Raw genomic sequence first — 485,422 nt, forward strand, 5'->3', positions numbered from 1 at the left:
TTAATGACAGAGAAATCGAAACGACGAGGCTTTGGGAAAGGAAAGAAAGGAAATTCGAGAATTTGATCTTTATTTTGCGCTTAATTTGTTTGTTCTTATAGCAAAGATTTATAAAAAAAAAAAAAACTCGAATGTAAGAATTTTATGCGATCGATGGTTAGAGGTAAAAGAAGGAAAAGATTTAGATATTTTTTTTTTTCGATCGTTAGCGATGAGAAAGATTTTTAAAAATCTGTCTCGATCGTTGAATACACATATATCACGCCAGAGAGGATTTTCTTCGACTTGAAACAACGAGACGCGCAGACTACGTAGTTGCTAGATATTGTTAGTACAGTTTGCCAGGACTCATCAATCGAAAACACGAAGCGAGAAGCCGGTTTACTGACAAGATTAAGATATGCCACGGCCGCGGGCGTCGTAATTTGTAAGAAGGAACACTGTAGACACTTTGCTTGTGACGATGTATCGAGAGATTATTATTTGGAAACTACACGTAGAACGATCGAAATTATTCTCTCTCTCCCATGATGGGGATAAAATTAACACCATAATTAACACAGTTATTTTCTTTATAATTTTCTTCTTCTCGTTTGATCCAAAATTTATCTCTCGATCCTTCTAACTACCGATATAACGCAATTCGTTTCTTTCCCCCCATCCCTCTCCCCATCTAATACGTCACGATCGATTTACGTAAAGATTCGATGCCGCGTAAATTTCGAACAATCGATCGAAACCGGGTCGACGGGAGGAGAAGCGTGTCGAATAAAGCGATTTCTTTCCCCTTCTGTTCCCCTCTCTCTCTGTCTTATTTCGCAGCTGCGGGCTTCACCTGCGAAACGGTTCGTTGCCTGTGAGCCATCGCCACTGCAGGTCTTTACCTGTTGAAGCGAGCCAAACACCGCGCCATCGTCGTCCAACACCTGTTACGAGAAGCTCACGGGTCCGTGAGTCAGTCAGGTTTGTCCACCGACTACCGTGGATCGAAAGAGGAATATATCCACAGAGTCGAGCGTATGCATGTATCATAATCGGCTGGTTAGTTGTTGTCGTTAACACGGATCGTGGACAGGAATCATGGCTAAGACACTTGCACCGCGTTTATACCGAGGAAACGTGGGCTCGCTATAAATATGCCGCGAAGCGTTAACGCGCTACTTAGCTTGGAACAATCGAGGGATCGTGTTTCTGGACTATTTACGAACTTTGTAACCCGCTAATAAACGCGAAATAGTAGAAAGAAGGGAGGAAACAGTGGTTAACCCTTTGCTTTCGAATCGTACACGTGGGATCGTGGATCAAGTTCAAGGAAGACGAGGCATCGCTCTCTCGTTGTCGTTTGTTTAATTTTAACTCTGATTTCATTTCACCCGAACTTTCAGATTGACTGAACTACGCACAACGATAAACGTTGTAATATCACGGTGTCGGTGTGGATATACTTGGACACGCGATAATTTGACGTTTCGTCTCGGAGATAATTTCAAAACGGAACGAATAACGAACACGAACACGGAGGAGAAGTTGTCGTTTCATTCAAAAGGAGGCGCCGAAATCTTTTTATAGCCTTGCCTCGCGACTTCTTCGAGATCAATTTTCAACAAACACGAAGAGAAAGTGGTGGGACTCGAAGCTATATTTGTCCAGGGATTTCAGGAGTACGAGTCGTTGGGTCAGGGTCGAGAACCAGCACACGATAGTCGACTTCCGTCAGCCCGTACCGTCGACAAAGAGGAATTTGTAATGCGGCGGAAATGTTATTCCCGAGAGGGGTAAACTATAAAACTGTGGCTGTCACGTACGTGGGCCGCTTAAACGCAAAGAAATAAAAAATATATTTCCTGAAAAACGTGTAATGTAACAACGGATTCGTTTCGTTTCGTTTCGTTTCGATAAAACGGCACGGCTACCGAGGCGTGTACATATTCGTTTAGCATTCAGAACGTATCGCTTTAAGGTCATAAAGAAATTACAGCGAGATCCGAGTTGGCCGCCGCCGCCACCGGATCGACCAGAGAAGAGGCAAACGAGAGGATATATATATATATATATATTCACCGGTGTGAGAACTGATATTATTTACAGATACGACACGCACGAGCTCGTCGAGCCTTAAATTAAAACGGCAAGGAGATGCGCTCGTTGTTAAGCTCTCTTCTCTACGTGATACACTCAATCAGACGGGAGAAGAGACGAGAGGCTGGGGTGTCAAGGGATCCTTATCTGGAAGCCCGTTAAAAGACGCAACTTCCTTTCGTTACACCACGTAATACGTAGCAACGAAGAGAGAGAGAGGAGGGGGGAAAGAGAGAGAGGGAGAGAGAATGCATGGCCGTTTTTCGGCCGTCCGCGGCCACCAACTATCAGATGAGATAGTCGTTAGATAAAAGTCAGAGTCCGTCTGGGAAACCAGTTTTTCGTACGTAACGATTATAGGGTCGACGACGAATAGGGTCGGAGCCTCGCGAGGATAATTCACTCCTTGTACCGTCGTTTCTCTTTCCACGGTTGCGCATTGTCCCGCGTGGATGGAAATTGGGGTCAAACGAGGTATAAAGGGTCGATCGTTAACTCTTAAATCGTTACAATGTTACGATTATATCATTTTTTTCTTCTTCTTCTTTTTTTTTCTTTTTTTTTTTTTTTTACAAACGAAATCAAGATACGACGCACGAGCAAGACTTAAATCCTCTCTCGAGAAAGCGGAGAAATCTTTCCCTCTCGATCGAATTCAGTTAAAGTCTATAGGAAGGACGCGCGTCTCGTGTTGCATCTTCGAGCATTAAAGCCGCATTACCCGACTCCCGTGAGTACAGCGACCAGGTCTCGAGAACACGAGGCTCTGTTCGACTCTCTCGCGATACCAGGATCACCATCGGTGCCGCGATGAAAACCAGTTTCTCGTGAAAAGCGACTACGGCGTTCTTCGCCTAACGCGAAGAGGATACCGGGGGAGGATATAGGGGACAAGGAGACTCGACCAGACATGCAATAATCTTCGATTCTCCCTCCCGTCTTTCGTAATTCGTAATCACGATCGTCATTAACCATCGACGATCGATGTCGAAGAAACAATTGCGAAGTACCTGACCGAAACACGGGTCGAGCTGCTTTTCCTTCGTCCGTGCGATTTGGCGCTTAGCCAGACGTTTCTTCGCGAGGCCTGGCAAGGGGTAACGTATCACCGTTGATGCCGTTTTGGTGCGGCTCCAAACTGTCACGGATTAACGTACTCTCGTTTCGGAAACGGGTATCCAAGCTACCCGCTACTCGAGGTAGCTCGAGTTTCCCAAAGAGGGAACGCTCGAAGTATCGTTAATGCGGATTACGATGGATCGTGCAGAGGCCGAACAGTTCGATTGCCTTCCAAGTATCGACGAATCGTTCGACGACGGGCATGAATCTCTGATTCATCGGTGTTTAATCGTTCGAGTTCTAGAGTTACGGAATGAATCAGCCTCGCAGCTGTGGAGGAAGATTCGCGCGTGTTTATGCGGACGACTTGCATATGGCGACACCCCCTACTTTTCCCCCCGTCTCTCCGCTCGTGTAAAGCAAGACGAATTAGACGTGCGAAGGAACGCGCGATTTGTGGAGGACAGAGGCGATGAAAGCTCGATGCGCGAATGTCTCGAACAAAGTCGTGGACGGATAGCGAAAAGCGGAGACACATTCCAGAGGGAATAAGCCGAGTCGTTGCCGATTCGAGGGCAATTTTAAAGGTTTGAAAGGCTTGGCGGTTTAGAACGAGGCGACCAAGAGGAATTCGAATCCCAACCATCTGCTCTAGCAGCAAACTCTAGTACTTACCTACCCCCTCCCCCTCCTCTTCGCTTTCTTATATACCTTCTTCGTCTTTCTCTCTCCATCCTTGCCTCCGTTTCTGCCCCTCCTCGTCGTTCTTGCGCCGTTCCTCTGGTATCTTCCCGTCTCTAAGGCCAGCGTTACGGTGCTGAATGTCCGGTTAATGCACCTGCGTACACCGTGGCTTCGTGAGCGGAACACCACGAAGCGAGGAGGAGAGAAGAAACGAAGAATAGAACGCGGAGAGGACAATCATGGCGCTACAAGTTGCTACCGATCACGATGACGGCGGCAGTACACGACACGGCGGGATGTCGATGGATGAAAAAGATAGAGGAAATAATCGTAGAGGCCACGTGGATCGTACGATCCTTCGATCGAAGGAAAACGGAGCTCCACGCGATCCATTTTGGATCGGTGGAATCGCAAGAGGAAGCGGAAGAGATAAATGGTAGTGATACGAAATTCTTTGCGCGATCGAAACAAATCCTCTTCCTTCTTCCTCGTTAAACGTAACTAACTCGCTCGCTACCAAAAGAGCATCGCTCGAGAAATTTTTGCAGAACGGACGGAATCATTAACGAGAGGTTTCTCCTCCGATCTCGTTCGCATCGCCGGTTGGCGTATCTACTTGCGCGAACGCGAATAATTCTTTCGAACGCTTCTTCCAATTTTCGCGCCAAAGTCGTCTTCTTCGCCTCCTTCCACGCGACGACCATGCACCAATTCATAAAATCCCTGGAGCGAGCCTAAGCGCTCCACTAACTCCGTCGACGAGTCGCTGACCTCGGGATTCAGCGGTGCGCATCAGCTGCATTTCTCCATGCGCATAGACCAGTTGCGCTGCGATGGTCATGGTAATCCTCGTTGGAAGGAACTAGAAAAGATGCCTATGCCCGATGCGAAACCGAGCAAATATAACCGAACGAGTGTTCCGCGAATCGAAAATAACGAATTGCAACTAAGTGTTCCATGCTCCCATAGGTATCCGTAACTACCTACGAACGATAATTAAAAAAGAGTACCGTAAACTCTATCCGCTTGTTTCGTTCCTCCGGTGGAATCCCTCTTTCTCTTTCTCGTCTCCCCGTGCGAAGTGGGGGTCGTTGACCCCCGCGATGATTTCGTTCCATATAGAATAAATGGCCGTTGTATTGAATAATACAACTCGACCAAGATTGATCAAAGGACGAGCAATTAGCGGAAGGATTATTTATCATTGGCCGTTTTCGAGTCTCGAAAGGAATGGTTAATTACAAGGTTGGTAATTACCTCGAGGTTAGTAATTTGGTAAAACCTCGGGAATAGAATCGAGAGTCGAGAAGGATGAATCGAATGTGGCGAACGTATCTCTTTCGGGACATTTAATGGAAGTCCTTTTAACGCTGAATAATAACATCGAAAGGATACAGCCACGATGGGAGTCGCTAGTGTCCAGATAAATGACCGAGGCGAAACGACAAAGTCCCCAGAAGGACACGGGTTATAAGGAAGAGAAAGAGAGAGAGAGAAAGAGAGAGAAAGAAAAAAAAATGAAGGATTGCCTGTCGCAATCCGTGTCCATCGCGGTCTTTGCATCGCAGAGGTTCTTGGCTCTTCGAAGCCACCGTGTAAATTCTATCAAAGTCTATCTTACTCTACGCCAGCTTACGATCATGCCCCACTCCACCACGACTACACGTGAAAAGTCACGCTCTGTTGGATTCAGGTATAGTTAGTCTCTAATATACTGGGTGACTCTTGAATTGTTCGTGAACCGCGTTGATGAATTTCTCCCGGATTTATCCGTCTACTCCTATCGTCGCGATAATTTCTCTTCGATCGATGAACTTGCGGTAAGATTCGACCGATCTTCGAAAACATTTGTCGAAGGATGATGTCGCGTACAGGTAATTTCAAGGTAGCTGGTACGATTTGCGAAACGTTTCACGGTGGAGGGGGAACGGAACAGCTCCGCTGTTCAATCACGCGATCGACATTTTATTGGGAGCGTAAACGCGCGGGGTGGGCATCGTTAAATAAACCATGGAAACGCATTCCCACGAGCTACGAGGATGGAATCGGTGGAGCGGCAACGCATTACGATTCGGTGCACGTGAAATCATCGGTACCGCGTAAATTGTCCGCGTTATTAATACCGTACGATTTCGATACGACGCAAATCCTCTCTCAATTAGATAAAAAAAAAAAGGAAACGAAAATTCACTTGTGCGTGGGAACCATAACGTGCCCGGAAGATCTCTCTAAAATAAACTCTTCTTCCCTTCCCCGTCGTCGTGTGGGTAGAAAGGCTTCGTAACCAGTCCTCTTGGTCGTTGGCGAAAAATGACGTTGACGAAATAAAAGAAAGAAAAGAAGGAAGGAAGAAAGGAAGGAAGGAAGGAAGAAAGGAAGGAAGAGGAGAGAAAAAGGAAGGGAAAAAAAAGAGGAGGGGAGAAAGGAGGATGGAGAGAACAGTTTGACGAAAAGCGAACGGGCCGGTGCCACGTGCCCGAAACATCGGCGCCATTCGATCATCCGCGCCGATTCACCGGAAAACCATACCCGGGCCCTTATTTCTCGATCACTCTGTACGTGTGTACGTATCCCGCGCGCACACAGGTTACAGGTTTTCGCTATGCTATTGGCCTATTCGCTCATTCCGAGGCTGAGTCACACACAACACCACCAACACCGAGCTCTCTCTCTCTCTCTCTCTCTCTCTTTCGTTCCTCTCCCACCTTCTTTTTCCTTCCCCTCCGTTCGTTCTGGCTCCTCCGTCATTCCCCTCCAGCCCCTACCCTACGAAATACCGATCCTCTCCACCACGTCCCTCACCTGTGGCTCGTTCCTGCGGCCGCAGGGGCCGCTGGCTGACTCCCCAGGTCGACTGACTGAGCTGACTGTCTCTACGGCTGGCTGGCTCGGCGTAACCACCCAGCCACTCGACCAGCCAGCCACCTTCCTTCTCTTGCGTGTGTATCGCAGGTCGGCTGGAGTTTACCTGGCGTTACCTGCCAGCCTGCAGCCTCAGTTCACTCACGTCACTTCGAGCAACCGGTTCGCGGAGTCCTCCCGGCTGCGGCTCCTACGACTTTAAAAGCCTCCTCTCTGCCTCAATTTTTTCCTTTCTACGTACGCACGTAACCGCCGATCTTCTTCCTTGCCCAACTCTCTGCCGTAACCCCTTCTCTCTTCCCTTCCTTCGCTTCTTCTTATACTATTTCTTCTTCTTCTTTTTCCTCTTCGTCTTTTTCTTCTTCTTCTTCTTTTCTACTTAGTTCGACGTCTCTTGGTCGCGGTCTTCTTCCTCCGTTACTGCTCGTCCATCCTCGTATACGCGTGATGTTTTCATCGGAAAGAAGAAAATATACCGTCTCGTGGTGACTCGTTTACTGGATCGGAACATGGAACGATCGAGATACAAACGAGTCGTGTTCCGTAAATAATACATTGTCTCTCGGGTTCTACGTTCAACGTTCGAGAAAATACAAGGCGTGAAGGAAACAGGGAATGTGGACGCTGGAAACTGGACGACACAGTGAAATGTTGATGCCACTCTTCGGAAGAAGGTATTGCCACGGTCAGTGAGGAAGGTATGGTGGAAGAGATCTGTTTGCCAATAAGAGATCTGTACCGAGCATCATTCTCTTTCGACCACAGAGGTACACAGATATTGGGAATTATCGTTTCTCAGGTATCCATTTCGAAAATTCATCCATTTTTATATTATTCGTTAAATTTTTCTTTATCTATCTCAATATTCGAGGGAAAATGGCATAATCGTAAATCTTTATTTATAAAGCAGAATATTCTCCGCTCGATGTCGATCGAAAAATGTTATAAAGTCCGACGTCACGACAAACTATAAATATACGAAGATTACGTTCAATTAACCGTTTGATACGGAATTAATCACCGTCTCTTATCGACTAGCATTTTTCTATCGAAATATTATTGCTTGGAAACGATCGTTTACCGTTCCCGCGTTCAACGTCGAGTTAAATGTCGCGAGCTTTTTATCGATAGGAACGATCACCGGTGAAATCTATTTTGTTCTGGTAGGAGCGATGGGAGCACGTTCTCAACGGTTTCTCTTTCTTATGTACCCAAGATTTTCATCGGGTCACTGTCCTCGGCTACGGTCACCGTTATTCCTCCAGCTCCGACCTCGCCACGAAAAACATCGCCGTGCTCAACGATTGCGCAACACGATCGAGAATCGAAACGAGAATCAACGCGATCAAAATGATCTTAAATGTTTCGCGAAACCATCGAAATACGAAGAAATCGATACGAGCCAATCAATTCTTCCATCGAATTATTTTTTTCTCTCTCTCTCTCTCTCTCTCTCTCCCCTCCTCTCTCTCTTTCCCCTCCATCGTTTGTATATCATTCATCATGTTTTGTATCGAACGGTATAGATCGAATAAGATTAACGCACGTTCATTAATTACGATCGATCGCGCAACTCGCACATCGTGACTAATGAAGAAATCGATAGTATGTAACCGGTATTTGCATATCGGCTCGCGTTAGCTTTCACGCGAAGCGTATCCCGGAATGCATAGAACTCGGCGATCTATCGATTTATCACCTGGCAAGAATTCACCCACGTAACACGTACGACCACGGTTTCTCGAGGAGCGAGAATCTATGTCATGATTTAATATGGTTTCGAAAGTCGCGAGCCACGAAGTTATACCAGCGCGGTTTCAGGCTTGTTTGGTATTTTATTGTTTTCAAGCTGCCGCTCTCTTTCATCATCCTCGTCCTGGTTCCTCCCCGCTAAATCGCCCGTGCCCTTTCTTTTTCACTGTCTCATTTTCTCGCCCCAAATTATCCTCGCCATCGCGCCACAAATCTTCCTTGTCATGGCGTCCAACTGTCCTCGGACACGCTCTTACCTTTCTCTCTCTCTCTCTCTCCCTCCCCCCCTTTATTTTCTATATTCTTCGTTTCATCTTTTCTTTTTCTCGCTCTTTTCGGTATCCATTTCTCGCTCGCTTCCCTCTCTCCGTTTCTTTTTTTTCCTCTGTCCCTCCCCTTCCCCTCCTCCCGCTCATCGATAATGGGATTCGCTCGATAAGAAATCGAACGAAAGAAAAATCTTACTCCATTTTTCCTCGCGTTTTTGTTCACGCTCCAAAGCGTGACGACATCGGCATTCCACGGATTATCACACGGAAGCCGCATCATCGTTGAATTAGCATGGGTCCACCACATCGCGGTGCACGCTCCTCTCCGTGTAACGTTTTGTAAGCGTTACGCAATGCACGACGGAAAATAACTACGAATAAGAAACGCTGCAGTTTGACGAAGGTCAGTAAAGGAACGCAACGCAAGTGTGTAATGCAGTAAACAGCACGCGTGACCGTCGGACAAGAAAACGCACGCGAACGCTTCGACTGCATATTTCACGCCGTTATTATCGGCCGCGATGCCGTGTATATTTTTTTTTCCCTCCCTCCCTCCCTCCCACCTTCCCACCACTCCTCCCCCTCCCTTTCCCCTCCCCTCTCCCCTCCCGTCTCCTCCCCCTCCCTGTTCAACGTCGATTCGATTCATGGCGTCAATCGGGAAACGTGGAAGGGACTTGGGGTCAAATCTGCGCGCGAGTTTCTCGCGAATCGGCCGCATCACCGAAGACAGAAGCTGCGATCGACGTTTGACCTATTTGAAGAGAACCGCAACGCTCGAACCGCGAAATGGTATCACGGTTTGTTGTTTCTCTCTTCTGTGCGAATCTGTTCAATCGCGTTAAGGAAGTTAAGCTGGCAAGAAGAGAGATCGCTATGGAAGAAAAAAATTCGTTCGTTGATCAATTCGAAATTGATATCCCCCTAGGTAGGGGGATGGAATCGAATTAGAGAGAGAAAGAGAAAGAGGGAGAGGAAGGCTATGCGTGGAATCTCTGGAAAAATTCTTCCTTCCGTGGGCAAAAACATGGACGGAAAGCGGACGGGATATTCTCTTGGGAACGGGTTGAAAGATAGAGGTACCAAGTGAAACCGGCAGTTTTCTACACGACTGTAGCGCATAACCAGTTTCGAACACGTATTTATTACAGCTTTTCCTTATTTGCTTTCAGCCACGGGAACCGATCTTCATTATGAACAACCTGACACATAAGAAAAGTTTAGTTTCGTCTCGGATACGATTATTGTATTGGAACGATTACGACGATCGTACACGTTGTGCTTCTCGAACCAATTAAAACGTTCTTCAAATAATGAAAAAAGAAAAAACGAATCGGAAAGAGAGAGAGAGAAAGAGAGAGAATCAAAGTAACGCGTTGTATTTCGAATAGAAAAAAATGTACCATTCGAAATATAAAAGATTGAACAAAACATAGTAAATCATTGCATATCTGACAAAGCTTGTAGTAAACGCGTGGCAGAGAAAAAATCGTAAAAATATATCGTACAGTGCGTTTGAAAATTATCGATAATTCAAAGCAATGCGACACACTTTGTCACATTTTCCTCGGTTTCGAGATGATAGAAAACCACAGCCGAGCCAATAAAAAATTATCTTTTGTAATTTCTACACTCTTTAAGTTATTTCGAAGAATAGAATTGTGTTTCCACCACGCGAAACACACGTCTGTCCGATTCTAATTACCACGTTTCGTCTCGTAGATATAAACGAACGTTGAATAGACACCGCGATGGAACGTGGTTTTAGAGACATACAGTCGGGAAGGGACTATTATTTTCCACGGCATGTCCCGATGTTTCGAACCCAGCCGTGAGAACCGGAATGATAGCATGACCGGAAGAGCGGCTTGAGAACTGAGAGGAGACTTGCAGATAGTCGTTGAAGAATCGCAGGTATATATATATATTTATATATATATATATATATATACGGTGCACTGAGAAGATTCGAATCGTGAGAACCAGACGGGAAAACACGGCGGCCGGATTCCCTTGCATACCAGACCGTTCCATCTTTATAATAAATCACTGGAAACCGTTCTCTTGATCGAATTAATGTTTGTAAATTAAGCCACGTTTCTACTGAATCGGCACGCAATCGCACGAGAGAGGAAGGAGGGATGGCGAAAGAAAAGGTAAAAAAAAAAAAAAAAAACGCACGAAACGAAAGCTACGATTCCCGACAAGACTCGATTGTGTCCGGTTTAATCTAGCCTCGTAATAAATTTCACAATGAACCTTCCCGGACCATTCATAATCGATTGTTTAGCGCGGTGACAGTGCGTTATCCGCTATTGACCTCGATATGCTTCTTTTTCTTTTTTTTTCCTTTTTTTTTTTTTTTTTTTTTTACGAGCTGCGTAACCGTGAGAAATCGTGGCTCCTCGCGGAACGAGCGGAAAGAAGAGAAATAGAGAATAGAAAAAAATTGGAACAGAGAGAGAAAGAGAGAAGAAGCTTGTCGAATTCCAGGAAAGAACAATAGTTACGAAGCAACAATGGTGATAAATCGAAAATTCGTAGGGGAGAGAGAGAGAGAGAGAGAGAGAGAGAGAGAGAGAGAGAGAGAGAGAGAGGAGGAGGAGGAGGAGAAACGGTGGGAAATCAGTGGATTCGAAGGACGAGAGCGATGGTGAACGCTTGGCGAACAAATCGTGGCAGGCCGCGGCAGATACAGCGGACACGACTTCCGGGAAGAATCGTTGTTCCGTGACGGAAGAGGCAAGAAGAGAGAAAGAAACACGCTATATACAATGGGCAAGCTGTGAATTATCCGCGAAGAATTCGTTTCTTCTTCTTCGATCGAAATTCTGTTCTTTCACAATCGTGAATTAATTAATAATTCCACGATGTCTCGCGAATCGAACGATAAACGATTAACAATATCGCGTAATCGAATAACGTATCGACCATCGGTCTTCAAACAGGGTAGAGATATCGCTCGTTTCTTGTTCCTCGCCAATCGTTTATCCTATTTGTTATCGGTTAATTGTGAATGGAAGTTTTTTTTTTTTATAGGCTGGATACACGTACCAGAGCTTGGACTCTGTAAATGGCACTGGAAGAATTCACGGGGGATATAAAGAAACGGGCCCGTGGAGCTCCCGTGTCATACACAGCGTCCGGCTATGCAACGCGATAAGCTCGAGGGAAAATGACGCACGTACGTCATCGAGGGCATCATTATCAATCTTTAAATAAAAAAGAAGAAAAAAAAATTCGTCGTATTCAGGTCAGAAGTAATCGAACAACTGGAATACCCGGAAATCGTCCAACTCGTTTACGTGACAAGTATATAACCAGTATCAACAAAAGTGGTAACACCGGGGAGGAATCAGGCTGTACGAAGATAAGAGATCGTTAACGTACGTCACGGAACGTGGGGTCGACTTTTTCGAGCTCGACGACGAAGAAGAAATTCTTTTAGAGCGGGCCTCGAAATCGAACGAATCAGCGACGATAACGTTCTCGTTCCATCTGGGGGGAAAAAAAAATAATTATAAACGGGCCTAATTGGAGAAGGGGAAAAAAGGACTTTTTTTAACGCTATGGATGACAACATTTTGTATATCGATTTCTCGGATTACGTGCACGTGGTGGACGAAAGCTCGACCATCGTCGACTTGGCAACAGGCGACTTGGCGACCTTCCTCGATGAAAAGGCGGCGCGATGGCGAACATAGCACAGGGATACGAGGAAGAAGGCGCGCACATTTGTCGAGCGAGAAATGCTTGTCCACGTGGAAGAGGGGAACGAGACGAAGACGGGTGGCTAACCGGAAATACAGCTCGCTCAGGCAAAAGAAGAAAGTGTCAGAGAAAAAGGCTACGGCCAGGGTCTGCGTGGATCGATTCGCGACGCGACTCGACGAGCAACACCTGTCGCACGAGTCAACCGAGTAAGTGCATTCGTCCCTTCTTTCATTGTTCACGATGAAAAGGTTGGGGAAACGTACGGGGAATATCATTTGAATCCCGTTTTTGCGCGGTCATCCTATTAGCGGGAACGCGGTAATACCGTAAAAGAGATTCGAGATTAGGCGATTTATGAGGAGGGATGGATTTTTGAGAGAAGAATTCTTCTTTCTGGTCTCGGATAATCGAATCTCATCATTCGGATTCTTGACACGCACGACATCGAGAACGCGTGTCATCGATCAGAATGTAAACCGGCAACGAAATAAGGTCTACCCGTCCAATAAAACGGACGAATCATAATGGCAACGTTTGATTACCTGTTGCGTCACACCTGTTGCCGTCCATACGCGAACCACGTGACGGTAGTGGCCGTGAAAAGATTTTCTCATTGTGTCCCGACGTTTGTATCGATCGTGTGGACGAGCCCGATGCCAACGTTATACGTTTAAAGTGGCCAAACAGCGTATTGCGATTATACGTGTATATATATATGTATATACCTTTTCTGCATCCACACGTGAAATCAATAGGGGTAACGAACACGAAACGATACGTAATGTTAATTGCTTTCGTATCGTCGATCCCAAGATGCCAAATGGAGAAGCGGGCGAACAAGTGGGCCACACCATCGATGGATTCTAGAATCCATTTTCCAAGTTAGAGTTGGGGTTACTTATCATCATGCAGGTGTCGTGCGATAATCTTCTCTGTAAACGACAAACGTTGTTCTTTTTTTTCTTTTTTTTTTGCTTTCCACGCGTCATTACACATGCTGGTAAGGTGACTCAACTGTTATGCATTTTACCAGATACGGAATATTTTATAATCGGGACTGTTTCTAGGCATCTAGGAGTCCTGTTAAGCGAATTTGCAACTTGTTCGCGGAGGATCTTCACCTCTCTCTTTGAAAGGAATATTTTCGATCTCTGATGTCGATAAAGCACCTTCCCGTTTGATCGTGCTCGCGTCCTCGTAAGAATCTTTCGATCTCATTGTTCGTGGGCAGCAGGGCAGAAAGCGGCGCTTCCGGTTTCAAGTTGGCTCGCAGCACGACGACGGCAGACAGAGCATAGGGCCCGGTTGCATCGTTCGGCCAAACACCTGCACCGCATTTCACGGGTAAAAGGATCAAGGTCGAAAAGAAACTATTGCCCGGGTTATTGGTCACGTTCTTTTCTTGTTTTTTTTTTTTTTCTCGACACATCGACAGTCGTAACTGTGCAATCGCATGTTTTTTCACAGGTCTGCACGAGCTTACATACGCCTCGTTACGCAACACACAAACCAAGTGGTATATAATTGAAGGTGATTCGATATAAAAATCGAAGGAAATCGATGGAGAATTAAAGCGAATCGTTCGCAGTATACGTGAGTATCGGGAACAGGTAATCGCCTTCTCTTTTTTTATATTTCATTTTTACTTTTCGTTCAAACTATAATAAACGCGATTAAAGAAATTGGTGGCGGATGATAATTTAGAAAATTTAATCATACTTACAGCCAGGCTCGATCGATGGAAAATTGTCATGGCGAACCAACGAGCGCTTCGTGGAACCGGAAGTCTCCGTGAGACCACCGTGGATGTTCGAAAATATAATATGTATCTCGTATCATCTTCTATCCGTATCTGGAAACCACTCGAAACATAAGTGTTATCGTTTTGTATATCGCGTGTAATACCTGTTATTACTATCAATGGTAGAATGATACATCGAGAATATTGGCTTAACTCGCGTTCGCAAAGCAAACGGTTTCTTTTTAAAAAATTCATAAATACGTGGTTATTAGTAAATATGTATAACGATATATCGTGGTTAGATAAAGTAGGTTATTGGATGTTAATAATCCGAATTAGCTATTCACGAACGCGCCCATCCGCTTCCGAGTACGTGTGCAACCCACACACGGCTTCACGCCCATGCCACACCATCGGAGAATGGTTAACTTTATGATTCATGAAACTTATCTTTATGGTCAGGTGAGTAACATCGCCGGTCCCATAACAATGGGGAAATATGGACGGCAGACGAATCCTCATCGAGCATATTGTCAGATACACGTGAGCATACACGTATGCAACGTTTAATCAACGTGCATGAGGTCAACGTGTCATTTGCTCGTGGCCTTTCACCGCGATCGGATCAAACCCTTGCCGATCGTAAAGCAAGAATATCTGTCGTGGAATCGAACGGAGATATATTCGATAGAAATAGAAAATAATCCGATCGATATTCGCCGATCGAGCGTTGTAACATCCTATTTATTTTCTAAACGAAGAAATACGGAGTTGATTCACATCCAGAAGTCGTGGGCGAGCACGAACGTCATTAAAGCCTGTAACTTTCCCGTCCTTGGCGAGTAAACGATATTTTCTGCGGGACCGAATTGTCCGATCTTCATTCTGTCGGTGTCGATTCTTGGACAGGGGGAGAATTATTCCCGCGAAACGACTCTCTGCCGTTGTTTCCAGATGGTTAACTTCGTTTTGAAAATGTAAAAATAATCGAAGAACGATATCTCGTTGTCTCGTCTTTCGAGAGGAAAATACAAAATTCTATTTTGTATCCTGGTCCGGATTTTTGAACGCTGTTGAATTATTTTTCGAATCCTCTCGGGAACATTCGTCTTTTTTTTTTTTTTTTAAATTATCGGCAATAAAGAAGATAAATATTGACAAGCAGGCGAGATCAGAAGCGTATAGGAGATACATCATCGACTTTATTGCCGATCCGCGCCGCTCGTGCGAGAAGAATTACAGTGGGAAAAATGTTCTGGTTGTATAGGTTGTATGAATAAAAGAAACGATATTCCAGAGAGAAAGAGAGAGAGAAAGAGAGAGAGAGAGTAAAAACGAAACGCGCGTACGGAAAGGCGACACGTGATCGCATGTTTCGCGGTCTAATCGCGCTTCCTCGGGGATCGTTTAATTAAATTCCAACTACGTCGATAGGTTTTAACCCGAGAGAGATATCGCTCGCGCATAAAAAAAATAATTCGCAAAGATCGTTCGATCGTAGATGGAATGAAACAACATTTAAACGAAACGAAGGAAACGACGTTGAATCCGGGGAGGAATTTATCTAATTACAAAGCGTTGGCAACAGAATGACTCTGCAAAATAGACTCTCCCGGAAATTATTATTTGCATTTTGGTTTATTAATGACAACAGTCGTAAGAGGTATCGTTCTCTCGGACATAATGATAAGTTAAAGCGAATAATTAATTGAAATCTGTCGAGGATGCGACAGGTGTTCACAATCCCGATCGATGAATTGGAACGAAGGATGATCGTGACAGACGGATGAAAAAAAATTACATAATCGATCGGATCCGTTCTCGATACGGTGGATCGTTCTGGCTTGCCGATAACGCGTCGCATTATTATTAGATACGTAAATATCAAAGAACCGGCATCATCTTTATTTATAGGATATATGTTGCAAGTTATTCGTAACAAGAGCTACAAATTCGTATCGCATCCGTGGAATTATTGGGAGCCCACGTCAAGGCTAAGCGCCAGGTCGGTCCAAATTCGAGACACACCTACGGAATGAAAACGGAGTGTTGCGCGACGATTCGGGACGATTCGGTCGATCTCAAAGATACACGCGTCGGCCGGGAAAGATTCGCGAAGGAGGTAACGAACCGTCAGAGTCGATAGAGACCCTCCATCGTCGCGGTGTTCAACGTCCACGTCGAAGTCTAGCTGGACTATGGCCAGATTCAAAAATAAGCCGAATTTTCAACCGGATTTGCCGATTGTTTCCGCGATCGTTTCGCGTCATCTCCATCCGAAATCCACGTGTTGTACACGCGTTAACAACGCCGTCTTTCCTCTCGCAAGATTTTTACGAACGTCTCGTTAGGATTGCACGAAGAGCAATTTTGAATGTTCCCGGTCATTCCGGGAATCATCATTATTTCCGTGATACATACGCTTGGCAAGGAACGAAAGATTCCCACACACACACACACACACACACACACACACACTTTCCAGATTTTTTTTCTCTCGTAAAAAATGACACGGCTCCTATATAAAAAATTCCGAGACAAGATGGTCCTACCGCGAATCCATGATTCATAAGATCGATTTAAGAAAATCCGTGAACCCGTTCGAGTCCATTACTCTCTCTCTCTCTCTCTCTCTCTCTCTCTCTCTTTTTCTCTATCTCTCTCTCTTTCTCTCTTTCTTTCTCTTTTTCTCGGGTTTTTCGACAAATCGGCGGCAAACGAAAATCGAGGGAGAAAAAAGGATTATTTTATAATTTCGCGGCGGATTGACGCAACCGTGTAACGGGGTCCACGATGACGACACGATTTCGTTCCGCGCAAGCGGACCGTATTTTTAAATGCCGCCGCCTTTTATCTTAGCGACCAGCCGCGAATCTTCCGCGATCGCCGCTTATAAATCACTCTCTGCTCTCTCGTTGCTTACGAAGAAGTAAAAGAGAGAGAGAAAGAGAGAGGGACAGAAAGAAAGAGAAAGAATGGAAGGAAGAAAGAGAAAGAGAGAGGTAAGACCAAACGAGAGACGCGTTTCTCGTTTCTCGCACACAGTGAGAGTTCTCCCGTTGGAGCCACGACAGGAGGTGGGAGAGAAACACGGTGAAAAGGGATGGAGGGGTGAAGGGGAAAGAGGGAGGGAGAAGGGGCAAGAGAAGGATAGACAGCCTTTTGAGTCCCCTCGGTGACCAGTTTAGTTCTGCTTGGCATTCGAACCGCACCAGAGATCATGTGACAGAAGACAAGCTAGGATCCTCGAATCGAAGTTTCGATCCTTGATCCGTTTTGGAGCGCGTTAGATCATCGATATACCGCGTCGATCGATCGCGATCCACGATTCGCTGCCACGGGATAAGTATAAGGTGAATCTGTGAATCAGTTTGTGAAAACTTCACGCGTTTCCTCGCGCACGTGCTGATATTCCATCGTGTTGATTATTTTTTCCTTCCCTCCTCCTATCTTTCCTCGAAGCGTTGCGAATTCTTCGAACGTCATCGAACCGCTATGCGATCGAGAGGCGCGTAAAATCGCGTAATAATATAAATACGCGAGGTAAATCGCGTTTCTTTTCCGCGTTTCGTCGATGTACGATCAAGGATGACCGGTTGATGGAAAGAGGCAGGATCGAGATCGTGACGGCGCATGCAACACGTGCACTCCGTTTAAATCAACAAACAGCGGCCAGTCGCGTAAAAACACGACTCGCATACATTAACGACGAGGAAAGCGTATAGCCTTTTCGTATTTTCCCACCTCCTCCTCCATCTCTCTTTTTCTACGCGCTCTATCTTCCTCTCCGCGCACGCTCTCCGTAAATGACACTTGTGAAATCAACGCACACATTTTCACCGCTCCGAGCGAGGAACTGTAGAAAAGAGGGTCGTTGACAGCGGGAGACCGCGTGATAAATGTACCGGTACGCGTACGCTTGCCTCCGTTCCCTGCAAATTTTTATGAAAACGCCAATTCGCCCTCGTGTTTACCACGACTCTTGCTCGCCCGATTCGCACATCTGTCGCGCGTGAAAATTCAATTCTCGCGCGGCTCCGTGGACTCTCTCTGTGGATTCTGTTCGCGCTCGAGTCGAGAAAACTCGAGTCAGAGAAGTGGAAGAATCAAAAAAAGTGCGGAATATGAGATCGATCGACCTGAACGTAGTCTAAGAATAGTCGCGACGAGCGGATTCGTTGAACCGGGCTTCTTTCCCTTTCTTTCCACGTGTCCACCGTGCGCACAGGGAAAATAAATCGGCAACTTTCACCGATATATACAGTATCAACGACGACAGTAGCTCGTAAACCATGTCGGGAGATACGACGTCGGACGAGGAGGGATCGCAGGAGGACTCCCCTCGATACGACATCGACGATCTGGAGATCATCAAGACGATAGGTGAGCACGACATCCTATTCATCTCGACACCTTTCACTGACGACTCTCGAACCGTGCGATAGGAAAACTTTCTACGCATCCTCGATTAGAGTGCCGTCTAGACACGCAGGAATTCGTTCGACTATTCAACTCGAAATTATGGTCTAGAGATCGCGTCGAAAGCAATAATTAATCGATCTTCTTATTTTCTTATTTACAAATGATCACGAGGTACGGGGAACAGGTTTGTTAAAGCGAATCGGATGATGCAAATGCTACTCATCACGCTACGTCTGCTGAGTCTTGGTAAAATGTCAGAGACGAGGCGAACCACCCTCTAAACGAGGAAGTGGGCCACTGGAGAGTGAGAGGTGTACGAAGTGTATATTTAACTGCTCGTTAAGTTCGAGTTACACGGAATGAGTGTCGGAGATGCAGGTGTTTCTTCGCTGATTTTTCACTCTTTCCCTGTGTCTTGTGAAACCGTTTCTTCGAACGACTTAACCGTTGTCTAATAGAAAGGAGAACTCCACATCTTATACATATTCCACGATGGTAAAGAATCTAGGTGGGACAGCGTAAAAAGACCGTAAAGCTTGTTTTAAAGGCACGGTCGGGCTTCCCTAATTTCCACGTGAAATTCAACAACGCGACTTTTGTGGGTCATCAATGGATAACATGGACGGTGAGATATTACCCGACGTATGACGAGAACATCGAGGAAATAAATTTTGGAGCAAAAGCATCGATCTCTTATCGTTCCATTTAGCTTGATCGCGCTGGATCGCGATTAAACTCGTAAAGCAGCGGTAGCGGACCCATGTAAGCGGAGATCGATCAGGACAGATGTGCGGACATTGCTTTTTTTCGAGACGTAGAACAAGTTTTGGACGAACACCAAATTCCTCTCTTTCTCTCTTCAATGCCCATATGGGAGAAAAACAACTCGTCGAGGGGAAGCGTCTGGCGCGCGTAATTCGAGCAAAATAGCCCACTCGCGTGATGAATGAACCGTGTTATACCCGAAACATTAACCTTCTCCGATCCGATATATTTCCACTCGACAATTTCCCGTTTAATCATCCAGGATGCGAATATTTCGCCAAAGCGTATTAGACGACAATAAAAATGAAAATCGTTATTGGAGCGAAGTTGAAGTCGAAGATTAAGTTGTCGCGGGATTTCCGAGGGAAACGAGATATTTTTCTCTCTCTCTCTCTTTTCTCGTTTATTTTTTCATTTCGTCGGAAAGAAATATCGGAGACGGTCAATTACGTAAATTGAGGGACGAGCAAAGAATATTTAAAGCATCGGAAACAGCTCGTCGTTCTGTCATTGACACCTGTTCTCAGCTGTCGCTGGCAATCACCGCGATCGTTTCACGGGGTATACAACACACGATTTTGCCCCTTATTTCGCGCCGTCTGCCAATTTTCTCGCATTTATAATGACGCCTCTCTCTCTCTCTCTCTCTCTTTCTCTGTGTACGCGAAACTGTCTGCCCCTCATCCGTGATGCGAACACAGCAATTTACCGGTTAATTTCGGCGCGGACCACGGGTCTGCGGCGGCCATCGCTGTTCCGTTAATTGGTCGTGGTACGTTGAGCAGACCAACTTTAGCCACCTGCATTCGTGGGAAAGTGCATTAAACAGACCGCGGATTTTGCTACCAGAGAAAGCGTTGATGATTAAACGCTCGTCTGAAATGGATCGATAACACGTGCGCGCTATCTTTTTACCGCTGTTACCTTGTATAAATTAACGAATATAATCGATACTTGCTATACCCGTATATACATTATTTTATCACGAGGAATCGATAATCTTGGCTATTAATAGCCGATCGATCTGACGCGGAATAAAACGCATAAGCGATCGTTCATTGATAAATCAAAGTTTTCTTAACGGATGCGTTTACTATGTGTTTACATAGGTACAGGAACTTTCGGAAGAGTGGTGTTATGCAGGCATCAAGGTACACCTCTGGCCTTGAAGATTCTCTCGATGGTGGACGTGATCAGATTGAAACAAGTGGAACACGTACGGAACGAGATCACCGTATTGAAAGAGGTCAATCATCCCTTTATCGTGAACATGTAAGTCAAATTTGCTTTCTCCTTTCTCCCAATCTTCAACCAAGCTGTAACATTGTCGGTTGTGAACGATCGATGAAGGGAATTGTCCGTTCAAAGGCGAGGAAGTACGCTATGTATGGTATGATCAAGAAAGTTGCGAGTTTGTCGGTCAATCGTATCTCTGAAAAAGAAAGCGTAACTAAAAAATTACGAAAGTGATACCTGCTTGATCTCTCATCAACATGTTTCTCGTTCCATTAAAGATCGCGTATGAAAATGTATTCTCTACCATTTTCATTTTTTTTTTTTTTTTCTGTTTCTAAAATTCTTCTCCGTTATTGCCCCATTATTCTTTTAACACCTCGATTTGGTTTCAGGCTTTGGAGCGGAAGGGACGAGGCAAGAGTATACATGCTGCTAGAATTCGTTGCCGGTGGGGAGCTTTTCTCCTATTTAAGGGCAGCTGGCCGATTTTCCGGGCCCACCAGCTGCTTCTACGCGGCCGAAATCGTTTGTGCCCTAGAATACCTGCACGCCAAACACATAGTTTACAGGGATTTGAAGCCCGAGAACCTTCTGTTGGACAGCCAGGGACACCTGAAGATTACCGATTTCGGATTTTCGAAGAAACTGACGGACAGGTAAACGGATACTTAAAGCAATCTTCTTAATGATGCTAGAAATGTATAACTTCTAAAAGTGTTTAATAACGGTAAATATGCAGTTGTATTTCATCGAATTTGAATCGATTATGTCATAACATTCGATAAATGCAAGTAAATAAGTTCAATAATTCAGTTGAATTATTAATTACGATATATATTTCTGATCGATCATATCTCTTATGGAAGATTTTTTTTTTTTTTCATTTTTTATTTTTTCTTTTTTGTATCGAGATATCAGCAACGTGACTGCTCAGTCACATGATTTCATCGATAATTAAACGTGATAATCGTAATGTATGTATATACCAGAGAATAACAATTATTATCAGGAATCACGATTGCAGAACGTGGACTCTGTGCGGCACACCGGAATATTTGGCGCCAGAAATAATTCAGAGCAAAGGACACAATAAGGCAGTTGATTGGTGGGCGCTCGGTGTTTTGATCTACGAAATGTTGGCCGGTTTTCCGCCATTTTTCGACGACAATCCCTTCGGCATCTACGAGAAAATATTGAGCGGCAGGATAGAATGGCCAAAACATATGGATCCGATCGCTAAGGATTTGATCAAAAAGCTTTTAATTGCAGATCGAACGAAAAGGCTAGGAAATATGAGACAAGGTGCCGACGACGTGAAAAGGCATCGTTGGTTCAAATTAGTCGAATGGCCGTTGGTAATTCAATTCGAATTGAAGATAATTTTTCTTTCTTTCTTCCTTTCTTTTCTTTTTGTTATTTTAAGGCGAATTAAAGTTATTTGTATACATCGTTGCATTTTTATCATTTTACACGAATAGGTGCCTCAAAGAGCTCTTACACCCCCAATAAGACCACGAGTGAAGGCACCGGGCGATCCAAGCTGTTTCGACGATTACCCGGAAACTGATTGGCGTTCTCAGCCTCCATTGCCGCCGGAACAACTGGCTCTGTTTCAAGATTTCTAAAAGAAACGTCATGGACAATCGTTCGAACCATGCCAGACATTCATTGACGCAAATTCGTTTGCAACCTTTCGTGTCGAGATTAGAACCATTGAGTTAACGGTATTGTGATGTGTATAAAGTTTCTCAAACGTTCAAACAGGAGTTCCTTCTTATTTTGTACATAGCGGCCCCTTTTTGTATTATTCTCGTTGTGCGTAGTTTATTTATTCATTTTATTGAGTAGAGTAGATTTTTTTTTTCGTTGTTTTAAAGGAATTTGTCGTTGTAAATAAAATTTGAAAGAAAGTAAAGAGAAGTGCAAGGAAAAATAATCTCGAACCACGAGATTATGTGAATTGTGAATTCGAGAGGTTTATCGTTATATCGATGCATGTTCCTTCTGATACGAAAAAAAAAAAGTGATGATTAGTAGAAATTATTATAATTTTATAAAATGCTGTAATGTAAAGTATTTGTAATTTGATGTATCGTACAACAGTACGTTACATTTCAAAAGAGAATTAAATCGTGAATTTTTTTTTAAATTTCATCTTCTTGTCTTTGAAGCAATCGTCGTATCAACTTTTTCAACCTTGAACACACTACGAATCCAATTGTATTGTAGTGTTCTCGTTAATCGCGATAGGATCACTCGTCATGCACACCACCTACGGATCTAATAAATTTTAAAATAGTTAACTGAATAATTTAAATCACAAGCGCACAACCTTGTTATAATAAAGTATTCAATACGAAAAATAACCAGTATCATGAACATTGCTGAAGTCGGATTCAAAGAGCAAAATCCAATAACTATGACTAAAAAATCAAACAGTAAGAGTAAAGAATTCTTGTATGATAATTCGATATCGAAACGATTAAATCATAAAATTAATGTAATCGAAGCCAAGCTGAATGTCACGAAACGTGTAATCGATCCTCCAAAAAAAGAAAAAAGAAATCCAACCTCGTTGGACGTTTTAACCGATTTTTTGGAGAGCACTTCCGTGCACGGTTTGCAATATTTCGGTAAAACGGATATAGAAGTCGGAACATTTGGAAAGATTTTATGGAGTGTCACCATATTCAGTTGTTTCATCGGTATCTCCTCGTCGTTCCTTGATATGATGATGTGTAAAAATGATACTTAGAATCAAGCACGTGTCAATTCTCGTTTCAGGTTTGAGTTTAATGGTTGTACAATTTCTACATCGTTACAATGAAAATCCGACCAATACGTACATACTGACTTTCGACGAACCGATATTCAAAGCTCCTTTCCCTGCTGTAACCATCTGTCCGACTATGCCAATTCCTATGCGAAAGCGTCTAGCCATTTTGGAGAACGCGATATTGCCTGAGAACGTGAGCAGAGAATTTGCGTTAAACATATTGAAGTATGTATACAAATTGGAAAAAAATATTGTAAAAGAAAAATACCGATGAGATGGAAATTGCGTGAAATTTGACATAGATACGGCCATATTATAACTCATCCGTACACGAGCAAGGAGTTCGAGGAAATCGATAAGTTAAAAGCATTTTTGAATGCCAATAAATGGAAAGTCGTGGAATTCGTGAAAATTTTGATAAATTGCGAGGATATCTTCGAGTCGTGTCAGTGGAATACGGAACAGATAGATTGCGGTAAATCGATAAAGACCTCGTACAGTTCTTATGGATTGTGTTGCTCGTTTAATTATCTTCTCGAAGGTTACATGGGACCTCAGAGGCAAGTATTTCAACAATATTTTAATCGTTCGATTAAAATTGTATTATTTCCTTGTACGTATATTTCTTTTTTATCGATGATGTAAAAGTGGTCAAGCAACACCAAAACCTTTGGGATCAGCTGATTTTGGTCCAGAAAGCGGTTTGAAACTCGTGATCAATAAAGAATTTCAAAGACAGAGTGACGAGGAAGATTCGTACAATTCTATGAATTTTTCCATGAATAATAATGGTATAATGGTACAGGGAAAAATGATAATTTCGCAGAAATCAATATCTAAGATGAAATTCAAAATAAAATTTATCTGTATTATTTTCGCAATTAGGTAGTCATACATGACAGAATGGATTTTCCAGGACTCAGTAGCAATATGTACATGTTACAAGCGAATCATGAATTAAAGGTAATCTATTCAATATATAAAAAATGAAATCGATGAATCATCGGTTCTCTTAATTAATTATTACAGATCGCTATTAAACCGGAATTGATTCAGAAACCAAAAGGACTGCAACATCGTAACAAAGAGAACCAACTAGTTCCTATATGTATCGCGGAAGATCAAAATACTTTGGAATACTTTTCCATCTATGGATATTCGAACTGTTATACGAATTGTAGAGTGAAGGCCATGCTTCGGTATTGTGGATGCTTACCATTTATTTTCAACAACGTAGCTGAATACAATAAGATCAAAGTAATGGAAATTTTATCGTTAAATATCGATAAATCACAATATTCACGAAATCACAAATTGGGTTGATCGATTTTTAGCATTGTGAATTGGATCGTCTATACTGTATTCAGAGAAACAAAAGAATCAGAATCGTGAAGAATTTTCAGAGCGAAAATGTTTCTTGTTCCTGTAGAACACCGTGCACTTACATGAACTACGATGGATTCCCTAACTCGATAGCTCTAATGAAAACCAGTTCCACGTGAGTTCATCTCATAAGTATTACATTAACTGTACTCGTGTATATAATAACATAATAACAAATAACATAATATGTGTTATTTTATAGAAGAAATGTGTCACAGAAAAGTACTATTCTTAACGTTTACATGAATTCGCAAACTTATCAAGTTTCAATAAGCTTATCAGCTGCTAACGAAACTTATCTTTTGGGTATTGAATGTATTCTATAATTTTTTTTTTTTTTTATTATTCGTTTTATTAAATTCAAGTTAAATTAATTCAAATTCAAACATTTCAGCATCAGTCGGTGGAATCTTCAGTTTGTTTCTTGGTTGTAGCTTTTTAAGTGTCGCAGAAATCATTTATTTCATATACTTATTTTTTCGCGCTAGTTTGAAATCGAGTCAGAAGAGCCGAAATCTAAATACATCATAAATACCGATTATTATAAACAGTAAACGACACGTTTATTTGAACAGTCAATAAATAACGCTAGTAGATTATAGATACAGTAACGTTCCCTTTCTCTTTCCTTCGAATTGCACCATTCTGAACCACTTTATCGGTATATATATATATATGGGTTATCGATATTTCCAAGACCTTGGTCAATAATTCGATCGAACGTTACACAAACTCGATTTATTGTGTAATATAGTCCGACACAGACAGCAGGCAAGAATCTGGAGCAATTAGAGCTATTTCGAGCGATTACTGGAACGCCACGGAGGCAACGTTTACCATCCGCCAGCTAGTAAAAATATTTTCTCTGCCGTGTTTTCGCTTTGAAGTTTCATCCTCATGTAGTAGTGTGTCGCGATGTTGGGAAGAGCTTTAATAAACGAAGCCAGATACGATGTACAAATTTCTAGAGAAGCAACGATAGTTAATCAGAATCTCGGCCCGGTACACTTGTCTCGATCCGTGTCGAAACCGGAAGTCACGCTTCCTCCGCTATACGCGCGATTAATTTTCGCGTCGTGTAACGCGATAGGAACATTTTGCAAAGCGTTGTTTCAGAGGCCGTTGTGGAAATCGTTGTGAAAATTATACGACGACGACAGATGGAAAAATTCACATTTATTCAACGATGTTTAACGAAGGAACAGGGAAGAGGAAGAAAAGTACGTTTCGATTACATTTCAAGAGTTACGTTTCCTTCGCGGTATTCTATTTATAGATAAATATATTCAAGACGGCCGAAATCGAAGGTGGAATCGGTAATCCGATCCACGATGAGAACCAGCAACAAAGTTGCGTAACAACCGTGAAAATTCGGTCGGTATCGCGTCGTCGTTGCATGTTTTTAATAATCTATATAGCATGGAAATATTCAAGATAGATGCGAGATGTATACGTTCATATCGTCTATTTTCGGAATTGCTATCGAAAATACCGATTTAGTTCTCTGTACGTCGGACATACTACGGCCGTGGTAACATTGGCGAAAAGAGCTGGAAGCATCGCTCGCTATTTTCGACTAAACACCCACGTATTTCTTATCCATCGACCGTGTACCCCGAGATGTTTTCCATCTTCACGCAACCACTCGAATATTTTTCTTTGCTCTTCGTCCAATTTTTCTCTCCTCCATTTTATTCTCTACTTTCAATGTTTTCACACAGATTTTGAATAGAACGTCATTTCCATACTTGGAACGTACCTCGATCCCGTAAGCGATTACAATCCTTCGATTTTCAACAAAGAAAAATATGCATCGGGGCTTCCTTTCATCGTCGTGCTTCACACTCATTCACCTATTTATGAAACTACGTTATTTTGGTTGTTCCTTTTATTAGAAGTAAGACTATCTAATTGACGTTCAATTATCGTAAAATACATAAAATCTTAAGAGAATGGGATAAGCGAATGTGAAACTCGTGGAGAACGAGTTTGAAAGAGCTTAAATGTATTACGCTTGTCTCGTTCATTTTAAAATAGATTTTATGCGGATAGAGAAAATTCGGAGAAAAAGAAATCGTTAATTGGATGAAAGAGGGATTGGTGTATCCTGAGTATCCTGAGTATAATCGTTGATCAGTCGAGGATATGTGTAATTGTCGTCGAACGTGTGATTCCCTTCGTATATTTCTTACTTCATTCCTGGAATGAACAAAAGTAACGTTTAACACTACGAACGTTTTTAACGCTACGTTGAAAGGTAACAGAATGAACCATTGTAGCGGAGATTTCAATGATCAAGTACAATATATAGGAAGCAAGTGTCGCGCAACAATTATTCGTGAATTCGAACTTACCGTGACGAGGAACGTCAATTTCAAAGTTAAAACAATCCCGAATACAATAACCAGAGGCAAATCAGCAGGAGGATGAGTATAAAGTACGTGGTTAAGATGTTTTTCGTTTCGTGGGCTGCCTGTGGCATTTTTTCACGATGTTAGATGTTTCACGACACTAAAGAAAAATTAATATCAGCATGCGATCACGGCTATGTCAAATTGTTTCCTCCGGACAGACGAAATACTCCTACCCAAAATATTGCTCGTTCTGTTTAATTTTTTTTCTTTTTTTATTCTCGATCGATCTTTTATTCTGAATCGGTCTCCTTTATGTCTCCTGTATGATTACGGATCGATCGGACGAAAGTTTCGGATGAAATGGCGAAATTTTAAAGAAATCGCGCTCAACGATGAAAAATCGATGAAAAATGGAGAATCGAACGGGAAAATTTAAGACCAAGCACCGCGCCACTTTGCGTTCGATCTTCGACTAGATCACTCAGCGCAGGATTCACGATACGAACGAAGATCCCGAAATTCCTCCAGGAATCCGTGTGAAATCCCCCACCAATTCGATCACGGATACCACCGCGTTGCACCTTCCCTTGTAACTTCTGGTCCAGGATTGGTAGCCCACGGGTCCCACCACCGTCTTTTACTGGTGCGAAATCAACGAGTTCCGCCACCTCGAGTTATATTAAGCATCGTGAATATTGGATACAGCTTCAGTGGAAAATGTTTCGGATCGATTCACTATCATCATCGATGTAAAGATATCTCACGGGTTCAAGGTCGTGTAGGTGGCCATTAATACGTGTCATTGGCCTTTGAGGAGCGTTGCGACAATGCGAGAGATCAAACAGATTTGGAACGAAACAAATAAGAGACATCGTAAATCTCGATTCTCTAAATTATAAAGAAACTTTCTAAGAAACTTATGATCGACTTATAAATCATTTTGAATATATTTTACGGGGAAAGATGAACAGTTCGAAACGAAGGAGAGATTCGTTCATGATTCTACATAAACTTATATATATATATATATTTTTATTCAGATAATAAGGTCTATTGTTCTTCTTTTCTTATCGAATGATTTATCAATAAAATATTTGTTAACTTGGTTCATGTATAAATGATTCTAATCTAGTCTATTAATGAGATCTATCACGTAACGTTCATACGTGAAAAATACACAAGCGTATATAGTATAAGCATTATGTTCAATGGAATACAAACCAACCATACATCGAAGCGTTAATTTAATTATAACATGAGGCAAGAAGACGACGATGTCACTTAGCTTTGGTAGAGGTGTTGAAAAGAATCGATTCTTATTTTTAAACAAAAATTATTCTTACAAACGCCTACGCTTTAAACTTGGAATGTTGACAGAATTCACGTGCGGTGCCACGGTTTTTCCCACGTGACAAAATAATAACAAAAATATCATAAAATTTTAATCATTAAAAAAAACATGATTCATCAGAAAAACGATTTAACGCAATCTGTTTATGTTATTAATGTGTTGTTAATGTTATATGTTTATTTAAGAATTATAATCGTGATTCAAAAGAAATTTTTTTTCTGCAATTTTTTTATGCAAACAAAGATGAGACGAGAAATGAAAAGATAAATTCGATTATCCAGCATTCAATATTCAACGAGAGGAGAGTCCTTCGATTTGATTGATAGCTAAAGCTATTTTAAATCCTCGAGGAAACTCTGTTCGCTGAGTTTTAACATTTGATTAAGCTGCGCAGAGCTGCTCCTCTTTAGCTTTACCAACGTCGTTCATCATTTCCAGTCCTTCGGTTAATTTTATCTCGTAAGCTAAACATTAACCTTATAATGGACAATATACGCTAACATGTCCAACCTAAGCTCGTATATTCGTCTATGTTTATAACATTTAACGAAATCACGTTATTTTCGATACGATCAAAATTTTATCGATCAATATAGATTTATCATCTAATTTCTTATCAGGCATAATCTCATTAAAATCTTTGGCACAAATGAAATATTATGTAAAATATCTCTTTATTTAATTCTCAATTGAATTATTCGTGTATTAACAAGTAGAGAGTGTTGATTGGTAACTTATAGTACATGCTACAAAGTGAATTATTTCTAGGAATGTAAATTGTACATTTTGTACACGTTATTAGCATACGTAGGTACATGAATATGGCGGACATCCTGTTACAATAACAAGCCTAACCGAAACACCAGTCACTAGACCTTTTACTTTTAAACGTCTATATAAATAAAATAAAATATTCGAATGAATATTGAAAATGCAGATATTTCAAGATCTAGAAAAAAAGGGAGCTTTGTGGAAAAAAGTTATCAACAGATGTTTCATTGGCACAAACAACCGGTTTTTTTACTTTTAAATTCTTGGCACGGGATTCGCGCACGTTTTAAAAATACAGAGAGCAACGACATAGGAGGAAAAAATCTCTCTGCTCGATCTAACAACTAACAACTCGATCTCGAAGATTCTCGAAACGATAACCGGTTCGATCTCATGGAATGAAGACTTTGTTCCACGACTCGATTCATTAAATGATAACTAAGGTATATAAATATAAAGAAAAAACCTGAGCAAATTAATGCACGCAAACCGGTGCTTGTATGTCGAGAACAGGAATAATTAACTCGTATGATTCATTACAATCGAGTACGCATAATACTATTTAACCATACTATTCATAATTCGAAGCGTAATTCATCTCTGTTGTCAGAAATTCTCGAGTAAAGTTGCAATCAAGCCAACGAGAATCCCAACACGTCCTCGAGCGAGTAATCGAATAATCTTAGGTCTAATTTATACAAATCCACCAACTTCCGGAGCTGCTTGTACGTCAACGTGGAATAGTATTTCTCCAGTTTCTTCGCGGTTGGTTCGCTGTTCATCGGTTTGGCTGGAAAACTAGAATAATCGATAATACTGCTGGTTAAATTGAAGAACGTTAAACGTAAAAAAATATCGAAATTACTTACTTGATTGACTCGACGCCCATCCGCTCCAAGACTTCTGTAGCATCCTCTGCTAAGCTTTCATATTTGCTGACAAGGTTATAATTGACCAAACATGGATGACACAACTCGTATATTGGCTTCCAGTGCTCGTTTCGCGTCTCATTCGACGAATCGTCCGTAACAAATTGTACGAATTCTCGAAACGTCACATCATCGCCGTTTTTTAGTGATTCTACAGTGGCGTTTTGTCTATACCTCTACAAAAAAGAACGCTCCTTTTGTAATTCATTTGATATCGAGGCAAAGAGAGAGAGGAGGAGGGATGTAAAAATAAAACGGTACCTTGATAATCTTCTTCCCAAAACGGGTTTGAAAGTACTTCGAACTCTTTTCGTGTTTCGCTTCTAATTTATTCCTGTAGGCGGACAATAATCTTTCCAAAGGGTGTCTAACGACGATCAATTTGTCGTAAGTTGCCAGCATTCGTTCGACCTTGGATAAATTATAATTACTAAGCCTTTGGAAAGTACTTGGTGAATGCGCCTGATCAGCCGGTATCTCCATAGGATCGTTACCTGGCCACTTGCCCGTGACAACCATCAGAACCCGTTTCCAGTTCGTGCAGGCAACCTGAAACATAAATCCGAGAATGTTAAAAAGAAATATCAATTATGTTAATGCAATTAAATCAAATCAAATCAAAGTTCAAAGCATTAAAGATTATATTTGAATTATAAAATCATTCGAAATAAACAAGATTTTATAAGACCAATTAAAAAATTGTTCAAAATGTAAAGCTAAATCGAGAAAAAGAAATTAATTTATTTTCAAGAAAATCGTTTTAGAAAGCAAAAGATTACGAAAGAAGAGTAGGATAGAGATTAGTATTTGATGAAGGTGAAAAAAAATTATAATTTATTAATCAACCAAAAATTCATGACAGATAAAAAATATTTAATCGGAAGATTTGTCAATTATCTGTGCATATTTTTTCCTTATAAATCTAATAATTTAATAATTGTACCTTTGGAACGTAACAATATAAAAGTTCATGTTGCTCGTCCACAAGAATATTCCTGAAAGATTCTGGGTTTAGGTTCTCATTCTGGGATTCTCTATCTCCCAAGATCTCCTCGCAATTATATTGTAATCTCTCTTGACGTTCCACCAAAGCGGATCTCGCCAAGGCGTTGGGCCCTGTCCAAGAGTATACGGAATCATCTATCTCCATGGATCTTTTTCTATCATCGTTCATCGAGATATGTTCTCCAACTATGCTCGCGTCTATCGTTAAACTTAAAATATTGAGGAGAAGCAAAACTGTCTCCCAGACACAACATTTTGTCATCGTTTTTCCCATTCACCCGGGTCATTGATTTATTCTTAAATAAATAATTATTTAATAATCCTTCCTCTTTAATATAATCGTTTCTGAAAAATTAGAAAAAAAAAATATACGTTCGAAAAGAAAATATATTAAATGAAACATAGAAAAAGAAAAAAGAAGAATTTTTATTTTAATTTTAATTTTTATTTTTATTTTTATTTTATGTTGTTAACTTTTTTTATTTGCTTTCATAATTTCGAACAGGAAAACGTAGCGATCAATTTACAAAGGTTAACGAATCAATTCCAATCGCTTAAGAAACACCAACAGCTCGAGAGTCTTATTTCAATTATTGTTCTGTTTAATTAAACATCATTGATGTCAATTCTTTCACTTTGCATGAGTTGCGTGTAAATTCTTAAGAATTAATCAACGAAAAGAAAAATTGCAAATAGATAAAATATGCTTATTATAATGGATAGCATAGAGTGATTTGCATCTTAACGGGAAAGCAAATAATATGGTAATCAGGTCAAGCGCCTTCGTTTCATACTCTGTTCCGATTGAAATCCTTTAAAGCCGGTTCTAAATGGACATCTTGCGGTACGTTTGACATTTAAATATCTGAAGCATATCTATTTTTTGAATAGAGCATTAAAAGTGAACTGAGTTATTAATTTTTTTTATTGCTTCAAAATTGACATTTTTTTGAAAATGATATTTTGGTAAAATAAAAAAATTCAGGTCATTGCTTGGAATGGAGGAATAAACTCGGTCGGAGACATTACCACACGCAAAATACCTGTTCTCAAGTTTCTTAATATATATATATTTTATATTTATATTTTAGCTGAACTATAATTCGTTTTTTTTTTTTTTACAAGAAATAAATTGTATCGATGCATAATATTGATTTATATTATACAATGTATAATTAGAATGTGCAAATACTTTTATGAATAAAATACATGAAAATCATCATATACATCATTCAAGAGACTAATTGAAAGATTTGTTTCTTCTTGGAAAAATATTTTGTAAAAATAGAATTTTGTTATTAATATTTTATAATATTTTTCTTATGATGTTTTGTTTTTGTTTTATCATTCTACTTTCAATATTCCAAAATATCAAAATAAAAATTAATTAATTAATTAATAATTAATAATTTAAAAAATTAATAAAAAATAATATACGCTATTCTATTCTAAATATTATCCAAAACATTAATAAAAACACAGATATTTAGAGAATTAAAATTTCTATAAATATCTCAAATTAAACTTGATTCGTTAATTAATTAGATAGTGTTATGATTATTGTGTTAATTTGCAATTTTTATTACTATTTTTGCACACTATTTGTTACATGGTATTTTTTATTAATAAAAAAATTAGAATTAACTTTTTTAAATCTATCCTAACATTAATTATCGGATTTATTGAAAAACTAATTATATTAAAATAATAATTGAACAATGAATTAACTACACAAATACTTCATCATCTCAAAAATGATTATCATCTATCATTCATTTATTATCAATTTTCTTTTTTTATTTAACATAATATAATATATAATAAAGATTATTAATATTATAGACTGTTCTTTTATTCTTTTTTTTTCTTTTTCTTTCTTCCTTTTTGTTCTTTTTGTTGATCTAAATCAAACATTTTTAATTTATAATTTTGTAGCATATATTTTCGATATATATAAAAAAGAAATGTATAAAATCCCATCATCAATTGAATAATTAATCCATAGTATCGATTCAGATTGATGCACAAATATGCTACCTAGTATTGTTAATAGGTGTTGAAAATTCATTACGTCAATAATGTGGACACATTAAATGAATGGCGAAAGACGTGATCAATCAAATCTAGTATTTCGTTACGCAATGCCATTGGAATTCATTCTTGACCGTATCATTCGATTCGACCCATCCTTCTTACTAATAATCGCAACCGTGTTAAAAATATCTTATCGGTATCTATGCCACCAATGAAAAATAGCAAATCGATCACGTACTACGAGTATCTTATCGTATATCTTGATTGTCAACGTGAACACGCAAACCATCGAGCTGGAAAATTGCTCCAATATGAAGAAACGTCGAAAAGATGAGAGAAACTCACCTGTTACGTCCTGTCGAGAAATCAGGCCATGCATTGCCAAAAATTACGTGGCATTTATTTGTTCGTACACTTACGTAAAACGTTTTATCGAACTTCGATTCGATACTTTCTTGAAATTCTTTTCTAGAGAACGTTTCGGATAAATGGCCTCCTTAGATGACCGCTCCACATTCAATTGTGATATGGTTTTAGAGGAAGATTTCAATTTCGTTCCAATTAATCTCAATGATGAAAGGATGTGGGAAACGAAAAATTCACCAGAAACAGCGGAGATTTCAAAGCAAACACGCGGCATGTAAGACTGCCGAGTCGATGAATAAACGGCTATTGCCTTGACTGAGAAATTCCCTCTGACACAAGGATGGAACATGGTGTCCAGTTTGTTGAAGTGAAAGAAGCTGCGCGCGCGCGCACCTATCATGTTTCATCTTCGTTTCTTTATCGGCGTACACGATGATCTTCCTTCTTTACCTGTTCCCACTTTCTAACCGTTCTTCTCTGTTACAAAATTCAAAGACTGAGATTACAATCAATTTATTTGGCAAGTAAAATTCAATCTTATTTTTCTTATTTAACTTCATAATAAATATTATAATTTGTTACAAAAGTTATCATTGAAAAATTCATATTGGAAATAGAGCATAAAAGAATATTTATTTAATGATCGAACGCCTTGTGATAATATTGTGATACTATTAAAAAAATTTACTTTGATTAACGCTTAAGCTATTGAAAAACATGTTACATATAAATTGATCATATAATGTAAAGAAGATTGTTTTGAATGAGAGAAATCATTAAAAATTATCTTTACATATTTTTTTTACTAAAGTAATTAATTATATTAATATTATATTAATATTAATAATTGCATATACTTATGTCTAATCATTAATGATATCTATTTCGCAAATATAATATAAAAACCCTAGAATATAATGTTATATATAAGAAATGAATTTATTTAACAATAACGATACGGAATTATAAGGCAATATTTCTGCAAAAATACTACATATCTTGGGATACTGATGAAACAAAAATAACTGTCAGTCGCGGCTGACGTTGGTAGTGAAAACATGCGCGGACGCAAAGAAACTAAAATTACGAAATATCGCATTAAATGTTAAATATCGTTATTATATAATTATTGTGAGAAAACGTGTAAAAATTGTGAATGATCGACACAATGCGAAATCTATTAATTTAAAAATTTGTATCAAAATCGGAACGATTCTATAAGAATATCAATGTGCTGACCGAACAGATTTCCAACAACGTGTTCAGCGGTAAAGGTATTTCGGATATAAAATGCGAAGAAGAATAATTTTATCGCTTTGCATTCTTTGCATATATGTATAAAAGAATCCTATGTAAAAGAAACGCGTATATTATTTGGTATAGTAGCGGGAGAAAGTATTTTTCGTTCGATCGCCATTTGTATTGTCCACTTGACACTGGTAGCTTTAGTCTCACTTTGGTCTTCGTTGGCTGACCGTCGTTTAAATACTTAAAATAATCGTAAGAAGTCTAAAAATTATCGTGATTACGAAAATTGATTACAAAGTAATCCGGAAAAAACGAAGAGGAAAAGAAGAGAATTTTACAATTTTGTGAAAAAGATAAAAACGTAAAATATTTGTATTTACTGAACGAATGAAAAATAAGAAAAATATCTAAAATAACTTATGTAACTTTATATTTTCGTTTATTTGAATCCTAAATATTAGCAACAAATAAAATGATACGAATTCATAATATTATACGTGAGAGAAATTGTGCTTATTGTTCTTATTTTATATGTATTAATTACAAATACTGTCTCAAAATATACGATTTCTACAATTATTTGTGAAATAATTCGTTATCGTGAATTTCTACATATATTATGTTTTTTTGTACTTTATATATCTATGTTCAACAATAGATATATTCAAAAAATATAAGATAAAGTTTATTAATAATTTTGTCGATTCAATGATCTTTTTTTCAAAATATAAACCTCGCATAATTCTTTATAAAATATTTTGGTTATTTATAATGATTAAAATTTCATTGTCAAATTTGTGTTAAAGGAAAATGATATTGGAAATTGTATTCTGGCTGTTTATTATTTTGCTGCTAATCTCGCTGCTTTTGACTTATATATTTAATATGGGGACCACATTATGGGAAATCTTTGTATCGTTGATCAATACGAAAACAGTCGATTTACGAACAAAGTTCGGCGAATGGGCAGGTAAAATTCATAAAAATATATTAGATATTGTCTTCCTCGAAAGAAAAAAAATAATTAGAAATATTTAATTCAAGTGGTAACTGGATCCACCGATGGAATCGGCAAAGCATATGCAAAAGAATTAGCTACAAGAAAAATAAATTTAGTGTTAATCAGTCGATCCTTGGAAAAATTAGAAAAAACTAGAAATGAAATTATGCAAGAGAATCCAACTGTTGAAATAAAGATTATCGTGGCAGATTTCAGCAAAGGAAAAGAAATCTTTGAGAAACTAGCAGAACAATTAAAAGATATTCCAATTGGTATTTTAGGTATGTGATAATTGAATCATAATTATCTTTTTTCATTACTTTTTTTTTGTTTTTTATGAAACATGATATTTATCTAATGGAAATCACTGGTATAATACAGGCATTATGCTCATATATTATTCATATATTATTATTATATATTTATCATTTATCACTATATATACATATACATATACATATACATATATATATATTATCACTATTGTTGATTTATTGATATGTTGTTAATAATAATTGAAAAACCGACTCTATTTCAGTCAATAATGTAGGTATGCAGTATAGTCATCCTATGTATCTCGGAGAAGTTCCAGAAAATGATTTGTGGGACATTATCAATATTAATATTGGAGCCACTACGTTAATGACACGTATAGTCATCGGACAAATGCAAAAGCGAGGTAAAGGCGCAATCGTTAATGTATCATCCGCTTCGGGATTTATACCTTTGCCGTTAATGACTGTGTATTCTGCGACGAAAGTTTACATCATAAGTTTTACCGAGGCCCTCAGAGCTGAATATTCTAAATTTGGATTAACTATACAACATTTATCTCCATTTTTCGTCAATACGAAGATGAACGCGTTCAGCAATTGGTTACAGGTAAGCAAAAGATAGAAATGAATAGCATAAAAACTATGTATGTAATAATTGAAGTTTACCATTAAAAAATTTATAATTAATTAATTGATGACAAAGGTATCCAATGTATTAGTACCTAGCGCAACAACTTATGCCAAAAATGCAGTCAATACTCTAGGAAAAATTGATTCGAGTACAGGCTATTGGAGTCATGGAATTCAAAAGATCATCATACTTCTTGTACCAATAGAAATAAGAACAAAATTGGCAATGATTCTAAATATGATTTTCAGAAAAGAATATTTTAAACAAAAAAGAAATATTTAAGCAGATATGTTTAAAATTCATATGTTCATCACCATTGCTTTAAACTATTGTTATAATAATATATATAAGTCAATAAATTTTATTATTACTATATTTTATTAATTTCCATATTTTATTATAGTTTTTTATAAATCTGAATTACTTTAATTATATTAATATGTAAAATTGCATTTTAAAAAAGTATTTAGCAAAAAATTATGATTTTATTTATTTGATATAATTTTTATTTGATTAATTTGATTATTCAATAATCTATTTTTCTTTTTAATTATAGTTTCATTCTTTTGTAAATATTTTTAATTGATATTTTTAACTATTTATTTTAACTGATTAAAAATAAATCATTTATTATAAAAGAATGAGAGTGTTCCAAAAAATTTATAATTTTATAAACTAATTATATATATATAAAATATAAATATATAAATACTATTAAACTATTTTATAAAAATATTTTATCATTTTTTCAATATTGTCAATTTCAATATCAATGCCAAATATAAGAAAATATTCTATTTGTTTTACATTTTAAAAATATTTAATCTCTGCTAAATAATTCTTTTTAAAATAAAAATATATTTTTATAAATAATTATATACATTATTATATACATTATTATAAATAAAAGATTTTTATTTATGAAAATAAATTAAATAAATAAATAATAATATAAACGATTTATTTGTATTAATTTAATTTAATTCAATCTGTGAAATAAAAAATGAAAATAAATATATGTAGGCATATTATCAAATCATTATTTTTTGAGAGTTTTAAATTTTTTATAAAATATAAATATACAAATATATACATACAAAATATAATTATAAAATATTTAACATTATATATGAAATAATGTTTCACTATATATATATATATATAAAACAAGCATATAGTATATATATACTATACTATATAATATATATATGTATGTATTATATTGATAAACATATACGTATATATTTATTCATAATATATATTAATAATAATTTATATATAATTTATATATATATATATAAAATTTCTATAAAAAAAGAATTTTTAAAAAATTATCATTATATTATTATATTAAATAATTTAATAATTAAATTAAATTAAACTATTCAATTCATAATTTTATAAAGAGAAATAAAAAGAGAATTCGATTTCATAATAACATAATCTGCGCAGAAAATCTATGAAAATGCTCCAAACTGAGCACCTATGCGTACGCATTCCCAAATCACGTGACCTCAGCGGTCAAATTCTCTGAAGGAGACGCTCATTCGCTATCCATGCATCGCGAAAGAAAGACAGCTGAATTTTCTATACGTTTCATATCACGGGCAAGATGAGTCAGTAGTTCACAAAACAATTTGCACACGAAAGTGTGCCGACACAACTAATTAATCATGGAGTAAGTAATATTTATTATCTTTAAAAAAGTAACTTTATACTTCACTTTAGACCATCGTGCAATATGTCTGCCATTTTGTAAATCTATTACATTGACCACAAATACTACTGCTTAAACAATCATTTTATTAAATAATATTAACCAATTTTCATTGAATATTACTTTACTATTATATATTACATTTTAATATATCTTATAATACAATTAAATGATTAAATGCAATGAAAAAAATTTAACCAAATGACATGATCTAATGTTGCGTCATAAAGATTTAGTTGGCCATTTTTTCCTATATTCTGTAAATTTTACGTTTATAAGTTATTTTTAAGTTATATAAGCAATGAACAACATTTATATTTAATTAATGTGTTAAATTAATTTTTAAATAATTTATTAATTTTATCTAAATTATAAATATATTGATAAATTTTAAAAATATTTTATTTTATTTCTTTAATATCTTTTTTTATTTTAGATTAACAATTAAAATTCCAACTTAATGAAAAATAAATATTTCATAGAATATAAGATATTTCTTTATATTATTCTTAAAATAGTTAATGAGAAACAAAATATTTATAACTTCATCATTAATAAATTGTTCAATTTGTTTATTTATTTTATCTGACATATATATATATATATATTTAATATTTTCAGAGCCAATATGGCGCTCATTTCGAGCTGTGTCGCACAGACGATACAAATTTCTTTTCATCTTTTTTTGATACATCTTGATTGGGACAATATCAACAATGATATCCAATCAGGACCAGGAAAGTTGGCTATGGAAGTTCGAACCAGTGTCTCCTAATGGAACACTGTCCAATGAATTTGAAGATGATTGGTTTTTATTTGATGATAAATCTGTAGATCCTACTAAAAAAATTGCTGAAACTATTATGTATGAAGATCATCCTACTCGTGCACAAGTAGCTACAAAACTTTTGGAAAAATTAGATGAATGGATTAAAGAAGGTAAGTATTTAATTAAAATTTATATAAATTGTAATACACAAATTGTTCATTAAATCTGATTTTTATAAATCTAATATTTTATAACAAAAATCTACCTAATATTGAACAAATTTAAGAGTTTAGATTCATATTATATATTATGTTTTATATTTAAATATATATACTAAATCAAATTTAATATTGATATCATATAAATGAAATTATTATAATTTTCATTTTAAATTTAATATAAATATAAAACTATTTCATACACAAATTTTATTAAAAAATCTTCATTATAATCTTATTAAAATATTAATATTTTAAAATCTATATCTCTATATTTATTCAAAAAATATATATATATATATATATATATATATATATATATTAATTATAATAATAAGCTTTGTTATGCTTGAATTCTAAGTCGAATTGATACAAGATTGAAATTATTGTAATATATTGCATTTAGAAAGATATGACTTAATATATCTAATATATCTTTAAATACGACCGATATAATTCTGTATATAATTCACAAACATTTATATACAATTTTATATGTATATGCATCTATTAAATTACATTCTTAAACATTCTTTAGTTTTCAAAGCTATGTGCATCAAAAGAAGAAAGAAACTTTAACATTTTCGATATGCCTATCGCTTTCATTCTTCCTACTTCTTCTAGCATGTATCATATTTTCCTTTCTTTTTTCTTGAAAAGAGAGTGGGACAAACTGGTTAACCTCTATACAAACGGCTTTGGTTGAAGGCCGATAGGGGAATGACGTGTGTTTTAACAGTCTTGGAGTAGGGGCGTCAGAGGGGAAAGTCCAAAGATAAGCAGGAGTGGTCTCGCAGTATTACAAACTTACTTAATCGTACGATTCTGTCGATTAGTCTTCGTTACAAGTCAACTTCTTGACGATACTTAATCACTCTGCAAACTTTAAGCTTGTTATTATTTTACATTTACCAATACTTCAATCGAATCAATTCTTCTATAAAAAATAAGTTTTATTTTTCTCAATATTAAAATCTATCACGTTTATTATTAACTTATATGTGTTATCAACGATCAGTGATCTTAACAATTGAAAAAATTGATTTAATTTTTTGTATTGTGATATCATATATTATAATATATCTATAATTTATATCTATATAGACATTATTTATTTATAAAAAACTGAACAATTATATTTTGAATGTGAATTTTTTTATAACATACGTTAATTTGTTGCACGTGTTTTTGATTTGGATTTGGTGAACTCAAAATTGCATTAGTTTTTAAACATAAGATTGTAAATTATTTTTGTGAGATAAATCATGAACAGTAACTTTTAATTAATTAAACTTTTAATTATTGATCAATAATCGAATGATTGATAAAGTGCGTAATATCAATAATCATATAATTCAAGTTAAATATAAGAAATATAATTAAAAAACCTAGTAGACATATAATGATTAAACAGATCTGTGTATAGAGCAAACATTTTAATAATACTGGCATTTTTAAAAGTGAATAAAGAGAAACTATTATCGTCTCGATGCTGGAGAGTACTAATGTTGTGTAATAGCATGCAGTTCGCATATCGCTACACGTGGAACCGAGAAATTATTGTCAATTCCCAAAAACTTGTAAAAAGACGTTGAATCGATACAATTTGCAAAAATTCTTGTGAGTGGACTTGGCTAATTCGCGTTAACAACAATCATACTATATATTATTAAAAACAATTTTCAATTTTATTTAATTATAACATATATGCAACATATATTCTTTCTTTTCTTTTATTAGAATAAGGATTCTAGCAAAAACAATCGCACGTGATAATGGCTGGTATATGTTATAGTGGTATGTTTCCTTCCGTTTTCTCGTTTTATTTTCTATCTCGTTCTAGCATTTGCTACAATGAAAAATATCTTTACTACGCATAACAAAACATTGTTGCCATATAAACCGTATAATCGAATAACTGAACTAGTTATCTATAAACATAATTATGGAATTTATTAAATTTTTATAACTTAAAATTTTTTAAATTTTACATTCTGTCTTATTAATTCTCGAAATTTATTTATAATTATATTTATAACAACTATTTAATTAAAAAAATATTATTTATTTTGCATTAATTAATATTTAGTACTAAATAATTTTTGAATTATTTTATATTTTATTGCAATTATTAAATTAAGTATTTAATAATTTAATATTTATTATGACTATAATTTATGCATTTTAACAAAATAAGAAATCAAAAATTTAAAGATTTATTTAAAATAAATTGTTTAAAATTATTTATAAGTTATTTTCTTATTTTTTAACGAAAAATGAAAAAAATATACTTTTCATAACATTTCTTTATAATAAAAAAATATATTCTTATCTAACCCCATGCCCTCTGCATTTAAATGAAGATAACTTACGCATTTAAAGTTAGACTCTGATCCAAGATCTATCAAGAAATAGGTTAGGATTCATTTATAGACAAGAAAATTTTAATGCAAAAACTTTTTTTTAATATTTTTTTCAGTAATCAGATTTAATTGTTTGAAAATTATAAACAGAATAAATAGAATTAAAGTATGATAAATAAAATTAAATTTAATTATAAATTAAAATTTTTTTAACTAATTTATATTTAAGAATTTAAGTTGGATTATGTAAGTTTATTATTATTTATATTTTATTTTTTAATAAAAATATTCAATTTTTTCTTCAATTTTTAATGAAAGTTCAATTTTAGATATTATTTATATATATTATTATATATATATTTTTTAAAATAACAATTGATATATTGATATTGATTATAATATTGAAAGCCAAAGAAATTGCAAATCAAAGAACTTGTTTTTCTAGTTAAACTAGTAATGTCCATGAAATTATATATACATCAATGTACCACTCCTACTTGTTCTTTATGCAAGACACAAGTAAAAGTACTTCTTATTTAATAAACTATACAAAATATGATTGTTTTAAATTTTTATTTTTAATTATATTAATTTTTTAAATTCATATAAAAGAAATTCTTAAATTCTCTGTAATAAAGCTATCTTATATTTATTACAAAATTATTTGATAATAAATATATATAAAATTTGATATATATATATATATATAAAATAAAAATTTTAAATAATATAAAATTCTTATATTTCAATTAATTAGATAAAATAATACAAAATTATAAATTATTTATTTTCACTTTTTATATCTTAAATAAATTACAAATTTTCATTTATATTTAATAAAATTAATTGTCTTTTACAGAACCTTTTTCGGATTGGTTGGAGGAAAAAATAGAATTGCCTATTTTTGAAGAATTGCCAATTACTGAAAATGGACAAATTAAAATAACACCTTATAATGAAATTACAAAAGCTCCCCAGCAAGATGATACGCAAACTTTGCTACAAGAGTTTGAAACTGTTTTGGGAGATGTAGAAGCTTGTCATCAAATAGTCCCTTCATCAAGCTCCACTCTTACACCCCCTCAATCACCTCCATCACATAAACCATTAAATGTGGATACTCAATTACTTGTTACTTTACAACCAGTACAACCATTGTATCCTAATCAGTCCATATATGGTATGGTAGTTCCAGACGAAAAATCATATATAAATGAAGTACGTATACAATGGCATACAAAAAATATACCATTAGATCCAATAAATACAGATGTTGCACATGACTTAGCTGTAGTGGATGAATATGTACGTTTACATACAGAAGATATTCCACCATCTAGTCCTTGCACTAGCTCTGGTGGCAGCTATATTTCATCTGAAGATTCTGTGGATGATCCAGATTGGATTTTCGAATCTGAAAAAAAAAATATGAAACAATCTTGTACTTCAACAAAAAATCGTCAAAAACCTTATTCTCGTCCTTCAATTGAAGATAAAAAAGTTCGCAAAAAAGAACAAAATAAGAATGCAGCTACACGATATAGACAAAAGAAAAAACAAGAAATAAAAGAAATATTAGGTGAAGAACGTGAACTTACTGAACATAATGAAAAACTAAAAAATCAAGTAACAGATTTACAACGAGAAATTGGGTACTTAAAAGGCTTAATGAGAGATTTATTTAAAGCTAAGGGTCTTATTAAATAATCCATTTATATATCAACTATGTTATATTTACTCATTTTTATTAATTTTTATTATCATATTTTTGACACTAACTAATTTTATAATAATACTAATATGTTTTAGCATATAGACTTAAATTACTGACTGTTATTTTCTCTTTTTAAATTAGCGTATATATATGAATATATATCTAAGATCTATCACAGCTTTTTAGTAGGACTACAGAATTATCATCATGTAATATATAAATTATATACTATTTCCTAACTTATTCATGGTCCGTCGAAGATTAGCAAATAAGATACATTAAATAACAATAGACTTTGTAATGTATACAGCCCTATGAAACTCCTTTGAGTGGAAACTTGCTGTTACAAGAAAATCTATTCATAATTTAATGTACCTTAAAATGCAAATTTTTCATTCCAAAAAATTCTAACTCAATCAAATTTCAAATTTTCTTAAAAAAAATATTGTATTAGAAAATAATAAATGGGTTATTATATAATAAATGTTGGTATTTATTTCATGGTAGTATTTTCAAAACTATTCCTGTCTTTTTAATTTCCTAAAATTTTCTAAAATTATTCTATAATAATAAAGTAATACAAATGAGTATTAATTGTACTCTATACATAACTTAATTTAAAAATAAAAAAATCATTTTTATTATGTTATTAATATACTTCACCGCACATTAAGTTGATGAAATTTAAATTAATTGTACAAAAATTTTCAAAATTTACATATATTTAAATTATTTTTTCAAAATAATTTAAAAAGATATATATAGTAAATTTATAAATTATTTTATATTGTACAATATAAAATTTTTTTTATAAGCAATTTATTATAGATGTATTAAAATTAAATATTTTAATTTTAAACAATTTAGAATATATATAATAAAAACGATTACTAAATAATTTATAAAAAACAAATAAATTTCTAAATTTTATTATAGATAGAATAATAAAATGTATTATAATAATAAACAATACAAAATAAAACATATTTCATTTCTTGTAAAATATTTACACAATTTATATATACTACAACTTTATACAACTTTAAACTGTTTTTTAAATCATTAAGAATTATAAGATTATATAGAAAATATGTATGTATATCCACTTGCATTTTTAAAATCTACACTACATATTATTAAAAAATAACATAGATCAAATACAAATATAATTATAACATAGAAAGAACATAAGAACAAAATGACTTTTTATACATTAGATAATTGTTTAAATAACATTCTACAATTAATGACATAAAACTAATTAATTGCAAATGACTTGTTATCTTAATTATCTATTTAACTATTAATTTATTATTATTATTATTATTATTATTTATTAATTTATATTTATATTTATATAAATCATTTAAAATGATTTTTGTGCAAAATTGCACCAACACAGACACAGATATTTTTATATACACATTACATATATGTTTAATAAATATATATATATATGTTATGTGTATATTTACAAGTTATAATCAATAACATAGTATAATTAAAATAGTACATGCTTAAATAGTACAATTTACATGCACAATTATGGTCAATAATATAAGATAAATTGAAAACAATATATATATTTAAAAACTTGCGTGTTTTGTATAATTTATTTTATTTTTTATTTATTAACTCATTATTATTTACTAATCATATCTTTAATCATGTTGTGATTAAAAGATATTATTTGTATGTTTATACATAATGTGCATATCTATATATTATGTACTCTCTCATATTTATTTATTTATGCACATATAAAATGGAAAAATTATTTTTAAATTGTATATATTAATTACAATATAAATTCATAACATTGTATAATAAATATTTTTGAACATAATAAATTTTTTTGAATAGAAAAGAATACTTTGACAGATCTAATACTATTATATGTAATTATTATTAGAAATTGAAGAATGCTTTCTTTACATATTTCATAAGTATCTAATTTTACTTATTTATGCAATACATATTAAATAATATATTATGCAGATATTTTTTTCATTATTTTTAGTCTATGTTCTATTATCAATTCAAATCAACAAATTATATTTAAGATAAATATATATGGAATAATTTTCTTTCAAATCAAAAAACTATATTTATAAATATATTAATAGTAAATTATCAATAGTATCAAGTATGTATTAACAATAAAATTTAAAAATTTTTGTAAATATTTTTCAAATTAAAGCTAATTATTCACACATAAATTAATACAAAAAATATACATAAAATTAATTTATCTTTGTAAACAAAATAATCTGTAATGTAATCAATAATTTAGAAGATTTTGAAAAAATTCTATTTTAATTTTGCTGAAATCAAATATAGATATACATTGCTTATTAATTTACATATTTATTTATTTTTATTTATACTTTTTTATATTTCAATAAAAATATATTAAATGTACATGAAAAGAATGTTGAGTATTATTAATATTATTATATAAATATGCAAATTACGTACATACAAAAGAAACAAGAAATAAAGTATTATTTGGTATATATCTTGTTTACAAAAAAAAAACTTAAAGAAATTTTGAATATGGCAGTTAATCCAATGCAATATAAATATAATTTTCTGGAATGTCATACACAAAAAGTATGAATATTCATGATTTAATGTAATAGACACATTAAAATGAAATATATTACTGCTGACAATAAAAAATAATCTGATAACAATAAAAAGATGATATTATTCACAATCTAAAATGTTAAATATCAATTATTTATATTAAGTTTTAAATAAATGTAAATTTCTTATATAAGAACAATCATAATATAAATATATACAAATATATGGATACTTTTAAGTTCATAAGTTTACAAATAATATAATGTGTGTCAAAGTAATTTTTGTGAAAATAATTATTGATGATAAGTAAAGTACATAAAAATGATTCAAAACAAAATAAGAATATTAAATTTCTATTCATTTATAAAATTAGATGTTTTGATATATAAATTAATTATAATTTTTACATTATATTTTTTGTACATACAACTTATGATGTTCCAAATTCAATGTATATCTATATAAATCGCCAATTACATGCACAAGTTAAATATTCTAATTTAATTATTCATTATATTGAAAAGAAATTACAGAAATATTAAAAAACTTTTCATGTTCCTTTATGTTGCAGTGTCACCTTCCTCTTGTTCAAGTCTAGATGATCCACATACACGACATTTACAACATACAATACATGGTGCGGCCAATAAAAGTAATGGCGATGCAACGAGTAAGAGTAATCCAAATCCAGCAAAAATTCCAATAACCTGTGTTCTGTGCCAAATAACCGATGCGCGTGAGTGACCCAATTTATTTTTACAAGGTCCTTTATCGTAATGTCGCAATAAAAAGTCATCCTATATTGTTTAATGCATTATTTTTTAAAAGAAAATACTATTATTACTATAACATTACTATAACTTACTTATTATCACTATAAATGAATGTAGTAATTACTTACATCTAAAGAAGCTAAACAATACCAACAAAAAACATGTTTACATCTTTTACACATCATTTGAGCACATCCTTCATCTTTTTCAATAGGTACAGAACACATAGGACAACATTTGATATGATCACCATCAAATGGTATACCTAAAGAAATGTCTGAACAAGGACCAGTATGCCAAGATTCTCGACATATAGAACAAAAATCTGTAGAGCAATTAGGACAATGAACTGGTCCAATAGGAGTTCCATTTGATCCAGTAGAATTTATGGAACATATTGTTTCACAACCTGCACGTGGACACCAAGCACGTGCTTTATCCATAGATACATCTATATCACATAAAAAATTATATTAAATTATTAACATTTGCAAAAAATTAATTTTATATACCTCTATTTAATCTGAATTTATAATGTTTTTCCACAAGTTCAGAACTAACAAGACTTGATATTTCCTTCATGGAAAGTATTGCTCCATGTTCACATTGTGCATCAGGACAACTAATTTCATATGCACCTTCTTCAATTTCAAATTCAATATATGCTTTCATACACTAAAATATACAAAATATATATTTATATATATATTTATTAATATATATATTAATAACTTTTCATATAATGATATAAAAGAAACATACATCTTTACAATAAGAACAACCACAGCCTTCTATCTTAAATGTTTTAGAAAGAGAAGTATCAACAAGACATAATTTACAAAAAATACGTCCAAGCGCTTGTTGAGAACTTGCAGGAACAAAATTGCCTGCAGCTAAACTATAGCGTGAACTAGATGCCAATGATAATAAACTGGAACATCGAGAACAAACTCGACTGCGATTGATGGGTCTTCCTTCTAAAGCGGAAGTGCTTAAACCCACAGCAGTTTCACATTTTCGTAATACTCCAGGACCTAGACTCAACCAGCTATTACCACGAGCTTCTAAACTTGCACTACTTTCAGGTCTAAGTAAAGGAGCATCTACTCCTTTTCCTACTGCAGTCCTCTCTGTCAAAGAAAGATTTACAACACTGGCTTCTTTACGCAATAAAGGTAATCTGACTCCAGTAAGTTTATTAGACTTATCAACTTTTTTCTGGTTTGTAGCAACTTTATTAGAAGGATTAACAGATGTCACAGAACTAGTAGCAGTACCCATATCCATTAGTGGAGCTCGTCGTATGACGAGCGAATGTAGGCTGGGCATCCCCTAATTATCAATGTAGATTTCACTACCAGTTACAGACAAGAGCTGTGCTTACTGACTTCTTTTAGACAGTTTGCAACAGCACTTGCCATGTAATGGAAGATGTATATAAGTCATGAAACTTAAAAATGTCACACCCATGAAACAAATTGACACTGCATATTTCATTCCATTCAATCCAATATAATTTCACAACATTTCATATTTTTCATATTTCATTTCCTTACTTGGCACTTTCGAATTTTGTTTTGCATAAGCTGAATATGATTGAATATTGATTTCCATTAGAAAGTTGCAAAATTAAATTTTTACAATATATTTGTATTTTAATATAAATTTGCTGACATGTTTTTGACTTAATTTCAAGAAAACTCAAGATTCAAAATAGTTAATTAAAAAAATAAATTGATAATCAAATAACAATATAGAAATAAATTTTTCGAAATAGTTATACGTTATTAACAAAAAGAAAAAATTTTATTGTCTTCAAACATTATTTATGTTGTGTTTGTCAATTCAAGACATATCGCGAAAGTAAGAAAATTGCTACGTAATATTTTACAACATGTTCAATATTCGAAGAAATACACATCTATTGATATTTTGAATGTTAATCTTTATAAATATATGTTTATTCCATTAAAATATTATTCAATTTTATAATTTATTTTTTTTTAATAGTTTTATTACGGATTTTTTATATACTGTATCACAAAGTACATCAAACAGTATACACAAATTACCGACTAACTACTTCCGCCCCCACTTATATTTTTTTCTTACAATCTCGGAAAAAATTATCACTACATTCATATTATATATAACATATATATAAAAATTATAATTATTTTTGATTTGACATATTTTTTGTTATATTTTCGTTACTCACATAACTCAAGGAAGCAATATTATAAGAAAGAAAATTAAATATTTTAGCAAAACATAATTTCAAATACTAGTAAATTTTTATTACGGAGTTGTGATATGTTGTATTTCAAGATTTTATTAATAATAATAGTAAATAATAAATTGTTAAAACATTCATTGTTTTTTTATATTATTATAATTTATTATAATTTATAGCTTTATTATATATATAATAGTAATAAAATTTATAGAAACATAATATATTCCTATATATTTTATAGATTTTATTTTTTTTTGTAATTTAGATTATTGAAATTAAGATTTCATCTATAAATCATTTCATCATTTATTGATATGAAGGAAACTATAACTAGTAATATTTTGATAAATATTTGAAAATAGAGTTTTTAATCATTTCATATAGTTATTTCTTTTACATATTATAATTAAATAATTAAATAATTATAATGCTATTAATAAAAAATAAATTTAAAATCTCCTAAGACTGAATTTAAAACTAAATTCAGTCATTATGCAATTTAATAAATCTGTTATATTTAATAAAATATTTATAAAAATGCGGGAAATTTAATTTAATTTAAAATTTAATTAAATTTAAAATTTCATTAAGTGAAATAATAATAATACATTTTTATCTTTTTTTTATATCAATTAAAAAATTTGTTAAACTGTAATAAGAAAATAATAAATAAAAGTGAAAAAATTATATTATTCATATCTATACAAATAATAAAATTTTCACATATATCATAACTAATAATTAAATCGATAGTACACTATTATACTATTATATATTAAAATGTATTTCACTTGAAAAAATACAAATTATACTATATTTAAATAAAATTTTATTAAACTAAGAATTATTTGTTTATATAAATTCGTATGAAAAATGAGCACTTAGTTTGTACATTTTTGTAACACAAAAATAAGTAAAACTTAATAATATAAGAGATATTAGATTATATTATATAGATTATTATATTTTCAATACAAATATTAAAAATCAGAACATATAAACATTAATATTTACATACTAATATAAAATGAATTGTCATTCATTCTATACCGCAAAATCTATGAAGTATTTTATCATTTAAAATTTATTACAATTGTATAAAAATTGAGCAAATCATATATTAGTAATATAGGTTCAATTACAATAAGTAACAATGAAAATAAAGAAAATTTAACGAAAAATGAAAGTAGATAGTATTTTATGTATAACATATAAATAGGGAAGCAATATTTGTGAACACTTTGAATGAATAATAATATCAATACCAAACTTATACAACAAATGTACAGTCTTGAACTGTAACAGTCTTTATGGAAGTATGAATAATGAAGTATTTGTTACAAAAATTCTTTTTGACTAGAATAATTGTTTTTCTCTAGACATTCTATTACAAATCATTTAAAATAGAATTAAAATAACTTCAAATGTTTGATAAATAATTATTATATACTTTCAAATGATAATACTTTATGAAACATGGCACGAAATAGCATGGAATTTTTACATTGCAATTTTGTGTGTAATGATATAAACGATATGAATATAAAATGTAAACTATATGTATATTGTCAAAATTAAGATTTGTATTTTTTGATTTTTTAAACTAAAAGAGTATAAAAAAGAAAGGAAAATATATTAGCTACAATTATATCATAGTTATTAAGAAATATATGAATTACTTACAATTAAATGGATATTTACTACTATATAACAAATTTGCTTGTATGTGTACTTTATACATCATACTGATCATTATAAACACTTCTGTAACTTCATTAAATGTATTTTACATGTAATGAATGTGATAAATTAAACGAATATGATAATTTAAAGGACTTTGTTACGGAATTTGTTGTTATATGAGTCATGAATTGTTATAACTGTGCGTCAAAAATAACATTAATATAATAACTTAAAAATCATATATTTTATAATGAAATGTTTCCAGGTAAACTATACTGTCCTTTTCGGGAATGTGTATCAACCGCTCGAACTGCGAAATAATAATTATTGCCTTCAGAAAACTGTAAATAAAAAAAAATATATTAATATTATAATTATTTAGAATTTATTTTAATTTTCAAATAATAATTGTTCAAATTACTTGCGTAAGTGTGCATGCCATAGGCAGTGGTAAAGCTCGAACATCACCTACTTTTTTCCATAATGATGTATTGGGAGGAATGCCAGCAATTTCTTGATACGCATACAATTGGTAACTAACAATATCTGCATATTTTTCTGATAAATTCATATTCCAAGATAATACTATACCTAAACAATAACAATAACTTTTATTTTTTTTTTCTATTAATGTTTTTATTATGTATAAATTTATATATTATAATATACCATGTGCAACTTTAGAAATTTTTAATGATGGAGCTGGTGGTGGAAGTTTTAAAAGAGGATTTACAGCATAATTGTGTATATCTGGTAAAGGTGCAGGATGCTGAAACAAATAATGTTAAAAAATAACTAATATATTATCAGAACAAAAGTACATTTAAAATATATACTTTATTTAACTGTACACTTGAAGTAGCTGGGGTTGTTAAAACTCGAACTGTTCCATTTGCAATAGTTGATATTCCTATAAATAATATGATTATATTATATTTATATATCATTTATATTATTAAAATTGCTTACCCGTTTTGTACGTTAAAGTTGAAAATGAAGCTCTACACGAAGTTACTGGTCGTATCTATAATAATAAATTTTTATTATAAATTATAAATTAATTATAGAATCATAAAATTTTTAACAAATCACTTTAATAAATATAATAAAAAATATTCATTCTACCGGACTGGAATTTGGAGCTATTAATAATTGTCTTGTTGGTCCTACACCACTTTGCATCACGTATGTTAATCGAGGTGCATTCATATTATTCTAAAAAAATATATATAAATGAATATAAAATATTAATGAAAAATATTTATAATATTTTATATATTTACCACTAAGGCAGTAGGTGTTGGTTGACTGGCAGGTTGTACTACTCTTATACTAGGAGGTTGACTTGTTATAGCTACATTCCCAGGAATGGTCTGAATTACCCTTTGGAAACAAGGTTGTTGCGTTTTTTGTGCTAAATTTACTTGATCAGTTATTGTAGTGGTTACAACTGATACACCAGTTGCTACAAATTATTAAAATTTATATATTTTTAATTAATATATAATAAATAAATAAATCAAAAAATTTACCTTTGCTTTTTTCTTCTTCATCTGTAAGATCAATAAGATCATTTGTATGAGATTTTACATTTGTTGTAGATCCTTGACGACTTATTTGATTTGGAAATTTTCCATTTAGAACTATAGTTTGCTGTGATTGTTGTGATTGCATTTGTTGCTATAAAAATCAATATATTTATATATAATAATATATTTATAATATAAAATATTATATTTATTATGCAATTTTTATAATAAAAATAAAAAAATTCTTATAAAATATTTACATTTGACATAATTTGTTGAACATTAGATTGATTTGGTAATGTCAAAGAATGCTGTGTATCTACAGGTTTAGCAACAACTAAAGCTGCAGGAGTGATAGTAGTCATAATATTTGGAGACTGAGTGTGATTTTGTGGTACCACAGGATTTTGTCCAATTATTGATTCAGTTCTCCTAGGAGATCTTACTTTAATTCCTTTCCTTGGACTGGCTGCATTATTTGTTTCATTAATAGTAGTATTTGGTGTATTATTACTTGAAAGATGCAAAGATTTCAAATTAGAATTCTGTTGTAATTGCCGTAAATTCTGCATGCCATGATCCTATGGAAATAAAAATAAATATTACGATAAAATAAATGTAAAATAAAATATTACAAAATTATTTAAATAAAATAGTTTATATATAATAGTATTATTATATTTAAATATATACCGTCATAAAATTAACTTGTAATCCAACAGATCTATTGATTTTAATTGGTGGAGTGGATTTGTCATTATTAGCACGTCGATCTGCAGCATTACGACTTAATACCATTTCAAAATCTTTAATTTGTTTAGCCAATTGTTGACATTTTGCACGCATTACTTCTTGATTTTTTTCTGATATACGTGCTTGTTCTCTTAATTTGCCAATTTCGTCACGCATAGTAATTGTTTCAACAATTTTTTGTATTAAAAGTTCTTCTAATTCCTTAAAAAAATTATATTATCATTAGAACATATAAAACTACTATTATCAAAACAATTAAATTAAATTTATATATTTCTACATACTTCTTGTTTTAATTTTGGCAGTTTTTCATTTAAATCTCTTTGGAAAAATTTATGAACATAATTAAGTTTTTTAATGTTTTCAGAATTATTTTCTTGTGTTTTTGATTCATCACATGCTTCAGAATTTATTTTAATTTTTTTAATATTACCATTCAGAATAGTACTATTAGTATCAGAATAAGTTCGTTTCAATGAAGGTGGTGATAAAGGGCATGCATCTTGATTCATTTTGTAATTTACAACCACAAATTTTTCTGAACCATCACTAGATTCTAGATCACTATCATAATTAAGAAATTTCTTTCTTATTATTTCTTCTGCATTCTTAGCTGTTCGTCTTTTTTGTCTTCCACTTTCTTTAACTATAAAAAGAATATTTTAATAAAAACTTGATAATTTACAGAATTAAAAGATTAAAAATTGTATGTTTTCAATATTTATTCATATACAATTATAACATATCAAATATATATAATTATATTATTAAATAATAAGAAGAATAGTAGAGAAAGCATAAAATAGTTGATTAGTTAATTTATAATATTTTTAAATAAAATTTTTTGATTTAATTTAAATAAAAATTAAAATTAATTGACATATATTTTAAATAATTTTAAGCAATAATTAATAATTCATAATTTTTTAAATTTTGTTGAAAAATTTTATATTGATTAAAAATAATTGAATATATAAAAGAATTTTTATATATATATAAAAGTTAATGATTAAAAATTATAAAAATTAATTTATTCTAGTTTTGTAAGTTTTTTTTTTCGAGTTCAATTACATAAAATTTATAAAATTTAAAAGATGTAATTCTACCTTGTTTATCTTCTTCAGAAACAGTTCCTTGTGCAATGGTAATCATTTTTTTCGTTCGCCTCTTTTTTTTCTGGGTAATTATAGGTTCAGTAGTTATTTTATCACTATCACCACTATTATCTTTTCCATCAATAACAAAATCTAAAGAATCATTTTGTAATTTTGTATTGGATAAGCTATTTTCATTCAATATCAACTTAATGTTTTCTTTTAAATTTGCTGTTATACTTGTAGAACTTATTACAGAACTTTCTTTTGATATAGATTTTATATCATTTTCATTTTCATTTTGTTTCAAAAGATCAATTTTACTTTGAGTTACTTGATCTTCAGAAGAAATAAATTCATTAATTTTAATAGAATTTGTACTATTAATATTAGTTTTTAATATTTGATTATCACATTTTTCACTGTTATTAACTGATTTTTCTGTGGTAACATTTTGTATAACTTTGATTTCATTATCATTTTCATTTGACAAATCATTTGATACAGTAATTGTTGTTTTTATGATTTCTTTATTTGATTTTATATTTTCTAAAGAAATTTCTTCTTTATTTGTAAGAATTTCATTAGTTTTATGATTTGTTATTCCTTGATTTACTATTGATTCATTCTTTATCATCTCTTTTTCATTTAAAATATCTAAATCAATTATTCTATAATTATTTTCTATGTCTTGATTAACATATGTTAATTCTTGATTTTTATTTGAATTTGGCTTTTCTAACTTATTAATTTGTTTAATTTCTTCACTTTCATTTATATTAGTTATTTTAACTATTTCTTCTTGTTTTTGATTACTTACATTATTTTCTTTAGTGTGCTCTATATTTTTATATTCATTATGTTTATAAGTTATATTAATATTTAATGATTCTATTATTTTAGAGTTATTAGAAATAGAAAAATTATTAGAATCAACATCTGCATTATTTATACTGTTTTCGTTTATTTTATCGATTAATTTTATGTTATCTGTATTATTATCATGAGAATTAATTGTAGAATTTGTAAGTTTTACAACAGAATTATCATTCGATGCATGAATTAAAATATCTTTATTTTTATCTTTACATTGTATTTTCATATTTTCTTCCAATTTATGCTTTAATTCTAATGAATTATCAACAGAATTAACGAAACTTTCCTCCTTAGAATCCTTAGTAATAATATCATCTACTTCTTTATTCAGTGATTGATTTGAATCATTCTTAGTGTTAATTGAAGATTCATTATATAATGTATTATCTTCATTTATTGTCTCATGATCTTGAATTTTTATAATTTTGACATCATTATCAATTTGAGTTTTTGAAAATACATTTTTATATAATGATGATTCCAAATTTTGATCAAATTTAATTGGACTATTTTGCCTTTGCATTACATTAGACTTAAAACTTTTTTTTTGTTGTCTATTACCATAAATTGATCTATTATATGAATTATATGTTCCATTGCCTCTTCCACGTTCAAAAGGAAGAAATGCATTATGAAACCTAAAATCATATGACTGAAGTCTATAACGTCCTCTAGGTCTAAATCTATTATAAGTATGACTGACACTACGAAAAGGACGACCATTAGGATTTCTAGGATATCTCCAATGTAATTCGTAATTTGGCCATAGACGAGGTGTATTAATTGTTTGATGTTTCATCAATTCATTTTCATTTTCACCTTTTTTAATAATCCTTTCATAATCAATTACTATTTTTTCATCCATGGAATCATTATCTGAACATTGTTCCTCTTGGTTTATTATTTTTGTATTTGTATCATTTTTAATATTTTTTTCTGGAGAAATTTCCATATCTTCAGATGTTGTTTCTATAATTTAAATAAAAGAATATTGTTTAAATTTTTTTGATATATAGTATCATATTGATTGTGATATTTTAATCATATATATGTACAATGATTACCAATTTTATTAGTTTTTAATTCATTTTCTTGATTATTTAAAACAGATGTTAAAATATTTTCTGTCTCAATTTCATCATCATCAGAAAGTCTCAAACGCATACTATCATCTGAAAGAGCATCTTCTTCATCACCATCATCACCTGTACCATATAATAGCTCTTCTTCTTTTTCTTTTGATAATTCGTCAGTATGGTGTGTGTTAATACAAGGCAAAGAATGCACAGATTCAGAAGTATGTAATGTATCACTTCTTAAAGCTTCCATTTTATAAAATGTATAGCACATAAGACAATGTCATAAATTACTCATTTAATAATCTTTAACCTGTAAATGATTACTTTACCTTTAATAATTTTATTTTAAACATTTTGTTTTAACTTTATGTACACACATGCGCGCGTGCACATATACATACATACGCGCGTATATACATTTGACATACAAATGTAATAACAAAAATTTTCATACATTTGAATTTATCTTTATTTAATTTTTGTTTAATTTTTTTAAGAAATAATAATTATATTTATTATAAATACATATTATACAATGAGTTAATATAAAATATTAAGTTAATATAAAATACAAAATTAAAAAATAAATACAAATAAAATATTATATAAATTAATATATTGATTTAATGTATGATATTATTTATTTTTATTTTTATCAAAATTTTTATTATTTTAATTTTATAAATAAATAAATAATATTAATTAAAAATACCGTAAATATTAAAAAAAATTAATAATGAAATTCAGATTTATTTATAATTTTTTTAAATTTGAATACAATTAAATATAAAATCTTTTATATTTTATAACTAAATATAAAATATTATATTTTTTGCCAAAAGATCTAATTTTAATATACATTATTAAAAATAATATTTTAAGATTATAAAAATTATTAATTTTTCAGATTAATTTTTTTTCATCTAATATTATTATATCATTATGTTCGCAATGTGTATTAAAATGATTAATATTTATGTTGGTTTGATATGAGTGTTAATGAAGAAAAAATGCAAACTTTCATAAAATTAAAATTATTAAAATGTGGGCCCTTTAATGCACGCTAACATATACCATCCCTGGCCCATAAGTACTCAATTAATAAAAATGGCGGAATGGAACTGTTTCACTAAATTCATTATTATATTTTTAATAATAGATATATCACTATAATAAATATATTACTATTTAAAAAATTTATATTATTATTATTTTAAAAATATTATAGGTTTATATTTTATACAAATAATATATTGAAAGAATGTTTAATAATGATAAGTACATGGCCATTTCGTATTTTTGTGTCTGTCACTATTTACAAAACTTTAAAATTCAATTCATGTCAAAAATATTGTTTGTTTATAAAATTAAATATAAATACACAACACGAATAATTATAACTAATTGAAATATTAGAATACATTAAATTAATTATAATTTAATCTATACAAGATTTATGTAGAAAAAGGCGGGCTTCTAAGTAAACTCCTCTATTGAACGAATACTGCCAAACATAGGCCCCGATGTGTCCTAACGAAATTCAACGATTTTACACGAAGTCGATCAATATGGCGTCATAGTTTACCATTGAGAAATTATTTCTTACAAAATAAAAATGAAATTTAATAAATTCCGTAATAAAAGTATATATTTAACAAGTAAAATTGTACTAACTTTTTTATTTTTACATTTCAAATGATTCAAAATATTTAAAAAGTTTACATTTCTAATATCCACTCTCTTTCTTTACTAATGTGCTACTTAATAATACTTAATGTTTTATGCTATTGCAAAGATTTATAAAAATTTTATCATATTTAATACATTGATATAAATTTTAAGATTTATTTATGTTCGAACATTTTTATATGCATATATTTTTCAATACAATATATTAAAAAAAAAAATTACTAATATTAAATATTTGTTTATAAAAATACTATATATAAACATTATTTTATAATATATAAATATTTTTATATTGAACATTTGAAATAATTCTACTTCTGTTTTTTTAGTTCTTATTGACAAGATCAACATGCGTCATACTGGTAATATAATATTGAATTCATTGAGTGGGAGAAATGTTATGCTTTCATAACTCATTACGAATATCGATTTTATATAGATTTCTCTATATAGATTCAACTTATATTTTCAAATTTTATAAACAATTTTAATTGTTTATAAGTTATTAAAAATGTTACAAATATATTATAAATATATTTTTTAATCAAAATTTAATTATTCATCTTATAGAATTTATAAAAAATAATATTTGTAATACAAGTAATATTACTATCTAAATGTACTATACAAATTTATAACATTCAAGTACACAATTAACATACAACGTAACAATTATATTATAAATATTTTTTAATAATATAATTATTGTTAATATTAGAAAATATAAAAATTAATAAAAAATTGTATACATAAAATTTTATTTTTATAATATCATATTTTTTGATATAAATATTTTAATTCATTTTTATAAAATACAAAATTAAAAATAACAATCTAATTTCATAACTTAAATATTATATAATTAAATATAAAAATATTAAGTTTTCATTTTGTATGACGAAACAACAAAATGGCGTACCTATGCTCTATAAAATGGCAGCTATTCATATATAGTTTGACATCTACAATAGATTCGATCTTTATGTTTGGGACTTCAGGCCCAAATTCTTCAGTAATATGAATAGTATAAAAGTATAAAATATACTTTTATTATTTAAATATTCATTAATATATAAATTAAATATAAGAAAACAACAACAGAAATCCTTAAAGTCCATAAAATTAAAATTAATAAAATAACGAAGAATTTATTTTCAAAATGTTTACTATAATGTCTTTCAAAATGTAATTTGTTGTTTTTTTAATTTTAAATAAATATATATTATATATATATGTGATTCAGGTCATATAACAATTCAGATCAAAAAATCAGAATGACCCACTGCTGAATGATAACATGTAAATGTGTGTGTAAGTGAACTTACGTTATGTTATAATGCAGATAATCTTCAATTAGTGATGAACATGCTCTTTGTTTTACAAAAATACTTTATATTTATGATAAATGCCAGAAACGAAGATACACTGTGATACTCGTTCATCGAGTATCTGCAACACCGCAACCTAAACAAGCGACAGGCAATGTTGCCACTTTTATACGTAACCGCTAACATACTCAATATATTTTGATGAAATTAAGGTTTAAATTGAATACGTCAGACTTTCCAATTGTTTAAATTTGAAAGATTTATCGAATTAAAAAGTTACAAACAAATTTGTGAAAAGAAATATGTAGAACTATCGACATATACAGATAATATAGTTTGCATCTCAATTTAGTAACGCATGCGCTATAGTATAAAATACTTTCAGAACTTATATGATGTTTACTAAAGCACGTAAAATACTTCTGATTAGATACCAAAATACACTTTGTTTATAAAATTTTGTGCAGGTATGCAAAATCAATAATAATCAAGTATTCATGATATGTTTTTTCAACATTTGAAGATTTTTTTCGAGGATTGTTTGATTACTTTAAAGAATAAATAATAACCATAGTATTTTACATTATTTTGTAAAAAATATTGTTAATAATATAAAATTTATTGATTATTACTGAAATGTGGATGAAGAAAAAATATATTTTATGTGATATTTTTTAAAAAATTGTTAATAAAACATATATTTAGTGATTAATTCAAACCAAGGTTAATTTTTTACGTTAAATTTTCATTAAAAATATCGTATTATAAAAATACGAATAAAAAATATTGCTAACCACAATATATATATATTAAAATTATTTGTATTTAGAAAAAATGTATTATTTATCATTTTTATAATTTAAATTTAAAAATTATAAGAAGACTTTATTATATATTATATAAAAAATCAAAAATAAAAAATGAACTAGAGTATTTAATATTTATAGTATATCTTATAGTAATCTTAATAATCTTAATAATAAAATCTTAAAAAATATATTATTCTTTTTATTTTATTATATTTTTAATAATATATGTATAATCTTGTATATAAATATACTATTATATATAATAAATAATATAATATATATTATATGTTCTTGAATTTTATTATGTGCAAATATAAATAATTATATATAATATATAATATTTATAAATACACATTATTAAGTAGACAAATTTATTTAATATAGAATTTATAACATAGAAATAAAATAAAAATTTTATATAAATTCTTTTATAAAATAACTTACATATTTAATCTATTACATTATTTAATAATGTAAATATATGTTATTCTTTTAATCTAATTTTAAATTTTATTAAATTAACTATATTTGTAATATAAATGTAAATATTAATAATTGAAAAATATATTTTGTAAAAATATTTGATAATATGTTAATAATATTTTTATATAATTAGTATTATTTTAAATTTTGATATACAAATATAATGCAAAAATAGGAAATAATATTTTTATATAAAATTTTATATTACAAAATATTAATGACTAGTATTTTAATTCTTTAATATAAAATCAAAAATACTTCTAATCTTCTGAATCAGTTTTACAGAAAAAATTAAAATATACTATATTTATATAAATATAGTATGTATAAATATTTATATAAATATACTATATTTGTCATTTTATAAAATTAAAATTTCTATTATATTTTAACTATACAATAACTATATAATAAATATTCTATAAAATAAATTTTTAAAGTTTTTCACCAATGAAAATTCTAATATTATTTAAAATAAAACAATAAAATTAATTTAAAATAATATATATAATTTTATATATATTATGTACAAAAATTTAATATTCTTTTTTCTTATTTGATTATATTATGTCATAAATCAATAATTTACTTTTTACTAATTTATAAAAATACGATTAATATAGTGATCTATTCTATTTTCAATACTAGTTAATTTTTGGTTACTTAACTACTCTAGGTATTTATAATTGAAATTATGTTTTTCTATTGACAAAAAATATTATTTTTTTTCTTATTTTTCTAAAATTTTATAGATAATTTAATAAAAATCGATATTATAATTCAGTTCAGAGAATATGTTCATAAATTATATATTTAATTTATTCAAGTCAATTATATCAAACTATGTTAATTATAAATAAGAAAGTTGGTAGCAAAATACCAAATGATATTTTGTCATAGAAAGCCGGTATAAAGTTTTAATATAGTATATATAAATATATTATATGAGAATGGTGGAGGAAAGTACGATTTCGAAGATGTACGAAGAAAAGAATATTTATTTGTTATTTCGGAAAAGTTGAACTATTAGTTAAATTTTAATAAAGATAAATAAAAAATTATAAAATTTTATGTTATATATTAGCTATATTGAAATCAAATACGTTCGCATGCGTATTAATTATTTCTTTTCGCAAACTCGATCGAAATACATTATCCGACAGGAGAGCACTCTTTGGGCTCCAGAGGAAAGAAAAGTTGTTGTAATGGCTGCCGTGTCATGAAATGAAGGTACCGAGCCAGTTTTGTGGTTCCACGATGGAGGAGAACTCCAGTTCTGCATCTCAAAATCATAATGGACAATTATCTAGTGGTGCAAATGTTCCATTGACAAATAATAAACATCAAGGGAATGACAATGGTACTAATGGCGATGCTAAGAATGAAAGGCCACAATACTCTATGCCTGGTATTCTACATTTTATTCAGCATGAATGGACTCGCTTTGAACTTGAAAGATCGCAATGGGAGCTTGATAAAGCAGAATTTCAGGTACCGTCTTAATTTGTTTGAGGAAAATTCTCAGAATATCTCTTTATATTTTTCTTTAAAGTATTCTTTTCTTATTGTCATATCATCTGTCATGTGACAGAATGTGGTAAAAACATGATTTATTTGAAAATATGTAAAACATTACAATATAATTTGTGTATATACTTAATTAAAAAATTAATTTAATTTAAATTAAAAAATATTTTATAAGAATATTTTTCTTATAATATTATATTTTAAACTTCAATATAGTAAATGTCACTTTGTATACATTGTGCATACTCAAAAAATTATTTCAATTTAAATTAAAAAATATATTATATAGAATATATAATTATATAAGAACATTTTTCTTTTTATAATATTATATAATATTATGTTTTAAAATTTAATATAATAAATGTTAATTTATTAATATATAGAAATTATTATATTATTTTAATGAAATAAATATTATTAGTTACTATATAAATAATATTATAATAAATAGTATTTTAATTTTATATAAATTTTTTGTTGTATTGTATTATATTATATTGTATTCTATGTATTATATTTTTGTCTTTATTATAATTACTGTGATTTTTAACGTTATAAAAAAAATGTTTCAAAAAATTTTAATGCTATAAAATTAAGATAAAAAAACAATTATAATATTTATAATATATTTTATAAAATGTATTTTACTTAATTATATTAAAAGTAATTAATTCTTTAAAAATTTAATTTAAAAATATATGATAAGTTTATTATATTTTTATAGGCTAGGATAGCTTTTTTGCAAGGGGAAAGAAAAGGTCAAGAAAGATTAAAAAATGATTTAGTAAGAAGAATAAAGATGTTAGAATATGCACTTAAACAAGAAAGGTAAGATTTTGTTTTAAATTAAAATCATAAAACAATTTTATCTTCAAAAAATATTTATAATATTTTCATTATTTTTATAGAGCAAGGTATCATAAATTAAAATATGGCACTGATTTAGTAATTCAAGGGGATACAAAACCTCCTATTTATGAAGAAGGTATTTGTAATTGTCCGAATTCTGATGTTGGAGGTGGTGGTGATGGAGAAGCTCCATTTACATCTGTCAGTAATATTAGTTGGAGACAAGGCCGCCAAATTTTAAGACAGTAAATAAATTATGATTTTTATAATTATTGTTCGTACAATATAAAGTTCATTATTAATTTATATATAATTCTTACTTTAGATATTTACAAGAAATTGGTTACACTGATACAATAATAGATGTACGATCTAGCAGAGTAAGATCTTTACTTGGTTTAAGTAATAATACAGATTCAGAAGATATGAATACTCCTGCATTAAATGGCAATGAACCATCAAATAAACAAACATCAGATAATAGTGATACAGGGCTTTTAAATAGTGTTCGTAGAACTTCAGAAAAAAAGGTAGAGGTAAATAACTTCTAATCATTTTATTATAATTTTTATAAAAGTTTTCAATAAAACTTTTATCGAAATAATATTTGTGTTAGTGTAAATGTTTTTAATAATATATCAATCAAATCAAATCAATTCTATAATATCTATAATATTCTATAAATTTCTATAATATCAATTTATAATAATTTATAGTAATTTTATTGTAGTAATTTATTTTATAATAATTTATATTAAGTTATAATAATATATCAATATAATAATATACTTTTTATATTTTTATGTTAGCAACGATCTTCTATAGCAGAAGCAATAATATTAGATACAGAAGCAGCTGTTATGGCGAACTTTGAATTTTTGGCTAATACAGATATGGATATGGAAGAAGAAGAAGGAGATGTAGAAGATGATACTTATGATACTAATATGGATCCTAAACCAAATAAAGTTAGCAACATATTTATTTATTTTTTTATTTAATATATATCATTGCATATTCATTTAAATTGAATTAATATATTGATTTCATTTTAACTTTTAGCCACCTATGCTTTTAACAGAAGATGTTGATGCAGAAGCTGAAGAAGTATTAAATGAATTGAATCTTCTCACAGAAATTGAGGAATCACCACCAGGTTCTATTCGCTATTTATCTGAATGGAGTTAGTATTTATTTCATTTATAACTTCACAAATAAATTTCAATTTGATCAATATTTTAAAAATTTTGAATATTTAAAATTGAATAAATTTACAGATGCAATACATAGAGGTGCACATACAGATCCAAAACGTCTAAATGAAGAAGGTGATTCTACACTGGAATTGGGTGAATTAGAACAATTGTGTGTAAACAATGAAGCAGAAACATCATATGATGTGAGTTAAATTGATTATGTTGGTTGTTATTGTTGATGACTAAGTTTTTTACAGATATATATATATATATATATATTTATAAAATTTATATCATTTATAAACACTTAATTTTATTTTTAATTTAGAATAGAATTTTATTTTATTTTCTTCGTTATATTTTAAAATATATTAAAATTAAATATATTATATTAAAATTAAATTAAATATTTTAGATGGTAGCCACTACAAAGGAAAGTTTAAGAAAAACATGGAATGCAAAATATACATTAAGATCTCATTTTGATGCTGTTCGAGCTCTCGTCTTCCATCCCACTGATCCTGTTCTTATAACTGCAAGTGATGATCATACACTCAAATTATGGAATCTTCATAAAACTTTACCAGCAAAGAAGTAAGTTATATCTTAAATTCTATATTTATATTTCTATCACTTTATAGATAAAAAAAATATTAATTCATTTATTTCAGATCAGCTTCATTAGATGTAGAACCATTATATACATTCAGATCACATACAGGTCCTGTATTATGTTTAGCTATGTGTAGTACAGGAAATCAATGTTATAGCGGTGGTTTAGATGGTATGATTCATTGTTGGACACTTCCATCGGCCAATATAGATCCATATGATTCTTATGAACCAAGTGTCCTTAGCCAAACATTAAAAGGACATACAAATGCTGTTTGGGGTTTAAGCATGTATCAACTTCGATCACAATTATTATCAATCAGTGCTGATGGAACTGTAAAATTATGGAGTCCACAAAGCAAATCACCATTACTTCATACATATGTTTCTGAACAAGGTATATTTTTTTAATGTATTATTATTATATATAATTTTATAAACTCACTATAAAATGTTTTTTTTTTCTTCTTTTACAGATGGAATACCATCATCAGTAGATTTCATTAGGGATGAGTCAAATAAATTAGTTGTAGCTTATGATAGAGCTTGTGTAGTATTTGATACGGAAACAGGCGAAAGCGTAGCTCGTCTTGAGGCCAACGAAACAAAAGGAGTAAACCGTGTCGTGGCGCATCCTACATTACCACTTGTTGTTGCAGCACATGAAGATCGACATATTCGATTTTATGATCATCGATCAGCTACCCTTGCTCATGCTATGGTTGCTCATTTGGATGCAGTTACTAGTCTTGCAGTAGATCCTCATGGTTTATATTTACTTTCAGGAAGTGAGTAACAGTAAATTAAAATAAATTAAAAAAAATTAAATAAGTATATTATTAAATATTTAATTTTTTACTTAGGTCATGATTGCAGTATAAGATTATGGAATATGGATAATAAAACTTGTGTTCAAGAAATAACAGCACATCGTAAAAAATTTGACGAAAGTATTTTAGATGTAGCATTTCATCCTTCACGACCTTTTATAGCAAGTGCAGGGGCTGATGCTCTTGCCAAAGTGTATGTGTGAAATGTAAATTAAGATACACAATCTCTATTACCAACATACATCAAATGGAACAGATTTTATACTCATTCTTTCTAGATAGTTTTACTTATACATGTTACACTTCCAATTTTGTTGTAACTTATATTGCTCTACCATTTGAAATATCACTTTAGGAAATCAAATTGAGCGTATAGATATCCATGTTACAAAACCAAAATTTGCACATAACCTTTATCCGCAACTTTATTAAAAAAGTAATTTCAAATACAGAATATTTTAATTTTTAGGTGACATCAATATATTCTATGGGTTTGAATAAGAAAAAAATATATAAAAATAAGTCATTTAATACTTTATTAAAAAATTATATTAAAGAAATAAAGAAAAAACAATAAAAAAATGATATTTATATATAATTTTTTATGCAAATTATGTTTATTATTTGAAGTCAAATTAATATAAATATTTAATTTCAAAATTCTTACTTTAATAACATTTTAGTTACTTAGTAACATGGCAGTTGATTTATTTCTAAATCATATTATAATAACTGCATGTTCATTTCATTCATGTTTCACATTTTTGTAATAATTTTTTAATAAAGTGTTAAATGATCTATATTTATTTAACATTTTTTTTTTATTTAGATTCAGAACATATTAATAAAATTTGACATCTAAAAACTGAAATATTCTATAAATGCTGCTTATTGATAAAATTTCCTCTAAGTAGCAATATTAATTGGGATAGCGGAAGGGGTCTGTCTTGTAGTATATTAGTTAATATAGTTCTGGTAATTAGATGATAAAATACCCCTTACCCAGAATCCAGGAAGCACACTGCCGCAGTAGCATAATATTTATCCCTATGTTAACTATTTATTACCAATATTACAGTTACTGTTGCACAGCTACTGGAGATTAAGACGTACTCCTCGAGAATGAAGTTGTCCTACATCAATTAGTCTCCCATTATATGATTTTTATGCTACCTTATATATTTATCGAGGTAGGTATATAATAACAACAAAAAGCAACAACAACAATAATAATAATAATAACCGTAATAAGTTAATTATAATGTAAGAGACATAATATTAATAACAGTAAATTATAACTGTGTGTTTCTCTGTAATATATTGTATTTAAAAATAGATGAACTGTGTAACGTACTATAATGAACATGTTTTTATTAAAATTTAATTCCATTTCTATTATTTTTTTCCTTCAACAAATCTAAATATATAAATTAATAATTATAAAAAACGGAATTAAAATATTGAAATAAAATTTATTCAATTTTATTAATAAATAATTAAGAAAAAAATTTATTAATAAATAAACACAAAATATTTATAGATTTCATAAGAAATTTAAGCGAAATTTATTATCTACACTTTATTGAAAAAATACGAAAAAATTAATTTTTTAAAAAATATATTGATTTTAAAAGTATTAATATACAAAATTTTATTTTATCAATACATTTATATCTTTACAAATGTTGTACTATTTTTTTTAAACTATTTTATTTATAGTTTGTGTGTGTGTGTGTGTGCGCGCGCGCGCGTGTGGTGTGTGTGTGTAAAATATTTGACTGTCCAATCAAAATGAAGTAAAATTATCATATATACATATATCATATACACACCATATACATAAATATAGTGTGTAGAAAGAATATCTATAAATTATCACGTTGATCAGCTGAGAGAACGTTCGCAATATAGTTGTAACGAGTTATCTATTGTATATATAACATTATAAATTTATATATTATAAAAAATATATAGTATATATGTACTAAATTAAATACATGTTTTTCAGTAATTTTAAATGTATTTTGAAAGATATAATTTATTAAGCAAATTAAAATTCAGAGTCTAAAAATAACAAAATATTATGTATATTTTAATAAAGTACATATTAATTTTTTTTTTATTAAGAAATATCAATATTTATTTGTACGAGTGAAACATTTATAAGATGTAAATTGAATTCCGTTAAATGTTCATATAGGTTATGTGATTATGATTCTTAAAGTATATCTAAATTTCTTGTCTATAAATATTAAAAAGTGGTATGTTTGTAGCGCTTTATAAGCGCCAATATTATATAAAAAATTAAGAATGGAACGAAATGGCGCGAGAGAAATGGAAGAACGAATGTGCATAAGAGATACTGGAAAGACACTGAAAAAATATGGTAGTACAGCTAAACATGTTACAAGAAATGAAAATTTATTAAAACATACTGTATCAACAACTGATACTCTTCAAGGAATTGCTCTAAAATATGGAGTTACAGTATATATTTTATTTTTTAAAATAAAATATACAAAATATATATTTCATATATCTTATTTTTTTAGACTGAACAAATAAGAAGAGTAAACAGATTATGGGCTTCTGATAGTTTATTCTTACGGGAACACTTATTTATTCCTATTAATCCAGAAAGTCCATTGTCATTAGATAATACTGAAGAAATTGAACATAATATAGTTCAAAATGTAATTTTTTTTATATAAATAATAAATTATTATTAATATTGTATAATGTATAAAATATATTTTTAGGTTTCTAGTCCATCCTCAATAACATCATCTATAGATGATGATAGTTCAGTTAATGATTTTTTAGCTAAAATGGATTCTTCTATAGCCAATGCTAAAAAAGAAGTTAAACGTACTCAGGGGAATAGTGAGTAAGTTGTTCACTGATAATGAATATCAATCATTAATAGTTTTACATTTATACTTAAAAAAAATTTCTTATATAAATTTATTAATGAATTATATTTTAGATTTTGCACTGAAGATAATGATATCTATGTACAATCACATAGAACATCTAAATTACGTAATTCATTTCCTATAACTTCAAATACATATACAGTACCATCTGCTTCTGAATCATTAAGACCATCTTCTAGTGACATGCATAACTTTCCAACTGCTGTAGTTATGACTCAGGGTAGAAAAGTAAAAACATCATTACAAAGACTTCAACAACAGCAAGATGAAATATTCCAGTTGTAGCAATCAAATTTTAATGGACTGTAATATATTTAACACTGACAGTGACATTAAAAAATTTAAACAAAAGATATATTGAATACTGAATAATATACTGGAAATAGTAGAAAGCTATTTCATATTTAAAATTGGTTGATCCAATATTAATGTAAGTTGTATTCATTTTTTTTTTTCATAAATTTTTTATTATATTTTAAACACACACTACAGATATTAGAAATACTTATATAAGATAATATTTATTATTTCTATTCTTGTAGTGTGAATACTATCATCAATGGATCAACATAGCTCTCATATTGTCCAAGCATATTTTTAAAATTGTTCAAATAATATTTCTTAGTAAACCATATGTGCCTTTAATCCAAGTTGATTATGTATTTCTGTTATTTTTATAAAATATATACATATTTTATGTTATATCTAAAATATTAAGCTTTATATTTCTTTCTATAAATTAAATTTCATCAATTTTATTATGAGTAATATTTACTATTAGAATTCTTTATTCTAATTTTAATAAAATTAAAATTAGAATAAATTTATAATTCACTTATATTTCTTTTGTGGTTTCAATTATATCAGATAAGTAATTTTTATAGAAATTATTAATATAATGATTAATATTAATATAATTAAATATTATATTCTATAATACAAGCCATTTACTACCAATTTACTAAATTGTCTAAATTAGTCTTCCTTATCAAATTGTTTATATTATTTATTTATGTAATTTATTTTGTTTTTTAAAAATATTGCTAAATTAATACAAACTTAAATAAATACAGCTTGGATGATAAATTGCGCTTTTATGTAAAAAAATTATTCAATTATTTTAGTAATGCGAAATATTAAAATAATATGAATGCTCAATTTTTAGTTACAATTATATGATAAATAATATTTATAATTCGCTACCAAAAATTTTTATTATAAAATTTAATAGAATCAAGAATTCTTATTGCGTGAGAATTATATATAATGCACAAATGAATTTAATATATTAAATTCATATTGAAATATTAATAAAATTAATTTATATAAATTAAAAATATAAATTTTTGTTTAAAAATTATTATTAAAATTTATGAAATATATTATTAACAAATTATTCTATTTAAAAAGAAAAGGTAATAAATATTAAATTTATATTAATATAATTTATTTATAATTATTTTTAAAGTTATAAATTTATATAAATTTATTATTGATACAATTAATCAAGATTTTATAGAAGAAAATATAGTACCTGTTAATATTATTTATGATTAATGTTTTGCTCATTATTATGTTAATAATATTATTTGCTGATATTAAATACTATAATGCGTTTTATTGTTATTATTATATTATTCGTATTATATTACTATACATTACTATATTATATATTGTATAAGAATAACTATAAATTATATAGTTATAACAAAAGAATTAAAGTTCAAACAAAAGATAAATTTATTTTAAAGTGACATAATATACAAAAACAATAAATTTTACAATTTATATTAAATACACATATTGTATGGTCTAACTAATTTTTTCACTTTGTTATGAATACATAACAATCAATTCAAGTCATTTTTAATGCTATGCATTAGTGATTAATTTTAGATATTTTAAGTAAGATTTGTTTAATATATGTGATATAATTTATTAGTTGTAATATATAAGATAATTGTGCTATATGTAAGATGATTTATATTTAATATTCATTTTAAGTCACGTGCGTCTAGACGTACGTATGTATATGTGTATATATATTGAAAAATATTCAACTGTTACAAATATAAAATAAATATTATTTGTTAATAAAGTAATTTACAATCAAATATATAATAAAAAATATTTAAAATAAATATTTTTTGTAAATGAATTAGTAATTTAACAATTAAAAAAAAATTTCTTTGCATATCTATATATTTTTAAAATAAAAATTAATAATTAATAATCATATTTATATTTATACATTTAATACATATTTGCCACATTCAATAATTATTTTGCAAAGTATACAAATATAAGATATCGCAGAATATATGAACAATATCTGAACAATGTTTTTGCTTAATATTATATAAATGCAATAAATATATTTATATTACTTATATATTAATATATAGTTTGAATTATCTTAAATCGTTCTTGAATATCTGTTGTTTATTTAAAATTATTTTTTATTTATTTATGAAGAATATGGAAATCAGATTCTATAATACTTTTCTATAGAACTTTTTAAAATTTGTCTTTTATGTATCATATTTAAGATCAATAAGAAGATGAATTATTTAAAATAAATTAGAATTATTTGGAAAAAAAAATATATCTACTTTGCTATTAGTTATTTTGATTGGAAATGTTATAAATTTACTACAATTACATTTTAATTCATTTATGAAATTAAATGTACCTATTCGATTATTACAATTTGGACAATGTAGTCTACCTTTTGTCCAAGATTCCTATAAAAAATGTACATCATTTTATATAGATTACAGGTAAAAGTTTTATTATAAAATTTGTATATATATTTTCATTGATGTAATTTTTATTTTTTATTACAATAATTTTTTTTTAATAATATAATTTAAAAGAAACTTTACTTGATTTATAGTATGTTCAATCCATTTAGGTAATTTTTCCATTGATATATATGAACAAGATTCAAAATTATTTATTTCACATCCAATATCAGTAAGATTTTTTTTTATTTCATTATGAGAAGTAAATAAAGAAATACATTCTTTATCAAAAAGATTTTTTCTACAATATTTGCACTTCACTTCCATCACCTATAAAAAATTATTATAAATAATATATTATATATTAAATATATTTATTCAATTTTTTCAAATTATTAATATTAATTCAAATTATTTAATGTACATACTTGATTTATTTTGATAAAAAAAAATAAAAATTAAAGTTTGGAGGTTATAAAAATACGTAAAAGAAAAATTATAATAAATTTAAAAAAAAATTAAAAATTACATTAAAAGAAAATATATTAAAAAATAAATTAATATGTACTTAAAGTTAATATAAAAATAATATTTTTAAAATTATAAAATATACGAGATTTAATTCACGTTTTTTTACTTTATGTAGCTACAATTCACGTTCCTTTAGTTTAACTATATATAACCATATATTTTTAAAAATAAATTATCTAATATTAATTTTTGTAAAATAAATAATATTTAATATTATTCAATAAATAATACATTACATAGTTTATAAATAAACACAGAGAAAATATGTATTTTAATATATTATTACATAAAAAATATTTTAATATTTCTACATTGATATATTTTAATCTAAATTTTTATATTTTTGTATTGATATATTTTAAAAATATATCAGTCTATATAAAATATTTCATGTATATTTTACATTTAATATATTTTGTTTTAGATTAATTATATTAATTATAAATGAATAAATTAATGAAAAAATAAAAAAAAATATTATATATATATAAAAAATATGTATATATGTACATGTACAAAAATCATAATAATTTTATACATATACCTTTAATAACACAAAATTTAATCTTCACCTGCTGGAATAGCATCTTCTAATCTTTTAATAAATTTAACACGCAATTCAGTTACATTATCATTTTTTAGTTGGTCTTGTACAAACCAACAAGCAATTTCCATTTGTACCATTTCACAAGCACCTCTTAATACTCCAATTAATACATTACAATATTTTAAGTTTAAACAATGATCTGGTAATTCAACAAATTCTGTTAATGGATTTGCTTCAAAACATAAAGAAAATTCATCACCAGCAGCACTCCAATTTGTAATTGTTGGTGTTATTCCCAAAAATATTTTGAAACCAGTTTGTATTTTCTCGGCCGTATCCCGAAAATCATAACATCGTCCAGATCCAGTTCGAGCTAAGAAATCTTCTATTAAACGAATACCCATATTATAACCCATTCTTTCTAATTGTTTATTTACGTCTTCTATATTTTCATAATCCTTTAATAATTGAGCTACTAGTGCTCCATATGTCAATGTAAATAATTCTGAATTCTGAAATATATAATTTTATATAAATTTATTTCATATTTAAAAAAAATGTTTTCTTTAGTTTGAAATTTTATATAAATATATTATCTCTAACCTCATTCTTAAAATATATAATATATAATCTCTAATATATAAACAGAATAATATTTATAAATACGAAATTTATAAAAACGAATAAAATTTAAAAATATATGATTTAAATATCTTATAAAAATTAATATAATACATAAAATACTTACAACTTTTTTCGAATCAAGTTTCGTACTTGTTCGTGACATATTCATATATACGATCGCTCAATCGGTTATGATGATAATGTCGCCATTTAATTAATTTATTATTAAATTATTTTGACTTATTTGGTTATTCATGAATAATTATAAAAATAATTTTCATATTAATTTTTTAAATATTCAAAAAAATATTAATATATAATAAAATTGTAAACGCTATTCATATTTGAACATACATATATTTTTTTGTAAGTACATCAAATAGATATAATAAATAAGAGATTAATATTAAAAATGTTTATTTATTATAAAATAAATATTATTTATTATAAAATATATAATATCTTGTTATATAATATACACAATCATAAATATTTCATCTTATCTTAATTATTAAAGTTTAAATTTTCTTAATATTCTATTTAAAATACAGACAAAATATAAATATTATATGTTTATATGTTTTGAAACCGAAAACTTAACATAGGACGGAGTCCTTAAACTGATTTTTGGGCCATTATATAAAATATATTAATATTTAATTGATACTGTTATTTAGAAATCTCCCATGGCTGCTATAATATTATATAATGCTGTTCTTGCATCATTTTTTTCAAATACACTTAAAACTTCCATTGCTTTTTGTGAATGTCTTTTTTGTAATTGTTTTGTCAATTCAACTCCAGGACCATTCGTAACAATTTTATGAATCTACATATTATATTTTCAAAATTATTAATTCCATAATTCCATAAATAAAAAAATTACTATAAATATTTATATTTAATATGCTTACCTTAGCATAATCTACATTATTTACACATTCTAAACCTTTATCAATTTCCATCAAAATTGATGGATCATGTTCAATATGAAACATAATTGGTGCAGAACACAGACTAAAAGTTATATTTTGATCTTTTGTATTAAATGGACCTAAATCTAAACAAGCTTGCCAAGCTAATGCTAAATGTTTTCCAAAATTGTAACCTTGTTCTTGTATTTCATTGCTATGTCCTGCTAATTTTAATGTACCTTTACAAGATTTTCCTAGTAAAGCACCAGCACTTAAAACATTTCTAAGAGTCCATTCTTTTACTGCATAATCTTTACGATTTTCAGATGGTATAGAAGGTAAAGGATTATTTTGGTTATCTCTGCGGCCTACAAATTCTGCCTCTGCTAAATCTCTTACAGCACTTGACATTAATTCTACAATCTAAATATAATATATATTATATATAAATTATATATAAATATAAATATAATACTAGAAAATATAAATATAAATACAATGATATATAACAAAAATAAATTTATATCAAAATCAAAATATAATTTAAAATTTTTATACTTACATCTTGATTGCGAAGATTTGCTAATTCAGCACAAGAGTTTGCTAATAAATAATCTCCACTTAACAATGCAATTTTATTACCAAAATTCATATCATTTAACTCAGATGTTTCTAAATAAACATCAGATCCTATATTTACTAATCCTTTATGAACAAGATGACTAGTACGTATCATTTCAGTTACTTCTGCTAAAGCTCGTTGACTAAATCATAATTTATTTAAAATTATTTTTACTTCAAATTTATAATTTGATTTTTTATAATTTTATATAATACCTATGAAGAACACCTGCTGCTTTATCTTCTTCTATATCATCTACACCTAAATGACCAGCAGCTTTTGAAATTAATAGTACAATAAGACCCCATGCTTGCATGTTATTACGTCCATTATAAATAATACTTCTATAATAAATTAAGATAAATGTTAATATATAAAAATTAATTTTATTATAAAAAATATATTTAAAAAATACTTACTTAGCTGTTTTTAATAAAGGATGATTAGATCCTACTAACTTCCTTAAATGTAAAGCTACATTTGCTATTTCATCACTTAAAAGCCATCGTAGACTTAAAAATGATGTTGGGTATCCAACAATTTTTTCTGCTTCTGAAACAGCTCTATTCCAATCTGGCTTTTGACTTCCTGTAAGTTTTGCTTCAACTTTATTTAATTTATGTAAATGGAATTTGTTTTGTACAGAAATATGCACATTTTTTTGTTTTTCACAATATACATTATGATCACTGCATAAAATTGCTCTGGTTATATTTCCATTTCTCAATAAGGTAAATACAATTTTATTCGTAAACATTTTTGTATTGCACACACCCAAAAAATTTGTTTTCTCTCAACATCAGTTTTGCATTCAACAGGTATAAAGTACATAGTTAACGTCACAAGCTTTCACTTTTGACCTTATTCTAGAAGGATATAATACATTTTCTAGTCCAAAAATATTATTCATTTTTTATTATAAAAAATCACTAAAAACAATATACTTTAATGTATTTGCTTTTATCTTCTATATACTATAATAAGTTTTACAATATTCATTAATTTAAATAATTATACATATTTTTTTATATAAATTTACTAAACTATAAAATTATAATACAATCATAATCTATATTATGCTCACTGAATCAAAGTTACTAGACATAAACGATATTATCATGTTATAAAATTTATCATGTTATTAAAATAGCAATCAACATTGTATCAAAAAACATTTCATACTTTTGATAAATGAAATAAAAAACTATTTTTTTGCATATTAGTTTATTTGAAATTATCGGTATTAATACAAATAACATATTAATGAAAATAAAAATTCATAAATATAAACTATTTTTATGAAAATAAATAATTAATATAACAAAAGTTGATGTCAACGAGTAATAATATATTTTATATAATGATTATATAATTTTGATATCAATCATTTTATGCATTCATAAAAAAACATTTATATTATATGAAATTTAAGTTTATATAAAATTATGTTTTAAAAATTTATATATCAAGTAAAAATATAATTACATACAAAATTTTATATATAATTTCATATAAATATAGTACCATATTTTTGTATAATTTTTTTTAGATAAATATTTAACATTTTTATTAAAATTGTATTTATTATTCATATAAATGTAAAATATAATATAATTTAGTGAAAAGTGAAAAAAATATTATATATATATTATTATAATTATATTATTATAAAAATACAATTTTTTTAATTAATTTTTTTTATATATGTGAGTAAATCTTAATAATATATATAAAAAAATAATCTTAATTGTCTGAATTCAATGATTATTAAAATTTAATTATTTACAGTTAAATTACATTATTTACATTTAAATTTTATATTATTTAGATTATACAATTTGCAGTTAAATAATTTCGTAATTTTTAGGGATTTTTAAAAGTTATATAACATATATCATATTCTAATTTTTTATCCGCTTGTAATATTTTGTATGCAAAGTTTTGAATTAATGATGTTTTTTTAGATTTTACATTATCTATAAAAATATATTTAAAAAGTTCATAAATTTTAATATTTTAAAGTTTAACCAAGAAATAATATTTTAATTTTTATTGATACCTTTCTATATATTATATATTATATGTACTTATATGTGTTGAATATATAATTGAGATGGATACATATAGATGGACATAGTATCATTACGTATTTATACTTAAGTTTAAGTATTTATATTTGATATAATAATTATATACGATTATAGTGTGGGTTATTAGATTTGTGATTTCACTATGATCTAATAACCTAATTTGTGTATTTTGTTTTTGTATTTTCATTTGTGAATAAATATTTCTAACACTATGTTAAGTATTATTCTATGTCGTCGTATGTTACGAATTGGATGTAATGAAAAGAAATATTGGACCAAATCATTTATGATGTGTTCAATTAAATCTCGAAAACAAATCATTTATTGCGAAGGAATATTTTCTCATACTTCTATACGTAATCCAATATATTCTACTTTTGGAATTAGGGTAATATAATATTTCTAATTTACATATTTTCTTTCTTTTTTCCCCTTTTTTCTTTCGCTCTCTCGCTTTCTGTGTTCCTGTTTCTCTTTCTATTCTTGTCAATTTTGTACTTAAAACATCATAAAAATTTATCAAAAATTTATAATAATGTTTGATCTTTCATTAATTCTTTTTATTTTTCTTCATTATATTAAAAAGTTATGTTGGAATTCTTAAGTTATGGAAATAAGTTATAACAAAAAATTAAATTGTAAAATTTACATGCAGTAGATAAATAATAATATATAGATAACATATAACAAGTTATATAAAAAGTAATAATTATATAGGTATTTACCTCAAAGCATTTTTTTATTGCTTCTGCAGATATAACATTTACATAATGGGTAGAACTTCAAGAAAACGTCATCAAAAGAAGAAGCTAAAAATTAAAAAAATAGCAGAAAACGAAGAAGACAGTCTGATGCATCTTAAATCTTGGTTATTAACAAATAACTGCTTATCTGTTTATAATTTAGTTCCATATAACTTTCATATTACTGGTCGAGGATTAAAAACATTAAAAGACATTAAAATTAATGATATATTAATTAAAATACCTTACGAAATTTTAATAACAACATGCACTTTGTCTCAAAGCAATGTCAATATTTTATTTTCAAAAACTGAGTATTATAGTGCTCATTGTTTATTAGCAATATTTATTGTATATGAATTACATTTAGGAAATACTTCAAAATGGTATCATTATATTAATAGTCTTCCAAAGGTTTTAACAAATCCAGATTTTTGTACACAAAAGGAGAAAAATTTATTACCATCATTTATTATAGATTATATGTATGAATTTCATAAAGTACACAATGATTTTAAATTATTAATTAGATCTATAAATAACTTGAAAATAAATAGGAAAGATCACTGTTCTCATTGTAACTTACATTTTAAAGAAATAATTACATTTGAAAAATACAAATGGGCATATTATATTGTTAATACAAGAGCTGTATATATAGATGCATTTGAGATAGAAACAAATCAAAATATTAATATAAAATATCCAAATAATTTAGCTTTAGTTCCTTTCTTAGATTTATTTAATCATGATATACATATTGCTACACATGCATCTATAATTAAAAATGAAAATAGAAATAAATTTTATCAAATTACTACATTGAATTCATTTAAGTCAGGATCACAAATTTTTATTAACTATGGTGCACATAATAGTCTTAAATTATATATTCATTATGGTTTTTTTATATCAAATAATCCATTAGATGAAATTTTTTTTGATATTTCTGATATAAAAGTTTGTTTTAATATTCCAAAATTTAAATTAGATTTTATTGTTTCTAATAACTTACAAAAAAATATGGCATTTACAAGAAATGGTTTAAATTATAATGCAGAATCTACATTATTCATAATAAATACAAATTTATCAAAAGATTATTGGAATACAAAAATATATGGAAATTCTTTTACATCAGAAGATATAATAAATATACATAATATAGCAAAACAAATTTTAAATTTGAAAAAAAAGGAAATGTTAAATTATTTAACAAATATGAAGAATTTTAAATATTGTTACAATTGTACAAATTGTTTTTTAATTGCAATAAATCTTATAGAAGAATATATTACAATATTAAATGAATCATATAATAATTTTTGTACATTTCATTGATTAATATAAAAAGAATGTATATGGTTTATAAACAATTTATAATATACAATAATTTAATAAAAATTAAATTAAATTTAATAAAATTACTATTCACTAAACTTTATTCAATTTTCTACTTTTTGAAATATTCAAAAATATAAGTAAAATATTAATTCACAAATTATTAATTATAAGTATTATATAAAAATTAAAATCATTAAATATTATCTAAGAGAATTTTTAAAATGTTTAATAATATTTTTTACTAAGATTTTAATACAAATTATATAAATATTTATTCTATATACTATAATTTTTAATTATTTTTATAGTGTTGCAGTAGAAATGTAATTGATCATGCACAGAAAAAAAAGAATATGCTTCAATCAAAGTCAATTGTCACTTCAGTTAAAATTCCATTAATAATTTCTGGATTTACTGGAGGAAAATCAGGACAGCAAAAAAGAGATTGTTTTCATCCTGGTGTATCTAGTTTAAGTCGTGAATGTATTCATTTCCAAGAAAAAGAACCAATTAAATCTAAAAATATGATTAGAGCAATGCTTAGATATATTTGGCCAGAAGTAAATTATCTTAAATATTTATATTTTAATTTTTTAACAATTTTTTTTATTTCTTTTTATAATTATAATAAATAAATATTATAATGTTTACAAGAATTACAAAAATATTTCCTTACAGGATGATCCAGAGATCCGAAAAAGAGTTAAAATTGCTGTTGGTCTACTCATTAGTGCAAAAGCTTTAAATGTTGGAGTTCCTTTCATTTTTAAATATGCAATAGATATTCTCAATGATCAGTATATGTCAACTACTGGTACTACTATTCTAAATATGGAAACTGCACCAGAGACAGTTGCAACTGTAATAACATCATTACTTATTGGATGTACATAAGTTATATATTATTATTATGAAAAAAAATATTTTATTATGTTTTTAATTTTAATTATTTTGTACATGTATTATGTTATATATTATGTCATTATGTTATAGATGGAATAGCACGGGCTGGTGCAGCTGGATTTAGTGAATTGCGAAATGCGGTATTTGCAAAAGTTGCACAACATTCTATTCGCAAAATAGCTAAAAATGTATTTTTACATTTACATAATTTAGATATGGCTTTTCATTTAAGTAGACAAACTGGAGCATTATCTAAAGTAAGATAAATAAATCTATATATTATATTTTATATTTTTATTATTTAGATGATTTCTTCATTTTAAATTTTTTCTAGACAATAGATAGAGGAAGTCGTGGTATAAATTTTGTATTAAATGCTATGGTATTTAATATTATACCCACTGTATTTGAGTTATCATTAGTTAGTACAGTGTTATATTTAAAATGTGGAGGAGAATATGCAAGTATTGCTTTAGGTTGTGTTGGAATTTATTCTTTATTCACATTAGCAATTACTCAATGGCGAACAAAATTTAGAATCCTTATGAATCAAGCAGAAAATGAAGCAAGTAGTAAAGCTATAGATTCACTTATTAATTATGAAACTGTAAAGGTATATTTTGTAATTTATTTTATAATAATTATAATTTTATTTTGCCATTCTTATTCTATAAATAATTTATTTTTACATCTTTTATATTAGTATTTTAATAACGAAAAATTTGAAGCTGAAAGATATGATAAATCATTAAAAAAATATGAAATAGCATCACTTAAGACTAGTACTAGTTTAGCAATGTTAAATTTTGGACAAAATGCTATATTTAGTGCTGCCTTGAGTTTAATAATGGTACTAGCATCTAATAACATTATTGAAGGTAATTTTTTTAAATTTATTATATTTATATTATTATTTATGTTTAGATAATTAATATAGATAATATATATAATTTAAAAATTTATTAATATAATATGAATATAGGTACTATGACAGTAGGAGATTTAGTAATGGTCAATGGACTTTTATTTCAATTGTCAGTTCCCTTAGGATTTTTAGGTTCTGTATATCGCGAAGTTAAACAGGCTTTTATCGACATGCAAACTATGTTTACTTTGATGACAATGGATACTGCTATTAAGGTATTTATATTTAAATTTAAAAGATTAATAATTTATTAATTTATAAATGACTAATATATTTTTTTAATATAATGCCAGTCTAAAGAGAATGCAATGAAATTTAATATAAGTTCGAATAATTCGAATATTGAATTTAAAAATATTAGCTTTCAATATGTTAAAGATAAACCTATTTTTAAAGATATTAGTTTCACTATTTCAAGTGGCAAAAAGATTGCTATTGTTGGAGGATCTGGTTGTGGGTAAGTTTTGAATATATGTAATATATATATATTGAATATATATATATATATATAATTTATATAAAATTAAAATATATTAGTTAATATATTTTTTAGTAAAACAACATTAGTGAGACTTTTATACCGATTTTTTGAACCACAATCTGGAGGAATTTATATAAATGGACATAATATTCAAGATATTGATTTAGATATTTTAAGAAAATCAATAGCAATTGTACCTCAGGTAATCAAATTAAAAAAATATTTAATAATATGTACAATATTAAAATAATAAATATTTTTAGGATACTGTTCTGTTCCATGAAAGTATTTTTTATAATCTTCATTATGGTAATTTATCTGTATGTAAGGAAGATGTTTTTGAAGCTGCTAAAATGGCAAATTTGCATGATTGTATTCTTAAATGGCCAAAAGGATATAACACACCTGTTGGAGAACGTGGTTTAAAATTAAGTGGTGGTGAAAAACAACGAGTAGCAATTGCTAGAGCAATTTTAAAAAATAGTCCAATTTTAATTTTTGATGAAGCTACGTCATCTTTAGATTCTATCACAGAATATGTAAGTTCATGTTATATATTAAATGCTTATATATATATGTATAAAACCATCTATCTAACCATGATATAATATTTACAGAATATTCTTGAAGCATTACGCAGAGCAACTGTTGGCCGAACTTCTATTGTTATAGCCCATCGATTATCTACTGTCATGGATTCAGACGAAATTTTAGTATTAGATAATGGTAGTTTAATTGAAAGAGGAACACATGATTGTTTATTAGCTATGCCGAATTCTTTATATAGCAAATTGTGGGAAACACAACATATAGGAATACTCAAATCTACTGAAAAAAAAGATAATAACTGTAGAACTCCAGGAGTTTGAAATTGAAATTGTATAATGCACAGGTAATAATGTATAACTTTGAATTTGAAATGATAGATTTATATTTTAAATATATTTTATATGTTTGTTATAACTTAACAAAATTATTTGAAAAATATTAAAACAAAAAAATTGATTTGATAAAATAATTTTAAATACCTATCAATTTTAATAGAGAATTAAAATCATTTAAAACTAATTATTGTTTATTGTATTATTGTATTAAAAAGATAAATAGTAACATAGTGATAATAGTAAATTAAATAAATCATAAAAGATAAATTTGTTTAAAATTTATGAAAATTTGTAATATAGGAATATATGTGCATTATATATAATAGTAAATGTTTACCAAAATATTAAATGTCTGTGATTAAATTTAAAATATAACTATGGTCAAAATTAATGTTTAAAAATAATAATCCAAAAAAACTAAAATAAAAAAAAATAAGTAAAAGTTATATTCTTTTTTATTATATACATTTATGGATTTATCACATAAGATACATATTACCTATTTATAAATAAATCAGTAGATATTCCTTCTTTTACATATGCATCCATCTTCATCTGTTATTTATAAAAATGTTTTCATTTGAACAAATTTCTTTAAATATATATAGGTAATTTCAAACATTGATTAAAGAAATGTTGTGCTATAGTTACCTTGGAAACCAATTAAAAACAACTATGGATGCTGATTAGTTTTCAATAAGTTTGGACAATGATATAATAATTTGATTTTACAAAGACTATGCATGTTGTGATGTAGAATTTGCAAATAAAAAATGCAAACTGAAGTTCCTACGTTACCTGTAGTACACTTCAATATTCATAAGAATCTCAATAGGTAATCATAGCAATATTAAACATTTTACAAATATTTTAATATTAATTATATGTTTTAAAAAACTATATATTTTTTTAAATTTTTATTTTGAATATATTATAATATTATATATACAATAAAAATTGAGAATTTGAAAAAGTTAAATTTATAAATTTTCTTTTCAAAAAATAGTTATAAATAATTAATCCATTTTATTTTTTTCATACATATTAAATTATTAAATTTATCTGTTATTTATCTTTTATTTCTGAAATGTATCTTGAAATTTTTTCAATATGAACAAAAAGTATTTATTATTATGAATTTTTTAAAAATATACATATATAATTTACAGAAAGCAAAATTCTAATTTAGGAAGATCATCAGTGGAAGCAAAAGTTAATTCACCTCTAAAAAATATAGTATATTTTTCATCTAAAAAAAAGAACTTACATCCTTTATTTGGTTTGTATTAAACATTTAATAGCAATTAATATAATTTTTATTTTAATATTCTATTGTTAAAGTATTTATCTTTTTTTTATATTAGATATTTTAATATTTAATTTTATGTATTTTTCTCTTAATTTAACAATTATTAATTTTATTAGTAAAATTATACAATATAATATTATAAATTTAATATATATTTATATTATTACTTATTTTTAAATAAATATTAATCCTAAATATTTAGAATAATCATTAATTTTAATAATTAGTATTAATATTAATGTTTAATATATAGGACGACCATACCAAAATAATGTTCAACATTGTCCTTCTTCAGAATCAAAACTTAACAAAGATAGTATTGAACAGAGAGTTCTATCCGCAAAGATGTTACGTATTAAAGAATTGCAAAATCAGTTAGCTGATGCACACTATCGATTAAATGTAATGATTTTTAATATTTTGCTATATAAATTTATAATTCTAAAATTTATATATACATCATATATTACAGGCATACTGAATACAATTATATATTTTCACAGGAATTAGCAAATGAAAATAAATTATTAAAAGCATTACAGAAAAAACAAGATTCTGCATTGAAACGTTATGAAGGAACAAATGCTGAACTTCCGCGAATTATTAATTCACATCATGAAGAATTGAGAATACTTCAAATTAAATATAAAAAATTAAAAACTTCACAGAAGGAAACATGTGATTTATTAAAAGAAAAGGAAAATGAACTTCAGCAATTACAGGTGAATATTAATACGTACAATATTTTCAAACAAAGAATAAAAAAATCAACAGTTGCACACTATTTCTTAGTCACAAAATAAACATTTATTACAACTCAGTAAAGATCGTAATTTGGGAGAGAGAGAAAAGTTACAATTAGAAGTTTCTGATTTAAATCACAGAATACAAAAACAACAAGATACTATACAGGTAATTTAATATTTCTACATAATTTTTTATTTAATATTTATAATTTAATTATTTCATTAGACATTGCATAAAAAATTGACTCTTGAAACTAAAAGTTTAAAACAACAATTACATTTAGAAATTTCTAAACGAAAAGAAACACAAAAACATTTAGATGAAATAACAGAAAAATTAAAAACTTTAGAAAATTTACTAGATAATAAAGAACGAAGATTATATTATAATCGTCAATTATTGTTTCCTGATAAAAATCGACGTTTTGGCACGCGATCTCTTACGAATCTAAGAGACATTAGGTATGTAAAAATACAATTATAAATCAATCATTTATTTATATTTAATAATTTTTTTTTAGTTCATCAAATCCATTAAAGATATCAGAAAAAAACAAGAAATGGCAAACAGATGTTCAAAAAAACAGTTTGGTAAAGATTAATTTCATCAAATAATGTTTTAATATCTATATCTTCCAAAAATAAATTTTTCATTTAACTTATTATGATAACTTTTAGCCTATATTACATACATCTGAATCAAATGATAAAAACATCAAAACAGATGAAAGAATAAATCAAGTTTTAGATTATGTAAAATCTGAAACAATGACAAATTTAGAACAAGTACGAAGATATCGTCTTCAGAAATCTTCAGAAAAACCATGTAAAAATGTATTGAATAATTCAGAAGAAAAATCTAAAGAATTAGAATTCGTAATAAACGAGAATTCAGAAATTATAATAGATTTAGAAAATTCAGAACAATTAAAAAAACATCAAAGAAAAGCTCAAAAATATCAAATAAATACAGATAAATTAAAAGAAATTTATAATAATCGAAATTGTCAGAATTTTAATAAATCATTAGAAAAAGATCTTACTTATTCTTCTGAAGATAGCGAAAGTGAAAATGAAAATGAAAATAATAAAGATAATTATACAAATGAAACTAATAATTCTAAGCAATTGCATTCAAGGTTTGCATAAGCTTAATGTTTTTTTTTAAGTTAATTATTTAATTGTTATATATATTATATTATAAATATTATATAGTATATATTTATTATTTATTATTTATTGTAATATATCTTATATCTTATTATTTTTTAGATTGATTAACAATACAAATGATACTTCAGATTTAAAGGAATTAAAATTTTCTGATTGTAAATATAAAGATAAATTAAAAATTTTAGTAAAAGAAAGAATAAATTCTTATGAAAGTGATTCAGAAATAGAATCTGAAATAAAAAAACAATCAATTGAACATTATCTGGCAATGAATGAAAATGATACACTTAAATTAATTTCATCTATGTATAATAATGAAACTCATTGTGATTTAAATAAAGATATAGAAAAGTGTTCATCTCCAAAAAGTATTTTAAATGAATCACAAAATCTTTATCAACATTTAATTGATGAAATGCATGTACAAACTAGAATTGTAGAGGATGAAATTATTTATGCTCAATGTAATGTAAAAAATATCCAAACAGAATATAAACATTCCGAAAATTTAGAGAATTTTATGTTTGAACAAGCTGTGTCAAAAATACAAGAATATAATAATGTAAACACAACAAAAGATAATTTTGAAAATGAATCATTAACATATCCTGAAGATGAATATAATAAATTGTTCAAAACCAATAGTTTAGAATCAATAAATGATAAATCAGAAATATCGCACACAAATGAAATTATTTTTAATGATTCACAAAAAATATCTATGAAAGATACATTAAATTCTTCAAATAATTTGAACAAAGCAATAATAAATAGAATAGATCCAACAGAAATGGAAATGAAAAGCAAAAGTATATTTCTCCAAAACTATAACTTAGAAACAAAAAATAAATTAAATAAACAAGAAATGGAAAATGTTGATATAGTTTCATATAATGTAAAATCTTTTAATAATGATGCAGATCATGATATATTAACTGATGTTAGCATTAAAAATGATAATAATATTAAAACAAAAATAACTGATTACAACAAAGAGAAGTTACTAGCATCAATGAAAGCTATTGATAATAATGAAAATATTGAATTTCTAAACCAAGATTATGAAAAACATAATACAACAGCAAAGAGAAAAAAAATAACAGAAGATGTATTCCATAATTTACGTGATACATCTCATATGAAGAAAAAACAAGATATTATTAAAGATATATTTGACACTGATGTAATTAAAAATGAATCAACAGATAGTTGTAATAAATTACATTAAAATGTAAATGAATAAAAAAAAATACTTAAGTATTTATAAAGTCATAGAAAAAACATAAATCATTTAAATAATCATAACATGTGCTATATTTTTTTTATAGTATAAAGATTATAATATATATGTGCATATCTCTATTTTATGAGAGATTAGAAACTTCTTATATATATACATATTTAATGTAATAAAATATTTAAGAATATACTATTAAAAGCTTTGTACATTTTTTACCTTAATTATAATCTAACTTTTAATAAATATATGTTGTACATTAGTTTTTAGTTATTCATTTTATTTTTTACATTTAACTTATATTATTATATGATAATTAATACTTAATATTATTAATTCCGTATATTTATTAATGATAAAAATTAATAAGAACAAGTTTGTTTAAGAAATTTTTATATAATTGAAATTATATTTATATCTATAAACTTGAAAAATAACCATATCAGAATACATAATTTTTTTAAATTAATTATAATCGTTATAAATTTCAAAAATCATGACAATTAAAAATTTATTATAATAATGATCATATACAGATTAAAAAATCTAAATCCGATATAATATAATTTATTAAAAAATTTGAATAGTAATTTTTTTACAGTGAAAAAATATAAAATAGTTTAATAACGTATTAAGAAATTTATAAAGTATAATTTTTAAAAGATAAAAGTTACTCAATTTATGTTAAAGTGCTTTCAAGTTACATTATACATTATATATTCAATAATATTCTATATATTCTATATGTATTTAATTATAAATAATTATAATAAAATAGAAATTTTGCATTTGTGAATTATTATTATTTATTATATACAAAATATAAAAATTAATTTAAAAAATATAATATTAAAAATTGCATATAAATAAATAAAAGATTTTATTTAAATGTACATGCAAAATCTTCGTTTTACAGATTGGCAATACTGTTCTTAAGATTGACAAGAAAGGAAGCAAACAAGGAAGCAACAAAAGGAACCTGTTGTGCACAGAAGGCAGTGGAATGAAGGTACGCCGCGAATACGAATGCCATAATGAACACCAAAACAAACTATGAATATGCTTCTAATTCATATAACGAAGGTACTTATTTATTTATTTTAAATTTAAATTCTCATTTTTTAAATATAGTAATATGAATAAAAAATATATATACTTTATTAAGAAATAGTAAAGATGAATTGAAAAACCGTCTGCTGGGCGTCCTTATGGCGTCTGCTAGAATGACGCTTGAAAAACAAATTTAATTTTTATATATAAAAATAAAAATTATTTTTTTAATAATATTTAAATATTTTTCATATTAAAACTGTTCATTTTTGTTTATTATTTTTGTGAAATATTAAAATTAAATAATGTTTTTACGAAATACTGTCATATGTCATAATTTTAATAAGAATAACAACATATTTATTATTATTGAAGAAATTTTAATATTCAACATAATAAATTAAACAAAGAAATATATCAATTAAATTTAAAAAAATAAATAATTAATTAATAAAAAATTGAAAATTTATTGTGTAAGTTTTCATATTTATTTATGCTTTTAAAATTTGTAAAATTACTTATTGTTAATAAATAATCTAAATTTAATAATTTATTTATTTATCAAAATTTTTAATCTATAAACTAATTTTGTATCTATTGTTTATGTTATGTAAATTTTAATTATGAATATATAAATTAATTTTTTATGAAAACACAAATATAAAAATTGAATAAAATTTTTTAAAAATATCATGTAAAATATAATTATTTTATTTTTAATAATGATACATAATAATGATCATTTTAGGTGTGGGAAATGATAGCCCAGCTGCATTATTAGATATGCTTGCAGAAGTTGCATCTCAAACATTACATTCAGAAAAAAAACGTAGTAAATCATTAGTATCATCTCAATGCAAGTCAAAATCAGATTACATAAAAAGAAAAAATCATGAATTATCTTTTAATGTGCCACAGCTTTTATCTATGCCTGCATCACAATTAGTTAAACAATTTTCTATTTTCACAAGTGATGAATTGAAAAGGCAATATTCATATACATGTGCTCTTGTCGTTGGATGTGGACAAAAATATACTAGTTTTGCAAGTGAAGGTAGAGCAAGAATGTCTATTAAAGCACATTTAGCAGAACATTTAGAATATTTAAAAACTAATAAAGAAGCTTGTAAGTTAACAATTATGATATTTATATGTTTTTATAAGCTAAAAAATATTATAAATTAATAAAAACTTAAATATATATATTTTATAGATAAAAACTTTACTGCAAGATCAGTAAGTTATAAAAATTACAAAACAAATCCCCAAAACAAGAAAAGCAGATTACAACAATCACGAAAACCACAAGAAACATTAAATAAGGAAAATAAGAATATTATTACAGAAAAATCAACTAATTATTTAAGAAATATTCTATTAAATGATTCTACTTTTAAAGAATTAGATAAAAATAAAAATGTTGAAAAAGTGGAAAATTCTAAAAGAATAAATAATTCTGAACAAAAAGATACAGAAAAAATAGATTTTAAAGTTTTTGGAGATCATAGTTATTTTGAACGTTTAAAAGATGAAATTCCTAACAAAAAAGAAACATCACCTTTTAATAATTCTCTTGAAAATACAACAGATGAAAATGTAAGTATAAATATAAAATGTATATATAAGAATATATAAAATTTATAAATTTTAATTTTTTTCTATTAGATTGTATTTATGATTGTTGGTACTGATAATGTTCATATGAAAGAATATCCATGTATTAATAAAAGATTCTCAGAAAAAATTAATCAAAAATCTGAAGCTATTTATTTACCAGGTAAGCATGTAAGATATTTTTATTTTAATTTGTTTGTGTAATTATATATATATATATTATATATTATATTAATATATATTATATATATTATATATATATATTATATAATAAATATAATTTATTTTTAGAAATATCATGGACATCTGAAAATGATAACAAAGGCACAGAAATTATAACTAGTAAACCTAAAGGAAAAGCAAAATTTATAGGTACTAGTAAAGAAGAAAGAGAAATGGCATTAGCTTTTATGGATCGTATCAAAAAAAAAGGAAATCCAACTGGAAATAATCTTGAATGTCGGATTTGTAATCCTCCTCGAAGTTTTACAGCACCTACAACTTTAGTATCTCATTATCGTAGTCATGCTGGAATAAAACCATATGAATGTCGTATCTGTAGAGCAGTTTTTACAAGAAGACATAGTTTAAAATATCACATGTTAATTCATCAAAATCAAACGCGATTTACATGCGCAGATTGTGGGAAAAAATTTAGACACCCATCACATTTTAGAGAACATCGACGTAGACATACTGGAGAAGCACCATTTGGATGTGATGATTGTGGACAACGGTGAGTTATCTAAATTTTTATTATATGTAATAATGTATTATTATATATTTTTTAAAAAAATATTTTCATATTAATTAGATTTAAAACAAGAAATACTTATAAACGTCACTTGAAAACAAGGCATGGAAAAGTTTTAACAACGACTGGAGAGTTGTTATATCTTTCAGAAGAAGATTTTCAAAAAGTTCGAACTAATAGAAAAAAAAAAAATACAAATAAAGATCAAATAACAAATGAGGATATAATTGCAACAAAAATTATGCATTGTCAAAATAATAATAATCAACTGCAAAATATTGCAAATGAAAAATATAGCATAAATAATGATACTACCATTAGCAATAAGAATTGGAAATCGAGTGATTCAATACAAATTATTAAAAATTTTGAAACTTATGAGGTTTGTTCAGAACCTCATTTAAATAAGACTGAATCTATAGAGACTGAATTATCTATAAAAAATAGATTTTTTAAAGACCAAAATGGTTTACCAGATGAATATATAAATAAAGTACAAGATAAATTGTCACAAATGCAAAGTACTTCTTATATTAAATTAGAGATAATTAAAGATGGAAGCAATCAAATTATATATCATGATAACATTGAATCAGATCAACCTGAAATAATTTATCACAATATAGATGAAACACCATCATATATTAAATTAGAATATAACAATTTAGTTAATGATATACAAAATGAAAACAGTTTAGAATTTCAAAAAAAATTTAAATTTTCAGAACATCAAATTAAAAATCCCATACATATAATTAATGAAAATTATTATGATAATGAATCTAACTTTGCAAATGAACAACAAATGAAATTAATACAAGTAAATACACATATTAAAACAAAAAACAAAGATAGCAATAAACACATAGTTCTTACTCAAGAAAATATGAAATGTGAGAAAGAAAATAATGATATTATGACTCTTAATTGCAAATCTTTTCCAGAAATGGAAAACCATGAAGATATTATATCGGAAAACTTAATAAATTTAAATAATTTACAAGAAATTAATCAAGTTACTGATAATACGATATCAATAATTACAGATACTTTAATAAAACAAAATGATTGTTTATTACAAGAAAATAAAAAATTAAATAACTATCAAACAGTTATATCAAATTTAATAAAGAATCGAATGATTACATCTTCAAATTATTCTTTCGAAAAAGATAAAAAATTTTTTAATCAAGCTGAACAACATTTATATATTCATAATGAACCCTTAACTAGTATAATAGTTCAAAATAAATGCATAAATATATTTCCACAAATTCAATCAAAAATACAATTAAATAAAAGTAAAAAATTTACATTTTTAAATAAACATATGCAAGATATTAATGTAAAAGAAAATGAAAATCAAAATACAATTTTATTATTAGCTAATAATACATTACAAAACAATATTTTTAAAATTGATCAAAACAACACTGCCGATATTGAAATTAAAAAACAAATATTTGATGAAAGTAAGTAATGTTTAAATAACAAGAGTTTTCTCTAAATTAAATTAAAAATAAATAGATTTTTAACATTTTTATAGAAAAAATGATTTTATAATATACTTATAGTAATAGCATTAATAAAAATACATTTGTAGTATAAATATACTACTAAAATAATGCTTTGAGTTTTTGGTTATGTAAATATTGTTAGAAAAAAAATGTAGAATTATTAATTTTATATAATGTATATGAAAATAATAATTAGAAAAAAAATAAATTTAATAAAATATTTTTAAATATTTTGATCGTGTGAGATACACAGTATTAATATAGCTTTGATATATAATAAACTTTAGAAAGTGAATAAAAATGCATTTATTAAAAAATAAATTTATTGCATTTATAAATTTATTTTTAAAAATTGTTTAAAATATTAATATTTTCAAAAACAAATTATATTAAATCTTTATTTAGGCATTCCAGATATTATAAAAAAAAACTAATCTTTATTAAATTTATAATTTTGTATGTATATATTAACAAATTAATTATATAAAATTATTAATTATATATTTAAATATATAAATACAAAATATACATACTTAATAGCAATAATATTTTTTTCTGTGCCAAATATTGGAAAATGTAGTACAAATTCATAATTTGCTTATTATTAGAAAAAAAAAATTTTAATTTCAGTGATATAGTTATTTTCTGAATTCTTATATATTTTGTACAGTTGAGTTGCAAAAACATTTATTATATTCTATATTTATTTTATAATTTATATAGAGTGTATTATCTGTTTTTTATTTGTAATATTTTTCTTTTTTATATATACATACAGATTTTTTGTCACAAAATTTATTGCAATTATTATAAAATAAATAAACAATTTTACTTTTTTTTTTAATGTTTTGAAATATTTTTATTTTTTAAAATATAGAAGCTCAAAAATGTCTTCCATAAAAATTTATTACATTTTTAATGGTCTCTTACAAAAATACATAAACATATAAATAATTTATAGATATTATTTTATAGAATTAATGATTCAAAAAATATATAAAATATTAAATATGCAGATTTTAGGTAATAATTTATATTATAATATTCTATTTTAAAAATATAAATTCTAAAAATATATTTATAAATTATACATGAAATACACATATTAAAAACTCAAAACATTATCTTTTGCTAAAACAATAATGGATATAAACATATATAAATTATATCAATATTAATACTTTTAAACAATAATTTCAGATTTTGTACTTCTTAAAACTTAATATTGCAAATGTAAAAAGATCTGTATAATATCTTTTTCTAATGATGAAGTACAACTAAAATTTTCTAACGAAAATATATTTTAATATATATACTTGCTATTATAAAAATATTTTCAAAAAAACATTAAAGATATAAAAGTTAAAATAAATATTTAAAAATAAAAATATAAATGTTTAAAATAGATGAACAAAATAAAAGCATTTATTGCATAGAAATATGTATCTGCATAGAAATATGTATACAAATAAATTGATTAAATATTGTATAAAATATAAAAGTGAAGAGTTAAGAAATTATTTTCACAAAAAATATATTGTGAGATATAATGTGCCTTGTATGTACTATAAAGTTAAATATTAATAGTATAAAATAAATATAAAATAATAAACATAAAATAAATACTAATTATATAAAAAAATATTCATACGTTTATACTAATTTTTTATTATCATTTGTAATAAACATTAATATGACATTAATGAAAAAAAATAATTTTAGTTATATATTGTATTTTTATATTCATTTTGTACTTAAAATAATAAAATGTTTAAAAATTATTTGATAATATAATTATGAATAATTTTTCAAAATATTTTGTATAGTGTCGAATTTCTAATGTTTTATAGTTTTGAATATTTTCGTAATTCCCAATTTTTTATATCTATAGAGACTTGACAACAGCAATAAAGAAAAAACAGTAAAATGAGTTTACTGTACCATGTATCTGTAAAGAAAAATTGTATAAAAATTTAAAATAAACGTTTCTAAATTTCATAAAAAAATATATAATAAATTTATTTACATTTAAATAATTTTTTAAATAATTATAAAGTACAAATACCATGTAATATTCTATAGATGTAAATATTTCCAATTTCTTCTCCAACAAAAAAATAAAAATTGGATATTACTGACATGGCTAATAATGGGCTTGTTAAAATACAATTGAAACGTCTGAAATTTGTTTGTGATAGATATCTTTTTTGTACATTTGAATAATATTTGTTTTTTTCAGCTGATTTAATTAAACTTTCAATATTTAATCCTATAAAATTCAAGAATGCCCAAATAAAAATGTTTGTTTGCATTCCATGCCATATGAAAATAAATGTAAAGCATAAAAAAGAAGCAACTAATTTGCTGAAATTTAATCTTAACAGAGGTACATAAATATATCTGAAAAATATATTGTTCTTAAAATTTTTAATTAATCAAATATAATATTTACATATTTTATCATACCTTATAAGAAATTTATATAAACCTTGATCAAAATATTTCCACATATCAGAATATAAATGAATTCTTGCTACACATTTAGGTTGCGGAGGGGCTCTTACATTATCTATTGCACATAAAGTATGATTAAGTCCATATACTACAACATATTTAATTAAAAAAAATTGTCCCATGCAATATCCCAATCCATATAAAGCCCATGGATTTAAACTTTTAATAACCTAATATTAATATAAAAAAATAAATATATTTTTATTCATTTTAATAAAATTAATAATAATAATGTTACAATAATGTAACAAAAGTTTTAATATTATGTAAAAAAGAAAAATTACCTCTGGATGATATTGTATTGCATTAAAATAAAGAAAATGTAAGAAAAAGTTAGCAAAAAATATCCAGAAAATATATCTAATTAAATTAAAAATAAAATTTCCAAAATTTGCAAGTTTCAAAAATTGAGATGTTCCTATTACCTGCAAAAATATAAAAATATATTTTTTATTTGTTATTATAATAATAATTAAATATAACATAAGTTATATATTTTAAATAAAATATACATACAGAATTAATGAATTCATGATACAAAATTAATGGTCCTAAGGATAATGTAGGCAAATATAAACAATATGCTAATTTATATAGAAAATTTTGTACAAAGAAAAGCATATTGTCATAATTATTTTCTAAATGTGATTTTATATTATCTATACAATAGCTGATACTTCTTAATTGAATCCAACACATTATAAGAGTTAAAATATAATGTTCTTCATCATTAAATTTAAATATATTTTGAAAAAAACCATCCGGAATTTTTAAAAAATGTATTATAAATAAAAATAATATATTTATTATCCATATAGTATATGTATTACGTTTGTATGTTAAAATATATAATATACTTGGTTGCATTAATGCACATAGCATGCCCAATATTCCAATGTAAAAATACAAAAATAACATGGATATAAAGATGTACCAACAACACAATAGCTGAAAAAATATATAAATATATTGTTATTCATAAATTAAATAAAAAGATAAATTATAAAGTATAAAATAAGAAAGAAAGATAAAAATATCAAACCACAAAATTTGATGTAATCTTAACAATCCGACTAACAAAATGATGAAGAAATAACCAAGGTATTAATTTTATTATTAATGGTATCCATATTCTCCATTCTTGATCAGAAATATCTTGTTTCCTTCCAATCCATATCCATCCTGGTGCAAAATCACCATATAAATCATCATAATTAATAAAATCTAAAAATAATATACAATTTTATAATATAAACAATTTATTATATATAAAAAATGTGTACATATGTACAAAATATATGTTTAAATTCTTACAAGTATTAATTAAAAATACATTATAAATAGAATATAATACTGCACTCGTCCACAATAAAAAATACAAGAAACTTTCGTATTTATATAATTTGATGTTATTGCCTGTTATGGATGTCATTTTCAATTAAAATTAAATTTACCGCTTTATCTTTGTTACAATTATCCTTATTTCGTAAATATATTCGAAAATAAAGAATTGAAATATATTATATTACACATTTTTTTTAAGTCTTATATTCAAATATTGTAATTTATAGTTTTATATAATAAAGGTGAAATTATCAAATACTTTAAAATATATAGGTTAGAACTCTAAAAAAATATAAATATGATAAATTTATAATAAATTAATATTTTGAATTTATTCAAACATAATTTTACATTTAACATAATGTAAAAAAAAATAAATAAGATTTGTAAATATTTATTTTTAATAAATATTTATTTATCAACAAATCATCGATTTTTTTTTTTAAATTACGTTTTATTTTTAGAAGATAAAATAAATATGTTAAATACATCGAAGTCAGTAAATTATTTAAATACACAATTGCATATAATTTAATTATAAAATATTCCATTTTTCATTATATGTTGATATAAAGTACAATAGGACAATGATCACTACCATATACTTTATCTCTTATAACATTATCACAAATATTATCCTTAATTCGCTCTGATACTAAAAAATAATCCAATCTCCTGTATAAAAGAAAATTAAAAATAATAAAATAACAAATTTTTATTAACATTAAACAAATTTTTTTACCAATACTCACCATCCTATATTTTTACTACGTGCATTAGCAAAATATGACCAAAATGTGTATGCATCTGTTTTATCAGGATATAAAGCTCTAAATGTATCCACAAATCCTGTAGCTAAGAAATCTGTCATATCATCTCGTTCTTCTTTAGTAAATCCAGCATTTTTTATATTTGTTTTTGGATTTCTGAGATCTAAATAGATCAAAAAATTAATTTACATAATTTTAAATTAACTAAGTAAATTTTTACCTATTTCTTTGTGAGCAACATTCATATCGCCACAGATAATAACAGGTTTTTTCTTATCTAGATTTTTTACATATGTTTTAAAAATTTCATTCCATTTTAATCTTTTTGGTAATGTTACTAATTTTTGACCAGCATTAGGAACATCTGCATAATTAAAAAATATAATATAAAACTATACATAAATTTATATTCATACAAAATATAAATAACTTACAAACATTAATTAAGTAGAAATTTAAATATTCTGCAGTGATCAATCTACCTTCATTATCAAATTCAGAATTATTTAAACCATATTTTACATCAATTGGTTTTTCTTTTGTGAATAATGCAACACCACAATATCCAGATTTTTTACCTATTTTTAATAAAAATATAAATATAAAATATAATTGTAAATAAAAAATTATAATTAATTATAAATATTCATACTCTCAAGAAAATAATAATGATATCCATTTAATTTAATTTCTTCAGGTAATTTATTGGAATCGCATTTGGTCTCTTGTAATGCAACTATATCTGCATCTTCCTTTGCAATATATTTTATTCCATTTTTCTAAATGAACATATAATGTAGTAATATAGTATAAAATTTTGTTCACACAAAATACAATAATATAGATTTTTCATACTTTTATTACTGCTCTTATGCCAGAAACATTCCAACTAGATATTTTTAAGTTATATTTATTTCCTGTTGCATTTAATTTTAAACAATCGAAATTAATTTCATTCAAGTCTGTATCTGTTTTATTTATAATTGATTTTACATCTGTTTTTGCACGCTTTGCTGAAGGTTCTTCAGTATGATCTATATTCCGTTTGGATCTTTTATTTGATGTTTCTTCTGTTTTTGATATTTTATTTTTGTTCTTATTTTTAATTTCCGTAGAATCTGACTAATTGAAAATAAAAGTAAAGCATCTTTTATAAATTATCTTTAATTTGTAATAAAACGAATATATTCTATATTACTCTAACCTTTAAAATTCGGCTTCGTTTTGGCGGCATGACTGCGTTTGTATACACAAAATATTAAAAAATTATCAATATTATGATAGTAATAATAATGTAAAAATAACTTCTTTTATTTTGTTTTATTATATAATAAATTATTAATTTGTAAATATATATGAAAAATTGAAAGAAATGTTTACCGGCATGAGCTTCAAGAAATTTTGAAAACTGCGCGATATCATGAAATTTAATTCAATTGACAGTTTAATTCATGATAAACTATAAAAAAATATATAAATATATAAATATGAATATACACTACATTTAGATATTTTAATTTTAAATCATATATATTTTTATTCTTTTATTATAAATTTTATTATAAAATTAATATTATTTATATATTAAATTAAAATAAATAAATTTATTATATTAAATATCAAAATAATATCAAAATAAATTTATATTAAATTTAATTTATAAACTGCAAGAAAGAGAAGTTGCAAGACATTTATTCAAAACAAATGTATAATAAATTTAATATAAAATACTTAATAATAGTAATAATTAAATTCGCTTATAAAAACAAAAATTTTATAAAATTTTTACTAAAATTCATATCATAATTAATTTTAAATATAATATAAATTTTTATTGATATGAATGACTTCAAAAATTAACAAATTCTTAATTGAAATAATTTCCATTTTGTGATTTATACTAATGATTTATTTATATTAATATATTATTTGATTTGAAAAAAAAAATTTATTTTTAAAAAAAATCAATAAAGAATTCAAAAAATACATCATTTCTTTTATGCCAGGAACATGAACGCATTTGAATAAAGATAGAATTAACATTTTTTATACTTTTTTTATACCTAACTTCAGTTCACAATAGTACAAGTCAAATTAAATTCTAAAAAAAGTAAAGATTCAAAAATATTTATCTCGATAATTATTTTCTTATATTTTATATTTAAAGTATAAACTTCTGTAAGTTATAGAATTTTAAATTCGATAAAGAATAATTGCTAAATAAAATATTCTAATTTTAAAAATCAATAAATATGTAATTTATGTGATTTAATCTAAATTGTTTTATTAATAAATATATGACTGTTATATATATATATGTACATGTATAAAAAAAATAACCCACAAATATCTAAAATAAGAAAAATAAAACGAATATATATATTACATGAACATGTTTAGTAATAAAAAGAATAATTTACCACCGAGACCTCATATTCCAAAATCTGAACATATGTTAGAAGATCTTAATAATTCTTCTATAGATGACATAGCATTTAAAATAGTTCATAAAGGTATTATTTTTTGTCTTTATTATAAGTAATATTAAAAAAAAAAAGAATAATACAATATTTTAAATCATAACCTTATTTTAAGCTTAAATCAAATTTAGCTAACTTTATTTTGTGCTCAATTTCAAATTTTATATTATAATCTATTTTACAATTTATTAATATTAATCTATATAAAAATATGAATTTTTTTCAGATGAAATTTCTGGAGAAAATTTAATGAACGCAAATACTTCTGATACATATCAGAAAGTGAAAATGTATTTACATATAAAACAACAGTTACGATATTTGGAAACTACTCTTGAAGACAAAGAACAACAACTTAAAACTGATAATGAGGAAATAAAAAGACTTGCAGATAATATTAAAAAACAAGCACAAGCTGCATTAATAACATAAGTTTTTATATTTGCAATATAAAATATCGAAATTATTTGGTTAATTTTTTTTATATAAAAAATTTTAATGTAGAATTTTTCTTATTTTCATATATTAATTGATCATAAAACAATTTTACATATAATTAAATATTTTATTATATGTATATAGATAATATTTTTTATACAAAATATTAATGCTAATATAATATATACAAATATAATTTAAAAACTTTACAAAAATAAATCTTATAATAATCATTCTTTTATATTATTTCTATATATATAATATATGGATTATATAAAATAATTTAATACAATTTAATATAATGCATATTATATAATATATAATGTTTATAGTTTATAATAATAATATAATTGATATTTTTTTAAATTAATCTTTTTATAATTTTCTTATAATTTTTGGAACTTTTTACAATTTTTATGTTAAATAAGATTGTTATAATGGCAGTTAGGAGGCACTGTAATTATAATAATATACATTGATAATTAAATTTCTATTTTGATTTGGAAATTTTATATTTAAAAAATTTATAAATATTTAAAAATGTTTTCAACTTTCTTTTTTAAATAATTTATTCCTTTCTTTTTATTATTTAAAAGGATAATATAGAAATATATAAATATAATAAAAATATATATGATATTTTATAAATATTTTGATTTAGAGTTTAAAGACTAATTTGATATAAATTTTTTTTAGATTGTATACTAAAAATAAGTCAAAATATAAAATATCTATTATTAAAGTTTACAACTATTTGTTTTTGTCTTAAATATTGTTGTGCATTCATTATTGATATTGTTAATTAGGAATGCCTATTGTAATATCATATTTAATTAATGGATCATTAAGATAAGCACACCATGTAAAGCCCGATGGATATCCTGAAAAAATTATGCACAAAATTTTAAATTAATTAAACAAGATATTAAGATATTATATATGGATATTAAATAATTACAAATTTATTACAAGAAAATTTTTCATTATGTTATTATTTTCTGTAATTATAGTGTAAGTAATATATTATAGTATAAAAAACATATAAAGCAATTATCTACTAGTATAACATATCTATAGTTATATATATTATATAGTATCATGTATATTATGTTTGCTTTAGAATACTTGGTAAAATAAAAGTTTATAATATATATACTTACAATTATATTATATAGTAAATGATTTTCATGTATTCACAAAATGTGATTGAAATGAAATATCAAAATGTATTGCCTTTTTTCCAGCTGCATGCAAGTAATCCCTGGATTAGTCAGTGGTTAGTGACAAATACCTATGTTTTAGAAAAATATACACATAAGGTATATCAGACTAAGCAAAAGATTTCTATGAACTAGTTAATCTACATAAATGAAAAGGTTTTTTACAGAAATACAATTGTACCTCCACCAAAAAAACATATATTATGTGTTGATCTTTATTTATAACATTTGTAACAATAATATAAAAGTGCTTTACATTTGTTTTATATAAAAGTAGAATAATTCTGTTCATTTACAGATTAAGTATTTTCAAACGGAATATAAAAGTATACAATATATTAATTATATTTTTTACATAATATGTTGATATGTTCAATTAGGACGGAATTCAGATATATATTTAGATTAATTGTTGTAATAATTGTTTTTTATAACATTAATAACGATCAATTATTTGCAATTATTTCAAATTGCTTTAAACTGTTTTAATATCATTTTAACAATTAAATAAATTGTCTTAACTTAAATGAATACTGGAATTATTTTTTTTAAAACCAAAAATATAAAATTTAGCTATAATATTAAAATTTTTCTTAACTATATAACATAATTTATATATACATAATTTCTCAATATTACTATTGAAAAATTATATAGTATTACGTATATAATATATATACGTATATATATCATTTTTATAAAATTCTTTGTGTAATTATTATAAAAGCATGTATTAAATGTTTTATAAATTTTGAAATAAAACTCGATTTATGGAAAATAATAATAATATAATGGAATGATTATACTTTTTTTTTTTCAAGTATTTATCTCTATTATTATTTTTTTATGTTTAAAATAATATACCACTATAAAATGGTGAATGTTATTTGTATTAATCAAAAATAAAATGGAATAAATAAAAATTACAAAAAATTTGATATTATATATAAATTTTGATGATATGTAAAATATAGATCACATTAAAGTATTATTAGTTTCAAACAATTATATAATGCAAATATTTGAATAAAATTTTTAGTAATTTTATATCGCTATAAAAAATAATATCAAATTTAAAATTTTTTTTACATATTCTTAATAATTGCTTGTAATTCAACTATTTATACTAATAATTAATATCAATTTGCTATTTTTTTACATGATTTGTGACATAAATTTTTCATATATGTATAACAAACATAGATTCTAGGAACATATAATTGATTGCTTTAATTATTTTGAATTATGATTATATCATAATCATCAAGTAATTAATTTTAGTTATTTACTACCAAAATTCGGCATCAAAAAAAAGGTACGAAATATTAACTTGCCTCTAGGCTTGTACTTAAGATGGTCCTCAATGAATTGACAAGGACAACGGGCGGAGACACAATGACGTGGTGGAACAGATAAACCCGCGATGTCTCTATTACGTTCCTGTGAGTCTATAACCAGATCAAGTCTGCGGCGCACAAAGTGATGTGCCCATCGAGATGCATACCTCAGCAACAGCAACTCCGCCCGTTCCTGTCAACACATACCATCATCATTCAGAAACCTAGAGCTGAAGTAGCCTAAATCTGTTTTTTATACATTAATAATAATGTATATAACTTATTTATGAATTTGAAAAATCTATGCATAAAATATATAATCAAACATAAAGACATAACAGATTACAAAAATTTTTTTTAATAGAAATTTTTATCATTTTTTGTTTAATCAAAATTTGTTATTTACCATTATTCACTATTCATGTTATTCACCATTTTACAGAAATATTTTCTATATATAAATTACATTCTTTTATATCAAATTAATTATTCTGAATTATTATATGATATCAAATATTATGTACAATTATATGCAATATTAAAAATAAAACTTGTAATACATACACATATGTGTAATTATACAAGATTTATACAAATATTAATTTGAATTCTAAATATTTAATAACAAATAATATAATAAAAAACAGTATTAATTATAGTCAAGTATAATAATCCATATCACCAAAAAATAACTCTAAAAATGTTTATATATTAATATTATATAGAAATTTAATTGCAATTATTACAAATAAAAATCTTATATAATTAAGTACATTATAAGTACTTTTCATATTTCATATAATTTAATTTTGTTTTATTAATTTTTAATAAAACAAATTTTGATTATTCATCTATTTTTAATAATATCACTCATATTATTAACAAATAATTAAATTCTTTGATTTTTAATGTATCTTTCATTTAATTTTTCATTTTAAATAAATTTTTATCGATATTAAAATAATTTGTATAAGTTTTAAAAAGTAATTTAAAAAGTTTCTTTTTAAATTTATCAATATTGCTTTAAACTGATTTTAATATTGTTATATGTTTTTGTTTGTTATATGTATATTAAACAATAGTGTTTCAAATGCCTCTATCTTTAAGAAAACTACTCCAGCTAGGACAGAAATCTCTGCCTTGAACATGAGGTTTATTACGTAACCATTCTTCTATATATTGACACGGACATAAAGCTGATGCTAAATGACGAGGTGAAGAAGGATTTCCACCTTCCTCATCTACTGTCCAATCCAATCGTCGACGTAAATAATCCTTTGCCCAACGTTGTACATAGCGGCAGAATACTTGTTCGCTTTTACCCTAATAGTTTTCAATTTATTATACAAAAAGTAAAATATTGTGAAGTTCATAAAAAAAAAAAGAAAAAAAATATATATATTTTTACAATATGTATAAATAATGTTTTTATAATATATGTATATTATTAAAATTTTAATAATGTAAAAAATTCAAGATAAATTATAAATTTAATTTTTATAGAATAATTATTTGAAATAAAAATTATGTACCTGTTTGCGAGAAATTCTAGTAGTTGTATTGCCTTGTATTACAATATCACTATCATCTATATCCATTCGCTGTTGTAACTCCCTTTTTCGACGCATTTCAGAATTTCCATCTTCTCCTATTATTCTTCCTTCGCGTTCTTCTCGTTCTATAACTTCTTGTAATTTTTTCTGTTATAAAATAAATTAAGTTTTAAATATATTAATTATATTCAAATATATTATATATTGATTGAATTTTGAATATATTATTAGTAAATATATAAAATAATATGTAATAAAATACAAAAATTTTCAAAGAATTTTTAATTTCAATTAAAAAAAATTTTTTTTGTACAAACTCAATTACATTAAGCTTTAATTAAATACATATTCAATGACACTTACAATGCAATCTGTAGTATCAAAGTATATGAAACAAAGATTAACTTTGTGACATGAAATCTTTCCTCTATCATCCAATCCAAGCAATATTTTATGTCGAAGTAAATGCTTGTTCACTTGCCCCATACATTTTTCAAGATTATGATTCAATTTTATCTTGATGAACATGCAAAAAAATATTGCAGCAGCATTGAGGACTAACCACATAACGCCAAGCCCAAATAAAGTAAGACCAGTAACTCCAGAAAATAATAAGCCAAGCAATACAATAAATGCAGTAAATATCCAAAGAACAAGAATCCTTTTGTAACATACATTATACATATTAAAACGTACATCATTCACAAGCAACTCCATTATATGTACGTAATCTTCTACTGTAAGCTATAAAAATATAACTTATATAGATATAAATATAAAGTTTATATGAATATAAAAAATAATTTTAAATATTATAAATATATCAAAAAAATACTTGTAAAAAAAAAATAAAGTTCAATTAGAAATGTACCGTTAAACCTTGAGCCATTAATTCTTCTGGTACTAATTCTGGACGAAATTTAGCTGGAGTAATCCATGGCCATCTAGTATTGATTGGTAAAAGAGTAACTATAGTATCTCCATTGGCAAAACCTTGTCTAATATTTCCAATAGATGTACTTATAATATTATTAGTAGCACTTCTGCCATTGGATATATCTCGGAGATCAATAGTCTTCAAAGAAGCACTTTTAGGATCAGAAACTCTTATTTCAGATGGTAAATTAAGTTCTGGACTTTCAGATGTAATAGAACGACTTAAACCTGACCTATCTAAATTAATTTGGACGGATTCAGTTGATATCACAGCACCTTTATATTCATGATTTTTTATTTGTTGATTATCTGAATTATCAACAGATTTTCCAATTTTTTCAACATTCACTGTTATTGATTCTGGTTTTATTACAGCTGGTGTATTTGTTTTAGTTTTTTCTTCTATACTATCATTATTTTTAATAGGTGCTTCATCTTCAAATTGGACCCAATTTTTTGTTCTTGAAGATATATTAGATGAATTAACTACTGATATATGATCAGTTGCATCTTGTGAACTCATTTTCACTAAAGAAATAATAAAAAAAACAAATAAATGATATATATAAAGAAAATCATTTTATGTAATATATTTAAAAATATTAAATATATTCTGTTATATATATTATATCTATGATATATAATTTATGAAATGATTTTATTTAAATATTTATATTATTAAATATTTTATTTAAATTTTTTTATTTATATATTAAATTAATTACATATAGATTTATCAAATGTGATGTCAAATGTTATTAAATAGAGATTTAAAAAAATAGGGAATGTCTATGAAAATGTATTTTGTAATATAAACATGAATTAAAATATAGATATATATAAAATATAAAAATATAGTAAAAAATTAAAGCATTACATTAAATAATATTCTTAATAACATAATTATAAAATTTCAAAGTAAAAATTATAAATTTGTATAAAATGCGAAAATCATATATATATGCATGGAAACCAAAATTTGTGGAAATATTTACGTGTATACAATCCTTATTATTAATACAACGAAGATAACATTATATATTTATATTTAATATATTATACATAGAAAAATTATGTAATTAAATCTTTCTTACCTATCGTGATATGACCTATCTCATATCCGTGAGGTGAAAAGGTACGTAATACATGAAATCAAGGTGTGCAGCATTGCGATACGAAAAACAAGGGTGGGGCAAAAAATACTATAACGATATTGTATAATAATGTATATAGGATATTTGTATATACGATAATTTGCCATAAATGTGCATACATATATCATTATTTGTATATCATTCTTGAATATCTAATATATAAGTACACAATTGCGTGTATATCAATAAATATAATAATATGCATTATTTTATAAGATTATATACATTTTTAGTATAGTTTTATACATTTTATATATATATATATATATATATATATATATATATATATATATATATATATATATATTAAAATTGATTGTTAATTCACTTATATATTTTATAATTTACAGGTATAAATATATTTTTACAGATATATATACATATGATTAAGAACAATATTTACTTGTCAAAGACAATTGTTTCTCATAACATTATTAAGATTAAAATATACATACAGAAATATTATTAATATATTATAAAGTATTTACTATTATCGTGAAATTGTATTAAATACAATTCAATGCAATGGTTCGACAAAAGATAATTATAAATATATTCAAATATGTTCAAATAGTTACAAAGTCTAATTATGTTTTTGCTAATATGTATTTATTACATCAAAGAAAAAATATATTTATGACATATTTGCAACAAGTTAACAGAATAAAAAGAAATTATAATACTTATCAGTGGAAAAATACACCACAAACTAAATTTTTTATTGTATCAGGTAGTTTTTTATTTAATTTATTTAAACCTAAAGAAGAAAAAGATGATATTGAAGAATTAAAAATGACAATTAAACGATCAATTTTATTAATTCAGGTTAGATATAATATTTTTATATTATCATAATTAATGATAATATAAAAATTAAACATATTGCATAAATAGTTAAGTGTTGAATGCAATTTCTTATTTTAATGTCATTTTAACATAAATAATTTTTTCTAATATTTATAGAAACAAGAATTTCTAAAAGCAGAACAAATGCTACATATTGCTTTAAATCAAGCTCAAATTTTACAACATTATGATGGTATAACTTATGTATATGATGTAATGGCAAATTTAGCATACGAGATAAATGATTTTAAAAAAGCAGAAAATCTATTTATATCAGTTTTAAAAAGATTAATAGCTAAAGGAGTTCCACAAGATGATTTAGCAGTCATTCATATTAGTCTTAAAATTGCTGATATTTATGATAAGATAGGAGATACACAGTAAGCAATCATATAGTTTTATTTATTTTTCAATTGTATTTTTTTAGAATTCTCTATGAAATATACTCAGTGATTTAATATAAAATATTTTACTATTATAGAAAAGCAGAAAATGGATATAAATTTTGTTTACAACATTTACAAAATCATTTAATTAAAGATAGTCAAAATCAAGATATATTACAGTTGTTAGGTTTGACATTGGAAAAATATGCATCTATGCTTTTTTCACAATCACAGTATGCTAATGCTTTTGAATATTTTACTCAAGCTTATGATATATCTATAAAAATAAATGGTGAAAAAAATGAACAAACTGTTATTTTATTAAATAATTTAGGAAGTGTTTGTTACATGTTACAAAAATATGATCAAACTATTCAATATTTATCTAAAGCTGCAGAACTAGGTAATATTAATATTATTTTATTATCTTTATATTAGTTTAAATGTATGAATTATTACATTTTTAGGAAAAAAATTACCAGATATGATTGAATTAAGTTCTGTTTATGTCAATTTGGGAAATACATTTATTGCAAAAGGACTTTATGAAGAAGCAAAAAAAAATTGTAGTAAAGGAGAATATTTAGCAAAAATTAGAAATGATAATGAAACTATAATGGAAGCTAAAAAATGTTTTGAACAATTAAAAAGTTTAATATCTTAATATAAAATATTAAATATGATTATTTCAAATTTGTTTTAAATTATAAATAATATATTAAAATTATGTGTTATATTAAATTAAATTATATAATATATATTGTAATTATATATAATATATAATTGTACGATATATCAATTTACATAATGAGAAAATATTAAATATATTTTATTTAATATAAGATTTTAATATAAGATTTTTCTTTTATTATAATATGAGATTATATATTTATGATATATTTGTTATAATTTTTTGATAAAAAATAATTGATAAAATTATAATTTTATATCATATGTATTATTAAATTTATTAAAATATGAAAATTCTATTCTTCTAAAAAATTCCACTCTTTTAGAAAATTTATGAGATTTTTACTCTTTTCCTTTTTATATAAAACTTAAAATTTCTTATAATATATATAGCAGTTGATCTAACTACAAACAAAATTTATGATATTTTATTTGAAATTGAAATCATGATTTTTGTAATTATATAGAATGATATTTCTTTATGTATATAAAACTATCTATGAACATTCACAAAAAAGTATATAATAAGTATATAATAAGTATAGAATATAATATAAAAGATATATCAATTCACAATATAAACAAATTTTTAAGACAAGTTTCATAAAAAAAACATTATTTCGTATAGTTGAACACAAAATGGTTTATACAAATAAATACTTGTAATATTAAAAATCAATATTAATATTTAAGAAAAATATATCAATATCTGATTTTATATTATTCTTGTTCGTATTATTTCTTACGAGACTAGTAATAGATTATTTTAGTTTAGATTTTAATATTTTCCAATACATGTTAATAACTCTTTTAGCAATTTTATATTTATGATATTTCTTATTTATGATGAATGATATTTAAAATTGTACTGATTTTTATCTTTGTATTCGCTCTATTATTTTTCATAATACTAACATTTATAATAATCATACAGCATTGCTTTCACTGGTATTCATGCTATATAACATATTAGAATAGTCACTAATATTCATTAAGTAATATAATTACAATATTGTAAAAATATAAACTCTAATTTTGAGTTCTTATTATAGCAGTCAAATGAATTATTAAGTGATCACAATATATTGAAAAAAATGTAATATAAAACTATTCATATTCTGCTATAAGTACCATCATATATACACCTAAGAGAAGTGCAATAATTTCTTTTACAGATTGTCTAAAATTAGTATCTGTTAAAAGTTCTGGTATTACAGACACTGTAGCTATATAAATAAATCCACCAGCTGTAAATGGAAGAATCCACATAGTTGCAAGATCACCTAAAAAATTCAATGAAAAGACTAAATTAAAATTTTTAATTAAAAGACATTTAATATTTAATTAAAAGATTTATAAATATAATATATATTAAAATTTGTTTGAAGTATATAATTTATTCTTACCCATGCCTTCTGCTAGTAATGATACATAAGTTCCTAACAAAGCACCTATAGCAGTACTAAGTTGAAGCATCATAGCCTGTAATTAAATTAACATTACATAATTATTATTATATAATATTAAAAATTTCTTTTGTTAATTATATGTTTTTTGTATCTTACTTTTTGTTTACTATAACCACTTTGTATTAAAATAGCAAAGTCTCCTATTTCATGAGGTACTTCATGTAATAAAATTGTAAATGTAGTAATATAACCAATATTTTTTCCAGCTAAATAGCTAGCTCCAATAGCAAGACCATCTGTAAAATTATGTAAAAAATCTGCAACTAAATTTAAATAACCAGCAATTTTAATTTCATTTTGTATATTTTTTGTTTCTTTTTCTTTAGAAATAATATCAAATTTATCAATATCTTTTTGTAATTTGCTATCATCTTTGTTTTCCTTTGATAGCTTTTCTGTGATACTTATCTTATGTGCATGTAAATGACTGTGATCACTTTTAATAATTCTCACTGCTTTTTCGACAATTAAAAACATGATAATACCTAATAATACACATAAGCCAACAGACATATCATGTCCATGATTTGATTCTTCATCATCTTTATTATGAGAATTTGTATATGAATGTACTTCTTCAGAAGATTCATATGTATGAGGAATTAAAGCATGAGGAATTAAATGTAAAAATGCATCTCCTAATAAACCACCAGATGCAAAACTTAATAATACTTTAAGCAATGGTTCACATTCTTTAGTATTATCTAAAGGTACAAAGAATAAAATAAAAAAGGGAGCTGCTGATATAATTAAAGTAGATGCAGTAGCTTTAAGAATCACTTTGTTGTAAGTTCTGTCAGATAAAACTGATTTATATTGATGGTCATAATTATCATTTTCATGTTTATGTTTATGTATAATTTCTTTATGATGTATAGAATATTGATTCTGTAAATATGCTTCATTGGCTTCCTTAGTATATTTAAAGCTTGGTGACTTTTCATGTTCATGAGCTTGACAAAGACTTGGTAAATTTAAAATTATTAGCAATAAAAATGTGCCAAGTGCAATTCGTAAAATCCATTTATTTGTATGATTTCTTTGTTGGTTATCTTTTGTCATTATGATCGTTTTTATAATTTTGCACAAATTTATTAAAATACAGCTGGACTATGTATTGTTGCAAGTGCATAAAAATGCAAAAACTTTAATATTATAATTATGAAAAATAACATTAAAAAATTGCGGCCACGTCACTGAATAATGTGTTATCAGAATAAAGTTGTTTAGTTTTTTTAAAACTAACGTATTAACGTTGGTAACATTGACTTGTTAATAATTCTTGGTTATTGGCTATTCTGATAGCTTGTAAATTTTAAATTCAAGAAATGGTTGTGATAATAATTAAGAATGTACTATATTTTAAATAAAATATCAGCAAATTAATCAGTTTGTTGTTAATAAATAAACACATAATCATAACATTAAAGTATTAAATATGATATAATTTTGTAAAAAGTTTATTTTTATCTTTAAATCATTGTTACGAAAAAATTCGTTAGAGATTCGTAATAGAATCTAAACTGTGGATGGCGGAAATCCTCAAATATTCCACGTGAATTGTCAAAGATAAAATTTAGTGAGGTTAGTTAAAAGAAAATTTTTTGATTTAATTAATGAAATTTTGATATATAAACTTTTAATAGCATGTCACATAATACTTTAAAATCTATGAAACATGGATTTTATGACGCCATTTTTTCAAGTTCACCTATTAATTTCGATAAGGAAAATATTAATTATCTAAATGAGAAGTAAGTTTTTTTTTATATTAATATATATATAATTATTAAAATATTATGTATTATTTATTTTATTATTTTATAGGGAAGAAACATGTTCTGATAAACTTGATACACCTCAAAAAAGAATTCAAGATCATAATGAAAACAAATATTTAAAATTTGAAAAACATAAAATATTACTTGACAATGATGTTGAAAATTCAAAAATAACAAATACACCTTGTTCTATAAATCATTTTCGTTCAAAGTCTACAAATTATCTTAAAAAAAAACAAACTTTATTGTCTGAAAATGAAGCAACTGATTTAAAATGTAAAATTTCTACAAAAGCATGTACAACTTCATTAAGTGAAAAAATTTTAACCATGCATTCTTATACTCCTAAACAATATAAAATTCATACTGCTATGAGTAGTTCAAGAATAAATACCTTACCTTCAAATAAAACACCTATAAAACGTTATTTTAGTGATAATGTTTTATCACAAGCTACTCCTGATTGTTTTAATGTTGTTCAAGTTGAAACACCATCTAGTAAATCAAATGAAATTGATATTGAAGATCAAACAGTATATGAAGAAGAAAATACTAATTTAACTGTAGGAATACGTGTTAGACCTTTAAATACAAAGTAAGTTATTATATTTTTGAACTTTTTTTTTTTAAATAATATTATGTTGTAATATTTTCTTTTTTATTTCTTATGATTTTAGAGAATTAAATGATTCAAAAATTACATCTGTTATACAAGTATATGGTCAAAATATTATTGTTACTTGTGAATCTGTTCAACATACTTTTACATATGATCATTGCTTTATGTCACATGTGGATATATCACAGCCTGGTTACGCTAATCAAGAAATTGTTTTTAAAAATATGGTTCTACCATTAGTGCAAAATGCTTTTGAAGGATATAATGTTTGTTTGTTTGCTTATGGACAAACAGGTTCTGGTAAAAGTTATAGTATGATGGGTCAAGAATCTACTCAAATTAATGCATCATCATTTGATGAAGCAATTGGTATTATTCCAAGATTTTGTCAAGAAATATTTGCAAGAATATCTAATAATATGAACATTGAAACTACAGTAGAAATTAGTTATTTTGAAATTTATAATGAGAAAATACATGATCTTTTAACAAATGTTAACAGTGGAGTAAAAAGGGCTCCTCTTAAAGTTAGAGAACATCCTGTATTTGGTCCATATATTGTTGATTTAAGTCAACATTGTGTACAAAATTATAAAGATTTACAAGTATATTTTTAATATATTATACATTATCATATATATATAATATAAATATATTTATTTATAAATGTATTTATTTTAGACTTGGCTTAAAGTGGGTAATTCACAAAGAGCTACAGCAGCAACTGGAATGAATGAAAAAAGTTCCAGATCACATAGTATATTTAGTATTATATTAACACAAACTCAAATAAATAACCAATTAGATAATGGATCTATAGATGCTAGTCGTCGAAGTAAAATTAATTTAGTAGATTTAGCAGGAAGTGAGAGATTAAGTCAAACTTGTGCAAGTGGTGATAGATTAAAGGTATATTATATTTAATTATTTAATTATTGTTTAATAATTTTTTTATAATATATCATTAATTGTGCATTTTATAGGAAGGTGTATCTATTAATAAATCGTTATTAACTTTGGGAAAAGTGATTGCGTCTTTAGCTGAAAATACAAGTAATCGTAAACGAGGTTTTGTTCCATATCGTGAATCTGTTCTTACATGGTTACTGAAGGTAAGTACTATTAAATTATTAAAATAAAATTTTATGTAATTAAATAATTTTCTTTGTTAAATCATCATTAACAAAATTTATTTCAACAGTTTTTAAATATCTATTTTATCTAAATATAATGAAATATTTTTTAAAAAATATTGAAATATTATGAAAAAAATATTTTTTAAAAAATTATTTAATATAAGAATTATTTTATATAATATATAATATAATATAATATATATAATATATTAATAAAATTTTTTCTATAAAACTTATTATATGAAAAATAAAGGGAATAGTCATAAATAAAAAGATGAATAGTATGATATAACTTTGTGTATTTCTTATTTTTCATATTATAAGTTACAATAAACTATTTCCTAAATTAATTTTAAAATAAATATATTTTAATACCTTTTTTATAAAAAATAAGTTACATCGATTAGTTACTATTAAAAAATTATATGATTTCATTTTAAAAATTGAAATTAACTTTTATATAATCTATATATTTATAAAAAAATTATTAATAAAACTATCATGTATTTTTTTATACTAAACAACTTTTGTGAGAAAATTTTTTTCATAGTATTTTTTTTTTTTTAAATATTTTTTTGTATATAAACACAAAAAAATACTCAACAACAAAAAAGACTCACTGTATACTATTATATATTTAAATTTGTAATTTTGTAAAGTTTTAAATTAAATTCGCTTTATTTTTGAAAATATTTTTTTTTATATAGTTTTTTATATAATACATTCAGTCTTATGAATTATTCAATTTTTCATTGAATATTTAATTAGTTTAATTTAATATAAAAATACTTCTTAAGCATCATAACATCATTAATTTTTGTGGAATAAAAAAATGCATATTAATTTATAATTTAATATTATGTTAACTATAAATTATATTAATATCCATTTTAGTGTTCATCACTAATATCTCTCTCTCTTTCTCTGTCTCTCTATATATATATATGAATTCTTCGAAATAAAACTTCGGAGTAAATTTCAAGTAATGATATACCGAATGATATAAATTACTGAAATTTACAATTACGAACATTAATCTCTTATTTGATTCATATTCATTTCCTCTTTTTCGTCCAAATTGAAGAAATCATCTATCCAAATAAGTATTCGATTCAGATTATGTACGATAAATTGGGCATTACTACTTGTGAGATCTTTAACTAGATAAATATATGTAATGTTTTTATATATTTTTATATTTTATATGTAACTTATGAGTTTTTCTTGCTTTTTTTTTCTTTCGTCAAATTTTGAAAAATAATGAATTCATATCCAAATAATATATATATTTTATATATGGAAAAAATTATTGCAATAGAAAACTTAAAATCGTATATATATTTTTATGAATTTTTTCTATTTTAGTATCTATATACTTGCTATACTTTCATACAATTAGATATATTTAAATTATAAAATATGATTAAAGATATTTTCTCTATTATTATTTATAATTTTTTTCACTTCGTTATTAACTTCTTAACATTCATTACTTTTTAAAGTTTTTTTTTAACATTTTATTATCAGTGTTCAAATTCGTTTCTTTAATGCTTGTGTTATCATGTTCTTCTTCTTCTTCATGAATTTCTTGACAAGAATTTCTTCGCAATTTTCCTTTTATATAAGTAGTTAGGATTCTTCTTTTATTTTCTCGACATAAATAACAATTTTCTTTTGAAAATGTCTTCTGCTCGTGATGTTGTTGCAATAAACGTTGGGAATAAATTTGTGTTGATTTTCCTGAAAATGATTTTATTATTTCTATAATAATAATATATGATATTTGTACTATTTTATTCTTTATTATTTTATTTTTTAAATGTTATTGTTTATAATAAAAATGATATAGGTTTTTAATATTTAATTTTTTTTTTTGAAACAAAAATTTTCTTTTTTAATTTTTAGATTTCTATTTTAAATTCATTAATTTGTTTTATCTTGTTTTCTACCATTAGTTAACTAATGTTCAAAGTTTCAAACATCATCGTGCGTTACAGCACGTAGTCAGTTTGCTAACTTATGACTGTTTTGTAATCGAAAAATATTTTATAATTAAAAAATATAATGCATCACATTTATTTCTTTTGAAATTTAGCTTTAATAAATTTTGCTATAAATAAATTTGATAATTTTGTATAAATCTCTTAAAATAAAAATTATTATATTTTATTATATAAATTATAATAGTAAAGAAAAGACAGAGAAGAATAAAAGGGAGTACAGTAAAAGATGATTGATGTTTCAGATAAAAAAATTAATAGATAAAAATTTTAAAATCAAAATCATAATTTTGAAGAAATAATATAGCGAATTTTTATTAGATAAAACTAGAAATAAATACTATCAATACAGTTTCTTTTATTATTTCAATTATATTATTTAATAACTTGATTCAACTTTAAATATATGCATATAAAAATTATTAAAAGAAATTTAGTCGATTGAAATATTTCTTTTCCTAGTATATAAATTTGTTAAATAAAATTTGAATTGGAAATTTTATATAAATTTATATTCAAATATCAATATTGACTATTATTATTTATTCCGATATCATATTATTTATTTCCATGAATGCACTTTTACATCGAAATATGACTTATATAATTGAAATTTCGATTTTAAATTAAAAAAATAACTTGATTAATAGTACAAAAACAAATTTTATATAAATCGTGAAATATTTTTATATATATGTACATAAAATATAAAATATAAAATTGAAAATTGAAATAAAAATTGAAATTGAATAAAAAGATGATTACTATTCGTTCATCTATCATTCTATATTTTTTTTAATAATTTTATTTGTTTTTACTAATGTATATAATATCGCTGATTATGAAAAATATTTTTCATTTCAGTATCATTTTACATAATATATATATAAATATATATATTAATATATTTTAGATACATAAAATTATTATATGTATTATAATGAAATTAATCGTATGCATATTACGTTATATTATATACGTTTATATTATCATAATATAAATTATTAATATCATAATTATAAATATCATAAATATGTATGTTTTTCATATTTAACTTGTTTTCATATTGTTCTCTCTCTTTCAAATATATGTATATATGATATAATATATTTTAGCTAATTATATTTTAATTTATATAATTAATATATCTCATTTATATAATTTAGAATAAAATACAAAGCTTTTTCATGTTAATAATTCTATTGCTATTTTAATTTAAATATACATTAAGATTTTTAAATTCGTGATAATAATTCATTTCAAAGTCTAATATAATAAATAATATAACAAATAAAACAAAAGATTATTTCTCAGTAATTAATTCTACATAATTATAAGAAAGAAAAATATAACTACATTGTATAAATACATAACTGAGAGATATTCTTCTGGCATCAATTAAAAATATAAAAATCATATTAATCAAATCTTGAAATTTTTTGTTATTTCAAATTAATTAAAATAATATGATCAATTCATAAATAAATCATGAACCTTTACTAAAAATAAATCGATCAAAAAAATTGAAAAAAATATTAACTTCTATAATATCCTATAATAACAATAATAATAATAACTCCCATAATTATATGAAAATTTATTTATCCGCCTTAAATATTCAAAAGATATTCAAAAAGAATGATGATAATGAATTGATCATGGCAGAATGTTCGATAATTATTCAATATTATCTTTATTTTTTTTATCATTTTAATAAGTAGTTAAAAAATAATTTGTTTAGATACAATTGAAACATACCACTATTAAAATAATCTTTATTCCACGGTTGCTCGTAGTCTCGATATTGAGGAGTCCTTAAGAAACCGTAAGTCAAGACTTCAGGAACGTAGATTAAATCCATCGTTTCTGTCTGAAGTTTTTTCTAAAGTAATTATTTTATCTATTTCTTCTTATTTTTAAAAAAACTTACCGAATGATCACGAAGTTGCGCCTATTTTCTAGAACACTAATAAAAAAATTAACTTTTTATTAGTAAGATCTCTTGTTTATTGTTATTTTCGGTCTTCTTTCTTTCACTAATTGGAAATAATTTATTGGTAGATGACCAAAAAAATTTAATATTATTACATATTGTTTATAATAAAAGAAAAAGGAAAAGAAATAGAGGCAATTAAAATTAAAAACAAGATTGTTATGCTCGAATTGCTACGATAGTTTGCTTTAAACTGAAGAAATACACTGAGCATGAAATGTTTATGAGTCGGTTCTTCCCTCTCCATCGGTTCTTGTTCTCTTCACTCCTCTCCTCTATTACTGCGTGCCCTTCAACTCGGCGTTTTATCCCTCCCTTTCTTCCAATCACTTTTGCGAATTTCTTACGTATTTTATAATCATTCAACATATTTTCTGCGCATATTTTTTTATGATATTTTTCTTATAATTTTTTATTTGTTTCTATTGAAATTTTTGTTTTCTAACTCTTTTAATATTTTTGTACAATTTAAATATAATCTATTTCTTATAAATTATGAATTATATAATATTAAGATATTTTTTCATATAAATTCAATCAAGTAATTTTCTTCATTATTTTTAATTTCATGATATTTTTCGTATTTATTTATTGATCGTATTTATATTTACTTATATATATATATTTGGAAAATTATTTTACAAAAAATAGAAAATTTTGATCAAATATTTTGAAGATTACTATTAAAAATGATCATGAAACAATATTTAGCAACACTTACTAATAATAAATATTCATTGAATATGATTTGTTTATTTTATGAATTCACATCTTTTTATAAATAAGTAAATATCTAACTATCTTGATAATCTGTTGAAATCATTGTGACCCTTCCTTTTTTAGTTATTATGTCGTATTATAAATGCTAGGTCAATGATAATTTACTTGTTTATTATCACTTTAAGTTGTTTTTTATGTAATATTATTATCCTGCATTGTTAAAACTTGCACTTATTAGAAACTATTAAAATTTTTAAATGAGTTTATGTAATAATGAATTTGAGATTTATAATTATATCCTACAATTTCAATATTTTTACAATAGTAAATATCTAATAATTGATGGATAAAAAATGTTATATGATAAAATTTATTATATAATAAAACAAAATAAATGAAATATAAATACTTGTATATATATAAATATTATTTTTTATGAAGAAATTATTAAAAAATTTGTTCTAAAAAATATTATAGGCTTTAAATAATTTAAATTTAAATAGATTAAAAGTAGTTTTATTTGTATTGATAAATCTCAAGAATTATAAAGTATAATAATAACTTCTTCACTATATTAAATTCTGAAATGCATTCAAATGCATTAATTCTGAAAATAGTTAAAACGTAATAAATGTTAATCTCTTAGAAAAAGAAAACTACTTAACAAATTATGATATAGATATTTTATCTATTTATTTTATCGTTACAAAACAAAAAAAATAAATAAATATGTATTATAATTTTTTATAAAGTATAATTTAAATATTCAAAGATAAACTTAAAAACACTGGATGGAACTTCTATGACATTTTCTATGATGTTAATTAGACATCGATTTATTTTTTTAACTGTTCTAAATAAAATATAATAATAAAATTAATTGCTTTTATTTTTAAAATATTAAAATTATATTTAAAATATTAGAAATTTCATTTTATACATTTCATACAATATGTAATATAAAAATGTAATATAATATATGTAATAATAAATATAAATATATATAAGAATTATAATGAAAGTATGTAAAATTTTATTTTTTTATTTTAGTGAATGTTAACTTAATATATTTTATTATACATCTTTATGTACACATACTATTCCATATTTTTTTGATGTCTTATCAGTTAATTATATCAGGATAACATTAAGAAATAAACGTCAAGGTATGATTGATAACGAAGTAGGTACTTATGAAAGATTAGTCCACAGTCGTTCTTAATCAAACTTTTATTGTCTTATCATATAAGATACTGATAATGGTTATTCATGCGCAAAACAATCAAGATTAAATTAGATAAAACAGATGAAACAAAAAATGTAAATATCATATCACTTCTTACAATATAATTTTATCATAATAGTAAACAATTATAATAATTAACAGTAAACAATAGACAAATACCCGAAACAATTTACGGTATAAATATCTGTAACCATTCTTATTGAGAGAAGATTTCCATTTTTTGACCACTAATGAAACTTATTATAAATCAAAAAAGCCCAATGATTTTTTTTCGTTTTTTTTATACAAAAATATTCTTAAGAATCATGTTTATCCTGTATTTATTAGAAACTATTAAAATTTTTTTTTTAACTATTAGGAAAGTCTTGGAGGAAATTCAAGAACAGCAATGCTTGGAACAATATCACCAGCTAATATACATGTAGAAGAAACGCTTGCAACACTTCGATACGCTTGTCAAGCTCGAGCTATTATTAATCGCGTTCGAATTAATGAAGATCCACATGAAAAATTAATTCGGTAACAAATGCATTTTCTCATAAATCTAACTGATAATTCATATAATTCATATATCCCATTCAAAAATATTTCTTCTTAACGTGGATTATTAGTATATATAAAATTAAAAGTTCTAAAATTATAGATCTTTCACTCCGAAGAGAAAAGACAAAAGAATACCGATACAATTTTTTTAGTTTGTAATAGGCATAACCTAAAGCTTTTAATTATAAATATAATTATGATTTTTCTATTAGAGAATTAAAAGCAGAAGTGTTGCGATTACGCGGCGTACGTGAAGGATACGAAAAGCAACTTGGAATATTTCCACGTCGCCTTCTTGATTCTGTTGGATTGGTTAATCAAAGTAACGATGAAATTAAACAAAAACAAGAAGAAATTAATAAACTGAAAGATCAATTAAAAAAGACTGAAGAACAACTTGCAACTACTCAAATGTAAGTCATAAATACAAGTACTTCATAAATACAAGTAAATCAAGTATAATATCATAAGCTATTATATTTATTTTAGAAATAATCAATATAAATTGTTATATATTTTGATATCGTTTTAAAAATAAATTAGATGATCATATTATTCCAGAAATAGATCAAAGAATATTTATCAATTTAAAGATTTGAATGTTTAGTTACATGTAATTACAGGATTTGGCAAACAAAATTACGAGATACCGAGGAAAAGAAAAATTCAGAAATAAAATATTTACGTCGCTGTGGTATTGCTATTGAACTCGATTTTTATGAGAAGGATAAACAACCTTGTCTTATAAATCTCGCGGCCGATCCTATGTTATCCGGTATACTTTTGTATTTCATTCCTCCGGGATTGGTTCGCATTGGAAAAAATTCTGATTGCGAGAATTCTTCAGAAAATTTGGATATCATGTTGGACGGACCTCTGGTTAGGCCTTTACATTGGTTAGTTATTGGGTCGTTTGCAATTCGGTGGATTGAAAGATTTCTTGGTCTTGTTCATGTTTTCCATTTGTATGTCATCTTTTTCTCCATTACTTCGTTTTTTTGACTTGTTGCTCATGAATTGTGATTCAGGAAAATGTTTTACTTTGTCCATCTTTGTTTTCTTTCACTAATTGCCTCTCACCAATGCATGCTTGTCTTCTTTACGATTTAATATATTATTTAATATTATCCAAATTTATTATAATTTAAAAAAAAAATATGCATGATAGTTTTCTGTGTTATTTAATCACTACTATATGGTGTTATGGTTTCCGAATGATTTCAAATTTTACATACATTATCTCATAAGTATAAAAAATTAAATATTTATATCTGACAAAAAAATACATGTATAATTGGAATTATTTATATGCTTACTTTAATAAATCTTTTTAATGATTCTCTAATTGATTTTTTATGCACTTACAGTACTATTGAAAACAATAATGGAAAACTTATATTATCTTCAGAAATGGAAGGAGATACATTTGTGAATGGACAGGTATAATATATTTTACATTTATAATTTTATTGCATTACTTTCATCAATCATAAACTATTTATTATATATAGGTCGTAACTGGCAAAGTTATTTTAAAACACGGTGATCGATTAGTAATTGGCGGTAATCATTACTTTAAAGTTTCAAATCCGAATGATAGGCATGGTAATATACAAATTTCAGCGCAAACTGTAGATTATGAATTTGCTCATCAAGAAATTCTTAAAGTGCAGGAAGAAAAGTATAAATTTATAATAATTTTTTTTATTCAATAAATATTCATTATTTAAAATTGTTATTTTTAATTCAATATAGATTAAGAGCAGAATTGGAAGAAAGTAAACAGAAAGCAATAAAAGAATTAGAAAATGCAAAACGAGAAATTGAAATGCAATTGGGAAATCAAAAATTATCATACGAACGTAAAATTGAAATTCTTGATTCTACAGTTCAAGAGCAGAAACTTGCATTAGAACAAATTCATCAAAAAAAAAAAGAATTAGAATTAGAAAAAGAATTACTTGCAAATGAAATTGAAGCAAATAATAGATTAAAACAAATACAATTTGATCAAAGTAAAATTAATATTACGCCATATAAATCTAATTTCTTACAAGAATTGGAAAGTATTTTAAATGAAAAAACAGCAAATGTCGAATTCGCTCTTAAGATGAAAGCTAGTGAAGAAGCAATAAGCGATGGTGGTATTAGTTTACATGAAATGCAAATATTAGTAAGAGAAGCTACTGAACGATGTAAAGAAGTTGGTATTAATTATGTAGGTATTTATAATATTTGCATAAATAATAATTAAAAAATATAATAATTAAAATATAATAATAATAATTAAAAAATATATATTTTAATACATATAACATAATTCTATTCTATTATATTTTAGGATTTTGATCAACAGCAAACAATTGTCAATAAAAGTCTAAAACCAGTAATTCGTATACGTAACAAAGATAGCATGAAAGAAACATTCTGGCAACCAATGCGATTTTTAGATTGGGTTCATCATTTACGAGATTATGATATAGAAGATTCAATTAAAGAATTGTGTACGTCAGAAGAAACTTGGGAATTTTATGAAAATACAGAAACTTTTGAAGATTCTTTGAATAATAGTCGGATTTCAATAAATATGACTCCCATAAAGAAGCATTTAAATGAAAGTTTACAACTTTCATTAGATACATCCATACTTGGAACTACATTAAATAATCAAACATTTGATATTTCAAAAGATCAAGAAACTATAAATACATGTCTCCTCCAAATGGAACTTGCTATAAAAACTATACGTAAATTATGTAATAAAAATAGCGAAATTCAATCGATTCCGGAATCTCTTAATAATATGGAAAGTATTATTTGTAGTTTACGTGAAACTCTAGAAATAGAAAACATAAGTAAATGTACCAATGAAAATGTAATTTCTGTTCAGAATTCTAATGATAATACAATTGAAAATTCTGACATAAATTTCACAGTTTCTAGTCTCAATTGCAATATAAAATCTGTTTCACCAACAAAATCTACTTTACGTAATAATGATAAAAGTTTAGTGTGTGACAAGAAAAGTGTAAGATTTACAGATAAATTAAAAGAAGAATTAACTTAGTAAAAATAAACATTACTTAATTAAATAAGATTTCTTTTTAGAGATATATATTATTATATAAATAAACCGTAATATACTTAAAAAATATTAAAATATTAAGTGGAACATAAAAATATGTTTACTACATGACTATATTATTTTATTTTTTATTATTCATAGCTGTTATATAATGTTATTTACATATGTGTATTATATAAAATATTCTGTATGAATGTTTAATTAAATTTATGTAAGGTTTGTAAAGTTACAGTAATATTACTCAAATAAAATAATCAATTTAAATAAGCATCTTATTAAATAAAGCATATTTTATGAATATTAAATTAATAAAATATACCATATAAGTTTTATAATTAATCAAAATAATCCTCAATATCAATAGCAGGATTCAATAAGTCTTCTCCATAGATACTTAAATCTAATTGATTAAGTATTAAATTCTCGCACATTTCTTCTAAATTAGTATCTCCAATTAATATTGCTCCTTGCATTTTACCATTTTTCAATATAAGTTTTATATATTCTTCTCCTCTAGTCATTCGTAATAATACTTCATAATTATTATCCAACTTTTGTCCGTTATACAAACCAAGTAAAACTACTTTGTAACCAAAAAACTTAGTTACATGAGTGAAAAGTTCAAAACAAAAATCTTGTAGAAATTCTTCATTTTTCATTTTAGAAACCATTGATTTTGCTGCATATCGACCCATTTGATGTGCTTGAGTCCATAATCTCATTTGAAACCAATGTTTTGCTAATTCCCATCCTGCACTACATACATCTCCAGCAGCAAATATATCTTGTTTAGAAGTTTCTAACTTCCAATCTACCAATAAACCTCCATCTTTCTCCTTTTTTATATCTTCTAAACCTATTATATCAGAATTTGGAATTACACCAGTTGCTGACACAATGAAGTCACAACCAATAATTTTCCCATTTGTTAATTGAACATATATGGACCATTTTTCCATAGGATCAAATTCTTTTTGTTCTGATTTATTAAGAATTTTAATTATCTCACATTCGTATTCTATTTGAACTTTTGCAGATTTAAGATAAGTACTTTTTATATCAAAATTGTTATGCCAATCTGGACCTAAAGCTGGTCCATCTGCTACAGCTGTAATATCAGAGACAGTATATCTCATTCTTTTAGTCAGAGAACTTACATTAGCATTTACAAATGTATCATTTTTATATATTTTGTTCATGAAAAATTCTGCAGCTCCAGGATCAACAAAAGTTGCAGAAATATGTTTATCCTTAATTACCCATATCATTTCAAGACCATGTACTTCATGCACAATTTCAGTTGCAATACCTCCATTTCCAACTATTACAATTCTTTTTGAATTTTTTATTTTTTGAGAAAATTGAAAAACTGATTCTGTATCTCTTATTCCTAGTATAAAATTATTATGATTTTCTATAAGTTTTGGTCTAGCACCATTACAAAGACATAACATTTTATAATTTATAATTTTTCCACTTTTAGTTTCCACTTGTTTATTTAAACTATCTATTTTTATTACTAAATCATTAATAATTTTTAATAAATTATGTACTTTCATCAAAACTGTAGTATCTTTTTCTTCTATATCAAACTGCATTAAAGTTTTACCAAGTGGAATTACATTCGTAACTGTTTTTATTAAAGGACTTGCTGTAATTAGAATGATTTTTTCTTCTGGAACAAGAAAAGCTATGCTTTCAACACAAGATACTCCAGCAATACCACCACCTACTATTAAAAATGTACAGTTTAACTTTTCTTGATCCATTTTATATGATTTATTTCTTAAATTTTCAAATACAAATTAAAAATAATGCATTAATTTTTCCATTCTAAATAATTGTAATATCTAAAAGGAACATGATATGGAAATAAACCATATTCTCTTGATTTCATTATTGCAACAAGTAAATCTTTATAAGCCTTTTGACAAAGACAAGTATAACTGTAAATAAAAAGAATAAATATAGAATAAATAAGAATAAATTGTAAAAAAAAATAAATAATATAATTATATTAATAAGTTTAAAACTTTTATTATACTTGAATAAAGTTAAACTTACTTGTAATTTAAAATTTCTCCACTATCCTTGGAAATAAATTGTTTTAATAAATCAATATTACGATAATCAAGAACTAAATATTCATCTCTGCATATTGGACATGGATTACCAGTAGCAACTATACCACCTCTCTAAAATTTTTATACAATTATTTAAAAAATTATAAAGTATTTATGGAATTATATAAATTATATATAAACTATACATAATTTTATAAATTAAATAATAAATATTTTAAATTTTTCTTCAAAACACATACAATACAAGTTTTTCGTGTTTTCTTTGGAGGAATATGACCTTTAAAATTTCGTCTATAATATTTCCAAATAGGCTCTTCTCCGTAAGTTTGTTTATATGCTAACATAAATAAATTAATAATGTATTAATATAATTAAAATTATAAATGTATGTAATTAAAATTACGTTAAAAAAAAATTATATTATATACCACTACTTTTAAGATATTTTATACTAATTTCTACAGGAATTATTTTACTTCTATCTTTTGAAGGAGGAACTGATAAATTTGTATTATTTTCAATATTTTCTACTTCGTCATATTTTGTAAATGTAGAATGGATAAATTTCACTGATATAACCTAAAAAAAAAGTTTAGAATACTAAATCACTTTTAAAAATTCATGATTATTTCTAATTCTTACTTTTGTAATTAAATTAGTTCGAAAAAGTGAGGCAGCTAACTGTAATTTATTCAATATTAACGACATTATTTTTAATATTAATAAAATAGTTTTTTTTTTAAAATAAATCCATATATTGCGCATACGTTTGTAATATAAACTATGATTCTTGTTCAACAATTTTTGAATATAGCATGTTTATTATTTGATATTTATAAAATTATTCAATTTTAATTATTAATATTATAATAATATATTATAATAAATTTATATTATATATATTAATACTTGTTTAGTTAAATTTTATTTAATAAGATTTGATATCAGTTGTTAATATCAATTAATATAAATTTTTAAAGACTGAATTATATAAATTTTTTATAATTATAAAAATAATTTCTTTATTTGAAAAATATATATAATATATTTAATAAATTATTGTTTACTATTAAACTAATAAAAATTTTCTAATAAAGTTTTTCATTTGACTAAATATCATTTATATCTATATTGAAAATTATTCAAAAAATATATTGAATATTTTATAAGATTTATATTTTAAATATATTTTAGTAATAAATTTTAATAAAATCATATATTTTTCATATTCAATATTTATTTGTTTATAATCGTAATATGATAAATAAAACAAATTTACGCTTGACTCACTTACAGACGTAACATTTCCGGTTTGGGCGTAACATCATCTTCTACGTAGTTAGGTAAGAATAGTTTTTCTTTAGTTAAAAATAAATTTCGGGATTATTTAACAAAATGTAACAAGAAAATTGATATTTAAATTATAAAAATAATGTTTCAATAATATTTGATTACAGATGGCAGAACAGCAAGAAGATATCCACGGATTTTGGACAATCTTGTAGCATTTGCTGATGCATAGCCTATTTTCGACAGAGCATAGGGCCACATCGTTTTTGTGTATAGGAAATGTTAAATTTCTTATACACAGCTGTGATCATATATTTTCCATAAAAAGGATTTAATTAATAATCAAATGTGAGTGGCTTTTCTGTCGTTCAAAAAAGCCGAAGTATATTATATATTTTTTCAACAATTTTTGATTGGAATCGATTCTAATATTGTTTGTTCAGTAGATTACTACTATATACTATATAGTTTTACATATATTTCTTAAAGAAATATATATAATAAAAATAGAAGAAATTTAATGTAAAAATATTTAAGGCTTAAAGTAAGGTGATATAAGCAATAATGTATTAGTGATACAAGTTGGGAATGTCTGGTTTTTATAATAGAAATTGCATGCAAGCTATTTATTATATTTTAAATTTGCACGAGTGATAATTGGATATTATTAAAGCATTATTAAAAGTGTTAGTGATTGCCTATAAATAAAATAATTTTGGCAAAATTCTAGCACAAATGAACAGTCATGGTGTGCTAAAAATAACAATTATTTGGTGACGTCAGTGACATGGGGTGGGATCGCTATAATTATTGGTTGATGTTAAAGAAAATTTTAAACGTGATTGGTTGATTGTGTAACCATTCTGGGTGGGATATGCGCGTAGATATTGCGCAGTAGGAAATCCGCCAGTTGACCATCGAGTGATCGCCGTTAACCGAGGAGCTTACATTTTAGATTAATAGTTTTCCCACTTATAACTTTTATTCCTCAATTTTAATATTTAAAGTTACCTCTTCTTAGGGAATGAAAAGAAATATTGAAACTATATTGAACTCATTAAAATAGAAAAAATTTATCATAACTCTTTTAATTAATACTTGCGATTTGTGATATAAATGATTTGTATAGTATGATAAAAGGATAATGAGGATAGCAAAACAATTTAAAAATTTTATATTTGCGAACGATTATCTGTGTAAATATATTTAGGCTTAGGTAATTTTTAATGAAATTTTTATGTTCATGGATAAATAACTTAATAGCTATATTTTATGTGCGTGAAAAAATTCGACAATATGGCGGTATCGTGTACGTTTATCTTTGAAAAAGTACATCATTTCTACCCATTAAAAAAACGAATATTTCTGTGTTTTATTACAGATTTACGTCATGATCCTATGATTGTACTCCAATATGCGTTAAAAATATCATCAAAATGGTAAGTCATGTTATTTTTTAAAATTCACTTATACTTTTTCTTCGTAAATTTTTTGAGAGAGGGCGCCATATACGAGAAATTACGACAAATATAATGGAAGGGGAAAGCGGTAGGATCAATAACCTTCGTTCATATGACCTCATATCCTATTTCTGGCGTCATCAACTTTTAATGATCGTACAAAATGAGCATTTATATAGTTTTATGAAAGTTTTTATAAAACTAATGTAATATATTTGAATACTGATATTAAACAAAATGGGGAAGGTAAATGATCTTTGCGCTTTTCTTTTATATGCGATGTTATGTGATGATATTTTACTTAATATTTAAATGTTTACTTATTATTTTGACCATATTCTACTACTAATATGCAATTTATAATTATATAATAAAAATAATTCACATATAAAATAATAAATATATTAGTTTTAAAAATTGTTTTATAGTAAAGGTTAAATTTGCATAAATACTTTAATAATGTTTTTGAAATTACATATTGCAAAAATTGATAATTATATAAATTGATAATAAAAATTGAAATAAAAATTAATTTAACTTTTTACTGATATATCAGACTATCATTTTATTAAATCATTGAAAAATAGACTAATTTCAATTTGATTGAGATTCAACTTTTTTATATTATTCTACATAACCTTATTTTATATAAAAACTTGAAATATGTGATGTATTCTTGCATGTACTTTTTCAGCCACGTATAGATCCTCTATCTTTATTGAAATGTCTTAGTGTTTTATTGGGGCCAACTGGAGGTATAAAAAGTAAAGAAGAAGTTCATCGGTTGGCTAGTTTGATGACAAAATTTTCCAAAAAACTTGTTTCAAAATGCATTTATATACAAATATTGAAAACTACAAATACAGATTTACTTAGTCAGTAAGTATAAACTTTTTTCTAATTAATTATTTATTTGCATTTGAAACTTATATATTTAAAACTTATACTTCTATATATTTAACTTCTATATGTAACATATATTTAAAACTTATACTTCTATAAAGAAAAATTTGTATAATTGCATATTAAAATACATAAATATTTATATTTTATACAAAATATTTATGTAAAATTTAAAATGTATGCTAGAGTAAAAAAGGAACTCAGAACCATTGGACAGTTTCATTGATAAATTGTACTCACTGATGAGAGTTCTATAAAATATTATTTAAAGATATTTTTGAAACAAGTCATTTATAATAGAATAATTTATAATTTTATTTTTATTTGTTTATTTATTTAGATTTATGGGTGCTGGAGGATGGAATCTCATACATATGTGGCTTACAGATGGTATTCTTGCAAAAAATTGGGCTTTAATTCAAGAACTTCTAGAACTTTTATTATTATGCCCAGTAGATATAGAAAGATTAAAAAGCAACAATTGTCCAAAATTAATAAAAGGTCTATCAAAAGAAGGTAGTCATCAAGGTGTTAGAGTGTTAGCTAGTCGATTAGTTGAACAATGGTTAAAAATAGTGAAAGGGGAAGCTGCACCAAATTCTGTACCAGCACAAATCATGACTATTCCAGTACAAACTACAGGAATTCTGGGACAAAGTTTGGTATCTCAGTCAGCACAACAGCAACAGTATTCAATTCATTGTGGTATCCAACAAGTCCCAGAGGGTACAGAAAATGCAACAGTTCAAGTGCAAGATTTACAATTTATTTCAAATTCCACATCAACTATTGCAGTATCTCACATTCATCATCATCAGCAGCAACAGCAGCAGCAGCAGCAACAACAACAACAACAACAATTATCACCACCACCACCACCACCACCACCACCACCACCACCACAAGAACAACAACAGGTACAAGAGAGAACAACTGTGCAACCTTTACAATTGCAAGTTGTTAGTAAACCACAACAGATGCAGATACAACAACATTTATCATCACAATCAAAAAAACCTGCCTTTGTTGTGGTATCTACATCTTCACAATCTCCAGTTCCTGTGTATAAAATTACAATTCGTGAAGGTAAACAAATTCTTACAAAAGTGGAGACAGATGCTTCTAATATTAATAGTGTTTTAAATACAAATAGTACAAATGTAGATGTTAATGGAGATATTGTGGAGAATACTCTTCCTGTGAAACAAACTCCTGAGGAAGTAGCATCTACAGAACTTAGTGATGGTGTAGTTAGTGGTCAAGATTGTGAAAAAAACATTGCACAATCTGAAAAATTAGACCAAGTTTCAAGTGAAGTGAAACAAACTATTGTAGATTCCACAGATAGTCCTGATGTGGAACTTATTAAAAATAAAGAAAGCAAAGACATTAAAGATCTTAAAGACAATACTAATAGTGAAAGTAGTAAATCTAGTAATAAAGAAAATCGAGACTCTTCTAAAAAAGATGACAAAAAATCTAGTTCAGATAAGAAAGGTCATCATAGTTCATCTTCATCCTCCAAAAGTTCTTCTAAACATACTTCAAGTTCCAGTTCACATCGTTCTAGTTCCACATCTTATAAATCTAGTAGTCATCGCTCTAGTTCTAGTAGTAGTTCAAAAAGTTCTAATTCCAAGGATAAGTCTTCCAAGGACAAAGAAAAACATCATTCATCTAATTCATCTAGTAAACATAATTCTAGTAAAAGTAAATCTGATAAAGAACGGGAAAAGGAAAAACAGAAGAAAGATCAAGCAGAAAAAGATAAAGCAACATTAGAAAAGATTCAAGGACAAGCATTAAGTTCGAAATTCGGAAAAATACCCAAAAAGAAGTCGGAAGAGGAAAAATTAGGCGATGCAACTGTAAGAAAATCATCAACAGACTCTCGGGATAGTTCTAAAGAAAATAAGACTGATTCAAAGAAAGTTGTTGCAGTACCAGAAAAGAAGAACATTTCTATTTCCATTGAGAGTAGAAAAAATTCTCAAGATTCTACAATGCGGCCAAAGACTGTGAAAACATTTAACTCTAAATTCAGATCAACGGGTTTGGAGGAAGAAGTAAAACCTCCACCACCAAGATCAGCAAAAAAATTACATCCCATCATTGATAAAAAAGTCATGCCACAAAAATTACCTGCCTTGAAAAGACCATCCCCACTTCGAGAATCTATTTCATCAACAGATAAACGAACTAAATTATCATTGGAATCACCAACTACACCTCCGAGTGAAGAAAAAAAGGGAGGCATCAAATTAATACCACCAAAACCAAAACGTAAGTATTACATAGTATCTCAAATACTATATTTAATTTTGTACTAAATTTTTTTTGAAATATTGAAATATAATGTGTATATTTATTTTTTTTTTATAACAAATTCAATTTGAATTCTTTAGGGAGAAAATATATATACTGTCTTAAACTTTTATAAAATACTAATGTTCAAAGATTAGATATGTAATTAAAACTTAAACTATACATTTATATTTCATAAATATATTATTTTTAAAGAATTTTAGCATTTATCAGAGTATTTATCACTATCTCTCATTGAGTAAGAATAATTTAAAATTGATTATAGTTAATATTATATTAAATTAATTTATGATTATGTTTTTATATAATTTTTATAAATTAATTTATTTTGTATTATCTTTTTAATTTTTTTAATTTCCGTTTTATTCTTAAGATATAAAGAGATATAAAAAATATTAAATATTATAATAAAATTATTAAGTCAAAAATTTATATATGTATGTATACACATGATAATTTTTGATAAAAAAATAAGAGTTTAAAAATAATAATTTTTTTTTTAAAAATAAAAATTTATTTAATAAATAAAAATTTCATTTTATTAATTTCAACTGGTCTTTGAACACTAGTTTTTTTAATTATACAAGCAATTACTAACTTCTTAATATTGAGTTTACAGGTGATTGGCTCCAGGAGAAATACGAACAAACTGTATACCTTACACATTACGTGAACATTATTATTTTATTTAATTCGATAAAATTTGCATAGATTTTTTATTTCATTAATCTACGGTTTTTTTCAGGCATATTATTTTAGTTTATAGTATATATTAAAACCCTATATTACTTTCCTAAAAGTTATTAAGAATATTATAGAAGTTAAAAGAAAATCTATATCAATTGACCCACGTGGAAATGGATCGAGCGGATCTTATGCTTGCCTCGATAATTAACGTCATATTAGAAGAATGAAGAACATTAGGATTGGCTCTTTCAGCATCGATTTATTTCCTATATTAAGAAGATTCAGCAGGTAATCTTCGATAAAGTATTAATTAAATCGTATGTATAAAATGTCTTAAAATTAGTGCTATATGGTAAAAAATAGAGTCGAATATTTTTAACAATTAATAATTGAAAGTAACCGTGCAGTTTCTTTTAAAAATTACTCGGATAAAGAAAAGGTGTGTTTTATATCGATATAATTTTCGGGGTGTGTGTTTTACCGTTCTTCGTCGAACGATACACCTGATAGAAGTCACCATGGATGTTACTAATCTACTTAGGTAAGGAAACAAACCAACTCTTGTCTGTCCATACTTCTTCCCTTGTACATGTACACCCTATAAGCATTTAAATAAATTGATCAGAAATCTGGAAATATTTAACTCTTGGGTTTCTGCTATACATCTTGCTCACTGAATGTTTGATAAAGCAAACACTCATATCGTGAGTCCATCCAGATTTCCATCCTCTCGGTGACTAATCGCACAAGTCTAAAGTGCAAATAAAATTAGAACTCTTGAAATGGTATCGCATATCAATAATTTTTAAATAATAATATTATAAAGGTAAAATATTTAAAAGATGAGTTTTATTTTTACTAAAAAATTATGAAGATTTCGGATTCTAAAGAATATAATAATGTAGATATTCAAGCTTATTTGTAAAATCATTTTTAGTTTTTAATATTTAGTAATCCTTGTATGTATTTGTATTATGTTTGAAAAATTATTATATATCTTTTTCATTTAATATTGTAATACCATTTCGAGTGTTACAAGGGAAAAAATTCTTCTCAGTAATGTTATTTTTCAATTTTGTATCATTGTTTAGTTCACAGTGGATTTGCAGAATGATTCGAATATGTTCGTGCGTTCATCAGAGAGAATTGAAATTTGCAATGGGCACACAGTCCCAAGATATCCTTATGAAAATGAGAAAGAATAAGAGTGTGTGTGTGTGTGAGAGAGAGAGAGAGAGGAGAGAGAGAAGAGAGAAAGAATACATAAACAAGTGTGAAAGAGCAAGAGCAAGAGGAGGAGGGAGATTGAAAGAATGAAATGGAAAGTACGAAAGAATAAATAGTATGTATGAATGAATAGATGAAAGTGAGAAAAATATGGCACGACATTCAAAGAAAGTTGATTTAAAAAAAAAAAAAAAAAAAAAAAAAAAAAAAAAAAAAAAAAAAAAAAAAAAAAAAAAGAATGCAGAATTTCGTGGAATGAAAGCATTTTTGAAATTGCATGAAATACAACGCTGCGTATCGACTCGACGTCTTCGAGCAAGCTGCCCCTTAGGATCAACGGGTCTCTTCTTACGACAGATAATCGTCTAATTGCAATGACAACGTCGACATGGCGAAGAAGTCTTCTTCCTTGCCAGTAATCGCGGATTAACAATCGGGTGAAAAGTACAATACTGGAACAAGAGAAAAGTATAAAGAAGAAAGCAGGAAAAACGAAACGCGGACGTCTGTTATATTATGCTCGTCATTGATTCAAGCAAATTGTTATCTTTTTAAAATATTCTTTCGAGTTCATATTTTTTAAAATAATATAATTTTAATTGAGTAAAAAAAAAAATCTGAGGTAGGAGCGTCTTTGTATATTTAAACTTTTCTGCATAATAATTTGCAAAAATATCCTCAATCGTATTTTTTTGTTTTGGTTGTAAAGAATTTATTTCATAATTAAAAAGATAAAACAGAGCACGATTAATTTTATATTTATCTATTTATTTGAAAAAGTAAAAAGCATTTATATCATATAAGTGCATTTTAAAATTTTGTCATTTTAAGTCGCTAAATATTATATTAATAGTAAATTAATAGTAAAGGTAGTATTTGAAAATTATTTATTTGAATTGGACGCGTGAAGGAGGATGGGCGGTTAACGACGGAGTTGCGCAACGGCGCACTTCTTGGTGTGCTCGGTGGACTACTGAGGCCGATGTTTTTGCGATAGTCTTTATATCGGCACTCGTGTATGGGGTCAGATTCTGTTTCTCGTAGCAGTTGCATTACGTTCACATAGTATATTAACCATTCAACATATTTAAGTCCGCGCCATTCGTGGACATGCTCGTCATGTGGTATTTACCTCACTTATATTTGAATTTGAAAAAGCGATCGACTAAAAATAAAATCAAAAATCATTACATATTATTCAAGTTAATATTTACAAATTCATTTTTTGTTTATCGAAATATGCTTTTTTATACAGAAAATATTTTTTTCGTTTAATAAATGTTTTCTTTCAATTTATAGTATACAAAACATTAATTAAAAAAAATATGCCGTTTTTATTTATAATAATTTTTATGCTACTTATTAAAATATAATAAAACAAAATAGTTATACTAATTTTAAGGTACATATAATTTTAACTTGCATATTGCTTACATTTAAATTGTTATTTATTACTATATTTATATTGATAAATATTTAGCCTTTGATTGAATCGTAAATGATTACATATTCATTTTTATATAAATTATTATATTTTTATATAAAGTAGAATACAAAATGGTATCTTTATTTAGTATCGTTACTTTAAAGATGAAAATAAATTTATATTTTTAATTTATTTGTGCATACGCGCAAAGAATAGAAAATTATTGTTAATGAATTGCGTAAAATCTTAATAATTTTCGACAAAAAAATTAGTATGTATTATTCGATCAAAAAAAACTTACTTTTACAAACGAAATGAAATGTTATCAAAGAAAATGCGTCTCGATTGTTGCGTACATATAATACATTAAGAGCACGCTTACAATTTGAAACATTTTTAAAATGAAGTAAATTATTTGAGAATGAATCAAAGGTTTATGGAAATAAAATTAAAAGCCGTATAATTAAAACCCGCATATTATTCCCCAGTTTACTATTATCACTTTTATCGAATACATTCTAAAAACATTTATATAATTATCAATATGACTTATCGACTTGATATATATTTCTTAGATTTTCTTTCTACGTATATAATAATTTTTGTTATTATTATACAATTATTAAATTTTTATTCGACATCAGTTTATTATACATGAAAGAATAACAAATTTTTTAAGTAAATTCGTTTAATAATAAACTTTCGTACTTTTTACAGCTATTGAGTATCATGTAACGAACATGCAAATACATAAATTTGAATTTAAAAATCTAAAAAATTCAAAAAATAGTAAACAAAATATTAAATATATAAAACTTTTATTCTTATGCATTAAAAATAATAAATAAAAGAAATAATATATGTAATAATTAATCTTAATATATGTAATTACAATCTTTTATATAATTAATGAAAAATAATAAATTATATTTAATTTATTGCATCGTTAAAAAATATAAAAAAATTTTAATTTAAATATATTTTTTCATTTAAAATAATTTTTTACTAATATTTAAAGGAAAATAATGTAATAAGAAAATATAATATAATATATGTTCTAAATTTACAATTTTACTTAAATTAATTTATTTACATTCTTAATTTTTTGATATTATCAATTTAAAATGATAGAACTAATATATACGAATTTATTCTTTCTTTTAAATCTGAAGTTACGAATAAATGAAATAATTCAGCATGTAGAAAATAATTGATCTATTAGTAAATTTATCGATTCGTTCATTATAAAAATCAAATGATATAACTTATAATTATATTTATAAATGCGTAATTTAAAATATTTAATTTTATTATGTTTAATATTAAACATAGAATTATGTAAAAAATTCTTTTTATTAATAAATCATAGCGACTTCGTTCTTTTAATATTATTTTAAAATAAAATATTTTATATTATTAAAAAACAGTAATTATATTTTTGTTACAGATGCATTATGGATATCCTTCTTAGTCATTTTTTATCTAATATTTATTACCAGTATTATTTGCTTATAGATCTATCATGGAACAAGGAATTTACTTCTATCTTCATGCAGTTTTATAAAGTTATAAGTTCTTTTTCTTTCCAGGTGATGGAATTTTATATGGATTAATGCAGACTTATACAATTAAATATTGAACAACTGAATATTTATTTTACAGGATTACATTACTATAAATATAATTATGATTTTTTCTCATCATTAATCGAGTAAAGATAGAATTTTTGTCTTTCGTAATTGTAGCATCAAAAATTACTTAAAAATTATTTATAAAATACATTATTTATTAATTAATAATCAATAATTCTATAATTTGTATTTTTGATTTTTAAAAACTGAATATCTAATACAAATATTTTATTATGTAGATATATTAAGACGGTATTAATCTTTTCTCCCTATTTAATAATAGTAAAATATTTTACTACTTTTAATAATTTTGGTATATAAATTTTTTTTATTTTACTTATAAATATTTATTGCATTTTTTTTACAGCAATGGTTTTGCAAGAAAGTGATATGTTTATGGATGCTTTGACCGCATCAACGAAAAGTAAAGAACCGAGAAAGAGAAAACGAAGAACATCTATCACGAAAGATGGTCCCACGGAAGCTAAGAAACAAGAAACTGCCAATAGTGATAATCGTGATATTACACCTCCACCTACTTCACCACCAAGTGCCGATGAAAAATCACCCGTTGTTGTCAAGCCTAATTTTAAAGTACATATAATTATAATGCATTAATGATGAAAATTAATATATGTCTTATATAACTATAAAAAAATTTTTTTTTAAGTTTTATCAAGATACGTTAGAGACAGATGAAGATAAAGAACAAAAGGAAAAGGAAAATTCAGATGAAGATGCGAAAAAAGAGAAAGAAGAAACGATAGACGATCAAAAAGAAAACAGAATATTCAAAACGGATATCGATGATGATGCTAGAAGTAACAGTAAGTCATTTTATTTCCATTTATCAATTTAAATAAATATTTCATTTTAAATATATATATTTCTAAAAAATTTTTTTAAATATTTAATTACTTTTTAGCACCAACACCGGAAGATGATACGGAAGAAAAAACTAATTCTCCGGAAGATATATCTTCTATGTCTGAATCAACGAAGAAAGAAAATATTGGTTCTTATCCAGAAATACGATACGTTGATGGTTTAAGAAGTGTTTTATTACTTCAAAAACGCAAAGGACCAAAGAAAATATTAAAATGGAAAACAGATCTTGAATCAGTGCGTTATTTCGAATTAGATGAAACGGAGAGAGTAAACGTTACGAAAACGTTTACTGATATGAAACAAATGGAGAAACAAAATGAGAGGGAAGCATTCCAGATGGCTAGAAAATTAAGTAAGTTATTAAAATATGATTTCTTTATTGTACTAAATATTAAAAAAGTGATGATTTAAAAAATGATCTTATAGGTAATGAAGACTTAATGGAAGAAAGAACAAGATGGAAACCTTTAATTTCAATTGATTTACCGCCACCTTTAGTAGAGCCTGGAAAAGATAGTAGAGAAAAAGATATTCAATATGCTCGAGAAAAAGGAATATTACAGGCACTATATTTTAATCGAAGCATGTATGTATATACATTAGATTTTTTCTTTATTAAAATTAAATTTAATTATGCATGTGAGACACACAAATATAATTACATATTTGTGTAAGAGTAGGCATGCCATATTAACAGAATAAGAACTTTGAACCATTGGATAGTTTAATATATAAACTATAACTCACTGATGCAAGTTCTACAAAATATATTTAAAAAATATCTTATTATAAAGCAAAGTATTTTATTTGATATATGAATATTTTTAATTTTCAGGATTCCAGATTCTGCTGCAGAGCCCGATGAAGAACGACATCATGTATATAACGAACCTAAAATCATTCCTCTGGATGATCTCACAGGAAATAAGGAAAGTGAGAAAGATTTTACATCTATGCCATGGCCAGAACCAAAACCTCAATTGCAACCTCAAACACCGGCAGTTTCGAACTTTCATTATCCATCATTTTCTCATAATCAACAACCAGTAATGACACCTATGGGTCCTCAAACTTCAATGGGCCCAATACCTCAAATGTCTCAACAAATGATGGGACCTTCTCATATGGGTCCAATGGGTCCTGAAATGGGTGGTCCAATGTCTACTGGAGGAGGAGGAGCAGGAGGAGGAGGTGGATGGAGAACTGGAGATGGAAAAGTTGTTGTACCTGATGGAATGGGAATGAATCCAATGGGAAATATACCAAATGCATTTCCACCAGGAATGGAAGGTGGTCCAATGGTACCACCTGGAATGATGGGACCGCCACCTATGTATAATCAACAACAAGAAGGTTATGGTATAATGGGTCCAGAAGATATAGGATTCAATAATATGAATCCAAATAATTTTCAAGGACCTCCTGGTCCATTATATGGTCCTGGACCTAACTTCCAAGGTCCTAGAGGTGCTGGTCCAATGCATGGTAGAGGTAGAGGTGTTCCTGGACCTGGTTGGTATAGAGGTGGTGGAGGACCTCCTGGAAGAGGTGGATGGAGAGGAGGTGGTGGTGGATGGAGGGGAAATGGAAAACAACCACCTGTGTGCCGACAATTTTCAAAAAATGGTTATTGTCGAGTCGGTGACAAATGTCAATATTTACATCCTGGAGTGAATTGTCCACCATTTTGAAATAATTTAAAATAATGAATAATTTGAAATTTTCATAGTAGTGTAACATAAACATTCATTCTATTTGATATGAATCAATAGGAATGAATGGACTACTGAAATCATATTAGACACAAGCTCACATTAGCTAAAAAATTTAATAATGTGCAATCTTTTATTAAATAATGCAAAGAATTAAGCACATGATATTTACACTTATATTTTCACGAGATTTAAACTATTTAATTTAATATTCGATAATTTTCAATTTATTTGCATCATATAATACGAAAGATAAATATTATAAAAAGAAAGCATAATAAATTTATTTTTCGTGAAATGTACTTGCAGATTTTCAAGATTGAAAACTGCTTTAAATCTAAAATGACAATGAAAGAAAAACAATAGGTTCATCGGCTGCTGGACGGCAAGAGGTTCCTACATATTACTTTTTATTATAATTTCGAATAGATATTTTAGAAAAAATTTGAAGGAAAAAATACTTTTATTTACTTCCAAAATGTATTAAAAATTATGGCACTTCACATAAAATGATATCTCGATTAATATGTCTTCCCTTTACGTTCGCGGTTTACAAATAGTAGCCACTGCCGAAAGTATGGTTGATGTAATCAAAAAAATAGAATCGTTGCAAGTTTTAATCTTATTGGCATGACGAATAGAGTGATTTCAAATGATATGACACTAGTAAGCAGGAAGTGCAAATTCCAATTTAATAAGCATTTGTCTTTCCGATTGCCAGTTGGGTGTTTTATCGCTTTCTACATACTAATGAATATATGTAATTAAAATGCTGTTAAAATGAATTAAGCGTAATATAACAATGGAACATCATAACACCAAAAGTTCAAATAATGATTTAAGTAACTTTTTATTAAATTAAAATATTTAATCGTGTATGTAGATTGATTGTAAATATTATAATTGTATCATTTGTATAAAACGTCGCTAGCTCTAATAACAAGAGACTGTTTTAGGCTTAAATAATATGTAATAATATAAAAGAAAGCAAGAATTTTTAGTAAAAATGTATGATTTGAACTAGTTAAATGCAAAAAGATCTAATATTTATAGAGTATATTTTCACATACAAGTTTGAATATGTGCTCTATGAAATAGATCACTGATATATTATTGTATTAAATATTTTTTACGAATTAAGGGTAGTGGTTATCTTTTGTATATGATTGATCGTTATGTTTGTATATAACATTGATTGTTGTATAAGAGCTGCTTGATGGAATACATGAATCACACCTATTTTCTAAAATATGCTGCATTATATCAATGCTTCCTTTATGACTTCTTTATACATTTTATTTTCTTCTCGTATTTTTAAATATTACTATTTATCTTTTCAATTTTATATAAAGCCATTGTTTTTATGTTTATAGTTATCTATTTTATTAATAATATATAATTTTTTCAAAAGCGTTAACAATTAATGTTTAAATAATAAGTTATTAATAATTTTATAATCTACATTAATATAATGTATTATATAAAGTTTAATTAAAAAAGAAACATCACAGTATTGAATACTTAATTTATTACATTTAATTAAATAGACTTAGCAAGTGTAATATAGTAATATAGTAAATTTATATTATAATATATGTAATTTTAATTAATATAACTTTAATATTAATTATTCATAAACATTTTAAATATTTTATGAAGGTTTATGGTATAAAAATTTAAATAATAATTAAATAACAAATTATATATATATCATATATATAATATTATATATATGAATATATATATATATATATATATATATGAATTTTTAATTTAATATAATACTCAAATTCATTTAAATTGTTGAGGTGGAGGACCAAAAATACTTCCACTTTGTTTACTTGCAGTCCTAGAAGGAGCAAATCCAAGCATTTTTTGAATATTCTGCAACCAATTTAAATAAAAATTAAAATAAAACATTATGAAATAATAAAATTAAAATAAAAACAAAATATGAAAGAATTTACCTGTCTAATACTCATAGTACATAATATATATAAAAAAATAAATGAACATTCTGTATAGTCATCTCCTGGAAGATTTCTATGTGATAAACCTTGTATCCAACTAATTGGAACAAAAGGCAATCTTGCCACAATTCTACCATCAAAAATGCTATTAAACATACTTAAAAGAGCTGTGAATGCAAATCCAATTGCAAACATTGATTTCATTTTTACAAGAGATAAATCTCTATTATTATTCTTTAATCTTTCTTCTTCTCGTTCAATTTTTTTTTTCTGTTGTTTATCTAATGAATCTCCATGTGCTTCTTTTCTTTTTTCCACTAAAATCAATTAAAAGCAAGAATTTAATTTATTAAAACTATAATTATATATTATATATTAAAACTATATTTAATTTTATTCACAAATGTTTAAATTTAAAGAATTAATATTTTTTAACATAATTTTTATTAAAACTTACATTTTTTACTTTGTTTTTCTATTTCAGCTTTCAATTTTTGATATTTTTCTGTTCTATAAACCATTAACCACGTTAAACCTATTAATATGAAAATAGAAAATATAACCTTAAATATAAAATGACTCACGCATAATATTTGAAGTGTCATTACCTTCTCCTAATAATGCTGTACAAATACTAATAAATACAATTAAAATAGTATCAGCCCACATGATAACAAAAACAATATGAATATTCTTTAAATTATTCAATTATATATATCTTAAAAATACCATTCCTATCTTAACAAACTTGAACAGCTGTGAATGGGAGTAAAATTAATCTTGATTATCTATTATTACATATACGTTAATATTTATTGTAAAATATTTATTTTTAAATTATTTTTATTTATTTATAAAAAATTTAAATATTATTATATATTTTAAATATAATAATCTCTAGAAATAAAAAATTAAAAACATAATTTCTTTATAAAATTTTTATTTCATAATAAATATTTTTTATTACTTAACTTCATTTATAATTAGTTCTTTTCTTTTAAAATTATATTAATAAACAATAAACAATAATTTTAATATATAACTGCAAAAAGATACAATATATACAAATATTGTAATAAAATTACAAATATTTTTTATATGAAATAGTGATTGATACATGAAAAACTTTAATATATTTAGCATAATTTAAAAACTATTGACTTATCATAAGGATTGACAGTCTTATTATTAGTTTTTTTACGAACTTTTCTAATTCTATAATTATATAATTTCTCATTAATTATTGATAATTATTGATAAAATTGATTAAATAATGCCACAATTCGGTACAATAATGCAATAGTACAAAACTCTTACAATAATTTTTTTGATTCTATATGGAAGGTATTAAACAAATTTCTTGAAAACTAGTTTCTTAAGTTAACTTAAAATACTGATATATTTATGAAAATTATTACATATACTGGAATAAACGTTGCACTCTTTACCGCTAATATTGCATAACAATATGCATCACATAATGCTTTTGGTCATATAACTAGTAAAAACATTTGTTTATGTTTTTACTGAACACATATGGGTAAACTTATATATAAGATAAGATAAATTTTAACTTAGAAACTACTATTAAGATTTTAAATAATATTTAAAGTTTTTTTCATAAAGTTTATGCTTATAATATATTGTTATCAATCGTGAAAATCTTCAATTTTTACTTTTAATATATTGTCATTTTTTAAACACTTTCTGATCTCGAAACCTAAAGCAGCACCTAATGGTGGTGGAACTGCATTACCAATTTGACGATGTTTATCAAGTATGTTTCCATAAAAACGAAAAGAATCTGGAAAACCTTGTGATCGTGCACATTCTCTTACGCTCACAACTCTAGTTTGTTCCGGATGTAAAACACGACCCTATGAAATAGATAATAGAATTAAATATTTATGAATAAAAAATTAAAGAAAAAAAGATAACATATTATTTACCTGTTTACCCATAGGTTCAGGATTAGTGATAGTAGTACCAAAAAATCCATCCCATTCTAATCTGCCATATAAACCTGCCCAATGATTATGGCGTTTTCCAGTGTGTGGTAAACACCATGGAATTAAAGTATTATATTGTCTAGCAATTGGATCACACATTTTACCCGTGCAACAACTACATACACCTCGAAGTGCACCAGAAGAACTTTTACCTACTTTCTTATCATGATACATATATTCTCTACAACACAACATTTATTTTTTAAATTATTACTTAATTTAATTTATTATTATTTATTATAATAATATTTATATAAATAGAAATATATATAATTAAATTAACTAATTATATATAATTATACATAATATAATATTATATATAATTATATATAACATATATAATATAAATTATATATGTTATAAATTACATAATTATAAATAAAATATATTTACAATTTTTTTGAATATGTTCCATCACTTAAACGGACTGCAATATTCGGCAAATCTCGCCAATCAGATCCACTTGCAGTTGGAATATGTGCTATTCTTGCTTCAACTAATGGAGCCATATCTTTACAAATATGGTCTCTTAATATTGCATCAGGTTCTTTAGGTCTTATCTATAAATAAATATATAAATGTATTTAAAGATATTTTAAAATATATATAATTTATGATAATAATAATTAATGTAAATTGATGACGTTAATATTAATAATTAATTATAAATAAATTTAATATTAAGTAAATTTTAAGTAAATACTTTTCTTTGAAAATGAGATATTGGCTCATCACTATAAGCTATTTCTTCATTATTCCATCCATTTCGAATATTAGGTAAATCAGACATCGCATCGCGAACACTAATCGTTCTATATGGTGCTGATTCTATCCAATCACAATTTGATGAATACTATTAAAAAATAATACAATAATATAATTATTTAATTTATATAATAAATAGTATTAATTTTTATATAAATCTAATAAAATCTTACTTTTTTATTATCAACAATAACGCTTAATTGACATGCTCGCTTGCTAAATACATGAGTTGGTTCAGGATATTTTGGAAGAACTTCTCCAGGTGCAGCAGCTAATATTATTAATCTAAAAGTAAATAAATTAAAAATATATGAAAAAATATGAAATATTAATTTAAAATATTAAATTTCTATATCATATATATATATATATATATGATATAAGTTGAATATGATACCTTCTTCTTGTTTGTGGAATACCGTAATTTCCAGCTTGTAAAATACCAAACGTACATTGGTAACCCATTCGTACAAGGCACCTTAATGTTAATTTTAATACCATACTTCTTTTAAATGATACAAAATTTCTAACGTTTTCCATAATAAAGAATTTTGGTCTATAATAATCACAATAAGACAAACATGATACTACTAAAGAATTTTTAAATAGAGAATATTGCCGTGAGTTAAAACGATTCATGCCACTAAAACCTTGGCAAGGTGGACCGCCACATAATAATTCTACTTCCCCTTTTTGAGGTAAGCGTTGTCCATTATTATCACAAAGATCACCCTAAAAAGATAAAAAAATATTTTATATTATATATATATCAAATTATTTAATTATCTATTTCTTTTTTAAACTTACATTCATAACTTTTCGTAAAAGTACATTGCAATCTTCACAAAATACTGTTGTATTGGGATTATTGAGTCGATATGCACATGCAGCTGGTTCATCTTTTTCAATTGCCCATTGATTGTCTACAATACCAGCTTGTCGCAATCCTTCAGATAATCCTATAATATACATTTTAATTTAAAATCTTTAATCATTTGCAATTCAATTTTAACATTATACTAACCACCACAACCAGCAAAAACATCTAATGTTTTTAACTTTTTTGACACTTTACAATAATTTATAGGCTTATCAATTACTTTTTTATCACTTGTTTCTAATTTTTTACTTTTACATTTTGCTTTTCCCTTTCCTTTTCCACTTCCCAATTTTCCAATATTCATAGCATAGTATGGTGGATCAACAAATGTTTTTTCTGAAGCATTATATGCTTGAGAAAAATAAAACCGATATGGACCAGCAGTAGTCCATTCTTCTACAGATTGATCTAAATTTTCTGAATATACCAAATAACATTTTCCAGCTACATCCGAAAACTTAATATCACAAACTAAAATGTTTATAATATATAATTTAATATTTTATATAATGCAATAATTTATATTAATTTATATAATTTTTTAATGTTATTATTTTTCTAATAATATTTTACCTTCGTCACTCCAATATACCATATTAAGATCAACTTGTTGCATTAATGTAAGTCCTTTGTGAGTGTTTTCTGGTCGATACATCTTATTTATTTTAATCCATATATCAGATGATGCAACTAATTTATTATTAGTTGTCGCATAAATTGAATTTATATATCCAATATGAAATGGTTCTGGGGTATCATAATTTGATCCTTTTACATGATCTGATGATTTTCGATAATATTCAGGGTACATATCTTCATCTACTTTTCCCTTTTTCACTTTTTGAGAAATGTGATATGTAGATGTATATTTATATTTTATGGCCCCTGGCATTAAAAACACAGCAGAACCAACTCTAAATTCTTCATTTTTATATTTTACTATATTATATGTCACTTCTTTGCTGTTCTTCTCTTCTTCCCGATCAAAAACTTTTGGTGTATAATAACATTGTAATGTAGTAAAACGTATACAAGCAGGACAAAATCGATGACTGATTTCTTTTCGCGGGCATTCAGGATCCAAAGAACAATCTTCAAAGCGAGCTGTTTCTGGAATATATTTTTTTTGATAAAAAAATGTTTTTCCATCTTTATTTTGTATTTCATCTTCTGGTAATATATCTGCATTTCCTAAAATATAATTAATTGATATTTAATTTATAATAATAATATAAAATTCCAAGAATAGAAAATATAATTACCCAATTCATTCCAATTTTTTGAATTAGTTTTATAAATAACAGTAGCTTTGGATTTAACTGAAGTAAATGGAACATTATCACATTCATCAAGTAAAAATAATTCTAAAGAATCTGATGTTTCACCAAGTACAGTGTCACTGCCTCTTCGAAACCAATTAGCATGACACAATTTTGCACCATTTTTATCTTCCCACATATAAATGACTTTAGCTATTTGTAATGGTACAGTGGGATCATTTGATTCAATTAAAACATAATCATTAGCTTTTATTTCTTCATCAACAACCATAACTGATTTATAAAAAGTTCTCCGACCATCATTTATTATAGATTCTCCCACCCATGTAATTTCTTTCTCTACATGTTTAAATTCCTTTAAAATCATTTTTTGAGTAATTTTTGTATTTTCTATTAATGTATCATTAAAATCATCATCTTCTTGATCTGAATCATCAGCTTCCTATAATTATTTAAAATTTCCTCACTTATATGTTAAAAATAATATAATATAATATAAATATAAAATAAATTATTTTATATTAGATTAAAGATTGAAAATATTTATTAAAATATTTTACTTGTATAGCCATATTTGGACATCTTCTTCTGTTGCAAGCTTGTTTACTTCTTCCAGATCCACCAAATTTGATCATATCTTTACAAGCTGTACAAATTCCACAATCTGGCTGCTGACAAGTTTCACATATTCCACATCTATGTCTTTTCGGCCCCTGTAATAATACATTATATTTACTATATTAAAATATTGTTTAATATTAATATTTTCATTACATACCGATATTTCTTTGTCATTATTTGTAGCTATTTGATCAGAGAAAAATGTTTCAAACATATTATTAACTAATTTTGTGGTTGTAGCTTTCGTCCAAGTAGTTTTTTTATTTTTTTGATCTCTAGATTGCGTTCTGCGTAATGCAATCCTTTTATTTAATGTTACACCCGCGAGAGTCACTAATGCTCGCATACATGGACTTGTAATTAACAAAGGATCTTCTGGTCTTGCTGATGCATCAAAGGAAATAACTTGATCACAGATAAATTGTGCATACCGTAATAAAGAATCTTCTGTAAACCTAGATAATCCTTTTGGTGGAACTATAGTCTAAAAAAATATATTTTAATAGAAGTTATAGATTAAAAGTTAAAATATATTGCTTAAAGTGCTGTAAATCTTAATGAAAATTTTTACTTGTAATTTATTTAACAAATCTTCATATGTAGGATTGATTTCATCTAGTAAAAATTCTATAACTATTTTGCTCATGTAAATTTTTTCTTTTACAGAATCCATAAATGGTGAATATACTTCAGCAGGTTCCATCAATATATATTCTGCAAATGCTGTAGTAAATCCTACAAGTGCCAATTCACCACCATCAAATCCTGACACCCACCATTCATTTATTGGTCCCATGTCTTTTGTAGGCACACCTCCTTCTGGACATGAATTTTCTTCATAAATAGGTTTCATATATCCAGAAAAATAAAGTACCACATTTTTTTCTATCAAACCAGTATCAAAAGAACACAAATGTCCATTTTTATCATAAACACTATAAAAAGAAAAATAAAAATAAATAATACATAATATAATAAGAAATTTATTATCTATGTTTTTGTTATAAGAATTTTTACCAGAAATGAGTAATTTTATTTTGAGGCCTTTCATCACTTTCATGAATTACAATTTCTTCTCCTGTGAATAAAGATAATCTAGGATCTGTTAATGCAATCATTTCTTCTACTGCATTATTAGGATGACCTGGATATATTTTTATATCTATACTTGTTAATTTTTGACAACAATATTCACATTTTTGATGAACATTAAGAGGTTTCTGATGCATTATTTTTGATTCTTCTGTATTGATTATATTATTATTTTCAGTTTTATTTTTTTTAAGAATATTACTTTCAGATTCATCACTTGAATCTGATTGCATTTGTTTTAATGTAAAATCAGATTTATTATCACATATTACTTTTTCGTTTTGTGTTAACATAGGAAATTTTGTTTCCAACTCTTCAGCTCCATTACTTTTTCTTTTAACAGATTTTTTAACAGATTGCATTCTTTGTTGTGATAATCCATATTTATTTAAATCTCCATTAATTTTGTTCAAACCAGATGTGGGTTTCATACTAATATATTTCCCACTACGAAGTTTTTTTCTATCATTATTGCTTTCTTCAAGTATCATAGTATCAATCACTAATAAGAATAAATTAAATTTAACCTTTATTATTTAGTAGAACTTTCATTGAAAATATCATTTATTTCTTACCTGCGTTTTTATTTTCTTCTATAATGCAATTATTTAAAGATATTTGTTGTTCTTCCGTATCATTTTCAACTTGTATTTGTTTTTCTATCTCGTAAGTTTCGGTATTTGGTATAATAGTAGATATCATATTGCATAAAATCGATTATTTTTATCGAATTTATCTATTATTAATATTATTTTTTATAAAATAAAAACTTTTTATATTTAAATCGAAATAAATACACCAGGAATGTATTTCTAACTTTATAAATAATTATAAATGAATACTTTTTGGTATTTTTAATGAATATCGTATAACAAATTTCAGCTAAATAGCACACACATAAGTATAAGAACATATATGCTGACGGTTGTACCGCCAAAATTTTTTAAAGCTCATTTATATGAAAATGCTATGTTATATTGGTAGAAAATATAGCATATAGATTTTCATTTGTTTCACATAATTTATTATTTATTTCTATGATTTGAGTATGTTTTATATGTATAGCGTTATTTTAATACTAATATATTTAATATAATTTTAATAAATAACATAGTTTAAATAAATTATCATTTTACGTATTATTCTTTATTTTTTTAATTTCTATATCATGCTTTGAACTATGATTGGTTCTTTATACAAATTATTTTTACAAACTTATTTTATATTTATGATAATGTGTGTAACATATATAATTGAATTTAAAATAATAATATTTATTAGAAAATATAATTTTATATATTATGAATAATAATATGACACAAAATTCAATTCTTCTCTAAACATGAGTATAACCTATCAAACTAAAATTTTGTTTATGGGAAGTGACTAATTTTTGGCCAACTAACACAATTCATTATTTTATAAACTAAAAGTCTAAATTAAATAATCAGTAGATTATTTAGAGGTATTATAAATAAATAAATATTACATAATAAAAATTAAAAAGTTTTTCAAAAATATATTAATAAATAAATAATAATATTCTTGTTATTGCATGAAAAATATAAAAAAATTTTATAAATAAATTTTAATATCAATGTTTTATACTTTATATTATATATATCTATGAATATATAGAAATTAAAAAAAATTTATGATACAAAATTTAGATAAGATATTGTTCTTATTTTTAAAATGATATTTTTTGTTATTTTTTACAGACAAAAGACATTATGGAAGAAAAAAACCTAACTGATGAACAAAAGAAGTTTTTGGAAGAATGTGAAAATGAATTCAAAGATCGATATACTGAAAAAGATATTGAATTTATGAAAGTTAAAAATATGGAATTAAAAAAACCTCCAATCATTGATCCTTGGTATCCTAGAAGAAAAAGATATTTTTTTCCCCAAGAAAGGGGTGAAATATATAGAAATTCTGATAGATATCACTCTCAACGTTATAGACCTTATAATTATTAAATTTATGAAAAAACTTTTGTAAATTTTATAATAAATTTTTTGTAAATAGTTTTATAACTAATTCAACATTCGTTATGTAATAAAGCATTATTTGAATTTATATAATTTTGTTATATAAAAATATTTTTATCTTTTAAATTGTAATATATTTTACATTTGATTATTGTATAATTTAAAAAAAAACTAATATTTAATTTGCATTGCATTATTTAATAAAAATCAAAAAAATTTAACCTTCAAAGTTGATTTAAATTTATACATTATAATTTTGTATCAAACTTTATAAAAATATTTAATTATTTTTCATGAATAAGATTGTTATAAATTTCTTTATAATATATAATCTAATTTAATAAATAATTTGTATTATCTAACTATTAGATTTTCTATAGTAATATGATAAGACTTCTAATGTTTGCTAATTTTTATTGATATAATGTTTAAATAACATAATTATCTTGTATGAACAATGTGAATATATATATATATATATATATGTATGAATCTATATGTATATATACACATTTATATTGTATATTTAAGGCGGAAATGAGTCCATCAGCTGTTATGTGAACATGTGATTTTTTGTTTTTGCCATATATTAAATTTTATTAAATAAAAAATTACATATCACATATCAATTATATGTTTAAAGATATATCTAAGAAATTGAAAGAAAAGTTACAAATAATTAGAAAATTATAGTACATAGTATCAGAATGTGATTATAATGTATGATAATATATATATATATACATATGTATATATAAGTTTATATGTATATAAATATTGAAAAACATATGCTTCATAGTTACAGAGTCAGTCAATTGAACGTTTCATTTTCTTTCGGATATATATCAATCTAACTTGTAGTGTACATTGTTCGCGTGATTAACAAATGAATGCTTTATATGGATAAATTCTATACATTCGCAATAATGCAGAATACAAATTTTATTTAAGTTCACGAATTTAATGCAGTTATAATATTTTTAAATGACATGCGTGTGCGCAAATTTTAAAAAAAGAATTGTGTAATAAATATAATATAAAATATTATATTCTATTATCTTTTATTTGTAATATATTTATTATTCATTTATAAATGATTAAATGATAATATCATTTATAAATGATTAAATATTTATAACAATAGTTTAATCATTGAAAAAAGTAAGTAACATTTCATTTTTTAAATTTTTAAAATAATAAATATCCTCTTTAAATATCCTCTTTAAAAAATATTAAAAAAATTTTTAATAAAATGAGATTAAATTATTTAAAATATTATTTTAAACATTTTATTTAAAACAATTATTTTTTAATATAAATATCATATCTGATTTGATAAATATGAATTATTTCTTTAAAAATTTTAAAAATTAAAATATATTTTTATATATTAAAATATGTTAAAATATATTATATATATTTTTATTATTTTTAATAAATTAAAATAACATATTTTATCATTCTTTAGATTTATAAATTATCATTGAAATTAAAAAACATTTAAAAAATTGGAGAGAGAAAGAAAAAGGAAAAAATTAAAATTTACATTTAAGTTTATAATTAAAACAAAAGAATTTATAATTTTATAAGAAGAATATAATATAAGTATAATTTATTATTTTATACAAATTTTATATGATAACTTTTAATGGCTTGGTGTAAAAAATTATTTCACAGAAGGTATTATATTATAAAATTTTTAAATATTTAATAATTTTTATCATAAATAATAAGTTTTATTTTTATTGTAATAGAAACAATACTTTGGTGGATGATGATTTGGAAACAGTTTTTGAGAAAAAAGAACGATGGAGAAGCATTTATGTAATTTATTTTACTATGTTTCTTATGTCTTTGGGTTTTAGTATTATTCTAACAGGAGTATGGCCATATCTTGATAAGGTGAATATAATAAGGGAAAAATAAAGATGAATTTTGACATGTAGTAATATTATATATCAATATTGTAGTTGGATAGTTCTGCTGGTAAAGAATATATGGGATATGTAGTTGCAGCAAATCCTTTAGGGCAAATGTTATTTTCTCCTCTAGTAGGATGGTGGGGAGATAAAAGAGGATCTATAAGACTTCCACTTTTATCAACATTAGCTTTATTTACATTTGCATCAGGATTATATAGTATTCTTGAGATTGTACCAGGCGATCGAAAAATGTATATGATCGTTGCCAGATTTTTGGTTGGAATTAGTTCTGGTAATAATAATATGTTATTTAATTGTAATAATATTAATTAATATAAAAATTTTATTATTTATTTTCATAATATGATACTTTTAGCTAATATTGCAGTAGCACGGTCTTATCTTTCAGCAGCTACAAAATTTGTAGAAAGGACACATGCTGTTTCAATGGTATCTCTTGCTCAGGTAATGTAAATTTAATATTTTTTCATGTAATTTAATATAATTTTTTATATAACTTATCCTAAAATATGTTAGGTATTAGGATTTGTGGTAGGTCCTAGTTTACAAGCTGCAGTTACACCTCTTGGAGAAAAGGGTGTATATTTTATAAATATACCTATTAATATGTATACTATGACTGGTTGGATAAATGTCATAATGGGAATTCTTAATTTTATTTTATTTCTTCCATGGAATTTTACAGAACGTCGAATTGCTATTCGCGAAGCAATGCGAAATGAAGGAAAACAAACTGGTAAATATATTTAAATTAAATAATAGTAATCAAATATTAATCATGATTATTATTAAAAAAAAATTTTTATTACAGAGGAAGAAACATTGAAATCTATAAAACCAGACAATTTAGCAGCTTGGACATTAATTTGTGCATTTTTTGTCTTAGTATTTAATTTTGTTCTTCTTGAAACGTCAGTTTTAAAATATAAAATATTTTTTTTATATCATAATCATTTCTTTCATTCTTTTTTTTTCTTTTACAGACTTGGTACTTCTTTAACTATGGATCAATTTGCATGGTCAAAAACAGAAGCTTTGTATTACATGGGTATATTAATGAGTATTGGGGCTGTTGTATCATGTATCACATTTGTTATGATTGAACCTTTATGCAAAAAGTATAAACTATTTATATAAATGTTATAAAAATAATTTTTTATTTATCTCTTAAATATTTTTAGATTTAATGAACGTAAAGTAATGCTATGGGGTGGATTTTTATTCATGGTAATAGGAAGGATTTTATATATTCCATGGGGACCAGGTCCTCCGAAGATTGCTTATCTAGAATGTAAGTACACACAAACATAACATCTTATTTATATTATATATAATATTTAGATTTAATGATTTCAAAATAATATTAAATCAAATTAATAATATTTTAAAGTTGCTAGATAAAATTATTAAAAATAATATATACTTAATAAATTTTTAAATATTATATGAATATTTATTATATTTTATAGCATTTAATAATATTACAAAAGATTCCAATGGCACAGAAATTGTAGGATGTCCAAGTACTCAAGAATGGTGCAGTTATACACCACAACTTACACCTGTACAATTTTTTATTGGATATGGATTCACTACTATAGGATATCCATTAGGTATTACTCTAATACAAACTATCTTCAGTAAAGTATTAGGACCTCGCCCACAAGGTGTTTGGATGGGTTTTATGACAGGTGCTGGATGCGCTTCTCGCGTCTTAGGTCCAGTATTTGTTAGTGTAATTTATACTCGTTTTGGAACGTATCATACGTTTGGTATCACTGGATTAACATTAATAATATGTATGTCATGGTTACAAATTGTAAACAAACGATTAGTTCCACCAAAAGCAACAATTCTATCAAAAGATATGGAAATTCCATTAGTTCATCTCAAATCTAATGATATTCAAGATTTAAATGATGCACAAAAAAGTAATAAAAATGAGGAATGGGATAAAATGTAGTAATTAGTACACTCTCAAAGAAAAATTTTAATTTTTATAAGATTATATAAATATATATTGAACAACAATTTAGAATTATAATGTATAAATTATGATATAAAATTTAAGTATATTTTTTATAGATTTTTAATCATGTTTTAAATATATAACACATAGATTATAAATAAATATACAAAAAATATAAAGAATATAATTAAGATTGTATAGCTTTTAGGAAACACATAAACAAATTTTTATAATGAATTTGTTTAGTTTTATAATCAAATTATCACTATATAATTTGAATTTTATTTAAAAATTAAAATTATATATATAGTACAATATTATCAATAATTTATATTTATGCTAAAAAAAAAATAAAAATTTGATATTATCAAGCATATAAAAAGTATACAAGTATAATAAATTTTTAAATACTCAATAATTTTATAATAAAAAAGAAAATATATAATTTTAAATTTTTCAAATTTATACAAATATTCATTTCATGAAAAGACTGATATTTTGCTCAATTTATATCTAAAAATAAGGGTGCTATGAAATTTAAAAATTGCAAATACCTTTTATTAAATAATCTTAATTCGTACTTACCACAAATAATTGAATGAGAATTTATATTTGAAATATTGTGAATATTATAAATTAAAAAGGTTGTATACATAAAGTTTACAAAATAAAAAATTTCAAATTTTTATAATTGATATAATCATTTAAAATTAAATAAAATTATAATTTTAGTGAAATAAGTATAAAGTGTATATATGTTTTCTAAAATAATTATATTCTTAAATAATGTATACAATAAAGAATAAAGCAATATATATATTGTATGAAGAAGTTAGGATTGCAATTTCAGATTTATGAAAATTAATTAAAATCATAAAACATATTTAAATTTATTTGTATATCTTAATGAAAATAAAAGTCATTTAATTATCAATTATTATGACAATTTAATGTCTTACAATTGTTGGTATAGATATTGTAAAAATGAAAAATAATTTTTACAAAAAGTTAAAAACATTACTATAAATACATACATTTTATATAAATGCATGTTTTTATAGAAATTGAATTATTTTAAGTTATAAAAAACATGAACGTATATTCTTGAATTATATGACTGAAATGGTTGATTTTATATAAATAACACTTATAATTATAATTAATCTTTTTTCTTTGGCTTCTTGGGATTACGTGATCGAGATTTAGCTTTACAAAGAGGACAGATTGGTGCATTTCTATGAATTTGTTGGTGACATGATAAGCATGATTTCATAGGAGGTGGTTGTTGCCTAAAAAAAAAATAAAATAATAAAAATAAGATAAAAACTAATATATTAATATACATATAGTATATTTTTATTATGACATTGAGATTTATATAAAATTAAATATATATCTGATTTAAAATTAATTTGTAACTTATGTATTATATAATAATATAATATAAAATTGCGATATACCAGTGGTACCTGAATGTTGGAGCAGGTGGACCTGGGGCTGGTGGTAATGGTCTTGGTTCTGGCTTACTTGGACCTTGAAGAGGTTGAGGAGCAAGAAAAGGTGTTGAACCACCTGGATGACCAGGATGATGTAAAGTAAGAGGAGGTAATAAATCTTCTCCTCTTACTTCTACTCTCCATTCTGCTTTTTGCATTGGACGGTCAAAATAACTGTAAATAAATAATTTTTCTAGTAATAATCCAATTGAATATAATATATATTTGTTTCATATTTGACTTACTCTGGTGAAATGAGATCAGATTCTGTTTCATATAATTCTGGTAATCTTTCCAATCCTAAAAATTCTCTACGCATACGATCAATGTCATGTTTTAAGGGTTGATAATCATTATTGTGAATTAATTTTGCAGTCTCTCTTGCTTTATTTCTAGCTTCTTCTGCTTGTTTAATAACAGCTTCCATCTAATATAATTACATAAATAATTATATATAATTTATTTGAAAAACAATATTAAATCCATGTTTTTACCGCATTTATATCCGCATGTATTTGTCGTAATTCTTCAACATGTGCCATTTTTTCTTGCATAAGAAGATCCATTTCTTGTTTATATTCCAGCAAACATTTTTCTTCTTGTTCAGTCTGTTCTACTTCTTGCAAAATTCTTTGCTTCATTTTTTCCAATTGAAGTGTTTTTGACCTAACAAAATACATATATTTCAAAGCTTTTTTTCACAAAAAATAAATTGAATCATATTATTATTTATTATATTGTTATATAGATATTTTAAAATTTTTAGATTATTTAAAAAATTATATCATATTTAAAAAAAGATTTCATATAGATGAACAAATTTTTATATGTACTTAATGTCTTTCAATGCTTCTAGTTTTGCAAAAATAACTGTAGTTTCAGTAGCTGACATCATTAAATGCTTCCTGACACTTTTGTTTAAATAAACTTTGTCAAATGAAAGATAATTTGTTTATAAAATAAATGCAATAAGCTCAGAAATAAAATTTCTTTCGTCAAGGCATCCCGGATAAAATATTTAAGATAGAATTGTTAGAATATGCACTGTATTTTCATTGAAAAACGAATGAAATCGTTGTATTTGTAATTATGTTTTTGGAAATTAACCAATTTCGTTGACATTCAACACAATGAACATAATTAATATCATAAATTACAGTGACAGACGTCTCTTTAGATCAGAAACAACAAATTCCAAGATACAGATAGATGTACACGCCATTCAACGATGTATAGATGAACTAACAAAAGAGCGGTTTATTTTGAAAATATATTAGATAAATAGATTCAACAATATTTTACCGAAATCTAATAAAATTAATTATGAAAATTGGATACAAAAAAGTATGTAAATTTAAAATGCTTATAAAAGATTAAAAATTTATTATCAAAAATTGTGATCATATTTTGATAAATTAATTTTATTTTTGAATTTCATCATTAATCATTTTTATTTACTAATTTACTATTTACTAATTAAAAGTCGATTAAAAATTATTCAATTAAAATGTATAGTCGATTACAAATAAATTGTGCATATTCTATAGATAAATAAAGATTTATAAATAAATAAATTTAGAGTATCTAAATATAACAACTTAAACTAAATTCAATTGATAACTTCATCAAATTTTATGACAAATTTTATTAAGATTGCAATATTTTTCTATTTGCAATCTTAATAAAGATTCCTTCCCTAAACGAAATTGTTTAATAACATCCGATATTTTCTGCGAGTTAGCGAAAAATCTAAATTATCATTCTTTGTAAACAAATATATATATATCTCATACAGTAAAATTATATATTGACGCTTTCAAATGAAGCGCGCATATCTCTAGTCATGTATCTCTTTGAAAAGGTTTCTTCATGACGATTCATCGAAGAATCGTGACGGAATCTTAGTCAGCAATCGGTATCGCTTATGCGCGGGATCAATCTTATTGAAATGCGATCAGTCATGAATAGTTAATCAATCTCAGATTGAAATCGTTTATCAATTCAACCGGAATACACCAACAAATCTGTATTGTAATCTTTAGTGATTTTTCAAGAATTCACAACATGAGACAAGGAGGATAGCCATGACCAATACATCGTAAGTTTTATTTTCTTCGATGTCTTGTAGAATGAATGGCGTTTGTAGAAGACATAATGGAACTGAACAGATATCGTGGATGGAACCGACGAGGAGATACGTAATGTCTAATGTTCTACAAAACGTTATTTAGACGCGAAGAGTTGTTCTAACTTTTACAATAATCCAAATAAAAAAAAAGGAAAAGAAAGAAAGAGCCAAATCAGAAAAGTGCCATAATTGGTGGTCACACGGTTTCATGTTTCTCCCTTGATTTTTTTCATATATATACCGTTCACCGTCCTATATATTAGTCGTCCTCCTATTTAGTACTTCTTCTGCCACATCTGTATAACTAAAGAACTTTCAAGCGTTTGAAGCTTCACGAGCTATGAGAATATAGGACAAAGAAGAGATATCCTGGACGTGAAGTTAAGCAGTTTCGACAAGTTCCTTTGCCGCGCACACGGAGGGGAACAATTTTTCCTTTTTAACGGCGATCTCTCTTTTCGTGTGCATTAAACGAATTTCTACGTGGAAGCATTATGGGGTCCAAAATGGGATCTAAAATGTAAGTAATTCACATAGATGCGTTTTATACACTTATTTCTAAATTTTTACCCTAAATTTTTCCTCTTCCTCCGTTTGTCGGCCGCGTATAATATGAAGGGTTAACGAACGATCTTATGAATAATTGCGCATTGTATAGTTAAATTTCGATAATGTAGCATAGAAATTTGTATGCAAATACGTTTGTCGTCGAACTTTGATTTGATTTGAACTTTCGCGATTTTTGAACGATTAATTTCCTTTAATTTCTCAAATCATCGATCGCAACTTTATCGTGTTTATGAACGAGTTTAATTGGAAACGAATTTAACATGTGTCTCTGAAGATACGATCATTTTCAGTCATGAATTGTCTAAAAATAATGTTTTCATACTCTTTGTGATTAAAATGGATCAATATGTGGAACGTGTATATACATTATTTATCACGTTTCGCAAACGAGGACGTATCGTGATCGTTTTTATCTTGTCAATTTTTTTTATAAATATCGTTCGTATTTAATCGACGCGCTAATAAAGCGTACTTTCGATATTTTCGTGAGAAAAAGAATAGCAACACGCATCTTTCCGCGGTCGATGATTTCTCTGTCTCGAAAAAAACTCTGTTACGATAATCATTGTGATAACCGCTTGGAAATGATGGCTAGGTCTGAAGATCATGTTATGCTAAATTGATAATTACAACGCTTCTTTGTTGCATTGAATTATAGGAATAATTGGCGCAAGGATGAATAATGAAATGAGTCGAGAAACTGACTGATACGTACTATACTTAGATGTATATATCATATAATTTATTTCGCATTATTCAAATTTCCATAATATTTATTTTTATCGCATTATCTATATGTCATAGTCTCAGAAAATTATTTCTTTTGAATTTCATATCAAAATTCACTGAATAAATCTTACAAAATTCTACAAAATTTTACAAAAACTCAATCAAGGACATATATATATATATATTGCATTTTTAAATTACAATTAATTTCATCAAATAATCAAATGTAGAAAAAGAAAAGTGTAATCATCATACTAGCCAATTAGCTATCAAACTGTGATGATATATAAACAAAGAATATATTAAAAAAAAAAACATAAAAAATGGATATTAATTATGAATCTTTATACCAAACTTTATATAATAATATTCATTAAAATCTGTCAATGTATAATATAACGTAATTTGGATCCCGATATTTCTATGAAATTAATTAATAAACTTGGTATTTTGTTTCATGATTTACATTTCTCTATCTATTTGCTTTCTCTTTTTTTTTATCGATGGTTATCATGTGATAAAGATGGATATTTATAAGTCAAAGTTCGTCAACCATCTAACCAAATACGCTAAAATTAAATAGAAATCAGGGCTATTACGATACATACCAGTTTGGGCTCATTTACCTTGCCTTATGCTTGATGACTAATTCATTGATTAATTCGCGCGGGGAATCATTAGTGTCGAAACTAACTTTCAAAATGTTTATAAAATTTAAATTTTTCTTAAATTAATAAAATTTATTCCTATTTAAATGACTTTTCATAATCGTGTTAATTCACGTGTTCCATTTGTGAATGCTTTTTTTCATTTTTTTTTGTTTGATTTTATTTTTGATTATATTTTTTGTTTCATTTTAATTGAATAATATGAGTGATCCGATACAAAATTGTATAATTTTATTTATTAAGTGAAGTGATTCTTTTATTAATAAAAGAATGAAAAAATGTTACTTGGACGAAATAAAACAAATAATTTTTTTTCCAATCTTCGTAAAATGTAATTTTTCAAAGATAAATAATTGAGTTTGTCTCGATTTTTCTTTGTTCATTTATTTTATTGATCGTCTCAAGCAGATAAAATTTTTGTATTAATCGAAGATAAATACTTAATGATGAATGTAGTTCACCATATGCATCGCACGATCGAGGCAAAAAATAATTGATATATATAAGATTTATACTTCATTGAAGATTTAATTTATAATTAGAATTAATTTAATATGAATATTCGAAAACATAATCATGGGCCGCTTATTTTATTTTTAGGTTAGTGTTTTAAACTCCAAAATTGACAAAACGATTTCTTAACAAAGAAGAATTATCTTCCATGAAATTTTTAACGTGATAAACCTATTTACTTTTTCAAAAATTTTGTTTATAATCGATGATTATTTTATTATATTGGAACAGATTATCAGAATGACCGATTTTCTTATATAAAATATTAAATAATTGCGACTTATCAATTGTCACTATATAAATATATTAATATTTATTTAATGAATGCAGCTTTTCTTCAATGATCATGATAAAAGTTTATTGTTATCTAATTTATTTTTTTCTATCCCCACCAAAATTTTTTTTTTTAATTGGATCAAGAAACGTTATTTGATTCTACAAGTTGAAGTAATCTATAAATAATGATTAACTTTCTTACGTTTTTTTTTTATTTTAAAAATCGTTTCTTTTTATTATTTATTTTTTATCATTCGCATTTGAATTTTAATATAAAATGTAAAACAAATTTCTAAAAATGATCGAACTTGTATCGATTACGAAAGAAATTATTTATCGAATGTTTTAACGAATATTTATAACAAATAATTTACGAAATACGGATTAATAAATCATATTCAAATAATTCAAACAATTATCATTAAATAATTTATGTTTTTTTTTATTAGATTTAAAATTTAATATCAGAATCAGTAAAAAAAATTACAAACAATTCGTACTTATTTTTCTCTTATTAACTATCATAATATTTAAGAATCATCATGTTTAAGAATAATATCCTCATCTTCTCAAGGCAATCATAATTTTTAATCTATTTTTATTACAAGATATTTAATACGATACACTATTTTTTCTACAAGATTCATCCTTCAGTTATGGGATTTATGGATCAATTTCAAACGTTATAGTTAAAAAGTGTATGAACGCAATTGTATATTTATCGATATCGATGATACAATAGGAATGATAACTTACACATCCAATTGAAATGTATTAGTACATAAAAAGAGAGAAAAAAGCTTAATTATTATAACAAAATCTACCAAAAAAAAACTGAAATTCAAAAATCAAATCTGAAATTTATTATAAATTCCACTTCCTGTATATTCATTTCTCATAGTCACTAATATGGCGATCTTTCGTTATTCCGTTCATTATTTCCTGACCAGTAAGTCATCGAATAAATAAGTTTTTTTTTTATTTTATATCATTTAATTCCAATTTCTTCTATCCATTTTTTCTTATCATCTATTAAAACAAAATTTTATTGTAAAAACCAATTTCATTTAAATTCGTTATTATTTCATTTTTTTCGTCGATCCGACGGAACATGGCGAATGAAACGGGAAATCGGGCCAGATAGATCGACACAGATCAACGAAAATGGACTGCTGATATCGGCTTTCAATTTTGTCCGATCGAACCCTGGGTAAAAACCGATTTTTTTCCATAGACCAGTTGCATATAACGGTCGATGTAACAATAAACCGTCGCACGTTAGTTGCAACTAAGCTGTCGCATCCGGTCTAAGCCGGCGTAAACCAGTTTTATTTGATTTTTCTCCGGTTGTTTTCGATGAACTGAATAAGACAAAAATACGCACACATGAGTAAGCGTGAGCGTGAGCGTGAGCCGTGCACATTTCGTCTTATCGGTCGTGTTATCTATCGATGTGTGTCAACCGCGGGAAATTGTGCATGCACGGTTTTTTTCTGCCCACGTGATTCGAACAATCATATTCGAAGACGAAGGAAAACCCGCCACTTTTCAAAATATAATCGGTGCGCGCCATACCGCGCAAACAGAACAGTAGCGGGACGTTTGACCCGGGGAATTTATTCTTTTGTGTAGTGATATTTTTAGAGATCATTTTCGAAGAAGTTGCCATTTTTATAACGAGGCGTTTTGTTTAGAAAACGATGTTCCAGTATCCCGGTTTTTAACAATATTTTTAAAGTGATTTGTGATTTGATGGTTGTAACTTTTTGGTAACTTTTTAATTATCTTTCAATTATTTTTATTAATTATTTTTATTAACAAAATTTTATAATGAATATTTTGAGACAAGGAATTGAATATTTATTACATTCATTTGTATCGTATGTTTATTGTATATTAAATATTTCTTTGGTTTTTTTTAAGGTTTTAACATTTTAGTATTTTTTTTTTAAGTTTTTGCAGAATCTTGGAATAATCTAGAAATTCTAATCTAATCTAAAATTCATAATTTAGAAATAAAATATTATGTTTGTTTTAATTTTATGCAAAAAATGACTTTTAGCATAACTCGAGGAATAGGTCGTTCGTTATTTAGATATTATAAAAGAATGTGAAAGATAGCAATTCGACGAAGATTGGAGAACATTGATTCAGAATATTTAAAACGTTTCTAAATTATAGTTTGCAATTGTGATTATTTGGTTTGACGTGTTTTATTAGCGGGACGATAATGAATAATATCCCAGTCTTTTTAACCATAAGCGAAATATTTAACAAAAAATATTTGAAGTTATATTGAATTTGATAATCCTGAGACGAAGTGTCAGGATTGTCAAATAATAAATTATGTTTATTTCAAGGGGATAATTCATTTTTTATCAATAATTTTTCTCGATTTTTTAATAATATTTTGAATATTTAAACAGATAATGAACTCGAGACAAAAAAGATAATAATTTTTCAACATCATTTCTTTAATTTTAAAAAGCGATTCGAATAATTGAAAGAATTATATCAAGAAAGTTAGATAATTTTTCAAAATTATAAATTTTGCGAAAATGGCGGTTAAACGATCATTTAATAGCAGCTATAAGCTCAAGGACTGACATAATGTTCTTCAAAGATTATGTAATTGCCAGATACGATCAGTAATTAGATAGTTTGGAAAAGTACAACTGTTAAAATCCGGAATTTTAGTAATTAACCGATATCGATAGTAAATCGTGAAGCATGTATTTTGGTGATATTTTACGTAACATAAGCACTTTCTGCATCGAATGTTTTTAAACATTGCTTCGTTAATCACAAACGATGATTATTATAATTCATAATGAATTTTCAATTTTTTTCCCTAAATAGATAGATCATTGCGCAACAATCTGTTCATTTATCACTTGTTTTATTCCCTATTCTAACATGAAATCGAAATAAACAAAATTAAAAAAAATCATCGAATAAGTTACTCGAAATATATTTCTATTCCGTCAACGATATTTTATCATTTCTCAAACATCTTTATCACCTGGTTATTTGTATACACAAAACCTGCGTGCCATAAGTTTTCGAAGTGGACAGTGGTTATTTCATGGTGGACGACGGTGTTTCACGTGAAAGCTGCATGGCACGATCTGACATGATAGAACTAGTGTGGCCTGCTGATCAGAAAGGCCAGAACTTAAGAAGGACCGAACCTTCCCCTCCCCGTTCTGTTTCACTTCTCCCACCGCCCCTTCGATGGTCAACGGGGACAGAGGCAGAAAGTGGCATACGTTTACCTTGGAAGACAGTTGCTGCAGCAACAGAACAGTCTGTGGTCGTTTGACGTTGTGCTATATTGCCATTTGACACGTGTCGATTCACGATTTTTTTTACTTAATTGTGGTCGCGAAATTAACTAGTCACATATAACTAACGGACATTTGAAGAATGGCGTAGACGTGAAAGGAAAATGAAAACGGGCTGAACACCTGTTTCACACATGATACTTTGTTTCGAGTAATTACATTGAGCAAGGGAACGGGCAATTTAATCGTGAGTTCAATTTCTTTTGAAATACAGAATATATTTTTGGGAATATCATTTCTATAAATCCTGAAATCTTTCGGTTCACAATTCTTTGTAAATTTTGGATTCTATAATTCGACGTTTAATTTTAAATTTCTTGTTATGAATGAAAGTCATCTGAATGAATGAATCATGATCGTCATTACAATATACAAGGAATTTGATCTAGATTCATTTATCTCTTGTTTGATAGATGTTGATTTAGTTGACTGTCATAATGGATACAATTATGCTTTTCGCTTAAACGCTACTATAAAATTGTGTCACATTCGGACCTGGCCGGATTCAATTGTAAGTTGAATTAAGAAGAATAGAGATCAGATGGAAGCGTTTAAGTCGTTGGTTACAATTGAACGCACAATTGAACTGCGTTTCAAGGTAGATACTCGATTACGTTTATTCCCCTTGTTGAATTTGTTTGGTTCCGTCTCGTTTCGGTTGATAGATTCGCGATATTGCAATTGACGTACTTTAATTCATTTGAGTCGATCCCCCATATGGATCATGATAATTAATAAGAGAAAAATACCTATTTACAAATCGCACCGTAAATATCTTTTGTGAATTTATAAAGATTAATGTAAAAATTTATCGAAAAAAAGATTTTTAAACATTTTTATTGTTAATCATATGTAACTACTCGTATAAATTGGTCGGGACACAATGTGGTAAAAATTAAGAGGACGTTAAAAAGATTACTAGCAGTAACGCGATATGGAGTATCGCGTAGACTTCTTTACGAAGAATTAAGAATTCCGTCGAGTCGTTTAAATTGTAAAATATATGTTAATCTCGCCATGCTTGAATAAACTAACGTGAAATTACGCATGAAGGACGTATACGATCAGCCGTGATCCATTCTTTCAATTTGAACCATGTATACTTTGACAATATTTTGCGTGCAACAATGTTAAACAGCGTACCGTATCTTCGCCAATTATCGCCTCCGGGTTTTTTTACACGATACATAAAAATTATGAATGATCGTCATGTGAAGCGATTATATTAGATTATAAAAAAAAGAAAAAGAACAATGTTATAATTAATATATATATATATATATAAAAGATCCTGTTCGATCATAATTATTTATTCTTCATTTTAAATCTTTCATGTGTAACATTGCAACACGCATATAATGTTGTAATTTATTTATCCTGAAATTTTTACAAGAATAAAGAAAAAGCGGCGGAATTACATACATGCGGGTTACATATGGGCGATAAATAACAATAAACAGGATGATTTACAACGACACTGTAGAATGTGCTCATTTTCTATGGCATCATCCGCATCCATATTTATCCGGTAAGATTGAAGGGCAGTTACAACTCATTTCCACCTTGAAACGTTAAATGGTCATCGTACACTTGATTACGAGGGAAGAGATCGTCAAGGTTTGCCATGAACGGCATATAAATGTCTCCAATGAAGACGTGCAACACTTTCAGTTCTTTTGTATCTATTAGAAAGTCAATGGCACTTTGCGTAGAAAGGTCGTTCTTAAATAAATATTATTAACATCGATTAATGATTCTTTGATAGGAAACAAATCGTGCAATCATTCGAAGAATCACTGAAATCAACAAAGACGAGTTAAAAAATGAATCAAAATGCCGAAAAGAATCGGTAAGTTCGGTTATTTTCGATAAAAGTCCAACAATGAGAAGTTCGATGACGCGTTCGTTTTCATGTATATGCAAGTGGAATGATGTGAACGCCTCCATTTGCACTGGTTTTTCCTCTATCTCTGTTTGTCCAGCCGCTTCGAAGCCAGTAGAAAATCGAGATTCGCCGAGAGCAGTTGAACGTGATCGCGCAAACAAGCACGCGGTCATCTCGTTTACGATTTATCGGCATTTATCGGTGGACCTTAAACGCGAACTTCATCAGAAGTTTCATCAGAATTTTAGACAACGGTTAGTTTTATATCGACGATTTCTTTTCCCATAACGGCGGTTATGATTACCCGAGAATAAGGATCACGATTTCTCTTGGTCGATCGTTCATTTCTGTAGCAGAACTGACCGAATGACAAGCGTGAAAGTTCTGTTAGCAACTGGTTTTTTATTTTTTTTTTTTTTAGTTTTCTCTTTTTTTTTTTCGATCATGTTCGATACTTTTATGTAATAATACTCGTGCAGAATTGCGTCGTTCCCGCATGTTTTATGCGAGCCATTGATGTTCCAACAACGATTTGACCCAAGACGTAAGATCAACGAGGAAACATTGTCCACGAATCAGGCATAATTCTTGAATCTTTGTGTTTGCAGGTTGAAAGACGACGACGAGAAGGAGAATATGAGGCTATTTTGCGTGAAGAACGACGACGAATCGTCGACGATGAACACTAAAGATGGTTTTAGAGGTAACGTTCACTTGTTTTCACGGTAGTAATTTTTGTTCAGAACTTGATAGTTTTAAACATGATATTTGACAAAATAATCTTTGAAACGTAGTTCACAATTTCTTATTAATCGTAAGATGTTATTATACGTTGAATTGCTAATTAGGTAATAAAATTCAGAAATAATTCTTATTGCAAAACATGTAGATATGTAAATTTATAAAGTGTATATTAATTTTATTACTGTGCAATATAAATAAACAGGTAACATAGGAAAATTATTTATTCGTGTTTAATGAATTAAAAATTGCGTTTAAAAATTTAAAGAAAAATCAATATTTTCTCGATAAATATATCATTCTTGATCAAATCAGATCGCAGATGAACCGCGGTATTAATTATCATGTCGATTAATCGTGTACCAGGCCACCGACATGATTTGTTCAACGCGTCCGTTGGTCTTAATTAATCATAACTCGAGTTAATCATTTACCATCGTGTGCCGCCTGTTGCTCGAATCGTGTGATAAGGAACGTGTGTTCGAAGAATAACGATTTTCCGCTTATTCCATTTTTCCTAAACAATTTATTCCGTTTGACTCGTTTCAAAGAAAAAACAAAAGATACTTAACATTCACTTAGCGACGCTGTTCATTAACAATACCTACAAAATCAATTAAACTAAATGAATTAGAGTGAGGTTTCTAGTCAAAGTTTAAGCCAAGCGTAACGCGACAACTTCCGTTTGACCGACGATAAGGAAGCGCGAAAAAGAAAATGAGAGTTCGTTTTAGCGATGACGAATCCGATAGTCGTTCGTATGATTTACCCGATTAATTTTCGGCCGTGAAACCAAAACTCGTCGTGATTTAAAAGGAAATTATCTTTTCGTGCGAAGAAAGAGAGCGTGGGAGGTCACGTTCTTCTCTTTTCCATTTTCTTCTTATTTTTACCATTTTGCAATTTCATGAAAAAAGTATCATTGTATGTCAACAGCAAACACTTGATTTTCACCGTTGAAATCTGTTTGCGTTAAGATCGTGAGTTTCGCGTCTTCCTTTTTCATTTTCTCCCTCGAATATGGGAATTTTCGAGTAGGTGAATCGAACGATATCGTTGATCGTCCGGAAATGGTGTTTTCGCAGGGGGCAGGAAGCAGGAAGTGGATCGCTTCGGATACTATCAAATGATCATGTTCGCGATAATCAGCTTGCCTCTGTTCTTGTCAGCAGGATTCACGCTTGCCTACGTGTTTACAGCCGGGGAAGTTAAATACAGGTACGTTACCACTGATGCAATTTGTGACTCGACTGGTGATATCTATTTTTTTTTCTCCTTCATTTTTTCCTTGTATATTTTCGCATAATTTATCATGTGTATCCGCATCTCTTTTAAATCGTGAATCGTTCGTCTCAAGGTAGACAGCCGTTTATGGACGAGTAAATTCTGGAGAGTAAGCTTGAATAATGCGCGGCGATCAAATACAATCAGCGAGGAATAACCTAATGTACCGCGACCACGAAGATTAATCGAACATCGAAATTATATAATCGATTACTTTATTAGCAACCCGTTAATCCTTTCGCGGTAGACAAGAGTTACGCGCTTGCAATGATCGGTATGAACAGTTTTAGCGCGTTTAAAAGAAATTATCACATTCTTCAATAAATTTATTACTGGATTACGGATATTTTACGCAAATTGAAATTTTTTTATCGTAATTAGGCAAGGCAATTGATAAATAAATAATATTCAAATTGTAATTATCTTATTTTTAACTTTTAAATTAATGCGTAACAAATATTATTTAACAATATATTTAGTTATTTATTCTTGAATTTGGTATGAAATGGATTTGTGAAATTGATCATTTATTTCATATGCATAATCCTAATATTTTATTTTGAATATTTTATGTCTTTTTGCATATCATTTTGCAGATTTATGTTCATTTACATTTTCTATGAATGCATAAATATTCGTAGTCTACTCGTTACAGAATAAAATATCCTGGAATACGTGGAAATGTTTGATCGTTGGCAAACTAAACTTAAATTAAATTAAACTAAATTAATAAAATTTTCTTTCGATTTTTTTTTTTTTAAATTTAACTTGACGAATAATTACACGTTATAATAGATACTTTAATAAATATCTCTTGAATTTTTTCAATCCCTTTTCATAACTTAAAAAAAAATATTCTTTATAATTCTATGTAATCGTTTCACAGGTGCACAGTGCCAGGATGCGAGAATTCGTCGAACACGCAATTCAACGTGCCTTGGATGATTGATTCCGTCCCGGATGTATCCGAGACGTCCAAATGCATCCGTTATGTCGTACAAAATCACACAGGGGCGTGCACAAACGAAACTTTCAGTAATGTGACCAAAAAGTGTGATTCGTGGATCTACGATCCATCGGAGAACACGATTCAAAGCGAGGTAAAAAAACCTGTTTTAATCCTTTGATCGATTAATTAAAATTAACTAATTCGAAAAAAAAACTGATTCGTTATTCGTTATTCTATCGTTATTAGTGGGATCTCACTTGTGATACCAATCGATGGAAACTCACTCTTGTGGGCACGGTGAATAACATCGGTCAGTTCGTCGGGTTGATCTTCGCCGGTTATATATCAGACAGGTGAGAAATAATCACATCGAAATTTACTTCGAAGGATCCTTAATTAGCTTTCATTAGATCGGATCGGATCCAGAAAATGGGGTTCTTGGTATCTAACCACGTTCGATCCAGGAAGGGTATGAAATAGAGGTTTTTCGATGGGTGTAACGTTTCAGTTCGAGAGAGGATTCGATCGGATTCAACAGGTCGTTGATGTCCATCTATCGAAATCCTCTCGTAAAACGTGATAAAAATATCAGAGATGGTTAAGATGGCCGATAATCCGATGAAATCGAAATGTAGGAAACCGAGCGGTGTGATCTATGAACTTTTTGCCGGATCCGTTCTACGTAGGTCGAATTTGAGAAAGCTCGGTTTTTACACCGTTTTATGGCACGTGCTCAAGAGTCACCAGGGAATCGGAAACTCTGAAACGGACGAGACTTTCACGAGTTGGTTGGATCGCAAATTCTAATTCGAAGTCGGGGAATACTTGAGATCGTCCAGAGGGGGGAATGTATTTAAATGAAACTGTACTTTGGACCAACTTGCCGAGATCTATGATAACGATTCGAACTTGGCTTGGTTGTTTCTCGAGACACCCTCGTTTTCGAGGCAATTTCTCGTACCGATGTCAAAAATCTTCTTCATATTCGTGTGTTTATCGAAAAACATCGTCGAAGAGTTTCAAGAGTTTTTTTATTTCGTCGACGATAAGAAGTCGAAGAATCACCATCGCCGCGAAACTTGTCCGCTTATATACGATTCTGTTACTTTTCAGATATGGAAGACGCACGATACTGACGCTCACCACATCCCTGAGCGGAATCAGCGGTCTGATACATTCCTTCTCCGTGAATTATTGGATGTTTCTCGCGTTCGAATTTATCGACGCGACTGTCGCGGCCGGTATCTACAGCGCTGGATTTATTTTAGGTGAGTTAATAACGAGGCAAAGTAAGGGAAGATGTTGGACGTGAATAATGCCGATATAAATAACGGCCATGTTTCACATGCCAACGACTACTCGATGCAGGAACCTTTCGATATCGAAAAACGTAACTGAAGGTAACTGTAACCATGGTCGGTTCTTCGGTTTGCCATTGCCACGCCTGTAATTCCTTCGATATTTCATTCGAAGTATGGGATATAGTATATACGGAACATACTGCATGGAGTAATTCTAATAATTTTACGATATAGTAAAACTATCTATACCGTGCAATTTCATGAAAGAAACCGATTCCTTAGAAGTGAATCAGGCTCAATATTGATCGATTTTCAGGGATGGAGATGGCAGGGGTAAGAGGCAGAGTATTAGCCAGCACAATTATCTGCTGCATGTTCGCAGTCGGTGAGATGTTACTCGGATTGATAGCGATGTGGCTTAGATCATGGAGATTGATCCTTCGCATGGTGTACGGGCCGGCATTGCTTGCCATTTTATTGCCAGTCCTTATCCCAGAATCAGTCAGGTAATTTTCCTTGCTTGATTGCTTAATTCGCATTGTCTTCGTTAACGATCTCGAAAAGAATTTCTTTAAACCGGAGAAAGTCGCGCGTATTACGTTTCACGACGTTTCCAGTCGATTAACCGGTGAACCTTTCATGTCATTACATATTTAATTGGATCCGGTTCTCTTTTTCTCTTTGATTAATTAACGCGTGCGTAGGCCGCTTATAATCTTAGGTTTTCGTATCATTTTAGCGAATCACTTTCTTATCTCGTTCCTTTTTTTTGTGTACGCCATAGGTTATCGATAAAGCGTGTCCTATACAAGCGTAAAAACTATCGTTTTTCCCTTCGAACATTACTGTAGAAAAAAAAAAAAAATGAATGAACAAACAAAAAAAAACACACACACACACAATGATGCCATTTTAAAGGTGGCTATTGGCGAATGGGAAACACGAAAAGGTGGAGAGTATATATCGAAAAATGGCGCGTATAAACGGGCTTCAAATCTCAGAAGAGGCGATCGGAGCGTTCAAAGATTTGAACATGGTGAAGACTGAGAAGGTACGACAATTTTTAAATAAAACCGAATTAAATTAATTAATTGATTAAATTTATCTTATTTTTCAGACGGATCAAATAGTAACCGAAAAGAAGTCACCGATTATGCAAATATTGAATAGCTCGATGATGCTCACTCGGCTATTGGTGTGCTCGTTTTGCTGGTTGACAAACACTTTCGTCTATTATGGATTATCGTTGAACTCGGTGGCTTTCGCTGGTGACAAATACGTTAATTTCATATTGGTCGCCATCGTGGAAATCCCGGCTTACTTTTTGACCTGGTTTCTGACCGATTACATCGGCCGTAAAACTACTCTCTCCTCGTCTTTCTTGCTGAGCGGAGCTTTTTGCCTTGCTATACAATTTGTACCGACAGGTAAACACACATTTATCCTTGAAATTCCTCACTTGTAATTTACAGCGCTATGAACACTTTTGATTAATTACAAAAACATCGGTTAATTACAAAATATCGGTACATTAATTTCCATTATCTATTCCAGATTCATTGAGCTTTCTACCATTGATTCTGTACATGGGCGGGAAATGGTGCATTACGATGTCCTTCTCGACGATTTACATTTACACAGCGGAACTGTTTCCTACAAACTTGAGACACTCCCTCCTTGGAATTTGCAGCATGACTGGCCGCATGGGGTCAATATTGTCACCGCAAACTCCTCTTTTGGTGAGTCAACTACCACAAGAATGTACATCGCGTAGACCGATACGGACCGCTTGTTGATTGTTTGCATACTACTTCAAACAATATGGCAAAGATTCTCCGATATGTCTTTACGTATCATTTATCTTTTGTGTAACTTTATTTATGTTGCATTGTGAAATCGTTACATTGATTATTGATTGATTATCATCCATTTAGGAGGTATCATATATCTTTATTTTTCAATCAAAATGTTATATTGTCCATGATTCCGTTTTCAAAAACAATTGCTAGCAAATAAAATGAATAGTTAGTTTTCTTTTTTTTTTTTTTTTGATCTATTTACACAATTATTTTTATATTTCACAGGCACAATTTATGCCCGAATTACCATTGATACTTTTTGGATGTATGGCGCTATCCGCAGGATTGCTCTCTTTGTTCTTCCCGGAAACGTTGGGGACGAAACTTCCGGATACGGTGTGGGAGGCAGAGAATATCGGTAAAGAGCAGCAGAAGCAGGAATTGCAAGATTTGCCGTCTTAAGAGCGGACGAATATACCGGGACGAGTTATAAATTCGACACGAAAAAACGTATAAAAATGAAAGAAAGACAGAGAAGAGACGAGAATTAAGAAGAAATCAAATTGAGAAAAAATGAAAGAAGCAATGACTTTCAAAAGTTTCCCTTTCTTCCGGCACGAAGACTATCGACCGTGACTATTCCATTCGTGGTTTGAAAGCTCGCGAGAGAGAGAGAGAGAGAGAGAGAGAGAGAGAGAGAGAGAGAGAGAGAGAGAGATATGAAACGTGCAATGAAACTTCGGAAGTAAAGGGAGCTTAAGCGTACTTCTATATATGTATGTATAATATCTATAGAATATTTGCTTGCCTTTGAAATTGACATAGTTCAATCGCGATCAATTTGCCATAAAATCGACTAGTTACAAAGAGTCGACGAGTCATCGATTGTAGAGGAAATGGTAGGAGGATGAAAAAGTTTACCTCGAGGGAAAATTGGCATCATGTCGGTAAAGGAAGTTCGGGAAATTGAAGGGTCGGAAAAATTTGAAACATCATGGAAATTTAATTCAAGAGATGATTTTTTGTTCCGATAAAAAGATGAAATTAGCCCTCAAAAAAAAAAAAAAAATTCTTGTGAATAGTTATAAATTGTATAAGATATGGGAAAAATGTTCAAAATATGTGACATATTTTTTCATTTTGGTAATCGATAGCCATTTTTCTATCAAATATTTGATATAGTTATACTTGAATTTATTTCTGATTTTAGAAGATAAAAATTGATGATCAATGACTGCAATTTTATATTATTATTGCATGAAGATTTATATTATATTCGACGTACTTTTTAAATTTAAAAACATTTAAAATACATTTAAAATATGTTCTTAATCTTACTAATTGTTTTAAAAAATTATGTTTGAAATTTATTTTATGCAATCCTCCTTTAAATAAAAAAAAAATCAATGTATTGCTTTTAGATCTCATTTTCGTAGATCCATGTCATGAATAATATATCTTCTGTCCAAAAATTATATGAAATATTAGTATATATTTCACTATAAGATAAATTATATTTATTTTTAAGACTTTTCTTATAAAATGAATTACAATATTTTATTTTACATTGTCGATTTGAAATGTTATTTTTATTATTCTATTAATGTTTGTTAAATTTGTTTTCTTTAGTTTTAACAGTTCGAATGTTCGTAAAATGTTAATTAATTAAAAATATTTTTGCGCTTTAGAAAGCATGCTTGAAAAGTGGAGAATACTAGAAGAACAATTGACGAAGTGATTGAAAAGCATTGCTTTTATATAAAAATTGACATCAACAATTATTATTGACCCGCTTTTTATCCGATAGATAATGTTACAATTTCCAAATATCGAAATATGTAGAAAAATGTCGATATATTGTATCACGCACAATTTACTTCACGAGTCTATGCTGTCGAGTTATTTATGTATCATATTTTAACAAAAGATAAATTACTTTTTACAGCAGATTTTTATCTGCATGATTAACAATATGATAAACAAACTACACGATATAACAGAAAGCTCGACAGGATAATTAGAGATTACAATACGTGTAAATTTTGAGAAAAGAAATACTTTTAAAAAATTCTTTATTACTTTATTACTTGAATTTAAATATTCACAAGAAAATGAAATATATCATATTTATTTTGAGGGATGATTTCATACCCTATAAATTATACTTTTACCGAAATAAAAAGTCATGAATACCTGAAAAGTTTCAAATTTTTCTGAATTCGTTGAAACATCAAAATTCTTACAAATTAATAATTCATTATGTTTATTGTTTACAATTACCGGATACGTGCGACATCGTTTCTTTACTTTCCTTTGTTCATATACGTCATCCGTTTAATGAATTTTTAACGCGATTAATTATATTGCAGCCAGTTAAGATTATCATTGACGTGTCCGTGTTATCAAATGTCCAAACGTCTTCATACAATGGGTAACATATATATATATATATATATATGCACATCATAGATTACCATATGATGCTTCTTCCATTTAGGAATGAAAACATAATTATACTCAGGAATTTATACAGTATTGCTGCATCATGTTCGTAAATATATATTAATCGGTAATTATGTCAGGCCCTGTTTGTATTTCTGGTTTAAATATTTAATAAGAACTATATCGATCATCTTTGTCGTACTCTAAGGACTATAAAGCATCGTGCCATGATAATGCATCATCTAGGAAAGTAAAGTTAATAATAGCAATAATTTATAATTTCATGTATAAATAATATATATATATATATATATTATATTTACGTGAGAAGATATTATTATTCTGAATGAAGAATTAAATGAATCAGTAGATATGATTTATAATACTGATGATAAATTAGCGAATATTAGTCTTAATTATAATTATTATTATTATTTTGAGAGCGAGTATGTCTATATTAAATATCCATGATTCTAAACGAGTACTTCACCGATGAATTTAGTTAACTATGTACAAAGCGTATAGAATAATTATGAGAATTGTATAAGAATACACACAATGGTACACGTCACGGTGCTGTTCCAAAGGATTATGGAGAATGATTGTGTCAAGAATGATACTCGTAACGATGGAAATATTTTGTTAAGCTATTTGCAATAGCTCTTATAAAAACTGAACCATTTCAAGTATTATTAATTTGTTGTCATAGAGTATTAACTGAAATATAATGTAAATATCTACGAATACGGTGATATCTGCGTGATACGAATAACTCACAAGCTTGTACATAGAACGTCGATATCGCGTAAGATATTTCCATCGCGTTGCGAGTTGCAGAATTATATCGATCCACTTCATAAATAATCATATTTGTTAAAGTCGAGATAAGAATATTCATGTATAATAAGATATATGAATACCAGACATTAATGTAATATAAGATATGTATACATAATTCTGAATATACACAAACATTTATGAAATCTTGCTTGTTGTTAATATTACCTTCATCTGCCGGAGTTCAAAGTTTTTGCTATACTTAGAAACAATACCTTGAGAAATTCTATTTATACATTTAAACGTAATGCTGCATCTAACGTAACTTGTTCTTAACCAATTAATTTTTTATTTAAATTAAACAAATCTTATATTGAAATTTGATTCTTTCAATGTAAGCTGTTGATATATTTATGGAACGTTTTTTGGAAAAGTCTACGCAATTTTTGTAATTACTTTGATCTCTGGAATCGATCTTCCAAAAATATCTGAACAATTTATGTTGGAAATAGAATTCACTTAAGGGACTCTATTTAAAAAAGAAAGTTGGTACGACTGTCGGATGACTCTTTGTACCAAAAAAAAAATTTTTATTCGAAAAATTTTTCTCTTATTCTTATAATTTTGAAGATAATTCAAATGTTTATTTATTTATTTATTCTTCCTGTGTAATTATACTTTTTTGCATAAAAATTGAGAAAAAAAAATTGAGAAAAAAAAATATTAAAAAAAAAAAAAAGAGATACCAGGACATTAAAAACATTGACGTTTCTGAATATTCCGCATCTGTATTCTCCTGGATTAAATGAAAGTACACCGCTATTATCTACTTTCATTTGGATAAAATGGAAGGCAAAGTTGCCTTTTGTGATGCATAAAAGAGTTAGATGCGACGCGAAATCCGGCGCTTGATATTAAAGTATTAATGCCGCGTAACACCGTTTCCATCCCCGTCCAAGGGATATTTTAATATAAACGGGGGATTTAGATATTTCACTTTGACAAATTTTCGACCTCCAACAACTGCTCAAAGGAAATTGAAGCTGGCCAACGACTGCAATAGGGCCGTGTACACGCGATGCGGCTGGTTATTTTATGTTTACAGATGACTCGACATCCCATAATAAATATCGTTGCCCGGTCCACAAATCTTCGGTGCATCGCATTTGTCCCCGTTTCTTTTTTCTTATTCATGAAACCGCGCCGGACGTCCTCTCCTTTTACGTATCTTGGCGCCGTTGGCCACCGTCCCGCCTTAACATTATGAAAATCTCAATAACATCGAGAGAAATATAGCTCCACCTCATCCCTTTGTAGGGATATAGAACGAAACGTTTTTCTCTAAATGTATTCAGAATCAGAATTTCTGACGAATTCGATTGGCAGAGGAACAGGGTGAATCTTAATCGGGCAAATGATAATGATATCCGTTCCATTCACCGATGACACTCAAAGAGATATTTCATATAAAAAACTTTCATTTTTTTAAACACGTTCGAACGAAATCTCGTGATTCGACGCGTTATCACAATGTTTCCTTTATTACCATAAACAACGAGAAATAACGAGAAATAACGAGAACGGAAGCAACGGGAGAAACACGTTAATATTCCAATAATATTCGTAATGGATATTCAACATCGGTATTGTTTCGTTCTAACGAGGACGATAAAAATTTCCTCCCAGTTGCCTCGCAATTGTTGCGGATATATCTCTCGATGGAAGAGCCACTCCGAAACGGGGGAATTTAATTAATATAATGCACGCGGATCCGCGGCCGGGTGGTAGTTTCCTTTCATCCACATCTCTCGATCGGTCGAACCGAGATGAATGCACCACTGTTCACCCCCTGCAAGTCTATAAATCCGGTGGTACGCGGATTCGTGCATCGGATGCATCTTCGACGAGCGCGTATCGTGTTTGCGCACCTATGTACGTACCACCTTCATCCGGGATTAACTACATGTCCGAGGGGTGGTTGAGAGGGTGTTGGAGAGGGGAGGATATGCTTTCGATCCGGCTACGGTTTCCCGTACAAGCGCGTTTATCGACGACCACGCGAGGAAAGGAGAGAAGTGGAGGAGAGAAAAAAAAAAAAAAAAAAGAAAAAGAGAAAAAGAGAATCCCAGACGTGAATAATCCTGGAAAAGGAAAAGGCGCATCGATACACGTTTCTTTGTTCGAGGAGTAGATACGTTTCCAAGCGGTATCCTCTGGTCCCCGTGGTTGCAATCCTCGTTTGAGTTAGTATTCTCTATGCTTGAGTGAGATATTGTTATCGATGCTGTTCCTGGAAAAGGATAATGAAGATACGCGAGTCGTTGGTCGGAGGGAAACGAAAGTCGTCTTTTTCTTTTTCTTTGCTTTCCTTTGAATTTTGACATTTTTAGCGTTTCTCTTCGGATTCGTGGAACAAAAAGTGAATCGTGTTGAAATAATGTATTTGAAATAATTTTTCAATTGAATAATTCGGTTAAAAGAAAGCGGTAAAAAGAAAGATAAAGTAATGATCTTGAAATAATCTTGAATAATCTTTATTCAATTCTATCCTTGTATCTTTATTACGCCTAATAATTTTTCGACGTGTTCAATCCTCGAATAACCGACCAAGTATTCTTTCTATCGCGTCTGGTTTCGTTTTTAAAATATGTATTCTCATCGTATGTATTTTTCGAAAGTATTGTAGAAGAACTTTAGATGGAGAATTTCAGATGAAAACGTAGCGGGTTATAGGATTTTCAAAATTTTTAATCTCCGTGCTGCTAAAACGGAAGGTTGAAACTACAACGACGGTCAATTTTTTTTTTTTTTTTTTTTTTTTTTACAGAAAAGCGTTCCCTCCGACCGAGGTATCGATTAAACGGTTGATAGCAATTTCCTGCAGACGGCGGGCCGATTCGTTAACACGAAAATATGATACGGATTTTATTAGCGCGTGAAATGGAAGCGATTTTGTTTCTCGCGCGGTGGCACACTTTTTTCACCGGTGCTCGCGCGATTAACGCCGTGGCTCGCGTATCGTTTCGCGTTGTTACACGGCACGGAACAGCTGGCCGAAGAGTTCAATTTTTGTCGTGGCGGAACGGGCGACGATTTAATGAAAACACAGGCGGTCGTATTTCCATGGGGGGAAAAAACCTTCGACCAAGAACAATTTCACCGTCACCTGGTGAACGTGTATACCCATCGCGACCGAACGAATGGGATAAGAAACGAGCCGACAACCGGAAGATAGATTTCGAGATAAAAAATCGCAAGCTATCCGCGACGCTAATGATTTGTTCTGCGAATTACATGAATTCCAGGCTTGAAAAAATTACAGGATGAAACGAAGAGAATAAACCTTTCTATATAGCTGTCTTTGTACGATATAATGAAAGTGTAAAAATATCCAAGAAATTTAATAATACATTTTTTATCGGAAGACGCGAGAGGATTAAATTTAAAATCACGCGAATATTCGGTTAAAAAAAAAAGGAAAGGAAAAAAAAAATATTAAAAAAATTTTAATCCTACGCGATACGTGTATATTAAAAACAAGAAATTAATCCAACGTTACAATCTCTTTTCTATTTTAATTACTTTGCCTCTCCAATTTTTTCCACAGCGCGCCACGAAATTCCATTTATTTCTCCATTTTTGGAAAATATGACGTAAATATAAACGTAAGCAAACCGTGACAATATGCGCACGCCATGTCAACCCGTGACAGTCACAACGTTGGTCGCGCAAGGGATTAAATCTCGCGCGCAAGCGGGAATCATCGTGGCATACCTCGCGATTTATCTGCCTCGTTAAACCAACAACTCGAGCCAACAACGAAGGTGGAGAGAAAATCAGGCGGAAAACGATACGCGCAATTATCCTCTCGTTTCTCGATAATTACATGGAAAGGTCATATCTTTGTGGGGGGAAAAAAGAAAAAAGAAAAAAAAAAAAAAGAAAAATATAAAAGCGAGAAGAAAACATCGTCGATATCCAGACTAGTCCAACTATAATAAAGCCGGCTCTCGAAAACATTTTTGATTTATCGCGACAGGTTGCACGTTCAACGCTCGTGTTTATCAGGGCTGGCCGCTTATCAATCACGTTACACGGGAATGATCCAAGCGACGTCATCGTTCGAGAGAAGGAGGAAACTTGCTCCATCCTCTGTGACCGCGTTAAGGGAATCAGAGGGTATCTACTATGGCGGAGTAAATCAACCGGTATCCAGAATTGACGCGGAGCATCGAGGGAGGCAGCTGACGGTGACGCTGCGGAACGAAATGATTGGCGTATCGGCTCGCCCGTGGGACCGATTCCGCCGGCTAGGGCCAAATGGATCGTCGATTTTTCCCTGACTACCTCTGGGAACTGGACGGCTGCAAGGGAAGTCGTAGAAACGGATAGGAACAGCGGTGGCAGAGATTCCAAGCGATCTCTCTTTCTCTCTCTCTCTCTCTCTCTCTCTCTATCCTCGTTCGCTTGAAAATCAGATTACGATACGTCGGTCGTCGTTAAATAGAAAGAGATCATACCATTCCATTATGGAACGAGCGATTAACTGGTTGAATTCTTAGTCACGAACCAGTAAACTTCATCGAGATGCGTAATATTTTTTTTTTAAATCTAATCTTGTTTCTTCCGTTGAAATGATTTTCACATACACGGGTTTTATTATTAGACGCTTCTAGGAAGCTGGGCGAGAGAATAAATTGTTAAATAGATTTCGCAGCAGAAATTTATCTGGATTTTATGTGGATAAACAAATTTATTTAATTAAGTTGCCAGTAAATAGATCGCGAATGTTGAAAAATTTTTATGAATACGATTGAAAAACGGAAGCCGACATTTCCTTTATTCTTCGAATATAATGCGTATTATAGTTTGGATATTTTATATCACGCGTATTCCATAGATTTTTGTATATTTTAATTTTAACATAGATAAAAAGAAAATTAGTGCATCATATGAGTTAAATTCGACTTTAATTTAATCCTCGTATATTTCTTTCTCGTATTCTAAGAAATAAAAAAGAAACATATTTATTTAATTATTACGAATAACAAGTCAAATTGCATTAATAATTTAATAATTTAATAGAAATCCTCTTTTTTTTTTTCATTTAAAAAAAAAAATTTATATTCATACATATTATAGAAATTCCACTATAATTAACACTGATTGTAAGAATGTTTTTAAGAATGCGAGAAAAAAATTATCGAATCAATTTAAAACCAATCACGATAAAACATAAAAACAACACTTAAGTTATTTTTACATTTTCCTGTTAATAATTTTCTTCTGTTTATCGAGAAGACCAAGGTCATACATAACTACAAGTCACTGTGGACTATCGACAAATAAATTACCCAAAGCTAGGATTTTGCCTGTCCTAGATTTCCATTAGGAGTAAGTCCAGAGAGAGGTTAAAACGTTTGGTATTAGCTCGGCTGTCTAGCTTGCTACGGTTCGCCATTCGTCTCGGTTGGAAGATGGCTGAAAATAGTTAATTTCGAGGTTCGTAAGTTCTGAAGGACTCTGAAGGTGTTTGACGGGTGTCATCGTTGCCGAACGAGATTTGCAGTTTACATTCCGACTATTTTCTCGACTCTTCTGTTTCATGATCGGCGATTTCGTTTCTCGATTCTTTAAATTTATCTTTATTTCCGTAGAAATTCGTGTAACTGTTTCGTCGCGAATTTTTCTTGCATTTTTCTTCGCGCGAAAAATCGGAAAGATAATAAGATTATTATACGATGCAAATACAAGTATTTCTTTCATTTTAATTTCAATCACTCTATCCCTTCAATCATCATCATTAAACTTCAAAATTCACGATCAATATTATACCCGTTAAACTATATTTCCAAATTTCCAAACCCACATTTATTTAATTTTCGAGGAACCTATTAATAAATTCCCAATATCGGTCCAAAGACCGACCAAACAGTTGTTAGGCTAAAAGCGGTAAACCTGATTCCTGAAATGCGCGGGAGTGTACTTGCTCACTATCAGAATCTATCTTTATTCGAGTGGATCCCAGCGGGCTGCCAGCCGGATGTTCCACCGCTGTTCCTGCAAGTTAAATGAATTAGTTCTAACTCTGTTCTATTGTAATTAGCGTGGACATGGAACGATAGTATCTTCTTACCGTGTCGGTGGATCGATGAAATTGGATCGATTTCATCGAATGGTTGAAAAAATTGGATCGAACACGAGAAGGATCCGGCCGTATGAAAATTAATAGGGATCCACGCACATAGAGGCGACAATTCGTGATTTTCGAAACGAGCGTTTTCAACGCGCGGAAATAGAAGCGGCAAAGGGAACCCATTCATCCGATGGAGCATAGTATGAATGGACAAAATGAAATGGTCGCGCGAGTACCGGCGTATTTTCATCCAGCGTTCGTCCAAGCTTGTAATTAACAACACGTCGGTTCATTACGGGGTTACATAATGTCGATCTATCTTATTACCCCGCTGCGGCGAAAATTTTCCACGATACTCGCCCTATGTATATCTATAATTTACCAAACGAACCGGCACGCGACCCTCTATTAATATCGGAACACGGCCATTTCCGCTTGATTCACGATGGAGGGATGTATCCTTTTGTGGAACGAACGATTGACACAGCTTTTCGATTTTATAATCTCTTTGTTCGTTCCCGAATCATTATTTATGTTCGTGTGATAAAATAGGAGGGGAAAATATGAACGTCGTATATTTCTCTTCTATCCTCTTTCAACAAAACGTTCATTGTAAGTGCTTCCAAGTTTATACGAGATTACAGTGGGTAAGTAATGCGGTTTTAAAACTTCTGTTGCGTGAACGAACATTTGTTACAAGCTTTTAGAAATTAAATCGTTAATTAAACACAGGAGGAACGGAAATTGAATGACGTGACTGATATTGCGAAATACACGTTAGATTGTTTTAAACCAACACGAAGAAATTATTGGAATTGGAAAGGGAATTTAAAGTTGAAGTCTATACTTATAACGCTTTCCTCTTCCTCTCCGCGTAATCTGCGCAAATTTGCAAGGAGTAAAATTTTTAAATTTCACGCCAAACTTTCACGCGTCATCCATTCCTCCCCTCGAATGCGTCCCATACACGCGAGGCGTCGATAAAAAGGGAGTTTCGCGGCTCTTAGTAACAAGAAGTTCCGGTGTCCCGTTTGTCAGGCTTAACACCCAGGATTGGTACAAATATGATAAGCCCGGTAATACGGGCTAACGCGTTAAAGAAAGTTATCGCCCCTTCGTGTTCACCCGCGAAAACATAAATTTCATTGGATAATCCGGAGTGTGTCAGTGCACAGTGTGCCCGTAACACCGGTCTGTCTGCCGATCTGTCGATTTGAATTCGATTAAGCTGCGAAGACGCAAGGCTGGGAGGGAGGGAGGTGTAAGCGTCGCTCCCACGGGAGAGGGTGGATGCGAGCGAAAAGGTACTTTCGATTAAATGGGCAGCCATCCGGCAAGAATAATCATGGCTGAATAACGGGGGCGTTTGTTATTGGACGAAATGTCAGCTCGTGCATTATTCAACGGGTGGAGACTGGTATTGGTGTTGCTAATTCGATCGTGGATCTATCTATGTATCTTCGTGGCCGAGTTATCGTTCCCAGGCGTTGTTGCTAATTAATACACCGAAGTCGGACATTATATCGGACAGGTTATTGGCGTAATTTCGGGAAAACGACGCCAGGTTGGCCGGGATAACCCGCGATCGTTGGAGACTTGTGCGAGTTTGACATATGTTGCTCAAGTATGTTCGTTGTCTACCTATTTTAGATGTTTTATCGTCAATTTCAATGATTGAAATATCTTGTAAAGATAACGGTTCAACGTGTAGTATAATATGTATATTATTTAATTTCGAAAATATGTTTCTCGTCATAATCGCTGGAAGGCTGAATTTCTGATAATAAATGTCTAAAGAAAAAAAAAAAAAAAAATGTCATATTGCATCACGAAGGGAAGACGGTTCGATCAAAGACAATTTAGAGAACGATAATACCGATGATGATATCGATGATTATAATATCTGTGACAAATGGATTTTTCCTCGCAATATTTCCATTTGATATTTTATTCCGAAAAAATAGAAAGAGAAAGAGAGGGGATTTTTTTTTATAGTTATAGTGCACAAACGCGTAGAACGAATTAACGCGAGAAACAAAAGGTTAAAAGTCATTTAAAGCATGAAACAAAATCCTGTTGATGGCGGGGATTGGGTTTTTTCGCCAAAAATTCAACGGCGTATCGATAACACGAAGAAGGAAACAAAACGAGAGAGAAAGAGAGAGGGAGAGAGAAAGAGAGGAGAGAGAAAAAAAAGGAATAGTTGGAAATTCATTGAGGCCATTAAATGTCCGTTCCGATATCGATGAAATTACTTAGGGAACCGATTTGCTTGCTCGATCGGATTAATGCGATCGGATTCGAATACCGAAACGCCGGAACCTTAACGGTGGATTTAATTAAATTTTCCTCCACTGTAGATATACGTCCGTTTTCGTTTCATCCTGATTCCTCATCCATTCCTTCTTTTATCGATGGTAAACGTGCCGCTCGCGAAAAATAATTATTTCCGCGAGGAATAGGTCGCGATATCCGGTCGTAGCCAGTGTTAAGAGGCGGCTTAACTAATTAACAACGGAAGGGTTGAGAGAGAAAACCTGGCGCGTTGCCTTTTAACGTGTCGAAAGACTGGAAGACTAACAAAGTTTCCGGCTGTTCACGGCTTTCATGTGGCTCACGTCCCGCCCTGTTGCACTTTACGAGTGCGGTAATTGGGTCATTCCGACGGCATCCCGGGGATTACTACGTTAAATTTCGAACTTTTGTTAAATAGACATCATGCTAATGAGCAGTTCTATATTGTTTATTTGAAACCGTTGAAACGGCGCGAATTGTTGGCAGGCATTGAAAGCCTGTCTTTCGACTGTTTTCGAAGATGAACGAGAATTAATGTCGAAGACTTACAGGTATTTCGAGAATCCTCTTAGATTTTTATCCGTGTATCGAAAAGTATTATTTACCGATCGATTTTGGTAAACAACGATGATCTTTTCATTTAAAATTTTTAACTCGAGATCGAAATAGAAAAGTTATTTTAATTTGCAAAGATTATATGTTGCAATTAAGAATTGTTAAAGAAAAGAAAAAAAGTAAGAAGAAGAAAAAAATTTACGAAAACAAAAGGAAATTCGGATAAGAGATTCGTTCGTTTCTTATAATAAATTCCGCAATCCCGTGAAATCGCCAGTCCGTCATGAGGGTGGAAAGAGAAATTTCCTTTCCCGCGAGGAAAAGATTTCTGGCTTGGGAAATCTGACTGGGCTAGGAAAAAGCAACGAGTACGGCGATTCCAAAGGTTGAAGCGTATCAAATCGCGAAATCGCGTAGGGAATATAGGGGGTGCAACCCCTCTTGCACGCGACATAAAAGTATATTACATGTCGCGAGAAGGAAAGCGTTTATATAGATACGCATACAGACCGATTCATAATTGATGGATGGATGAATGAATTGATCCTTAATTTGAGAGAAATATGTTGTTTCGTTTGTTTGAAATATGTATTCTTTATCATTACTGGCTCATTCATTGTCATAGAATGCGAATAGAAATATGTAATTCGAGAAATTTTAATTGGATTTCTTTTAGAGTCTTTGTATTATAATTAATTTGTAATTTATACGAATTTAAATTTATACGTGTAATAAATAAAATTGAATTTAAATCCCTGTAATTTTTACCATAAAAGTATTCGTGTATTTCTATTGCATATTTATTACGTATGCAATATTATTTTTATATACTTTAATATATTTTATAATTATATATATTAAATTTATAATTATTTTATAATTTTATATATATTTTTATTTTATATTGTAATTGTATTAATATTTGTATTTTAATGTCATATATATATATTTTTTACATATTTATATATTCTATTTTCTTTTCCTTTTCCAAAAGATTTCCTTTCTTCAGTTTTTTCAATTAAAAAAAAAAAAAAATTATATTTGCATACATTCATTACTTTTCAAATAAGTATTTCTAAATATAAAATTGCCGCGCTTCTTATTTTTCTCACAATATACCGATAGAGTATACAAATTTTGTCGATAAATTAGGAAAAAACAGTAAATAGAAAAATTTAGTATCGGTGGCGCCATCTCGCGTTTGGATTCACGAAGCTCCGACTTGTTACTAGCATAACATGATATGCAAGGAGGTATGCGAAGTCATAGAGAAGGAACGCAATATTGTGCGAGAAGGACAGAGAACATTTAAAAATACACCACATGGAAAAATCATTAATTACTCGTTTTCTACTTAAAATTTCGATACATTTGAGGTCGCATTTTGAAGCTAGGACTCCAGGCAACTTTCTCATATCAATTTTAATACGAAATTCTCTTTATTTATTTAATTATTAATAATTAACGCGTTATACGTTCAAATACGTTAAAGACGCCATATTGAAAATTCACTAATTACTCGTTTTCTACTGAAAATTTCTGTACTTTTAAGCATGCATCTTGTAGCTAGAACCTCAGACAAGCTTCCTATATCAATTTTAATATAAAATTCTTCTTCATTAAATATTTATTAACAATTATTATAGAAAATGTTGCGATCGTAAATATCCCGTCGGTAACCGAATCATAAACAATTAATTTATTTATTTAAATAACAAGAAGATTATAATATTTAAATAACAAGATGAAGATTTTTAATCGATCAAAAATTTTGCGATCAATTCTGAACGTATCTCTCGGTGGAAATGTAATAGAAATATGCAAAATATATTCTACGAATAATATATAAAATAATATATATGTCGTATGTTACAAAAATACAATATATTTTGCATGTAAATTAATTTTTCATGACAAAGAAAGTCGATATATTTTATACATATTTTATTTATAAATTAGAAACACATATGTGTAAGAAAATATTCTTTCTTTTCTTCGTTATTTATTTTTCTACTCTTTAAATATTTTTATTTAAGCAATTTTTTAATTATAATGCGATATATTGCGTTTCTATTTTGAATTTTATCCGAATTGTTAATAAAATATATTTTGTCGATAAGTTAGGTAGCGATTAAAAAGTTTTCGACGTCAACGCCATCTCGCGTTTGGATCCACGAAGCTCCGACTTGTTACTAGCATAACATGATATGCAAGGAGGTATGCGAAGTCATAGAGAAGGAACGCAACATTGTGCGAGAAGGACAGAGAACATTTAAAAATACGCCACATGGAAAAATCATTAATTACTCGTTTTCTACTTAAAATTTCGATACATTTGAGGTCGCATTTTGAAGCTAGGACTCCAGGCAACTTTCCCATATCAATTTTAATACGAAATTCTCTTTATTTATTTAATTATTAATAATTAACGCGTTATACGTTCAAATACGTTAAAGACGCCATATTGAAAATTCACTAATTACTCGTTTTCTACTGAAAATTTCTGTACTTTTAAGCATGCATCTTGTAGCTAGAATCTCAGACAAGCTTCCTATATCAATTTTAATATAAAATTCTTCGTCATTAAATATTTATTAACAATTATTATAGAAAATGTTGCGATCGTAAATATCCCGTCGGTAACCGAATCATAAACAATTAATTTATTTATTTAAATAACAAGAAGATTATGAACAAAAATAATGCAGGAATATAGAGGAGGAAATAACGTTTAAGACACATATATTCGTGATAAGAAATAAATCTTATAATAATATGAAATTAATGAAAAATGAGTTGCATGTCGATAACATCAACATGTCGTTTACATATGACACATTAATAATTAAATAATTAACAAGAATTTTATATTGAAATTGATATAAGAAACTTCTCTGAAGTTCTAACTACAAGATGCATGCTTAAAAATGTAGAAATTTTTAGTAGAAAACGAGTAATTAATAAATTTTCAATATAACGTCTTTAACGTATTAGAACATATGACACATTAAGAATTAATAATTAAATAATTAACAAGAATTTCACATTAAAATTGATACGAGAAACTTCTCTGAAGTTCTAGCTATAAGATGCATGCTTAAAAGTGTAGAAATTTTCAGTAGAAAACGAATAATTAATAAATTTTCAATATAGCGTCTTTAACGTATTAGAACATATTAGAACATATGATGCGTTAATAATTAATAATTAAATAATTAACAAGAATTTTATATTAAAATTGATATAAGAAGCTTGTCTGAAGTTCTAGCTACAAGATGCATGCTTAAAAGTACAGAAATTTTCAGTAGAAAACGAATAATTAATAAATTTTCAATATAGCGTCTTTAACGTATTAGAACATATTAGAACATATGATGCGTTAATAATTAATAATTAAATAATTAACAAGAATTTTATATTAAAATTGATATAAGAAGCTTGTCTGAAGTTCTAGCTACAAGATGCATGCTTAAAAGTACAGAAATTTTCAGTAGAAAACGAATAATTAATAAATTTTCAATATAGCGTCTTTAACGTATTAGAACATATTAGAACATATGATGCGTTAATAATTAATAATTAAATAATTAACAAGAATTTTATATTAAAATTGATATAAGAAGCTTGTCTGAAGTTCTAGCTACAAGATGCATGCTTAAAAGTACAGAAATTTTCAGTAGAAAACGAATAATTAATAAATTTTCAATATAGCGTCTTTAACGTATTAGAACATATTAGAACATATGATGCGTTAATAATTAATAATTAAATAATTAACAAGAATTTTATATTAAAATTGATATAAGAAGCTTGTCTGAAGTTCTAGCTACAAGATGCATGCTTAAAAGTACAGAAATTTTCAGTAGAAAACGAGTAATTAGTGAATTTTCAATATGGCGTCTTTAACGTATTTGAACGTATAACGCGTTAATTATTAATAATTAAATAAATAAAGAGAATTTCGTATTAAAATTGATATGAGAAAGTTGCCTGGAGTCCTAGCTTCAAAATGCGACCTCAAATGTATCGAAATTTTAAGTAGAAAACGAGTAATTAATGATTTTTCCATGTGGCGTATTTTAAATGTTCTCTGTCCTTCTCGCACAATGTTGCGTTCCTTCTCTACGACTTCGCATACCTCCTTGCATATCATGTTATGCTAGTAACAAGTCGGAGCTTCGTGGATCCAAACGCGAGATGGCGTTGACGTCGAAAACTTTTTAATCGCTACCTAACTTATCGACAAAATGTATTTTATTAACAATTCGGATAAAATTCAAAATAGAAACGCAATATATCGCATTATAATTCAAAAATTGCTTAAATAAAAATATTTAAAGAGTAGAAAAATAAATAACGAAGAAAAGAAAGAATATTTTCTTACACATATGTGTTTCTAATTTATAAATGAAATATGTATAAAATATATCGACTTTCTTTGTCATGAAAAATTAATTTACATGCAAAATATATTGTATTTTTGTAACATACGACATATATATTATTTTACATATGATTCGTAGAATATATTTTGCATATTTCTATTACATTTCCACCGAGAGATACGTTCAGAATTGATCGCAAAATTTTTGATCGATTAAAAATCTTCATCTTGACGTGAAAGCAAAGAACAGGTGAATCGTAAAATTATCGATCGATCGTCAAATGAAAAATTCACATTGAAATCGTATCCTTGTATGATTCACCAACGGAATACGTTCGTTCCACCATCGGTTTCACCCTCTCAGAGGTGTCAGAGTATTTTTTAGCACGCGTTAGGGATCATAGACCCCGTACGTTTAAACGGGCAATCCAAAAAATGGCATCATAAATAAGCCAAAACGCAGTTCGTTTCATTTCTCCGCCGAGGAGTCACCCTATTTTCGAACGGCACACGTATCGCCAATTATAGAGCGGTTTGTACACGTGCGCTCACACGGGGGTACAGTCCAAAGGGGTGGCCTTGCCACGTGTAATTTGTCTGCGTTACGTTACTTGGAAAGCTCCAGGATTCCGACGGCCCCTCTAATATAAAAAAAGTGCAATCTTCCTCTCGGCAAAGCGCACAAACGCCACGAGAAATTCGTATTTCTAATGTGACACGCCGGATTACGGGATTTATCGAGGGGAGGATTGTAAGCGTGTTCACGCTGAGAACGGACGTTTTAGATGAAACGAATGTCCCTGTCGAACGATGGCCAAAACCAAGAGATCGCATATTTTTATCATCCTTTGCGTTTCGTCCACTTTCTTCTTTCCTCCGTTATTTGCTCTTCGTTAGTGACAAACTTTAATTATTAACTGCAACAAATATATACATGCATGCGTAAATATAAATGATAAAAAAAAGTAAAGCCTAATTAAATATTTATTTCATCCATCAGATATTAACAATTATTTTATACAACTGGATGCGTGTATTTTTCGCGTATCGTATGCATTTCGTGCATCGTTACATTTTTACATTTTTCCATAAATACATAAATATCCGTAGTTTAATTATCCCGAATTTACGCGTTCAATATGGTTGTGCATACAATAGGATGAAAATTTGTTTTTCCCCTTGAAACATTTTCATCGATCAAAAGAAGGATGAAAAATATATCGAATAATATCAAGTTGCATACGCTGAAAACAACAACGTATCATTAATAAAGATACGAGATCTGTTCGTGGCTATGATTAATCTTATCGTACGGAATAAACGGATAACCAAGGCCAAGCTTTAATTTGAAAAAAAAAAATAAAAAATAAAAAAAAAGACCGTATACTCTCCGAATACTCTTCTTCTCCTCCATCGTCACACCCTCCCTCCTCGATACAGAACACCACCAACCATCGCCACTGCAATTCTCCACCGCTCACAGCCAAGGCGATAAAAATCTTCCATCTCTTCGTGGTGCATCAACTCCTCGCATCAAGTCTCGACACCCGAAGGCTTAATTCCACGGGATCGTGGTAGCGCAACCGCTCTCTCTCGCCGTGTTTCTCCCTCGATCCACGAATCTGGTTGCCCGCCGGAACACAGAGCCCGTCGAACAGATTCGCCACGATTATTTTCCAACTCGCATCTAAACTATGTCCAATTTATTGCATATTCCAGGCGCTCGTTTCGTAATGACGGAACAACGGTGGTGGTATCACGTTGCCGGCTCCTTCAAAGTTTCGACTTCCAACTGCGCCAGCAGAGTACCCAGCTGATGTATTCAATTTACAGTCGCGGAAACTTTACATCCATGCCGCTCCCTTAATTGTCCGGAACGCTGTGCGACTACCGAAATGAAAATGGAACGGAGTTTGCAACGTTTCGGGGCTCGAGGGGGGTGGATGCTGCGTCCTTTCCTTCTTTCATTAGGTCCCTGGATACGAGTAAATCGGTGTATTTCAACTACTTTATGAAACGGTGTTCTCCTCGGTTCCCTCGTTGTTAAACAGAACGAGAACTTGTGTTGGCAGGGGGAAAAAACGAAAGGAGGCTTGCACACGCGAAAGTTTGAGCGAGAACGCTTTAGAGCAAGAAGTCGCTTTCCCATCCCATTTATCCCATCCCCTATTTACTTTCTCCTATTCGATTGGCAATTAGACAAACATACGAACGAAAGTTTACGAGACGAAGCGAGCCAATTTAACAACTCAGGATCTCATGTTTATTTCATTGAAGGGAAGTCAAGGGATAATACGATTCGTGTCGTGGAGCCGCGCTGGGTAACGAAAGGGGATGAAAAGAACGAGCGGAGGCTCTCACAATGCCTCTACACTTACTCCTCTCCCCCTCCCCTATTTTATCTCCAAAAATTAATCTCCAAGCGAAAACGAAAACTTTACGAGATATCTTTTCAATTTTTCGTTACGTTCCGTAATCGATCAATCGTCAATTATTATTAATCCAATCTCTACCTCTTGCGAAATTCACCGGAATAGTTGTCCGATCCGATGGCACGACTTAAGAGAATGCAATTATACCCCGTGCTCTTCTTGATTTCCATCACACTGGCCCATTTCACGGAGCCCGAGGTGAAGGTTTCGTTAAGTTTTAACGATCGCCAAGTGTAACATCGCATTCTCCATTCGTCCGATCGTTAAAACGAATCGGGGGTGATTTGCGCCTTCCCGTTCGCATTGTCGGTCTCCGCGCGCCTCGCGTGGAATGAAACGCTGTCCTCCTCTCCTCCCTCCCCCCTTTCGCCCCCTCTTTTCATCCCGTTTCTTTTCCGCTCGCGATTTTATCTCCACCTCGCGAGATTATTATCGAAGAGAGAGAGAGAGAGAGAGACACGCGAAAGAATGCGAGGAATCGTTAATCGTTTTCGATGGTCTGTCCATCGAATGAATTTGAAAAACTTGCAACTCGTTTGGAATCGAGATTTAAGTCGAACCGGAAACAAACTGATAATAATATTGATCTCAAACTGTTCCTGGCCCTTTTAGTTTGACGTAGAAGAGGATGGATCCGGTTCATGCGGGATGATAAAAATTTTCCCTCGTTTCGATTGCAATTCCTTTCTTCTTCTCCGTTATAATTTGTCCACGAAAAATTCATGCGTATAACAGGCAAGCATTCCGTTTCTTAGTAAGATTATTTAACCACGATTACATCGCTAGATTGGACTAAATCGAAGATCAATAAAACAGAGAAGTTCAAGCACTTTCCTCCACTTTCCTATTATTCCAACCTATTATCTCCCATTATTTGCTATATATCGCGCGCGAGATTGAAATTACGTCACCCTCGATTTTCCATAATTAATAAAGCGGGGAAAACTTTGGATCTGGCAGAGTGAGAGGGATGATATCATATGACCTCCGCCGCATTGAACTCTCTCTCTCTCTCTCTCCCTCCCTCTTTCTATGTCCTGTCCCATAATTTCATTTCATCACGGATGGAGGGAGGAAGCCTCGATCCTCTATCGACTCTCGCATACGTATCCTCGGTAATCACCTTGACGCGGCCATGTTCCCGCGGAACGGTCTACTAATTAGCCAGTTTCGATCGTGTCTTGATGATATGTGCGCAATTATTTATGCAAATCAATCCTGTTCACCCGATCCGTTTTATATCGCGCGAGGGTATAGGAGGGGCGGACAGGGAGGGAGGGAGGGGACATTAGTTAGCGCGAAATCCGCGGAAAGGGGGAGGAGGAATTTGTAGGATCGATCGGGCGGATCGGCGGGGGGGAGTATAGGGTGGAAAATAGGATTGGATCAAAGCGGTGCAAATGAGGAGGTTAACGGCCTTCAGGCTAGTTACGTTTCTCTGTATACCTCGTGCACACGTAGGTGCACGTGTGTTGTGCCGGCCCGGCCGGCTGACCGCGTCGCCTCGTTAATATTAAGCATAAGGTCAATAAGGTGAGCGTTAAATGGGGCGGATGTCGCTTTGACCGCCACTTCGCCTTCCCTATCCTCCTTCCTTTCGTTTCGTTTCGTGGAAAAATTCCGATCGCTTTGTGTTTGATCAAGTGTTTTCCGCGTTTTTCATAATAGTGGATAACAATGATCGTTATCGCGTAATATATATATCTCGTGTTTCGTTTGACTTTTAAACGGAAATGGATGAAATTCTTCCTCGTCTTTGCAAAGATAACTTCGAAGAAATGTTCTTTCTTATAACGGTGTAAGGTCGTTGAGTTGAAAATTTGCTTGTTATTGACGAATTACGATTAATTATTTAATTGTAAGACAATAAAACGGATAAGAAAAAAAAATTGGATCTACTCTTTTTTTCCGAAACTTTTCGAAGGCTACTCGATTCGAGAAAGAGGATTTTGATACCGTTCATAATGATTTCTTAGGAAACTAATTATGGAAACTAATTTCTCAGACAGAGCAAATTTTACAACGCGTCTTTCATCTTTCCTTTATGATAAAATTAAAAAGTGGTCGCGGAGAACGAAAGAGGAACGAGGGATGGAAGAAGAGGAGAAGAGGGAAACGAAAGAGAAAAAAAAAGAAGACGGAAAAAAAGGGAAATAGAGGAAGAGGAAATTCTAAAAAGACACCGATACTCTTAAACCTTTGGAATGGTCGGAGGTCACGCGAGTTCAAGCAATCTGAATGCGTGCTTCTCCTAATGAAGCTTCTGAATAGCGATTCGCGACTCTAACAGGAAGACTGATGCACGGCCCTCAGTATTAAGAAAATAAACTTCCTTAAGCCAAGTCTTGGAATGCCCTCTCGTTAGTTTTCTCGATGCCAAAGAGCCGGGGATATATATCCCTTGGTTTGAATGCAGCTTCCTGGACCCGCTCCCGACCACCCCCTCTCAACCCCCCTTCTTCTTCTTCTTCTTCTTCTTTCAGAACGGGGTAAAAAGAGTCGAAAGTAGTTTACCGTCTGCGGATATAAGGACTCTATGGAATATTCGGATCGATCTTTCCCACAGAGAAAGGGAAAGGGTGGTTTAGTTACGTTACGAGAAAGGCGATGAACAGGAGAGGCGAAGAAAGCCGAAAAATGATCCGAAAATATCGTTGTATCGATACTGTGCATCCTCTCTCGCTATTTTTCATTTTGCTTTGAACAGAGATTAATCGCATTAATGGTCGACGAGATGATGATGCGTACCATCATCTTATATATCTTTCAGTTTTCTCGAGGCTATCCAAATTTTGAGCCTGAGGGATATCGAGAGAGATATTAGATTTGGAATTAATAAATTATTCCAGAATCTTTAATAAATTTTGACGATTGTTCTAACAGGAAAAGTTTAATCACATCGAAGAATACTTTATGTATTTTTCTCGATTCGTTTATAAAAATGTTAAATACGTGTGCGTGTGTGTGTGTGTGTGAAAGAACTGGATTGTTATTTGAATTATATCGAACTGACTTAATGGGATGAAATGAAAGAGGGAGGAGTGGAAAGACCGGTTTGTTTGTCGAAAACGAAAGATGAAACGTTTAAAAGAGGAAAATTAATAGTTCGGGCGATTGCTTGGATATAAAGACGTCTACCTACTAATTAAAATTTCTGTTCCCGGAAAAACCGACGGTAGAAGCCTCTAGATAACTGGTAAAGCTTCGCGTACCTTTTCAAAGTGATTATCTCACAAAGAAGAAAGCCTTTAATCTGGCCCGTAGACGGCTATTTAATTATAAAAAATAATATTCACTTGAAAAATGATTTTTCAGCTTAAAAGGAAACTTCGTGAAAATTTGTAAGATTTCCATATTAACGTTTCCTCCTTCCTTGATGAGAAACGCTCTTTCATAATCAACCGTTGTTAACCGTTGAATTATCGGCGGATGGCACGTTCTCGTCACGAAAATCTGAAACATTTTGCGCATAATCCAATTAGTTCTCTCGGAATTAAAGTAAGATGAAACAATACAAGCAATTTTATCTATCCTTTTTTTTTTACGTTAATATCGTAAAATGTTAGTTCTCCGTTGAAAATTATGGAAAATTATAAATCGATCATAAGACAATACTTTATATTACCTTAAAAAAAAATTAATTGCTTGTAAAACTTGATTAGATACACAACGAATTCAACAATGGAATCAACATCACATTCTCTATTTCGACCAATTTCAAATATATTCTTCCTGCTTGATTAAAATTTAATTTTTCATCCAAGACACCGTTGTAAACAATAACTCTAAACATCGAATACCAAGCTTTCTTCTTTCTTCGCAACGACGAGTCGATCGAAATCAACGAAAAACGAGACTCAACGTAAAACATTCCAAGTTGAATAGAGAAAGATTAGGTAGGTCGATTCAGTGACCCACCCCTGCCCATTTGAATTTTATTCGACGTCCCATGGAACCGTTGACAAATTCCATTCCGTTAAGTGAAGGCGCGGCTGACGTGTCGAGTCTCGTACTCGTTCCAAGCCTCCATTCACCCGAAGAGTAGCTCGACGACGTGGCGAGATACACCGTCGAAACTTTCCCTCCTTTTCTTCCTCCACCCTCCTACGACGTCCCATCGTCTTTTCCCTTTGCGAGCATCCACCTTCTTCTTCGTTTCCAGCCCTCGCGGCCTTTGGGGGAAGGAAGGAAGCTCTGGTGAGAGGAGCATCATCCCTTTTCTGGCCCCCCATACCCATCACCATCCTATCCCCCTCCGCCCGTTTCTGCCGCGTAGCTCCGCTCTCGTTACACTTCAACCCTCGTGCAACCCCAAAACGTTACGCTTAGTTTGATTCAGCACGTGGTACCAGCCACTTGGCCTCTCCCCTTCTCCCTTTCTCCTGCCTTCCCTTCGGCCCCTTCGTTTCACCCCTGCGTATTTCATCCCTCGATCCCTGCCCCGTTCTCGACACCCCTCGAGTGATGCCATGTTATAAGCCTTTCACGTTTAGTAGAATTCGCGCGCTAATTGCGCGACGATGCGGAACGTGATCGATGCGATCGATCGACGCGGATATAGCTTTTCAATATTTTCTTTTTATTTTTTTTAATTTTTGACGCGACTATGGCGAGATCGGTCATTGCAATTTGTAATATTTTTCATTACGAAGTTTTCATCATGCTTAGAATCATCGCATCCGTGATCGATGAGATTGATCGATATACGGGATATAAGATATAATCGCTCGAAAGATATTCGAATATTTTTTTTTTTTTTAAAATATGATTCACCATTTTTTTTCAAATATTTTGCAAAAAGAAGAAGAAGAAGAAGAAGAAAAAAGATTATTCTTACTATCTTTTTCCCGTTATAATAAATCTGACTTTAAAAACTGGCTAAACGAAGCGACGAGCCGGCGCTGCGGCCTCGTTCCAGTGGTCGAAAACATTCAGCAAAGCTTGCGGTTTAATGTATAGTTAAATACTCAGGTGTAACGTTTGCTCGGGTAACCGGGTTTCATTTTTAACGACTCGCCGCCGCTTTCGTAAACGGGGGAATCGCGTTGAAATGCAAACAAAATCAGGGAGAGGGGGAGAGGGTTGACGTCGGGGGTTGAAACGAAAAGAGAAACTCCGGGCGACAAGGAATTTCTGGAATTTCCACCCGTGGCTGCTTTACATATTAACTAATTCCGCTATCTGGCCCGCCCCAACTTTGGATTAGACGATTCCCCGGTTAGCAATACCGCATAATGCGATGCAATGTTCGTGCTTGATTGTAACTTCTCTCGTGGAAATTGCCATTATCATTCGGTTGGTTAGCGCTAATAGAAAAACTGACCTACCTTCGTCCTTTTCTTCGTGAAAGGAGGAAAAAAAACTTGGAAATTTTTGCACATCGTATCTTTCCTTTCTCCTCCTCCTCGATTCGCTTTATTGGGTTTTAACAAATTTTCCGTCAGAAATTTGTTATACAAATTTCGGTATACACCTAGTTTGTTTTAATCCGAAATCCATTCACTATCGATTAAATTTTCCAGGATGTGCGGGAATAAAATTTCGATTCATCGGGAGGATGTTAAGGATAATTTTTCTCTGAAACCAAACCGAAAAGAATATTACTCATGAATAGAAGAAAATATTTGTTTAATAAAAAAAAAATGATGGAAATAAACAGACGGGACGATATATATATATATTTCCTAAAAATAGAAGAAAAATCGTTGAACCATGGTGTTACGGTAAACCGGCCCCCTGGCTTTATAAACGATTGAACGAAATCGGAATGGCTCCATGCTTTTCACGTAGCCGTACATGCGAATAACGTTACACGGATCATTTTTGTGTCTGCGCATCATCTCGTTATGTCGCACGCTCTGATGCAGTTATCGGAAGCGGTGACGAAAAAGGGATCGAACTGAAAATTGCCGCGATAACGGGCGCATCGGTGAAATACATCGGTCGAAACAACGAGAAATTATAAACGATCTGATCGAACTTCAAAATTTATTCGATATTATCCCCTAAATTTGTAACGAATCGAAACTATCAAATAACGTCCATTAACTTACGACTTACTGAGAAATAAGAATCACGTTGTTCCATCTTCCAAAAATTAATTACGACATCTGCAAAAATAACAAGCTCGTTAATAAACTTTTTCTTTTCAAAATCGCACCTACGTATTCCACATATATTCCTCTATATATTTATTCTTAAAGCAAGCGTTCAAATAACCGTAAATCCGTCGTTTCTTCAACGTGACAGGCATCGAACAATTTCGCGCGTGAAGGCACGACGCGAAGGTTAATCAATTCCAGACGCGGCGTCGTTTCCGCAGACTTAATTCCTGCTTGGGCGCAAGGGGGGTGTTGGAAGCCTTTCCCATTATTATCCGACGTACGAAGGGTTGGACTCGCACCACAAGGGAGTCTGGTGCCGCGAGCTGCCTTCCAAGGACGAGCCAAGAACCGTTTCCTCCCTTCCTCTCTCTCTTTCTCTCCGCGTTTCCTCCTCCCCCTCGCCCTCGCCTTCACCTCCTTCTGTTTCCGTGTCCGGGGTTACGTTGCAGCAACTTTGTTCTCCGGAGAAATTCCCCGTAGCGCTATCTACATATTTGATGTCGCCTCGTCCACTCCGCTAATGCTTCTCGTTAGAAACTTACCCGCGCGACCCGTGCGGTTTCTCCTTCTCTTTTTCTCCGCGAGCTTTCGTTTCTTGGCTGCCTTGCCTCTTCTTTTAAACCATTCCCCATTGTCTGTACGCCGAAGCACGATACCGGGTGACCCGTCCTCCGCTACACCATACTACTCGAAACGCCAGCTTTTAACCCAGGGGAAGAAATGCTCGCGAAAACGATGTGTGTGCGTGCGTGTGCGGAGTAGCACTTGCTCCAGGAGGAAAGTTGGAGACTTTGTTTAAGGAACGATGTTGATAAACTCTTTGAAATGGTAGTAGTGGTTGGTTTCTTTTTTTTCTGTCGGATCACAAGTTACTCGTGATGTAATAATCCAAGCGATAACATCTTGTTGGATGTATAATTTTATAGGACATGCTGTTTCAGTTATTGGCAGAAATTTAAAAAAATTTGTCCTTCGCTTTAGTTTAATTATGTTTAAGGATCGGTAGTTCAAGTGATTAACATCTTTTTTTCACGGGAAAAATGAAGCACCGATTTGTCAGACAAATCATATACGAGGCAAGTTACAATAGTTTATTTATTTAATTAAAGAATTTATTTTTATAATATAATAATATCATTTTTTTCTTTTAATGAATAGAAAAAATATGGTAAAAATAATATTTTCTATTAATCATTCTATTGTTGTGGAACAGAATGGCATTTGGACAATAAAAAAAAAATCAAGTACATTTACGTTCCATTGCACGCGAAATATTTTCCAAAAAGTTTTTTTCTTTTGTTTCGCTTCCTTTATTTATTGCCACGCTATAAAACATATCGTTCCTCCACGTTTTTTAATATAGCAATATTCTCTTTGATCTCAAACGTACATGCCGTACCACTCTTCTTTTTTTTTTTTTTTCAATTTCTCATGATTATCTTTTTTTTTCTTCTCGCTAACAGAAAGAGACAAACGCGAGGGAATATTTCGCGAAACGGGATTTCCAGGATGCTCGGTATCATCCGTTCCATCTTTCTCGATACGCCATTAAATTTTCCAATTTGCCTCTCTTCGTTCGACTCTTATTGCTTCGTTCCCGCCATTTGCCCATAAGCGGACGCGCGAAAGGAAACGCGAAGAGGATAGGATAAAAATCAAAAAAAAAAAAAAAAAAAAAAAAAGAAAAGGATCGCGACTACTCCGCGATGCAGTTTCCCTACAGCGGAGTCGTTTTTATCCCTGTTGTTAACTCCGCGTGTTATTAAATTATATTCAATTTCTTGTTTTTCTTTCCTTTCTTCCTTTCCTTTTTTTTCTCCTTCCTCCCCATCCTCGTTTCTCCGATACTCCAATAACGAAAAGATACCAACGTGTAACAAAATATTCTCTACGAGTGCTATATTGGTAAGTAAAAATGAATACATATTCACGTGGCTCGATCCTCCATTTCTATTTCCATTACTTCCGTTTCGAGGGGAAATCGTTGGATGCCGTTTCCGAATAATCAGAACAGATGTGGAAATGGATACGTTTCCATCTTTATTTATTTATTTTTTATTTTTTTTTTTTTTTTACTTCTTTGATGTATCTATGCGATATGAGATAAATTTATTTTTCAAAGTTAACGAGTGGAAAAAATTCGATTCTTCGATTTGCGACGAGTTCGATTCGAATGTATTTAGAATGAATTTTATTCGGCCAATATGTTACAGCTAATAATTCACTTTGTGGATACAGGAGACGAGAGTTAAACATTATATCGTTAATTTTGCAAAGTTACTCTACTCTCTGGTTAAACTTGTTATGCAGCATGATATAGTCGCGGTTACGTCGAGTATACATACTTTAATTATATCTTGTATATTCAACATCGTATTCGTTATCTTTAAAGATCCACTGAATTTCGTCATAATTGGTTTCATCCAACTGTTTGTTTCTTTTGAAACGATCGTAGTTCGTCCAAATACAGAGACATCTCCTCGTGGTCAACATCCAACAAATGCTTTTTTATTTTCCACTCGAATGATCTTGATGCAACATCCTTCAACAGTTCATTTTTCAATTTTCGTATCTACACGATCGTAGAGAAATATTCCTCATCCTGGTATCACGATAAAATATAACGTTCTAAAAGATATATTTTCGACGATCATTTTTCAAGAAAGAATTATTTAAATCTCAGGAATGGAGATCTCACTCTTGCTCGTGTTATGATAATTTCTTCTTCCTTTTTTCCTGCTCACAATAATCCTCCTTACAACTCGAGGAATAAAATTTCCTTGAAAAGTCCCATTTCGAACAGCTGAAGCCACTCCATCAACATCCCTATCGTCGTTTGTATACTATTATATTTATCCAAATCCGTTCCATGTGAAATCACCAAAACTCCTCGAGTACACGCCACTTTAGATAAAAATCCATAAAAGAAAAGCTGGACGATTCTTCCCAAATTTTATCCTTATTCTTCGATAAATTTTTCCCAAATTTTTTTCCCCAAGCCATACCTTCGAACCAGTTTCATCCTAAATAACGAAACAGGGGATTTTCGATGGCAACGTCGGCGGAATTTTTCGCGGAACTCTCTCTCTCTCTCGGCCTCAGAGTTTTTTATCAAGCACCCACGGCGACGACGCCTTGGAAATTTCGCTCGTTTACCGCCGTAATTCACGGCGAATCTCCATAGGGCTCTAAATATCTTAACAAGTTTAATACTTCGGCCAGGCTGGTAATTTCAGCGAAGGGCCCCCACGGGACGTGAATTATTTTCACCGCGGCGTGATACGCTTTCTTCTTTCCCGCCGACCATCGTCACACCGCGCATCCTCCATGGATCTATCGTCGATCTATCCAATAAACCTGAACCGTTCAAAATTCGTCTTCCATCCTTTTAATTCATTCATTCGAGGCAAGTTTCCACCGCTCGGTTAATTAGTTTCCTCTCTCCTCTTCAAAGATTCATAGCCGAGCGAAAATACACGGACTCCACCGCATCCGTTCTCGAAATTGTAATTAATACAATTAAGTATACGTGTGTGTACGGTGTGTACGTGGGCGGATGAATCTCCGTGCGTTTCGTGACGGATTAACTTCTTCCTCTTCTCGCGTGGCGAATCCCAGCTATGATGTATCGCGTTTCACGGATTGAATCGGAAAGATATCGATCATCCCGTTAAGTAGCTTTCACGGTGAAGGGGACATTGGATCTGGACACATGTGCGGAACGAATCGCCGCAATTTGATGCGATGCGAATCGGTGACACGTAAATGGGAGAAGGAAGACGCTTCTCAGGGGAGCAGGGAGGGAGGGGTAAACGGCCTTTCTCCCGCAAAAATCGTGCACGAGGAGATCACCGATAGATCTCGACGAGATTCAAAGAATTTCGAATCGAAGCGCATTTTTCCTCGATCGATTCGAATTCCATTCGTTTAATGGACGTACTAATTTTTGTATAGGATCGGTCGAGTGTGTCCCGCACACTTGAATGGGGCTCTAAAAGGGAACATTTACACGGGAAATTAATCTCGTGAAATTGTATCGTGAATCAGGGATACTTGTCCCATTTCTGGCACAATTTCTATTTTCAATCGATGATACATCGTGGAACTTTTTGAGAATTTATAAGATGTACGTGCCTTTTGTGAATTTTTACGATAACTATTATCCAGCATTCTCATATTTCTCACTCATCATATATATTTAAAATATATTTAAATTATATAAATAAAACTTTCATCTTTACCCTAGAAAATTTTCCTAGAAAATTTCCAACTTTACGATTCCCTAAAATAAATATTTGATATTTTTCTACGTGGATAATAATAAGAAGAATAATGGAAAAGGAGTTTCAGCTTTCCTCCAGATTTCGATTATTCCTTCCTATTCGGCCAAGAATAATCGAGATCGAAGCGTTCGAGTGAAATGCTTGAAAAATTCTCGATCAGAGTCGGAGGGATTGAAGTACAGGGATTAACGAAGAACGGATGAAAGGGTGCACGCAATTGAGCAGGAACGACATCGAATTTTGCGACCAATAGGAGCCGCAATATCAGCCGGAACCGGGAGGCAAAATAGCGGAAGCGAATGGCTGCGAGTGACTAACGTGGACGTGGCGTTAAGTAGCGACAATAACAATAGGACGTGGCGGGGAAAGAACGTGTAATGGGAAAGGAGATAACGTGATAAGTGGAAATAAAACGGTGGATGGTCAGTTGCGTCCCTTTACACGGTTATTATCGTCGAAAACGAGGAATCGTGTACGCCACTTTCTATACCCTTTCCTCGTCGCCTTTCATCGGCTCTTTCAACGTAATTATTTTTCAGATATTTCAACGATGTGTCGATGCGATTGTATCCGTCGAGTGTTTCTCGAGATGCTTCATATTTTTCTTTGTACCGCTTGATAAGTCGGTGTTTGATGAACAATCCTCTTTATTTTTATAATTTAGAAATGAAATTTATAGATTAATTAAAATTTAATTAAATCATCACAAGTCAATTCGTATTTATTGCAATCAAAATTTAATAAAATTTTGAAATACTTATCAATGCTCTTCTAAATAAATTTTCCTTAGATTAAAGAATCAAAGAGTCGAAACAAAGATCAAAATCGATACGGGAAACGATATTTTGGAAACAAAAGTATGGTGCAGATCGTTCGGAAAATGGTCACGAAAGATCGAACTGCGAGTTTTCCATATCGTGGGAACACTCTTGACTGTTTACGCGCAATTTATTCGACAGCCAGGAGCTTATGAATATTTATTTAACTCGTTGCAGAGCTGTCAGATCGAATCGTTGTTGTTTTTTCCCCGATTTTCGCTTACCAACAACGTTATCTTTCTCTTTTTTACATCCGTCCATTTTCTTTCTTTCCGTGCAATTCGTCAGCTTTTTTTTTTTTACTATCCCAAAGTATTGGGAAAAATCTCGAATTTAACGCGACTTAACGCGACTACTGAGACGATCGTTAGTAATTAGTATCGTCGAAGAAAGTGAATTAAAAGAGAGAATTCGAATTCTATTCCATCGATTTCATGGACTATTAAATTCTTATTAACCGAAATGTAGAGAGCCGATTATTTAAGTGTCGCTCGTCGCGTTTAATTGATCGATAGAGAGGTTAGGGAGAGCTTATACTCTTTAGAATTATCGCTGGTATCCATACCTGTACAACGGATTTCCGGAAATATGTATTGATAGCTTCTCGTTTTAAACAAAGCGCATTATAACGCATTTACAACGAAATAATCCTCCCGAATAACATCACGTGATTTGCATAAAGCGAGCCCACCCCTTCTCTATTAATTCCCGAATAATGAATGCTCTTCCGTTCTTTTTAATTTATCGATTTGACTTTCTATTAAACTTGTAAAACGAAAATAACACGATTTGTTATCCAATTATTTTTAATTCATCCCAATTTTTCCGAACTTTTATTAAACTTCTTTCCTTTTTATTTTATATTAAATCTTTAAAAATTCAACATCATCACATTTTCTTTTCACATTTTTCCCGACTTTCTATTTAAGGATCAGATTTTCAACACTCTAATCCAAATCATTCAATGTCCTCCGTATGCGGCTGTCATATTTTCTTCACACTTCCCAACCCTCCGTCGATTTAGCTTTTATGACGCAAAGAAAGACATCAAAAAATGAACTGTCAACCACAGGGCACGTAATACCACGTGTCCATATGGAAAGAGACGTCCCCCCAGAGGCGGTTGGCCGCAAACCGGAAGCGACTATCGTCCGCCGATCGCGTGGACGCAAGTGGTTCCGCTTAATTAAGTCCGTCGAATCTTCTCTGCAGCGTGAATCATTTGGCCTGTAAATGCATCGAGGTGGCGTATTCAGCCATCTGTGGCCACTTAACCGATGTCGAGGCCAACCGACCGATTCCGAATTATTATACCTGTGTCACCACTTCGCAGGCCTAGGCCTCAAAATCGCCCCTCCGCCATTGTGCATCTATGGAACCCCACTACAGGTTTGCTTCAGCCATCCTACCAATTGCTACGGCATTTCGCCAACCCCTCGGTTGTGTGCTTTATGGCTTTTTATTATAAATGTCCCCCTTTTTTCGATGGCTAATAGCCCGGAACCAGGCGGTCCAAGGAACCCCGTTTACATCTCTGCCCGTGCTCCTGCCCATTTCACTTCCCTTTCCAACCGTTCGTATTCCTCTCCTCTTCTTCAATAACGTATCTTTCAAAGTTTTATTCCCGAAAACGACTTTTGAAGATTTTTATGAATATATCGCTGGAGCAGATCGAGCAGATCGAGCATGTTTTTCGTGAGAGTTAAAATTTTTACGGACGCAACTATGAAAATGGTGGTACTTGAAATAAACATGTATTTCATAGTTTAAAAAATTGTAATATGCATGCTTGTTTTGTATATTTTATGCGTCATTTTTTGTTTAAATTTTCTAGAAATATAAATGTCCATTGATATGTCGAACGACCATTGAGTAATCAAGAGGACGCTTTTTGAATGATGTCTGTTGGTTAAAGTTTCAAGATCGAATCTCAAGTTAGATCTCTTGCTTTTACGTTTAAATTGCTCAAATCGTGAACACTCATCATCGTTTGCCACCACTAACTACTATGTATTCGTGGATCTTAAATAAGACAGATTTAACATGATTGTGCAGGGATGAGTTAATTGCAAGCAGGTTGATACGTCAGTCAAGTTTTCGATTCCACACAATACACGAGACGAGATTCAACGTAATTATTGAAACTTGCGGCAACGTTGAAGGAGTTAAATTAAACACGGGCTAAATTGAATGATAAATGTGTACGGTGCAACATAGTTTCCCTTTCGATTTCGATTCTAGTTTCCGCGTCCATCGAAAAATCAAAACGATAATAATAATAATAATTATTCTCGGTTTATATTATTCGATTATCTTGCACGGTACCGCAATATTGTACATGGCGTGGAGGAAAAGCGGGTTTATAATTCAATAATAACACGGGGCCACAGTTTGCCCCGGCTCATATTATTTCTGCGGAAATTCGATATCTCCGCGGTTTCCCAGGCAAACGATATTTTGTTACGTGTCCAGCCGTTGCGTGAGTTCCTGCGAGTATATCCGTATCGAGTCTGAATTCGTTGCTGCCAATTAAAACTTTCCCCTGGATCTTTTTTCCACCCTTTCCGCTCGACTTCGATTGCTCATTGATCGTTTCAACTTTTTTTGCCTATGTGTGTAAACACCAGTTTTCATACAGCGAATTTACACGGATAAAAGTGGTAATAGTTGTTCGAAAGTTTCAAATGTGACAATATTCTAATTATTTTGTAACTTCGAGTACATGGTAGAAGATAAAATAAATTGTATTTATATAATTTTTTTTTGTTTTTTTTTTTTTTTTTACATTTTTATATTTACTTTAGTCTTTAGTTCTTTTGTTACTCACTAACATTTTAATTATCAGAGCAATATTTTAATTATATTTATAATTAATTGCAGGAAAAAGTAAATTTAGATATGTGTTTTTTTTTTTTTTTTAAATTGTGTATTCCATTGTATTTTCTAAATTTCTTTTATTTCTAATTTTAAGAACCGAATCTTTTAATCCGACATGCGAATTTTAATTACTTGCAATAAAAAATTTCATAAAAAATCCTATTCTTTTATGAACGAGATATAATTTCAGTGCTCTTGTTATTAACGTAACACGGTGAACGAAATATCCGGCGTGTTTTTTCATTAAAATACAAGGGATTCATTTCAATATGTACTCACCGAAAGTTTCACTTCAAGAGGTTAATGTAAGAGGCAATGTTTCATCTCCTGTATTTACAAAATACTCGAGTTGTATCTAAAAACTCGATTTCGAGCTTTGCAAAGGGTACTTGTGTTATTCGAGAATATACTTACTTATATATAATATATACTTCAATATATTGGTGATACTCATAAACATACATCAAAAGAAATCATAAAACATTCGAATCTACTTGTTTGAAAGTTTAATTATTCAATACATTTAAAGGCCTGCGTTTCATAAAGTACTTGGTACGTAGAACTTGAACTTATGAATGTGAATCGTTTATCTACGTGTATCGTACGGTTGAAAATATTAAAAATCTTATAAAATATTTAATACTCGTATATATAATTACACCGTAGAATTTTTATGCATTAATGGAAAATTTAAATGCACAAAATGCACGTGATATGTAAAAAAGACACAAAATATTCAAAGTATATATTATCATATTTAAACGGTTAAACAAATCCCCATTCAACTTCCCCATTTCTCTAATTGCATTCAAAATCTCAATTTGCATAAAACCTTCACGGTATGCTCACAGGTAAACAACTGCTGAAAATATTTTTTTATAAAATTTTCTACGCGTATACATGATAAATATCGAAAATTTTCATTATAAAATTTTTTCGACTTACGCGTTGGAAAACACTGTGTTACAGATGTGACAAATCACGGAGAGAAACACGCGAAAGATAATTCAACACGATTATTTCCACGATATATCGGCGGACGAGATCGTTCGTTCTTTCACGTCTGGGGATTCGCAGAGAAGGAAAACGAACGGTCGGCCGTGATTTTCATGAGAAAAACCGTTCAAAGGTGTTAGTCGCTTAATGGCTCCTGTGTTTCTTCGCTCGTGGACTCGGTACTATCGATCCGGGGGTCGAAACAACTCGACGTTAAGCTGCTTGCGGCTCGGTTCGAAAAGCCCCGCGCTTCTGAAAGCTCTGTGAACGCTTTGATTCGAGCTCCAGTTACGGAAAAGGTTGTGAAAAGATCGGAAAATTCGCGAACATGTTCGGTATACAAGGTTGGAAAATTGCGATGGGCACAAGTTCGAATGGCTTTGATTTTTTTTCCAAGCTCGATAACTTGTGTGGCTTTAAAACCTTTGGTGACAAAAAATTCGGTATGAAAATTCGTACGTCTTTGATCTTTGGATGCTCGTTGTGGGAAAATGTATGCGAAACGAAATATTTTTATCGAAAGACGACAAAGATTGTGGCTTTTAACATATAATATACATATACAATCATGAAAATGATCGTATACATATATAATTATACTTAAATTGAAAATCTTTGCTTCAATAAAAATTCGCGTATACGTAGAATACAATGGACATGCCATTGCGCAGCAATTTCTTTGGTTCAGTGAAATCAAATATTTGTCAAGCTTCACGAATTTTATTGATCGGTTTTAACGAGGTATCAAAATATTTTTGATCGACGAGTATAAATTTTCCAACTATTTTTAACAAAACAATTAACCATTCAACGATATTGCTTCATTTCTTCCATCAAAATCCAAAGATAAATTTTTCTTGAAAAAAATGAAATCCCAAGCGACTTAGAATTACGAATTACTTCTATAAAAAACAATTCGATAGGGTTAATGGTGGGCGCTTTTATTCGTCGTAATCGAGTCCGCGAGATGAAACACACGGGTGTTAAACCCGATCGAGGCAAGGTAATTTCGATCGCGATAAAAAAACGAAAGAGGAAGATTTTGCAACGCGTATCGGCTGTGCCAGGTGCATCGTCCATTGCCTACAGGAAAGCTGTGTCGTTGACATGGATTTAAGAAGCGTTTTCGAAAACGGTAACGCGCCCTCGTATCCCGATTTCGTTCGATATTCGTCGGATGTCAACGGGATTCGTGGATCGAGTTCGTTTTACGACTACCGTTTTCGACTCGTCGATTCTTCAAAGAGAAATTTTACGAGGGTGAAATTTATAAAAATGAGATTTGTTCTTTTCATACTGTGAATCCATGATGCATGAAACGAATTAATTTTTTTTTAACACACAAACACACGCTTTTTTTGCAAAAGCTTACGACTCGAAACATCTTTTAATATTTTGCATATCTTTTTCGTTTCAAATTTTTTTGGTATTTTAATTTGTACGATAAACAATTTCTTTCTTTCTTTCTTTTTTTTTTTTTTTTTTGGAAAATATTGATATTAAATCGAGGAAGTTTTAAAACTTTAAGTAAGAGGGGAAAAGTAGTAGCACGTTCAGGTGATTGATCGTGAAATGTCACGGGGATAACCGGAATTTAATACTCCATTGACCGTACAACGTCACTGTTCTTATCATAGAGAAACAGGGATATACCCTACTCTGGCCCTACCAAATTTTTATCCCTACAAACTTTGGCAGAAAAATATTTCGCCAAAAGTATTATTCCCAAGCTTACAAGCTTATTTCTGTATTATTCTCCGAGCATCTTCCGCGTTATTCAACCGTTTCCAACCTCCTTTATCCACCGTTCCATCGAATCAAAATACAAAAACGAAGAATCTCGCGAAAAATTACGAAAACGAGTTAAGATGAATTTTTACCTCTCACGTTCAATTTCACGGCGAGTACCGGTTAACCACATGAAACGGTGAACAAACCTAGGTTCTAACAAACCTAGACTCCTTCTAGAATGGTATCAAAGTGGCCAGACCAGGTAAGCACTCTCACGAGATACGCGATGGTGAAACGAGACTTCGACTGACATATGTAAAGAGAGAGAGAGAGAGAAAGGGAGAATCGTCTCATTCGTGCGACCACATCAAAAGCGCCAGAGGCTTTGACTTTCGAAACGACATTGGCCGCCGTTTCTAACCCAGTGACGGCCACGTTTCACGCAATTTTCCTCGCGGATCGGCCATTTTTACCACCTTGGGGGGCCACCTTCGACCGCCGCCGGCGTTACAACGAACGTGAAAATTGTCCTGCGTAAATCGTCGCGTCTCGGCGGGACAAGAGCGGAGAAAAGTCGTGGAGTTGTACAGCTCTGGACCGGTTTCATTTGTTCTGGCCAAGCCAACCTCCCCCTCTCGCAACTTCGGTCCTACGTCTCTCTTTTCCCCGACCTTCCTTTATTTTCATCCCCTTTCTCTCTCTCTCTCTCTCTCTCTTTTTCGTTCCTTCCTTTTCTAGAGAAAATTGTGGCTCCCTCGGCCACGACCGGAGAAATTCTTGCGGCTCCCGGCGAGCTAAAAGATTTACTTAACCACCGTTCCTCCACCGTTTTCCGACCCGTTCTTTTGATCGTCCAGCCTGCCTGCCTGCTTGCCTGCTGTTTTCCGCTCCACCCTCTGCTACCCCCTTCCCCCCTGTTTCGCTTTGTTTTCCCTCCACGACAGAGAGATTACGTCCACGGAGTTAATAATTACGAGGCTGCTACGTAGGAATTCGTGCGACGGGGGCATTCTGTTCGATGGCCTCTGGCCGAGCTTGTTTCGTCGACGTTGCTTTCAAAAGTTCAAAGAGGAGGCCTCTCCCTAGATTCATTAGCAGAAGAAATCCCCCAATTGGATTTAACCCGAGTCTATCCATCATCTCTTGAAAGAATTACCTAATTTTTTTTACTCTTTTTCCCCAGCGGAAAATTTGAAAAATTTCAAATTCGATTTACCTATTCCAGGGAAAAGGAGGAGGATCTTCTTTTTCATGGTGAGACGATGATCATCCTCTCTGCCCATGATCTGTATAACGGTGCATTCCTCGTGTTGTAACTTTATCCGAACCGGTCGTGTCTAACGATTCGAGACGAGTAACAGTATTAATTAAACGGAAAACTTTTGATATTTCAGGGTGGAAAGCTCGATGAAAATCCATCCTGAAGGTAAGGGAAATCTACCTTTTAATTTCCACGCGAGTCCAGGCGAATTGTTATCGTTCGATCATCCCCTCGTTTCGACTTTCTGAAACCGGTCAGAAAGAGGATTAATTGGATGGTTTCTGGTGGCCAATTAAAATTCTACGCTTACGAACGTATTCCATCGTTTTCGAAACAAATGAATTAGAAAAATAGATTCGAATAATTATCGAACATATGAGAACGTATTTATAAACTTTTCGTTACACCGCTCGGCTCGCCGCTATTCGTAAATATTTTTTTTCACCCCTTTATCTCCCCTCTTTTTTTTTTTACCAAGGGGATAATTAAAAAGCGCGCGATTACTTTTCCCTTGCACGGTTCTCGATGGCCATTACGCCACGCGCACGACGCCACTTCACCACGCTCGAGTTATCGAATTTGTTGTCGAAAACCGTATCAATTGTTCTCGCATAAACGTTTCGATCTCCACCCTCCGCTTCTGTTGTCTCTTCCCTCCCCTCCCTTTTTTTCGATCCTACCTCTTGATTGTTACTCTTCTGTTTGTTTGTTTGTTTGTTTGCTTGTTTGTTTGTTTATTTCGTTTCGTTTCGTCCAACGTTCTCGAAGCATTTCTCGTTTTTTGAAAATGGCACGCTCGAACTCGTCAGAGATCTACAGAGATCTCTTGTGTCGTCCTATGCGTTGATCGCGTACAAATCGGGGATATTTCTAGGATTCGTTTCCTGCCTGTGTGCTTTCCGATAGTTATCCGCTTGTCTTTCGTTTCTTTTCGGTCAGAACGTCGCCCGATTTTACGGACTCCTTCTATAACGAGAAACGATATAGGATAATAATTTGATCGACGAAATTCGATGAACTCTTTACGTATATAATTGGTTCTATTTAAAGCATACTTGAAGTTGTTAATAAGTATGATTCGACTCATTGAATAGATATATCTTGAATTCTTGAATGAAAACGAAATATTTCTTTCTATTCTAAATTTATTTGACAACTTAATCTATTAGATCGTATAACAAATCCATTCGATGATTGAAAAAGGTTTTGTTTGGAATAAAGAAGTTATCGATATTCATTAATCACGTAATCATTAAAAAAAAAAAAAAAAAAGATAACGTTTCGTTATTTAAATTTACTTCAAGTTAAATATTCCAAAAACATCCTTATGCATATTACGACCTTATGCTGTTTGAAAAGTATTCATTTTCATCCGTGAGTGCAAATTCATGCAGGATCGTACAAAACGAAGATGGTCGATCGGTTTATGAAAAAAAAAAAAAAAAGGAGGGAGGGATAGCAAGAATTTTCCTCCTGGCTGGTGTACAGTGACGTTCACGCGAGAAATTAATTCATATTTTTCGTCGCGCTGTCACGGGACAATAACGCGTTAATGCATCAGGCCAAGCTTTTTCGATCCGTATATCATCGTGTACCGGGCAACAATCGCGTATCGAACCGGAACGATGAAAACCGTGTTGTTTCGATGGCGTGGAATTAACTGCTAACTGATATTTTTGCGTTTGGCAAACACGGGTCGAAACGGGCGGGGCAAATTAGTGCAAAATTAATATTTAATGCGAGATGACGTTAGCAAACATTTCCATCCAGTTTTTCCGTTTACCTTGGCCGAGTCGAATTTCGAATAAATAGTATCCGGATATAATATCGACGCGTTGTTTTCTCTTCTGTTTATTTCTGTTTCGATCGATTTACACTCGATATATATATATATATATAATCGTCACAAAAAAGTGGATGAAATAAATTTGTAAGATGTTCCTATTATCGTAACACTGGTAAATAAATAATTCTTGAAAATGGAGGATATTAAAACGGAAGAATCTTCAAATATTCACTATTGAACGTCAATCTATTTTCGTTTGTAACGAAGAAGATGGATCTTACAAAATGTCTGGTGAATAAGTTAAATTAATGGACTAGTTAGTTTGATGAAAGATAAGATTATTATTAATAATAATAATGGATAAAGTATTAAATATAGTTTTTCCATTGATATTTGTCGCGTATAATTCATTTAGTTAAATGATAGAATTCGCGATTTTTCCGTAGGCGCGTAGATGGATGAAACGATTTATGATTTAACGTTTGATGGATAAAACGAGTCTTGAAAATGAAAAAATTTTATTCTATGTTTTTATCTCCCTCGTAAATCCGCCTGTGCTCCAGCGTAGGAATTAATTAGTTTCATGAATGCATGGCAAGTTTTCAAATTCGATTCTCTTCAAAACGAAATTTCGTATGAAAAGTTATCATTTTGCATTTTCAACTCGTTCTTATACAAGAAATTACGCTCTTTCTTTCTTTTGCTCGTATCATTTTACATCGCATGAATTTCTAATTCAATGTTCTCTTTACGCAATTTGTTACGATACGAAGATAACGATATCATCTTACGAAAATAATTAAACGCATATATATATATATATATATGTCGATCAACTCGATCGAATATTATACGAACGATCTAATAAAAAACCCATTCTATATTCATATTTTGCGAGCAAAACGAACATTCGAATGATACTCTACTTCGATACATATACAAAAAGAATCGCCAATCGGCCATCAGATCGCCTAAGATCAGATGCAGGATATTTTGCGAACAAAAATCTACGACAAAATTTCTAGTACCAAATGGCGCTGGATTTCGATACGAAAAAAAAAAAAAAAAAAAAAAGAAAAATAGGGCCGTCGACCCAGATTCACCTCGACTCCTAACGGGACAGTCGAGCGAACGAATCCCGATTCCATAAAGTATTAAATTGATCATCGATTTATTAGCGAGTCGTATGGCTGATTTGTGGGGCCGCGTGTATAAGCAGGTCCGATTCAGCAAACATCAGAGCGTGCGAATGATTAACTAAGCTTGGCGTAGCGGGGGTGTCACGCAAATAGGCATTATGTATTCCTAGTTCATTGGGGACCGATCATTAATATTTGCGTCCCCTAGTTGCTGTCCCTCCCTCCCTCCCTCTCCCAACCACCCACCCACCCATATGTGGCTTTCACAGGCACGTATGTTATTACCGATTGTTAATGTGCGCGGCATTATTTATACGCGTGTGTTTGTGTGTACGTGTTTGTGCGCGCGCGTATCCTCCCTCCCTTCAACCCTTTTCCCTCTCCCCTCCCTCTTTGAAATCGATACGGATAAAGGCTTTGGTGCAGGTCGATAGCTACGGATTAACGTAAATCGATTTATCCGTTTGCGTACCTCTTCCCGGCGCGGCGTTTCAGAGATTTCACGCGACGAATCGCGGGCCACAGATTTTCCCACAACGATGATACTTTCGACGACTATGCATGGATATAGTGATCGTGTTGATCGAAGTATAAGTCAACCGATTTTGTGGATTCCGCGGTTAAACGCGGTTCTATATATTTGTACTTGGAAAGGGATAGTTGAATTTATGGGGATGGAACACGTTTTGGAGGATCGAAGTCTGACCTAGCCGAGATTAGCGTTAGTTGTATATAATGCTCGAGTCTTCGAAGTTTCAAGGTTCAAAGGTCGAGCGTTGAAAGCGGTGGGCATCGTGCAAAGATTAGTTAATTTATCTGCTTTAAACCCTCAAACCCTCGAGTTTTCGAACTTCATGGATCTTTAAGCCTTTAAGATTGAGACTGGAAGACTTCGAAGACTCGAGTTTATACGATATTAATTTCAATTTCGACGCTAGTTTAAGTTTCAAATTAAGGATTCGATTACACGATTTATGATTCATGGATAGAGACAATTGTTATTTCTAATTAAATCGTTTTACAATAAAGTTTTGAATAGACATCGATGATCGTGGTATTATTTCTTTTAAGAAATTCTTTTTATCATTGTGGTAATACACAAGCACGATTTACCTTTTTCTTTTTTTTTTTTTTTTTTTGTTAAATTATGTAAATAGGAAAGAGAGGGCAAATTCTTTTGACTGTGAACAATCTGGAAAGAAGGATTTGTAAAGTTCCCTCTAAAGAATTATGGTGAATACCTTCTGCCGAGCCGTAGATGTGGGTCGGATCTGAAGGGTCGCAGTCGAGGAAGTAACCCAGATTTCAACGACCTTATGGTCGTTACTTTTGGGATCCAACGTTATAATTAAATCTGGCGTTTTATGAAGTAATTTTAACCCTTCGTCTTCCCTCCCAGTTCGTTTTCCCTCCCTCCGGGGAAAATTTTACTTTTGAATTTGATATCTCGATTATCTCGATTTTAATTATCATTGAAATAAATTTTTACTACGAACTATACGCAAGTTTAATAAGTTTTTTATCTTTATACTCCTTTCATACGGAAAACGACTCAGATTCGATACAATTAGATTCTCCGTTTCTTTATTCAGAAATCTTCTTATATTCTGAATAACAAGAATGAATAGACGCAATAATAGATGATAAAACGGAGGAATTGTAGAAAAATCTATCCTTGAAATTATTACCACTTCTTATATAATAATATCGCGACTCAATTCGTTTCGGTGGACCAGGCTCAAATGCCATCAAAATTAGATTCCGTAACCATCAGCGTCGAATCGTTGCGTTACGAAAACAGGACGCAAGCGGAATATATAGCTAAACTGATTCCTCAGCGAGTTCATGCAAAACGGCGGGATCTGATGCAATTTAGAGTAGCTCGCGACTCGAAACTCGTGGGCAAATGTTTCGGAATAATCTGTGCACCTCTGGAATACAACGTATCGTGATGCAACTTACACGTATGGTTTCGCTACATTGCTCTTCGAAACTACTACTCCTTCCCCCTTCTCTAATTCTTATATTCTTGCGTTACGTATCCTCTTAACATTAATCATTACATAATTATTCTCACGTGAATCATTATATTAACTTGAACAATCACGATCTCATTGAAAAATCTTATTCTTACAGATGAATGATTTTAATTCCTATATAACGCGAATAATTACAATATACATTAAAGCTTTAATCGTATGAATAGATAATTATTCATGTATTATAATAATCGTTGCATAATAGAGTGTATTAATAATCCAGGAAGAAATTGCTATGAATAATTCGTATATAAATTCAAAATTATTGGATTCTTCTATAAATATAAAATACCTGTGTGCGCACAAAGTATTAAAGTTTAATAGTCATAGTTGGATTGAAAATAGTTGCGAATCGATGCTATCGTTAAAATATTCTATCAAAATACAGATACATACGAACAACGAGGATGTGAATCTGGCATTAATCTTCGAGTAACGTTTTACATATATTTTCTTTCTCGTGAAATACATATATATTTATAAACGAATTGAAAGGCAACGCAGCCAAGAACATCCGTGTTCCAGGATGATCCTTTTTAACGAACTTTCAACAAATGAGATTAAACCAAGCCGGATCTTCCGTGTAATTCGAATAGACGTCCGATGTCGTTCGGTGTTCGTTCCGGAAATGGTTGATCGCGGTGACGAACCCCGATAAAAGTGGAAAAGATTAAAATGGCCGGTCGCTTGGCTTAATGAGACGGCCGGTTGTTTCGTGGCGCCGGTAGTCACACACAGGTAGCGGTATTAATGAAATCAATACTGACACCGGATAACGATCGGTCGTAGCTGGCGGGCCCTGGCTGAAATAATTCGTCTCCATTCTTTCGCGCCGCTCTCGCGCGGCCAATAAACTGGCAATTAGCGGAAATTCGTTTCAGCATCGTTCGACCGACGTGGGAAGGGAAAAAAATCGGCCTCGTGCGGCCTCGTGTATATCTCGCGTTGCCAGGAAGAAGAAAAAAAAAAAAAAAAAGAAAAGAGAGGAGAAAGTTCAGATTGACGATCTAATTTAGATTCTTCTTCCGAGTATTTAGTGTCTTTATAATTTTGATAGACCATTATCGATTACAGAATAACAAAATTTTATTAACGAGACAACAGGATCAAGTTATTTAGAAAGAATAAAGAATAAGACGATGTCTGACTGACTCTCTTCCACAAAAATATTTCAGCCTCACATTTGCAAGAAGAATCTCGAGAATATTGATAAAAATACCGAGAATGCGGGATAATAGTTTCGGTTACAACGTCTGCCAATTAAACTTGTACCGGGAAAACAAAGGTATTCGTAGGATAATGGTCGCGAGTGGAGGCGGGCTGATTAAGGCTATATTAGCAGTTGCAATTAAGCTCGTAGACGGTGGGCAGAGACGCGATGATTTTATTCTCAGCCCCCGCGTTGTTTTATTAAGCCAGTGGCCCGCGTGAAACGTGGGACGGGAGACGAAACCGGCCGCGAAATATACACGCGTGCACCCGCAATTTTAGACATCTGGCAGTGGTAATAACTTAAGCGGCATGGCTTATGATAACTGAATTATGTAGCTACAAAAGTTCGCGTACGATGCACGTGGAGTATCTCTGGTATAATTCAGGGATTGCGTATCGCAATTCGTTTCTCGGAGACGATGACTAGCCGTAACGCATGGTTTTGCCTTGGTTTTGATACTCTGCCAATCCTTTTTCTTTTACGTATGCGCATATGTTTCATTTCAAAAAAAAAAAAAAAAAAAAGAAGACATCTATAACGCAAACGAAAAATTGCACTATGCTGCTATGGAAAAAGTAAGTAAATATACAAAAGGAAACGCGTAATAGAGAAACGTTAGTTAACAAAAGGTTTAACAAATTCTGAAGTTGAAGAAGATTGAATGGAATCGATGGAAATTAAATCTTAGGTCTATAAATTCTTCTTCAAGTTTATATATATATATATACCATAAAAAATCCTGAGACGATTCCACGCAAGCCAGCCATCCTTCCAGTTGTATATTTCTGTTTGACCGACGAACTTTTTAATTTCACGGATATAGAGCGGGGCAACAAACGTCGGGTAAAGGTAAATTCAAGGTAAACATCAGATCGGCAACGATTAGCTCCGTTATTTGCCGATTCGCAGGCGTATACGTTTTCGGTGGGGGAGGGGAGGGTGGCACAAAGTGGCTTCTAAGCCGTTGCCAAGAGTTCCTTTGACGTTTCTTGTTACTACCAGACCCCGTCAAACAAGGCGTTCGGCTAAACCACCCACGACCGCCTCCCCAGACTGTCGTCTCGAGTCTAGACACGTTAGGTAAAACCGAGAAGATCTACCTACACACCTCCCCTCGCCCTCTCCTCCCTACCCCACATACGCGTGTATGTATACAACTTGTTCCCAGCGTTACTAATGTATCCGTTGAGTACACTGTTAATATTTAAGCGCGAGCCCGGATTCCGGTGTAGCTCTGGCTCCGGAGTCGCACAGCCTCCTTCGACTTGGGGAAACCCTTGAAGTTCTCGTATCCATCCTACGTTTGTGCGCGCGCGCGTGTATTTGCGTGCATATTTATGTAAGCGCGCGTGTATGTTGATCGACGCCATCTCGTAGCGGCAGCTGCTTCCTCACCGGAACGCAAACTGCATCCGGTAATTTCGGAAATTTCGATACGACATTTGCGATTAATTAATCACATCGCGCGCTCGCCAGGCGGAGAAGCCGCGAGCAGAGGCCGCCTGATTGCGTCAACGCCGCAGAAACGACATCGCCATCACCTTGCGCCTCCTTCTGTCGCGGATGTGTTAATAATAATCGGTGGAAGGTAATCGGGAGAATTTAAGCTCGTCGTCTATTTAATCAGACAACGCCTGATTGGCAGCAGATTGGTATCGGTATATTCATAATTGTTGTTCGTTTAACAGAATGGAGAAAGATAGATTTTCTTTCTTTCGTTTTCACGAAACATTCATGTAATTTTCATTTATATAAAAAATGGATATTTTAACCAAGTCAATTTATTTCTTTCGATCCATCCTCTTCGTCGTATTGACGTAGTTATCTAGATAATCTTTAATATAGATTTGTTTTCTCAGCGAGCAGAGATTATCTTCGCTATGTTAATTTATCAATCTTGGTGCAATATTTCAGCGTAATTTGATCGTCGCACGAGTAGCGAAAAATATAAAGATAATAACGGGGGCACGTTAATATCGGTGTTGTAGTTTATTCGGTCGTGTTTTCCCGTCCAAGGAAGAGGAAGAAGGGTTTGCGGGCGACAAATGTGTCGGTTTACTTTATATCGGTTGTAAGTTGCATCGGTTGTTTCGAGGGTGGTTTCTATGGGAGGATAGTTGTAAGGACGAGTTCTTCGATGGGGATGAAGAGGTTCGACTAGAGGTCTCTGGTTTTGGAGGCGACGATGGAGTTTTGATGCTGTTTGGGGGATACTTGATTCGATTAACGTTCGTTGAGTTTGGGCTGCTTGTGGTAGAGACTTTGGAAATGGGGGTGCTGGTTAAATATCTGAATTGTAGTTGTAGTTGGCTAAGTTGGGTATGAGAAGATAATTGGCGAGCCTTATATTTTGAGAGCTATTACTGGAAATTATTCGTGACAAATGTTTGGAGAGATAATGTTTCAAATGAAATTCAATTATTTTATTATTATTCGCCGCTTGGGATAAACGAGGAAAATTAATGAATATGGTCTGAGCTCATGAAACGGTATATTGTGAGACGAACGACGAAGCTAGTTAAAAATATTTTCATTCAATTAATTATTTCGAAATAGAAAAATTGCGAAAGAATTTTAATTTTTTACGGTTTTTACAAATAATTGCTGAAACGAATAAATAAATAAAAATGCGGAAAAAACTATTTTATGTACACGACGTTTTAAATTTCTCTTAAAAAAGGAAAAAAAATACACATGCACAAATTGAATAAATTTAAAAATTTACGATTTGCATCGATGCAAATCTAGATTTTAGATTGGTAGAACTTGATTGGGAATTCGATGTGACAATAAAACAATAGCAATAGGGATAGTAATATCAAAATGTAAGTTCCATCGGGATTATTGAATGGTCTGCACAGGCCGGATTTGCACCATAAGCGACTCTGCCTGTAAGCCATACGGCGCCAATTTCCCGAATCCATATTTGATATTATATATAGAAGGGAATGTTTCGTCGAAGTCAATCTGTATCAGCTCGTGAAATTTCTATGTTGCATTTGCATTTATAAAGAGTATCCTATTTCGTCTCACAATCAATTCGCAATGTATCTCAAAATGTTTCCTTTCGTTCTTCTCGATTTGCAATTATTATATTCTGGAATTTTAATGTACGCAAATAATTCAATAATTCGATCCTCCTTTTATTTCTTCGTGTCATATATCGCATAATTTATTAATTTAATAATCACGTATTGTTAACGTACGTAATAATTTTAATCCAGGAAAACTAATCTCGCTTCTTAAATATCGATATCGTTCCTATTCAAGATTACGTGTATTCTCTCGTTCGAGCAGCTTCGCAACCTCATAGTTTCTGGATAAAAGCTTAATTCAGTAGTTCTCACGACCCAGCGCGGCAATTTTAATAACCGTTGGCGAGGAATATCGCGAGAGATTGGCGATAAATAGGCAAAAGTTTCGCAGAGGTGAATATCAAAGATGAGGAAAAGGGAGAAAAAAAGGAAAAAATCGGGTCAAATGGATCATTGTTCCCGGAAATATTCATAAACAAAATTTTGGATATATCCGTAACAGTTTGTAGATCGTTACAACACGCGTTCGAAACTTCGTAGAACATTTCATATTTCGTTTAAAATGTAGTTTTAACCTGTCCACGAACTTCGCACGTATAAAAAAGCGTGAAAAGATGCGGCTCAATCTTGCAGATTGCGAGATATTTTGTTTTTCAAACTGCGACCGACCTGGAAACACTGTATAGCGAGGCGTAAACGCGAATCTGCATCTCCACGCGTGTGGTAAAAAAAAAAAAAATGTAAATCAAAAGCGTCTACAATCAATCCACAATGCTGCAACATTAAGCCAGCCAGGGATTCGCGATGAATTTTCCTTTTCGTTCGGGAAGGAGCGTCGAAAATTCGCGAGGAAGAAAGATTTTCCGCCATCCGTTTGGATTTAATTATGCGCGGTGCTTTTATCTGATCGTCGAAAATTTTTATGCAAAGTGCCGAGATACTGTTTTAAATCTTTCATTTCTAACCGGTTCTGGCGGGATTAAACGTTACACACAGTATACTATACACCAAGCATTTTCTTTCGCGGTATAGAACAATTTCGAATAGTAACGAGTAACGAGAAACGAATTACTCGAATATTTCGATAATCGCGCGCGAGCATCGAAAATTTTGGGATCGACAAACAGTCCATTAGGAACGAGTGCGTATATAATTATGCCGAAAATTCGAAACAAGCATCACGAATAATTATGTGGCAACGAGTTTCGAATGATCATTCGCCAACCACAGGGAATAATTCCGGTTCCCATTTCACATCCGCAAAGAGGAATGAGTTCTGACCCCGGTCTACTTTCGGTCATTCTTTAACGGCAAGTATCCCAGCAATGAAATTTTCCCGCACTTTTGAAACGACGCCGTTCCTTTCTTTCATCGTGGATACCTGAATTCGTTTCCACTGGTTTCGCAATCTCCTTTTTTTTTTTTTTTTTTTTTTCCTTAAAGTAAAAACTCGATTACGGTGTTTCCAGGTGAACGTGGAAATCGTACTCTGGAATTACCATTGCATCCAGACATAATGGAGGAATTGTCTTCTTTTTTTTTTCCAATTTTTATCTTGTCTTCGTTCTTTTCTTTTCTTTTTTTTTTTCTTCACTAAGAATATGGAATGGAAAATTGGTTGAAAAAAATATCTCGGCAATGGAGATACGAGTATGTATTACATTTTCTTTTTTTTATAATTATGATTATTATATAAACTTAGAATTATTAGAAATTTTTATCGTAACCTCACAGAACGCGTATGTGTATATATAAAATTCGATACTTGTATCTCTCAAATTTCTCGAGGATTAAACTTTTCCTCATTAAATCAGTATCAATGTATTCTGTTCTGGGAACGTTACATAAATCTCAGCTATGAATAGAAAGGAAATTGCAAAGGAAGATTAAAAACTGCACACGAGAGTGTGTTAGACCGATTTCTCGAGACGCTTTCTTCGAATCGAACGTTCACTAGTTCGAAATACGCGGCGTTCTTAAAATTCCTGGGGTCCAATCATGCTTCAGAGTTTTGTAATTGAATTCTGCCGGCTTCTTCGAGTTCCGTGGAATTCCTCGATCGCGATCTCTCGCCAGCCTAATCGTTTTACCTGATAATCCAAACCTGATCCAGATCTTCGAAATTTCATCGTTCTTATTAACGAGTGCGTCTGCGAGAAACGCCTTGTATAAAATATATATATATATATGTATATACACGTCTAACGATGAATGACGTGAAATGCCTGGCGAATGCCTGCGTCAATTATCGTGGCATGCATTTTTCAACGACCAAGCCTTCTTCCTCTCTTCTTTCTCTTTGACCGACTCGCTTTTTAACTCATCGAGGAAATTGCTCGACTAACGTATTTTATGTCATTCGCTAACTTGCTCGAAGAATCTGCGAGAAATGTTCTTTTGAGATGAATTCTTCGTTAAAATTCAACTTAAGAGATATCAGAAGAGACGTGATATTAAAGATGTCGTGTAAGAAGACATAGGAATTATATCGGTACCAAGTTCTTGCGGATCGTTTAGAAGTAATGAACTTCACTTTTCGAAAAATTCCTACTCGATCGTACTTGAAAAATTTCTTCGTGAAAAAAAAGAGAGAAAGAAAGAACATTGATTGGAAAAGAAAAATTAAATTTTTCATGCGAGCTTTTTATTTTGAATCATTTGTGAAATTAAACGTTTCCTGATTGGATACCGTAATGAATTGTTAATACGCGAATTATTTATAAAAATAAGCAAAATGGAAATTGATCATTCTCGAAAACTAATTGAAACAAATTTATCCTCACACAGGAATTATTATTCTCACAATCGGGAATTTTCAAGTTCTATTCATTTGAAAAGGAAACACGAAATTGATCAAATTTTTATTCTTTTATATTTTATATATTGTTAGCGTTCAATTTTTGAACGGTACGATTTATTTCGACAAAATTGATCGGTTAAGTTTAATAGCATAATGTCAAAACAAGCGATCAATGATCCATGCATCGTGATGCATCGTCATTATTTAATGAACGCTAAACGTATGACATACATATTGAATTGATATCAATACATATTTAACCACGATTTACATAATACAAAAATAGCGGCAAACTAATTCTATTAACTTTTCGTTATACATTCCGCTTATACGTCAATATATAACGTGCAAAACATTCATGCAGCTATCGATGCTGCGCTGTTTAAATGGACGTGTTTCTATTAAAATATATGTAATAATATGAATATGTCGATGCTGATGTCGTTCACGTGTCGTGCTATTAAATGGTGTGTGACGACCTTTAATCAAAGAGCCAGGTAGCTCGGATAAATCGAGAGCGAGCGGGTTATACCTGGGATAATTTATTAAAAATTCTTTTTCATAGAAAATAAGTTACGTCATACGTATAATAGGACATACGTCCTGCTTCTTTCAATCTCATATCTTTTTTACCAATTTTTCATTCCACGTAAGAGCGAGCGTAATAAGAAAATTCCTTTCTCTCGTTCAATTAATTCTACTAATTATATATTATAATTATAAATTTCATTTCTGCTTTTTCATATAATACAGAAATATAAAAATATTCTAATTATATATCTTTTACATAAATAAGCTTCCTATTCTTATTTTCTCGCTACGTATGCATCGAAATTCCAATTAAGATTCCAAATTAATCAGAGATTAAATTATATATCTATAATTGTATAAAAATACCAAAGTAAATACTTTGAAAACAAATCAAAGATGTTAAAGGTTTTAATTCTCCCTATAACTTTCTCAACGTATAACTATCCTCGAAACAAGTTTAACAACTCGTGTTGCGCGTTCTCGATCGTTTCGTTAAACGAAATCCAATAAAGATTTTTGCACCATCGTTCTCGATTGTTTCTCTGTTAAGGATCGATTTTACTGGAACGGTCAAAGAAATTGGGGGAGTCGAACGTCCATTTTATCGGCGTGAATCGAAAGGGATGAATTAATTAGGAAATTCAGCGTTTCATAACTTACGATCGGACAGGGCTCGAACGGTGAAAGGGTCTTCAAGCTCCTGCTCGAGTGCCTATTGAACTACCGCCGCCACGGCCACCACTCCTCAAACACTTCAACTCTAAGGGGTAATATCTCGTAATTGGACTATCATAATGGCGTACTCGATGGGTCTCTCCCTCCTCCCTGCGCGAGGAAACGTTTCGAAATTAAAACACTTTCAATTGGGTCGCATCGCGCCTTCTCGAGAGATTTTCACGGATTTTCGATATTTCCTTTGTGGACTTCGAATTGGAATTTTTTCTTCTCGTTTCTCGTTTTACGATCAATTGAAAAATTGTATAGTTCGTGCGAACTATTTTTCGAGATCTATTTTAAAGAACTAAAATTTTCTTGAAGATTTTGCGATTTATGGATTCCCGATTAGGATAAAAAAATTGCGATAATTTGTAAAAGATATTTTAAAAGTATTCGTTCTATCTTTCATTCATAGTCAAAACTGCTTTTTTTTTTTTTTTTTTAATTTCGAAACAATTAAAAACGTACTATTTGGAAATATCGTTCCCGATATTCGATCGTCCCGATTCATCGAACTTGATATTCCGCCGATTTTTGACCGCAGATACGAAAGAACGTCTCGTTAACGCTTTCTCTCAGTTAATGACACTAATTAATTTCGGCTGGGCCGTTGCGATCCGATTTCGATCGGAGGTAGAGGTATAAGAATTACACGATGGGTTCTGCGTGTCTTTCGCGAATAACAATGTATCGTTACGATTAATTACCTGGATTCAGTTCATTAGGACGTTCGTGTATGTTTCGAATATGCTTTAATTAATGCAATTTACTTACCAGAATCGCGAAGAGCCAGACGAAGAGGTGGAGGATATCAAGAGAGACCGATGATGATGGCCGCTACAAAAGGACTTTCATCCAATTACGATTTAATTGCATCGTTCATCGGGGAATTCTTTCGTTCCATCTGAAACAAACGTGGAAAATATACATTTCATATATCGACTTTTTCTTTTGTGAATGGACAAACTTTGACGTATCCGTATAATTCTTTTTAATCACGGCTCTAATTAATTAAGTATCAGAATTTTCTTTTATTTTTTTAACGATAAAAATGGTCTGTTTTTAAGTTCTAGTTTCAAACCAATCGTTATTAAATAACTCCAACGAAAATAGATACCAATCTTTATAAATTGATTTCATCTTCATCCGCGGTTATATATTAGAACATAAATTTTCAAAAGTATTTTCAACATCATCAAAGATATCTTTACAATACTTTTAAGCTTCATCAAACTTCAAAATCCTACTTTCAAAATTATCTTCAACGTTCATCGTTCTTACCATTGACCCTTTTTCTCGACTCCACTTCACTTTTTCCTCCCTTCTTTCACAATCCCATCTTCCAATTTCCAACGAAAGAAACCAATCTTTTGTGAATTCATTCTATCTACAATTCCATTAGAACAGAATCACGGTCATTGAACCTCCGTAACACTTTCGAAATCATATCAAACCGCGAAACTCTACTTTCGAAGTCACCCTTATCTGTCTGACCCCTGAATTCTCTTCTAACTTTCAACGAAAGGAGACGTCAATTTTCATAAATTCATTTTCATATTATCTAAATTTCCACTGGAGCATTAATCAACATAATGGAATCTTTCTAATATCTCCAAATTTCATCAAACTTCAAAATCTTGGTTTATCTTTAATAACTTCGTCATTCTATCATTCACCATTCCATCTTTCTTCTTCGATCAAATATTATACATTTCCTTATAAAATCTCAAAATTTCACTTTCAAAATTACTTCAAAAGCCCAAACGCTTTCACAATTTACTCTTTTCATCTCTCCTCCAATTTCCACAGAAAAGCTGACTTCTTCATCTTCATAAATTCAACTCATGCTATCTACACTTCTCCTAGAACACAATATCTTTCTAATACTTTCAAATTTCATCAAACTTCAAAATCCCAATCATTCATCCTTTCTATCATTCTTCTCCAAATTTCTCCAACACGTTCCCTTATCAAATTTCAACATTATTTTCAAATTCATCCAATTTCCACAAAAAAGGAGACCACCAATCTTCATAAATTTATCTCATTAATCCTTTCTAATACTTTGAAACTTTCGTCAAATTTCACAATGCTCGTCATCCAATCACTATACACTTCCCCCAATCGAATGTTACCATCCGTTCAAAATTATCTTCAACATTCACCTCACCCTCACCCCTTTTCTTTTCCCGATTTCCACCGAAAGAAGACACCAATCTTCGCGATCCACTTTTCTTTTCCACGAGCGAAAACTATGCTCTCCCCATGGGGGGGAGCAGCTGCCCGGAAACATCTATCCTCTGATTGGTGCACGTTACACCTGTGCCACAGCGTACATGTGCACACGTAATATTTAACGTGCGCGCGTGCTCCCATGTCTACGACAATGGGGCTTGGCAAACAGCTTTTCACGCTGGTTTCCTCTCGCTCGGCCACATTAAGCGCACCCGTGTAAATTTCGTGTACACCTGATTGTTCGCGTGTTAATGCGGCCTCCTATATATATATATATATCTTATATATATATGTACACATCTTATATATATGTACACGTGTAACGCGGGAATCGAGCGGAACGTATGTACCAGACCCGTGAAACATCCATGACAATCGCAGTCCGCTTAAGAGCGACTGTCGACACGCACGCGCCAATGCTGTTTCCGGTTATTGGGGAGGATTATATCAGAAGACGTAACGAGTAAAGGGGAGAATAGGCGGAGGGGAGAACGTGACTCTAGAAGCGACAGAATTCGAGCGTTCTTCTTGAAATTTTTTCTTTAGATGTTAGAGTGGACGACATGACGAAAATGATACGATCGTCAGATTAAAGTTAGGAAGAAAAACTGTTGTGAACTTTTATGCGAATTTAAAAGTGGAATTGAAAGATATATTTCAATCTTTATATTAGTTAGTTCTATTCAAGAATAGATATTTTAAAGTAAATTATATATATATTTTTTGTTATATTTTTAAATAACAATTGTTATGAGAGATACTTATCGAGAATTGATATACGTATGTATCATCTTTTATGTTTCTTTGCGTATCACACGCATTCATATTTGAATTTCGTATGAATGGATAAATTTAGCGTAATCACGAACATTCGAAATTTTTTAGTTTTTTTTTTAAAAAGAAATCCTTGAATCTTTTTTTAAATTTAATGCTAATTAAGGAGCGAGCAATTAGAAATTGGGAAATTGAGTTTCTTAACGAAACGATTTTGCGAAAATAATTTTAGAAGCAGGGTTAATAGTACGTGAAATATAGGGTGTAAGGGTTGTTTCTGCGAAACTTTGATTTACTAAAGGTTCATTGTTTCGTTTCGGGAAATTCTTGTAATTCAGCGTGTAGCAAAGCAGTAATTTCCCGATTTTCACCTCGGTGACAAATTTTCTGCCCCAGTTTGGCTCGTTTCAGCGTGAACACCGGCTAATTTCTTCTTAAGCCGCTTGACTCCACTTTCAGATTTCTCTTTCCGCGAAGAGTTTCCACGGAGTTCCCGAGTGTTCTTTGGATTTCTGGGAACAAGTTTCCAAAGAAGTCGACGGCAATTATAATGTCGCAAATATAATTTCCACGCTTACGATACAATCCCGGTTGATATTTACTTCGAGCTTCTCCTCGTTGAAACGCAAGTTTTCAACGAGGAGGGAACTTTTCCTCCAATTCGATTGATTTTCCTCTATAGGGACCGAGTTTTATCGTGTAATGACGAAGTAGATTTCGGAAACCATCTCTTGTTACCCGAACATTCTACTTTTCCACGAATACTTGGCGAGGTACGATCAATTTGCATAACGTAGAGACTATACAACATTCCATTGTATTTGATGAAGAAAAACTTTCTCAGAATTTTGTAATAAACAACATTTTCGACCAAAGAATACCAGCAGGATCCTTTGACCTACCAAGGATTCTTTGAAAAATTCGCTTCGTTCCTCCCGAAAGGGACACTCGTGCACGACCTATTCCTTTTCATTTCGAAACATTGTTTTATTCGATTCGTATAAATTCGTCCTTTGTCCATATCCTCTCTTCTCCAATGATAAAGAAATTGCATCGATTCAATGGCGTATCAAAATTTCGTCTTAATCACAAGGCAACGTTACCTCGACAGAATACGGAATAGAAGAGCGGAGAGAGAGATAAGGAGGTCCATGATCATGCAAATAAGGAACGAAAATGTAGTTTATGTAGCTACGTAGCCACCGGGACCCAGTTTCGTGTTTCCGGGGAAAACGGTAATGGATAAGGAAGAAGAGGACGGCGAAAGCGGCGAAAGAAGAAGGCTGATGGGGCGAGAACACGTATATAGCTTCCGGTATATTTCCTATTTGGAACAAAGGAGAGGAATACAATTTTTCCACCTCCCTCTGTTTTCGAAAATGTAATAATCCTCGATCGAGCTTTTTTTCTTTCATTCCATCATTTATCGAAATTTTATTTTCAATATTTTATCGTTGCTCTGCGTATTATCTCTACTTCTCAACTCAATATTACATCTTCCTTTTTCTTTACCGTTATGAAAATGCTTTTTTTTTTTTTTTTTTTATGGAAATCTAATAATAGTCAGTCGTTCATTCACTTCTCTCAAATTATTATTCAATCAATAACGAATTCTTTCGATTAACAAACGAATAAAACGAGTTTGGAAATCCATTTCTTCTTTTTACGTTACGGAAATGCTTTTTTATGGAAATCTATAACAGTCAGTCGTTCATACTCTCAAATTATTTAATCGATAAATGAATTCTTTCGATTAACAGAAACGAGTTAAAACGAGTTTGGAAATCCATTGTCGCGTCGCGAAACTACCATCGTTCGATACCTTCTTCCGGTTTTGTAATCGCGATTCAGAAAGATCTATCTATACGTACATATAGATCTTTTACACAATCGGCCTCGATAATCGTCCTGGCAATTATACACTTTAGAAATATCTCTCTTCCAATAGGATACGGACAGACGTAGCGTAGACCTATACGCGAGCGTAGGAGGATAACCGTCCCCCTTCCCTCCCTTTCTCTCTTTCTCTCTCTCTCTCTCCCCATTGTAACCGTGGCATGGAAATTATACGATATAATGAAATTCATCGATCGAAAGGCAATTTGGCGCACTCGAAGTCGCGGTATTATTTATCGGGACACGGTATCGCTAATTGCGGTGATATTTTAAACAGAAACGTGAAGCACGACGAGGATTACGAGGCGGTGGTGGACGTGGAGGTTTATCGTGGAAAACGGGATTTGGTCTTTTTACCCGTGGCGCCGTATTGTGCCGTATTTAATTATTTATAGGCGGGCCACTCGAGCCTCTATTATAATTGGGCAGCGAACCAACCACTCGAGCCGTCTTGACGGTATTCAGAAACCATTGTTACAATTCCACGTCTAAAGGAATAATAGCGGATATATAAGTAGACGTGGTACTTGAACATCTTCCTCGTATCAGACATTTAACGGAAACGATCTCTCGTTGTTGTCATTTTTAGGGGGAGGGAGGGAGGGTGGAGGGGGAGCTATTACTCCGCGCTCGCTATAATGCACGTGATTTTTTGTTTTAATTCTTTTTTTCCAATTTCGTAATTGAATCGTGATTTTTAATAATGTCGTGAAAATTTTTTTTCTTCGTATTTCCGGCCTTTGTCGTTCGCGAGTAAAAGTATTGGATTAATGCGTTAACACGATACGAGGCTGGTGATTCAACGACGAGAGAATAATATCATAATGTAGAATAATGCGAATTCGAAAATTCTCGTTCACTTTTGTTGGTATTTCGTGTTGTAGATTCCGCGGTACCTCGAAATTGTTAAAATTCGTATTTTACGGGTATTTTACATGAGTTATCAGATTCAGGGTATACGTGCACGGTTATATTGTATTTTCGAAAACTTGATCATGTTATTTACATGATCGCATAGGTTGCGCGAGTTGTATTTTCCGTTATATTTGCTGCAACCAATAATAGCGCGCATTCTCTATCCTTCCGTTTTTTTTTCATTTACATTATACAAATTAGTTCGATACGCTTCTAATAATATTTATTTCACATTTCAATATCAAACGTTAGACATTTAGTCGGTTAACAATCAAATACTGATCGTAAAAAATTATTACAATCTTCGATAAACTGTAATAAAAAAAAAAAAACATAATGAAACTTTTTCCATTTCCTCGGATTAAACAATTCGTATTTCAAAATCATTAGAAAAAAAAAAAAACATTTAAACATTATCGTTTAAATTTTACTTCGACGCAATTCTTTCCATTCCATCCATTCCTCAATTTGGATCGCATTTTAAAATACGAGGATCCGTACGTTTACTCGAAAAGAGCTTCGATATAATCATCGTGGAAACTCGAGAGTTAATGCACAATGCACGGCTGGTTTTCTTCGAAATATCACAAGCCGGAACGTAACGAAACAAACGACTCGTTGACGCGAGTTAATCGGCCCGTTCCCACTAAAAACAATCAGCCGCGGGATCGAGTTAAATACAAAGGAACACGGACGAGATAATAAACAGGAAGCGTCGGAAATTGCGGCACATTTTAATGTTTAATTGGCGAACGTGCGTCGATTAAAAACGACCGGTCGCTGATTACCGAGAAATGGTAAAATAGGGAGGGGGAGGAGGAGATTGGTGACGAAAAGGGATCTTTTCAATCGAGTTAACGAGGGGACGTCGATCGCGACCGATTTTCCTCGTTATCTCTCTCTCTCTCTCTCTCTGTTTTCTCTATTAATATATCTACTAATGAATTGTATAGCAGTAATTCGCTTTTGTTCTTCGACAGTCGATGGACCATGGTCGATGGACTTTCTCGCCTCGTCACCGGAAATCGGTAACCAACCGGATTGGAATCGAAGAGAGATTTTGTACAAAGATTTTCCGAGATTCGTATATTTAATTTAAACGAACGAAAATGTGATTTAATGTATTAATATTTTTATTAAAAAAGATACTTATTTATTTATTTACCTTTTTTTGAAATTGAAGAGTTTCAAACGATTTGATTTATTAAATTTTCGATAATTAAAATTTAAGCGGATTTGTGTAACCTGATTTTCCTCCTTTATCCTATTTTCTCTATTAACGATAGCGAATGAACAGTATTTGTGATAATTTGCTTTTGTCCTCCAATAGCTGGATCACGATCGTGAAAGAACAATAACGAGTAAATCTTTCAAATTGAAATTAATTAGATTTTTTTATTTAAATCAATCGCAGGATGACTTATTCGCGATTGATTCGCGTAAGTAAGTAAACACTTATGAAGATAATTATATACGAGATCGAATTGGAGCGGAACGTGCGTGGCTCGATTAAAATAGCAAGGGTTCCAGAACTTCGTTCGATGTTTGCGCGAGTTCACCGTTGATTAACGAGATCAAAGATATCGCGTCGCAATGTAAATGACGTATCTATAACGTACACAACGATTTATGTACATATTGATGGCTTACAGTTTGTTTTTCCCGCAATTAGTTCTGCAGCAATCTAATCAACGTAAATTATCTAAGATTTTATCCAATATATTTTGCTCTATAATCGAACGTTTAATAAATAACAAACTCGAAAGAATTATCGATAAAATTTTTTAAATTTTCTAAATTTCTTATAATAAAAAAATGTGTGTTGGATGATATATATTATATTAATTTATTATATTAATATTTTTAATATTATATATATTAAAAATTTTTAATATTTCTTAAATTTTTTATTAATGTATTTATAATATTTAAATTTAATAAAATAAAATATTATATATAATATAATATTACGTAATATTTTATTTATATTTAAATAAAATAAAATATAATAATATTATATATTTATAATATTTATTATTAATATTTTAATTTTTAATATTTTTATTTTATTAGAGAATAGATCGTGAAATGATTCGATTAAAAAAAAAATATATAAAAAGAATAAAAAACAAAAATATTTTAATAAAGGAAATAGAAATAAATTATATTATATAGATGTGAATCGTGCCGATGCTTTTGTTATACTAAGAACGAGTCGCGCCGTACGCCGCTTTAAAAGGGGAAAAGACGAAAACAAAGACGAAACGAAGCGATCGCGCCCAATGATACTCGATTCGCACATAAATATACGAGTCGTATATTCACGTATACGAACTCAATATATTTATATAAAAATCTAACGTTATTGTTATCAAAATCCGCTTAAAAAATAGCAAAAAACCGTGCAATTTTTTTTTCTTTTATCACTTTTTCCCTTTTATTTCGATATCTCAATCGATATATAAAGGGTTAAAAGAGTACAGAGATTACGAATAACCCCGCGACCTATATTCTCTTCTGAAAGTGCATTCTATACTTTTTCTCCTTGTTACACTTGTCTGGAGAATAGATCAATGAAGCGAGAAATCCAAATAATAAAGATTAAAAAAACTAATTGCACGATGATATTTCAGGAATTAAAAATCATAGTGGAAAAAAACGATTTTATAAAATTTTCATTTCCCATCTTTCGTCCATTGACCAGAATTCACCGTCTTCGAAGTTTTAAAGTTTCATTGTTATAATCAATTGCAATAATTACTTTAATAAAAAAAAAAAACAATATTAAACCGCGTAATATACGAAATATTTCTATATCCGCGATCAACGTCCATCACCGTGCATTAACCGTGACAATTTGTACAGTTGATTTTCCAAGTCAACGAGCAATCAGGAAGCTGACGCATCATGGGCGGCCGTCGCATTGTCGCGTGAAGATTGCTTTTTCATTCCGTTTATTTTTTTCCCCGATCGACGAATGCCCCGGGAATGTAAATTAATCCGGTATTGCATATGAGATGCGCGGATACGCGAGCGCCCGAGTCCGTATTGAATTCCGTGATTGGAAACAGGTATTACGCTCCCGTGAAGGGAGGGAAACGAGGGTTGGAGGCGAAAAAAAAAAAAGAAAAAAGAAGGGTGGCTGGACGGTCCGTGGCTCGTTTTCGGCCGTCCCTTTCCTCTCCTCCACCCCGGTTTGTTATCGAAGGCGTTTCGTCGAGGAGCGAAAATAGGGGAGCGCTTTTAGCCTCGGCTGATTTGAAAATGTATCCTTTTCTCCCTTCCTCTTTCTTTCTCTCTCACTCGCTCTATTTTTTTTCGCGAGAAAATTGTAAACGCGATATCGAGTTCAAACTCTGCCCTCGACTTTTACTGCCTCCCCTCCTTTCTTTTTTGTCCTCTGTTTTGCGGATTATAATTATAGAAAAGTAGTTTTTCGGCAACAGAGAGAATTGTATGTAAACGTAGATAATGTCCATCACGACGATGGACAACGAAACGGAGGGATTAAAACGCCACCGATCGATGTATTTTATTTCTATGTAGATTATATTGGTTGAAGTCGAAATATATTTTACGTGGCTTCAAGAAAGAATAATTTTAAATCTCGACTATGATATCTATTGTATATTGTATAAAGCTTAGTGAAAAGTTTAATGATTAAATTCATTGTTAAATAAATAGTGTTTGTTGCGCGACTCGATTGAAAGCCTGCGGAATACAATTTTGAATTGTTACGTTTCGTCAATTGTCTTATAATAAAAAAAGTAAATTGTGCTTATTGTATGTTTCCATACAACGTGTTTCAATATCGAGGTACAAATGATCGTTTTATACAGATTTAAAATTCATTCGTTTGCAAAAAAAAAAAAGAAAAAAAAACACTGGCAAAATTAATAAAACTTCCGGAAAGGTTATATTTAAAGAAATAATTTACACTCGGCGAGGAGTATAAATTAAAATTGGTAAATATAAACAGAGTTATTAACAACGATCAATCGGAGATTATTAAATTGTAATAATTCGAACCTTGTTTTTCAATTGATCAATCGTATTGAAATTCTCCCAATCAAACTTTGATTAATATTATTTTCAAATTCGGTCGTTTCACCTAATATATACTTCAATAATATATACTTTATATACTTCTATATATCGAAAAATAATTTAAGTATCTCGACATCTCACTTTCCCTTTCTTTTCCGCACTTTTTATTCTCAAAGTAGAACGATTGTAGGGAGATATACTGCGCGAAATGTAATTTGTCGCCCATTGTTTACGAACAATAATTCACCATGCATGCTGTTTCGTTCGCAACAATTAAACGAATATCGCGTTTTCACGCAACGCCCCTCTTCCTCCTCTTTCTTTTTTTCTCTTTCTCTCTTTTCTTTTATTATATATTTTTTTTTCTTTATTTTTATCTTGCCCCCCTCCCCCTTTTTTTTTGTTTCCACTCTCTCGTTCCCTCCGCGGCGTTTCCGCGCGCGATCGCGTTTTTATTGGAAAGCCGCAACAGATATTTTTCGCTGCGTGCGAATAACAGCATATGGCGGGGCCAATTTTCCGGCAACTTGGCCGGCTGTAAATTCAGCTGATCCTGGAGAACCAGTCGGACAGCAATTATATTTTTCATGAAAATTAAAATGGCCACACGCGTTGGAATTCGTAACAGGCTGTTTAATGGCCGCGTGAAATTTTTACGTCGATACGTATGTGGGGCGAGGCCGAGTTCGTTGACCTTATTTTTTTTCTCGTTTTTCGATCGGACAATTTTCCGTGGAGTGGACAACGAAATAATATATATATATACACACACACACACACACACACAAGATAGAAAATTATACACGCGAGATAGAAAATTTAAAAATTATGTAAACGGAACATGTACAACGTGTCCCGTTGATAAAAGAAGCGGTCGTAATTTGAATAATGAAAAAATTCGTTCATTTCCCCTATGATAATGCAGGAATATTTTAATTGTTTTTTTTTTTTTTCATATAAAATTATTTGTCGCGATTAAAATTATTTCGATAAAACACGATCGATTTTAAACACCTGATGAACCTGTTTCGAATGTGCAATAATAATTTGGGGATGAAACGAGGGAGGGGGAAGGGGATAGGATAAGATGGGACCGAAAGGTACAAAATATAACGGCGTGATTATTTCCAAAATGAAATAGCAGCCCAGGGGATTGGTTCGACTCTGCTTATTTACATTCGGGGTCAAGGATCCGTAAAGGAAGCTGTAATTATGAGATGAAAGCATCCCCCTTGAATTCATAGAATACTCTCTCCCCCCCTCCCCTCTATATACAGAGACTATACTAGGTATAGATCTGAAAAAAGAAACGTGGCATTCAAAGTTTTTCGGCGTTTCATCGCGTCCAATTACTTCTTACACATCGGACCATCCCCTTCTGCCTTGACCCTAATCAATTAGCCTCGAGGCGATCGTTCCTTTTCCTTCGTTTTTTCCTTCTTTCCCTCTATATATCTCTCTCTATATACGTAGTACACGTTTGAACCTTTGGTAATTCGGATCTCAAGATAGGTTGAATCTTCGAAAAGAGAGACACTACCTGAAAATTAATATCTCTTCAAGAAAAGAAAAATTTACGAATCACTTTTTATCTTTGGAATATATTATAACATATATTTGAAATAAAGAATAAATCTTGTCTCATCGAGTTGTGATTCTCTGAATTCTAATAAATAATTCGACTTGCACGAGAAATTTACAACAACAACTTTTTTGCGGAGAAAAACATAAAGTGGAAGGAAAATTATCAACATTTTCGAAGAACGAAGAAATTCAAGTTCGATTGTATACACTTTTAAGGAAAACTACGGTTAAATGGACCGAGTAGAGTGGAAGTAAAAGGTATATATATAAGTAGAAGAAAAAAAAAAAAGAAGAAGAAACGAAAGGACGACTTCGAATCTCATTAGCCGTTCTCCACCACCGACCCAACCTTCGAAACTTTGTCTTCCGGTGTTATTAGAAGAAACCAGTTCGGTCGCGTCAATCGATATTTAATTAAACTCGAATTTGCATGAAACTTCGACTGGGATAAGAAAGAGGTGTACAGGAGTGAAGGTGGGGGGAAGGTCGGTATAATTAGGGATAATCTTTTACCATTTATCTTCTAAGCGTTCCGGATGTACATTGTTAATTACGGCCGACAGTAACGAAGAGAGCTCCACTTAATCGAGCACGGACTTTGCAGCCACCGACCGTTTCCTCCTTCTTCCCTCGACTTTTCCTTTCCTTTGATCCTTTGTGTACCCCGGCTGCTACTGCCGCTGCTACTGCTTCAATATTTATCCTTCCAGGGACGCTGATGGAACCGGCCAGCCCATTTTTATCGTTGTTTCGTGGTCAATGGCGGCTTACAAAGGAACGTCGGTCGAGTAAATTATTATGCGACGAAACGAACCGCGATTCTCTCTTTTAAAGAGACGTCAAGGTTAAGCTAGAATATTCGTGCAGTACCTTTTGTGTTGAAGTTCTTTGCAAAGAAAAATGTTGGTTGAAATTATCCCAGGAATATAATCTGTCGGAATTGAGGAGAGGTTATCGAATTGTTGGAGTGTGCGAAGAGTGCGAATATATTTGAAACTTTTGAGGGTTGAGAGTTGAGTTATTTTTTCACTAGTGGACGTGGTATTGAACGAGGTTGTTCGCGTCGAAATAAATTTCGTGCAATTTATTAAATAAACTGGTATTGGAATTCGTTTTATCCAGCACCTTATGGATGGAACAAGGAAACGTTTCACGTTTGGAACGAAGAGAAAAATAGAATAGGTACTTATCCGTTTCGTAGAAACAGAAATTATTTTTTTTTCAATTTGTTTACGGGAAGTGCTCGAAAAATTATGACGACGAGTGATAATGGCACGGTATTCGAGTGGTTTTGCGAAATAATTGATAAAAGTGTTCGATCTACCCGATGGTTTTGTCACTCTGACGAGATACTCGAGCTCCGATGAATAACGGAGCATTTGGTTTCAAGAACGATTGGAATAATAAACGAAACAATATTTAAACGTATCTTCCTCTAATTTTTATGAGAAATCATTCATCGATGCAATCGTAAATTGTAACAGAGAATAATTTTTAATTTAAAAAAGTTAATCAAGATCGAATACGTTTATAAGTAATTTTATGCAACGCGTTTAATTTTATGAATTCTTGAGATATATCGACGATCTTGATTCGTTCGTGAAAAGCTCGAAATTATCGTTCGATGGCCATCAAACGTGAAGAAATTTATTCAATGGAACACGTGAGAGTTCGTCCCTTGCCAACCTCACGGGCAATCTTCCTCGAAACGAGACGAAACGTGGCGCGATCGGTATGCAAAGCGTGTCGCCTTCTTTTCTAAGGCCGAGACATCGCGATGTAAATAGCGCTTCGATTCTAAGCTTGTTATATTCTTAAATCGTCTCCCAGTTATCTAATCGATCGAACAACGTTGGAATTTCGATTATATATCTCTGCCTCTCGTAATTTTTTTAATTGTTATTAGAAAATTTTCAATCAATAAATATATTATCATCATTTTTCTTCTTCACGTAACTGTGTTCGAATTATTGTAGAATTACGCGCACGCATTGAAACGCTTGCTTTTTAGAGCGAATGAAATTTCGCGGTAGACTGTTTTCGGGGAAGATTAGTTGCCGCGCATTGCTACTTCCGCCCGTGTTGTTGTTCTATCTTCTATCACGAGTAAGTCTGCTTTGTATTCCAGAGACGTTAACAGTTTTCGAGACGGGATGGGTTGGGTTTAAACAAACACGGTTTAAATAACCGGATAAACGGAACGAGTCACGTGCAATTTCCGCGGAGGGTGCCGATATATTTCCGTTTATAGGAAACTGGGGTTAATTCTTGGCTTAATTGGACCATCGTTCGTTCTGTTTAAAGGTCGAGTATCAACGAAATATCGATTCAAAATCCGATTCCACCGAATCTTAAAAAATTAACAAAACGTTCGCAATTGCCGGCGAAACAACGATGCGACTCGTCTCGTCGTGTAGATACAATAATATATTTTGTCGATATCGTCACTTTTTCCACAAGAGACGAGGAATGAACGAGCTCGTTGAAGAATCTTGAAAAAAATTATACACGAGATTTCATTATTCGCATACTGCCAATTACTTTTTCAAACAACGACGCTTCGACAATTATTCCGAGCCTTCATGCCCGTCACGTCGCCGTATACACAAACCTATTCGCAGTTCGCGCGTAATAAATTCAAAAACATCATCGGGTAGCTCGAAAATTACACGAATAATCGGGAAAAGCCCATTTACATCAACAGCGCGGATTACCAGCTCTTACGGTAACAAATCCGCGTAAAAGGTAGCCAGTCAGGTGCACGGAGCACGGCAATTCTCGAATAGGGAAGCTTTTACCCGAAATTCGTCACGTTCTCGTGACAAAAGCGGGCTCCAACGGAACGTCCCTCGCTCACAAAGAACCCAGCCTCTCCAACTGTGTGTTTCCGCGGCTAGTCGTCGCGTTAGAAATTCAGCGTGCAGTTTATCCCACAATCGACGCGTGCTCTCTCTCTCTCTCTCTCTCTCTTTGTCAGAGGCTTGGAACATCGCGTTGGACAAACGTCTGACGGAGCGAGGGATAGACACGAGACAGCCTCGGTACGTAACATTTGACGGGAGCGAAAGTTAACGTTGTACCTGCTAATGGCCCCGGCCCTCTTTTGTTCGCGCTCTTTTTTTCGAAACGTGGCTTTCGAGTGGCGAGTAGAACGATGGAGGGTGGCACAGTGGGACGAGGGGGGAAAGGAGGCGTAGAGGAGAGTGGCGGATTTCGAAACGGTGACGCCAATACGAGACGATAGAAGAAGAGGAATACGGGGGAGCAGCAGCAGCCGTTTTGTTCCCACCGAGAGACATCAATATCGGCGCGCACAAGTATTCAGAACGCCCTTCAAGAATTTTAATGCGACGGAGAAAGAATTTATTGCGACATAGAATGCGCAGTAATGGCGGAAATACGTATAAAAGTCGGGGAAAAGGGTGCGCATTGTCGCCGTCTAATGGCCTGCCTCGGGCGTAGCACACTGACGACGTACGTACACGCATGTACCACCACCATCACCGCCTCCTCCTTCTCCTCCTAGCCTTTGCCACCCCTTTCCTTCTTTACCGGTGCAGTGCCGTCCTTTCGAGAGCACCCCGAGGAGCCGTGAGATTTTAAGAATTCACGCGGACACGGGCCAACTTTCGACGTCGCGTTCGAGTTTCTTTTATATATAGATTCTTCTTTTCTTTTTCCTTCTTTTCCCTCCTTTCTTTTTTTCTTTCATTGCGGCGGTGAGATGGCGAATTTAAACGTACGCATTGCGATTTGATCTCGAGAATCAGATCAGAAGTAAGCTGATGTTTTTGGTTGAATATCGAATTGAATATTTTACACTTGTTCGCGCACCGCATTCAAAATCGATTAGAGATACGTATCAGAGAGAAAGAAAGAGAGAAATAATCTTCCAAATAATCTTGGAAACCGCCTCTTTAAATCATAATATATTTTACACGAAACATCGATATTATAAAAGCGCAACTTATAAGCCATATACTAATATCTCACGCTTTCCTTGAATATATAAAGACTATTTTTAAATCAAAACGCCCCTCCCTCTCTTAATTATCCCCATAAACGTCGCAAACCCTCAAAAACCTACCCTTTCAATTTACACGACCCCAGCTTTGACGCCAACGTTTCTTCAGCCAGGGGTCCCGGTTCCGAAGAACCCTGACCTGCGTTTTAGGGTGGATGCCATCTCCGAGAAATAACCGTGGATGGGTTCACGTGTTTCCGGCCTTTCTCAGCCCCTTCTCAATTTTACCGTCTTTTAGCATCTCTTTTCGACGACGATTCGAGAGTGTCTCGGGCGAGAAGTGCGCCATTAAAATAGATCAACTGTGATCTCAATTGGGAGAGGCGAGGTGAAAAAGAAAAAAGAAAAGAAGAAGAAAAAAAAAAGAGAAGGGTCGTCGAGGATTTCTTAACCCTGGATGGGAAGGGGGAGAGGGTCGCTTAACCCCGGTAATACAGCGGCCGCCATTGTGCCGGTGCTCGTTGAATAAATACCTTTCGCCTCGAAAGAGATGGTATTATCTCTTTATAGCTCGAAGGAAGAACAGAGAATCGATGCCTCGATAGTTTCAAGGATTTCTCAAAAGAACGAATTGCGAGTGAAATTTTTCGTGGAAAAAGAAAAAAGAAAACGAGAGCGTGAAATATCGAATTCGGATTACTATCAGAAATTCTATTCGAGTTCTCGATTTTAATATTCGATGGAGGTAAATTGGGTAATATATCGTTCGTGTTCTGTGACAATTATTTTCGGGACAATTAATCTGTCAATAACGAGTCTATCAATTCGTTAGAAAAGGTTCAAACTTGAGCTAAAAAAAAAAAAAAAGAAGAATTGATTCCCTTGGATATATTATTTTTTCTCGCTATATCGAACTATTTATATCGAACAAAATATATTTTTCCAACAATAAATCGTATTATAGAATTAAACGAGATAATAATTGAAAGAAGAAAAATGAAAGTACCTTGTATAAAGGTACAAATTTAGCGAGAAAATGAAATTTTAATAAAAAATAAAAAAAAATTCTTTCCCCATAAGTTATTTTCAAAGCGTTTTGCTGCTGATATCGGAAATTTCGTTAATAGATCTCTAGTTTATCAGATAGATAGGTGTATATATAACTCGCCACACGGTATCATCGTCCATCCACCTTTGAAGATCGGTCGGTGACAACATGGTGTCGATGATAAAGCTTGGCTTCATCGGCGCGCGACCAACCATTAGAGCCAACAGCTTTTCATCATTGGAGAAAAGTTTACTTTCTCGAGCGTAAGCGATCGCAGCGTGACCGAACTTCTCTCCCTCCCTCCCTCTCCCTCTCTCTCTCTTTCCCCGACGGCGTCTTATATATACATAGGTAACATTGCATTAGCGGCAAATGGCCGTAAGAACATTGATGGCCTCTCCTATTTCTGGCTCGCTAATTATAGCGAGCACAGAGTCCCGTGGCACGTTCAATTTCGCGCACCGTTGTGACCCATAAATTACGTTAATAATTTCGTTCTCTCCTCTCTCTCTCTCTCTCTCTCTCTCTCTCTCTCTCTCTCTCTTGTACCGTTACACCTATGCTATTCTTTCACTCTATACCATGTGCCATTATTTTCATTAAAAAGTACGCTTATTTATACTGGAATCTGTTCATCATTTCCTCTAATTTTTACTCGATTATCACGGATAATACTCGGCTAATAAATCGGATTTCAAAGGCGCGAACTTTCGCAAGCTCGAGTCGCATTAACAGCTGTCTTTGTTACTGTTATTTTCGCCTTTGTGTCAGTTGCAGTAGTAGTCGCGCAATTGCAACAGTGCTGATGAAAATTAGCACGGATGCAACGTGGAATATTCGCGAGGAAAATGGACTTTTGTTAAATAATCCGGGAATCGAATTATATATGGGTCAGTCGTAACGTTGGCGAGATACACAATTTCTATAATCGGAGAGAAGTTTTGCTCACTTTTCATTTTGAGAAATTGTATTTTTATGTATATATCTCTTGTATCTTCGTACACGATGAATTGGAGTAACGCTCGAGGATGGGATATTGCTCCAAGATGTTTTGAGATTGTCAACAAGATCTCTATGAATACTTTGTTACCGTGTTGACAATTTTAAATAGAATCTTTCTGGAATCTCTCTGGAATCACTGTGGAATCACTTCAGCAATTTTCAAGAGTCAGCTTTCACACAAAGGCTAAAGTAGAACGCTTTTCCTCAATTGTTGCAAATTTAAAAATTGCCTCATTATGTGTCCATAATGGTCGTGTTCGAGGCATTTCAAAGCCACGTCACTTTTCAACGTTCAACGTAGTAAATTTCAAAATTAACTACAGGAAGCTTGTTAAAGGCATTGTTAGTTACACTTTAAAATGTTACATCGTTCGAATTTAACATTGTTACGTTATTAAAAATATTTTCAATAAATGTTCCTTCCTCTTCTTCGTTCATTTCGATTATTTCTTTCCAAAATTCTTTTCGTTATTTGTATTAAAATTTTAGTAAATTTTAATCATGAGTTGACATAAAATATTTTTTACAAAAAATTTAAAAGTCGATCGAATTATGAATTTATTCCTTACGACAAAAATCTCTTGTCTCCTTCCCTTCCCCACCTTCTCCATTTATCCCGAAATTCCTATGTATGTACAATGCACGGCCTTTTCGATCCCCGCGTAACTTCGAGTTAAAGACCCCCGGAGCAAAATTCTGTCTCGACTTTGATCTCGTCGGGGATGCGTGTATATATCGTTCCTCCTTTGTACGAATAAACGCGAATGCACGCGTGGAAAAGCGCGTTTCCACGAGGCAGGGGAACGATATAATGTATCGTCCACACCGACTACAACCATCATCATCATTATCATCATTATTCGATCGTTTTTCTCATTTTTCCTCAAAATTTGCATATCGAGGCGTTTGATAAAAATAATTAAACCATCGCAGCAAAACGTTATTACATCAAACTCCACGTTTATTTCGATTTATCGTGCCTTATTATCTCCCATTTTTTCCTCCTCGTTTCTCTATATCTCGTTCGAGAACACGAATTTATTTATTATGTAATATTTAGGATGCGATGTCTATCTTGTTGTATTCACGTCTCGATCCAGTGTTTATGTTATCGGTCTATTCGGAACAGATTGACGGACACAGCGGATTAACACATTCCTAGAATCGTCAATCGATAGATGCCCACATCGTTGTTTACATGCAGACCAGTTAAACGTACGGTGGAATATGGAGCAACGCTCGTTGAAATACCACGTCTCTTTGCTCGCTTGTGTTTTTCGATTATAAACGATCGATAAATGTCGATAAACGTTGCACAAAGATACCGGTTCGTTCGACGACTCTCGTTCGATCGCATCTCGTCAATCTATCCGGAAGAGGAGGATATAAAGTATCGCGGATACCACGATAATTTCCCGAGCCACTCGAAACCCGAGGTCACCCCATTTTTGCGAATAAATGCCACGAGACAAACTCCCCTCTTTCTCTCCCCCCCTCCCCCTCTCTCGTAGATTCTCGAGGCACTCGATCGAAATTCCAACCGTTCCGTTTGATCTCGTTGTGAACGCGGCAGAAAGGAAGACGTAATGCGATGCGGCACCGTTCCGCGTCATGTAAAATGCGAAAGCTTTTGAAGTCGGACAGGGGGAGGGTCGAATGAAATTGAAGCGTTCGGTATGTGATCGGGATGTGACGGGGAGTTTCCCTTATTGGCCGGTTTGCCTCGAGTATCCTCGTTAATTTATATATCGTACCGAACGGTTGAAAAATGATGGGCCGTGTCTTTTCATCACCGATGATACGTGGTAATAATCATCCTCCACGTTGCTCGTTTCCAAGTTTTTAAGGTTTTATTTTTAGGAACGATGAAGAGAGATAGGGAGAGAGAGAGAGAGAGAGAGAGTAAAGTTTTCCAGTCTCCATGGGTTTTTCAGGGGGGTAGAAAAAAAAAAAGAGAATTTCGAGAAATTTCCGTATTACCGTGGCTTTGTTTGGCTTTTATGTACGTATTTTGTAAGTTTCTTGGACATTATTGTAACGTCGGTTACTTCGAAGTTGAAAATACCCTGTGGGGATCTCGCGTTGTTGAAACTGGATTTTTATTTTTGTTCAAATGTATGTTTTTTTTTCTTAGCTTCCGTTGGATATTATTGTTACACAACGGTTGTTACTTCAAACTTTAAAATTCGCTGTCCTGTCTCATTTCACGAAGAAAATTTTTCTCCTCCTCCCGATATTATCAATTTTTCTTTAATTCAACCCTCTTTTTCATTTTCTATCAAAAATATGGTAATTAATTCGAAAATATTTCATCATCATCACTCGCGAGCATAATATTTTTCTCGTAAAACATTATCCCTCTCCCCTTTCCGATCTTGATTAAAAAATTTTCTCGATTCAACTCTGTTCTCCAGCTTGTTCCGTTCCTAAAAACTTTTAACTTTTCTAAAAGCACAACGATACTCGAAATATCGTTAAAGAATCAGGTATGCAAATAATACGTGGAAGTTTCTTTCGTGAAATGTCCAGGGATGCAATGGCTTCGAACAGCTAACGAAAGAACAAAGATGGGGGTTAATTGTCCCCCGAAATTCGAAGGATACATTCGATGGAGGAGACGTTCGTTTGAGATACAATCGCTCGCTCGTGCTCGCGAGGAGGGCGCACAATGACGCGTGTGCACCGGTTCCTGCGTTTCGCAGTGTTGCATCTGCGTGTTTAGCGTTTAATTAAATTATTTGGGGCTTACCTTCATATTCACTTCCGCGGAATGTGATTAAATTATGTTCCACGTCTGTTTCTGAAACGTCGTAATTTATTTAGTGCATTCACATGAGCAACAATATTCATCCATGGTATAACAACCCGTTCTGAAGTCCCTCTTCCTCCTCTTCTCAAGTCTCTTTCTCTCTCTCTTCATCTTACTTTTGCTTTGGATTAATTTCACGTAAGTTTAACCCCTGCCGGTTACCAACATTGCGAACGCTTCGTTGGACATTTTGTATTACAATAGAGAGAGAGAGAGAGAGAGAGTTGGGAATTCCTCGAATCGTATGAAAATCTTCTTCTGTTTGTTCTTCCCTTGAATAATGATGATACCAATATTTTTCAAGGAATTTTACATTCGATTGTGGATTATGCAACTAAATTGTATACAAATGTCAAATTATGTTCTTTCAAGATTTTCTAAATCGATATCGTTTAAATTTATTCCAGCGTGGTAGTATTATTATTACTTTTTGAATCAACCGTGATTTCTAATTTCCAATTGTCGTTTCATTCGTTATTATTACTTGATAATCTTAATAATTTGCATTATTAAGAAATCGAGGTCTTGGAAATCCGTTTGCTTAATTAACTCGCATCACGACTCCATTATTCTTTCCTATCTTCTCGAGAAATAAAGATAATCTCACAATTAACGCTGCTAAACCTCCATCTCGAAAACAAAATTCCAGAAAAGATTTCCTAAATATCTTCTAATTTCTCTTTCCAACTTCTAATTCGTCCTCGTTTCAAAGATAGTCGCAATTTCCGGGCTAAATTAACGTCCCAACCCCCGAAACTTTCAAGATGAACGTTAGTGAATGCAGCTGATGAGAGATTTTTGGCCGGCGCCTCGAATTTTGCGAAACTTCGTCGCGAAAACGTGTCTCTAATTTTCCCTAATTTCCCCTCCTCCGTCACCAAAACACGAGGAGATGTTCCGGGGATTAAGCGTCGATCTCGATCATCCGCAGTTTTCCAACCTAGTAATGTAATGGCAGTAATTAGAATCAATCCTCCCACCACGGGAAGAACCATCCCGGTTTAAAAACACGCCAACATCTTCAACTTCAACATCTGCCTGCGTATTTCACCTCTGTCTCGAGTGGTTAATCGTTCGAGTTAAAACGCTCATCGCCATTTCGCGCTGCCTTGCTATTGTATTTAGTGAGGCGACAGAGTAAGAGGAAAAGCGATGCTCGAGACGCGGAATCGCGCCTCTTTTCGCGCGATTTTTTCCCCCTCTATCCGTTCCCGCTTCATCCTTTGCTCCGAATAGTCGAAAAATCGGCGACGGACGAAGAGGTTTTTTAAACGGCCAAGTAAATATCCCGGGTGGATAAAGGCCACGCTCGATCAGACGTCGGCCGATCCCGGGCGATAAAGTTGGAGGAGATCGTGCTATAGCTTAGCGGCAAAGCGACCGATTCGAGGGTAAATGGCGGGTGAATAGCCGTTGGCTCGACGTGTGCCACGGCCATAGAAACGGATTACAGGCAGCGTGGAGGGGAATAGGTAGAGGAGGCGGTGGTGTATAGGAGGCGACCGCGGTAAATTTGCGATACATTTTTCAACCGGTCCCCGATGTTATTCCATGTTGCACGAGGATGGCGATAGGAATTGGAACGGTGGGGAGGGGAGACGGTGTTCTCTCGGAGAGAACGATGGAACGATGGTTAAAAAGAGGATGAAATTGCGGCCGGTCGACGTTGAAACTTTATTTACGATTATTTGCCGGGCATTAAGAAGGCGAGTAGTAGTCGCGGTGGACGATAGAGCCAGCCAGCCACTGGTCGGCCTCGTTTAGACGACACTTAGGCGAGGAGAAGATTGGGGGAGGAGGAAGCGGGTATAGATAGAAAGTATCTACGGGCGACGTAGTCGTTTCGACGATCCTCTCCTTTCCCCTGCCTTTCCTATTCCCACGTCTGAAAAGACCTTTATCCGTTGTGTATTTTCCGCTGAATTAAGTTTCTTCTTGCCTTCTGCCGGCCAACTTTATACGTTTTGCGGGCAAGATAGCGGCCGTTCATCCCCGACAACCAAGCGAAGCCAAGGCTTGACTGGCTGCCGAGGACTTTTCTTCGTTCTTCTTCTCTCTCTCTCTCGAGAGAGAGAGAGAGAGGACCACACCAACCGAGGGGGGGGATTGGGTGGTTTTTGTTTGCGTCACTGCGCAATATCTAGCCACGAGCTTAACCAACCTCCTCCTCCTCCTCCTCCTCTCTCCGCTTCGTTTTCTTCATCTTCCCCTAACCACCTACCCCCTAGTTGTCGTCTATTTCTGCCTTTCCTCTCATCTTCCATCTTTCGTCCCTTTCTCGCGCTTGTCTCGCGCGATTCTCCACCTGTGCCGTGTTTTCCGGTTGACATTGTTTCGGCTTGTCGCCGAGGAGGAGAGAGAGAGAGAGAGAGAGAGAGAATCTCATCCCGCCGTTACGGCTTCGCGCTTTTCGCTTACATTTTTATGCCCCCGCCGCCTTTTGTTTTGCCTCTCCCGGCCTCCTTTTCACGGCCACGCTTTTATCACGCGCCCCGGGAACCGGATGATGGAACGACGCCCTTTCCAACCGTGATCTCACTTCCCCCCCCCTCCTTCGCGTTAACTTTCAGCTACAAATGGATCCTTCTTTTTTCCAGGCGACCGTAACGAGCCTCGACCCGCTTATCTCGTCGCGGAGCGAGGAAAAAAGACAAGGAGGAGAACGCTTCTCGAGAATTGCTTTGCTTTCGCGCGATTGAAGCGTGTCTTTACATGTACGTAAAAAAAGGAAAAAAATTATTTAGAAATTAGAGAAGGAACGAGAAGCTTTTTACAAATTTTAGCGATCCGATTGCGAGCAGTGATCGATTCTAATTTTTCTATAATTTATTATTCGATTACTATTGCGAAAGAATCGAGAAATTGGTCGTTTGATAAATTATCCCTCGCACAAAAAATCATTTTTAAAGATTCAGCGTCGCGTTTTGCGTGTCCCTCTTCATTCAAATAAAATACAAATACGCATGCAATTTCCTCTGGCACAATTATCGTGGAAAGATCGATATAAACATATCATAGCGGGATCCATTTCAAAGCTTTTTTCGCTCTCATCCCGTCCCGTGACGAGGTTTAATCGACGTCGTCCGTATCCTCCGCCGATTTTCCTTCCGTCCCATCGGAGACTTTACATTTTGGATCGCTTTGACGTAATACCAGGGGCTCAACGCGACAGACAGGCCGGCTTAACTTGACTCCTTTGAGGGCCACCGGTGGAGATTCAGACAACGCGGAAGAGAGAACTCGGTTTTTGCTCGCGCCACGGCCAACGTACGCCCATACTACTGAATACGTCGCTGCCGAACGCTTCCTTTTTGTCCCGTCCACCGACTTCCAGTCGCTTCGAACAAGGACGAATCTCGATCCGGAAATCCACGTATATCATGACAACGTTCTTAAGAGGTTGCTCTTGACGTTTATTTCTTGCAAGGATGTAAATAAATATTATAATTTTGATCGATGATCAATTTATCAACGCATAGATACGCTACGCTGTAATGATTTTACTTCATTATATAAAGAGAAAAAAATTTAAAGAAAAACGTGGAGTATCGTAATGCTAATGTAAGTGAATAGTTTTTCGCAAATTTTATAAGATCGATGAAAAAAAAAAAAGAAGAGAATTCAAACAGCATTAAAATTCAAATAATATCAAACAACTCTATCCTTGCCGAGAACGAATATCTCCTTCAAGATATTCCCTCTCTCCGTTAATCAGCGATTCGGTTGTCGATTAACGCCAACAATCGAGGGAAGACTCGAAGATCGGGCCTGTCTACGGGCCTCAAGACGACGAGCCATTGTGTTGTGGCAGGCCGTCTTGAGGTCGATCAAAGCGAGAGAGAGCCACGGTTTAATATCTCGGAAGTGAGGGGAGGGAGGGAGGAGGAGGAGGGAAGCGAAGCCAGCGAAAGGGATAAATTGGAAAGCGGAACGGGAGAAAGGAAACTGCCGAGGGCGTGAAAGCGCAACGAGGATTGGTTGCGATGAGGTAGACGACGCGTGTAACCGGGTACGAGAGACAGAGAGGGGAGACGAAACAGGGAGAGAGAGAAAGAGAAAGACAGGTGGATGTCTTTCGTACGTAAAAGATAAAGAGAAAAGTCGGTGCAAAGATGGAACACAAGAAAGAAGAAGGTGGTTCTCGGATGGAAATTACGTAGGCAGGGCACCATCACCACGGAAACGCCCCACGGCCGTAATCAAGATGGGTATTACATTTCCGCTAATGTTGTTCACCGAGTTTGCGCCCCCGCGGATCATGAACTAAAGTGATGAGAAAAATTCGATCAACCCGTTTCAACTCTCCTCTCCCGCTCCTTGTTGTTCTCGTTGCTTCTTAAAGCCCTCGTTTCTTAAAGAGGGAGGAAGGATCGAGATCGAGCAATCTTCTCGCATTCGTTTATAGTTTTCCAAACGATCCTCTCCTCGGTTTGAATTTAAATTTCATCCATTCGCGAACCCCCGTTTTGCCAATCGACTCGTCTCCCGGGCTTTTAGACAATCTTCCGGGACTTTTATCGTTGAAACGCGTTGTCCTCGACCGGAAAACGATTCGCCGAATGAAAAATGGAGATTCCGGCTCTCCGATGGCTCTCGCGGATCAAAGATGGATGGAGTTGGGAGTGCGGATCCTCGAGGATCGTCGGGGAGGAGGGAGGCCGGAAGAGAATTGTCTTTACACCGGTTGCTGGCCGGTTCGATGAGGGACAACGTCGTCCCTGGAAAAATAAACGTGTTTTATCATCGGACGTTCTGTACTCTTTAAAATTCGATCGTCCACGCACGAATCGACAAATGACTCCGTGAATATGGAATAAAAATTTTTCGATCGATATATTATTTATCAACTTTTCAACCTCGAGCATTCGATCGAAAATATTGGATTATTTCACGTTATAAAATCTCATTGTTGCGATAACAAATTCATTGCACGAATAACAATTAATTTCATATCAAATACCAATACTTTATTTTTACTAAATCCTTTTGATCGTAGCCAAACATATTGCAAATATAAATCTTGTTATCCACTAACGAAAAAGTTTTTAAAAAAAAGAAAAACTCGAAGAAAGAATCCAGACACCGATGGAGTCGGAAACGGAAGCCTCCGTCGAGGCAGAATCGCGGTTTTCATGAAATTCCGCGGGGGGTGATGGTCGATATTCTAAGCTCACGGCTGAAAGGAAGGCGAAAGTGTTCGTCGCGTTGTCTCCGCGTTTTGTATCGCGTCGGATGGAATCGACGCGGATTTCCTGATGTCTGCGAGGGTGTCGCGACGACGTCTGTGCGACGCCCCGCCACGGATGGAAATCGTCTTTGCGACGAAAAAATAATTGGGGGGTCCGGTTTGTCGCGAGGGGATTCGATCGCTCGTACGAACACTCGTTGTCGGCGAGTAAAACGGCAATTTAAATCAGAGGATGAATGCACGAGAGGGCGAATGTTTGACGGGCGTGGAGGAGGACGTTGGCCGTGCAGTTTGAAAAAGAATGTGTAACGAAGCCGTGTTTGCGGAAATTTCCTACTACGAACTCTGCCGGGTCATTCGTCGAGTCTTGTCTCTCTTTTCGATTTCGAGGTCGTTGAACCGGCGAATCATCGTTACTCGACACTCGAAATTACGTAGTATATCGTATTCACGCGCGACGTTCTCCTTTCCTGTTCGCAAGCAATCGAGGAAAAAAAAAAAAAGAATTCTTCGCACAAGAAATAAATCTGCTCGAGAAGTTTACACAACAATTAGAATTTTCCTTCGAAAAAATCAACGCGCGAAATCGAATTCTCCCCTTCAAAATAAAAGAATTGCTAAGGAATTAAAAAAAAAAAAAAAAAAAAGGAACTTCACGGAAGAAAGAATAAGAGAAAATATTTTGAATCGATCTCCGCGAATTAATCAAGATCCCGCGTCACTGGACTCGCAAATAATATCATCATCCATCACGAAAAGGCGGTTTCAACGGGGGGTGCTGTATCCACCGCAATTGCGTGTTCACCGTGAAGCGATCACGTCATGTGTGGCCTGCCTACGATCGTATCGACTCCCCTGTTTCGAGCCGCGTATACACGCGAGTAACAGTAGTCCACGGTCATTTCCCTCTACTCTCTGCATTCACCCTCCGTTTTAAACCATCTTCCCCTCCTTCCGTCATCTCGTTTCATCCCAGCTAGCGGAGAAGCCAGGCTTTCTCTTTACGAAACGAAACGAACACGCAACACGGGGCTTGTTCGTTCGTTATACGAGAAACTGGCTGGCTGCCTGCCCGAGAGGAGGAGGAGGAGGAGGAAGAGAAGAAGAAGAATTAATTAATCCTGGCTGTTCCTTGCATTTTGCATAAACCCCCTCTCCTTCTCCGACAATTCGAGCATGATTCTGCTAAAGTGAAACTAGATGGATGAGTTTGTGCGTTTCGCTCTGGTCGATATAATAATCATCCCTCTTGTTGATTGGTTCTGAGGGTGGGTGTGCGTGACGGTATAAGATGTTCGAGATGTGCAATGACTGGTAAATCGGTGCGTTTTATCGGTGAAAATTATTTCTAAGCGATTATTGTTAGACGATCCTGTTTGCTCGAAAATAAGAGATGTATTAATCAATGTTTAATTAATCATTGCGATTGATTCTTGAGAATACATCTGATAGTTGCGTTCATTTGTGAAAAAAAAAAACAAAAAAAAAAGAAAGAGAAATAAAAGGAATGGCTTTCCTAAAAGGATTGATTTTCAACAATTCCTTTCGAATTTTTAATCTAAGATACCCGAACAAAATGAATCGCGACATCGAACGAATCATCCCTCGTCACGACCGAGAGGCTCGATTGATTATTTGTCCGAACGAGGATCCGTTAAACCACGTCCCGCCAATAATACACCGGGATTTCTTCTCCCTTCCTCCATTAGACAGATCATTCTCGCCCCTCGGAACCGTGTATCAGTCCGCGGCACGTATCGATTAAGGATTTCGACGATTAATCAACGTCCATGTTAACAGGCACGTCGCCGAGCTCGGCCCCGCCAGCTCACCCAGCGCATCAATTAATCGACGTCTCTATCAACTGACGTCTTGATTAACTCGATCAAGGTTCGCGGGATGCGCCACTTTTCTTTCATCCCTTTCCGCGACGATGTCGATCGACCTTGGACCGTCGTCGATCCTCGAAGAAGGGCGGGGGGGAAAAAAAAAGGAAAGAAAGGATGAGAAGTCGATTAACGGAGGAGAAGATCGATGCGAAATGCCGAGCAGTCTGCGAGGTCTCGATAAAAATGCGGCTTATGCGGGCCACGCCTCGCGAGTGGAACACGCTGTTACCGCGCGAGGAATCTTAGAATCGAACCACCTTCTTGTTAACTGGAGAAACCTTACCGGATTCCCGAGATTACCAGCGAGAGAAAATTTAAACGCGCGGCGAGTATCATCGCGGTCGATTGCTCGAGCGTTTGAAAAATTACGAATTGAATCGTCGAGTTCATTTCGGAAAGCTAGCAATTCATTTAACGAATTCGCGTTTCTTTTATAATTTCAACGTGAACAGAAACGATCGGTTCGAAGAAAAATCAAAGAGTTCTCGCCGCCATTGAAAACTCGTCTAATTAACTCGAATACCGCGAAGAGCTCTATCCTATTTTCCTGCGTCGCGCAGGAAAAATCGTTCGTCAAGGAAGGCGAAGGGTTGACAAAATTGATACCGGTTTTGAATGTCGCCCTGAAAGCCGGGCCCTAGACCAGACGCGCCACAACCCTCCACGAGAGAGCCCCAACCAACCAACCAACCTCCCCCCTCCCCTCCCCCCCTATTACTCGGCTTCAGTTTCGTAGAGAAATACACAGCGAAGCCAAGATCTAAAGCGGTTGAGGTAAACAGAACTGGTTGGTGGGCCAGGAGGAGGATGGTATGGACCGGCCGTAAATAACGAAACTTTATACATCGACAGGAGTTGCTGCTTGCGGTGTTTTTTCATCGCATGAAGTGGAACTGTCTAGACGCATTCAACGCTTCTGCAACATTGCGAGGAACACCTTTATGGTACCCTCTCTCGCAATTTCCCGCAACGCGCCACTACCCCCTTCCCACTATCTCTCCTCCCTCTGTCTCATTCCTCCTCCTTTTTTTTTATCGTCTATTCCTTGCTCCACGTTCCCCTCTAACTTTCGCGTTTTTCTTCTCTCTTTTCATCTTTCGTTTTCCACCGCGATGCGCGTGTTTCTCCACGGCCCTTTTTGTCCGGTGCGCGAACACTCGAAAAAAAAAAAAAAAAAAAGAAAGAAAGAAAGAAACGGTTACACCGAGAAGACACCGGAGGAAGGGATACGCGGATTCGATTCAACGAAAGTACGCGAGGAATCCAACCCCTATTTTGCCGCTCCACCCCTCTCCAGAAAAACGTTTCCGCTTTATTAAAACGGGGGACACGCGACACCGTCGAAAAAACGATCGCCTTTGGGACGACTTTGTTTCCCTTTCCAGTTTTTCACATGCTTAAGCAAGGAACAAGTTAGAGTTTCGTGGAACTCGATTCGAGCTATCATTGATTTGATTGATCCGTGGTCAATCTTGAGGATCTTGAGTTCTTGTGTCTTTTAATTGTAATTAAAAAGCAGACGACATTAAATGTGACTTACTATGATATTATGATCACCTATTTATATTTGCGATCAATATTGTTAAAACAGCGAGGTTTTTCTTTTAAGATGTAAAAAATTGAAAATTAATCACAATTTATACATTCGTCACGAAGGAAGAGATCATCGATTCTGTATCTCTACTCTTCTGCATTTTTTATTCATTTTTATTCACATGGAGAATAAATTCTGTGGTACAACTGGCGGAGGACAAAGGAAAGTTGCAACGCGCACGTTCCCGAAGGAAGAACGTTAAAAACCGCGAACCGATGTCGCGAGGACAAGAATTCGTAAGTAGCGCGAGCTTCCATTAAAAAGCAGAACTGGAGAACTAGAGAATAAAAGTTGGCGAGTTATATATAGTCGTGGAATAACAGTTTCGAGTTGGAAAAAACGCAATCCTTCTCGATCAAGGGATAAGAATAACGTTATACATCCGCTATTGCCGAGTAAATCGGGAATAATCGGGAATTTTCATCGTTTTAATCCACGGCACGGCGATATTGTTATAAAGTTACCGTTATAGAATTTCGCGTTTCGCGGATTCGTTGGATCGGCTGGAACAACTTTTGACAGAGACGGTCGTCGATCGAGAGGATCGTTCGAACGAACATTTTCTTTCCTCTTTTCTTTCCTTCGACCCAGTTTCGATTCTCTTTCGAAACGTGGCGACGTGCCATCCAGAGTATATTTTATATGGGGTTTACGTTTTTTACGTGGAAAAGGATGGATTTTCGTTTGAGATTCAGATTGATTTTCGACGTTTAAATTTTTCCATCGCGTAATGGGACGCGTAATTTTACACGGGCCGGGATCGAAAATTGTTTGCTTTCACCAAGTTTGCACATTATTATGTGATAGGCTTTGATGCGAAGTGGAAATTGATTGTCGGGCGCGTAAAGGTCTCGTGCAAATGAACGCTTGTAAAATTGCTCTGTAACGATGTATTATTATCGAGATAAAGGAAATTGGACGAATTACACTTATGCTCTCGATTTTTAATAAAAATTTTATCCAAAAAAAAAAAGAAGGAAAGAAAGAAAGAAAGGAAAAAAAGGAAAACGAATTATTATACAAATATTGGTACCGATGCAATTTTTGTTCGAAATGTTTTCTTTTTTTTTTTTTTTCCCTTTCGCGAATTGTTCACGAGTAATTTAAACCGTAGCAAAGTTAGATACTCTCTTTGGAAACGGAGAAAAAAAAAAAAAAATAGAGAATCTAATATTTGAGAATAAAAGTAAATTACGTACGTACGGAATCCCATTAAAAATTTTAAAAATAAATACAGACGTAACTATTGTTTCGTAACAACACTTGTACCGGGTAAAAACAGTTTTTTAAAAATACAAAAAAAAAAAAAAAAAAAAAAATAAGAGAAAAAAGTAGTTCTCGTTAGTGAAACTACTGCCAAAAATTTCGGGGCGAAACTAAAATTCTCCTCACTGCGATTCAATCAATTAATCCTCTAATAGAAACTACAACTAGTAATATAATAATGTCGTGATGTTTTCTCGTCCAAATGACGAGAAAAAAGCAATCGAACCGTAAATAATATTTCTCCCATCGTTTCCAATCCCAAAATAGAATCATATATACTCGATTCTTTTTTATTCCTATCGATTCCTAAAAATCCACGCAAGCCCACATCCCGATCTCCTTCCAACACGTTTCGTAATAATCGTGTCCACCGCAAGAAACTGCACCTTTCAATCGATATTCCATCGATCTCGAACTTTTCCTCCCCGCGCAAATTAACGCGACTCTATCGCGCCAACTTTTCGAGATAAAAAGAACCGGAGTTAATCCCGATTGGCCGAGCACCCACCCCGTGCGCCTTTCGGAGGGGGTTGGTATCTTCGCGTAATTGCAGGAAAATTTGCGAGCCCCCGCGGCAGAACTTATCCGCGGCACGGAAGCTAAACTTACTTAGAGCGCGCGAAGTAAAATTTACTCGTGAAGCTAGCAAGGACTTACGCGGCCTGGGGTAAATAGAGTCGCGTTTGCGCCTTTGCATGTAGCGGTTTGTACACGCTTCTTCCTGGAACAATTCCCTTCTGAGCAGGATGTACGCGAGTTTCTTCTTCTTGGATAAAAATATTGGGGGAATTCGAAACGAGGAACCAGTATCGTTGCGTGCGTTTAAAAACCTTTTGTCTCTTCCTGTTTAGTTTTTTGTTCCACCATTCTGATATCAAACTCTGGATCGTATGAGAGTAATTTTAATTCCAATCAGTGGTTAAATTTAATCAACATCCGAGTCGTGTTCGATCTTTCCATCTTGATCGGTACAGATTTTCTCTTTTTATTTCGATCGAATAATTACACAAAGAGATTATAGTTTAAAAAATAGTTCAGGGGAAAGAATTTACTTCGACTCTGATGAATCAAAATGAAAATCTTCCGTCAGAAAATTCCGCCGTAATCGTGAATCTCTCGAATGAAAATTTAACAATTAATCGCTTTCAAGTATCGTTCAAAAAAGATCTGTTCCAAGTTCCATCGCAATTTCTTCGTGGAAACTTGGAGAGATCGATATCCATTCATTTTTAAATCTCTTCGAATTTAAATGATAATCAGAGAAGAAAGATCGAGGAGAAGAGGAGAAAGATTTCTCGAAAACTTCCCTCGAGATAAAAATTCTAACAACATCTTGGCGGTATCTTGGCCGCGACAATGGCGGCCGAGACTCGCGTACCCGAGAAATTATATCGTCGTGGGTGAAAGTTACCGAAACGCGAGGGGTGGATCCTCCTCCATTCTCGAACTTTCCTCTTGATTCCTCGGGGAGTGAGAAGAACAAGAAGAAGGAAAAAAAGAAGATACGAAATTCGCGAACAAATGTGTCAGCGGGGGAGGGTTGGTGGTTCTCCTGCGAAAATTTTGCACGGCAAAAAACTTTTATTGCTGTCAATAACAGTTGCAACCGCGAGCGTTTTGATCCCAAATTTCCATACGATATTGGCGAAACTGGTTTTCCTCTCGAGAAAGAAAGAAAGAAAGACACGAATTTAATTGGATTATTATTAGAAATCTCGAGATCGAGAATTTATCGAGCCGTTTTCATTCAACTTTCATTCGAATCGTTCGGATTTGAGAAGCTCGAGCGATTACCCGACGGTTGATTCTTCTCAAACTTTGCGAAGATATCAAAGAATGGGCAAATTTGAAAGTAATTGGACGCGAGTAATAGCGGTTCAGAGAATTAAGCAATCTTTTTTTGACTTCCCCATCTGGCAATTACCTCAAGCTGTTTCGTTCAATAAAGCGGTTCGTTTTTAGCCACGATTTCATTTCACAGTCCCTTCCCCTCCCCATCGAGAGAATCCTCCTCAACAGGATCGATCAAACGCTCCTCAACATCCATTCCTTCGTTTTACCTCAATTATCTAATGGCCAGGCCGGATGGAATCGAATGTTCCAACTCCTCTGGTATCGCGAATTTCCAGAATAGGATACGTTTTTTCTCCTTTTTTTTTTTAGCCTCGGTTAGGATCAGAGAGAGAGAGAGAGAGAGAGAGAGAGAGATATTTGCTCAACCAATCGTCCGTTTCGTCGCGATTCATGTTGGACATCGATAGAGAAATTAGGACGACAATCGTTTACATCGAACGCTATTCCTCTCCTCTCTATTTTCGGATCAATGCGACAATAACTTCGAGTTTCGAGTGGATTTTACGATCGCGAATTTATAAATACAGAGAGGGTGTATTAAGTTAATTTATACATCCGTATAAATCGCTTCGAAATTGAATAAATTCCTTGAAATATTAAATTCGGCACAGGGATCGGAAAATTTAATTAAAATCCCCCTGAGTGAAGCCGGAGTCTTAAACTTTTCCAGCAAGAAGTTCCAGAGGACTAAATTTATCGAGAATAATTGTATGAAATAATTCCAAGGATTGGAATAGGAAAGTAGGGGAGGAAGAAATTCGTACGAGTAACTTGACTATTCTTCAAATTCTTTCATTCACGCATCACTGCCCTCTCCACTAGCCTCTTTCCTTAAATTATCCCCCCCCCCCACTACTGTTGCCCCTCCTAATTTCTCTCAACAAATAAAATCAATTTTTCCTACGATCCATCGAAAAAACGAAACCGAGTCGCGATATTTACCAAAATTTCTCTCTCCACTTTCGCCTCCTCTCTCTCTCTCTCTCTCTCTCTCTCTCTCTCTCACACCGTTCTCACAATGAAAAGCAAATTCGGGAAAAATCGGGGCGGAACCCCTGGAATCCCTGCCGTGGCGAAATTAACATTTCTCCTTTGAGCCGGTCGATCGCGGTAACACGAGCCGCCCTTTTCGATTGCCGCCTCTCCCCCGGATATAGGCGGCGGAGAAACTGCGTTTTGGCCGAGCTGCGACGCCGCGGAATGCGCCTTTGGAATCGCGATACCGAAACGAGACGAGGGTTATTCGACCGCCGTCAAAGGGGTCGAATCAACCCCTTTTACGAGATGTCGCGGGAGCCAGGCCGAAATTAAGGTATCGTCGAGCAAGCAACGATGTCTTTGGTTAACTCGAGTTTTTTTTTTTCTCTAAGCGGAAGAGTTTAGAGGAAGACGATCGGGAAGATTTGTTGAAACGATTCGTCTTCTTCGTTGCGCGGGGATCTCTCAAGAGTGGATAATGCAGTTTTGTTTGTATATAAATTTGCTGTGTATATAGTGATGGATGTTTTCCTTTCAGATGTTTTTACAATCGAATATTCGCTTCTTTTACAATTTTTTTTTTTTTTTTTTAGTACAAACATATTAAACGACAAGATTTAAAAAAAAACTATTTGGAAAATGGAAGATGCGTTAGATAGATTAAATTATTTAGAATCTCGGAGACAAAAAATTGCAAGGAAGCATTAAAAATCGCGACAAAGCAATATTCGAAGGAGAGTTAACAAACGAACGTCAATTTCGATAGATCCGCTATAGATGAATTCCTTGTTTACGCCTTTCTCTTGCAGCCTGTGTTTATCCACGAACGACAACGTTCAGGAGGAAACGAAGGTTTCGAAAGGCGATACTGGGTCGGGCCACGACTCCCACGCAGGAGGCGTATCGCACGTATTTTCGCGCCCGTATGAATATAAATTATCCACCGTGCAATCCTATTGATTGCTTGTAAATTATAGAGACACTTGCAGCTACTGCGCGATTTCGTTCCCCCTGCAACGCGTGCAAGCTAACTCGATAAGTCGCCGTCCATGCGTGCACGTCTCTCGCTTTGGATTCCAACTAACGAAGCTGATTGTTTGAAGCCGGTTCGTTATCACGATCGAAGGCGAACCCTACTATCCACGATAAGAACCGCAAGAATCCATCTATTTTTCTTTTCGCGCGAGAAACATTTAAGATTACAGCTACACCTTCACCAATCGAAAAAATCCGAAAGTCATTATTCGGACGGATATCACTTATTACTTACTTCGCTATTGTCACAGAGATAAAACTAATTCAAATTTTTTTGAACTATCTCTCAAATCCAGCTGGATATTGCTAAAATTTTTATCGCCGAATAAAAATATATCGGTTAATTAAATATAAATTGATTGGCACGAAGAAGGGTTAAAACCGAGCGCAAACAATAATCCATCCCGTTCCCAGTCGCACGAAATTTGACACACGATCTCAAAGCTACACTCCACATTCTTCCCATCGTCTCGCGATCCCAATCCTCTTCCTCCCCTCCGTCATCGCGTATCTCGAATTCCCGCCGTCTGGAAGGAAACCCGCCGTGAGGTTTCCAACGCCCGCAGAGACGCTCGGCTAACGCGTATTCATCCTCTCCCAAACGTCTCCTTCTCCTCCTGATAATCCCCAATTAGCGTTCCAAACCCTCCCTTCCCCCTGTTCGTGTCTCAAAAAGCATATCAGACTCGGAAAGAGCTTTCTTCCCCGGACGAACGAGCGAAACAGAGACAGAACAAGTGGCCGGACAACGAGAGAGAGAGAGAAAGAGAGCGAGAAGAAGAGCCTCGTGGAGACAGAGGGGGATAGAGGATAGGGTGGAAAAGAGATTTGGCCGTAATGCCGCTACCCCCATAAGGGGGAGGGGGAAAGATACGGGCGTAGTAGGAAACGAGAGGGGGGGAGAGTTAGGTGCATCACGCGTACATATAATTCAGTTTCACGAGTTGGCGCGGGTAAGCACGGTAGAATATTAACATATGGATGGGGTTGCGCAGTGTGAAGCGCTTATCACACAATGGGCCTGGCCATTGTCATGCAGATTCCCCTTGGCTAATATAAAATGATCATCAGACAGATCGGGGGAATCCCCTAATGCTTTAACACCCGGTCCAGGCAGAGGGGAGAGGGAGAGGCTGAGCCATCGCGTTTCGTTCGCAAGTGTAGCCATGCGTGATAGGCCAGATACACGCGATAATTATATGCTGAAGGCATGGTGTTGCGGCCCAAGTTGCGCAACGATGGTAGATACGATTTAACGTCTATGCGCGTCTATTTAGCGTCGGGTATACAGGGATTATAGAGATCGATCGAGGTTTCGAGGATGAAAAAAAAAAAAAAAAAAATGGAGAAATGGAGATGGATGGATGGTTGGGGATCCGGTGGGTAGATTGGATATATACTTTCTTTCTTTCCTTCTTTCTTCTTTTTTTTATCCTTTTTTCAGAGGAGGATTTTGTTTTTTTGATTTCAAGGAGGAAGGAGTGGGATAGTCAAACACGTGGGCTAAAAGGCTCCCGTGTTGGTTTCGGCTGATTGATTGAAATTTTGCGGCCACTTACCGGTAATTGGGTTAATTGCTAATGGGAAATTTGAATCCCGTAGGATCGGTTTTTATTAAAAAAATATAAATCGATTAAGATGGAGTTGTCATAAATACCGACGAATAATTGTCGGAGAATATTATTTTCGAGGATGGATTCGATCGAGAGATATTTTTCAACGATATAAAATCAATATTCCAATATTGTGTTTTCTGATAAAAATAAAACTACAAAGTAATGCATCTCGGATGGAATGGAACGAGGCGCGGAACAGCACGTCATCGTGATATTTCAATCGGTACGTGAAAATTTGCGCGCGCTCTCTCTCTCTCTCTCTCTCTCTCTCTCTCTCTCTCTTCTATCAAATTCCACGCTTTTCAAAGGGAAACTTCCGCGCTGAAAAGGGGGCCGAATGATTCAGCACCACAGTGCTCGGCAGCCTCAATTATATTCACGGTTTCAGATGGCCGAGTCATTAACCGCACGTGCTAAGAGCGCTCCTTAAAAAGCGACCGAAGCTTTCTCGATTATATCGCGGGGCTCGTAATTATCTCGCCGAGCGATTCACTGGAACCTTTTATTCGCGACTTCACTCTTTATTCCTCGTGGCTGCATTCGATGCGTCCGTTAACAATTATTTCGTGACTTTCCCTTCGATCCCTTTTATCTCGACTTCACGCTCATTTCTCTTTTTCTTCTTTAAAAACGTTTATTTAAGTCAATTAAAAAAAGAAAAAGATTGGAACGATGGAATTTGCGAAGAACGTTTGCATTTATGGATGATAATAACATCGTTACAAGCAACGTTAGAATTTAGAAATATTTATCGCGTGCTTTATCCCAAACTACTCGATTAAGTCGTATTAAAACAGGAAGAACTTGTTTTAAACCGCTATAACTCCGAAGATAATAATTTCCGGTCAATGGATCGAAGATTATCGGAAACATGGAACCTTACTCTTTAAAACGCTTTTTCATTTATCCCGATACGACTTTCAGTTCTCGAGATATCATCGTGCAAAGAAAAGAATAATTTTTAATCACTTACCCTTAAATCCTATTAAACTCTATTGAAATTAGGAAAAGTTTGAATCGCTATAATTCCGAAAATAATGACTTCCGGTCAACGAACGAGCAATCGTTGGAAGCGCTGAACCTTCCCCTTTAAAACGGTTTTTCGTTTATCCCGATACGACTTCCGATTCCCGAGTTATCGTCGTGTAAAGCGAAAGGTAATTTTTAATCGTTTACTATCTCCCTCCTTGTCCCTTACTCGGAACTCTCGCTCGCACCTCGCCTCACTGACCTATCCCAACTCGAGACAAGCGACAGACGCGATTCCTGGAAGAGCGTAGTACGCGTTTCCAGGAAAAAAATATGGGTCACTGGGTCGCGGACCCATTCATAATCTCGCGCGCCATGTCTTAAACTTTGAATCCTTATATCTCGGCGACCGAACGAGATATCGGGATAAAACAAAAACTGACTTCGATGATACGGTTTTCTCTACATTCTCGATCAGTTTTGACGACAAAATTTTTAACTTTTTCTCACGTTTTTCTTTTTTTATATTTAATGAAAATTCAAAGTTTCATTCGTGTCTTTTGATCGAACGCAGTGGTAACGTAATTATTTACGTTCCTTGTTGTACATACGGTCTTTTTATTCCACGATTCCTCCACGTGTTCGCTTTCGAGATTAGGTTATTTTTTTTAAACGATCTAGGCTCTCAAAACCTACCTCTACCGCAATACTCGATGGTGCTTAACCGTCTCTGAAAAAAATACTTAATAAGAACTTATTCACCGTATCCACCCACTTCAAACAACGAAGTCCTACCGTTCCTCACCCTCTCACCATCGAATGCTTGCACATTGACTTGCGCACATTGAATATCGTACCGGGCTCTACACGAATACACGAATACTTGTACATATTATGCGAATATTTAATCCTCGCGATAGATGATACAACGAACGTCGTTACGTTATAAATATTTTTCTCAGCGTAATTTCTTTCAAATCCAAATCCAAACCCCATAATCCAATGTTAATCGCAAATAAACACTTTCGATGAAATGCAAATGTTTAAAATTCGTTTTAAAAGAAACATAACGCAGATCCCATTTCCTGCGTCAAATTGTATCTCGTTTTCTCGCGATGAAATGAGCGAGCCGATGCTCATCGAACGATCTCGACGAGCTCTCAGGCCGAACAAAGATCCTTTCGTTTTCGGCAGCGGAACGACGTTCGTCTTGCCACCCGTATTAAGCCTGAATTCGATTTGCCACGGTGTCCGTGGCGATCGTTCACGAGGCACGACGTTAATTTAATCGGCATTCTGAAACGACAGAGGGGAAGAGAGGAAGGGGAGAGGGATGGGAGGCAGAGGCAGAGGCTTGGAAGAAGGATGAAAAAGGAGGTCTTTCTCCGCGTTCTTCGAAGAGAAAGAGGCGGAAGGGGGGTGGAACACTCGAATCTGCAAGGGAAATTAACAATGTTTTCCTCTCGCTCTCCTCCTCGAGGATCACTTGTCACTAAGTAGTCTTCCGCACAGTGGAACATTCCACTTTAACTTTGCGCCTCTGTCTTCATTATTGCGGGACGCGCGTCGACAAAAAGAAAAGAAAAGAAAAGAAAGAAAGAAAGAAAGGAAAGAAAAAAAAAACTCGACATAGTTGTATACTTTTGCCCCGTTAATTAGGACCTATCAACGACGCCGCCGTTTCGTAACGACCAAAGCTTTGTAATTTAAAGTCCCTCCTCCATTCGAGCCTCATTGAATTGCATTGCGCGAGCTTTTTTTTTTTTTTCTTTGCCCATTCCCCGTTCATTGTCACATTTAACGCGGTAATTGGCGTTGTGGGTCGTTCGAATACATCGATATATCGATCGATTTCGAAACATTCGAAAGTCTCTTTTACGATTCTATATTTTTAGATCCAGATCATTCCTACAGAAGTAAAGAAAGTGTTATATATAATATACAGTATTTCTATATTTTAATATTTTCATTATAATTGTTATTAAAATCATACTATCGTATATGGTGAAAAGAATTTTAAGAATTATTTATTTGACGCGAAAAATTTTAAGGTTTGAGAAAGAAAAAAAAATCGCGTGGCCAAGACGGAAAGGCTAATCCTTTAATCGACGAGCAATTTGCGAGCGATTTTAATTAACCGTGTTTCCCGAGGGATTCGGTAGAAGGCGGTAGACTTTCCATATTTTTCAACGCCGGACGTTTCACGTTTAATAGATCACGCCCCATAAACACGACATAAATTTATAAACGCGATCCAAGAATCTTTGGACAGCCCACGGGACCTCGACGACCTCGTTTTAACCTCGTCTCTTCAACATTTGAACACCGCAAGTCTGCGACAATAATACCGAGTATGTACAAACTGAATGAAATTTTAAACCAGAAAGAGAAACTAGTAGTTTCCTTCTCCTGGGATCTATCTCTTGTTGAACCCAATCCAAGAATCCAAGGATCAAAAAGAAGAACGCATTACTGATGGATTGTGATACTTTGCGAACAGTAAGGATAACGACAGGAAGATTCCAAAAATAAAAATTCCTCTGAAATCGTTCGAAGTTTATGGTTTGAAAATTTTCCAGATATCAGAGATCATTCGTAAAATCTTTTGACACACATACGCGAATCCCTTAATTCTAGGACGATTTTCCAACATATGATATGAAACAAGACAAACATATCCATTCCTTCAGCATTCGGTATCATCCTCGATGTACATCATTTTCTTCACATTTTTTTTCGCCGTTTATATAACTCTTCTCGTATCCACCCTTTAATTTCTCGATACGATCTCCGAACAAATATTCGAGTAAAGAAGTGGTCATCGTCCATAACTACGATGACGAGTCTACGAGTCTACCCTTCGATTCGATAAAACGGAAGAAGAATGGCGCGGTGGAGGAAAAATTAAACGCGCGATACAACGCGTAATAAGCAACGAGACGAAACCCTGACCGTCCCGAAAAAACCGTGTGTTCGATGGGCAAAACGTGTGGTCGACGTCGCGTTTAATCCCGGCCCGGAGGGATGAAATTTCGCGGGCTACGACGCAATTTCACCGGCCCGTGGAGATAAAAATGACGGCGAAGGCGACGAGCGGGCGAGCAAAAATCGTGGCCGCGCCCCGGCGACGACGCAATTTCAAGCTTGTCAGCGTTCTTGCCGCGAAGAGAAGAGAATGGCGGCTTGGTTGAAAACCAAGCGTTGACCCACCCATTCCGTTAATTCCAAACAACCCTCGTGGAATAAACAAGCAACTCGTTTATACATATATATATATATATCGCCTCGTGATTATCGCATCGAACAAGATTTACATATCGTGCTCGATCTTTGCAACGATACTGGGGCGTAACCCTTTCAGCCCTGTGGGAAATACGCAACGACGAAGTAACGGGCGGGCGTTAATCCGGAATAGACGCCTGGCTGGCGTTGCGTTTTCGTTTTTTTTTTTTTTTTTTTTGGAAGAAAAAAGGGAAAGGGAATTGGCGATAAAGAATGACGGGTGAAAAAGGGTGAAAAGTGCGAAGGCGTGGGCGAGGGCGTGGATGTGAAAATTTTCGAGAGGGTTGAGGGCGGTTTTGGAGCGTTAATGGGGGCGTTTATCGCGTTGTATTCGTTTTGTTTCGATAGCTTCGAATTTTTGGTTCGTTTTATTCGCGACAGAGGTGGAGAATCGAGGGAGAAATTTTTTTTGTAAATTTTTCTTTTATTATATGAGAAAGAAGAATCTGAGGATATTTTTTATACGCACGATCTTCGAGTCGTATATATTTATATATCGTTTTCGAGCTTGTTTTATTTTATTTGGATTTACACAGGTTGCGACGGAGGGCGTAAAAATCTCTTTTCGATTATTAACGATCGAATGGGGAAAAAATTGGAAAATTTGGGGCGAACGGTGGAGAGCAAGCAGAGGATGACAGCGAGAGGAGTAGAGGGACGTTGGTTTTAATGGGACCGTTTATCGTGTCGTATATTTATTTTGTTTCGAGGCTTTCGGGTTCGGTTTTATTTTATTTATATTTGTGGTGATAGGGAGAATCATGATGGAGAGAGAACGGTGCGGTTAGATAAAGCTTGTAAATTTTTTGTTCGGATTATATATATATATATTTTCCAATGAGAGAGAGAGAGAGGCAATGGTTGACCGCATGTTCGAATCTGCAAAGTTTATTCTTGCTTTATTTTTATTTCTCGCCCGAATAAAGGAAATTACGAGGGAGGAAGTGGTCGGGTAAAGATTGTAAATTTTTGCCGGGAATATTAAACGGATCGGGGACGATTCGAATTTTCTAAAAGTGAATTGCGAAAAGTGTAATTCCGGATGGATCGTAACTCGTGGGCGAACAGCCTGTCCGGAAAGGAGAAATATAGAGATTGCGACATTCCGAGGAACGTGTAAGACATTTTTTTAAAATGAACCATAATTTGTAAGCGAGAGACGCGGCGTCCAAGAGAGGTTAGAAAAGAAATGTGGAGATTGCGAAATTTTATGAAGTGCAAGGGAAACTCTTTAGTCGAGTTGGCCGCGAGAAAAAGAGAGAGAGAGAGAGAGAGAGGGAAACAAAAATTCCATAGAAGGGAGAAGAAATATAATAATTAATAATAGATATCTTATAATTCGAATCTTTCTTTGACGCGTGTCTTTCGCCTAATTAAATTCATCAATGTTTCCAAACCTAGAACTAGAAACTCTTTTCTTCTAATTGAATTAGCTAAAATTGCTCAAGAGCTACCGGATCTCTCTTTCCTAATTGAATTTGCGAAAATTACAGGAACTCGTCATCCATCCCTACTCCTTCCTCTTCCTTCCGTCAGAACGATCTTCTCAGACGAACAAACGAATCCAAACGATTTTTAATCCCGATCGAAGTCGGAATACTTCGCCCTACTTTCAAATACAAAAATACAATTTATCATAGTTTACCGTTAATTTCCAAATATAATATAGAAAGCAGCATTTCTCTACGTACACTTATCATTTCCACACACACACATATAAATTATTTATATATTCGAGAATGCACGACGAAAAATGCGAAATACGCACAATTTCTTCGTTTATTCGATTATCGAAACGCGGTGGAAAAAATGGAAAATTAGCCGTTCGCCGAGAAAACGAGAGAGGATCGAAGGTCTCGTTTCGAGCGGCCTGTTTTTAACGAGGCACCCGCCGCTTCAATTTTCGCCGCGTTTGATAAATGGAGCGCACGCGGGAAGAACGAAAACTACGCCCCCGTCCACGAGATTGTTCGCGCGTAAATCGCATTGATAACGTGCCAATGCCCGATCGTTTTGCCGCCGTCGATATCCCTCCCCTCCCCCGCACCGAAAGCGGATTGCGGAAGCGAAGACAAGAAAGAACGATCCCGTGTCCCCATTTCCTGCCAGAAAACCCCTCGTTCCGGCCGGTGAAAGGACACCGTTGCTCCACTTCCGTTTCCCCTCCCCGCCGAGCATCCCCCGTTCGGGGAACAGGGGAAAATCAAGGCGGAGGAGAATCGTTTTTTCCAGCCTCCGACGCATCAAAAGGAGGCCTGGCTCACGATGGCAACAACAGGTAACAAACTGGGGTTATTATTACAGGATCGGAGATCGTTTAATCGTTCGGATTAATTCTAAACTCGGAGTTTAACTCGGCCGATGATGAGATTTTAAGATTTTGTTTTCAGGAGGGAAATTTTAAAGCGGACCTTTCTTCCTTCCTTACAGGGAGCACAGCGATGAAGGAATTTTTAAAATAAAGATACGAATTTCGTATAACTCGGAGGAAGCAATCTATATTCGACGAACTTCAAGAGTGTTGGAATCTTGTTGCGGATTCTATCGACGATTTTTAATTCCTTTGATTCTTCCTCCACGCGATATCTTCTTTATTCCTCTTCGACGACCTTCAATCTTTAATTTTCCATCTTCTCCTGGCCCACGTATATACCATCGCGTATCGCGTAATAAATATTTGTTTACGATCAGAGCGGAGGAAATGGAGAAGGGGGAGGTTTACGCGAGTTTTATCGAAAGGATGGCGCACTCGATCCGGCCTCGTCGGGGAAATAACGTTAAAAGTTCATTCGTTACCATCGACGAGATAAGGCGAACGAATTATGGACTCCTGATAGTATACCCCGGAGAGGGAGGGGGGAAGGATCGACTCGTACGATATAAATCGTGGAAACTGTAATTAGGTCGATAAGGCGGCATTTACATCTGGAAACGAGGCACCGCCAGCTTTTTGCCAGTAAGACGAGGGGAACCTCGATCGAACTTTCCTGTAATTGATAGCCCGCTCCTCGGCGCGAGCGACCGAGTTTCATTCATGTTGCGCGTTTTGCATCGCGATCGATAGATCCTCCAACTGGATTCGATTCACGTTTTGTGGATCGATCACGCTCGCTTCGAGATATCGAAATTAATATCAACCGATTCCACTTCGATTATACCGTTCTTACGATCGAACATCTCGAGATACCACTAGTTTTTAGTAGAATTGTACTCGTAGAGAAAACAATGAGATACAATTTTTTGGCCTTTGGAAAAATTTCACAACGTGAAGAAGAATTGTCTGTTTGTCGAAAAAAAAAAAAAAAAAAAAAGATGACGAAAAGTCAGTAAATATGACTCAATAACGCCAATTCAAACGTTTCATTTGGTTATAATAAATTCTTTTAAAAATGTAAAAATCTACATCTTGTTATCGAGAATTGAATTTGATGCAAATTGACGATCAATCGAATCCCTCCCGTGGGATTTAATTTCTAATAAATAATTTTAATCGATCTCGTTTCCAAAGGTTCGCGAAGTAAAAACGATCCCTCGTAAATTACAACGTTTCGTTAAAAATGAATTCCCTTTGACTTCATTTTCCCCCACCGCTACGTTTTCCCTCCTTTTCCTCCCACCAGTTGGCACCGTTTTTTCACACAACGACGACCGGGGGGGGGGGGGGGGAATACGCGTTATTATCAGAATTGGACGAGACACAGGGAAGTTTATTAATTTGCCAAACAATTTAATTACGAGGCGAAAGGGAGTGTGAAAATATCCCTTTCCCGTGCTTTAATTAATACAGATGCTCGTCCTTGCGCTCCCGGCAAAAAGCTTCCAACTATATTTTAATTTCATTCAAAGCGCGTACCCCAACGCGTTATCGCGTATTTTCGTACAAAATGGCCGCGGATGGAACGAGAAAGAGATACATCGTTATTATCAATTATTTGCGCCGAGCGGGGCTTCGTTTCGGGAAGCGAGGCGAGGCGAGGCGAGAGGGGAAAGAGATCGTGCACGCGACTTTCAATTTCCACAACAACGGCGATTGTCCCACCATTCCGCGCTGAATCGCGGCTAAATTTATGATATCTCCTTGTATACAGGCCGGGTAAGCCGGAGCTAAGTCACGGTGATTAGTCACCCGAAAAGCGAGTCGTGGCCGCTTTTATCCGCGAACAACTTCCTGGATCGCGGACAATAGATGGTCCACGGAATATTAGGATCACGCTCGCTCGATCCCTTCGCTCCCTCGCCACACGCTTTCGAGTCTGGAGATATCCGACCTATCCCTACACCCAATCCGAATCTTCGAAAAGATTTTACGAGATCGTGGAAGGAGGGGAGAGGGGAAAAATAGAAAGATCAAGACCCGTCGTTCAATCGCTTATGGATAACATAGTCAAAATAGCCAATTAGGGAGGAGGAGGAGGAGGGGAAGGGAAGAAAATTGCGAGAAAGGAGCGGAAAGAATTAAAAATAATATAGATTTGTGGAAGAGGAGATTGGGAAGAATTCGCGAAAGGGATCGACTTTCAACGTCGCGCAACGTCGAAATAACGGGAATGAAATAAAGTGGGAATTGACAACTCTCGACTCTATGACGATTCCAAGTTTCTTTTTTCCCCAAGGACGAACGAAAAATCGTCGCTCTAATTTTCTTCGTCCCAAGAAAGACAAGTCAATTCTCTTAAATTCCAATTTACCAAACGATTCGAAAATGCCAGGAGCAAGCCGCGCCAATCAATTTCACTAACGTCCCCCGCGAGGAATCGCGCGCGGACGCCCGCTGAAAAACGGACAGACAATCCCGGCTGCGGAATGGAATCCACCAGCTTGAAGACTCGCAGACAACGTCGATCTCCCATTTTCTTCGCTCTCATCTTCGATCAACCATCTCCTCCTATCGATCATTTCCTTTCCATTCTTATACCTAGCCCCTTTCCCTCCTCCAACCAAGTGTCTCCTATACTCGCATATGCAGAGAATCTCCTCTCTTCCACCCCCTTTCACGCTTTTCCGCCATTCGTCGCGCAATCAACGCTACAAACACGCGGGGCTGTTGGCTTATTCCAAGGGACGAAGAATCTCTTGGCGCGATCTCATTCACTCGCGAGCTCGTTTCCGCGGAATCGCGGGCGCGAAAACGATCCCCGAGGAGGACGCGGCGGCCCCCTTCTTTTCAACCCTTTCCAAATCCATCCCGTGTTTACCCACCGCCTCTACACCCTCTTTCTTTGAAGAAGAAGAATATTTGAACGAAAGAAAATTTCTCGAGAGGAGGAAGGAGAAAAGAAACAACAAACTGCAGCAAGTCGACGGGGGAAGAGGAATTGAAAGGAGAGGAATGATGGAGCGTAACGAGGCGAACGAAGTGGAAGGGCCGTCCTTTCGCGGAGAAATTGAGAGCGAAATGGAGGGAGGGGGAGGGGGTAGGACGAGACGAGATGGAAATGGGGGGATACGATGAGAGATAAGACAAGAGGAGAAGTTGTGTAACCGGAAGAAACGTCCCGGGGAGATGGCGACGTTTTCAGAAATCGCCCCGAGGCCCTCCGATTCGCGCGGATTGAAGGGAGGGGAGCGGTACTCGTGCATATTCTTCGGGCACGGCCACGAGACGCTACGTGCCTCGGAAGGAAATGTCTGTCTGGAGGACGTGCCGCGGTTGCCCGAGAGACACTTGCGCGAGCCTGGATTTCTCGGAGCGAGTAAACGCGCGCATCGAATGAGTGGCCCTGTTGAGAAATCTGATGTCTGAATTATTGCTTTCCTGCGATTTTTCCTTTTTTTTTTTTTTTTTTCGTGCTCGAGAAACGGCGAAAAGAAATTTTCGAGCAAGCTCGATGCAACTCGTCGATTTCGATTACGTTTTAAAACGACTCGTGGAGATTGTAGTATCACATCTGATTGATATTAGGTGACTCGTTTTTTTTTTTTGCTTCGATGTATGAGAACGAAATCATCAGCTTCGAAATTAGCTAAGAAGTCAGTAAAACTCGAGAGAAAAGGTTTCCCGGTTTCCCTCTTAACATTCCAAAAAGATCTTTTCACGTCTTCTCCCGACACGATCATCCTCCCATTCACCTTCCCTCAATTATCCCTCGCCGACTTATCCTCCTCCCCCTTCCCAATTTCTCGCATTCCAAAATTCCTTCCCCAAAAACTTCTTCTCTCTTTGGTCGTCTACGTCTCATCAAGTATTCGCGCGCAGGAGAAATGAGGAGGCGAGCGTGTGGCGCGTTTCCTCTCTCTCTTCCTCTTCCACCACCCCTTTTCACATCCACCGGCCTCATCCGTTCACAAAGACTGTGTTAATTCCATCACGCCAGCCATCGAATTACAAACTGTATCGCGGCCGTGAGAGGAGGAGGAGAGGGGGGGAGTCCAGACAGGGGGAGTCCCTCCCCTTCAGACGCTCGCGATCAGCTGCCGCTAACGATACCAAAAATGAAATTAACCGAGCGTGGTGGCGGGAGACAAGACGGGAGGAGGGAAGGGAGGATCGAAGCTAATCTCGTCTGGGTGTAGCTATCTCGATATCCTTGACGTAAATAGATTACCGTGGCGACGTTAGGTGACGTCCGCTTTAACTCGCGAGACAGGGAGGCGGCGGCCATCCCTGTCCCCCTCCCCGTCTGCGGAGGGAAATCTATATGCAGGGGGCGCGTGCTGGAAGACGCGTGGCAAGACAGTGTGGCGGCGGTGGAGGAAGGAAGTGGCAGGCTACGTACTACTACTAGTCGTAGGAAGCGAAAAAAAAAAAAAGAGAGAGAAAAAAAAAGGAAGTGAAGCGAGGAAACGACGATGTAAAAAAAAAAAAAAAAAAAAAAGAAGGGATGGTAAGAGAGAGAGAGAGAGAGATAGAGGGGTGGATTGGATAGAATTGTACGGGACACTGATAAGGGGAAGGAACACGGAAGGAACTGGCACGCTTTGACAGCCGGTAAATTAAAGTATATTTCCGCGACGGTAGAAGGCAGATGTGCCGCTTGGTACGTGGTAATCCGGCCCCGAGATTCCGTGCCGAGATGAAAGGTAGACTCGAAAGAGGGAATTTTTTATGAACGAGATCGGTATGCCGGTCGATGGAAGGAAGGGAGGGAAAAATGGTGTCCACTTGGGGTGCAAGAGACGAGATCGAAAAAGGGAAAGAGAGGGAAAGTAAAAGAAGTTGTCAGAATCAGACGAGAAGGAGGAGATCGGGCTACCTGGCTTATCTGATCGGTACACGAAACGAATCGATGGAACAGGTACGTACTCACGGCGATCCCTCTCTCTTAACAACTTTCCCGAAAGAAATCGAATCGAAACGTTGCCTTCCCCAGATTCGAATCGAATCTGTCACAACCTCGGTGCCTCGATGCAAACAAAAAAAAAAACATCTTCGTTGATTACGTTGGTTCACCGATCACCAACGAGTCGAGAAAGTTGAATAATCGTTTCTTTCGATCGTCTCTTCCTCTCCACCGTTTCGTTAATTCCTATTATCCGCTATACCACTTCGATACGTGCGAACAGATATCCTATTATTCCTCGCAAAATAATTCACTACCCTTCTTCCATTCCATCCCACCTAACTCGAGGAGCCTGATCCTCGAAAGGAAACGGGAGAGAAGAATCCAACCGGAATATTTCCTATTTTCCTGCGGTCTCCTCTCGTAAAAGGAATGGGAGAGGAAAGAGAGGAGCACGTTAATGCGGCCTTTCTCCTTATCCTTGGCGACGAGGGGGAAACGTAACGAGCCGGACGCGTCCTCGAGAAGATACATAACGCGGACGGCAACGAGACGACGAGAGAAAGGAATGCGAGTATAAAGGGAGCAAGGATGCTCGAGCAAAAAAGGCTCGCTACTGATTTTACAAAGGGACGAGAGAACCGTTTCAGGCTTCTTCGAGGAGGAGGGGAGGACCGATCAGTATTCAACTGCAGGCCCCGTCGGCCAGGGTCATGCGACGAGTTGGACGTAGTACACGAGATTTGCCGAGGGGAGGAGGATTCTTCGACGGTGTACAGGATATGCCCGCGCCTGGTAAACTGACCCTACGTGCTCTGGCTCCTTTATACGTCATTCCCATTTCCGATCCGCTCGTCCATGGGAATTTCGATCGGCACAATTTATTCCCAACCTTTTGCTCCGCCACGTGAGCCTCCTCCGTTGCGATCAACTTCCTCCGGGAAAGATTCCTCCTCCTTGTGTTCTCTTTGAGGTCATTATGGCCGTCTTGGAGCCACGTGTGCCGCTCCCGGTCCTCGATCGATCCTAGCCAGACGTGATGCCAATCTTCAAGAGGAGACGAACGCAAGAGAGGCGAAAAATTTGTCGGTTTGCTTCATTTTTTGTTAAGCGTCGAGTCATCCGTCCAACTATACATCTCTTACAGTTGCACAGAGCGGCTCGATATTCTTCCAAGCATCGAGCAACTTGTCGTGCTGCTCGCGATAATTAAGATCCTGGGCGGAGTGAATTCACGGCAAAGTGGTTCTTTTCCCTATCTGGGAGAAAAGTAGAAGCAAGTGTGTTGCAGAAAATTATTAGACGGCGAGCAAGCTCCTAAATCCTCGAATGCTATCTTTCAACGGCTCGACATGTTGGTTCCTTATTAAGATCGGGTAATGCTGAAGCCATTCAACGAGCTGTTTACAAGGTTTTGGGATGGAGAAAGAGAGAGAGAGAGAGAGAGAGAGAATCACTTTTGGTATGAAGTGTTTCAACGTGCATTGCGCGGAGGGCTTTCTATACACTTTATACACATCTCGAGAAAATGACGTTTACCCGCGGGAAACGTACACACGCGAACGCCCAAGGATGGAAGGTTTGGGCGTTGTTGCTGAGCCACCAGACGCCAACACATCTTCCCGCCCTGTCGCGTTCCTGGCGAACGCTTTACGCTCGATATACTCCAAACAGATTAGGGAACGGGCGCGTTGAATCCAAATAAATTTACTTTTTTCCGAACAGAAATTAGAAAGGGATAAATTAAGGGGGAATAATTGGAAAAGCGAGGAAGGTGAGAAGAGATTTCTGTTCGTTAAAATTCATCTTGGATATCGGAGAACTTACTTGGTTAAATCAACACAGTGATTATTATTCCCATTTTTTTCTCTTCTAGAAATTCATTGAGCTTTCAACGTATATCACACGTTTATCGTTCTTCGCCATTTCGATCATGCGCTCGATTCGTTGACGCGAATTTCTCCGTTTGTTTACTCCGAAATGTCCAATTCGCATATTTGTTTCCGTTTCGCTGGACCATCGAGCACAATGTCCCACATCCTAAAACACAATGAGTACACGTGTCCATCTCTGCTAGAAATACAAAACGCGCGCTAATCTCCACGATCTAACCCAATCTCGCGTCATAACCATCATCCTCGACCAAGAATACCCTTCAAACAGCACGCGCTTCCCCGGCCACGAGAGAACAACCGACTCTTCGTGCTTAATTCGTGTTATTCACCGCGTGACCATCTCTCCCTCCACTCTCCTTCCACTAATAAAAGGCTCGCCCTCATTGTTCGCCCTTGCTACTATCTTTTCATTCCAGATCGACAGTCGCGACTCAGATAAGGCTAACTGACTGACACGAATAGTGGAAAGATGCAGTCAGCCCTTTTCTCCTATTCCTCCCCTCTATTCCATTATGCCTGCCCTCTCACTTTTCACCCCTTCACGTCGAACGAAACGAGCCGACAATTTGCTCTCTCTCTCTCTCTCTCGTTTCTTTCACGGATCTGTCTGCTCCCTTCAGCGAACGAGAGTGGCCAGGAAAACACACTCACTTCGGTGTTTAAGAAAATCGAGAGGAAAAAAAGGGGTGGAAAGGAGGAGGGGAGATTCCGTGTTTTGTACTCCTGCGAGGATCAAGGAGGGAGATTAATGCGCGGCATTAAAGAGAGCCGGAAAATGAATGTCAGCCACGAGCACCACTCCTCCCTTCATCGGTAGATTCCATTCATTTATTTTCCATCCCTTCCTTGCACTCTTTTTATCGCGCGCTTCCGTGTTACGCGTGTCCCTTCGAATGGAAGCTTGTTTCGAACCATCGAGGAATTCCAGTCGACTGAGACCGGGTTCCTGATAATAGATAATAAAGGGTTGGTTATGGCGCTTCCCTTTTCCGGAGATAATTTTTTTTTTTTTTTTTTTGAGAGAACGGTAAGTGAAGTAGGGACGAACGAAAGAGATTTTCTTTTTTCTTTTCTTCTCGAATTAAATTTCTCTTTCTTAAGTTTAGCAACGAAGTTTAACACTCTAGTAGTTATTGCTTGAAAAAAATTTCTTGTTCGACAAACATTTCTTTCCTTTATAAGAGATTAAGAAGTGTTCCATTCCAAGTGATTGTTGGAGTGTGTGCAAGTATGTAGGACGAGGTGAGATTATTGGAAAATTAATTGCAATTACGTTTTGTATTTGTATCATTCGATTATTGTTTCAATCAGATTTGGCTTTTGTATTATTAGATTTCCTATTATATTTGTTGTTATTTGCTTCCGTGCCAGTTTATTCCGGAAATAATTATCAAATATAATAATTAACAATTCTGGATATATTTATCCATTTATTTCAATAGAATCTAGATTCGATTCGCGTGCAATTGCTAACTTATTAACGATCAAATATAAATAATTTCTAAATGTTTCACAAAATATCTCGAGTTTCTAATTATTAAGATTCGTGCATTCACGCAAGAAAACTTGAATATGTGTCTTCGAAGTTGTGTGATTCACAAATTTACATAGTTTCAAACCAAGAAGGATCAAAGTCAATCAGAAAAAAGTTTAACAAATCAAAATGAGCAAAAAAAAGACTTCACGGTTTGTCAAAATTCAATTTCTTCCAATTCCTCTTTCTCCAGAACACTGAAACCCATCTCAAAACAAAATATCCGAAATACAACAATATCGAGGAACAATTAAACGAATCTTCATTCAATAATCAATCAAAAACTCGCGATCTGTCAATTATAAACACCGGATAAAAAAAAAATTCAATCCAAACCACTTTACGCTATACTACCTTGTACTCCTTATACACTTAACATAAACGTACTACAAACTCCGAAAGCGATCGAGTTAGGCGACGACCCTCTCTCATGGAAATCGGGTAAATCCGTATCGAAGGAAAAAGTATTTACATATCCGGCGTCTCGCGAGCGTTTCGGCCCATCAGAGCCAGCCTCTCCGCTTAAAAACGCTTCCCTGCACGCTCTCCAAGTCGAGTTTCGGCTCGCTTCGAGTCAGTCAGCTCGATAAGCCGATTAACCGATCTTAAGCCGCTTCTTCGCGTGTCCCTCAACAGATTCTTCACCTGCAAGTGAATCTCGATTCCCTCGAAAACCGCCGGGTGGGATGGATTTCGATCTCGTTTCGAACCTACGCGTCCACATTCCTCGACGACGATGCATCCTGCGCCGCCTTTCCCGTCGCGTTAATCGGCCAAGTAGATCTGGACACCGCCGAGGCAAGCGCCCCGTCGAGACTTGGTCCACTCGGTTGGAGATTAAACGTTCGATGATTATCTTGCGGGCTACCCCGCTTTGGATTTCGCGTTTGGAAGAGTAATACGCGTTGAGAAATTTAAGTTGAGCCGTCCCGCATCGGTATTCGAGTTAATACGCGTTGAAGAGGTGGGTAATAAAATAATTATTCGGTAAGAAGAAATGTCCAATCTTGATGATCGAATCGTTTCTATAAACGTCACGGTGGATGTTGAAATAGCGCGCTATTCTAATTGGAATACGATCCATATCAGGAGAAGATGCTTCGAGGAGATAAGAAATCCGGCCCGCTCTCGAAATTCAGCGAATTCGATTGCTTCCATCGGCGAGGTAAAATCCATTTCTCTGTCCAGCGGGTGTGGTTCGATCGTGCGGTTCCCCCGTTTTACGAGTGTCTGGCTCGGACACCGGGCTTTTATAGGCGCGACGGGCCGCGATTGTAAATGATCAGGCTTTCGTGGAAAAATTTACGGTACGACGAGCCCCGTTGGAGATTATTAACTCGAAAATTCCGCGAGAAATGTGTAAAAAGAAGTAAAAGTTGATCTAAGAATTTATTTTAATTTTCTGTCGGTTTTTGCCTCGCTACTGATTACTTTCGTTGCCTCCAGCTTTACTTCGCTTTAAATTATTGTTCCTAGCCTAGTCACGACGAAAATGACGAAACGCTAGGCTGGTGAAGTTGCGACACGAAACGCGTTACACGTTTCGTCGAACTTTGTAAATATACTGTAACGAATAACAGAGCGGTTCACCTTTGGGCCACTGGGTGAAATTGGAGGGACGTTGTAGCCCTTCTGATTATAATCCCAACGTGAGATTTAATTATAAATTTTAATAATCCCATTGTAAACGATGATTAGGATTTCTTTGACGATAGCTCCTCCGCTCCGGTGCTTGATTGCTTCCGCCGCCCTTTCCATTATTCGTGTTTCGAGTTTGATTATGAAAATTTCCTCGTTGTCGAGAATTTTGTGCATATACTTTTCCAATCAATTTGTCTTCTATATTTTGCAAAAATTGAAAGATCCAACAAATGACGAATTACGATAATCTTCGATTCAATTGCCTTCTAACGCGTATAATACAAAAAAAAAAAAAAAAGAAGAAGAAAAGGAAGAAAGGTTTGATAGGATCGAGGAAACAGCTAGGATTGACAAAGCGCAAATGATTCACTGTAAGGAGAAAGCGGATCGAGGTTTCCATGATAGGCACGTGGATGCTTTCTCCCTTGTTCGCTAAACAGCATCGTCCTTTTGTCCACGATCACTGTCCGTGACTTAGGGGAGGGACTTTCGTTTGATCCTCGCCATTAACATTTGTACAACGTTATAACTGTGTTACATCCGCAGCAACGAGGCCACACGAGGGAAACGTGCTTCTTGTATATATGTGATAAACTTTGAGAGCCGTTTCCACATCTCAAGCACGTATCGCTGCTTTTGATTATCCTCCTCATCATTGTTCCAGATAACAAGAAGGAAATGCGAATTGGAAATTCCCGATCTTTCCCAATCCTGTACCCGTATCTCTCTATCTGTTTCTTCCATTTTCGGGAAAAATACTTTTTTCTATCTTACTTTTCCAACGATTATTTGAAAAACATACGAATTTCTCGTCTCTCCTCTCGAATAAAGAATATTTCATTTATCGAACTTGCTCTATTTTTGGAAAGAATCGCTCCCAGTTTTCCATTAACTTCCCTTCCACTATTTTCATAGTCGATGTGCGAGTAGAACGAACAGATCAATTTCTGAGCGTAGAAGAATATTTCTCACCGTTCGTAAAAAAAAAAAAAAAAAAAAAAAAAAGTAAAAGTGATTTTAAAAGAATAACTTCGATAGAAAAATAATATTTCTTCTAATAATCTTCAATCATCGAATGTTCGAAACCTTCGATTGATTTTATTTCATAAATCGTCCAATCATCGAGAATTTCTCCGACTCGGCTCTCCCCTCTGTAACCAGCTCTCCACCCTCGACTTAATCGTCCATTAACCCCTGTCACTTCGTCACCTTCGAGCGAGTTTCTCCACCGCTGGTTAGAATTCTCGAATTTCATACACGGCACTCGCTCACCCCTTCGATTTCCCGTCCGCTCGATGAAAAATGCCGCGGCAACCAAGCGTACCATGGCACGGCCCCGTCCGTTCTTTGCCACTTTTTGGGAAGTGGTCCTCGATAATCATCCCGGATAGTTTTATCACTTCCATTTTTACTTCCCTTCCCTTTCGTTTTCCTTCTCGCGTTTTCATCCCCTCGCGCTAAACAAAACGGCGGTCGTAAATGGCGAAGGGACGAAGGAATTTCTCGACTCGATGTCGAGATTTTCGCTCGCAATTTTCGTGGAGCTCTCTGGAAAAGTTAGAAATTCGTTAGAGATCGCGAGTTGAAAGGGGGAGGGGGGTTAATTTAGTCTCTCTATGAGAGATTTTCAATCTCGGGGGAGGGGATGGATATCTTCTTTTTTTTCCTCTCCTCGTCGAATTAAGGGGGTTAATTTTAGAGCGGACGAGATTTCATATTTCTCGAAAGCACTCGAAAGCTCGTTAACACGGTTTTCTCCGGGGGATGAAAGTTTAACATCTTCCATTCCGCGGTTTCAAAATGCGTGGAGTCAAGGCGGTTAATTTAAGCGATATAAATCATACATACAGTTAGTAGCTACACATCCCCTTCTATAACTCTTCTGTAACTCTTACATAGATGAAACGGACAAGATAAGAGAGTAACTTCGATCGTATCAATTCTCTTCCCTGGTAAAGATTCTCCCTTCCCTTCAACCCCCTTATCTTAACTCGGGCAAACTTTTGATCGTATTCCAATTCCTCTTCTCAGATCTCTCTTTTTCAATGATATATATATATCACTCGGACAAATAGAATAGATCCCTATCCATCACATGATTTCCATTACACATGTAAAACTGCCTACGTCCAAGGAAAAAACACACCCTCTTCGCCTACACCTATCTCCTATCCACCTAAATACCTAATAAATAACACGCGAAGAGAGAGAGAGAGAGAGAGAGAAAAGAAAGTATCCTCGGTTACCATATCAATATCGATGATATCCCTCCTCTCCTCTTTCTTTCCTCCTTTTTTTCCCTCCCCTCCCCATCAAAACTCCGAAAAACACTTTATCGATTCCCAAACTACATTCCCCCTTCCGTCCTTCCCCCTCCCCCCCCTCCCCCCGTGGACTGGATGGTCCCATCGGTTCCAGATTCCAGCCACGAAGAACTCTGAGAAAAGTCGCTGAGGCAAGCGTCGGATCCTACGATTTCATCCCTTCCCCTCGCATAAAGCGAAAGGGAGCCCGGTGCAGGGGTGGAAAAATCGTCTTACTTTTGACACTGAAAAATATAGTTCTCGGATATATGCGGCGTGAGAGGGCGAGGCGAGGTCGGGATCCACTTATCATAAGGGGAAAGGGGCGAGTGTCGAGTGGATCGGCAGAAGAGGAGGGCAGGATACGCGTCGTCCTACTACGTGTCATCGTCATTCGCGGTATTCTTGACCGACGTTTATGAAGCGATCAAGGGATGCGGAGAGCGAGCACGAAGACAGAGCGCCGTTACGAAGAGACGTGTGTATATATGAATCGTTTATTCGTCGAGAGGAGAATACGAATGAATTTATAAACAGCAAAGAGAAAAATTGAATTCTGTAACAGAAATTTTTAAAAGAAGTTCGTGCAATCGTAAAGCGTGGAGGTGAAAAATGAAAGAAAAATCGTTCGCTTTTGATCGAGTTGATTTTTGTAAATATTTTTACAGCTGGTTTTCAATCGGTTCTTTCAATCTCGAGATCAATTCAATCGTTGGACTTTCGAAGGGAATCGTTTTACTTTCTACCCCTCGTTACCCAGATTTTACAATCCATATGTATATACGTATAATAAATTCGTAATGCATCGATTCTGGGATTAATTATATTTTCGCATAAAATCTTAAACCACCACCGATTCCGTCATATTCAAAATATAATACGCGTAAATATATTTCTATCGAAAAACAATTTATACCATATTTTCTTAGAAGGAAACAGGAAAATGAAAAAATACCTTCCTGGTTAAAACTTCCATCTTCCATCCATCCAAATTCGACAACACCTTTTTATCCCCTCTTTTTATCGGAATCCATTAATTCCAAAATGTAACGCGAATATTATCGAGGCAACGTACGTTTGCATTACACGTGGCAAACGAGAATTGGCGACCGAATCGGTATCCGTGACCGACATTTACAAGGCGATTAGAGGATGCGGAGAGGGCGCATACAAAGACGGGGTCGACAGGGGTTCCGGATGACAATCGTTGTTACGAAGAAGCCCTTCGCGCCGTCGAGATTACCGTCGAACCGGCGGAAATGGCGCTGATGGAGGGACTTGACTTTGTCAACTGGAGCGCGAGGAAGAGCTTCCTCCTGTTGCTGCCGCCATTGTTACGTAAATACGTAATACAGCTGGTACGGTTGAATTGCTTGCTTTATTAAAGTTCGGTTCGTCGGGATTAATCGACGAATCCCTGTCCTCTTCACGGTGTCTCTTCGCTTTTATACAGGGAATTCGTTTGCGATGGATCGAAATGAAAATTGGGAGAGGATGAAGCAAGGATCAGCTTCAGATCCCCCTCCTTTTTTTTTTAACGACGATTAAATTACAAATCGTTTGGATCGATCGGATTCAGATTCATGCCAAGTCAAACCTGTTGACAAAATTAAGATTATATTCTTCGAGAAGAATATTATTCACAATCAAAACCCGCACTTTCGTTTGCTCTCCTCTCCTCTCGCCAATGCAACTCCGATTAAAATAAGATTTCGAAAGAAGTTTAATTCTCCTAAATCCTTCCTTCCAATCTTGCACCGGTTAAATCGGTTAGGAAAGAAATTTCACGTATCGCGCCGCGATTAAAGGTGGATGCGGGTCGCGGAACACAGATTCATTTTCGTCGAGGTTAGATAACAAATAAATACCCCTTCCCCCCTCCTCTCCAACATCGGTATCTTTAATCAGATTTAGAAGAGAGAGAGAGAGAGAGAGAAAGAGAGCTCAGCCAGAAAACCGGTTCACCCACTCAGTGTAATCGTGCTTTCGTTTAACACAACCCCGACCTATCTTCTCCTCGACGAGACGAGCAATTACGATTGTTTCGAGTCACGGATCACCCCTCCAATATTTACCTCGCCTTATCCGTGATCCTGCAAATTGCATCCCGTGACGGCGGGATGACGAAAGACAAAAACCCGCCACGGGCAATTAACCGAACGTTGTTGATTAAATTAACCAAATTACAGACGCGACGACTCCTCGAATCCTCGGCGCAACTGCGCTCAAGCAGCGGGACAAATGTCGCGTTATTATTTCGCGTATCGTAGCGCGAATAGATATGGCGGAACAGTGCGGCAGCGGTGGGCAGCGTAGCGTTAATTAAACCGTTGTTAATTAAATTAATCGAATTAGAGGGGGAAATTTTCGGGGCTCGAATTAAGCCGCCCCTGCGTCTGCGAATCGAATATTACTAATCCACAGGTCGAATCAACCAAATTTTGGAGGGATTCTTTTCTTTCGTCGCATCATCCGAATGCAAACTCGTAAGTTTCTCCATTCCAAGAAACCATCCTCTCAAAACTATTCTTCTAATCCAACAATCATCGCGATGCGTTCCCTTAATCACTTGCTTTAATTCTACTTCCATCATCACGAGCCACCATAAGGAAATTTACGATTCTACGTATCCTTGTACAACTTGCCTCAATCTCACCCAATTACACCGAAAAAACACGTTTCCAGTTCTTGCGAGGTTCCTCGAGGACGATATCTCGAGCTCGATCTCGAGCAGAAAGAAAAAAAAAAGAGAATCTTTCTACACACGATTTCCAGAGGCGGCTCTCCTCTATCGCGCCAACCAATCGACCGGTTATATTTTCGGTGGCCGCCACTCTGAAAAAGAGCGAGAAGGGAGGAGTCCGGTAGCCGGTAGGGACAACATGCACGCATCGACTGGCGGGACAACAACGTGAATTCCTCGTTAATTGAGATGCCACGAGGAGGACTCACCCTTTAACCGGCTCCAACCGAGGACCCCAACGATAAATTCCTCCTTCTCCGTGTTATCTCTTGTCCACGTATCTTCATCCAGATTCGGGAGGAGAGGGGTGAAATGACGGTCGAGAACGACTCTTCCACCGCGTGTACACACGCTTATGGGCCTTATTCCTCGGTAGTAATATCACTGTATAATTACAACTTCTGCGGTTACGAGCAGGGGCTGGCCGCCCATTTTTCTTATCTTTCCAAGCTGGCCGCAGGACAGCTTCCTCCTCGCTCGTAGCGAGCACATAACACGGTTCTATTCCGGGCTCCCTTTGTATCCGATGCATGTGTGGAGCGGAGCAGTCGGGCCACGATGACGCCTCCGTGCCATTTTCCTTATTGGCAAGGCCTCCCTCCTCTCCTTCTCGAGGAAAAGAAATTGGTCACGTGGTGGTGGCGGCTCTCTTCTTCGAATTTTGCGGGAAATGGATTCTGGAAAAAGCGAAGAAAAGGGGGAGGGTTTGTTAGATTTCGGGTCGTTTCGAAATTTTAATGGACGAGTTTGAAGCGAGATTTAATTTGATAGTTTGAACCGTGTCACGAATTATTCCTAGGATTTTAAAATTACGTGAAATAAAAGATTGGATAACATTGGAGTAGCAGGATTATTATATTTCGAACGATTACTTACAATTTGAAATCACGGTTTATCGAAACAGATCGAGGAGAGAATCGAGGATATGCGATTTTTCTTAGTAATAATTCGTGTATGTTTGTAATATATTCGTGTATTTTCTTCGTCACGAGAAAACGGACGGATTTACGCGTCTCTGGCGTGCCATTGTCGAACATTTTCCCACGGTGAATGTAACGTTACTTGTCACCCGAATATGCACGCACGAACACGCCCTCCTCTTTTCTATTTCTCCTCTTTTTTATTCTCCCATTCATCGTCCAGGGGCCAATTGGATTTTTTCCTCGAGCTGTATGCCACGCATCGAAATTTCGTCGCGCGGCACAAAACGTAAAATGCGAAATGTTAATGTTCACCAGAACTAAGATTAAAAGATCGAAGAATTAAAATGTTATTGTATCAAAACTTTAGAAGAAATCATAATACGTTTTTCACACGATCCATACGAGATGAATTCGATTTCGATTTATACATGCAATTTAATATTTCGCCGTCATTTTTCGCTCTGAATGTGTAAATATATTTTATTACTCGGCAAACTTTGTAACAAATAAACTTAATACGTGACTTTTCATGATTTTGATGACGGGAAATTTAAATTGGCAAATATGGACACGATCGATCAAAATACACGAGATATTGGATGGATAAATTTATTAATCAATCAATTTTCTTTAATACGTTATAAACCCGAAAAAGATCGAACAAATCCACTAAAATCGTATATATAATAAGATATATATAAATACTTTCATCCAATTTTAATCGATCGATTCTTTTCAACTGGAAGAAATTTCAATTCGGCGAATTGGATTCGATCGACGGGAATAGCAATAGCACCTATCGTGACCTATAAATCAATCGACGCGTCAAGGTTCATTCACGAGGCGAATTATGGAAGCGGCGTGGATAAATAATAGTCGTCGCATCGACGATTATTCCCACGAATCATAATTGGAACTCGTATCGTAAATACGAAATTTGAAATGGTGCGTATAAAGCACTTCGATTCTCTCAGTTTTCAATCCATCTAATTGCGCTTAGAATTCGCCTGTTAGGAAATTACCGAATAATTCTGGATCGCCTCTACGATATCACGTCGTATCTATTGCAATCGAGAATTCGTGCACGACGATTAATATCGAGACCATTTTGCATATAATTATTTACCGACCAATAATATTAATTGACAAGTTGCGAGATATAGATATGTACGTAGATCATGTATCGACTCGACGTTTGTATTGACTTTTGGGACCTTATTACGCACATTACGGTATTTAATCGATCTACACATCAAATCCATCGATTACAACGACTTTATTAATAGTAATAGTTTGTTCACAAATTTTTTGGATCACTGCTTTGGATCGATATTCCCAGAAACACGGACTTTCTTTTTTTCTAAAATTCAATGCTTCACACTTTGACACAATTTTTCTTTTCCCTCTTTTTCAAAAAAAAAAAAAAAAACTTATTGGTTCCCTGAATGTATTCACACGATCTGAAAAAATATTCGCTGATAATCGATATAAAGCAACGAGATAACGAATAACAAGGGCAAGTGAAGTTCCTAAATACATCCTAAAATGGGAGCGGGAGAGTCGAAACTCGTTTGGAATTCGCGAATAAAATAACCGGAACTGCGAGTAACTGCGAATCTCGAGATATGCGGGGAAAACGCCGCGGGCTTCCGGTTACCGAGCGGCAATTAGTCGGTATTATTAAAAGGAAAAATGTATTTTCCCCTCACCCTCACTTCGGCTCCAAGGACGTCTGGCGAGCGTTTCGCTAAATTGTTTCGCATTCTTGGCCGTCGTTAATAGAATTATCCGAGTTTCGACGCGAAAATCCTGCAGACGGCGAATGAATTAAGAGACCGGAAGGGAGGGAAGAAAATGGGCATGGAACAAACGAAAACGAATCCACGGTCTCCTTCCCCCTTTTTTGGGATCAATCGAGTTAGTTGGCCTGTGAACGTGGAAAATGGCCGAGTAATTGCCAGCGTAACATCGTGGTTGTTGTAAATTTCCCAAAAATCGCGGCCACCCTCTGGTTAATTAAGGTCGATTTGATCGGAACTCGGAGGTGAGCAGCAGATCCCATTGGAGGGTTTGATCGAATCTCGATTGCTTTCAGTTTTATCCGTTTACTTCTGTTGCTGATTGAATCTTTTTCTGAAAATTTGTTAAGAACCCACGTTGAATTTTTCCAGTGTTTCTTATTCTTCAAATTATTCCACAATTTCTTTTTAATTACAAACGATGCCAATTTTTCAAAACGTTGAAAGATCTTTGAAACTTTCAGCATTTCTCACTCTTCTATCTTGCCATTCTTCGTTGATTTCTTTTTTTTTTTTTTTTTTTTTTTTATATATTTCATCATAAAAGTATTCTCGAGTTCTTATTCCCATAAAAATCTACGTGGTTATATGGATAAAACAAAGCAACACGAGTTAACCTAAATATCAATAGAAAGTTGGCAGGGTGGTCACAATCCTACGAGGAGTTTTCCTCGTCAAAAACATCGCATAGCTATCAGCATCCTTAATGTCGAAACTTTTCGCGCTGGCAGCGTTATCTGCGCCAAATAAACGAATTTACCCCGAGTTAACCGCGATAATAAAGTTCCTCCTCCTCCTCCTCCTCCTTGTCCCTCTCCTTTTTTCTCCCCTTCCCCGCTCCTTTGTTTCTCCCCCTCCACTACCCGGAGCGAGACGACGTGACGACGGACAACAAGGGTTGAAGAAGTTGCCGATAACGATTCCACGTTGAGAAGAAAGGGAGCCAGGCTGGAAGAATAATGATGTCGGTGGTTGTAAACTTTAACCGTGTCCAACGATATTTCGAAAATTACGACCTCCTAATCTGTCGATCGAACGAGACACGTCGATCTAAGAGGAGACGTGCTATTTGGGGTGGAATTACCGTGTATTTTTCATGATTGTTAAAACCGTGTAATAAAGAGGGAAAAGTACTCGCGTTTTGTAACGACCAGTCGCGGAGCGATCATTTTTTTTCTTCTTCTTTCAAGCTTCGTGGAGAACTCGTAGTTTTGTTTAAAGCTACTTAAACAGCAAACGTTGCACCTTTCGTATCTTCCCTTTTTTTATTACGGCTCTTGTGTCCAGGCAGAATTCATTTTGTTACTTTTTAAACGTAAAAAGTTTGCGGACCATAGAATAAACGGAATGTTTGTTTCGATCCAAAGAACGATTCAATAAAATTTAATGAAATATAACTCATTTTCAAAAAAGAAAAATTACTCGAGAAGGTGTTATTATCGATAAGGCGAGTTAGAATATCTGTCGTTTCGATTTAGTTTAGATAAAATTACAGATTTCTGTGCATTCAAATTTCCCATGCATAAATATCTGCACAATCTACTCTTAACAAGTACGTATAAAAAAAAGAAAAGGGGAGGGGAGGGGGGAGGGGGAAGTTCAACGTCTTTACAAATTTGTAAAACCTTCCATAAACATCCCCTTATCTGTTTCCTCTCTGTTCAAAGGATGTGCACGATAATTAAACCGGCACAAAGAGCATCGAAAAACGAGAAGGGTGAAAAAGAGGGTAGAAACTTTTCGACGGCTCCTCCTCCGGCTGTCCTTTAGCAATGGAGTCAGTCGACCTTAGGAGCAAGCACAAAAGGCCGTGCTTCGACGATCAACTCGCCCAGTATCTCACCCTATCCACCATCCGCCATCGCCTCGTCCCCTTTTTCGCGATCAAACGCGTGCCCCACGTGTCATCCCAGTTGTCATTCCGCGATTGTCAAACGGATCTAATTCCTTGTCACCGGTATAGTACCCCGTCAGGTGATGCTCCAGGCTGGGTTTCGAGTTCTCTTCTTTTTTTTTTTTTTTTCCTTTTTTTGTTCGGGGGTACTTGGTCTCTTTGTGGGACGTTCGAGTTATAAGCCTGACGTGAAAATTGGGTGAAAGGGGAATGGGTCGATACGATGGGGTAGATTTTTCTCGAGCGATAATTTTTGTGATTTTTGGCTGCCGGGAGGAAAAAAAATTGTGTGTATTTTTGCACAAAGTTATATAATTTTATATTAATTAAATGTCATCCTGAATATTTTGAAAACAAGTGGAAGAATAATTTTGGAGGAAATGGAAATGGAAATGAAAGAGGGACGAGAAATTCTTCAATAATTATTTTGGAAAAATATAGAAATGTTTGTATAGTTGAAAAGAAACGAGAAGAATTAATTTTTATATATATGTAAAAGGATAGAGTCGAGAGTCGAGATCTCGTAATTTTTTTCAGAAAATTTCACGCGATAAAATTATTATTGTAATTCGTTTCGTATGTTCGTATGCTCGCGAAATTCGGACATGATATACGCTAACAAATCATTTTTGGATAAAATCTATATCGTGCTTTCCATGCGTATTACATTCACGGTTTATAAATTATTTAAGCTTCTTTTTAATTTCGTGATTTTAAATTTCCATTTCATATTTATAACGCGTGCTGATGAAACGATTTTCACGTAAAACCTATTTATATCCCTACGTATTTCTTTTCAATTCTATTAATCATTATAAATTGTCCATTTGCGTATACCACTTTTAACGTAAAAATTATTTCAACGAGCGATCTCCATCTCTTTGAACGAGAAGGAAACACTGTTGTTAGAAAAACTGATTTCGATTTCCTGTGAATAGAGCTATCTCTCAAAGCCTCTCGAAATCCTACGATTTGATCGAAAGTTCCGGCGCGATCGAGCGAAGACAAATGGCCTAGCCAAGGTCACCGGAAACGCTCTCAACGTCGCGCTCGTTTTTACCTTCCGTTTTCGAACTTTCGATTGTCTCCACGGAAGTTTGCCTCCACCGATTCGCGCCTCAGGCTTTTTGCAACGAATCTCTCCCCCGCTCTTTTTATTATCGCGGATAAAAATTTACGCAACGAGATCATCTTCTTCCCATTAAACTCTCTTCATCCATTCCCCATTTACCGGGGAATGAATTAAAACAGGCTTTTTAAAAGAAAAAAAAAATAATAGCGATCCTTTCAAAAATTACAACGTGAAATATTTCACGAAGCATAGAAGAGGAGTTAAACAAAGGAAATATATAAAATAATATTTTCTCCCTTGTTTATTACCACCCATCCCCTCTCTAATTGAACGTACGTGTCCATTTTGTTTATTAAAATGGATCATCCTTTTCACAGGTGATGATGCGATCCCGTTATAATCATCATTCATTATAATCACCGTTTCCACTCTTCCCCCTCCCCTCCCTTCTAAATAAAAATCCTATTATATTCGAACGAACGAAAAACAATTAAAAAAAAAAAAAAAAAAAAAAAAAACGATGTGATGGATGACACAAACGGAGGAATAATTCAATTTTAATTAACCGAGAGGAGCCGAGTTTAGAACGAGGCGAAGTGAACACGTGAGAGGGTGGGAGGAGAGGGAAAGGGAGAAATTTTTCATGGAAACGCGACGATCGATATCATAAAGCCAGCCGCCCCCCGCCAACCGTGGCTTATGTCATACCCATTTTCTTCCTCCCCTCACCTTTTCGTTCTTCTTCGTTCGTTTCATCGTCGAGAGAGGGGCGGGCGCCGCATTATCGAAATATTATATCACCTCATGCCTGTTTCTCATCTTCCATTACGTAAATTAATCAGTTTTGCATTCGGCGGAAACGGCGTCGTGTGACCTGCTTCGGCGGGCCAAGTAGGATCAATACAATCTGATAACGTGTATGTGTGTGTGTGTGTGTGTGTGTATATATATATATAATAACGTGGCGGGTGGGACGCGGTTGATGGAATAATGAATGATAATGCGCGATAATTATTCGCTTAATCGTTCGACTTAATTATTGAAATTGGACGGTCAATCGTTCAGTCACTCGTATATGTGCGTCGTTATAATTAATGGTGTCGTTTCGCGCCCGGTCTTATCGCGACACTTGCACGATCGAATCAACCCCGTCGAATAATCGTTTCGGCCAACTGTGGTGGTCGAACGCACTTTCGTATCGAAATTATTTTACGATAACGGAAAGTGGAAATTTTAGGAAAGGAACGGTCGGTTGAATCGCGGAGCTAATTCGCGTATCCGATGCGAAAATTGAAAATTAATCGTGGAACGATCGTGGTGAAAATTGAAACGGTGCTCTCTCTCCTCCTCCTCCTCCTCCTCCTCCTCGCCACGCGTCGTTTCGTTTAATTCTTCCCTCCGCTTTCCCTCCCCACCGCCTTTTTTCCCGCCTTCCATCGTTTATTTCCTTGTTTTTCGATGCCTGAACACGATACTCCCCTCCCCCGATTGGTTTAACTCAATACGGATGATTGGTTATTCGATCCCGGTTCCGCGCACAAACAAGTGGAAAGTTGAGAATGATAAAATGTGATGGGGGGTGGAGGGGTGGTATGATATATAATGACTCGAGGATAGAATTCCTCTGGAATTAATCGTATTGCAGAAATTTGGAAGGAGAATATTTATCTCGTGCAAACGTGGCAAAAATTTTCTTTTGCCCCAATTTAATAACCATATAAATTCTAACGAGTAAAATTCGTCTCGAGAGTTGTCTTTTTCTCTCAAGATGTTGTTGTCTCGAAAGAATCGAAAAATTTAAAGAAACCAATGACAACTTTCGAGAGCTAACTTCCCATCAGAGAAAAGAAATTAATCTCTGTCAATCTTTAATCTTTAATCATCAATTTCCAAAATTCTCGATACAATTCCTAAATAATTTCGATAATATTTCATTTCGATATTATTAAACTATTATCGAAATGATCTCTGTGATACATCCATTATCGGAGTAACAGTAAATCCCGAGCAAAGTTACAAACGAACGTGTTTCGTGTACACGCGAAGAAAGTGGGTGGAGAGCGGTCGGAGTAGCGAACGCAGTATAAACAACGGGACCCAAAGCGTGTTCGATGGCAAATTAGAGCGTGCTTTAAACAGGGTGCAAGCCTATGTTAAGGCGCGCGAGTACACTTAACCGGGGCGCAATCACAGCCCAGTATTTACCTTGTCCGGCCTGGTATAGGGTTAATGCGGCTCACGGCGAAATTAGTTTCGCTAATTTAACCCTGATAATGCGCCGATACCGTTTGATTGATCGTCCACTGTCCACGAATTACGAATTACGATACCACGCTCGATCGCACGGACCAAGATCGCGATGGATCCCAAACGAACATGTTTTGAAACGAAAAATTAATTTAAAACGCGCTCATCTTGAATTTTTAATCCTTTCTTCCTCCGAATAACACTCGAAAGACATTCTCGATTACGAATAAGGGTAAATTTTCAATTTAATTTCAGAATAGGGGAAAGATTAAAATGGCGAGGAGGATTAGAAAATGACGAATACACGCGATGATTATAGAGATCGAAAACGATAAAGATAGGACGATATTGAAGATATTGTTCCTGAGAGAAGACCAACTATCATCTGTTTAATTTTCTTTCAGAATTGTTTCGAAGGATGGGGGATTCATCTTTGGATAGCTTCCATTGAAAACAAAGAGGAACGACAATGCGAAGAAAGCAAGGGGGGGCATGTTCCGTATAAACACTTTTTCGCTATTTCTTTAACGGTCCAATCGAAAGGGATGAAAGGGAGTCTGTGAGATACAACGTAACGCACTTTGTCCATTTTGAAGTATCCTATTTCGTTGAACAACAGAGTAAAAAGGCATCTTCTTAAGTATCTTTTCGATAAGAACTTTCGAAAGAAGATATCGTATAAAATTCCTAAAAAATTTTTCCCCGGGGAAAAAGAATCTTCTCGACAAATTAAGGAATAATATTATTATAGATAACTCTTTTAAGTCAAGTCGATCTTGCTTTCCACGAAGTGGATGGGATATTTAAAACGAGTCAAGAGCGCGCGCGCGCGCGTTTGGAAACTAATTGTGAGAGCAGGCAGCCCACTAATCAGGTCGGATATCGTCGATTCGTCGTTAACGAGGAAATTTCTCCGCGAACTAATTATTCGGCTCGCGAGGAATTACGCGACGCTTTTCAATTCAACTTCTGATCGTGAATGAAGCGTGGAAACTTATCGAGCTCTTGGATTTTCTAATCACTCACCACTCCCCATCCGTTCCACGATTCACGACGTGCGTTTATAACTTCGTTTTTTCAAAATTATAAAACAATTGCGAATAATTATATTGCATTTAAGTAAATATAAAATGTAATAAATTTTTATCTTCCTTAAATATTCTCGAAGAATCGTTTTTTTAATTAATTTCCTTCTTATGAGTTTTGCTCGTTACAACACTGGTATCATTTTACGCGTTCGACGCGATCGAAACAACCCTTATTTTCACCATTTTTATTATTTTATTTTTAAAACAAAATTTTCGCGCAACTTTTTTTCTTTTTCTTCCATTTCTTTTAAAACTTGTGGCGCAAAATATTAAAAGGGTTGAATAAATTCACGTTACACAAGCTACACAACTTTCAAACATTATACCGACAAAAAAATAATAATAATTTTCCGTGGAGCGGGGCAGAACTAAAAAATTACAAATTTCATTCATATAATATTTTCTCGCGTAAAAGACTGTTGTTGATAGAATAAATATTTCGCGTAGTTCTCGTATTCCCGCAGGTTTTTGAAATTTTTCCAACGTGGAGAGGAGAAAGCGGAGGAAAAATCCAAGAGAATCGATCGAATTTTTTTCAAATATATTCCCCCTCCTATTCTCTCTCTTTCTCTCTCTCTTATTCATAAAACGAGTCGGCTCACAACACGAGATGCAGTTAAACAATTTTTGTTTATTTATATATGTTCCGCAGCGAAAAGGGATCGGCCATCGTGGTCGAAGTTTGCCTCGAGCTCCGCGGAACTTGTCCAATTAATTTTAAAAGGTTCTCGAACGAAAGGAAACTTTTAATTACGCAATTCGCCCGTCAAGAATTCCCGTGAATTTTTTATCGCCGCCCGTGTTTCCTCGAGGTGTCGAGTGGCAAATAGGGAAGGGATGAGAGGGTGGCTCGACCTGCGACGATGGGGGATGATTAAACGACGATCGCGTGGACAAACGTTGCTTGTACTCAACTCTATAGAAAAAAAAAAAAAAAAAAAAAAAAGAAGTACTAATGAGCGCTTTATTAAAATACTTTCACGTAAGAAGATTAAAAAGGACAAAAATCCCCTTTGCTTCGTTATCTCGCTACAGTTGTCGATAAAGGATAATCGTTTATTTGCGATTTCGTTGCTTCTATCTTATGCTGATATTACGTATCCGTGATAAAAAGGATCGAATACTTCAGTTTATTATCGTCGCAAGGAGAAAAAGTAAAAGAAATCAATTCACTTGATCAACGTGTAAGGAAGGAAAAACGAGGCGGTCGAATGGTTGCGCGCGAAGGGGGTGAAGGGGAGAAAGAGGAGGAGAAAGAGAGGGGGAGAATTGTAATTTTCCAAGAGGCTCGGAGCGAAGTTGAGAAGGTTTTAAAGAGTATTATTAAAAAAGGTGTGTTTCACAGGCGGGGAAAGTTGCGGGCCTCCGGGCGTAAGTGGTGCTTTAAAAATTAACTGGGAGTATTATATAGTTTTTTACAACTCGGGCATCTTGGTAGCCGGTCTCTGCTACCTTGGATTTTATTAGAAAGAAGAGAGAACAGCAAAAATCTTGTCCTTTCCTAAAGGTGGTTACACGCGAAAATATTTTAATTTCTATGGAAAATTCTCTGGAAAATTCAGTTTCGACATTCGATGCCAGTGACGAGTTATGGAATGAAAATTTATTTACCGACTTCGTAGAACGATGCTAGCTAAACGATATCGTACCTTCACCATCGATATGATAAAAATTGGATTTTCAAATCTATGGCGCCTTTCCTTGCATGCATTAGAAACTCTATATAATTCCAAGAAAGAAGAACTCTTCTCTCTCTCTCTCTCTCTGTCTCTCTTTTTTAACGAATGTTCGTTTTAATAAATCTTAAAAGGATGAGCATCCCTTCAGCCGGCTATTAGCCTCCTCGAGAGTATCTTCTCCGTGGGGAATTACTGAATGGCGTGGAACTAACGCCGCCGAGTTTCTACTTGTACAAACTTTGCCCGCTGGAATGCGCGAGGAACGCTTAGTTAAGCAGAAATAAGGCCCGTAAATGTTGCCGGTAGATTAAATATAAACAGCAAGGTACAAACGAGCCCCGGCCAAGGATTCTACTGGGAGGGAGCTACCTTCTCCGTGGGCAGGGAGGAACACTCTCCCTCTCCCCTTTCGGAATCCCTCGCGGAATATTGTGTCGCTGCAATAATCGCCACCCGTCAAAATTATCTCGAGAATACGATTATTGCGCCATTTTAACCGAACGAGCCCGGCAAAGTTTGACTTGGGAGTCGTTGTTTCACCCCAACCCGTTTTAATTAACGTAACACGCAGCTTTGCGTATTTATAAATTTTTATCCGACACCGGCCGAGAATATAATAAACTCTGGTTCTCTTCTCCCTCTCTCCTCCGCCCCCCCCCCTCCCCGATAATCCAAAGAACGGAACAACGGAAGAGGGAAAAAAGCGTATCGTAAAAATTTAATTTTTATCTGATCCTATTATACCAGTCGCGATTAATCCTCGAATCGTCGCGACGAAAAGTGATTGGATCACTTTTGACTCGTATCTGAATTATAGATACGATAAATTATATCATTTGTATCGTTGGAGATATGGATCGTAAAAAAAAAAAAAAAAAAAAAAAAAAGATCGAACGAGCAAGGGTTGATCAGACGGAAATTTGAACTAATAATAATTCAAATGTCTCGTATATATCGATATAACTGATTGACGTCACCGACGATAGTAAAAAAAAAATATATTACAACTCGAAACCAAGTGTTCTTCGCACGAAAATATCGAGAAATATCAGAAGAACGATCTTTCGAAAAAAAGTTCACTCTTTGTTTTCGCTATTCCTCTCGTGTCTCGGGACGAAAATGTGTCACGGTTTCCAAGACGACACGTCTTCTGGACCGCCACCGTGTATCCGATAAAACGTGAAACGTTAAATTCATGGCCGAAAATTCCACGGGCGGGAAACACGGGGTGACAAGCTGCCGGATAGGAAATTCATCGGCGCCCTTTTCGAGACATCGAGCCGTTCTTAATCACGCGCGACCGAGTTGTCGCGTTAAAATCGTTGATCGCGCAGCTTTGACGTGTCGTCTCGTGAATTATTCCTCTAGTTCCCGCGATGCTTCAACCAGATTAATACCGCGCCACTTGGGAGAAATTCGAAGTATATTCAATTTTCGAGTCGTTTGAATTCCTTATAATCGGACTTCAATTACTTCAAGACGATTAATTGTATTCCAATATTTTCCAACAATTTATTTCGCTCGAAAAAAAAAAGTAAGAAAGAAACGTTGTGGAAAGAAACGTATTTTCTACGATCAGTGTGTCACAGTTTTCTGATTGTAAATCTTTCGAAGATTTAAACCGAATAAAATTCTACATATGAAAAATAAACTTCTTAATAAAATACGAAACAAAATATCGGTCGTGGTGACCGATTCACTCTGAGGCGGGATTATTCCACTCACCTTCAATAGGACACAAGCCCGATCGCGAATCGAATAAAAGGTAAATTTACACCTCGTGAACGCGGTTCCAAAAGTCATGCCCCGGCCGAGACAATGCCGGGAGGAGATGGGAACGAAACAACGGGGCAGCAATTACCCCAATTAAACTCTCATTACGCTGTGAAAAGCATCGGTCCATTAACCGCCCATCCCTCCACACCCCACGTTCCCAGTGAAACGTTCACCCCCTCCCTCAGGAAGGGGGCTGAACAAAAGGATCTCCCGGTAAAAATCCTCCGATCCACCTTGAAACAAGCAGAGAGAGAGAGAGAGAGAGAGAGAGAGAGAGAGAGAGAGGAGAGAATCTCCATCCAACGGAGGCCATTAATCATAATTGAAGCCGTCGGTGTTTCGCTTATACAAAGAGAGGGTTGCGTTTCGGCGCCGGGAACAAATCCAACGGGGAAATAGGAAAACAGGGAGGAGGAAACCGTCGATCGGTATGCGTTTCCTTCTCGCGAGACTCTTATTGCCTCTCTCTCTCTCAGCGTTATCGAATTACGAGGAGATTTTCTATTAAATGTAAATACCGTGGCTCGTGCACACACTCTTCTTCCTCGAAGGTATGTAAGCGATTCGGACGAGGATTAAGATTAAGAACGGCAGAGAAATGGTATTCCTCTCGCTATTCTTTAAACGTATCGTCGCGTTGCGCTCGATATCATCCGGCCGACGAAACTGAAACCGAACGTTCCTCTATCCGATCATTTTTAAAATTCCATAAGAAACGTATTATTCCATATACGAACGAGCTCATCCTCCTTTCGAGAAGGAAACGGATCGTTATCGTACTTTCACCGAGGCGAACGGGGCGCAAACAACCACTCCCCCTTCCTCCATGGATCGCTTTACACCGTCGCCTTCCGATCCAAACCCTCCCCTCCTCCCCCTCGCTGCCAGAGATCGCGACCTGCGACGCATAATAATTCGCGTCAGCGCCGTTTTATCGCGTTAACGCGACCCCTCGCCCACCCCTTTTGGCAGCGATCAACCACCCTCCTCTATATATATATATATCCATCCAGGCTGGGGGAGAAAACTCGGCAGGAAGGAAGATCGACGAGGGTTGCCGGCCGATGCCAAGGAAACTGTCCGCTTTCTCGCGATTCTACCTGAACCGCCATGCCAATTTCCCTTTTCTCTCCCTTTCCCTCTTTCCCTCCTCTTCTCCACGCACACGTGGAGGAACCAACTCCTTTCTTTCGTTTGTCCCTTGTTCCATTCCCTTTTTGTCTCTCCGTCCACGTCCCTCTTCCCTCCGCTCGGTCGAAGGGGAGGATCGGCCTATCCGACCGCAGGATGGACCGCGGTGGACAGAAGGTCGGAGAGGATCGTGGGCCTGTTACCGTGGTAACGCGATACAGAAACTAAATTCCGCTGCTGGGGGACTAAGTGCAACCTCTGCGACCAAAATTGCTCCGCCTAAGCAAACGTTACGTCAACACTTAAATTCGGGGATCGTGCGATTAATGGTGACGGATACGCGGCTAAATAAAACGATTCGTCCGGGAGGGGACCTTCGTCATCGGGCCGACATCTCTTCTCGTTTATTTCGCTTTCGATTATTTCTGCTCTTAATACGAAAATGGAAGGGCGTCTATTTTTCTGAATATCGCGTGAATATCGTTTCGTATGGGATTTGATGAATACTGGAGGAGACTTTCTTTCTTGTTAAATTAACTCGTTTCGTGCTCGATGCAGGTAACTTGCAAGTTCAATCGGTTTGAATTATTAGAAGGTTGATTTCGACCTTCTCAAAACGTTACTCCACGCACGTAATTACGCGTCCCATTCGTTAAAATCAGAAATTTCCCTGTAAAAAACAGGGAAATTAAAACGCTTTTATAAACCGCCGTAGCTCATCTCTCTCCCAAGATAGCTCCCTCTTTTAACCCCTGGATTTCTCTTCTCGCGTAGTAGTAAAAAAAAATTCTCGTAAGCACGATAAAAAATTACATTTTCGCGTACTCAGCCCCGATTCCGGTTGTTGCCTCCTCACCACCCGTTATTCCGGTTATTCAACCGTTCAACGAAATCTCTGCCGACACGTCGCGACGTCCAAGGTATCCTGGGATCCTCGCCGCAGGGGGGGAGGGGTGGAAGAGCGCCTTTCACCCTCCAACGTTCTCCAACGTTAGTGGGCTCTTAAAGCGCCGTGTCAAGTCGCGGGAGAACCGCCCTCGAGTTTCGCGCTCGAAAGATGAAAAAAATCCCGTCCAATGGAAATTTTCGGCCTTCGACCGTGCTGCTGCTGCTGCTGCTGCTCTCCACGAATTTATCCGCCCGACTATTCGGACCCTCGTGACAATTATCGCGTGAAAATTGACACTTTTTTCTTTCAAGCTTCCCGCATCGATTTTTTTTCTTCTTCTTCTTTTTGCGGAGAAGAGAGGAAGAAGAAGAGGGGTATGTAACGCGATGGAATGATTTAAGTTAATTCTGACGAATACGAAATATATAAAAGTGCTATGGAAAAATATTTTACAATTTATTTTGACCGATATTTCTTGATATTAAACGACTAATAAATTTTGTTAAGCTATTAATAATTGATCGTTTCCTAATTCGTAAATTAATCACAAATGGTGTTCGTTCGAGAAAGACTTGCCTCGCTTATTTCGCACGCGATCTTCATCAAGTATCAAAACATTTTCTGAACACAATTCCATCGAATATCCAAAATCGTAAATAACCATAATACGAAACAAGATTTACCTCAACACGTTGAATCACACATATATAAAACGAACTTCTCCCATAAACCAAATGTTCGAACTTTCGATACGATCCCGTCGGTGACACGTCGTAAATCATCCAATGCAACCCGTCTAAACGAACCCAACTCCCTCTCTAAAATTAATCCACGAATTAATTCACGGGCGTGACACTTCTCTTCCCTGTCTTTCTCTCTATTTACACCGGGCCAGCATCAAGTTTTTTTTAATCCGTCCGTACGATGCCTGCTTCTCGCCGCTCCAGAGATTCCTCGACGACGTCGTCGTCGTCGTCGTCGTCGTCGCTTCCGGGATTGGCCCCTCCCTCCCCCTTTCGACCAAACTTCCCCGACGTCTTCTGCAAAAGTGGCCGAAAGGAACGTCCCGCTCTTGTCGTCCCTCGTTTCGACTTAATCGGGCTACCCCAACTTTTTCGTGGCAAAACCGTGTCTCCGCCTCGGTGAGAGAGGCCCGCATCTTCCCCTCCCCCTCTCTCCGCCTGTCTGGCGGCGGTTCCGCCCGGCTGGGCACCCGCCATCGTCGTCGTCGTCGTCGGCCCGAAAAACTTTCGCGCGATGGAGAACAATCGAATCCGCCGAGAGATTTGTCCGCTTCCTTCCAATTTTCTGACGTTTCTTCCGCGCCTTCGAGGAAATTGACGTCCCGCCGCCTCGACGGACGCGAGGGAGGAGGGCTCGATTGCAGCCGGAAACCGGCCGGGGAGCGTGGCCTCCTCCTCGCAGATATCGCGCGGGGGCCGGCCTTTTTCTTTGACACCGTGATGAGGATGGATTTCGAGGAGAGATCCAACACGAGGATTCCTCTTTGTCGAGGGGATACTTTGGTGGGGAGATCGATCGGTGGTCGGTGGTCGTTTCGACGGAATTTTTATTTGGGACGACACTTTTTCGATTACGGAGCCAATTTTATATAATCCTTGGAGGAGATTCTAAGAAAGATTTTAAATTCGAAAAAAAGATATCAGATGTGTATGAATAATCTTCATGAATTAATCGTAAATCTCGATTTACGCAATCAGACGCAAAAAAGAAACGCCACGACACATGGCGTGAAATGATAATCGTGGCCATTCTCGAAAGAGAAGAAAGAGAGGAGGAAGTGATAAAATCTTTCGAGCGAAAACTGGAAGAATTTCGCGACGATATTGCCACAAATCCGACAACAAACCCTCGCGCGATACTTTTCGAATCGAACGAAACGTTTAATTCGAATTTCACGCGTTTCTTCGTCGACTTTGACGACTTTGATGGAAGGGGGCGTCGAAAGTGGAAGGGGAAGGGGACGATCGGGACGAAACATTGAAATTGCATAATAGCGGATAGCGAATCGAATTACGAGGGTTTTGATCGAGGGTTGGTTTCCAACTAATTTGAAATAATTCGACGGAATATACAAGTTCGTATTAACACATCCAACTATTCCTATTGATACGCGCAGCTGTTTCCACGACACGTTGATTATTAAAGTGGATGTTTCTCGATTCGCAAATGAACGGACGTCGTTGTTTCGTGATTGGCACGAATGACGGTGGATACGTCGATTCGTTTCAATTTTTCATTTTCCGGATATAATATAACGTTTCGATACGTATTATCGGAAATCGGTGAATTTATAATCTTTATGATGCGTTTCACCATTTTCGTATTATCGTGTCTTGCAATTTTTGAATCACGAACATATAGAAAAGTATATTTTAAGAATGGACGAGCAACATGATCAACGAAGACAAGACAAGTAATGGAAGAAGTGGTAAAATTCGTGTTTATGACACGTGTCTACTCCACAAACGGATTCGACCAACCAATCTTCCACGTAGTTGACGATATTTATAAACGACTCCATACTCGAACTCGATATTTCAATTATTATAAACAAGTGACAACGAGACGCGAGATTCATCCAATTTCGAAATTACATCGTCCAATTTGAATTGCTTGGAAATAAACAGAGAGAGAGAGAGAGAGAGAGAAGAAAAAAGTAATGAAATTTTACAATCCGGTTATCGAAAAGGCATTAAGACACCCGATTTCGAAAGAACGACGTGTATTCCGGGGGATCGTTTACCTCCTAGAATCGAGCGAGAGTGACGAGGGCAATTTGTCAAAGGGAATTCGGGCCAATTAATGGTATCGACGTTCGACGTTTTCCCCCGTGAAAAGTGATGACGTGCGCTTATTAATTGTGCGTCACCGTAAATACGAATAGCCGGGGGATCGCGGGCCGGAAAAGTTTCGACTCCGCTTCTGTTTCGAATATCAATTAAACCGTAATTATTCCGCGGAAATTGCGCCCGCTAGTAGTTGTAAACATAATTTCGACCGCGGCGCAACTTTATTCGAATCGATACAATTTGAAACGGACGACTTGCCTCTCTCCCCTCCACCCGAGCCTCCTTCCCCCCTCTCCATCATCCCCCCGAAATATTAATTAAACGGGTAAAATATCGGAACGTAATCGGAACGGAGATCGTTGGATAAGTTTAAATTATAACACGCGGGTTGGAGAACGTTGTATGCATTTCTCGACTTAATTGAGGATCGTATCGCGTCGAATCGCGCGCATGTTTATGCATTTACATGCGGTATAATTCAATTTTCCGCTCCATTTTCTTTATCGACCTCGATTATCAAGCCCGCATCACCTTTCCAATCCGGGAAAAAGGAAGGAAGGTAACGAATTGCCGCCGATTTTTTCGCGTCTCACCGTGTAGGCTCGATTCGAATTCGAGGAAATGTTTAAACAACAGGGAAAGTAAATCGAGCGATCGTGAACAGTGGACAGCAACGATTTAGCGTACAATGATCGAGCGTACAATGCGTGGTGAACAACGGACCCGAAATGGTGAATGGCGCGGATGGACACAATGATCAGTAGAACAGTAGCCGTAGACTGGACTACAGTCGTAACGAGACCAGACGACAGATCGAACAGTGGCTAAACGTTACGTCCCCTTTTACGTGTTACGAATTTAATATTCTCCTATCCTCGTATTTCCATTCTCTCTCTCTCTCTCTTCTTTTCCTCGCACGACGAAATTTGGTGAATTATCGGCAAAAGTTTTCCAAGAGGATTTCTTTGGTAAAAACAGTTTCGATTAAATCTCCGCTGCTTCCGCGATCGGTGAGTGATCTTCTTAAAGGATGGTGAAAGGAGCGCCCGATCGAAATGACGCTCGAGACCTCGGCCAAAGATATTTCAATCCCGCCCGATTCCCCGTGGAAAAAAAGCTCGATAAGAGGCGGACGACCTAGATTTCAGACCGGCAGGATCCGATTCACGGGGATCGATCGAGCCGTCGGTTTTCCAAGTAAAATGAAGACACGAGGCGTGTCGTCGAATCCTTTCCATTATTTACCACTGTACGCGCGCTACTCTAGTAGCAGTTCCTGGGAATAGACGCTGCGAGGTTACTCGAGGAATCTCGAAAAGTCACCGATCTGGATTATCGATTTACCCTTATGCCGCTCCCCCTCTCCTTTCGCCGCATTATCAATTTTCGCGGGCTGAATTTGGTCGCTCGGCAAATAAAAAGTATACTTGGTCGAGTGAAAGAAGTGTAATAGTAGAAACTCGTGTCATCAAGTAGACTCTGACGATTCGAATTACAAGTGAAAGAAAATACGTCGTTGCTTGATAAATAAAAAAGTGTCGAATGAATAAGCGTAAAGTAGAAACTTAACTCTGACGATTCGAAGATCAGAATTACAAGCGAAAGAATTATAAAGTACCATGCGTAGTTGTTTGATAAATAAAAAAATGTCGAGACCTCGTAAAGTAGAAGTACATTATCTCGTCAACAGACTCGAAGATCGGAATTACGAGAATTACAAGAAGAGCTAGAAAGCTTACACGCGTGACGGAGGAAAATGAGAATGATCTATCCAAGGAGTAACTACAAAGCAGAAAAAAAAAAAAAAGAAAAAAGATTGGCGAGCATGAAAGAGGATAATAATAGGCGGGGACAAGCTCTCCTTTGCCCGATACCACCCGTCCATTTCCCCGAAAATCGCGTCAGAGAGCGCGCGAGGAATCATCAGGCGGAACGGAACTTTCCATCAAGACACTCCTCCGCCACAGATATTTTCCATCAACGCGAGGCCTCGACTCCCCTCTAGTGTTTTCCACCAACCTTTCATTACCCTCGTCACACGAATCTGTTTCAGTCCCTTGCCCCCCTCTTTCCTTCCTTCCTTTCTTCCTTCCGAGCCGAGCATTAACGCGTGAAACCCGAGCGAAGAGGGTGGTGGTGACCGGGTCCCTCCTCCCTCTGGATTTATAAACCCGACCGTCAAGACACGGCCAACAATGGGAATTTCGGGAACCGTGTCGGGCTTCCACCGTGTCGAGAGTTCAAACTCGCGCACGATGATAGCTGTTCGAGGGAATTAACGATACTCCCCGTTCCCTGTCTACTTTCACTTTGTATCCGAATCCAACTTGCTTACGGAATGTTTAATATCGGAATACGGTGTGTATATATGTAAGATAATCGATGCGGTGGAAGAAAACTGAAATTGAAAAGAAAATAATCGTGCAACGCTAATTTTTCTTGAAGTCTTGACTGAAATATATTTATATATATACTTAACGAGTTCTCTTAGAGAACTAGTAGAATCGCTCGTTCTTACAACCTGGCACGTATTTAAACAGCCTTTCCCCCCCCTTTTTTTTTTTAAACCACGCTTAAAAACCACGCTCCGTTTTCTAGAAAAACTGTCCGTTAAAAGCCAACACACACCGCTTTTGTACCTTTTTATACTTTCATTCAGCCGGGACATTCATAGAGTCTCGGTTCGCGGCGTAGAGAAATGAAAAAACAGAGGGGAGGGGGATAGAAAAGAAGGAAGATCAAAGGGTGTTGGCGGCAGTTTTCCGCCTCCGAGATCCTTGACCAAACTCTCGGTCGCATCGGTCGCAAAATTTCTTACATCCGTTCCAGAGAGAGAGAGAGAGAGAGAGAACGAACGTTTCTCGCGGCGGCGTCAAACGTTTCCCGGAAGCGACAATCAAAAAGACGTGGCGCGGCGTATCCGGGAGAAAAATTGGGACGAGAGAGAGAGAGAGAGTAAGCGGCTTGAAAATGTCCATCCAGAGGTTAGAAGAAAGTTTTTAGTTTCAAAGCGACCGACATCTGGCTTTTCTCCCTCGATCTCGAGGGAGACTCGAGACCTTTCGCGCTTTCGTTAATTAACTCGGCGAAACCGCGGCGAAAGAGACTGCAAAGGGAACGACGAGCACGTGTATTACACGAGCGAGGGAAACGATAGTTCCTTCTTTGTCGGTTGTTGGCCACAAACGAGGAATCTGTTCACAATCAGCAGAGAGGAGGATTCACTTTTTACTGCTCCTTGGACGATTCCAGTTATTTTCGTTCAAACGACAACAATTTTTAGAATCGATCGTCCATCTCTCCACCTTTCTCTGTTATTCAACGTTCAAACTCGAACTCGACAAAATTATCATCACATTCAACACATCTAGGATGTTCCAAATTTACTCCAATCCATTCGTATCCCACCATTTCGAACGCTATATCGCCCAACTATACTTTCGATCGCTACGAGCTGTCCGTACACGTTCGATATATCCACATGGTTGTAAAACACGCGTGACAGGCCGTCGATCGCACTTTTCGCGACAATAACGAGCCACGTTTAAGGTGAGTCATCACCCGTGGTGAAGGAAAACAAAGGGCGGGCGGGTGTCGAGGCGTGTAAACGGGGTAAAGATCCCTCGCGAGCCTTTGTTTCTGGCCTCGTCGCCTGTTTGCCTCCGCGACAGGAAATTAACAGCTCGGTTCCGCTCTCTCTCTCTCTCTTCCTCTCTCCACGCATCCCACACACCGTATTGTTCGCGGAGGAAAGTAATCGGGGATTCGTCGATATCGAGGAGAAGCCGCGGAAATTTCAAGGATCCCTTTCAGCCGATCGCGATACTTGTCGCGGATAAATAGTAATTAACTTCCTACGGGAAGGTTGCTGTGCGATCGCTGCTCCTTTGACAACGCTCGAGCGCGTTCGTTCGAAACGGGACGATAAACGGGGATATTTTCGAAACCCGTTTCAAATGTTTTAATTTCAACTCGTTATACTTTTCTAAGGAAGATGGAATGTTTTTAATTTTTAATCGAGGAAACGAGAGATGTATTTGCGGACACGAAAGTCTTTTTTTAAACCGATTAGCGGATCAGGCCCCCCCCCCTCCTCCTCCCTCCGTTGGATCGATTATCTTTTGCAAATAAACACGCTTCAGATCGCCGACCATTAATAACATCGACCCACGTTTTAAATCAACAGATCTCGATAAAACGCGCAATAACAACGGTTAAAAATAAACAGATGTAAAATCTCTTAAACGGATCTGAAAAAAAAAAAAAATGGCGAAAACAACCGATCAAGCGTTGCTCTAAATTCTTTATCTCGTGAATGACGTTTAATCGCGCGCTAATCTATAATATCTATAATATATATATATAAAAATAGTAAATGGATTCTCACAATCTGTAAAACTATTGCATAAATAACTGTGACCGAATCTCCGAATAATAATATTGCCAATTTAAATCAGAAAGAAAAGATTATATTCCTATGTCGCTGTTACTACGTTATCTTTTCGCATTGTCTAACAACCACCACTCTAGTTTTTTTCCCTCCCTAGATTCGTAAACAAATTTCGCGGCAGAGCGCAAGCAGCACCGGGGGAGGAGGAAATTCAGCAGCTGGTGTTGCCAAAACGAGCGGAACGCGATAGCTAATCAGATAATAGCCGAGCGTGTGGAGGGTGGAAAAATCGTGGCCGAGAATTAATCGGGGCGTTTATATCCCCGTTTAACGTTTTTTTCCTGGACGGACTGGAAAACGCGGCTGGCACCAGCCTATCTCTCTCTCCCCCTCTCTTTCTCTCCTACAGATTTCCATTCATTTTTTGGTCTACCAGTGCTGTTCAGATTTATAGTTGGCCATCCCCGATAGAGGCATTTTGAAACACGGCTTTCAGATTAAGGCACAAAGAGAGCAGGGTGAACGCGTTTTACGAGCGAGACACGATGCAAGTATTTTCTCGGCTCGGGTATGGATGGATATTATATAGATTAGGGAAAGGAGAATGTGTTTTTAAGATTCTTTTCTTCTTCTTCTTCTTCTTTTTTTTTTTTTTAAAGAAGAAACGACAAGATATTTTTTATTAAGAAATTGTAAAAAGACGGAGGGCGAGAAGAAGTCGTTGCAGGATAGCAGGTTTGCCACTACCATGAATCCATCACGGGACGCCAAGATGACAGTTAATGTTTTTAAATCGCAATATTATCCTTTGCACGCCACGATATCGCGCCACGATTTTGAAATACGCCCTCTGATCAGCCATTCATGAGACACCGTGACTTATACACCTCGAAGAATAGCCATGGTACCATCATCTCTCTCTCTCTCTTATCATTCGATAAATAAATTTTTATCGTTATAATAACGCCAAGTATCGTAAACGATACGATAATAATATTTTTCTCCGTCGAGTAATAAAATTATATCTCTAATCTATCGGTCGAAGGACAATTTGTAGAAAAATTTATTCAACACAAGATATGCATAAGATAATTGGTATTTTTTCCACCTCGATATCCCACCATCAATCCATTCCTCAAGGCCTTTCTTCTTCTCCGAGTCGTTCTTCGAAATTCTCCTCCCCTCTCCTCTCCAGAAAGAAACAAACACGAGGCTCAATTGTTATCGTTCGATTAATTTTATCGAATGTAAAACTTGGAGGTTCGAGTTGAAAAAGACGTGCCGTTTATATATAGTCAAAGGGGGAATTTTAATTCTGGGGAAGTAGGTCGATACCGAGTGAGCGGGTTACGGGATTTATGTATTCAAAGTGCGCAGCAGCTCGGTGTCGGGACCTTTTAGAAGTAAGGAGGTAAGAATTTATTCCACGGGAACAATGAGGGAACGCGGAAGTTTCGTTGTTAATTTGCGGAAACATTTCGATAGACCTCATTACTTAACTAGCTTCCCGAATAGAATATTAAATGCTAATTCCAGGATTCCACGATATAAACACGAGTGAAATTCTGGAAGAAAATGGATCAAAGGATTGATACAACGTTAATACTCGAGTGGGAAGAAAATAAGAATCACAGAATAACAAACTGGAAACGAATCTCTTCCGACACGACAAACGCGAAGCGCGTAATAATCGAATTCTTTTCGTCAAAATAAAATAACTCCATTCATCCGGAACTGAAACCCACCAATCTATTCTACACAACGCACACGAATACCTAAAAAAAAAAAAAAAAAAACATCTAAATAAATATAAATAAACGAAGAACGAAGATCACCGACCAATAAACCTTTGCACCTTTGAAAAAAAATCTAACGAAATACATTAATACCCTAATAAGAAACGAATCTTTTTCCAAAAACAGCCGTTTTCCAAGCACCTCGGTTACAGGTGGCGCTTTATCTCGTCCTCGCAAAAAAGAAAACCGCTTCGCCATCGCGCGACCCGTTTTTTCGGAACATTTGTCGGCCGGCCACGAAACAGACCCGTCATTTCGTCGCGTATCTGACAAGATCTGCGAAGGAAGGAAGGAGGAAAAAGGAAGGGAGAGTGTCCGCCTCCTCTCTTTGTCCCGGTAATCGCTTAACCCTTTCAGATCGCGGAAACCGATTACTTGAAACCGAGTGTCAAGTAGGCCCGCGAATCGTGAAATTACAAGGCGCTCCACTCCCCCTCTCCCTCTGCCCCCCCCTCCTCCCTACAGTAATTTCACGGGCCGTGGATCGGCGGCCCTCGCTTTTTAACGAAACAGACCGCGTGGATTTTCGCGCGGCCTCGACCCTTTCCTCTCCAAATGGGGGAGAGGGAGGGAGGGAGGCTGGCCTCGTGACGATCGCCCGTTTCCGGTTTCGGTGGTTTACGGGATTGGAACGCGAACACGTTTCGCCTCCTTTGTCGTTGAAGGGGAACGGATCTCGCGCGTTTTACGACTCTTTGTTTCCTTCTTAAACGAAATGGTTTAGATGGTTTTGACTTTGAATTTTTATAAAATCGTTGTTTGGGAGAGAGTTTGGGAGAAAAGCTCGGATTTTGGAATATTTTTTTTTGACTTTCGAGCAAGTTTGGGATCGGAATTTTCGGTATTATTTGAAATCAACTCGGTTGACCGGAATCGTTACGATTTTTGTTATAAGATGTGTGTGTGTGGGTGTGTGTGTGTGTGTGTGTGTTTGTGTGCGCTCTGATGGCCTCGTCGCCAGTTGAAAAGTTTCTCACTTATCAGATCCCCTTGTAAAGTACTTATTTTTATTAAATGAATGCTCGTCCGATTATCGATTGCGTAAAAGGAAAAAAAGTTCCAGTGAAGATATTTCTTCACTGGCCAAGAATTATAACGCGTACGTGATATGAGATATATCTTGCAATCTTTGTTTTTCGACAACAAGATTTATCTTAAAATTTGGAAGAGAAAAAAGACAAAGTGAGCACGTGATACTTTGCATACTTTGAATTTAAACGCTATTCCTCACATTTATTGCTTATTTAAAATATTTTGTAAAAATTGCAAATTTTGTATAAGAATTAGAATTAGAATTCGTCTGAAAAATTCCAATTTTCAAAATATGACACGATGTATTGGAAAGCATGCGAGAAAGGAAGGAATCGCATAATTTGTCCGTCATTCGTTCGATATTTATCAAAAATTTCAATATGAAATCGAACACATTCGAACGATCCGTGTGTTTCTAGAATTTCTTCATCACCTTTAACATCGCGTTAATACAATACCCTTCAAAAAAAAAAAAAAAAAAAAAAAAAACAAAAAAAAAGAGAAAGTATAGAGAGAAACCCTTTAACACCCTTTAAGTGACACAGTATCCGTCAAGACTTGTCGAAGAGAGCAAGAAGAAGAGAAAAGGGGAAAACGAGAACGAAAAAAAAAAAAAAAAGAAAAGAAAAAGAAAAAATCGCGTCGAAGGTGAAATTGGCAGGCGAGGAAATGGTCGACAACACGGAAACACGTGAGAAATTTGATCTGCGATATTAAACTCACAGGGGAGAGAAAAAGGGGGATGGAAAAGTCTGGTTGTACGTACAGAAAATCCCGAGTCGGGTTCAAAAAGTCGAAAGACGGGCAAAGCATCGCTACCGTGCGGGGCGGGCCTCTGGTATCAAAGGTAGGGAGATAAGAGAACGCTTCTCTCGTCGAGATTGGCACTCGAGATTGATACACGCGTGCTTGGTTTTCGCTTGTTCTTTGAAGAGACTCGCCGGCCATCGCTCAGCCTTCTCTCCTTCCTTCCTTCCTTCCTTCCTTCCTCTTCCTTGCGAGGTATCGTTGCGAGCTGAAAATTGCCCTCCGCCCCTTTTCGGAGCGAATTTCTCGTCGGTCGAGCGAAAAGAGATTTTTGCATTTCTCTTCCAGATGAGAAACGGATTTTTGATCGATCTCTCGAAACGTGTCGTCAATAACAAAATTTTTTCCTTTTTAACAACGCGTGTCATCGCCATTCCGTTTCTAACGAAACTTTTATTAATTTCCTTGATCGTGTCGGTAATCTAATGAATGGATTGTTGATAAATGAATACGAATCGAGAATACGAGAATTATTTGCAATAAATTTTAACCTTGAATTTTAACGAAAGGCGAGGAAGGCGATTCTAAATAATTATCATAGAGATACCTTCTCTTGGAAAAATATCTCGACGAATTTTTTCGGCGGAATTTAAAAAAAAAAAAAAAAAAAATGTGCAGCACACGAAATAACGTACTCGTAACAGAGAGCCTTCATATCGGCTAATCTGTGTATAACGCGAGGAATATATCGCTATACAGCGAATTATGAATACGATGGACCGCGTAATACTCGATCGATACGTCATAAAATCAACGCACCGCCTTTGCAATAACTTATCCTCGATATATCGTCGAGTATCTCGTCAACAAATACCATGCAAATCATCGTGCAATACATTATCACCGAAATATCACCGAAAAAACTGAAAGAAGCTTCTCACAAATCTGAACAATCGTTTCGACGGATAGAACTAGATAATAAAATCCCCCCTTTATTCATCTCGTCAAACGGTTTACTCCTAAATTCTTTCCCTCTATTTCAAATAAATAGGGAACGAAACAACTGTACTGCCGTAATTTTCGTGTATATAAATTAGAATACTTAGCTCGAAAATTTGGAGAAAAGTTGTTCGAGACAACTACCGGCAACAATACCTCTCGTGCGTGGCCTCGCAACGTAATAACAATTCCGAAACCTGTTAGACCTTCTCAAAACCCCGAGGACATCCCCTTCCCCCCCGGGGTGCAAACACAGGTTCAATCGGCGGCCAAAACTTTGCGTGCCGTTTACTGCGCGTCGTCGATGCGTGACCACGCAACAACAACTTCCATGGAAGCGCCACGCCAGCGCTCATTTGCACGTTAATGCGCAGGTAAAGAGGGGCCTGGGATGCTCTGACAGGTAGGCGTTACCCATCTAATCCCGAGACCTAATCCTCGAAAAGTGAAATTCCATTCCAAATGAATTTGCCCCCCCTTCCAAAAAAAATTCATCCTTCTTCCCACGCGTCCCACAATTCCACGAACGAGCACTAATCGCGGAAACGAATCTTTCTCCCCCTCCCCCCTCTCCACCTGCTTTCTCGCCCACCGCCCCACGCTGTTCAAACCTTTCCAGCCTCTCTGTTTAAATTGGAATATTCATGGCTCGGCTCACTCGGTCACGACGTTCCCCCGATTGTTGTTTCAAACGTTGCAGCGCGCCCTATATATCCGTTCCACACTCGAGCATTTCCAAACAGAGCGCGAATCGTATGTACACTACTGTTCAAAATGTCGGGGAGCTACGTCTACTTTTAACGAATAAGCGGATATGCTTTGCTTTCTTCATCAAAATCGTCCTTAGATTCGCGAGGTTATAGGGCAGGATCGATTCTAGAAATTAGAAAAAGAGATTAGAAAAAAAGTTGAATCGGTCGACAACGATATAATCAATTTGTGTCTTCCTCCTGGATGAAGATATTCGAGAAGAGATTTATCTTGTTGCGTGCCAAGACTTTCGAGAGAGAGTTCTCTCGACGGAGACAAAAGTCGCGCAAATTTGCAGAGAACCGTCCCGCGAGGGAAGGGGAACTGCAAACTGTTCCGCTCGAATCGATAAAAATTGCTCCTCGTCCCGAAGGGGCGAACCTTTAATCCGGGTCACAATCCGCATGCATCATCCGATGATCGATCTTGGCCACCTTGGCGAGCAAACGTGGCGCTTTTTGTCCGCTTCGCGGTAATGAAATGAGCCGCCCTCTCTTCTCACCCCTCTTCTTCAATTTGGAGAGGGGATCGCTTTTAATTTGCCACGGTGAGATGGAGCGGATTCGAGGAGGAGGCGTCGCTCTAGCTCTTCCTTTTTTTTTTTTTTTTTTTGAGGGAAAGTTGAAATGGCAGAGTTTCCCGGATAAAACGTGATTTGTTAATTCTGTGAACAAACGAACTTCTAATTTTCGCCTATGCTCGGTTAGACCGACAGCGTGTGTTGTTCGATATAACCTCAAGTTTATTTTATCCGTACAATGAGATCGATTTTCCATGGTTTTACCACGATGAGAAATATTTTGCGCTGAAACTCTAATACGAGAAATATATAATAATTACATTATATAATGTCATTTCGTATAATCATTTCTCGTTCGATGTTTCTCCTTTTTTTTTTTTTTTTTTTACTTCAAGAGAATTCGATTGAACGAAACCAGGATTGAAACTCGCGTTGCTCCTCGTGTTATTACATGACCGATTTCCTCCCCTCACTTTGCTCACTGGCCTCGCACGATGATATCGGACGATCGCGCGTTTAATTCACAGCTTTCATCCGCGGGTAAACACGGAAGCTCCGCGATTTAATTGGTTATCAAACAAATAAAACCACGGCCGCCCGTTCCTGTTTCGGTATCGACAAAACAGCGTTGCGCTCCTTTAAATCCAGACAGCGCTGACACGCTGACCCCGCTCTCGCTATTCCGTCCAATTCCATCCAATACTCGTGGCGGAGTTAGTTCCATGCGAGGCAGGATCGAAAGGAACGCCGAGCAAGAAAATACGAAATGTACTGCCATATTTTCACGGGGGGTGGGTTGTAACAGGGTAGACGAATCCATTGGTTCGAGAGCCCATTTTCACCACGTCGCCCCTTTACGCATCGAAATCTAATAATAACCGCACCATATACATATGCATGCGCATCGATTCGCGTTTCCAGGTGAGCACACGCCACGGCTACAGGGTGTTTCCGGATTGTTCGAATCTTATATCGGGGAACGTGTCGTTCCTCTAATCCTCCCAATACGAAACAAACCTTTTCCCTCGACAATTCTCTCTCTCTCTCTCTCTCTCTCTCGTGAGATTTTACTTCTATTCCCCTACATCGAGCACCATTCTCACGTTCACTCGACAACGAGGATTTTTTTTTCCCCCTCGAAAGGGATTTAATCGAGGGAGATTATTAATTTAGCTAATAATCTCGCTGGAGAAGAGGGAAAAATTCGTTCGAAATTTTGGTGGATGGCGAATTATCGGGACACGCGGTGTGCACGCAGTCGCGCGGCGTGTGCACGGTCCATTTCCATACGTGTATAGTTGCACGGTTAGAACTATTATCGGGGCGCTGGTCCGGCGGCCAAGGGTCGTGCGGTCACGTGCACCAGATAGCGGTTCACGAATCACTGGGCACGGATCCATTCAACGAGAAACGCCGATGCATAATCTACGGTATTCCGCGAAATCTCGCCCTGGCCGAGGCGCGTTTCGAAAAACGCGTGTCTTTGAACAGATGGATTCAGCTCCGCTACTGCACACCTTTGTCCAATCATCTTTTCCCTCTCCTTTCAAATGGAAATTAATAAGTTAAAATTGATAGACAAATCCTCTTTAACTCGTCCCATTTGCGCGCAGATCGGCTTTCTCGATGCTGTTTGTAGAAAGTACAGAGCGAATTTCTATATAATTGGTACAAATTTGCACGGATGGAAAATCTAAGCGTAATTAGGTTAATCTATCCGAGATTCACGAGAAAATGCAATAATCTATTGAACGAAGAGTATGAGTTTCTCCACGGTATATAATTATCCAAAATAATCGATCCAGAGAAGAAAAAGAAACCCAGGAAGTCGATCGACACCGAATTAATTATCCTCGCTCGACTCGATCGCAAACACAGCGCGGACACAGCAATGTTCACCTGATCGATATTCGATATTTGCCACGACGTGTTCGTGGAAATATTCGTGACGTCGTCATGCCCCCTCCTAATATTCGATCCAGAACCCTGAACTTTGCGATTAATCATCCGCCGCGTCGACTTGTAAATAAATCCTGCGATCCTCCCTTCCTCTCTCCCGTACTTTTCTCCACGAATCACGCAAGAAATTTATCTCTCCTCGCGTGCAACGTTTCACGCGATCCCTCGGCCAATAAACAAAACTCGACGATCCCTCGACGCGCCCACGACTCGCCGCCTGTCGTTAGATTTCCTTGCGGATTCGAGGGGTGAAAAAAGACCAAAAAGGGAAAAAAAAATTGGCGTTCGATATCCTCCAACATTGGCCGCACACCTCTTCGCTTCCCACGAGGAATCACGTATCGGTATTTCGACAAATAATAATACCGGCGCGGTGAATTTCCGGAACGAGATCCTGGAAGGTGTAATCGATCCGTTATCATCGGTTGTGATGATTCTGAGGATGGAGGGACGGATGCGAGTTCGAGATCCCCGATCCATCTTCTTTCTAAAAATCAGTCGCTCAGTTCGTTCGTCGCGCGAGAGTTTTTTAATTACCGGCTCAACGGTTGGTAATGATGACGAACGAGCTCTTTCGTATCGACGTCATTGGAGGGAGGAGAGACGTATCGGATCAAAGGTGACAAAATTAGGTGCTCGATGATATCAGCGAGTGTTTGTATTTTACAAGATTATTTCGATTAATAATTAATAAGTAGTAATACAAAACGTATAGAATAATTCTTGTTTTAAAAATTATAACTGCATATTCGTTTTCGTTCCTTTCGAACGTAATTTTGTCACTTGTATACTTTCGATCCATGCGAAAAGAAGAAAGAATAATATCCAAAATCAAAACTTAAAACAGACTCCAAATCGAGTTTTCTCGTAATGAGAAGATTCGAAAGAAGATCCTTATTCCGCCAATTTCGAATTCCAAGAGAAATAAAATAAAAGACAACGCGCGTTAACAGAAAAAAAAAAAAAAAAAGAGTCAAAGTCGCGATGATCGATGATCGTTTATCCGATGGCGGATTTTTTTTGGGGGGGGGGAGGAGGAAGGAATTTCGTCCAACGACTCGTAAATATCACCGGTGGTGGTGAAAATTTCATGTATGCACACGTGGTGGAGCATCACCCTCCCGGCCGTGTTCACCCGGATCCCTCTCCCCGTTTTTCACTTTCCTCCGGTCCTGACGGTCATAAAAAACCGCTGACCGATATTATCCACTCTAAGCTGGTTTACAATGTTCCTACGTGTTCTGTCGGCTCTCCGGGCGGCCGCTCACGGCCAAAACGAAAAAGCGCAACGGGCCATGTCGCCACGTGACGTGAGTAATTACCGGTACGAGCGTGCGTGCACACGCGTGGATTATATACGGGGTTGCCTAAATCGCCATACGTATACGCGCCACACGGACGGGAAAAAGTGTACGAGAGATGGAAAGATTTTGAAGATTTTAATCGCGTAAAATAGAATTTTTCATTTCCAAGTATCTTTTGTACGAAAAAAAAAAAAAATAATAATAATAATAATTTTGAAGAAACTAGGAACAATAATTTCGCGATAAGAATTTCGTGGAAACGAAGCCTATCCTTGGCTTTTCCTCGTATTCGCGAGGAAAACACAGGATTTCAAGGAAGATAAGAAGTCCTCTCTTAATGTCTCGCGTTCTACAATTTTCCCCGCTTATGGGAATAGAATTTTTTTTTCGAGCGAAGGGGTAGAAGAAGATACGGGGAGGGCGAATTTATCGCGCCACCGTGTATAAGCGCGATACAAGATTTTTTTAATAGCCGTCAGCCGGGAACCCGTCGGATTAATGCGTTCCGGCGTAATGAGAAACAGGCGCAAAATAACCGGGGAAAACGTGCAACCCTTTCGCGTTTTACCATTTCGCCGTTTTCCCGTAGGTAGGATGGAAGTGAAACGCGCAATTCCACGGCCAAGCTACATTACACGGACACGTGCAATGCTAATCAGATTGATCACGGTGCTCGACGTTCCAAGTGGTTAAGGCCTAAACCTTAGGGAACTGCTCCGTGTGGCCGATAAGCGAGTCGATAATCGAGTACCTGACCTGCTCGCTCGTTCCAACCGAGCCGATTATAAAATAATTTCTTCCAAACGACGTGGGGATTCATTATTTTGGAAGAATGAATATTGGAAATTTTTCGTTTCATTTCTTTTTTTTTTTTCTTCTCTCTTTTCCTTTTCGTATTTTAAACGTATTTTTATGTATTTATAGTTATAAGACTAAGGCACTCGAAAGATAATTTTTATCGCGTCGATTTCTAATTTTTGATCTTTATTGGACTTGGCGAAAGTGCGAGCGTTACTTTCATTGGATCGTTCAATTTGATTCCGCTCGAACGGGGAGAAAAGTTTCGCGAGTCTTATCTCGCCCTAATCCACGAACATCTTGACGGGGGTTGATGGAATTTGACGAGGCTTTTATGCAAATGTACCTCGAAAGACCTTCGTCAACCACGTTGCTCGTGGTTAAACGATTCTTTCTCGAACCCGAATATCATTCGATAAATTAATCAGGCATTTGAAAAAAAAAAAAAAAAATATCAGAATGACTTTCACAGATGGGCAAATTCTAGTAGCAGTAATTAAACAAACAACATATTTAATTTTTCTTTATCTCTTAATAAGATACGAGATCTCGGTACGTCCTCCAAGTTAAATACTCGAAAGTGATAAACTATAAATTGTCGATACGTCAATATGTGCGATCAATCAAGTGTCTTTATCTTCAGGAAATCACCTATTTATAAAAAAGTAAAAAGTCGTGTACACGCGAAATATCATATTATATACATGCAGCAATTTATTCTATTTTATTGTCCACAGAAAATTTCTCAACCCTCGAATTTTTATCATTTTCGTTTTCGTATTTTGCGTTTTCGCTTGGAGAGAGAGAGAGAAAAAAAAAGAATTTCTATAACAAACCACGCTAAATAAACCCGAATATTTCATACTCGAAAATTTTTCTCTATCTCGTACCATTGTAAAACTAAACACTTTAAAAGCCGACTTCTTCGAAATGATATTCCACCAACAAATAAATAAATAAACAAACAAACAAACAAAATGAAATAAAACCTGATAAATATTCCACCTTCGTATTTGCTCTTTCTTTCTTCCTCCACGCCATCTCCAAAGTCCCCCTCTGTCTCTCGTTCGACGCATCGGGCAACAACAAGTAAAAACGCGAAAACCGATTACTAGAGAGATAGAGGAACACGAGCAGCCTCGTAACGGCGGGAAATACGGTGGTGCGGGCGTATACAAATTATTTTTCATTCATACAGGCGTACAATTCCGTTTTGTGGAGCGGTGCACTTTAATTTCTCCAGAGATTTATGCAACGACCACCACCAGGACCGCTTTGAGCCCGTGTGCCACGCGTAATAACGCGGATGCGTGCACGGGGCTTGCTACATCGGTTACACGTACTTTTCACCGAGCCGAAATGTCACCGATCTTAATGTCCTCGCGAGGAAGATTTACGGGGACGGTTCGCCTTCGTCGTTTTCCTTCTCTCTCTGCTTTTCATCCTTTTCGATTATTTTTCCGCGGTGGATGGTGAGAGAGGGTGGCGAAAGTTTCGTGGTATTAAAAAGATTTTTGCACACGATTAATCGACGAGAAATTTTAAATAGTGATATCAGTGTGTGTGATATGTATGTTCACAGTTCTTTTCTCAAGTTTCGTTTAATCTTTGTTTTTTTTTTTTTTATTTGGAGGAAAAATGAATTATTTTGAACGTGACGAGGGAATGGGCACGTAGAGGAAAAGTAATCGTTTCTAACTTGTGTTAGAGGAAACGAAGAAGATAGTCTATCGCGAACGAAAATTAATCGTGATTATCGATTGTTGCATCATTTTCGTGATAATAGAGCGATCCTCGTTATCTGTTATACGAAATCTTTCCGATTATTTATTGCTCCTTGACGAAAGTTTTTTCGTCAAGTTTCGAACAAAATTCGCGACACGAATTCCACGATGAATTAATGCTCAAGTTAAGGGACGCAGTCTTAAATTAGTTAACCGTTGAAAAAGATCAGCGAAACGCGGCCGATGTTTCCTCCAGCGACACGAGGTGAATACAAATTCTAAGCGCGGGACTAGCGCGGGTTGAATTTTAAGGAAGCTCGAATTGAGAAGAATTGAGAAGGGCCCCCGCGATTGATAACTCGATGATTTTCATCCGGTTCATTTCGAATTATCGCGATTGAAAATTATCATATATAAAAAATTTGTTTTGAAACGAGCGATGATAACGACAATTCTTGAATCGCGAAAACGTTGTTGATCATAGACTTATATTTAATTATTTTCGCCTTTCGTCGCGATATAAAGAAATCTCACAAGAATCTCACTTCCAGTGAGGTCGCGCGTGATCGATCGATATTTCGATGATAGAATCTCGTCAAAGATCATAGTACAATGCAAGATCGATTATCGCGAAAATTATATCACAGGCATTAGCTATGATAAAAAGATAATGTGCATCGTATCGATAATCGATCGTGATCGGATTATTTTTATTCGTGTATTATATTTCACGAAGCTTGCAAAGTATTCCAGCCGAACCTTATTTTTCACCGTGTTATTAGTCTCTTCTTTTTCTCGATAATTTTAGCCGAGGATTAATTAACCGTGGTCCTGTTATCAAATCGTCGCAATCTTCAAAGCAAGCTCTTTTAATTCGTTGCAACGTGTATCTCGATTTATCAAACCGAGAGTTGACAACGAACGGTAGACGATGACACGTTTATGTTGTCTCAAAGAGATAAAAATCTCGGAAGATATAAATAAATCCGGGGCTCAGTTATGGTTTCCGTGATGATCCGGAAATAAATTCGTCAATTTTTCATTCTTTCTCGTTGATTCCTTAAATGGAATTTCTTAATAATATATCGATTACAGGAATTTATTGTTTGACAAGTTGTTTTGACAATTAATTAAACGGAGATCTATCTCGATCGTTTCTTTCTTCTTTTTTCCTTTTTTATTTCTGACTAGATATTTTCCGTATCTGTCATATTACTCGGTATGGAAATTACGTATATAACATGCGCTCAAACATACAGCAGCTTAGAAGAATAAATATATGACGAACACCTTCACGAGAAAGGAAGTATTAGTCAACAGAGTTAACAAATGACGAAAACGAAATATCAATAAATATCATAAGTTACATAAGTCGTTGTCATTATTCCAACGATAGTCATCTACGAGTTATAATCGGTCAATCTTCGAGGAATTGTGTTTGGCTGTTGATAAGAGAAAGCTATATATAAAGTGTCGGGAGCAAGTTGCATGGTACATTCGAGACGTCGATCGAGACCACGGCAACGCTATCGAGAGAATAGAATATTTATTTCAAGATGCGCGCCTACGTTTTTCTGCTCGCTTCCCTCTCTCTCATCGCCTGCGTATGGGGTAATAATCTGATTCTTGGCAGGCATTTGCCCGGCGAGCTAATCCTCCAGAATCGAACCATCTTCAAGGTGAGCACCGTTTCTTTAATTCGATATCGACCGATCATATCGACATTAGACAAGAATTTGAGAAAACGAATAGACAGACAAATTTCTGCCCAATCCATCCGATATTTCATGTTTTTTCCCCTTTCTTTTTCCAGCCATCGATACCAGGCGTGAGCCACACCGTTACGATCGGTGCAACCGCGCCACCCGATCACGTAATCTCATACTTCAGCGTAGTAAGCTTGAATCCAAAGGTGGTGCACATAATACCTATTAAAGGTAGCATTGGCACCTCATCGATCGTCGTACTTGGGGTCGGATTGCCTAGTTGGGGCATACACATAAAGGTTCTCGTATTTGTTGTTCCCAAACTCCCCGAACCCACCACACCGAGCACCACAACTGCACAACCACCAACCACGACCGAACCAGATACGACGACGAGCCCTGAACCGACTAGCACACCAAGCAGCCCATCCAACACCGAACCAGATACGACGACGAGCCCTGAACCGAGCAGCACACCAAGCAGCCCATCCACTACCGAACCAGATACGACGACGAGCCCTGAACCGAGCAGCACGCCAAGCAGCCCATCCACTACCGAACCAGATACAACGACGAGCCCTGAACCGAGCAGCACCGAACCAGACACGACGACAAGTCCTGAATCAAGTAGCACTCCAAGTAGCCCATCCAGTACCGAACCAGATACGACGACGAGTCCTGAACCGAGCAGCACGCCAAGCAGCCCATCCAGTACCGAACCAGATACGACGACGAGCCCTGAACCGAGCAGCACGGAACCAGATACGACGACGAGCCCTGAACCGAGTAGCACGTCAAGCAGCTCATCCAACAGCGAAGAGCCAACGAACACCGAACCAGATACAACGAGCTCTGAATCGAGTGGTTCATCGAGCAGTGAGGAATCAACGAACACCGAACCAGATACAACGAGCTCTGAATCGAGCAGTGAGGAATCAACGAACACCGAACCAGATACAACGAGCTCTGAATCGAGCAGTGAGGAATCAACGAACACCGAACCAGCAAATGTGCCGACCAGCACTGAATCAAGTAGCGAAGAATCAAATGCCGAATCGGACGAATCGATAAACTCTGATTTAAATAGCGTGGAATCAAATAGCGAAAAGTCTCGGAATAATCGATTGTGGAAATGGATCCGATCTCGGCTCTGATGAATCGATCGATAAGAGGTATAAAGTTAGTTGGAAATTAGCTCCGTACGTTATATATCCGTAGTATATCTCGTCGATGTTAAATACGAGGATTTAAAAGAAAGGGGGCAACTGGGTCTTGTTGTAACAAAATGAGGCCCGAATCGACGTTGTCCTCCAAGCTTTAACGTAAAATGCGTAACGCGTTACAAAATTTTGTAATTAACTTATCCTTTTTAATAATCTAGCATTTTTAAATAAACTTTTACTCTCTCTCTCTCTCTCTCTTTGATTCACCCCTCCTCCTCTTTTCGCTCCAAATTTCGCTCCAACCCACTCGTTGAAATGCAAAAGGTACCCCGTCATCCCTAAACTCGCCTCTTCCTCCCAACCCTCGAGAAATTAAAATTCCCACGAGTGGCGGAACACGCGTAACAACACACGACGCCCCCTTTATTCTCTCCCCTCGTCATCATCGCTTACGTATTTTCTCTACGCTATTGATTCCGTGACAGGGATATAATTCGGCCACGCTTGAAAATTCGAGGCACAGACACAGTTTCGTTTCGTTGCTAACGCGTTTCCAGGAAAACTCCTCTCGCTGGATTTAGGGTTGCATCGCACGTAACACCCACCACTGTTACTTGATTCGCTTCATCATCCCGGTGTCTGGAAACGTCTTCCGCTTCTTCTTTTTTCTTCTTCCCTTTTCTTCCCTCCCCTCTCGTCCTCTGGCCTAGATTTTCCACGCGAGATCCACGGGGCCACGTCCGTGGAAATTGTACGGCAATTTGGCGAGATCCGATTTGTATGGATACCGATCCCTGAAATTTTCATCGGGGATGAAACCTGATCGACCCATTGAAAAATTCATCCTCCCGCGCCATCTTCCGGCCTCTCCACCACTTTCTTAAATATTTCATCGGTCAATCGCGACATCTCCCCGATACGAGTATCCCGATTTATCCAAGGTTTGATAGAATCGTAAACACAGAGCTTCGTTTTTATCTCGATTCGTACGAACGAACCATCGCTCCACGTAAACAGGTTATTTTCCAATTATTTTCCACGGAAGTTTATTCCACGACGAAGCATCCAAATATCCAAATATCGTTCGAGCAATTCAAATCCAACCAAGGGATACGTAACCACGCGTAGATATAATATATAAAAGGTAGAAAAATAATCCAAACTTCTCCCCGAATATTTCTCGACTAACATCGATCCGTCGAACTTTTTCCACACGTGCGTGGAAAACGAAGAGAACAGGAAAAACAGGGATTACGTTTCAGGGCGCGAAATTGAAAATAGAGGCCCTGTCTCGATCGGAGGACTGGTCGATCGATCTTTGCTCGTTGCTCGTTCGACGGTGAAAAATCGGTGGGGGGGCAGGAGGGGGAAGAAAAGGGAATCGAGGGGCACACAGCAACAAGTGAGAGTGGAAGAGTTATTGGACCCAAAAGGCTGTAATAATGGGCGGCGCGGAGGAATCGAACGGAATTCTCCTCCTCGGTTTTATTCGAGCGCATCCCCGATCGGGGAAAGTCGATACAAAGGAGGGACCGATCGACTGGAAAATCGCTGCATCGCGATTACTTCTCATTTTTCTTTCTCCCATTTCTTTTTTTTCCTCCCTCTTTTCTTTCTCTTTCTCTTCCTGCTTTTTTTCTTTTCTTTTTTTTTTTTTTTTTGCCTCCGATACGGATTTGTCGGATCAAAACAACGAGAAGAGTTCCGTGTTTTCGCAGGCGTTTGAATAACAGTCGTGATATCGGAAAGATAAAGAATTATACTTGAGCAATTCGGTGTGCGACGGATAATGAAGCCGATCGAAGATTTCTGTCGATCATCGGTATCGATGGCAATGTAAACGAATTTTACTCACTACAAAAATTTTCGCTTCGATTTATCTGATCACGGGCTATAATTAATCTCGTTAATCTCGTACACCTTTGATTCGTTAGAATGATATATTATCTTTAAAACGACGAGAAACGATCGAATATTCATATTCTATACATTTCCCTTCTAATACACACGAGAAACGGAATTATACGAAAAATCGAAGAAATAAGTTCCAATTTCCTTATCGTCTCTCAAATTAAAATTCGAGATCGAAAATAACGCTCTTTAACTTATACATATATATATATATGAAACACGTGAAATCTAAATTTCGACGACAAATTTCTCGCGATAAAAATGAAGCACGCGCGCGAATTCGATTCCATTCGCGAAACGAAACCCTCGAACGATCAAAGTTTGTTCGGCCGAGAAGAGGCAACCGACACCTGTCGCCTTTCCTTCTTTTTCTCTTCCTCCTCTAACCATTTGTCCCGACAATTCGAGGAGCAGCAGAGTGGGCATATTTCTAACCCATTAACATTCCTACCACGGAAACCTTTATCGACGTCGTACACACTCCGAGTTATTTCCTTCGTGGATGCCTGGTATCGATGCATCGCATGCAAAGCAGCCGTGATTCGTCTTCTTCGCGCTCGGTAGCTTGTAACTTTTCTGTTCTGAAACCGGAAGCCTTCGCGTGTCTGCCTTCGACTCATCTTTCCCTCTCTTTTTTCTCTTTTTTTTAAATTTATCATCGCGACAGGAAATTTGAGAAAGGAAGACGAAATCTTCCGGGATTTTTTACGGAAATTTGGACGGATGGACGATTAATCGTTGGACGATTCGCGTAGTTTCGCAGGGAGCGAAAGTTGTGGTGGAAGATTGCAAAGTTCAATTTTCATATCTAAATCGTGGAATAATGGAAACTCGAGATGATGGAAAATATATTATGCATCCGTTATATAAAAAAAGAAGAAGAAGAAGAAGAAGAAACGAAATTGCATTACGATAATTGTAAAAATTTATTCCATAGATAGGTGTATTTTTCCACCGTCTTTTTCCTTCCCTTTCGTTTCGTCGTTCAATCGATAACTGTAATTTTTAATTTATTCTGCTCTGTATTTTTTTTTTTTTTGTCTCATAACAGATCTACGGATGGTAAAAAGATCGGAAATTGATTTTCCAAACGTTTGCAATGGACGAGCGGCCATGTTTATTTTAATTTCCTGGAAATCGTGCGAGCTTTTCCGTTCCCGGTCCTATAGGGTCGTTTAATTAAACGAGCTGTAGATAATGCCGTTATCGGGACGGATTTCAAGCAATTGCTTCCACCAATTTCTCTTCGATATTTATTTATTTACCTTTGTTTTTCTCGCTCGAGGAACGCAACGAAGATCGTTGCGTCCACGAGTGTCAAGGTATTTCTCGACGTTTCTGTTCTAATTTCAATTAAAATTATAACGATCTCTATAATTACTCATCGATTGTTCACGCACCAATACGTTTCACCTCCACCTTCGGAATTTATCCTTGTTTATCGTTATTTTACGCGCACGTTGCATTCACGGATCGTACAATAGATATCAATATATTCTTCGCGTCCATTCTAATTTCAACGTCATCGTGATCATTCATCATCCACACGCTTCCATATTTTTATCTCCACCCCCATTTATACATTCCAATAAACAAAAGACCCGAATAAAAAAAAAGTGAAAAGAGGAAAATTTAATTATGGCAGCGAACGAACGTTAATTTCATGACACGTTTCACGATCGTCCTTTGAAACGAAAAGAAAGCAAGTTGAAAGCGATCGATATCTCAAGGTTTTCGTCGACAGCGGCCGGATTAAAACGAGACACCGGGTATCGAAGGCTCGGTCCACCGCGCTCAAGTTCGCTGATCCGAGAGATTTTAATTATTACCATCGAATCTGTCTCGTGCACGCGTCAAGTCGGATGTAATGATGAAATTATATGAAAACGTTGTTCGATCGTTGAGATTAATTATCGGACGCTCACGTGTATGCATATATGAATATGTATATCTATACACGTGTAAATGTATCCACACAAGGAACACGGGTAAAAACCGTGTATTCCGCCGGAATATCGTTTAATTGACACGCGTTTACTTTTAATTCGAGACGTGCTTCTGCTTACTTCCTCTACTTCCTTCCCCCAATAAACGGACGAACTCGCCGATCAAACTAGAGAAAAAACTAGTTGAAGCACTTTGTCACGATGAAAAAAATTGGAAATCAGATTTTGAGATGAAACGACTCGCGAAGAAGTCATTATTATAATCCTGCCAATTTCTTCTTCTATCGCTCGCATCATTACAGAAGAATTCTAATATTCTCTTTAAATAATTCCGATTAAAACATTTCTCTCTTCGCGCGAAAGCGTATCACGTATCAAAAAAAAAAAAAGGAACGAGCAACGATTCACAGATACGAATCGCGTTTTTCAAGAAACGCGGTTTCACGAATCGACGTTGCTCGATTCGACTCGGTCGAAAAAAGAAAAAAAAAAAAAAAAAAAAAAAGGAAAGAATCCCAAGTTTTTCCCGAAGAAAACACGAGCGCGAAGGTATTCGATGTAAATGCTCGCGCGACACCGCATCCCCATAAAGTATTAAAAGAGCAGAGCCGTATCGGTGTCTCGAGCTTTTCTTTTCAAGCTCTTCCATTCAAAGCCCATCCCACCGCGTCTTGGTAGCGGCATTCGCGATCCGTTTACCGATTCCATACTTTAACGGCATAAATCTCATCTAATAAATGTACACGCGTGCATCGCGAGTGCATCCGGCTGTGGCACGCAAACCGTGCCAGACATTTATCATTCAACGTCCTCGTATCGAAGGGACACGCCGCGAATGGAGCAGCTTCCGCCTCCATATTTTTCTTTTCTCCTCTTCTTCTTTTTTTTCTTTCGTCAACCAATGAATCGAGAAAAGGTAGAGGAACGTGTCGATTGATACGAATTGTCGACTCGATTCGAATATATATATATATATATATATCGAATCGGATCGTCGAGGGTTGAAAAAAATTTGCTCCAAACACTTTGTTCTTCGAATCATCCAGTTGCAAACTTTGAAAAAACTTTGAAATATCGCTCCATCTATCCCTCCTTACAATTTTCACCGAAATCACCGAAATGATCGCAGTTTCCAAAACGACGGATCGATCAGAGCGTGGCCCGCACCATTTCGACCGGCGCATCTTTATTACGCTAATTGCGCCGGCTCTGCCATTCGTTCGAAATTCCAAAGTAAGGGTTTTCGAGGCGATCCCTCCGCGCATTGTACGGGCTCGTCCTGAGGATTACTCGCGCCATGTAATTTCACGCTTGCGAGCGTGCACGCGCGTTTTGCATACTCGGGTATACTGAAATACGAGCGGAGATCGAGCGTAATGTCGCGTGTTTTCGCGTCCATCTCGCCGCGACACGTGATTGGAGGAAGGAATACATCGACTAATCCGGCCAAAACGTTCCTTCGGGATCAAAAATCATTACGATATTATTGGAATTATAGTGAGGGATGCAAAAATGAAATTACATATTTTTCTGTTTCTTACACGCTCTCTTCCAATGGATAAACGCGTATTCGTTTTTCGATAATATCGATCCTTTTCTTTATTTTTTATCGTCCTCTTCAAAATGAGTTTGATTTTGCGATAACGAGGATTTAAATATTAATTATTGGTTCAGGGATTAAAAGAACTCCGCTAATATTCTTCTACCTTTTCACCAGTGTTTCGACCAGTTCTCGAGATATTTCCTTCCTGGGAGGATATGACGGTCGGGCAATAACCTCTCCCTCCCTCGATCGGAACCCTCGAATTTTCCACGCGTGTCGCGATCGGCCAGCAGCCAGCTTTTTCTTTATCGTCGAAAACTTGGCTCCTCGGGGAGCAGGCCGATCGTAATAAAAAAGTTGCCACTCTCCTCGATCGAATCTTGCGCCACTTCTCAACTTTTTGTCGCCCTGACCCTTTCGAAAAAAGGGAAAGACCACTCATTATCCCTACACATTTTCCTTCCTACTCACCGTCCGTCATCACAGTTTAGAGAATTCGTCGTTCCAATATTTCTCTAAACTCCCTCTCTCTCTCTCTCTCTCTTCCCTCTGAAACGAGATCATACCCTTTTTTCCGATCCGGATGCCTCCATCCATCCATCCAATGATTATCCTTCAACGAGGGAAACCGAGCTCATCGACTTATTATTCGACTCGGTTTGCTTAAAATTTCCACGCTATATTTCTCCCTTGTTATTCCAACAGATCCTTTTTTCGTTTCTCTTAATTGAATCTCCCTCCCCTCCCCCCTCTCTCTCTCTTTCTCTCTATGCATGGAAAACATGTTGTTCACGAGCGGTACATCCTTGAAATGAAATGGAATTTTTAATAAGACCTGTGTTTACGGAAGATTTGCGCCCGTTTTTTTAACCAAACTTGTTGAAGGAATACGTTTATATATTTTCGACTCGAGTTAAAAATTACAATATTACGGCGCAACTGATAATGAACGGACAGAGCAATTATTCTCTTTATATACATATATGGACGTAAACGCGGCAGCAGACTTTCTCCTCCGTTTTTTCCTGTGAATTTTCGGGGGTTTCCTACACATAGGACGTGGTAATGAGAAATCGTGGAGAGATCAAAAAGTGAGCAGTCGGAATTATAGAGCGGCGGGGAGAGAGAGTGAGAGAGAGAGACTTTTTCAAAGCGTCGCGGAGAGGATCAGAGAGATGAGAGGATCGCGGAGGAGGCAAAGAGTAAAGGAAGATTACGCGGTATAAAGAGGGCGTGTAATTAAACATTATCGTAGTTGCCGCAGCTCGACTTTTTCGAGAAATACGTATCCTGCCCACGTGTATACGAATCCAGTATATATACACTTAATTATCCTTTGACTGGTCGAAGGGACTACTGGGGAAGGGAACGCGAAATACGTTCTTTCTTCGCGCCTTGATGTTGATCGAAGACGCGAAGGCGTGAATTTTGTTTTTCTCGTAATTCGAACGAAGGGAATAAAAGATGTGAAAAGATGAGAAAATGTCGTTATATATATATATATCCATTCCGTAGAGAGAATTTTTTCCAATGTTATTCCATTAAAAGTTGGACGAAAATTTTGAAAGATCATATTATCGGCGTTGATAAAATGATACAAAGTTTGGACAAGTCTTTTCGAAGACTTTTCGTCTCTGATCCGAAGCGATTTACTTTCGATTCGCTTTCCACCCTCGTCGATTCCGTTCAATTATCTTCAAACTTTCGAGTTCGCTGCTCAATTTTTCGGAAAAAGGGACGAAATTTTACATTTTTTTGTAACAACTTTCAACCTTGGGCAGAAAAGTTAAAGGAAAAGATTCCTTCTGTTCGGCGAAATTTTACTTTCTCTCCCGGTTGAAAGAAAATCGTCCCGATCGTTCATCCGTGTATCGTGCAACATCACGCTCGCCTTGAAATCTTGAAATTCACGGCCACGGATGCGAGAGTCGCGAGAACCTCTCCAAGGTTCCGCTCCACTCTTCTCGCTTCTTTCTTTCTTTCTTTCTTTCTTGCGGTTTTCTTTCTGACCTTTTGGAACCGCCACGAGGCTGAGAGAGGATCGTTAACTAAAGTGGGTAATCATACCCACCGGTTTCACGCCATGCCCCACTCGTCTACAGGGTGGCCGAGTTGGACGGGCCCCCGTACACTCGCTCCAGTTTCCCTCGAATAGTTAAAAACACGCGCCCAGTGTTTCTCAGGAGGATGCGGACGGAGCCGGTAAGATTTTTCTATTCTCGCCGATAACGACGGAACAATTTGCGGAGGAACGATCTATCCAACGCTACACCTTCTTGCTACTGTTACACAAAATGGCTGGTGTGGTTCCGGGTACTGGAGAGATCGTTGAAAGGCTAATGGCGTTCCTGAAACATCCTCGATCGATTTTCGTTAATCAAGATAGTAGAATCGAAACACATTTTTAATAGAAACCAAATTTCTTCTCTTCCTTGTTGCGGAAAAAAACGAAAGAAATCTTTCGTTTTAAAAGAAATTCTCTTCTTTTCTTTCTCTCTCGAAAAATTCTCTTGACGATCAGTCAAAAAATAGAAAGATACCAGTGAGAAAATCGTTCGCCAAGGAAGCCCACTTCGCCACGAATATATATTCATAGCCACGAATCCCTCGATAAGATCGTCCCTCTCCTCGAGCTTGCATCGAGAGACAGGAAGCGCGATCTCGGAGGAGAATACGAATCAATTCGTCGAAACGAAACACAAAATATTCCTCGCTCGTAACGTTTAACCCTCGTAAACTTCGATCGATTCGCGCGATCGGAACACCCTGTAGACAAGCCTGCGTATATATATATATATTTATATATATATATATATATATATATATAAGGAGGCGCGCATACACGAGGAGGGAGGCGAGCATATAATTATATGCCTCGAGTCGGCACCTCGAAAATGCCGGCTCGTTAGCAAATCTTGCGAGAACCGCGCAAACACCTGCCTGATTGTTAATAATTTGCCGCGCTAGAAGAAACCGCTTGCCTCTCTCTCTCTCTCTCTCTCCCTCTTCCCTTCTCTTTCGCAACACGCACGCACACCGAGGTGGAGAGAGAGAGAGAGAGAGAGGTTCACCCGGGCCAGTTAACACTTTCGTACACTTTGGTCGACGAGCTGGCTGGTTTAGCCGGCGGTAATTTTCGAGCGAGTCGATCGAGATTCCTTCTCCTCCTCGTCGCTAATCGCGATGCTCTCGCGGCAATTCCGCGGCTGATGATTCCTCGAAGGGGAACGGTAGCATTCCTCCTCCTCCGGAGAGGGAAGGTGATTTCGCGAGAAAAAGCTTTCGCGAGGTTTTTGCGCGCGCTCTCTCGGTGCACGTGAGAGCGGTGGAGTGGCGTTTTTCTTCCCTTCCTCTTCTTCTTTTTTTTTTTTTTGGTTTCGGTTCGGCTCGGGGATTTAATCGAGATTGCCGGTGGAAGGTTGGCAGAATTCGAGAGAAAAGAGAAGGAGAAAAAGTGGAACCGAAGTGCGTTTCTATTTGTAAGGGGAAAATGAAACGACTCTGGTTTATTACCGCTTTCGAAACGGTGATGGCGTTCAGTCGCATACGTAAAGCGCACACGGAGTGATTCTTATACCCTTACTTCGATTGTAATTGGATTTCGAATCTTGCGATCTCTTCTCTTCTTTTGTTCAAAAAATTATCGAACAGAAAGTGGATTTGTTATTGCGTAACATTTTTAACGCGTGTTTTTAAATAATATGCAAGTTTGAGCAAGAAGGGATATAAATCGTTACCTCTATACTTCTATACTTCCATTAACGATATATTATCGATATATCAAAAATTATATGGATAAGTTATGGATAACGTGTCGATAATCGGTAGTCATAACTCTAAACTCGAATAAAGAAAAATAGGTTGCACGTGGTGGAGCAATTTGCATGAATTAGTCCGAGTCGGAGCAGCTTCTTCTCGCTATCGTACAGCCTTCAGCCTCTCTCTCTCTTTCTCTCTCGGTGGAATCGAGTTACGCCCGTCGCGTGAAATAATAACCGGCGTCCTCGATTACCTTGGAGATAAATCGTCCCTGAAATCCCACCATCTTGTTCGCGATTCTGTGAGACGAACGAACGAACGAATTCGTTCTTTCCTGTAAATTTCCATCCGGGCGGAATAATGTTCGATCGAGATATATGCTTTGTGTCTTTGATACAATACACATGGAAATAATCGAACGATGAACCGTGGAATGATGATAATATCACGTTCATGTTCAAAGTTTTCCTCGAACGTGGACAATTTCGACGATGGATGACACGGCGCTGTGTTAATTCTGAAAACGCCACTTTGGTAATTAATTGTCGATGAGTCGAAACGACAGAGAAAAATTTCACGAAAAATTGAAATTTTTTATCAATCATTAATTTCCCGTTAGAAAATTTAACAAAGATTTCACACGACACGGAGTGAGTATATTTTAATAACCCTTTGTACTCGTACTTATATTTAAGAAGATTACCAATTAAGAATCCCTGGAATATCATTATACACACATAGAATGCAATAAAAGGATGGCGACTGTATGGCGACATACGAGTGCAAAGGTGTGTCAAGTTAAAGTTGCATTCCACGAATAATTACGTTGTAGACAGATAATTATATATACACCTGTAATAAATAATAATAATGTCTTCTTGTCAGTTACGTCACACGTCTAGCAATCACCTAACCAAATTAACTATTAGACAAGGGATAAAATTAATCATCGAAGAGATAAGATATTTTAAAAGTCTCGTCCAAGACCAATCTTGTTTATTAATTTCTATAACTCTTGACGCGATATTTTAAACCATTATCGCCGCGTGCAATTTGCTCGTACGCGTAACGTACGCGTGACTCGACGTATCTTTTCCGAGGATGAATCAAAAACTCGTTGAATCAAAAAAAAAAAAAAAAAAGAATATATAAAATTTTCGAAGGGATAAAAGAAGATTCGATATTCCAGCAACGGATAAACGATAAAATTCGCGCGAGAAATTTTCGTGGGCGGGTCCATCGGCGAAAAGTAATCAGAAACAGGTGTTGACACTGTTCTATTATGTATTCAAGAGCTCTCCGGGTGGCTTTACAAAATGCGCGCAATCTTCGCTTAATTTCCATCTTAAAGCATTTAAGATTGTATGCATACTGGCGCGATTGCTCGAGAACGACTCCGGTTCTCGTTCCGGGGCGGGCTATAATTTGCCGAGATATTACGCGGATACCGACAATTTTCGAGCGGTTTCCGCGCGGATTACACGCGTGTCCCCATTTTTCCCTCCGTCGATCGATATCTATTTCCACTACTTTCTCGCCCCTTCTCCTTTCCCTTCATATTTCTGTCAATTATTCGTTATATCGTGTGAAAATTGGAATATTTATATTTGTACAAGAGTATACGAAGATTTGTAAGCACGGGATGGAATAGTCGAGGAGAAGATTCTCCAAGATTTAAAATTTTTACGTATATATTCCTCACCTCACCATCTTGTGATTCCAAGTTATTCCAGATAGACCGAACGAAGTCATAAAAGTAGATAGAAATATTGGGGGAAACTTTCGCATATATGAATCCTCGCTTCTTTTCATCTCTCTCACTGTTTCAGGCATTTTTTAGTGCGAGTCAAATTGCTCATAACTCGAAAAATAAACCTTACTTTCTTCGTATTACTATTTTCGTATTACTTCGTCTTCCATACATCATCTTCAACGATCCTTCAAATGTATCTCTCCCATACGTGAAAGTGTAACAACATTTTTTTCATCTCGAAATCCTTTTCCTTCGAGATCACAGGAGAAGAAGCGCAAACGACGATCGAGTCAATTTCTTCCAAAAGCAAAGCGAAACGACCAAAGGGAGAAATCATTATTCCACATTTATTTTTTCCACCCGTCGTGCTGCATCGGAACGATCCGCGTTTAATATCTCGAATATACTTGTGCATACACGTATCTACAACACCGCTATCGAGAAAACCAGGTCCCTCGCGCAGACGTTGGAAACTGGGTTAAACGTTAAACGCCTCCCCCGTTATCGTGTAATTTAACAATTTCTCCTTCAAAACGTTTCAGCCTCGCGATAATTGCGAACCGAGGGCGAGGCGAGCAAGGCGAGGAGCGCAAGCGCGATTGAAAAGGGTTCGAAGCGTATTTTAATAAAAAAGAGAGAGAGAGAGAGAGAGAAAGGAGAAAAGGAAGGACAACAAAAAGAAAAGACACACTTCCTCCTCCTTTTCTCTCTCTCTCTTTTTCTCTCCTTCGCGGAATTATTTTTACGCGAAGGCAAGAGAAACGACGTTGAAAATCTGGTGTAAACGGGAGGCGTGAAAAGTATAGCGAGCGGGATATCGATATTCGTGGCGAGATTCGCGCCGCGGAATTGTTGCTTCGATATTTTGTCGCGTGGGTAAAAGTGATTTATCGTGTTGCACGGAATTTGAAAGTTTTCCACGGTTCGTGGTAAGCTACGTGGCTGGCTACGTATCGTTGCAACGTTGATTCCGGAGAGCTGCGTTGCTCGCAAAGGTTGTTTGCACGAAAGTATCCACCGTGCAAAAGAGCTTGCAAACTATTGAAAGTATCGTATCGTAAGAACAGTGAAAGTATTCCGCACCAGAGTTCGTCGAACAGTTAATATATATCGCATTAAAGCTTGGCAAAAGTTTGGTAAAAGTATCGTCGAAAGTATCGTATTGTTTGTGTACGCAAATTTAGAGTCCGTTATTTTCGAAAAAAAGGTCCGTTTCGTAATTTATCCGCGGTTCGTTTTCGCGAATTGATTATTCGTCGCAATTAGGCGAACTCGTTTTCGTTTGGATGATAATTAAGATGCAGTGTGTGTGTGTGTACGTGTGGGTGTGGATGGGTAGGTGGAGGAAGATTCTCGGCTCGAAGAGACAAAAAGCCGAGCCGTAAAATGGGGTGGAATGAAAAGATGCGACACGAGGCGTTCCCTTTTCAGACGTGCAACCTAATTTCCTGGTGTGAGGTGGTTCACAGAAATAGAATACCTAATTGTGCTCTCTTCGTTGCTCTCAAGATGCAAATGGAAGCGATGCGGAAGAAGATTGAATGGGGCGGAGAGAAAGAGAGAGAGAGAGAGGAAAAGTTGACAAAGGAACGTGAGTTGTTAAAGGAACGTGGCTACGAAGTAAATAGGTTAAATAACAGAAGCAAGAATCGGAATACATTAAGCAAAACGTAGAAAAACGTTCGCTGGCTTGCAATTACCCGAAGAAAAAAAAAAGGAAGGAAGAAAATTCACGAGATTTCAACCGTAAAAGTAGCACTTTAACTGATTAAGGTGTTTAAAGGTGTTTAAATTATTCTACGATCGAAATACGGCTACTCCTAATTCAAAAATTAAAGATTCTGCAATTCGGGCAAGACTGTGATTCGCGTCGTAAAAAAAAAAAAAAAAAAAAAAAGAAGAAGAAATCAAAACGTGATGGCTCGATACCGATCTTCCAATAAATCGAGCAATTCGTATTAATATTCAAGACAGACATCGAAGCGGCGTCTCGAATCTCGCTAAAACATTTCTCCGCATTATCTTGCGGTGTAAAATAAAACGTCTCTCTTCGATTCGATTTCGATATCGTACAACGATAGCAGATGCTTTCTACGTGGTGCAGGTGATCCACTTTCGAGCAACTTTCCATACGAAACGTGCCGATAAAAAGTTATTCAAAGTTAAAAAAAAAAAAAAAAAAAAAAATTATTTAACATTTCTCCAAATTTACATATTTCCAACGATTCGCGAATTAACCATCTCTCTCTCTCTCTCTCTCTCTCTCTCTCTCTCTCTCTCTCTCTCTCTCTCTCTCTCTCGAGATCGAAATTGGAAACGAAGAATACTTGCCGCTAGAAGGAAAAGAAAAAAAATAAATAAATAAATAAATTTCGAAAAAGAAGATTCGGACAATTTTGACAGAATTATTGATACATTCGCATATTTCTTCGAGTTAATTGCATCGTGCTCGCAATTGGAAACGGGGACTTGGTAATTTTCGTAAATCCAATTCGATCTTCGATCGACCAGTTTCGAATATCGGGAACGATTTCGCGTATTCTCTCCAACAGAAGAAATTCTCCAACGCCAGGACTCTCTAAAACACCTGGTATCCCGGGTTAAAATATGCGGAAAATTATTACACTGACGTGCCTGTAATAATCCCGGGCGGCAACGTTTCAATCGGTAACCGGTTTCCGGTAACGGAGCGTCGTTTCCGTGTAATCTTCATAATTCGAGGGGATGGAAATCTTTCGCTTCGCCCGCGAAACAAATATTGAAACGACGCGTTTCCAGCATTCTGTAATTGGTTTTAACCGCCAAAGTCAATTTCAATTATCTAATTCCTATCGTAATTCAACGTAATTAATCATCGAGTCTATCTCGTGATGAAACGTATCTCCAACGTAATTCCAACCCTCGAGAGAGAGATCTCATTATTCCATATATATATATATATATTCGTTGAAAATTTCGCGAATTAAACATTTCACGTTTCTTTCTTCGCGAGAGGGAAATATTCCATGGAAAAATTCCGTTAAACGCGAAAGGATGCGATAGTTCGTCGGGCAGGTTTTCGTTTTTCTCGTCTCTTTTTTTTTTTCTTTCTTTTTGTTTGTCTTTTTTCGATAACGGCAAAAGCAAGGTCGATCGATCATCGATAATTTCGCTACTCTTTGTCGGCAACTGCGTTCTACCTCGGCTGCTCGGAAATTCCTCCTCCACGCCGATCATTACGCGGTGCTTGGCTCGGATTACTTACTAAACGTCAACGTTCCACCACCACCACCACCACCACCACCTTCCTTCGTGTCCCGCTACCGGTTCAGACCCGTGTAATTAATATGCTCGCATATTCATGGAGACAATGGCTCGTTTAATGGCCGTGCAACCGTGCGACGGAAAATTACTTTCATCTTGCGTCGTGGAGAATTTTCGATCACAAAGTAGATAAGAAAATACACCCGCGATCTTTACGCGTCGAAGAATATCGAAAGAGGATGTTTAAAGAGGGGAAAGAATGGCAAGCATCGTTTTCATCCTCTTACATTTTTAAAAAATCAATCGTTATATAAATAATCTGCCAAAAAAAAGAAATCCAATATATCATATTCGAAGAGACGATCAAAACGAATATTTAATTTTTACAAGTACACGGCACAATTCTTCGCAAGCTCTTCCCCATCTATCCTTCTCCTAAATTTTTACTCCTCCCCCTTTAGTCTCCTCCTTTGTGTCACCCTCCTCCCTTCCGTGCGTCTACTCTTTCATCTTCAAACAATTTTCCACCGAATTCTCTTGTTCTCTCAACGAGCTCTCCAATATATATATATATATACACAAATCTAAAGCGAAACGCGGACAAACGAATGCGCAAATAAGGAGGAATAACAAGGTACTTCAAAGAGCGCGTCGTCGTTCAGAGTCCATCGTCTCGTGTTCGCGAAATTCGTGAAACAGAGATTCATCCTCGAAATGATGAGGTTTTTGGGTTTTCGCCATCGAAATTGCAGGACGAATCCCTTTGGATTTAATTGCACCTGAACGTGTGCAAGATTCGTCGGTGGCTCACCTAACTGCTGACTTATCTCGAACCTTTTGCCTCTCAATAATTAATCCTGGTTGGCCCGATTATAGAACGGCCTCGGAATCGATTCGTGGCTGCCGCAAAAATTCGGCCGATTCTCCCTGCTCCCCCTTGGATTTATCGGTTCGAGGGAAATTAGTTTTCACTTTGCGGAGATTAAGGTCTTTGCGATGCCACTGGATGGGCTTAGTCCCCGGATTTCTCCATCCGTTTCCGGTTACTTGGCTGGACTTTGCGATTCGTTGGTATTTTAACGCTGGAAACTGATTCGATCTTCAACCCCAAAGAGTTACAAGAAATCGGAGGATTTAATAATATTCGTGTTTGTCCTATTTTTTCTTTTTCGTTTGCAAAATTCAATGATACGGGATTCCAGATTCGTCGTATCGAAGCACAGGATATGCAAAATTGTTTAAACGCTCCTTCCAATATTTAAAACTATCTCATCATTATTACCCACCACGCCATATACATATCGTTCGTGTCAGCAATAATCGCTCTCCAATCTTCAATCAATTAAATCCAACAACGAACCACTTTTCAAAAATCTAGCAACCCTTCTCGATCCGAGCAGAATCCAAGAAATCGAACCTCAACATAACCACCAATTCGACCGTGCCACGTCGGAATCGTGATTCCACAATTCGCAGGAAACACAGGAGCTCAAGGAGGAATGAGGGATTTCCGGGGAGGATAAATCGTGGAGGAGAATCGCGCATTAAAATTAATCTCTCCGGCCGGCGTTGATCCGAGCGGCAACTCGGCAATCCGCTATTAGCAGTATATCGTCGACGTGGTTATCGCGCCGCTATTTGTCGGATCAAGCCACCAAACGTTGCGAACGTCCCCGTTGCAAACAACGAAGGGGAGGAGGGGGCACGTCACTCGGCTCCAATTGGAGATCCTCCGATTCGAAACTTCACGCGTCGAGTTACGGGAATCCGCGAATTCCGCGGAATAATTATTGCACCGCGGGCCAACCGAGGTGGTTGGAGGGGTTATCGCTCGAGGGAGGCAACCAAGTTTCCTTCCACGATCTTCGAGGTGGAGGAAGGGAAGAAGGAAGCCGACGAGCGAAGGTGGTTGAAGGCGCATCATCGAAGATTATTGTGCTAACAGGTTCCAAGGTTTCAGCTTCTCGAGAGGGTTCTCGTTAGGTAAACGTTTCGAGATTCGGTGTTGGTTCTGGCCTTGGAAACTGATCCCGCGATTATTCCGGGGGAATTAAAATCAACCCGGATAGATAGATAATTTTCCCGGGGTATTATCGTTAGCTTTATTATTACTATTATTATTATTACTATTTAATGATTCATCGAGGAATTCAGCTCCTTTCGATATTACGAGAGATGATAAGGGAATGAAGAGTATATTAAAAAAAAAAAAACAATCGATCCGAATATATATATATATAGCTTGTATCTCTCGTTATTTTCCCCTCCCGCTACGCGGTGGCGCAAACAAATGAATATTTCATGGTTGGGGAGGAGGCGAGAGACGAGTACAAGAGTTGGCCGCACAGCGTCGTTCGTATAATTGATTTCGATCGAAAGGAAGGAGCCAAAGAGTGTTCCAACGGAACCGGATATAGAAAAGTTTGCGGCCCACCCAAGAGAGATCGGGTTAAGGGTTGAAGAGGAAGGAGGAGGGGGAAGAAAAAAAGGAAGACGGACAGACAGATTGGCCGACTACTAGGACTGACTGGTTCTGGTCTCGAGGTAGCCAAGTTTTTTTCTAACTTTCCCCCCCCTTTTCTCATCCAACAACTAACCGATCTTCGACAGGTCGAACGGATTACACGGACAACCCGGGCCGCACGTCTATCCGACCAATTTAAAACTTTGTAATTCGTGGATACAAATGTTTCGCGTCGCCCGTGTCCGCCTCTCCCGTGATCACCCAACTTGGTACACTCTCGAATTTGCTCGAATTTCCACAAGTTTCAAGGGATGACGAACGAACAGAATTCGCGGAGAATTTTCTCGATGTCGATTCGATTTTCCATCGACATTGAGAAATAGAAGGTGGATTTTTCGTAAATACTGAAAAATGCAACGATAATTACATCGTATATCGTATCGAAGATTATAACATTTATATTCTAAAACGGTTAATTTATCTTCGAATTCAAATCACTCTATTTTGGTACGTCGATAATCGAATAAGAATGTATTGGAGAGTGGGGGCGAGAAAATTCCTCGAACGTATCATCGAGCGAGCTCCATTCAAAAGCGAACCGTGTTATTACGCGGTTACGATGTAAATCTCGATTAACACGTAAGAGGGATTGAATCGGTACGCAGCCCGACCATTGTTCGGTTAACGCACCGTTCGTGCTCTTCCGTTCGCGACAGGGACCCACCCGCTGTTTCTTTGTTTCGAGAACCGGTCGAGACTTTGCGCGAGAGTGTATCAAAGTACGGCGAATAATAAATGCAACGAGCGCACGTCGAAATTAAAGGGGGACGGAGGAGGAGCAAGGCGGAGAAGAGCAGAATTGGCGAGTTACTTTCCAACTTCTACCTTCGAAGTTGAAATATTATAGTTCGGTTACCTTCTCCTGCAATCCACGGGATTTTTTTCTTTCTTTTCCTTACCAGATCGATTCTCCATCCACGGAGAAGGAAGAAGGAGGGATTGAACGGAGAAAAATCGAGCAAGAATCGGAGAACGATCGAATCCGATGGAAAATAGACACGAAATGGAACACGTATTAATTTTCTATCGTCACGCGAGATTTGACGGATAAACCAGGCAAAAATTATTACGAAAATTCGTAACTTATTCCAAAATACAAAACTTCCTTCGAACGTGAAAGTAAAAATACATTGAACACATTGACGATATTCTTTCCAAGAACAGAAGAAGAACGAAACGAAAGAAACTAATAAACAAGATCCACAATAAGTAAAAACCTCCTCGAATCGAATCGAGCATCTCTCCATTCTAAATCTCCATCTCGAACGCTTGTAAACCCGCCGATCGAATCCCTCCCACTCCCATCTGTTTAACACGCTAAAAACACCCAATGAATCGTGAACGTTTCTCACCTCTGTCGGATACCGCGCGGTTCAAAAAGCTATTGGAGAATCTTGTGACCCTCGTGGAACTCTCTCTCTTCCACTGCCCCTCACGTGTTTACGATTTTTGCAGACGAGTCCTCCTCCTCCTCCTCCTCCTCCCATCGCTTTCACCGAGGTTCACTCGAGGTGTAAATAAGCAGTCGCCGTGATTGCGCCTGATTACAGGGAGCCCAGGCACTCGCTTGTCTTATTCCGCGTCCTTCCCCCCCTCCTGTACACCGTTCAGGCGTGAACCTTTGTCCAAATTTAATAATTCATATTTGCCAGCCAGCGTCGTGTATCTCTCTCTCTCTCTCTCCCTCTCTTTCGCGTCTCGTTGGAACGAGGGGGCGAGGCGAAAAAAATAAGCACCCACCACGAAAATGGGGGTATATTACGATAAACATTAACGGCTCGCCGGTATCTAGTAATTTCCACCCCCTCCTCCTCCTCCTCCTCGAGAAGAGCGGCGCGATCTCGAGTGCCTCGCTTCGATCGCCGTGTTTATCAGGCCGTGTTCAGACGAAATTTCGCGGATATATTACCGAAGGAGGATCCCTCGAAATACGCGGCAACGTATCTCGCTCGAAGGATCCCTCCCTCGACGCGAGATTCGTTCGAGTTTAACATTTAATTAACGGGATTCGTTTATCGGTTTCCTCTTCTCTAAAAACATGGATATTCTTGTTTGTTATTCGCACTATTTCGGGCTCGATCTTTCGGAATCAATTTGCCTCGATATCTCTACTTAAATCCTCGATCTGCCAATTAAAAAATATATATATATACATGTTCTTGGACCGACCATCTATCTCGCACCTGTTCCCGCTCCTCTTCCATTACAACCGCTCATTTTTCGAAACGGCCGATGCACCGACCGATAAACCGCCAGCAATCACCGCTCTCCTCGAGTGCGGTAATAATCCGCAACAATGTGTCTCGGTTGAAATAAAAGGGAAGGGTAAGTAAAGTCGCAAGAGGATCCTTCTCCTCGCTTGTCAAACTGGGATCAGCTTCGATACAAGCTTATTTCGCATTGTAGTTTCGCGATTCTTTGCAACTTCAATTCCAATCATCGAGTCTATGCAACGCTTTATCATCGATATCGAGTTTGTGATTCCGTTTACCTGAATCTTGGGCAATTGAATTAATCGTAGAAACGCTAACGAACGCGTTTCACCTTCTATCTTACAACGTTAATTCGGGTCAACGAAGGGGCCCGCGGTAAATCATTCAAATTAGCGGGCGGAGAGGATTGAAGAGGAAAAAAAAAAAAAAAAAAGGAAAGAAGAACCGTAGGAATCGTAGAAGAGAATTCGTTCTATCTAGGAATGGAGGACTCCACCGCCCGCTGATCCAATTTCCATAAATCTATCCACCGTAACCCGGCCTCGCATATTCAAACAGTTTAAGCAAACTGCTCCCATCCGGTAAACAAACGAATCACGGTGTACGTTTTACAAACATTTATTACATATACACGCTCCAAGGATTCGATTCGGTTTATCCTAGAAACGAGATTATTGTCTCGATGATCGATTAACCGAAAGTTTCTATCTTATTCGAGGAGAGATATTAAATTTCTATTATTAACCGTTCGTCCGATTCAAATTTTCTCAACTTCCTTTTCGAAAGCGAGCCTGCTACTTTCCAATTGCAATAATCAATCCATACGTCCCCAATTAGCCGGGATAAACTCCCGGTTGGAGTTGGCCGAACTTGGCGAAAGAGAGGGGACGACAGTTAATCACAAGCCTGTATCTACTCCGCCGACAGGTACGTATAAATGGAGTTCTACCGGTGTTCTTTCCCCGTCTTTACCTGGAACTCGACCGAGCGAAAGAAGAAAAAAAAAAAGAGAAAAAGGCTGCGAAACGTCGTCGTTCTATTTCTAAAGGCCGCGATAGGCCGATAAAGCGAAAGGCGGAGGCTGTCGAAGCGGAGAAAAAGCGCGAAAACGAGTCGCTGGCTGGCATAATGGATTCTACCGACGGTAATATCTCAGCCGACGTTGTAGCAAAACTTTCCGCTCCTCTTCCCTCCCCTTCTCTTTCTTTCATCCCGTTTCCCTTCCTCCAACATCCCACCACCCGGTGAACTCGTTTCGCTGATACCATCGTTCCTACCTTTTTCGCCGTTTCTTTGGGGGACCCTCCGACATAAGAACCGGCCGGAAACCACCACCACCATCACCATCATGTAACGTCGTCGACGTGCTGCTCGCGCTCGGGCACCGGCCTGGAAAAACGTGAAAAAAAGAAACTTTCAGATTATGCGAAGATTGTACGAATCTCTCCTCCTCGTCTTGATAGGGGAGGGGAGATGAAGGGGAGGGACACTCGATATTTTGGTTTCTCGAGTCTTGACGTAGCGTATTCGACCGAGTGTATTCGGTTTCAGTGGATGGGTTTCGTCCCCGTTCGGGGAAATAATGGTCGTCGAAGGAACGATAATGGACAACAGGTGGCGAAAGGAGGGTAATAAGAGAATCGTGGCGAGGATAGATAAGATGCGAATGGACGTGTTGTTCGCTAGGAGAGGACGTTCAGGGACATTTTGTAAGTAATTTTGCGAAGAGAAATCTTTAGAGAATTTAGAACGAATTCGATTAAAAATCTTCGTATATAAATGGATCGATGAAATTACGCGAGATTACCAAAAATTTAACTCCTAAATCCAAGATCTTTTCGGGGGAAAAAGATATTATTCGTAATTACGATTGACCAACGATTCACGAACGAGATTACCGGGCTCGCATTCCGAAACAAACAAACAGAAAGAAATTATTTACACGGATGATTTACGACGATTTACATTCCCCCCTCTGCTTTCATTCCTCGAACACGATCCTCCCAATATAATTCAACAAGTCGAGACGAGAGGTTCTCCCCGACATAGCCGGCCCGCGAGACGGACAAAAGCGTGCCGGCGATCCGCGTCGAACGCGGATTATTCAAAATTAAAACGTAATTACGCGTGAAATTGTCGATTAACCAGTGTAAATAATTGCCGAGCGGCCCGATGAAATTGAGTAAAACAAATTACGAGCGTCAGCGTTGGCCGGGCCAACGCGATGCGCGCGGAGAGTAAAAAAAAAAAGAAGAAAGAAGACAGAGAGGGAAGGAGAGCGAGATCGAGAGAGAAGATCGTAGTCGAAATTCGTAGTAGAAATCGTGATTCCAGAGTTAGAGATAGATTCCAGGATCGAATCGACGAGGGAAGGAAGTGGAGTCCCCGTGCTCGATATCACTTAAGCTCGATTTATTTTACGATATCAAACGATATCGGCCGCGCGTTCCGCCTTGCGCCCCGGAATGTCGATGACCGGAGCTTAATCGTTTTTTGCCCGACGTGGTCTGCACGAGAAAACGGACAATCTCTCTCTCTCTCTCTCTCTCTTTTCTTTCAGTCTGCATCCGATGGCGTTGGCCCCCTGGCGTATCCAAGGACTGATGCTTCCGAGAACATCCAGTGTCGTCGGTTATCACGGCCAGTCGTGCGTGACGTGGCTAACAGCTCCGTTCCAAGTCACGTTCCTCCAACGTTTGACCTTGATAATGCAGAGGAATTTCATATTCCTCCGACGATCCCCCTTTCGTCGATGTCCCCGCGCATTTTCTTCCCTCTCCTCGACGAATCGAGGATGAACTGGTTCCTCTGACATAAATTTCCTAATTGTTAGACGCTAACGCAGGGATCTCGATCAAGAATGATGGTGCAGCCACGAGTTGGATGCTCGTTTATTCGTCAAACGGATGAAGATACGAGTTTTTGCCATTTTTCCCCTCTAATTCGGTCGGGCAATCGAGCACGTGTGGGGAGGAACGAGAAGGGAATGGGATCTTGGTCGAACGGATGTTAAGCGCCTCGTGGAAACGTAAAAGGAACGCAAGTTAGAGATTACTTATACCTTTCTCGAGATGAACGAGAGGCGTAAGAAATCGGCGATTCACGGGACGACGCAATTCTATGAAGAAACTCTTAAAAATGTCGAGATACGTCACCGATTCCTCGACACTTGGCTCGGCGTGGTTCGTTACGACGCGTGAAATGAGGCGTGCGCGCGGCAAAACAGGCGCGTTTAATCGATTCGCGAGTCGGAGACGAGCGTCAGCCTTCCACCACAGCCATAGATCACGTCGTTTACGCCGTTCCACCGACCTATTACGAGAAATTACGCGGCATTGTACCTCGGGACAACGGGCTACTCTCACTATGTAACACCGTTAAATCGCCCGACCATCTTCTCGTTTTTGTTCCATCCTTATTGAGCCGCCAACGATCCTTCTTTATCCCCCCTCTCGAAGCGGAGGAGAAGAAACAAGAAGACGAGTCTATTCTTTTCTCTCTCTCTCTCTCTCTCTCTCTCTGTCTCGAATCAAGATTTCTCGTTCCTTTTCTTCCCCCTCGAGTAGAAAAACTTTCGCTTCTATACATTTTTCTCCCTTCGTCAAAACCTCTTCTCTTCTCTTTGAGAAATCTTTTCGTTCCTCTTTCGTTTTTCTTCTCTCTCTCTCTCTCTCTCTTTGTTTTGGTTAAAATTTCTTCTTTCCTCAAGAATCTTTTCTTCGAGGGAAGGGGAATCTTGTCTTCTCTTCTTGTTCTCTTTTTCCTCCTCCTCTTCTTCCTTTGAGCACTTCTCCCGTTCGCGCGCAGTTCGATCTTAATCTCCATAACCAGGTTGGGCGTAATTTCGGGCCAATTACGGAGCGCGTGTAACATTTATTCGAGGGAGAGTAGGGGCTGTCGGCGAGGAACCCGACCGCAAAGTATTGGAATAATTTTTGTCGCGACTCGGCCGTTGCTCCGCCTCCCTCCCTTCGTTTCGAGAAACTTGGCGAAAGGTGACCCACTTTGCTGTCCCCCTCTCCAAGTTTCAGGTGCATCATACTCGAAGATAAATTTATTCGTGGTGATTCGAAAGAAACACGAAAGAAAACGCCCTTCTTTGAAAGTGATCGTCATCCCACATGTTCGATCCTTTACTTTTTCTCGACCAGATACACGCAACGAGCTTTCGTAACTTTTATTCCAAGCATCTCTCCCTCTCTCCCCTTCTTGAAATATAAATTAGATAAAAAGCCACGCATCGATCTATCCCATCCACATTTTATTATTCAAAGTCAACCGGCCCTTCCCTTTGTGATCCCGAAAAATATCCACTCGAGAAACGCTCTTTTCCTTTATTCCATTTTCAAATTCTACACCGGCTGGTAAGCGGATCCTTAGCCGCCACCTTCGCATTCGTATTACAAAACTCGACGAAATCTCGCAATCCCCAAGAATCGACATCAAACGACACCGAGAGCGTCGTTCCAGCATTCAGTCGCACATGCAAATGGCGCCGCTAGGCGAACGCGCTATCCCAAGAATTCCACCGTCTCCTTCTTCAACCTCTCGAGAGGAAGAGGTATAGCCACGCGCTCCCCTCATTGATCGTGTTCACCACGGCCTAGACAACACCGCCGCCGCCATCGTCTTCCTTCGCGAAGGAAGAAGAAGGATTCTCTGCCAATCGAAAGAGAGAGAGAGAGGAAGAGAGAGAGTGGCCAGAAAATGCGTGGCTTTCATATGCAAATCGCAGGGATCGCAACACGCGTCCCGCGAATCTTTTCCACGTCTCGAGCAGCCCGATTTCTCGCCTCCAATGAAAAATGATCTCGCCGACAATCGATACGCTTCGCGGCTCGCTTCTCTCTCCCTTCTTCCCCTCGACTTCTCGTTCGTTGCGCTCGCCACTTTCACCGCCGCGTTGCGAATCATTAACCCTTCGAGATCATTGAACGGTGAACGAAATTTGAGTAAGGTAGCGTTAAAGTATTTCGTTCCTCGAAACGAATCGATTCGTTCCAGAAACAAACGAACGTAAAAGTTGATCAACGAAAAGAATGATTGATACAATGATTGCAGCGTGTTTTCTTTTCTATTTCTAAGAAAGGAAAGTAGAATGCAATTGTTTTCTGTTTCAGGATGTCGAAGCATAGATACACCGTTGGAAATACATATAGTGTAGAGTGTGTTCTACGTATGTAGACGAGATACAGAGGAAGGGTGAGTCGCTAAATATGGATGGATAGGTAATGGAGAGGCAGATTAGACGATTGGGTGGGGCGAGAAGGGTGAAGTTTGCGGTGATGTCGGCTCGAGAGGAATAAATTGGAGGGTGCGTTTGTTTTAGCTCGACCGGATTAAAGATCAGGGCAAGGGAGAAGGAAATGATTCCAAGTTTCGTTGAACAAATATCAAACACGGTTGGAACTTGATTTCGCAATTAGAATTTCTGACCCGCCATGTCAAATTCCCCGCCGATTATTTCGAGAGAGAGAGAGAGAGAGAGAATCGTTTCGAGAAGAGTATCAATTAGGAAAAATATTTAATCGCGCGACGGGTGAGCGAACGTGTCGGCTCGATTAATCGAGAAGGCCGGTATTTATCGGCGGGATTTCGATAAATTGTCGGGAGAAAATTATCGCGCGGCCACGGATAAATAAACTTGCGCGGTAATTAATTACAGCCAAAAATCCGCCCTCTCATCTCGTAATTGCGACCTTTTCATTCCCTCCCCAACGTTTCAAATCGCGCTCTATTAACGCGATTCCGTCGGCGCGATTAAAAAAAAAAATCCATCCTGTTTTCGATATCGAATTTTTCATTCTCGCGTGTTGCTCTTTTCCCCCCCTCGTCCACTTTGAAATTTCAACAATTTATCGGGCTGAGAACGAATCGATAAATCTATTCCAAAGTTTCCAAGTAATTCGAGACGCATCGGGATGAAAAGCAGCGATAAGAATCTTGGAAAGGTCCGCGCACGCTTCACGAATCTGGATGGTGCTGTGACCCGAGAGAAGAACCACCCCTCTTACTCTCCCTTCTTATTCCTACTAAACTACTTCCTCCCGGCAGAGGAGGATACTTTTACTTCCTCGCAATTTAATATTCCTTTAAGCTATTTCACCGTTCTCGTCTCCTCGAACTTCTTTTTTTTCTTTTTTTTTTTTTTTTTTTTTTTTACCACCCGTAAAACCACTCGTTCAACCGTCCCCGCGACCCATCTATTCGGAGGAAACATTTCCAGAATATGTACAAACGTTAAATCTCTCGTCCACCGATTTTTTACTATCAAACACTATTATTCACACGTTTTTTCATTAAATTTCGTTTTTTCTTCGCGCGCTTGTCAGAAGAAAAATCAATTATCGTTTAATATCCTCGCCTTCCCCCCTCTAAACCAAATCTATACAATCCGAGTCAAATTCATTTCGCGCTGTCGATTGTCCCTGTCCACGACAACCGCACGGGAAGTTTCACGGGAAGACGTGCGGCCTGTTATACGGCAAGCTGATTATAATTCTGGAGGCAAATACCGTTCGTGGCTTATTAATGGGAGGCAATCTTTCTTAAGGTGGTTCGTTCATCGGCAGGAAATTTCTATAATTATTTTAGTCCAGGGCTCGGAGAGCTCATTAGGTCGTTCGAGGGCCGTGTTGCTCCTCCCCCTTCCATCTTCCCTTCCCCCCCCCCCTCCCCTTTTCGCTCCACGTGTCTCTCCTCCCCGTGGGCTCATCTTCCTTTCTACCTGCTGCTCCATCGTCTCACCTTTCCAACCACCAATCTTCGCATTCTTTTTCCTCGTCCTCTAACGCGCACGCCCATTTTTTTCTTCTCCTTCTTCTTCTTCTTCTTCTTCCACGTTCCACAACCGCCTTGTGATGATCCACGCCATTTCTCTTTTCGTTCCAAAGAAACATCTGCATCTTTGGCTATCTTCGAAACGCATCACTCGGCTCTTTGGCAATTATCGTTCGACACCTGGTTTCGCGGAAACCAAGCATCGTCTACCTCTTCCAATTCACGTTTCTATATTATTGGATTTTGGAGCGAGTTGCTTGGAATTTCTCTTCTTTCGTTTCGCGCCACAATACGTAGGTCGAGAGTCGACGTAGCAGAGTTGAGAAGATTCGGTGGAATTGTAATTGTATCGTTGCAAGAAGGATGCACCTCTCTCACTACCTTCTCTTTTTTTCATATATATATTCCTTGGTCCTCCTTCTTGCACCTTGCAACGACTCGTCGTTAATTTGAACGATATTCGAATATTATTATTCGAAGAAGCTAAATACAATTTCGAAACAACGAAGAATCAAACCAAAGAAGGAAGGGGACGCGAGAAATCTGAATTATCCGATCTCGTTGCATCTCCTCTCTCTGCATTTCTCCAGATACTTTGGGATCGGGAAACAGGTTGGCCGCGCGGAATCGATCCCGCTGGATTCGCGATTTATCAACAGAGAGCGCGAGAATTTCCGGGCGCGGGTTCCAAAGGCACAATTTCGCGGCACGATAACGATCGTGATTGATGCGACGCGGCAGACGAGAGCGAGAAAGTTGCCAAAGTACGGTTGGGAAAACGTGGCAGGCCGGAAACGCAAATTCGTGTTTCCGTCTAACGACTCCAATTTATCCTGTTCTCCCCTCCCCCTACCTTCTCTCGTTCCGATCGAAATCGCGATGTTTACCGCGATTTTCCGCTTAAACCGGCCGCAAAATTCGCGATAATCGACCATTCGCTCTCGAATTGACTTTATCGAGAGAGAGAAAGAGAGAGATAAATAGAGTGAGCAAGAGAGAGAGAGAGAGACGGTAAGGGAAAACTGTGAGAATTTGACTACTACTTGACTGCTCGATGAACAAGAGCGACGAAGGGATCAAGTGTAAGAGTCTTCGAGCGGAAAGTTAAGAAAAAGAAGAGAAAGAATGAACAAACGAAGGGAATATACTATTATAAAGGTGTATCGAGCGAAAATGTAGGGGCGAAAGACGTTTAGTTTGGAAAAATTCTATCCTTACCTCTCGAAACACGTCTCTCCTTTGAGGATAGTCTTTCAAAGATCCCTCCCTCCTCCTCCTCCTCGAAGACGGTGAAAGAATGAAATAAGATGGACGGTTAATTGGAAGCTGACACTTCGTTCGTTCTCGATCGCGTCGGAGGAATCACATCTTCGAGTTTTCTTCGACGACGACGACGACGACGACGATCGTCCGGTCGGATATTCGCGTCACGAAGAACTTAAGCGCGAATTAAACTCCTCCGACATGGAATTAGGGGAGCGTGGAGCGGGTAGCTCGTCTCTATGCGAGGCGAGATACGTATATATAGCGAATATAAAGCGGCGAACGGGCTCGATACAGAAGCGATTCATCCGCGCGTACGCGTGACGCGTACGCGGTGGTCATTTCGCCCCGCGTTGATTGCGAATTTGAATCTTCTTCGCCACCCTTTGATGTCGGCTCCCCCTCCCATCGCGCGCCGTGTTATTATCGATTTTGCTGGCGATTCGACCACCGTCCCGCCTCCGTCAAATCGTTCGTCGCCCTCTTCTTCTTCCTTTTTCGCCCGCTGATTAACAATCGAACCGCTCCTCGCACGCCTCGTGGCACGATACTGCGTCGAACGCTCGTCGATTCGATTCGAAAACAAACGCGGAGCTCTGCCGTGGAAAACGAGTGGGGAGTGTTTATATCCGTAACGGGCGAATTCTGTTTTGATTAACGAAGGATAGAAGATTCGCGTTGTGCGCGATATTTATATTTCCACGTACGTATCCTACGACGAATTCTTTCGATTAAACACGTAATTTGAAGATTGAAAAATTTTGGAAATAAATAGGGATTTCAGTAGCCGAAGAGAAAACTCGATCGACGAAGAAACTCGAATATCAGTATTTAAAAAAGGAGAATGGAATTTTACTTTTTAATTTTTCGCGAAATTTTTATCCCTCCCGCGTTACGGATTGGAGATATTTCTACGAATTTACATCCGTTTCTCATTCTTCCACGTAATCTGGATAGAGAAGAACATCTTTTTACCAATGTCCAACAAGCACAGAGAAGGTAAAAAATAAGTATCTTCGTTGAAACGATGATTAATCCGTGTAAAAATACGCGGAGAACGTTTAGAAAGTTCCAATCTCAATTATCTTCATCCGCAACAACCTCCCCTATTCTCCTTCAACCCTTTTTATACCTGCTCCTCTCCCATTTACTTTATTACAGATGCAACTTCCCACTCGATGAAAACGCTATAAATTCCCCGGTTATCCAACTCCATTTCCTTCGTCGTTGGAATTCTCGAGCAAATCGAGCATGCTTATCATCTTCGAGCCGCGAAAAAATTCACCTCGAAAGCAAACCTCGTAATCTCATCGTTCGAGCGAGGACGTGTGCTCTTTCTTTTCTCCCTTTCTTTTCTTCGAAAAAAGGTCCGCCGGCGTAAATTTAAAGATTAATTGGCTCCAAGGATCTCCAAGGACCGTCGCGAGCTTTCCATTGTCCGCCGAATGTTTCCTCGGCCAACCACGTCGACATCGGTAAGCCGGATTTAAGCAGATGTACGCACACCTCTGGCTGGATCCTGCATACTAAACGATCATCCTTTGAACAATCAATGATCCGCCACTCACGTTCGGGACACGATGGCTCGTTACGACACATCGATCCTCCGCCGGCGCATGCTCGTGGAAAACGGATCTATTCGTCCAGAGGAAGAAGAAGAAGAAGAAGAAAAAGAGTGGAATGGTCCGTTGATGAAAAAGTAATTCGCAAATTCCATGGGTGGAAGGTGGTGGGTGTGGTGGAGTCGCTTTATGAATATCCATTCTTGGAAAGTGGCGAGCCGTAATTTGTCAGCGTTGACAGCGGTTCCGCGATAACGAAAATAGAAGAGGAAGAGGAAAAAGGGGAGCTAGCTGTCTTCCATAAAACGAGATCGAGGGCCTAAGAGAAATCGAGTCAAAGAGAGAGAGAGAGAGAGGGATTGCTACAACGTGCCTCATTAAACAACCCTTTTCTAACTTCTTAACGATTAGACCGGCGATAAATTTCACGAACCAATGAAAAGTCCGCGGCTCGCTATAAGCGAGCAACAATCTCCAACAATTTCCTACAGTTTTTATTTTCTTTCGAGGCTTTCCAGACGGTAAGATTAGAGACGGTCAGGTTTTTGATCGGGGGTTAATTAGTCCTATCTTTGCAATTTTCGCTGCTTCCACCCCCTCCCCCGCGAAAAGAACTTTGAAATTATCGCGGTGGGATCACAAAGGGAATACAAAATTTCCGCCGGAAAATAGCCCGGTGAGCACGCGTCGCGTATTATAAAAACAAGCGCAAGGAGAGGAACGAAGAGAGGAGAGAAAGAAACGAGAGAAAAAAAAAACTACTAATTTCCCAGCGAAATCCGTCGTTCTCATTAAACCCCATCCTCGTGGCGCCTCGGTGAGCGGGCGAAACGTGACGCGTCCCATCGAAACTTGTCGTGGAAAAATAGTGAGCCGGTAAGAGGGTAACGACGAGGGTGGGAAAAATCTGCTGGGGGTTGCGAGTTTTTCCACTCGATGCACGCGCGACGAAAGTATTAAATAAAAGACAGAGGAAGAGAATTTACCTCTTCTGTCGTAGTTTTCCACTGGAACGAAACGAGAGGGAGACAGAGAGAGAGAATAGAGAAGACGCGTTCTCGCAATCAGGAGGATGGGTGTTGGTACACGGTGTTACGGCGAATTTACACGACCAATGAAACGCATAGTTCGGATTATTACGATCGCCCGTACGGCCTTTGTTCGCCACTGAATTCAACAACGGAGGGCCACGCCGTGTGTACCGAGCGAGAGGAGCTGGACCAAGGCCGAGGGAGCGGAGATTTCTGCCAAGACAATTAGTCGGTTAATCCAGTTTCGCGAATCTGTAACTAACGAGTCTCGATTCGTGCCCGTTCCCTCTCCCTCCATGTTCGTTTCGCACTCAGTTCGTTGCCACTCCCGACATGTGTGCGTCATTCGCGCCTAATTGCGCTCGAGTAATTGTTGCTTTGCTAATTATGCGCGTGAAGCTAATAGCCAGGAATTTTTAGAAGTGTATTATTACCGTACTGAGAAATCTGTTGTACGGGTAATAACCGTTGCGACGTTATCCTCGTGAAAAAGAATAAGCAAGTAATTGAAGTAACGTTCGAGCGAGATTGGCCAATAAATTAAATATATGTGATTCTAAAAAAAAATATACGAAAAATCACACGTAACGAAACACGCTTGTTTCGATTTTTCTCCATTATCATCCGCGTCTCTTTTCCACCGACAGAAAACGAATCATCCCTCGAAGACAGCTCACAGCCTTCGATCCGTGACAATTAATTTGCGAATCTCGATCGGAGGAGGACACGAAGCGAAGTTCCGGTCTTATCGGCAAATATTGAGAAAAAGTTGGCGGACGATACGCGGTTTACGCTCGATTACATAAATCGGAGGCCGATTTATGAAGGAAGGTTAATAACCTGATTTTCTCATGATATACGATACGATTTCTAATCGGAATTTATGGCGGGAATATGGTAATCGATAAGAAACTATGGTAATAAATAGGCCGTGATTCGAGGCCTGACGGAGCTTCCTTCGTTGGACTCGTTTAAATTATTTCAACCGCACACATTTTCCACACACAGGTGGATGCCTGGTTATTTATCCCTCTCGCCCGTCGAGGGAATATTTCTTTTTTTCTTGTAGAAGAAGGAGAAGAAATTAATTATGTTCCAAGCGTAGATGATGAACCCTTCTCTAATAACGAAACACCGAAAGAAAGAGATTTCTGGCTTGGTTGGACACGTGTTTGCAAAATGAATAAATATTCCGAGAGGGTGATTAATTCAATGATGATGCTATTCTCTCGAAGCAGATGATAAATTTTTTAACGCGAATTCCAGTGATTGAATCCGGTGTCGGTGACTCGGCTTATTTTATTACTCGCAAAGCAAATATTCCCCGATCGTTATTAATAATAATTCGCGATAATGAGGTCGATCCCGGAGAAGAAATTCCCTTGGAAGGGAAGGAGCGTAATCTTGTGATTACACGTTTCCCGATTATTCGCCGCCAAGTACAAATTCTGAGATCCTGGCCCATTACCCGATGTTCAATGGCCATAACCATTTGCAAAGTAAACGAAGGAACATTGCGTTCCACGCGAACGCCAAACAATAGTAGTAATCTACACACCGATATTGGTGTAATTAGACGCAAACTAGTTACGGGAACCGCAATTGTTTGACGATCGCAGAGACGCGATTCGCCCGACCAACTTCCGTCCTTCTGGACGCGTCTATATTAGCCGCCCATGGAAACCGCCACGCCGTTAAATAATTCCACGTTTTCGAACCGGGTGTTTTTCGAAACCAGAAGAAAAACCATCGACGAGATCCTGTTCCCAATTCTTCGTTCGTCGTGGAAGGCGCGCACGCATCGCGGACGAATCGAGAGGCAACGAAGCCACGTCGAGTTGAAATCAACCGTTAAACGCCTGCACCACCTTGGGCGAAGCCTTGGGCGAGTTGGAGTACGCATCGATTGATTTCGAGCCGAGATAGCAAGCAGTTTGTTACGCGGAAATACACGGAATTTTGTATTTCGTACGAGTTTCTTCGCCGATCCAGTTCTCTCGATCCCTTTACACCGCGATACCACGTGTAAATTGCGAAAATGTGTGCTGCGAATTACTTTTCAACCACTATTGGAATAATTTTACACCATTACTCGTTCCATCTTCCAACTTGATTGAAAAATATAGATCGATCGAGATAATTTTACAAAATTTCACACGAATAGAGCGAAATATTTCTTATAAATTTATCGAGTGATCATCATCATCCCCAAATTCTTTCAACTCACTTCGAACGTTCATGGTCGAGGCGACAAGCTTCGATCATCGAAAGGAGGGAGAGAAATCCAGTTAATAACGGTTAGGAATAGCAACGAGTTGCGAGGCCGGCCTCTGTAAACCAACCTCCCCCCTCGGGCTATCTATTAAGAATGCACGTGAATGACGTGAAACGAATTCCTATGCAAAGGAGCGGTGTTATGGTACGGCGTCTAACTAGGCAGCTCGCATCATTAACGGGTCTTGTTTGTTTTACAGCGCAGAAAGGACACGCCCATTTCCTCGTCATTCTCCTCACAGCTCCTTCTTCTCTCTGACCGTGGCTCCGAGCGATCCTGCCCTTCCCTTAATCTCCCGGACTCTCTTCTGTCTATACACGGTGTGTCGTTTGCTACGGGCCCGCTTTAATTTCAACTCGAGAAGCCCTTCCGGTTCCAAACTCGCTCTTTGGCCGGCGCTCGCTTTGAGGTTTCTCCCTAATTTTTGCCCACTCGCGACTTACCACGCTGGTGTTCCACCCCACCAACCCTCCCCCAGGCTTGTTTGTCCTAGACGTACGTACGTAGCAAGGATTAAATCCTGGCCGTTCCACGACGAGGAACGTTTCACGCGAACCTCGCGTTATTTATATATCGGACGATCGCCTTCGGTTAAATATTTAGCAGGCGAACGCAACGCGTTCATCGATTTATCGATGATTTATTTATCGCACGCGATGATAATAATAATTTAATTTTTATACTGGAGATGATTTCTCTATTTTTTCCCTTCCGTTCGAGAGAGGACACCCTGTGTATACACAGAGGACCACTCTCGCTCTCGTTCCACCCCACGACGAGCACGTATACATATTCATGGTGTCATTAGCGCCCCGTGAAACATGCTATTGGTAAACGTTCCTGCCGCTCTCTCTTCTCGTAGACGATTGCGCTACCCTTTTTTATTTATAAATTATATCCTCGATTTCGTTTCGTTCGGACGCATCACAGAGTGGTCAAGCGTCTGGTAAACTCGTAGTAGCCGCGTCGAGTTTATTGTTGTTCCGAGAAACCGAGATGGATCGATCCTTCTTCTTATTAGTCGTATTTAATAATCAACGACAGAATGATAGAAAAAAGAACAATCGAAAGCCAATAAGAGAGAGGGGAAGACAGGTTCACCTTTATCACGATTGCTTTACCGTTTTCATCGCTTTCTTTGTTCTTTTTCTCTCGCCCTCCTTCCTCCGCCTATTCGTTCTGGCTTTATTGATATTTTAGCTGAGCGCCAACGTCGAAATATCTCCGAGTGGGGGGAGGGAAAGGGTGTGTAGCGGAGGTGAGGGGAAATTTTGTAAATTTTATGGAACGAATCCGTGGGCAATCTTGTCGGGATGGTGCGGTAATTAACCCGTTTTTTTCAACGAACGATAATAAGCATTTCTCGGTTCACCGTGTTTGCCGCGTATAATTGGTTTTTATACAGGGCCCTCCGACCAGCGATGGGATCAATGTTCGACGCACAAGCGATTATTCTCACACAAGTGATCGAATAAGAATCGAACGATTCTTACGAATAATTATTATACAGAAGTATAATGATATAATCTCGTTTTAATCCTTTCGTTGTAATTTTTCGTATGTTATGTATTGTACGTAATGTAATTGGATCGTATGTTAAAATTAATTAATATCAAGGAAATTCAAAGATCAACAAAGTTCGATCCCAAAGTACTTTTTTTCGTTCGAGAGATTCGAAACTTTTCTTGAACACGATGCTCGCGATACGCTCGATCCCATCACTAGTTCCGTCTTGCTCGACTATTTTTAACAGGGTACAAACGACCGATCGACTGCACCATCGAAAATACGCGTTTCGTTTATTAATTCGTTATATCCGTGGATGGAAACAAGCGATACGCCATTATACGCCTCGTTTTCCCGTCCAGAATTTCAATTTGTTGCCGTCATTTTTCTTCCCCGGATCGGCCCGCTGTATCGTCCGTCCGTCGTGACGAGACACGACAAGGAAATCACGGCCACCGCGATATCCATCCACCCTTCTCGGATCTCGGTGTTATTTATTAACGACGCCGCTTTATTAATTGCGCCAGGATTGAACCTGGCAGCATACTGATACAAAGTGTATCGATCGAACCCGCCGCGAGCTTGCAGCAGCTCGAGAGAATCCTATCCTTCCTCGATTCCTATCCTCCAATTTTACATGGTGGAAATCAAGCAAGCTTTTTTGTTCCTCCTCCTCCTCCTCCTCCTTGTTTTGTTTTCGTTCCAATTTAAATATTTTAAACGATGCTCCGAAAAATCTCGATTGAATATAGATCAGTTGGAGAAAAAAAACCAATACGGGTTACGGGTCAATGAATTTTTTACAGCGCGGTCTACATACGTAACCGTCTAAATAATATAGAAATTAAAAAAAAGAAGAGGAGAATAATTGCCTCGAATAATCTCTCTCTGATGAAATTGCATTCAAAATTCTTTTCTTACGAGTTAACGTTCTTCTTCTTTTTTTTTTTTTTAAAGATAATTGAAATTGAACGTAATAACGCGCCTTGTTAATAATAACAAGTCGTCCTAGCTCCAACATTTGTACAACTGATCAGTCTTACAACCAGTCGAGCTCGACTTTACACGCAAATCTAGAGTTTTACACATTTTCAAATTTATAGCGTATATATATTCAACATCCAAGTGCCTTGAAGCGTATCCTTCCCTCGTCCTTCTTATTAAAGAAGATAGAATCGTTCGTGAACCGCTACTTTACGCTATTTTAATCCAAGACATCGTTGCATACTTTATTATATTTCACGGAGAGAAAGGATCCAAGAGTGGAAACTCCTCTCTTTCGAATCCGTCCGTCGAATTACGCGGCGGCGATCAGCCATCCTCGGCCACGACGGATCGTTGGAAAGCAACCGGGTTAAGGAAGGATAGAATCCTAATTGGCAATAAATAACACGGTATGCGTAACATGCAGAGATCGGTAATAACGATCGGTTACGATCGATGCTCTATTTAGTTGGAGGAGAATTAATTACGACGACGGTGAATCTGCTGCCAGGATTTAGAATCGAATTACGTAAATGCAATTACACGGCGGGAGGGTGGAGGCGCGATTCTGGGTAATTTGTGCTCGATCCTCTTTTTTCCTTCTTTTAAATCTATTTCTTTCCTCCCCATCCCCACCCTCTTCTCCCATCTCTCCGTATCGCGAATGGTTAAATGAAACCTCCTCCCGTATTCCGCCGCTGCGATTTCGGGAATATTAAATTTATCGATCGAACGAGAAAACGATCGTTGGTCGTTCGAGCCAAGTTCACACGCGTTTGGTAATAATTTAATAACTGCTGATTCGTCTCTATTACATCTAGAAAGATGTCCGTCATATCGAAAATCGGTGGTACTCTGATCGTTCGGATACTTGGCCAAATCCGCGTTGTTGATTTACGGATCGATTAATTCGAGCGCGGCGAAACCGACTCATCGACGATGATATTAAATCGGTTTCGATGCATTACGGAAATCGGCCCGCTTAACGAATTGCCTCGATTTTCGATTCACCACCTCCCCGGATATCCAGGAATTAATAGAAATCTAAATCAACGATCAAGTCGAATAATTAATAAAACGGATATACACGCGATCGATGCTTGCCCCCTCCCTGTTTCGATAGAGGCCACACGATCTCCGAATATTCTATTATTCCAAACTTCAAATATTCCGTTCCGTCCAACCCTCGTGCTTATCTACCACGATGCAAATGTGAATTTGAACTCGAGACACAACACGCGCGCGATTAATTAATCGAACAATCAGGAAATTCATTGTGAATGTGCATCCTTCCGGTGGAAGGAACTTTAAAAGAACAACACGGATAAAACTGAAACGATTCTCTCTCTCTCTCTCTCCCTATTATTCCATCGCATTCCACACGTTTCTCTCGAAATACGTTCTCTCGAAAACTGTCGAATCGACATACACGAGAAATTCAACGCGCGAAACAACAACAAGAAACAACAGCAAGATACGATCGGTGACGCGATTGCGGAGGAGGAGAAGGAGAACGTTGAGGCGGAAGTTGATAAAGAGCAAGGTGCACGCAGCCCCAAGGTTCTCGAGGGGGAGGGAGAGTCCAAGGGAATTAAATGTACTCTCCTCCCCGGAGCTTCGAGATCGATCGTTATGATTAGCGGGCATTAATCATCCGCGATATGAAAAGGAACAATGGAAGCGACGAGGGGAGGGAAGGGGAGGGGAGGCTCCGGTCACGTTGCTAATTACGGCGGAAAGGGAAGAACAATGCTCGCGTCGTGAGATTTCTTATTGTTTCGCCTCCGTTTTAGCGCGGAGGAGCTTTTTAGCGCGTGCACTTCGTTACAATCGACTTATGCCCCGGAACAACGGGGTTACGTGGCTTATTATACGGAGCGGAGGGTGAACGTAACGTTAATAGGGTTTAACAAGTTTAACGAATTGCTTTGCCGGGGGTAAAAAGGTCAACGATGATTCCGAAACGAGAATGTGTCGTCGTCTGTCTTTCGAATGCACGCGGCGCGGAACGCTAAACGGAAATGTGTGCTCATTGAATTGGAGAATCGCTCGAGGAGAGGGGTGCAAGAGACAGAAACGTATCGCGGGATATCAAGACGAACAACAAGCGTTTCTTTCCGTGCGAAAACGAAGCGATTTCTTTAAATTCATCTTCTGCTCGATGAATCGAGAAACATCTCGTGGAATTATCACGAAACTTCTCCTCTTTTTTCGAAAAGATTTTTTAAAAAGATTCCCGAACGAACGAGGGTTTTTTCTCTCGAGAAAAATTGCTCCTGAATTTTAACGCGAAAAAAAGAACGGAAACTGAATTCTCCAGCTGAATAAGTATAATAACACAGTACGGAATCCCCGGGACTAATTAACGTACCGACTCCCTTTCGTTTCGTTGATCGATTATCCGAAAAAACCTTGCTCCTCGTTACCTCTCGAGATTAATCGAACACGCGCGTCTCTCTACGCGCTGATTTCTAACGGCGCCGCTAAAAAAAAGGAGGGAGGGAGGGGGGGTGGAGAGGAAAGAAAGAACGAGATGGAGAAAAGAGGAAAGATCGAAAAGGCGAAGAAAACGAGAGTGGAAGTCGTTCGATCTTCCCCAAGGTGGTTACGTGCCCGGTTAAAGGAATGATCGTCGGCCGAGGTTGTTGCGCGGCGAGTCTCCGGGGCAAAAATCGAGTCAGTTTAGAACACTTTACTCCGCCATTAATGCCGTCATCTGCGCCGGTTCGGCCATTAATCGCGGCGAGGAGAACGTCTGGCTCTTACGTGCCGGTTAAACCCGTGGCTCATCCCGTGGCTCAGCCCTTCGGCTTCGAAACTTGGCCCGCGCGCGCGCCACCGTGAAAGGCAAGCTGTGTTCTCGCAATTTGTTGCCAAATTTATTACGTGGCTGGAGATGGAAAAAAGAAAGAAAGAAAAGAAAAGAGAAGAAAAGATCGACCATCGAAAAAAGCTATAACGAATGACGTATCGTTCCGCGCCGCTCGCCTTATAACCTCTTCATCCCGACGATCCAGAGGCGAGCTCGAGGGGCGGGGAGAGGGTCGACCACGAACGGTGAACGAACCGAACGAAAGCGAGAGGAAAGGACGAGGGGAGAAAGAGGAAGGAAAGGAGAAGAGGGTGTTCCACTTACCCTTCTCGATTCGATCATCCCCCACCACGATCACCAGCAAAGGAAGGTGGATGATCAACGCGAGTGTAATTATTTCTTTGCAAATATTTAGCGACGAGGCGTACGCAAATGCCTGGTTAATTGCGTCACCCGTTCACCACTTCTTTAATAATACGTTCTTAATGGCGTTTCGCCCTGTCCTCCTCCGTATCCCATTTAATTGCCGCCGTTTATCCACCGCAATTATACGTAGTACTCTCTAATCCGTTTATTACCGCCGCTCTTGCTTTACTCTTTTCCATGCCCGCGTTTATCACGGCCGGATTAAAACGAACCGCGTCGCCTTTATTAAACGCTCAATTTAGCATCATCCTCTTCCACCAGTCCCGCGACTTTTTCTCTTATCCTTGTGTTTCCTCCTCCTCCTCCTCCCTGTTCGATGCGAAAGTGAATGCTCGTGCGTCGAATCTCATTATCCCCGTCTCGAGAATTTTTTACGGATTACCAGGCGGAAACCGGCGCTCGAGCACAGGCATCGATCGCAAACTCGATCCAATTCGGTTCCAAGGCGAATTATCTCGAATTTTCGCGTGAAACCGCGAATCCGTCGCAAGGAGAGGCGAGGGAGAAGGAAGTCGGAAGGGAGCGCATATTTTCGGGCGAGGAGTCGCGCGGTAATTTTGAAAATGCGCTTAACTTAAAAGCATTTATCTGTAACCGTATTATTACAAGGGCAGGACTACGATAATTCGTTTCGATGTTGCTCGAAAGAGGATTTACCTGTCCCGGGGCTGGAAACGCGTCCAGCCTTCCCCTCCCCTCTCTCTTTTCCTCTCTATTCTTTCTCCCTTCGAATCCTTTCGGCACGGTAGGTGGTGGGCCGAAATCTCTCCTCCATTCACCGGTTCCGATACTAATCGCAAGGTCATCGAGGATTCCCCGTAGAGGGTTCGATAATCTCGCAGCAGGACCTTACTACCTTCTCCCGGAAAGGATTCGTATAGCTTTATCGTGCGCGAGCATCGAGCAGACGTACTTACTTTTCCCATCCTCTTCCTTATCTCTTTTCTCTCCTCTTCAATTTTTTCCCCCTCGTATTATCATTCTCTTCCGTTTTCGCGCTGTTGTTGTGCTTCTTTCGCGCGCGTCTTTCTTTCTTTCTTTCTTTCTTTCCTCCCCTCCCCTCTTCTTGTTCATTTTTGGTCGAGATCCGACGCCATAAATCAGAGGGATTACAAAAGCATCGAGCGGAGCGCGGAGATTGCAGCTTGTTTTGGGTCCTTCGGGACGGGAAAACTTTGTATCGGTCGCCGGTATAGAAAAATGAAACGCTGTTCATGCATTATTCAGACCCCTCTAGCCATCCCCTCTCCGGGTTACAACAACCTTCGATGATACGTGCCGCTGTTGCACGCGGCTTCTCCTCCTGGCTGATTTGTCTCGCGGTGAAATTTTATACACATCCCCCTGCCACGAGGATGCCCACTCTCGATGATTGCCTATTAGAAACACGATACGCGTGTAAATTTATACAAGAATGTGAAACCGAGACTCTCTCTCTCTCTCTCTCTCTCTCCGCGCTATTGGATGCTACGCTGAGAATTAATATAACGTCATATGTTTTTCACCGGCCCCTCCTCCCCGTCTGGGATAAATGCCAGTTTTTCAGCAAATATTGCGTCATCGGGTAAACCGCTGCTCTCACACGTATTAATCGTCTCGTTAAATAAAATCATTTTAAAAATATACGTGTTCAACGTTTATTATCGATCGATAATAAATCTAACTATCGAAAATTCTGAAATTCCAAAATCCTTGTACCATACGATTCGTCGTGTAATTTCGTTATACGAGTTTCACGACCCGACTCGAGATTTGTTCGAAATGAAATAACGTTGTTTTCTAAAGCAACTTCTTTTTCCATTGACCGTAAGTAAGGTAAAGTAAAGTAAAAAAAAAAATTGGATCAAAGAGCCCGAAGGGAACGACGCGCCTTCTTTCGCACGATGAAAATCGCGAGTGAATAATAAATGGTATTTATATTCTCCCGCATTCGAATCTACCCAACAACGAGGAAAGAAAAGGGAGGAGGGATGAAACGGTGGCGAAACCGAGGTATTCGAAATCAAAAGTCGCCAACAGTTTTTCCACGCCACTTTTTCCTTCCTGTCCTCCTTTGTGCGCCCGCTCCAATTGCAAGCACGCCGGTGTTTACAATTGTTACACGGAACCCGAAACGGTTTCTTTCATTCCCCGGCAAGAAGAACAACAACTCTTTCCTCTCTTGTAAATCTTTTTCCCTTCGTATACAAGACATTTCTTCCAACCTGGAAATTTCTCCATTTTCTTTTCACTTTTCCTCAAATATTTTTTTCAACAAATTCTAACCTCCTTCGACGAATATCATATTCGTGGGAACCAATAATGCCTGTTGTCACTGACTCGTACGCAACGAGAGAAGTCATCTTCGTTCCCCATCCCCAGGATGGAGAGAAAAAAAAAAATGAGCACAATCGTCTCGAGACTCGAAGAAGATTACGGCAAATCGCATCAACATCTGTAAAGCTCGATCTCCAAGATATTCCCTACGGCCTCTAAAGAGCCTCTAACCCTTGATCCTTTAAACTCGCAATCGCACGATCGTCGACAATAACCTCCTCTCCCTTACCTGCCCAATCGTCGCTTTGGAACGGGTGAGGCGTGCGTGCATCCCTCCTCGAACCCTCCACGCACTTCTTCCCCTAATCGCACGAGAGATCTAATCGCCGATCCGATATTCCTACGCTGGAAGACGGATGTCGCTTGCCGAGGAATTGAAAGGAGTGCCTCCAGTATACTCCAACCATGGAGAGAGAGAGAGAGAGAGAGAGAGAAAAAGAAAAAAGGAACCATAGAGGTCGCATGAAAAGAGAAGAGAAACGTTCAGGTGTGCGACGCCGAGGAAACGGATTAAGCGGTTAAATCGCCAACCCGCGCAGAGAGAAGGGATGGTTTCGTCTCGAGATTTCCTTGGGTCGGGTTGAAAGACGGTCGTGAGACGTTATCGCATATACACACACCATGTACTTGGTCCCAAGTATTCTCATTCTTTCTCGTGTCGCACGTTGAATCTTCGTCTGGCCAAGTCTGGAGGAAGTGTGCGTTCGCGGGTACGACGAAGGGTACGAGGTTCTCTTGGAAGAATGCAAGAGATAAAATCGCGCAACCCCTGCGCCGACACGAAAGCGAAAAGGGGGTAGGTAGATAGGTAGGCTTTCATCGACGAGATGTCTGTGTGACTCAGAATTCGCACACCGTCGAAGACAATTTGGTTGTCCTCCTCCTCTCCCTCTCTTCCTTCTTTAGTCTTTTATTTTCGTCCCCCCAAGCCTATTTGCCCCAACTCGATTCTGCCCTCGCGGCAACATAGTTCATTGCCGTTTTTTAAAAGCGTCTCCGGTACGTGAAAGTGCGACGACAGGGTTTGTTTTGAAAGGGGAGCAGGAGAAAGGGGGCGGGTCAGAGGGTGGCTGTGTTCCGCTGACACAGGAGGAGACGCGTTCCTTCGCCACCATTGTGCGCGCCACCCAATACCTTGAGGATATTTCAAAGTTTAATAGAGTTATACCCGACCAAGCATCGAGGAAGCAGTGTATTCGCGCGAGCGTAGACAGCTACATGCACGATTCATACGAGTCGAGAGGGAAACGGGGCAAAGGGTTTCAGAGCGCAGCAACGAGATTCTGTTTTCCTTTTTTCGCCGCGTATATTTATATAATGGATTTACCTCGTTCCGAGATTGGATCGGTACACGACGGCTGCGCCGATTGTCGGAAATCCGTGTCTCGATCCTCCCCGCCATCCTTTCGCTCTCTTTGTGCGATTGAGCGTCGCCGTCGTGGTTGCAGATGTTCGTGGGAACGGAGAACGCGTTTGAAAAAGAAAAAAAAGGAAAAAAGAGACAAGAGTAGGGTTGCATTATCGAGGCCACGCTGCGTGCAACATCTTCTATCATCGAGGATCCATCGAATAAAGAGAATTTTCGGATAGAATTCATTCCCACCTGCGAATTCTTCGGCTAATCGTAAAATAACATCTTCTGCGAGTAATATTGTGCAACGAAAACAGTTTGTCTTCCTTCTCAACACATTTTTCTGAAACACTCATCGAGAAAATAAATTTCCAGCCGAATCTGGACTCGAAATCGATGTCCGAAATCGACAGCGTTAATCCACCGCTGTCATAAAGATAGGCTGTGTATCTCGGTGCACAAACAGCATTGAAATTCTGCACCCGATTTCCCCGTAACGTTTTCCATGTAAACAGGGAGCCTGGCCCCAAATATCTTCTGGGAACCGCGATCGTTTATGCATTATTCGATTCGTGGCCGCCCATTTATCCCATTTTCCTTCTTCCAGCGCGACGCGCGTTAACACCAGCGATCGGCTAACTAGATTCGCATATCTCAAAATGCAGTGGCCGCAGTGCGTTGTAATTCGATGTGATTAACAGCACCGCGTGTTCGTAACTGTATGAACAAGTTGGCAATATTACCCACCTGGCCGTTTTACCGTTTCAACCCCCTCCCTCCCTTCGCTGTCGGGATATTGCGCTGGTCCGCGCATTCGGAAATTTAATAAACGGTCGAATCTTCCATTTAACGCCACATATTCCTTTTTCTCCCGGCTACGATTCGCGAAACTTCTCGAGAATAAGTTTTTAAGAAGAGATTCGATTTTTATATCGATCGCGAGAAAAAATATTTCGAGGAAAAGAAATGCGTAGCGAAATTTCGCTATTTCGTTTCGCTCGAAGGGATAAAAATTTCCATTCAACAAAAAAAAATCGACATCTCCAGATATCTTATCACTCGGTTAAAATCCGAGGCCGATAATATCGAGTTAATTCGAGGATTCCCTTCTCTCAAGTTTAACTTATCTTGGCAATTTCGACGATCCAACATTGATTCACCTCGAGCGGAGAACAAGGGAAAGTTTGCCGGTAGACTGGATAATTGGCCGTGAAAAGCGCGGAGGCTAAGATCGATTATTAAACACGGAAGAGGGTGGTGAACGGAAAGGAAAACCCTTTCCCGATAGCTTTGATGTTTTCACAGGTGAGGGAGGGTGAGCTACTTAAGCATCGGCTCCTCGTGAATCGGCGCCTCGTGTAGCCCACGTGCGCCGCCTCCAACCATCCCCGTGAAAAGTTAATTTTGTTTGGCTTCCCCCGCTTTTCCAGATATTACCAGACGTTCGTTAAGCTTCTCCGTCCTTCCTTCTCTCCTTGTCTCTCCACCGTCTCTAATTAATTAAAAAACTTGGAAAGTCGATCGACGAGGGTGAAAATTGAACGGTTAACGCTTCCGCTTCCGCCAACAGGAGGAGGGTCCCCCCTTTGTTGAATCGTATCGGGGTTGTAAATTTTATTTTATTCTTCCTAATTTCATCGGGACGAAGAAGGGGGGCAAAGGACAGCTGGTCCAATTGGCGAGAGACACGGTTGTATCGGGATCATCGATTGATCTCGATGGAAAAATCGAGAGGGAACGATTCGGACAGGATTCGTTGCACAGTTACGAATGCATGAGCGCGGAAGGCCAGGTCGGCTTAAGCGAGCCACATGTTCCGGAATACCTCGTTCACGACCGACACGTGTGGAAACAGCCTTTCTGGCCACTTCGCACACGGATGGAAACGAACGAGACTGGACATGTCTCACTCAGCAGAAAATCCTTATTACAGATTTCTTATTTTTAATTCGATAAATAAACGACACAGTTCCGTTCAAAAGACAGAGTATTCGTACAATTTCGTTGATCTTCTCGTAAAAAAATTTCCAAGCTTAGAGCACGAATCGAACGAAAGAAAGAAAGATTCTGAAATAATCCTCTCGCAATAAATCCCTCCGATAAACTTTTTCAAGGAATATAGGAAGCCATAACGTAGCATTAATTTACGTTCATATATATATATACACATATATATATATATATATATATATATATATATATATATATATACAATTCAAACGAAGTCTGACTGCGGAAGAACAATATATCTCCTGGCCCTGGCCAAAACCGTGACCTCAAGAGGGTATCCCGCTCCTCCACGGTCGATCCGCAAACTATTCGCGAGACGAAACCGCGGCCTGCTCGTATCAAATCCAACAAATCCTCCGGCACGTCGCTAGTTGGAGAGTCGCCAGTTAATATACTCCCGGCCGAGGCACGATAAATTACGAGCGAGGACAAAAAGTGTCCGCGCGTGCAAGCATTCCGTATTCATCCGACCGAGGGGAGGAAGCTTTTCGCTAACAAAGCTGGTGGCAAAGCTGGTCTATCTGGAATTGCCGATGGCAACTGCCCTTAGAGGCGATTAACCACCTTTATTAATAGCCCGTGCATCCCTCGGGTATTGCTCTCTTCTTCCGACTGAGGAACGATTCGTCTTTTCGACCACTTTGCCTCCGGATTCGTAAATGCGACTCGTCCTATGTAAATCGGTAGAATATTTGTCGCCTATGTTCGACCGGCTGCCGCCTCAAATAGGAGCAGAACGAAACCGGCGCGGTTTTCGAAAAGTTTCTTCTTCAAGGGGATGAGGGATGTGAGGAGTATTTAAAGCCCTCGAGTAGCGGAAGCCGACTTTACGGAAGTCTCGCGGGTCGTGTTTAAAAAAATATCGCTAGGATGGACGATTTTTAGTTGGACGGAAAGCCAGGCCTACTTGTTTCGTGGAAACATTGTTTCTCGAAATTCGGTTTCACATTCCCTTCGACTGCGATCATCTCGTTTCTAACGTTCGATTATTTGGCGACAGTTTTTCACGACGAGAAACATTTCATAACCGAGGGACGTACTCGGCTCCGGTTTTCGTCGGGCGTGTCATCGATCAAACGTCAATCGATTTTAATCGCGGCCAACCCGTCGAATTTTATCCGCGGCATAGTTCAATTTCACGGCCGCCCGATCGCGCCCAGCTTATTCGGCCCACGCGCGCTTAATCTACCGTGACTGCAGCGAAATATCATCTCTGTTATAAAATTTGATTCGTTTCGCTCGCCGCGTTAACGTCCAATGTCTCCAGTGACGAAAGTCCATCCCTTATGCACGATTCTTCAACGTGAGCGTGAAAGCTTGACTACGTTACTTAGATTAAACGTGTCTTTATACGCGATTTGATGAATTTTCGTAGCGAAATGAAGGAATAAGAAAAGGAGGAGAGGACTCACCATACGCGGGAAACGTTGAAACGTTCGTGGAGTATCTTTGGATCCCCGATTCTGGAAGCTGAAACAGGCACAAAAATAGTATATGAAAACGAGGATTAAGATCTGTTCTATTAAATTCAAATTAATCTTATCCTTGAACACATTGATTGACTCTGCTCGAAAATTTCGTACAAATTCGTCGAATAATTTGGAAATTCTCTAAGAATTTTGAACATTCGAAAATTTCAATTTTACAAACATCGTTCGACGATATTCGATATTACGATCATTTCGATAATTTTACACCTGTAAATCGGCCGATCGTTGCTCGCTTACGTTGCTGTTTACGCAGCAATTGCACTGTCCATTTCGAGAGCGGGTAGCATGCGCTCAAGTACGCGCACGATTATGTTTATTAGCGTGCTTTGCATACGTGTCGGCCGACTAATGTCACCCCCTCCTCCCCCTAATTCCCCGGACACCGCGTGATCCGCGTCGCTGTTCCCGCGATAACGTTCGCCCGTTAATCGTCCGTCCGCGGATTTATTCGATGTATACTTAACGCGAGTTTTCGCAAGGGATCGTATACGAGAAATTGTTGTTCAAGTTTCCGCGTTACGGGCTTCTGCTTTTAACAGGATTCATACACCAAGCGTTATACCGAGCGTAGTATTTTATAGTTTCTCCTCGTTCGTCCTTCCCTTCCTAGACTTTCTTGTTTAAAGTCGAGAAAAGAAAAAAAATTCTCCTTTTTTTTTTTTCGCTCAACGAGCGAAAATATAACTCGAACCATTCGGGTTGTACAAAGATCAATTTATTTACGATGTTGCAAGCCGAGTAAAATGCATACGAGTTTCGATTCTCCTTTTCTTTCCGAGAATGAAAACACTCGACCAATTTTTTGACCCACGTTGTAACTTCGTCAACGAGGGTCAACGATACGCCGGCCGGCGTGTCAACGAATTTATGATCGTCCTCGTAAATCCCCCCCGGGTCGGGGGGAGGGCCTGCCTCTCCAGTTATTTACATAAACGACGAAAATTTATCTGTTTCAGTTTATTTCGGCGCAATATCCGTTTTCGAAAACGCGCGGGCGACGTTTCAGGAATCGGCAAACACTGTGCACGAGAGGGGAAGGGGAGGAGGAGGAGGAGTAGGAGTGAAAAATGGGCGAGAGAGAAAGAGAGAGAGAGAGAGGACGCGGGTTCGTTTCGGTTTACAATTCAATTCGCCGCGCCGCGAAACCTGATAAAACGTTTCTACGTTTATTACGGTCAATTTTATATGTGTGTTTATCCGCGACACATTCGATTCGCGCGTCATCGGCCTACCTCGCGTCCCTCCATTATTCATAAGTTTCATCCGCTTCTCGGATTTCTCGCATTTCCCTCCTCCAAATCCCGACCGCTATCTAACGAACCGCGTAAAAAAAGAAAAGAAAAAAATCTCGAACCTCTCCAAAGAAGAAACGACGGTTTTCCTCTTTTTTTTTTTACTTTTTACGAGCGTCTACTCGTTTCGGGCATCCTCGTGTCCTCCCTCGAAGATTTTACGAGGGCGCCACACACTCGCGAGCCGGATGTTTGCGTTCCGCCGCTTTACGACCGGTTTACACGAATGGGATCTACATGCATACGCACCGGTGCATCTTTTCGCGCATTTTCGACACTGCCCGGTTGTTCGACACACCGTGTCCTCCTCCTCCTCGCTGGAAATACCGTTGTATCCACCGCGTTGAATTGTTAACAACACCCGCGAGGAACAACCGCGCCACCCACCCCGTGGATGGTTTCCACGCGAAATCGAGCGAGCGAGATGTACGGTGAAGGGGAAGAAGGCAAACGGGACGGGGAGAAAAAAATTCGAGTTAATTAGAATACCTCCCGTGGAAATTAATAGTCCCGTGTCTGCAGCTTAGTTAGCAGCTCGATGAACGAGACAAGATTCGGTTGAAATATCGTCTCGGGTGTAACGAGACGAATATCGTTCTTCCAGTTTCGGAGACTTAACTGGCCTTACTTCTCTCTTTTTCTCTTTCGGTGCTGTGATATCTCCGAAAATAGAAAAAAAAAAAAAATGGGAAAAAATCTGAAGGGGAGGAGCGGAGGGAGGGGAAAAAAAAAAGGAACGAAAAAGCGCTTTTCACAACTGAAACGTCCGGATTCAATATTTCAGACGTCTTTCTAGGGCTTAAAAAACAAAACAGCTCCCAGCGAAAAGTGAGTCGGAACGAAAAAGCATCGGTTTGGACGAGCGAGCGCTTTGGAGAGATCGTTAAACGACCCATTACACGTGCTTCACGTGCGATCGCGTTGTAAACGTTATTGAAAATCTCTGGGTCGAGTGGTGGCGCGATCGAGTGCGAGCACGCCGGCCATCGATCGACCCTTGTTTCCATCCCCTCCCCTCCGCCTAATGCTCCACTTTTATGGACTTCCGTGGTCTTTATCCTCCACTACGTCGAGGATGCTAGCTTTGATGTCTTTACGAGGCTGTACGAAATAAACGAAACGAGAACGTATGGAGATGGATCTTACGGCCGCGATCCCCTTCATTATTTATTCGTCCTCGCGATTTTTATCCATCTTCCTCCCGCGTTGATATTCATTCTCTGAAGGGAGAGAAGGGAATGAGAGAGTGGAAATAGCTCATTCGCGATAGGTTCATCAATTCTCACCTCTTTCGAGACTTCTCCTTTAATTATTTATTAATTTCAAGCGTATCGATGGAATTGCTATTTATTTTAGTTCGTGGCGCTAAATTCGAAAAATTTACTTATTTATTTATTTGTTTACGGTGTAATCTCGGGATACGTTTATGATAATTTATAAAATGATAAATAAATAAATTGGCGATAAGTTGATAAATTGTATATCGTGGATTTTAGAATTATTTTTTTTTTTTTTTCACATCGAAATGAAATAATTCCACGGATATTTTATTCCTTGTTATTTTTGTTATACATATATCAGGCGGTATGAGACAGGGCGGGTAATATAATCGGACACGAGATGATTTTATACGGGGGAGGGGAGTGGGAAAACGTCGAAAAAGATTAGAATAACATTTTTTCATTTGAGGCTTCGTTTTCGAGTTGAAATTGAGTTTGAAAACTTGTCGAATACGATAGAATTTGGCCAATTTCCGGACCGGATATGGATTATTGGTAGAAGATTATTCCACGCGTGGAAAATAAAAAGCGTAGAATAACATTTTTTTTTTTTTCCACCGCCTTTTTCCCCGAAATCAGAATATTTCTCACAAACTACTCCGATCTAATCTCCTGTATAATCTCATCGAACGAGCGAGTCTGCAACTCGCAAACTTATTACCAAAAATAAACACCGTCAAAGTTTATCACAACATATAAACACGGATAATCCTCGCGTGCCACGATTCTCCCGATTCGTATTTACATTTCGACGCAACACCGGACCAAATTACGCAAGAATACGTAACCCACTTCATCGAAATGGGAAAATAAAATCTTCCACGGTTGTGCCAATCTTTCCGTTTCTTAGCGAAAGAACTCGGATCGTTGGACGAGGAAGCAGAGTGACGAAATATCGTCACCACCACCCCCGCAACGACTCGTGTCGGAAACCATTTCGTTGATAAACGATAAAACCTCTCGACTATTCCCTAAGTACGGCCATAACGGGGACCATCGAAAATGAAAATCTCTCGGCCACGGTTCAACCTCTCGAGAATACGATCGGGCGATAAACGAACTTAACGAGACCGGTAAGACGGATAAAAGAGGATCGACCTCGAATCGCGCGAGCCGATCCATCGTGAACGCAACGACCCAACCAACCAAAAGATATCTTCTTCCTTTTCTTTTTTTTTTTATTATCATCGTCAACCGCCACGCCTTTTTCCCCCTCCCTTTCCAAGAAGCGAAGTACGCAATGATCTCGAAGCGGAGATACAACTCGCAAGACGAATAGCTAGCCAACGGATTTTTTGAATTTCCCCCGGGAGAGGAATGGCGATACGTGGGCGATCCAGGATTCTGGGCAATCGAGGGATCGCTCGATTGACCGCGAGTCGAGGTGGATAGCGTAAAAGGGGGCAATGATATGGCGGTAATAAAGTAAAAAAAGGAGAGCGAAGAGAGTCCCTTCTTTTATTTACACGGGTTGTAAAATACTGGGCCGCGACACTGTTTCGCAGAGGGACACCCTCGGGGATGAACGTAATTTAATGGACGTGGCGAAAGTGTTTCTTTCTTTCGAGAGAGAGAGAGAAATCCCTATTTCGGGGGAGGAAATTGGCATTAAGACCGAGGAGTCGAGCGTTTTAACCCGCGGAAAATTGTAACATTTCCCGAGCTAAGGGGGATTCGAGGATTCGATTCCGCCTTAAGAACCCGTTTCGTTTCGATGGAATTTTTTTTCTGCCGCTGAAGAATAACTTGCCGAACAATTTCACCCGTTTTTTAAATAAATAACGGATATTTCTCGTTATTCGACGATTGATTAATCTCCCGGTTCGTAGTTTACGATTAATTTCTCGACGATACACTGCTATAGTGTACAAAGTTCATTGAAATTTTATCTATAATTTTATTATTGAACGTTGCTTTTGTTTATCTTCGATACGCGATCTTCAGTTGTTTTGAAAACAGACATTCGCGTATAATTAAAATATATCCATTCAGGTAAATCCGCATATTTTTTATTTATTGTTCATAACCAGCCAACATATAAAAATCATCTTATTGCTCGTCAAGAATCACAAGCAAACGCGAAACCTATTCTCGAATATTACAACGACCGGTCGTAGCGGCTAAGAAGAAGAGAGAGGCGAACCCGTTTCGGATATGCGGCTGTTTCTATTTCCAGAAAGGAAATACAAAAGGGAGCAACGTTACGGAGGGGAGGAAAAAGCGCGCCTCGTCGTGGCAAAAATAACCAAGCGACGAAACAATAACTCGAGTCGGTTTCGCAAAACTGAGAACAACCGTTAAGAAAACATTTATCGTGCGCCAATTTGGGAGGCGCGTGCGAAACGCGAGATGAAACCGGTTCGATCGCGATCCATCGGTATCGTTTCCACGACTTGGAACGGGATGCCGTGGACGGAATTCGGAAGAAACGAGCCTCGAGTTTGTCTCGAGTTCCCCAACGATTATGGGTGGCTCGAATTCGCTTCTCGCCGTGATCCGCATCATCCCGTGCCGCTCGCGTATTCCGCCCGCGTATACTCGACGCACTCGACGCGCACCTTCAGGTATTCCAAACCTCCTCGAGGAGAGGCGTGATCGTCGAGAAATGTCTACGCGTTACGCAACGAGAGAGAATCGAGCGAGCAGAGAAATATTTGTTTCTCGAGCTTAATCCGAATGCCAAGTTTCTCGACGCGCTAATTACTCGAGATGCTCGGGGAAAAATTATTCTTGGGAAGAAACGATACGATGGGGAAACAAGGAGGGTTGGGGGGTAATCTCTGGTGAGCCGTTCTTTCGAGAGAGAGAAAGAGAGAGAGAGAGAGGAGAGCGAATTTCCGATCACGTGTGGTGCACGTGAATCGAAAAAACGTCTTGGACGAGGTAAATAAATTTAAGACTCGCGTGTTTTCCAACGTCAGCCGGTCCTTCCCCTCCCTTCGACTCGATTCTTTTATTGCCCTCCGAGTCGGGTTTATGAGAGCCCCGCTGCTGCTGCTTTCCCCGGATCGAACACGCTCTTTTTACGTCGGCCAGAGGCCGCGATTCCTCTCGGTGAATGCAAAGTGCTCGGCCCCCTACATACCCGCCCTCCATTTTCCTCGAAATATAAAAATATTCCCGATAAAAAAAAAATAGAGAACCGAGAGAGATCGATCGATTCTCTCGATGGAGTGGATAAAAAAATCCGCGGATATAATATCGCGAACCTGTAATTGTTTCAATTCTCACCTCGCGATGACTGACAGAGCTGCTCGACTAATCAACGTTTCGATATCGCGGATCTAGCAATCTAGACCACCGCTGTTTTCGAAGCGAAACGTCACCAAGATATCGATCCAATCGAAGCTCTGAGCAAGCGGACGCCAATTTCTTATCTATTATTCGGATACATCTGTATCCAAAATTTTCGACGACAATAAAAAAAAAAAAAAGAAAGAAAAAACTCTATATTTAGGATATGAACTAGTTCACGGAGAAATTTGTCGAAACCCTTCTTCCCTTAAAAACGATTTTAGATAAGATACTTTTCGCGAATACGGTCCCCAATAAACTTTCGAAATATCCTGCAAATTCGAAGTAGATGGAAATTGGAGAATTGCTCGATGAAAAGTGGTGAACAATCGAGAGATGCTTCATATCACCCTTGACCCTTTCCGGAAAATTAGCAGGGATTGCATCGAGCGCTACTCGATGATTGAAAAAAAGTTAACGAGGGGAGGAGAGCTGGAATTAAAAAAGCAGCAGTATATTTTTCAAGAGAATGGGAACGAGCGCGCCACTTGGCCGCGATATGGTGATCGGATGGGAGAAGCGCGATCCGCGTCGCCGATAACCGAGTCACGAGCGGGCGTAAATCCAGAAACGAGACGGGTAACAGAGTATTATTATTCTATGCCTGTCGATCGACTATACACCGCTGTCGCTGAAAGCCCTCGTCTATCCTCGACATTTGCCACGAAAAATCGTGGCCGCTGTAACACCAGCGGAAAGGGAAAACCGATCACCGCGAGAGCTGATCCGATTCTCATCGCGTATCGCGAATTCAATCGAGTTGCTGTCCTTAATTATTTCGCAGCACACGTGAAGCGCGATACGTGAAATCACGCGTCTCGCCTTGCATTCCTTTTTTTTTTTTTTTACGATGCTGTTAAAATGCTTCTTATTAATTATCTTTACGATCGGAAATCTCTTCGAATCCGAGTGACTGTTTCCAGATGATCGGTCGATAAATGAGATCGAAATAAATTAAGCGACGATTTCAAACTAGTACCTCTTCAACTTCTTCTATAAATCCAGCTTAAACACCGATTCAACGAGACAATCAGCTAAGAATTAAAGTTTCGTCGCTTTAACTCCACGAACGAAAATTCGCCGTCAGCCCTCTTTGAAAGGGGGGTTGAAAACAGGCCGGGAATATCCGTGGAACGAGTGTCGAAGGCAAGGTACGCGAGGTCCACGGGCGGAAACGGGGGTCCACAGCTTACGGGGTAATTATTTTTTCAACTGGACGGAAGAGGCGAGGGTGCTCTCGCTCTCTCTCTCCAAAGGAACAAGGGTGAAAACAGAAGAGGGAGGGGGAAAGGTTGAACGTACTCTCGCGTCTCCTTCCTCTGTAAATACGCCGCCTCTCGTCCAGTCCAGGCGACGCGTGTGCACGTGTGCGCGACGTTATATACGTGCCCGATCCACGGTGGACGCTCTTGCACGCAGCTGGTTCCAAGCGGTGAAAGCAAAAGAGTACATGAAAGAAACGTTAATTACTGCATTACTGGCTAGCCAACCGTAAAATGTACTACAGCTCGCGGCGTCGTTCTAGCACTAGTGCGCCCGTAACAGCGAGGGTAAATGCGAAACAAAGTCCCCGGCCACCGGAGATGCGTCCGAATAATACGCTCCAGCTGCCCCGGCGAGGAATTAAGGATAAACGAATTACGCATAGACCGTCGAACGTGCCTACCCACCGCACGGCAAATTGCACCGGTGTTTGCCCTTACCTATCACCACCTCTCGCTCCCTCCTCTGCCCTATGCTCGATCGAGGTAGCAGCCTCCGTCGTTTCTTTGCGCCACGTCTTTTTCGACCGAGCCTCGTTTAAATGGATTTTTAACGTGTATTTAAATAGTAGTTGCGTTACAATATAAGGAAGAAAGGAGAGATATCATTTCATTCAGTTGTAATTGTAAAGGACGCACGTTTTTCTTCTGAATGTAACAAATTTACAAATATCGTTTGAGAGGGTAAAGTTTAAGCTCGATGCTCGTTTCTTTTCTTTCCGGTTAATTAATAGAAAAGAACCGATCTTCCTCCCTCGCCGGGGGAAGAAACGGGGTTTATTATTATTCTTCGTTGTTGCGCGCCCAATAACTCTTATTCGACCGCATGGAATAAAAGAGGGCGCCGCGGCGGCCTCTCTCGCTCAAGGTTCATTTCGGTTAACGTTAAGGCGAAACGCGTCCGCGTAAAACGCGCGGTACACACTGCGTTCCGACAATAAAGCCAGCCTTAATAACTTTTTTGTTTGCCAAATGGCGCGAGAGAGTGGACGATGATTTCATCCACGGTCCTCGAATTTTCTTCTTTTTCTCTTCTCTCTTTCTTTTCAAGGGGAGGGGAGGGAAAAAAAGAAGAACGGGGAGGGGCAGAGGGTAATTTGAGTCTCGATGTTTGACCAATTCTCGAACAACGGGCAAAGTAATAACGCGGGGAAGACTGACCCCTCCCCCCTCCCCTTCCCGTGGATGCCTGGGGTGGTTCGCGAGGGAAGAAAGAAAGAAAGAAAAGAAGGAGAAAAAGAGGTAAGGGCAGACTATAAAGCGATATTAAATTGATACAGTGACTTATTTTTATTTGCCGGGGAAAAACTTCGCCGCCGAATTAATTCAAATCTATGGCCCCGTCCTGTGCGTATTATAAAAGTTCCTCTGCGAGCAAACTCAAACCCCGCTGCTGCACACCCTTCTCTCTCTCTCCCTCCCCTTTTCACGGCGTCCCCTTTCGTGTCCTCCTTCTCTCTCCTCTCCCTGTGTGTACGTACGCGTACACAGGCTTAAGCTTATAAAATCGCAGTTTTTTCCCCCCTTTTTTCTTCTTCTTCTTTTTCGTATTCGCACTTGTATACGTGACTGTAACTCGAACGAGGCGCGGATACGCGGCGATGGAACATGGGGTTAAGCATGTTCAAGGATTCACCGCCCCCGGGACATGTTTTGCACGCATCAGAACGCAGCTTTTTCATAACCACGTGCCACCGGATAAAGCACGGAAGGAGGGGGGAGGATATCCTCGTTCTACCTCACCACCGCGTTTGATTTATTTACCTGGAGAACCGTGCTCCCGGCTATTCCTCTTCGGGGAATACCGAAGGGATAACCGAGTTATCCCGAGTCGATCGTTTAATAAATAAAAGCGCGTCGATTCGATCCACGTGAAAAGTGAAACTTGAAGAGAGGGGAGGGAAGAACTTTCGTCGAAGGATATTTTCTTGGTCCGCGACCGAGACGAAGCGGAAACGGATGTAAGAAGATACGGAGGCCGAATACCGAAATAAGAAAGAAAGAAAGAAAGAAAGAAAGAAAGAGAGAAAAAAAAGGAAAGTAAGGAGACGACCCTCGTTGGAAATACAATCACGAAGAGTGGTAGCTACGAGGGTAGTAGTAGCTGCACGATTTACACGATCGAGGAAGATGTATTAACGAAGATAAGTAGGGGTACCCTACTGCCTTCCACTGACTTCCGGCCGCGTAATTTCCCCGATGACGACAGGGAGGGGGAGGGGGGGGGCATATGCGTCGTCACGCGTCAATCCATCCTGAGATTCGTCCAAGAATTTCTATTACGTAGAAACACGTAATGCGGATGCGGGAAACGACAACATGATGGACAACTATGAATGCGACTGTCGATCGATCACGGATTTCGAGGATCAAAGTAGCGACAACTTTCTCATTCAAATTAGACGTATCGATCGGTTATATTTATACGAGTTAAACGGCAAGAAGGCCAAACCGATTTCAAGCCTCTCGGTCGGGAGGACTCGAGTTGAAAGGGCTATTCAGATGAAATTGAATAAGCCTCGAATAAGCCGATTGCTATTTCTATTGAAATAGTGTGCCTTACATCGGAATACCCCGACGAAGTACAAAACAAATATTAACACTGATCTATACGATTCTATATATATATATACACGTATATCGATGAATAAGAAACGCGAAGTTGAGAGTGGCAGGGCTTTTCATAATCGACCTTGGAACGAGCGTACCCTGTTTGAGGAGGAGAGGTGCGCGGGTTTCGAGAGACGTGGCAGACTGCGAGCTCGCGAAAACACCTTTCGACCCCCCTTGAAAAATCATTAACGCGGCATATGTAACTAGAGGGGGTCGCGACATCTTTCGGTATTCGTGTCTCGGCTCCTTGGAGGACACTCGGCGCCTTTGTAAGCTCCGGCGACGGCCGAGGCATATTGCGGATGCTGTCGAGTATTTATGGTACTTGGGGCATTATTTGTGCGTGGAGGGGTCCGTTATAGGGACGTCGAGTGCATCGCTAATATTGGCACACACTGGCGGCGCTTGGCTGAGCACAATTGGAGCGTTGTGTAAGTACAGACTGCAGCCTCATCAATTACGCGTTCAATTAGCAGAACCCCCTGGCGGAAGTTGGGCGAAGAGAGAGAGAGAAGAAAGGAGGGAGAGTTCAAAATCCGTGCCCCTTAGAATGGTAAACCGTTAAACATTCCGATTGATTACATTTGGAATCTCTCTCTCTCTCTCTCTCACACACACACAGTTTCTATTCCCCTTTACATTTTTCTTTCGCGATTCGCCAGATTTGGAAGGCGAGCCGACTTAACCGGCCCCTCTCGATCGCCGGCTCGAGCCGGCGAAATGAGAAAAATGGAGCACGCTCGACGATGCGAGGCAAGAAGTGGTAATAACCACCGAGGAGGAGAGAAAGAGGAAGAAAAATATTGGGTTGCCGGGAGATTAAGCTCTTCTAAACTCATAAAGCATCATGCTTCTCTCTGCCCTACCTCCACGCGCTAAATTTATTATTCTTCCTTCGTGCTCGATTCGAGGGAAAGCCGAGGGACGCGCCTCCTCCACGAGACGATTGTTAACGGAATGGAAAAGAGAGGATCGAACGGAGAGTTTATCCAACCGAGTTGCTCAACGCTGGCTTATAAACCAAAAGCTAAACCCCTTCCCAATGCTAATCCTCCCCAACCAGGGAGGATCGTGAGCGCATCAATTACGAGAACGGTCGCGAACCGGTGCTCATTAACGTTCCACCCCGAAATGGAACCCGACCACTTCCCCCGCGCTATTTTCGGAAAACCGCGTATCCGGCATATACACCGTAATCCGAGAATATTAACCGGGGCCCATTGGTAACAATATCCACGGAGTCGCTGCGGTGACTAACTGATCAAACATAGGTCAGGGTTTCCAAGAGATGGGAGGGAGAGCGGGTCCTTTTTCCGCCTCTAATATCGGTCGGTATATAACGTCCACGTCCACGCACACAGGAAAAAAAATCTCCTCTCTTTCCTCCGTATTGAGCAAGAACGAGACTCGCGCGTTGCACGTTGCACGTGCTACGGTACGTACGTACAGTCTTCTCCATAAGTGATTGAACGTTTTTCGTAATTTTTAGCCTCGATTTTATCAAGCTCGTTTTAACCCCTTTATCGATGATCCTTTCTTTTTATAATTATGTAGGATTATATATATATATATATTGTTTCCTTTCGATATTAATTTTATTTTTCATGTAATCGAATGTCATAAGAAAATTTAATATAATTTCGTATGATAAAATAAAATTGTTAACACTTTGAATAACACGGATGCATTAGTTTAATTGCAATAATAATATTGATTTATCGGTATATTTTTAAGCATCCAGCGAGTTATGAACGGGAGTGTACCGAGCGTATGGAGGAGTGAAATCGTGCGCTATCCACGAGAATTGGCAATATTGCGTTTTATTATCGCGAGAACGAAGCCAAAAGTGATTCTTGATATATTGCCTTCGAGGTGTTTCCTCGTGTCACGACTCAGATCGGAACATTTAATCGCAATTAGTAGCGGATCGTTGCTCGGCCACAAGCGAATCGTTTTACCGTGGAATCGTGAGATAGTCACGAACGCCAGTTTTTTTCTGGTTTTCGACCCTGCATTCGAACCTCTCTACCTGATGAAGCCGCTCCTTCTCTGATATCCAATGTCAATGTTTCCTCCAATACGATGTTGTTCTCTAACGGTATACGGCTAGCTTTTCGAAACTTGATTCTGATTTGTTTTGCAAGGAAGAACGGCTGTTAAGAAGACACGATACAAATATCGTTCAATGTTTATCTATACACGTAAACTATCGACGTAACGCTGGAAGCACGTGTGTAATAATAAAATTCTCGATGCGTTTCGATTCTCCTCGCACGTTTCTCAACTATTCGTTCATTTCGAATTTGTATCTGTTTGAAATTGGCCGATGCGATATTCCAGATTTGAACCAGAGAGCGTCGTCGCGATGTAAAGTAAAAAGTATTTTCGAAGCGATGTTTCAATCCCTTTTCGGGGGATCGCGAATATTATACGCGTTACAAAGAAGGGAAGGAGAGGGGACGGGGAGAGGAGAAGAAGAAAAGACGTGCTTCTGACCTGCTACCCCTCTTCTTCTTCTTCTTCTTCTCACCGACAAAAGAAAGGGGGAAGGAGGGGGGGGGGGGGAGAGAGAGGAGTGTGGCGCAAAAAAAGCGCATCCCGAAATGCCGGCGCTGTCTTCGTGGAATTTTTATTATTGGTTTGTACCTTTGTTACCACGATCTTCGCCCCAAAAAGAACGAAAAACAAGGGGGAAAGAGGCGAGAAAGAGGAGAATAAGGGTGGAGCGAACGTGTGATGCAACCATGCGTTGCTTCCAATACATACGTACGTGTGTATCTACGTACGTACCTGCTTCCTACCTCCGTTTCCCCTCCCTCCTTTCCTCCTCCCCCGCCCTTTTTTATCCGCTTTTCAAGCGTATTGGCAATCGATAATTTTAATAAAAGTTTGCGGTAAATCGAGTCAAAAGGATCGAGCAGAGTACACGGACCACGAATTAACGTAGTAACATGGATTCGTACACACCTATTGTTACGCCTGTGTGTGTGTGTGTGTACGTGCGTGTCCGGCCAATTCGAGCCGGGTAAAAATACTTTTTTCAAAAAAAAAAAAAAAAAAAAAGAAGAAAAAAAGAAAAAGAGAAAAAAAAAGGGAAAAAATGGGAGGAAAAACTCTCTCCACCGATGGCAAGATTGATTTTTAGAGCGGTGCTTGCACATCGAAATCCCGTGGAGTTTTGCAACAAGTCCGTTTATACGAATTTGTCCAGTCTAATAAAGTATGTCTCGCACGCGACACATATGATTCCCCTCCACCCCTCTACCCCTATTCGCCCACCACGCGACGAAACCGTGAAATATTCATCGTATAATAAATATGTATACGCACACAGCGTCAGAATTTCAAAAAAATCCATCCAATACCATCGTCCTCCCGTTTTTTGCTCTTCCAACCCGTTGAAAATATTATTCGTGCTATTTTCTTTCTTTCTTTCTTTCCTTTGAAATTCGAATTACAAACTCTGCTCGATTCCTTACTCGTTTTAACGGGTATAGAATAGAGGAGAATTTGAGCAGGTATATACGTGTATCCCGCAGGGAGAAGACGATACATTAGGAGAGGTAGGGAGAGAGGTTCGATAAATAAAGAAATAAAATAATTTTTCCAATGTTATCGCAACCGATTCAGGAACAATTTCTTGAAGTCGAGCGTGTAATGACGGCCTCCAGTGCGCCACGGGACTCCGATTATTTCCCAGGCAGCCCAGGCAGCAGCAGCAACAGGTAAGCGCGATCGGTATTTGGGAAATAAATATCTCTCGAGCGGGGTTTGAGACAGTTTACAATGAGTTATTAAAATCTCAAGTGGTCCGGGAATAATTCCAGGTGAAATCCCATCCCTTCCGTTTAAACAACGATTCTTTGATTTCCAACCTTCCTCGTCGAAATTAGTATATTCAAGAGAGCACTCGAGCCCACCATCGAACCGGATCGTTTGAATTTAATTTCACGTTCAGGAAGCCTGGCCTCGACCGATCCTTTTTTTCCCCCCACCCCAGTCTCCTTCTTTCTTTTAAACGAAACAGAATAGCGGGAAAACGTTCTCGATATTCATTAAACGAAAAATTGTAAAAGACGAATACGTCGTTAAATATTTGTTAACGTGCTCTTCTTCTAATTATAATATCGTTATCCTCGTCCTTTTTTCCCCCTTTCTCTCTTCCTTCTCCTTCGAGCAAAGCTTTTGCAAAGCATTTTACAAAACTTTCCGCGCATCGTTTCCAAGACTTTGAACAACGTTCCTTCCCTAACCCTCTTATCTAGGTAATCCCTAGAAGCTCCTCGCTAGAGTTTAGATCAGGCGATCAAACTGTTCATCTCGCCTGTTAATTACTCCTCCTTTCTTTTCCCTCTCTCTCTCTCTTTCCCCATCTTTATGAAACTTCTTGTGTTAAAACTTCCAACTCGAAATCGTTATCCCGTTGTAACGGAAATCCTCTCCTCCAATCATCAACATTTCAGTGTATTTATTCCTCGTTCAACCGATAAAAGCCTTCTCCTCCTCTCCTTCCTTCAACCGAAGAATGTATCCTTCGTATTCGAGCGGAGAATAAATAAAGTAAACGACAAAGATTCCACTTTTTCGAGGGAAGAAAGGGAATATCCACGCGAAAGACGTATCCGCCAACATATTTATCCGGGATTGTTTATGCAAACCTGGTAATACGATCGGTTGTAAATAAGACAGGGTCGCACAGTGGAACATCACGAAGAGGAGCCGCCACGCGAGGGGAGGAAAAGTGGCGAAAAAGCAGCGAGCCGGCTGGCGGGTTGGTATATTTTCCCGGTGGTCGGTATCCGCGCCTTGTTGTCGCTTGGGACGATGGAAAAATCGTGTTACCGCGTGTACCTCGGCGAGGAATTTACACGAGGTGGCAAATAAAATGAAATGTGTATTACACTTAAAAAGGTAAACATGTTTTACGCGTGCTCGCCCGCCTTTGCGTTCACTCTCTCTCTCTCTCTCTCTCCTCCACCGTATTCCACGCGAAACGGAAATATGGAAATGAATAAACAACGATATGCATACAATGGCATGGAAAAGAAAGGGCAAAAGCTTCGCGCCGTTTCGGTAAGGAGATATTATAGCGAGAAGAAAACAACATTATAAATTAAACGAGAATTTGAAATTTAAACGAGTCGCAGGCCCTCCCCCTCCGGCCATTTAGAATGCGCGAAAAAGAAATCGTGCACGACGTTTCGTGGACGAGGAGGACGACAACGACGACGACGCGGGTGAAAATGTGCGCTCCAGTTATTTTCAACGAGCGGCCGCGCCCCTGAGAAACCAGCTTATTCGAATAATACAATCGGCGGCTTTGTTGAATCGGAGCAGCACGCGGTTGCACCACCGCGACAAGATTTAAATCCCATATAACGGCGTGACATTAAATTCCGGGTGAATGCCGGGGGAATCGTGCGAAACCAATTCTCGAAACATTTTCCATCGTGTATTATTTAACTGAAATTCAACGTTTCCGCTTTGTTTCGTAAAAATTTAACGATAGAGGATTGAAATCATCGACGGGGAGAAAAGTAAGAAGGATATTCCACGTTTAATCTTTTTTTTTCTTCTTCTTCTAAATTTCTCGTTTCTTCTCTTCGCTTTGCGATTTTCGTTCCGACGAAAACGAAGAATGAAATTGTAAGTACGAGTTTACGATGGAGTGATTTAAAATACGATTAAAGATTAAGTTAGATTAAAGCCGGATTTTCGATAATTTCGATAAATTCTCCGCTTTGGAAATTTGTAAATATATTAAATAAAATATCTGGAAATGAAACGATTTCCAACCGGGATATTTATTACGTTATTATTTCCCTCGTTAACAAGTTGTTTCGAAAAGCTTTAAAGTTATCCAAAAAGATAATAATTTTTTCTAAACTGATAATATCTTTTTTCCTTTATAAAAAGTTTCTTCTCTTAAAATCAAATTTAATTCGTAATTCGCAACGACCTTCTTCTGCCAAGATAATATAACTTTGAACTTACTTTGAGAAATATTGAAAAATCGTATTACCATCTTTATCGTAGATAATTTTAATTCGCTATTTTTAATTTCCTTGCCAACCTCGAGATCCTTTAGATAATTAACATTTTGTTCTAACCTTCATTATACCACCATGCTTTCTTTCTCCAGAGTTAAAATAACTTTCCTAGCTAATCCAATTCGAAACCGGATCAAACTTCTTCCACCGGCATTATTCAACTTCAGCTCTAGTTCAACTCCGAAAAAACATCAAAATCACAGGCCATCGTTTTTAAAGCGCGACAATCTCGATTAATTTCGATCCGAAATTCGATAATTCAACTCCCAACTGCCAACAATCCTTCGTTCCAACGTTCCTCCATTATTTCCATTCCCAGATTAAAAAAGAGGATTAGATAAATTGCCAAATATTTTCGTCAAGCAAACTCTTTTCTCGCCTTATTTCCGATCCAATTACGAAGGTGAAGTTTTCGGAGGACGGGAAGCGATCGCGGGGCTGGCTCGCGCCTCGAATTAGTCGTGGCCGGGGCCAACAAGTGGTTGTGTCTAGTTAACTTGGCGAGTCGTTCGGAGACAGTTCTGAAAGACACGCTGTCAGTGGGGCAGAGAGCGTCGAACAACGCCGGCCGGGATTTAGAGTATCGATCCCCTCGAATCTGACTCGCGAAATGCGAACGTGCGCCGCAACATAAATCTTCCTCTCCAACGGACTTTCTGAATCGTAATATCAATATCTGTTTTCACCTGTTGCGAAAACGATTAGGCGCCGGAGATGCATAATCGTGATTCTCCTCGTTCAATTCAATTCGAATGACGAACCATTATCGATATTATTACGTTCTATTTCTCTTTCTTTCAAAATTTAAAAATTACATTGAAACATAAATAAACGTTTCGGAACTATAATATAGTTTAAAAGAATAATTATCCTTAAAAGGTTGGGATTAAAATCAGTTGGCGTACGAATCGGAATCGCGATTGAAGAGATACGTGATTCTCTGAGTCGAGGCGAAACTCTGCCCTCTAATCGGTCTGCCCATCGGGAAATGGAACAGTGGAGCAGGTCGACGGGTAAATCTTCAACGTTTGCTGTTATTACGCGTTTTCAAGCCCGGCCGGGACACTGGTGAAAGGAATTTGAACAAACTCTAATTACCAACCGCTATAATTCTCCGTTGAAAGTGGCGGAGCGAAAAATATGCTTCGTATTTCGCTTTGCCGCCTGTGCGCTGGCCTGCATTAACCAGCGCGAGCGCGCATAATTCTCTCAAAATGTGGCGCGCACACGAGTGGTAGTAGAGAAAGGGTCAGGAAGGAAGCAGATAATTTTGAATGAATTGAAGCCAAGCGGGCCGACACACGGTGTACTGCAACAACGCACGCGTCGTTGGCCTTCGCGCGACCCGGCCAAAATTACAAACGTCCCAGAACGCGTAAATGAAACGGCAAAAATAGGTCTGCGTCACAATTACAAAGGAATCTCGCTCGGAAGAAAAAACGTTCAGTTCTCTTGGACGATTCGTAAATAAGCGAGCTTATCGGTGGATGGCTTCGATTGATCGATCGAGGCAACGATCTATTTTGATCCGAAGCGTGTTCCAAGGGGATCCCCAAAGCGTGAAAACACAATGCGTGAAAGTATCTGGAACGAAGGACGAGAGCGTCGAAAGTGTCAACAGTAATTAACATTCGTTCAGCCCGCAGCGTGGAATCGGATCACGTTCGGATCCGTGTATCAATAAACCGGTGGGAACAGCGAATAATACGCGATCGGGGCGACGTCGTGTCGGGCGCATCGGGCTGGAAACACGTCACATCGGAGCCGTGTCACGGAATCGAGGATGTCGTGTTCGAGGGAAAAAAAAATTCATTTCCAAGATTCCCTTTGTCCCTTGGATGCGGTAACGCGACCCAGTGTTTGGGACAGAGATGGATCGAGGGTGGGTCAGAGAGGGGATCGAGCGAAGCGAGGGAGGCAATTTCTTCTTTCGATCGAGGGAAAAATTCTTTAAGGTTGAGAGATTAAGCGAGATTTTTTAAAATTAATTAAGAAATTTTCGCGATTCCTCCGAAATTTAACGATCTTTAATCGTTACAATTATCTATTATTTGCATAAATAATCACATCTATCTATCATCAAACGTTCCTTTTCTTTTTTTTTTCTTTTTCGTCAAGAAATCATTGTGCTCGAATCAGCAAATCTTGCGAGCACAACTTGACAGCGACATCGAGTCGGTCGAACGATGCGGGAAAACGAACAATGTTCGAAGAAAAATGCACGAGCTCGCTGCTATTCCATTTTTTTACCTTTTCTTTTCTTTTCTATTTCTTTTTTCCCTCCCTATTCCGAGAGAATGGAGGAAAATTTTATAATAAAATAGAGAAGCTGGTAGCTAGGATTTCCTTGGACGTGGAGCAAGAACGGAAAGAAGAATTGTTTGAGCGTACGAGCGGGGCACGGTTAAATATTTAGAGAATACTCAACATTGCGACTTCTCATCGCTATCTACGCAGTTGTCAGTTTTTGCGTCAAGAACGATAAACCAACGGACGGAGAATGGGGAAAAAAATCTAGGTATTTTTTTTTTTTTTTTCTCCTCCTTTTAATCCCGCCTATTACCGTAACTCGATCGAACGAGAGAATAGAATTCATCGATATCGATCGGTGAAACGATGGTGAATGCATATTATCGAGCACAAAAGAATATCTGGAATAAAAATTGGTAACGCGCCAACTGCTTTTGGAGGGAATAGGAAACGTTTATACAACGAGCAGCTCGTATAATTTTTCTCCCGTTCGTTTCCTTTTTCTGCCTCGTGTCCCCGTTGCCTCTTGCCAACTTTTCTTTGCACACAGGGAGACAGAAAGAAATTCGCGATACTAATTCGCGTGGAGGGGTAACAAAGGCGGGTGAAGGTGGGTTAAAACCGTATCGCGTTTCATAAAATACGGGCTGAAAATTATAATGGAAAAATGACACGAACGATTGCCCGAGTTTCGTTTAATTGCGATTCTCGCTCCCTCGTTCTCGTTCGTTATTCGCTCCCTATCTTTCCTCCCTCCTTCCCTTTCGATTATAATCGTTGGAAAGAAAAATATAAAAGCGCGTCGCGCAACTTTGCATCCTTTGTCGTTGGATCTTAACTGACCGCGTTTATTAATTCGATACGAAATTACGCGGCGACAATGCGACGCATTTCAGGCCGCTTTCATCCAACGAATTTCAACTTCGCCCCGTTTCGTCGTGTCAACCCCTCCCCCGTTGAAAACAGAGACATTTAATGGCCTGTAATCGCCGAAACGTGGACATAATTTAAAACGATATTATTTTTCCCTCGAAATTCTGTCGGCCGGCGCAAACTCTGTCAATGGGAAATTGATTAAACGTACCGATTTAATACCGATCGTCCATGTAATTTAGCCGAACGTTGGATGATGTATGTATATATGTATATATAGCACAGTCTCCTCGTGTTTTTCGAAAATTTTAATTTCCATTTTTTTCGATCCATACATCCCGAGGCTCTCCATTCATCCCACTCTTTGAATAACGTTTCTTTCAACAAGTCGAGTTACGCTTATAAATTCGCTTTCCGCATAAACTATCGGTAGGTACTGCGAATTCGGCTTTATATCTTGTTCACAAATCTCCTTTTTACCCCGGAAATGGGTCAACGAGAGGCTTTTCTTTTATCACGTGGTCCATTTTATTCGCTCTACTCGCGCGCAGAATTAATAAAAAAAAAAAAAAAAAATCGAAACGACCGGAACAAGACTCGTTTCGCGAAACGAGAGAAACGTTTCTTTCAACCACGAGTTTTGATTCCCGAGTTTCCATTATATATCCTCAAAAGTTTCGGCTATTAATCGAGCAAGATAATGTAAAATCGCACGCGTGAAATCGATGCCAGAAGAGTCGAACGAAATTGGCAAGATAATCCGCGATTATTGAAATTAAGAAAATTCTTTTACAAGCTGCAATTTTTCAATGAAAGAAATTTAAAGATACGAATAACACCATCGATATATATATATAATAATGTTCCGCTATACTTCCTATAATTTTCCATCACGACGTCTCCCATTTAAAATGGAACGATCTCGAGAGAAGTAAGGCGAGATAACTCGCGAAATATCACGGCTCTCCATGCCAAATTAAAGTCAAAACGACCCAATAAAACCCGCATATATATACGCAGTTTGTCACCAGCTGGCACCAGTGTTTCACGCCTACGCGTGAGACGCGTGTTCCAGGCCGCGACACCGAGTCATCTCACCAAGAACGGAGAGTAGATGGTGGTGTCGTTGGCGACCCATTACGCCCCTCCCACCCATAAAAAAGAATGGTTTGATAATGCCACGGATAATCTATCTACTCGGCTCTTTTATAGGGAAGAATGGGTTGATAATAGGAAATCGATTTGCCGCGCGTTACAGAAGGAACCAACCAACCAACCCCTCGATTCGTTCCATCTTCTTTCTCGTATCCTCTTCGCCCTCCGACCGCGTTCCAAACCCGAGTATTACAAACGACCGGAACCGGAACGGGGGGGGGTCTTGGTTTTTCCTCTCTTCTCGTTTCTGTATGCGGCATCGCACAATGGCGCGGGCCAGCTATTTCCACGGAGAATAATATTTTACGCTAAGTCACCCCCAAAGTCGGGCGATCGGTTCTTGTTTTTCCACCGACACGCGCGTTTCCTCCAACGCCCCGTGTAGATTCCGGTTACCGTCACACGTTTCATGCGTTTCGGCGGCCATTCGATAAATCGGATCGGATGGATCGTTACGATAATTTTCAGGATAATAACGGCGACGATGGGGCGCCGACTCGAGCGTCGAGTTCGAAAGTTTGTGGGAAGAATTCGGAAACGAGTTACGTGTACACGTCGGTCGTAAATACGAGGAATCTTTGATCTCGCGGAAAATAAAGTATTTCCCGTCTCCTCGATCGAATTGATCGCTTCTAGAAACTGTAATTCCAATTAATAAACCTTCGCTCCAGGATATCAATTCCGCGCAATCCTATCAATTTTTCCTCTCCACTTTGCATTTCCTTTCCCCGCCATTTCTCGAACTGTAAAACCGAAGGTTCGAGGGTGGAAGGTGGGATAAGTCGATGGGAAAAAATTACGTCTGATAGGTGACGGAAGGCCTGGTTCCTTTCATAAACCGTCCCAAGTGTCGTAAATTCGAAGCGAGAAAGGGAAGGATTCATATCGCGCGGATTTATCTCAGTCACGACGAGTCGCTTCTGCGAATCGAAGAGACGAGGAAGATAAAATGCGAAAGCCGATTATCCTATCACACGTGCGTGCCCCAATTGCAATTTCCTCGGGAAACGAACAAGTCACGTGTTCATCATCGACGTCATTAATACCACGCATCATTCCATGTAATGACCAAGCTGGATCGTGGACAAAGGCAGCCTCCTCCTCCCTTCTCCTTTTCTCCTCGTCACACCTCCTCGTCTATCGAGCGCGATATCGAAATCAATTAATTTCTTAGGGTGCGCTCTTCATTTAGAACCCGCCCCTCCCCCTTCTCCTTTATCGCCTGGAACAGGGTTAGCACGGCGAAAATGTGCCGTGTCACGCGTTGACGATCCACCAATCCGGATACAACGTTAACGTGCTTCTCGAGCTATCTCAAGCTCTAAGCTCGTTTAAGGAAATTTTACGGGCCAACATTTTACAACGATTAGATAACGGAGATGGGATCAAGTTTGATGCTTACGTAAATTCAAATCGAATTCGATGCCAAGAAGATCGAATTTTTTGATTTACAATTTTAAGATAAGGAGTTATTTTCCAAGAGTACGATTTTGAACGGGAAAAATTGTGTCTTGGGCGATGAAGCCACCTCCGCGTTTACCGAGAACACAACGATGTAACCAAGCCAAGAGAATATGGTTAAACGGGCTTAAGGGATTAATCTTTAGCAGTCAATTTAGCGAGTGGCAGAAGTTGGATAAAGTCCGGCGCGTCGTCGGCAAGCCTCGAGCTACCCTAAGCTAACAATAATTTAATCACATTCAATAGGAGAGCGTTGTTCCTTAGGATTAGAATTGAAGCAGAGATTAATACTTGAGGGACACTTGTACGCAGGAGGCGAAACAACACTCCTCGAAATTACCATTTCGAGGACTCCGATAATAGACGCGGATCGATTAAACGGGGAAAATTAATATCCATTAAGCGAATGCCCGAAACTTGAGAAGAGGAAACTGGGTTGCAGACGGACGACCCAATGACCCAGTGCACCGATCGAGCAAAGAAATCGCAAACTCCCCCGGGGGGCTGCTTAACCCTCCGCATCACCGCCTCCTCGACGCCGCCCTTTCCTCCTCGGACGAGGGTAATTAGTCCCGGTGTGAAACCCGCCCAAGGCGTTCGCCCTTAACTGCGTGAACCTCGCTCGAATCGAGCTCGCCAGATTTTGAAGAAACGATGCTCCGCGGTTGGAAAAACCAAGATCGCCAAAAGGAAGAAAGTAGCGGAAAGTAGTTGAAAGGAGACCGATCGCGACGAAAAGGGGGTCACGGAGGAGAAATGAGCTTACGTTGCTTTAATAGAGCCGTGATGGATGACGTCGAATCGATATCATCGCTTCTTTCCTTTCCCTCCCCTCCGCTCGTGTATCTATCCGCGGGAATAACCTCGACGTTTGGGAAGTTGCGGCGTGCACCGATAGACGAGGCCGCATGCCGGACATTTTCCACGCTGGACGCGTACACGGGGAGGGTCCGTTATTACGCCAAGTCTTATGGACGGTAGACGTCGGCCAAGAATTCGTAATACCGGCGTCCGTCTCGTTCGTGTCCGTTTGGGGGATAAGGAGGGGGGATAAGCGCCATTTTCTCGGCCAAGGATAATTGTCGCGGGGATGGAATTCCTTCGCGCAAGAAATCCCGGGTAATGAGTTATACAATTTCGAGCCGAGTATCAAACCCGACGATTTCGCGGTACGCACGCGGCAAAGAAATTCTGTCGCGAGCGACCGATCTTCATCTCGCAAATTCTTTTTACTGCATTCTCCTACTGTAATCCTGGAAATAAGTGCTCGGTTCTTGTATATATATATATATAGTGATATAAATTTTGGATTCGATGTGTGGTTAAAAAAAAAGGAATAGGGAACAAAGGTGAATAAAAAGTGACTCTCGACGAGACGCGAAACCTCTCAGCGAAGAAGAAGAGGGAATGAAGCAGCAAGAAAGCAAGGGTGTAGATTGCACGCGGAACGAGAGTTCGAGAAAAATAGTGGCTCGTTTAGAGGAGATGGCCGCGCCGAGGCTGGCGTATCGAAGCTCGTCAAGAAGTTGCCGAGCCGCCTTGGGACGCTCGAAAGAGGTCCCCGCACGACGACAGCGGCGGCGGGTCGACGCCGATATAAAGTTACTCGAAATTACATCTGCATATTATTTCAATTTTGTAGATTGTTTAACTGCAGTAACGCCCCGGATACGAGTGCGGAACTCGAGGCAAAGTTTTCTTAGGATAATCTCTCCTAGGTAGGGCAGGGCGCGGAGGAGCCCTCTTTCCAACTTGCCGCATCTCATTGACTGCGGAAGGAATTTGTTGGACCCAACCTCCGTTCCCCGCCCTTCGTCTCCTCTGTCTAAAATTAATTTAGTGGCTGCCATCCCTGGTGAAGAGAGAGAGAGAGAGAGAGAAATACAGAAGAGGGCTTCAACGAGCCGCGAAGCGAATAAATAAGTCCCGGTCGACGGGCCGTGTCGATGCGGCGCTGTTACGAAAAACTGCGCGAGAAAAATGTTTGCAAGGAATCTCTGCTGCGACGGCCCAATAAACAGCCGCGGTCGAAAGAAACAGGCCGAACTCGGGCGTAAATCATCGCGAGTTTGCATCAGATCGGTCGTGGTTTGGGGAAAAGGAAAAGAAAAAAAGAAAAAAAAAGGAAAAATTGGACGATTTGCGCGGAAATATATTATTCGCGTCGAGCGGTCTTACAGGGCAATAAAAGTAAGGACGAAGCTCTCTCTCTCTCTCTCTCTCTGGTTGAATATTCGCTCGTTACACCCACGATCCTCGGCGATGAAATATCCTATCTCTACTTCTTAATCGAAAAACTTTTTCAACCGTGGTGGATACGTGTGTACTCGCTTGTTCTTCTTTGTTTCCTTTTTTTTCTCTTCCTCCTCCTCCTTCTCGAGAACGATATCGTATCACGAGGGTGTATATATTTTCGGGGTAAACCTTAAACCCAGGTGATACACGCGCCACCCTTCAAAGACATTATTTCGACGAAACCGCGTGCACCTAGGGGGGAAGAAAGGCAAGCCGATATATATATATATATAGCACGATCTTCAATTTCAATTTACAGGAACGTACACTTATCAGGGCGCGTCGGGTTTGACGTTTGACGGAATAGAAGTACATTCGAGATTAATTCTCGCGCCTCTCGGCATTTTGATCGGGGCGAAATAACTTGGAACGCCTCTTCCTCGTGGCGAGCGAGCCTTGGCCTCTCAAGGAGGAGGAGGAACGAAGAAGAAGTCTGAGGGTGGTTGAGAGGGAAAAAACGGAGGAAGCAGGAGGGAAGAAAAAGAGAGGGTGGGCAGTGTGTCGTTTGTATCAATTTACCCGAGCTACCCTCACGCCCACCGACTTGCTTCAGATTTAATCTAATGCCACGTCGAGAAGGGTAATTCATTAAACAAAGATCCCAACCTAGTGGAGGCTGGCCTCCGGAGACCGCCGCCGAGATTCGCGCGATTCCACGAAAAATAAATAATTAAATTCACCGAATTCCGCCCGAAATCAGAACGCGTTCTCGTTTTCGCTCTTGTGGAAACGAGAAGATCCGCGTTGGATAAATTTAATTCCATCCAAGTTTCAACAGACGAGTCTTAACGGACTCGTTTCAATGGTTGTTAATATGATTGTTGGACGTTTTGTAAAAAATTTGTAATCTTCAGAAAGCTCGGATGAATGGGGAATCTAAATAAATAAAGAAGCTGTACCCCGGTTTCCAACAAAGCGGACCCTTAATTTCGAGTAATCCCTGCTCCCCGTGATATCTCATGTTTCTTTCTCTCTCTCTCTCTCTGTGTGGACGGTATGCAGGTCTCTCTTCAATTAAAACTTGTTGCAAGGAATCGAGTTGTTTACTTAGGATTAAGACGCTTCAAAAGAAATTATTCCATTCTTGTAACGGAGGAACGATTTCAACAACGATGCCTGCTTCCTTTGTTAAGTAATCCCTTTGTAAGCTACGTTCCTATTTTAATCGAATTATATGTAACTTTTCCACGCTCCGTCTTCGAGAGATATTTTTAAACTGGGTCGGATGTTGAAAAAAACATTTCGCTCGTCTCGATATCGAATCGTTACACGTAATTTCTTCACGTAATTTTCGCAAGTTTATTTCTTTCTCTTCTTTTTTTTTTTTAAATCAGATCCGATGCCGCGGAACGAATATCGGCTTGATTAATTCGAGGAAAACGATATTATGAACAATCCCTCCCTCGTATTTATAACATCCACGATGGTTTTTATTGCGTATATAGTACGATACTGATAATATCGATGCTTCGAGGATTATCCCGTATAGGTTTCCCGGTATTATCCGGCGGTTTCCGTCCGATTCGCTTTTCCTCCATTTTTTCAGACACATTGCGGGTATATTGGATGCTGGAGGACGGACGAGTGGTAGCAATGAAAAAAGAGAGAAGAAGGGTTTCGATACATCCCTACTAGGCAGAAGGAAAATATTTTTCCATCGCTGAATTTCTTTCAAAGCTTTTCGGTCACGATCGAGGAAAGGAGGGAGGGGGAGGAGAAAAAAAACGGAAGAGAGAGAGAGAGAGAGAGAGCGGGCCAAGTTCGGTGAAAAAGGCTTTTCGAAAATTGGAAACGCGTACGTGAGATGGAAGAGCTCTAGAAAGAGCAGCAGTCTTAAATCGTGAATCGCCTTAAACTCGAATAGGTCGAAATTAGAAAACTTTAATTAGCCACGTTTCTGGTATCCATAATCCGCGATGATGAATTCGCGGGAACAAAATATTCCTTTTGAACGGCTCGTTAAATTTCCCCACTGTTTCTCTACGAAAACTTGTCCAATAGATCACGATAAGCTTGCTGCGATTCCCTCGTTTCAGCACGAATCCGAGTATATCCGCAAGAGAACAACGAGCAAGGGAAGAGGAATGAAATTTTACAGAATATAAACCGACGCGAATCTACAAAACGTATCGTTTTTATCGCTTTACGGATCGTCTCGACAAAAATTGCAATTTTTCTTACACCTTCGTTTAACAAACTCTTCGTTAGTTAATTACTCGATCCAAAGAACGACGAAAATACTTTCTGTCGACATATCTACAAATATACGTTTCGTCACGGAAATCTTTTAAATTCGGTAGAGCAATGGGTCGTTCGACAGTTGACCGACGATTGATCGAGAGCGAAAATTTCAATATCGAAAACCGTGAACCCGTACAAATTTCTACGAAATATTCGGTGCGAGCATTCGGTGAAACGGTTAACAGGGTGAAACGTTAAAACGAACCCATTATCGTTAAATAATTTAATGGTTCGGGAAACCCGGTAGCCGCGCCAGCGTAACCCGAATTCTCGCATAAATTTCGCGACCGCGTAATTTCCGGTGACTAGCGGGTATCACCTTGCATAAAAATGGCCGACCTCCAAAGAGAAAGAGAGAGAGAGACTTGCCTTCTCTCGTTCGATATCGCGCCTCCATCGTCTCGAATCCTCGCGTATCGAAAAGGAAAAGATAATATTAAGGTTGTACGAGTCTCTCTCTCTCTCTCTCTCTCTACGATAGGCTTAATACCGTATTTGCTTTAATTTTAATTTCAACCGTCCGCCAGACAGCCACTCCATAGCCGAGATAGCTAAGGTTCGAGGGAGGGAAAGAGCTAGCCAACGTACCCGGCGAGGGCTCCAGGCAATTATGATAATATCTTGATCCGATAATGGGACACGGTCTTATTCTTTACGAATCGTCGCGGGGTGGCCGATGAGGGGGCGAGGGGTGCAGCAGCGGCGCCGATTTCACGCTCGAGAACTCCGGGAATGGAGCTGGCAAAGAGGAATTAAGATCTCGCGGAGGTCCTCTGCCCGTTTCCACGGCGCAAAGAGCCACCGAACGAGAGAGAGAGAGTAAGACGGATCGTGGTCGAACGTCGAGAAAGATGGACGAAACGTGGAGGGTGAAACGGAAATGGAGGGAGGGGGAAGAAAAGATCTGCGGGGCCAAAGTGCCGGAGGGGGTAGCGATCGAGGAGACGAGGGGGCGAGGAGGGGACATTGTACTTGCTCTGTCGTCGGCTCTTTGTTTATATTCCCAGGACAGGGAACGAGGACGGGCCGTTTGACGTGTCGCCGCTTGCAAAGATGTTAAGGGACAAAAGGGGTAAAACCTTAGGCCGTCCACCCCTCGTCTCTCGCCTGGCAAGGAACCGGGGCCACCGTCTCGGAACGCGGCCATTGAAAACGCGATGAAACGCACAAGCTGCCGCCCGTACGCGCTCGTAAGTGCCATATCATTATGCCGCTGGATAATGAAACCCTCGCGAAGTGTCGGTGGGATAAGTAGCTTCCTACGTTTCACGGAACGGACCTACCGCTTTTTCGGTTCGTTCCTCGAAGCAGGAACCGGCGGGGTTCCTTTTTGAGAAAGAAATACGGAAACGACGCGGTGTACCAGAAACGATTTAACCGGCAGCTGAGGAATCTCGAGACGTGGCCGACTGGTTTCCTCGCTCCATATTCCCGATCGTTTCTTCCTCGAATTTTTAATTCCGTGTAAATAAATTAGTAACATTCGATCGTTTCTTTTTTCCTAATAATAAAATTCTTGAAAAATTTTCGAGCGAGCTACGAATTTTTCACTATTTGGAGATGCGTATCTCGCGCTCCTATAGTAAGCGATAGAGAAGAGCGGCTCGTGAGTGTAATTAAAGTGAGCGATGCAACGCGTGACACGGCCCCACGGCTGCCCCGTAATTTAGCCTTAATCTTCGGATAGCCACGATCCGAGTAATCTGGCCGCCGCTCCCATAACTAGAAATAACTCTCGACGTGCATCCTCCCCACCCGTCCAAGGACGGGAAATATCTTCCGTCGAATAACTTCGAACAACGTGTCCCCTCCCTTGACACTTCATTACCTCGAAATAATTAATTCCTATCTGGTAACGAGGTACCGGTGTCGTTAAAGTCCATGACACTCGTAATACGCCCGGTTAATGATATCCATATCGCGCCCGTGCTGCACCTCGTGTGCACGTATCATAAGCTGACGTGAGACGTACAGCTTTAAATATTTCACTCGGCCGAACTCTCTCCGTCTACTCATCGACCGAAACACAAACCGGGCTCCTGTTGAAAAAATTGAACTCCCATCGTTCCCACCACCTCTCCCTTTCCCCTCTTCTTCTTCTTCTTTTTTCCCCCTCTTCCTCCCGATAAATTCGCAAGACTACGCTGACGTACCGAGCTGTCAAGCTTTCTCGAGACTCGATCTATATCTCCTCGCTCGTTTATCGAATTCTCGTTTCCGGATCGTTTCGCCAGGTAATCTCGGGCGAACTGTTAATTTATGCATGACTTTTTCCACGGTGTCAGCTACAGGTTTTCCCGAATATCTCGAATTTCGTTGGTACCCGAAATCTAGGGATTGCTAACTAAGGAAGACGGTTAATCGCGATCTCGCGGTTGACAATGTCGCGGCAACGGGTTAATCAAGCACCGATATCTGAAGCACCGCGTGGCGAATTCCATTCTTCTGACCCGATTCCATCCGTTAATAAGTAATCCCCCTCCACCGCGGGGTGAAGAGGGTTAATGGAATTCTTTTCACGCCTTGCCCGTTTTAATTCCGGGTTTTTCAGATTGGCAAATCCGCGGGAAACAGGGGTGAAATCTGAAAATTGCGCGCGGCTTCCAACGTTGTTATTAACGCGATTCACGCGGTCGAAATGAGACTGTCCGTTTAGGAAAATTCGAGCAAATTGCGACTCTCTCCGGCTAGTCGAACGCTTATTACCGGAGTGAAAATCTCGGAGAAAAAGGAGAACAGGAGAACGGAAGAGACCCCTTTCCCGACTAAATACCAGTAATTAAAACGTCGAGGTCTCTCTCTCCTACCGTTTATTTGACATTCGCTCGAAACGAGGGAATGCATTCGTCACTCGTTGCACCCTCGTATATAACGGTCGCTCGAATCATTCTCTTCTGTTTTGCTTCGCGACAATTCGTCCTTATTCAACGTTCCCTCAGAGAACAGATTCGTTTTCACGCCCCGTACATTTACATCCGCGATATTCGTTTCACGGATACGATGCGTGCTTATCAATCTCGAGTTTGTGTCGCGATCTACCTGCGAGTCTACGGTTTTCTTCGTTCTACCCTTTTTTGTATTCCGTCTTTTAACACCACGGTGTTATTATCGTTTTCGTTCTGTTATTCCACATTGAATAAGAATTAATTGGAACGATTTTCGAGACGTGAAAATCACGAGAGTTAATTTTTGCTTAAAATTATTCCAACCTCGCTAGAATGTAATTATATTATACATATATTTACTAATGTAGAATGTAGAATGGCGAGTTCAAAGGATTAATATTCGAAATTGTTACACGGATAACAAGAGTCGAGTTTAAAACGAAGTGACCCGTATCTAACGGTAATTTCTAACGGTGTTACCGTCGGTATGCTCCAGGTTGCAAGGACGAAAGGGGAAAAAAAAGAAGCGCGGATCGGAGGCGAGACAGCGGAAAAACGAGACAGTTCATTGGAACGAGGAAAACCGCGAGCCCGCTTCGTTCCGCAGCTGTTGCCAGAGGCCCGTGCGTTACGACTGCACAGTTTGTTCATTCGCTCCACCGCCGTCACTGCCGCTATCCCGCCGAAGGGGGTGGCTCTAATGAAAGGAGTTTATTAGGACGCCGCGCGCGCCGGAGGACGAGAAGGGTGGATTTGCATCCCTTATGCGTAATTTCGCTTCGATATTAGATTAGTCGGCGCCCGCGTTATCCTCGCCTCGGAATTACGGACCTCTCCTTTCCTCTGATTACAGGAGGGGGCCTCTTTTTTCCCCCGTCTCTCCGCCTTTTTTTACCTCGCGGACGGAATAAAAGCTGCCGATGGCCCATTGTCTCGAAATTAGCCGGCTGTGGACGTCGCGCGCGAGGAGAGCACCGAGAAAATCGATCGCCGCCGCCACTGTTCGCCGTCCCCCAGCAACCACCAGACGTGGAATCGGTGAGACAGGAGCATAGGATAAGAAAAGACACAGGGAGGAGGAAAAATTCCATGTTTCTCGATGATGCTTTCGATCCATCGCGTTTATACCTGTATAAACCATAGGCTTCAACGATTCGTCTCCCCTCTCCCCGAGATGAAAGTGGAGGAATTTCCACGGCGAGGGTAATTCGAGACTTTTTCCTCCCCCTTTCCCTCGAGTATCGCCTCTTTGAAACTCGTTCGACCGTATTCCATTAGAGAACGTTAACGTAAGAGGTGAAACTCCGACCTCGGCGACACGCGGAGGGCGAAGAAACGGAGCAAGATAAAGGGAGGAGTGGATTTCCGTTGAACTTTATCAGAGCAGTTTGGATTCAAAACGGGATGTTTTCAGAATCGGTAGACCGTCTCACTTGGCCAAAGTCCTTCCTTCCCATCGATCCCGCGTTTATAGCGCCGTTTATACGTGACGCATACGTGCATTTCCCCATTCCTTCGAGTCGTAATAAACGATATCGTCGCCGAGAAACGGTTTTTGGAAACCGTTATGATCGACGCGACGACGCTCGATTTTTCGCACAATGCCGCGTCGACGACGAAAGAATTCCATCAAACGCGTTCGAGAAACGCGTTACATCCGCTCTGGGTGTCGGCTCGAGACCAAATTGTTGCACGTTCCCACCGACCGATTCCTTCCAATAAAGCTACACGCGCCACCCTGTCTCGTTCGCCAACGCCGTACATTTCGAGATGTACGTGCTCCGGGATCGTAAACAATCTTTCATCGCGCGCTTCCCCTTGTTTCGATCCGCTTAAATGTTTGCTCACGCGATCCGTCGAGTTGCAATAAGCAAATACGAGAGGGAAAGAGAGAGGAGAGAAGGGGGTATCGCGAAACTGGCGGTAAAGGTTGGATGAAGGAAGGGAAAAATTGAAGGGAAATTCGTTTCGATATTTACCGGGACGGTTATCCGGATAGCGGAAAAAATCCTGGCGCGCAATCCGCTCCGGGTAAATAATAATGAAAGAGTATCGATTGGCCGGTCCGCGAGCCTGTGGATACATAGAATTACGGAGAGTTTTGAATGCAACGTTTTTGCGATCGTTACGCGCGCACAATTTCGATTCTCGTTTCGATTGGTGGAGAAAGAAGAATGGAAGAAATTTTGTACGGAAATTAAATCTATCTATGATGATATTTCAGTGATTATTAATCCTTTCGCTACTTCTGCCACTTCTCCACCGCATGTGTACAGAGAAAGATCGTCAGCGTTTACGCATTCGAGTCGCTTTGACGGTGTTTATTGAAAGAAAATTGATGATAGAAACAAAATATTGATGCTACATTTCCAGAGAACCTGGAAATACCGTACGATACGCGGCATCTTATGTGGTAGCGAAAGAGAGAAAAAAATTGTGAGATAGAAAAATAAGGGTGAGTAAGGTGAGAGTCAAGTCGTTCGAAAAAGTCAACGTAATTTATAAATCTTTCACCCTCCTGTCGACGACTTTCGGCAAATATATACACACTATATATATATATGTATGTGCACGTGTGAACACCCCCAAACGTAAAAATTTGTTTAAGAAGAGACAAACTATCCATCCACTGCTACGTGTCGTGGATACGAAAGATAAACGCATAAGAGCGCGAGATTGTTTAAAGAGGCAGATGGTAACGTACACAAGAACCTCCTTAAGTGGTTTCAACGCGTGGTAGTTCGAAGTAGTTTCGAACGTGTAAGCTCTTCATCTCGCTTCGCGTGTACCTTACCGATTCTCGACACAAAATTTCTAAATCGTGCTCATCTATATAACAATGAATCCATAGAGACGCGTTGTAAAGCAATCGGCCATACTTTTGTCGCGAAGGATACTAAAGATACTTCTCGTTTCTATCGACGATTTCTGAACAATATCGTCGCGGATCGCGTATCGATAATCGTTATCGCAAGCTTGAAGAATTCCCTCAGAGAAACGTTTCCATTTACCGGATCTTCAAACCCAATAACGTACAAAAGATCTTTCGGTGAATTCTTACCTGTTTGCTCGAAGCAGCAGCGCCGTCTCACTACCACCGTTCCCGCTCCACGCTCCCTTCGACGTAGTTGATCCTCATTGTCGTGTAGGCCACGATCAATTGAAAGAGCTCACAGCGGTGAATGTCCACCGATATCAAGTTTCCGGTTAAATGTCGCTCAGGTTGTACCGGTGCAGCTTGAAAGAGGGATTCGTCGCGCTGAAACCAGATCATGCACGCTCGTATAGTTGCATTCGACGCGCGTTCTACGCGACAAATTAACAATCTAGTATTGCTGACGGAAAAAAAAAAAAAAAAAAGGAAAAAAATAAAAAGGTTGTACGAAACCGCGCGGTTTACAATCGAAAAGAATTTTATCACGGATCCGATTCACAGGTTTTCTTTTTTATTTTTATTTTTATTTTTATTTTTTTTTTTTCACCACACTTTGTTCGATTCTCCATATATCCACGTTCGGTTCTCCTCGCACAGAGGATCGAAATACATTTGATATTCGACGAGTCTCCTCTCCTCTCTTTCCTCGAAATGGAGATAAATTTTCGTGTTGTCTTTGGAATCGTGGAGCGTTTATAACAGCTCGTTTACCAATCTTTCGATTAATGCCGTGGCGTCGGCAATTTATCGCGAAAGAAGAGGAGAAAGATGAAATTCGAAACGAAAGTCCGCCCCGGCGAGAAATCGATTTGAATCGAACGAATGGTGGAGCCGGGCGCAGACGTTTGGAATTCGGAGTAGAGACACGCGGTTCTAACAAAAAGGGGATCCAATTCCTTGAATCGATCTGACTTGCATCGATCGGATCGAGCGCACGAGTAAAAAATTGCACGCACGCGAATCCATCTTTCCTCTCGAGGTTTTTGCTCGTCGTCGCAGGTGGACGATTTAACGAGCCACGGACGACGATGTTTCACGAAATAGCGCGATAAATTTAATATCAACCGGTGTACATGCTCTTTTTCCTTTCTCAAAAATCATAACTATGCCGATGGAGGAAGATCGAATATCGATTCGAGGAAATCTTCACGTGGAGAAAAAAAAAAAAGTAATTCGAAATTAATCTAAATTTCTCATTATCTTTGATTTGAAAAACGAAAGAAAATCGATCTAAGAAATATACCGATTAATTTCCAGTATACTGCCAAAAATATTATTGCAAAATGTTACCGTGTGTTGCGACGTGGACGAAATTTAAAAGTTAAATTAACCGGGAGAATGGTTAAAGTTGTTGTACTGAAGAAAGCCGCGATGCCAATGGTCAATCTTCTTAAACAGGACAACTACTGCGAGAAGCGGTTGTCTCATTTGCCGCATCCGGTAGTTCGTTTCGCCCGTGTACCGTGGAAAATGCCACGTCGAAACGCGGTTGTTTGAAAGTGTTGCGCCTTCTGCACCGCGAAACATCCTTTTATTCGCGAAAACTTTTCGCCCGTGTATATCTCTCGCTCGCGCGTATACGTCGCAATGCACACTAAAATTTTACCGCGTCTCCCCTCCTGTTTTTTCCCCTCCCCTCTCGCTCTTCTCGCACGAACGTAAAAACAATTGCGGCTGGATGTAGCCAGGCTATGATAACCATTAATTCTCCCACATCCCGCTCTCGCCCCCCCACTGTGTAAACTCGAAAGAGACACAGGCGCTTTCGTGTTCAACAGAGTCGACGAAATTGCGTTTTGGGGAAATTTTTTTTCAGAGACTTTGGGTTGACGGGAGATCGAGAAAAGCCAGATCGTCGCAAAGAATCATCCCTCGAATACTTTCCCAACGTCTCTCGCGGAGTTTTCAATCTTCTTTTCCGCCCCTCAACCCTTTACTTAGCTCGACGTCTACGATCTTTCAATAAATTGTAAATACCACCGACCGCGTTTCAATATTGAAACACAGCCGCGGACTGATTGCCAATTACTTTCTTTTCCCCTTGCAATCTCTGTCTCTCCCCTATTTTCGCTCTTATTTTTCGTCGTCCGTTTGCTTGTCCGTATTCGGTAAGGGAACAAGAGAGCGGCTAGAGAGAATAATTGCTTAAATATATTTTTTGTATACGACGATATATGACCATAAACTATTTGAAATATCGACAATTGTACATGTGCGTTTATTACATTTTTCTTTCTATTAAAAAATACTTTTGATATCAGGGATCGAATTTCGAACGCGACAGCTTCTACAACACGAAAACAGGGTCTCGATACAAGCTATCGGCCCTCTCGTTCCCGTATCAAGATTTGAAAATTAGAACGTTTTCCCACACTGGGCGAAATGGAAGGTAGCACGGCCAGGTGTTCGCGATACCTACACGATATTCGTTTTATGCGCTTTTTCCTTGGTATCGCGACCACCCCGACAACAAACTTGTTTGACAAAGAGCAATGAACGAAGGTGTGGGCGTTTCGCGTTGGCCGTAGATTTTTCGACGCGGCCCATAGGGTTGAAATACAGCTGGCAGCCAGGAAAAATCCAATGTAAATCAAATCGTCGTAAAGCAAGCCCTGTTCCCCGACACATTATAGGGAGAAACGGCTCGACAACGTTCCTCGTGTAGGATATTTTTGAACGTCATAGATCGACGCCGCTATATGGTCTGTTAAAAGCGAGAATCGAACAGCGTCGGGTGCCCTCTCGATACGAAACGGCAAATGTTTTTCGGACTTCTCCGCTCGTATTTCGTAAAAACTATGCGACCAAATCGATGTTCCCTGTACTTTTAACTGTACATTCGTTATTTTAACGAACGCGAGAAACACGAGCAAGTTTTTATACGCTTTAAGGATCGTCAAATCAACGACATCGGGAAAGGGATATATGTTTTTTCTTTTTTTTTTGCCAACGGTTGTGCCAACGTTGCAACGATCGATCCTCGTGTCCCCGTGTCTCGAATCTGATGGCTCTGCGGAATCGCGAAAGTTGGGTGTATAGATCGAAACGAAACTTCCTGTTTCGAATGATATCTAGATGTCTAATTTCGACTAAATTATCCGTATTATGCGTAATATCGTAATTTAGCGGAGGGTTTTAGTGGCGTAATTAGCGAACAGTTAGATGCGCATATTAATGAAGCTAAAGGACAGAATTTATGCCTCTTCGAAATTTGTCGCGATTCTAAAAATTATGGCAATCGTGCGATCTAATATCTCGTATAAAATCTCATAAATTTACGATCCAAGTTTGCGAGCGATTGAACAAGAAGCGGTTGTTCGAAACTTTCTTTACGATCGCTAATGATAATGATCACCAAAGATTTCAGCCTCCCCTGAACACTGAAAACTTTCACTCGAAATATATCGAGTGATCCCGTAATTTCAACTATCATTAAAATCGATCGTCAAACTTAAATACAAAACGGCTACAAAATTTTTCTCGTCGCTTTCCTAGCTTCGATACTTTGATAATTGTACTTGTCGCGTTCTATTACACGCGTAATTTATCCTCGATTATTCGGATTATCAACAGGGATTTTTTTTTACCGTGTATCATGAATGAAAAGTGCTCGAAGAACGGTAACTGTAACGGAAAAGCTCCTTTTAATAACATCGGCACGGGTATCGGTCGATTTTGTTTGCGAACGAAAAAGGCCTTTCAGAGGAGAATTCGATGCGATGATATTTATGGTCTCCTCCCTTGTCCACGCCACTCGAGAAAGCCGCGAGGAATCATCGAGAAGAGAGGCAGCTCTCTTTGACCCTTCGCTCGTTTTAATCGCCCTGGGCAATTAATCCCTTTTGCTCGATTAAACTCTTATTCTAGCTTTAATTAAAACTTCTTTTTCGCCATCGTTCTTGGCCTGAGCCGCGTTACTTCGTCCAGAAGATCGCGCGTCACCACCGCGATTCGACCCCTCTTTACATGGAAACTGAATCTGCCGCTAATTGATTTTCGAATCGGAAGAAGGAGGAAAGTTTCGCGAGAAGTCTGGTTGGAAATAGAGAAAGGAAGGCAGCCTCGATTTATCGGCTCCTCCACTAGTAGACGAAAGAGAAAGAGAAAGAGAAAGAGAGAGAGAGAGATATGTTTGAACAAGTTCGAAAAGAGTAAATGGTAAAACAGAGTGTAAATAAGATAAACAAAAGGTAAAGGAAGGAAGCGAGAGCAAGTTATCTAGCGCGAACAAGTGTTTCTGATCCTTTCTTACACCAAAGAGAGTGCACCTGCCCCAAAGAGAAATGTGATACGTGCGAGTTGCTCTCTCTCTCTCTTTCTCTCGCCGACAAAGACCTATTTCTGGCAAACGTTGAAGTTTAGGACATCCAACGGTTGACTTTGCCCCGGCTGTTTCTCGAAAGGAAACTTCCTTAAACCTACTGCGAGCCTTTCGTCGGAGTTATAACGATTCCACGATCCCCCCATTCCTAACAGTTTTAATTACGATCGCCCCCATGGAGCGTGATCCCGTCTTCCAGGCTAAGAAGAAATAATATTAATTATGTTTCAAGAGATTCTCGATACCCAGCCCAGTTTTCGCTAATTTTTATCAGTCGAGTTGCGTAATACAGCTGAGGAAATCATCCGTCCGAGGATCTTGGTTAATTATCGTCTTGTAATAAAGTGTCACTGTCAGGATTAAATAATATAGTCCTGAACGAGCGAAGAGAAGAAACGAGCAGACGCGATGCTTATTTATGACCGATAATTCCTTGTAACAGGTGATACCTTCCAAGATCTCTTTCGTCTTGGTATGCGTCAATTAAGTCGGTGATCAATCATTCCCGTAAGAAACTCTCCCATCGAATACACCGGTGGGAAACGAACCGTGTGGGAGTATCAATGACTCGCCGCTCGAGATTTCTAATCGAATCGCGCGTGACTCTTAACGCGGTCTAATCTTCGTTCCTTTCGGGGCCGCTTATCTCGTGCACGAGAAACGAATTGGATGTGCGCACGTAGATTCCCCGAAATTCAATTCATCGCGACAGGAAACATAATACAAATCATCCGGGATCACCATCGATCAAGTCGAAAGTCTCTCGACGGGTGGACAAGAATGAATCAGCGAGGCTTATTCAAAGCGTATCGAGAACTCGATCCCGCGGAGTCGGTTCGTCGTGTTACACACAAATCGAACATCTCGATATAGTCTACGAAGATCGCCGAGACGCGCGTATAAATACGTACCCACGCTCGTATCGACAGGAGACTAGACCCCTCCCGCCCTTCTTTCCTTTCCCTTTCCCTTTCGGGCCCCCCTTAACCGCGTAGAAAGAGAAACAGAAAAGCACGACGGACGACCGATCGTTTAAAAATTGATCGAAACCTTTTTATGAGCAATCCTTGGACAAGGGGATTGGGTGGTGCTCTGAATATCACGTGAATCGCGATAGAAAAATGAGAACGACAAGGGGAGAGACGAGAGACCGGTTCGTGATTCTTCGTGTATGTTTGCCGTACAAACCACGAAGTATCTTCTCTTTTTCTAACGATATATCAAAGTTATTACGAACATGTACTGTTGCAACATTAATATCACTTGAGAATTTTATATAAGAAGATTAATTTTATGTAACTAAAAATAAATATTCATAGGCTATTATTTGAAAAGTTACGCCATCTACGACACAATTCAATATGGACGACGATTACATTTATGCGTGTCATTTTCCCATCCTTTCTCTTCACCCCCCTTGCCTAATTGGTGATAATGAATCAGCAATAATCGTTCAATTAGACTAAGCAGAAAGTAATACGAGAAGGAAATAATAATAAAAATAATATCAGTAATAAAAGAAATAATTGAATTAAACAAAAAATCATCGATAAGAAATAAATTACGATTCAACTCTAGATGCGTAATTCAAATGTTAGAAAAAGCTGCGCAAAAGAATGCGCAATAGCATAACACCATATTGCGTCTCGAAATATTTCGTTCGTTGACGAAAACGAACGAAAATTCTTACAAGACTAAACAAAGACTTTTCGATTCGGAGAAGCGAATACGAAAAGAAAATAATAATAAAAATAAAATCAGTAATAAAGAAATAATTGAATTAAACAAAAAAATCATCGGTAAGAAATAAATTACGATTCAGCTCTAGATGCGTAATTCAAATGTTAGAAAAACCTGCGCAAAAGAATGCGCAATAGCATAACACCATATTGCGTCTCGAAATATTTCGTTGACGAAAACGTACGTTGACGAATTTTTACAAGGCCAAACAAAGACTTTTCGATTCGGAGAAGCAGGGACTGCGAAGAAATAATATAAACAAAATAAACTATTCGGAACGATCAAAATAATAGGAAGTAGCTTATCTCGTATGAGTCATCGTTTGTAACTTCGCAATACCATGCTAACGAATCGAAAATGACGCCATTTTATAATAATATATTCTTACCTTTCTGTTCGTAATCCGGGATGGTTGTCCAGTTAGGAATAAGATTTCATCTTGTTGGATGAGGGTAGTCATAGATATTGTGGTGTAAGGTGTCCCGTTCCAGAGAAGATCATACGCACACGCAAGTTCGAACACAAAACACTTTCAACCGCACAAACGACGCGAAGATAGAAACAGGTTGCGTGCACTATCCATCGTTTTTTACGCGTTACACTATTGCGTTCGTATAGCTACGACCATACCGACGTTTGTTGAACAGAAGCACACGCGATTTCCACTCAAGTCAGAGAAAGATACACAAGAACAGTACGAGGGAACGTAACCCGTCCTTCTTCCACCACGGTCGGCCGGCGAGAGGCGCGTGCTCGTTGAATGCCGGTCCTCGATGTGTTAGTGCTGCCGCCAGTGGTGGGGGAAGGAACGATTGGTGGACGCTGCGTCGAGTTAGATGCTGTGGAGATCTCAACCGTCAGTTGCGCGGTGGTCGCCGTACCGGGTGTTACGGTTTAAAAGTGTTCCGTATTTCCGTAGTCCGTTCTCTTGCTTTTTTCATTCGCAAAATTATCGCGTAGGATTAGCTTGTCGGGCAATATATCGGGATTTCAGTGAGAAGAGATCGTAATCTCGAATAGTGTCGATAGAGCGTTGGGAACACGGCTCGGTGACATGGGACATTTGGTGGAAAAGTTACGAAGCTTCCGGCATTTTGGCGGAACGCGAGCATAGTGTCGTCGAGCAAAGGCAATGAACATCGTTACAGGAAACGATGACGTTGATTCGCCGGTGAGTCAGCACTGTGGACAATTACGATAAGGGGGATGGAAAACGAAATTTACGGGATACGGGATACGAAATTACCGAGCATTTCGACGCGTGCGTAATTATCCGGAGATTTACCCTGTCTACGCTGTTACATCGTCGAGGACTTTCCCAGTCAAGCCGGTCGAGTGTCTCGCGAGTCGAAATGTGGTAGTAGCGCTTGCAGCAGGTTATGAAGGGTACTCGCGCGCGCGCTGGATTGAACGATTCGCCGACCGAGTGAAGTGTGATTCTTTAAAGTGTAAACTACTTGTATAAGCACTCAGTGAAATGCGATAACGCTCTCGTGCTCCCTCGAATCGTTCATAAACGAGCTATTCACATGACAGGTCGACTGGCAGTGAACTTCGTTCCCTTTCAATTCCCATTAACGAAATTCACGAATCGTTGAAAACGATCGGACGTGTCCGGGCTGAAGTGAGTCGAGTATCGATTGTCGAAAGAGGGGGCACACACATGCCAGTCACTCGGAGTAAATATTGGAGGGCGTACACGAGTGACGACAACGTGCGTTAATAATAATACGAAACGTCTGCGAGTCGTGGAGCGGCGTGTAATGACCGGAAGTAGACAAAGGAGCGGAAACAAGGGAAGGCAACGAGTTCGCTAAAGATGCGTGGGCTCGCCGGGGATCCGGAAGGGCTGGGAAGATCGGTGTTGCTGTCATTGGCCTACTACTACTATCTTCTATTCCCGGTATACCACGTGCTCGCCGTGACCAGCGAACTACCGCCGAGGCTCGATTTACCGGAGCATTGTTCGTGGGATTCGCGGCAGGATGGCGCTCTCACTTGCATCCACCGTTACACCGGCAACGATTCCCTCAGGACGAATTTTTCACAGGCGACCAGCGAATACGTGACCTCGATCAACGTCATATGCGAGGATTCGGAATCGTTGGAGAACGGGATATTGAACGTGGACGGGTTCGTACAGTTATGGAGATTGCGATCGTTAAGGTTGACCGGATGCAAGCTGGTCCATTGGCCGGCAAAAGTTCTGAGCGGTTTGCGGGATCTTCGTAATCTGACGATCAGAAGCTTGAACGGGCGGAAGAGCAAATACAGCTTGGAATTGGAGAGCGGGGCGTTCGACTCTGTGCCACAGATCGAGAAGATCGATTTATCGTGGAACAACATCTGGCAGATACCGGAACACTTGTTTTGCCCTTTGTCGAATCTCCTCACGTTGAACATCTCGTGGAACATGTTGAAGGACATAACCGAGCTCGGATTCAGGGATACCGCGGAGAAACATCCGAGAAACCGTCAACAGGAATCGACCGCGTCGCCTTTCCCCTGCTCTCTCGACGTGCAATCGTTGGACGTGTCGAGTAATCAAATTTTGGTGCTGCCCGCCTACGGATTTTCCTCCCTGAAGAGGCTTCGCGTGTTGAACTTGTCGAGCAACGCGATCTCCATGGTGGCGGACGAAGCGCTCCACGGGCTCAGGTCTCTGGAGACGTTCGACCTGTCTGGGAACAGAATCGTCGCGTTGCCGACGGAAATGTTTCGGGACGCGGCCAAGTCGTTGAAAGAATTGCGGCTCCAGAACAATTCCATCAGCGTGCTGTCCCCCGGCCTGGTCGCGGACATGAATCAGCTGGTCGCCTTGGATTTGTCGAGGAACGCGTTGACCAGCTCCTGGCTCAACTCGGCCACGTTCTCCGGTTTGATACGGCTCGTCCTGTTGAATCTCTCCCACAATCGCGTCACTCGGTTGGACCCTGCCTTATTCAAAGACCTTTACACCCTTCAGATATTGAATCTGCAGTACAACGAGATCGAAACGATACCAGCCGACACATTCGCCCCCATGAGTAATTTGCACACGCTGGATTTGGCGTACAATCGATTAACCTATCTGGACGCCTATTCCTTGAACGGGCTGTTCGCCCTCTCTCTTCTGTCGCTCGATTCTAATCAGCTCGAAGGTATCCATCCGGATGCGTTTCGCAATTGTTCCAGCATGCAAGATCTGAATTTGTCGGGAAACAGTTTGGACGGCATACCGGTCGCCCTCAAGGACATGAGGATGCTGCGTACGCTGGATCTCGGTGAAAATCAAATCAGAAGCTTGAACAGGCCCGGGTTCCGCGGCATGTCCAGCCTCTACGGGTTACGAATGATCGGGAACGAGATCACGAACGTGACAGTGGAGGATTTCGCCGAGCTGCCGGCGCTTCAGATATTGAACTTGGCGCGGAACAAAATCGAAACGGTGGAGGACGGTGTGTTCACCGCGAATCCCGCGTTACAGGCGATCCGTCTCGACTCGAATTTGTTACAGGATATGTCCGGCATGTTGGCGAGCGCGCCCGGTCTCCTTTGGCTGAACATGTCCGACAACATGATCGTACAGTTCGATTACGGTTACCTGCCGGAGAAATTGCAGTGGATGGATCTGCATAAAAATCTTATTATGGATCTCGGGATCGCGCCACAGGGCATGAGATTGCAGACGCTCGACGTGTCCTTCAACCGGTTAACGAGGATACACTCGAGGTCGATACCGGATTCCATCGAGCTTCTGTTCGTCAACGACAACATGATACAGACGGTCGAGCCTCAAACGTTCGCCGACAAGAAGAATCTGACCAGGGTGGATCTCTACGCGAATCAGATCGTCAAGATGAATCTGTCCGCGTTCCAATTGACCCCTGTCCCCAACTATCGCCAATTGCCCGAATTCTACATCGGTGGCAACCCGTTCATATGCGACTGCACCACGGAATGGTTGCAAAGGATCAACTCGTTGTCGTTGAGGCAACACCCGAGGGTGATGGATTTGGAATCGGTGTATTGCAGGCTTCCGTACGATCGTCACAAATCGTTCATACCGTTGCTCGAGGCGAAACCGTCCCAGTTCCTGTGCACGTACAAGGCCCACTGTTTCGCGCTCTGCCACTGCTGCGACTTCGACGCCTGCGACTGCGAGATGACCTGCCCGACCAACTGCACTTGCTACCACGATCAATCCTGGTCGGCGAACGTGGTCGATTGCTCCAATTCCGGATACAAAACCCTTCCCGGCCGATTGCCGATGGACGCGACCGAGGTTTACCTCGATGGGAACAATTTCGGGGAATTGAATTCCCACTCGTTCATCGGCCGGAAGAACTTGCAGATCCTGTACGCGAACGATAGCAACATCATCGCTATACGCAATCACACTTTCAGCGGTCTGAAGCGGTTGCTGGTCCTTCATCTCGAGAACAACAAGATAAGCGTGCTCAACGGCGTGGAACTGATGCCTCTGGAGAACCTGAAGGAGCTCTACCTGCAGAACAATCTACTTACGTACATAGACAACGGCACGTTCGTCCCGCTACGGCAACTGGAAGTGTTACGATTGGAAAACAATCGGCTGGCCACGTTCGCCGTTTGGCAACTCGGGCAGAATCCGTATCTCGTCGACATCGGGTTGTCCAGCAACCCGTGGAACTGCGAGTGCTCGTTCTTGGACCGGGTTCGGGAGTGGATGTCCCGTAACAGGGCGAAGATAAGCGACTGGAGGAGCGTCACCTGTTCCCTCGGCACGCCTATTACTCTTCCGGCGAACGGGTCGGTGGTAAATTGCGCGGCGTTAACAGGCACGACCTCGGTGATCGAGACACGGCCGCTCGAGGCTTATCTTCCGCTCCTGCTCGCCACGGCCGTCCTCATTTTCGCCATGGTGGCGCTCGTGTGCGGCGCGTTCAGGCATCGCCGCACGCTGAGGACATGGGCGGCGAGCAGATGCGGGCTGAGGGCGTGTTACAAGACGGCCGCGTTCGAGGATCAAGAGAAACCGTTCGACGCTTACATCTCTTACTCCGCGGTGGACGAGTCGTTCGTCTCCACGATCCTGGTGCCCGGCCTCGAGACGTCCTACAGGCTGTGTTTGCATTACCGGGATTTGGGGGCCGGCAGCAACGTGGCCGACGCAGTGGCCGAGGCGGCCGATTCCTCGAGGCGCACCATCCTCGTGTTGTCGAAGAACTTTCTGCACGGGGAGTGGGCCAGGTTCGAGTTTAAAGCGGCTCTCAGGGACGCTCTGAAAGGGAAGGGCCGCTCGGTGATCCTGCTCCTGGTGGGCGGTGTGTGTCCACGAGATCTCGACGCCGATCTCAAAAAGAGAATCTCGTCGCACACCGTGCTGGTGTGGGGGGACAAGTTGTTTTGGCAGAAGCTAAGGTTCGCCATGCCAGACGTGTCCCCTGTTCCTGTTTTGGAGAGACCTCTGCCATTGCCGCCGCCGCCACCGCCCCCGGCGCAGCATCAATGGACGTAGAACAGCCATTATTTAGGTAAGAGCCATTATTTAATCTTCTTACGCGCTTTTTACTCTCGAACAGACCTGCCTTCGATCCTTTTTTTTTTTTTGTTTTCTCGAAGAAAGAGTACGATGGACAGTCGAGTCCGCGGTAACAATGCTCGAAATCTCCAGCGTGGAATGGAATCGACGTGAACTGGGCTTAAAATCGAGCCGAGATCAATGATTTCCCTTCGCTTTAAAGATAAACGTTTTTTTCTTTCCTTCTTTCCTTCTTTCTTTCCTTCGATGTTTCACAAAAGAACAGCATTTACTCTCCGCATCGATCGTTTACCGGCCATACCTACCGAGCAAAGTATGCCGTTTCCGTTTCCAGTTCACTTCAAATCTAACCCACTCTCTTCTTCTTCTTCTTCTTCTTTTTCTTCTTCCAACGAATCGTCTGGGAAGAAAGGAGAGCCGGGCTTAGTCACTCGTCAGATTTTTATTATATACACCGAAACAGTCGTTCTCTCCGATCCTTCGAGTTTCTTGTACAGCCCCTCTCTTCGATCCGATTTATTTATTATAAATTTAAACCAACGAATTGGTTCGTTTAACGTGCGTATTTATACATTTCCTCTCTAATGACCGATGCTTTGCAATTACGTATCATTCATAAGTGACAAACTAACGAGGTTCAATTTAACGTCGAAGCGTTTCGCAGGATGAACGAGGGCGGGTTCTGCGGGAACATATGGACGAATCGATGGAAAAGTATACCGAGCCTTGTATCACGCGTGAAATTTGTCGTAGTTGGGCCAGTTGTCGCCGAGTTCAATTAGAAAACTCTATTGAACGCCCTACGTGTAACGGGGTCCGTGCAACAATTCTCACCCACTTACCAATTAAGTTGCCTTTATCGGATGGCTCCCTGCCAATGCGCAAAAGGAACATTGTCGAAATTACATCGTCCGCACGTTTCGCGCATTACCTTTAATCGATTATCACCGACCTTCTCCTCTCTTTCTTCCTTTATTCGATGCACCCCATGCATCTGCACCACCATCTATTCGTCTAATGTCCTCCATGCTCGTCGAATCTATTTCGTCCTTTTAACGCAGCCCTGCCTTTCGTTTATTTCTCTCGACATATGGCCAATTCCTCTTCCGCGGCGTATCAAACCAAGATATACTTTTCAAACTCGTTATTTCAATCTTTCTCTTGGCCAACAAAAATCTCTCTGTTCCGAAATAATTGTTATGCTAGGGTAAAAATGTAGAAGGTTCGTTCGATATCACAGCGGCGATTCCACGAGGAAATTAGGAAGGTCGATCGATCGGTCGATCTCCCAGTCTCGGTCCCTTTCATTCGTGTCAGGTGGCCGTTCGCGTCCACGAGAACTCGGCTTTAACTTTTCGTGACACGCTTCAGTTTCAGCTGCTCGGCTCGGCCGGTCGGTCATCGGCCGTGCGAGGGGTGGACCCTTTTTATCCGGTGAACCGGTCGTGTTCACGCCTGTGCGCCATTAACGGCTGATCCCTTGATAAGCCGCATCGATACAGCTTTTCCGAAATTACCCACGATCCGCTCGCCTTAAAGGATTACGCAAGAAACGTATTTAGCCGACGCGTGACCACCGCTTTCCATTCCCCTCCTATTTTCGATATTTTCCAGAAACTGGAGGAGTCTCCCTTTTTTCCTCCGATAATTCCAATTTTCCGCGAGAAGGAGAAAAAAGAAAAGGCGGAAACAAGGGAAGAAAGCTCGTTGTATCGAATATGGAAACGTTTCTAAATTCCTCTCTCTTCGTATCGGAAAACGCATAGAACGTGGATGGTCCCTATTTTCGTGTCCCGAATATTTGGAAGACGATCCGATACAGGGAGGGAGAGGAGAAAAAGTAGGAAGGATCCTCGGTTCTTGGTACCGCCGCCACTCGGTTGGCGGAGGAAGAGGGAAGGAAGGCGCTTTGTTGTAAGATCGGATGGAAAAAGGCAGACGGAGAGGCTAGGGTTTCGTCAACCTCTCGTCAAGGGCCCTCGTACGTCGGCGAGGAGAAGGAGGAAACTCGCGCCGCTCTTTTTACCGTGATTTATTGCACGCCATACGCATAGCGGGGGTTTTTGTTGTCAGTTTCGATTTCGGCTATGATGTACGAGTCCGGGGGAAAAAAAATGGGTTTCCATCCGATTGGCCTTGTCGCGTAAGCTACTTGATCGCGCACGCGCGTAATTTCTTTCAAATGTAGCGCGTAATTTAGTCCCATAATTCCCTTGTATTTATGTGTTTTCCAGCTTTACGGCAAGAGAGGTAGGGCAGAGAGAGAGAGAGAGAGAGAGAGGGAGCAAAATGTAGGAAGGACAGGGGAGAAGGGAGACAGAGAGGGGAAGAAGGAACGCATAAAGCGCGCGGATAAAAAAAATTGCCGGCGCGAGATCGCCGGTGAAAAATGCTTTTTCGAAATACGTGCCCCGCCTTCTAATTGCGCGGAGGGACGATCGAAAGGGCCTTTCTCGTTCGCGTAGCAAACTCTCGGCCGGGGAGCAACAAAAATCTGCCAGTAATCCCCGAGACGAGGGCGCGGGAACGTGGAGAGAAGGAGAGCACGGAGACTGTCTCGACGTGTGACCATTGGAACAGGTAGAAATCTACTAGGATCGCGTGTACCTGTTCGTCGCCCTTTACATTTGTACCTGACAACCGGCTGGACCGAATCTGGAAGACAAATGGGATTACCGCCGACCTTACCGTTTCCTCCCGGCCCTGAAGGAACGTTTAGAAATTAAAAAAGAGGATTTGTGCCTTGCTGGTTCCTTCGTTTTTCTTTTCTTTTCTTTTCTTTTTTTTTTTCTTCTCTTAGTCACCCTATCGGTGGGTGGGCGCCGAATCCGTATCGGATTCTCGAAAACTCGAGAGGGTTGATTCGAACCTCTCCGTCATCTTGCACGAAATAAATAAAGGAATAACCGTAACGATCCTTTCGTATTTTCTGAATGATCAAGAATTCCGTTTTTGGAATCGGACGGTTGATCCGTAACCAATTTAAGAAGAGGAAGAAGAGGGGAGGAAGAATCGAGAAGAAAGAGAAGAAGTTGAAGGGTGCGCGATCACTGTGAACGCAATAATAAACGAGCGAGTTGAGGAGGAAAGAAAACGATTGTTTCTCTTTTAATTAATTTCCCGGTCGGATCTTCGGTCCCTTCTTTCGACCACGCTACACAGCTTCTCTCCTTCCACCTTATTACCATTCTCTCTCCTCTCCCTTTCTCCTCTCCCTTTCTCCTCTCTCCAAGAGTTTTACGTTTCTCGATTATTTATTTAGCCGGCGACCGTCACCGGTTGCCGGGCTACGGAATTAATTGAAAGAAACCGCGCACGCCCCTGCGCTCCTTACCCGTTAGAATTTTCTACGCACATTACGCAAATTGCACGATAAACTTTACGATGTACCCGCGGTGCACGGGCAAGCTGCACTACTAGCTTTAATTACACGCACACCGGAACACAAAGTCGCCGTGGTCGTTACCGCCTGGCGGAAGAGTAAAAGAAAAAATTGTCCTGTTTGGAAATGGAAGAGGAGAGCGAGAGAAAGGAGAGAAGAAAAGTGTCATCGTTCGTGTATACACGAAGCCGCTGTACAAATCACGCTTAAGTCCGTCTAATAAATTTCTACACAAATCTATCAACGCGTAATTCACGCGTAAGAAAAAGTGGATATTCGAGGAAAAGTATCGATACTCGTATATTTTCGATCAAGTAAGAATAAAAAAGGAGGAATCCCGATCGATCGAGATTAAAACAGGATTAAAAAAGGAAAGGACGAAATGGAATGGACGAAACAACGAGCGCAGCCGTCCCTCGCCTTTATTCCCGAGAGCAGCAGGTTTGACGCGTCCGCGTATCGACAACCGTGCTATTACGGCTCTCAGATCGGCGCGTCATTGTCGTGGTATTGGCATTATCAGCTATCCTCCAGCGAAATGCAACCGAACCGTGGCGGCTGTCGTTCTCCTCCGGCACGGTTGTGTTTTACGAGGGCACCGGGTCAACGCGGCTTATAAGGGTGGCGCAGGTTTTATCCTTCCTCCTCTCGTCGCCATTGTGCGCTCCTTCGTTATTCGAATCCCTTCGAAAGCAGCTCTTTCCGCGGTCATAAATGTAACTCGAGATATACTCGACGAATGAAACGAGTCGAGTAAACCGTCGGTGTTTCTCCTTCCTTCCAAATCATTCCCTCTTTGTTTTCCACCCTCTTTCTCTCTCGTCCTCCAGGTTTTCCTCCGCTCTTCACGCCGGCGTGAACCACTCCAGGGAAGGGGAGAGGGGAGGAGAAGGATCGGGGAAACACGCACAGATATCCGTTTCCTTTTCGACGACGGTTTCGCGCCACTCGAATGAATGAGCGAATAACGAGGAGTGCGATTTCGACTGTGGCGGATAGTTAAACGGAGGGAGGGACGATGGAGGGATTCGCTGAATGGGCGACAGTTGCGCGGGGAGACCGATCATTATGAAATTTGCGGGAGGTAAAAATTGGGAAACAAAAGTTTCCAATTAAACGAGAATTAAATGGGACGCCGACGAATTTATTCGGATTCTTCTTTGATACGTTTTTTTTTAGGGGAAGGGGAAAATATTTCCCGAAAATCTGATTATACTTCCTGATATGAATATAACAGGATAGGAAAATTCATTCTTGATACGATAAATCTATTTAATATTGAAACCACGCCGAGCGTGTCGCTCCACGAGAACGTTGGAGGAATTTTTATTATAAAATAGAACGTGGAAATCAACGTCAATACTCGTCCTATCCTCGTGCTCATTATCGCAACACTCTTTCGCGACGCGTTTCTCATTAACGAGAAAGTCAATGTTCCGGTCAACTATACCTTCGAAAGATATCGAAAGAAAATCGCCTCGATCAACGCGCCAATTTCCGTAGGCAAACAATTAATACAACTTGAACGACACGATAATTTTCTTTCTCAGAAATTTCTCTAATCTTATCAGAGAAGAGTGGTTATCGGGCCACCTGTATATCCTCCGAGTTTAGTTATATTTGAAGAAGGAGAATTTTTATGACGCTTTTAGACCCTCCCTCCCCTCCCCATCCATACGAATCCTGATACTTTTTGTTTTTTTTTTTCATCGAGTTCCATGCTCTCGTCTCTCATCGTCTCTTAGTGAAGTCGTTAACAGACTTATCTCGTGGCGTGTTTGGTCAATTTGGAAAGCATCTCTTCGCTTTAGCGGCCGACGATTTCCATCCCCGGCTCTCCTGTATACAGCTAACTTCGTCATCAGAGTGCTCCTTGCATCTTACTTAAGAGCTACTTCCACTTTTAATACGCGCTTCGTGCTGCTTTTTTATCTTATCGAACTTCTTCCTCCGCGCCTTCTTTCTCTCTTTTTTTTCTCTCACTCTTCTTTTTTTCTTCATTTTTTTTTTTTTTTTCATTTTCCAGCCCCATCCTTTCCGCGGTTCGTCTTTGTGTAGAGACTCTTCGGCTTAGGAACGAAATTAACGGGGGAGAATGTGCGCGTTCTTTCGAAAATCTCGCATGCTTTCCTTTTGGTTATTCTATTATTCGATTAAACTCGAAAGCAGAAGTGGAAACGAAACGTTTTCTATGTTTTTTATGAAAAAGTTTTATGGGATGTGTTTTTTTAAGATTTTAATAAAAACATTAATATTTCCTTTAATTTTCCTCCGTAATAGAAGTAGAATTTATTCGTACAAAACTTTTTTCTAACAAATATATTTTCGAAAAAATCGTAAATGTATGTAAGGAATAATTTTCTATTATTTTTGTTAATCAACCCAACGAACTAACAAAATTTTAATAAATCAACGAGATTAATAAAATTGTACAGGGAAGAAAAAAAATAAAGTTAACAATAAAGTATTAGAATTCATAAAGAAATATTTGAAATAAACAATAAAATAATTAATAACTATAAATAATGCATAATAAAAGTAGAATTTATTAAAGTTTTATTAACAAACGCTGCAATAAATTAGTGTTTGTTAAAATTGTATAGGGGGTGAGAAAAAAAATAAACTTAATAACAATAGATTATAATTGATAGACGATAGAATGAAAATAAAGTAACGAAATAAAGTGAAAATAATTAATTATAAATAATAGAAATGGAATATATTAAATTAATAATAGAAATCAGTGCTCATGCGCACGTGTGTACAACACCGCACCGCGTCGCGCCGCGTCCTATTCGTTCGACCGCCGACTCGAGATTGTCGACATTACCTTCTCCTTCTCGACGTCGTTAGACCGTTACGAATAAAATTGTAATCATAATATCGAAACGCGTAAAAATGTCAGGAAAATATTTCAAGAAAATTAAACGATACGCCTTGTTACTTTCCATTCAACGTATCTCTCCCCCCGCATGATTTTCGAAAATCGCTTCCCATTCATCGAACATTCGATCACGATCTTTTTAATCATCGAAGCGAACATGGCGCGGAAATTACAACGCGCGGGGGAAAAAATATTATATTAGACCTTTTATTCGGCGAAATTTTTCACGGTCCGCTCTCGTCCACGTTATATTTTTATCACGGTGTAATACGGCCCGCATATACACAGCTTCTCGCTAAAATATGGTTACGTTGATTACTTTTTTTCCCCCCCTTTCTCTCTCTCTCTCTCTCTCGCTATTCATCCTTACAAACCACCCCCTCGACAATCCCCATTTTACTGCGTATTCCCCCCTCGTTTCTTGTTCCGTTAATGCCAAGAATCGGATATGACTCACCAGAAGGGACTACAAATTTTCACCGGATTCACGGTGGCGTGTAAATCGATATACTTTCCGCGTTAAAACATTTACCATTCGACAATACTACTTCCCTGCAAATTATATCGCAATTCACGACCAATATTAATTATATCCCGGCAAATTATTTTCCAAATTCGTTCGAATTTCGAAGAGGATCGCGAAACATTCACCTACGTTGCACACTCGTCACGGTTCGAAAACAGAAGAGCGGATTTATTTGGAAAGGAAAAAAAGAAAAGAAAAAAGGAAACGGAAGAAAGCGCGAAGGGGAAGCGGAGCGGAACGCGGGCAGCGGAAATAACATACTGACACTTAACGTGGCCACCGGTGCAAACTTTCAGATGTTATGAGTGTAAACTCGAGGCGCGATATCGGCCGACCCGCAGCCAGATATCCTGGCTTTTATTTATGAAACGAAAACATTCTCGCGAATAATTTTCCACGCCCCGCCATCCCGAATTAGCCGCGTCCGGCCGGAAAGTTATCGCCCCCTCCTCTCCTCGTCGATCCGAACTTGCCCCGCTAATATTACCCTTCCCTTCCCCCTTACGTTACCCTTGGTTATTACGATTCTCTTTCCGGCGAGTTGCTCGGTTAACGAATTCGTCGCGAATATGCTGATGTAATTTCCATTGAAATTCGTGTCGGATGCACCGAAACGGGGTTAACTCTTTGCCGTGGAACGACAACGTCTCCGTGACGTCGTGGCTTTTCCACAGGGATCGGATAGTCGTAGCGATGGTAGGGCAAAAGCGGTGTCGGAATTACTTATCCCGTGCAATTTCATCGTGCGAAACTATTATTTAACTGTTCTTTCTTTCTTTCTTTCTTTTTCTCCGCGTTGACTTTGATAGTGCGTTTCGTGTCGGAAACGAAGTTGTCTGCGAACGAAGAGAAACTTTGAATAATATAATTTTCCAAGTTAACCGTATTACAGCATAGTTGATTGTTGTCGTTGCACAGTCTCTTATAATTATTTCAGTTTCCTCTGTTTACAGTTTGATTCAGCTCGCGTACGATTTAGTAAATTAATCTCGCTCCGTGCTTATTTGAGGATAACACGATCGTACATTTTTTTCCACGATGATTTTTAATCACGTCGTTTTCTAATGAAAACATTTCTTTCTAATTTCTTTCCTATTTATTGTGTATCTTGAATCGTTTCATTTCCGTGCGGAATTCGGAGCGGAATGAAATAGTATTTCTTGATCCAACGTCTCCGGATTAAATTTTAGAGGGAAGGGGTTAAAGCCCGGTGAAGATTACCTCGCGGTTGCAATTCGAATCCACATCCTCGAGCGTATCCCTCGATCCGACTCGACGGACCGAGGTAATCGTTAGGAGACTTTAGCGGTGGTCCGATGTTCCTGACGTGGAACCGATTCGAGCTGTTAAAAGAAAATTGATTCCCTTTGATTACGAAAGTTAAACAACGGACTGGATTAACCGACCGATCTTACTCGAAAGTGCAGACACGAAACTGTCCTTCCTGCATCGGTGGAAATTCATCAGGATGCCCCGAAACTTTTTCCTCTTATTCGCTCGCAAACTTGTCTCGACGTCTTGAGAAATATCCAATAACGAAACGACACGATTCTCCCTCACGAAAATTTACACTATAACTAATACGAGTCGTTTTATTTTAATTTCAAATCGAGATACACGACAAATATGACTCGCTTCGAGGATTCTGGAAAACTAAAATGAAAGTTTTAACCTTTTTATTCTTGCTTGCAATTTCGGTGTCTCGAGAAATATCCAATAACCGAAGAAACGAAACGACACGATTCGTCCTCACGAAAATTTGCACTACAATTAATACGAGTAATTTTATTTTAATTTCAAATCGAAATACGACGGTGGAAAATTGAAATTCAGAAAGTTTCATACGAAAATAAAAAAGAAAAAAAGAAAAAACAATCTAATACAATTTCCGTATCCGTCCATTGCCGAAATTAGGCCAGTACAGCGGCGATAGTACGACGAATCCCGAAACGCGATCAATTTATCAGCGAGGAACGTGACCAGACTTAAGCATATGGCCGATTCGACGATAGTTGGGGCGCAGTAACCGGATCCATGACCGGTCGAGGTGTTGGGAGATTATGCGCGCGTTCCCCGGGAATATTTTCCGCGGCCGGCACAAAGCCACCCCGATTGAAAACGCCGGCGGAGGGCGCGCATACGAGCGAACGAGAGGGACGAAGCCAATTATGCGCGTTACCGGCGTCGAATTCGTTACGGTGTTACATTGTAACCGAACGCAGCCCGACACAAACCGGAACTCGGTGAATGCGTTTAATGGGGGGAGGGAAATTTTCGGACAGCCCGGTGCGGTGGTGGCGGCTTTTGTTCAAGGTTTTCGAGTTTTCAAACCCCTCGATGATTTTTGCACTTCGCCCCCTTCTATGCACCCTTGCTTGTTAATTACTTTCTCGTTTCTTTTCACCCACGATATTTCTTCTTTGTGCCCGATTAATGGTAAACGTTGGAGATTCAACGTACGCGTCAGACAATTGAGGGTTGAATGGTAATTTTTTCCATTCCTTGCGTTCTCCCGATTTAAATCGAGGGAATTTCAAACACGCTGTATTCGTGAAATCCTCGTTATGGAGATAGTAGCGTTACTCTACTTTATCGATTTCGAAAGGAATCGAAATCGTAATCAAAGAGATTGTCGAGATTTCTCCGCGATACTAATTCGAATTATATCCTACTTGCATCGAACATCTTGCCATCCTTTTCCGGGTCTTCTTCCAACCCTTCTTCCGTAAACTCGAAATAAAACGAACGAAGAGAGAAAGAGACAGCAAAGAAGGAGGATCTCGAACGAAGCTTGAATCTCGAGAAAAGAAAGGAAAAAGAAATGGCACCTGTTCGAGGTTTTCCAGCGGGAAGTCTGTCGGGGGAGGAGGCGAGTATCGACGTTGGCCGTCGTGAATTATTTACGAGGTAGCGCGGTGCGGGCCGACCGTTTAATTCATACGGAAGGAACGATAATATCCTAGGGGATGGGGAAGGAGAGAAGAGCCGGAGAACGCGCCGTGTATTGTCACGCTCCGCCGCGAGTTTGAAAAGGACAATTTTTCCGCCCGCTTTGCAATTCGCAGGAACGGAAGACGAACGCCACGAAGCGTGATGGCGGATTCCTTTCAAACAAACTTTTCGAGACGATTCGAGAGAGAGAGACGGCCGTTCGTTTCTTTTCCTCCTCGTTGGCCGTTCCCTTGTTATTTCAATTGCGCCGGCACTCCGCCTGTCATCGAAGTGTCGGTCGGCCTCGTCTCCGAAAAGAGCAAAACGCCAGAATTTCTCCGCCCATTCGGGGGATGATAACCGTGAGAGGGCCGGTTTAAGCCTCGTGGCCTTTCTTCTCTCTTCCTTGCAATCCCCCCGTCCAACCTTTTTCCTCGATTCGTTTCCATCCGCAAGAATCCGCGTCTGCCTATCATAACATCCTCGTTTTCGCGGTAACAATGTCGGTGTAACGAGACGTGCGACAGGAATATCGAATACGAGCACAGGGATAGGGGAGAGGTTTTCGTGAACTTTCTCCCTTTGAGGGGCGCAATTTTTTTTTTTTTTTTTTTTAGTTTCCAGGGAAAACCTTTCGAACGTGACGAAAGAAACGCGATGCGGGTTCATTTTCTATTCTCTCGTCGAAACGCGACCTCTGCGCACCGCGATAGGGGATGTTAGCGTGCTACCCCTGGCGTTGATATAATAAATGGATAAGGTAATCGAGAGAGAGAGAGAGAGAGAGTATGGGAGGAAAGTTTGATAAGTTTATTTTATCGAGTAGCTGGAAGAGAGGGGAAAATTTCGTGCAAAATTATTTTAAATTAGAAAAATATTCCACGTTGTGGATAAATTTCGATCCAAGTTTTCCAAGTTTGAAAATATTTCTCCAAAATAAAAATCAAAAATTAAACATCGAGAAATATCTTAAATACGATTAATTTTCCGAACAATCGATTATATTCGCGCGATTTATTCGAAACAGGGGTGAGAGGGGATAGGTGGACATTTCCGATTGAAATTAAAATTTTTCACCCGTCCAATTTTATCCTCGTCGATTATATATACCGCCGCGCCTCGGTCGTTCGGTATTTCCGCTCCGGTTCCCGCTCCGTAATTTTTGTAATCCGCGGAATTACGAGAATTTCAACCGGCGCGATTCTATTAAACGGTTGCAATCGGAATTTCATCACGTGAAGGTAAACAAGAACTTGGTGCCCGCCACCACCAACGCGTTTTCTTACGATGTTAAACGTTAAATACGTTAACATCGCGTTCAACAATACCAACTGAGCGTGTATATATGTGTGTGTGTGTGTGTGTAATCATTAGCCGGATACAAAAGCTTTACCCGGCCACCTTTGTTCCACGCGGCTCCGCTGTGTTACGTGCGTTTAACGTGTCGGATACAATCGACCGATCAGAATAGTTCCGTTAAATTAAAACGAATTGTTGCGTGTGTACAATAAAACAAGGAAACACGTACCTTTATTTCTAAAAAAAAAGAATAAAAAGAACAAAAAAGGAGGGGGGATAAGAGTAAGCCAAAATATTCGAAACGCGTTTTCCACCTGTAAAAACTTATCGATATTCCCCCGCTTTTTTATCCTCGGTTCGCGATGGGGCCTCGAAACCAACGTTCGATAATTCGCGGCCACGTGTAATGAAATAAGAAGAGAAGTGAGTGGGAGCGCGAGATCGGAACGGACGTTTGCCCCGACGCGAATTAACAGAGGAGAAAAAGGGTCCCCGTGGGACGTGGCCCTTCCTTCTCCGGGAGGAGAAGAAACGGCCGACGCCCGGAGGCGGAGGTGAAAAATCCTTCGAACGAGACGTTTACGGGGACGGCCGTCATTAGAGGACTTTGAGGCCGCGCGCGAAATTACGCGTGGATCCCCGTGTGATCCCTCGCTTTATTAAATCCACCGTGTAATTTTCGTTCCAGTTCCACGTGCGTGTCTCTCTTCCATTACGCCTCCTCCTCTTCCGTTTAATAATCCCTCGAAGGTGTATAGGAATGTTGGCGACACAACGGACCCGTTGTTCCCTCCTCGAAACCTTGGCTTCGACGACGAAGAAAAGGAACGGCCACGTTGGCCTCGTCCCCCTCCCCGTTAATTTATTCAGCAAACACACACACACAGCGCGAGGGAAAGAGAGTTCGATCATCGAGAGGAGGAACAGCCGGCTGTAATTCAATGAAAAAGGGGCTGAATCAACGCCGCGAGAAATCGATAATTTACGGCCGTGATTCGTCACGCCTTCGCGCTAATTGTTTTTTTACCGGAGCGAATTGGTTGTCCGTGGGACGGATCATTAAGAGGATCTCTCTTCATGGGATGGATCCATCGAATGGAGGATGTACACGCTGTGACTCGTAGCTGGGAGAGACGTTCGTGGTCGCGAGATTAGAGAGATAGAGAGATAAGATGGAGGTAAAAATTGTTGGGTAGGGATGGTCGAGGAGACGAAGTGAAAGTAACGCGAGGCCAATTGAAATGGATCGTTGGAGGCTTCGATAGATACGTTGGCTAGGTCCCCGGATGGGAATTGCTGAGTGCAAATTTAAAAAGACTTCATTGGCTGCCGCCACGGAGCGGAACGAATGCAGGAGGGTGAAAAGTTTCGATTGATTTTTCACCCGCTCGAACGATTCCCAAATTCTCCTTTTCCTTGATCGTGGAATACCTTAAGGGTGGAAATGAAAACGGGAAGTGTGCGTGTCTCTCTGAATTTCTTCTCCCTTCCGTCTCGTTTCTTCTCCTTCTCCTTTCTTTGTTTACGCGACTCTAGAACGAACGAAACGTGAAATAACTATTCGACGATTGATTTTAATTAAGAAACGGGCGCAATATGTATCTGCAAAGGATTGAAATGATCATTCAAGGAAGAGAGAAATTAAAAAATACAGATTATTGAATAATGATTAATTTTATCCAATCGTCGATATTTGAGTCGATAAACGCGTTCTAAGATTTTCGAACGGGAGTCGCAATCAATTCCCCTATTTTTTCCCCTGTGTACCTCGTTATTGCCCGCCTTTTGTTGGATAATTCGTCGGAAATACGATTATTTCCCCGTGTATAAATCAGCGCAAATATTGAACGAATCACGAGAACGCTCGTTACATCGAAACCTCGTTATCGACGTGCGTTCTCTCAAATCGGATTAATCGAGGTGAATTAAACATCTTTCGAAATTTCTTTCGATTCTTTCACCATCGATCCACTGACCGATCGACTATTACTCTGATTGCCGTTCGACCATCCGTGAAACAAGGGAATTCGTTTAAACGAATCTTAATGGAAGAAAGATCGCTGCTATTAGCTTATCTTCGGCCCAGCGATCGATTTATCCAGCGCACGATGACCGGAAATTCGGAAGATGATTTCTCTTCGAAATAATCTCTTCGTTTCCCTCGAAGATGATTATACATCGAAAACGTTTTCTTTAATTCGACCGTGTAATTCATCTCGCTTAACTTGCTCGGTAAAAAATAATTACCCCTTCCTGCCCTTAATAAATTCGTCCCTCGAGATATTACACTGGAACACGCCACCGACATTTATATTCATCCGCTTCCTTCTCAAGATGTTTCTTTTCCTAACCCCGCTTCCCTTATTTATCGACATTGTTCCGTGCATTGTTATTAATTCCACACGCATACCACACACACACACGCACGCGCGTCAATTATCGTCTTACATCACCTTCCTCGATGATCGCGTCGAGTAACAGGATCTTGAGGGAGGGGGGAGGGGGGGAGGAGGTTCGTGAAAACGACGTCTTCATCCACGAGGAACAATGGCAATTTTTCCCGGTTTCTCGCGGATGTTGGTGGACAAAGAGAAGCAATTTCACGAGCGGCTGTCATCCGGTATTTCCGCAGGAAATTCGAGGCGAAGCTTTTCCATGCTCCTTTTCTTTTTCGCGCCAAAGTTTACTTGTTGCGCGATTTTATTCGCGACAAATCATTCCGGGACGTAATGGAACGTAATTAACGAACGGGTGCATTAATTAACGGGAGGGGGAAGATGACGATAAAGGCGGATTTTATCGTAGAAATGGATTATTCGTTTTGTTTAAATTTTTATTCCTTGTTTCGTCGATCGTTCGATCGATGTACCGCTTGTTGTCGAGAGAATTTGGGCGATCGAATAATGAAGCGATCGAAGGAAAAAATTGGAGCGAACGTGGGAGGGTGAGGCGTTTTATGCGCATCGGTGGCGAATGCATCCCCGGTGTTTGGTATGCATGGTGGCACGAGAAGATTTCACCGGCGCGTGGAAAGAATACAGGCTCTTTTAAGATTTGTAAAGCGAGTGACTCGTGTTGGAATTGTTGTCGTTCCCGAGAAAATCGGATTTAAAGTTAAGTTTTCGAGTAAAGACTCGTCCTTCTTCCATCGTCGTACGAACAAATTACCGGATGGAAAGTTTCACTCCGTGATCCACTCGGTGATAATAACTTGCTGATCTTCGATAAGATGGACGATAAAATTTTTTTCCTTCCTTCTCGCGAATCGACGTAACCGTTTAAACACGATCGATGTCGTGACTGATCTTTCGAATCTTTCGACTCTCTCCAAAGAATTTCGTGTTCGTTCAGAGATACGAAAATCATCGATGTGCGGTCTTTCCTCCTCCGGTTTTCTCGCGCTTTTAACACGAGATCCGATCGATTAACCGTGGCCAGAACGAAAGTGACGCGAGGCGTCCGGCCGTGATTCATCGCGAGCTCGCAAGATAAAAACGTTCTCCATTAGCGCCAGGAGGTAAATACGCGCCAGGCCGAGGATTTATCGCTTTCATAAAATTCCCGTGGGTCAAGAGTTAATTTCCCGGGGCGTTGACAAAAACGTAGACCTCGAACGACGAGGCGTTTTTCGACGCGGTGGATTGCGCTCGTTCGAGGTTTGTCTCACGGAAAGCGGAAACCGTGGTCTTCGAGAGATGGAAGAGAAAGAGAAGAGAGGCTTTTTCCGGCCTGGTTATCGCTGCCACGGACAGTTCTCCACTTTGCCCGCTCGGTGATGAACTCCGAGATCCTTTGAGAATCGGTTCGTTTGACGGAGATAAGTCAGGATTAAGCGCGGTATCTGCGCTTATATAATTTATTCGAACACGTGATTCATTAACTTGGAAACACGTACCCGTTATCTTCGTTATCTTGGAATAAGTTGGAGGTTTATCGTACTTGAACTCGTTCGCGCCATCTTCTTCCTACGATTTATTCCTCCTCGGTTTTATCCGTCCTCCCTCGTTTATCATATTGTTGATCGAGCGATAAAAAGGATGAAGCGATATTATTAGGGATCCCTACTTTGTGAGGAATTTTAGGTATTTAATAAAATGAAGAGAGAAAAGAAGAAAAACAAGAAATATGCACCGATAATATCCCCTTTTTCTTTACGAGGCCATCACGGATATCTCTTTCATAAAACTTTCGATACGAGATTTTAATTTCGCGCCGTTTTACTTTTATACTGTCTTCGCATCCTTGAAATCCTCCTCCGTATATCCGCGTTCCTTCGAAATTCAATAACGAAGCCTTCTCTCCCCCTCTCCGCCTTCCTCCCCTCTCTTGGCCTCCCCCTCCAATAAATAATTTCCGCGGGCGAGTCAGTGTCACTCGGCTCCGAAAAGTCTGGCGGCGTGTCGCTTACGATAAATATTTGCCTCGAGTCAGCATCCATCGAACTCTCTCCCCCCTTCTCTTCTCCTAGATTAATTCCCGAACGAGGAGGTGGCGTGGATTTTCGTGGATGGATATCGCGTCGAACGGGTGGTCGGATCGATCGGGTCGTCGACCCGGGATCAACTCCGTTTTCCTGTTTACGCGTCTCCTTTCGCGAAAACTCGCGAAAGAACGCGAGGAGGGGGGTTTCGAAGGATTCAGGGAAAGGAGGAGGCGATAATTCGCGGAACACCCGGCCGTCGTGTTCGGGCTGCAGATGCTCAGTCCGCAGCCTCACGCCCCGACACAATGGGCCGACAGAATGCGAGACGAAAATAATGGTGGCCGCCTGTAAACCTATGAACCGATTCAATACGCCCTTCCCTTCCCCCCACCGCCGCTGTATTCTTTGTCGCGCCACTTTTACCTCCATTTATCTCGCCGCGCATCCGTTTCTCGTCTCTCTCTCTCTCAACGGCGTATCAGTGTCCATCTTTCCTTTATCCGCGCATCTATCTCCCCTCCTCGCTCCCAACTGTCTTGTTGTCGCCGCTCTCTTTTCTCGGAACTCTTTTCGAGGAAAAAAAATCTCCGCCGTAACGATTCTACGTTTCGTGCGTTCGATCGAGAAAATACACAGCGGAAGGAAGAGAAGAAATATTTTTTTTAAATGAAATGATTTTAGATGAAAAGGATTATTGTTTTTCTCGAGGTTGGAATGCTATATAAATCGATCACGTTGACACGTTGGTCGGCCAAAGCGTGATCCAATTGAGTTTCTTCGGAGGTGGCCAACAAACGTTATTCTCGCAACGGAGCGATAAATTGAAGCGGTTTTAATTTATTTTCATTTTGTATATTTTAAAATAAAATTTAGTTTTCATTAACCACCTGTAATATCGATTCTGAATCAGTTGTTCTCGATGCCTTCTACTTCTGCTTCTTCGCTCCCTTGTTCGTCCGTTCGGGGAGTTTCCACAGTCAATCTTAAGTCATTCTAGTCTGAATATAAGCGTTTAATTGATTGTCCAATTTGAACTCAATTCTGTATTATCGGTGGAAATTCGTAACAACACCCTCCTATGCGTTACGGTATAATTTTAGATTCGTATAAAATTGTATAAAGATGCAAACACGGGTCACGCTTGTCCCTCTTTTCCGTTTCAAATTCTGCGATTCAAACGCAATATTTTACATTTATATTTCAACGCTTATCCCACTCTCGCTTCAATCCTTTGCACTCTCCATATAGTCGCTATCCTACATTTTATTATTGCACACATGTTTACATTAGTATTATTGTTACTTGATTGGTAACCTTTTTAAATATAAATACGGGTGGATTGAAATCTTATTTTCTTAGAAATCGAGAAACCGCCCGTTGCGTCTTTCTCTCTCCGATTCTTCGCAAGCTCGAGACGCATGGACCTCGAGGCAGCCGATCTCGAGGGAGACGCACGCGTGGCTGGAACGTTCCTTGCACTAGCCGTCGGAAGGAGGAAGAAATAGGGTGCGGCAGAGAGGGGGAACGGCATTGTGCTAATCCCGGGTTGACAATTGTGTCAAGTTTACGGTCGAGCGCGATTCCATTCGGCCGGCGTATCCAACTACGTGGATCGTCGTTGTATCCGCGAGATGGAGACGGGGAGGGGGGGGGAAGAAGGTTAATGGCAGGGGAGAGAGGAGGGGAGAGCGGATAACGCGGTCGGTTCCCTATCAAAGAAGGAATTACAGGGGAACTAGTTTTCTATTATGAGCTCTCTTCCCGGACGGCTTCCTTACGTAAGGCTGGCCAAGGAGGATGATTCCATTATAAGTTCCAAGTCGCGTTTCGCCTTTCCAGAAGTGGAAGGAGGAGCTTCTCTTTATCCCCTGGATGTTTCGTTTTTTCGCCCGAATCATCTCGAATTTCAATTATTCTCTCCGCTCGATAATACTCGAGTCGAGTTTTTCTCGAAAAATAGTACACTCTCCGTCGATTTTTATCTCTTCTCACAAATTGTTACTTGCTGTTCCATCCACGAAACGACATGTAAAAGCTTCTGTTTTCCCCCTCTCGTCGTTTTTGCTCGCGTTAAAAGCGCACGATCTTAATCGAAGCAGGAAGAGAGAGAGAGAGAGAGAGAGAAATCAAGAGCGAGAATTCAGAAGACAGCGTCTTGAAAACGAGGGGTTGAAACTTGGTGAAAGTTCCCAAGTCGACGTCGAGTGCGTGGATGTTTCGATGAGTAATGGAGGGGCCTGGTTAATCATTTTACGCAACCGACGATTATCTGCCGGCCGGATAGATAACGGATAAGATTGATCGAGCAGCTCCGACCCGTCGTCGGGACGACCCACGAAGAAAGAAATCAATTAAACCCTTCATATCTTCCCTTTCCAATGGATCATAATAAAAACTCGACGACGATTTATCTTCCCGAACGAGAGAGAGAGAAAGAGTATCTCCTTAATAATACAAACGTTGCATTTATATCGTCATCGTAAACGAAGGGAACGATAGCCTCGCGAATCGAGCTAGTGATTACAAAGTGATTGAACAGAGAGGTCGCTTTGATTATCCAGATTTGCACCTGTTAATATTCCTCTTGCTCGAGTCGAGGAAAAGCTGTCGCCCCCGAAAGGAAAGAGGGGGAAAAACGCGTGCAAACGTCTCGCGGTTCGTCTCGTAGCTAACGTATCTCGACCGTTTCCCGCACCATGGGAGGGAAACACCATGAATTTTAACGCGGATGATAATATCGCGGGGGGAGGGCGCGAAGTTACGGCCGGAGACCCGTGTCAACGGGCGAGAAACCGTAACGCGACGAGGCGTGCGACGAACCCGTGTCGAGAGGGTTGGAATTTCGGAACGAAATTACACCGGGGTGATTTAAAAGCGCGGGCAACGCGGCACGTGCACAATATATATATATATATATAGAAAGAGAGAGAGAGAGAGAGAGAGATCCATCGTCGGTTATGGATCGTCGGCCGAACCTGGCCAACAAATATTCGGAGTATCTCTTTTCCTGCGAGAGAACGCGGCCAGACGAGACGTGACCGAGATAACGAAACGAGCCCTTCCTCCTTGCCCTTCTCTCTATATATATTCCCAACCCGTTACTCGCTCGTGCAACGAGACTCGTGGCCGTTTTCAACGAGATCTCGAAAAGAGTGCAACGCGTGGCGAAACTTTTCCCTGTGTGTGTGTGTGTGAATAAATATATATATATATTTTTCGACGAAGGATGGAGGGTGGCGGCGTTATCCCCGTTTCGAGTATATCTTCTTTTATAGGATGGTTGCGGCGTAGGGGTACGGATCTGGGATACGCGTGTCGTGTCGAGGAGGAGGAGAAGAAGAAGAAGAAGAAGAAATATTTATTAGACGGTCCGCGCATTGAATTCCTTAGGAGGCTGGAGGTTTTGCCCTACGTCGGCGGGAAGAGGCGGGGTTTAACCAACCGTGAACGATAGTGGATTTTTACGATTATTTATCGTTATTACCGGATACACGTGTGCTCGTCCCGTCCCGTCCCGGGATTCGATGGAATTCTCGATCGTAAAATCGTGGAATCGTGGAGCCGCCGTACGTATGAATCGATAGACGCGTCTTCCTCGATTCTCCTCGACCGGTTCTCCATTCGCTTTTCCGGGGGAAGTTTTATCTCGAGGAAAGGCGGGAACACGCTCGTGTCGTAGATACGAACGGAATCACGCAGGGAGGGATGGAGATTCGGTGTTGTTCTCGGTAAAGTAGAATCGTTGAAAATCCCTCTGATTTTGAACGATTTTTTAAAAAAATTCGAGAGAATTTTTCAGAATTCGTAATTATTACTTTCCACGTCAATGCAACGTGGATCCTGATCCGCGGAGGAACAGTTTACGAGATTCGACCTTAATCCGCCAGAGAAAAAAGGGGTGGGGGAATAGATGGCGAAATTTCAAGGCAGCTCGACGGTGGAAACGCGGGCAGCATTTATCTGGCTAACCGCCGCGTGCCTGTCGCTCGGAATTGCGATCCGTGTCCCATTGTACTTAAATAGTTCGAAATGTCGACGGTCGATTTAATTTCGGGTTACGGCAAACTATTTCCATTTGCAGAATTTATATCCGCGCCGTTTCGCGCGCAACGGTCAACGCGCCCTCCTCCTCCTTTCCCTCCCCCACTCGTAATTGCGAATCGCGAAAAAATACAACCAACCATCGGAATATCGCCAACGGGCAATAATTTCTGGCGAATCGTACCGGCCCGTTACCGCTAATAAGAGGCCGCTATATTATTTCTCGTTTACCTCCCCCGCGCTTTAATTAATCGCAATCACGTTTGATTAAATATCCTGTCGCGGGACAACCGATAATTGTAACAACGCGAGCCGTCGCCACCACGACTATCCGCTACTTCGTTAGAGGACACGGCCAGTAATATTTTTCTCGCCCCCAGTTTTCCACGCTATAATTCGATCAACAATTGCTCGCTAATGAAACGCGTTCCACCGTGACCGGAGAATAAACCGAGGGAGGGAGGGAGCCGTGGGGCGCGAAATAATAGAAAAATCGCGTCGCCGCCGCCGGAAACGGTCACAATAATGCTTGTCAATCGATCGGTCGCGATAATGCACCGCCGCCACCACCGTTTCGTCCACCGCGCGTGCAAAACCACCTCGATCGTTCCCATTTTTCTTCAAAATTTCGAATCCTCCCTCTCTCGAATTCGATAATTCGACTCGACGCATTGCAGTTTCGTGAGAAGTTATTATTTATCGATTCGATTAAATTCGATTCGTTATTTTAGGGGGGAAAAAAAAATGGACGAACGAAAGGAAGAAGTTTCGAGTCTAATATCAACGAGGATGGATAATAATCCGCACGAGGATGGAGGAGACACGTGCGAATTAGGCGGCGATCCGCCTATTCGTTGGAGAACGCGCCACGTGGCCGTAATCGTACACGTGGCTGCCAATTCGAATTGGAAAATCATGATCGGGAAAGTTTTTTACAACTCGACTTCTGGCCATCTGGCCCCTCCTGCATGCGCGATACAATACGAACAGAGGGGGTGAGAATCGGTGAATTCCTGTGGAAAGTTGGCGCGAAGCATTCGATTCTTCGAAAATATTTCAAACTGAGTCAGGCGGGGAAAGAGGCGGGGAGCAAGGGTGGGGAGAGGCTTACTAGGTGGAACGGAGAGCGGCAGGTGCTTGAAGGAACGGTGGTGCGCGCAGCTTGGCCGGCAATTTCTTTCGCCTTCTCCCGGCCCCAAAATGATTGGTCGCGCCTTGCATCGGTTATGCGCTTTTTACCGAGCCAGCCCCTCGCGCGGAAGCTAATAATTTAAAGGCTGCCTGCCCGGGAGGGAGATTTCTCGGAAGGGCGAATATTCGTTCGTTGGAAAGTTTACGGCGTGGAAAGTCGGCGGACCCATTCTTGGATGGCAAGGACTCTCCTCCGCGATTCGAGAAGGAATTGGCGAGGAAAAGTGGAACGGAAAGCGAGACAACGTTCCCCTTCTTCTCTCTTTCCTTCTTTCCTCCGTTCCTCTCGAGCGTAATTAAGTAAAGAGGGTCGTCGCCTGAGGAATGTGTTGCCCGAACAAAACGCGATTCGACGCGGAGGGCGAAGCTGTTTCGAAGCGGAACAGGATAGGGGAAGGCTCTCGTCATCGTGAGCCACGGTATAACGACGCGATTAATTTTTTTCACCCCTCGAGGCCGATTAAACGGAGGATGCAACGAAGTAATAAAGCCTCCTCTTCTCTCCTACGTATATGTGTCGTACATCTATTGAATAAAGCGGAGAAACTCTGTCGTTCGTGCAACGCGAATCGGCAAAAATTGGGCGGGTGAAAAAGTTAATTCCGTTGGTTCCGCGAGTCGGACTTGAAAGCGACCGGTTAAAAAACCGTTCTCGAACCGGGGGACGGAGAGAAGGAGGAGAGGAAGGGAGGATCGTTCGCACGCTAAAAGTTAGGCGGGATAAATTCGAACAACTGGTGGGATGCCCGATAAAAAAGAGCCCGATAAAACATCTGCGCGGGGAAGCGCAAAGAGGAGAAAAGCATAGCAGGGTGTTGGCTCGATAAATTTTCATCCCCTCTCCTCCTCCCCCCATTCGCCCTCGATATATCCTTTGCGTACATCGAACTTGCCATTTATACCGGATAATCGAGTCTCTTCTCTCCTATCTACGAGTACTACTCGTAGACGAAATACGAAAAATTCCCCGGCTGCTCGTACCTTTCCTCCTCTTCTCCTTCTACCAGCCAAGAAACTGTAAAGGATTTTCATCGGCGTTCCACCTCTCTCGATCGAGAATGAAGTCTCTGGACCGCTGTAATTGCGATCGGACCAAAACAATATCGACCCACCTCCTCCTCCGCCTCTACTCCTCTCCATTCTTCGAAACCTCGCTTCCTCCTTGTCCGTTCCACACACCTCCCCCCTCCCCCGCCCCCCTCGCGAGCGGAATCCGATCGTAAAGGTCAAAACGACTGTCCCTGATTGATTTACCCACGGTCAATACGCGATGAGGAATTGTTTGAGGGAGCAGCGGCCGTCCAATTCTCGTATCCAACGAAGAGAGAGAGAGAGAGAGAGAGAGAGAGAGAGGGGTTTCTCCTCCCTTGCGGAACGGTACTTATTCGCCGCCGCTATATATCCGTTCTATAGCCCCGGAATAACCCGTCCAATCGTTGCGCCACGAACGGGGGTTTTCTTCTCTACCTCCGCCCTCGATCGAACGTTAACCATTCGCTGCACCGAGGAACGCGATCCAACTTCCTTCCCGCACAGGTGTTACTTACTATCTCCTCCCTTCTCCTCCTCCTCTTTCCTCCAGTTTTTAACCGTTTTTAACCAACCGCGAACGAGCGATATAATACAGTTTTACGATCCCTATCTCGCCTTCTTATTAAAGAACGGTGTTGGAGAAAGAATTAGAGCATTAATCCTAAACAATATCGCGCGGAATATCTTCGCCCGTGGTTGGTCCAAGCTTTCGATGGCGGATGCATCATCCCCTCACTGAAAAGTCGTTAAGCCAGCGGATGCATCATCGAGGCTGCGCAATCATCTTAACCCATTTTTGGTCGTTTAGGGGAGAGTGGCGCGTCGTTGCCGCGCGAAAGAGCTCACCCTGTTCACAGGGTATTATAACGTAACCTCGAATACGAACGAAGCGATAAAATATTATATATCGGAGGAGGGGATTTATTCCGTGGATCGCGGCCAGAAAGGGATAAACCAGAAAGGGCCCTCCTCTGTCGTTTTTGTTCGTCGTCCGTTGTTATCTGCCGATTGCCACCCCTTCCGTCCGCTATCAGCCGCCGTGTCTGCTCGAGCCCTATTATTGCGCGAATTCATCGTTGTTGTTTTCTCTTCTTCTCTCACTCTCCCCCCTCCGAATAGGTGTTCTCCCTATTTCTCCCCTCCCCAGATTCAGACACGCTAGATTTTTTTCGCGGTCGCGAGATTTATTCGAAGAGTCGCGCGAAAGCTTTGACGCGTCCGCGTATGATGGACGGGAATTTCCGTTCGGCGGCCGAACGATACCGGTGAAAAATTGCTCGAGGAACGAGGAGGCTGTAATCCCCCGCGATTTTTATTCTGTTCCCTTTTGTTTCTCGCCTCTCGTCCGTGTGAATCCGCGTATATACATACGTGTATACATGTACACCCCTTTTTTTTTTCTTTTTTTTTTTTTTTTTAGAGGTTCGAGTTGTATCGAGCGAAAGCACCGAGCTTGCAACGATTGCAAAAGTTTCGAATTCGACCCGAGAGTTTCGTTATTATTCGTTCAGTTTCTAATTAATATTAATAATCCTCGAATCGAAGGGTGCAAAGGGTGGGTAAACACTTTATACGAGCTCGGCCGCGATAAATACAATTCCTTCGTTACCTGACTGATGCAGCTTCGAGTCGCGTTTCATCTTTCCTCCCCCCTACCCCCTCTTGGCAACAAGAACATCTTGCTCGATCGGATCGAATCGAAGGATGGAATCGTCGCCCCCTATGCGAACGGGTGGATGAACGTGTTTTCAAGAAGAAGTTTTCCATCCCTTCCCAGTTTTTTTCCAGGCGAACTCTGTGCCGAGACAGTAATTATTTGGCCGTGGCCGATGAAGGGAAACGGGGAAGGAAAACTTTTCTTACTGCTAGGCGGAAAAGTAACGGAAGTTGCGCATATAATACCTGCTTGCCTGAAAAGTATGGCGGAGAGGTATGCGGTGCGCGAACGTCGTCGACGCGTTTGTACGTGGCGTGTATAGGAAGCGGGGGAAGAGGAGGAGGGAGGATCGGTTGAGCGCACTTTCCAAGTAGTTGGCGAAATGCGACTAGGGAGACTAGGGTGGCTGCGATAACGGAAATCGTGACATACGCCATTTTCCCTCCGCTCGTCTCGATCGTTCTACTTATCGAATCCGAACCGATCGACTGCTGCAGTTTCCAGAGTCTACGTGGATGGGACGTGAGGGGGGGGGGGGATCGTGGCCGTTCGATTCTTGGCCCATTCCGGGTAATACGGTCCGCGCGAACTCGGTTTAATTAAAATCCGTTATTTTGGACGGCGAATTAACGTCGATTATCCTCGCCCGTCTTTCTACAGGTGAACGGTCGAGGTGTGAAATTTATTCGTTTATTTATACTTATCGCACGGAGAAAATATGCCAATTTCCAGATCAGTCGGATCAGTCTGCGAACTGTTACCACGGTTCTACATTTTTCCTAATTTTTTAATGTATGAAATATATTGTTATCGAATATAAAGTTCATTGAAATCTTATATATAGTTGATATCTTTCGTTTATCTTCGATACGCAAGAGATGTTTTGTTGTAAACAGATACGCGCATTCACGTATAATTGAAATATATTCGTTCAGCTAAACCACTGCATAGTCAGTCAATATATATATATATATATTCTGCACGTAAAAATCTGAGGATCGATATTCTAGATATTCTAGCGTTGGTATTTTGATATTTTGCACGATGTTAACAGGGAGAGATATATCATGCACGGAATATTTCTTCCAAAGATAAATTGTTATATTTATCTTTGGAAACTAAGGTTCTGGAAACTAGGTTCCATTTCTTTCGCCTCGTTTGAGAATTTCCAACTTCCTTCGGGATGTATTCCGTCGCAAATACGTCCTCCGCGTGGATCAAATCCTGGATGGATGTATAAGCGACAAAAAGGGAGCGTGTCGCCCCTCCCTCCAAGTTTCCGATTACTTCGTAAGCCTCCAATCCAAGTTGGCCCGTCGCGAATTACGTCGTTTCTTTTTAAAAATCTTTCCCCCTCCCCCGTTCGTCGATTGACCCGCGTCGAGTTTCACGATTCGAGTTCTCCCTCTCTCTCGCGAGAAGGAAAATATCGTTTCTCGACCTATTCTCACCAAAAAAATTCAAGACCATAATCGTGTTCGTTTTACAAAGAGATCGAGGAAAGTTAAAAGAATGAAAAATTTACACACGAGTGAGTGAAAATAAGAGAGAGAAACGCGGAGGAGGAGATAAGGGAGAAGAGACAGGTGGAAGGGAAGGCGCTTCAAAGAGATAAAGAGGGGAAAGTTAGAGTGGCAAAGAGAGAAAAAGGATGTGGAAGAAGGACAAGGAGGATCGTGGTGTCAAAGGAAGAAAAGAACAAGCAAGGAGGGAGATTCACGGCGCGCGTGGGGTGCGACACGGCGTAAGGGACACAGAGGAGGAAAAAATAGCCCAAAAGAGGGGAGGAGAGAGAGAGAGAGAGAGACGCGTCAGGTGAGGCGGAAAATCCGGTGGCAGTTTTCAGGGATAGATCCAAGGTTTCCTGGCGAGGGTCGAGGAAGAGGGTGGGTGGCGAACGAGCACAAAGCCGTGCACCAGAAGCTGCGAACGGGAATGAGAAAGGTAAAGAGTGCTCGAAAAAATTTATCGAGCGCAGCACTTAACTCCCGCCGCGTTTTAAAACAGTCGGACGGCGCCGTTTCAAAACACTTTCCCTCCGATTCCAAGTCGGAAGAGGTGGAAAGGACGAACGGGCAAACATACTTATCGCTCGTTCGACGATCGAACAATTTCCTTGGGGAAAGGACTCGTCCCGAGATTTCCGTGTTTCCATCGGCCGCGTTTAATCATAATCGGAGCGAGGGGATTTAAGTTTATTCTATTCTCTTAAATAGCGAAACGTTCCATTTAATGATTGATTGGCACGCTTTGTTTCGTTAGATACATCTTTTTTTTTAACGTTCCTTCGTTGTCGTTAGAAATTACACGATAATACTTAGATTTTAATTAAATTTTGGGAAAAAATTGTCACGGTTGTATATCTATAATTATGTACAAAGATTATTACTACACTTTTATTAGAAAAAAAAGAAACGATAAATTGTATTCATACGAAACATCAGAATTATCTATAATGTGTATTCAACAAAACTGCAACCGTAATCATTCATAATCAAGTAAACGATTTCTGATCGATGTCTTACCTTCTTATTTTTTTATCTATCTTAAAATCCAAATTAACAAACTGCATAAATACATCCTTCGTCGATAAATCGCGTTACAAATATTCGTGTGATTCGAAACGATCCGATAGAACGGGACGATTATTTCCTTCGACTACTTTCGAGTTACCGAAAATTGCAAGAACGAACGAAAGGGACGAGACGACGTGGCAAGCCGTGCGAAATATTTCCCGGATTATTTCCAGCTTAATATGTAATTTCGCGGTGTTCGCACGGAAAGACAGACCTTTTACCCTCGACGCCCGCGAAAGAGCTTGTCCGTCCATTCCGCTTCCGGCGACGAGGTCAGAGGAGGCGGGCCATAAATGCGACCTCCGCCCGTGTTCGTTCCGTCCAAGTTCGTTACGACTCGTTAGATAAATTTCGCGCGATTCTCATCTTCGATGTAAAGGATGGACAAACGCCGCAAGGATCGACCGAGATCGAGGCTGTTTCTGAACGCTTTTAACCCTTTTGCTACTAGTCGCTCTGCATAAGATGATGCCGCGTATCGATATGAAGAGCAATTTTTCTGGAAACGTGGCATCGATATTTCGTTTTTCTTTTTTTTTTTTTTAATAAACACCGTTAAAGCAACTCGAGTTGTGAGGCCGCTGACGATCTTTCTCGAACACATTTTTGGCGGAGAAGTCGTTCGTAGCGAAAGAGTTAATAAGCTACTCTCGAAATTAGTATATTTTGCATATACTTGCATATATCAAGTTTTGCAACACTTTTCGTTTCTTCAACAAAGCGTTCGTTGTAAATTACGAATTGTATTCTTTGTTCTCTTTATATATGATTGTCGTTCGATTCAATACGTGTCGTTACGACTTCCTAAAAATAAAGGATTTCACAAAAGCAGAGGTCGATACGATCCCGTGTCGCGGCCGTGAAAAAATATAAAAGGAGGGATATCCATCCATCGTGGTTTGGAGGGCGACGTGCGTATCTATGTACGGCACCGTGTCGAGCCGGGCTCGATAAATCTCGTGGCTCGTTCGTGGCGAGGAAAGGGCTCTTACGTTGTGTCGGATAGCTCAATTCGTATCAGAATCGCACGGTGAATCGAGGAGGATTCCACCAAAATTTCTGGAATATTATTGCTCTCTCTTTCTTATTCCCATTATTTCTTCTTCCCCCTCTCTGCGATTCTACATCTCGATGTGTGCCCGCCTCTCTCGAAGGAAAAGAAACGATTTATTTTTCAAAAGTTTTTTCAAAAGGGATCGCTGTTGAGGGATCGGATTAATACACCAACCGATCCTCCCTCGCTCTGCTGTTATTTTCCTCTACGAAACGATGCAATTGACGATGGCCGGTGTCCAAAGTTGTATACGAAGGAAATTGGACGATCAGATTCGAGATATCGGTGGATGCAACTCTATCTGAGAGGACGAGAGACTGGATCAAGGGTGTAATGCAGTCTGGACTTAGCCGGGGCATAATTCAACGGTGTACAAGCCCTGCGTGGATCTAACCCAGTTTATCATAGGCTAACTCGGATCCGCGCTTAAGCGGGGGGGTGGACCGTAATTCCTCCAGTTTCAAGCCCTGATAGCAGTTTCGAGTGACTACTTTAATCGTTGACAATCTCCTTTTCGACGAATCGAACGCTTCTTTGAGGCGAGATTAAACCGAAAGGCTGTACGGGCCGATATTCTCGTTAACGAAGGAAGGCGCGGTTTCGTTCATTCTCGTATCAAAGAGCGGAAAATTATTCCCTACGTGTATATCGTTTGAAACGTTTCACGATGAAAAAACCATATCGACCATATATTCCTTCTCTCTCTCTCTGTATCTTTTATTGGATTGTGTTTCATCGAAAGTTTGTAGGCCACGCGAAAGGCAATTATACGCGGATCCTCGTTGTTCAACGAAGCGTTTCCAAACTTACGAGAGGTCATTCCACGATTGACCGTTGTTAGAGTACGATCGAAAGGATATTATTATACTTCGTATCGCCATTTTTACCGCCACTTGGAGCACGCGAAAACGTTAGCATGGTCGCGTCCAAGAAACGTCGCATGCAAAATTTATACTCGTTCCACGTGTTAAAAAAAGACAGGTATCGTGCAACGAATGTTTCGCATAGAAGAGAATCGTATTTTTCTTTCCCTCTTTCTCTTTCCTGGTTGTCGAAATTGGAGTGCAAAGGTCCGTGCAGATGGCCGCTCGCGATAAGAAAAATTTTGCACGAATTTACCGATATTGGCCGATCGTTATCGACGCTCTACCGTTTCCTGTCCAAATGGGAAAAATCGTGTTCCCGTATTTTTTCTTCCTTTTTTTTCTCCACCTAAATAATATTTTTTTTTAAATAAAATTTATATTTAAAAACATTATAAAAAATAAACCAATATTATTATTTAATAAAATATACTTATAAAAATTATATCCTATAACCAATCCTAAAAATAATATTTTTAAAATTATAAATTTATAAATTAAAATTAAATTTACACCATATAAATTAAAATTTATTGAATTAAATAAATTAAAAAAAAAAATAGAAAAAGAGAGAGAGAGAGAAGTTTCAATATTTCAGCAGCTTAGATAAAAGTGTCTCGATATTTTAAATATCCTTTCCTGTTTCGCGTTTCGTTCTCTCTAATTCATTTCTCCTCTTCCATCATTGATCGTTGTTGAAAAATGCAATACGAATGAGATACGTTTTTAAAAGATTCGGCAAACTTTCATGGAATTTTGACGCGATCGCGTTAATTACAACACGACAAGATTGCAACGGGAATAAGGGGAAATTCGCATTACAGCGGATAACACACAGGAACTTATTACCATTAGCAAAGGGAATAGAAACTTAGGTCGGAACTATTCTCCCAATTACCGGCGGTACCAACATTAGAAGAAACTGGCGGCGGCCATCATGGTTGCTCCAGTTTCGATATCCGTTTCTATCGACGTCGAAACAGAATCGCGCGCTAATTACGCGCGCTTGATTCATCACGGGTTTCCGCCCGTGTTCGAAAGATGCGACAGAGAATTTCGATGGAACGATTTCGAAGGATTGGAAAAATAACGGTGATATTCCTCCGATACGGCTCTTTCCTATCATTTTCCTGGACGAAAAATTAGGGAGATAGGGAAAAGTTGGAAGAGAAAATGAGAACGAAAGGGGGTGGAAAGTGTGGGGGCGTAGCGGATAACCGAACGACAAATCGAAACGGTGCATTCGTTAGCATGAAAAGTGGTCTTACATTGTGTTGGGTCGAATGGAGAGAGAGAGAGAGAGAGAGAGAGAGCGCGGCTTGGGATCGTGGCAAATGGCCGTGGAATCGAAAACGAAGGACGGATGGAACGAAGGGTTGCACAGGTCGTCGTTCCTATGCGTCATTTCACTTGGCTCCAACCGAAAATTTCCATCCATGCCTCGCATTCTATTTCGCTTGTTTTATCCCTCCTCCTCTTTCTTTTTTTTCACCCCTTTCGCGCAATTACAAATAGAAATTCCTCCTCCCGAGCGTAGGAGGACGCGTGGCCGTATTCAACGGAGGACGATTTCGGTGCCGTCGACCATCGATTCCGAATAATTCCACGTCTCGTTTTTGTTTCGTCTGAAAAATCTTCCCCGCCCCTCGTTACGATCCGCGATCCTTCCCATTTCAGCGGATACACGATACTCTTTTTTTCTTTTTTTTTTCCTTTTTCGTTCGCTCGAAAGGAAATCTGGCCAAACGTGCCCCGGTCGATTCTTCCCCGTTTTCGTATCTCGAGTCTTCCCTTTTTGAAGATTTATCCCGAACGAGACGATCCTTCCAATGGAGGAGGATTAAGCAACGGAATAAAGTGCGCGTCTAAATAACGCGAGATTGGTATTAACCCGAGCATCCTTCCTCCCACCGTTGTCCACGATTCGAAATTCGATCGGCGGGAGAATAAAACAAGGTGGGGACTGGAAACTGGAACACCGGCTAACGTCGTTTAATCGCCCTTCCCCTCCCCTTATCTCACGTCCGTGCTCGAAGGGAAATCGAGTCGGATTCGAGGACGGAAGAGGAATTAACGCTGGGTCGAGGACCCGTTTCTCGCCATTTTTTCACCGGTGGCTCGTTATCGAGCGTGGGCGGCCCGCCTTTCGACCGACGGATGGATTCGATTCAGGGGAGGCGGCGGGGGTGGCCATTGCGGCGTCGTCATCCCGTCGTGTCATTCCGCTTCAGAAGCCGCGCAACGCGTGCAACGAGCCGAAATTTCGAATGACGCTTTTCCCGATCGTTTCCCCCTCGCCTCCTCTCCCCTTCCCCTCGTTCGATCGGCCGCAACACGAAACTAGATTTTTGCTCGCCTCTGCGCCGTTCGACCACCGCTCGCCGTTGATTCTTTTAGGCCGGCCAAAAACCGCGCCGGTTCACGGCCTATCCCCGCCGATTTACCCTCGTTTCCTCGGCGATCGTCGATCGATCGATCGATCGTTACCAATTTCGACGCGAGTCTTGTCACGGAAAATGGAATTTTTCTTTTTTTTTTTTTTCCCCACGACAGAAGAACTCGATTAGAGACACTGGAATTTTTATTCGGATTTCTAATTCTTTTTTTTTTTTTTTTTTTTTTTGCGGCTGCCTCGGTTAGTCAATCGAGTCGCGTAATTCTCCGTCGTTACAGAATTTCCTTCTTTCCCTTTTGCAAATTAAAGGGGACGAATTCGATTTCTTGTTTATTCTTGTTTTCGCGAAAAGCTGCGAGGAAAACGTCGAATTGAATTTCTCTTATTTCTTCCTTTTTTTTTTCAAGATCGTAGAGAGAGATCGTAAAGGAGGAAAAATCGATCGATAGGTGGTCCCCGGATCGTCTCTCGAATCTTCCCTCCGTCTCGATTGCTCTAACTAATTGAACCAAACCTAGCTCCTCTCTAGAGCTTCTCTTCCACGCCGGTCTAATATCGTCAAATGGCTATCTCCCAGTTTCTATCTCCAGATCCCGATTCCAAGGATTCTTACCATTATACCGAACTACCTAAACTACCCTTCCCCTTCCCGACCGCTTCCCATCGCTCCAAACTACCCTCGCACGTGCAAAAAAAACCTTCAATTCAAACTCCTTACCACCGGTTTAAAAAAAAGAGAGGGAGGGAGGACAGAAAACCGCCACCCCTCTTGTAATTCTCCCGGTCGATCGTTTCCAATAGACGAGCATCGGTATCCGGATCGTTTTCTTAACAGGGTTTCTCCACGACGATCCCCGTTCGAAAGTTTGCCAAGTTTCGGTGTTTGTCGCGACGCCGGTTCTTCCAGCTCCTCTTTTTCTCTCTTTCGCAGAGGAAATCGTTCCAAAAAAAAAAAAGAAAAGGGGGAAGGAAGAATTTACATGTTGTTCCTCCCGAACATCGAAATGTCCCCTCGGACGGAAAGTTCAAAAGGGTGGCTCTCCCCTCCCCTTTTTTTTTTTGACCGAATTACACCGCCTATGTTTCACGAGGCATTGTATCGAGATGGAGGGGCAGACTGGCGTCGCTCGGACGAAGTATCAGGTAGCGTCATCACGTTTTGCCACCGTGATGAGAGAGGAAGAGAGAAGAAAAGAAGGTAGAAAGGAAGGAAGGAAAGCGAGCGGGGAGGAAGCGTAGGGAGAAGTTTCTGCAGACTTTCGACTTGGCAACGGGACCTACGAGGAACCTTCAATTTTAATGAACCGAGCGGCAAGTACGGATAGAAAGGGAGGGGAGGGAATAGCGTGTTCGAGGAAAGTTTCGATGCTCTCCTTTTCCATTCCTTCGCGTGTACGTGTCCTCCTCCTTGGAATCCTTCCCGCACCGGGAAAATTTCAGCCGAAGGAAGCGCTGCTCCTCGAATATTTGGCAGTCGAGGGTTTGGAGGAAGACGGTCGAAGGAGAATAACGAATCGAATAACTATCGTTCGAGACGTTCTTATTATTGTTATTACAGCTGGGCGGATCGCGCGACGAAACGAATACACGCACGGAAACGGGGCACGAGCATATTCGTGTATTTGGAGGGAAATGGCGTGGAATGTTAATAGACACGGTATAACAATGGGGGGATTTCAATTTCACAGCGCGTTAACGACGCGTTCGCGGCGCGGGCTAATGGTTGTTAATACACGAGGGAGGGGGAGGGGGGGGGAGGGACAGCGCGATGTCTTAATTGCCGGTCATTGGTGTAATAAAAGTAATACAAATCGGAATGCAATTGGAATGTCGTTATTATACGGAATATTAATTAACGGGCCGCGCGGCGCATTATTAGAGGCACGAACACGGTCTCTCCGCACCCTTTCAAGCGCGAATAAATCCTCCCCCCCCCCCCGCCACTTTTCGATTTTTGTCTCCTTTCATTTTTTCTTCCCTTCCTTTCTTTTTTTTTTTTACAAGCTCGATCTCGCTTCTATGCTTTTTCTTCCTTCTAAGCTTCCTTTTCTAAGCTTCTCCTCTTTTCTTTCTTTTTCTTCTTCTTCTTCTTCTTCTTCTTCTTCTTCTTCCCCTCTTTTCTTCCTCTTTTCGTTCCGTACGCGCGATTATCCGCGCAGAGTAGCTTGAGCCGGGAGCGGCCTCGGTGGCTATCGGCTTTAATTAACACGCTCGCGTTATATTCACCCTGTCGTGAACGGTTGAGACAAAGGACAGTGGCTCTTTGTTCATCTCGTCGGTGGAAGCTCTTTCACACGGTCGAGAGCCGTGGGGCAGGGCGTGTCCACTCGTGCGGCCTCTCCCTTCAGAACCAGTTCCACTTGTTTGTAAACACGAAAGGACTTCTATTTTCTATAGGGAGAGGAATTCCAAGATCGTTTCAGCCACGGTTTCGTTATTTCTCTTGCACGGAGAGAGAGAGAGAAGATGTCGGGGCGCTCGTTGACAGAGTGTAGAACAGAGTCCAGAGTTTCAACTCGGCTTGATATCTTAATCTACTTTTAATTCAGCAGACCGGACCGATTACGAACACGCCACGAGTGTAATTAATGTTTCCCCGTCCTGTTTATTTAGCTACCTCGCTGTATATATATACGATCCTTTTACCTCGCTCCTGTTAACAGAACGTTGTTGATTAACGAGAGATAGATACGCGGTGCATATATGCTTTCTTCCTTTTTCTTCCATCCTTCCTCCTCTTTTTCCTTCGTCTTTTTCTTTTCTTCTCCCTCCCCTCCCCTATCCAACTATGCCCCCCCTCCTCACCCCCGCGAGTAGATAGAGCGAGATCGATCGAAATGGGGAATCTCGAAAGAGTGAATCGACCTTCCTTCTCCCCGATTAATAATTCAAGATTTATCTTTCTCCCTTATAGTATATACATATCCACACACACACACAGAAACGAATCGAAATGAATCGAAAAGAGAGAGAGAGAGAGAGAGAAAGGGAGAGAGGAAGGAAGAAAAAGATTAATGCGATCGTTGGAGTGTTTCCACCCCTCTCCTCCCCCCACTCGACGTTCGAAATCCTTGTCCTCGGAGCGAGCGCGTGCAAGTGGTTGGAAAACACGAGGAGCGTCTCGATCAAAAATAGATTTCCCGTTGGAGGGTTTATCATCGGGCCGGTATTGTGCTCTCTCTCTCGAAGACTTTCCTCTCGAAGACTTCTTGAAGTTCGGGCGGAACCCCTTCCCCCTCGGTCCGAGGAGAAGGTCCGCCCGCGAGAAACACAAAGACTGTCCATTTGCCATCTGATAATAATTGGAAAAGTTATCGCCGGGATGAAGTTCCGCTACAGCGACTAACATCTCTCCCGCAGACCATTCCCCCGTAATGTAAAATGGGGAAACTTTCGCATCGGGGAATAACTTCCGGCTGCTTTTGAATGATATTACTTTCTTTTCCGCGGCAAACACCACCCCTGCCTCCTTCCTTGGCCTGAATTTCGAGGGAGCTTCTTCTAGGAAGCTCGAAAAACCGAAACAGGAATAGACGAGGAAGAGTTTAATTCGATCGTGTAAATTGCTTCGCCCGCGGCGCGCGTCCACTGTCGCCGCCTTTCGCCTTCGCGTTATTAATATCGATGCGATATCGTTAACGAGGAGTGGCAGCGAGGCGTCACCGGCCAGGATATTCCTTTTATCGATATCGAGAAATGATATCGTTCGTGTGCGTGGGTGTGTGCGTGGTCACGAGGATCAGGCCGTGAGAGCCGTTCAATCGGGGAGATAGACGTCGTCCCCGCGATCGGAAAAAGGATATTACGGTTTAAACGTGATCACCGAGGTATTAAGACGACTTTATCTCGGATAACCTGGATAGAAATTGAAACAACCGGTGAAAAATTGAAAAAGCGTATACTGGTTTAGTTAGAGGATGTACTTGCTCGAGGTTTCGACGAGGATACGCGAAATTGCGAATTACGCTTCAGTTGAGAACGTGCTCGAAAATGTGTTGTGAATTAAATTTTGTGTAAATTGTGTGTCGGAAGAGAAGTCGTTGCGAACGGAATTTTCGGAACTTTCGTTGGAACGAAACGAGGAGGGGAAGAAATTGAAAATCTTGTTATCCACTGGAGAGAAAAAAATTTGACGTCAGCTTTATCACGATCGGTTATGCAAGATACGGCAGGATGGCATACGATCCAAGAATTAGATCCACGTTAGATCGTTAAATGAAATCTAGCGTAATAAGGATTTTCTGATAATTTTTTTAAAGCTCGCCTCGAAAATAAAAAATGTCGTGTTTCGATCGTCAAACGCAGAGATTCCCCGTTTCTCGTTACCCAGTTCGCTCTCCTTTAAACTACTTTTCCACCGTCGACGATAGTCACGACCCAGTCACGGGAACGCGGAAGTTGGATGACGAAAACGAAAAAATCACCGATCGGATGGAAACTCGAGGGTGGGGAGGCAGGGGCATTCAACCGTTCACCGTGAATCCGATGTTTTCGACGCGGAATCAAATTTTGCATCGATCTCGTTCATCTCGTCCACGAACGATTTCGATTAAACGTATACCACGTATACATTCGTTGTATCAAATGCTAATGAACCGGATCGCGGTGAACAGTCTGGTTTTATTATAATATCCGACCGATTCGTTAATGATTAATCGTTACGTGAAATTTTATTTACTCGTCGTTCGTTTATTAATTATTAACGTCCCCTTTATTATCGGAAGGGATCGTTGCAAATCGAAATCATCGACGAAAAAGGGGAGTGGGGAAAGAAGAAGAAGAAGAAGAAGAAGAAGAAAAAAATTCCAACTATAAAAACTCAAGACAATGGAAATGCCAACGATAAAACGAAGTAATACGCGAGGAATATTAGAAGAATCGTAATCGTAAAAAGAAAAAAAGCGGAGAGGAGTGTAAAGAAAGGTCGGAATGGAAATTCGACCTTTTCGAATTCACAGAGTGTCCTGGGATTCGTGCGGGACATGTGCTCGAAATCTGAAAATGGCAGCAACGTATCGAACCGTGTTGTCGATCTCGAAATATATGTATATATGTACACACGCATTATATATACGCGAACGGAGCATCGTATCATATACATCACCATAAAATCCCCTGTACGATTCACTATCGTGATAACTATCAAAAATCGTACATCGATACCTATATATAAAAACTGATGTCGTACATCACTTTAGGAAAAAAAAAAAAAAATATCCAACGATGACCCGTAATAATACCTGCAACACTTGAAACGAAACGAAACGATGTATTAGGATTGATAAATGATCGATAAAAAAAATTTTATTCACACGTCACGTTTTCCGTGTTCCCATTCGCGAATACTCGAGCACAAAGCCCTGTCTCTTTTCTCCTTTTCGAATCGTAATTCGCCTATTCGCGAATTAATCATCGTGGGCCACGATTATGTCTAATTGTTAATACATAATAGGTAATCGTGGTTCCACGAACATTCACAATATATCCCCTATAAATCGGCGCCATTACCGAAATTGTACGTCATCCATTGTGGAAACGTTGGTCGCGCTATTCCACTACGACCAAATAATGACGAACAACCATCCCATTTTCACATCGTTTCGCCCGTATTCGACTTCTTCTTCAATTCGACGATTCCTCGTCGTTCTTTTGTATATATATATATTTTTTTTCATCCCTTTAGATCGGTTCCGCGTCACTTGCTCGTACGAGTGTAATTGCTCTCGCGCCCATCCCTAACGAAAATCCCCACTGATCCCCGTTTATTGGAATAATTTTACAAACGGTCGCTTCTTCTGTTCCACGCGGGAAACAAAAGGGACCATTATTAATTTTCCGACCCGGTTCAATTAAATCGGCGTCTCTGTCGAAGCGGGAACAGGATCGAGAACCGACTTTCTCTCCATCGTCGCTCTCTCGTTCTTCTTCCTTTCCTTTTTTTTTTCTTTCTTTTTTCTTTCTCTTCGTCACTCCTCGCCTTCCTTTTTATATTTATTTCCTTCGATACTTGGCGCCGATAGTTCCGTAGAGAGTTTACTTTCGATGGAATTATCGGTATAATAACGACGGCGCGCCTCGACAAGATCTCGGGATAAAAGATCTTGAAAGTTGTTTGTACTCGTATCGAACGATTTTTCGAATTGGAAATATATATTTTTGCGACCTCGTTCCGATGAATCCATGAAGAATCCGTCCGTTGAATCGAGGCATTCGTTTTATTTATAATTGGAAAGATTTTCGAGCGGGACGAGTGTGAAAAATCAAAGTTCCATTGCACGAACTATTCGAAGAAATTATTCGTGTTGCTCGACCGATATTCGATCGATGTTGCAGAAAAATTGTTCTCGAGCCTGCCATTTGCAATTTTCATTATTTACAGCACAGGTTTGAAAAGGCTGTCGCGCGAATTGAAATGGTCGGGGGGACTGGTCACTTAATCCCTCCATTCAGCGGCCGGCTCGAACGTTGAAATCGAAACTGGAAAGTTTCAAGTATACGGATTCGCGGGACGGCCTGTTTACTTTTCTCGCTAACATATAACAGAAGGATTTAATCAATAATCCGATAAACCTGTTAAATTCAGAGTCTTCGATTCATCAATGATTTCGCAAAAAACGCAAAATTAATCCTTTTCACGCGATTCATTTTAATCCTTTCAATTGATAACGTCGCAGTGAATGGCAATTGAACTTTCCCCGATATTTTATTTTATAATTCAAAAGATATTTTATAATAATTTTATAATTCAAAAGATATTTTGAACAAAGGAAACGAAATTTATCTAATTCGAAAATTTCGATTTTAGTTTTATTTTAGTACAATCTTTTGTACAATCTGCACAATAAGTCATATTAGGAGGAGGGATTTTTTTTTCTCGGTGAAAAAACGAAATCTCTCGTTCCAATATTTATTTATTTTTTTATGTTTTCAATACAATTTTCCCCACGAAATTCTTTCACGACAAAAATACATCGAAATTTTCCAAGTTATCGTATAATTTACAATTTAAAATGTTAATGTTATCGCACGATCGATCGATTTAAATTTAAAATTGCTCTTCCCCGCAACGCAAAATTTCCCACCATTTACAAACATCCTGAAACTTATTAACGTGCCAATCTCGTTTCTCCAATGAAATGATATTTTCGTTAAAAAAAAAAAAAAAAAAAAGAAAAGAGTGCTTAAATACTCGTAATTCATCCGTGCCGTGTACGGTACCATAAAGTTTCGTCGTTAAAAATGGAAGAAAAAAGAAAAAGAAAAAGAATCGTTCATTGCCATTTCACCGGAGAGAATAAATAGAAGAAACGTTCAAATACTTTTACGAGTCGCGGAAAATTGTAACGACAAAACTTTATAGACAGTTAGAACGCGAGTTCGACGCGAATGTGAAAAATGAAATTCGACCGGCGCGCGGGTTCTTTTTCGAGGGGAGGAGGAGGAGGAGGAGGAGGGTACACGTCTGTTCCACCCTCGACGGTCCAAGAAACAATCGAGCGCATACACAGTCCGTGGATACACGTACAAATTGTCGTGTCTCCCGGTGACCACCGGTGTTCCCGGTTTTATTTCCTGAAAATACGTTCGCCGGGGAATTTGTCCCGGCGTGGAGAGCGTCGTCGACGTCCACGTGATTTATGGACGGTGTAACCCGGCGTTTCCCTTCTTCTTTCTGTTTCAGATGTGAACTGTTGCCAGACGTATTATCGATTCGCATTACGTATGAAGTAATTGGAAATCGCAGTGGGCAAGGTGAGTGGTCATGGAATCATACTCCTTTTCGAACTTCTCCATTTTGCGTTCCTTACTTTCGCCCTCGAATCGAGACTGAATTCGATCGGCCAAGCTTTTTGCGATCCCTTTGCCAATCGTGGCATTCGTTCGTGGCTCGGCTCGAGAAGATTCGATCAATATGGATATTCGAGAATTCGAGCGTCAACCTTTTCATAAATTTAATGAAACAATTTCGTTCGTTTCACTCGAGAGTAATAATTTTTCATACCTTGAACTAAATTTCTCTTCTAAATCTATTTCTACGTTGTTCAAACTGATGATATAACAAACTGATGATACTTCGAATAATTAAATTAGCCATTAGATGGAAGAAGAAGGATTGATTGACTCGAAGAGAAACATCTGTAAAAATAAATAGCATATTTTTTTTCACTCGCGTTAAAGTTATATTTCGTGAAAGCTCAGAATATCCTTTGCTTCTACAAACATAGATTGTACGTATCATTTCCTGTATTTATCTCGGTTTTAAACAAAAAAGAAAAAAAAGAAAAAGAAAAAGAAAAAGAAAACCTGCACCGCTTTTTCACAGAGGAACTCTCGATCGTAGCGGAAACGAGCAGGAGCAACGCGAAAGTCACCGTTATTTCAAATTGCGCTGTAGCAACAACAATCGTTCGAGATACAGTTTCTTCTCAAGCCTTAACGGTAACGGTGGCGTGGCGTGGGGGCAAAAGTAAAGGAGAGAAGCATAATGGAGAAGCGTGCACGCGATGCGCCTTCTAATCGAGCGTTTCTCCATTTTTCTGTTCCAGGTTTCCCGACTGTCGCGACGTTTCTCTCTACTTATTATCAAGAAGTATTTCTTACTACTCGCAATTGTACTCCGTAACGTACGGTGCCCGCACCTAAAAGTAAACGGTTTATTCGTATTTTTGAGACTCGTGATAGCTTCGTAGTGTGCAAATGTAAATTAGGGCGAGCGAAATAAAGATTAAAAAAAAAAAAACGAAAAAAAAATAAGAAAACAAAACGCGAAAATGAAACTACAAGAAAAAGAGGAAAAAAAAAAGGAAACGAAGGCAAAGAAAAGGAAATAAAGAAACGGGAATTAAAAAAGCAATGAAAACGACGAATTAAAAAACGGGATAAAGAAAAAAAAGAAGGAGAAAGAAAAAAAAAAAAGAAACGATAGAAAAAGAATTGATAAAACGAAACGCAAAGAGGAAGAAGGGCAAAGGAAGAAGCGCAAACGAAAACACAAAAACACAAAAACGCATAAATACATTCACATACGTACACCGAACATACTACCCTTTTATTAAATCGTAATTGCAACGAAGTTTTTTCTCTTTCTACTCGAATTCGACTAGTTTACTTATTCCAATGATTGATTATTAAGAATGCGAGAGATTATATATATATATATATATAAATATAAATATAAATATGAATATAAATATATAAATATAAGTATGTGAGATACGAGGGGTGTATCCTCCAATTTTCGATGAGCGTTCTCTTGTTTCTCGTCGAAGAAAGGTGAGATTTAATGTAAATAGCGAAAGAGTTTTGTATATTTGTAAAATAGATAGGGCATTTTATTATAAACAATAAAGTTATTTATATATATTTTAATCACAACACGGAGAACTCTTCCTTCTTACCTTCTTGATCATGGAATACCAGCCAATCGAGATGGAAGATCGATCTTCTCTTCGTTCAAATGGTTTAATCAGATCGACCATCAGCCGCACGCATGGCACATATCCACCGCGATCTAAAATTCTATCAACCGGGTATGTATTATGGAGGCTGGATCGTTGAGGTGGATCGTTAACGAGAGCATTTAATATCATTAGCGTTCAGCTCGATCTCTTCAACGATGCAATTCGTTCCCCGCCAACCCTTATCCACCACCCTTTCTTTCCCTTCTTTCCCTTCAAAACGTTTCGAAACGATGCGAATCGTGAATCTATCCGCGCGGATGCTTTCAATTTGAAATCGTTGGAAAAATTCAAATTTCGTTTCGAAATTCACGAAACATACTTTTTCTCGACGATTAAAACATGAATTCTTGGAAATTTGCAAGGTCCAAGAGTCAGTTTAACGCGAAATTCTAGATAACCAACGAATTATTTCCATCGTACGAGAAGATGGGGCCACGTGATTATTCGTATTTGTTTCAAATTTCCACTGGGCATTATTGATTCCCAGAGTCGAGTCGACCGCGTTATGCGTCAACTTGATCGAGAAATATCGGGCAACAAGCGCGTATTAGCGATCGACGAAATGAAATTCGAGTCGACTTTTCCGTCCCAGGGATCGTTTTCAAGCGTTCTCGCTCGACGACGTTTAAACGCCATTTCTTCGGAGGGGAGGGAAGAAATGAGTGTTACTCGGCCGATTCTCTGGATCGGTTGAAAAAAAAAAAAGAAAAAGGAAAGGATAGAATCGACGAGAGAGATCCGTAATCGGGAATTCTATAGCGAGGGAAGCGACGGAATAAATAAAAAAACGTTTGTTCAACAAACTCATTTTACGTTGGTGTTGTTCTTACGTTACATCAGTTTCCATAATTATTCGAGTGTAAAGGGGGCGTAGTTTATTATGAAAACTCTCCCTTCGGTTTACAGAGAGTTTCTTCGAGCTTTCACAACATTTATTTATCCTGTTTCAGCTTGAAGTACCTGTAACAAAAAAAAAAAAAAAAAAAAGAAGAAGTAAGTTTTTAGACACGTTTAGAAGGACTTTTATCCTCGATACTTTCAACCGAGAGTAAAAAACATCGTTCCAATTATCAGGTTAGGAATTTTTATCGCGGATATAAATAATGAAAGCATCACGTTTATCACGCGCTTTTTATTTACAGATCGCTCGAAATCCTTCCGATCGGTTGAACGAAGAGAAGAAAATTCGTTCCCCCGGCTACGTTGTTGCAGAAAACAAACGAACAAACACCATCAACGCGATCTCGTTATTATAATACACGTAAAAACCCTTTATCATCGGTGACGAACGGTGTACACGTTGCGACTTCCGGTTTCACGAGCAAACAATGGCCGGCCAACAGCGCGAGATATGGGTTAACAGATCTTCCCGCGACAGGTTGAATCAGCCTCTATCCCTGATATCTGCCGTAATAAAGGCGGGTTCTTAGAGGGGAAGCAATTACGGTCGCGAATCCGTGCCTCTTCCACTTTTCTAATTATTCCACGAGAGAACACGAACAGTCGAGAAGTGCATCGCCGACCCGTGATAACCGTGGAAACCTTGTTACGCTTAATTCTTCGCCACCGACGATGACCCTTCTCAAACATTCTGACGATCGAGTTACCCCCATGCTAGAATCCGTTCCTGTGATTAAAACGTTTCAGAAACGGGGGGACGAAAAATTTAGGAGGAAATTTAGCGAAACGCTCTGTGAAAAGTTGATGAAATCGACTGTGAACAGTTCGAGCGTCTTTTATCTTCGATTCAAGAAATGAATCCCTTAATTTTGCTTATTTTTAAGTTTTAATCGGAGAATTTTTGGTATAATTATTATAATATTTAAAGGTTCACGGACATATTCATCTTTGTATATCGTTAAGATTAACACAATTATCGAATTCAAGGGGAATGAAATAATTTGATCGTCGGAATTGATCGAGAGATTATTTTTGAACATGAAAATTTCAATTTTTAGGAGAATTTTTAATAATTGACTGACTTATCCCTGAAACTTCAATCACATCACTGGATCACCCGTTGTTCGATCATCGAGCACGAATCCTAGCGCGGATCCATCGAAAAATTGGAAAAGCTCGAAATCCCCCGGCTCGAAGTGAGCAAGTCCCGTCTCGAACTTTTTCCCCTGGAAATTCGAAAATGGTCGGCGCGAAAGGGAGAATAATTCGTCCCCTTTCTGGGCCGCGTCGCCTCTCGTTTTCCGTCAGCTCCACTTTTGGTTGCCATTTGTGTCGCGCAATGGAGTGCGCTGCTTCTGACAGCACTTCACATCCCCGACGCTTGCTTTGTCCCGACAATGAGCCACGGCCCCGATATATGTGAATGAATCCTTGCCAACCCCTCAGGCGCGGATCACCCTCCGCGACCATCAGATCGCAGCCCGAATTCTCCATCCCCTTCTCTCTCCCTCTCTCGTTTCCTTCGATCGAGTCAAAGGTCCTCGAGGGTATGGCCATCGTCGTTTCGAGAGCACGGAACGTTTTGCCTTTTGAACGAGATAATTAACCATGGACCATGGCTGAAGATGAATTATCGATCGACGCACGATTCGATACGAATTTTTTCATTTTCAGGGGATTTTACAAGGGGATTGCGTGTATATTTTATACTTTTTGATCACGAATTTTGCATGGTGGAAATGGAGCGAGATATCGAATCCTTTCGATCGAAGGATAGTTAGGAGGTGGCGGCCACTCGAGAATCGGTAATCTGCGGTGGGACGCTTCCTCTTCCGTTCTATTGCAACTCGAAACTTGCCGCGTAGCAGCGGTGGTCCATCGTCGATGTTAATAACGAAGAAAATGGTGGAAGCGGCGAGGGCCAGGCGCGCCACTTCTCCGATAATTCGCGTATCGGTGGCCGAATCGTGCGATACCACTTATATTATCCAAATATCTCGGATATATCCGTATTAACGGCGCAAAGCCGATATATCTCCATTAACCGAATATAACGTTGTTACGCGCGCGAAATGGCCCAAGTTTGCACAACCAGCCGATATGCAACGGCGTTTCGATTGCGCGTAATCTTTTCTTGTTTTTTTTTTTTTTTGTAATCATTACACGTACGATAAATTTGGAAATTTAAATACGTCGGTTCACCGTAAACACGCTACGTAATGCAATGCAGTTTATTATTATTCAGTTCGCTTCAATAGTGATTCTCGATTCTCGATCGAAGATACATTTTATTTGGTTTATCGATCGATGTATCCGATATATATTTTGTAAAATTACCATATGTATTCGCAGTGGCCAGGATTTTTTTTAAAAAGGGGCTAATTTTATGCATATGAGAAAATTGCCATAACGCGTTCCGCATCCTATGAATTATATTACTATCTCTTCGATTCAAATGAAAGAAATGTAAAAAAAATAAATAATTTTCATTTCGAGAAGTGTCTGACAGTGGCAGCACACTCCAGAAATCTTGCTGTACGGTGAGAATCACTGATATAGATTAATGGACTACAATTTTTCCATATTCCATCCGTGGGACAATTTTCTTCGTATAAAAGATAACAAGAACGGGCTATCATCTTCGATTCTTCGAAAAAGAAAAAAAAAAAAAGAGAGAGAAATTAACGGGAAGAACGATAAGAAGCTTCGGTCGAACTGAATTTTTTCCAGAAGAGATAAATTCGGATTTGAAAAATAGCGGTATCGATTGAAGCGTATACGCGTTGGGAAGAAGGTAGCGATCGATAGAGCGATGAACGAAAGGAGTCGGCACGTTTGTTCGAGCCCTCTCTTGGCGCATTTCCATGTAATATAAGGGAACGCGTCCCCGCGGTAAAATTTATACGGTTATTTGTCCCATAGGTGGGTGTACGAGTCGCGGCGAATGGACCGCGCGAAAGCTCTATGTATCTTCCCACCTCTTCGCCTCCCCCTTCGTCGTCAAGGTCTGGCCTATTCGTGCACCCATCTCCCCCCCCCCCCCCGTGCGCGATAACAAGCTGGTCATTTTTTCTTATTTTCCAGAATGTTGCCACGAATGTTGATTTATCTCGCGCAGCGGATGATATACTTTCGGTGGGGATCGATGATCGCGCTAATGACGTGTTGCTTCGTGTATCTCGATGACGGATGGCAAGGATCGATCGAACTGGGGGGAAGATTGTTCCCGATAAAAATTATATACAAAAAATTTAGAGGGAAATTTGGAATCAGTGATGATATTTCGGAATATTGGCAGAATATTTATTCTGTCTTTGTACGCGATAGAGGATGGATTGTTCTACAGGAGTTTTTGATAATTCGAGTGATATAGATTTCGTTATCTCCGATTAATAAATATTGATTTGTTAATCGGGTTCTTGGATTTTTGAAAAAGTCGTCGATGGGTTAACCCTCTCTCGTCATTGCCATTAACAACATATACCAGAATAACATTGTCTTTTGTATCATCCTCATTCTTATCTGCATCAATTTAACGCACAAAAGATAATGTTATTTTACGCGATGTATTACGTATATATATTTAATCGAATTTAGTAATAATATATCTCTGGGATCTAGATAAAAATTGAATATACCAATCGAGTTTCAATAATTTTTCAATATCTTTGATCAAAAGCATACCCTCGTAATAACAACAACAACACATGCAAAATTCGTGTCGCACCGTGAAATCACACCGTGATAACGGTTCCAAGTAAACGAATTATCGATACGAGAACTCAACGTAAAACGCGTTCAAATTCCGGTCGCGTTCAAAACAATTCGCCCCCCCCCCCTCTCCCTCTCTCGAAGTTTGCCCCGAAATTTCCGATCCGATTCGCGAGTTTGCGTTTTGACCCGCGGCAGGGTTGGGTTCGGCCGCGTCGCAAAAGTGCCGGTTGAAAATCGACGCGCCGTCGTTTTTTTCATGAAGCGGCGTGCGTGTGTGCGCCGGCGACAACGTTAACGAGCGCGCGATATTCGCTCGACACCGCCGCATCACGGCTTCGATCCACCGCGAGACCGGCTTGTCTGCCCTCGCGTCACACTCGAACAGGCTGTTGGAAAAAGTTTAGATCCGACCTTATTTGCCGGCCGAGTAGCCGCCTTATTCTCTCCGTTAATTAAAGTAATTGCGGCTCGAACGACGGCGGCTTCGTATCGGCGCCTGTTTTCAACTTATCGATCGGCCAGCCTTTTCCCCCCACCCCCTCCTTTTTTTTGTTTTTTCCTCTTTTTCATTAACAAACGAGGGCCAATCGGGGGAAAATTCGAGCGATATTATCGGGATATTTTAGGGGAGGCCTCGCAGGGGAATGGAAATTTTAATCGCGGGGGTTGGAAATTGATTCGAAACGAAGCCGTCGTGGCCTCTTGGTCGCCTGCGAACTGTTGCGAATTTTTAACGAAGGTGATAACCAGCTCGTGTGTCGCTCGGGTGAACGAACACACTCGGAAGAGAGAGAGAGAAAGAAAAGAGGGGAGAAAAAGGTAGTCGGGGAATGTTCAGAATTTGTAAATGGAAGCGTGTTTAAGTGTTATCCGTGGAATTTCACTCGTTCAACTTTCACTGGGGCCAGACGAAAACTAAAAAAAAAAAAAAAAAAAAAAAAGAAAAAATGGAGGGGAAAAAAAAGGATCGGGGAAGTTTGAACAACGTCGCCTCGTCAACGCCCACACACAACAGTCGAGCAGTTTCTTTTCCCTATGCGTGTCCCTGGGTGAAAATTGACTGTTGGAACTTCACCGGGGTAATATTTAATCCGCGATTCGGCGCCGATCGATGGAGTGAATATCGAGCGGAAGTTTAATCTCCCCCGCTCAATTAATAGAATTTTTAATGCGAAATTATTTATCCGGACGGATGGATATACTTTCAAAATTTCTTTCGAAAAGAAAAGAGAAGAAGAAGAAGAAGAAGAAGAAAGAGATATAAATAAGAGGAAGAGGAGATTGATTCCAAAAGTTGAAATTCCTTATACGAACGATATTTTACGACGAGCGTACAAAAATGGTGGCCCGGTCGCGACGTGATCGGCCATTTTCGATCGTTGGAAACAGGATGAACGACACGTCTATCCGACAAACGACTCGTTATCATCAGGCAGCCCATTACGATCGGCGCGATCGCGGCGTTCCACGTTCGAAAGGGGGCCCCGTTTTTCGTGCGGCTCACGATCGTTTCGCGGAAAGGTGCTCGTCGAAGAGAAAAAGATGGACGCGAGCAACACGTAGGGGCGAGGAGGGCCCCGTGGCGTGCGGAGGGCCCGTGCTGAAAAATGTCGAAAATAATTGAGTCGAACGGCCTCGCTCTTCCAGTTTGTTCGAGGATCGCGCCGCCATAAAAGCGTTCCGCGTGGAAGAAAAAGCGGCGAGCCGCGTTTTGCCGGTGCGCCGGATCAGAGCGGAATTCCTAAAGTTTGTTAGTTCGTCCCGGCAAGAAAAATGCCTGCCATCACCTGTCACAAAGTTGCCACTGCTTAGCGTAAACTCGAAAATTCTCGTTTGCTGTTGCTCGTTTGTGTCACGTATCGATGGGTCAAATTATATGATGCGAAGTAAGCAAGACGTAGAAATTATCGTACGAGCAAACTTTTACCATTTAATCGGTAAATTATTATATAAATTACCGTTAGAGGAGAGAATGTTAGTCTCTCGAAAGAATAAGTAACTTCAATCGCTATTGTCTACTAGTAGTGGTAAAAACTTTTTCTAGAATTTATAAGACACGCTTCTCTTCCAGACACGTTCACTTCGTATAAATTCTTTCTTTCCTCGATTTTCACTTTTTCCTTTCCTTTTTTTTTTTTTTTTTCCTCCTTGCATCGATACTTTTCCAAGACACGTTTGGAATTTTAAAACGGCCAATTTCGACCGCAACGAACAATCTGATCGAAATACAATCCCTCTCTCGATCCCATTATAGACGCGTGCGTGTATGTGTATGTGTCTCAATGATACGATGATGCGAATTTCTGGCAAATAACGAGGTTCATTAGCGTCAAAATTTATGACGTATTTACCGATAACGAACCCATCCGAATCGGAAACAATCCGGAATCGGCGAATTCCTCGCGTGAGATACATAATACAGGGGAGAAGGAGGAGGAGGAGGAGGAGGAGGAGGACGGCATGGCGACGGTATCGAGAATTTCCACGAGATGGTGGAACGATTTTCAGAACTTTGGCCGGGTTATCAGGGAGGAGGAGGAGGAGGAGTTGGTGTAAAAACCGGCTACGTGTCTCGAAATAAACATTCCCCGCGAGCGTGTCTTCCGCATCAGGGGGTATGAAGGAGGCTTTAAACGTGGCGCGCGGAATTTCCTTCCACCGTTCCTTCTTCTCTCAATTTCTCTTCTTCCTTTTTCTCTCCCCCTCCTCCCTCTTTTTCTCCTTTTTTCGAATTTCTCGCCGACTGCGCCACGTCGAGAGTCTCGAAACGAAACCCACTCGCCTATTCACCCTGCGCGCTCGAATTTCAGCCCGTCTCCGAGCTAGTTTCGCGTTATCTGCGACGCGTTCTCGTCGCACAACCGCAAACTTGTTCATAAAGAAGAAAAAAGGGGAAGAAGAAGAAGGAGAGAGAGAGAGAGAGAGAAAGAGAGAGAAAGAAGAAGGTGGCGAAAAAGCGGTCGCAGCGTAATAATCTATTCGTTAAGAAAGTCGAAAGTCCGTGAATGTTGGCGAAAAATGCTCGGTGACATTAAGGGAAGCGAGCATGGGAAAGTTTGTCAATTTGTCGGAGCGAGGAAGTGGCGGGGGATCCTCCCCAGGACCCAGAAGTGCTCTTAAAGCCGTTCTACATTTTCACGGTATTATGTCTGCTTGCGTGGATGCTTACGTAGTCGCGACCAAGTATGCGGCCAATGTCTTGGTTGGAATATTTGGGATCTCTGGTTGGCAATTCCCAGTTATCTCTCGAGCGTTTTCCTCGGCGACGCGTTGCCACTCCATGATTCCTTCCTCGTGTTTCCTCGCGTTATCAACCGCGAAACTGTTCGACTCCTCCCCTACCCCGTTACGATATAAAATTGTAATATCTACGGTACGGTTTTTTGGAATATTTTTCATCTGATCGTTCGAGCGGTTTTACGAAGTTTTGAGTAGTTCGAGTTTCGGTTAATACTCTTACGAGTGTTTTCCTTTTTTTACGGATTTTAATTGAAAAATTTTGCATTGTTCGAGTGCAAATCGATTATCGAATGCATCTTTGCGACGAACTCTCGTTTAATTCGAAACGCGAACCGCGGGAATATAAAAATTCTCGCTCGTGTATTCGATATCGTCGCTACAGGGAGCAGAAACTTACTTTCGTAGATACGGTGCGATATCTTCTGCGAGCGTGCAGGAAATCCTCCGCGGAATACACTAACTCCTGTTTCACGTTGAAAGTGTCTCCTAGACGCCTAGGTGAAACTTGGTCTCGTCTTCTTCTTCCCGACGTGCAAAAATCGTCGGAGATACGGATTCACGACCGTTTCCACCACGCCCGCTTTATCCTTTATCGCCTCGAATTCGAGAACGTTTGTTAAGGAGATCGATCGAAATTTAAGGAAACTTTTCCCCTCTCACATTCGCGATTCTTCGTTTTCCATTGTCACCTCCTCAAAATTGTTCAAATCGATTGTTTAAAATTCTCGCTAATCGTTTCAACTGCGTCTTCTACTTTTCGAACGATAATGAAACGAGTATGCCAGTGTACAAATCGAACAATATAATCGAAAAGCTGTGATCCAAAGTCACGAGCAATGGTTAATATCTATTTAATTCTCCATTACAGCTCGTATCCAAACCGCCGCCCAATTCGCCGCGCAATCTCGACTCAGGTTCGACCGACAATTCAAAGTTAAGCGAACGTCAATTACAGCTAAACTCGCGCCGCCATACTCCATCCCACCACGCTCGATTTATCTCGACGCGAAACCTAATCCATCCACGATCCTACTCCTGGCTCAATTCCCTCTCCCTCCCCTCCGTTTAATTCGACCGAAAATATCGTAAGCTAAAAATCAAAAAAACCCAAACCTATCGTTTGTCAAACGTCGCACCGGAAAGGGAACAACGGTTGTGAACGAGCATCCAATGCTCTTGAAGGAGAACGTTTCCCATCTACGTGGCTGGCTGGAGAAAGAAAAATGCCAGCGCTTGGGATGAGAAATAACTGATACGAGCGGGAAACCTAGCTCATGTCTCTCCTCTGTATCGCTATCTTTTCACTGGATTCAGTTACCTCTCTCTTTCTTCTCTTCCGTGCCAAGCAAGCCAATTGTTATGCGCGCATGCTGAAGACGCGCTATTCGATCGCGCTATCCTCTCCCTTTCCACCGAATCGATAAAATTTAATTTTATCCGCGACCTGTGCTCTCGCCTCGGGCGTCACGCTTTGTTGCGAACGGCCTCGTTAACCGTTCCGCGGATTTCGCAAGGAGAACAGGGCTGAAACTGGGTCTCCGCGCGATAATGGCGCGTTGGATGAACCATTGTTCGCGGAAGAATCGATCGTTTTGACGGGAAACGGATCTAACTCGTCGAAACGAGTATATTCACAATGGTTTGCCTCAATGGTAATCTAAATTAGGCAAATTGTTGTTAATTTTTCTGAACGAATTGTTCCGTTCTTTTCAAATAATATATATACATATATCGTTTTACGTTTCGTTATTTTCCAAAAAATTTTGCCATCTGCAGTTGTGATGGCTTCAGATTTTTGGAAAAAGTTCCAATACGAATTATAAATTAAGAGAAAGTGTGAAAGCTCCCTAAAATATACGTTGTAAAATTTCATTGTAATCGATATCGAGGACAGAATACTATATACCAAGTATACGAGGAAATGTCGAGCAAAACTTGTCAAGAGCGGCAAATATAGGAAGGACGAATATAGATTGAAAAGATTTCTCGACGAGGAAGTGGCGCGACTGATGGATATCGGACGCAAAGGTGAAACGAGGGACGCTGTATGAGGGATCTCGGCCAGCAGAGGAGATCTGCTGCGATATCGTCGGTTTGGATTTATGCGGCGGTTATCGGGAAAACGTCAGGTCTCGAGGCGCGTCGAGGCAAGATAGAAAACGTAGGTTGATTCGCGGTAATGATAAAAACGCGGGCCGCGATAACGAATTGTATTGGCCGGTTTCGAAATCGCCTTGTTGCGCTCGAATATTTCTGCAGCCGCCTGAGTCGCCGAAGTGACATCGTATAAATTGAAACGGGAGGCAGGAGGAGGAGGAGGAGGATGTTTCGAGGCTCCCGGCGGCACATTATATAAAGTGCAATTAAATTTTATCGATACTGTGAATTATGTTGTAATCGTTTTCCGATAGCCGACCGTCAGCCCGATGCCCGCAACGGCTGGATTCTCTCCCTCTCTCTCTCTCTCTCTCTCTAATATCGCTCTAATCTGCCGGTGATCTCGATATAATGATCGGTAATAATTAAACGCGCGTTAGAAATTCGTTACCGTTTCGGATCCGCGGATTTCTTGTCCGTGCAAAACTTGCCGCTTCATCGAATCGTTGCCGTATCGTCATTTTCATCGTTGCGTTTTGTCGTCTCGCGCGTGTGAAACGTTCGATCACCATGATGATGCGTGTTTTAACGTTCGGCAAAAATTGGAGATAACGGGGATATCGCTGTTGCACGATTCACATCGAAAAGCGTGGAGAGAAGAAAAATTGTGAGATTCGTAAATTTGTAAGATCGAGGATCTTTCTGTTTGGAATATCGGCAAGATATGATTTTTCGAAGAAATCCAATTTAAAAATCTAGGAAAGGAAGGTAGGATTCAATTATTAAACTTGAGCGAGGAAAATTATCCGTCATTATTCTCGATGAGTGGCTATCAACATTGAGATAATTGAGAAAACATGAAGATCTGTATTCAACCGTGCAATTGTATTTGAAAGGAAGAAGAAAAAAACGATTTTTCTCGCATTGCACCGCAATTAAGCGGACGATAACAATCGAAGATAGACTCGAAACCTGCGATTATTCGCCGTACAATGTCGCAACGTTTAGGCGTGGTCCTCCATAAGAACCGTAAGACCAGGTCTGTGTAGGATCTGAACTGGTTTCGCGATCGTGATTGCACACACATACACACACACACACACACACACACTCTCTCTCTCTTCGAACAATATTCTTATGCAATGGAGGGGAATCGTGCGCGACGCCGTCTAATACAGCTCCTCGAAAGGGGGCAGAGAGCGCGGAAAATGGAGGCACGTTGCCCGATCCATCTTCCGTGTTCAAGTTTATCTCGAGAATTTCATTTCACGGGTTACGACGTGGCGGCTGTTCCACCGCCGCGCAAGGACAGACACCGTCTCTTCTTCTCGTTACACCGGCGGCGCCGTGTAATTCCGCCTCCGAAATCCGAAATTCGAGAGGCAACCTTCGTTGGTGGGTTGGTAAAATGGCGAAGAAATTAGGGATCGAGGTCGGGTTTTCTTTCTTTCTTTTTTTTTTTTTTTTTTCTTTTCCTTTCTTCTCTTCACCCTCGTCCGCGTTCTCGGGTTTCACAGGGGGTCGATGGAAAACTTGGGAACGTCGAGAAAGTTTCTGGTTGCTCGTCGAGCCTCGAATTCCTCGTGTTTCCTCTGTTGCTCCTCCCTCCCTCCCTCTCTCCCCTCCCCCCCCGACTGAACGCTGACTGAAGAGTCTCCACGGGAAGCGGGCATCGTTAGGCGAGTTACGAATTAACGCTGTGCGAGCCAACGACGAATTTTCCAGAGCTACGTAAGCTCTTGTATAGCGGTGCACAGTGTATTGTGTTTAATTTTGTTGTAACTATGTATCCCATGGTGGATGGATGCTGCAAAGTTGATCGATATCGACGATATCGATACGAATCGAGGAGGAAGATTCAGTTTCGGTTTAGATCATTGCGAATTTTTTAATCTTCTTTTTTTTTTTCCTCTCTTTATTTATTTCTCCATGGTGGATTAGAGAGTAGAATAGAGTATGCAGCGCGTATATCCTGCGCGAAATCCTCGATGTATTATGTAGAGCGGTATTTTTTGTCACGTTGTATTTGCCATTGTAAATCAACGCATCGCCATATGTCGCAGTTTGCGTACGATTGGCCCCCGCAAATAAATTCTCTGTACCGTAACGGTACAGATTTGCGGGTCTGTGTTAACTGAGCGCTTATCCTCTGTTTTTACCCTTAAAATCGTCCACCATTTTGTCGTCATATGCGATACATATGGCCTTTCTAAAGAGGGAAAAAAAAAAAAAAAAAAAAATGAAAAATGAAAACGGAAAAAGGGAATAAATTGCTGTTGCGTAGCAAAATTAATGTCGGGTTATAGGTAAATTTCAATCACATTCGATAATCGTGTGAAATGTCATTTTTAATCACGTATTTGGGATCTGTTTGAAGATCGCATCGAACGAAATATCATCATTTTCCAAAATTCTCGGGAAAATAAAAAAAATCCTTCGAATGAAAAATAATTTAACTTTAGTCAATCCTAGATGTATCATTGATCTTTCATCGAAAATATCCCCCTCTGCGAGAAGATATCTAATCCCTAAAAGATTCACCATTTTTCCCATTTTTCAACAACATCTCGAATCACCCCCAAGACCATACAAGTATCGTTAATATTTAAACAATCAACCAAAAATCTTTCATCTCCTCCAAAAATATCTCCCCCCTTGGACAAGACTCTATAAATCTTACCTCTGAAAAATTCACCACCTTTCCCATCAACCGCGCCTCCCGAATTACTCCCAAGACCACACAGGAGAAACTATCTCTCTCTCTCTCTCTCTCTTATTCAACTAAACTGATCGAGAAAAACCTTTTTTTATTACCTCTCCTCGGGAACATTCCCCCCTTTTCCTATACAAATCCCTCCAAGAAGACTTCACCTCGACGCCGACATCATCCCAAAATCGTCTTAAATCCAATGAAACCTTTGCTCCAAAAAATTATAAACCCGTATATTATACCCTCCCAAGCCCTTCCCTTCCCGAATTTCATTCAACATCAACCCCCCATCACTCCGATCACCACTCACGATCGTCGTCGAAGAAACAGGTGACAATCGAGGAAGGATCGAGGAGACGAATGGGGCGGCGATCGAATACCGCCACGTCAGGAAAAGTCTCTCACCCTCCCCTCCTCCTCCCCCGGGGGAATTTAATGCGGCACGTGTTCGTAACGATCCGAAATGTCCGCTGCGTCCCGGCACGGAATTTAATACAGTAACGTACGCGTAATTTAGATCTGGCCACCGGGGCAGGGGAGGAGGGGGAAGGATGAGGGAGGAGAGGGGGTTAACGGCGGCGTTACACCGCAACGCGCCGGCTGGAATTTCGCGGCCGAATTATACACACACACACACACGTACATAAAGCGGGCGAGCATTAACGTTCGTCGGATGCATCAGCGTCCATTTTGTTTCGCGGATTCACTTGGCGAGAGATCGAAAAATAGAGAGGGAGGGGGTCCACGAGCAAATCTTTCACCGCACGTGGAAATTATGCCGTTACGCGGCGTGCCACGGATTCCTGCAACGTGACAGCGCGTCAGTGATTTGTTCCACGGTGTTTGTGGAAAAACTTTATCTACACGTTGGATGACGAGAGAAAAAGCGTAGGATGAGAGTCAGAATATGTATATATCATTTTTGATTCTCGTTCTTCGAAAAGAGAGAGTTGAAAATCTCTATTGTGAAAGCTTCCACGCTGAGGAATTAAATCGGCGGCCACAAGTCGGGAGGGAATCCGACCGCTAAATTATCAATTTGATATCAAACGATGTTTCGAAACGCATAGAAAATTCATAGCCGTTATTAAACCTACCTACCCCTTCCTCCCCCGTGTGTAGAATTTAATACATATGCGCGAGTTAATCGTACGTCGTATCCATATTCGCTAACGAACTGTGCTTTAAATATTCATGCAAAATACAGTGTACCTATACCAAACATCGTACAACAGGTAGAATTGGAACGATTGAAAATCCGAAAATTCGAAATGAACCACTCTTATCGAAGTTGAGAGAGACTTATCCGAGCTGATCTGAGCTGCGCGCATTTAAAATGGCGAATGGTGATTCGAGAAGAGGAGAAGGAGGAGGAGAAGGAGGAAGAATCGATTAAAAATCCCGGAGCGAACCGGCCGAAATTTTATGCACCTCCCGCCTTATAAATTAAACCCACGATGTGTATAGGACCCATGAGGAATCTCTTAACGAGACACCGTGTGTAAATCCTTTTCGACCGAAGAGGCAATACTTTTTTCTTTACTGCCACAGGTTCGCCGTTTCCTTCCACCGCCTCGAAATCGTAACTATTACTTAGCGAGGGATCCACGGAATGGGAAAGCGATTGGGAAGGCGTGGTTAGACGACTACGATCCCGGATCGAATTATCCGAGAGAGCTAATATCGCGGTGCCATAAACCGAAGTGCCACTGTCGCGATCCGGTTCATCCGTGGATGGCTGTTACGCGCCATCTTGGAGGGGGATTTATAATCCTGTTAACAGCCTGTCCTCGTGCTCGAGGAGCAACGATTACGTTCTTTATATCGAGATTAAATCTGAAGGATTTCGCGTGTAATTTCTTAAACGAGTTCGGTGTATTCGTGGCGGAGGATTCTTAAAGCGATTCCCTTTTAGCTACGAAGTTGTAAATTTCGAGTCGAGTCAATTACAGTTGATGGTGAGACGTTGATGTGTCCTGACATCGATTTTCCTGGGAAAATTGAAGAACGCGGCGAGAGTGACGAGGATTCGAGGATGACGTAAAGTCAGGCTTGTTTGTGGATCGTCCTTCCGCCGTTTGATATGCGCCACCCTTTCCACGCCTCGTTCGATTTACGACTTGCCCATATCTCTTCCATCGATTGCGCCTTCGGATACCGAGGTTGAACCGGCCATAGATCGTGCCGGACCTATAAAACTTTACCAGAGTTCGAATTAATATCGAATCTCGAGCTTTGGTCGAAAGCTCGAGCATTAAACCATTCAATTAATATATTATTATAATTGCGTGAAAATATAAAAAAATCCTAGAATAATTTTCCTTGGCCTCCGCCAATATTAAAATCAAAAATTGCGAGGTATATCTTCGTTACATAATTTATTATGTAATTCGTTTCAACGCGACCAACGCGACCATTACATAAACAACACCTTTGGAAAATAGACGGTTCTTCGTTAAAAGTTTGTCCGGGCCAGGAATTTAATTTAGCGTTTAGCCGGGTGCTTTACGTTGAAACACGACAGAGGCGACCCTCTCCACCCTCAATTTCTCTCGCGATAATTGTCAGAGATCGTGGCTGCGGACCTATGAACAGTGAACTGATTGTACATCAACGGTGATGCCAAGCCAGGAGGCAAACGTTCGTATATATATATATATATATATATATATATATATACACACACACACACACACACACACACACACACACACACACATATATATATATATGTACAAGAGAGGGACAGTGGCTCGTGAAACTCGGCAGATGCACGGGCCAGGGGATTGACCAGGGACATAATTGACATGGTCAAACGGTGTGTTCTCCCCAGACACGTGAAATGTGATAGAAGACGCGCCTCCGTCCACGATGTATACGATGACGAATTTCGGATGTGCGCGTTGCGATTCCGCCTGATTCAGACTGCCCGACATCCATGCTCAACAACGTCGTTACTCTACTGATGAAAGGAACCGCAGCGATGCCTGCGGATGCTCGCCACTTATGACGTGCACACGAGAATTCCTCTGGAAGAATTGGAGAACGGTGGGTATTATTGGGATTGGATGATAGATTAATTCAATCGTAGAACTCGATGTAAAGAGGGATGCGTCGAATTTACGCGATTTGGATGTGAGAAATGCTAATATATAAAGAATTACTTTGGAAAAATTGGAGAACAATGGATATTATTAAGATTGCGATTGGGATTAATTTAACTCGATATAAAAAGGGATGCGTCGAATTTACGTGATAGTTTTGGATGTGAGAAGTGCTCGCCATGCTAATATATAAAGAATTCCTTTGGAAAAATTGGAGAACGATATTATTAAGATTAGGATTGGGATTAATTTAATTCGATGTAAAAAGCGATGCGTCGAATTTACGTGATACTTTTGGATGCTCGCCATGCTAATATCGTGCACATCGAGGCAAAGAAATTCCTGTGGAAGAATCGGAGAATAGTGGGTATTATTAAAATTGCATGGGATTAATTTAACTTGCTTTCAGAACTCGTGGACTTCGATATAAATGGGGTGTTTCAAATTTATATAATACTTTTGAACTTTGGAATATTAAGGTAGATACGCTATATTCGTGTTGCGCACACAGAGGCGTTTTGTGCAAATAATTTCTCTGCAACTGGAGAATAAGGGATGTTATTAAGATTGCATGGAATTAATTTAACTCCTCGAAAGTTGTAGTGCGATACTTTTTCGTATTGTATTTGCTCTAACGAAAATATTATATATAATATCTTTTTGGAAAATAGATAAACCTAGGTTTTCTAAATATACGGTACTTTTTACATATTTTACGGTTACACGATTTTTTTTTAGTACATTTCGTTCATAGTTACGCGATTTTACAGGTTTTATTTATATTTGCGCAAAGTTTTTTTCGCACGTAAACATACTTCAAACAATTTTAAACAAATATTTTTTTTTTTCTGTTTCTATTTTCCTGAACACATTAACTTTTCTTTCATACATTTATTAAATAAATGTTTTGCCGAATGCGTTTCTATATATTCTTTTAAATTGCTTTTTGTATAGGTTTTAGTTTAACACGATTTTTTTTTACGCGATATACCACAATCCATCGTGTAAAAAAAAAAAAAAATAAAAATAAAAAAAAAAGGAAACGCGATCGTTATCGAAAGCATTTATTGTCGAAATAGCGTACGAATTCTTGCATCCAATTTGCGTTCTAACAATAATTGTCCGGCAACGGATCGGATGATTACAAATCAAATAACAATACCATAAAACTAATTTCAACTTTGTCTTTCCGATTCTTCTAATTCCATTACAATAATTCAATCCGCGATTTCCAAGATTGCAATTACTCTTGAATCAAACTTTTCAACAATTCAATTCGTTACTCTCCATCCATTCGTTCGTCCATCCAAGCTCATCGATCCGCTCCTCGATCCGCCTTTTTCTCCAACTCGAGCCCAACCAGCCAGTACGATCGATCGAAATCATCGAAACACCAAGTCCAAGTTTCGATTCACGGGCGTCGCATATTAGCGAGGGGGAAGAGAGGGGGAGAGGAGGGGGGCGCCATCGAACTTCCTCCTGCCCCCCTCCTCGTAGTATATAAAACGTTTTCCATTCCACCATCGGGAACGGTCGATTTAACCCTCGGCCCGGATCCAGAGTTTGCGATCTGGACGTGACAGATCAGGCAAAGTTGGAGAAACCGCACCAACGCGAGAATCGAACTTTACACCGTCCGCGACATAACGTCGGTGTGTCCGCGTGTGCATACCTACCCCTCGATGGGAATTCGACTTGGCGTTCGACTCGGCCGACAACCGCGCTTTGCGAACAGTTTCACGGCGGGACGAAGAAACGGACGCGTCCAACTTTCTTACCCCGATTATTTCACCCCTCTCGCTTGTGTATCTTTTCTCCTCAAAGAATCTTGAATTTTCTTTGGAAATGAGAAAAAAGTGCGAGGATCGAGATTTGGAGACGAAGAGTGGATTCCTTTTCGAAACGTATTCTTCCCGAGGAATCTTCGAATCTTTTTGATTCTTGAATCTCGTTTGAAGAGGTTTGAAAAATGCATACCTTCGAATTTAATCGAATTATGGAATTATATGAATTTTTAAGTTTTTTTCTTTTTTTTGAAAATGTCAATTAGAGGTATCGTACCACCGTCTACTAGAGATCGTGCTCTACTCGTTCGAAGTATTCTCCAGGCTATTCTAGCTCGTAATATTCCAGCAAATATTTCGCCACTGGACCCCTCGAAGAATATTCTTATCGATTCGCGAAGAAAGAAGTAGCATCTCTGTTTCGATTCCGCAAAAAAATATCCACCCTGCGTCTTCCACGGCTATAATTAACTATAATATCCCGTTTTGTTATACGTCGGCCATCGATCATCAGAGAACGGCAAACCCGTCCATTAATCTTCCCCCAAAGGATTTATCCTTGGCAACAAAACCAACTGACCTCGCTCAATAACGACGCAAAATCGTTTCTTCTTCTGCGATACGTGTGCGTGTCCCCACCATGACCTGGAATCGGGATCACGCCGTTTATGAAAATCGAATCAAACGTTTATTTTCGTTCGGAGAATCGTCGTACGACGAACAAAATCGGGCTCGTGAAAATATAAATTAAATATAACTGTTTTGTTCGAGCGGTCAAATTTGTTCACGTCGAACGAGATCGATTCTCGAGAAAATTCTAATTGCAAGTGAAATTTTAATTACAAACCGACATATAAGTGGGACGAGAGAACAATCAGGATGAATAATTATTGAGATAAAACTAGAAACGTATTTCTTATACAAATTTTAACAACTCGACATTTTCACTTGTAAATAATAAACTTATAATACGTAAATACGTCAATTAAGCGCGAAGTAGAAAAGTTGCTTCAAACTGGAATAACATTATCAACGAATTTTCAAGCTTGGAAAATTTTCAAGAATTTAAGAATTTCTCTCCATCCGCTCTTTCCAACTTGGACAAACAAAGGAAGGATCCTTTAAGGTATCAAGGATCAACGTGTCCCTATTGATTTTACTTTATGCAATATCTTGTTGACGAAGACGATATTTCAATACTTAGCCGGTGTGTAATCGGCTTATCGAATTAACCGGGTACACCTTCCATCCTTCCAACACCTGAAAAAAAGAAAGAGAGAGAGAAAGAGAGAGACCAGAGCTATTTATCAATATCGTTTCGATACTAACGAATCGGATTCCATCGTATGGAATCGTTGTCTCTCCTGTTCAAAGACCTCCTGAATCTCCGGATTCTCACTCCAAAAAGAGAGGGGCAAAAAAAAAAAAACTTCGTCGCTTCTGAAGAGGCGAAATGTAATCAGACGGATCCTCTCCAATAGAAATCTCGTAGCTCGCGAATGTAACTCCTCCTCCCTCCGTCATTCGAACTGTTGGAGCTGCGCTTAAAAAAAAAAAAAGGAAAAAGGAGAGTTCTACGAAAAAAGAAGACAAAAGAGGGGAGAAAGAGGAGGAGACGTGGAAAAGTAGGTTTGTTTTCAATCCGATTTCAATCGGGCTCGATGTGTAATCGCGAAGGAAGGAAGCTCTTCCCTTTTTCCACTTGGACAGGAAGTTGTTTTGAACGGGCGCTGCATTGAACAAATCATCTTGCGTAACGAAGGCGAGGCTTCGCTCTAATAAAGAAACCGCAAGAGTTGGTCCCGCGTAGCCCTTGAATTTCTTCTCTGGCCTGTAATTAAAAATATTCGCGGATTCGTCTCGAAAGGATTCCTTTTCGAGGGTCGAACACAACCCCCTTCTTTTTATCCTCCACTACTTCCATATTTTAACGATAAAAAGAGTCGAAATTAAAAATGGTCGAAGAAATTTACGTGAAAACACGGAAGCAAAGGAATGCCTCGCGTCTCAATTTTGATTCCAAAAAAAAAAAAAGCACGATTTCTTTCTCGTTTTCTCGTTTCTTCTCATTTTATTTCGCGCACTTCGATGCCTTCGATAGAGGAATCGGTGTCTCGATCAATTTTTCAATTGATGGACCAAGGAGGGGAAGAAGAGAGCGGAATAATTAAAAAATACTCGTGAATTTCGAAAGAATTCCTCTCTTTCTCCTCGTATAATTCATATTCTTTTATATAAGAATGAGAGAGAAAGAGAGATTGTGCGTGAAAATGACGTCACATCGCGATGCGTTTTCGGTGTGGAAACACGGAAACGGAGGATCCCCAAGCCGGTTTCTATTGGTCGAAGGAAGGAGTGGGGGAAGATGAGTCGATTCGAAAAGGCAGAAGAAGGGTGGCCGTAACGAGAAGGAGGTCGGTCCGCTAGCTAGTTTCATATCGATCTAGGTGTCGTTATCAAGCGAATAGGTAGGGAGAAGTTATATAGTTATTGGCCCCTGTACAGTTATTGGCCTCCCCCTGACTACTGCCATTCAGGGGCCAATTTCGTGGTTCATTTTCATCTAGGCGACTTTAATAATAATGAAGGCAAAGACCTTACCTCTATCTTACTTTTTCCCCTCTTTTTCCCCCTTTTTTTTCTTCCGCCTCCTCCTTCTCCTCCTTCTTCTTCTTCGTTTCGTTCTTCTTTTTTCGTTTCTCTGCACGCCGTTATCTCTTCTTGGCCAAGCGAACCGGTCAAACGATTATTATGTTCCACGAATTATACGTCGAACTACTTTCGTAGCTTGACTTCATCTTTTCTCATATTTTGCTATATTTAATAGCAAATTATGTTACGAACGTGTTCCATTTCTCGATTATATTTAATGGGAACACAAGTATAGGAATACGATAAAGAAATGGAAAAAAGAAAAATCTTAATTAAGGGGTTAAAAAAATATTAATATCCTGTCGCTTAATTAACGTTCGATTATTCTATAGTTTAATTGGTAATTTTATCGTGTATCGATTTTTAACGAATATTGATATCGTCTGTTTACTCACTTTCTAATTTTCAACAGTCTCATAGAGCAAGAAACTCGGGCTTCTCGCCAACAAGAAGTGGCTTTAATTTTCCCAGTGCTTTCCTCTTACTTTTGCGATATTTCCACTCTCGTAAATTGTTTTTCGTCCGGCAGGCTTCCTCCCCTCGGAATTCCCGGTGCGCCTTATAAAACCGGGGCTGGCCGTGTTTTCTTCTTAACGAAGAACGTAACGTTTCGCCGCTTCTTTTGCGGATCGGAGTTAACACATTTCTAAAATGTAACAAGCTTTCCATTATTCCTTTGTGTCTCTTCCCTTCCCCTACCCCAACCGGCTTATTCGAAACAAATTAGAACGTCATTAAGACGTACGATATTTGACTCGTGGCAAATTGGACAGTTTTCGAGAGATTTTCGAGGAAAATCGAGGAAGTAGCAGAAAAAAAAGTTGATAAAAAGGAGTAAAGTGGCGATTCGATAAGATGTTCGCGAAACGGAGCAAAACACGCGACTCCTTTCTCAGAAAAGAACAAGAAAAAAAAAAGGATCCTCTTTGATTCACGGTCGAAACAATTAGAAAATGGCTCGAGACTTTGGAGTTTCTTGTAAACGAGTCGAAACGAGTCGAGTTTCCTCGAAACAGAAATCGAAATCACGTGTTTTCAAACTATTCAACAATTTCTTACGAAAAATCGATTGTATCGAGAAACAAGCTTCCACGTGATCAATTTATGAGGACACGCGAATCAATTTGGTTGAAAAAAATTTGGCTGAAAAAAGGGATTTAGATCGGGTATAGCATCGAGCGTCCTTGAACGTACCTCTTCGCCACATTCCCTCTTCTCCCTTCTCTGGCTCTACTTTGCTTTGAGTCGCAAATAAAAGAGAAATGAGATAGACACCTCAAGCGAGATGTAGATTGGAGAGATATTAAAACCGCTCGCTTTGAGCAAAAGAACGAAAAGTTGAAAATTTTCGAAGAAACGTCTCGATCTCGATCATTTTCATTCTCGAACCCGTACCGCTTTCCTGCTCCCTTTGATCGCTCGTGCGCGCGTATAATAACGGAGAGGGAAAGTTTCGAAAAATTCCTCGTTAATTCCTAAAATGGAAGTAAAAAAGAAAAAAAGAAAGAGAAAACGTAATATTCGTGCACGTGTCACGGCCATTAACGGATTAACGCGTCACTTCGGGTGCAATAATAAAGATTTAACGAAGATCCTATCTTTACGAGAGCGGGCGATCGAAAAACTCGATTTTTATCGAGTTTTCGGCTCGAAAATTACACCCCCTTAACACGGTAACTCGTCCGAAAATGGACCGCGACATTTTTGCCACGATCTTCGACATTTAACCCTCGACCCTGAATTATTTACCGTAGTGATCCGTGGTTGAAAATTAGAAGCCTCTTAATTTCCGCTTTTACGTTCGACTTTTACACCCTCGAGGAGGGAGAAGGGGTTCGTGTCGAAAATTCTCCGATATTCTTTTCTTCTTTAATACTCGAGCCGAGCGTGAACGCGAGGAGGCGAAAAGAATCGCGCGCGACGGCTCTGTTAAGAAACGATATTGCGAGGAGGAGAGGTTTTTTCGAGTCGAGGCACGCGCTCGCCACAAAATTAACCCTTTTTCCCCGGCCGGCCTTAAACCCCCCGGGGGAACAATACGGCGAGGGCAAAGCGCAACCAGTCCGCAACATCGTCCCGATAATAAACAATAATTAAAAACAATCCCCTCGGGGATCCCTGGATATTTGCATCCGAGGGGATGAATCTCTCTTCCCATCCTCCGATATCTCCGCTTTCGCCAAGCCCTCCCCTCCCCCCCCCCCCAAGTTGTCGCTGTCGTGGAACAGAATCCGCTTCAACGGACGCTAAAACGTTTCGTTTCGTTCATCCACCGTTTCTTTTCTCTCGCCGTTTATAGTATTTGGGTATGTGTACGTATGTATATATGAGGTCGTGTGCGCGTGTGCGTGGCCACGTTTGCTCGCCGCGACGGCGAGGGTGAAAAGGGAAATCTTTATCTGGATCCAGCCAGCCATGCGCGCCGCGTGTTTTGTACGCTTTGCGATCCGCGGCGGGTTCGTTGCTCTTTCGCCACGCGGAGGAAAACGATCTTGCGGCCCGTGCTTTCTTTGACATCCGCTCGTCTGCCACCGTGACGACCAATTCAAATGTTATGTATAAAGAAAACGTGTAAATACATCGTGCGAAACACGTGCAAAATTATGCCGTTTATCATGTATTTTATCTTACGAGGCAATGATCGTTGCGAAGTGGAGCAATTGATTTTTCATATATAAAAAAAGAAAAAAAAAACGTGAGAAGGAATTAAAAATTTTGACCATCAAAACTAGCTCGAGAATTGCAGAGAACCGTGCCATTGAAGTCGCTTTTTGAATTATCCCGATATCTCGATCGGTTGCCGAGATACGAGCGTTCAAAGAGTGTCCATAACGTTTAGGACGATGTTAATATTTACGAATTGGCCCACGGCCCACTGACCTATATATTTTCCTGGAAACGCGTGTATTACGCTCTTCTAGGAATCGAGCTCGTCGCTTGTCTCGAGTTTGGGATAGGTCAGTGAGACGAGGTGCGAGTAAGGACGACAAGGACGGGAATAGTAAACGATTGAAAATTACCTTTGTCTTTGCACGACGATAACTCGAGAATCGGAAGTCGTATCGAGATAAAGGAAAAAGCGTTTTAAAGGGTAAGGTTCCGCGCTTCCGATGATCGTTCATTCGTTCACCGGAAGTCATTGTCTCCGAAGTTATAGCGGTTTAAAGTTTTTCTAAATTTTAATAGGATTAATCGCGTTTAAGCGTATATACACGATTAAATATTGACTTTTCTTCGCAGGGCGATATCTCGGGAACCGGAAATTGGATCTGGATAAATGAAAAAGCATTTCAAAGAACGAGATTCCGTGCTTTTAATGATCTTTCGTCCATTGATGGGGAATCGTTATCTTCTGAGTTATAGCGGTTTAAAATTTTCCTACTTTTTGATAGAACTCTGAATCGAGTTTTAAGATCAATTGAGCGATAAATATGTTAATATTCCTGAAGTAATATTAATTACTTACGACTCAATCTCGATAATGATATATCGGAAAATTTTAAATCGATTCAAAAAGTTTTTCGATCGAAGTAAACGTTTTTCGATACAACCGAACATCATGTATCGTTTTGTGTAAAAACGCGTAGTGCGAAAAATATGTTGTTTGCAATGAAAATTCACAGTCTAGTGGTTCATTGGCAGTCTGGGACTCTCTTTGTTTAACCAGAGACAACAGGGGTGGTATCTGGAAAAATGGGAGAGAGTTTCATGGAAAATTTCTTGCATTTGGAATCCGTAGACTGTGAAAATTTTCGGAAGTGGAGTGGATGGTTTCTTTCGCGTATCTTTGGGGAGGAAAAAGAAAAGAAAAAGAAAAAAATAGAAGAAAAGAAAGGCCATCGAAAGGAGCAGACGCGATTTGTGTTAGAATATTTTAGACATAATGTTCAATTACGAGGTAACGAGCGTGCCGTGTACTTCACCCTCGTACTTATCGTTTTTGCCCGCCTCGTTTCAACCCCTTCGTTGCCCGCGAACATCGCCAGGGGCGCGTTTTATCGACAGCCATTTCCTATGTGTCTCCTACGAGCTTTTTCGTATACGATTCCCAAGATTCACAATCTTTACCAGAAATTATCTCTCCGGGGGTGGTGGGCATGGAGCGGATCGTAATTTTTGTTCCCCTTTAACGATCCTCCCGTGCAATATAAAATATGTAATCCTCGACGAAACTCGAAATATCCCCTCGCAAAAGCGAACGATGAAAACGGCGGATAAATACGAGAAAAGTATAAACGCGAAAGCATCGCAAGTTTTAGATTCCATTATAACGAAACACGTTGTAAAAAATATTTTACAAAATACTGCTTACAAAAGTGAAAAGAAAAAAAAAGAAAAAGAAATAAAGAAAACGTAAACGTAAAAGCTAGGAAGGAAAATATGACACTCTGTTACTGTAACTCGTCGCTATATAATTCGCTGGAAATTCGATGGAGAATTGTTTCGATCCGCTAGCCTTTCCCGAAAAGTTTCGCGGATGATGACAAAGATAAAAGAGGGGGCGCGACAACGGAGTTGGCGAAGTTTAATTGAATTTTCACGGCATATTATTGGACGTGGCGCGTAATAACACGCGTCCGCGTTATTAGGGCGAATTAAGAGAGCGTCTCCTATTCTCTTCCAAACTCGATAATTCTCGACTAAACTTACTTTGTCCCCCGATTCTCCTCTTGACAAGTTTTGTTGCGTTCGATTGGAACGAAATATATTATATCCGTATAATTGATCGTATCACGCTTAACACAACAATAAACATCGTTGTGCTCCCCGAATTAGAGCGCGGTTCTTCGCATCCGGGTTGAAACAACCCAATTCTTGTTCCAGGAATTCTTGAATAAATAAAACGTCGTTGGAAATTACTCGAGCGAAGCACGATACGATTAATTAAGATCCGTTAAGGGCGAGGGAATAGGCAATAATGGGGGAATTTCGGGGTAATCCGTGACTCTCTCTCTCTCTCTCTGAAAGTGAATCGAATATATACACATTCCAAGAAAATATTAATCATTTTCCAACGATTACGCGCGCCCTCCGCAACGCGTAATTCTCAAGCCGAGATTCACCGATGGTGGAACAATTTGGCCGGGAATACGGCGTGGCTCGAACAAAATGAATTATCGCCCGTGTCTCGGGACAATTACAACAGTTGAACAGAATCCGTCGAAATCTTCTTTTCGCTAATTGCACCCACTATCGATCGCCACGAGGAGTAGAAACGTGGAGTGGAGACACTGTTTCTCGCGAATTTATGTCTCGCGACACATCTTTCTTTTTTCCAACGAGGAAGAAAGGACTAACTGTAAGTTCTTCACGACGCTCTTAATATTAAGGGAGATCGAGTGGAGCGTAAAGAAGGGTAACGATCACCTCTCAAGTCTTGGAATGAATAAGAATCGCTCTACTCCCAGGTTACTTACGTTCTTTATCATCGAAGAATAAGTCGTGTGTCGACGAGAAGAGAATGATTTTCTAATAGATTTTCTTTCTTCGCGAAGATACTTTTTTTAAGGATAAGTATCGATCTGTACATCGATCTATCGGTAACTCTTGCTTGTAATTCAGGTTTGGATGGTCTATTTTCATTGAAATCATTCATAGTGTCGACTATCCGATCATCGTGGAAGCAGTGACCAGATTGGACGTAATATATCATTCCTTTCTCCTCTTCGTAGCTGTTGTTCCTTGGAAAGGTATCGCGATGAAATTGAGACTTTGAAAAATTTTCACATTCGTTGCGCTACAAGATGGATTTCCAGGGGGAATTACGAGCAAGGATTGTGGTGGTGGGATTCAGTGGTAATAAAAGACAACACGAGGAGGAGGAGGAAATAATTCTGGAAATAAGAAATGCAACGATAAAAGGAGAATATTAACAGTTGAGGGAACAAGCTCGAGGGAAATTGTTAAATAAAGAAAGCAAGCTCGAGGAAGCGAACGAAAAAAAAAAAAAGAAGTCGCGTTATTTGCCAACAACGGAAAGGAAAACGGTGTAAAGAGAGTTTGAAAAAGAATGGAGAAAAACAAGGAAAGGGAAGAAGAGAGAAAGCAAAGAAGGAGGTTCGAAAATTGGAAGGGTGAAGGACATTTGCGACATTCGATTTAAAGTCGCGATTATTAAAATATTTTTGTTCCTCTCTTTGCTTTCTTTCTTTTTCTCTTTTTTCCCTCCCATTTTCGGCGATATACGAACGAAAACGCAAAACACGGAGCGGAACGCCGCGTGTCGACCATATTTAATTGGCCGTGCACTTCGATGCCGCGCCGATATATTTTCCGTTCCGCTCGGTTAGAAACTGCGGTCTGCGCGCATCAACGTTCCGCCCCGACCGCAATTTTATCGCGCTGTCGGCCGGCCCTTTCGCGAGAAAAATTCATCGCCCAACTATTTTTCGAATCGAATAAATTAAAAAATTCGAGTGAAAAATAATCTCGCCGACCAATTATGATTTCCGACGATATATCGAAAATAATAGCTGATAACAAAAAATACTCTTTCCCCACGAAGAGAAGGAACGTTTCTTCCGTTAAAATATTCCTTCCTCCAATCCTCCTCGATCAAAGAACGAAATTTGCAACTAGCAAAACTAGGAAGTTTTCAGAAACGAGAATAAGAAGGAAGGAATACGTCCTCGGTTTATACTTTCCAAGGATGAGCGAATTCTCGTTCCATCTCGGTGGAGCATTCGGAGATGGAGGGAGAAAGAAAGAAGGGAGAGAGAGAGAGAGAGAGAGAGAGAGAGAGAGAGAGAGAGAGAGAGAGGGAATGGAATGGGCGTAATTAGGCCGGTAATGGTGATCAAATTACGATGTTAATTCGCGGCTCTTACGTACGCGAGTTAATAACCCGTGCATTCTACTGTTCATTGAAACGATAATACCTGCACGGTTGGTGTTACGCGGCTAATGACTACCGGCCCTGTCCTTGGAAAGATCATTATCAAAACGTGCGACCGAATAATTATCGGAATTCGGCGAGCCGGTTTCGTTAATCAACTTTAACGAGTCTGCCCCGCCGCCTCTCGCAATTTTTCTTACAAGTTTTTCGTATCAAATTATCATTCCATCTATTTTTTGGAATATTCTCCGGACTCTGTGTTTAATCTTAAAATTTTCATTCGAAGTCGCGTAACTTTATGCGTTATTTTTCGCTTTACAAATGCTTCTCTGTCTTTCTTTCTTGCTTCCTAAATTTCCTAAAAGTAAATTTCGACGAGTATTCATCTTTTTTTTTGAAGAATAATACGTATATACGTGTTAGTGGGACGATCGTGTTTCACGCCTTCTTTCTTCGACGACAAGATACACAAACATCTCGTCTCTTCTCTTTCGAGATAAAATCCCGAGGAATGTGATAAAGTGAGAAGAAAAGTATTACTTATTCTTTTTCTTTTTAAATGTAAAGTATTCTCCTCGAATGAGATCCTCCACCAACACTCGCGTTATCGAATAACACGAAGAAACGCAAAGATCTCTCGATTTGCCGCGCGATAATTAGCCGGTTCCGGAGCAACATCAAAAAAAAAAAAAAAGGAAAAAGGAAAAAAGGAGGATCGTGATGGAGGAACACGTATTCGGTATAAATTTTTTGGATCGCGATATCCCCGGGAGAAGAGTTGGAACGTTTCAATCCGGGCCGGTTGTTATTAAGACGGTCCCTGAACGCTCGAATTTTTCCGCAAAATGAAGCCGCGGAATTGGGACAGGCTGTGTGTATTCCGCCCACGTACGAATACCTTATCGTTGATTGCGCCAATCCCCGACCACCGTATCGTCCTGGAAAATTGTATTTAAAGACGGTGTATCGGTTCCTTTTTTCATTCCTTTTCTTTCCTTTTTTCCTCCTTCAATTCCGAAAACGAAGAGGAAAGAAGGAAGGAGAGAGAGAAAGAGAAATCGTGGGTTTATATTCCACGTAGGAAGGAAGTCGGCGATGATCGAAGTTTCGAAAAAGTTCTCCTGCTGACCGAGAGGAAGGGGTTCGGGATGGTTTTCACGTGAAAGATATAAAAGTGCGGCCGCGTAAGAAAACATCCATCCTCGTTATCGTTCGTTTCTCTCCTCGGATTCACGGCTAATTAACCAACTTTTTCTGCCGAATGTTTGGACCGGGTTTATTTGGACGAGGCTGGATTTGGAAACGGCCATCCACGGAGGAATAAAAAAGGCGTTATTAAATAAATTATTCGTGGACAGTGTGGTAAGTGTTTATCAACGTTACGCTGATCCACTAATGAATCGCGAAACTTGCGTATTAATCACGCGTGAAAGTTTTCGTGTTCACGCGCCACGGTTGACAAGACAGCTGGACCGTCGTCGAGTTGGAACAGCTTCGTTAGAAGTTGACGCGGGTTTCGAGTCGCACGTAAGATTGGAAAGGAAATGTGCGAATTGTCTGGAAAATTGTTGCTTCCAACTTTTATTTCGTTTAGCAGAAGAAAAACAGTTTTATATGTTTTAATCGTGTTCTTCCTTTATTTAAAATTAAGAATAAAAAAATGACATTCCTTTGAAAACTACATACATTATTACACAAACACAATGATCGTATTATTATTCTAATACGATAACTTGTGCTAAGTTGAAGGAGGGAAGAGAAAAGAAAAAAGAAACAACAAACAAGGTTTCCCGGTGGATCCAAAAATAACTGGGAACACCATGGGGTTGAAATTCAATAACGCGGGCCATACAGGGTCGCGTAAACAGCGGCCCGGTGGCGCAAACTTGTTGATGTCGTTAATTTCCATCGTGTTAAGGATTAGTGTTGCTCCTCCACTAGCCTATGCACTCGTGAGAGAGGAGGGGAGAGGTTAAGAGAAATGAGACGTGAAAGAAGAGGTTGGTGGTCGAGAAGATAACGTTCAACCCGACGATGTCCCGACAATGTTGTTTTAGACGTGCTCAAAGGAGGACAGAGAAGCGCGCACACACCCGTCTCTAGTGAATGTTATGTCAGCTTCTGCCCGGCAAACTGTATAATAATGGTAAGCAAACACACGAGTGGCGGCCACCACTCGTATAGATTCATGAAAAATGCATTTCACGGAGCCGGTGGACGCGACACCTCGTCGATCACTCTAATCGGCCCGCGAGGAAACGTGAAATTGTTTCGCCCTAGAACGTATCCAATTCGAATTCTTCTCCTCCTCCTCCTCCTTCTTCTTCTTCTTCTTCTGAGAAATTGCGCGCGTTAGCGTTCTTCGCTCTTTTTCATTCGTTTTCGATGGAATTTCTTTCGTTAGATCGGGTTCAGACGAGTTTTTCCTCTTACGTATGAGAAATATTTTTATAGATCGGTTTATTTCTATAAATGATCGACTCGTGGCTCGTTTCTTTCGAAAAAGAAAAGGTTTAGGAGAGTTTCTTGAGTTGAGGCACCGTTCAGAACGAATTTAGGCTTACGTTTCTTACGTCAAGGCACTGAATATTTGTATTAAAATAAAAAATTAAGGTATGGACGAGTTAGCGATTGCTCCAGTTTAGTTCATACATGAATTTTCAAATTATGGATCGTTCATACGCTTTGTTAGTTTTCGAAAAATTACCTGTATAAATATTTGCATTATACTGTTCATTATTAAAAATTCGAGGGAGAGAAAAATCAGAAGGTACTATTATACGATTGCAAACAAATACATTTCGTTATTAAAAAATTCGTGCGTGGAGAAGGCTACGACGATCGAATTCAATCGATCGATCGCCGATTTCAGCATTTTCTTCGTTCATCAGAATCGCGCTCGGTTTCCACAACCAACGTGTTAAATGCTCCGTTAAACTTTTCGAAGCGGGCCGTCGTCTATTTATCCATCGTCGGGTGTATAAACCGGATCGAACCGGACAGATTCGATTCCATAGAGGGTGAAATAAAACCTGAGACGAGATATTTCTGGTTTGGAATTACCAGACTGGACGAAATAGTGGGTGGAGCAAGGTGGGGAGCAACATTCGGATCTCGTGTATCTCGATATTCGTGGACGCGCATCGGTTCGTTCATTTGCGCGGAGGGCTATCTCTGTGTCCACGCGGCGGCTCTCTCCATTAGCGCGTATAAATTCGCGGCCGCTCATGATTGCGTAATAAACGCGCAAGAGAAACGCGTGGACATATATATTAAAAAAAAGAAAAAAAAAGAACGATATATCAATATTTATCGGCCTGTGGATAGGAAAAATCGGAATCGTAACGATAAAGTTGCGAAACGACTCGAACGTTCGAAACTAGCACGCGCGGCACGTGGATCATTCGTGTAATGGCGTGTTATTAGTTAACGAGCAGCCGATGGAATTCTTTTGTGAACTTTGGATCCGATGGGATATTAATATTCCCTCGGAAATATTTCGAAATATTTCGAAAAAAAAGAAAAAAGAAAATATCGATCGATCGATACGTTTGCTTTATCGGACCCTCTCTGTTTCTCGTCGGACGAATAACACGGAAAATGGGGGCTTATTCGGTGATTACCGTCCTCGGCGAGGACGAAAAAGGGAAAAGGGGAAGGGGAATTATCGAAGCGCTTGTTATCATTCCCCGATAATAATTTCTTTGCGAAAAATATTATGCATTCGTCTAATATGTTTCTGTTGAAATCCAATCCTTTTGAAACGATATTGCAACGATAAATTAAATAAACGATTTAAGGATTATTTATCGTTGCAACCGAGTGTTTGCTTCATCTACTGCTATTGCTGTTTTTTTTTTGTCAAATGAGTGGATCTTGTCTCCTGGACGATTTCCTCCGTGCTTATGACGATTTATCGGCAACAAATCTCTGGCCATCGTTCACCCTCTCCACGCCTCTTTTCTCGAAAGCGACGTGAGAGAGGTCGAAAAGGACGAAGATTTCTCCACGGCAGGGCGCGTCGAAACAAATTGCCCGATAATCAACAGTCGCAAATTGTGTCTTAACTTGCTCAATCTTCCCGTTGAAAAAGTTAATCGTAAGGAGAATCGTTAAAGCGAGCTGAAAAACCTGTTAAAACTTTTTCCAAAACTTCCTCTCTCTTCCTCTCTTTTTCTTTCCTCGGACACTGGACACATTCGACCCCTTCATGCGATACAATTTCCACGAATGCAACACGATTACTTGCACGCGATAATTTATCCATGAATTAAGATAAATTCGACGCGATAGCATTTCGTCGCAGATGCGAATTAACGATCCTTTTTTTTTTCTTTTCTACTCAAGTTTCGACTCGAGCCACCTCACCAATTTCAAAAGCGAACTTTTTTAATCTCCCTTCTTTCGAAATTAAACACGCGAGATGTATATAGAAGGGGCGAGAAAGGGAAACATAAGGAAATTATTATCGTAAATTTTCGTTTCAATAACGCTTGCACGCGTGTTCTTATCGCCATTACATTAGCTCGTCCGCGTTAAAAAATAATCGGCGAGAAATTTCTCTCTCTCTCTCTCTCTCTCTCTCTCTCTACGAATAAGAAGGATCGAAGGGGCGGGTTGCCAACAGTTTTTCCAGCATCGAATTATCCGTGAGCCGAGTTCTCATTAAGCCCTTTACCAGAAGAGAAGAGAGAGAGAGAGAGAGAGTGATAGTGCAACGGCACTCGACGTGGCTGCAGCGTGGATTGGATTTTATGAAGATTTATCGGTATCCGCGTCGCGGCAACGAAAGCTTTAAGACAGAAAACAGTGGGAGCCGAGCAAAAAAGCAAAAGGGAAGAGAGAGAGAGAGAGAGAGACTCGTTTCGAGAGGAAAAGTTGGCGCGGCGTGGATGACAGTTTCCAGCGGATGCTGGACGAAAAGAGAGAAACTTTGACGTTTGCCGGATGACAAGTTGGATCGATGGCCGATGCTCGAAAATCTGGATTACCGTTGGGTTAACCGTGGAATCGAATCGAACGAGAAGGGCCTGAGGAAGGACGTCGTTTTAAACTCGGGCCAGTTTCCGTGGAGATGGGATCTATACGCACACGGAGAGAGGGGATGGGTCTATTCTACATTGTTAGGTTTAGATTAAGTATTAGGTAAATTCAGGCGTGATTCATGTTTGGGATGGACTTTGATACTGAAATTTAGAACTGGATTTTTGGAAATATAATTGAATTCTAGGTCGATGTAAATTGCATATATCTGGATATGTCCAGATTTTTCGGTAATTTTCAGTAATGATTAAATAATTTTCGTGATCGAAAATATTGCTTTGAAAAGAAAAATCGTCTAGCGTTCGATCTTATAAAAATTTGGGAAAAAAACTTAGACTCCTCTCGTACGAAGTCAGAATAATAATACGATTCAAGGTCTTGTGGTGTATCTTTTTAAGGGTATATAATAAAAAGAAAGAAAGAAAAAAAGAAGCCAGGTGCCACGTAGCGACCCTATCGTTTCTTCGAGGTAAGTGTACGCGCCAAAGGAGCCTCGCCTCCTTCCTTCCTGCCCTTTCTTCCGTTCCGTTGAAAGGAACGAAAACAGAGTTTAAAGGGGGATCGTGGCACGAGTCGCTCTTAGGAACAGCTTACGCGACTTCGATGTAAACTGGCGTTTCGAACGGCGGCTTAAGTCGAGGATCGACTCGGCCGAGCCCTTATTTTAAACACAGAGTGGCTTTGCGGGGGTTGAATACAATGGTCGGGAATCGGAATTTATGAAGATTTATCGATAAACGCAGCCGGGAAGGAATCTAAAGCGCGTGGGAGTGGAAACCGAAAAGCGGGATTCGTATTCGTCCCCGGAGAAAATTAGTAAACTTTTAAACTGCGAATTTTTCCCCGAATTTTCCTCCGCCAAAGTTCGACTCTTTTAAATCAACACGCCGTAATTTGAATCGTTCAACCACGAGAGTTCGTAGAAAGAAATTATGGGTTAATATTTCTTTCGAGAGTTTGCTACAACCCTTATATAAGGACTGTCCCCCATTCGCTTAAATTACCCGGGAACACGATCTTGTTTTGATCGCTGCGTCATCAATTTAATTCTCGACAGCGGTCGCGACACCCTCAACCACTTATTAAGAACACAGGATCCGCTTAACGTCATATTTCGTGGCAGATGACACTTAATGTCGAATAAAGCAGGCATACGTCTCCCCCTTATAAATTAGAACGTAGAAATTTAACCAAACTTCTCGAGCATTTCGTGAATGGAAAGATAACAAAATCTAGCATGATTTATCTCAATAATCTCTTTCCCCAACATTCAAACAACTGTTCCACCCTTCCTCGTTATGATATATGATAATACTCCCAGAATATGGCTCCATGTAATTATTTTAAAATGAATCAATTTCAATAATTATCGAGGATGATAACGATCGTAGATGGAAAGATACTTCGTTACCCCATCAATCAAATTATTGCTTCGTGGATTTTGAAAATTTCCAAGAAAAAAAGAAAAAACTATTCCCTCGGCATAGAAGCCGCAAAAGATAAAACCGAGCAGATAATTAAGAATTAAGAATTGGAGGGCGTCGGTGGCCGCGCGCGAATTTCGCAAACACCGGCCAATTAATTAGCAGCCACTGGATTAAGCCAATTGATCGAGGGTCTCCCGGCGAGAGTGGCCGGTTCCGTGAATTGAAATTGATTGGGGGCGTTTCTTCTTTTCGCCTTGGAGAGATCCCTCTTCGTGATTCTTTCAGGCAAGAAGAGGTTCGTTACGTTATGACGGGCGAGGGACGAAGGAACTCCATTAGATGCGGAAAAACTGGAGCTCACGGGCAGGTTGGCTCCAAGTGGTTCGAGTGAGTTCGGGCACAGTCACCTCGAACGTGGCCCGAGCAACATCGATATCGGAGTTGTCGGTTTGTTTTTGCGGAAATGTAAGGAACATTGTCGTGTACTTGGGTCGGGTTGCAAGTTTTTCGGCAACGTTCCGAAATAAAGAAGTTGTGTGCTCACGTCACGCTGCAAATACTTGCATGCAACAATGCGACAAGTGGATGGATTGTGGTCAAATCTGTCGATTATCAGGTAAGGGGATTGAATATTTTTTTATACGTATTTCATAAATAAATTTATCTTTCTAAATTTCGATGGATATTTTACGTATAAATTTATTTTTATCGCAATTTATATATTTTTATAACTTTCTAATTTTTATATGAATAATTTTACATACATAATTTTTGTTTCTTCGTGTATCTTATATTTCATATATATTTTTGTATTCTTTTTATACTTTTTGAATAAATGGCAGCTTGAAAACGCGAGTATAAAACGAGTATGTTTTTACATGTTACAAATATATTTTATATATATTTTTGTATTTCTATTACGTATATCCATAATTTTACAGATATTCTTGTCTTTTTCATGAATTCTATTCACATTTTAAAGGTATTCTGTTTATAATTTTTGAATTAATGGCAATTTTAAAACATAAAAGAAGAGTATTAAACATATAGTTTAGAAAATAATTAAATATATTTTAAACTAGTGTTTCTTTTTACTATAAGTGATCTTATACATTTTTATAGGGAATGCCATGTTACACAGATTGATATGTTAAAAAGTATGTGATGCTATTTAAAAAAATAAAATTGTGCTTGATAAGTTTTTTACGAATCCACCTACGAAAAAATTGAAGGCATCAGAATATCGCCCTTTCCAAATCATTCAAATTTATTCGAAATAATTTTGAAATATTATAAAGAACAATGTAAGTATATAAAAGCCCAAATATAACTTAAATAATTGTTAATTGAAAATTAGTAACTTTAATTGTGAATTCAATAAATATTATTTTTCAATAAAAAAAATGAGTTTGTTATTTAAAAAACATTTATTCCTACATACCTGTATTCCTTCCAATCCCTTAGATTTAAGTACATTAAGTTTAAATTAAATAAAAAAAGTATTAAATTAAATATAAAAAAAGTATGTATATGTTTAATATATTATATTTCAAGACCAAATGTAAATAAATCAAGTATTGTAGTTAAGAAATATCATTTGTTGTAAATTATATTCAATAAATTTTATTTTGCAATAAATAAATGAGTTTTTCATTTAAAAAACATTTATTCCTAAGCCTATATTCCTTCCAGTCCTTTAGATTTAAGTAAAATGTTAAAAAATGATTCATAAAAACATTAGAAATTCGAAAGGTAAGTATGAAAAAAGGTAAGTATAAGGTAAGTATAACTTCTTTTTTAAATTGTATACTTCTATTAAAGAGATTATTAAACAAATTCGTTTGATTATTTACATTTTTCCGAGAAATGACGTCAAATTCTCGGAAATTCAAGAATTCTTGGAACTCGGGCCTGGTTCTGTGTACTACTAAAATTCTTGGAACTGACGTCAAATTCGTAGAAATTTCCACGTGTTCCAACAATAGATCGAAACATTTCGCCAAAAATGTCAAGTATCTCACTTGTTTGTGGAGATATTAAAAAACTTTTCGAACAAACGTTACGTGGTTTTGTGGGAGGAATATGATGATACCATTTATTTTTTTATAAGTAGAACTGCGAAGGATTTATAAAAAGAAACGTTGTTTTTTTAAATGGAACTGTATATTTTTTATCAGTCCTCTTGATGCCTCTTGGCATTCTCTATAAAAAAGTATTGGGCTATACATAGCAAAAAATTAATAGTTTAAAAAATAAATCGTGTTAAAATTAAAAAACGAACAAATGTGAATATCTTTTTAAAAAATGGTTTTTTACTAGGAATGGTCTAGTACTTTTTTATAGAAAATACTACGGTACATCGATTGGTGCCTTAAAAAGTATATGGTGCCATATAAAAAAATAAAGTTGTGCACGAGAAGTTTTTTATGGGGTCAACAACGAAAAAAATGAGAGCACCGGAATATACCCCTTTCGAAACCGTGCAACTTTTGTTCCAAACTTTTTTCGATATTGTTGATAATAAAGAAGATATTTAAAAAAAAAGACGAACACCGAAATTTTTAGGAACGGAGGAAAATTTTTGTCCAAAAATGCGACTTTGTATTAGGAGAACATGATGCGATAGGAGGTCGATCGAATCTTTTCGACAAAAATTCGATGTATCTCGCTTGTTTGTGGAGATATTAAAAAACTTTTCGAACAAAAGTTACGTGGTTTTGTGGGAGGAATATCATGATACCATTTATTTTTTTATAAGTAGAACTGCGAAGGATTTATGAAAAGAAACGTTGTTTTTTTAAATGGAACTGTATATTTTTTATCAGTCCTCTTGATGCCTCTTGGCATTCTCTATAAAAAAGTATTGGGCTATACATAGCAAAAAACTAATAGTTTAAAAAATAAATCGTGTTAAAATTAAAAAACGAACAAATGTGAATATCTTTTTAAAAAATGGTTTTTTACTAGGAATGGTCTAGTACTTTTTTATAGAAAATACTACGGTACATCGATTGGTGCCTTAAAAAGTATATGGTGCCATATAAAAAAATAAAGTTGTGCACGAGAAGTTTTTTATGGGGTCAACAACGAAAAAAATGAGAGCACCGGAATATACCCCTTTCGAAACCGTGCAACTTTTGTTCCAAACTTTTTTCGATATTGTTGATAATAAAGAAGATATTTAAAAAAAAAGACGAACACCGAAATTTTTAGGAACGGAGGAAAATTTTTGTCCAAAAATGCGACTTTGTATTAGGAGAACATGATGCGATAGGAGGTCGATCGAATCTTTTCGACAAAAATTCGATGTATCTCGCTTGTTTGTGGAGATATTAAAAAACTTTTCGAACAAAAGTTACGTGGTTTTGTGGGAGGAATATCATGATACCATTTATTTTTTTATAAGTAGAACTGCGAAGGATTTATAAAAAGAAACGTTGTTTTTTTAAATGGAACTGTATATTTTTTATCAGTCCTCTTGATGCCTCTTGGCATTCTCTATAAAAAAGTATTGGGCTATACATAGCAAAAAACTAATAGTTTAAAAAATAAATCGTGTTAAAATTAAAAAACGAACAAATGTGAATATCTTTTTAAAAAATGGTTTTTTACTAGGAATGGTCTAGTACTTTTTTATAGAAAATACTACGGTACATCGATTGGTGCCTTAAAAAGTATATGGTGCCATATAAAAAAATAAAGTTGTGCACGAGAAGTTTTTTATGGGGTCAACAACGAAAAAAATGAGAGCACCGGAATATACCCCTTTCGAAACCGTGCAACTTTTGTTCCAAACTTTTTTCGATATTGTTGATAATAAAGAAGATATTTAAAAAAAAAGACGAACACCGAAATTTTTAGGAACGGAGGAAAATTTTTGTCCAAAAATGCGACTTTGTATTAGGAGAACATGATGCGATAGGAGGTCGATCGAATCTTTTCGACAAAAATTCGATGTATCTCGCTTGTTTGTGGAGATATTAAAAAACTTTTCGAACAAAAGTTACGTGGTTTTGTGGGAGGAATATCATGATACCATTTATTTTTTTATAAGTAGAACTGCGAAGGATTTATGAAAAGAAACGTTGTTTTTTTAAATGGAACTGTATATTTTTTATCAGTCCTCTTGATGCCTCTTGGCATTCTCTATAAAAAAGTATTGGGCTATACATAGCAAAAAACTAATAGTTTAAAAAATAAATCGTGTTAAAATTAAAAAACGAACAAATGTGAATATCTTTTTAAAAAATGGTTTTTTACTAGGAATGGTCTAGTACTTTTTTATAGAAAATACTACGGTACATCGATTGGTGCCTTAAAAAGTATATGGTGCCATATAAAAAAATAAAGTTGTGCACGAGAAGTTTTTTATGGGGTCAACAACGAAAAAAATGAGAGCACCGGAATATACCCCTTTCGAAACCGTGCAACTTTTGTTCCAAACTTTTTTCGATATTGTTGATAATAAAGAAGATATTTAAAAAAAAAGACGAACACCGAAATTTTTAGGAACGGAGGAAAATTTTTGTCCAAAAATGCGACTTTGTATTAGGAGAACATGATGCGATAGGAGGTCGATCGAATCTTTTCGACAAAAATTCGATGTATCTCGCTTGTTTGTGGAGATATTAAAAAACTTTTCGAACAAAAGTTACGTGGTTTTGTGGGAGGAATATCATGATACCATTTATTTTTTTATAAGTAGAACTGCGAAGGATTTATGAAAAGAAACGTTGTTTTTTTAAATGGAACTGTATATTTTTTATCAGTCCTCTTGATGCCTCTTGGCATTCTCTATAAAAAAGTATTGGGCTATACATAGCAAAAAACTAATAGTTTAAAAAATAAATCGTGTTAAAATTAAAAAACGAACAAATGTGAATATCTTTTTAAAAAATGGTTTTTTACTAGGAATGGTCTAGTACTTTTTTATAGAAAATACTACGGTACATCGATTGGTGCCTTAAAAAGTATATGGTGCCATATAAAAAAATAAAGTTGTGCACGAGAAGTTTTTTATGGGGTCAACAACGAAAAAAATGAGAGCACCGGAATATACCCCTTTCGAAACCGTGCAACTTTTGTTCCAAACTTTTTTCGATATTGTTGATAATAAAGAAGATATTTAAAAAAAAAGACGAACACCGAAATTTTTAGGAACGGAGGAAAATTTTTGTCCAAAAATGCGACTTTGTATTAGGAGAACATGATGCGATAGGAGGTCGATCGAATCTTTTCGACAAAAATTCGATGTATCTCGCTTGTTTGTGGAGATATTAAAAAACTTTTCGAACAAAAGTTACGTGGTTTTGTGGGAGGAATATCATGATACCATTTATTTTTTTATAAGTAGAACTGCGAAGGATTTATAAAAAGAAACGTTGTTTTTTTAAATGGAACTGTATATTTTTTATCAGTCCTCTTGATGCCTCTTGGCATTCTCTATAAAAAAGTATTGGGCTATACATAGCAAAAAACTAATAGTTTAAAAAATAAATCGTGTTAAAATTAAAAAACGAACAAATGTGAATATCTTTTTAAAAAATGGTTTTTTACCAGGAATGGTCTAGTACTTTTTTATAGAAAATACTACGGTACATCGATTGGTGCCTTAAAAAGTATATGGTGCCATATAAAAAAATAAAGTTGTGCACGAGAAGTTTTTTATGGGGTCAACAACGAAAAAAATGAGAGCACCGGAATATACCCCTTTCGAAACCGTGCAACTTTTGTTCCAAACTTTTTTCGATATTGTTGATAATAAAGAAGATATTTAAAAAAAAAGACGAACACCGAAATTTTTAGGAACGGAGGAAAATTTTTGTCCAAAAATGCGACTTTGTATTAGGAGAACATGATGCGATAGGAGGTCGATCGAATCTTTTCGACAAAAATTCGATGTATCTCGCTTGTTTGTGGAGATATTAAAAAACTTTTCGAACAAAAGTTACGTGGTTTTGTGGGAGGAATATCATGATACCATTTATTTTTTTATAAGTAGAACTGCGAAGGATTTATAAAAAGAAACGTTGTTTTTTTAAATGGAACTGTATATTTTTTATCAGTCCTCTTGATGCCTCTTGGCATTCTCTATAAAAAAGTATTGGGCTATACATAGCAAAAAACTAATAGTTTAAAAAATAAATCGTGTTAAAATTAAAAAACGAACAAATGTGAATATCTTTTTAAAAAATGGTTTTTTACTAGGAATGGTCTAGTACTTTTTTATAGAAAATACTACGGTACATCGATTGGTGCCTTAAAAAGTATATGGTGCCATATAAAAAAATAAAGTTGTGCACGAGAAGTTTTTTATGGGGTCAACAACGAAAAAAATGAGAGCACCGGAATATACCCCTTTCGAAACCGTGCAACTTTTGTTCCAAACTTTTTTCGATATTGTTGATAATAAAGAAGATATTTAAAAAAAAAGACGAACACCGAAATTTTTAGGAACGGAGGAAAATTTTTGTCCAAAAATGCGACTTTGTATTAGGAGAACATGATGCGATAGGAGGTCGATCGAATCTTTTCGACAAAAATTCGATGTATCTCGCTTGTTTGTGGAGATATTAAAAAACTTTTCGAACAAAAGTTACGTGGTTTTGTGGGAGGAATATCATGATACCATTTATTTTTTTATAAGTAGAACTGCGAAGGATTTATAAAAAGAAACGTTGTTTTTTTAAATGGAACTGTATATTTTTTATCAGTCCTCTTGATGCCTCTTGGCATTCTCTATAAAAAAGTATTGGGCTATACATAGCAAAAAACTAATAGTTTAAAAAATAAATCGTGTTAAAATTAAAAAACGAACAAATGTGAATATCTTTTTAAAAAATGGTTTTTTACTAGGAATGGTCTAGTACTTTTTTATAGAAAATACTACGGTACATCGATTGGTGCCTTAAAAAGTATATGGTGCCATATAAAAAAATAAAGTTGTGCACGAGAAGTTTTTTATGGGGTCAACAACGAAAAAAATGAGAGCACCGGAATATACCCCTTTCGAAACCGTGCAACTTTTGTTCCAAACTTTTTTCGATATTGTTGATAATAAAGAAGATATTTAAAAAAAAAGACGAACACCGAAATTTTTAGGAACGGAGGAAAATTTTTGTCCAAAAATGCGACTTTGTATTAGGAGAACATGATGCGATAGGAGGTCGATCGAATCTTTTCGACAAAAATTCGATGTATCTCGCTTGTTTGTGGAGATATTAAAAAACTTTTCGAACAAAAGTTACGTGGTTTTGTGGGAGGAATATCATGATACCATTTATTTTTTTATAAGTAGAACTGCGAAGGATTTATAAAAAGAAACGTTGTTTTTTTAAATGGAACTGTATATTTTTTATCAGTCCTCTTGATGCCTCTTGGCATTCTCTATAAAAAAGTATTGGGCTATACATAGCAAAAAACTAATAGTTTAAAAAATAAATCGTGTTAAAATTAAAAAACGAACAAATGTGAATATCTTTTTAAAAAATGGTTTTTTACTAGGAATGGTCTAGTACTTTTTTATAGAAAATACTACGGTACATCGATTGGTGCCTTAAAAAGTATATGGTGCCATATAAAAAAATAAAGTTGTGCACGAGAAGTTTTTTATGGGGTCAACAACGAAAAAAATGAGAGCACCGGAATATACCCCTTTCGAAACCGTGCAACTTTTGTTCCAAACTTTTTTCGATATTGTTGATAATAAAGAAGATATTTAAAAAAAAAGACGAACACCGAAATTTTTAGGAACGGAGGAAAATTTTTGTCCAAAAATGCGACTTTGTATTAGGAGAACATGATGCGATAGGAGGTCGATCGAATCTTTTCGACAAAAATTCGATGTATCTCGCTTGTTTGTGGAGATATTAAAAAACTTTTCGAACAAAAGTTACGTGGTTTTGTGGGAGGAATATCATGATACCATTTATTTTTTTATAAGTAGAACTGCGAAGGATTTATAAAAAGAAACGTTGTTTTTTTAAATGGAACTGTATATTTTTTATCAGTCCTCTTGATGCCTCTTGGCATTCTCTATAAAAAAGTATTGGGCTATACATAGCAAAAAACTAATAGTTTAAAAAATAAATCGTGTTAAAATTAAAAAACGAACAAATGTGAATATCTTTTTAAAAAATGGTTTTTTACTAGGAATGGTCTAGTACTTTTTTATAGAAAATACTACGGTACATCGATTGGTGCCTTAAAAAGTATATGGTGCCATATAAAAAAATAAAGTTGTGCACGAGAAGTTTTTTATGGGGTCAACAACGAAAAAAATGAGAGCACCGGAATATACCCCTTTCGAAACCGTGCAACTTTTGTTCCAAACTTTTTTCGATATTGTTGATAATAAAGAAGATATTTAAAAAAAAAGACGAACACCGAAATTTTTAGGAACGGAGGAAAATTTTTGTCCAAAAATGCGACTTTGTATTAGGAGAACATGATGCGATAGGAGGTCGATCGAATCTTTTCGACAAAAATTCGATGTATCTCGCTTGTTTGTGGAGATATTAAAAAACTTTTCGAACAAAAGTTACGTGGTTTTGTGGGAGGAATATCATGATACCATTTATTTTTTTATAAGTAGAACTGCGAAGGATTTATAAAAAGAAACGTTGTTTTTTTAAATGGAACTGTATATTTTTTATCAGTCCTCTTGATGCCTCTTGGCATTCTCTATAAAAAAGTATTGGGCTATACATAGCAAAAAACTAATAGTTTAAAAAATAAATCGTGTTAAAATTAAAAAACGAACAAATGTGAATATCTTTTTAAAAAATGGTTTTTTACTAGGAATGGTCTAGTACTTTTTTATAGAAAATACTACGGTACATCGATTGGTGCCTTAAAAAGTATATGGTGCCATATAAAAAAATAAAGTTGTGCACGAGAAGTTTTTTATGGGGTCAACAACGAAAAAAATGAGAGCACCGGAATATACCCCTTTCGAAACCGTGCAACTTTTGTTCCAAACTTTTTTCGATATTGTTGATAATAAAGAAGATATTTAAAAAAAAAGACGAACACCGAAATTTTTAGGAACGGAGGAAAATTTTTGTCCAAAAATGCGACTTTGTATTAGGAGAACATGATGCGATAGGAGGTCGATCGAATCTTTTCGACAAAAATTCGATGTATCTCGCTTGTTTGTGGAGATATTAAAAAACTTTTCGAACAAAAGTTACGTGGTTTTGTGGGAGGAATATCATGATACCATTTATTTTTTTATAAGTAGAACTGCGAAGGATTTATAAAAAGAAACGTTGTTTTTTTAAATGGAACTGTATATTTTTTATCAGTCCTCTTGATGCCTCTTGGCATTCTCTATAAAAAAGTATTGGGCTATACATAGCAAAAAACTAATAGTTTAAAAAATAAATCGTGTTAAAATTAAAAAACGAACAAATGTGAATATCTTTTTAAAAAATGGTTTTTTACTAGGAATGGTCTAGTACTTTTTTATAGAAAATACTACGGTACATCGATTGGTGCCTTAAAAAGTATATGGTGCCATATAAAAAAATAAAGTTGTGCACGAGAAGTTTTTTATGGGGTCAACAACGAAAAAAATGAGAGCACCGGAATATACCCCTTTCGAAACCGTGCAACTTTTGTTCCAAACTTTTTTCGATATTGTTGATAATAAAGAAGATATTTAAAAAAAAAGACGAACACCGAAATTTTTAGGAACGGAGGAAAATTTTTGTCCAAAAATGCGACTTTGTATTAGGAGAACATGATGCGATAGGAGGTCGATCGAATCTTTTCGACAAAAATTCGATGTATCTCGCTTGTTTGTGGAGATATTAAAAAACTTTTCGAACAAAAGTTACGTGGTTTTGTGGGAGGAATATCATGATACCATTTATTTTTTTATAAGTAGAACTGCGAAGGATTTATAAAAAGAAACGTTGTTTTTTTAAATGGAACTGTATATTTTTTATCAGTCCTCTTGATGCCTCTTGGCATTCTCTATAAAAAAGTATTGGGCTATACATAGCAAAAAACTAATAGTTTAAAAAATAAATCGTGTTAAAATTAAAAAACGAACAAATGTGAATATCTTTTTAAAAAATGGTTTTTTACTAGGAATGGTCTAGTACTTTTTTATAGAAAATACTACGGTACATCGATTGGTGCCTTAAAAAGTATATGGTGCCATATAAAAAAATAAAGTTGTGCACGAGAAGTTTTTTATGGGGTCAACAACGAAAAAAATGAGAGCACCGGAATATACCCCTTTCGAAACCGTGCAACTTTTGTTCCAAACTTTTTTCGATATTGTTGATAATAAAGAAGATATTTAAAAAAAAAGACGAACACCGAAATTTTTAGGAACGGAGGAAAATTTTTGTCCAAAAATGCGACTTTGTATTAGGAGAACATGATGCGATAGGAGGTCGATCGAATCTTTTCGACAAAAATTCGATGTATCTCGCTTGTTTGTGGAGATATTAAAAAACTTTTCGAACAAAAGTTACGTGGTTTTGTGGGAGGAATATCATGATACCATTTATTTTTTTATAAGTAGAACTGCGAAGGATTTATAAAAAGAAACGTTGTTTTTTTAAATGGAACTGTATATTTTTTATCAGTCCTCTTGATGCCTCTTGGCATTCTCTATAAAAAAGTATTGGGCTATACATAGCAAAAAACTAATAGTTTAAAAAATAAATCGTGTTAAAATTAAAAAACGAACAAATGTGAATATCTTTTTAAAAAATGGTTTTTTACTAGGAATGGTCTAGTACTTTTTTATAGAAAATACTACGGTACATCGATTGGTGCCTTAAAAAGTATATGGTGCCATATAAAAAAATAAAGTTGTGCACGAGAAGTTTTTTATGGGGTCAACAACGAAAAAAATGAGAGCACCGGAATATACCCCTTTCGAAACCGTGCAACTTTTGTTCCAAACTTTTTTCGATATTGTTGATAATAAAGAAGATATTTAAAAAAAAAGACGAACACCGAAATTTTTAGGAACGGAGGAAAATTTTTGTC

At 36.7% G+C, this 485,422-nt stretch overlaps 34 protein-coding genes and 5 long non-coding RNA genes across 107 annotated transcripts; 21 read left to right on the forward strand and 18 right to left on the reverse strand.

Moving 5' to 3' along the window:
• The first annotated feature begins 6,725 nt into the window (after window positions 1–6,725).
• Window positions 6,726–14,486, forward strand: LOC105734836 (uncharacterized). 2 transcript variants are annotated; one of them, XR_015292696.1, is made up of 5 exons: window positions 6,726–7,483; window positions 11,745–12,625; window positions 13,487–13,763; window positions 13,887–14,012; window positions 14,145–14,486. It is a non-coding gene; the product is annotated as an uncharacterized LOC105734836 (long non-coding RNA). The 2 variants fall into 2 exon arrangements; XR_015292695.1 differs by having other exon boundaries at window positions 11,745–13,763.
• On the forward strand, window positions 9,325–10,329 carry LOC116413949 (uncharacterized). Its single transcript, XR_004224367.2, has 2 exons — window positions 9,325–9,784; window positions 9,878–10,329. It is a non-coding gene; the product is annotated as an uncharacterized LOC116413949 (long non-coding RNA).
• A 2,384-nt stretch (window positions 14,487–16,870) lies between the features above and the next one.
• On the forward strand, window positions 16,871–22,732 carry Pka-C3 (Protein kinase, cAMP-dependent, catalytic subunit 3). Of its 9 annotated transcripts, none has more exons than XM_086910552.1 (6): window positions 17,293–17,513; window positions 18,425–18,543; window positions 20,457–20,619; window positions 20,976–21,239; window positions 21,593–21,938; window positions 22,062–22,732. In XM_086910552.1, the coding sequence occupies exons 2-6, from the start codon at window positions 18,453–18,455 to the stop codon at window positions 22,206–22,208; spliced, it is 1,011 nt and encodes a 336-aa protein (XP_086766678.1). In that variant the 5' UTR covers window positions 17,293–17,513; window positions 18,425–18,452; the 3' UTR covers window positions 22,209–22,732. The 9 variants fall into 9 exon arrangements, with proteins under 9 accessions (XP_003691665.2, XP_086766678.1, XP_086766677.1 ...); XM_086910553.1 differs by having other exon boundaries at window positions 17,297–17,513; window positions 21,608–21,938; XM_003691617.4 differs by having other exon boundaries at window positions 16,871–18,543; window positions 21,608–21,938.
• Window positions 22,733–22,862: 130 nt separating this feature from the next.
• On the forward strand, window positions 22,863–25,384 carry LOC100866723 (sodium channel protein Nach). The gene is made up of 9 exons (XM_031915080.2): window positions 22,863–23,288; window positions 23,368–23,584; window positions 23,662–23,919; window positions 24,008–24,158; window positions 24,245–24,322; window positions 24,389–24,616; window positions 24,694–24,857; window positions 24,945–25,048; window positions 25,137–25,384. Exons 1-9 carry the CDS (start codon window positions 22,958–22,960, stop codon window positions 25,271–25,273), a joined length of 1,668 nt encoding a protein of 555 aa, XP_031770940.2. The 5' UTR covers window positions 22,863–22,957; the 3' UTR covers window positions 25,274–25,384.
• A 517-nt stretch (window positions 25,385–25,901) lies between these two features.
• On the reverse strand, window positions 25,902–27,744 carry LOC147657309 (uncharacterized). Its single transcript, XR_015292694.1, has 3 exons — window positions 27,330–27,744; window positions 27,097–27,253; window positions 25,902–26,941 (listed from the first exon to the last, which is right to left on the reverse strand). It is a non-coding gene; the product is annotated as an uncharacterized LOC147657309 (long non-coding RNA).
• A 1,358-nt stretch (window positions 27,745–29,102) lies between these two features.
• On the reverse strand, window positions 29,103–33,922 carry LOC100866603 (carbohydrate sulfotransferase 11). 2 transcript variants are annotated; one of them, XM_012483585.3, is made up of 5 exons: window positions 33,532–33,922; window positions 31,091–31,497; window positions 30,409–30,696; window positions 30,088–30,323; window positions 29,103–30,016 (listed from the first exon to the last, which is right to left on the reverse strand). In XM_012483585.3, the coding sequence occupies exons 2-5, from the start codon at window positions 31,424–31,426 to the stop codon at window positions 29,851–29,853; spliced, it is 1,026 nt and encodes a 341-aa protein (XP_012339039.1). In that variant the 5' UTR covers window positions 31,427–31,497; window positions 33,532–33,922; the 3' UTR covers window positions 29,103–29,850. The 2 variants fall into 2 exon arrangements, with proteins under 2 accessions (XP_012339039.1, XP_086766685.1); XM_086910559.1 differs by having other exon boundaries at window positions 33,606–33,882.
• LOC100866298 (inactive hydroxysteroid dehydrogenase-like protein 1) lies at window positions 33,793–37,081 on the forward strand. 5 transcript variants are annotated; one of them, XM_086910563.1, is made up of 5 exons: window positions 33,793–34,072; window positions 35,607–35,770; window positions 35,845–36,081; window positions 36,339–36,682; window positions 36,779–37,081. In XM_086910563.1, exons 2-5 carry the CDS (start codon window positions 35,611–35,613, stop codon window positions 36,986–36,988), a joined length of 951 nt encoding a protein of 316 aa, XP_086766689.1. In that variant the 5' UTR covers window positions 33,793–34,072; window positions 35,607–35,610; the 3' UTR covers window positions 36,989–37,081. The 5 variants fall into 5 exon arrangements, with proteins under 5 accessions (XP_086766689.1, XP_086766688.1, XP_086766687.1 ...); XM_086910562.1 differs by lacking the exon at window positions 33,793–34,072 and adding an exon at window positions 34,384–34,820; XM_086910561.1 differs by lacking the exon at window positions 33,793–34,072 and adding an exon at window positions 34,479–34,826.
• Window positions 37,082–38,158: 1,077 nt separating this feature from the next.
• Window positions 38,159–43,971, forward strand: crc (bZIP transcription factor crc). Of its 2 annotated transcripts, none has more exons than XM_003691610.3 (3): window positions 38,159–38,384; window positions 39,045–39,362; window positions 42,633–43,971. In XM_003691610.3, the coding sequence occupies exons 2-3, from the start codon at window positions 39,140–39,142 to the stop codon at window positions 43,478–43,480; spliced, it is 1,071 nt and encodes a 356-aa protein (XP_003691658.1). In that variant the 5' UTR covers window positions 38,159–38,384; window positions 39,045–39,139; the 3' UTR covers window positions 43,481–43,971. The 2 variants fall into 2 exon arrangements, with proteins under 2 accessions (XP_003691658.1, XP_012339038.1); XM_012483584.3 differs by lacking the exons at window positions 38,159–38,384; window positions 39,045–39,362 and adding exons at window positions 40,197–41,030; window positions 41,151–41,207.
• Window positions 43,531–48,891, reverse strand: LOC100865941 (putative E3 ubiquitin-protein ligase RNF144A). 3 transcript variants are annotated; one of them, XM_086910565.1, is made up of 6 exons: window positions 48,869–48,891; window positions 48,316–48,435; window positions 47,612–48,181; window positions 47,362–47,524; window positions 46,978–47,300; window positions 43,531–46,873 (listed from the first exon to the last, which is right to left on the reverse strand). In XM_086910565.1, the coding sequence occupies exons 2-6, from the start codon at window positions 48,337–48,339 to the stop codon at window positions 46,637–46,639; spliced, it is 1,317 nt and encodes a 438-aa protein (XP_086766691.1). In that variant the 5' UTR covers window positions 48,340–48,435; window positions 48,869–48,891; the 3' UTR covers window positions 43,531–46,636. The 3 variants fall into 3 exon arrangements, with proteins under 3 accessions (XP_086766691.1, XP_003691657.2, XP_012339036.1); XM_003691609.4 differs by lacking the exon at window positions 48,869–48,891 and having other exon boundaries at window positions 48,406–48,861; XM_012483582.3 differs by lacking the exon at window positions 48,869–48,891 and having other exon boundaries at window positions 48,316–48,861.
• A 1,006-nt stretch (window positions 48,892–49,897) lies between these two features.
• On the reverse strand, window positions 49,898–59,278 carry wde (Fibronectin-III type domain-containing protein windei). Of its 5 annotated transcripts, none has more exons than XM_086910566.1 (14): window positions 59,114–59,278; window positions 56,085–56,409; window positions 54,157–55,989; window positions 53,335–53,696; window positions 52,991–53,251; window positions 52,558–52,878; window positions 52,301–52,448; window positions 52,052–52,233; window positions 51,894–51,983; window positions 51,738–51,792; window positions 51,605–51,678; window positions 51,438–51,537; window positions 51,190–51,359; window positions 49,898–51,109 (listed from the first exon to the last, which is right to left on the reverse strand). In XM_086910566.1, the coding sequence occupies exons 2-14, from the start codon at window positions 56,368–56,370 to the stop codon at window positions 51,014–51,016; spliced, it is 3,978 nt and encodes a 1,325-aa protein (XP_086766692.1). In that variant the 5' UTR covers window positions 56,371–56,409; window positions 59,114–59,278; the 3' UTR covers window positions 49,898–51,013. The 5 variants fall into 5 exon arrangements, with proteins under 5 accessions (XP_086766692.1, XP_086766694.1, XP_086766695.1 ...); XM_086910568.1 differs by having other exon boundaries at window positions 56,085–56,225; window positions 59,114–59,265; XM_086910569.1 differs by lacking the exon at window positions 59,114–59,278 and adding an exon at window positions 56,429–57,571 and having other exon boundaries at window positions 56,085–56,225.
• On the forward strand, window positions 57,655–58,534 carry LOC147657310 (uncharacterized). The gene is made up of 2 exons (XR_015292697.1): window positions 57,655–57,742; window positions 58,118–58,534. It is a non-coding gene; the product is annotated as an uncharacterized LOC147657310 (long non-coding RNA).
• A 2,049-nt stretch (window positions 59,279–61,327) lies between the features above and the next one.
• On the forward strand, window positions 61,328–66,809 carry Cka (Connector of kinase to AP-1). 3 transcript variants are annotated; one of them, XM_003691605.4, is made up of 12 exons: window positions 61,328–61,899; window positions 62,663–62,766; window positions 62,847–63,032; window positions 63,113–63,323; window positions 63,597–63,755; window positions 63,850–63,970; window positions 64,065–64,186; window positions 64,399–64,577; window positions 64,655–64,992; window positions 65,072–65,383; window positions 65,459–65,618; window positions 66,504–66,809. In XM_003691605.4, the coding sequence occupies exons 1-12, from the start codon at window positions 61,633–61,635 to the stop codon at window positions 66,529–66,531; spliced, it is 2,187 nt and encodes a 728-aa protein (XP_003691653.1). In that variant the 5' UTR covers window positions 61,328–61,632; the 3' UTR covers window positions 66,532–66,809. The 3 variants fall into 3 exon arrangements, with proteins under 3 accessions (XP_003691653.1, XP_012339033.1, XP_031770932.1); XM_012483579.3 differs by having other exon boundaries at window positions 63,113–63,317; XM_031915072.2 differs by lacking the exon at window positions 66,504–66,809 and having other exon boundaries at window positions 61,336–61,899; window positions 63,113–63,317; window positions 65,459–65,891.
• Window positions 66,810–67,229: 420 nt separating this feature from the next.
• red (LysM peptidoglycan-binding domain-containing protein red) lies at window positions 67,230–69,072 on the forward strand. 3 transcript variants are annotated; one of them, XM_012483638.3, is made up of 6 exons: window positions 67,230–67,525; window positions 67,626–67,912; window positions 67,978–68,118; window positions 68,185–68,312; window positions 68,412–68,791; window positions 68,904–69,072. In XM_012483638.3, the coding sequence occupies exons 2-5, from the start codon at window positions 67,736–67,738 to the stop codon at window positions 68,644–68,646; spliced, it is 681 nt and encodes a 226-aa protein (XP_012339092.2). In that variant the 5' UTR covers window positions 67,230–67,525; window positions 67,626–67,735; the 3' UTR covers window positions 68,647–68,791; window positions 68,904–69,072. The 3 variants fall into 3 exon arrangements, with proteins under 3 accessions (XP_012339092.2, XP_086766708.1, XP_086766709.1); XM_086910582.1 differs by having other exon boundaries at window positions 67,282–67,594; window positions 67,699–67,912; XM_086910583.1 differs by having other exon boundaries at window positions 67,424–67,630; window positions 67,699–67,912.
• A 1,005-nt stretch (window positions 69,073–70,077) lies between these two features.
• Window positions 70,078–71,432, reverse strand: LOC147657311 (E3 ubiquitin-protein ligase RNF180-like). The gene is made up of 2 exons (XM_086910587.1): window positions 71,247–71,432; window positions 70,078–71,105 (listed from the first exon to the last, which is right to left on the reverse strand). The coding sequence occupies exons 1-2, from the start codon at window positions 71,430–71,432 to the stop codon at window positions 70,932–70,934; spliced, it is 360 nt and encodes a 119-aa protein (XP_086766713.1). The 3' UTR covers window positions 70,078–70,931.
• Window positions 70,078–73,579, reverse strand: Bet3 (blocked early in transport 3). Its single transcript, XM_086910586.1, has 4 exons — window positions 72,932–73,579; window positions 72,181–72,695; window positions 71,247–71,435; window positions 70,078–71,105 (listed from the first exon to the last, which is right to left on the reverse strand). Exons 1-2 carry the CDS (start codon window positions 72,974–72,976, stop codon window positions 72,198–72,200), a joined length of 543 nt encoding a protein of 180 aa, XP_086766712.1. The 5' UTR covers window positions 72,977–73,579; the 3' UTR covers window positions 70,078–71,105; window positions 71,247–71,435; window positions 72,181–72,197.
• Pdss2 (Decaprenyl diphosphate synthase subunit 2) lies at window positions 73,145–75,611 on the reverse strand. The gene is made up of 5 exons (XM_003691607.3): window positions 74,763–75,611; window positions 74,559–74,687; window positions 74,284–74,485; window positions 73,722–74,144; window positions 73,145–73,636 (listed from the first exon to the last, which is right to left on the reverse strand). The coding sequence occupies exons 1-5, from the start codon at window positions 75,098–75,100 to the stop codon at window positions 73,481–73,483; spliced, it is 1,248 nt and encodes a 415-aa protein (XP_003691655.1). The 5' UTR covers window positions 75,101–75,611; the 3' UTR covers window positions 73,145–73,480.
• An 821-nt stretch (window positions 75,612–76,432) lies between these two features.
• On the forward strand, window positions 76,433–82,498 carry ABCB7 (ATP binding cassette subfamily B member 7). 3 transcript variants are annotated; one of them, XM_012483627.3, is made up of 12 exons: window positions 76,439–76,821; window positions 78,829–79,080; window positions 79,199–79,406; window positions 79,514–79,680; window positions 79,758–80,036; window positions 80,127–80,301; window positions 80,406–80,563; window positions 80,642–80,805; window positions 80,902–81,031; window positions 81,093–81,368; window positions 81,447–81,721; window positions 82,322–82,498. In XM_012483627.3, the coding sequence occupies exons 1-11, from the start codon at window positions 76,645–76,647 to the stop codon at window positions 81,696–81,698; spliced, it is 2,238 nt and encodes a 745-aa protein (XP_012339081.2). In that variant the 5' UTR covers window positions 76,439–76,644; the 3' UTR covers window positions 81,699–81,721; window positions 82,322–82,498. The 3 variants fall into 3 exon arrangements, with proteins under 3 accessions (XP_086766700.1, XP_012339081.2, XP_012339080.2); XM_012483626.3 differs by having other exon boundaries at window positions 82,361–82,498; XM_086910574.1 differs by lacking the exon at window positions 82,322–82,498 and having other exon boundaries at window positions 76,433–76,821; window positions 81,447–82,159.
• On the reverse strand, window positions 78,726–79,379 carry LOC147657312 (uncharacterized). The gene is made up of 2 exons (XR_015292699.1): window positions 79,197–79,379; window positions 78,726–79,036 (listed from the first exon to the last, which is right to left on the reverse strand). It is a non-coding gene; the product is annotated as an uncharacterized LOC147657312 (long non-coding RNA).
• On the forward strand, window positions 82,407–86,379 carry LOC100863560 (uncharacterized). Of its 3 annotated transcripts, none has more exons than XM_086910573.1 (9): window positions 82,407–82,548; window positions 82,883–82,992; window positions 83,276–83,424; window positions 83,495–83,744; window positions 83,815–83,934; window positions 83,995–84,230; window positions 84,290–84,359; window positions 84,447–84,907; window positions 85,041–86,379. In XM_086910573.1, coding segments are annotated over exons 3-9 (2,268 nt in total). In that variant the 5' UTR covers window positions 82,407–82,548; window positions 82,883–82,992; window positions 83,276–83,422; the 3' UTR covers window positions 86,170–86,379. The 3 variants fall into 3 exon arrangements, with proteins under 3 accessions (XP_086766699.1, XP_086766697.1, XP_086766698.1); XM_086910571.1 differs by having other exon boundaries at window positions 83,526–83,744; XM_086910572.1 differs by having other exon boundaries at window positions 82,413–82,548; window positions 82,903–82,992; window positions 83,526–83,744.
• A 727-nt stretch (window positions 86,380–87,106) lies between these two features.
• LOC100863442 (uncharacterized) lies at window positions 87,107–92,907 on the forward strand. Its single transcript, XM_012483625.3, has 7 exons — window positions 87,107–87,261; window positions 87,977–88,354; window positions 88,442–88,824; window positions 88,894–89,005; window positions 89,134–89,578; window positions 89,657–91,068; window positions 92,314–92,907. The coding sequence occupies exons 1-7, from the start codon at window positions 87,213–87,215 to the stop codon at window positions 92,334–92,336; spliced, it is 2,802 nt and encodes a 933-aa protein (XP_012339079.2). The 5' UTR covers window positions 87,107–87,212; the 3' UTR covers window positions 92,337–92,907.
• rasp (protein-cysteine N-palmitoyltransferase Rasp) lies at window positions 92,762–95,413 on the reverse strand. Of its 2 annotated transcripts, none has more exons than XM_012483557.3 (7): window positions 94,942–95,255; window positions 94,670–94,851; window positions 94,144–94,575; window positions 93,912–94,052; window positions 93,580–93,797; window positions 93,179–93,513; window positions 92,762–93,061 (listed from the first exon to the last, which is right to left on the reverse strand). In XM_012483557.3, the coding sequence occupies exons 1-7, from the start codon at window positions 95,057–95,059 to the stop codon at window positions 92,958–92,960; spliced, it is 1,530 nt and encodes a 509-aa protein (XP_012339011.3). In that variant the 5' UTR covers window positions 95,060–95,255; the 3' UTR covers window positions 92,762–92,957. The 2 variants fall into 2 exon arrangements, with proteins under 2 accessions (XP_012339011.3, XP_086766701.1); XM_086910575.1 differs by having other exon boundaries at window positions 92,884–93,061; window positions 93,140–93,513; window positions 94,942–95,413.
• On the reverse strand, window positions 95,405–97,443 carry Rrp1 (Recombination repair protein 1). 2 transcript variants are annotated; one of them, XM_086910580.1, is made up of 8 exons: window positions 97,122–97,443; window positions 96,946–96,977; window positions 96,597–96,863; window positions 96,394–96,520; window positions 96,176–96,319; window positions 95,962–96,105; window positions 95,724–95,904; window positions 95,405–95,646 (listed from the first exon to the last, which is right to left on the reverse strand). In XM_086910580.1, the coding sequence occupies exons 2-8, from the start codon at window positions 96,973–96,975 to the stop codon at window positions 95,529–95,531; spliced, it is 1,011 nt and encodes a 336-aa protein (XP_086766706.1). In that variant the 5' UTR covers window positions 96,976–96,977; window positions 97,122–97,443; the 3' UTR covers window positions 95,405–95,528. The 2 variants fall into 2 exon arrangements, with proteins under 2 accessions (XP_086766706.1, XP_086766707.1); XM_086910581.1 differs by having other exon boundaries at window positions 96,224–96,319; window positions 97,122–97,313.
• On the forward strand, window positions 96,943–99,699 carry LOC100863207 (uncharacterized). 2 transcript variants are annotated; one of them, XM_086910589.1, is made up of 3 exons: window positions 97,790–98,254; window positions 98,448–98,691; window positions 99,356–99,699. In XM_086910589.1, the coding sequence occupies exons 1-2, from the start codon at window positions 98,128–98,130 to the stop codon at window positions 98,651–98,653; spliced, it is 333 nt and encodes a 110-aa protein (XP_086766715.1). In that variant the 5' UTR covers window positions 97,790–98,127; the 3' UTR covers window positions 98,654–98,691; window positions 99,356–99,699. The 2 variants fall into 2 exon arrangements, with proteins under 2 accessions (XP_003691637.2, XP_086766715.1); XM_003691589.4 differs by lacking the exon at window positions 99,356–99,699 and having other exon boundaries at window positions 96,943–98,254; window positions 98,448–98,892.
• On the reverse strand, window positions 98,766–104,926 carry LOC100863093 (uncharacterized). Of its 5 annotated transcripts, none has more exons than XR_015292698.1 (7): window positions 104,800–104,926; window positions 103,641–104,233; window positions 103,133–103,513; window positions 102,749–102,916; window positions 102,407–102,539; window positions 101,214–101,409; window positions 98,766–99,540 (listed from the first exon to the last, which is right to left on the reverse strand). XR_015292698.1 is itself a non-coding variant. In XM_086910577.1 (7 exons), exons 2-6 carry the CDS (start codon window positions 104,226–104,228, stop codon window positions 99,845–99,847), a joined length of 1,392 nt encoding a protein of 463 aa, XP_086766703.1. In that variant the 5' UTR covers window positions 104,229–104,233; window positions 104,800–104,926; the 3' UTR covers window positions 98,766–99,540; window positions 99,820–99,844. The 5 variants fall into 5 exon arrangements, 4 of the variants coding, with proteins under 4 accessions (XP_086766703.1, XP_012339049.2, XP_012339051.2 ...); XM_086910577.1 differs by lacking the exon at window positions 102,407–102,539 and adding an exon at window positions 99,820–99,903; XM_012483595.3 differs by lacking the exon at window positions 102,407–102,539.
• On the forward strand, window positions 104,661–107,075 carry Ttc19 (tetratricopeptide repeat domain 19). Of its 3 annotated transcripts, none has more exons than XM_086910579.1 (5): window positions 104,661–104,840; window positions 105,210–105,684; window positions 105,823–106,085; window positions 106,187–106,494; window positions 106,559–107,075. In XM_086910579.1, exons 2-5 carry the CDS (start codon window positions 105,385–105,387, stop codon window positions 106,753–106,755), a joined length of 1,068 nt encoding a protein of 355 aa, XP_086766705.1. In that variant the 5' UTR covers window positions 104,661–104,840; window positions 105,210–105,384; the 3' UTR covers window positions 106,756–107,075. The 3 variants fall into 3 exon arrangements, with proteins under 3 accessions (XP_086766705.1, XP_012339053.2, XP_086766704.1); XM_012483599.3 differs by having other exon boundaries at window positions 104,822–104,892; XM_086910578.1 differs by lacking the exon at window positions 104,661–104,840 and adding an exon at window positions 104,848–104,970.
• A 578-nt stretch (window positions 107,076–107,653) lies between these two features.
• Window positions 107,654–109,630, reverse strand: Catsup (zinc transporter catecholamines up). Its single transcript, XM_012483598.3, has 3 exons — window positions 108,347–109,630; window positions 108,188–108,263; window positions 107,654–108,064 (listed from the first exon to the last, which is right to left on the reverse strand). Exons 1-3 carry the CDS (start codon window positions 109,310–109,312, stop codon window positions 107,889–107,891), a joined length of 1,218 nt encoding a protein of 405 aa, XP_012339052.1. The 5' UTR covers window positions 109,313–109,630; the 3' UTR covers window positions 107,654–107,888.
• Window positions 109,551–121,637, forward strand: neb (kinesin family member nebbish). 2 transcript variants are annotated; one of them, XM_012483594.3, is made up of 13 exons: window positions 109,551–109,834; window positions 109,897–110,004; window positions 110,078–110,626; window positions 110,709–111,255; window positions 111,332–111,559; window positions 111,634–111,762; window positions 118,104–118,264; window positions 118,501–118,701; window positions 118,912–119,184; window positions 119,656–119,728; window positions 119,800–119,969; window positions 120,044–120,506; window positions 120,630–121,637. In XM_012483594.3, the coding sequence occupies exons 2-13, from the start codon at window positions 109,898–109,900 to the stop codon at window positions 121,353–121,355; spliced, it is 3,627 nt and encodes a 1,208-aa protein (XP_012339048.3). In that variant the 5' UTR covers window positions 109,551–109,834; window position 109,897; the 3' UTR covers window positions 121,356–121,637. The 2 variants fall into 2 exon arrangements, with proteins under 2 accessions (XP_012339048.3, XP_086766696.1); XM_086910570.1 differs by lacking the exon at window positions 118,912–119,184.
• Window positions 112,069–116,062, reverse strand: LOC105734838 (uncharacterized). Of its 2 annotated transcripts, none has more exons than XM_012483600.3 (3): window positions 115,717–116,062; window positions 115,545–115,668; window positions 112,069–113,526 (listed from the first exon to the last, which is right to left on the reverse strand). In XM_012483600.3, the coding sequence occupies exons 2-3, from the start codon at window positions 115,645–115,647 to the stop codon at window positions 113,276–113,278; spliced, it is 354 nt and encodes a 117-aa protein (XP_012339054.1). In that variant the 5' UTR covers window positions 115,648–115,668; window positions 115,717–116,062; the 3' UTR covers window positions 112,069–113,275. The 2 variants fall into 2 exon arrangements, with proteins under 2 accessions (XP_012339054.1, XP_086766714.1); XM_086910588.1 differs by having other exon boundaries at window positions 115,545–115,656; window positions 115,717–116,040.
• Window positions 121,486–123,142, reverse strand: Pyroxd1 (pyridine nucleotide-disulfide oxidoreductase domain 1). The gene has a single exon (XM_086910576.1). It carries the CDS (start codon window positions 123,140–123,142, stop codon window positions 121,709–121,711), a length of 1,434 nt encoding a protein of 477 aa, XP_086766702.1. The 3' UTR covers window positions 121,486–121,708.
• On the reverse strand, window positions 121,486–124,601 carry mRpS18B (mitochondrial ribosomal protein S18B). Of its 2 annotated transcripts, none has more exons than XM_003691604.4 (5): window positions 124,100–124,601; window positions 123,886–124,036; window positions 123,697–123,794; window positions 123,438–123,568; window positions 121,486–123,319 (listed from the first exon to the last, which is right to left on the reverse strand). In XM_003691604.4, exons 1-5 carry the CDS (start codon window positions 124,220–124,222, stop codon window positions 123,193–123,195), a joined length of 630 nt encoding a protein of 209 aa, XP_003691652.2. In that variant the 5' UTR covers window positions 124,223–124,601; the 3' UTR covers window positions 121,486–123,192. The 2 variants fall into 2 exon arrangements, with proteins under 2 accessions (XP_003691652.2, XP_086766710.1); XM_086910584.1 differs by having other exon boundaries at window positions 123,934–124,036; window positions 124,100–124,564.
• A 143-nt stretch (window positions 124,602–124,744) lies between these two features.
• Window positions 124,745–138,519, forward strand: PNUTS (Phosphatase 1 nuclear targeting subunit). 7 transcript variants are annotated; one of them, XM_031915091.2, is made up of 10 exons: window positions 124,745–124,800; window positions 124,915–125,095; window positions 126,129–126,186; window positions 126,902–127,086; window positions 127,451–129,393; window positions 134,774–135,000; window positions 135,077–135,233; window positions 135,332–135,646; window positions 135,721–135,880; window positions 136,130–138,519. In XM_031915091.2, the coding sequence occupies exons 3-10, from the start codon at window positions 126,184–126,186 to the stop codon at window positions 136,983–136,985; spliced, it is 3,846 nt and encodes a 1,281-aa protein (XP_031770951.2). In that variant the 5' UTR covers window positions 124,745–124,800; window positions 124,915–125,095; window positions 126,129–126,183; the 3' UTR covers window positions 136,986–138,519. The 7 variants fall into 7 exon arrangements, with proteins under 7 accessions (XP_031770951.2, XP_086766718.1, XP_086766719.1 ...); XM_086910592.1 differs by having other exon boundaries at window positions 124,748–124,800; window positions 126,940–127,086; XM_086910593.1 differs by lacking the exons at window positions 124,745–124,800; window positions 124,915–125,095 and adding an exon at window positions 125,634–126,056.
• On the reverse strand, window positions 138,365–139,747 carry LOC100868125 (calcium load-activated calcium channel). Of its 2 annotated transcripts, XM_086910595.1 has the most exons (5): window positions 139,585–139,747; window positions 139,434–139,511; window positions 139,135–139,293; window positions 138,974–139,038; window positions 138,668–138,890 (listed from the first exon to the last, which is right to left on the reverse strand). In XM_086910595.1, the coding sequence occupies exons 1-5, from the start codon at window positions 139,643–139,645 to the stop codon at window positions 138,798–138,800; spliced, it is 456 nt and encodes a 151-aa protein (XP_086766721.1). In that variant the 5' UTR covers window positions 139,646–139,747; the 3' UTR covers window positions 138,668–138,797. The 2 variants fall into 2 exon arrangements, with proteins under 2 accessions (XP_003693469.2, XP_086766721.1); XM_003693421.4 differs by having other exon boundaries at window positions 138,365–138,890; window positions 138,974–139,293.
• A 600-nt stretch (window positions 139,748–140,347) lies between these two features.
• LOC100868244 (DNA (cytosine-5)-methyltransferase PliMCI) lies at window positions 140,348–146,513 on the reverse strand. 2 transcript variants are annotated; one of them, XM_086910596.1, is made up of 15 exons: window positions 146,199–146,513; window positions 145,549–146,125; window positions 145,103–145,466; window positions 144,689–145,015; window positions 144,471–144,623; window positions 143,893–144,352; window positions 143,204–143,821; window positions 142,775–143,101; window positions 142,558–142,709; window positions 142,148–142,482; window positions 141,924–142,035; window positions 141,689–141,838; window positions 141,379–141,545; window positions 140,926–141,166; window positions 140,348–140,853 (listed from the first exon to the last, which is right to left on the reverse strand). In XM_086910596.1, exons 1-15 carry the CDS (start codon window positions 146,323–146,325, stop codon window positions 140,626–140,628), a joined length of 4,338 nt encoding a protein of 1,445 aa, XP_086766722.1. In that variant the 5' UTR covers window positions 146,326–146,513; the 3' UTR covers window positions 140,348–140,625. The 2 variants fall into 2 exon arrangements, with proteins under 2 accessions (XP_086766722.1, XP_086766723.1); XM_086910597.1 differs by having other exon boundaries at window positions 145,549–146,150; window positions 146,199–146,274.
• A 94-nt stretch (window positions 146,514–146,607) lies between these two features.
• Cln7 (CLN7/MFS domain-containing 8) lies at window positions 146,608–152,215 on the forward strand. 3 transcript variants are annotated; one of them, XM_086910606.1, is made up of 11 exons: window positions 146,608–147,088; window positions 147,345–148,778; window positions 149,086–149,297; window positions 149,372–149,519; window positions 149,588–149,831; window positions 149,916–150,004; window positions 150,077–150,296; window positions 150,372–150,471; window positions 150,544–150,678; window positions 150,742–150,851; window positions 151,030–152,215. In XM_086910606.1, exons 3-11 carry the CDS (start codon window positions 149,266–149,268, stop codon window positions 151,521–151,523), a joined length of 1,572 nt encoding a protein of 523 aa, XP_086766732.1. In that variant the 5' UTR covers window positions 146,608–147,088; window positions 147,345–148,778; window positions 149,086–149,265; the 3' UTR covers window positions 151,524–152,215. The 3 variants fall into 3 exon arrangements, with proteins under 3 accessions (XP_086766732.1, XP_086766734.1, XP_086766733.1); XM_086910608.1 differs by having other exon boundaries at window positions 149,949–150,004; XM_086910607.1 differs by having other exon boundaries at window positions 147,345–148,639.
• A 68-nt stretch (window positions 152,216–152,283) lies between these two features.
• Window positions 152,284–396,435, reverse strand: LOC100869899 (zinc finger C4H2 domain-containing protein). 10 transcript variants are annotated; one of them, XM_086910613.1, is made up of 11 exons: window positions 396,077–396,435; window positions 389,754–389,951; window positions 357,664–357,721; window positions 333,213–333,324; window positions 277,054–277,521; window positions 220,338–220,467; window positions 177,786–177,912; window positions 153,520–153,691; window positions 153,271–153,452; window positions 152,990–153,199; window positions 152,284–152,818 (listed from the first exon to the last, which is right to left on the reverse strand). In XM_086910613.1, exons 8-11 carry the CDS (start codon window positions 153,664–153,666, stop codon window positions 152,689–152,691), a joined length of 669 nt encoding a protein of 222 aa, XP_086766739.1. In that variant the 5' UTR covers window positions 153,667–153,691; window positions 177,786–177,912; window positions 220,338–220,467; window positions 277,054–277,521; window positions 333,213–333,324; window positions 357,664–357,721; window positions 389,754–389,951; window positions 396,077–396,435; the 3' UTR covers window positions 152,284–152,688. The 10 variants fall into 10 exon arrangements, with proteins under 10 accessions (XP_086766739.1, XP_086766738.1, XP_086766743.1 ...); XM_086910612.1 differs by lacking the exon at window positions 177,786–177,912 and adding an exon at window positions 219,507–219,671; XM_086910617.1 differs by lacking the exon at window positions 177,786–177,912 and having other exon boundaries at window positions 152,999–153,199.
• LOC100868158 (solute carrier family 22 member 21) lies at window positions 154,284–171,412 on the forward strand. Of its 8 annotated transcripts, none has more exons than XM_086910598.1 (11): window positions 154,284–155,673; window positions 163,747–163,841; window positions 164,965–165,097; window positions 166,050–166,263; window positions 166,359–166,465; window positions 167,226–167,380; window positions 167,730–167,919; window positions 168,332–168,464; window positions 168,531–168,840; window positions 168,968–169,152; window positions 169,498–171,412. In XM_086910598.1, the coding sequence occupies exons 1-11, from the start codon at window positions 155,648–155,650 to the stop codon at window positions 169,672–169,674; spliced, it is 1,725 nt and encodes a 574-aa protein (XP_086766724.1). In that variant the 5' UTR covers window positions 154,284–155,647; the 3' UTR covers window positions 169,675–171,412. The 8 variants fall into 8 exon arrangements, with proteins under 8 accessions (XP_086766724.1, XP_086766727.1, XP_086766725.1 ...); XM_086910601.1 differs by having other exon boundaries at window positions 165,052–165,097; XM_086910599.1 differs by having other exon boundaries at window positions 154,915–155,123.
• Window positions 311,616–313,292, forward strand: LOC100872681 (uncharacterized). Its single transcript, XM_031915116.2, has 2 exons — window positions 311,616–311,853; window positions 311,988–313,292. Exons 1-2 carry the CDS (start codon window positions 311,731–311,733, stop codon window positions 313,032–313,034), a joined length of 1,170 nt encoding a protein of 389 aa, XP_031770976.2. The 5' UTR covers window positions 311,616–311,730; the 3' UTR covers window positions 313,035–313,292.
• A 118-nt stretch (window positions 396,436–396,553) lies between the features above and the next one.
• Window positions 396,554–440,820, forward strand: Toll-6 (Toll-like receptor 6). Of its 2 annotated transcripts, XR_015292665.1 has the most exons (3): window positions 396,554–401,183; window positions 439,127–439,197; window positions 439,992–440,820. XR_015292665.1 is itself a non-coding variant. In XM_086910467.1 (2 exons), the coding sequence occupies exon 1, from the start codon at window positions 397,508–397,510 to the stop codon at window positions 401,165–401,167; it is 3,660 nt and encodes a 1,219-aa protein (XP_086766593.1). In that variant the 5' UTR covers window positions 396,554–397,507; the 3' UTR covers window positions 401,168–401,183; window positions 403,426–404,285. The 2 variants fall into 2 exon arrangements, 1 of the variants encoding a protein (XP_086766593.1); XM_086910467.1 differs by lacking the exons at window positions 439,127–439,197; window positions 439,992–440,820 and adding an exon at window positions 403,426–404,285.
• A 31,883-nt stretch (window positions 440,821–472,703) lies between these two features.
• On the forward strand, window positions 472,704–476,036 carry LOC147657314 (uncharacterized). The gene is made up of 2 exons (XM_086910466.1): window positions 472,704–475,028; window positions 475,535–476,036. Exons 1-2 carry the CDS (start codon window positions 474,752–474,754, stop codon window positions 475,564–475,566), a joined length of 309 nt encoding a protein of 102 aa, XP_086766592.1. The 5' UTR covers window positions 472,704–474,751; the 3' UTR covers window positions 475,567–476,036.
• Window positions 476,037–485,422: the final 9,386 nt, after the last annotated feature.

Source organism: Apis florea, unplaced genomic scaffold, assembly GCF_048593485.1.
Source record: "Apis florea isolate Af1SG1 unplaced genomic scaffold, ASM4859348v1 contig_3193_pilon, whole genome shotgun sequence".
NCBI lineage: Eukaryota > Metazoa > Arthropoda > Insecta > Hymenoptera > Apidae > Apis > Apis florea.

Bases quoted from the DNA above. Each gene is read 5' to 3' on its own strand.
- LOC100866723 (XM_031915080.2), top strand. From the start codon at position 22,958: ATGAACATTGCTGAAGTCGGATTCAAAGAGCAAAATCCAATAACTATG. The intron at 24,159-24,244 runs GTACAGGGAAAA...TTTCGCAATTAG, and splicing joins TGAATAATAATGGTATAATG to GTAGTCATACATGACAGAAT. The intron at 24,323-24,388 runs GTAATCTATTCA...TAATTATTACAG, and splicing joins AAGCGAATCATGAATTAAAG to ATCGCTATTAAACCGGAATT.
- red (XM_012483638.3), top strand. From the start codon at position 67,736: ATGGAACGAAATGGCGCGAGAGAAATGGAAGAACGAATGTGCATAAGA. The intron at 67,913-67,977 runs GTATATATTTTA...TTATTTTTTTAG, and splicing joins CTCTAAAATATGGAGTTACA to ACTGAACAAATAAGAAGAGT. The intron at 68,119-68,184 runs GTAATTTTTTTT...ATATATTTTTAG, and splicing joins AACATAATATAGTTCAAAAT to GTTTCTAGTCCATCCTCAAT.
- Toll-6 (XM_086910467.1), top strand. From the start codon at position 397,508: ATGCGTGGGCTCGCCGGGGATCCGGAAGGGCTGGGAAGATCGGTGTTG.
- Bet3 (XM_086910586.1), bottom strand. From the start codon at position 72,976: ATGAATATGTCACGAACAAGTACGAAACTTGATTCGAAAAAAGTT. The intron at 72,696-72,931 runs GTAAGTATTTTA...TATATATTTCAG, and splicing joins AACTTGATTCGAAAAAAGTT to AATTCAGAATTATTTACATT.
- Catsup (XM_012483598.3), bottom strand. From the start codon at position 109,312: ATGACAAAAGATAACCAACAAAGAAATCATACAAATAAATGGATTTTA. The intron at 108,264-108,346 runs GTAAGATACAAA...ATTTAATTACAG, and splicing joins GTGGTTATAGTAAACAAAAA to GCTATGATGCTTCAACTTAG. The intron at 108,065-108,187 runs GTAAGAATAAAT...TGAATTTTTTAG, and splicing joins ATTACTAGCAGAAGGCATGG to GTGATCTTGCAACTATGTGG.
- LOC147657314 (XM_086910466.1), top strand. From the start codon at position 474,752: ATGCGGAAAAACTGGAGCTCACGGGCAGGTTGGCTCCAAGTGGTTCGA. The intron at 475,029-475,534 runs GTAAGGGGATTG...ACATTTTTATAG, and splicing joins TCAAATCTGTCGATTATCAG to GGAATGCCATGTTACACAGA.
- Pka-C3 (XM_086910552.1), top strand. From the start codon at position 18,453: ATGTCGGGAGATACGACGTCGGACGAGGAGGGATCGCAGGAGGACTCC. The intron at 20,620-20,975 runs GTAAGTCAAATT...ATTTGGTTTCAG, and splicing joins CATCCCTTTATCGTGAACAT to GCTTTGGAGCGGAAGGGACG. The intron at 21,240-21,592 runs GTAAACGGATAC...AATTATTATCAG, and splicing joins TCGAAGAAACTGACGGACAG to GAATCACGATTGCAGAACGT.
- LOC100863093 (XM_012483595.3), bottom strand. From the start codon at position 104,228: ATGAGTTCACAAGATGCAACTGATCATATATCAGTAGTTAATTCATCT. The intron at 102,917-103,132 runs GTAAGTGTCATT...ATTTTATAACAG, and splicing joins TTGATACTACAGATTGCATT to AAAAAATTACAAGAAGTTAT. The intron at 101,410-102,748 runs GTACATAATTTT...ATGTGTTGACAG, and splicing joins CTAGAATTTCTCGCAAACAG to GAACGGGCGGAGTTGCTGTT.
- LOC100863207 (XM_003691589.4), top strand. From the start codon at position 98,128: ATGAACATGTTTAGTAATAAAAAGAATAATTTACCACCGAGACCTCAT. The intron at 98,255-98,447 runs GTATTATTTTTT...AATTTTTTTCAG, and splicing joins ATTTAAAATAGTTCATAAAG to ATGAAATTTCTGGAGAAAAT.
- Cln7 (XM_086910606.1), top strand. From the start codon at position 149,266: ATGGCTTGGTGTAAAAAATTATTTCACAGAAG. The intron at 149,298-149,371 runs GTATTATATTAT...TTATTGTAATAG, and splicing joins AAAAAATTATTTCACAGAAG to AAACAATACTTTGGTGGATG. The intron at 150,297-150,371 runs GTAAATATATTT...TTTTTATTACAG, and splicing joins AAATGAAGGAAAACAAACTG to AGGAAGAAACATTGAAATCT.
- LOC100866603 (XM_012483585.3), bottom strand. From the start codon at position 31,426: ATGGGAAAAACGATGACAAAATGTTGTGTCTGGGAGACAGTTTTGCTT. The intron at 30,324-30,408 runs GTACCGTTTTAT...TCTTTTTTGTAG, and splicing joins TTGGGAAGAAGATTATCAAG to AGGTATAGACAAAACGCCAC. The intron at 30,017-30,087 runs GTAAGTAATTTC...CGATTATTCTAG, and splicing joins ATGGGCGTCGAGTCAATCAA to TTTTCCAGCCAAACCGATGA.
- wde (XM_086910566.1), bottom strand. From the start codon at position 56,370: ATGTGCTATACATTTTATAAAATGGAAGCTTTAAGAAGTGATACATTA. The intron at 55,990-56,084 runs GTAATCATTGTA...TTTAAATTATAG, and splicing joins ATTAAAAACTAATAAAATTG to AAACAACATCTGAAGATATG. The intron at 51,110-51,189 runs GTAATTTGAACA...TTTTATTTACAG, and splicing joins TGGCATGCACACTTACGCAA to TTTTCTGAAGGCAATAATTA.
- LOC100863560 (XM_086910571.1), top strand. From the start codon at position 82,487: ATGCAAACTGAAGTTCCTACGTTACCTGTAGTACACTTCAATATTCAT. The intron at 82,993-83,275 runs GTTTGTATTAAA...TTTAATATATAG, and splicing joins GAACTTACATCCTTTATTTG to GACGACCATACCAAAATAAT. The intron at 83,935-83,994 runs GTAATTTAATAT...TTATTTCATTAG, and splicing joins AACAACAAGATACTATACAG to ACATTGCATAAAAAATTGAC.
- Pyroxd1 (XM_086910576.1), bottom strand. From the start codon at position 123,142: ATGGATCAAGAAAAGTTAAACTGTACATTTTTAATAGTAGGTGGTGGT.
- PNUTS (XM_086910590.1), top strand. From the start codon at position 126,020: ATGTGCGTGAAAAAATTCGACAATATGGCGGTATCGT. The intron at 127,087-127,450 runs GTAAGTATAAAC...TTATTTATTTAG, and splicing joins AATACAGATTTACTTAGTCA to ATTTATGGGTGCTGGAGGAT. The intron at 135,001-135,076 runs GTACATATAATT...TTTTTTTTTAAG, and splicing joins TTGTCAAGCCTAATTTTAAA to TTTTATCAAGATACGTTAGA.
- LOC100863442 (XM_012483625.3), top strand. From the start codon at position 87,213: ATGAACACCAAAACAAACTATGAATATGCTTCTAATTCATATAACGAA. The intron at 89,579-89,656 runs GTGAGTTATCTA...CATATTAATTAG, and splicing joins TGTGATGATTGTGGACAACG to ATTTAAAACAAGAAATACTT. The intron at 91,069-92,313 runs GTAAGTAATGTT...CAATAATTTCAG, and splicing joins AAAACAAATATTTGATGAAA to ATTTTGTACTTCTTAAAACT.
- crc (XM_003691610.3), top strand. From the start codon at position 39,140: ATGATATCCAATCAGGACCAGGAAAGTTGGCTATGGAAGTTCGAACCA. The intron at 39,363-42,632 runs GTAAGTATTTAA...TGTCTTTTACAG, and splicing joins AGATGAATGGATTAAAGAAG to AACCTTTTTCGGATTGGTTG.
- LOC100865941 (XM_003691609.4), bottom strand. From the start codon at position 48,432: ATGCAAAACAAAATTCGAAAGTGCCAA. The intron at 48,182-48,405 runs GTAAGGAAATGA...ATTGATAATTAG, and splicing joins ACAAAATTCGAAAGTGCCAA to GGGATGCCCAGCCTACATTC. The intron at 47,525-47,611 runs GTATGTTTCTTT...TGTATATTTTAG, and splicing joins GTTGTTCTTATTGTAAAGAT to TGTATGAAAGCATATATTGA.
- LOC105734838 (XM_012483600.3), bottom strand. From the start codon at position 115,647: ATGGATTTAATCTACGTTCCTGAAGTCTTGACTTACGGTTTCTTAAGG. The intron at 113,527-115,544 runs GTATGTTTCAAT...AATCATTTTCAG, and splicing joins TAAAGATTATTTTAATAGTG to GAAAATCAACACAAATTTAT.
- LOC100868125 (XM_003693421.4), bottom strand. From the start codon at position 139,645: ATGTGGGCTGATACTATTTTAATTGTATTTATTAGTATTTGTACAGCA. The intron at 139,512-139,584 runs GTAATGACACTT...TCATATTAATAG, and splicing joins TACAGCATTATTAGGAGAAG to GTTTAACGTGGTTAATGGTT. The intron at 138,891-138,973 runs GTAAATTCTTTC...AATTGGTTGCAG, and splicing joins GTACTATGAGTATTAGACAG to AATATTCAAAAAATGCTTGG.
- ABCB7 (XM_086910574.1), top strand. From the start codon at position 76,645: ATGTTAAGTATTATTCTATGTCGTCGTATGTTACGAATTGGATGTAAT. The intron at 79,681-79,757 runs GTAAGATAAATA...AATTTTTTCTAG, and splicing joins AAACTGGAGCATTATCTAAA to ACAATAGATAGAGGAAGTCG. The intron at 80,302-80,405 runs GTAATTTTTTTA...ATATGAATATAG, and splicing joins ATCTAATAACATTATTGAAG to GTACTATGACAGTAGGAGAT.
- LOC100872681 (XM_031915116.2), top strand. From the start codon at position 311,731: ATGCGCGCCTACGTTTTTCTGCTCGCTTCCCTCTCTCTCATCGCCTGC. The intron at 311,854-311,987 runs GTGAGCACCGTT...TTCTTTTTCCAG, and splicing joins AGAATCGAACCATCTTCAAG to CCATCGATACCAGGCGTGAG.
- LOC100869899 (XM_012483648.3), bottom strand. From the start codon at position 153,920: ATGATGTCAGCTACTGAAACTACAGTTATTTTTGCAAAACTAGAAGCA. The intron at 153,692-153,858 runs GTACATATAAAA...GTATTTTGTTAG, and splicing joins GAAGCATTGAAAGACATTAA to GTCAAAAACACTTCAATTGG. The intron at 153,200-153,270 runs GTAAGTCAAATA...ATTTATTTACAG, and splicing joins TCTGATCTCATTTCACCAGA to TTATTTTGACCGTCCAATGC.
- Ttc19 (XM_086910579.1), top strand. From the start codon at position 105,385: ATGGTTCGACAAAAGATAATTATAAATATATTCAAATATGTTCAAATA. The intron at 105,685-105,822 runs GTTAGATATAAT...TAATATTTATAG, and splicing joins GATCAATTTTATTAATTCAG to AAACAAGAATTTCTAAAAGC. The intron at 106,086-106,186 runs GTAAGCAATCAT...TTACTATTATAG, and splicing joins GATAAGATAGGAGATACACA to AAAAGCAGAAAATGGATATA.
- mRpS18B (XM_003691604.4), bottom strand. From the start codon at position 124,222: ATGCGCAATATATGGATTTATTTTAAAAAAAAAACTATTTTATTAATA. The intron at 124,037-124,099 runs GTAAGAATTAGA...CTTTTTTTTTAG, and splicing joins GAACTAATTTAATTACAAAA to GTTATATCAGTGAAATTTAT. The intron at 123,320-123,437 runs GTAAGTTTAACT...TTTTATTTACAG, and splicing joins GGAGAAATTTTAAATTACAA to TTATACTTGTCTTTGTCAAA.
- rasp (XM_012483557.3), bottom strand. From the start codon at position 95,059: ATGACATCCATAACAGGCAATAACATCAAATTATATAAATACGAAAGT. The intron at 94,852-94,941 runs GTAAGAATTTAA...TATTATTTTTAG, and splicing joins TGTATTTTTAATTAATACTT to ATTTTATTAATTATGATGAT. The intron at 94,576-94,669 runs GTTTGATATTTT...ATATTTTTTCAG, and splicing joins AGATTACATCAAATTTTGTG to CTATTGTGTTGTTGGTACAT.
- LOC100868158 (XM_086910598.1), top strand. From the start codon at position 155,648: ATGGGGTCCAAAATGGGATCTAAAAT. The intron at 167,920-168,331 runs GTAATTTTCCTT...GCCATTTTAAAG, and splicing joins CTTATCCCAGAATCAGTCAG to GTGGCTATTGGCGAATGGGA. The intron at 168,841-168,967 runs GTAAACACACAT...TATCTATTCCAG, and splicing joins TATACAATTTGTACCGACAG to ATTCATTGAGCTTTCTACCA.
- LOC100866298 (XM_086910563.1), top strand. From the start codon at position 35,611: ATGATATTGGAAATTGTATTCTGGCTGTTTATTATTTTGCTGCTAATC. The intron at 36,082-36,338 runs GTATGTGATAAT...ACTCTATTTCAG, and splicing joins TATTCCAATTGGTATTTTAG to TCAATAATGTAGGTATGCAG. The intron at 36,683-36,778 runs GTAAGCAAAAGA...TTGATGACAAAG, and splicing joins CGTTCAGCAATTGGTTACAG to GTATCCAATGTATTAGTACC.
- Cka (XM_003691605.4), top strand. From the start codon at position 61,633: ATGAAGGTACCGAGCCAGTTTTGTGGTTCCACGATGGAGGAGAACTCC. The intron at 64,578-64,654 runs GTAAGTTATATC...CATTTATTTCAG, and splicing joins AAAACTTTACCAGCAAAGAA to ATCAGCTTCATTAGATGTAG. The intron at 65,619-66,503 runs GTATGTGTGAAA...CCAATATTACAG, and splicing joins GCTGATGCTCTTGCCAAAGT to TTACTGTTGCACAGCTACTG.
- LOC100868244 (XM_086910596.1), bottom strand. From the start codon at position 146,325: ATGATATCTACTATTATACCAAATACCGAAACTTACGAGATAGAAAAA. The intron at 144,353-144,470 runs GTAAAATATTTT...AAATAATTATAG, and splicing joins GTCCAAATATGGCTATACAA to GAAGCTGATGATTCAGATCA. The intron at 142,483-142,557 runs GTAAGTTTAAAA...TTATCTTTTTAG, and splicing joins TTTTACGAAAAGTTATGAAT to GGTGATCTTTGTGATAATAA.
- Rrp1 (XM_086910580.1), bottom strand. From the start codon at position 96,975: ATGCCGCCAAAACGAAGCCGAATTTTAAAG. The intron at 96,320-96,393 runs GTATGAATATTT...TATTAAAAATAG, and splicing joins TCATTATTATTTTCTTGAGA to GTAAAAAATCTGGATATTGT. The intron at 95,647-95,723 runs GTGAGTATTGGT...TCTTTTATACAG, and splicing joins CGTAGTAAAAATATAGGATG to GAGATTGGATTATTTTTTAG.
- Pdss2 (XM_003691607.3), bottom strand. From the start codon at position 75,100: ATGTTTACGAATAAAATTGTATTTACCTTATTGAGAAATGGAAATATA. The intron at 74,145-74,283 runs GTAAGTATAAAA...TATTATATTTAG, and splicing joins CAAATCTTCGCAATCAAGAT to ATTGTAGAATTAATGTCAAG. The intron at 73,637-73,721 runs GTAAGCATATTA...TATAATATGTAG, and splicing joins ATAATGTAGATTATGCTAAG to ATTCATAAAATTGTTACGAA.
- LOC147657311 (XM_086910587.1), bottom strand. From the start codon at position 71,432: ATGGAAGTGAAGTGCAAATATTGTAGAAAAAATCTTTTTGATAAAGAA. The intron at 71,106-71,246 runs GTAAAGTTTCTT...CATTTTTTATAG, and splicing joins TTGAACATACTATAAATCAA to GAATCTTGGACAAAAGGTAG.
- neb (XM_012483594.3), top strand. From the start codon at position 109,898: ATGTCACATAATACTTTAAAATCTATGAAACATGGATTTTATGACGCC. The intron at 111,763-118,103 runs GTAAGTACTATT...TTTAACTATTAG, and splicing joins TTCTTACATGGTTACTGAAG to GAAAGTCTTGGAGGAAATTC. The intron at 118,265-118,500 runs GTAACAAATGCA...TTTTTCTATTAG, and splicing joins CCACATGAAAAATTAATTCG to AGAATTAAAAGCAGAAGTGT.